General features: G+C 39.4%; 10 protein-coding genes across 24 annotated transcripts; 5 read left to right on the forward strand and 5 right to left on the reverse strand.

Moving 5' to 3' along the window:
• Positions 1 to 76,582: 76,582 nt before the first annotated feature.
• il1rapl2 (interleukin 1 receptor accessory protein-like 2) lies at positions 76,583 to 261,612 on the forward strand (the record flags this gene model as incomplete). Its single annotated transcript, XM_081382112.1, has 11 exons — positions 76,583 to 76,667; positions 87,933 to 88,206; positions 88,806 to 88,859; positions 136,325 to 136,511; positions 138,688 to 138,841; positions 235,045 to 235,119; positions 246,118 to 246,247; positions 250,113 to 250,258; positions 251,562 to 251,702; positions 253,389 to 253,559; positions 260,832 to 261,612. 11 exons carry the CDS (start codon positions 76,583 to 76,585, stop codon positions 261,515 to 261,517), a joined length of 2,103 nt encoding a protein of 700 aa, XP_081238238.1. The 3' UTR covers positions 261,518 to 261,612.
• Positions 261,613 to 262,978: 1,366 nt separating this feature from the next.
• On the forward strand, positions 262,979 to 341,674 carry LOC308700779 (traf2 and NCK-interacting protein kinase). 5 transcript variants are annotated; one of them, XM_081382553.1, is made up of 32 exons: positions 262,979 to 263,132; positions 263,556 to 263,621; positions 295,130 to 295,186; positions 298,311 to 298,436; positions 300,045 to 300,155; positions 301,634 to 301,724; positions 301,884 to 302,014; positions 302,183 to 302,237; positions 302,357 to 302,435; positions 305,923 to 306,098; positions 306,353 to 306,425; positions 308,269 to 308,455; positions 309,264 to 309,377; positions 310,263 to 310,328; positions 312,734 to 312,850; positions 313,001 to 313,147; positions 314,941 to 315,060; positions 315,497 to 315,558; positions 315,695 to 315,771; positions 315,886 to 315,959; positions 316,444 to 316,529; positions 318,678 to 318,768; positions 319,039 to 319,182; positions 321,205 to 321,325; positions 321,414 to 321,569; positions 322,448 to 322,591; positions 325,654 to 325,788; positions 326,329 to 326,429; positions 329,214 to 329,363; positions 338,004 to 338,163; positions 341,142 to 341,281; positions 341,451 to 341,674. In XM_081382553.1, the coding sequence occupies exons 1-32, from the start codon at positions 263,076 to 263,078 to the stop codon at positions 341,532 to 341,534; spliced, it is 3,498 nt and encodes a 1,165-aa protein (XP_081238679.1). In that variant the 5' UTR covers positions 262,979 to 263,075; the 3' UTR covers positions 341,535 to 341,674. The 5 variants fall into 5 exon arrangements, with proteins under 5 accessions (XP_081238679.1, XP_081238681.1, XP_081238680.1 ...); XM_081382555.1 differs by having other exon boundaries at positions 321,289 to 321,325; XM_081382554.1 differs by having other exon boundaries at positions 319,042 to 319,182.
• A 7,765-nt stretch (positions 341,675 to 349,439) lies between these two features.
• On the reverse strand, positions 349,440 to 355,470 carry tmem129 (transmembrane protein 129, E3 ubiquitin protein ligase). The gene is made up of 4 exons (XM_081383429.1): positions 355,066 to 355,470; positions 352,700 to 353,174; positions 351,844 to 352,003; positions 349,440 to 350,587 (listed from the first exon to the last, which is right to left on the reverse strand). The coding sequence occupies exons 1-4, from the start codon at positions 355,268 to 355,270 to the stop codon at positions 350,339 to 350,341; spliced, it is 1,089 nt and encodes a 362-aa protein (XP_081239555.1). The 5' UTR covers positions 355,271 to 355,470; the 3' UTR covers positions 349,440 to 350,338.
• On the forward strand, positions 355,463 to 359,288 carry LOC308701233 (uncharacterized protein). 2 transcript variants are annotated; one of them, XM_081383431.1, is made up of 3 exons: positions 355,463 to 356,778; positions 357,414 to 357,611; positions 358,396 to 359,288. In XM_081383431.1, exons 1-3 carry the CDS (start codon positions 356,358 to 356,360, stop codon positions 358,755 to 358,757), a joined length of 981 nt encoding a protein of 326 aa, XP_081239557.1. In that variant the 5' UTR covers positions 355,463 to 356,357; the 3' UTR covers positions 358,758 to 359,288. The 2 variants fall into 2 exon arrangements, with proteins under 2 accessions (XP_081239557.1, XP_081239556.1); XM_081383430.1 differs by having other exon boundaries at positions 356,141 to 356,778; positions 357,414 to 357,638; positions 358,396 to 359,217.
• Positions 359,289 to 381,098: 21,810 nt separating this feature from the next.
• Positions 381,099 to 384,400, forward strand: atoh8 (atonal bHLH transcription factor 8). The gene is made up of 3 exons (XM_081382152.1): positions 381,099 to 382,006; positions 382,613 to 382,804; positions 384,260 to 384,400. Exons 1-3 carry the CDS (start codon positions 381,407 to 381,409, stop codon positions 384,263 to 384,265), a joined length of 798 nt encoding a protein of 265 aa, XP_081238278.1. The 5' UTR covers positions 381,099 to 381,406; the 3' UTR covers positions 384,266 to 384,400.
• A 3,161-nt stretch (positions 384,401 to 387,561) lies between these two features.
• On the reverse strand, positions 387,562 to 422,326 carry st3gal5 (ST3 beta-galactoside alpha-2,3-sialyltransferase 5). Of its 3 annotated transcripts, XM_081383125.1 has the most exons (8): positions 421,898 to 422,261; positions 409,856 to 409,976; positions 409,598 to 409,718; positions 394,809 to 395,146; positions 390,357 to 390,543; positions 390,123 to 390,281; positions 389,215 to 389,271; positions 387,562 to 389,045 (listed from the first exon to the last, which is right to left on the reverse strand). In XM_081383125.1, exons 2-8 carry the CDS (start codon positions 409,960 to 409,962, stop codon positions 388,986 to 388,988), a joined length of 1,029 nt encoding a protein of 342 aa, XP_081239251.1. In that variant the 5' UTR covers positions 409,963 to 409,976; positions 421,898 to 422,261; the 3' UTR covers positions 387,562 to 388,985. The 3 variants fall into 3 exon arrangements, with proteins under 3 accessions (XP_081239251.1, XP_081239250.1, XP_081239249.1); XM_081383124.1 differs by having other exon boundaries at positions 387,562 to 389,271; positions 422,188 to 422,326; XM_081383123.1 differs by having other exon boundaries at positions 387,562 to 389,271.
• Positions 422,327 to 442,323: 19,997 nt separating this feature from the next.
• On the reverse strand, positions 442,324 to 463,949 carry rell2 (RELT like 2). 5 transcript variants are annotated; one of them, XM_081383200.1, is made up of 8 exons: positions 463,824 to 463,949; positions 452,618 to 452,798; positions 451,520 to 451,693; positions 451,182 to 451,403; positions 449,561 to 449,623; positions 449,398 to 449,461; positions 448,822 to 449,001; positions 442,324 to 444,291 (listed from the first exon to the last, which is right to left on the reverse strand). In XM_081383200.1, exons 4-8 carry the CDS (start codon positions 451,372 to 451,374, stop codon positions 443,601 to 443,603), a joined length of 1,191 nt encoding a protein of 396 aa, XP_081239326.1. In that variant the 5' UTR covers positions 451,375 to 451,403; positions 451,520 to 451,693; positions 452,618 to 452,798; positions 463,824 to 463,949; the 3' UTR covers positions 442,324 to 443,600. The 5 variants fall into 5 exon arrangements, with proteins under 5 accessions (XP_081239326.1, XP_081239327.1, XP_081239324.1 ...); XM_081383201.1 differs by having other exon boundaries at positions 451,520 to 451,674; positions 463,824 to 463,937; XM_081383198.1 differs by lacking the exon at positions 463,824 to 463,949 and having other exon boundaries at positions 449,561 to 449,641; positions 451,520 to 451,674; positions 452,618 to 452,771.
• Positions 463,950 to 466,613: 2,664 nt separating this feature from the next.
• On the reverse strand, positions 466,614 to 504,874 carry rnf128b (ring finger protein 128b; the record flags this gene model as incomplete). Its single annotated transcript, XM_081382116.1, has 7 exons — positions 466,614 to 466,717; positions 475,161 to 475,290; positions 475,383 to 475,470; positions 475,892 to 475,974; positions 476,083 to 476,154; positions 476,303 to 476,550; positions 504,403 to 504,874. The coding sequence occupies 7 exons, from the start codon at positions 504,872 to 504,874 to the stop codon at positions 466,614 to 466,616; spliced, it is 1,197 nt and encodes a 398-aa protein (XP_081238242.1).
• Positions 504,875 to 517,909: 13,035 nt separating this feature from the next.
• hmgn6 (high mobility group nucleosome binding domain 6) lies at positions 517,910 to 520,955 on the reverse strand. Of its 3 annotated transcripts, none has more exons than XM_081383174.1 (7): positions 520,704 to 520,770; positions 520,308 to 520,384; positions 520,059 to 520,085; positions 519,910 to 519,939; positions 519,205 to 519,252; positions 518,904 to 519,017; positions 517,910 to 518,696 (listed from the first exon to the last, which is right to left on the reverse strand). In XM_081383174.1, exons 1-7 carry the CDS (start codon positions 520,717 to 520,719, stop codon positions 518,652 to 518,654), a joined length of 357 nt encoding a protein of 118 aa, XP_081239300.1. In that variant the 5' UTR covers positions 520,720 to 520,770; the 3' UTR covers positions 517,910 to 518,651. The 3 variants fall into 3 exon arrangements, with proteins under 3 accessions (XP_081239300.1, XP_081239299.1, XP_081239301.1); XM_081383173.1 differs by having other exon boundaries at positions 520,308 to 520,399; positions 520,704 to 520,752; XM_081383175.1 differs by lacking the exons at positions 520,308 to 520,384; positions 520,704 to 520,770 and adding an exon at positions 520,799 to 520,955.
• A 22-nt stretch (positions 520,956 to 520,977) lies between these two features.
• On the forward strand, positions 520,978 to 530,254 carry sh3bgrl (SH3 domain binding glutamate-rich protein like). 2 transcript variants are annotated; one of them, XM_081383177.1, is made up of 4 exons: positions 520,978 to 521,050; positions 526,713 to 526,898; positions 527,607 to 527,687; positions 527,911 to 530,254. In XM_081383177.1, exons 1-4 carry the CDS (start codon positions 521,042 to 521,044, stop codon positions 527,944 to 527,946), a joined length of 312 nt encoding a protein of 103 aa, XP_081239303.1. In that variant the 5' UTR covers positions 520,978 to 521,041; the 3' UTR covers positions 527,947 to 530,254. The 2 variants fall into 2 exon arrangements, with proteins under 2 accessions (XP_081239303.1, XP_081239302.1); XM_081383176.1 differs by having other exon boundaries at positions 521,001 to 522,012.
• Positions 530,255 to 576,716: the final 46,462 nt, after the last annotated feature.

Here is a 576,716-nt window from a genome sequence, read left to right on the forward strand (position 1 = left end):
GGGCCTAAAGTGTGCCAAGAAAACGTCCCCCACACCATTACACCACCACCACCAGCCTGCACAGTGGTAACAAGGCATGATGGATCCATGTTCTCATTCTGTTTACGCCAAATTCTGACTCTACCATCTGAATGTCTCAACAGAAATCGAGACTCATCAGACCAGGCAACATTTTTCCAGTCTTCAACTGTCCAATTTTGGTGAGCTCGTGCAAATTGTAGCCTCTTTTTCCTATTTGTAGTGGAGATGAGTGGTACCCGGTGGAGTCTTCTGCTGTTGTAGCCCATCCGCCTCAAGGTTGTGCGTGTTGTGGCTTCACAAATGCTTTGCTGCATACCTCGGTTGTAACGAGTGGTTATTTCAGTCAAAGTTGCTTGTCTATCAGCTTGAATCAGTCGGCCCATTCTCCTCTGACCTCTAGCATCAACAAGGCATTTTCGCCCACAGGACTGCCGCACACTGGATGTATTTCCCTTGTCACACCATTCTTTGTAAACCCTAGAAATGGTTGTGCGTGAAAATCCCAGTAACTGAGCAGATTGTGAAATACTCAGACCGGCCCGTCTGGCACCAACAACCATGCCACGCTCAAAATTGCTTAAATCACCTTTCTTTCCCGTTCTGACATTCAGTTTGGAGTTCAAGAGATTGTCTTGACCAGGACCACACCCCTAAATGCATTGAAGCAACTGCCATGTGATTGGTTGATTAGATAATTGCATTAATGAGAAATTGAACAGGTGTTCCTAATAATCCTTTAGGTGAGTGTACAAGAGTATCTAACACAATTACTAAATGAATACCATAAATTGATATGACAATAAAGTGCATGATGGATAAATACTAGTAATCAAGTTGGATGTTGCTATTGCAGATTTATATTATCTTATGTTAAGATAAACAGATTATTTCAAAGAAACAAATAAGGTGAAGAACCTTATTCCTTATCAGCAATATAAAAGAAAGATTATTTGTTATTAAGTGGCATGATCAGCTATACAATCTCTAAAGCAAATTTGGAAAGCAATATACTGACAATATAAACAGTTTTCAGGGACCTCGGAATTAAATTTGCAAGCTCAAGTGCTGAACCTCGAATGTGCTGGGGGAAAGGAGCCAGTCAAAGTGCTAGGGAATTATGCGAGGACAGAGAAGGTCCTTATTGAGTGGAAATTACAGATGAAGGTATTTTGGAAGTCAGGCTGACTAGTGGTGCAAAAGGTTCCTTAACAATCTTGAACAACCAGATGGAGGAACCTTGAAGTGCTTAAACTTGTTGCTTGTTGTGTCTGTTAGAATTTCTACACAGGCTGGCGACTCAAAATTTAGTTGAATCTCTTGTTGTCTCATTGATGGAACTGTTATCCCTTCCTGACAAGGAGGGAATTGCAATTTGCCAATTTTCCTATCCACCAACGTGATTGGCTGTTGTTGTCGGAGGTAGCTACAGTATGAACCAAATTTCATACTGTTTACAGTGCATGCATAATTATTAGGCAAGTTGATATTCTGATCATCCCCCCCAACAATTTACCAGTTTAAAACCACAACAATCTTAATAATTACTGTTGAGATGGTATATAATCATTAATAGGTGAAATGTAATTGTTCATGAGGACTTAAAGTGAAAAATGCCTTATATTAAGATTAGTTATTATTAGGCTTTTTTTTTTTTTTTTTTTTGCTCTGGTATATCCACATCAGATTCAGCATCTATCGAAATGCACAGTGGAAGATTACTGTGAATTACAAACAGAAGGCACAAATATCGTTGATACTAGACCAATCTTAAACTCATTATTTTCTTCCCCTCTCTTTTTGTATTTAGCTGGCATGCAGAATTGACTTGAATATTATTCTTTTTCAATCATTGGATAAACGGAGCAGAACAAAGACAAATTACAGCCTACTTTTTCACAAGCTCTAGAGCCCAGAGTATCAAAACACAGGCTTAACAAAGACACGCAGACACACACATAGTATAATTTTCTACCTATATAAAAACAACAGAGCCTAATGATTTTAATTGACGTTTAAATGGTAGGTTACAATCCAATTGAAAATTTTATGAGAAGAACTAGACCTTTTCAACCACAGGGTCATCTGTTCAGTAGTTGTGAATGTGCTTAGAGTATTTATGGAAATATATATATTGTTTCCTTCACTAATTAATACAAAAATATGAAGCATTTGCCCTTTTAAGGCAGTAAAATATGTCATCTTACTGCTGTAAAATGGCAAATGCTTTATATGCTTCATGACAAACTCTACATTAGTGGTCCTTGCTAATTAAGTAGCGGGGTTACATTGACCACAAGGTTAAGTGTGAGTCTGTTTGTGAGAAACAGAGAGCGATCACTAATGATTTATACGATGTTTTTCTCATGGGGACCAAAAAAATATTTTGTATATCGCCATCTTCCCCATAACTTACAGTAGGGTTTACCTGAAACACACACACACACACACACACACACACACACACAGAGATCTGCATCAGAGGTTGTTCTTATTCTTCTGCTTATTTACTTTTGTATTGAAATGCCTTCAAATGAAATGGGGTGGAGTTAGAGGAAGAGGTTGATGAATAATGATACAGAATCATTTTGAAAAGGTAAATTTGATTAACAGAAGAAAAATTACTGTCTAGTGGCACCCATTGTGATGGGACACATATGCAGGAATACACCAAGACATTTCAAATAACACACAAGGGCAATTGGAACATTTAGATACAACAATATTAACAATAATAAAATGAGATTCCTGTCATAATAACAGTTGTCATGGTAACATTCCAGGTGAAGATAAAGCATCTTTCATTGCTCCCTTCACCAAGTGTGTTCCAAATGACGAGTCACATTGCCCTGGTCCCTCTAAAATCCCCACTCAGGCCTTCGTAGTGAGGGCACACGGATGCTCACTTCCAATGTAAAGTTGCATCTTAAAAGTAGTTGTGCATTTATTAAAAATTCATCCAAATTAGCCAACCCCTTAAAATGCCTCATTCAATCAGAATCAAGTATTCAAAATTGGTTGTATCCAATAAAATGTTCAGCAAGCAAGCTAACTGTAACAAAGTAATTTACTACTAATTAATCATGTTAGGTTGCATAATTAATCTATTCATCATACACGTCATGTGTTTAAACAGAGGTTTGTTGGAGCTTTGCTGTAGAGATACAGTGCAAAGCCGAATCTCTCCGTCTAGAGGTTAACATTTTCCACAGAGCCGGTGGATACTGCCACCACACAATAAAATGGACAGTGCAGATTGCCTCTTGGTCATGATATTATCAGCAAAACACAAACAAGCTGCTGGCTTTGAAGTGTGAACTTGGCATCAATGCGATATCGATGTGCTATCCATTTCAACTTAAATGGACTATTGTGGCTGAAAATTTCAGGATGGAAATGTTGTTTGCTCTGGAGATGGTGCACTGCTAATGTGGAGCAAACAGTCAATACAGTCGACTCGCCAACTAGTACCATTTTGGAATTCATTGCCCTGAGGAACGGTCTGTGAGCTGTTGTCATTGTGCCCTTGCCTTGAACTAAAAATCCAAATTCCATGGGGACTGTCCTTTAATAGCCTCCTAAGACCCAGGAAAAAAAAAAAAATTTGAATTTAGTATTTTTTCATGTCATTACATTGTTTAGTCTCCAAACTCAGTCCTGGAGGGCCATTGTCCTGCAGAATTTAGCTCCAACTTGCCTCAACACATCTGCCTGAAGTTAAGACCTTGATTAGCTGGTTCAGGTGTGATTAATTGGGGTTGGAGCTGAACTCTGCAGGACACTGGCCCTCCAGGAGCAGGATTGGACACCCCTGGTTTAGAGTATAAGAAACAAAAGGGGAAAAGAATATATGCTATGTCATCTCTACTAGAGGACACCAGGACTCAGTTGTTTAAAAAATAAAATGACATGAAATTACATGAATAGGCAAAAACAATGGTATTTATTTTTTCATTTACCAATCATTTTCTTGGTTTCAGGATTTTTTTTCCAGACCAAAAACCATGGGTTAGAGTTAACTGCAACTAACACACAGGCAGAACCAGGTGTCCGTTTACAGGACACATTAAGACTGATAAGACTTTTTGCAACACAAAGGACTTTACAGAGAGTTTTGACAATCACTTAATTCTTATTGAAAAGGACAAATAAACACTATGGGCCCTATTTTAATGATCTGAAACGCAAGTGTCAAAGCCCAAAGCGCAAGTAACTTTGTGGGCGGGTCTTGGCGCTATTGCTATTTTCCCAGCGGGATAAATGACTCTTGCACCAGGCGCAAATCTAAAATGGGTTGGTCTGAAGTAGCTTCATTATTCATAGGTGTGGTTTCTGCGTAACGTGAAATAAACCAATCAGAGCGTCATCTCACATTCCCTTTTCTAAAGCGGATTCCTATTGTAACGGCGGATTTTCCAGGCGCGTGCCAGGAGCGGTTCACAGCCAAGGAGAGCAACGCTCTCGTCAGGGACGTTGGGGATGGAGAAACCCACCCAAATTAACTTCGGTTAAAAAGGCGTATGATAATTTGGGTAAATTTGTAAGCTTAATGTATGCTTTTATAATAAATTGTCTATCTATCTATCTATCTATCTATCTATCTATCTATCTATCTATCTATCTATCTATCTATCTATCTATCTATCTATCTATCTATCTATCTATCTATCTATCTATCTATCTATCTATCGTAATAATGTATGATTTGCAAAAATGAAAACTGCTGCTTCTGTGTAGATGAGAGAATCAAAGTGTATGCGCGTTGTGCACACACTACATTGATTATGGCCAAGCATGCGCCCTTAAAATAGCATATGAATAACATGCGCAACGCGCAACTGACTTTAAACTATTTTTTCCTGGTTAGTGGCGCAATTGTTTTCTAACCCTGCAAAATAGCATGAAGGAACGTTTGCACCGGAACACGCCTCCTTTTTTGCGCTGAACCGCCCAGGGAGTGCAAGTTCATTCCCTAGTTTAGCGACGTGCTTCTGTGGAGGGAAAAACGCGCTTTGCACGGGTGCAAAATAGGAATGATACATGCGTCGGTGTACAAAGTCAATTGCGCTGGGTGCAAGATAGGGCCCTATATATTAAACCTATATATCCTATATATAACCACTTGAGAAATGTATAAATGTATCCAATTTCCCCATCTCATGATTTTCCTTTTATAGGGTTTGGCCTATGTATTCATTCAAACTCTTGCATACTATTGCATACTATGGTTAACAAAAATCACATGTGTAGCATGTTTGGTATCTATGAACTCCAATTTTCGTTCCCAATTTGTTAATTTACATTACATTTTGCTATCTCTGTGACACATTAGTATAAGAAGAATCTTGAAGGCTCTTCTCTTAAACACCAAATCAAATTATATATGCAAATACCCTGCTAAAAGGACAATGGACCGTAAAGTTTAACTGCTACATAAAGTTAATTCTATTAACTGATCCAAATATTTATAATTAAATATGAGTTATAGTTAATTATTAATATTTCCCTTAAGCTAATTTGATACAGTAAACATACTGTATGTACAACTCATACAGGGGATTTGAACCCATTCCCCCCTCTCTCTCCACTTTCCTGTTAACTCTCTCCACATATCTCAAAGCCCAAAATGATATGAATTTGACAATCATAAAATTACATAACCCCCAAAACATTAAGCACATCTAAGTGTAAATTATAGTGTTATGATCGGTTTCAGGTCTAGGGGCAGGAAAGGAAGATAACAAAAGTTGCAGGGAGAGAGTGAGAGAGAACTCCCGTCTCCAGGTCCCAGAACAAGAACAAATTACAAGGACACTAGTTTGTAAAATAAAAAGATTTCACAAGTTTTATTTTATAAAGTCTTTCATAAAGATAGGACTTCAGGGGGGTAAACAGCCAAAATAACAAACAAAATAAATTCGTACTAAAGGTTTTTAGAAATAACTTAGGGGAAAGTGGGGTGAGTTGTGCCAGTTTTTACTCAAAGTGACTTTAAAGTGTGACCATGGCAGTAATGCCTTCAACTTAAGGATGTGCATATATTTCAGGATGTGGTGCATCCCTGAGAACAATAACTTTGGATCTGAAATAAATTGTTTCAGAAATATAGCTCTTGGGAAAAAAGTGGTCTCATGGCACAACTTGCCCCTGGTGCAGGGGAAGTTGTGCCTTTGGGGGAATACATTGGGGGTAAATTATGCCAGTGATTTCTGAAGTAAAACAGAACATTTTAATGCTATGAACCGTAATGCTATATGAAAGCAAGATAAATTCAATACAAAATTACTAATTTAAGGTTTATTTAGATATTGTCACCCTGGAATACCATAGCATGCGTTTTTCCTACTATGGTCAATTGCATAGGGATTTTGTATTGAACATAACTCTGGATCACAGTGTCATAGAGACAAGGGGGCGGGCTCATTTTACTCAGACGACCAATCAGTCTCTCAGGATCATTGTAAAGCTATCAAGCTACGCCCTAGCAACCATTTAGAGCACCATAGCAACACAATATATGATATTTGTGAATCATTTCAGGCAAAAAGGCTTTGGCAATAGATGCCTGTTGACATAGCGCTGTCTGTCAATTATGTAACATATAAGAATAAAGTGACTAGGCTAATTTCTAAACATCCTATTGTGAAATAGGCCACTTAAAAATGGAATAAAACTTCTCTTTAACAACATAGTGCAAACTCAAAACTGAAATCAGTGTTAGATAAATTAAACAAATTGCAGACAGGCCCAAGTCAAACAATGATGAGGCATGCCAATCTCCTCACTTCTCAAGATTATCCCCTGTGAGTATGTAGGTCTAGGTGGTCTGGATCTGGCACAACTTAACCCAGGCCCTTTGGCACAAATCACCCCAGACCCACAAGTTTGAAAAACTAGCATGATCCAGCAGTTAAGAGCTAACATAATGCTAACTGTATAGACTGTGTAGACTACTAAAGCACTAAAACATGTGTGAAATGTTTTCAAACTTGTCTATAATTGTTCAGACACTACAATCAAAAAACCTTAATCATAGAAATTTTACTTTGAAAGGGAAAAAACAGTATTTTGCACTAAAATGTGCTTAACTCTCATGCCATGTGTCTCTCTTCTTTGGAGGACGAGTAAAAGTGATTGCTTTTCAAAATTTTGTGGTCACATGACCAATTTCTTCTATGGTTTTCCAGAAACAAGGGTGGAACTACTTCCCCCCTGGCACAAATCACCCCACTCTCCCCTACCTAGCTTCAAAAGTAAAAGAAATCAAAAAACAAACACTTCCCTTACTTCCTCTCTATATAACACAGGAGAAAACTAATTCTCAAATAAAATGGCATCCACCTCCCTACAAATTATCCCAATAAAGAATCAACCAAATAGTGTATTAACTTAAAAGAAAAACACTCCAGTTAGATGATGTTATCTAAACACAAGGTTACCACAAAGTCACATCGAAGTTAGCACACAGCATACTTTCTTTTAACGTTCACCTAACCACTATAAATGACACCACAAACACAATGAAACCAACAAATGCTGGGACCGGAAGATGACAGTCTCTTAAGGCGAGCATACACTGTGCGATGTCTGTGCGATTTCAGCAAGGAACCTACTACCACTGAACGAGTAGATCGCATGCGATGTAAAGCCAAAGCTCAGGATTTATGTGCTGACACTGTACGGTCCGAACGTCGAGCTGCGACTTGACTGCTCACACTATACGTGTGAAATATGCGCGAATCAGCGCGATAAATCCTCGTGCCGGGTTGCGCCTATGGACGATATCATGTAGCCTATCCAGAGATATTGTCAAAACAAGCATCAGCTATCAATATCAAGAAGATTTAGCATTTCCAATTTATATATTAAATTATTAGTAGGCTAGTATTATTGTATTATTATTATTATTATTATTATTGGGGAAGGCTATTTTTATTATTAAACTGATAGGCTATTATAATTAAATAGCCACGCAACAAATTTCATAGCGCATCACCGCATAACCAACGCGCTGTGAGGATAATAAAATATTAGCCTACATAGAAGCTTTACTTCTCCTCATTAAAAATTGTCTAAAACATTTAGGTCGATTACAATGAATTATATACATAGAATTAATTATTAACAGTCTATAATATGTCCGAACACTGCAATAATTCATCAATGAAAATTAAAAACAGCTTTATTTAATTTTTTTTTTTTATATAATAAAAGAGGCAAAGTGTACATTGCAGGCAGGTGGCTTGGAAGAAGTGGGTAATGGTTAATCCATTTTGCAACACGAACTGGAGGTAAGCAACAGTAATAGCTTTGAACTACAGAACTTAAAGATCTCCCTTTTTTTAGTTTTTTTTTTGTTTTGTTTTTTGCTGCAGATGAAACTGTTTTCGCGCAGGCGCAGTGAGGGAAAAAACACTGAGTTTAGGGCAATCGGTTCGTAGCTTTAACTGTGCGATATAGTCACGAGGAGCGACCAAACTTTCTAACATGCCTGAAATTCATCCGACCATCCGATTGCCGGTCGTGAGAGGTTAATCGCCTCTCGTTTCCCCCTGTACACTGCACGAACACGGCACGACAAAGGACGCACGACAAAGTTGAAAATCGACCCGACCCGAAAAAGAGTCGCACGAGTCAGAATTCGGCTCAAAATCGGACAAAAATTGCACAGTGTATGCCCGCCTTAAGAGGGAAGCCTCAGTCTCTCTCCTGGGGCCTATACCATGCCGGTTTAGGTGGCTAGCCAGCTGTGTTTCTGTTTAGTTTCCGCCAACCCTGGGTTTTAGGTACTATGAAAGTAGCTTGGCTTTAATCGGTGTTCGTTGCCATGGTATCTTACGCTGCACGGCTAACCTGCTCCGGGGCAGGTTATGTTCTAGATTCAAGATCTCAGACTGAAGTTTGACCAATCAGCTGAGAGCAAGAAACATGACGTAACTTATTCCCAGTGTCTGTTACAATGACTTCACCTTTTCTTCCAAATCTGGTGGACATATCAGCGCAAATTGTTAGACGAGCACTTCGTAAAGAAAGAGTTTTTAGCATGACAAAATCCCCTTGCCTTTCCTGATAGTTATTTGTATGAAAGATACAGATTTTCCGTGGAAGCAATGTCTTATCTTTGCAAACTTCTTAAGCCGCACATAAAGAATTTAACACGTCGAATTCATGCACTTACTGTACCACAAATATTGCATTGCGTTTTTTTTTTTTTTGCAAGTGGTACATTCTTGCACAGTGGGTGACGCACAGAAGCTAGGGGAAAACACGGTTTGTCGAACCATTCGCAAGGTCGCTCTGCAGGAGTACATGAATAGTTTCATTAATAGTGTTCCCCGGACATTTATCGACCATGTCCATAAAAGAGGGCTTTGATAAAATTGCCGGTAAGATATATTGATAGGGTCACATGAACACATTTTTTTTTTCTTCAAAAAGCAAATTTCACAAATGTACTATACAATAGCCTACATGTTAAGAATTATTTATTATTATTATTATTATTATTATTCTGTTAATCTTATAGGATTCCCTAGAGTTATTGCAACATGTATGCAGTCTATTGCTCCAATCTCCACTGCTCTAGGGGAACATGAGGCAGATTATGTTAATAGGAAGTCCTATCACAGCCTTAATGTTCAGGTAGAGATGATGTGAATATGTGAGATGATTATTTTCTGTGAGATGAATCTTTAAATTAATAGTAACATTAACAGATATAACAATGATCTACTAAACATTTCATCTGCAGACAACTTGTGGTGGTCATGAACGTATGATCACAAGTTTGGATGCCAAATGGCCTGGCTCCAGTGCTTGTCTCACAAATTTTCCGTGAGTCTTTGTTGTGTCAGCGCTTTGAGGAAAGCAAGTTAAATTTGGTACAGTACAAAACACTTAATTTGAACTGAGATAGAAAAACCTACACAATAACCCCCTATCATGACCCTCAGACAGGGCCACAGCACCGCTTCAGTGTGGCCCTCAGTAAAACCAGAGTGAAGATCGAGATGACCTTTGGCCTCCTAAAGGCACGTTTCAACTGTGTTCGGCCCTTAAGAGTCACCAGAGCGGACATCACAGATAGTGGCTGCATGTGCCATTCTGCACAATATAGCCACCATTAGAAAGGAGCGAGAAACACCACAAAACCAGCTTCTCCCCGATGAAACTGACCCGATCACACTTGACCACCCAGCTGGTGCAGATGTAGATGCAATCACCATACAATATTACACTTAATAAAAGCACATTGAAACTGCAGATAGGCCTCAAACTGTTTTATTGGTTTTGTGGGATGGGAGGGAGAAAGAGAGCAAGACAAAGTTGCATTAATAAATATTCATACTAAAGTGTTACTTGGTTAAATAAGTTCACATACTGAGATCAGTTTTATCCAGCTGTTTGATCTCCAATATTTTTTTTTTTGGGAGCCTCCTCAGCTCAGTCCAGCTCCTTTAGTGAACAGTCTAATTCAAGACTCCTTTAGTGTGCAGTCTAGTTCAAGTCTCCTTTAGTGTGCAGTCTAGTTCAAGACTCCTTTAGTGTGCAGTCTAGTTCAAGTCTCCTTTAGTGTGCAGTCTAGTTCAAGACTCCTTTAGTGTGCAGTCTAGTTCAAGACTCCTTTAGTGTGCAGTCTAGTTCAAGTCTCCTTTAGTGTACAGTCTAGTTCAAGACTCCTTTAGTTTGCAGTCTAGTTCAAGACTCCTTTAGTGTGCAGTCTAGTTCAAGTCTCCTTTAGTGTGCAGTCTAGTTCAAGACTCCTTTAGTCTGCAGTCTAGTTCAAGTCTCCTTTAGTGTGCAGTCTAGTTCAAGTCTTCTTTAGTGTGCAGTCTAGTTCAAGACTCCTTTAGTGTGCAGTCTAGTTCAAGTCTCCTTTAGTGTGCAGTCTAGTTCAAGACTCCTTTAGTGTGCAGTCTAGTTCAAGACTCCTTTAGTGTGCAGTCTAGTTCAAGTCTCCTTTAGTGTGCAGTCTAGTTCAAGACTCCTTTAGTCTGCAGTCTAGTTCAAGTCTCCTTTAGTGTGCAGTCTAGTTCAAGTCTTCTTTAGTGTGCAGTCTAGTTCGAGTCTCCTTTAGTGTGCAGTCTAGTTCGAGACTCCTTTAGTGTGCAGTCTAGTTCAAGTCTCCTTTAGTGTGCAGTCTAGTTCAAGACTCCTTTAGTGTGCAGTCTAGTTCAAGTCTCCTTTAGTGTGCAGTCTAGTTCAAGACTCCTTTTGTACAGGGCCCTGACTGAGTCTGTTTCCACCTGAAACATAATTCCACCACAAACATGATCATTACAAGTTTTCTGGAGGCTCATCAAATCACAAAAAGTTCCTTGACTTCCTACAAACACAGGACTGACTGTAATTTATGTCAAGGGTTTTAAATCCTTACACATTTCTTCTGAAGCCCATTGAGGTAGAGGCCTCAGTTTCTTGGGCAGGTTGTGAAAAATCCTACATTAAAAGAGATGTGTAAGGGCCAGTCCCTTTTTTATGCCACACATTCAAATGTTTGCCATAATAAAAAACCCAGTGCATTCACATCAGCAACTGTCTGAGAACACACAGACAGAGTATCTTCATTTCCTCCACCCTAATAAATAAAAATAGGCCAATGTAAAGCATAACTGTTGTAAAGCAGGTTATGTTTGGTGTTCTTTCTGCTGCATACTGACCTCTGTGTGGGAGACTGTGTGTATGTGTGCTGGCTTCAACAGGGACACTGTATTTCCCTCTTCTGCAGAACATACAGTCAGCCATATTTAAAGCTTAAAAAAGTAGAAATGTATTGCACACGTACCCAGTGTTACTTGCTTAGAGGAGCCAGCACCAGGGTCAGATTGTACAGCACCTGTAATCACATCCATAATCGGCCATCCCTTATTGCCTACTCAGAGCCAACTCCTCTGCCAGTGTATTCTGGTTTTCTGAATTTAACTCTTTATTTCTGTTTGCTGCAAACAAGTGTTTGTGATAAAATGTTCACAAAAATAATAAAAGGTTGTGGTAAATACTCACCACTTTGAATACACAGATCTATATAACTTCCTGGTCATGTGACCTGATGATGTCACACCACCTGGGATTTATTCACCAACCCTTGGAACATTTTTACAGGTTTTCTTTTTTTTATTTTTCTAATTGATATTAAAAGAGGAATTTGACAAAGCTGTGAAATTAGATTGATTTCACAAGTAATGACCATTCACATTAAGAAATACATGTTTTGTCATATTTTCATAGAGGAAAAAGAAATTAAGTGCATACAGTTAGCTCATGACATCCCTTTATTGAAGAAAACATACAGAAGTTAAACAATCAAGAGTTTTATTTAATTATCGTCTGTTTCTTTAAATATTAACAAATGTGAACTTATGGTATTGGGATTTTGTAATATCACCATTATGTAGGCTAGTATAACAGTGAAATAAGTAGTTGCATGTCTTATAACTGTAACTCTATACTTACAGTAGGCATAATTGTCATTGCGTATGTGTATGCAGCATGAGTCAAACACAATCTTCTGTTCGTGAACAGTTGTATTTCATTCATTAATCTGACTATGCGTCCGTGCATTTAATTGCCATTGGCTCGTGTGATAGTAATATGGATCTTAGTAGTATTTTAAGTGATAATTGATTCTATAAACAACTATAAAAGATAAATTCTGTCTTTCTCCGGCTCCCTGCACCGGGCGTAATGCGAAACCGGAAGTGTTTTAGCGTACCCTCGCTGATCCGAAATCCAAAATGGCGGCCACGTGCAACTAGCGAATACTGACCCTCGTTTGTAAAGCAGTCTGGTGAAATGATTCGCGCAAACATGAAAGCAATGACGTTGATCGCGGGGAGTTCCCTTCGAAAACAAACTCAGCCACTGCGTCTTCAGCTGTACGGATTTAGGAACATCAATATGACTGCTGTGTTCGTTATCACACCCAAGAACAGAACACCACAATCGCTTAGACGCCATTCTACTCAGTGCTCCAGCTATCAGCAATGAACGCGCCGGTTGGCACGGGCTATGATTGACCGCTCGCTCACGAGGGCGCGAGGGCGGGTCTGTGTTGAAACGCTGCTGTCAATCAACCATTGTGGGAGGGGCGTCGATTTTGTGACGTCACAAAATCGAACAGCTTGATTCAGGAGAGGGGGAAACATATAAGAAGATTTAAAGATTTTTGTTTTTCATTTTGCCTAATCCGCTCTTTTTACCCACACAGATATTTAGTAGGAAATATATTACTGCATTTTAAACCGAGATTTACACAAACTTTGCTTGATAGCATAACCGTTTATATATTCAGCATGTTTGAGGATAAAGTTTAAGCACAACGTAATACAGAATGATATTGTGAAATACATCCTTTCTGATTGAGATTTCGGTTTCCTGTACACAGATGAAAGGTTGTCTCTGAAGACTAAAATTTCATATTTTAATATAATTTCATTATTTAATATTATGTATCTGTATTATTATTCTTTATTAATATTCATAATCAGTTGTATTATCTTATGGAGTTTTAAATGCATGTGTTTGAATGCATACTATAGATAACATGTGTGAGGATCACATGTCAGACAGGGAGGCGAGCTGGGAGAATGTAACATGTTCCACTGATAATGATACATCAAATGTGTACAGTTGGCATATTCTTTACAAGGAAAGGAATGTTTTTCAACTGATGCAATGTACCACAAATTTATACCCTGTAGGGACGTTTCTTATTATGGAAAGTGGATTGGTGCCATGTGTAAGCATGACATATACGTTTCCATTTTTAAAGCTCAAGCAACATGTTTTTCTACCTTACAAGGAAGTTGTAAAGTCCCTCAGTGGTGTATTTAAGCTCAATCTTACTGTTCTATGGCAGAGAAACACGAAAACGCATAGACCTGGCCTGAATACAACATCTTCTCAAGTTTCTCTCCTGACATAAGAATAAAGATTTTTCTTGGCAAGATAACTGGTTTCCGGTCCCGTGAATCAAATAATAACGGGGGAAAGGCTTAATTCCAAGTCTACGGTCTCACTGCTGAGTCAGGCTTAGAGATCGGCTCTCTGGGTATTATCTGGGCTTTCCTCACACACATAAATTTGGCATGAGCGGACAGACATTAATGCCTCCAAAATCGGCGCCGGCCACTCTTCGCTGGTCAGATGGGCAGGAGGGAGTGTGGGATGAAGAAAACTGATGTGTCAGTTTCAGAACTTCACACTCCACACATCAAACACATTTCCACTGCAGTACTGTTACATAAATTACATTAATACTGAAGCATGCTCAAAACTCATGCTTATTTTTTCTGAAGGGCCGTCAGTGACAGTTCTGCCACTTCTTCCTAAGACTGCGAGTCATGAGGGTCTAGTGGTCTTTTTTAGGAATATTATGTCATGCATCAGTTCAGTCTTAAACATTCTGTAGCATATGAAAATGAATGAATTTAAACTATCAGCATTGGACACCGCAAGGCTAAACTCCCCGCTGAAAAATCCAGCATTGCTGGTCATCATTGGTAACACTTTACAATAAGGTTCATTAGTTAACATGAACTAAGAATGAACAGTAATTTTGTTTGAATTGTTAATAAAAGTGACTGCTACAATTAGATCCCGCCTCAATTACTCTTCCTCTCCACAGCCAACTGTGACTTTTGTTATTGGGAAATGTGGCCCAGAACAGGATTGAGTTGTGGTACTAGTAGTCATCTAGTTATAGACCAGGAGCCATGTTTGTCTTTCCCTTCATGCATTTTTGTCAGTTTCTCAACAACCATAACAATAATCACAACAATCCTGGAATATGATAAAATATACTAAGACCTCTTATGTTCTGAGAGAGGCTGTTTTTATTTTATTTTTTTTGCTTTTAGGGCAAATCTATTTTTGGATCACACATATGCGTTTCCCAAAGCATAGTACAGTCTCTCATGCATGATGGGTAATAATCCAGGGGCAAAAATATAGACCTTGACATCTCACTCCAAAGAGACCACCATAGTGATCTCCATGTTTTGAACAAAGGAAATTACAAATATATTCCAAAGGTTTAATTGAGACTTTTCAATTAATTATGCTTGTATGTTTTTATGAATTTGATGGAGTATTTGGTTATAGTCTAATTTAACAGCTGGCATGTGCTTTTTGTATATCACACAAAAGGCCTTGATCTTTTATTTAAACTTGCCAGCCATGAAGATTATGATTCACTTGTTGGCGCCTTTAATAATATATATAATAAACCACAGTGCTAATGTGGGTTACATGAATTCATATTCTGTTTGTGACACTAGTCTTTTTCTTTGCCGATGCTTGTCATGCTGTCTTTTCGGTGTTAAATAAAGTAGGCCAAAAAAATTAAGTAGCTTTCTTCACCTCTCCTGTCTCCTTATTCGTAATTGCCTTGTCTTTTTTACTCCATGTACATTATCTGAACCAATTGAAAAATAAGATTTTTTGCTAAAGAAGCAAAATTTATGATTTCATTATTGTAAAAATTGTAATGGTATTGGTTATTTGAAATTTACCACTGATTCAACATCTTGACCATTTACTATTCATATAAACAGGAGCTGGCCTTTGACTGAAGGAACTTTGTTTCCCCTTGAAATACATTACGGTGGTCAATGAGAGTCCATAACTGAAAAAACCTTGGCAAAAATATACAATGACACACAACACACTTGCATACCATTTCATATAATCACTATTCATTCTTCTACAGAAAGCAGTCATGTTCTATGATATACACTGACCTCATTCTGTAGTACGGTCTTTATATTAGGTTGGAAATATGTTTAAATATTTCTCTGTGTCAGTGTGTAGATCCTGGGGTCAAACAGACATATTTAGGAATGCGATTGTGAAAAGTTCTTGTCTCATAGATGCTTGAGAGAGTGTTGAAGAGAAACATTAAAGCTCATTTGCAGAGATTCTTCTCATGCGCAGTTCCACTCAAGACATCTGTGGTAGCTTTGAGATATACCTCCAGCTACATGACAGCCATTGCAGCATTTGCACCCAGTTTTGAAATCTTCACTGTGATTCAAGTGTGTCTCAGACAGAACTGCCCTCAAAGCATTGGATTTATTTGTGGTTGAAGTCTAACCTTATCAGACATGTGCAGTGCATTTAAGGTGCACAGTAAAAACCTTTCTGTTCCATTGGGGAATAAATATGCAGATGTTATTTTAAATCAGTAACAATAATCCCACTCTCTGTCTCCAATAACTGAATAGAAAAAGCTAAAGCCTCTGTACTAAAATTAAAATGATATGCAAGAATATTGTTCTGTACTATAGAAAGAAAGTAATGTTGCATAATAATCATGACGCAATGAGGATCATTACCTGATGTGCATTATTTTTCAATAATTACATTTTTGTCAGCTATTTCTTACTACTAGTTATTATTTATTGCCAGCCCAATCTCATGAGAAAACTGAACTATTTTACCAATTATAAAAATAAAAATAAATTCCAGGATTAGACAAAATCATGATTTTTATGTTTATATCTTCATGTCTCATAATTTCATTTTTCAGATTAGAGCTACTATAGTTTACATTTTGCAACAATACAAGCAATCAAGCAGTTGAGATTTGCTGCAGTATCTATGCAGTGGTCTCCAACCCTGCTTCTGGGTTGCAACGGAAGGCTGCATCTTAGTGAGGATGTGTCTTTAGGCTAGAGTCCTCCTCAGTATTAAACGTTACAATAGCCGCGTTTCCACTGTCGGGCCAGTGCGAGCCTGGGCTCTAAACAGGGCCATGCTGGGCTAAAAGCCCCGGGCCTGTAGTACCAAGCCCAAAACCATGCTGCGGTTCCACTGTCAGGCCAGAAGCTCCACAGCGCTTCACTTAAAACACGCCCGCAACACACCTCTCTGGAACAACGTCACACAAACCCATATTTTCACCAACAAATGGATTTTTTTTCCAGAAAACAAATCAGAAAGAAATCACTGGAAACTAGCGAGATCGCAAAACAAACATGATAACAGCGACTGTTTGCTGGTATTTTTTTTTTTGTTTTGTTTACTTAAAGATTTTAAACCCAATCATCGATGTTTTACCAAAGGTTTACAATAAAAAGTGATACATTGATCACAGTGAATTAAATTGTCAAAATTGCACATTGGTCACATAGAAATGAAGTGGTTTACCGTAATTTCACAAAAGAAAGAGGACACTAATTTATTCAGTCGCGTCTGTTTCTGTTTATTTGTTACAGGATATATTTACATCACATTTAGAAAGAATGATAATTTCTACAAATATGCCACCAAAAATACAACCTGAGGAACTTTAGCACTCTCTCCCAATACAGTTATATTTTCAGTCAGAGAAACAGAGGAAGCTCCCAAAAAAAGTTGCTTTATTTTATGATAGGCTATGCGGAGCTAAATATGGATATCAGACAGTCCGGTAAGAGACGAGACGTACTGACAGATCAAATAAAAACATGATTGTGATAGCCTTTATGATATGTCTGATTTCTTCAAGCGGTCATATTTACCATGTTTACTATGGTAATGGTTAGCGTGCAGTCCTTTGTATCGCGTATAAATATTTTTTTTTCATAGATATAATTTATTGCGGTGTTAGTCAATATTTTTTTCTAAATATTGGCAAGAACTCTTAGACATCACTGCTTTGGCTCTCTGGGCCCAAGATTCTCATCTTTGATGTCTATTTTGAGTGTTTAGGATGTTTTCTTTTACAAAGTAGGCTACTATCGCTGCCCCGATGGAAACTTATAACTGTTACAAAAATGTCCAGACCTCTGCTGGGAAGTAAATATAGCGACTGGACCTCTTGTAACTTTAATTGAATACTCCTGGTTTAATGTATTGTTATAATTTTCGTTTGTGATTTTTTTATCTTTTATATTTAATAGAAATATAATAATATATATTAATATTTAATATTCGTTTATATTTAATTTTTAATAGCCCAAGCATACATACAGGCCTATAGAATGGTGCATAAACAAATTCATAATGGACAAAAAAAAAACTATAAATAATGAATCGGCTCCATTGCAGATTCCCAGTGATCAAAGCTTAGCGTGTTCCAATTAAACACATTGCAAGGGTTCTGCTAGTAGTGGGCACTCGTGACGTGCAACGTAAGACAGAGGGAAGTTAGCGAGGGAAGGGCACAAAAATTGGTTCTAGGTTTTCAGGTTTACTTGAAATTTAGAGGCAAGTGTGTTGGAGCAGGGATGGAACTGAAGTCTGCTGGAAGTTAGCTCTGCAGGAGCAGGGTTGGAGACCCCTGATGTACTGTATGTATGATCATATTGGACATACTTATATCCAATCCACATAAAGAGCTGGGCCTTAATGAGAGAGTATACTGTATGCAAATAAAGTTGGATATAATATTTATTCAACTTTAATATATATGTAGGCTACATAATATCTTTAGTCCCCTAGTGTGTCTAATCTGATTGGCCAGGCAAATTAAATCTCTCTCTCTCTCTCTCTCTCTCTCTCTCTCTCTCTCTCTCTCTCTCTCTCTCTCTCTCTCTCTCTCTCTGTGTGTGTTGCATGCTGGGAGCGAGTGAACGGAGTTTGGCGTGGGTGAGAGGTGTTGTTGAGCTGGAGTTTATTTTTTATTTTATTTTTACTTTTTCTCCTTTACTTGTTTCTAGGTTTATTAAGTGGTAGGATTATTTGGGCTGACTTCGGTCAGCGAGTGGGGAAATGGGGACGAATGCGGGTGATTTCTCGCAACTGACTATCAGACACGGTTGCAAATGTATGCTTGATGCGTCTGTGTCAGTAGAGGATTGCCTGGTGGCCGTGAGTGCAGTCGGCGGCGTAAACATCAGATCTGCCTCTCGCATGAACAAGGCGATAGTCATTTTTTTTTAGTCAAATCCAAATGGTTAATGATTTAATAGAGAGCGGACTGACAATGAATGAAATGTTTGTGCCCGTTTTGCCTCTGTCGAGCCCATCAAAGAAGATTGTTTTGTCAAATGTACCTCTATTTGTCAAAACTGAGAAGTTAGAGGAAATACTTTTGCGATATGGCAAATTAGTGAGTCCCATTAAGATGATCACGCTTGGATGTAAAAATCCCCAACTTAAGCATGTAATGTCTTTTCAGCGCCAGGTTTTTATGATTTTGAATTCTCAGAGCGATCCTTTGAATTTGTCGGCGAAACTAACCATCGAAGGGAAGGATTATACGATTTTCATTAGTTCTGAGTCCATGAAATGCTTCATTTGCGGCGAATTTGGACACGTTCGACAGACTTGCCCGAATCGTAATAGAAATAATGAAGTTTTGGCTGATAATATTGTTGATGGTAGGGCGCGAGGTTCTGACGTTGCGGACACTGCGCCGCTACTACATCCACAAGTCGACGCTGAGTCAGCGCCGAGTGGCTCGCTCGAGGAGCATGGGGAGAGATCCCTGTCGGCTGATTCCAGCAATAGTGTCGTGGAGATAGCTGAGGTTGCCCATGTAGCTGATGTTATGCCCGTAGTCACACAGTCAGAGTTGAGTTCGGATCAGATAAATGCAAAAGACGCGCATGAGGCCGACTCACTCAAGGATGAACAACAGCAACAACAAACACAACCTGAAGTAAGTGTGATTAAAATAAGCAATGATGAGTCAATCGATCAGAGTCAAGGAGATAATGTTTCACAAGAAGTGGATTTCGATAAGGACGACGAGGAACTATATGGGAGTGATGTAATGGACTTGGAGAATACTTCTGAAGGTAGGTCTAAACTTTACTCATTACAACAGATAAATACCTTCCTTGACAATACAAAGGGGCTTTGCAAGCCCAGTATTGAGTCGTACTTTCCAGATTTAAAACTTTTCCTGGTATCTTGTACTGTAGCTAAGCGGAAGGCAACCTTTGATGAGCTAGACAGACCAAAACGGTACCGCTTTAAGAAGCTCCTGTGTAATGTAAGAAGTATACTGCACTTACAAGGCAAAAAGTGATATGGCTAGCATGCAATTTTTTTGGTATCTTCTCTTCTTTCTCTTCATGGCATCCTTGAGATTTGGCACTTTAAATATCAATGGTTGTCGTGATGCTATTAAAAGGTTTAGTCTTTTTGACTATATTATGATAAAGAGGGCTAGTATAGTTTTTCTGCAAGAAACTCATACAGATTCAAATAATCAAGTACAATGGATGAGTGAATGGAAGGGGCAGGAGATATTAAGTCATGGTTCTAGTGTTAGCGCAGGGGTTGCAATTCTCTTTGGGCCGGAGTATAAGGAGCATCCTGTGAGTGTTTTGGAATTGCTTCCTGGTCGAATGTTGCGTGTGGACGTAACAGGTCATGGACATTTTTTTTCACTATTTAATGTGTACGCCCCAAATATGGGTTCAGAGCGAACTATCTTCTTTAAAAAACTGAAGACTGCTTTAAGTGATGTTTTGCAGGATAGAATGGTTGTTCTGGCTGGGGATTTTAATTGTACCATAAATCATACTCTAGATAGGAACCATGAAGAACCACATAAGCAGTCGTCAGAAGAACTTAAAACTTTGATAACTTATCATTGTCTTGTAGATGTTTGGAGAGAAGCTTTCCCTCAGACCAAACAATATACCTGGTTGAAAGTAAACTCTAACATGATATCCGGAGCTAGACTTGATAGAATATATGTGCAGAAAAGTGTTAGGGGTAATTTTTTAAATAGTTGTATTATTCCCACTGCTTTATCTGATCATCGGATATATGGCTGTTGAAGTTTCTACTACACAGAGCACTCTTAAGCACTCACTCTGGAAGTTTAACAGTAGACTGTTGCAAGATCACAACTTTGTGCACTCTTTTACCTTTTTTTGGGAGACTTGGAGAGAGAGTAAAATGCTATATAAATCCCTAAGTCAATGGTGGGATATTGGCACAACACAAATTAAACCTTTTTGTCAGAACTATATTGTCTATAATAAAAGCATTCTGGAAAGTACATTGAAACAGCTTGAACAAGACATCCTTTACACTGATGGATGGTGGATGGTGTGGACACTGCTGAAATCTTTGAACAGAATGCTTTTCTCTTACGGAATCTTTTAGAAGAAAGGGCCCAAGAGACACTTGTCCGACATCATCCTTTTTTAGTCTGGAGAAAAAGACTGTAAATAGGAAGATTCTATGTCATTTGAAACTTCCAGGAGGAGGAAAAGTGACTGACGATCGTGGAATCATGTCCTATGCTTCATCTTTTTACGAAGATCTTTATAAAGCTGAAATTTGTAATGATGAAATGGCTGACATTCTTCTTCAAGATTTACCTCAACTTGCGGAAGAGGAGAAATCTCAACTTGATCAGGCTTTGACATTTGATGACTGTAGCTGTTCAGGAACTCTCTTCGGGTAAAGTTCCAGGATTGGATGGACTGAATGCTGAATTTTACAAACAATTTTGGTCGGTGATCGGAACGGACTTGTTTGCTGTCTTCCTGGAGTGTCTGGAAAGAGGCACTTTACACAAGAGGCACATGGCTTTCTTTTTAAATGTCTTAATGCCTTTGGTTTTGGTTCATCATTTATTTCTTATGTTAAGCTGCTGTACACGGATGTTTATAGCATATTAAAAATAAATGGCACCCTTTTAAGACCATGTTTAGTTGGTAGAGGTATATGACAAGGGTGCGGCCTCTCAGGTATTTTATATGCTATTGTTATCAAACCACTTTTGGCAGTTCTGAGACGTCAGTTAAGTGGGATTTCTACAATGTGTCCTTATAGTACAGATTTGGTAACCGCTAAACTAAGTGCGTATGCTGATGATGTTACAGCGGTAATAAGGTCAGATGACGATGTTAAGAAATTGGTAGCATCTCTGGAAGTCTATCAAAGAGCATCTTCCTCAAGAATAAATTGTCAAAAGAGTGTTTCCTTTTTGCTGGGCAAATGGGAGAACGGACGCCCTCCAGTACTTCCTCAGCTCTGCTCTTGGAGCTTGGAAGGGTTCAAAGTGCTTGGGGTTTTTATGGGGGTTGACAAATATATGGAGAATAATTGGGAAGGTATATTTGATAAAGTGTCTGGCCGTCTACAAAAGTGGAGGTGGATTCTCCCTCATTTGTCATATAGGGGTAGAGTACTCATAATCAATAACTTGGCTGCATCTATGCTGTGGCATCGTTTAAATGTGCTTGATCCACCAAAATGTCTATTGCAATGTTTGCAGAAGATTTTTGTAGAATTTTTTTGGGACGGTCATCACTGGCTTCCCCCTGCAGTTTTCTACTTGCCAGTTACTGAAGGAGGTCAAGGGTTAATTGATGTGACCGCTAAAGTTAAAGCTATGATGCTAAAAGTTGCTCAGACTTTGCTTTATTCTACAACACCATGGGTGTCATTTGGCCTGGCTTAGCTCAGAACTTTTGGCGGCTTTTCCCTTGATAGGCAATTGTTTTTGATGTCTTTGCATAGTAGACATTTTATAGGCCTATCTGATGCAAGATTCTATGTGACAGTTTTAAATTCCTGGACCGTTTCTAAGGAATCTGGACGAGAAACTGCTGTTGCTCTTGGTGGCAATGTTTGCACGTCTAATATCATTGTTAAACATTTGTAGACAAAGGTTTGACCACAGTTGGACATCTGATTGATATTGTTTCCAGAAAATGGAGACCAGCAGCCGAAATTTGTGAACAGGTGGGATTCAGGTCTGTGAGAATGGTGGAACATTTCATAAACAATCTGAAAGCTGCTTTTCCCTCCCAATTCCTCCACTTTGTAAATTGTTTCCTGTCTGGTGATTTGATACAATGCTCTTTTCCGAAGTTACTTGTGTCTCCAAGGGTTTGTACAGAGGATGACCAAGAGGGGAAGTTATTGAAATTTAAGGGGCTAAAGGAGCTTGATTTTCAAGCTGTTGGAAAAAGAGAGTTTTACCAGATATGTGTAAAGACTGATTATTTGGGGAATATTAATCAGAGATGTGATACAAAATGGAGAGAATACCTTATGGACTCTGATGATCTTGCTCCCTCTTGGAGGCTCTTGTATAAAGGTCCCCTTCCGAAACGATCTGGGGATTTACAGTGGAGAATATTGCACTGTGTGTTACCTACCAATAGCTTTGTTTCTAAGTTTAATACGGCTGTTTTATCTTTCTGTAGTTTTTGTACTAATCCAGAGACTGTGTTCCATGTTTTTGTTGAATGTCCAAGGCTAGTTCCACTGTTTACCTTATTGGAAAGAATACTTGGAAGCCTAGGTTTTTGTTTTAACAATACATTCTTTATTTATGGATGCAAGTATTCAAAAACGCACAGAGAACGGTGTACCTTGGCAGATTTTGCAGTTGGACAAGCTAAACTAGCCATTTGGAAGACTTGCAGAATGGCTGCTGAAGGGAGAAATATGAGTGCGCTGAAAATGTTTACTGCCTTGGTTGAATCAAGAATCCGACTGGAATATAAATTCTATCAAATTACAAAAAATGTGCTTGAATTTGAGTCTAAATGGTGTGTGAATGGTGCTTTATTGTCAATATGTGAAGATGAAACTATAGTGTTTAATTGGTGATGTTTAATGGTCAATTTTATTTTTATTTATTCATTTATTTATTTTTTCTTATTTTTTTGCACTTTTTTTTCCACATGTGCATATTGTAACAATACATCTGCAAGGGTGAAATATATTGTATTTTAGCGTTTTAGTACATGTTTTAATAAAGAGTTGTAAAGTCAAAGTCTCTCAAAGTAGTAACTAATGAAATGGACCTTGGACCAGGAGTGACAACCTAAAGTGTAACCTGTCGGTTAATGTGAACCCAGGGGCATAAGGTATAAGTGACCCCGCAACAAAGAATTTTGTTCTACTCACTCAGCAAGATCCTTGTGAATTAAATGATTTTTTGATTGAGAACAGCAGACACTTTATAGGCGGTTCAGACCGACAGTCTCATGCTACATAGGAACCAGTCCCTGCAAAGACCAACCACAGCGGACCATGAACAGGTGTTAAATGAAATCTAGACAGCCAAACAAATGCTGCTGAGACCTAGGCTGACATCTCTCCATCATGCTGCTGTGTAGGTGGAACAGGATGATTGAATCATCTGTGCTCCCTGGGGCAGCTGAATCATGCAGGTTACCCAGACGGGTCACTCTATCGCCCCACTGCTGTTTACAATGAGAAAATGGGATTGAAAGGCCACTGACAACAGCAGTAAACAACAGATAATAGTGTTTTTAATCCTTTACATACGTTTACAGACAACATTATAGTCCATTTTTAGTAACATATTTTTTCAGTTAACTGGGCGTTTGGAATTTCTAGTCATGCAACTTTGTAATCTATAGCACTAAAGATGTGCCTGAAGAAGAATATCTTATTTGTTAAGACATAATTCCAAAATGATTAGTGAATTCAATTGAATAATAGAAACAGTATTTGTCAGTTGCCGTCAATCATTGTGCTTGCTTGGTAACTTGAGCCAGGTGACAGCACGATATTTTAGATAAATAATTAAAATTTCAACGCAATATTGAGTGTGTAAAAGGAATCTGTGCAAACTCTATAAATGTAAATGAGCATAGAGCAATTGAATAGCCTTTCATACTGATTTCCTTTAAGGGCTGGCCTGAAAAGATTTCTAGAAGCATAGAACTATATAAGCAGAAGCCTAATTCTTCAATATGTATGTATTATTTAGGACATAGCCTCTGTGTTGGTTCTCAACAATTTTGCTGGTTACTCACAACACATCTGTATGCGGCAGTGGTTTTACTGTACTGCGTCATCAGATCAAATCAGCCAGCCGATCACCAAACGAGTCTGGCGCAGATGTATTTCATGTTTTACATGTATGAGTGAAATTATGAAGAATGGGGGATTGGAGATGTGTGTTGTTCATGGGTATCGCAAGCTGTTTTTTCAATGGCTTACAAATAGTGGTGGGGACAAAGCCGCAGTTTGGCAAAACATGGTGGGGACATAAGCCTACCCTGGTAAAAAATAAAAAAAAAAAGCCAATTATACTTGCAGCCAGACTAATTATCATTATACTTCAAGTGTGTTAATGATTAGTTAACCTGAAGTGTGTTATTTTGAAACAACTAATTTTGTACTAAGTATATTTTAGTAGTAATTAAATTGTAGTAAAGCATAATTTTAAGTATATTTAAAGTACTTTTGTGTACTAAATTGGAACAACTTTAAGTATACTTAGTATTCTTTAAGTATATGCCTGTGTAGGGACTAATTATATGCTTGATTAGGGATATTAAAGTGTACTTTATTTGTGTTACAAATACATTACAAATTCATTATGAGTGTCTTCGAAACATACAAGCAATATACCCAGGTGAAAAATAAATACATTTAAATTGTACTGTACTAAGTGTGTATTAAATACAGCGGGTAAAATAAGTAATGAACATGTCACCATTTTTCTCAGTAAATATATTTCCAAAGGTGCTATTGACATGAAATTTTAACCAGATGTTGGTAACAACCCAAGTAATCCATACATACAAAGAAACCAAAACAAATAAGTTCAGAAATTAAGTTATGTGTAATAATGCGAAATGACACAGGGAAAAAGTATTGAACACGCTTACTGAAATTTATTTAATACTTTGTACAAAAGCCTTTGTTGGTAATGACAGCTTCAAGACGCCTCCTGTATGGAGAAACTAGTCGCATGCATTGCTCTGGTGTGATTTTGGCCCATTCTTCCACGCAAACAGTCTTCAAATCTTGAAGGTTCCGTGGGCCTCTTCTATGAATCTTGATCTTCAGTTCTTTCTATAGATTTTCAATGGGATTTAAGTCAGGTGAATGGCTGGGCCATTCTAGCAGCTTTATTTCCTTTCTTCAAAACCAATTGAGAGTTTCCTTGGTTTTGTGTTTGGGATCATTGTCTTGCTGAAATGTCCACCCTCATTTCATCTTCATCATCCTGGTAGATGGCAGCAGATTTTTGTCAAGAATGTCTTGGTAAATTTGCCCATTCATCCTTCCTTCAATTATGTGAAGTTTGCCAGTACCATTTGCTGAAAAGCAGCCCCACACCATGATGTTCCCACCTCCAAACTTCACTGTTGGTATGGTGTTTTTAGGGTAATGTGCAGTGCCATTTCTCCTCCAAACATGGTGTGTATTATGGCATCCAAACAGTTCAATTTTGCACTCATGTGACCACACTATATTCTCCCAGTATTTCACTGGCTTTTCCAAATGTTGTGCAGCAAACTTTAAACAAGCTTCAACATGCTTTTTTTTCAGCAATAGAGTCTTGCGTGGTGAGCATGCATACAGGCCATGGTGGTGGAGTGCATTACTTACTGTTTTCTTTGAGACAACAGTACCTGCTAATTGTTGAAGCTCTCCACAAGTGGTCCTTGGCTCTTGGACAACTCTTCTGATTATTCTTTTCATTCCTCTGTCAGAAATCTTGCGAGGAGCACCTGGTCGAGGCAAATTTATGGCGAAATGATTGTCTTTCCACTTCCGTATTATGGCCCCAACAGTGCTCACTGGAACATTCAGAAGCTTAGAAATGCGCCTATAACCACTGCCATCATTATGTTTTGCAACAATTAGGTTGTGAAGGTCTTGAGACAGCTCTTTGCTTTTACCCATCATGAGATGTGTCTTGTGTGACACCTTGGCAATGAAACCTTTTTGTAGGCCATCAGTTGGGACTGAACCTGCTGATATTAATTTGCACTAACAGGGGGATGGATTGCTTTTCAATTACTGTAAGTTTTCAGCAGTTGCCTTGGCTTTCCATGTATGTATATGTATGTATGTATGTATGTATGTATGTATATATATATATATATATATATATATATATATATATATATATATGGCAGGCAAATTATGATGAAAGATTTGTTTTCTTTTTCAGAATTTGAATTTGAATTTGAAATCACCCTTAAGTAGTTCCAAAACATTTAAGACTTTCGTTCATCTTCGAAAAAAAACCTGAGGTATTTTAATGAAACCTGAGAGATTTATATCCCTCCGATAAACGATACACCAAATAATTTTTCTAAAATATACTAAAGTACAATTATTTTAAAGTGTGTTAAAAGTTGTATTGTGTAAATAGGTAAAAGCATGATGCTAATATACTTTTAATATACTGTATTTAAAGATAGTAACATTTTTGTTAGTATATTTGCAATGTACTATTGAAGGGAATATATTTCAAATACAATAAAGTATACTTTTTTCCACTAGGGTATGTCTCAAAAAATTATGTCTAATTAATAAATTAATTAATTAAGAATTAATGTCATCTGTTTGTTTAAGCCCTTGATCTAATGCAATTTTTGTATGTTTAATCAAAATAGATGTACTGATAATGCTGTGTTAACTATAATGAATTGTGTAACTCATCATTTACAAAACCCTAATGCATATGTCAGAATTCTGTTTTTAGATTTTACATCAGCATTTCACACAATGAGGGTGTGCGGGCTCTGCCCAGGGAAAGACACGGCCTCGCCGACAGGGGAGCCGTACCATGGGAAAATACACATATGTGTTTGCCCAAAGGGGAATCTCAACATATGGGCACCTAGCCCAGCACAGGGGCTGACCAACTGGGCATACTTATGATTGCTAGTCCTACCGTTGGACGTCTCCGCCACGTCTGACTCCTGAGGGTGCTGGAGGAACTCCCACCAGGGACTCAGGAACTCCTCCCACTCGCTCTCAGACGAGATCCCAACTCATCAGTCGTTCTGACGTAAAGTTGAACCAGACTGACTGAAAAGGAACTACTGTATGTGAAGGCTGTTCACATGAGCATGTTTAAACTAAAGGATTTATAGGGCAGTCTGATTTAATTTTTTCTATGATTTCACTGTCTAAAGACACACACACTACAAGATAATTGCCTATTTGTGCCTGATTCTCCCCTTCTGACAATCCTAGGTAAAGTCCAGATTATCTTGATGGTTCTACAGATTATTATGTTGAATGTGTTGAAAATTTACAGTCAGAAACCCTGTTGTGTGGGGGGAACCCCGAGGACAAATGCACACACACTCTGTAGATTGTCATGTGGAATGAAACAATTCCAAATCAGAAAGCGAGCTGATGAAAGACGGAAGCCTAACACAACTTCATCCAAACCTTTTTCTTTATTTTTTACGTGAATTTTTGTCCAAACATTATTATCGCCATTTCTTCTTGTCCCTTGTCCGCCATGTTTGTTTACTCTAAAGTCACGTTTGACCACGAGAGATATCCTATGTTCACAGTCGGGCGTGTGGTCTGCTGTCTTGGTCACATTCACAAACTCCAGTCACACTATTGTTACGATCCCGGTGTTTGTGTCTTTTGTTTTGGATGGACTATGTTGAATGAAGTGTATTTTCAGTTCTCATTGTTTTTGTGATCCCTTCCTGCATTTGGTTTTTCTATGTTAGTTTCTATAGTTATCGCCATTAGTTACCTGTCATTAATTATGTCTGATTTCTCTGTGTATTTAAGCTTGTGCTTTTCAGTCATGTTTTGTTAGTCGTTATCTGATTGTATTTGTGTACTGGGTTGAGGGTTCCTGAATGTTCCTGTTTTTTTCCCTTCTTGTTCCCTGGATTATGTTCCTGCTTTCTCATGTGGACTATTTGCATGGTTTTCTGGTTTGGATTATTTGTTTTTTGCCTTTTGTTTGTGATTGCATTTGACCTCATCTCTTTGCACTCATTACAACTATAGGATCAAAACTGGGCTCCAGTTTATTTTGATGGTCCCTTTAACACATTCTGTTGACTATGTTAGTAATGTTACACTTACATGTCTACTAACTCTCATTAGAGTGTTAGTAGAGTATCAGTAGACTGGTAGGGTTAGGGTTAGAATAAGTTGACATGTACATGCAAAGTTAAATATAGTCAGTAGAATGTCTGTTGGAGAATCATCACAATAAATTGTTAGCAGATTTAAGCAGACAGTCTACTAATCCTCTAATGTGAGTTAGCTGACATGCAGTAGCAAACTTATATTCAACAATGTTCAAAAGGGACCATCAAAATAAAGTGTTACCCAAAACTGAGTTTTTAATCATCATGTTTGTGGCCTCTTACATTTTGAAAATTTTATATGATTTTTTGTAGTTGAAATATTTTTTTTGTAAAGTTTTGTAATATTGTTTTGTAGTTGTTGATGTCACTTTGTAAAGAAACACTACGTGCCTATAGACTGAACTCGTAATATGCATGTGCGTGACGTCACCATTTTCACAAGTTTACACTTCAAAAACTTGCAGTGCGAGGAGGTGTATGTGTGAATCTAATCACAGCATTTCTATAACACGAAGGCAATACAAGAACAGAAAAAAAAAAAAAACATGACAGGAAGGAGATTTAATAAAGAAAAAATTAAAAAAGTGGTAACTCTCCACTGAAAAAGATTCATGGCACGTCTCAATCAGTTCCCTTGCTCCCTAGGTTGTGAATCAGCATATCGTGTAGAATTCAGGCACTGGTAAAGACCCTGACTCACATTGTGGCACTGATGGTGACATGACAACATTTTTGTTCAGACAACAAATATGTTCAGTAGCTGTCTAGTAATGTGTTTATGCTAAATTAAATTAAATAATTGCTTTTTTCAAACATCTATCACATGTCATTTTGTGTATTCAGTTGGCTCGCATGATTTTTGTTTTGTGCTTCAGAACTTCTGTAAAGGGAACATAGTGGGCATCGATGCTCCCTGGTTTTCACAGTACATTGTGGGACTTTGTCAGGGTTCTGTCACTTCGGTCTAGTTAATTTCTTGGTTTTGTGACAGAGCTCTGACACTCCCTGTTTTGTCTCGTCTCTGTGTGAGTGTGCGGTTCCGAGCGCGCTCGGGCCGTGCACTCACTTGTCTATGTGCCTTGTTATATGTGCGGGGCATGGTGTTTGGATCCCGACATGTCTGTCTAGTTAGGTTTCGGTTCTGTGTCGGGATTCGGACATCAATGCTCCGCGTGTTTGTTTTCTTTTGTGAGCGCACGGAATGAGCTTTCGCTCGTTCTCGTGCGCTCTGTCTTGTCACGTGAGCGTGCGCGGTTTCGAGTTCGCTCGAGCCGCGCGCTCTTCTGTCTGCGTGTTTTTTCTTGTCTTGTGCTGTGTAGCACACAGCTAGTTTTTCACTGGCTGTGTGCTTTCATGTTATGTTTTGTGTGAACACGTGGCTTATGAGTTTTCACTAGCTGCGTGTTCATGTCTCGTTTTGTGTTCTAGTCCTGTTTGTTGTGAGCACATGGCTTGTCATGTGTTTCCTTGTGCCATGTGCTCTCCTGTCGATTGTCTAACCCCGCCCACCTTGTTACCTGATTATTGATTCATTTTCCCCACCTGTCCTCCCTCGTTACCTGCTTTGTTTGCTCTCCCTATTTATTCTCCTTGTGTTTGCAGTTCTGTGCTGGTTCGTCGTCGTACACTGTGTGTTTCCCTGCTGTGTGCTTCAGTCAAGTCCAAGTCGAAGTTCAAGTCCTAGTCCAAGTCTAAGTCTGTCTTGTTTTCCCCCTTGGGGTAGTTTTTGTTTGTGTTTTGTTTTATTTTGTGATATATTGAATAAAAGACCTTTTTCTCGCAATTGAGCCCTCGCTCCCTTACTCTACCTGACAGAACGAACCAGCCATCAGAGGACTCAGCAGAAAGATGGTCATCTTCCTGTTTCCATCTCCCAGAGCTTGCCCCTCCACTTTTCTGAAGATGAAGCGCTATGGCATGCTCTTTTCTCTTCGCCAAGGGGTGTCTACAGTGAAAGAGTTTGCCCACCAGTTTGTCATCACTGCGGAGGGGCTTGATATTAACAACACTGCGCTCAAGGACATTTTCAACAACGGTCTCAATGAGCCTGTCCCTGCCTGGGAGATGGGAATGCTGGGGATACTTTCATTCTGGCAGTTTGTGGGGTTTGTATACAACCGTGGGGAGGAGGGTGGCCTTCCACCTCTTGGTCCACCTCCTATTCACCTCACAAACTGCCAGGTCCCCAGTCCTCCGATGACCCCTTCGGGGAGAGGGAGGAAGAACAGTTCTGCCTCCTACCCACTGGCGGCTGAAGAGGCTGCAGCGCCCCCACTGGCGGCTGAAGAGGCTGCAGCGCCCCCACTGGCGGCTGAAGAGGCTGCAGCGCCCCCACTGGCGGTCCAAGAGGCTGCAGCGCCCCCACTGGCGGTCCAAGAGGCTGCAGCGCCCCCACTGGCGGTCCAAGAGGCTGCAGCGCCCCCACTGGCGGTCCAAGAGGCTGCAGCGCCCCCACTGGCGGTCCAAGAGGCTGCAGCGCCCCCACTGGCGGTCCAAGAGGCTGCAGCGCCCCCACTGGCGGTCCAAGAGGCTGCAGCGCCCCCACTGGCGGTCCAAGAGGCTGCAGCGCCCCCACTGGCGGTCCAAGAGGCTGCAGCGCCCCCACTGGCGGTCCAAGAGGCTGCAGCACCACCTCGCTCTCGGAAACGGAGGAGGAGAAGGAGGAAGGCTTCCTCCATACCCCAGGACCAAGAGGTCGTCCCAGAGCCTGCTGCGGGTCCAGAGGCCATTCCCAGGCTCCTTGCCCTGCCGGCGCCACCCAGGCTCCTTGCCCTGCCGGCGCCACCCAGGGTCCTTGCTCTGCCGGCGCCACCCAAGCTCCTTGCCCTGCCGGCGCCACCCAAGCTCCTTGCCCTGCCGGCGCCACCCAAGCTCCTTGCCCTGTCGGCGCCACCCAAGCTCCTTGCCCTGTCGGCGCCACCCAAGCTCCTTGCCCTGCCGGCGCCACCCAAGCTCCTTGCCCTGCCGGCGCCACCCATGCTCCCTGTCATGCCGGTTTCGGACAAGCTCCCGGAGGCCGTCCCAGAGCCCGCAGCCAGCCCGGAGGCCGTCCCAGAGCCCGCAGCCAGCCCGGAGGCCGTCCCAGAGCCCGCAGCCGGCCCGGAGCCCGCAGCCGGCCCGGAGCCCGCAGCCGGCCCGGAGGCCGTCCCAGAGCCCGCAGCCAGCCCGGAGGCCGTCCCAGAGCCCGCAGCCAGCCCGGAGGCCGTCCCAGAGGACCGTCTGTCCTATGCCCACTGTGCATCCTTTGGAGCAGTGATATTTGTGGGATTTCCCTTCCTCACTATAATCCCTGTCTTTCCCAAGTCTGGCCAGTCTGCTCCGCCTGCCCTGATGGATCTGCCCTTGCAACCTGCCCTGTCGACGCCACCCAAGGCCCCTGTACTGTCCTGGCTCTCAGCTGGGACTCCTGTCCCGCCGGAGTCTCCCTGGTCAGTTCCTCCAGCACCGCCCTGGCCCTCAGCCAGGATTCCAGACCCGCCGGAGTCTCCCTGGTCAGTTCCCCCAGCACCGCCCTGGCCCTCAGCCAGGATTCCAGACCCGCCGGAATCTCCCTGGTCTGTCCCTCCGGTTCCACCCTGGTCTTCTGCCATGACCCCAGATCTGCCTGAGCCTCCCTGGCTCAACCCGCCCGTCCCTCCCTGGTCCTTCTTTTTGACTTTTTAGATGTTCCTGCTGGCTCTGACTTGGCTCCCCTCCCTTCCTCCCCACTTTGTCTCTGTGTCTTGATCTTCCTGTCTTGTATTGTCTGTTGGTGAGTTGTCTTGTCATGTTCCTGTCTTGTTTTTGATGTCCCGCTTTGGGACGCCAGGTGGCGTCCCTTGGAGGAGGGGTAGTGTCAGGGTTCTGTCACTTCGGTCTAGTTAATTTCTTGGTTTTGTGACAGAGCTCCCTGTTTTGTCTCGTCTCTGTGTGAGTGTGCGGTTCCGAGCGCGCTCGGGCCGTGCACTCACTTGTCTATGTGCCTTGTTATATGTGCGGGGCATGGTGTTTGGATCCCGACATGTCTGTCTAGTTAGGTTTCGGTTCTGTGTCGGGATTCGGACATCAATGCTCCGCGTGTTTGTTTTCTTTTGTGAGCGCACGGAATGAGCTTTCGCTCGTTCTCGTGCGCTCTGTCTTGTCACGTGAGCGTGCGCGGTTTCGAGTTCGCTCGAGCCGCGCGCTCTTCTGTCTGCGTGTTTTTTCTTGTCTTGTGCTGTGTAGCACACAGCTAGTTTTTCCACTGGCTGTGTGCTTTCATGTTATGTTTTGTGTGAACACGTGGCTTATGAGTTTTCACTAGCTGCGTGTTCATGTCTCGTTTTGTGTTCTAGTCCTGTTTGTTGTGAGCACATGGCTTGTCATGTGTTTCCTTGTGCCATGTGCTCTCCTGTCGATTGTCTAACCCCGCCCACCTTGTTACCTGATTATTGATTCATTTTCCCCACCTGTCCTCCCTCGTTACCTGCTTTGTTTGCTCTCCCTATTTATTCTCCTTGTGTTTGCAGTTCTGTGCTGGTTCGTCGTCGTACACTGTGTGTTTCCCTGCTGTGTGCTTCAGTCAAGTCCAAGTCTAAGTCTGTCTTGTTTTCCCCCTTGGGGTAGTTTTTGTTTGTGTTTTGTTTTATTTTGTGATATATTGAATAAAAGACCTTTTTCTCGCAATTGAGCCCTCGCTCCCTTACTCTACCTGACAGACTTTTTAGGGGGCGGAGAATTTTGTGATTGAGACAGCCCGTAAAATGGCAGACTCCCTGATCACTTAAATCACGTAATGAGTGAGTCACAGAATCATTTATTCAACCGTTTCATTTCAAAGCAGCTAATTCATTCAGCAATGAAACACCGCTGTGTGTTGTTCGGAAACGCACAACAGTTCTGCTATATGCACACTATTTTTATTTCTGAAATAGAGCAAAAACTTTGTTTGAAATTGTGTCTAAAATGTATGTCACTTAATACTAACTTACTAACTTAATTTATATAAAATTAATATCACAATGAAACCATGCTCATATTTGAGCAAACAGCTCTCTTGATTTTGCTTAATTATATATCATATGTTCAAATATATATATATATATATATATATATATATATTAAAACAAGATCTCATACAAGTACTCTTTTGGAATCATATTTTGAATTTTGTGGGCATTTATATTAATTTTGGTGACATTTTTGACACAATCCTTTGTTTAGTCGTGGTTGGTTTTTCTCTCATTCATTCATCATCACCACCTGCAACAGATAAGAAAGTGACTTTCCTGCCAGTATCACCATATTGATCTGCAATCCAGTTTATCTCCTGCTCAGGTCCCTTATGTCACTCAAACTCAGTTCGGAATTTACCTGTGTTTGCATTCTTCTGTTCCATGACATCTGGTTAATGGTTCGTTAACAAATGCATTAATTTATATACAATACAACAAATACAACCTTATTGTAAACTGTTACCCTTTTTTTTTTTTTTTTTTTTTTTTTTTTTTTTTACAGTTTCAAGGGATTTCAAAATGGTTACAGTTGAACTGGTTAAAGATACAGTTTGCTCTTTGTTTTACCTGAAGAAAACCGAGTTGAAACTCTTAAAACACGTGTTTGATTGTATGCATAAAATCAATAGAAAATGACAAATTAATGTGAAGAGTTAAATTGATGGAAACAGGGATATTGTCATTAATTATAAATTCATCTTTACAGTGTTAAAAATCAAAGTAAACCATTTGTTATGCCTGTATACATTCCACCGAATCTGTTGTGTTAACAGGTTAAAAGTGTGTTTAGAGACATGTTTCATAGCAAGCGATTGTTTCTCAAACCGAAGAGAAGAATGTGGTAAATGAAGCGGCTCTCTCAGCTTCCCGCTCGCACTCAGAGCCTGCTGGGATATTGGGTTTGTACACAGATTTATCCATTTCCTGTTGGGAAAGCTGAGGGCACTTACCTGCCTTTGAAATATTGTGGCTGTGCAGCCCTGTGTTGAGTGGCCGGTGTGAGGTCTGTGTCTAATCCACGTGTAGACTGAAGAGTGACCGAGCCGTATGAAGCCATGTAGCGTACAGCAGGAGGGAGGATAGAGTGCTGTCTGTTTCTTATGCTTGTTACCGTTCGTCATAAGTACCTGTTTAGGCTTCTGTTGCAATAGCCAGTTAGAGTTTCTGGCCGTAGTCGAAGAAACATTTGTGTAGTAAATGAACACCTAAAGGGGAACAATGCAGGTTTTTTTTAGCTTAATTTACCTTAACTGAACAGCTTCGGAGTCATTGGAATGGTTATATGACTTTTTTTCGGGTTGAATGGTGGCCGTCTCACTTCCCCCTAGCGCCTGTGAGCGAAAAACCCTCAGCATCAGGAAGTATCCCGTGATATTAGGTCTCGCAATTAGACATGTGCCGGTATTCAGTACTGCGATAAATCGCGGTAATGAATATGCACGATATTGTTATCGCGGCCACTTCAAAATACCATGAAAAATAATAGATCAGAATTTATATTTATAGAACGCACATTAGCTTATTTTTCATCAATGGCTTAAACACTGCATATGCTGTGCAAAACACGTGTGCACTCTTATGTAAACAATCCCCACATGTAGAAGCGCTGTGTGCATGCGGCGCAGTGCGCAGTCTAGTCTAATGTAGGCTAAACAATCCTCACAAGGAGAAGAAGCATGGCGGAAGGAGGAACGCTGTCGACGATTTATTCATAGACAGTAAAATAAAGGATTTATCCCCCTTCTAAAAGCAGGGCTGCCAACTCTACGCATTCAGCGTGAGACTCACGCAATTTGTACTTTTCACACGCTCTCACGCCACACATCCATTTTCTCACCCAGAGAAAAATCACGGAGAAAAGACACCCGACAGACTAGACAGAGCAGGTTACTTTTCATATGAATAAAATTCTCCGTTATCAGGTTCTGTCCATTTTATTAAGAAATTCAGACAATAAATACCGTTTTGGCGCTTGTAAATGTGACGTGACCGATCGCTGTAGCGCATCAGTTCAAGTAAACCGATCATCTGCTACTTTTTATTTAAAGATAGGCTACAGTAAATCTTACCGAAAGGTATTTATGCCTCATACATAATATCGATCAATCAGTGTTTTTCAAACACAGAAACAGGTCAATAAAACTGCAGGTGAACAATTATGTCACAGAACGTTACATTTACCTCAGGAAAGCCATTTAAATGACCAATATGTTAGTTGACTAGAAAAAATAGCTATAGAGAGGAGTATTTTGCTAAATATGTGCACCATATTACATTTGTATTATATGCTTATAATAACAATAACAAGCAATAACAATTGCTTGTTATAACAATTATTGCTTGTGTCATAATTGTTATTATAATGAAAACCAAATTATATTTAATTTAATTTGTTAATTTTTAAACTTTAATAATACCAGCTGACAGGGCTCTCTGTATTTACAGCATTATGTGAGATATATTTTTTCTTGAGAAAAATTAACATGTAGGTTATCTACTGTAGCCTACCTAATATTTATCCAAAGAGTCAATATTGAATCAAGATTGAAATCAAATCCCAAGAATTGAATTGAAATCGTGAAAATTGTGTAAAATTCTGTTTATTTACCAAATGTTTTGACAATCATAATTACACCTATTGTGATGCAAGTTGTTTTTTTTCTACATCCCCTCCCAATCCATCCGTTTCTCTTGAGCAATTAAAATATTTTGATAATACCGTATACCGTGATAAAAGCTCAATCAATTAATCGCAGCATGAAAATTTGATACCGGCACATGCCTACTCGCGATGTAACAAATTGCTTTACAGCACTGCACACATACATTCATATGCTAGCCTTCTGTGTATCATACATAACTCAGTGGACATGGCTCCGTGCGTTCGCCAGCTTCTTTGAAAACAAACGCACATGTGCAGAGGGAGAAGATGGAAAGGGGGAGAGTCGCCAACGAGTTTTTACGACAGTGTTGTCAAATATCTATTCCAAAGCTGTAGGGGGAGCTCTATAGATAAACCCGCGAGCAAAAAGCAAGAAAACAGTGAAGAAATTGCCAAAACTGCATAGCGCCGCTTTAATTTATGCAAAATTTACTCATAATTCACTAAAGTAAAACAAATGTTTAAAATATTTACAAAAGAATGTGCTATATATCCATTAATTTACAAAAGTAGAATTTTTTTTCTTTATTATTATTATTTTCCTATGTAGTACATATAAATCATTGTGTTGCGATCTTTCTTGTGTATTCTCTCATAATTTTGTTTACATAAACTTGTATAAGCTGTTTGGTTATATTCAGCTGATGAATTTACATATCTTTAGTACTGTAAAACATCATTGTTGTAGAGAAGAACATTATAAATCTTCTGTTAATTTCAGCTTTAAGACTGAAAAGAATATATGTAAATAATAACAGATTTTATTTAAAAGTTGTCAATTACTTCATATACCATATCAGTTAGAATGTATACAGAGTTTGAATTCATAGACAAGTCAAGTCACCTTCATTTATATAGCGCTTTTAACAAAGCAGCGTTTCAAAGCAGCTTTACAGAGATAATAGGAAATTACCATGACAGATTGTTTAGGCTTTACAACAGCTCTAGGATAAAGTTATTGTCCAGCTTTTTTAATAATTTCATAAATTATATTTACCAGCATTTAACTCTAAAATTGAGCAGTAAATGCTCTTACTGTCAGAACACATTGTGTTCAAGTTGCTCATGCATTTTTCATTATAAGACACTTCTTGAATAAAATCTTTAAGTGATTTGATTCAGCCCTGTTATCTCTCTTTAGCTTTCTATACTAATCTGGTGTATTAGAAATGTCTTAGTATGCATTACGTGACACCCTTTTTCAAACACACTATCATTTCTAGGCTAAGATGTTTTACTCTGACTGCTTTCTACACACTATTTGAATGCAGAGAGACTCAATGGATGATTATAGTGAAACAAACAAGTACTCATTTAATGCTTCACTAACCTTTTTTAGTGAAACAAGCAATCGTGCACTTTTTCTGTGTAACCAGTCACTTACATTTTTTATCTGCCTTGCACGGCCTGGTACATAGTTGCTCTGATACAAATATCAGAGTTATTTTCTATAATTTTTTCTCTCTCTCTCTCTCTCTCTCTCTCTCTCTCTCTCTCTCTCTCTCTCTCTCTCTCTCTCTCTCTCTCTCTCTCTCTTTGTCTCTCTCTCTCTCTCTCTCTCTTTGTCTCTCTCTCTCTCTCTCTGTGTGTGTGCGCATGTGCGGGCGTCTGAGGAGTGTGTGAGTGTTGGAGCGAGTTGCAGCGTGTGTGAGTGAGTTGGAACTTTTTTTCTTTTTCCTTTTTCTTTTTTTTGTTTGTTTTGTTTAGTATATATTATTTGTCGCCGTTTTCTTCACCTAAGGGTGGAAAATGGGGACAAATTCAGATGGTTGTGCTCTTTTAACCGCTCAACACGGGTGCAAATGTTTACCTGATGAGTCCATTACAGTTGAGGATTGTTTAGTTGCGATCAGCAGCGAAGTTGGGGCTTGTAATATTGTGTCAGATTAACGTTACTAACCCGCTGACTCCGACCTCGTCTACTCCGTGCGTTCCTCAACATCGGTCCCGAACGTCGAGGTCGCGATCAGCCATGGTCTCGTTCACTCCGGCTCCAACATGCCATCACGAAGCCTGGATTTTTCCGCAGCGGAAGACGCGAGCCAGGTCTAGACCAAGAAAACTCTCTCCGACCCTCCCGGTTTTCGAGATATCCACACAAAACCGCTTCTCCCCTCTTCGCGAAACAGAACGCGATGCTGTGATCATCGGCGATTCCATCGTTCGACACGTACACGTTACGTTAAATAAAAGTAAGGTGCATAGTCACTGCTTTCCTGGTGCTCGTGTTTCTGAAATCGCTGCTCACGTTCCCGAGATTCTGAACGAGCGCGTCGGAACCGTGGTCCTGCACGCGGGAGGGGCCGACATCAGACTGCGCCAGACGGAGGTTCTGAAGAAAGACTTCAGGAATCTGATCGATACGGTACGCAGCACATCGCCTGATATAACGATTATTGTGTCAGGACCGCTTCCCACGTACCGACTAGGTCATGAAAAGTTTAGTAGATTATTCGCGCTAAATGAATGGTTAATGTCATGGTGCACTGAGCAGAAACTGCTCTTTGTAAATAATTGGAATCTGTTTTGGGAGCGTCCTAGGCTTTACCGTGCTGATGGCTTACACCCAAGCAGATTCGGATCGGATCTTCTGTCAGATAACATCTCCAAAATGTTAAATACCTTTTGACTAGTAACCAAAAGTCCAAATCATAGTCTCTGCTGCACCAATTTAACTGATATAAATAGTGTAGAACATTGCATAGAAACCGTGTCTATTCCTCGTTTAGTGAGATCAAATCATAAATCTACTGCAGGATCTAGAAAAAATCTAATTGTTATTAAACCAGAAAAAGTTGCTATTGGTAATCAAAAACAATTTTTAAAGCTAGGTCTTCTAAACATTAGATCACTCACACCTAAGGCAGTTATTGTAAATGAAATAGTCACAGATAATAGCTTCGATGTACTTTGCCTTACTGAAACCTGGCTTAAACCAAACGATTATTTTGGTCTAAATGAGTCTACTCCATCAGGATACTCCTATAAGCACGAGCCCCGTCTGAATGGTCGTGGCGGCGGTGTTGCAACAATCTATAGAGATTTTCTCAATGTTACTCAGAAAACGGGTTAAAAGTTTATTTCATTTGAAGTACTTGTACTAAATGTTACGCTCTTAGATGTTCGAAAAACATCCCTATTATCTCTAGCCTTGGCTACCGTATATAGACCGCCTGGGCCTTACGCTGATTTCCTAAAAGAGTTTGCAGATTTTCTCTCAGACCTATTAGTTAACTTCGACAAAGCATTAATTGTTGGAGACTTTAATATCCATGTAGATAATCAAAATGATGCATTAGGGGCTGCGTTTACTGATTTATTAAACTCCTTTGGGGTCAAGCAAAACATTACCGGACCGACTCATCGATTTAATCATACACTCGATTTAATTATATCACATGGAACCGATCCAACCGATATAGATATCATTCCACAAAGTGACGATGTCACTGACCATTACATGGTAACTTGCATATTACGTACTCCTGTAATATATCATGCTGCGCCGCGTTATCGATTAGGCAGAACAATCCTTCCATCCACCATAGATAATTTTTCAAACAGCTTATCTGATTTGTCTCAGCTGCTCAGTGAACCCAAACAAACAGATGAACTTGAGGAATTAACTAGCACTATGAGCACCATTCTCTCTGGATCATTGGATATTGTTGCGCCCATTAGATTAAAAAAGGTCAGAGAGAAAAGTAAAGCACCATGGTACAACAATACTACGCGTGTTCTAAAGAGAGAAACCCGTAATTTAGAGCGTAAATGGAAACAAACCAACTTAGAGGTCTTTAGAATCGCATGGAAAGACAGTATGTCACGTTATAAAAAGGCCCTAAAAGCGGCCAGGGCTGAGCATCTCCGCAAACTAATAGAAAACAACCATAACAATCCTAAGTTCTTATTTAACACCGTGGCGAGACTAACAAATAAACAGATGTCTCCTGAACAAAATATTCCATTACAGTTTAGTAGTAATGATTTCATGAAGTTCTTCACTGAGAAAATAGAAAACATCAGAACCACAATTGTAAACGTTCAATCCTCAATCGCGCCTTATAATTCAGCCTCAATTATCACCCCGCAAGAACAATTACAGTGCTTTACAACTATAGAACAAAAAGAGTTAAATAAACTTTTTACTTCATCTAAAACAACAACATGTTTACTAGATCCTATACCAACTAAATTATTGAAAGAAGTGTTACCTGTAGTGGAAGAGCCTCTCCTCAATATTATTAACTCGTCTTTATCTTTAGGTTATGTTCCAAAAACATTTAAACTGGCAGTTATAAAACCTCTCATTAAGAAACCACAATTAGATCCGAATAATCTAGTAAATTATAGACCCATTTCAAATCTACCTTTTATGTCTAAAATACTAGAAAAAATTGTGTCCGCTCAACTGGGCTCTTTCTTACAAGAAAATGACACCTATGAAAAGTTTCAGTCTGGGTTCAGGCCGCATCATAGCACTGAAACTGCGCTCGTTAAAATCACAAATGATTTACTTTTAGCTTCTGACCAAGGCTGTATCTCAATATTAGTTTTACTTGATCTTAGTGCTGCGTTCGATACTATAGATCATACAATACTCTTAGATCGACTACAAAATTATACTGGTGTTCAAGGACAAGCTTTAAGCTGGTTTAGATCGTATTTATCTGACCGCTACCATTTTGTTTATTTAAATGGAGAAAAATCTATCATAACTCCAGTAAACTATGGAGTGCCGCAGGGATCTGTGTTAGGCCCTCTATTATTCTCAATATATATGCTGCCACTTGGAAATATTATAAGGAAACATGGAATTAGTTTCCATTGTTATGCTGATGACACTCAAATCTATATTTCATCACGGCCAGATGAAAACGCTAAATTATCCAAATTGACAGAGTGTGTTAAAGATATAAAAGATTGGATGACGCATAATTTTCTTTTATTAAATCCAGACAAGACAGAGGTACTACTTATCAGTTCAAAAAACCACCCACAAAACCTCTCACAATACAACTTTAACATAGTAGGATGTCCTGTTACTTCATCCTCTACAGTAAAAGACCTGGGTGTTATATTAGACTGCAACCTGTCTTTTGAAAATCATATTTCATATGTTACAAGAACAGCCTTTTTCCACCTTAGAAACATTGCTAAGCTACGTAATATGCTATATGTTTCTGATGCAGAAAAGTTAGTTCATGCATTCATGACCTCGAGACTAGATTACTGTAATGTGTTATTAGCCGGTTGTCCTGCATCCTCAATAAACAAGCTACAGTTAGTCCAAAATGCCGCCGCTAGAGTTCTAACTAGATCAAGAAAATATGATCATATAACACCGATTTTATCATCTCTACATTGGTTACCTATAAAGTCCCGTATTAATTACAAGGTATTGCTACTGACTTATAAAGCCCTAAACGGCTTAGCTCCAGTCTATTTAACGGATCTTCTATCGCCCTATAATCCATCGCGCTCTTTAAGGTCACTAAATTCGAGGCTTTTGGTCATACCTAGGATATCTAGGTCCACCAAAGGAGGGAGAGCATTTTCACATTTAGCACCAAAACTCTGGAATAGTCTTCCGGATACTGTTCGTTGCTCAGACTCGCTCTCCCAGTTTAAAAATAGATTAAAGACGCATCTCTTCAGCCAGGCATTCATATAATACTTTTAATCCTACAGTTAAATCCGACGTCTAGTTCTTAAACGCCAGAGGAGAACTGGCCCCCGACTGAGCCCGGGTTCTCCCAAGGTTTTTTTTTTCTCCATTAGGTCACCTGATGGAGTTTTTCGGTTCCTTGCCACTGTTGCCTTTGGCTTGCTCAGTTGGGGATATTTGGGGATATTTAATTGAATTAATCAATCAACGATACTATTGATCAGCATTACCAAACGTAGACGTTCCACTAGAAACAAACATTGATGTATTGTTCTAATTTATTACTGTGAAGCTGCTTTGATACAACCTGTGTTGTGAAAAGCGCTATATAAATAAACTTGACTAGACTTGACTTGACTAGTAGGAGGTGACTTTAACTCCACAATAAATCCTGATTTAGACAGAAATCATGATGAACCCCACTCAGGTTCTGCAGAAGTTCTAAAAAATGTTATTGGATATCATGATTTTGTTGATTTATGGAGAGATAGTTTTCCTGGGGTCAAGCAGTATACCTGGTTAAAAGCTAACTTAAATTCCTTGTCTGGAGCGAGACTTGACCGATTTTATGTCGCTAAGAGTCATAGTGGTAGGTTTTACAATAGTTTAATAGTACCATCTTTTTTATCTGACCATCATTATATCTCTGTAGCTGTTTCTGTCCTGTCTTCTAAAACTCAAAAATCACACTGGCACTTTAACAACAGATTATTGCATGATCACTCTTTTATTCACTCTTTTGGCTTTTTTTGGCAATCTTGGAGAGAGGAGAGATGTAGTTTTCCTTTATTGAGTCAGTGGTGGGACATAGGCAAAGTGCATATCAAGTTGTTTTGCCAACAATATACTGTCCATAACACCAGAACTCTCAAAGAAAAAATGAGATCACTTGAAGAAGACATTCTGAGACAAAGTAACCATGGTGACTCTGTTGATTCCATTGAGAGGAATAAATTCCTTCTTAAGACTTTGTTGGAGGAGCAAGGAAAAGCAGCCCTCTTAAGGACTAGATATTCTCAATTAAAAGAAATGGACACTCCCTCTGCATTCTTCTTCGGTCTTGAAAAAAAAACAAGAGAACATAAGTATTTCCATAAACTGAATTTACCACAGGGCGGTGTGACAACTGACCAGCAGGAAATCCATACTCATGCACTTTCCTTTTATGAGGACCTCTACTGTGCTGAACCATGTGACCAATCAGCAGCAGAAAAAAATGTATGTGATCTACCACAGTTATCAGAGGAAGATCAACTTATCCTTGAGAACCCTATATCCTTTGGTGAACTTTCTCTTGCCGTCCTGGAGCTGAGTCCTGGGAAGTCGCCTGGTCTTGACGGTCTTTCAGCGGAATTTTATCGTGCTGGAATGTGATTGGAGAGGACTTGTATGCAGTCTTTCTGGAAAGTTTTAACCGAGGGAAACTTCCAACGAGTTGTCGGAGGGCAATCATAATGTTGATTCCAAAAAAAGGGGATCTTGGGTTCCTTAAAAACTGGCGACCTGTGTCACTGATCTGTGTTGATTTTAAGATTTTATCTAAAACATTAACTAATATACTTAAAAAATATATGACAAATGTAATCCATGAAGATCAGTCATTTTGTGTCCCTAAACGTAAAATTTTTGATAATCTGTTTCTCGTAAGAGACATTAGTTGCACAAAGGCACAAATTGGACATTGGATTCCTCTCCTTGGATCAGGAAAAAGCTTTCGACAGGGTGGACCATCATTATTTGTTTAAGACCCTTGAAGCTTTTGGTTTTGGTCAGTGTTGGGAACATTACTTTAAAAAAGTAATTAGTTATAGTTACTCACTACTTGTTCCAAAAAGTAACTGAGTTAGTAACTGAATTACTCTATAATAAAAGTAACTCGTTACCAGGGAAAGTAACTATTTGCGTTACTGTTAAAAAAAGAATGTCAAAGAATTTGGAAACACTTTGCAGTTTGAATGTCCTGTATAAACAAAATTACTTTTGTAATGTAATTACTTTTGAGTATGTTTTTATGTTTTCACTGTTCGATCGCGTCCGCTCACACACACACGCGCGCACACACAAATGTAAACACTTTGCGACTTTTCGATCGCGCCCGCGCCTCTCTCCCTCTCTCTCCCTCTCCCTCTCACACACACACACACACACACACACACACACACACACACACACCACATTCCAGCATTCCAATCTTTAAATTGCAGCCTGCTCCAGAGCCATGTTCAGAGCTAAGGCGGGGCTACAGATAAAGAACCCGCGTATCTAACAGTAGTTCCGCATTACATAAATTAATTTGCACGCGAGTTTTATTTATTTTTATACCGTGTATTCTCCGTGTAAATGTATGCACCGAACCGTGACGCCCGTACCGTTTCGGTTCAATACAAATACATGTACCGTTCCACCCCTAGTTCTTGCCTTTGTTTGACCTCAATGAATTTGAAGTAGTATATCTCCACCTTGAAAATGCCAACTTTTCATCGGATTGCTCCTGACTCACCATCTCTGCTGCTTCATCGAATCTCTGTTTAGCTTGTGTGTGTGTGTGTGTGTGTGTGTGTGGCGCGTGTGCTGGCATGTGTGCAAAAACACTGGCTCTGATTGGCTACCATGAAAGACATGACTCTGCCTTAGCCAATCATAATCACTTACCTCGTTATTAACCCACCTCCTCACTAGCTGTGCGAGCCAGGGGTGCGTTTGGATTACACAGTTTATCAGAGAATGTCTAATAGAGTTTATTCAATCAATTCATAGTAACGCACCGCATTTAACGTCCAGTAATGTTAACGGCGTTGTGACGACGGGAAAAGTAATTAGTTAGATTACCCCGTTACTGAAAAAATAACGTCGTTACCAGTAAAACACTGGTTTTGGTACACAATTTATTTCTCTTGTCAAGCTACTGTACAGTGACATTTACAGTATGATACGAATTAATGGGTCTTTAACTAGGCCTTTCTCTGTGACCAGGGGAATAAGACAAGGATGTCCTCTGTCTCGTCTTCTGTACTCTATTTCCATTGAACCTCTGTTAGTTATGCTGAGGAAACAGCTGTGTGGTATTGGTGTCCCAGGTTTTCCAGAAATAGTCCCGGTGAAACTAACAGCTTACGCAGATGATGTGACAGTAATAATTAAGAGCACTGATGATGTTACTAAACTTATTTACTGTTTGAATAAGTATTAGAAAGCTACATCTGCTCGTATTAACTGGGATAAATGTGCATCCTTGTTGTTGGGAGACTGGCTGGATATAGGACCTCCTAGATTACCACAACAGTGTAAATGGGTTCAAGATGGATTTAAAGTACTTTTTTACAGCTCAATACACTGAAAAGTACTGGGAGGGATTAGCAAATCGGGTGATCGGCAGATTACAAAAATGGCGATGGCTTCTCCCACAGCTCTCCTTCAGAGGGAGGTGCTTGATTATCAATAATCTGGCTGCCTCAATGCTATAGATGGCATAGAGTAACTGTTTTAAATCCTCCTTAGGAATTGCTTACTATCATCCAAAAAGCTTTTGTGGATTTTTTTTGGAACGGCTTATTCCTGGTATACTTTACCTTCCTGTGGCTGAGGGAGGTCAAGGACTAATACATATAGAGTCAAAAATATTAGGAATGAGATTACAAACATTGCAGAGGATTATGTATTGTTCTGCTCCTTTACGATGGGTTTCATTTGGGTTGTCTATATTAACAGATTTAGGTGGGATAGGCCTTGATAAACAGTTGTTTTTAATGGAAAAGCCTTTTGAGGAAAAGGCACGTTGTTTCTTTCCTAACTTTTACATGTCAGTAATTAAATCATGGAAATATTTAAACTTTACAAGAACAGAAGATGTGCACTATGGGGTTTCAGAACCCTTGTTTTTTAATCCCCTTATAAAACTACCATCTAATTTGTCTTGTTTTGTTCCATAGTTTTTAAATGCTGGGGTCAGTAAAGTTATGGATTTAATTGATCTGACACAATGTCAGTGGCGAACTGTGTTATCACTTGCTGCACAGGTTAAAATTAAATCTCTGAGAACTATGGATAGGATAATCAAGTGTATTAGGGATGCTTTTCCCCCCTGCATTAATGTCCTTTATAAACTCAGGCCTGGGCATTTGCAAGGAAAAACAGATACTAAATGGAGGGGTAAGATCTCTATTTGTGAAGAAGTACATCCAGCATGGAGAGTATTGTATTGTATCTCGAAGCGATGTGGAGATCTCCAGTGGAGAGTACTTCATTGTGCTATAGCCTCAAATAGTTTGGTTTCAAAATTTAATAAGATTGTTTTATTATGTCCCTTCTGTAATGCTCATGATACTGTTTTTCATATGTTTTTTGAATGTCCAAGACTTGGTCCTGTATTTGTAATACTAGAAAAGTTGATCACAAAATTAGGTTTTTCATACAGCAATACCTTGTTTATACTGGGATATAAATATAGAAGGTTATGGCAACAACAATGTGTTCTTGCCAATTTTTTAATTGGTCAAGCTAAGTTAGCCATTCTGAAATCCCACCAGTGTAAAAATGTAGGAACAGAGGTTGATTTGGTTGCTATGTTCAGGTCTTTAATAGAATCTCGAGTGACCATTGAGTATACATATTACAAATACACTGATAATGTTGCTTTGTTTGAATGGAGATGGGGTGTGTGTGAGAGAGGCACTGGTGACAGTGAGTGAGAACGGAAGTTTAGTTTTTAATTGGTAAAATGTTGGTGTTTTTGTTGAATTGTTTTGGAAATGTATTCATTTTTGTAAGTTGTTTTAAAACCCTTAATTGCTATAAACCTCTTCTGTGAGGCAGTCTCTCAGACTTTGTGTCACTCAAGACTGATGTTTTTGTTGTGCTTTTGCCCCTCACCATGTGACCACCTTGCCAATCCTTATGTGCTGGTTACATCTGAGCAACATGGACCTTGGTGCAGTGCTGCCACATTGTATCTGCTGGGGGAGAGAGAAATTCGAAAGAACCATACTGAGTAAAGCATTTGAGCAAAAAAAAAAAAAAAAATCCCAACCTCTGTTAGAATGGAATCCTGCGACACAAGTGACACTGACCCCTGGTGACAGGAAGTAAGTGTACAGCGACCAGAGGTCATTGACGGAATCTTTTTAGCAGTGAAAGAAAAATCTGAAAGCCATCCATCATTTTGACAGATTACACTGAAGGTATCTATTGTAACTGTAATTCAAAACACGCGCTATGCTTTGCTTGAACTGAGGAACTACAGTGATCTCTCTCGCCACATTAAAGAGCGCCAAAGCGGTATTTATTGTTTGAATTGTGTGATAAAATGGACAGAATTTGAAAGCTGAGTCTTTTTTTTATATATCAAAGGTAACAAAGCACAGAGCTTATGGTGATTTATTGGACAAACATTTATGATGAAATGAAACCTGAAAAGTGACTCACAGTCTCTGTTTAACTTTCTCTTCATAAATAAATGCATAATCTAGCCCAGTGGTTCCCAAACTTTTTACAGTCGCGTACCCCCTTTATGCTGGTAAGTGCCGAGAACCCACTTTCACAAAAGTACGTTGTCGCGAAGGGCATTAAAGTTTTTACAGCGCAATTTGTCAAGGCAGGATACTCTGCATGTAGAGATATCTAAAAATCTGTCAGTGATTTTTGTGTGAAGTCTATTTTCAAAGAGCCACTTGTAGAGATTTCAATGAGACCCTCTCGCTCAGGAATGTGCAGGTGGATGGTGGATCCAGTTGTTTGCATTGTCTGTCTCGGGGAAGTATCTGCACAATCGCGCGGCCAGCTCAGAAAGGTGTTTCAAAAATCATGCAATGATGAAAAGGCTTCTGTGTTTTTCTCGTTAATGCAGCTTGACCAGAGAGCAAACTTCTTGATCATGGCCTCGACTTTGTCTTGCACATTGAAAATGGTTGTGGACATTCCTTGTAATCCGAGGTTCAACTCATTCAGACGCGAAAAAACATCACCCAAATAGGCTAGTATTGTGAGCCACTCTTCGTTGTGTAAGCGGTGACACAATCCAAAAGGATGGTCAAGAAAAAAAGCTTTAAGTTTGTCCCTCAATTCAAACAGTCACATCAGTACCTTTCTCCGGACAGCACCAAACATCAGTATGGAGTAAAAGTGTGACGTGGCCGCTGCCCATTTCATTACATAATGTAGAAAACAAACAGGAATTCAAACGCCTTGCTTTAACCTGTTAAGCTGCAACCCCACTTTTGAAAAATCCCAAGAAATGACATACCCAAACTGAAACAGATACAGTTCATGAACCCTTTGTACTAAAAGCACAAGTATGATCTCATTTGAAAGCTGACACCTGGCAGTTTATTGTAATGTAGAATTAATTATTGTCATAATGACAAAAATTGTTATAAATAGCTTCAAAGTTTTGTAAAGTTATTAGAAATTATTTTTTATGAAACATCCTCATGAAAATAAAATTGAAGTTGGCCCTGGAGCAGTCTAGAAATGCACTACAGCTAATGCCACATGTCTAAACATTTTATGTTTAAAATCTTAAGATAATAAGTCCAAAACTCTGTATTTAGTGAAATGTTTTTCAAGACCATGTCATGTGACTTTATTTTGATTTGATGCTAAAATGCTACTGATATTTAGTGTCATCTTCTTACCATCTATGCAGTATATTGTCTTTATTGTTTTGTGGTGCAAACGAGCCCCATTCAGTCTCAGTCTCCCCCTGCACACATTCACACCTCTCCAGCCTGGTTATGGCTCTAAATATGCATTTCTTTTGTCTGCATTAGTTACTAACGACTGGCTATTCACATGCTATTCATATGGTTTCAGTCACTAATTTATTTTCTCAAAGTTCACCCTTACATTCTAAACTGTTTTAAATGCATTTCTTGAATAAAGAAACATTTCAGTAAGCATTCAAAAAATAATAAAAATATAACTTCTAGGTGGCAGGTGCACCTAGGGCTAGCTAGCATGTTAGCTTAGCACACCATCAATACACGACAATTTATGAGATTAAAACCATGTTTGTGCTTATAAACTTACTTTATAAAGCAAATCGAGTATTTTAAATAATTTTCTGTGATCTAATTTGGCTTCAGATAAAAAAATCAGACAGAAAATATACTATTGTATACTGTTCTGCACAATGATAGTCTATATAGATTAGCATTACATTATAAATATAATCTATTATTATGGAAATACCTGGCATGGATTGAAAAACACAGGTAACTCAAATATCATAGCAAACATGTGTATTGTCTTCAAAACGACTGTATCTCCATGTTACAGCCATAGTTACAGCGCGATCTGTTGTTAGCTGTGTGTGTGTTCGAGGCTTCCTGGATTGTCACATGATTATGGCACTTCTTCATGTTCTAATACTGTGCACAGGGCGGCGAGGGCGCCCTCATGCTATTGGTATGAATAGCGTACCGCACGATATACGTCACCTTTTCTCATTAATATTCATTAAGCTAGCGACGGTTGCTAGGGGGGTCAAACTCGCGCGTGTCACTCATGCTAGACGCATGTAAACAGTTTACGGACGAGATGTCTACTGAGCTAAACCTGCTAACTCTGTCCGAGAATGATGTCCCCGGTGCCAAATTCACTGGTATAGAAGTAGAAGAACATACAAATATTCAATTGAAGAGATGGCTTGAGTGTAGAGGGCTGAAAAAGACGGGAAAAAGAGCCGACCTGGTCCAGAGGTAGATTGTTATCGACAGAATTTCTCCCCCAAAAAACATCGCCTTACGCCACTGACAGTGACATTTTGCAGTTTCAACAAGCTATCTTTTACCACCCTATGTCCTGTCTGTCATATATACTATGTCCTCTGGTTGTCTTACGTCTGACAGTTGTTGGGGGTAATTTATATTTATTATTAATGTATTTATTTTTTGTTTAGCGATCGCTAATGCTACTTGGTCACAACCAACAACACTTAATTTTTAATTAATATCAAATCTAAATTCTCTCAATTATTTTACCCTCCCCCCTAAGGCTGTTTCCTTACTACAGAAAAAGTAAATCTGTCAGATCTAGGGCCTACCTGTAGCATGACCAGGCTTGCTAGAAAAAGGCAGAGGCTGAACATGTCTTACATATTTAAATAAGAGTATTTTAAGAAAGTAGGCCTACATATGACTTTTATGATAAATACATGTCATTCAAGGCAGTAGTAGCACCTACAAGTAACTATATATGTATATATATATGTATAGTATATATATAGGCCTATATATATGTATATATGTATGTATAAATATATATATATATATATATGTGTGTGTATATGTGTATATATATATATATATAAATAAGAGAGAGAGAGAGAGTGAGTGTGAGTGAGAGAGTGTCATTCATTCATTCATTCATTCATTCAAAATAATGTCTAGGGCGTAGACCCATCGTTCACATTTATCCCTCTGGGTTTTTGGCTTCGGGAAATGAATAAAGAATGCATCTTTCATATGTGGACGGTCATAGTGTCTGGAGTCGTTTCTGCAAGTTCCATAGCAGCAGTGTTTACTCGGCATGTTCTTATTTGAGGGAGAACCGGCAGAAAACAAGCAGTACTAGCATGAATCATAAGCGAGCGCGCTTCTATGTTGACCCCCTTCCGGTTTACGTTGCTGACGTCACGCGGCCTTGCGGTCTAAAAATAGCACTCGTGCGGCACGCTATTGAAAACGCATTAACAGAGTATACAAACGCTCATAATGATTACATCGACGCATTTGGGTATAAATTCAATAAATATTATTCCTGTCTATAGAAATCTGATGTAAACCTATGAGAATATATCAATATTTCTCCAAATCTGCACATTTTTTAGCTAAAAGCCCGGAAGGACGTTGTTTTGTGTATCGCTGTCATGACGACGGCACGGGAGTTTTTTTATGAATGAAAGCGGCTGACGCGCATAATTCATATCAAAGGTATCGACTCATTTTTTCATTTCATAACTCCTGACACAAATTAAGAAATAACTGTCGCTATAAGTTTCTCAGAATACAATAGTGGTCAAATTCTGAAACTTGAGTCTTATATCTTTGTAATGATGTATAGTTTGTCAAGGTATAACATTAAATCTGATAGTAACTTTGAACTATTTATAAAAAAAACCGCTTCAGTGCGCCCGCGCTCTGGCAACGGTTAACAGGTTAACAAAGCTTACAATTCTCACAGCATCCATCCAAATCTTTCTTCAAACGCCCAGGCATTCCCTTGGTGACCAACGCCTCTGTGGATGCTGCAATGTACCCAAGCTGCACAGGGCACAACTGCTTGCATGTGATACCACTCCACTATGCAATCCTGTCATGGCTTTCACTCCATCAGTACAGATGCCCACACATTTTGTCCACAAAAGCCCATGTGACTTTACAAAGCTATCTAAGACTTAGAAAATCTCCTCTCCAGTTGATCTGCCATCCAACGGTTTGCAGAAAAGTACATCTTCCATAATTGTACCTTTGTAAATGTACCGGACATATACTAGCAGTTGAGCTAAACCAGCTACATCGGTTGATTCATCAACTTTGTAAAGTAAAAATTCCATCAGAAGAGCAAAAACAAAAAGAATGATTAGATGGAGATGAATGTCATGTACAGTATAGCAACATGTGGTTAGGAACATTCTTCTGTTTATGATATATCATACAGCTAGACCTATAACGAAAAGACATTTCCAAGCAATAGCCCATTGACATCATATCCGGGAGATAAGTCCGTAAATTGAGATGAAATTCAGATGTGGGGGGGTGGGGGTCATTTCTAAATCACACAAGGTCCCCAGATAATACTAATCCAGTGCGAATAGGATTTAGCCACTCTGTAACTCACCATGTAGAATGCTTCCAGACTCTTCTTGACGCTAACCCGGACGTCGAGGTCACTTCCATGATTTGGGAAAAGCACGTAAAAGTTCTGTCAGAAAGCGATGGATAAGGATGTAGTGTAACAACGAATTATTATTTTTTCAGAAGTGTTGACAACTTAGTGTTAACTAATAATTGTTGCAAACTGGTACTACCAACAAAATATTAGTGCATTCCTGGAACTGGGCGTTGTTACACTACATCCTTATGCATCGCTTTTTGCCAGGACTTTTATGGGCTTTTCCCAAATCACGGAAGTGAGCTCGACTTCCGGGTTAGTGGTAGCATGAGCCGTATTTATTATTTAAATAAACTCCTGTACTTACAAACTTTCCAATGCCTCGTTTTATGAGTACAGAACCTATTTGCACTACTGTATAAGTTTGGTACCATTCTGGGCATTATTAGTGGGGCAATTTACGAGATACAACCTTGGATCCGATAGCGCCTGCACTAAGCCATTCGGCTGATATCTCTAAATAAGCTCTAACTTTAATAATGTTCGACCAAGGGAAAAAAAGGCTTTCGTGGCGTTTTGGACTTCTGTTTAGTCTAAGTTTCCTGTCTCTGTTTTGTAATCCTTTTGTAGTTCATTTGGCTCTCCTCATTACTTCCTGATTGTGTGTCTTGTTTGTCACTTACCTCCTGTGTGTATAAGCCCTTGTGTTTCCAGTGATCAGTTGTCTGGTGTTGTTCATTGTTGAATGTATTGCAGATGTTCTCAGTCTCCTGGTTTGTTTATTTTGGTTGTTATTAAATAAAATTCACATATAGATCTTGCCTTCCCTCGTCTCTGAGAGCACCTGACCTTACAATATTCATATATTACTAAAGCTTCTCACAACAAATTGTCAGCTGTTCATTGGGGTAATGGCTTGGGCTTTTTTTAATTTCGACAGACATTATCTAAGCACAGCTCCCATGCCAGCCAGTGGTTCTGTGCACTTTCAAAAAGAAAGACTTTTCTCACTATAGTCAAATCAGCTTTGAGATTATCCATGACTACTTTACTTTTAAATAATCTTTCCTGGCTGCATTTCGAACAGGCAAGCAAACTCTGGTTCAAATCAAGCAGTCGAACCAAGTGTGAAATTACCCAAAATGCACAGCACATCTGGATTTAAATACTCAAGGTGCAGTGCTATATAAATCTAAACTAGTTTGTTGGTGGTTTGTATTAGACAGCTTTTTTTGTGATGTGGCCGTTAAATGTAGGGTAGGCAGTTTTTTTTTTAATAAACACTTTTTGTTGTGCTGGTTGAAACTCAATTCTGATTGCAATCAATAATTGAAGTGGTCTAAATATTAAAACATGTAAATTGTCTCAAACCAAAAAATGTGGTCATTGTCATGACCAAAAAATGTTCATCCAATGATATGATGTCCTACCTGCCTATCAACATATGTATTTACATACCTCCACGCACCTGCTCGCACAGACATCACACGTCAACAGTGTGTTCTGTAATGCAGAGTCACTGAGCACCAAAAACAAACAGCAGCCCCTTTTACAGTTCTTCCTGAACAAGATGGCAACCCGTGACGTTCTTCCCTTGAGCTGTTCACGTCCTCAGACTCGGATTTATGAGTTTTATGTCAAAACTATCAACAGCGAAATGTATTATTGTAATGTTATGTGCTTTAAGCATGAGATAATTTAATGCTTTGCAGAATCTGCTGTGTGCGTTGATGTGTTTTGAAGGAGCCATGGCTTTAGAGACGCTCTGAAGGAAGGGTGGGATCTCATGCTTTCAAAGCTAGCTTGCTATTGCTAGCGCTAGCCTTTCTGAAATTGCCTATCCTACCTTTAAGTGAATTGGTCCATCTGAGGAATGAAGAATGAACTTTGTCCAGTGCAGCATTATCCCTATATTGGGTCTTAGCTTTGGCCTCAAAATCGGTCTCAGAATAAATAAAACCGAAACATCAAAATTAGCTACTGTATATGGGAACCCACATTGCAGAGAAGTAGGCTGAATTACATTTTGGCACCAATTTAAATGGGAAATGTGACTGAAAATCTTAGATTGGTGTATAAAACAAATGGTTCATAATCTTTTGCTAATCCTTCATAAATGACAAAACAATCATCAAAATTCAGAAATGGTATAATATTCTCCAAAAAGGATTTTTCTAGAGAATATGTTTGTTTTTAAAATAGCCTTGATATAAATTAGCCTAGCCTTAAACAAAGTATAAAAAAGAACAATCTGTAGATTAAGTTACATTTTTGCCTTTATGGTGATAGGACAGTGAAACAAAGAACATGAGTCATGACTCACATCTGGGTTGTCCAAAGCACTGTTTTGCTATATAATATATTATCTAAGACAATTTTCCACAACCTCATGAGGTCATCATGGCCATTTGAGTGTCTCAAAAAAAATATGTTTGCCTTGAAGAGAACAAGTTTCATCCTGTGTCATGAACTGATTTTCGTGAAGACTCACCTCCAATATTAGTGGCTTTAATTAACTGCACACGTCCAGTGCTTAAACTAGAAAATAGTTCTCCAAGAGTAACATCATATTAAACAACCAGCTGGTGTGCAAGAATAAATCCATTAATATTGCCCACTTCAAGCACTCAAAGCAACAAGTACCGAATTACCCACTGACTAACACTTAATAAAGAATTATTTCAGAAGTGCAGGTACTGAGTACTAGTGAGTACCTTCCCACTGCAAGCACTGACCAGCATCTGGCATGACAAACTCCTTTCCACATGCAACAGTGAATATGAGGTGTAGAGTAATGCTCTCAATGCTTGTGTGTGCATATCCGTTCATGGCATCATGGTGCAGGACTCAAAACCAGTTTCAAGTGACGGTCAGGGTTCCTGAAATCTGGCCATGGTGGGCCACTGATCTGCAGAGTTTAGCTCTGACCCTAATAACAGACACCTGAGCAAGCTAATCAATGTCTTCAGAGTTAAATAATAATAATAATAATAATAAATGTGAAAAAACAACAATTTATTCAGTATGTGGGCAAAAAAAATTGTTTCAGTTATTGAAAGATTACAAAAACAACGTTTGTTCCTTTAGAATAGCATGCACAGATGAATCGTTCACAATGAGACTGTGAACATGTATTATGGAAGTCAATTTCAATTTCATGTTGGCATTATGTTAAAGAACCAGATCCAAACTAAAACAAACTGTCCAAATGATCCAATTTGCTAAAATTATTCTAAATTCCCAAGACTTGAGAAGGTGACATTTTAGGAGATCAATAAATTGTTACATAAAAAAAAATGGAAATACAAATGCTGTAATTCAGGAAATCCAGTTTTGCATTTTCTGTATGAACTTGTATGTGACTGTAAGTTACTGTATTATCTACATTATAAACACCAAACCTATCCAAAATGGTCATAGTGTATTTATTTCTGTATTACAGTATGGTTTATGTAAGGCAAAAAGGTATTTTTTTTTTATTATTAATTACTACTTAGTGGCAGACCAGGCTGATTATGCTGGATTGCAACAAGCTCGTCAGTCCATAGTTTGTGTGGTAAGCATTACTTACAGTGCTGCGCCACATGCTGTAAAGTCCTTCTCACCATAATGAGTGTCATTCATATCAGGCCAGCGAGGGGACAGAACTGCCAAGTGCAGACACCAATTCTCTCCAGTCACAGGAGCATATAATGTGAGCGGGCCGACGTTAATTCAAACCTCCTCTTGTCAGAGCTGTCAGGCTGAACCCGCAGCCGAGGAGGACCAGCCACCGCAGGAGGTGTCAAGCGCTGTAGGTTTCGGGTGAAGGATGAGGTGGACGTGTGTTGCTTATGAGGAGGTGGAAACGCTCCATCTGTTTCCACTCAGAGCTGCCCTGTGAAGGCTTCAGCACTCAGCGCTTCTCCCGTGTTTCTGCTGTGTCCTTCCTCTACACTTGCGTTTCGCTCCTTTGCATTTGTTGGTCGTCATCTGGTAACCACCAGTCGTTCTGTCCTGACTCTACGGTTTGTCTTTGTATTTCTCCATATGCGTTTGCTGTGTCTCCAGTGAGTCTGTGCTACATCTCAATTTCCTGTGACATCGGTATGACATCAATTTCACACCCTAATTAGTCACATAAAAAAAAAAAAAATTACATTATGAAATCAATTAATGGGATGTTTAATCATTCTAGAGTCGTATTGAAGTGGAAAAATGAATTAAGTAGACTGACAGCTTGACCTCAAATTGCATGTGAATAATTGAAGGTTCAATTTTTTTTTAATTTTGTTAAAGCATTGTTCAAAAGTGAGTAATTTCTGCACCTCTAATAGCACCACATGGGATTTCAAAAGTAATGAAACAAATGCTCCTTCATTGTTGGGATGATCTCTTGAGTATTTGTTTGTAATTGGCATAAAACGTGGTTCAAAACGTGGACTCATTCACTTAATTTGAAATTATTTCATTCTATTCTGACTTCTGGTGTCAATGTGTTTCAAAGAATTACATAATGATAAACAAGACTTTAAAACCTTAAATGAATACAATTTCATTATCATAACCATTACTTATCATGCAATATTTATTTTGTTTGCCGTGGGACACAAAATACGCTTTCTCAAAATGCTGTGACTCAAATAAATAAATAAATAAAAAGTCAAGTCACCTTTATTTATATAGATACAGATTATTTTAAAGCAGCTTTAGAGTGATAAACAGGAAAATAATGTTTCGATGATGCAAACGGATTTCAATTCTGCTAGAAAGCAGCTCTAAAAAGACAACAGTGAACTGTCATTATTCAGTTGAAATCAGTTTAGTGTTGATTTAGTTTGGTTCCAATGCATTAGCCACTATAGTAAATAACTGGAAAAATAAGAAAATGCAGTAAATGGTAATAATTTGCTACAAACCAGTGTGTTTATATGATAATAAATTTAAATAACATGATTACCAATGACAGTTTGCAATATCAAGCAGCCATTATAATGTCCATTATACATGTCTCATCCATGACCATAAAACAGCCTACACCAAAAATGCAATCAGTTTTATTTGTGCGCTGTAATCCAAATCTTCAGAATCCATATGATTGCTTTTTGTGATGGGCAGGCCCAAATTCAAGCCTTTATTTAGTAATCTTCATCTAGCTCAGCCCCACATTCGTTACAAATTCTAAAATGTGTTTTTGTTAGTGAGAAGATTTTCAGTAATTAACAACTTAAATTGTGCTATGTAATTCACAAAAAAAAAAAATATATATATATATATATATATATACCACAAAAAAGGACTGTGAATGTAACACATTGTCATTTGGACTACTTTATACTGCTTTTTCACATTTTAGCAATGAATTAATTATGGGGAACTGTGTGTATGGTAAGGTCGAGAGGATTAGCAGCTAAGAAATATATTTTTGTTATATATATATTGATATAATTACTGGTATGGTATTGCTTTGTACAAAAGGTTCATTTCTGCTCTGCAAATCTGAAGAGAGGTCAAATAATGGATTTTACTCTTTAAAGCTGCTTGGTTTGCACTGTAGTGGGAAAGTAGAGTAACTTTCATTAATTATATACATTTATGATTTATTAAGCACTCAAGTGTGGCATCATATCTTGTCCCTTGTGGTGTACAAATAATTTTTTTAATACTCAAATTCTAGTGTGACCACGGCTTTGTGCAGCAAACTGGTAGTTTTGCTCTTACTCTCACCATTGTCAGAAGTTGACATGCCCAGAGCCACAGTGATTGATTACACACTTTTCACATTACACTCCTCACTTTTAAGTATGCTTTTAGCAGTACTATTCATGTAATCTTCCAGCAGTGAATTGCTCAACTCACTCATAATCTAGAATTAACTGGTTTTCAGAAGCATTTTGAAACTATTAATGGACACAGCGGCTGTTTGACATGGGTAATGTTATCATAAAGTTTTGTGTCGGATGTGTTGGAGGCAGTTGTGGCTGAGCTTGCATGGCAATGTTAAATTGTCCTTGAGTTGTGAGGTCTGGGTGCGTGTGAAAGGGTGTCTGGCACAGGTGCTGGCTCCAGCTCTAAGAAAATCACCTGTCTCCAGAGAAACACCAAACTAATGAGCATGTTGAAGGCTGGTGGCACAAATGTCCACATAATCCAGCTAACAGGATCCAAAGCCAATCCTGCCTGCCTAGGGTTGCATATGAATAAATAGCCGGCACACTTGACACACAATAACAGAAACTAAATGCTTTTCAGCTTGATTTGGTTATTTATACAAATGTGTTGATAGATAGATAGATAGATAGATAGATAGATAGATAGATAGATAGATAGATAGATAGATAGATAGATAGATAGATAGATAGATAGATAGATAGATAGATAGATAGATAGATAGATAGATAGATAGATAGATAGATAGATAGATAGATAGATAGATTTCGTGCATGTGTCCTTCATGAGTGAACTTTGAGTCTGTAACTCCAGTGTTTGTTGAGCAGTGCTGGCAGGTTTTAGTGACAGGGGTCAGACACAGGATTCGGTCAGTAAAGCAGCAGGTATCAAGGTGACTCGACTCTCAATTCACTGCCAAACAAGAGTTCAGACTCACACATTCTCTCACTACCAGTTCTGCCCTTAACTTTACATGGAGGTACGATGTGATGTAGCCAAGTTGGACACGCTTCTGGATTGACATTGTTTCTAATAATACTAAGGAAAAAATAAAAACAGAATCAAGTGTCATCCAGTATTGTATAAGAGATAAATGCGGTTAGGGTTAATGATGATAGCAACCGTTTACTTTTCATTTCTTCATTACATTGCAATCAGTATCATTACTGTATTCTGAGACCCCTTTGCTGACATCATGACAAGTTTACACATCCTTTGACGTTCATAGTATAAGCTGATTTAATTCTGAAACATTCAGTACATCACTTGATGGACATTATAGCATAGCCTATATAATTATGCTCGCTGTAATTTCTGGTGCTGTATTTAATTTTGAGGGACCCAACTCTAAATTGTTAAATAGAAACTCACACTATCATCATTATTTATTTATTTGTATTTACTTTTTTGATGCACTGATCATAAATGTAGTATTCAGACACCATATAATAACACTGTGTTTGAAGAAAAGTAGTATAAAGTCCATAATGAATCATTATGCACAGATAATCATCCCATTCCAATTGAAATCTGGTTGAATTACTGTATGATGCAAACTTTATCAAATAAGAAACGGATTCAAATTCTGCTATAAAGCAGCTATAGCAAGTTAATAATTCAGTTCGAAAACTGTGTAAAGTTCATTCATTATGAAACATTTCAATTCAGCTACAGTAAAAAACAGCTCTACAGAAAACAATCATGTCTACATTTAGCACAATTCAGTTCAAGTTTTGTTCTCATCCGATTAAATTTTTTTGTTCATTCAGTTTATTTGTTCTCTGATCAGTGCTGGCAAATCAATTATAAAACTGGTGCCTGAAGCTCTTTAAGACACTGGTTTGCGGATGTGAAATGTCATGGGGCGTATTTCAGTCAGAAGTGAGCGTGAACTCTATGACCTACAGAGCACTTGAAGTAGGAACTGTCTTGTGTGTGATTTGTTGGCATGCCAGATTTGAGTTCAGGCATGTAGCCGTTTGAATAAGATGCGAGTGTGACACGTTAGAGATGTTGGATTCATTCTGTAACTCACAAAAAAATATATATATATATCCTTTGCTGTCACAGCACTGGAAATGCATCACATAAACCGTTTTGTCTATATTTAAATAAATTATTGTGACAGTACATGTTCCTGTAAATTTTTTTTAGATTGTCAAGTAATGGGCTGAGATCTTAAAAAAATTCATACAATAGTATACTGTAAATGCTAAACATAACTCGTATAAATATCATTGTACATATCTTCCTATTACGTTCTAATATTTTAGAGAAGAGGGGCTCAAAAATATCTGTATAGTCTAATGGTAAAATATAAAATAGACAACTATATTTATACTGTAATAATATAGTCTAATAATAAATATAATGTAATGGATTTTACATTTTTATTAAAAAAGATATTAACTGTAATGTAGGCTATTTTATTTTTAACTCCTTGTTTTCATTCTTGAACAATTCCTGCTGATCACAACTTATGGAAGAGACCGAACTTCATATTTAGAGATCCATATACACAGTTCTGCAAATACACTGAAATAGAAAAAATAAAAGAAACGTCTACGGTTACGTATGTAACCCTCGTTCCCTGAGTAGGGAAAGGAGACGTTACGTCAGATGACGACGAATGGGGTTTCGCTTAGAAAGCCTGTCATCTTCGAGTATATAAAACGAGCCAATGGCAATGAAATGCCATGGGTCTGCGGAATTTGCATAGCGTAACTCCGCCCCACCCTGGGGGTATATAAGGAAGTGCGTTGGCAACATGTAGATATGTCTTCGCTGAGGAGCCGAGACTGAACTCAGGCGTTCCAGCGGTACAGTGGAAGTGGCAGGGAGACGTAACGTCTCCATTCCCTACTCAGGGAACGAGGGTTACATACGTAACCGTAGACGTTCCCTTTCGTAGTCACTCCGAGTTACGTCGGATGACGACGAATGGGGTTCCCAGTCTAATCACGCCACCTCTCGACTGTCTTCCAGTGCCCTGCGTAAGTCTGAGCTCCCTGTCGTGAGACTAGCACGGACGAAGGAGTCCTACTTAACACAGGAATACCAAAGTACACTGGGAAGCATATCTCAGTGGAAATATGCAATTATGCCCAGCCCGAAGGGGGGAACTTGGAATACACATATGACCCCGGGGGGCTGCATATGGAGTATCACTGGGGTGTCCAGCCGCAGGTGGAATATTTCAACCCCAGGGGTGGAAAAGTGGCTTGCCAAGGGAAAGACACATGCTCAGAGAGGCTTACAGTGGAATACACATGTGGGGGTCACCCAGAGGAGGAACCATGCACATGGAGGCACCTAGCCAAGCGCAAAAGCTGCCGGTGGCATAACTCTGGCGTTGACGTCGTCAGTGCTGGAGGAGACTCGGGGCTTATTAGGCTCACCTGAGGAGAATATCGCACGTATCCCGTCCGTGGAGAGGAATGGCGAGCAAGCGAAGACACCTGAGCAGAATCTAGTACCGGCTAGTTGAAGCGAGTACATGAGAAGAAACTGGCTCCACTCGGAGATTGTAGAATCTCGCGAATGTGTTAGGTGTCGCCCAGCCTGCAGCTCTGCAGATGTCTGTTAGCGAGGCGCCATGCGCTAGAGCCCAAGAGGATGCCACACTCCGAGTGGAGTGGGCCGTCACACCAAGGGGGCATGGTCGACCTTGCTGCTGGAATGCCAAAGCAATGGCGTCCACTATCCAGTGAGAAAACCTTTGCTTGGAGAGAGCCTTTCCCTTCAGCTTCCCACCATGACAGACAAAGAGCTGGTCTGAGGTCCTGAAACACTGCGTTCTGTCGACGTAGGCACGGAGTGCGCGTACTGGACAGAGCAGTGCCAAGGCTGGGTCTGCCTCCTCCGAGGGCAGCGCTTGCAGGTTCACCACCTGGTCTCGAAAGGGTGTGGTGGGAACCTTGGGCATATATCCAGGCCGGGGTCTCAGGATCACGTGAGAGTAAGCCGGCCCGAATTCCAGGCACGCTTCGTCAACCGAAAATGCCTGCAGGTCCCCTACCCTCTTGATGGAGGCCAATGCAACCAGGAGCGCTGTCTTCATTGACAGGAACTTAAGCTCCACTGATTGCAGAGGCTCAAAGGGAGCACTCTGCAGGGCAGTTAAAACCACTGAGAGGTCCCAAGAGGGAACGAGAGGAGGGCGAGGAGGATTCAGTCTCCTCGCTCCTCTCAGGAACCTGATGATCAGGTTGTGCCTTCCCAGACACTTACCATCAACTGCGTCGTGATGTGCGGCAATGGCGGCAACATACACTTTCAGGGTGGAGGGAGACAGCCTTCGCTCCAACCCTTCTTGCAGGAAGGAAAGCACGACACCGATCGGGCATTTCGTGGGTTCTAGATGATTAGAAGAACACCAGCTGACGAAGAGGTTCCACTTCAACGCATAGGCATGTCTCGTGGACGATGCTCTAACGGAAGTGATGGTAGCCACCACCGCTGGTGGTAGGGTACTCAAACCTACCTCGTCCCGTCCAGGAGCCACACGTGGAGGTTCCAAAGATCGGGACGAGGGTGCCACAAGGTGCCCCGTCCCTGAGAAAGAAGGTCTTTCCTCAGAGGGATTGGCCAGGGAGGTGCTGTCGCAAGGAGTATAAGTTCTGGAAACCAGGTGCGGTTGGGCCAATACGGGGCAACCAAAATCACCTGCTCCTCGTCCTCCCTGATCCCTGGAAACGCATACTTGCGGAGGCCCCGCGGCCAGCTGTGCACCAGTGCATCCGTGCCGAGCGTGCCCTTGGTCAGGGAATAAAACAGGTCGCAATGGGACGAGTCGTGGGAGGCAAACAGGTCAACCTGTGTGTCCCCGAACTGATCCCAAATAAACTGAACCGTCTGGGGATGGAGTCTCCATTTTCCAGCGAGAGGCCGAAGCCGAGACAGCTCATCGGCCGCCTGGTTCAGGTCTCCCGGGATATAAATGGCTCGAAGCGACTTCAGATGCTTCTGACTCCATATGAGGAGGTGGCGGGCGAGTTGTGACATACGGCGGGAGCGCAGACCACCTTGGCAGTTGATGTACGCTACAGTCGCGGTATTGTCTGATCGGACTAGTACGTGTTGACCCCTGAGCAACGCACGGAAGCGGTGCAGGGCAAGACGTACAGCCAACAACTTGAGGCAATTGACATGCCAAAGGCGCTGGGGTCCTGTCCAGGAGCCCGCGGCAGCATGTCCATTGCACATGGTGCCCCAACCCGTGGTGGAGGCATCTGTTGATACAACAACATGCCTGGAAACTCGTTCCAAGGGCACTCCGGCCCGAAGAAAACTGAGGTTCGACCACGGGGTGAAGGTCTGACGGCAGGTCGGAGTCACTGGAACTCGGAGCGTGCCGTGATGCCATGCCCACCTCGGGACTCGATCGCGAAGCCAAAGCTGAAGCGGTCTCATATGAAGCAATCCGAGCGGCGTGACTGCGGCTGCAGATGCCATATGCCCCAGGAGCCTCTGAAATAGTTTCAGTGGAACCGCACTCTTGCCCTCGAACTGACGAAGGCAAGTCAGCAGTGACTCCGCGCGCTCGCTCGTAAGCTGCGCACATGGCGACCGAGTCGATTTCCATACCAAGAAAAGAGATCCTCTGCACGGGGCAGAGTTTGCTCTTCTCCCAGTTGACCCGAAGGCCCAGACGAGCTAGGTGCCGGAGCACTAGGTCCCTGTGTTCGCAAACCTGGTCTCGAGAGTGAGCTAGGATCGGCCAGTCGTCGAGATAGTTCAGGATGCGAACCCTGTGTTCCCGAAGAGGAACAAGGGCTGCCTCGACGACCTTCGTGAAGACGCGAGGAGACAGGGCTAGCCCGAAAGGGAGAACTGCGTACTGGTATGCCTGCCCCTCGAAAGCAAACCGTAGGAACGGTCTGTGTCGAGGAAGAATGGTGACATGGAAGTAGGCGTCCTTCAGGTCGATCGCTGCCTTCGGTACAATGAAGTAGGGGCTGTAGAAGCCGAACTTCATTTCGGCTGGAGGAACAATCTCGATCGCACCCTTCGCCAGTAGGGTGGCGACCTCCACTCTCATGACCGGGGCATTGCCACCGACCATAGTGAAGCGGACTCCCCTGAAGCGGGGAGGAGACCGCGCGAACTGAATCGCGTAGCCGAGCCTGATGGTCTCGCGACCCAACAGGACAGTCTGGGAAAGCTCCAAAAAGCTGTACCAGCGGGGTCAAGCGAACCAGACGTACACTGGTGGTGCAGCGAAGCGGAAAGACCGGCCCGGACGTGGGTGGTATAGCGGCCTGGTGTGGGGGCACGGTCATTAGCCGCGCCCTGCCAGAGGAGGCCAGGGGAGGACCAACGTCCCACGGGGGCGTGCTCTGGCAGGGGTCTGGCGACAGAGGGGGACGAGAGCGGCGAGGCTCGTGAGCGGCGCGCACTGTCATCCACAGCCTCTTGGGGCTTGGAGGAAGGGGCATCAGTTCTTGAAACAAGAGATTCTCCCCCGGCCCTCCACCGGGTGACGGAGTGGCCCTGCTACCAACTCCTGAGAAGAACTGAGCCCAAGCTGCCCTAAAGCAGACTAAGGAGACCGCACGGAAGGATGGCCATTAGTGCAGAAGGCCTCAGTCCACTTCAGGGGAGGGTCGAAGACTGTTGGGCGCAGTCCTCAACCACTCCGCCGAGCAAGCCACCCGTCTCGAGAATGCTGCTTAGCCTGGCGTTTGGCCGGCTAAGGGGCGGAGACGGGCGGTGCCGCCCTCCTGCAACCCTCTCCTGCTCTGGGCCAGTGAAGGCTCGAGGGGAGGGGCCGCAGGGAGGCGGCCTCGGCGGGAAGCAGACTAAGGAGACCGCACGGACGGATGACCGTCGGTGCAGAAGGCCTCAGTCTGCTTCTGGAGGGGTCAAAGACTGTAGGGTACAGTCCTCAACCACACCGCCGAGGAGCCCAGCCTGGGACATGAGGGAGCTGAGAAAATTAATTCTCAGACCCCCTCACATCAACCTGGCTGAGCCCATTCCTGGAACACAGCTGTGGACATCACCTGGCCCCGGGATCACGCAGGTACCGATGTCGCCTGTAGAGCGAGGTCAGTAGTGTGCGTGGCGGATCGACCAGCCCAGACATGGGAGGCATAGCGTCCCTGCATGGGGGCGTGGTCGAGTTTCCGCGTTCTGTCAGTGTTGGCCAGGGAAGGACCAGCGTTCCACGGCGGACTGGTCTGACAGAACTCCCGAGTCAGCACTGCCTTCGAAGGCGAAGCCGACACACAGCACTGCATGCCTGTGCCACGATAGTGACAGAGAACATACAGCCCATGATCGCCACGCGATCGAGTGCAGCGAAGGCGGAGGACACCTGCGGGGAGAAAGGAGAAAGTCCGGGAGAAAGGCACTGGGAGCGAGTGCTGAGAGCAACACGCGCCCAGGAACCAATCGTAAGCCTACAGCGCTCGGGGGGAGGGCGACGCCACTCCAACCAATGCTTTCAGCTGCCCGGGAAAGCATGGCCATCAGCTCTGGATCTGACCCGACTAACGCTGACAGTCGAATCCTCATTTCCAGAGGAATCCAGCCCGCCTTGTGATGCTGTGAGTGACATGACACCACCTGCTGGAGCCCTGAATGAAAACACTGGGTCCCCGAGAGGAACCAGGCACACACGGAAGCCCCACGGTTTGCGATGTGGAGGGGGGCGTGGCCAGAGGAATGCTCGTCGGTATTATGCCACACTAACCCTCAGATCACCCTGGCCACCAGCCAAAGTATCCCCTCTCGAGGAAGAGATAGATTGGGGTGTGGCAGAGGGGACTCTACCCACACGGAGATCATTGAGTCTCGATCTATAAACATCGCAATCGTCACGTTCCCGCAAAGAAAACATGACTCATCCACGAGCGCTGCCGAGCGTGAATAAGCCCAACACGCGAAACAGCGCTCGTGACCGTTAGGCAGATGAATCACGCGCCCACATCCAGTAAATACACGGGCGAGCCGTCTTGAAAAAGACGTGCCGCGTGCAGCTCTTTTAGAGAGAGGAAAAGCTCAGCAGAGTGCTGAAGCGCCCAGGGAGAAACACACACACTGTCGGCAGATCACTGCACAGATCAGCAGCAGGCAATGCGATCTCGCTGGAACACGCCGTCACACCAACACACTGAAGAGCCGCTCGTCTCGTAGAGTGAAGATGATACATAATGGCTTGTAGGAGTGAAGAAAACTCTTGGCTCCGAAGCGAAAACTTATCTGCATGTTGCCAGCGCACTTCCTAATATACCCCCAGGGCAGTGGCGGCTGCTGGTCTTTCAAAGAGGGGAAGCTCATTTTCGGGCCTACATCATAAAAATTATTCATTTATTTATACGTAAATTCTACGTTCCTTTTCAAGAAAATGCTCTGTGAAAAATGAATGTAATAATATAATAAAGGTAGAAATAATAATATGATAAAGTATAATAATAATGCTAAAGATATTTTTTTAATTATTTTTTAATTATTACTAATAATAATAATAATATAAAAAATATAATAAGTAGGCCTAATAATATAATAAAGGTATAAATGTATAATTGTGTGAAATGTATTATAAAAATTGGCTAGCAATTTCGACAAGTAAATACCAAGAAATAAGTTGCAGCAGTTTGTCTTTGAAAAATCCGCGATGGGACTGAGCTCGAACAGCTTCAACATCAGCGACTTTTTATTGTATGAAATCACTGTCAATCAAAAGGAGACACAGCCTTTCGACAGACCCTCCAATCATCACGCGGAAGCCCGGAGTCCAGGCCAGCCCACTCCCCGTTCACCCCCAGAGAAGCTGAGCTTCCATGGGCGGGACATAATCGCAGCATTTATCCAATGACCGTGTAGTTTCGAAGCGCTGAAAAAAACTGTTCGAAGCAGCCCCATAGAAGTCAATGGAAGCTGGGCTTCAACAGGGAAATGCACTGTGACGCTACGGGAATGTATGCGAAGGAAATCGAGTCAGTCGACCTGCTGTATGTAACTGATTCAAAACGAACTCGTCTTTGAGACGAACGTTTTCTAACGCATTTTAGTCAATAAAATGTTAATACAATAGTACATATTTGACCATTCATATTTTTGACATTATAAGGGAAGCCGAGCTTCCCTTGCAGTCTTAAAGAAATCGCCACTGCCCCAGGGTGGGGCGGAGTTACGCTATGCAAATTCCGCAGACCCATGGCATTTGTTGATTTAAAAATCTGGCTTTCCCCTGTTGTTTAATTTCATGGAAACAGACACCAGTGATTTTGCCAAGAGATCTCTTATTTATTTGGTTTATAAAACATAGGAGGAAGAGACAATGGACCAAGCAAAGGTCTAATTCAGCTTCTCAGTCATCTTCTCTACATTTCCATCTCTTCCTACTTGTCAGACAGAAGGGCTTGGTTTTTATAGCCAACATCTCGTATTGTATATGTTGAACAGAAAACTGCATTATCAGAAAAACACATGATGTGAAACACATGACTATAATGTAACTAAAACAGTACATCACCAGAGAAACATGTGGTTTCCATTAACAAAGTCTCTCCTCCATGATTCACAAAATACAATTCATTACGATGGATAAATGAGTGGATATAAAAGATTAATAATATTACTGTTAATGAATATTAATAAAAGAGTAATAATAATACTAAAAACAATATTAGATAAAAATTTTAGTCTTCACCTGCCCACTGAGCCACTATATGTGGGATATATACAGTACATTTCATGTGTCCCTTATCCAAACTGCATGTGGGTTAGTGATGTTGGTATGTCGGAAACCCATTGTAACGGTTCTGTTCTGTTTGTGGACTCTTATGTTGAGTTTCCTTTAGTTCCCATGTTTCTTTCCTTGCTTTCTGATTATATCCTTTGTTACTATGGTTACTCATTTTTTATTTGATTATGTTCATCTGTTTCTTGTCTAGTTACCTTTGTTTTACTTTGTATTTATACTTCCTGTGTTTCAATGACTGCTGATCAGTTCTCGTTTGCATTATGTGTGTTTTATGGTAGATTTAGTTTATTAAAGACTTTATATTTTGGAAAACTCCTTTCGTCTTCATTATTATGTGTGTTGGCAACAACAGCATTAGACACATATGGGGCATAATACTATGATATTAGACTACATAGCCTATAATAAAAGATAATGAATTTCAAACCTGAACCAAACATATTTTTATTCAAAGATCAACAGTCTGTCATTAGTCTTTAGTCTGCCACAAAAAAACAAAAACAAAACAAACAAAAAAAAACATTAATTTCATGACCTCAAATGTCATTGTGAAAAATAAAACAATGACTGTTGTAACAGTGCGTAAATCAGACCTTTCAGGCTATAGCCTAATACTCATAAGCCTTATGCCAAAATTATTATTACAACTAAATAGTCGGTCATTAAATAAGAAAACTAAATAATTGTGTATGATTTGCTTTGTGTAACCCGACATCAGACATAAAACAAAAGACACTAAAAAGATGCTGCTGCCAATAAGCAGCTGGCAGGGGCTGGCTGCAGGATGACTCAACCTCCACAGACAGTTTTTAATGTTTTATCAGACAATAACTACTCAAGATTTTGCTTTAGTATAATTTTCAGGACAATTAGAGCCGGATTTGGGATTCGGGACAACAGCTTAGATTTCGGGACTGTCCTGAATTTTTCAGGACATCTCACCCTATTCCCTCATCATCTCCATTACACAGTCACATTGTCTGGTCTCGTTTTGAGCTTGGACACTTACCCATTGACTCTACGATCCCATGGTGCATGTTACCTCTCTCTATGGACCTCCTGGTCTTCTGTTCCGTGTTCCTGCTATCTACCTGTTCCTTCATTGAGGTTTGTGCTCCGTCCACCTTCTACACAGCCATCCACGACCTCCACACCATATACAACACAAAAGACTGTCAGGATCTCTCCATTATCCACCCTCATACTATCGACATCGTCACCAAACACTCACCTGCATTTCCTGTTTACCGTCCGTATCTAATAAAGTTTATATCATTCATTCTGGAGTATTTGTTCCATAACAATTATTAAAATAGGTACATAATATAGTAAGCTCATGGGCCAGATTTACTGACTGCTTGCGTCAACACAAACCCTCTTTTGGTGTTAAACTACTGTTAGGATTTACTAAGGACACGCAGTGAAAAATTAGCTATGAAAAGTCGTGGACAGGTGTAACTGGTTGTTGGTTTTGTGTATTTAGACACGGGACAGCACGTGGCAGTTTCACTGGATCTTTTATTCCTCTCTGATATAAAACACAAATAAGCAGCCTCTGAATTAACTGCTCTTGAATGTTCTCTGTAAAATAAATATGTACACATCACCATGTGCTCTCATTACCACATATTTAGCAGGAGACCAAATCATTTTGTGTGAATCTACTTAATGATACATATTTAAACCATATTTTTTTTATACATGTTACACAGGGTTAATCCTACATATGCATTTGTAGGAGTTTCACTTTCAGACGCAAAATTTATGGGAGGAGAGTATTTAATTGAATCATGCAAGGTGATTTTCTATGGTTTGCGCCCATTAATTTACTGGTTTTTGCGCCATTATTTACCACCCCCCAAAAAAAATCACATCTTAAACTGGATGCTAATTTGAGCTGCTCTTGATAGATTGTGTTGGTCATTATGAAAATGATCCGTCTGCATCTGTATTCTTTAATTTGCACCTTGTCAGTAGATCACACACAGAACTTTAAACTCCCATCGGCACTTTTTTGGAATTGCATTTTCATGCTAATTTGCCCTGTTTAGTAAATCTGGCCCTCTACATTTTATACATACTCGCTGCCCTGACTTTCAAAAACCCACTTCTGTCTCCAGGCGGATTCACACTCCTCTCCTTGCTCTGCTCCCGCTCCACACCACTAGTGTCCTGTCGTGAACAGACTAGCACAGTCAAACAAACACTGAAAGCTCTAGTGCTGTTATTCCAAATATTGCAGAAGAGAATTTTAAAATAAATCAGTAAACTTGCAAGTGACTGTATTGTCTATAATAATAACAAACATGTTTCTCTTCTTTTATTTCCTATCTTTTTCACATCCTCAATTTAATTGGTTTTGCTTTCATAAAAAAAAAAAGAAAAGAAAAAAAGAAGCAAGACAACTCTAAAATGTTGAAATATTCATAAGTTAAATGTCACATAGCACAGCTGTTTCCTTGCCAAGGCTCTATGTGTAATATTTTAGTGCTTCGTTGTATTTCCTGTGGTGTGATTGGCTGTCAGAGGCAAATGTCACACTGATTCATAGAAGGGAGACACAGTGACCAGGAAGAAGCATCAGGCTTTCAGCATCAACATGACAATGAGCTCTGAGCAAGTTCATTAAGCTGCCACGATACCATCTCTCTCTCTCTCTCTCTCTCTCTCTCTCTCTCTCTCTCTCTCTCTCTCTCTCTCTCTCTCTCTCTCTCTCTCTCTCTCTCTCTCTCTCTCTCTCTCTCTCTCTCTCTCTCTCTCTCTCTCTCTCTCTCTCTCTCTCTCTCTCTCTCTCTCTCTCTCTCTCTCTCTCTCTCTCTCTCTCTCTCTCTCTCTCTCTCTCTCTCTCTCTCTCCTCACCTTCACCTGCATTTATCTGTTTCAGCCTGTCAGTGTCCAAGTATAGCCACTTCACTCCTTTAATGACGAGCAAATGAATGCAGTCTGGTCTGGCCCTCTGCCATCACACACTCAAAAGGACAATCTCATCTAATTCATCACTTACCACTCAAGAGCAGACAAGCGTCTACACAAATGAACTGACTAGACTAACAGTATAAGACAAAGATGAACTCCTTACCACAATGATTTCTGATTCTATTAATTACCTGAACTATTTAAAGTTATCTCCAAAAAAACGTAACCTATTTTCAATAGAAATTGATCTTATTTTAAAAGTAATTTTTCATTTTTTGGCCAGTCAGCTGGTGTACAGTACATTTTTATTGGCCTATGTTTTCCTCCTGTGGCACAGAGACGTTTGTCATGTCTTCCTCTTTGTTCAGCTCATACCCCCTTTTTCAATTTAACTGCTCCTGCACTTGATTTGTCCTCTTCCCTCTCTATATTTCCCAGAGACGCTCTCTCTCTCTCTCTCTCTCTCTCTCTCTCTCTCTCTCTCTCTCTCTCTCTCTCTCTAGATGCTCATGCAATTCAATCTCCCACTACTGTCCATTGCGATGAGCTTCTGCTGCATTAATTATTTTTAACCCATTAAACAGCAAATATTAATCAATCACGTTATCTCAGCTCTAATAATTTAAATAATTTGCAAAACCTTTTAGCTGTGAACAATACTGTTAGGTTGGAGAGCAATAAGCAAATAGGATATCTTGCAGGCAACATTGTTATTTATTTGTTCTAATTGTGTGAACTATTTGGTTCACACCTTTACAAGACACAGATGCAGCTGCCTAATTCTGAGGCACAATGTAATTGTAATATGTATACAACAGATTGCAATAAATGAAACCTACATAATCTTTCATACTTATTACATAAATACAACTTCTTTGGTTGATGCATTGAATTTTTTTTTAACCTGTGCTGATACTGTAGATTATTCATCAATCTTGAAATCTTGGTGTTACGAGATTTTATGCATGGATGCTTATGTAATCATGTTTTTTAAAGGAAAGTTTGATTCCATTACTGCTTGATGCATTATTGATTCATTCAATCACAAGTGTTAGATCACATCATGGTTGTGGATACTGATTTAACCAGTCAGTCAGGTGGCCAAGTCATGACACTATACTGGATTTGAATGAAAGAATAATTATAAAGGCAGAGACACACCTGTACATGATACAGGCATATGGTTCCAATAAAAAATGTATATCTGAAAAAAAAAAAAAAAAAAAAAAAATTGTATTTAATATAAAATGTGAATATTGGCAGGATTAATTAGAGTTTCATATGAATTATGACTGAAATCCACCCTGCCGGTTAATTTAATATTAAGGCAGCAGTATAGTTTGGAACTAGAGCCTGCTTACATTATATCAAAATATGATTTATAAAAAATCTATTATGTGATCACTGATCTGTACTTTTATATGGAATTTAATAAGTGATATATTGTATGTAAGCTTTTTTTTTATTGTGTACTGCTCTAGTTTTTCTATGACAGCATCCTGCCTGAATAAGCTTTATAGCTTACTCTGGCACACAACTGTGGCTTGTGTGCTTCTCCATTTCTCTGCCCTCACCTGCCAGGTCCAGTGCTTCGTCTCAGGGTCAGGAAGCATGCTCTGTGGTTACATCTTTGTAGAAATTTAGTATTCAACAATAATATTGATCTGCATGCATTGACACCATTATATTAGAACTTAACTGGGCTGGACGATGACATCACGGTTTTCTCCAGAACGGCTATATATATAAATTAACTAAATTAATAACTTAATAACTTTTTACGACAAAAATAAAACATCACTGATGCAAACTTTGTTGCATTATTTTCCTGTTATCTCTGTAAAGCTGCTTTGAAACAATCTGTATTGTAAAAAGGGCTATATAAATAAATGTAACTTGACTTGACTTCCGCCCAGAGTGAAGCCTCAGTACTACAATTGTCCTGAGGAACTGGAGATGGGAGATACTGAGGACTTGTCACTTCAGTCTCCTGCGTGTGAGGAGCTAGTGGAGGTGTTGTGGCTAAATGTACAACCTCCACGTCGTTCTTTTTCTGACCTCCACACTGGAGACGACACATTGTCCACTGTGGTTCTCCCTCTCTCATCCAGCTCCTCTTGGGCTGGACATTATGGTTCAGACATGGCAGAGGCTACATCTGTACGCCTTTTGGAGTTTTGGAGAGAGTTCGCCAGGACAGGATCCGTCCTCTATTAGTACCCCTGTTCTGGCTGGCCCGAGTGTGGTTCTCAGACCTGGTCTCTCCTCGACGACAGGAGTGATTCTCCGCAGGGTTATCCCTCTCCACAATAAAGGTATATGTGGCGGCCTTAGCTTTGGCTGCTCTGGTGTGTCTTTGGGGAGACACCCTCTAGTTACCCATTTCCTTTGTGGCACCTTGAGGCTTAGACCTACTGTCCGGCTGGTATGGTGAAGGCTTTTCTTCACCCTAGGTTATGTTTCGAAGGTTCCTACTAATACTTCAAGCCTTCTGTTCTCCTCTGTTTTGGATTTCTGACTAAAAGAAACTAAATCTGCTCTGCCCGGTCAGGGCACTAGATGCTTATGTACACAGAGCTGCCCTGTGGTAGCCTGGAAATCCAGACTTAAATCTAAAAGATTAATGGTCTGGCGTCGACTAATGAAAATCGGCCAGCACGAGGGGCGGCACCAAGCATGCATTTGAAAATCTCACTGCACGCAATTGGATAACACTATGACCAATCACAACAATAAACCCCATACCTTAGCCACCAGCGGAGCTAGCCGCTAGATTATACTCTTACCGTATCCAGTCGGCAAAACAGCAAAAACATCCTTCTTGGAAAGGAACATTTCAAGCGCTGTCTTCTGTTCCTGTTTTAGATAAAAAGCCAAGTCTAACTCGTTAATTGTAGCTGCACCGTTTCAAACAACTGGTATTCATCCATAGCCATCTTGTAATGTTTACTAATGACTTCGACGTCGCAGCACTGTCGTCATTTGTTTAGCTCGCCTCTGGCCCGCCTATATCAGATAACCCGATGTGATTGGTGCAGCTCAGATCGAGGGGCATATTTAATGAGCATCAATACTCGACACCAGAGTAACTCGCTGAGCAAATTCAACTTGTGCTCTCGTGAGAACTCTGGATTACCAGGGTAGCCCTGTGGAGGAAGTCCGAACAACTGTTTGTTTGTTTCAGGTCATCCAGGAAAGGGTTCCCGGCGTCTAAGCAGAGGATGAGCAAGAGCTCATTGGCTTATGAGTCGGCCTGCCAGCCTTCACCTTCGCAGCGCAAGATTTCATATGTGCTTCATGACACAATCATGCAGAGGTGTTCCCACAGTGTTTCGACACACCGTCTCATTCCCTCTTCAGGGAAGGTTACATGTGTAACCGAGATTTTTTTCTTTTGCCCTGAACTACATCTCAGCGATCATCCAGATAAATCTCATCTATCTAAAAAAAAAATATATATATATATTTTTTGTAAAATAACTTTTATTGCAAACTCTTTGCCTTTTTATTCTGTTGAACTGTTGCCCAGTATAAATTGAGTGTATTTTAAGATGCTGTAGCAGCACCTTTGCTGGTTAACACCTATTACAAATTGAATCATGTAAAAATAGATCTAAAATTAGGTTTTGGTCTGTTATGTAGATGTGCCTCAAGCGATGACACCAATTAAGCACACACTTAAGAAAAGCTTATGATCATCTCATGATCATCTAACATTAAACAAGATAAAACCAAAGCCAGCTGAATAGTAGTCAAGGGCTGTAACCACAGTATAGATATTGGGGCAGGGGGCTGCTCGGTGGTCTTGCGCCACTTGACAGTATCAAAGAGTTTGAAATGGTCAATTTAAATCAAAGAATGTGGGACTGATTTTGAATAGAAGCTAAGTGTTAATCTAGCTGATTATTTCCAGTATGATGATGCATCAGCAAGGTCAGTAGTTTTAGCTGTTAAGTGTGCCAGGTAAGTGTAGCAAGCAGGACGAGTGACGTGATTGCTAAAGAGATTTTTTTTGTATTATGTTTATGTGCGGCAGTCATCTGTGAGGGGCTGCTGACGCTTTACTTTCATTTTGTGCAAGGGCAGTATTTATGTATGGCAAAGTGTGGCAGTTGCCATACCCTGGTATTCAGGGTACATTTATACGTGCTAAAAACGGAAGCGTTTTTAAGATCAGTGTACAGATGACAACTTTATCAAAATGATGCCCATTCACTCGGATCCGCAAAAAACAACTAAAAACGCTATTATGCATGCCAGACAAGTAGTTGACGTTGTCACTTTGCAAAGAAAGACTGCACATACGCATTCTTTTAATACAGTGCACTCAAGCTGAACGCACATGCCTATTATAGACACAAATTATTTATTTATTTTTGTCCAATTTTCATTCTAAGGATGTTAATCTTGATAATACTGTATCTTGATTATTACTTTGTCTTCTGGGTACATTTCATCTTCACAAAGCCAAAAACATTCACTGTAATCCCAATTTTGGAATGTTCTCCTCTGATATAAAGTCCCTTTTTACTTCCTTTAAGGAAATGTTAAAACCTTTGAACACAAAGGCGTTGAACACATATATTATCCTTGAGTCTGTTGTAAGAAACCTTTAATTTTTATGATGACAAAATGTTATATTGTGTTGATTTGTGTAATTCTTACAACAACTTGTGATGATGTCTGTATGCCCCCCTCCCCCATTTCTTACGGTTAATATCTCTATCTTTTTATTTGCAAAAAAAAGCATGTAGACTAAACAAGTAAAACCATATGCATGTGCATGATGTCACCGTTTTCACAGATTCGCGTTTTTGTAGTTTACACGGAGATACGTTTTCAAAAACTTGCACTTTGAAACCCATTTTCAAAAGTTTGCATTTTCAGGCCACCAAAATTAAATGGACAAAACGCATAAAGTCTTCCATTTTTAGTTGAAAACTGTGGAGATGGAGGAAGCAGGATCTACGTGCAGCAGTTTCATTGACAAACAAACAAACTTCACAAAATAATCTCAGCACAAGAACAGAACAACCTAAACATGCAACGTTAAAGGGGTGGTTCGGGATTTTTGACATCGGACCACATTTTTAAGTCAGCCTGGTTGTTATTCATCTGTGGAGACATTTTAAAAAAAAAAATATCCAGTCCTTATATTTGGATAGTTAGCCGATGCTAGGCTAGCGCGAGTCAAGGGTAGATGTTAGCCAGCCATTAAAAACCGTTTTACCCACTCCACAGTGCACCAAACGCAAATCAATTATAACACTAGACTATCGATGCAAATGTCCGTTGAGAGAATAATGTTAGAAATCAAACTTACCTTTCATCACATTGCATTAGTTATAATTTGTTCCCTGTAATCATAAGCCTTGTCTACAGCAGCAGCGGAGTGATATTGATTACCTAGGCAACCGAGTGAGCCGGTACACACATGTACTGCACACACTGTAGTGCGCTTCTTTTCTGTGTTTACTTTTTGCCGCATTACTAACTGGAGCAAAGTAAAATTCCGCAGCTGCTGAGAAACTAGTTCCTTTGGGATCATTGAGATGAAAGGTAAGTTTGATTTCTAACATTATTCTCTCAACGTACATTTGCATCGATAGTCTAGTGTTATAATTGATTTGCGTTTGGTGCACTGTGGAGTGGGTAAAACGTTTTTTAATGGCTGGCTAACATCTACCCTTGACTCGCGCTAGCCTAGCATCGGCTAACTATCCAAATATAAGGACTGGATAATTTTTTTTAAAAAATGTCTCCACTGATGAATAACAACCAGGCTGACTTAAAAATGAGGTCCGATGTCAAAAATCCTGAACCACCCCTTTAAGAACTGACAAAGAACAAGACAGAATGCAGGGTATAAAATAGACAGAACTGAAGAGTAAATTAACAAGACACACCTGAACTGAACTAACAATGAAGTAGAAACCATAGAAACAAACAGGCAGGGGGCAGAGGAAGACTAAACTGAGACTAATTAACAGATTAACTAAACGAAGACAAGAAGAGAACAGACTGACAGTGTCACAGAATGCCCCCCTCCCGGAAGGTGTGCCTCACTCTTTCACAGGAGTGGGAGGGTGGGCATCCTGGAGGCTGATGAGGCCGAGGCCTAGCGGGACAGGGAGCCTCAGGGTGGCGCCAGTAGCTGAGGCGTCCAGTGGGAATCCGCCAGTTTGAACGGCCATGGAAGATCCGTCTTAGTATGCGGGCTGGGCGGGCCGGGCGGGTTTGCCAGTTCAGGGGTCCCGGGGGATCGGCTTTCGTGGCCTTTCCATCAGGGCCAGGCTTGGCCACTACGGCCGGGGACCCATAACCCATAAGAGAATCTCCCTTTCTGCTCAGTTCCCTCGCATTATATATCGGACCCATAATCTTCACGTTGCCTCAGCAAACATGAGATCTGAACCATTAGATTCTTTATCGACGAGGACCTACGTCCTCAGCCCACTCTCAATAAGCACCGTCTTCAGCAGTGGATGTGCGAGACGAGCGCGAAGCGCTTTAATGGAGAACAACTCACAGTGCTCGCACTCGCCATGCTCAAACACAAACACTCAAATCAGTGCTCATGTGTATCATAATCAGAGATGGGCCGTGAACACAGAGGCACACATCTCCTGTTTGTTTGAGACATGATGTTCTTTTTTTTCTTTTCTCTTTTCACATTGAGAAGCTTCTTCACACTGACAGCTGTAACTCTAACTCCTAACAAAGAGGACAGATAGAAAGTATAGCACACTTCACGTGAGTGTAGCAAATCTATGCCTTTTGGAAGTAGCCTACATAAAGTCTCTTGCTGAAACAAACTCAGCATCTCTGGTCGTTGCTCTCCTGATCGAATGACCTGATGATCCCACTGTTTCTAAAAGGAGCCCAACACACAGGAGAAAAACACAGATTCACCTCTCTCTGTTAAATGGACAATCTTCAGAGCTCTGAACCAGTGTAGCAACTGGATCAAATGTAGCAACACTAATAATTTCACTCCATTGTTCAGTAGCGTGGCAGTAGACCAGCTCTCTTCATAATAGTATTGTTTTTCCAGTAACAAGCTATTTTTTGTTGTGTGACACCTGTTATAATATTACAGTACATGCAGCTGTAAAGTTGAGCAAATGGAGATTGTATCCAGAGAAATTATCCATAAATATGATCAGACACAACCTACACCAAGGTAGATGCATACTTATAAATGCATTCATCACATTTGTCCAGAACAGCATCGGGCAGATTAACTTTTGTCTGTCCAGGATTGAACCACAACTTGAACGACAAACAAGTTGTATTTCGATGGCACAATGATGCTTTATTCTTATTGTTTATGGGTAACACTTTATTTTGATGGTCCCTTTTGAACTTTCTGTTGACTATAAGTAACTTTGCAATTATGTGTCAACTAACTATCATTAGAGTATTAGTAGACACTGCTGAATATCTGCTAAAAAGTTGTTGTGATGCTCCTCAACAGACATTCTACTGACTATAAGTATCTTAGCAAGTAGCAAGCAACTTATTCTAACCCTAACCCTACCAGTCTACTAATACTCTACTAACACTCTAATGAGAGTTAGTTGACATGTAGGTTACATGACTTACATATTACATGTGTTACATGTGTTATGAATGTGTTAGGGAACATCAAAATAAAGTGAAACCTGTAAATAAAATAAAAAATTTAAATTTTGAAATTAAATAAAATATAATTAGGTTGACAGCATATAGTGAGTCTTCAACCTCTTCATCAGCAAAGCATTTCTGCAGTACATCTGGGTGTAGAGGACCAAAAACATTCAATGCAGATTCCCTTTCTGAGTGGGTGAGTGGGTAGAAGAGATTACTTAAAATATTGAATTACTCCCCCTGTCACTCAGGTGAACCAGTCTGACAACACCGGAACTTTATCTCCAAATTACATAACAATTTTAATTAATGAACTGTTGTGTTTATGTACAAGTTTAAGATGGCAGACAAAGAAATGTCATACAAAGCTGAAAAATATGAACAAAATAATCTAAATAAAAATGTATTGTGTGCTCATTAGATGTTGTATCATTAACTAACATCAAACTATATTAGAATCAATTGTGAGTCTCATGTGAGGAGTGCTATTTGTGGCCATTTATGGAGAACGCTCCAAATCAGTAACTTGAGGCTTAGAGTTAGATAGGCTTAGATGCTGCCAGAAAGTAGTTGCCTATGTAGACAGTATGAAAACAGCAAGGAGGCTCACTAAGGTTTGGAAGTAGGGATGGGCGATATAACCAAATTCTTATTTCATGAATATGAAACATTTTATGACATAGTTATTAAAGCTAAAAACATTATTCAGTCAAGAGCAGCAAGTTATTTTCTCTTTTGTTTGATTCACATTAATGCCACAGAGCAGCAGGCAGATTTATTAGGCTTTAAGGCCAAATGCATGGATCCATTATACTGATACATCCGGTTTACACCCAACTGTTTACTTTCACTTGAGACATAACTGGCTGTTTACATGAATACTCCACACGATGGGCATTTTGTCATAATTGCGTGTGTATTCGACCATTCAAGCGCAATAAGAAATGAAAGAGAACTGAATTGTGTGTCAGTCAGCGCGAGCACCACATTGAGTTCTTTTTCACTGCTTATTGTGTTTATTTTAATATCGAGCATGTCCCAAGTTCGCGATTGCCTTCAGCTTTCTGTGCATGCACCTGATATATTGCGCTTAATTCTTTTTAACATCAAGCACGTCCTGCTCTTTATATTCTCATTATATATATATTTCATCACTCTGAAGCGTCAATATGTACATACCCCAAAATACATGATATAGCAAAATCTCTAAAGACAGACATTTTATACCATGGTAACGATAAATATCGTCATACCGCCAAGCCCTACTGTCCTATAGTATAAAAGCTTTGGGTCCAAATGAATCCGGCCTGCAGTGAGTCAAAGCAGCTATGTTACAGTCGTTTTACATCAAATGGCCAATGAGTTGCGCTCTGCACACAGGTGCAATCATGCACTAAGGGCCAGAACCCTCTCTGCATTTCCATATTGATTAGTCTTTGATAACATGGCAAAGTGCAAGTCATTTCAGGAGACTGTTTCACCCCAGGCGTCCACCAGCTTCCATTTACACCTGTCTGAAGATACATGTCCACTGCAAGCCATTCATTCACACTTTGGAAGAATTATAAACAAGCTATAAAAAGAAAGTCAGCAACGAAATTGCATATCAGCACAAAGTGTTTGGTGGTCTGCTGTTCTGATATTGACTTTTTGTACCCCTTCAGCTTTCATAGCTGAAATTGCTGTACTGCTTCATAATAGACCGAGCCACCGTGCTGTAAGCAGGTCAGGCAATTATTATTGCAGCAGGTACAGGACTTTGCAATGGATTTCACATTAGGAGCTGAAGATGACAGTGCCATTTGAGAGTAAAGCAGTGAACAAGGAGGAAAAACTGAAAACACTGGACAAGGAATGGTTCAGGCAAAAATGAAATTTCAGTAATTTTTCACCCTCTCAAAGAGGCTATTTTCTTTTTTCATGCAAAAATGTCTTCATACATAACATTAAGAATTAGAGGCACTAACTCTAAATGCTAGTGTCTTGTTTGGATTTTTTATCTTGTGACGTGGCCTTTCGCTCACCATCTGAGGTGTCTGTGATGCCGTGAGTAATATCTTGATCTTGAGTTAGTGTTTTGTTGAAAAGTTCACTAATGCCCTCTTGCTGTGCATACATAATGTCTGCTCTTTCTGACCGGCCCCATTTTTAGAACCTATTTTTCACAATCCTTGGCCTCATCCATATGCAAACATTTAGGATTCGGTACAAAGCTGCACTCAGGCGCTTACCGTGATGCACATTGCAATGTAATAAGAATTAGCATGACAAGCAAGGCATATCCTGTCCAATTACACCATTATGCTGCATTCAATAACCGATAAATTAATCATTCAAGACAAGCACATTATATGCGAAATGACTTGGGGTGACATATGGCTGCCTGTTTATGTAACATGTAACCTGTGAGCTCGCCACACTGTTTCTGCTTCAGACGCTTCGCATGAAGGCAGCAGACCAAACTAATCCACTGCTTATCTAGTGTGCATATGAGTGTGTGTGAGATTTCAAGCCCTTTAAAATCAACACTCTCTTCTTGTACAGTCATGTGTGATATCGCTTTCTCTCTCCATCTTTCCTGTGTTTTTTTTTCAATGCAGTGCCACAAAATTCATCAGGCCAACCGTATATAACAAAATCTATGCCGTAAATGTGTGATTGTGACAGTGCTTGACATAAATCGGCGGTGGCAGGTTTTGAATGTGAAAGATATTTATGTGATGGGAGGCGGGTGCAGTGATGAGTCAGTGTCCGCACGTACAAACACCTCTGTAATTGCTCATAAATTACAGCGTTTCACGCTGATAGGTGGCCATGACTTTGATGAGTTTCATCTTTCTATCAACATGAAATATTGGCACGCAGTGAGCTTGCAGTTAATGTCATGTGAGAGTTAAATGGCTGTGTTGCTCTTTGGAGATGGGGCTTTGCTCGTGTTTCAGAGGTTGTTTCTGTGTGGTGAGAGTGCATTCACAAAGCATTTAGCCATTGATTAGTTGCTGATTCATTATGACATGCTTCGACAGAATATTTCCATGCTGTCTTTGTAACGAGTTTGTGGTTGCAATGAAGCGCACGGAAATAGAGAATGTAAAGACCAGTTCCAGAAAATGTAATCGCCAGTTGGCGATTTCACTGCAAAGACAAACAATTTGTGCCTGCGCACAAATGCATAATTTTACTACAGTGCACTTGAGCCAAACGCACATGCCTATAGTCACAAATTACATAATCTATCATTTTTTTGTCCGATTTTCATTCCAAGGATGTTGATCTTGATAATACTATATTATTACTTTTTCTTCTGAAAGCCAGAAACATTCACTGTAATCTCAATTTTGGAATGTTCTCCTCTGATATAAAGTCCCGCTTTACTTCCTTTAAGAAAATGTCAAAACCTTTGAACACAAAGGCTTTGAAAACATGTAGCCTATCATCCATGAGTCTGACCTTTAATTTTTCATGATGACATAATGTTATATTGTGTTGATTTGTGTAATTCTTTTAACCACTTGTCCGTATGCCCCCCCCCCCTTATTTCTTATTGTTATTATCTGTATCCTTTCATTTGCAAAAAAAGCCTACATGTTAAACCTACATGTGCATGACGTCACCGTTTTCACAGATTCACATTTTTGTACACAGAGATAAGGGTGTCGTTTTCAAAAACTTGCACTTTGAAACCCGTTTTTCAAAAGTTTGCATTTTCAAGCCACCAAAACTCCATTGTTGTGTAAGTGAATGGCTCAAACACAAAAAAGTCTTCAGTTTTTAGTTGAAAATGGTGTAGTGAAAAGGCCCCTAAGGTTCACACTGTCAGTTCAAATCCGATTATCTGTATATCCAATTGGAATCTGATCTAAAAGTGTTGCTGTCCACATTGTGTATTGCAACTGTTCAGATCCGATTTGTGTGTCCATGCCGCTCTTTCGGCATACGCCAAAAACAACAACAACAACAACAACAACCGCAACTTGGAGGGGTTTACAATACAGGGGGGTATTCCAGAAAACAGGTTATGTGACATTTTTATTTATTTAAGGAAAGTAAATAAATTGTTTTTAATTTGATGTGCTTGTTTAAGGGCAAGTAAGCTGATAACCTCAACTTTTGGTTCCAAAAACGCAGGTAACAATGCAATGCTGTTTGCTACCAGTAAAAAGCACAGAAGAATAAGAAGAGACGATCAAAAAAAAAAAAAAAAAAAAAGAAGAAGAGACGATCGATCGGTATGTTTACATCTCTCAACCAGTGTTTCAACCGCGGAAAGATATCAATAAAACAGCTTGAGAATAATATCTCACGTAGCATTACATTTACCTCAGGCATTTAGTGTCGACAGTTAACGTTAGCTCGCTACAAGAAATTAACTCTAGAGAGAAGCATATTTCGTATGTGCATTACATTAGCCTATTCTTTTATATTTACTTAACCTGTTAGTGATGTCTTGATTATTGAATGTAGCCTATGTTTAAATAAATTTGTCATGAAAACAAGTTATGACAGCCAATGTAAATGATTATATTTCAAAAATGAATTGGAGTAGAAAATTAACTTTATATTTAGCTTTAGAAGTTAATGCAAAACCTGCCTTATGTGCAATTTACATGTTTAAAAAAGAATAATAAAAAAATAATAATAATATTTGAGTTAAACATTTAAAACATATTTTAATTAAGGGCTCTCTATATAGTTTACAGCATCAGCCAATATTTTTTTAATCCTTAAGAAAATTTTAATTATAATTGAATTTTAACACAGAGACACATTTGTTAAAAAAACAGTTTAATAAAAAAAAGTTGAAAGCAGCAATTTTATGTTTTGATTACTCCCCTGTGCTGTACCGAACCGTGACTTAAAAACCGAGGATCTGCATTCAGACGTTTTTTTTTTAACAGCAGGACGTTTTCAAGGCTATAATGTATTTCTATAATAAAAAAAACATATGATATATCTTACCTTTCAAGCAGTAGAAGCAATATGACAAAAAACAAAAACAAAAAAAACAACTTTCACTGCTTTCACTTTCAATTTAGTTTAATCAGTCTTTCTTTTTATTATATAACTATAATTAAACAACCAATATTGGCTTGCTCTTATTCACAGTTATTATATATTATTAAATGAAAAGATTGTAAAAAGATTTCACACCACCAAACAATTGGTGCAGAGCACGGGATGGGGCCCCTCCCACCTGCAGTGATGTCATGTATTAAAATTGGTTGTGCACCTGCTGCAACAAAATACTGATACAGACTCCTCCATTTACACAAAAGTAATTGATTTTTGCATGTTGTGAATTATCATTGTATTGATGAATTCTTTGTTAGTATTAATAGGCTTCCATTATAGACAAGGCCTCTGTGTAGTGAAGGCAACATAGCCTATAAAATTCTTGCAGGAATACATTTCTTAAACGTGCTGCTGCTCTGATATTACAGCAATAGCAGGAGGTCCCTTCAAACAAATAATTCACAAGCATTTCTTTTCCAGATGCTGAGTTGGTTATTCTGGCCATTACATTAACTTTATTGCCCTGACAGTAAGTTACTGTTAAACAAAATGTAGACCTGGGTACAACAAATGCTCCTGGATTATTTATTTGTTTTTATTGGTATAATATATCACTATCATTTTATAGGCTAACACTTTTTAATTATTTCATGCATTTTAGTGATGCACTGAAATAAACGGAATTAACATTTTAATTTAGCCAAAAACGGAAAATTAAAATAACATTTATAACTGACCAATACATTTTATTTAATAATCCACACTCAAAAAAACTGAGGTGTCCAAACATTTAAATTGCACATAAAGCAGTTTTTATATCGAATAAATATTGAATATTAGCCTAATATCTTTTTAGGCCTAAATTGTTTCTACTCCAATATAAAAATAAACATTTAAACAATGGCTAACTGATAGATTTATTCAAACATAACCTACATTAAATCATGAAGACATCACTAACAGGTTAAAGGAACACGCTGACTTTTTGGGACTTTAGCTTATTCACCGTATCCCCCAGAGTTAGATAAGTCCATACAGTACATACCCTTTTCATCTCTGTGCGTGCCGTAACTCTGTCTGACGCGCCCACCGCTAGCCTAGCTTAGCACAAAGACTGGAGGTAAATGGCTCCAGCTAGCACACTGCTCCCAATAAGTGACAAAATAACGCCAACATTTTCCTATTTACATGTTGTGATTTGTATAGTCACAGCGTGTACAAATAACAAGGTCACATGAGACACAGCCTTCTTCTAATCATATACATACTGGGAACTATATTCTCAGAAGGCGAAGCACTGCTACTTCTGCGGAGTGATTTGCTCGCAGCACCTGAGAAGCGCCTGTGGTGAGGAGCAGAGAGTTCGCTCAGAGTTGGAGTCATGTACCGTTAACCGTTAACCGAGGCCCTTAGCGGTTAATACTCGGTTAACCATAGTGTGCGTGCTGCAACCCCGAAATAGGCGTAATTTGCGGAAGGGACATGTCCCCACCACTATTTTCTAAGGTCGATATTGTCCCCACCACTTTTGAAACATCTCGCGGCACGAATACCAATACAAATAAACAAAAAATCTCCAGTTAACTAGCAGAGCATTAATTTCGTTCGTTTTTTTTTTTTTTTTTAGGCGATCTAGCGTTGAAATGTTTTGTTTTTTAAATCAAGTGATCAAAGTGCTCGTTGCCGCTGCGATCGAGAAGGGTCTTGTAAAACGTGCTGATATATTATTAATTCGTGGCCACGAAACAACTTACCTGAATATTCACCAATTCACAAAAAAAAAAAAAAAAGGAATAAAAAGCTGTATGAGAATAGTCGGCCTTCACTGAAGAGCTATCTTCGCAGGTAAGAAAAACAGTTTAATAATTATTATTAATTCGTGGCCACGAAATAATTCACCTGAATATTCACTAATTCACAAAAAATAGGTCTTTAGCATTCACTAATTAATAGTAGGCTATCAAACTGTTTTTGGCCACGTTGTAGGCTAATTCGTTAAATCAAAATGAGGGAGGGAATTAGTTCAACGTGTCCACGATTTATTAAAACGAGGGAACAAATAAGTCGTCGTAACAACTAATTATTTAGATCAGTGGACAGGGCGCATAAGAACAAACAGTGAGAGAGTCCCGTCCGCGCGCGCGCGCGCACTCTCACCGCCTTCAAACAACACGAGCGCTGTATTGCTCTCTCTCCCTCGCGCATATCAACACAATAGTAAAAGGTCAGAAGACCGATTGTGTTTTATAGATTAGTAGTTTGTTCATATAAAGTGTTTGATTAGCAAGTACATGTTTAGGAAATGCATAATACAAATTGTATGGGTGATGAAACTGCGCATGCGCGGGGTAAAACTGCTGGGGTAAAGCTGTGGCTCTGCAGACAGATATTATTGTGCTGCGATCAGTGGCGCGGATACTATGTTTGTTTCTGACTCGTGCACAGCCTTCACTCTCGGACGCGCGCTTTCTTTGCCCGCTTCATATTAGAAAACTGGTCTAGCGGTCTCTGGTGGTGCAAAAATGTATTACAACTAAATTCAATGCACGCCATTGACGCCACTTAATCGAGCAAAATGTTTCACTCGGTTACGCAATTTTTAACGGTTAATCGGTTAATCGGTTAACCATGGACACCCCTAGTCATGTTGGTTTTGTTGACGGGGAGTAACAAGTGCATCAAAAAAAATCCCGTACGCCCATGCCTATAACAGTGTTTACGTTTTACATGGTTGAAAAAGTCACACAAACAGCGTAAAATCCGATCAGAGTAGACAGACTGAAACGGATTTCTAGAAATGCGAATTGTATGTATATATAGCTATATATTTTTTATGCCCTTCACAATTGCTAAATCTGTACGGATTTCAATCGGATATGCACACAAATCGAATTTGGACTGACAATCTTAATGTAGCATAATAACAATGACAGGGAACAGGGAAACTAAAACCAAAACACAATGAAACTAAAGACTAAAATATAAGACTAACAGTATTTTATTTAATAGTGATTTGAACCAAATCCCTAAATATAATTATGAAGTCTGGTGCAGAACTTGTGCTGTTTGAGGTTGAGCTATCAAATCAGCTCAAAAGGGAAATATAAATAATTAATCATAACTCGTGGATCAGTTAATTGAATTAACTTCATGTAAATGAATTAATATTACAATAAATTAATCTGTTTGTCCAGTGAACACTAAGTATTAATTGTCTATCAACTCTTCAGAAAGGATATTTTCCGTGGCCACAGAAAAATAACTCTTTCTTAGCATGTAGCTTTGATCATAACTGTAAAATTGACATTGATTTATAAGCAGACAAGAATCAGCTGGTAAGAATGTACACAAAAGTTTTATTTAACCAAATCACGGACACGTAACTAATCTAAACAAACATACTTGGGTAAAATGGAAAGTAAAAGTGACTAATAAAACCGAAACAGAACAGAGGAATGAAGCTCTGAAAGAGTCATTTAACCTCCTGGAAGAACAGTCAGTCCCTTACTACAAAGCTCCTTTGTTAACAAAGGGGATCACAACTTTAGCTAAACAGCGATTTAGTATATCATACAAAACTTGCATTTGCCTTAGCTGTTGAAGAGCGTCCTGATATACAGTCGCGTTGAGAAAGTCTTGATAGTTTGGTCCGATGGTGCTGAGTTTGCAATCGATTTCTTAAGTGTTGAATGTAGAAGCTATGGTGAACTTGTGGAGTTAGTTGACTCTGTTCTGGTCGAGGAATGTACACATGCCTTGATGTGTGGCAATCAGGAGCAGAAGCCAGAGAGCGCACGGAGGGAACTTTGTGTTGGCTTTTAAGTTCCTCAGGAGGTCACACCTTTGAGTTATGACTTTACCAATGAGAAATGTGCAATTCTCAAGCAGGAAAGTTCCTTTGTTTGAAAAGCTGACTCATTTACATGATTAGAGTAAGCTGGCAGTTTGTGTCTATTTATACTCTGTTAAATATAACAAACACACACTGGATTCAATGAGAAGGTGATGTCCCCCAAAATGTGAGTAATTAAATGAGTCATTAAACAAGGAATATTTTGATAGGAGACACCGCCTAGATGGAGTTACATTAACTAGTAGTTCTATCATCAGGCATGCATAACACTATACAATATAAAAAGGCAATATACAAACAGTAATAATACACCAAATGTACTGGGGAAATCCATGTTCATTCATTAGACAAATTTTTCAATTAATTAGTGGAGATAATTCCATTTCTATGGGACTGCATGTCTGTGTCTTGTAGCCTGTACTGTTCTCTCATTAAGAACAATCAATGTCCCAAGTGTCTTTGAAGTGTATGAGTGGAGCAAAAGGGTGATAATTCTCAGTGGGGAAATCAGACATCACACAGTCTGCCTGGGGGAGGGGTTGTGAAGATTAAATGGAACAATGGAGTGTTTCATCGGTCCAGTTGTTACAAGGTATACAGGATAAATTAATAATGCATACATTATACTTCAAATCATGGTGTGCAGTTACATTTAAATTACAACTGGATGTACAATTTTGACTGGCTAGATGAAAATTCATTAATTTTAAGGAGGAAGCAAAGTCATATCCTGAGAGCTGGGGTTGGGCTCATTGACTTAAAATTCTAGAAACATCCTTGAACAACCTTTATACTATCACCAAATATAAACAGTCCTTCAAATTCATTCTTATAATTTTCTTTGGCATTGATCGTATGTTTTAGACTCCAGAAATCTATCCATTTTCCAAACGAAGCACTCTATATTAAAGAAACATCGTCCTGGTTTCACAGACAGGGCTTACTGTAGATTAAGCCAGGATTAGGCCTTGGTTCAATTAGGACATTTCAGTTGCTTTATTTATGTGCTTTAGAAAACAACATTAATGGTGTGTATCTTGAGACAAAACAATAGCACTGACATATTTTAAGCTATGACAGCGCAAGTTGCTTTCAGTTAAAACAGCTATATGCTGTTAAGATAAATGCATTTTAGTCTGGGGCTAGGTTTAAGCCTTGTCTGTGAAACCAGACAATCGTGTTTAATAAATGTACAAGTTTTTATTTGTTTGTTTGTCTTTTGTCTTTGTGAATTGTTGAATTTTCTCTCTCCCACAGTTGACGGATGCATAGACTGGTCAGTGGACTTGAAGACGTATCGTGTGTTGGCCGGAGAGCCTCTGAGGGTGAAATGCGCTCTGTTCTACAGCTACATACGCACCAACTATAGCGTGGCCCAGAATGCCAAGCTGCGGCTCATCTGGTACAGGAACAAGGGTGATTCTGAGGAGCCAATCATCTTCTCGGGTCATCGGCTGAGTAAGGAGGGAGATTCCATTTGGTTCCGCTCAGCAGAGATGGAGGACAATGGATTTTACACCTGTGTGCTCAGGTGGGTCATTAGCAATTCAAACTTCAAATCATGTGTGCGCTGAAAAAAACAGCCCTAAAACTGCACTGGGTCATATCTGTTTACTTAGGCTGGGGCCACACTAAAAGATTTTTTTCAATCTTATAAGAATTTCCAAATGTGAGCGACCACAAACATTACGATAAGAAATCATAGATTTAACCGTTTCTTCCTCTAGTTTGTGGAGTGCCGCGATGTGACCAGGAAAGCACAACACACACTAACAGATTCCATTCACAAACAGAGTCGTGAAAATGTGAAATCTTGCATCAAACGTGACTTTCAAGTAAACAAACATGGAGGACGATCGGCAAGATGAAATGGCGTATAATAGTGTATGGACTGCTTTTTACAGAAAACTCGCGGGGGAAAAAGAAAAATGTTGATGAAGTCATGGAGAGGGTGTGAACATGAACTTTACATGTTGTTGGTGAGCAGGGGCGTCAGCCCAGCCCCCCTAAAAAATATTTGATTAATACATTTTTGATCGCTTCAGTCCCCTTTTAAAAAACTCATTTGAAACGGCGGCAAGCTGCGTCAAGTTTCGGCTCCTCCCCTTATCTGAGTCTGCTTGGATTTAGCGCATTTTTCAATCTGCAGGGGCGCCGAGCAGAGCGAACATCAGAGAGTACAAGGTGTGTCGTGAGTGCATTTATTGATAGATTGCTATGATATTACATCTGCATCGGTGCAGTTCTTTGTCATAAATGCATTGCAGTTTACATAATGTAATGTTACTAGAGCATTGGGAGCAACACAGGACGGTTCGGTTTCTCATCCGAGCGCGAATTTTAGCAGCACGACTGACGCTTCAGTTTACGGTCAAGTACGAGTTAAGAATAAGTAGCTAAACTAAGCATTTTATATTTGACAGTTTTTTAGGTCATAAATGTTAAACGAATGACAAAAATAATTAGAAAACTAATAAACTTTTGTCTAATTTCGCCATTTTGAGCTGAAAATAGGCCTATATAATGTGTAATTATGTCATTGTTAGGGGACAAGAAACATTAACAAAGCCGTTTTCATAGGCACAAGATTAATAATGCATGTGTACATGTTGCAAATTAATATAATACAATTTGTAGCCTTCAATAAATTAAAAAAGTTCAGCTTTGGGAGGGGAAGAGACAGGGCAAGATCAGGAGACAGAGAAAAAGACAGAGTAGATGAGGAGAGAGCAGGTTTTAAACCTATTTCTTATCCTTTTTTGGCCTTCAAACGTCTTGAAATGCACATATCAGAGAAGTAAAAATGTTTAACCCCATAACAACTTCAAATTTATGACCTCTTTGATTATAAAGCCCTGTCTATGGCCATATATTAGGCCTAGATCAATAATGAATGTGTACATATTGTGAATAAATATAATAAACTTAGTTACCTAGCTTTCCTGTAGCTTTGTCTGAGAAAATGATTCATAAATCAACCTAATCAATCAGTTGACCCTATGTTTACTTTCTTCACTGACAGACAAAAATGAAAAGCCTATAGGCCTATCAGTCAAAGCTCAGCTTTAGGAGGGGAAAAGACAGAGCAAGATAAAAACAAAGAGAAAAAGAGTGTGATGCTGATGAGGTGAGAAATAAAAAACAGCTGCCCGCACATGGTTTTAAAGCTATTGTTATCCAATTTTTTGGCCTTCAAAACATCTTAAAATGCACATATGTAGATCAGAGAAATCAAAATTCTCTCGGGGGAGCATTCTCCCGAACCCCCCTAAATACCTCATATTCAGGACCTATGATTATAAAACCCTGCCATATGCATGTTACTGGATGAATGAATGAAACTAGTTAAAGGAGAACTCCGGTCAATTTTAACATTGAGCTAATTTTTTTGTAAATTTGGAGTGCTGTCAATACAGAGAACAACAACAAAAATCAGTGTTGCCTACACCGTGTTATCCTCTTTTTAAAATTTGCACCCTGTTGACTTCAATGGGGCAAGTTTTAAACCTGCTTTTAGCCTCTTAACATCCTTGATGTGTCATTACAAGTGCACAGCTAATGTGAGTCGAAGTCCATAGTAATCGATTGTCGAGTTCACGCACGTGATCATAGGTAACTAAACCTATGCGTGTGAACTCGACAATCGATTACTATGGACTTCGACCGAAAACAGGAAGAAAATACAGGTATGTGCGCTGGCTTAATAAACATCATTTTTATTCATATCTTTCACATCTACTGCAGTCAGATTCACCCGTGATCACTCTGAAGGAATCACTCACATGGCTGGGCACTTGTAATGACACATCAAGTAGGTTTAAAACTTGCCCCATTGAAGTCAACAGGGTGCAAATTTTAAAAAGAGGATAACACGGTGTAGGCAATACCGATTTTTGTCGTTGTTCTCTGTACTGACAGCACTCCAAATTTCCAAAAAAAAGAACCACCACCATTTAATCATCGATCAAGATTGATGCCAGTGGTTTATTCATTCACAAAATGAATTTGAAAATATTCAAAGAGCAGTCAACAAAATAAACTAAAATAAAAGTTGTTCAGGGTGAGGAGGCCATTTGATATGAATTAGGCTACTTATCTGTAATTAACATTGTGCAAAGTAGTAGGCAAACATGATGGCGTTGTTGTGGCCAATTTTTTTCTCTAAATTTTACACACACCTTTGGTCCAGTTGGGCATTGCAGAGTCCCGGGCCTGTTGATGAAAAAAAGAAAAAAAGAAAAAAGTTTTACCAGGGTCGCTGACTAAAGGGAAGCTCAATGTATTGAATGTTGCAGTTGCATTATTTTTAATTTTTTAACTGTCAAAGAAAATGTTTAATCACGCATTTGCTTGTCTATATTAAGTAGCTTAAACTTATTCTGTAACTGTTATATGATGTGTTTGAACTGTTCTGTGAGAGTGGCATCATTGTTTGACAGCATTAGTATAGCCTATGGTTCAACTTCTTTAGGCATATTTTGAAACTGACGTCACTTCACAAACCCCGTCATAAAACATTTCCTCACAGCTGTGGCCAGAAATGTACGAAGCACCCAATGGCCCAATGATGGAATCCATTGGCATGGGATAAAGTATTTCCAGGGGATGTCTTTTTCTTGTGCTTATGGGAAGTTTTTATTTCATTCTAGCTCTGGGGTTTATTCTGACACCAGTTTAAAATTATTCTAAATACAAAATGAGAATTTGCTTCCATTTTTAATTCAGGTATTGTTTTATTATACTAGGTATTCCCATACAATTTCAATTATTTGTTCATTATACAATGTCATGCCGACCGGGTCAGGGATCTGATGAACACAAAATCTGTTGTTATACCTTAATACCATAAAGTTTGGCTGTGGCCTGCTTGCTCATAACATTTTCTTATGGCTGGAATAAACAAAATGACTTTTGAAAGCTCAACATATATTAAAAAAAAAAGCTAGGTGTCATACACTTACCGACTATGTAAATGGTTACAGAGAAAAAAAATTGAGCATCAGTGTTGAAGAAGCTACTTTAAAACGTACTCGGTTACTAACGTAACCTCGGTTCTCTCTAGAAGAGGGAACGAGTACTGCGTTTTATTCAAAACGCTACGGGAAAAGTCTCTTTTCACGAAACACTGAAGCAAAAAATTATCCTTTAATTTTCATATATGTAAAACGCGTTGCGGCAGCAGCAGACAGCTATGGCGAGACGGCTTGCTCGCTCATTGGCTGCTCTGCGGCAACTGCTTAAGCCTATCGAGCGAGGCCTGAGATGACATCAGGCCAATGAGGGCGCTTCGCGCCCTCCTCGCCACTTCCCGCCGAAACGGGCGTGGCTTACCTCTATAAAAGGAGCTCGAGAAGGCTGACTCACTTGATTTTGATCGCCGAAGCGAACCAGAGTGAACCGTACGCACGGCAGAGAACGCAGTACTCGTTCCCTCTTCTAGAGAGAACCGAGGTTACGTTAGTAACCGAGTACGTTCTCTTACGAGAGTCCTCTCGTACTGCGTTTTATTCAAAACGCTACGGGAACCCCTTGCAAAACGCCGTGCGTGCTGGGATAAAAAAACACTGATCACCGGAAGCTATTTCAGGCACACAGTGCATAATCACCAGATTGACTCACACAGAGTCAGGGAATAAGGGTGGGAGCCTTAATTCCCTAAACTGTAGCGTCGTAGAATAGACATGTCCACAGACGCAAGTATAACATCACATAGACAGGGTAGGGAACCTGAACTAATGCGGAAAATGTGGGTCTTACACAGTTCTGCCCAAGATAGTCGGTAGCGCATAGTGCATGAGTTTCAGCGGTCTGACTAGACGGCTGAACGGATTACACTGACAAAAGCTTAGCCTGCAAGGCGGGAACCTCTAGGTTATAAAACCTGATAAATGTAGACGGCGAGGCCCAGCCTGCCGCCGTACATATATCCTGTAGGGAAATCCCGCTGGACCAAGCCCACGAAGAAGCAACGCTTCTCGTAGAGTGCGCTCTGACTCCCAACGGGCATGGAATGCCCTTGGCAGTATAAGCCAGCGCTATGGCGTCAACTATCCATCTGGATAGACTTTGTTTCGAAACAGCCATTCCTTCGGAACGTCCACTGAACGAGACAAAGAGCTGCTCTGTCTGTCTGAAGACAGCAGAGCGGGACATATAAGCTCTTAAAGCCCTAACAGGGCAAAGAAAACTCGAGTCCCCTTCCTCACTCGATGCCGGCAGGGCAGCCAGGGAAATGACCTGAGCCTGAAAGGGCGTGTTGAGGGATTTCGGCACATAGCCGTGCTTAGGTTTGAGTATGACTTTAGAGTCATTAGGACCAAACTCCAAGCACGCCGGGCTCACAGAGAGCGCGTGCAGGTCGCCTATGCGCTTCACTGAAGCGAGAGCCATCAAAAACACTGTTTGAAAGACAAATGTTTGAGGCTAATAGACTGGATAGGCTCGAAAGGGGCACCTTTCATGGCCACCAGGACCGTAGAAAGGTCCCACAAAGGAACTGAAGGAGGTCTGGGCGGATTCAGTCTCCTAGCTCCCCTGAGGAAGCGGATGACTAAATCATTCCTTCCCAGCGACTGACCCAGCGCTGAACCAAAGAACGCTGAAATAGCCGCCACATACACTTTGAGCGTGGAAGGGGATCTGCCCTTATCCAACAGCTCTTGTAGAAAGGAGAGAACCTCCGTTACCTCACATTCGAGGGGTGAAATGCTCCGAGCTGTACACCAGCCGGAGAAAACCGACCACTTCGAAGCATAAAGCCGCCGTGTCGACGGCGCTCTAGCCTGAGTGATGGTATTCACGACTCCCTCTGTGAGACCAACGGGTATCTGTTGAGCACCCACACATGAAGGGACCACAGTTCCGGGTGTGGGTGCCAAATCGAGCCCCCGGCCTGCGAGAGGAGATCTCTCCTCAACGGCAGTGGCCATGGATCGATATCTGCCAACTGCATCAGAACTGGGAACCATATCTGGTTCTCCCAGAACGGAGCTACAAGCAGGACTGGGCATTTCGTTTCCCTGACCCGTTCCAGCACCTGTGGCAGGAGGGAGACGGGGGGAAAAGCGTATAACGGGCAGCGCGGCCACCTTCGGGACAGCGCGCTGTCGGTCTTTGAAAAGAACGCGGGGCAGTGCGCGTTTTCGCGGGACGCGAAAAGGTCCACCTCCGCTCTGCCGAATCTCTCCCACAACAGCCGGACTGTTTGTGGGTGTAGAGACCATTCGCCCGGGGGAACATTGTTCCTGGACAGTCTGTCTGGGCCCACATTCTGAAGCCCAGGTACATGCACTGCTCTCAGCGAGCGTAAGTTGTGCTGAGCCCATAATAGGAGGCGTTTCGCCAGCCTGTACAGGGATATGGATTTCAGACCGCCCTGGCGATTTATGTAGGACACCACAGCCATGTTGTCCGAACGGACTATGACGTGTTCGTCCTTGATGTGGGGACAAAAACGCGTCATCGCGTTGTGCACTGCCAGCATTTCTAGGCAGTTTATGTGTTGGAGCTTTTCTCGTTCCGACCACAGGCCGAAGAACGGTCTGCCCTCGAGCAGAGCTCCCCATCCCGAGGTGGATGCGTCTGTCGACACCATCCTCACTCTCGAGGAAGTCCCCAGGCTTACACCTGATTGGTACCAGTCGTCCGCCGTCCAAGGCGCCAGGGCTGAAACACAGCTCTGATCGACCTTGAGGCGTAATCGACCGGTCGCCCACGCTCTGCGCGGTACCCGCGTTTTCAACCAGAACTGCAGCGGGCGCATGCGGAGCAGGCCCAGCCAGAGAACTGACGATGCTGAAGCCATGAGACCCAGCATCTTTTGAAACTTCCTGAGCGGGGTGACAGCGCCGCGGCGGAAAGACCTCGCCGCGCGCTGAATGTTCAACACGCGCTGTGGTGACAGCCGCGCTGTCATAGACTGTGAGTCCAGAACGACGCCCAGAAACAAAATCGTTTGACTGGGGTTCAATGAACTCTTTGTCCAGTTGACTGTGATACCAAGATTCTCGAGGTGATCGAGTAAAATGGTTCTGTGCTCCACGAGCTGTGATCGTGATTGAGCTAGGATCAACCAGTCGTCCAAATGGTTCAGCACTCGCATGCCTCTGAGTCTGAGAGGAGCGAGCGCTGCGTCCATGCATTTCGTAAATGTACGAGGTGCTAGGGACAAGCCGAATGGCAGGACTGTATACTGGTATGTCTGACCCCCGAAGGCGAATCTCAAGTATCGCCTGTGGTGTGACGCTATCTGTATTTGAAAATACACGTCCTTCAGATCTATCGACATGAACCAGTCTTCTCGGCGAACATGCGCGAGAATTTTGCTGGTTGTGAGCATTTTGAAACTGTGTTTCACTAATACTCTGTTCAGCCGTCTTAGATCCAGTATGGGTCTGATACCGCCGTCCTTTTTGGGGACTAGAAAGTATCTGCTGTATAGTCCCCCTTCGCTTAGAGCTGGGGGAACGCGCTCTATCGCCCCTTTGCTTATCAGTTTTGATATTTCGGCTCGAAGTAGGTGAGCTACTTCCAACGAAACCGAAGTTTCGACGCGCGCTGTGAAGCGGGGAGGGCGTCGACAAAACTGTAGCGAGAAGCCTCTCTTTATAATGCCTAGCACCCAGTCCGAAACCCCTGGGAGCGCTGCCCATGCTTCTGCATGGCTGGCTAGGGGCTGGATACGGAGCGCGCTCTGATCGCCGTGCGACAGAGGCGCTTCGGGGGATACAAACATAGGCGTTATGCCTGTGGCATTTGAGGCGGGGCGCGCGCTTAATACAGCGGGCGGAACGCTCGTCCTCGACCTTACTACAGTGCTTAGCTGAGTGAGGGAGGACTGAGAAAGTCTCATAGGACTCATGTGAGCGAGTAGATGTGGGCTGGGAGCGGGCACATTTACTGCTTTGGGCGCGGTGTCTGCCTGAGCAGAGCGCGCGCTCACAGGTCTCGTTTTTACAGAGAGCCTGTGATCTGTTAGACATAGTGTTCGTGGGCACTGGGAAGCGGGCACTCTAACTATGTTGGAAGCACAATCGACCTGAGTCGATTTTATGTGCGCAAGCCCTAAGTGTAGGGCTGTGCTTATGTGTAGTGATGGGCACTGAGGAGTGGGCATCGAGACTACATTTATAGCACCATCGGCCGTAGCCGGGCAGAATGCCTGCGCTCGACCCCGCTGCGGTGTTTAACCGAGCAAGGGAGGGCTGGGCGAGTCCCGTAGGACATATAATGACCGTTAGTAAGTGTGGGCGCGGGAGAGCGGGCACAATTACTGCAATGAGTGCACTGTCTGCCTGAGCAGTGTGAATGCACAGGTTTCGTCTTTACAGAAACCACAAGGCATGCAGAACATAGTGTTTGTGGGCACTAGGCAGTGGGCACGTTCACTATGTTGTGTGCGTGATCGACCCGAGTCGAATATATGAGCGCGGGCCCTGTGTGAAGGGCTGTGCTAATGTGTAGGGATGGGCACAAGCAGTGGGCATCTTCTGTACACATATAGCATCATCGGCCGTGGCCGGGACTTCGCTCGTGGGCTGCAAAACAAACACGTCTGCAGTTGCCTCTCGGGGAACAAACAGAGTGATTTGCATTCGGCGGCATAAATATTTTCTGCCGGCAGACCCGGGATTCGAACTCGGATCCTCTGCGCGAGAGCCTAATAATCTACCACTGGACCACAGTGAAGATACATAGACAAAGTCAGCGCGAGTATTATCCACACTGGCGTTTGCTTGCAGGCATGTACCACGTGCTCGTGGGCTGCGAAAACAAACACGTCTGCAGTTGCCTCTCGGGGAACAAACAGAGTGATTTGCATTCGGCGGCAAAATATTTACTGCCGGCAGACCCGGGATTCGAACTCGGATCCCCCGCGCGAGAGTCTAATAATCTACCACTGGACCACAGTGAAGATACATAGACAAAGTCAGCGCGAGTATTATCCACACTGGCGTTTGCTTGCAGGCATGCGAGTAAGCACGACATGCAATACTAACATTTTCAGACGCCTGAAATATGCCAGAATGTGAGAAGAGTGGATATCGCCCGGTTTCAGCGGGGCTGAAAACACTCCATTCCCCTTTTGCCCGTGACGCACGGGAACCGTAGAAACGGCGTTCGGTTGCAGTCAAGCGGGTACTACGCGCTCGCTGGCTGCGAAATGCATCTCCGAAGTCGCCTTCAGGGGACTGACAGAGCGAAGCATTGGCGGCATAAAAATATATGCCGCTAGACCGGGATTAGAACTCCGGTCTCCCATGCGGAAAACCTATAATTCCGCCACTGAGCCACAGGGGGATGTAGGCTTTGAATGTGAGAAGAGTGGATATCGCCCAGTTTCAGCGGGGCTGAAAACACTCCATTCTCCTTTCGCCAGTGACGCACGGGAACCGTAGAAACGGTGTTTGGTTGCAGGCAAGCGGGTACTACGCGCTCGCTGTCTGCAAAATGCATCTCTGCAGTCGCCTTCAGGGGACTGACAGAGTGAAGCATTGGCGGCAAAGGCGGCGTCAACATGTATTCTTCGGCGTTTGCTGGCAGGCAAGCGTGCTATAACAGACTCACTTGCTGCAATAATATTTCCAGTCGCCGAACAGGGAACTGAGAAATATGAGAGAAAAGAGGTGAGACCGACCAACGGTGGGACTGAGAACACTCTTTTCTCCTTCGCCGGTGAATGACGCGCGCGGAGGCAGGGTAGCTTTTCTTGTAACGTAAAGAAAAACTAATCCCGCCGTCCGCTTCCAGGAAGGGCAGCCTCGGAAGGATGCCTGGCGAGTCCTCAGAGTCACCGTAGGCAATTGGCTCGGAGTGAGGGCATTTCGCCGTCAGCGAGCGCGAGCGCTGCATGAGAAGGCGTCTTGAAAAAGACGCAGCTCTTTTAGGGGTGAGTGTTGCAGCGAACACACACACACACACACAGAAAACAGAGCAATATAGCAATAAAGGATATAGGCGTCGGAAAGCGCAGCAGGTACGGCTGTAGAAGGCGGCGTTGGCCAGCGGCTTCGAGGGCTCGTCCCGCTGAAGTGCTTGCTTCGAACGACGCTTGCTTCCGTGATCCAGCGATGCGTGCGCTTCGCTGAAGAGATTAAAATCAAGTGAGTCAGCCTTCTCGAGCTCCTTTTATAGAGGTAAGCCACGCCCGTTTCGGCGGGAAGTGGCGAGGAGGGCGCAAAGCGCCCTCATTGGCCTGATGTCATCTCAGGCCTCGCTCGATAGGCTTAAGCAGTTGCCGCAGAGCAGCCAATGAGCGAGCAAGCCGTCTCGCCATAGCTGTCTGCTGCTGCCGCAACGCGTTTTACATATATGAAAATTAAAGGATCATTTTTTGCTTCAGTGTTTCGTGAAAAGAGACTTTTCCCGTAGCGTTTTGAATAAAACGCAGTACGAGAGGACTCTCGTAAGAGAACTATGTAATCACATTACAAATAACAAACAAAAACACACCAAATGTTTTATTTTCAATAACATCTGTGTGATAAAAACTTATGGTATGTGCTGAATTCATGTTATCCATAGTCCTAGAACATAGCATTGCTGGTTCATATTAAACAAATATACTGATGAAGTAGAGATTTGTGCTATAATACACTTCTACTTAGTTGAAATGCTACAAATATATATATATTTTTTTAAAGTAGTGTCCCTACTCTCGAGCTAAATATCTGCAGACTAGTATAGAGGGTAACAATATATATACAGTGAGGAAAATAAGTATTTAAACACCCTGCTATTTTGCAAGTTCTCCCACTTGGAAATCATGGAGGGGTCTGAAATTGTCATCGTAGGTGCATGTCCACTGTGAGAGACATAATCTAAAAAAAAAGATCCAGAAATCACAATGTATGATTTTTTAACTATTTATTTGTATGATACAGCTGCAAATAAGTATTTGAACACCTGTCTATCAGCTAGAATTCTGACCCTCAAAGACCTGTTAGTCTGCCTTTAAAATGTCCACCTCCACTCCATTTATTATCCTAAATTAGATGCACCTGTTTAAGGGTCGTTAGCTGCATTATTTTCCTCACTGTATATATATATATATATATATATATATATCAGTGATGCGCGGGTCAATGTATAAACAACCCGCACCCGACCGACCGACGTTTTCAACTAACCCGCCCGCAACTCGGACCGCAAAAAAAGAAAAAGAAAATATTGTACCCGACCCGCTTCCTGACCCGCATTTTTTAAAAGTAGTAAATGCTCATCGTAGCGTCATTGGGCCATAGACGTAGGAACTAGGGGTGCGGGGGTGTGTGAGCTCCGATCAGAGCTCGTGAGCGGAGAGCGCATTTCTGAATATTCCGCTCCGCTCACTCATTCCGTATAGGGTCGCTCGCCCAACCCAGAATGGCCTGCTGGTTCGAAAATATGTGGAATAAGGGCTGCCTCCGACTAATTTTTTTTCTAGTCGACTAGTAGTTGTTCATTTAAGCCATTCGTGGACAAATTGCCCTTTTATATTAATTTAATTACTTAAATAGGCTATAGCCTACAGGATAATAAAAAGCGTTATGACTGCACGCATAAAGCTTGCCACAAAGAACCGGTTAAAGTAATGATTATGATTGTGTCTAAATTAGCAAGGAGACATTTAATTGTTTAGTAATAAACTGGTGTTTTCTGTATCTTCTGCAAAGATGAAGTTGACGATGTTGAGATTGCGGACTCGCCATGAACGCCAGAGAGAAATGCACATTTCGGATTACATAATCAGAGAGTAGCCTATTTATTTTGGTTTGAATATTTTCGTTTAAAAGTAGACATTTCAAGCTTTCTGTAATATATAGCCTATATTTCTCAAATCTGTGAGGCACAAGCTGAGTTTCGGGGCCCTCCAGTTCACATGCAATGCAAGTGATCGTGCCGGCGCCTTATTACATTGTCTGCTATATATTTGCTTCTTATTTATTAAATACGGGCAATTGATTGATAAAGCATTGATCAAAATTAAGATACAATTTATACAAAACGAAAATCTTTTAAAATGAGTTTTCTATAAAACAAAACTTAATGAAGTCGTCAAAATCATGTTTTACCAAAAACAGCGCCGTTGCTTGGACGGCGCCAGCGCCTCTGCCTTTCAGCGCCTCTGCCTCGCGAGTGGATGATAGCCCTGAAGATGCCTAGCAATGATATACAGTGAGGAAAATAAGTATTTGAACACCCTGTTATTTTGCAAGTTCTCCCACTTAGAAATCATGGAGGGGTCTGAAATTGTCATCGTAGGTGCATGTCCACTGTGAGAGACATAATCTAAAAAAAAAATCCAGAAAACACAATGTATGATTTTTTAACTATTTATTTGTGTGATACAGCTGCAAATAAGTATTTGAACACCTGAGAAAATCAATGTTAATATTTGGTACAGTAGCCTTTGTTTGCAATTACAGAGGTCAAACGTTTCCTGTAGTTTTTCACCAGGTTTGCACACACTGAAGGAGGGATTTTGGCCCACTTCTCCACACAGATCTTCTCTAGATCAGTCAGGTTTCTGGGCTGTCGCTGAGAAACACGGAGTTTGATCTCCCTCCAAAGATTCTCTATTGGGTTTAGGTCTGGAGACTGGCAAGGCCACGCCAGAACCTTGATATGCTTCTTACAGAGCCACTTCTTGGTTATCCTGGCTGTGTGCTTCGGGTCATTAAGACCCAGCCTCGACCCATCTTCAATGCTCTAACTGAGGGAAGGAGGTTGTTCCCCAAAATCTCGCAATACATGGCCCTGGTCATCCTCTCCTTAATACAGTGCAGTCGCCCTGTCCCATGTGCAGAAAAACACCCCCAAAGCATGATGCTACCACCCCCATGCTTCACAGTAGGGATGGTGTTCTTGGGATGGTACTCATCATTCTTCTTCCTCCAAAAACGTTTAGTGGAATTATGACCAAAAAGTTCTATTTTGGTCTCATCTGACCACATGACTTTCTCCAATGATCATCCAAATGGTCATTGGCAAACTTAAGACGGGCCTTGACATGTGCTGGTTTAAGCAGGGGAACCTTCCGTGCCATGCATGATTTCAAACCATGACGTCTTAGTGTATTACCAACAGTAACCTTGGAAACGGTGGTCCCAGCTCTTTCCAGGTCATTGACCAGCTCCTCCCGTGTAGTTCTGGGCTGATTTCTCACCTTTCTTAGGATCATTGAGACCCCACGAGGTGAGATCTTGCATGGAGCCCCAGTCCGAGGGAGATTGACAGTCATGTTTAGCTTCTTCCATTTTCTAATGATTGCTCCAACAGTGGACCTTTTTTCACCAAGCTGCTTGGCAATTTCCCCGTAGCCCTTTCCAGCCTTGTGGAGGTGTACAATTTTGTCTCTAGTGTCTTTGGACAGCTCTTTGGTCTTGGCCATGTTAGTAGTTGGATTCTTACTGATTGTATGGGGTGGACAGGTGTCTTTATGCAGCTAACGACCTCAAACTGGTGCATCTAATTTAGGATAATAAATGGAATGGAGGTGGACATTTTAAAGGCAGACTGACAGGTCTTTGAGGGTCAGAATTCTAGCTGATAGACAGGTGTTCAAATACTTATTTGCAGCGGTATCATACAAATAAATAGTTAAAAAATCATATATTGTGATTTCTGGATTATTATTTTTTTATTATGTCTCTCACAGTGGACATGCACCTACGATGACAATTTCAGACCCCTCCATGATTTCCAAGTGGGAGAACTTGCAAAATAGCAGGGTGTTCAAATACTTATTTTCCTCACTGTACCTTTAGTGGTAGTATACCTTTAGTTAAGTTATACCTTAAGAGTCTTCGTAGCACGCAAGAGACAATGTTATTGGAAAATGCAGCCCAGGTATGATGCGTAATGGAGATTCCAAAGCGCTCTTCTTTGGTCAGAACCATGGAGAGCGATCGCGGATAGGTCCGTCCTATGCACCGAAATTTTTAACAATGCAACAAAATATTTAAAGAGCATCAAGCTATTAAAATCTATATTATGTATACGCACGGATAATATAACAGTAGGCTATATTAGTCAATATTTTTTATTAGGTTAAGCAGTGATTGGATAACGTTTTTTATTTTTTTTATTTAACGTTTTTAATTTAAGGCCCACCCACAATTGGTCTGGCCCATCCAAAACTGGAATCCTGGTGCCGTGCCTGGTTGGTCGTGCCAGTTTTGTGGCTATCAAATGTGTAAATAGCATTGCTAGAAGTACACATGACAAAGCTAGCACTTTGGTCATCATCTTTCATTATTTCGGCAAATGTCTCCCTCACTTTGCTCTTTCTGTTTGTGTATTTGCGGAGCTTCCACTCCCCAGTCTTCACCTTTTCTCTTGCCGCCTCCATCTCTACCTGCAGACTGAGCTTGTGCGTCATCTTCGATTCTTCGCGCCAGTTATTCAGCCAATAAAGTGTAGGCCTTTGTATTTCATAGAAAATTGTGTCTAGTACTATATAAATTACAAAGGTTTAATTGGCATCTTTATTTCAAACTTCCCGACCGACCGCGACCCGAATATCATTAAAAATATCTTTGGATGACTCGTGTGACCGCAGGCACCCGCTCATTTTGGATCAACCCGCGCATCACTGATATATATATATATATATATATATATATATATATATATATATATATATATATATATATAGTATATATCATCATATCGTCCAACCTTAAAACTTGTATAATTTTTGTCATTGCTTGATGAGTTGTCAATACAATATATAGGGTATGATTTTACCCCAAAGATCAACATACCGACACAAAATAAGATAACTGCAAATCCATGTTTCGCTGCTTGGAGTCCAGTTTTTCTGTGAATTGCAGCGATCCATTTGCTTCTCTTTTCTGTACCTTTCAGCAGTCTGTAAAAATAAACCTCAGGTTGCTTGTCAAATCTATACAGTCACTCTCAAAGTTCTTTCCCGTTTTAGATGTATTTTTGTGTTTTTCGTGGCATTCACGCTGAAAACCAATGTTTTCGCTTAGTCTTTTTGCCACTCAGTGGGCGTAACACAGTCACTATGGCCAATGGTGACTTCACGTGCATACCCTCTATTTACTGAAATTGGGTCAAAGATGTGTAGTGTATTCCAGCCTTTACTCATGTTAATAAAACATGCAAAATCATTGATGAACAGTAATTAAATGCTCTCAGACGATGTTCCACCTGTTCCCTTTAATCGTGGATCTCTGCTCCCAAGTTTGTATATTTGTTGTTTTATTGAGTGTTGTTTGTTCCTGGCTTCAGTTTCATCAGAAAACTAGCCTTACAGAAAAATATACTGTACACATACTGCTTACCACTTCCAAAAATAGTAGGTAGTATGCCATCTCAAACTCCCTAAACCTCCCCCTTTTTTAAAGAAAATATCTAAAATGAGATGCTGAAGATGCAGTATTATAAAATAGCTCTAATTCACACCGAGTACCAATACGCTTTTGTAAGAGGAAAGCTAAAGGAAGACCTTGAGGAAAACCACTGCTCAGAAAAGATTTCACTCTCACACAGGGACTGAAGGGCAATTGGTGTAAAACATCTAAACAGAGGCAGCTGTGACTGGAAGCACAGGATCTATTTCCTCCAAGGTCCAATGGCTGCAGGATGGTTAATTTCGTGTTTCCATTTCAGGCCCTGTAAACATGTCTGGCAGTGAATAAAATACACTGTGACAAACTACACAGTCTTAGACCCACAAAACTAAACATGAGCAGCTATTATCTAACACACAACATCTGCATGTTCTCAAACAAATATTCAGTTAAACTAATTTCAGAACACAACCGCAATTCCTGAAACAAACAACTGTATCTAGGTTAATGTTCTTTTTTACATATACTAAAACATTATTAAGATGAAGTTGTACAAAATGACATCAGTTACCTCATTATGAACATGAATTTACAAAGAACATAGTTCTTTTCTAATATATTTAGGAAAAAAAATTGTAAGCCTTTTTTTTAGATTGCTGCATTTCAATTAATGTTAAAATTCCATCAAATTTAATCGAATAATCCTTACGTTTTAGTAACTGAATTATTGAACAATCCTTAATCACTTATTCAGATAAAATACGTAAGGATTATTCCATTCAATTTGATGAAATTTGACTATTAATTGAAATGCTTAAATCTTAATAAAAGACTTAAACATTTTTTTGAGTGTAGAGTTCAGACTTATGCATCACTGGAAACGTCTCGGTTACGTATGTAACCCTCGTTCCCTGAGTAGGGAACGGAGACGTTACGTCGGATGACGACGAATGGGGTTTCGCTTAGAAAGCCTATCATCTTCGAGTATATAAAACGAGCCAATGGCAAGGAAATGCCATGGGTCTGCAGAATTTGCATAGCGTAACTCCGCCCCACCCTGGGGGTATATAAGGAAGTGCGCTGGCAACATGCAGATATGTCTTCGCTGAGGAGCCGAGACTGAACTCAGGCGTTCCAGCGGTACAGCGGAAGTGGCAGGGAGACGTAACGTCTCCGTTCCCTACTCAGGGAACGAGGGTTACATACGTAACCGAGACGTTCCCTTTCGTAGTCACTCCGAGTTACGTCGGATGACGACGAATGGGGTTCCAAGTGTAATCACGCCACCTCTCGACTGTCTTCCAGTGCCCTGTGTAAGTCTGAGCTCCCTGTCGTGAGACTGGCACAGACGAAGGACTCCTACTTAACACAGGAATACCAAGGTACACTGGGAAGCATATCTCAGTGGAAATATGCAATCATGCCCAGCCCTAAGGGGGGGACTTGGAATACACATATGACCGTGAAGGGCTGCATATGGAGAATCACTGGGGTGTCCAGCCGCAGGTGGAATATTTCAACCCCAGGGGTGACAAGGTGGCTTGCCAAGGGAAAGACACATGCTCAGAGAGGCTTACAGTGGAAATACACATGTGGGGGTCGCCCGGAGGGGGAACCATGCACATGGAGGCACCTAGCCAAGCGCGAAAGCTGCCGGTGGCATAACTCTGGCGTTGACGTTGTCAGTGCTGGAGGAGACTCAGGGCTTATGAGGCTCACCTGAGGAAATCCCCTCCGTGGAGAGGAATGGCGAGCAAGCGAAGACACCTGAGCAGAATCTAGCACCGGCTAGTTGAAGCGAGTACATGAGAAGAAACTGGCTCTACTCGGAGATTGTAGAATCTCGCGAATGTGTTAGGTGTCGCCCAGCCTGCTGCTCTGCAGATGTCTGTTAGCGAGGCGCCATGCGCTAGAGCCCAAGAGGATGCCACACTCCGCTTCGTCAACCGAAAATGCCTGCAGGTCCCCTACCCTCTTGATGGAGGCCAATGCAACCAAGAGCGCTGTCTTCATTGACAGGAACTTAAGCTCCACTGATTGCAGAGGCTCAAAGGGAGCACTCTGCAGGGCAGTTAAAACCACTGAGAGGTCCCAAGAGGGTACGAGGGGAGGACGAGGAGGATTCAGTCTCCTCGCTCCCCTCAGGAACCTGACGATCAGGTCGTGCTTCCCCAAGGACTTACCATCAACTGCGTCGTGATGTGTGGCAATGGCGGCAACCTACACTTTCAGGGTGGAGGGAGACAGCCTTCGCTCCAACCCTTCTTGCAGGAAGGAAAGCACGACACTGATGGGGCATTTCGTGGGTTCTAGATGTTTAGAAGAACACCAGTTGACGAAGAGGTTCCACTTTAACGCATAGGCATGTCTCGTGGATGACGCTCTAGCGGAAGTGATGGTAGCCACCACCGCTGGTGGTAGGGTACTCAAACCTACCTCGTCCCGTCCAGGAGCCATACGTGGAGGTTCCAAAGATCAGGCCGAAGGTGCCATAAGGTGCCCCGTCCCTGAGAAAGCAGGTCCTTCCTCAGAGGAATTGGCCAGGGAGGTGCTGTCGCGAGGAGTACTAGTTCTGGGAACCAAGTGCGGTTGTGCCTATACGGGGCAACCAATATTACCTGCTCCTCGTCCTCCCTGATCTTGCGCAAGGTTTGCTCACTGGGGGAAACGCATACTTGCGAAGGCCCCGCGGCCAGCTGTGCGCCAGTGCATCCGTGCCGAGCGTGCCCTTGGTCAGGGAATAAAACAGGTCGCAATGGAACGAGACGTGGGAGGCAAACAGATCTACCTGTGCATCCCCGAACTGATCCCAAATCAGCTGAACCGTCTGGGGATGGAGTCTCCATTTTCCAGCGAGAGGCCGAAGCCTGTCCAGGAGCCCGCGGCAGCATGTCCATTGCACATGGCACCCCAACCCGTGGCGGAGGCATCTGTTGATACAACAACATGCCTGGAAGCTCGTTCTAAGGGAACTCCGGCCCGTAGAAAATTGAGGTTCGACCACGGGGAGAAGGTCTGACGGCAGGTCGGAGTCACTGGGACTCGGAGCGTGCCGTGTTGCCATGCCCACCTCGGGACTCAATCGCGAAGCCAAAGCTGAAGCGGTCTCATATGAAGCAAACCGAGCGGCGTTACTGCGGCTGCGGATGCCATATGCCCCAGGAGCCTCTGAAATAGTTTCAGTGGGACCGCACTCTTGCCCTCTAACTGACGAAGGCAAGTCAGCAGTGACTGCGCGCGCTTGCTTGTAAGCTGCGCGCACATGGCGACCGAGTTGATTTCCATACCGAGAAAAAAGATCCTCTGCACTGGGCAGAGTTTGCTCTTCTCCCAGTTGACCCGAAGGCCCAGGGGAGCTAGGTGCCGGAGCACAAGGTCCCTGTGTTTGCAAACCTGGTCTCGAGAGTGAGCTAGAATCAGCCAGTCGTCGAGATAGTTCAGGATGCGAACCCCCTGTTCTCGTAGGGGAACAAGGGCTGCCTCGACGACCTTCGTGAAGACGCGAGGAGACAGGGCTAGCCCGAAAGGGAGAACCGCGTACTGGTATGCCTGCCCCTCGAAAGCAAACCGAAGAAACGGTCTGTGTCGAGGAAGAATGGAGACATGGAAGTAAGCGTCCTTCAGGTCAATGGCTGCAAACCAATCCTGTGGCTGTACGCATTCGAAAAGGCGTTTGGCCGTGAGCATCTTGAACGGCAGCCTGTGAAGGGAGTGGTTCAGGACGCGCAGGTCCAGGATAGGTCTTAATCCACCGGATTTCTTCGGTACAATGAAGTAGGGGCTGTAGAAGCCAGACTTAATTTCGGCTGGAGGGACAGTCTCGATCGCACCCTTCGCCAGTAGGGTGGCGACCTCCGCTCTCATGACAGGGGCATTGCCACCGACCATAGTGAAGCGGACTCCCCTGAAGCGGGGAGGAGACCGCGCAAACTGAATCGCGTAGCCGAGCCTGATGGTCCTCGCGACCCAGCGGGACAGACCGGGAAGCTCTTACCAGGCACCCAGAAACTGAACCAGCGGGGTCATGCGGACCACAGACGTACCCTCGGTGGTGCAGCGAGGCGGAATGACCGGCCCAGGCGTGGGTGGCATAGCGGCCTGGTGCGGGGGCACGGTCATTAGCCGCGTCCTGCCAGAGAAGGCCAGGGGAGGTCCAGCGTCCCACGGGGGCGTGCTCTGGCAGGGATCTGGCGACAGAGGGGGACGAGAGTGGCGAGGCTCGTGAGCGGCGCGCACTGTCATCCGAGAACTCTGTGTGCTCAGAGATGGGAGAGTGAGTTCTTTCTTTAACCCCCTGAGGTCGACGGTATCGCCGGCGATACCAGCTTGCTTTTTTTTTATCAGTGTAAAAGAAACTCATGAATACTCTGTTGACTTTGATTTTCCATAGGAGTTCCATACATCAATCGATTCTGTTAAATGTGTATTATTTTTGTGTATACTCACAATAAAAACATAGTGTTGTGCTTTTCGACAAATAAAGAAAAATAAACACGAAGCGAGTTCTGCCTTCTCTCTGTCCGTGTAGTCCATTCTGAAACGCGTCCGAAAATTAACCATAACTCAGTGAATACTTCTCACACATACACGTGATATATGTCTTTATGAAGCTTGAAATCTCTTCTTTTAAATGAAGTAATTTATATAAAAAACAAATATTCTCATCTTGTGAAATCTGTATTAAAAGAGAGCGATTCCAGTCGACCTAATTAGAGCTAATTCAAATGTAATGTGACTCCGCCCACGGAGAGCGCACGCTATTCTAGGTAATCCGCGCAATCCTGTGAACGCCCCCATCAGCTCGAGAAAACCAAAACACAAGTTTATTCAGAACATTACTTGGTTACACCGTCTTGCAGCGCTGTGAGGAATAATGAGGAATACGAGGAATAGGAGCTGAGGAATACTAGTAAGTTTTTCCTTCTCGGGTTTCTGTTTATTGACGAATGAACGGCATGCGCTCTGTTTTTTCTCCATTATGGACGCGAGCTCTAAAAAAAAAACACTAAAAGACTTTCAAACTTTCACAGAGACCTCAAAACAGAAAGTACAAATCCTTTCTTTAAAACGAATTTCGTTTTGTATCAATTGTATCTTAATTTTAATAATTTTTTCATTAACAACTTTCCTGGATTTAAAGTAAATAAGCCTATCGTCAACGAATGATGATGTTTTAGCAAACTGTATTGCTATACTGAGATGAGTAAAAATCGACTGAAATATGTTGAAATAAAATGTTGGCTATTTGTATAAGCAACGTAAACTGCAAATTAACATTTATATGCCCTAATATTTCATGAAAACAACTTTACAGTCAGGCGAAATATGAAAGACAACATTTTGTTTAGTAGATTTGGGTACAGTTCTTACTGTAGAATATACTGCCTCGTCAAATAAGCTTTTGTTTAGCAATTTCTATATATAAAATAGCCTAATATTTTTGTCAAAAATAAAGTCATCAACTAAGATGTTAGCTGTTCCAATGTTGGCTATATTCAAAGTAATGAATACATAGATAAAATGTAGGCCTATAATCTTTCTTTTTTTTTTTACAAAGAAAGAGTACACTTGAAATATTGTTGAAATTGTAATTATTGTTGTAATTGTAACCTTTTTAATAAAATAGCACAACATATGTACAAGATAGATGTAAGCAAAATCTTAAATGGTCAATATAAGTCTTCTTCTAAATATCTTTTGTCCAAGCATTGTGGCTCAGCCAGTTTCACACCTGTGTGAATGGCTCATCATTATGCAGAGTGGGTGGTAATTCAGGTGAAAACCACTCCTCGTTCACGCCCCCTCGCATATTGGCTTTCCAAGCAAAACCTGTTTTACATCAATTTAAATCAATGTATGGTTTTATTTGAACGATAAAGCAAGACTATTTTCACATAATTTTGAAGAAAAAACTATAGGCGACGACATCCATTGGTCAAAAGTCTTATTGACACATATTTACTATGTGTTTTGTGGCCTTATTTCAGAAATTTTAGTTTTTAGTTTTTTCAATATCCACGCATAAACATTATTCTCTCAAAAATTAAAACATGTACATACACGTGGCTCACATATTATGGTAGCCCTGTTTGTGCTTTATAGAGTGAATTTACACCTTTGCCATTAATATGTTTATAAGCAACTGAAAAAAGCACAAATGTCAGGGCATGTCAGAACATCTCAAGGGCCCAGAAAACCGCTCAGACTCCAGAGGGTTAACCACATTAGGGTGCTGCCCATCGTGGGACGAGCAGCGGGAGTGGGACAACCAAGGATTCTCCCTCGGCCCTCCACCGGGGGAAGGAGCGGCCCTGCTACCGTCTCCTGAAAAGAACTCAGTACCATCTCTGAACAGCCCGTCTCAGGAGCGCCGCTTGGCCTGGCGTTTAGCGGGGCGGGAGAGGGCTGTGGCGCCTTCCTGCGGCTTCCTCCACGACGCAACCCGGAAGCAGATGGCTGCTGGGGCCGATCGGGAGGGGCGGGAACCACAGGAGGGCGCCCTCGGCGGCGAGCAGGCTGAGGCACCTGTGCCGACGACTGCGCTGCCGAAGCAGCGGGCCGCCGGGGCAGGACGTGTTTTAGAGCCTCAGTCTGCTTCTGGGCAGTCGAGAACTGCTGGGCAAAGTCCTCGACTGCACCGCTGAAGAGGCCAGCCTGGGATATGGGGGTGTCGAGGAACCGGGTCCGCTCGGCCTCCCACATATCAGCCAGGTTAAGCCACAGGTGTCGTTCCTGGACCACACAAGTGGACATCACCTGACCCAGCGAGCGTGCGGTCACCTTCGTCGCCCGGAGAGCGAGGTTGGTGGCGGCACGCAACTCGTCAAAGAGTGCTGGGTCAGTCCTCCCCTCGTGCATGTCACGTAACAACTGGGCCTGGTAGACCTGCAGTGTCGCCATGGCATGCAGTGAGGAGGCTGCCTGCCCCGTAGCTCTATAGGCCTTCGCCACGAGAGTGGAGGAGAACCTACAGGCCTTGGAGGGGTGCTTTGGGTCGCCACGGGAAGAAGCACTCTGAGGACACAGTTGCATCGCAACAGAGCGTTCAACCTGGGGAACCCCAGTGTACCCTTTGGCAGCCGCCTGATCGAGAGGAGGCAAGGCGGAGGAGGTCGCCGAGCGATCACGGGAAGACAATGGTGTCTTCCAGGACCTCGTGACCTCCTCATGCACATCCGGGAAGAAAGGCATTGGGGTTGGGCGGCGACGTGGGTCAGCGGCTGCTCCCAAAAACCAATCGTCCAGCCGCGAGCGCACTGGACCAGGTGGCGGGCTCTAGACCAATGGTCGCGGCTGCCCGAGAAAGCATGGCCGTCAGCTCGGGATCAGACTCGGGCAATGCTGGGACACCCGAGGGTGGCAGCACAGCCGAATCGTCACTTCCCAAGGACTCCTGCCCACCTTGTGATGCAGCGATCGACATACGATCCTCCTCTGGAGCGCCGAATGAGACCTGCGGCAAGTCAGTGGACTGTACCGCAGGCTCATTTGAAACACTCGCGGGTTGCACAGTGCTAGAGGGGGGTGCAGAGCGTGGAATAGTCGGCGCTTTGTTCCACACCGTAACCCTCAGGTCACCCTGGCCGCCAGCCGAAGTACTAGCTCTCGTGGAGCTCGCAGATCGGGGTGCGGGTGAGGGGACTCTACCACGAAGGTCATTGAGTCTAGACCGCAACCGTGCGATGGGCATGTTCCCGCAATGGGAACATGACTCATCCACAAATGCTGCCTTTGCGTGCTCAACACCCAGACACACAAGACAGCGATTGTGCCCATCAGAGTCAGAGATGTACAGACCGCAACCAGAAATGCACGGGCGAGGCATCTTTAAAAAGACGTGCCGCGTGCAATGCTCTTTTGTGAAAGGAGATTTCTCCACAAATGCTGAAGCGATCAGGGAGATGAACACACAAACTCTGGCAAATCACTGCACAGATAAGCAGGGAATGTGCACTCGCTGGAACTCGCTGTCACACCAACACTTGGAGAGAGGCTCGTCTCGAAGAGAATGAAGAGATGAACTCAGAATTGGCTGTGGAGTGAAGAATCAACTTGGCTCCGAAGCGAAAACATATCTGCATGTTGCCAGCGCACTTCCTTATATGCCCCCAGGGTGGGGCGGAGTTACGCTATGCAAATTCCGCAGACCCATGGCATTTCCTTGCGATTGGCTCGTTTTATATACTCGAAGATGATAGGCTTTCTAAGTGAAACCCCATTCGTCGTCATCCGACGTAACTCGGAGTGACTACGAAAGGGAACAATGGTTTCACTGTTGCATGTGAAGTTTTTTTCCAGCTTTCTGATTTCTTCCTTTGTTGCATACTGGCCTTGACTGATGAGCTAAAAAATATTTTTAAATCTAATTTGGTTATTTGAAGTAATCTTAAAAAATATTTTAATTTATATAATGAACACAGCCTTTAACCCCTTATCTGTCACTGTCCCGGTCCCGGGGCGCCTAAGTTTACTGCACTATTTCTATTAAATCCTAATCTAATCATGACAAACTATATATCATTGGAAAGGTCTAAGACTCCTAAATAGATATTTTGCCACTGTTTTTTGTTAAAAATTATGTAGGAACAAAAATAGATTAATTTATGACAAGAGTGCACCTCAAAAAAATCTACATCATAACAGGAGTTCTGGCCTTTGTCACAAAAAGTCGACGCACACACTTTTAATAATTGAAACTTTGGTTTTCATGCTAATTTTTTTTACCAAAATATATAAACTAGTATTTGTCCATAAAATAATATTATCCTCTAAAAAGTATAATATATACAGTACCAGTCAAAAGTTTGGAAACATTACTATTTTTAATGTTTTTGAAAGAAGTCTCTTATGCTCATCAAGCCTGCAGTTAAAAACAAAAACAAAAACAAAAAACAGTAACATTATGAAATATTGGTTTAAAATAATGGTTCTCTTTTTTAATATACTTTAAAATGTAATTTATTTTTGTGATGCAAAGCTGAATTTTCATCAGCAAGTTCTCCAGTCTTTGGTGTCTTATGATCCTTCAGAAATCAATCTAATATGCTGATTTATGATCAATGTTGGAAACAGTTGTGCTGCTTAATATTTTTTTTTATAACCTGAGATACTTTTTTCAGGATTATTTGATGAATAAAAAGTTAAAAAGAACTGTATTTATTTAGAATAGAAATCTTTTGTAACAATATACACTACCGCTCAAAAGTTTGGGAACAATAACTATTTTTTTTTTTAAGAAATTAGTACTTTAATTCAACAAGAATGTGTTAAATTGATAAAAGGTGATGGTAACGATTTATATTGTTAGAAATGTTTTTATTTTGAATAAATGCTGTTTTTATGAATAAATGCTGTTAACGTTTTACTCATCAATGAATCCTGAAAAAAGTATTCAAAAAAATATATTAAACAGCACAACTGTTTCCATCATTGATAATAACTGAGTATCAAATCATCATATTAGAATGATTTCTGAAGGATCATAAGACACCAAAGACTGGAGTACTTGCTGATGAAAATTAAGCTTTGCATCAAAAAACTGCAGGCTTGATGAGCATAAGAGACTTCTTTCAAAAATATTAAAAATAGTAATGTTTCCAAACTTTTGACTGGTACTGTATATACCGGTATATATATATATATATATATATATATATATATATATATATATATATATATATATATATATTATCCTCTAAAATATAATATTATCTTTTTTTTCGCCTTTTTTTATACATCACATATTTTAGTAGTTATCATAAATTAGGTATCATTCGAAAGCTCAGAATTCATCCTGTGAAAACCGATTTGAAATTGGACATTGCGTTACCATAGAAACGGTACTCTAAATGATTTTATCTGGCCTCTCCCCTTTTGGGGTGTCGTCATGTTTCATAATTTATGATCAAAACCTTTTCTAATCTTGACAAAACCCATATTGTCAGAAAGGTCTAAGTCTCAAGGTTCCATATTTTGTGACAGAAGTGATATTTGGACAGAAATGTATTAATTTGTTATGGCAGAATGCATACAATTAAATTCAAGGGAATGTATGTCACCCGGTGGCTATTTTTGGTACTACGCCTAAACAAAATATCATGGGAACTTCAATTTTTATTTATTGAATATTGAATTAAATGTGGAACACAACTTGGTTAGATATATGGCTTTGATTTTATAGTAATTTTATAGTAAAAAATATTTTGTAAAATACATATTTTATAAAAAAGAAAAAATATTAAGTACAGTATATTTGATTTACTGTAAGTTTTCCATAACTGCTTTCACTTCAGCAATACTCTGCTGAGTGTTTTCTTTAAAACAAGAGCAAATTCAGGTCTATATTCCAAAGCATTCTTGAATTACAACCATTTAAGTTTGAATAGTGCATTTTAACGTCCATTCTCAAAAAAGGGGGGTGACAGTATACCAAATGGCACATTCAAACATGCCTGCTTGCTATATCCAAAGCAACTTGCATTGCTTTGCATTGCATGACATTCATGGTACCTTTCTTCCAGATTTCAGTTCAGTACTTCCAGATTTCAGTTCTTGCTTTCCCTGGGAATTGAATCCATATCCTTGGCATTGCTAGCGCCGTGGTCTAGTGTTTGAGCAACGGGAAGGCTTGAAGAGCCTTCATTTAGTATAGTATTTGTTCATATAGTATTACAAAAGAAGGTTATGCCAAATGATTATGAACAAAAGCACTACTCATAAAATAGTAGGCACAAAATACCTGGGCCCACTTGCAAGAAATCCTCCAAAACAGCTGTTGTGGTACATGATGTATGGCACCTGTGTGTTTATAGGATGTACTTTATTATCTGTAGAGGCCTCGATGGTCCTACTTTACATTACGTGTCTTTAACTGCTATGTAGTAAGATTTAAGTTAATCATTTATGCACTCAGGGTTTTCCAAAGTTACTATCCACTCAGAATTGTAACTGGCCACAGTTTTGACATCGATACCATGGGCAAAAACGCAATATCACTCTGTAATATTTTTAATATTATTTCATAATTTTAAGACCTGACGCACAGATATCATACTGTTTAACATGTTTTCTTTCTCAACTGTTTACATTCACTTAAAACAAAACTGACTGTGTTCACGTGAATACTTGCCAAGACCAGCATTTTGATATTATTTTGTGTGTATTTGACTGTTTAAGCGCAATAAGCAACGGAAAAGTACTCAATATAGCACTGAGAGCTGCTTTATGTGCGAGCACAGAATCTGCGGGAATGAGTAAAATTATGCAGAGTACATGCAATCCCACGCCGAAATTCAAGCCCTGTAACACCAACAATATTGATCCGGAGCAAATGAAATGAGTGTGTGAGGAGAGACGGGTTTGTGTGTCAACTCGCTGACAGAGAGAGAGAGAGAGAGAGAGAGAGAGAGAGAGAGAGAGAGAGAGAGAGAAGAGAGAAGAGAGAGAGAGAGAGAGAGAGAGAGAGAGAGAGAGAGAGAGAGAGAGAGAGAGAGAGAGAGAGAGAGAGAGAGAGAGAGAGAGATAGCGCAGCTGGTATCGTGTGTATATTCTGCAGGAAATGAGTATTGGAAGCATTTAAGATATTTCAGTATCGGTATCAAAAAATCTATATTTTTGATCATTACATTGCACTTAGTTTATTATTTAAGATGCCTTTTTAAAAGACTAAAATTTAAACGTATACATTATATAAAATTCAACCCGCCAAAGTGGCTAGTAGTGACTGCATTACACACCACTACTGAAATACACCCGCATTTGACAGGTTGACGGGAGTTAATATCAAGCCCTGAATGCAAAAATGTTCCCTAACCATAACCGCATCCCACCTCAATGGCAACAAAAATGTTTTGCAATACTGCATTCACACAATAAGTAGCCTACATTGTACCAAACCCTTTTTTTTTTTTAAGTAATTAGTAGTAAAAGACAACTAATATAAAATGTGTGCCCGGCCCCATTCACATATGCTATTAAAATACATTTGGTTGATCTGATCACAAGTGGACATTACTAAATGCAGGTGCAATGGGGTACAAAACTTTTTAAGATCATCAACTTTCAACCCCATTCAGAGGTGGTTTAAAAATGCATGTCACGTTGGATTTGTAGTGTAACCGTGTGTTCGAACCGCTGCATAGGGCTACCAACTCACCATTAGGGATGTGTTGAGGGAAAGTCTGTCAAAATCTGAGATTTAAACCCAGCAAGGCTGCTAGAATCCCAACAGGATGAAAGAAAAACAAACAAAAAACAAAACAATAGATCTCCATGGATGGTTAGCCAGGGAAACCAGGTGCCTCTTCTTGGTTTGGGATAAATACTCAATTTAAAAACAACATGTGGACTGTGTGGTGTGATAGGACATATTATCACTCTGTAAATCATTCATATTATATTTGAACAAATCAGACTTTCACCTTCCTGCTGATGTACTGGATGTGGTGAGGGAATCAGAGAGCCTTCCCTCAAAGACACAAGAGACAAGACACGAGAGACAAGAGACACATACCTCGCTTGACCACTTGTCATTGACCAAGTAAAATGCATCTTAATAGCTGATGTAAACATTCTTCATCAAATGCAGCAAATAGTCAGACAGTACAGTGGTAGTGTTTGAAGAAGTAATTTCCTCTAATTAAATCAAGCCAATTAAGAGGACAATTAGAGACAGCTGGTTAAACACAGCTAGGCCTGATTGCCAGCCTTGTTCTTTATTCAGTGCTTCTCAGTTTTTAAATGCCCTTTCCATGCATTCATTATTTGTGTTTTAAGGATGAAATTCGAGGACAGAGGATCTCAAGTGAAACATGTTAAATGGAATATACCATACTCACTGAAATGTCACTTCAAAGCGCCAACAGTTGCACTGAAGACATCTGCCATTATCAGTCCCTCCAGTTTTTCGCGATTCCGTGATCGCTGAATACAATGCAAAATCAACAAAATGTCACATTTTTTTGCGATTCTGCATAATTCCTAATTTTACCGCAAAATAATCACAAAAATGAAAAAGACCTCACAAAAAAATTAAATTATAATCACCCAATTGAAATATCTCTAGTTTAATTAAAGTTTCAATGCATTTTTACGTGGATACAGATGTTGCGGGAAAAGGGGAAACTCCTTTTCCTCGATTTACTGAAGCCTATAATGTAAAACGCATTTTGCAGCTGCACAGCTAGCACAGTGAGTGTCTGGCTCACTCATTGGCTGTGCTGCGGCAACTGCACATCCAATGGCGCGGGCGCCTCTGACGCGTGCGCCAATGAGCTAGCATCACACCATTACACGTCAGAGCCCGCCAAGGAGGCGCGGCCTTAGCCTATATTATTGTTTTACTGTCTATGATATTAGTCCCTGAAAAACGCCATTTTAGCAGGTTTAACGACTGAAGCGACAACTTGCCAGGTTACTATAGTGTGGCCGGCTACGCAATACCAGAGCCCATCTACGGAGAGCCTGCCCACTCCCTATTAAGTCCTATTGTACCGAATTTTGGTTGTAGTTCCACCAGAGTTCCACAGGGGGCGATCGCCCATGAGTGCAAAATGAATAGGAGTCTATGGGGCTAGACAGCTAAATTTGTCTCTTTCACCCGATTGCCGTTGAGAAATCTCAGATTTGATTGTAGGTTTTGCAAGTTCAACATGGGTTATAGGTCGAAAGTTGAATGAATGAATACTTATGTCCTTTCGATTTCTTACAAGTTGAGTTGTTGTTGCCCATAACACACTAGCATTCTGCTAATGAACGCTGATTGGTCAGTGAAGGACTGATTACGACCAGAGATACCGCTTGATGGCATCGTGGAATCCGAAGCAGGACCAGAAAAAAACAAACCAAAAACTCGTCTAGCACGTGTATTTACCTGTGTCAGCTGTGTTGTCGATGCCTCGAGAAAAAAGAAAGTGCAGAGCGCGAAAACATCAAAGTGACTGAAGGATTGCTGTAAAGCAGTATCTCTGGTCGTACGATGTGTATGATGTCATTGACACTTTAAAAGACTTTTTAAAGCAAATAAGTGACTCTAAAAAATCTAACACAATGTGTAATTTCTTTACATCTCCTTTCGAATACAACATTCAGATTACTAGACAAAAAATTGTATCCTGAGAAAAGTGGATTTTGATGGATATAGCACGGTGCCATAGACCTTTCATTCTGCACTCGTCCTGTGAGCGCCCTCATATGGAAACAGAGTGGAACTGCAACCAGTTCAGAAGTCGGAAGTGTACTGAGAGTGAAACTTCTCGCCTTATTAGACATTCTCTGGCAATACTCATTCCCTACTCTCAGGGAACTGAGGTTACCCTAGTAACCGAGTAGTTCCCTTTCGAACGGTCACTTCGTATTGCGTTGCTATACGCAGTGGGGACGCCATGCAAAACGCCACACTAACTGGTTGCCTTCTGCAGCTCAGGACCCCTCAACTCAGGATTTACACAAAGTTCTACAGTATAAATTACTACACCTGCTGTTAATATTTACATAGGTCAGGTAGAAAAATTGCCCATAGGTTGTTTTAAAAGTTAATTTGATGAGAATTTGATTAGACCAAAATAAATAAGCTTTATGCATTTTGTTTGTGATTTCTGTCATGTATATTGTGCATCTGACATAATACTATTATGGTAAATGTGATGTCCCAATTATAAAATATAAAAATCGCAATTTTTTTTTTTTTTAATTTTCAAATTTCTGGAAATTACCACCACAAAATCAGTCATTTTGATCGCAAAAACCACACAAAAAAATCGTGAAATCCTGGAGGGACTGCATTATGTTGTTTTGTTAATCTAGACATTCTTAATAAATCTTAATAAAGCAAGAAATACTTTGAGTCTCCAAGTGGCTTGATGAGGGTTGATTGATTACCCTGTTTAGACCTGATATTAAGATGTGTTTTGGTCATTTAGATCACAAGTAGACGAGGGAGACACATACTCGTTTACACCTAGTATTTTAATCCGTCTCTTTTGTACACTTTCAACCACTTCTATCCTGATTTCTCCGAGGAATGGGTCTATGGGTGGGTAAATATATGTGTTTTTTCAGATCGTTCGATTTAATGGACAAAATAAGCTCTCGCAATTTACATATGAATGCACTCGGAGATGATGGAAAAACAAACGGAGAGCAGCAGCTTTTGTTTCTGCTCTGACAGCCGCAAGACCACGCGAATGCTGTGAGTATTCACCTGCGTATTCCTGCTTCTAGCTCATCTGTTGTTCCTTGCCTCCTTGCAGTGCATTTAGATAAAATGGCTTTCATGACCTATTTGGTTGCAAAAACGGTAGTCTGCTGCCTGAGGGTGCAACTGTAGTTGTTTTGTACCTATATCATCCCTCTGATAACAACTTTTGGATATAGGATTTGTAAGAAAAAGTGTTTAATTAAATCCCTATGTGTACATATTAAAGCCAGCCTTCAAGCACTTCAGAAACTAATGAGGGTGAAGTGCCAAAATAACCTGTGCCTTTATACCCCATAATAGTTCAATAGTTAATTTCTATCTTGACTTGAAATATGAGGAAACATTCTACTATGGACCAATACATCATGTACAATTTATTTATTTATCTAACATACAACAAAACTATTTGTGCATTACCTGATTGTATTTATAATTATTGTTTTTTTTATTTATCTGAAATAATAAATAAACTTTAGTAAACCCAACAGAAACATAAAATAACAATAGTAGGGGAATGGTTTGCTAAAATAATGTAAAATAGAAGGAATTAGGACACACTGATTGTGAATTACAAGAAGTAGTAGGTAAGTCAATGCAGCTGATGGCATTTATGTTCAAATTATTCAGTTATGTTTATCAGTCAACTCAGAGACTACAATCTATGTACATCACTGACATTTAAATCTCTTCAATACAACATCACAAGAAATATGAGCTTTACCCCTGAATATATAAACTGGATGAAATTGACAGGCGAATTACTAGATTTGCTTTAGATTTCAAGATTACTAAAGGACTTAAATGTTCCTAAACATGAAAAGGAAGTGATAGACCCGCAAACTGAACTATTTAAGATAAGAGGGGTAAGAGAGCCACAAATGTCACTCTCTCATCTATTCATTTAAATGATGCATACTTTAGGCCTAATGTCTCTTGTTAATTTGCCTATAGGGACAATGGATGAAAATTACTTGCATAGCTAAAAGTGACACATTTATATTAAAGTACTTTAATGAAGTGATTAGTTAATTAAGCCAGTGAACTCTGGTATATTCTTAGACCCGCACATAAAATGATGGATTGACAGAATGACAGATTGGTGTTAATACTCACTAATATAGTACATGATCATAGAAACCTAATTTTTTTGTCCAAAGGTATATGGGAAATTGTCATGAGTCATGTGGTGTGACATCTAAAGTCTTCATCTTAAGTTTTAACCATGTCTTTTTAAGCCATTCATTCATAATTAATTTGAATGAGCTCATTCTGATTCTGAAAGCATTGAAGGAGATCCCCTAATAACTTCACTAGGTCACAACAGTGGACAGCTATTCAAAAAGCATGTTCTTGCATTTGCATGTGTTTTGATGGCATAGTTGCACATCAACCTCTACAGTGGGTCCTGGTGCATCATCCTATTCATTGCCAACAAATGGCAAGCCATTGTGCCAGTCAGAAATGCCAAGTTGCTCCGGAATATCCACCCATTCCTTCTATCCTAGGAGACTCTTGCAGGTAAAAAAAAAAAAAATAATGTTGTAGCATCAAGCAATATCTAATGAGTCATACCACAGTTACATTTTCTAAGTTTTGATTTTAGAATGGAAGAACATTCTGATTAATCATAACCAGCTGTTTATTATCATGTTAATTATTGTGCCTTTCGCCCCAAAAGCAGGTGCGCCTTTTACCCCAAATACCATACTTTTACACATTCTTCCATTATTGAAAAACTGTTAACCTTAATTACCTTGAACAAAACTGAAAATTATTAACAAGATCTTTGTCTCAAAATATAGGCAATAATTTGAGCATTCTCATTTGCTACTTAAATCAATTTTTTTTAAAAAATATATTAAATATTAGATCAAATTAGCACAGAATGAACTTTGCGCTGATGTCCGCGATCACATCAGGGATCAGACAAATTTTCATGAACATCTTGAAAAGTGGATGTTTTGGATAGTGCTGCAGCAAGTTTTTGTGCCGCATATATATATGTGTGTATGTATATGTATGTACTTCACTGTAAATAGAAAAGCCTGGCAATATCCCTGCTAAATACCTGTAAGTATTGTGGTATTCCGCCATGTTTCACTGAAACTCATAAAGATCAGAGCTTAAAGAAAATCCTGAGCTTCCCAGTCATATTTACGACATTGTGGTGTCGTTCATGTGCGTTCAGCTCGACATGACTTGAACGCACCAATATTTACATAGTTAACTACTTGGCACAAGCTGATTGGTTCATGTTGCATCTGCAGCAAATGATCTTGCTGCTCAACATTTAAATGGCTGGTTACCATTCAATATAGCAGTTTGCAGCACACTTTCAGAGTTTGTCTAAAAGTCAATAGCCCATCTTAATTGTGAACACTTCTTGCACCATGTTATACTGTCTTGCACTAGAGATATGAGTAATTGTTAATCAGCAGCGTTTACTTTATCGTGTCTACAGCAAGTGGTTTATGTATTTCATGTGAGAATACAGCGTCAAAGATCACGGTTAAAGTGAATTGTATGTAAGAATGATAACGAAAGTGGTCGAAATAGAAATTGCAGTCCAATTCAAAATATCGGAGATCGTCGTTTCTCCCGCCACCTGCTCCTCAGACTGGACGGCGCTCACACGGGTTGCCAGTTTGAGCACACGCAACAGGAACGAGTGCAATGGACAATGAAAATTGCAGAATCACAGACCAAAACAATAACAAACATTCCAGCCTGGAAACGCACATTTTAAAGTAAAATAACTGGCTGTAGAAGTGTTTTTCAGAGAAAAGAGTATGTGAACTCAGCATGTTTCCTAAATATCTGCAAACATATTATGGTATTTTTATGTTTTAGTAGAGTGAAAAAGTTACATACAGCACCTTTAAACTTGAAATTAGAATTTGCTTATGTTTTCGGTTATTCAACAGGTCCTACTGCTAATTCTAATTCTAAACCTAATTCTAAGTACTTTGGTGCAGCTGTAGCAACAGTATGCCCTAAGCAAGGCAATTCAGATTGCATGTTAGCGAGTATTATTTATTGCAGCATGTATAGAAAAATTATAATGTTTGCAAATAACAGCAGCGGCAGCAGACAATGTATATATCGAATTGAAATTTGATTCAAAATCGAGAGAAATGAACAGCAGCTACTGTTAGCCCCAATCAAGTGGGAGTTATTTAGTTTAAATTATACACACCTCATAACTGCGTTAATTTAATCTAGCCCACTGCCGCTCAGCATTCATATTCGCCTCTCACAGTGTATTTTTCATCATTAAAATGAGTGAGCATCAAGTCGACAGACATATCTATGAAAGGAAGTCTGGTTTCCCAAACGCATCATAAGCCTAAATTGATTGGTAATCGTTCTACGATCAATTTAAGCTTACGGTGCTTTGGGGAAATGCAGCCCTGATCAGTGGTCGATCATTTGGAGCTAGAGATATATAATACAGGCCATTGCATTTTCAATATTTATTACTTTAGCCTTAGATACAGGACATGTTCATTATCTTTTATAGGATACAGGACATGTTCATTATCTATTTGTTCTAGGGTATTTGTTCGTTACCACATAAAACCGCTTGTGTGTCCACGTTGAACGTGCTTCTTGTATGTAAAAACTAAAGTAGCATACCTGTACATGGAAAGATCGCAAGAAAAGCTTGACGTGTGCTCGACTAACTAAACTTAAGGCTATTTTCAATTTGTTGCATTTTGATATGAACTGCTGTTGTCAAGTATAAGTTTCATTCATAATGCTTCCTCCGTTGCGAGCCTGTGCGCTTTCTAAACTGTCTGGTGGCCTTTGAAATGCCATCATATTATTAATCATTTAGAAAATCGATTTTTGAAATTTGTGAATCGATTCGAATCGGCAGAATATAGAATCGCGATTCATATGTGAATCGATGATTCGCCCACCCCGAATAAGTTGGCTACTTTGTGCAGCAGCAGTAGGCTATGCTTAGCAAATTCAGATTGTGAATGTCACGTATGTTACATGTCAGCAGCAGCACACATAGCAAATTCATACTGTAACACTGCACATATTATTAACAGCAACAGCACATATTGTACATTCAATATTGCATGTAGTGAATATTATTAAAGGCAGCAGTGGCAGAAGCAATCAATCAGTGTAGTTGCGTGAAGGTACAGTGAAAAAGCATTGCTGCCAGTGAACTCATTACACAGTGTCTGCACTGAAGTACCACGCCATTGACGCCACAAATGATCCTGCAAATTAATTTAGCTGCAAATTAATGCACTGCAAATTAATGCACTGCATTTCCTATGGTTGCGTTGGATATTAATTGTTCAAAATTATATAAACCTCAGCAGCATGCATAGTAAATTCAGACGATAATGTAGCGAATAATATTAACATCATTAGCATGCAAAGCAGACATTGCTGTGAATAAAGTACTGTAGCATCTTGGTATGAGTCATGCATTTGGCTAATACATATTATTACAAAATATGTGAAATATAATTAATGTTACCATAATGTTAACTCTTTACAGTAGAAAGGAGGAGTGTGTTGTGTTCTAAACTCATTTCATTCATTTGAAAGTGTATTATCAAAGAAGAAGAACTAAATTCTCATTAAATCACTCATAGCTAGGAATCATTCAACACTTGCTTTGATGGGCTGCAAAATGTAAAATTGAAAGCCATGTCTGAATTTATTCTGCAAAGCATTTTATTATGACCTGAATTATAAGCATTGCTGGAACCTGTTTAGAGAAGCTTGAGACCTCCGGTTTTCATCGTGGCCTTTCAATTCTGCAATTAACTCTATACTGTCAGCACTCTATAAATCTGTGATCTCTCTTCACTCCTGCTGAAAACAGCACCTATGCTAAGATGTCTGAGGTTATTGTACTCTGAATCCTCCCTTTACCGAACAGTTCAACAACACATTGAGTATTGATCCATTCTTCTAGCCATCTAGTGACACTGTGGAAATATGTGAAGTATGACATGATAGTACGCATGCATCGAATTTGTCCATCCGAGTATTCGTTAAAAGGCTAGATCATGATCAAAAATCCTTCAATCACTCCTAACATGGATGCCATAAAAAACACTGTGGACACAAAATAAAACGTGGCGCTTTTCTAAGCGGGTAAAAAGGATAACTATAATGTATGGCGGAATAGCACTTGAAGTTGGGAGCACTTCGACTCGGCACAGTAAAAAGTCACTCCTGAAAAATCCTCTCCCCCTCTCCCTCTCACTTCTGACATTAGAACCAACGTGACTTTTTACTGCGCCGAGTCGAAGTGCTCCCAAGACCTATTCCGCCATATATTATAGTTATCCTTTTTACCCGCTTAGAAAAGTGCCACGTTTTATTTTGTCACCATACTTGATTGTGTAACTACTCGTGTAACTGTATTTAAATAGGGAAAACGTGGAGGTGTTTGGTCGCTTCTAGCTTCATCTTTGTTTGGACCCTAATGAATGAACTGGGCTAACCTAAGTGCTATCAAAGTGTCGCCGCGCGCCAGAGCGATTGAGTGCACGCACTGAGACGAGAGAGGTATGTATGAACTCGTCTTTGTTAAGGGAATAACATAGTTTAATATGAAAAAACGGTGAAGTATCCCTTTAAGACATAACCGACTATGTTTCACAAGGATACTTGCCTATATGGGCATTTTGAAATAATTTTGCCTGAGACATGAAGGAGAACTTGACTTAAGTCTGAGAAACAGTTCAGACAGGAACACAACCAGTCTGAGGCAGATTTCAAGGCGCACGCTTCAGGATGTTTGTGCACAGAAAATGTCATGTGATTACTGTACCGCCTTCCTGTAATAATGTAGAGAACCACTCGTTATACATAAATCATGTAACAGTTCACGCACGATTTAGTTTTAAAATGATGCATGTGTGCTGAGTGAACAATCAGCAATCAGAACACAAGCATGCAACAGAAGAGCTCTCTCTCTCTCTTTTTCACAGACATCTCTTTTTCACAGACATCGCTGGAAAGTTTGTAGTTCTGTCGGATATGTTAATAGCAAAGAAGGTAAAACGAGGCACATATTACTAATGTTAACTAACGGCAGAGAGAGAGAGAGAGAGAGATCTCTCTCTTTCTCTCTCTCTCTACCGTTAGTTAATGTTAGTAATATGTGCCTCGTTTTACCTTCTTTGCTATTGACATATCCGACAGAACTACAAACTTTCCAGCGATGTCTGTGAAAAAGAGATGTGCACTTGACAAATCTCTAAATAATTAATATACCAGTGATATTTATATTGTGTGGGTGAGTAAAACGTGATCTGCAGTGATGTCAAAATTGTGTTGCATTGTGGTAAATGGAGAAGTGCTTAGGCAAGTTCGCAAGTGTTTGTCTAAAAGTGAAGTGGAACACAACCCTAGAAACGTTCAGACTAGTATGATGGGGCAGGTTTTGCATTTTTACTGCAGGACCGACGGCCCTCGAGGAGCAGGATTGGACACCCCTGGACACCAATGTTCTTTTTGATTCTAACTGGAAACATTATTTATAAGAGTGTAGCTAGGGCCGGATTTATGCATAGCCATTCTAGGCACATGCCTGTACTCGCACGTCTAGGGGGGCCCAATTATAATGACAATAAATAATATTTTTAAAATGATTATTATTTCACTCTAATGGTAAAACAATGTAAGACTAATACAAAATCTAAATTAACAAAATGTAAAATATCGGACTGAAACCTTGTATCTATACATTTCTTAATTTTCCCCCCATAAATCATTACTATTGGTCACTCTTTACGCCTGTCTGTGGGTTTTTACAAATATTTAACCTATGAAATGTATTAAAAAGAGCTTGTGACTAAACCTCGTATCTCCATTGGATCCTCAAATGGTCGGTCAAACCTCATATTAACTCCACCCCACTTTCTATCGTGAATGAAGTGCCGCACGCAGTTTAGTCCATCTCTGCTTGTTTGCAAGGGTAAAAAAAGAACTAAGAACTGCTTGTTTGAATAAGTACATAGTTTTCTTTACTCAAGAAACTCCCTCTGTATAAAGGCTAATGTTTTATGTATTTGAGGAGCAGAGACATCTATTTTAGTTTAGCATTTGTCATCGAATCATAGTCAATACTGTCTTAAATAAACTGTGTAGCACATCATCGTTTATTACATGAGATTTTGGACAAATCACAGAAAAACTGAGCGCCCACATAGCTACAGTAAACTTGATAACCTGTAAGTTGATGAAAACGTAATGCGATGCACTTACTGCCTTAGGTGCGTGCACTTTAATGGCAGAAAAAAACGAATGCGTATGTCCTACATTTACTGGTCAAAAACTCAATTTGAACTTGATTTTGGTGGAATGTTAATAATGTAATGACACATGCAAGTGTGTCACCATATAAAGCCACAATATCAACTTTGATAACACAGGGTTTATTATGAAAAAAATACAATATATTTCCTGAAAAGTAGAGATTTTGGACATATGAGGTTTCCGCCTGATAGCGATGATATATGTTTAATGTAAGCTTGGAAGGGGCCCACAATTTTATTTTACCTATGCAATATAAGGTACATCCAGCCCTGAGTGTAGCTTTAATAACCACAGAAACAAGTGTAGGTGAGCAGTTGCAGATGGCCCAGTTCTCCATTAGTGTGAAATGAAGACACACTGTCGATATTAAAAAATAATTTGTCCCAGATATACATGTACCTTGTCCATCCGTTTTGGTGCTATCATTGATGCAGTGAGTGTAGCAGTAATACTGGACAACAGCATGCTGGCTTTCTCAGTCAACAATCAATACAGTCCCATTCAATACAGTTTAAGCCATTACACTGTGGCAGTTAATGAACACTACAAAACACAATAATGCAATCAGTGCTAATAAACACAATCAGTTGGTGCGCACAAAGATAAATCTTAGCTAGCTTTAATCTGTAGATGCACAAGCAGGTCGCCTGCAAAGTTTTGTTTGTAGTGAGAGACATAAATACATATTGTCATGCATGAATTGAGAAACATATATACATTAATAAAAAAACATACTGTATAAAAACAGGAATCTTTTAAAGGCACAATATGTAAGAGTTTTGGATTAAAATATCCCAAAACCACTAAAACAATGTTATAAATTTTGTTGACTTGTTTCAATCAGTTTTAACCAGTGTAATAATAATAATAATAATGCATTTTATTTATAGGCGCCTTTCTCAACACTCAAGGTCACCTTGCAAAATCAACAATAAAACACTCAATCCATTAAACAAGCAATCAGAGAAAACAGGCAATAAAATAACATGATAATACTATTAATAATAAAAGAACAAAAGAAAGGGTGGGGTCATTACAGCCAAAGCAAATAAAAAAATAAAGAGAGTAAGCCTGTCTGAAAAGATGAGTTTTTAAGTGAGTTTTGAAAGTGGTTATGGACGTGGAGTGTTGAATGTAGTGGGGCAGTGTAACGAATGAATCCTCTGGAGGCAAGATGGAGCAGACCCAAATGCAACTTTAATAATAATAAACAAAATCAAACATAAAGGCTGTAAACTGGTAACTCAAAACAAGAACCTGGACAAGGCATAAACACAACTAGAAACATTCAATACTAGACAAAGACACAGGGCAAACATGAGGGCTTAAATACACAAGACTAATGACAAGACAAGGGAACCTGTGAATAATAACCAGACGATTAACCAATGACAAAACACATGGCAGGGTCACATGACAAACAGGGAATCACATGACAAGACGAGAACCAGGAACAAGAAACAAAACCCAGAACGTGACAGGCAGAGAGTTCCAGAGGTGTGGGGCTGAATGACTGAAAGCTCTAAACCCCATGGTAACCAGATGAGCATGTGGGAGGATGAGCTGAATGGAGGAAGAGGACCTGAGAGAATGGGTGGGTATCTTGATATGGAGGAGCTCAGTGAGATACTAAGGGACAAAATTGTTGATAGCTTTAAATGTAAGGAGGAGGATCTTATAAATTATGCGGTATTTGAAGGGGATCCAATGAAGTTGCTGTAGGACTGGTGTTATGTGACTGATGGAGGGGGTTCTGGTAATGATACGGGCAGCAGAGTTTGGGACTAGTTGTAGTTTATGGATGGATTTGTCAGGTAGACCATAGAGGAGAGAGTTGCAATAGTCTAGGCGGGAGGTGACCAGGGTGTGAACCAGAATTTCAGCACTGTTGGAGAGAGATGGGCGTAAGCGAGAGATGTTACGTAAATGGAAATATGCTGACCGAGTGATGTTTTTAATGTAGGACTGGAATGACAGAGTTCTATCTAGGATGACACCCAGACTCTTGACCTGAGGGGAGGGGAACACAGATGAATTGTTGATGGAGATGGAGAAGTCATTTATTTTAAAGAGGATGGATTTAGTGCCAATAAGGAGGAGTTCAGTTTTGTCACTGTTGAGCTTGAGAAAGTTTAGGGAGAACCAGGATCTGATTTCCTGAAGACAGTTGGATAGAGAGGTGGGAGGGAGGGATGTGGTGGGTTTAGTGGATAGGTAGAGCTGGGTGTCATCTGCATAGCAATGGAACTGGATGTTATGTTTATGAAAAATATGGCCAAGAGGGAGAAGGTAGATAATGAACAAAAGGGGTCCAAGGACAGAACCTTGGGGAACACCAGAGGAAATGGGGGTGGAATGGGATCTGAATGTTTTAAGTTGTACAAACTGAGTACGGCCAGAAAGATATGATTTAAACCAGTACTGGGGTGTATCAGATAATCTAAGGGAAGCTAGTCGGTCAATGAGGATGGTGTGGGAAATGGTGTCAAAAGCCGTACTCAGGTCGAGGAGGATGAGGATTGTTAGAAATCCAGAGTCTGCAGCCGTGTGGAGGTCATTGGTTATTTTAACAAGAGCTGTTTCGGTGCTATAAAGGGGACGGAAACCTGATTTGAACTGTTCATAAAGACTATTGTGGGTGAGGTGGTCATGAATCTGAGAGGCAACTGTTTTTTCAAGGATTTTTGAAAGGAAGGGGAGGTTGGAAATTGGGCGGTGTAGTGGCGGACCACTGCTTCTTTGACAAGCTATCCAACACAGTTAAACTTAAATTGTACCTTTTTTGAGGTGGATGAGATGGTATTCCAGCAGATAGGTAAACAGGGCAGGTATGCAGAGCAAGGCAGGTAAGCAAAGCAAAGCAGGCAGCGGCAGGTAAGTAGGTTGGTAGTAGCAGACAAAGCATGGACTCCAGTAATCCAACAAACAATTGGTAAGTGGTTGAAAAATGGTGGTTAAAAAAGGCACAACTTAATATCAAAAATAATGTCCAAATACTGTTCAATAGTGATTCAATAGCGATTCAATAGAGATTCAATAGTGATTCAGTAGCGATGTAAAGAACTGTATGCTTAATACGTTCCAACAGCTTCCTTGTTCTTTTTTGTTTTAGAAAGGTGAGAGGCGGCCATCTTTATCTTCAAACATTCTCACCGACCATCAAACTAAAAGTCCCTACAAAATAAAGGACCCTAAATCAAACAAAATATACCAGTGCTCCAATAGCACAACAATTTAGATTAAACTCAAAACGGCTCCTACAGGCGGAAATTGTTGAAGTTGCTGGGGTCAGCTCCAGGTTTCTTGAGAATGGGGGTTATTGCAGCTGATTTGAGGGGTGACGGAACAATACCAGTGATAAGAGAGGAGTGGATAATTGCAGTTATAAGAGGGATCAGGGAGTGAATGCAAGCTTTAACCAGTGTAGTCGGGAGAGGATCAAGTGGGCAGGTTGATGGTTTAGATTTGCGGACAAGGTTGGTTATTTCAGCAGCAAAAGTCAGAGAAAAGATGACAAGAAGTTGAGATCTGAGGGGTTTTAATTTTCAATTTTAGTAGTAAAAAATGTTGTAATAGAATTACAGGAGTCAGTGGAGTAAAAATGAAGTGGGAAAGAATCAGGTGGACGTAGTGTTTTATACACCAGTGAGAAAAGTGCTTGAGAGTTACCAGAGCCTGATCTGATTAAATCTGTATAATAGTTGGACTTTGCAGTGGAAAGAGAATCTTTATAGGAAGGTAAATGGGTTTAAAACATTTGTTTGTGGATGGTCAAACCAGTTTTTCTGTAGAGGCGTTCCAGTTGGCGACCTCTGGCTTTCAGTTGACGATGTTCAGAAGTAAACCAGGGTGCAGATTGGGAAAAGGAAACAGTCTGTGTTTTTAATGGGGCCAGGGTATCGAGGAGATGGTGTAGTCCACAATCGTAGTGACTGAGCAGTTCATCAGGGGTGGATGTGAAGTCGATATTGGGAAGATTGGTAATACCAGAGTCTAGAGATGCTGGGTCAATGGACTTGATGTTGCGGAAAGAGATTGTACGTGACAGTTTCGTTTTGAACAGAGTCACCTTAGCATTAAATGAGATAAGTTTATTGTCAGAGATGGGAAGGTCAAATGCAGTACAGTTAAAAGGAGTGACACCAGAGCAGCAAAGTAGATCCAAGGTATGGCCTTTTGAATGGGTGGGGAAATTAATAAACTGCTGCAAATCAAAACTATCAAGGAATGATATAAAGTCTTTTGTGAGGTAGTTATTGTCATTATGAATATGGATGTTAAAATCACCAAGGAGAATAACATTAGGGGAGAGAGGTGAAATAAGTGTAAGAAAAGCAGAAAATTCATTGATGAATTCTGAATTGGGCTTAGGTGGACGATACACGGTGGCTACAATGATAGGGGATGGACCATTTCATTTAATGACAAGAGACTCAAATGACTGGTAGAGTGGCACAGAGACAGGCGAGACTTTCCAGCTCTCGCGATAGATTATCGCGAGACCTCCCCCGCGACCTGTAGCGTAAACAAAGCAGCTGTAAACAAACCCAGGGGGAGTTGCTTCGTTCAACTGGGAAAAGTCATTTGTTTGCTGCCAAGTCTCTGTCAGACTAAAGAAGTCATATTTGCGGTCATTGATGAGATCCTGGAGAAAAGGTCCTTTGCCCGAAAGTGATCTGATGTTGTATAATCCAAAGTGGAGATCACTAAAGTTGTTCTTGTGGGAGACAGAGCTAGCATTAGCAGACCTGGGTTAGCACACTATGGTCCACCCTCCTGCTGGATGATCTCGGTTGACGGCGAGATGAGGACCAGAAGGAGTTGATTGAAGTGGAGGCATCGATGTTGAAATTCCGTCGGGACCCGCGATGAAAATATATCCGACGAGGTATGCGAGCGTTTTTTAGCGAGTGCAGCGTCGATTGTAGAACTGCTGAGGCAGTCCGATTGAAGCAGAGTTTGAGAAGCTCAGCAGCCGAGTATTGGAGCAGGGCCGACAAGGAACTTGTCAGGAGAAGCGCAGCAGTCCACATGAGTATCGCCGACTTGCTGATCCACATTCTGGCTCACACAGCAAGGTCAGGTAGAGAAGCAAAAGAGTCAGGTGTAGCTGGTATGAACACAGCAATCGGTGACAGTATATCAGCAGGGCAATAAACAGATAAAAGTTCAATAAAAGCCGAAGTTAAAAGTCCAAAATTAAAAAATCGGAGAGCAGCGGCAGCGAGTCACGCCAGCGTTCACTTCCGGTTCACTATGTACTGAGCTAAGTGTAAAGGCCCGTGTCATTGTGTCGTCTGTCAAACAGAAACGTAAAAAAAAGTCCCAGGCTCTCGGCCCTGCCCTGCTTCATACCACAGTAATGCTATAAATACATTAGCTTACCCATGAACATCATTTCTGCCTGAGTCCCGTCGGATGTTTCCATCGGCTGTGGAGGTGAAGACAACATCAAGTTGATACGCCTTTGTTATTGCTTTGAACAAGCGACCATAGCAGCGAAACAGCGAATACTGTGCCTTTAACGCTTTAAATTTATAATGTGACATAAAATATAAAAGTTCCATCTAGCACCAACATAATCTTTTGATACTTTAAATTTATAAACAGTGTACAAATTGTGTTTCTCTATTCATTGTTCAGAATGAAGTATGGGGTGAAAACCATGTGCTTATCAATGCAAAACCATTCAACCAATCTAAACTTTAAAGCTTAATTATATCTTACATTTTTAACTGCATCAGTTTAAAGGTTGTATCAGCGATTTCAGGCCCAAACATAAATGATCACATTCATCTAATCTTTCCTAACGATCCGCTAGCTACCCGCCCCATAAGCATGCCGTCAAAAAAACGCGTCTCTGTAGGCAGCCTAGCCTCTGAGATCTGCACACAAAAACAGTTGGCTTCACCAACACTCAAAACCAAAATAAATAGTGTTCCAACCAATCACAGACAGGGGTGGGTGTTGTGAGGTTTTGCGCTCGTGCACGGCTGCCTTTGACGGCTGCACGCGAAAACCTGGTGGTCAGAGAGCCTAGGCTGCCTACAGAGACGCGTTTTTTTGACGGCATGCTTATGGGGCAGGTAGCTAGCGGATCGTTAGGAAAGATTAGATGAATGTAATCATTTATGTTTGGGCCTGAAATCGCTGATACAACCTTTAAGTCATAACATATTCATACCACATTTTTACATTTATAATTGCTACAGATGGTGGACAACCAGAATGAGACTTTTACCGCCGCCGTTCCCGCGGCGGCAAAATTGGGATGTGTATTTGCTGCCTTTTACCGCTGAGTGGCGCTGTAATCACAGACTTTGAAAAGTGTCAGTTTATTCTCTTTATGACGTAATCTGCCGCGGCAGTAAACTGAGCTGAGGTCACAGATAAATTCAAGATAAATATTGTGGTTAAACGAATTCAAATTCATTAAATTTAAACAAAATAGACACACGTTAACATTGTGTGCCCAGTTTTTCTATAATTTAGAAAGGCTATGTAGGTTACTTGTCATTTACTTCGTGTTATTTTAATGTGTTTGTAGATTTATTAACTGAAACATAACAGTGAAATAAATTAAAATAATTTACCGTAAAATGTAAACATTTTCAGGACTTGCAGTTACTAACCGATGTTAGTCGGTTTAAGCATTCTTTGTTATATTCAGAACTAAATAGCCTAACATGTTACAAACTTTTAAAACAGAGAAAATAGTATACGTTTGCTATTCAGACGGTAGCTCTGTGGTCAAAGCATTAACAATATCCTCTCGGAGCTTCAAACGATCTGAGATCGAATCTCAGTGTAGTCGACAGTGTTTATGTTTTTCCGTTCTTGATGCTTAAATATGTATCTGTTTATTAAAGTCAATCATCTTGTTTAATTATCAATTGTACATTACAACATAAATTTGCTACATTCCCGCTGCAAAGACGACACATCTGATGAAGGAAGACTATCAGTCGATCGCACCAGAAAATGAAGATGATGAAGCTCGTCTTTAATCTGCTAAATTATTTTTTTTGTGTGTGTGAATCATTCACGAGATTGAGATGACTGACAGTGATACCCGGCCATAGCAACGGAAGACAGATTCAAAACAGATCGAACAAATCAGAAAAATACTTTCAATACAGTATTGCTTTCAATTTAAAAAAATAAACAATGAAAATGTAAAAGAAAAAGAAAATTAATTAAGTTTGAAAACCCATCGCACATTTTAAGATATGAATAAAGTGTCAGGACAGTTTATTTATTTAAACAGGGTTGCATCGATAGAGTTTATTCCCTTTGTGATGCAAAATAAGACACAGAATCTTAGGCCTATTCTTGCAACATTTTAAATTTCTATTGTCAAAGAAATTGCAGCTAAATTAAAAAATTAAAACGGTACAAAACGAAAAAAGTTCAAAGCAACATAAATTAAGAACAGGCGTTTTTCTTTGCCTCTCTCGCGCTGGATATTTTTTTAGTAAGTTTGGTCTCCCTCACTGCGCGCGGCGGGTCTTTCTCGAAATTAAGCATTTCAAACACCATACAGCTGATAACACTGTATATGTCGCTGTGTGTCATCCACACAAATCACGAAAGAAAAAACTGTAACAAATAGCTTTTGTTCCTTCAAAGATACAACATGCCTTGCTGAATTCACCTTACAATAAAACGGGTTGGGTCGTGAATTAAAGAGCAATGTATCTGCTTAATTGAAATTGTTTGTGGAAAACCTTTAAATACAATCAATAAAACTACAATATATAATTTAATAAGATATAGGGCCTAATGTACATAGGCTATGGACTTTTGGAGATTTTGAGATTAATCCTTAAAAGAATGTTGCCTTTGCCTCAGGCTGGCTCCGACACTCTCCATATGAAAGAAGGAACATTAACACCTCTGTCCTGCACCCCCACGATAAAGCAACTATTGCCTTCTCCAAACCCCCCACAGGCTAGCTGAGTTTGCAAAACAAAACAAAGAGTTTGCCACTCGTCGTGGTGTGCCAAAACACTTAATTATAAACTTCAATATTTCATTCAAAACAATCTCAAAACGCTTTGTGACATTTTGAAAAGCCGTGATGCATTACTGCCACTGGAACCATGAACGCAACAGAATACTGGTTCTGATTTTATTGTTTGTCGTTTAAACGTCATATAGGCCTATATATATATATATATATATATATATATATATATATATATATATATATATATATATATATATATGTGAATTATTATAGGCTACAGAAGTAAAGTCATTGTATAATATTTGTTCCTTAGTGTAAAATGGAAATGCATGGAGATTTTATTTTGTAAATAGGCTATAAGCAAAAAACTATGTTTTAAAAGACAAATCTCTCTGCATCAACAACAGACTATAACATGCATTAATAGGCTAATATAAAAATAACAGTAGTCCAAGTTAGTTTGGGATTCGAACCCGTGTCATCTAAATGATCGTAACGTAAGTTCAACCACGCGGCCACGATTCACTCGTTGCTACATGGCCTAACGTTAATCCGCGTAATCTCTCAAAAATTATGCCACACTACATGTATTTTTTTTTTATTATTTTTTTTTTTAAGGACTGGTTTTGAAATCACTATAAATTACTGTGCAATTTTGTCGCTCACGGGAGCTCTTCGTTTATCTAATTCCTCAATAGAATAGTAAAAATATTCAGCGTCATTGCTCCTAATATCGTCTCTATTTTTAACTTTTGATTCTATTTTTTCAGCTGTAAAATTGATTATATCTTTGGTTCTATTCTGTTGTAGCCTAATAGGCCTATATGAAAAAGCTTAGGGTTTTATATTTAACCCACTTACATTTTAAAATACGGCAATTGCTGCTGTTTTGCACAATGTCCCTTTGCGCCACCTGGCGGTCATTTCGGGAACGACTTTGAAATGCGGCTGGTTTATTTTCGCCGCGGTAATTTCGCCGCGGCGGCTGGCGCGGCGGTAATAGGCATTCTGGTTGTCCACCATCTGTAGTTGTTTCAAGTCCAATTTCAACTTGTTTCATAAACAGTCAGTCTCTTTCTGCTAATTGAAAAACACCCCCTTTGCATATAAAATGGCCCTCTTTGCACTCTTTATTAACAGACCTTTTTTCTGTATTACATCGTGACAGTTAAAAAATAAATAAAAAATAAATCGCAATCGAAGATGTGGTGAACTGTGCTGGCCAGACTGTTCAGGGAATGATGATCAGGGATGTTGTTAAAAATAAACTTTTGTCTTTGGTTTCTAATATTCTAAGATTTTCCAGGCTATGCAGAGTGGCAACTTTCACAAATTTGACCATGACTGGACCGGTGAAGCCTCATTACCGCTCAAATAGTAGCCTAATGCCCTTATTAGCAGCATAAAGGGAGGATTTCAAATGGCTGTTCTGCAGTCGCTGCTGGATTGTGTTAGTTGCACACAGGAAGAATCTTTGCCTTTCCTTGCAATGCAATCAGGTTTGGTCAGCAGTTTTCAGTTACGAAAGACCCTATTTCCATTGTCCACTTTCAATGTCATCTGGGACAGGAGAAGATGTGTTCACCCTGGCCTCTCTGCAGCCTCAGGCCTCAAATAACTCCATTGATCCATGTCACAGAAGATGCAATCACTCAACATTATTGATGAGTCAGCAGCACACATGCATTTCAGTATTACTAGCAATAGTAGTAACATCTACACCCGCACTGGCCCAGAAATAATTCCATTTGTGTTGATTTCTGGATTGTTTTAGAGTGTTTTATATTCATGATATTGAGATAATGTAATGAGAAATTTTGTTCTGTATGTTTGAACAGCCCTTGCTCATGGTGGCAACATCCTTGTTCGAGGGAATTCCTGTGAAAAAAAAAAAAAACGTCATTGAGGGAAGATTGCTTTACATGTTTGAATGATATGCATATATAAATGTTTAATGAGACATTTCCTGCGTGTGGGAGATGCAGTTTGTTTCATCTCAGCACAGCGTTCTCTTAATGAATACGGCTTTGGTTTATATTTGCATGCAGATGTATTTTCATTTTTCAGATCCTCTGTATTTTTCATCATTAATTGATTCCCTTTGAACATTTTGACATGAGTTATCAGATTCTTTAATAACATAATAGCACAACACAACTCTCAATTAATTCAGCTGGGTGTCATTATGGGATAAAGGAAAAAGACAAGAATGGAGCAGTGTGGTTGTTAATAATTATTAAACTCTTCCTATCTAATGTACAAGTAATTGCTACTGTGGCCAAGCCCTGTGCTTCTGATATCGCACAGACAAAAAGAAAATCAGTGTAGTAGGCAGATTCAAAAAATGTGTGGAAAAAGCTAGAGATTTCTAGAATCTGAGCTTTATGTTCAAATTCGTGTCATTTAATGTTTCCAACTGTACAGAAACTCAGAGGACATGCATTGTTATTGTACACCATGTTCAAACAAACTATGGTGAAGAACGTCTGATAAGAAATGGTCATGATTCACGAATAAAAGAACGCAAAAAAAAAGAAAAGAAACATCCTCAAAGAGGGGGTCTACTAAAAATGAATGTGTAAAATGTGTGTAACATTTTGTGTAATGTATAAAGAACTTTTTGAATAAATATAAAAAATTATTATTTTAATATGTTCCTTGAAGTATAATGTTATAAGGGTCTGATTCAAATGTCTACAGTGTGATGTAACAATATGGAGGAAGTAGAAAAAAGAGTAATTTTGCCAGCTTGATTTTCAACAAATGCTCAGAGATGAGGAATATTGAACTCTAAAATGTACATTATTTTCATACTACAGTGACCTCTTTTATGTTAAATGATTCTTCATTTCATGACCAATTTAATGGTTTGTCTTCACAGAAACTCAACGTACTGTATGAAGGTGTCCATGTCACTGACGGTTGAGGAGAGTGAAGAGGGACTCTGCTTTAGCAGTCGAATACGGTACCAGGAGAGGGCCGAGATCACCAAGAGCAAAATGATTACCTGCCCTGATATTGATGACTATCTCGCCCCCTACAAGCAGCCTATCATGACCTGGAACAAGGTACAGAGTTAGAACTCGCACAGCATGAGGTGACCATGATTTTTCCAGCTAGGAAAATAAATGTTTTGTTTCTGTCTCTACCCCTGAAATAGAGCTGCACGATTAATACATTGTTACACCACCAGGTGTACATACAAAAATAAATAAAAAATGTATAAATGTATCGTTTATTCAAGTGATTCGTTCAAAAATTCATCCAATAATGCAACAAGTTAAGTATTTATGTGTGAGTCATTGAATCATTAATTCAAACCGTTTTTTTTTATATAATTCATTCAGATGAATTAAACATTTTAGATAGACTACAGTAATTAACATTCTGTCAGAACCTCTAGTAAATTACATGCTATGTTGTTTAGTTGTCTGTTCAGAATCATGGGAGAATTGTGATCTCTGTTTGAAAATCTCAATTTATCCAGAATCGTGCAGCTCTTCCCTGAAATCAAAGGGAAATGATTGGATGATAACAATGCTGTTGAAGCCCCAATCCTTAAAACCAGTGCTTCTCAAACCTGTCGTGGGACACACCCACGACTGCACATTTTGTATGTCTCCCTCATCTAACGCACCTGGTTCAACTCATCAGCTCATTAATATGGAGTACAAGATTTTGGGCGTTTCTCAATACCAAGTACACAAACTGCGGTCTTACGTCCTTGATAGTTTCGACTTGCTGAGTTTGACTCAGAAGAACGAACTCCGGAGGAAGGGAGGACACAAGTCCGGTAATTCTGCAAATGTAACCGCAGCGTTCACTCAACTCTCACTCACACACACTCTCACTCACTCACTCACTCACTCACTCACTCACTCACTCACTCACTCACTCACTCACTCACTCACTCACTCACACACACACTCACACACACACACACACACACACACACACACACACACACACACACACACACACACATACACACACACACACACACACACACACACAGACACACACAGAGACACACACAGACTCTCCTGGTCCTAGTTCCTCTCCAGTCTTCGTGTGATCATTCCTATCAAGAAAGATGAGAGAAGTTAAGCTTATCTCATCAGTGACTGCAAGTGTGTCTGTGTACTCACCGTTCTCCATTCCTCTCATCATCACTCTGCTACCAGCTTTCATTCCCTGCCTGTTTAGTGAACTTTGTTAATAAAGCATTTGGATTTATTTGATACACTTACCAGTCTGTTGAGTGTGTGTTACACTGACAATGTGCATATGTACTCTGATTATCTTCACTGTAGAAAAATGAAATATGACATAAAACACAACCCTATTTCTTTTTGATAAATGTCAGTTTTAATGATCAATAATAACCATTATAAAAGTATAAGTAAAAGGTATAAGAAGTTATACAATAAGAAATAAAGCAAAAAATGCAGCCGAACGTACAAAGTCAGCACTCTAGTAGGCTACAATGGTAAAGGTAAATAGCCTAAATATATAAAGTTATGAAACTTCCCTTTGCCCTCAGCCAAAACGATTTGCCAGGGAACAAATTATAGATTACTGAGATAAAAGATCGGCAGTTAGATATACACAAGACAAATTCTATCTTGTATATCATGTTTAACCACTACAGAGACATAGCGGCAAACATCAGAAGGACTAGCTGAGGTAATGCTGTTCCAGACGGGGTTAATGAGTGCTTAGTGATCGACTGGATCTCACAACTCTGAAAACATCAGATCAAATTTTCAAGTAGGCGCTATCTTTATAAATGAGCCACAGATTTGAGCTTTAAACAACTACTTTCTTGCCAGGAAAACTCTTAAAATGACATTTCGTGACACAATAACAGTAGTGTTTTTAAATTCCACGTGTTTTCTCCTCTGCTATTGATGCTTGCTGGTTAGTGCGAGATGCATTCTGGGATACCTGGCTGTCTCAAGTCCGCACAAGTCACCTCTCGATACATCCTCAATAAAGTCCACAAGAACGCAACTACAGACAAGAACGCATATTGAGAAATGGGTGTGAACAATGATGGAGACATACAAAATGTGCAAACCTGTTCCACGACAGGTTTGAGATACACTGCCTTAAACCATCTGATTTCAATAGAAATATTGTTCCAGTGTTCCAATGGGTTTGAAATAAGGTAGTCTGACAGTTGGATAGATGAAGAACTCCACAGATATGTGAAGATTCAGTTATTTTTATTTGTTTCCACAGGAATGTCAGAGGCAAGACTGGAGGAGCTCCATCATCATCAACACCACCAGTCTGTGGATCCCAGAGGTGCAGGAAGATGATGGAGGAAATTACACATGTGAACTTAAATATGGCAGCAGAGTTGTGAGACGGACCACAGAGCTCAAAGTCACAGGTACACTTTCAAACCAATTCAAATGTAACACTGTGTTCGGGGCACATCGAAAGCAAATAGTACCTGTTATAATCAATAGCCACTTTTTCACCGCTGGGCCAAACCGTTCTTGTTGCTTAACTGCTCCGTTTTGTGCCGATCCGGCCCAGCCGATACGGATATGGTTTCATTCTCCACTGTGGGGCTGATAACAAAGCTCTTTGGAATGTAATAAAAATGTGTCAGTGCCTTGTTAACACAAGAGTTTACAGACAGTATGAGATGTAAATAGCGACCACATTATGGAGGATGATCGGATATTTCTATTATTAACTTGTTTACTTCGCTCAAATAGCGCGCTTGACCCGACGAAAAGCAGCTATTGATGGCATCTGCACTGGATGCGTAGTGCGGAGCTGCCGACAGTAAACAGGTGCCCGTTCTGTTTCTGCTGCACTACACGTTTGTTTGTCCTACTTCTGTTAAGAGGCCAGATGGATTTGCAACGTCACTTTGGCGTGTCCAGTTCGGACTGCCTCAAGCCATTGTGTTACATGTGTACAGAGAAGGGAAGAGCTGGTTGAAATCATAAGTTATAATTTGCTTGGCTAGATTTACATCTTGCCAAGCTGATACAATGTGGGTAATATCACATTTTAAAAATATACTTAGAAAGTAAGCAATATTTATTAGGGCTGTAACGGTACACAGAAGTCATGGTTCAGTACCTACCTCGGTTTTGGGGTCACGGTTAGATACGAGTTCTGTTCTACAGGAAAAAGCAACAAATCCCCAATGCTAGGTTTCTTTTCATTTATTTTGAACAGACAATAGTGCAAATTACAGTTTGTTCCAACTAGCGGCATTTAGCCCCCTAGTTGGTACAGTACAGCCTCCTTTTGTGTATTAAGCACGTAGCAGTAAACGATTCACTCTTGCATAGGTAAACATTTTTGTAAAAATACTTAGAAAACTTGTTCATGCTTTCATCACCAGCAGGGTGGATTATTGTAATGGACTCCTCACTGGCCTTCCCAAAAAGACCATAAGACAGTTGCAGCTCATACAGAACGCTGCTGCCAGAAAATATGAACATATCACACCAGTCCTCAGGTCTTTACACTGGCTCCCAGTTACATTTAGGATTGATTTTAAAGTATTATCACTGGTATATTAATCACTCAATGGCCTAGGACCTCAATACATTGCAGAAATGCTTACTAAATATAAACCTAAAAGATCACTCAGATCATTAGGATCAGAAATACAAAGGGTTCACTCTAAGCAAAGTGAGTCTGCTTTTAGCTACTATGCCAGCCGCAGCTGGAACCACCTTCCAGAAGAGATCAGATGTGCTCCTACTGTAGTCACATTCAAATCCAGACTCAAAGCACATCTGTTTAGCTGTGCATTTATTGAATGAGTACTGTGCCACTATACGTCCGACTGATTACATTTGATTGATTTGATTGACTGATTGATTTTATTTTGCATCCTCCTTTTTATTCTAAACTGAACTGACATGGCACTGAGAATTGGGTAACAGAGATGAAACCATGCTGATGGCCTGGGTCTGTGGTGGAGTAGTGAGTTTGACGTGATTAAACTCGAGGTTCTGTGGGGTGCGGACTGGACTGATTCCTTTTCTAGAGCTTCTGAACAAATGGGTTTTTGGGGTGCGGACTGATGGAGGTTACCCCGTGAGTCAGTCCTAGAGCTCCTCCTGTCCGATTTTAGGGGAAAATCGGGTCTATCGGAGACATCCAATAGATTTCTTAGGCGCCGAAATAACATCACAGACACAGTGTAATCACCATGGGAAAATCTCACTAAAACTGGGAGTTGTGAAAAATATGATACACCGGTGTTTTGCCAGATGAGAAGTTTATCTATGTATCATCTTTTTACTCTTTTAATTCATTTTATAACTGTATAAATCTCTTTTAATTAGGGGCCAAGCACCGAAGGTGCGGAGGCACCTATTGTAATCGTTAGTGTTCTTATTATTATTCTGCTTTTTCTTCTTCCGCTCTGGGAGTCTATGGCAGCCCATAGAACCGCTTGCGGGAAAGTTATGAAATTTGGCACACTGATAGAGGACAGTCCAAAAAGTCACCATACCAAATTCAGTGTCTAAAAACCAATCCCTCTAGCGCCACCACCTGTCCAAAATTTCACTTTTACTTTGCTAATAACTTTTGAACCGTAAGGCCAATCTACAAAATTCATTTTTCCTCTGATTCCTGAGCTCATGCCGATTCAATTGCACCCTATTACTTCATTTTCCGTCATAAAAATATGGCCGCCATTTAGAATTTTTTGAAAAACCTACTTTTTCTAAATCGTCCTAGACGGTTTGTCCAAATTTGCACGAAAATTTAACCAGATCATCTTCAGGCAGTGCTGACCAAAAGTTATGGAATTCAAATTGATTCGTCAAACCGTTTTTGATAAACGCTCGAACAAATTTTACGTAGCGCCTGCGAAAACAGTCGTAAGGCTGTATCTCCGCAACGCTTTATCATATTCAGACCAAACTTGGTACTTGTCATCACAAGCATGACCTGAGACTACATGCTGCGTTTTGGCGCAACGCCACCTACTGGTCCGGAGATATGAAAAATGGCTATTTTTGCTTATAAGTTCTGAATAGTTTGTCCAAAAATCATAAAATTGGTCTCGTTAGATTCAGGGCAACATGTCGTGTCGACTGATATCCAATTTTACCATATCGGCCATTTTGACTGTCGGCCATTTTGAATTTTGTGCTAAAATGCTGTATTTTAAGAACGCATGAACGGATTGTTACGAAATTTTGTATTGGTCATCATCACGATGTCCTGAAAGAACCTGAGAAGTTTCAAAACAGCGCCACCTAGTGGTGATTTTTTTTTCCAAATGCTTATAACTTTGGGTGTGGTCGACTTATTTTCACGAAACTCAACTCATTAGACTCCTGAATCGTTGCCGAGTCCCACGATACCAAACATGCTTGGTTTTGCCTCACGGTTTGTGTAGCGTTGTGATTTAGCGCTTAAAAAACATTTGGCTATATCTTCGAAACCGCTTGTCCGATCGAGACGAAACCACCATCAGAAGTTTGGAAACATAGGTCGATAGATGTATTTCAACGCCCAAATGCGAAAATATTGATAGTAAGGGGTAGTAAAATTCAATCAAAGTCATGTGTCAGTCATTTTTTACGTGTTTTTTTCATATAAATGTCTATAAATCCGAAGCGAATTGACATATCTTCACCAAAATTGACACACATATGTATGGGCTCACTCTGAGGACACATAAAAAACATTGTGGGACTGAGCCTCTTGGTGGCGCTATAATAGAACAAAACATTCCCATTGACTTCAATACAGTTTTGTGAAATAAAATGCTATACTAAACAAATGCATTGGTGTAATATTATGAAACTCAGAATGTGCCAACAACACCATTCCCTGAAGGTACTCAAAATATTTCGAAACAGCGCCACCTAGTGGTCAAAAGTTATAACAAAATTTCCAAAAAGGCTAATAACTTTTGAATAAATCTGGCTATTGAAATGCCACTGGTCTTAATAGATTCCTTGGGTCAAGCCGAGAACATAGATACCAAGTTTACCTTATTTGGCCGAACTTCCTTTCCGCCATCTTGATTTTCAGTCAAAACTTACTTTTTCGAACTCCTCCTAGACCGTTTGTACGATTTTCACCAAAATCGAATCGTATCATCTCCAGGCCGTGCCGACTAAAAGTTATGGATTTCGTGTCGATAGACGAAACCGTTTTCGTATAGCGCAGCAAAGTTATGTTATTAAGGTGATTATGGTGATTAAGTTAAATATATCACATATATATATATATATATATATATATATATATATATATATATATATATATATAATGTTTATATATATATCATATATTTTTATTGACAAGTACACATTCCCATTGCCAACACTTAGTGTCAGATAACTTAAAGATATTGCTGGGCGGTTTACCGGTTCATACCGAATACCGGTGTTTATTTTTGTTACGATATGAATTTTTAATATACCGCAATACCGGTGTATGTCGCTTTAATCGGAACGCGGCGCTGCGCGACACAGTCTCACCCCTCATTTACAACACACGTCTGCGGCGCATTACAGCTGAGACAAGGTTTTATTCCGTCCTCCACGCGGTGCGTCAAAATAGACTAGGCGCCTAACGTTATATTTAGCGAAGCGGCGCGGAGAGCCGCTTCTGGGAAGCTTCGATCTGAAACACAAGCATTGACTAGAATGGGCACGAGACGTGTGGGGGTGAGAGTGTCTTTTTTTCTCGCGGCGCGCGTGTTTTTATACTGTATTAACGTATCTGAAGTGAACTGACGGTCTTTAGAAAAGTTTCTTTGTTATTACGACTGAATCTTTCTTTATCTTTCCTGATAAAGCAGTGTTTATGAGCGTTGCTGCTTTGTGTACAGCCGTTACCGGGGAAACCACTGTTTCTGCCGCTCCTAAAGCGTGTCCTGCTGGCACCTCTTTGTAAACAGCCTTGCAAACCTGTATTATTAATATTAGTGTGGATTTTTTCTATAATATTCACTCATGACAATAAAATAGGGCATTATAAGTAAATCTACTGCAGTATTTCCTCTCTCACTCAGTAGAAAATGTGGTTAACACCCATCATGCTTAAAAAAAAAAAAAAAAAAACGGTAAAAAACGTGAAACCGGTATAATTTAGAAAAAAAACGTGATGTTGATTTTTGGTCAAACCGCCCAGCACTACTTAAAGACTTTGCCATTGCTACATTTCTATGCTATGACTGCTCCACAGACTTTTTGTTGCAAATTTTGCTCACATACAAACCTGGAACTGGACACACACACACACACACACACACACACACACACAAACTCACAAACTCACAAACTTACTGACACACTCAAACACAGGCTCACACACACTCACACATTCAAAAAGACTCACACACACAGATTCAAACACAGACACACACTCACACAGACTCAGACACACACACCAAACTGGACCTGGAGGTGGACACACACAGACTCAGACACACACACACGTACACCTGGAGATTGAGGTGGACAAAAACCAACACACACCAACCTGAACCTGGAGATAATAATAATATAATGTCTAGTCTGGTGGCTGTGATATGAACCTACCAACGTCCGTTGCAATGATTTTTGGAATGACTGATCGCGAGAGGAACAAATTACGTTTTAGTTGCATAACATCGGTTAATGGAAACGCCGTCATTTCGCAATAGTTGTAACGTTAATTGATATTTAGAAAAAAAAATCGCAAAAGTTTTGCGCGAATCTGTAATGAAACGTGACCGCGCTTAACATCTAGACAACTTCTCAGAGTTATGTTGAGCAACAGTGTTCATTATACTAACCATTCAACTCCGGATTGATTCTGGAATCTTCGCTGGGGGAATAAGCATTAAGCACCGGCAACAATCCGCCCTCTACATGCTCATGTTTTGATTCAGATCGTGCGGTAAGGCCGTGTGTCCACCAAAGCGTTTTTACTCGCGGCTGGCGTGTTTTTTCAATTGTTTTCAATGGGAGCGCCGCGTTTTTAAAACGCCATGAGCGTAACGAGGCGCTGAGCGTCTTTTTCACGCTGAAGCGCTGAGCGTTCGGCGTTTTTTACTGGTCGCCGAGAGTTGAAGAATGTTCAACTTTTGGTAAAACGCAGCGCTCATCACTGTCACTTTTTACCCAACCGTCCAATCACAGTGGAGGAGGGGCGGGACTAATACCACACCGACCAACCGCGTCCGCCACATGATTCTGCTTGTACAACGTCAACAGATGACAACAACAAGCATAATGACGGAACAAAATCAAGAGCCAGATAAAATACATTACATTGTATTGACATTTTAATATAGAATCAACACAGAAACAAAATATGTGTGAAATGAGATACTAGTAAGACTTTCGCGGATATTCCGTATCATAACAAGCAAAGTGTCTCGGTCTCAACCGTCTCAACTGAAAAAACGCTGCGCTGCCAAAACGCTCTCAAGCGCCCACAGCTGAGCGTTTTTAGCAGAGCGCCTAGCGTTTTCAGCTGGCTAATAACGCTTTGGTGGACACACGGCCTAAGAGAAGTCGTGCCTCCATTGTCAGTTTGTGAGAGAGAGAGGGGGAGCAAGCAGCGTGAATAAAATACAATTTTACCCATATTAAATAAAAAATCTGAATCAATCCGTGGCGGTCAGCGTTGATATGTGGCGGGCCACCACAAATTAATGAATGTATGGGAAACCCTGTTTTCTTTTATAACTGTTTTCATTTTCCTTGCTTTTATTTTGTGATTATTTTAATTATTTTCTGTAAAGCACTTTGAATTGCCATAGTGTATGCAATTTGCTATATAAATAAAGTTGCCTTGCCTTTCAGGGCTGAAAAACAAAAGGTATTTGGTCACAATCAGCTACAAAACTGAAAAGCATCTCGTGTTGTAAAAATACAAACTAAATAGCGTAATGAAAATTAAACTAGTGCAGAGATTAGTTTTCTTTGCACACTAGAGTTCATTAACGTGCGGTGACAATGGCAGATGCACAAAGTTCAATATTACGCTTATTTAAGAAATCACGTAAATACTGTATGAGCGAGAATGAGAAAAAGAGTCTACTTCACCTTTTCACGAGGACACCTTTTTCTGCGGCTTCCCATTTCCAGGACACGCATATTTCATCACTGTAAAGTTGTAGTGAGACTTTCACGACACAAATCGGCACAATGCCAAATGATTTTATCTCATTATAACAGCGGAAACAACCTAAAATACTCAGTCATTTATGGTCATACAGATAAGAGTAAGACATCAAAGACATGTAAAGGGTCTATTTTTATTTGTGTACACTACAATCACAATAAATAAAAAAAATGTGTTTTTGTAAAATAAACTGAAATGGCTTTCTGCCATCCCGGTTTCCTTTCCGTGAAGTTAGTGAAGCGTGTCACACAAATTAATCAAAACTCAGCGTATAGGCTACTAGCAAACTCTTGTATCCCATCTGATCTCTTGTTTTGGGTCGGTGCGTAGATCGTCTCTTCTTCTTCTGCTCTTTTTCCTGTTTTGGAGGTTAGCAAACAGCATTGCATTACTGAACGCGTCCCCTTCTGGATTGGAGTGTGAATTGCATGTGACTTACTGTATTCGTTGTCTGACTGTAAGCATTGCACTGAACCGTGACGTCTGTACCGTGACGGTTCGGGACAATACATACTCTGTATTCAGCACAAACTCTGCTACAATAATATGTGAGCAGCATGTATGTAAAAGTTTTTTTAGTTTTGAGAAAATGACGTTTATGCGTGGTTTGTGAATTTTTTAAGTTGCCTATTTTTGTTGCCTAGAATTTTTACTTCAAAGCTATGTGAAAATCATCCTGCCCCCACTCATTCACATAAAACAAAATTGATTTAAAATTTGTCAGACATGTTTTGTATCTTTTGTGTTTTGCTTATAAGAGGGTGTAATGATTATGAATAATGATGTGTTTCACACGTTATGTAAGTGACAATGAATTTCTTACCTCCACTGGATCAATTGAGTTAAATCCATATTCCTCAAAGCACATCTTCCAAACTCGATGAAAATGGAGAAATCTGATGAAGCTTGATGGTTTGTTTTGAGGTGATGGGGGTGTTTACAGGTTTGCGTGCCTTACACGTGGACGATTAGCATGTCAAAGGCTGCACAGGTCGTGGGTGTGGTCAAATTAAAAATAATGAGCAAGACTTGAGAAACTGAACCTCGCGTAGGTTTCATACGGATTACATAATCAGAATATTTGTTTTCGATATAGTTTTGATGTATAACACTTATCGGAAGTTAATTTTTGATGGACAGACGTTCTAATCGAGTCTGTACACTTTTTTTATTAGATTTTCAATCCTTTTAATACAACATTCATACTGCTGTGGCTTTATTTTAATTAATTTTTTCCATGCCAGACATTGGCGGTTCTCAAATCTGGTCCTTGAGCTCCACTTCCCTGCAGAGTTTATCTCCAACCTTGATCAAACTCACCTGCCAATAGTTTTCTAGTAATGCTGAAGAACTTGATTAGCTTGTTCAAATGTGTTTGATTAGAACACTTCGAGAGCCAGAGTCAAGAACCCCTGCTGTAGTTGGTCACTTCACATTTGGAAGTCCATTTGGACTAGGGCTGCACGATTAATGGAAAAATAATAGTGGTTGATTTAATTTCCCTTGATACTGTAATCCTGGTTACTAAAATCAAGAATTTTCATTAATATACTTTTTTTTTCTGTAGAGTGACATCAAATGATCTATCACTACTCTCTGTAGCATATGAATATATGAAAACAGCAGTACAACAGTAGCATCTATAGATGACTATGTTCAGCAAGTTCTAAAAGGGATGCCAAAAAATAGTTTCATTGGCAGCCTTGTGCCTCAAACCATATGCTGGAGGAAACTGACGAGTAGGTTTGTTTAAAATCAAGCCTTTGGTTCAACCCTCCAGGCTTAACTCCCCCTTTTGTACACATATCCAAGCTAAATCCAGCACAGCATAGAGCAAACAATGGACTGCACAGTTTTACACAACACATAGTGATGGAATCATAATAAAATCTGCTTTCACAGCTTGTGTCTAGATAACACAATGTCTTTCGAGCATTCCCAACTCTGGACCTCGAGGTTCACTGTCCTGCAGAGTTTAGCTCCAAATCTGATCACACTCGCCTCCCTGTAGCTTTCTAGTTATCCTGAAGATCCTGATTAGCTTGTTAAGGTGTGTTTGATTAGGATTGGAGATAAACTCTGCAGGATAGTAGATCTCCAGGGCCAGAGTTGAGAACCCCTGCCTGATAGGCTACACAACACTGATCTGATCTCATGTACACTCCCATTGCTATGAATTAATTGCTTGCTTGACAATAAAGTATTTCATTTCATAGCCCTTTTTAAGAGGAGCATTGTTTTGTTAGAAACAACAATTACATATGTCGCCGTAATTGTTTCTTGATCATACAGTATGCATTGAGCGTGACCATGAAAACCCTATAAAAATTAGCATACCAACTGCACCTTGAACATTTCACTTTGCAATTATCGTCTAACAATGAGTTTATGATGCATTCATGATTGATTATAGCCCAATATATGAAAACATGAAGCGGGTGTTAGATTTTTCATAAACCACTAGACTAGAACACTTGTAGAAGTTATAAAGTGCTGATCTGAGAACAGTTCACGTGCAGTTCCTCTCTTACAGAAGGATGCTCAAGATAAACTGCACAATACTGTGACTATGGAACAAAATTTGGTTTTCAAAATGTCAGTTATCATGTGACTATTTGACAAGGGGAAAGAAGTTTGCAAAATAGAAATAACTGGATATGAGCTGTTTGTTTGTGTTAATTCAACAAGATTGTTTCACAATGCTGCTATAAACTAGGATGTTATCTTGTCTGTTGATCACTACACCCATTGTAAATGGTCAAGACTCTTTACATGTCTCAATAATGGGAGATGAGACAGCAGCTTCTCTGAGGACTGGTTTGCTAATAAGCCTTCATTGTACATGAATTGATGGGCTGCAGTGAGACCCTCCTTCCTGCTTGTCTTCTTACAAGGCAAGACAGCAGCATAACACATTTATCTCTGTGTCGTCTGACACATATGAAGTTCCCTGATCCCCCGCACACAGCATCATCATCATCACGTGTGGGCAGAGATTGTCACACACCGTTATTGTTTTGCCTAAGTGCCAAAGGCAGATGATTTGTCTCTCTTAGATGCAGAACAGGGTCTAAAACTCAAAAATATATCAAGAGAAAACAAAGTAATTTAGTTAACCCAGCAGATTTGCACTGAAATCTTGCAAGGTTTAGCAAGAGGAGAGTTTTTTGAAAAGAGGATCTTTACGTATACTGCATATCTTTCTATAGAATGTTGGTTCATATAGTGACTACAGCTGTCAAGTTCTAAAATGTCAAAATAAAAGTAACTCTCCATAAACTGGTGCTAAAGTCACATGACTGACACAAATCAGATTTTGTGTGTTGCTATGTTGTTCAGGATGTCGTTGATGCAGTGTTCCAGGCTGGCCCAACCAAAAAGCTGATTTTGAGAGAGTTTGTTAAAATCACTCCATTAATTAAATGAACACTTCATAGTAAGTTTTAATTTGTTCACATTAGTTGATACTATAACATGAAATAATACCTTTACATCATTTACTAATGTCGTATAGTCACCATGAAATCAAAATGGACAATTCTTATTTTTTTACAGAATGTCACAGTGCTTATTATAAATGATTTATCCTTGCACATAATTATTTTTAAATCATATGCTCTCGTAATCTTTAATCAAAAATGTTAACCTCCCCTCCCCTTCAAATCAACGTCTGTTCTTTTCATGACGTATGTCTCGGCGGAGGGTGGGACTAAACACCCTCCACAACTGACTGCAAACTGGCATTCAGATCTGCCTCCATTTAGTTGGCAACGATCAACTTCCTACGATCCAGTCAATTCCCAAAAGACAAAATCATATCCCGCCCACATTTTTTTCCTCATTTGAGAATCTGTTTCATTTAGATATACAATCACAATGGGGAAGAAAAGACTATCACAACTTCCATTTCCTGCTGACTTTAAGGTTAATTTCTACATAGACAAATACATTTAAGCATTTCAAGTTCTTTAAATTACCATTAGTTCATGTATTATGAACTACATTGTGATATTAGTGAATGAAACCTTGTAAAATGTTTCTAATTAAATTCAAATATAATATGGACTGAATTTATATCTATTGTAATAGCACTGCATTGAGCATTTCGATGACAGGTGTTGAGCATATAAAACAAACATTGATGGACTATAGAAGACCAATACTGTTCATGTTTTAATTTTCTGCTAAAAAGCTTCATCAAGAGCATAACAAATGAACAGAAAATCCTGTGACTGACATATAACCTGACATATCTGTCAGGTTTGGTCTAAGCTGAGTAAGTGCACATTCATTATGAGCATTGATGTGTAGATGAAATGATCTTGTAGGACCTCAGTAAACTCAGGCACTGAACCATCATAGCCTAGAGGTACTGAATCTGTATTATCATGATAAAATATGAATTGGGGTGAGATATGCTCAGACACAGCCTGCGGTGAGAGAATAAGCGTGAAATAGTGCCATTATCATGCTGTAGCGTCTCCAGTATCACTAGACCAAACAGATGAGCAAATCCTCAAATAGACGAATAGTCATGTTGTGACTGCACAATGACTGTAACCATAACATCTCTTTCCATGGCAGGCAAGACATTTTTTTTTTTTTTACATTTTATATTAGGTGTCTTTACTTACTATGAATTTACATTAAAAATCAATTGTTATGTACAATGTACTTATTGTGTTCATGTTGTATTGCAAAATACTTGTCAAGTCAAGTCACCTTGATTTATATAGTGCTTAATTAAGATATTTTCAAAGCAGCTTAACAGTGATAAAAAATAATGCACTGATGTAAACAGATTTCAATTCTGCTGTAAAGCAGCTCTAAAAAGACAACAGTGTCATTGTTCAGCTGAAGTCAGTTCAGTGTTGATTCAGTTTGGTTCAATAACTGTGTAAATTTAATCAATTATGAAATGAGTTTAATTCAGTTATGAAGCAGCTCTGGAGAAAACAGTGATATCAACATCCAGCTCAGTTTAGTTCTCATCTCATAGTGTCAGTGCATTCAAGTCAATAATATTGCTGAATTTTAAGTGCACCTAACTAAACAAGCCAAAGGCGACAGTGGAAAGAAACATATCACATGACAAAATGGAGAAAAACCTGTTGTGCTGCTATTGAGGTGGGATATGGGTGAGGTTAGGGGCAGGTTTGGTGGTATGGGTAGGTTTAAGGAAGGGTCAACAGTGTAATTATAGATGTAATTACAGAAATTAATTGCAGCTGCCATTAGATGCAGGTAAAACATGTATATATAAAATACTTGCATTGACAATGATAACTTATTTAAATGTTTGTATGCAGAGACAACTATAAGAAAATTCTGTTTGCATTTCTGCCTGTTTGGATCATGGCTATCTTTTTGACCGACCAATGGAAGCCTGTTGTGAACCCTATTTGACAACAGTAGCCCCTTTCCCACAGTAATCCTGGTAAATTACCCTGAAATTTACCAGAACATTTTTTTTTAAAACACAAATGTGCTGTTCACTCAAGCAAAGGTGTTTCGTCTTTTTACCAGTAAGATACATCAGTGCCAAAATACCAGTAAACTTTGTGAAGTCAGTCATCGGAAATTATCTTTAAACGCTGCACGATTTTCTTCATCCACCTAGATGAGAAGCAATTTAGTTTCACTATCAGTCCAATTTGACTACTTCTAAATGACAGGTCATTTGATCATGATCACACAGAATGTGGTTTTGCTCATAGAAACATAAGATGCATAATTGTTACTCGGGGTTGCACAGACTAGTCTACTTTAATGCTCTGCCATTACGCTTTAAGCTTGATGTTGACTAGAAAAAAGCCTTAGAAAAAACATTACTGGTGTACATCTTGAGACAAAACAATGACACTGACATATTTTAAGATATGTTTTCAGTTAAAACAGCTCAAACATGCATTTTAATCTAGGACTAGGTTTAAGCCTTGTCTGTGAAAAACAAAAGTTTCATTAGAATTTTTGTGATTATGACATGCTCACTTTATTTTTCACTTCATTTTGAGTCACTTTAACCCAGAAGTACATTTTAAGATTTATGCACTAAATTAAACAAAATAATATAGATTCTGCTTTCTATTATTGTTATTATAAGTTGTTGTTGTTTTTAAGATATAGGCCTGTTTCACAGACAGGGCTTACACATTAAAGGGATACTTCAGGATTTAGCATTAAGCTTTGTATTAGTAGAAAACCTGTAGTATTTTCAAATTATCGTGCTTTCCACCCTCATATCACCCTGAGACGAGAGATTTATGTGTATTTTGTCTGGAAAAAGTCTTCCGATGACGCAAAAATCGTCATTTTGCGTCATCGGTGGATTTTTTGGCCAGAGGCTAAAGACTGCAGCCAATAGTTGGGGCTGTCCCGCATGTTTTCAACCTGCCCATAGAGGGTGGGATCTCACTCATAGAATATACACATAGTGTGTCAGCCATCTTTTTTTGGAAGCTAAGCTAGCAGGCTCTTGTTCTGTGGAGAAAGCTGAGTAGTAGGAGAAAGCTGAGTAGTAGGGGTTAACATCCTCTTTTTCCCGGACATGTCCGGCCGTCGAGATCGTCCAAAATGTCCGGGATTCGGCTTTTGCTTTCTGCAGTGGCCATTCATTGTTTACATGCACACCTTTTGTTTCAGTCTAACTGAATTCATTCCGATTGGTGAATCTGAATGTAGTGTTTACATGAACGCTAAACAAGTGATCGGTTGATGTGTGTTTTAACATTGCTAAGAAAATTCCCACTCCTCCATGAGAGATACGAGACCGGAGCGTCTCACAGGTGTCACTCATCAGTAATCACGCCACCGGCCTCACGCCGTTCTCCCGCGCCCCTCAGCCTCGTCCTGCTCGCCACAGTAAAAATAATGAATGGCGACTGTAGAACGCAAAAGCCGAATCCCGGGCAGACTCGTCACGGAGACTCACTAGTAGACTAGTCTTGTTGTTTAACTGCGCTCTCTTACCGGTAGGCGTGGCTTGGGAGTGGCCGCCTAGGGCAGCAGAGCAAGTGTATTCTGGGAGTTGTTGTCTTTCATCCACATAAGCCAAAATGAAATTTTCTGGCTTTTCTCAGTCTAGAAAGCTCCAAATTCAAAAATAATTTCACATTTCTTCTACATAAATGACCCATTTTAAATATACATTCATCTTTCGAGAGGTGAAGTATCCCTTTAAGCCAGGATTAGGCCTTAGTTCAATTATGGCATTTAAGTATCTTTTAAAAACGTGCCTTAGAAAAAAACATTACTGGTGTGCATCTTGAGACAAAAAATGGCACTGACAAATTTTAAGATATGTTTTCAGTTAAACCAGCTCAAACTGTCAGAATGAGAGTCGTAGATCCAAGTGCAAGCAAGCAGTTTATTGAAGACAGGTTGAAACAGGGATAATACTCAAAACACCACGTATAGCAGGTGGGCGACCAGGATACAAATTCACAGGAGAGGATGAGTGATATGAATAAACCCAGTGTGGATGCCAAACTGGAACTGGATGAAGAGAATTCCAAACGATCCCCAGAAGTCTGGAAACACAGACGAGATCGATCCTATTCCATTATTCCTAACTGTGGAAATAACTCCGTAAGGAAACTCAGACACCGGAACTGGGTAAGAGAGCACAAACAAGAGTGACAAGAGTGACGAACCGACACCCAGCAATAATCACTCCCGCTAGATATAGGCAGCTAACAACAGAAATAACTAGTTGCAGCTGCGGACTGATTAAGTGATCAGCTGGTTACTAAGCAACAAACAAGCACTACACACTCAGAGCCCACACCCACAACAAACAACAGATACACAAAATGAACACTCCTGGCACTCCCAGGAGAGCCTACCTGGCGATTGTAATCATCGATAAGGGAGCTAAGAACAAGAGGAACAGGTGAGAACACTCAGGTAAACAAGGACCCAAACAACAACAGACCAGACAGACAGATCATAACACAAAGACAGGGAGGGGAGGGAGGGAAACCAGCCCGGTCAGTACCTGCCTAGCGGGTCAGAAAGTCTTAGGTGACCAGGGAGGGACGGGAGGGCTGAGCCAGGGCGGAGCAGGCCAGTTATCAGGTGGCCAGGGTGGATCAGACAGTCCATTGGGTGGCCAGGGTGGATCAGACAGTCCATCGGGCGGCCAGGGCGGAGCAGACAGTCCATCGGGCGGCCATGGCGGAGTAGACAGTCCATCGGACGGCCAGGGTGGAGCAGACAGTCCATCGGGCGTCCATGGCGGAGACGACCCCTCGGGCGGCTATGGTGGGACCACCCTTCAGGTGGCCATGGTGGAGACGACCAGGGCGGAGACGATCCTTCAGGCGGCCATGGTGGAGACGACCAGGGCGGCGCAGGCTGTGCAGGCGACCAGGATGGGGCAGGCCCTTCGGGCGACCAGGGCGGAGACGATCCTTCGGAGGACCATGGTGGAGACAACCCTTTGTGCGGCCATGGCACAGGAACAGACACCAGCGCAGGAACACACACCGGCTCAGGAACAGGAAAAGACATCGGCTCAGGAACAGGAACAGACACCGGCTCAGGAAAAGGAACAGACACCGGCTCAGGAACAGGAACATACACTGGCTCAGGAACGGGAACAGGCACCGGATTGGCGGCAGCCATCTTGTCCGGAGACACTGGCTCGGCGGCGGCCATCTTGTCCGGAAACACTGGCTCGGCGGCGGCCATCTTGTCCGGAGACACTGGCTCGGCGACGGCCATCCTGTCCGGAGACACTGGCACGGCGGCGGCCATCTTCTCCGGAGACACTGGCTTGGCGGCGGCCATCTTGTTAATAAATAATAATATAAATAATAATAATAATAATAAAATATAATATTTTTGGGTTTTATTTTTATAACCTACAGAGGACGTCATCATCAGAGGTTATTTAACCCAAATTCTATTCATGTTTGCTGCACGTGTTCACAACCGGTCAAACAAAGATGTCTTCTGGGAACGTTCCCTGCAGGTTATTTTGGAGTTTTATTTTATAACCATGCAAACTAATTAAAACGTTGCAGATGATACCAGTATGCTACAGAGATTATTCTAATGCTGAAATGTGTAATTTATTTATAAACAAACTATATTATGCTCGGACACATTCGGTCTCTCTCGCGAACTGTCAAGCACGCTCTCGGACACACTCAGTCTCTCTCGCGCACTGTCGAGCACACTCGCGGCGTTCGCCTCACATTTATCCAGTCCGGCGCCTCATAAATACACACACATCAGAGAAAAAACGTTGCAGGTCCTGAGAGAGAGCCTACTCGGATGAAAACCAAAGTGGAATGAGCTCAATTAGAGTATATAGTATAAATATTGATTAATACCTTGATTATAATCACTCATTAGATATACATTGAAGCAGCAATAGATTCCAAAATCCACCCCCTTCACAACACTGTTCTGAGTTCGTGTTCGGTACTCGTTCGTTGGCTAGCCCCTCGACTTTTTTTTCCGGAGTGTCTATTTGCACTAAGTGTAAATAGTCTGGCAAAGACTACTTACTCCACCTACCAATGTCTGGTTGGGCCACACAGGATAAAAAAAGACGCGTGCCACTTAACGTCTGCAGTGACATAGGCCATAGATAGTATGGCGCCTGAAACATTTATTTTAAATAAAAAAGAAGAAAATATTTGAAAAGTGGAAATAAAGTGCCTGACGACTATTTAAAGTCCCTGTAAAAAAAAAAAAAAAAAAAAAAAAAAATTCTAAAGACATTATAAATGTTAGAAATGTATTGCTACTACACATTACAAAGACTGTGAACTGTGAAGTACTGAATCGTGGAGTTAGACCGTTAAACAGTTTTTCACCATTGCTGTGTTCAGGATTGTTTGGGCAGGGCTAAAATGGTGGCTCGATGAGACACTGGAGCCGCTGAGCTACTGGCCCTGCCCCTACTGTCGATGACGCACTGGAGCCGCTGAGGCTGCAGCCTACAGTTTGCTAGCTAGCTATGCCTTCGTCACGGAAATGCGTATTATCTGGATGCGATCACTTACAAAACAGATCGGTGCCCTTATTTGAATTTCTGAAAAACGATCATATCAAGAAGAGGTGGATTCATTTTGTGAAGAGCCACCTTGATGGAGATCTGAGGATCACCGCCAACACCCGCCTCTCTAGTGATCATTTTACACAGGATAGTTTTATAAACTTTCGTCGGAGACAACTGGGATTGTGTAATTTCCTAAATTTAATAACTAATGATTTTTTCAATGGAAATGAATCAACACTGAGCTCACTTAACCCTCTGGGGTCTGAGCTGTTTTTGGGGCCCTTGAGATGTTCTGACATGCCCTGACATTTGTGCTTTTTTCAGTTGCTTATAAACATATTAATGGCAAAGGTGTAAATTCACTCTATATAGCACAAACAGGGCTACAATAATATGTGAGCCACGTGTATGTACATGTTTTCATTTTTGAGAGAATAATGTTTATGCATGGTTATTGAAAAAAATAAAAAATAAAATTTCTGAAATAAGGCCACAAAACACATAGTAAATATGTGTCAATAAGACTTTGACTAATGGATGTCCTCGCCTAGAGTTTTTTCTTCAAAATTATGTGAAAATAGTCTTGCTTTATCGTTCACATAAAACCATACATTGATTTAAATTGATGTAAAACAGGTTTTGCTTGGAAAGCCAATATGTGAGAGGGGCGTGAACGAGGAGTGGTTTACACCTTAGAATACAATGTCCCACCCACTCTGCATAATTAGCCATTCATTCAGGTGTGAAACTGACTGAGCCACAATGCAAGGACAAAAGATATATTTAGAAGAAGACTTATATTGACCATTTAAGATTTTGCTTACATCTATCTTGTAAATATGTTTTGCTATTTTATTAAAAAGGTTACAATTACAACAATAATTACAATTTCAACAATATTTCAAGTGTACATGACTCTATTCCCGAGTGCCAGAAACCCTGACTGCATACCCTACGGGCAAAGCTCAGGGCCTGGTATTCTTTCGAATAGCTTCAAGGGAATATGACCAAGGGTAAGGAATATCCTGCCTGTCACTTCAGGGGAAACTATACCCCTGACGAGTGCTCTAAACCCCTAAACATGCTCTGCTCAAACATCAGACTTATCATTTAATCAAGAATCACACGAGAACAGTCACAAACACATCACTGTGAGTGCCTTTGACTCCTTTGAGAGCCAGACACTAACTAGTATCCCTCAGGTTAGATCAAAGAAGTAAAAAGCTTCTTACCCATCTCTTTCAGTCAGTCTTGCTAATGCATCGCAAAGAGCGCCTCACAATTAGCTCATTTAGTTCCAAAATCGTATGCTCCTTACCCAAACACATAACACACAAGTTGTGTGTCCTCAAGTGTTGTCTCTGGTATGGAGGCACATACGTCCTGAAAGCATGGTACATAAACCAACAGATCCTGAAGAAAAAAAAGCAATTGTTGACGTGTACTACTGGCGCCTATTTATACTCTGGTCGCACTGCTAGTGACATCATAGGCTGTTGCCGCCCAATGTTATTGTTGCGTTTAGACACATGCTTCAGACAAAGGTCATGTTGGAGGCGTTTCCCATAGCGCTCTAGGATGCATTCCAAGTTCCCATTTTAAAAGAAATTGCAGTTACTATAGTATGCAATAACTGCAGAGTCTCAGCGTTTGGATCTTCAACCTTCTTGTCTCAGGCCCCGTTTACACGTACATGGTTACTTTGAAAAACGGAGACATTTCCCTTTGTTTGTGCCCTTTGTTTACACGCAAACACACTTTCTAAAAACTCCGGCCAGAATGGAGACTTTGGAAAACTTCGTTTGCACATTTGCATGAAAACTGAGAAAAACTGAGTTTTAGGCAGCCAATGTCACAGTATGCGACAGAACTTGCACCTGCATCAAAAGTGCAACCAAAAAGAGGAAGTGATTCATTGCTGTTGTTGCTATTTTTGGGATTCCGTGGGCTTTAGCTCCTTGTTACACTGCCACCTACAGGTTTGACATGCTCTTGACGCGTTTGTGTAAACGGAACACTTTTCTGAAAACTGACAGGTGTGCACGATGTTATTTTTGAAAACAGAGAGAGTGAAATATTTAAGTATTTATTTCATAAATATGAATGTACCTCGCATCTCCCGGACACTAGCCATTAGTCTACTTCTTTGGCCTATTTTGTTTAGCTGGACAACTCTCAAAATCTGTGGAAAAGCTGCGCGACGCACTGGACAGCGCAAACACTATGACTTAGCTTAGTTGGCAGAGAAATTAACACACACCGTTTTGTTTGACATCAATTGATACTCAATATTAATTAAATAAATAATTTTAATATCAGATAATGCACAAGCGCATCCTTTTGAGATATAAATTATAATAATTTTTAATAAAAATAAAACAAGGCCTACATCATAAAACTCAGAAGAGTATGTATTTTTATACCTCCGATAGTTAGTCTGCGGTGCGTTTCCCAAAAGCATCGTTAGCCAACTATGGTCGCATGTTCTGTCGTTATCCGCATAGTTCAGCGAGCCGATGTTTTCCAAAAACATAGTTCCAACGAACATTCGCAAACAGCATCGTAAACTTGCGAGATTGGAACGACAGCTCTCGAGCTGTGGTTAGAAGCATAGTTTCTAGTTTTCATGACATGTGGACTTAATAAATCCTTATCTTGAGCAAAATAAGCAAGCTGACATTCAGAACAACCCGTGTCTTTTATTTAGAATTTATACAACAGGGCCATTGAATGCTTGAATCTGATTGGTTGACGAACGTTCTAAGGTGTGCATTATTTTCAGGGAAACGCACAGCTAAAGTAGTTCCAGGCAGGTCTTGACCTCATTACAGTTCCGTATCACTTCGTGAAGTCAACTGTAATAACGGAAAGTAGGTTACTAGGTTACAATTCATAACAAGAAACAAAAATGACAGACAAGTTTGATTTTCCGGAAGTAAATTTTAATATTTATGGTGAATATGAAAATTTTGACAACTGTGAGTCGGCAGTATTTGATAACCCAGATGAAAAAACTAATAAACGGAAGAGGACATCAAAAGTAGCAGACAACAAAAGACATAAAACAATCAGCGAAGAACAGCTACACAGACTCGAGGGCGAAAAACATGAAGAAAACACCAAAAAAACAACAGCTTGGGCTGTCAATGTGTTTAACGACTGGCTTAAGACCAAAAATACGTCTGTGGACAAAGTAGAGAGAGACGGGGTAGACGCTTTAAATACCCAGCTGCGGATTTTCTATGCCACTGTCCGAAACGCATCCGGCGCAGAGTATTCAGTGTCAAGTTTACTCTCCCTACGAGCTGGACTGATCCGCTATATATCCAAATACAACATCATTGGGCAGTCAGAATTCACATCATCCAACGACGTATTCAAGGCCATCATCAAAATGCTTGTCTTATAATGCAGAAACAAAAAAAAAAAAACACAAAAAGCCATCCGATCCCAACAAAGACTGCTACTGTGGATTCATGTTTGCCAATCCAGGCGACCCCCTTTGCCCTGTTAAAAGTTTCAGGAAGTACATCGCCAAATGCCCACCTGATGCCATATCCTTTTATCTTCATCCACTGAAAGCCCCACAGGAGGAGCTTGACAGGAGAGATTGCTGGTATTCCCACGAACCGATGGGTGTGAACTATCTTGGAAACATGCTTCCGCGCATCAGCGGGGCAGTCGGGTTATCCAAAAGATACACCAACCATTCACTAAGAAGCACTGCAGTTCAAATGCTGTCACAAGCAGGGCTGGAGAGCAGGCAGATCATATCTGTCACAGGGCACAAGTGTGAAACAAGCCTGAGAAGCTACTGGGCACCTTCCGCTACATAAAGAAAGAGAAACAAGGAAGTATTGTTTTATCCTTTGTTACGTCCCGTATTAAAGGGACGGGTTTGGCACGCTCTTTTAATGTTGGTTAAAGGAAACCAGCTCCAGCCGACAGATCACCAACGACACAAACTAAGTTCCACAAGTATAATTTATTTAAAGTGGAAAGAAATAGATAAATTAAGGAGCAATGGCTTCAGGGTGCCCCAAGGCCAAAATAATAAACAAAATAAACTTATAAACAAACAGACATAAATTACCTAATCCGGGAATAAACAAAATTACAAAGTAACTTCCCTAACTCCCTATAAATAAACAAATCACAAACAAGTCAAAATAAATGGCAGGACACCCCTACGCTCCTAAAACAGAACCAAATTAAATCATCATAAACAAATGAACACAATAAACTGAGGGTTTTGGGATCTGCCGACGGGAGGAGGAATCCGGAGCTCTTCACGCCAACAAGCTAACGCCAGAATGAGCTCCTCATCTTCTATAAGCGCCGCCCTTTTAAAAGCAGCGAATCAGTAAATCCACCAATCAGACTCCACCGATGACAGCCAATCCCTGCACACATATACAGAACAACACCCACACAAAACAGATACCCAGGATCGTAACACCCCCACACATAAAAAAAAAAAAAAAAAAAATTACTGATTTTTTTTTTTAAACAAAACCAAAAGAACGAGATAAGGCATCTGCTAGTACATTGTCCTTGCCCTTTTTATAGCAAATCTCAAGATTAAAATCTTGAATAATCAAGGACCAGCGCATAATTCGTTGATTTGCATTGCGCATTCGAGACAAAAATACGAGTGGATTGTGATCAGTAAAAACGAGCACGGGAATAGGACTCGATCCCACGTACACTTCGAAATGTTGTAACGCCAGTAATAAAGCAAGTGCTTCTTTTTCAATAGTACTATAGTGTAACTGATATGGCAAAAACTTTTTCGAGAAATAGGCTACAGGATGCTCAACTCCATGAATATCATCCTGCAAGAGGACTGCTCCAGCTCCGGTAGCACTAGCATCAACATCCCGTTTAAAAGAACGTGAATAATCTGGTGCAGATAACACTGGATCACTACACAACAGACACTTTACAGCTTCAAAAGCATGTTGACACTCTTTAGACCACAAGAATTTTTGCGAGGCACGGAGCAGATTAGTTAATGGTAAGGCCACATCAGAGAAATTTCGGCAAAATGCTCTATAATAACCTGCCATTCCTAAAAAACGGCGGAGATCACGCTTGGTTTGAGGCACAGGAACATCAATAATTGCCTGCACTTTCTGGACTGCAGGACGTACTTGTCCTTGTCCAACACGCTTACCCAAATACAGAACAGTTGTCTTGGCAAATTCACACTTAGACAAATTCAACGTAAGGGAAGCATTAAGCAAGCGTGTGAAAACAGCAAAGAGGGTATCCATATGTTCTTTCCAGCTAGACGAATACACGACAATGTCATCCAAATAGGCTTTACAGTTCTTAACGTCAGCAAGGATGGTGTTCATTAAGCGCTGGAAAGTCGCCGGCGCATTCCGAAGCCCGAAAGCCATCACAGTATAATTCAGGAAATTGTCTGGAGTAACAAAAGCAGATATTTCGGTTGCACGTTCAGTTAAGGGGACTTGCCAATACCCCTTTAAAAGGTCGAGCTTTGTAACAAACTGAGCCGATCCCACATTATCCACACAATCTTCCATTAACGGCAGTGGAAATGAATCAGGTTTTGTGATCGCATTTATCTTCCGGTAATCCGTACAGAACCGATGCGTACCATCAGGTTTCAGAACAAGTAGACAAGGCGAGCTCCAAGCACTTCGGCTTGGGACAGCAAAATCATTTTCCAGTAGATATTTCACTTCAGACTCAATGATTTTTCGTTTAACTGGATTGACTCGATACGCATGTTGCTTAATGGGTGGATGTTCGTTCACATCAATATCATGCTGGATGACATTTGTCTGAGTAGGCACATCCGAAAACAATCCTAAAAAAGACTGGATCAAACTCACAATGTCATCTCGTTAATTCGCAGATAAATGACATAAGTGAGAATTAAGATCGGATAAAGTTTCAGAATTATTCAATCTGACATCAGACACTGGCATACTCCGTATATTTAACCCGTCTTCATCCCCACAGGAAGGTACCACAGACAGAGAAGCCACTGGAACAGTAGAGCTGTTTAACTCCATTTGTTCATCACGAACAACATAACGCTTCAACATATTAATGTGGCACACTCGGGTTTTTCTCTGTCGATCGTGTGTACAGATGATGTAGTCAGTATCACTGAGCTTTCGCTCCACAACATAAGGTCCCGAAAACTTTGCTTGCAATGAAGAGCCAGGCAGGGGTAACAAAACAAGGACTTGGTCTCCCTTCACAAAGGAACGAATGACTGTTTTTTTATCAAAACACACCTTCATTTTTATTTGAGCATTTGATAAAGCTGACCGAGCCAGATCTCGAGCTTTATGCAGACGTTCTCGAAACGAGCTAACATAATCTAATATATTGCACGATGGCTTTGTTTCAGACAACCAGTTTTCTTTAAGCAACTTAAGTGGACCGCGCACTGTGTGCCCAAAAACTAACTCTGCGGGACTAAACCCCAGAGACTCTTGTACCGTCTCACGTACAGAAAACAACAACAGTGGTAAACCTTCGTCCCATTCTTTCTCGGAATCGACACAATATGTGCGTAACATGGTTTTCAATGTTTGTTGGAAACGTTCCAATGCTCCTTGAGACTCAGGGTGATAGGCACTGGAAACGATATGTTTAACATGCAACTGAGACAGAATTTGATTAAACAACCGGGACATAAAATTGGTTCCCTGGTCCGTCTGAACAATTCTCGGAAGCCCAAAAGTAGAAAAGAACACCGTTAAAGCTTTCACAATGGCTTTAGCTCTCAAAGAACGAAGTGGTATCGCCTCTGGATAACGAGTTGCTGTGCACATGAGCGTAAGCAGGTAAGTATGCCCTGCTTTTGTTTTCGGTAGAGGCCCGACACAATCCAATATTATTCGCTCAAATGGTTCTCCGATTGCAGGAATCGGCTTTAGAGGTGCTGGGGAAATAACCTGATTAGGCTTCCCAACCGTTTGACAAGCATGACATGATCTGCAATATTTTGTAACATCAGACTTAATTCTAGGCCAAAAGAAATGACGCAAAACTCGATAAAGCGTTTTAGCCACACCTAAATGGCCAGCCACATTATCATGCGCCACACTTAACACCTGTTCTCGAAAACATTTAGGAACGACTACCTAGTACAATATGTCCCAACCTGAATTATCCGAGTCAAGTCATCTTCATTTATATAGCGCTTTTAACAATGTAGATTGTCTCAAAGCAGCTTTACAGAGATAAGCGTATAATTTAAGGTAACAGAGATTGTTTCGGCTTTACAGCAGAGTTAAGTTATTTCCATCTAAAGTTAGTTTTAATTGATTTGGTTCTGTCGCATCATTTGTTATTAAATTAGGGGCCGCTAAGACGACACCATTCTCTCTACACAGACTTTAAACGCGAACCTGTGAGAAACGCTGATGGCGGTCACATGCGCATTTAGAATGGGTTCTATAGTTATGTGCGTTAGAATATACGCAGGTTTGGAATTCCCTACAAGCCAAGCCTAAACAAAATACTTGTCTTTCCTTATACATTTTGATAAGGAATTTTATTTTATTTGTCGCTTTGGGGTAGGACCGCGAGACGAATTTTCCCGACAACGCCTTATCTGTAGAGTGGTAGTGGGATCCTCCATAGGGAGAGACTAGTTGGCACTTCAGCACTGCGTTGTCATCGGTCCAGGTGAAGGTCCTTCGTCAGATCTGGATACGGCCTGGATCCGACAGGCTGCAGGAAAAACCTTGGGATAAACACAGACACTAAAATTAGCGTAGATGCCATTCTTCTCATGATGTAACGAGTACATCAGGATTTTTGGGAAGTGTTCCCGGTTCCGGCTGACCTAATCTATGCAGCATAACATTAAATTATAGAAGTCTATAATGTATTATGTGAAAGCTAGGTCAAAGAGATGTGTCTTTAATCTGGCTTTGAACTGACAGAGTGTGTCTGCTTCCCGGACAATGGTAGGAAGACTGTTCCAGAGTTTTGGTGCTAAATAGGAAAAGGATCTACCGCCAGCAGTGGATTTTGATATTCTAGGTATAATCAACTGGCCGGAATTTTGAGATCGGTAATAGACGTGACGGACTATAATGCGTTAAGAGCTCGCTCAAGTACTGCGGAGCTAAACCATTCAGTGCTTTGTAAGTAATCAGCAATATTTTAAAATTTATGCAATGTTTAATAGGGAGCCAATGCAGTTTTGACAGAACTGGGCTAATATGGTCATACTTCCTGGTTCTGGTAAGAACTCGAGCTGCTGCGTTTTGAACCAGCTGTAGTTTGTTTATTAAGCGTGCAGGGCAACCACCTAGTAGAGCATTACAATAATCTAGCCTTGAGGTCATGAACGCATGAACTAATTGTTCCGCATTTGTCAATGAGAGCATATGACGTAATTTAGATATATTTTTAAGATGGAAAAATGCAGTTTTACAGATACTAGACACGTGACTTTCAAATGAAAGATTGGTATCAAAGAGCACACCCAGGTTCCTAACCAACGACGAAGACTTAACAGAGCAGCCATCAAGTGTTAGACAGTATTCTAGGTTATTACGTGAGGAAGTTTTTTGTCCAATAATTAGAAACTCTGTTTTTTCAGAATTTAGAAGTAGGAAATTACAAGTCATCCAATTTTTTATATCCGCTATGCATTCCGTTAATTTTGTGAATTGATAAGTTTCGTTAGGTTTTGAAGAAATATAGAGCTGAGTATCATCGGCATAACAGTGAAAGCTAATGCCATGTTTCCTAATGATATCTCCTAAGGGTAGCATGTACAGAGTGAACAGCAGCGGTCCTAGTACTGAGCCTTGTGGTACGCCATACTGAACTTGTGATCGATGAGACATCTCATCATTTACTGCTACAAACTGATAACGGTCAGATAAGTATGATTTAAACCATGCTAGTGCATTTCCCGTAATGCCAACATAATGTTCTAATCTATTTAAAAGAACGTTGTGGTCGATGGTGTCAAATGCAGCACTAAGATCGAGTAACACTAATAGAGAGATACAACCACGATCGGATGATAAGAGCAAATCATTTGTGACTCTAACGAGAGCTGTTTCGGTACTATGGTACGGTCTAAATCCGGACTGGAAATCCTCGCAGATATCATTTCTTTCAAGAAAGGAACACAGTTGTGAGGATACTGCCTTTTCTAATATCTTTGACAGAAAAGGTAGATTCGAGATCGGCCTGTAATTGACTAATTCTGAAGGATCAAGTTGCGTTTTTTTAACAAGCGGTTTAATCGAAGCCAGCTTAAAGTTTTTGGGTACGTATCCTAGAGACAAAGACGAATTAATGATATTAAAAAGAGGATCTATGACCTCTGGAAGTATTTCTTTCAGTAGCTTAGTCGGTATAGGGTCTAACATACATGTTGTAGATTTAGATGATTTAATGAGTTTAGTAAATTCTTCCTCTCCTATAGCAACGAATGAATCAAATTTTTCCTCAGGGAGACTACAATGCACTGCCTGATGCGATACTGTAGTAGACGGTTGCATAGTTATAATTTTGTCCCTGATATTATCAATCTTATAAGTGAAGAAGTTCATAAAGTCATTACTGCTGTGTTGCTTGGAAACTTCGGTGCTTGAAGCTTTATTTTTCGTTAGTTTAGCCACCGTTTCAAATAAATACCTAGGATTATGTTTATTTTCTTCTAATAGGGTTGAAAAATAAGCAGATCTAGCAGCTTTTAAAGCCTCTCTGTAAGTAATTGAGCTCTCTTTCCATGAAATGCGAAATACCTCTAGTTTTGTTTTCTTCCAGTTGCGCTCCATTTTTCTGGCTGCTCTCTTAAGGGCCCGAGTGTGCTCGTTGTACCACGGCGTTGGACTATTTTCTTTAATCTTCTTTAAGCGCAACGGAGCAACTGTGTCTAAAGTGCTGGAAAAGAGAGAGTTAAACGTTTCTGTTGTAATATCTAGTTCTTCTAAGCTATCTGAGATGCTGAGATGATGAAACTGATTAGGAAGATTATTAATAAAGCAATCTTTAGTAGCAGAAGTGATAGGTCTCACATATTTGAAACACGGAGTCGGCTTTGCAGCCTTGGCTAAATGCAAATTACACGAGACTAGATAATGATCTGAGATGTCATCGCTCTGCTGCAGAATTTCAACGGCATCCACATCTATTCCGTATGATAATATTAGATCTAGAGTATGATTACGACGATGAGTAGGTCCTGACACGTGTTGTCTAACTCCAATTGAATTTACAATGTCTTTAAATGCCAATCCCAATGCATCTTTTTCATTATCGATGTGTATATTAAAATCAGCAACAATTAGTACTTTATCTGCAGTCAATATTAATTCTGATAGAAAGTCCGCAAATTCTTTGATAAAGTCTGTATGGTGCCCTGGTGGCCTGTATACAGTAGCCAGCACAAATCTCAAACGTGATTTATCGTTTACACTATATATTTTTACATTAAGCACCAATGCTTCAAAAGAATTATATTTAAAACTTGATTTCTTAGTGGTTTTGAAACTATTACTATAGATTACAGCAACACCACCCCCTTTGCGTTTCAGACGAGGCTCATGTTTATAACAGTAATCTTGCGGGGTTGATTCATTTAAAGTAATGTAATCGTTTGGTTTTAGCCAGGTTTCTGTCAAACACAGCACATCTAGGTTATTATCTGAAATCATATCGTTAACAACGAGTGCTTTTGAAGTAAGCGATCGAATATTCAGCAACCCAAGCTTTAGCATTTGCTCATCTGTATTATAGCTGTTTTTTATTTGTTGAACATCAATTAAATTTTTAACCTTAGTTGGGTTTAAACGTTTTTTGGATTTCCAAATTCGGGGAACAGACAAAGTCTCTATATGATGATAGCTAGGTGAAAGAGGCTCTATGTGATGGGATTTATCTGACCTTGGTGACGCGAGGCCGCTAGCAGACAGTCGGTTAAGCCAGTCTGTCTGCTTCCTGACCTGAGCCCCAGATTGTCATGTTTGAGCTCTAAGACTATGAGCCATATTACTAGAGAGAAGAGCAGCACCATCCCAGGAGGGATGAATACCATCTCTTTTCAACAGGTCAGGTTTGCCCCAAAAACTTTTCCAATTGTCTATGAATTCTATATTATTAAGCGGACACCACCGAGACAGCCAACCGTTAAGCGAACATAATCTACTAACTATCTCATCACTCCTGCGAACAGGAAGGGGGCCAGAGCAAATTACAGTCCTTGACATCGTACTTGCAAGTTCACACACCTCTTTAATATTAATTTTGGTGATCTCCGACTGGCGGAGTCGAACATCATTAGTGCCGACATGAATAATGATCTTAGAGAATTTACGATTAGCATTAGCCAGCACTTTTAAATTTGCTTTGATGTCAGGCGCTCTGGCTCCCGGCAAACATGTGACTATGGTGGTTGGTGTCTCTATTTTCACGTTCCGTGTAATAGAATCGCCAATAACTAGGGCACAATCATTCTCAGTGGGTGTTTCACTGAGCGGGGCAAATCGATTTGTTATGGTAATCGGAACGGAAGAGTGGTTTTTAGATCCGCGACTAGAGCGATCCCTCACTGTCACCCATTTGCCCGGCTGCATGGGCTCTACTTCAGCCAGAACCGACTCATGTAAAGTGTGCACTATTCTATGCGCATCCAAAACATCTAAAGCACTAGCACTCTTACTATCCTCAATTAAAGTTTGGATGCGTGTTTCTAATTCTGAAATCTTCTCTGTCAACCTAACTGTCTCCTTACATTTATCACATATAAATCCTATATTGTCGACAGAGAAGCCTATACTAAACATGTGACATGAAGTGCAAGTGACAATAACAGGACAAGACATTACTCACCGTGTTTGTTGAGTGATTCTTACTCACCTGAGCTTTTTATGAACTCAAAGGCGCGGACGCGCGAGAGAAAAATAAATAAATATTAAAGCTGCAAGCAGCATTTATCGGGGTTCAAGCAGTTAAGGCCTTTAAGGCATTTAAGCACAAAAGCATCAAAAGTTATTAAGATTTATTTAGCAAGCATGTAACCACTGACATAATAGATGGAAAAGACCATTTACAGCCAATACAGGCAATTTGCCATGGGATATATATGGTTTTAAAGCTTTTTAACAGTTATAGCGCCACCTATGCTCCGATCTCCATAGAATTGTTTACTGTGACCTCAAATTGAACCCATACACATGTGTACTGAGTTTGGTGAAGATATCTCATTTACTTCTTGAGTTATAGCCATTTGAGTAAAATAGGCTCCTCCCACAACGATTTGCCACATTCTAGAATTATTTAATATGATTCTAGCATGATTTACTATCATATACCATGTTCCAGAATGATTTATTAGGATTCTAGCATGATTTACCTTGATACACCTCATTTCAGTATTATTTACTATGATTTACAATGTTTCTAGCATGATTAACCACATTACTAGCAAATATGTGAAGTGTCAGTGCAAATGAGGTGATGAACACTGACAAAATATTATTGTGTTATAATAGTTAGTTATATACGTGATTTTTAGTGTGTGTCCAAGTATGAATGCAAAAGCACATGTAAAATATTTCATTATTAAGTAGAATGGCCAGCAGAGGGCAGTAGAAGACCACTTATTGGCTCACTTTCACTTTAAACCAGTTTTCTGCACTAAAGCAAACCAGTTTTTCCATGTTAACTCAATGCATGCTTACACACACACACACACACACACACACACACACACACACACACACACACACACACACACACACACACACACACACACATACACACACACACACACACACATACACACACAGCATAGTTAACCATGATTTACCATGATATACCACGTTCTAGTATTATTTACCAGGAGATAAACGACAATCTAGTATTATTTACTTTGATTTACCATGTTTCTAGCCTGATTTATCACATTACTAGCAATTATTTGAAGTGTCAGTGCAAATAAAGTGATTAACACTGACAAAATATGATTGTGTTATAATAGTTATTGCTATATAAGTGATTTTTTTTGTGTGTATTCAAGTATGAATGCAAGCACATGTTGAAATATTTCATTAATAAGTAGAATGGCCAGCAGAGGGCAGTAGAAGACCACTTATTGGCTCACTTTCACTTTAAACCAGTTTTCTGCACTAAAGCAAACCAGTTTATCCATGTTAACTCAATGCATGCTTACACACACACACACACACACACACACACACACACACACACACACACACACACACACACACACACACACACACACAGAGAGCATAGTTAACCATGATTTACCATGATTTACCACATTACTAGCAATTATTTGAAGTGTCAGTGCAAATAAAGTGATTAACACTGACAAAATATGATTGTGTTATAATAGTTATTGCTATATAAGTGATTTTTAGTGTGTATTCAAGTATAAATGCAAGCACATGTGGAAAAATTTAATTAATAAGTAGAATGGCCAGCAGAGGGCAGTAGAAGACCACTTATTGGCTCACTTTCACTGTAAACCTCATGATTTTGACCAGTTTTCTGCACTAAAGCAAACCAGTGTTTCCATGTTAACTCAATAATGCATAATTGCTACATATGCTACACACAATAATGCTACACACACACACACACACACACACACACACACACACAAATGTTTCAGTGATATTGGTGTCACATTCACCTTCATCACATTCACCTTCTGTCTTCATCACATTCACCATCTGTCGTCATCACCTGCACCTGCTCCTCATCACCCTCCTCATCATCACCTGCTCCTCATCATCATAACCGTCACCTGTTGTCCTTGTCTTGATCTGTGTATTTAAGTTCCCCTCTCATCCATTATCATTGTCGGTTATTGTTTGTGCACTAGCACTCTGTTATGTTTGTTTTCATGTTGGAAAATAAAACCTTTGTTATATTTGTACCACACACACACACACACACACACACACACACACACACACACACACACACACACACACACACACACACACACACACACACCATCATTTATCATGATTTACCATGGCTGATACCAATACCAATATGAGAAAATGACTATTTTAAACAGCAGGGGGCAGTAAAATACCACTTATTGGCTTAACATGCCATTAAATCATATCATTTTCACCTTTTTAACTGTTATAGAGGCAAATTTTGTCCGATCTGTCTGAAAATTTTCATGCTTGTTCATGGTGATATTTCACACGTTCTGACTTGTTTTTAAGAAGGTCTGAGCATTGATTAAAGAGATATAGGCTTTCGGGGACACTTGGTAAAGGCCAGATTTTGAAGTGAACCTATTATAGCTATCCAAATGAAGTAGTTCAACTTTTTCTGACAATTATTGATCTAGTGAGTCCAGAGAATTGTATTGCACTAGTTTTGAACATTATGATATGAAAATTATATGATCAGACATGGAAAAGACCATTTACAGCCAATACAGGCAGTTTACCATAGGAAATATATGGTTTTAAAGCTTTTTAACAGTTATAGCGCCAACTATTGTCCAATCTCCATAAAATTTTGCAAGCTTGTTTGTGATGTTATGACACATATGCTCACCAATTTTTGTGAAGTTCTGAGTTTTCATTTAGGATTTATAGGCTTTTGAGTGTATTTTGCCACACCCATTTTATAAATGACCCTATTACAGCCATACAAATACAAAAGTTCAACTTTTTTTTGATAATTATTGATTTAGAGAGTCCATATAATTGTCCTAGACTGGTCTGGTTCCGATCGGGCAAAAAACCAGGGACTAGTTCTTAAAAGTAGGTTTTTAACATATTCATGAATATTTAATGAACGGTTTGATTGACAGCAATGGTTCTAGAGGCAAAGTTGTTCAGCATGAGCAGATCTATCAAATGATATGCATTTTGTGACAATATATCTAACACCACGTGATTACAGAGCCATAAAACTCGTTAGCGCCAACTAGTGGCCGATTTCTTTCAAAATTCTTACAGACCTCTAGGGCCATGAGTCGAACATGCCCACCGAGTTTCGTTCCGATCGGCCTCCGTTAACCTTGTCTAATAGGTGCTCAACTTCATTGGCCAATGGCGGCCATGTTTTTTGAGATACACCAATGTCCTCATAGACATACATGGCACCTTGGACCAAGACACTGCATACCAATTTTCAAGTCAATCGGACTAACGGTCAGGTGGTTATAGCCTGTTTTATGTTTTTTTCATGTTATAGCGCCACCATGTGGCCAATCGCCGCGATTTTTTTACCGTGTCCTCAGATTGACCTCTTACATATGTGTACCAAGTTTGTTGAAAATACCTCATTTACTTCTGGAGTTATAGCCATTTTAGTAAAATAGGCTCCGCCCACAACGTTAATTTTGCGCCCCCTAGCGACCCTGAATCGAAATTTCAACTTTTTTTCGATAATTATTGATCTTCAGTCTCCAGAGAACAATTCTGCACTGGTTTGGTTCCGATCGAGCAAAAAACCAGGGACTAGTTTGCAAAAGTAGGTTTTCGACAAAATTCAAAATGGCGGAAAATCTATCATGACGGAAATGAAATCGGAGATATACGTTTTGTTCGTCAGACGACCAGCTTTCCAATGATATAAGACACTTGTGTCTACGACATACGGTCCAGGAGTTATGACCACTTTCGCGCTTTTGGTTGTTATAGCGCCACCTATGGGCCAATCGAGGTCATAATTTGATAACCTCTCCTCGATTTTTGTACTACCATCTGGCAAAGTTTCAAAGCTCTAGCCCTTACGGTTTGGGCTGCACGATGCGTTTTACGGCAGAATAATAATAATAATAATAATTAAAGCTGCAAGCAGCATTTATCGGGGTTCAAGCAGTTATGCATTTTGTTACGATAAGTGTAACACCACGTGATTACAGAGCCGTAAAACTCGTTAGCGCCAACTAGTGGCCGACTTCTTTCAAAACTCTTACAGACCTCTACGGCCATGAGTTGAACATGCCCATCGAGTTTTGTTCCGATCGGCCTCCATTAACCTTGTCTAATAGGTGCTCAAATTTCATTGGTCGATGGCGGCCATGTTTTTTTGAGATACATGAGATACGTTAATATCTAACGGTCAGGTAGTCATAGCCCTTTTCAAGTTTTTTTCATGTTATAGCGCCACCTAGTGTTCAATCATCACGATGTCTTTACTGTGACCCCAGACTGAACTCATACACATGTGTACCAAGTTTGGTGAAGATATCTCATTTACTTCTCGAGCTATAGCTATTTTAGTAAAATAGGCTCCTCCCACAACATGAATTTAGCAACCTCTAGTGACCAGGAACCGAAATTTCAACTTTTTTTTAATAATTATTGATATTCAGACTCCAGGGAACATTTCTGTACTGGTTTGGTTACAATCGGACACAAATCCAGGGACTAGTTCGCAAAAGTAGGTTTTTAACATATTCGTGAATATTTAATGAACTGTTTGATTGACAGCAATTGTTCTTGAGGCAAAGTTGTTCAGAATGAGGAGACCTATCAAATGATATGCATTTTATGACAATAAGTGTAACACCACTTGATTACAGAGCCATAAAACTTGTTAGCGCCAACTAGTGGCCGATTTCTTTCAAAATTCTTACAGACCTCTAGGGCCATGAGTCGAACATGCCCATCGAGTTTCGTTCCGATCGGCCTCCGTTAACCTTGTCTAATAGGTGCTCAAACTTCATTGGCTGACGGCGGCCATGTTTTTTGAGATACGCCAATGTCCTCATAAACATACATGGCACCTTGGACCAAGACACTGCATACCAATTTTCAAGTCAATCGGACTAACGGTCAGGTAGTTATAGCCCTTTTCATGTTTTTTTCATGTTATAGCGCCACCTAGTGTTCAATCGTCGTGACTTTGTTACCGTGACCCCAAATTGAACTCATACACATATGTACCAAGTTTGGTGAAGATATCTAATTTACTTCTCGAGTTATAGCCATTTTAGTAAAATAGGCTCTTTCCACAACGATCAATTAGCGCCCCCTAGAAACCATGAATCGAAATTTCAACTTTTTTTTGATAATTATTGATATTCAGACTCCAGAGAACATTTCTGCACTGGTTTGGTTCCGATCGGACACAAAACCAGGGACTAGTTCGCAAAAGTAGGTTTTTGACATAATTCAAAATGGCGGAAAAATTTGCATACCGTAAATGAAATCGGAGATATACGTTTTGACCTTCAGGCGTCCATCTTTCCAATGATATAAGACACTTGAGTCTACGACATAGGGTCTAGGAGTTATGAGCAGTTTCGCGCTTTTGGTTGCTATAGCGCCACCTATGGGCCAATCGGGGTCATACTTTGATAGGTTCTCCCCAAATTGAGGACTACCATTTGGCCAAGTTTCAAGGTTCCAGCTCTTACGGTTTGGTCTGCACGATGCGTTTTAGCGGAAAATAATAATAATAATAATAATAATAATAATTAAAGCTGCAAGCAGCATTTATCGGGGTTCAAGCAGTTAAGGCCTTTAAGGCATTTAAGCACAAAAGCATCAAAAGTTATTAAGATTTATTTAGCAAGCATGTAACCACTGACATAATAGATGGAAAAGACCATTTACAGCCAATACAGGCAATTTGCCATGGGATATATATGGTTTTAAAGCTTTTTAACAGTTAAAGCGCCACCTATGGTCCGATCTCCATAAAATTGTTTACTGTGACCTCAAATTGAACCCATACACATGTGTACTGAGTTTGGTGAAGATATCTCATTTACTTCTTGAGTTATAGCCATTTGAGTAAAATAGGCTCCTCCCACAACGATTTGCCACATTCTAGAATTATTTAATATGATTCTAGCATGATTTACTATCATATACCATGTTCCAGAATGACTTATTAGGATTCTAGCATGATTTACCTTGATACACCTCATTTCAGTATTATTTACTATGATTTACAATGTTTCTAGCATGATTAACCACATTACTAGCAATTATGTGAAGTGTCAGTGCAAATGAGGTGATGAACACTGACAAAATATTATTGTGTTATAATAGTTAGTTATATACGTGATTTTTAGTGTGTGTCCAAGTATGAATGCAAAAGCACATGTAAAATATTTCATTATTAAGTAGAATGGCCAGCAGAGGGCACTAGAAGATCACTTATTGGCTCACTTTCACTTTAAACCAGTTTTCTGCATTAAAGCAAACCAGTTTTTCCATGTTAACTCAATGCATGCTTACACACACACACACACACACACACACACACACACACACACACACACACACACACACACACACACACACACACACAGCATAGTTAACCATGATTTACCATGATATACCACGTTCTAGTATTATTTACCAGGAGATAAACGACAATCTAGTATTATTTACTTTGATTTACCATGTTTCTAGCCTGATTTATCACATTACTAGCAATTATTTGAAGTGTCAGTGCAAATAAAGTGATTAACACTGACAAAATATGATTGTGTTATAATAGTTATTGCTATATAAGTGATGTTTTTAGTGTGTATTCAAGTATGAATGTAAGCACATGTTGAAATATTTCATTAATAAGTAGAATGGCCAGCAGAGGGCAGTAGAAGACCACTTATTGGCTCACTTTCACTTTAAACCAGTTTTCTGCACTAAAGCAAACCAGTTTATCCATGTTAACTCAATGCATGCTTACACACACACACACACACACACACACACACACACACACACACACACACACACACACAGCATAGTTAACCATGATTTACCACATTACTAGCAATTATTTGAAGTGTCAGTGCAAATAAAGTGATTAACACTGACAAAATATGATTGTGTTATAATAGTTATTGCTATATAAGTGATTTTTAGTGTGTATTCAAGTATAAATGCAAGCACATGTGGAAAAATTTAATTAATAAGTAGAATGGCCAGCAGAGGGCAGTAGAAGACCACTTATTGGCTCACTTTCACTTTAAACCTCATGATTTTGACCAGTTTTCTGCACTAAAGCAAACCAGTGTTTCCATGTTAACTCAATAATGCATACTTGCTACATATGCTACACACAATAATGCTACACACACACACACACACACACACACACACACACACACACACACACACACACACACACACACACACACAAAAATGTTTCAGTGATATTGGTGTCACATTCACCTTCATCACATTCACCTTCTGTCTTCATCACATTCACCATCTGTCGTCATCACCTGCACCTGCTCCTCATCACCCTCCTCATCATCACCTGCTCCTCATCATCATAACCGTCACCTGTTGTCCTTGTCTTGATCTGTGTATTTAAGTTCCCCTCTCATCCATTATCATTGTCGGTTATTGTTTGTGCACTAGCACTCTGTTATGTTTGTTTTCATGTTGGAAAATAAAACCTTTGTTATATTTGTACCACACACACACACACACACACACACACACACACACACACACACACACACACACACACCATCATTTATCATGATTTACCATGGCTGATACCAATACCAATATGAGAAAATGACTATTTTAAACAGCAGGGGGCAGTAAAATACCACTTATTGGCTTAACATGCCATTAATTCATATCATTTTCACCTTTTTAACTGTTATAGAGGAAAATTTTGTCCGATCTGTCTGAAAATTTTCATGCTTGTTCAGGGTGATATTTCACACGTTCTGACTTGTTTTTAAGAAGGTCTGAGCATTGATTAAAGAGATATAGGCTTTCGGGGACACTTGGTAAAGGCCAGATTTTGAAGTGAACCTATTATAGCTATCCAAATGAAGTAGTTCAACTTTTTCTGACAATTATTGATCTAGTGAGTCCAGAGAATTGTATTGCACTAGTTTTGAACATTATGATATGAAAATTATATGATCAGAGATGGAAAAGACCATTTACAGCCAATACAGGCAGTTTACCATAGGAAATATATGATTTAAAGCTTTTTAACAGTTATAGCGCCACCTATCGTCCGATCTCCATAGAATTTTTCATGCTTGTTAATGATGTTATGTCACATATGCTGACCAATTTTTGTGAAGTTCGGAGTTTTTATTTAGGATTTATAGGCTTTTTAATGTATTTTGACACGCCCATTTTATAAATTACCCTATTACAGCCATCCAAATGCAAAAGTTCAAATTTTTTTTGATAATTATTGATCTAGAGAGTCCATAGAATTGTCCTAGACTGGTCTGGTTCCGATCGGGCAAAAAACCTAGGACTAGTTCGCAAAAGTAGGTTTTTAACATATTAATGAATAATTAATGAACAGTTTGATTGACAGCAATGGTTCTTGAGGCAAAGTTGTTCAGGATGAGGAGATCTATCAAATGATATGCATATTGTGTGGATATTTGTAACACCACGTGATTACAGAGCCGTAAAACTCGTTAGCGCCAACTAGTGGCCGATTTCTTTCAAAATTCTTACAGACCTTTAGGGCCATGAGCCGAACATGCCCATTGAGTTTCGTTCCGATCGGCCTCCGTTAACCTTGTCTAATAGGTGCTCAAACTTCGTTGGCCGATGGCGGCCATGTTTTTTGAGATACGCCAATGTCCTCATACACATACATGGCACCTTGGACCAAGACACTGCATACCAATTTTCAAGTCAATCGGACTAACGGTCAGGTGGTTATAGCCTGTTTTATGTTTTTTTCATTTTATAGCGCCACCATGAGGCCAATCGTCGCGATTTTTTTACTGTGACCCCAGAGTAAGCTCATACACAAGTGTACCAAGTTTGGTGAAGATACCTCATTTACATCGGGAGTTATAGCCATTTTAGTAAAATAGGCCCCTCCCACAATGTACGTTTTGGCGCCCCTTAGCGACCGTGAATCGAAATTTCCACTTTTTTTCGATAATTATTGATATTCAGTCTCCAGAGAACATTTCTGCACTAGTTTGGTTCCAATCGGGCAAAAAACCAGGGACTAGTTCGCAAAAGCAGATTTTTGACAAAATTCAAAATGGCGGAAAATCTATCATGGCGGAAATGAAATCGGAGATATACGTTTTGTTCGTCAGGCGTCCAGCTTTCCAATGATATAAGACACTTGAGTCTACGACATACGGTCTAGGAGTTATGAGCAGTTTCGCGCTTTTGGTTGTTATAGCGCCACCTATGGGCCAATCGGGGTCATAATCTCTGAACCTTTCCTCGATTTTTGTACTACCATCTGTCAAAGTTTCAAAGTTCCAGCTCTTACGGTTTGGGCTGCACGATGCGTTTTACGGCGGAATAATAATAATAATAATAATAAAAATCAGCACAATTACAATAGGGTTTCAGCACTTCGTGCTTGAACCCCTAATAAAAATCAGTACAATTACAATAGGGTTTCAGCACTTCGTGCTTGAACCCCTAATAATAATAATAATAATAATAATAATAAAAATCAGCACAAATACAATAGGGTTTCAGCACTTCGTGCTTGAACCCCTAAAAATAGCTGAGCGCACGGGTGGCGCGTTAACAGGCTAGCGAATTACTAGCGTTTTGTGCTAGTAGTACTAATAACAAAAGCTAGCGATGTCAGGTTAATCTGAGATGTTGGGTAAAATGTAGTAGTATAAACAACTAGAAATGGTAGTAAAATGATGGTTCAAAACAAAGAAATATATGGCTAAGACGGAGCTTATCGCACCGAATCAAACAAACACACTCACAGCAGGCAGCGAGGCAGACAGGGAGGTGCGACACTGAAGGTGTCCATTTCCGCATTAATACCCCATCGTTGAAGTAATAACCAGTTGACTTATTCACAATTTCTTTCGCATCTACAGCAGAATCTCGGCAAAATTCGAGCGACTGATCTTGTTTTTGCTCGACAGCCAATCTACAGAAAGTAACAAATCAGCGGAACCAAATTCAGCACCACTGCTAGTGGACAGCGGTTTAGACGCGGACATTTCAGACAGTGATGTACCAGAATCAGTCACGTTTTCGTCAGCAAGAAAAGTGTCAGAAAGATCAATTACGGTGGGAAATTTTGATTGAGCTCGAGTAATCACACAAGCAGGAAACACGGACAAATCTACCGCAGCTTGCTTACACACAACGGACGTTTCATCTAGCGGATTCTGAATGACTTCAGGAAGAGGGAAAACTTTTCCACCTGCCAAGTCATTTCCAATTATCAGAATTACGCCATTAATAGGTAACCGAGCACGAACGGCCACTTTTACAAACCCAGTAACCCATTCAGATCGAATATATATATTATGCAAGGGAATCTTTTCTACTTGCATAGCAATTCCCTGCACTAACACGTCAGAACCACAATATGTTTTCTCTGAAAATGGCAACGAGCTCTCCAAAATAAAAGACTGCGCTGTCCCAGTGTCACGCAACATAGTAGCAGGTACTTGATCATTTTCCAGATCACTTAAAGAAATCATTCCCTGACCAATGAAAGGCTTAAAAATTGTATCAATTTCTGGTTTCGATGGTTTAGCAATAGTTCGCACAAAACCGACTCCTTTAGGCTGTTTAGTCCTATTTTTCTTTCTCAAAACAGGACATACAGCAATCAAATGACCCGCTTCGTGACAATAAAAACACTCACGATCATCAGGTTGCACTGATGGCTTCAAGAGTTTAGACGATTTAGAGGTTCTCTCTGGATTTACAAAATTTGATGTTTCTCGACGAGCAGGTGCAACGAATACGTTTTTGTGAGTTAATACAAATTCGTCAGCACACACAGCGGCCTCCGTAAGAGTTACAACTTTTTGCTCATTCAAGTACACCACAATTTTATCGGGCAACGAATTCTTGAAGTCTTCAATCAAAACGAGCTCACGAAGCTGCTCAAAATTTCTCGTCTTGCTGGCCTGACACCACTTATCAAAAAGTGCGCTCTTCTCACGCGCATACTCAACAAACGTTTGATTGGCAGTTTTCACATGTAAACGGAATTTTTGGCGATATGCCTCAGGGACAAGCTCATAGGCTCTTAGTGTTATGAATTGGAAGACTCAGAGGGATCCATTTGCAGCTTGATTTATTAATAAGAGTGGTCAAACAGGCAATGGTCAGAACCAGCAGATACAGCAGTGAAGACAGGACTAAATCGTAGTATAATACCAGGCAGAAGATCAGGGCAGGCAGCAAACAATCAGAGTCAGAGATCAAAGCAGAGGTAACGTAGGCAGGCAGCAGACAGGGAGAAATCCAGAAACGGGCAAGGTCAAAAATACAAACAGGCAGTCACAGGAATAAACGCTCAGAAAAGTTCACAACAGTAAAACAAGACTTCGCACTGGGGGTGAGAATGTGTGTGACATAAATAGTCCATAGAATGAGGATCAGGTGTGACTGTAATCAGAAACAGTGCAGGTGTATAATGCAGTGCAGGTGTATGAGGTAATCAGTCCAGGTAGATGCAGGATGGAAAATGTAGTCTGTGAGTGAATATAATAAGTCCGGTGTTGAGTGCCCTCTGGTGGCTCTCAAGGGCACTCCAGCTGGTGACCGTTACATAGCCCCTCCCCAAAGAGCGGCTTCCAGACGCTCAAACTGTCCAGGTGGGAGGTGGCCCGGAGGCGGATCCGGGGGCGGGATGGAGGGCCAGGTCCGTGGAGCGGAAGAGGACCTTGAGACTGCGGTAATAGAGAAGGCCAGGGTTGAGCAGGCTGTGCAGGCGGCCAAGGCGGAGCAGGCTGTGCGGGCGGCCAGGGCGGAGCAGGCGGCCAGGGCGGAGCAGGCTGTGCAGGCGGCCAGGGCGGAGCAAGCAGCCAGGGCGGAGCAGGCGGCCAGGGCGGAGCAGGCTGTGCAGGCGGCCAGGGCGGAGACGACCCTTCAGGCGGAGGCGACCCTTCAGGCGGAGACGACCCTTCAGGCGGAGATGACGGTTCAGGAATATGAACGGGCTCAAGAACCGGAACGGGCTCAGGGGATGCGGTGGCCATCTTGTCCGAAGACACAGGCGTGGAGTCGGCCATCTTGTCCAAAGACACAGGCGTGGAGTCGGCCATCTTGTCCGAAGACACAGGCGTGAAGTCGGCCATCTTGTCCGAAGACACAGGCGTGGAGTCGGCCATCTTGTCCGAAGACACAGGCGTGGAGTCGGCCATCTTGTCCGAAGACACAGGCGTGGAGTCGGCCATCTTGTCCGAAGACACAGGCGTGGAGTCGGCCATCTTGTCCGAAGACACAGGCGTGGAGTCGGCCATCTTGTCCGAAGACACAGGCGTGGAGTCGGCCATCTTGTCCGAAGACACAGGCGTGAAGTCGGCCATCTTGTCCGAAGACACAGGCGTGGAGTCGGCCATCTTGTCCGAAGACACAGGCGTGGAGTCGGCCATCTTGTCCGAAGACACAGGCGTGGAGTCGGCCATCTTGTCCGAAGACACAGGCGTGGAGTCGGCCATCTTGTCCAAGGAAACAGGCGTGGAGTCGGCCATCTTGTCCGAGGACACAGGCGTGGAGTCGGCCATCTTGTCCGAGGACACAGGCGCAGGAAGAGGAACAGATTCAGGCTCAGGATCAGTATCAGGATCAGATTCAGGCTCAGGAACAATTTCAGTCTTGGCGGGACGAGACTCTGGACGGGCAGACGTGACCTGAAGCTCTGGCTCGGCAGGACTGACGTGAAGCTCTGGATCTGGCTCGGCAGGACTGACGTGAAGCTCTGGCTCGGCAGGACTGACGTGAAGCCCTGGCTCTGGCTCGGCAGGACTGACGTGAAGCTCTGGCTCTGGATCAGTGCGCTCTGAGCTTGACGGGACCAGCGGCAGCGAGGGCTTTGAACTGGGCAGGACCAGCTGTGAAGAGGGCTTTGAGCTGGACAGGACCAGCGGCGAAGAGGACTCTGAGCTGGACAGGACCAGCGGCGAAGAGGACTCTGAGCTGGACAGGACCAGCGATGAAGAGGGCTCTGAGCTGGACAGGACCAGCGGCGAAGAGGGCTCTGGACTGGACAGGACCAGCGGCGAAGAGGGCTCTGAGCTGGGCAGGACCAGCGGCGAAGAGGACTCTGAACTGGGCAGGACCAGCGGCGAAGAGGGCTCTGAGCTGGACGGGACCAGCGATGAAGAGGGCTCTGTGCTGGACGGGACCAGCGGTGAAGAGGGCTCTGTGCTGGACGGGACCAGCGGTGAAGGTTCTAGCTTGGCTGGCATGTCGCTTGCTGTCTCAGGCGCGGCGGGCATGACGCATACTGCCTTGCCTTCGGCAGATCTGGCGTGAAGTGCGGGCTCGGCTGGACTGGCGTGAAGTGCAGGCTCGGCTGGGCTGGCGTGAAGTGCAGGCTCGGCTGGACTGGCGTGAAGTGCAGGCTCGGCTGGACTGGCGTGAAGTGCAGGTGGTGACATGGCGTGCCACGGAAGGAAGCTCTCCAGACATCTGGAGAGTGCCTCTCTCCAATCCAGACCAGAAAGATCGGGGAGCTCCCTCGGGTCGACCTCCTTAGCCCCCAGCCGGTAACACAACTTAATTGCCTCGTCACTCAGAGAGCAAGAAGCAGCGAGAGGAACAAACCCCCAGGTGTACTGGAACAGATCGAGGCTATCCAGGGCCAAGGCTGCGATCTGTCCAGCGAACTCCCGGCTCATGCTGGGAAGATCAGGCGAGATCTGTACTGCTGGATTCCAGGAGGTCATAGCTGCTGGATCTGGGTGTGGCGAAGTCTTGTGTTATGAATTGGAAGACTCAGAGGGATCCATTTGCAGCTTGATTTATTAATAAGAGTGGTCAAACAGGCAATGGTCAGAACCAGCAGATACAGCAGTGAAGACAGGACTAAATCGTAGTATAATACCAGGCAGAAGATCAGGGCAGGCAGCAAACAATCAGAGTCAGAGATCAAAGCAGAGGTAACGTAGGCAGGCAGCAGACAGGGAGAAATCCAGAAACGGGCAAGGTCAAAAATACAAACAGGCAGTCACAGGAATAAACACTCAGAAAAGTTCACAACAGTAAAACAAGACTTCGCACTGGGGGTGAGAATGTGTGTGACATAAATAGTCCATAGAATGAGGATCAGGTGTGACTGTAATCAGAAACAGTGCAGGTGTATGAGGTAATCAGTCCAGGTAGATGCAGGATGGGAAATGTAGTCTGTGAGTGAATATAATAAGTCCGGTGTGGAGTGCCCTCTGGTGGCTCTCAAGGGCACTCCAGCTGGTGACCGTTACACTTAGCACAGCGGTTTTTACTTTTTCATAATCTAAACTGTCGTTAAGGGATAAAGCGGAACAGACTTCCTGAGCTTTTCCAGTTAAACAACATTGCAACAAAAGAGGCCAAACTTCCTTCGGCCAACTCAAAGCAGCGGCAACGCATTCAAACGCACCAAAATATGAATCAACCTCGGCCTCCCGAAACGGTGGCACGAGGTTGATTTGTCTACTGATATCAAAATCCGGAGAAGTTGCAGAAGGCCCAGGCAACGATGAATCAGAAACATGATGTAAACTCCGACTAGTTCGAACAGCAGCAGGTAGTATTGGTTTAGACTCACCGAGCAGTCGACCAGCCTGTGTCTCTAATTCACATTGTCTAAAACGCAAAAGCTGGGTAGTATGTTCTTGACGTTTAATTTCCAAATCCAGTTGTTTCAATTGGATAGCAAGTTTTAAATCTTCCGTACCTACCCCACTAAGTGAACTAAGCACTGGATGCCTGCTCGAACCCTCTTCTTCATCACCTTCTATGTCCCCATCCTCACTTTCAGGATTTTGAACTGCTGTTAACACACCCTGTTGCTCCAAAGCGGCCTGAATTACGTCCCGCACTTCTTTTTTACGAGCTGACTTTACTACCGGAATTTCATAATAATCAGCAATCAAATACAAATCCGCTTTACGGCATAATTATAAATCTCCATACGAAGGCTTTCGCCGAAAGGCCTCAATACTAAATTCCATTTCTCTATACCCCTTTCCCCGATTCTCAAAAAAAAACTGCCAATAAAACGTCTGCACCAGCAAAAGGAGAAAAAAAGAGAGATACATACCATTGGACGAACTTGTTACTATAACGTGTCCCAATTCGTTACAATAGGACGAGCCCCCATTTGTTACGTCCCGTATTAAAGGGACGGGTTTGGCACGCTCTTTTAATGTTGGTTAAAGGAAACCAGCTCCAGCCGACAGATCACCAACGACACAAACTAAGTTCCACAAGTATAATTTATTTAAAGTGGAAAGAAATAGATAAATTAAGGAGCAATGGCTTCACGGTGCCCCAAGGCCAAAATAATAAACAAAATAAACTTATAAACAAACAGACATAAATTACCTAATCCGGGAATAAACAAAATTACAAAGTAACTTCCCTAACTCCCTATAAATAAACAAATCACAAACAAGTCAAAATAAATGGCAGGACACCCCTACGCTCCTAAAACAGAACCAAATTAAATCATCATAAACAAATGAACACAATAAACTGAGGGTTTTGGGATCTGCCGACGGGAGGAGGAATCCGGAGCTCTTCACGCCAACAAGCCAACGCCAGAATGAGCTCCTCATCTTCTATAAGCGCCGCCCTTTTAAAAGCAGCGAATCAGTAAATCCACCAATCAGACTCCACCGATGACAGCCAATCCCTGCACACATATACAGAACAACACCCACACAAAACAGATACCCAGGATCGTAACACCTTGTATAAGTATTGTTTTCCTCTCAGGAAACAAAAGTACAAACGAAAATCAAGCCAAGGATCACCAGGAAAAAAAAACCCTATGCTAACATACAGCCCCATGCGCTTGATCTGACATTTTCGATGTCTAACTTTACAATAAATGGAAATGTGCAGTTTAATTTGAATAAATAAAGTAGGCTATATAGTCCTATCTATAATCAATAGAAAATTTAACTGAATATACATAAATAGATAGTCCTGCTGCACGGGTTTTCGTTAGGCCTACAGCCTACTGTCAATAAAATAAAAATAAAATTAACAAATTAATTAAAACTTATGAATTAATAAATAAATTAAATATTGATGCACATGCGTTTCTGTCTCATTATTGCAACCTCTCTCTGTCTCAACTGCACTAATAACTGCATTAGTCTGCTCAGTGGCTCAAACCTCCGTTACTAACTCTAAAATGACATTTTGGAATTAGCAACGGAGGCATGGGATTAGATGTGTAAGAAATTAGTCCTACATACAAGAGCGTTTTAATGACAAACTTTACAAACGTCTTGAAATACATAATCTGAACAATGTTTCGAGGTGTGGTCACTGTAGTATAAGCGGAATAATTGACTTCAGGCCGTTTAATTATTAGAAAAATAATGCACACCCGAGGTGAACGGCCACTCCGCTTCGCGTCGTGACCGCATTACCACCTCGGGTGTGCATTATTTTCCTAATAATTCAACGGCCTGTCGTCAATTATTCCTTACACATACAAATGTCATTTACGTCATTTAGTTTGTCAAGAGATTTAAAGCACCGTTTTTGAAGACTGCGCATGTGCCAACGTGCTCGACTATGTAATTTATATCAAAACATCTAGCGTTAATTCGATCTCAAACAGATTCATTAAAATAAGTTATTACTCCACCACGTGCATGACATCATAAACCAAGGTGGTTGAACGACCACTTTGCAACAATATGGTTTCGGGAAACAGTCGTGACTTGCAAGTTGGGTTGAACTTGCACGTTACATAGTACGATGCAACGATGCATCGTACTATGGTAGTGAAGCAGCGAGTTGTGTCGTTGTACGGGAAACGCACCCCTGAATGACAGTTCATGCGTGAACGTTAGGCCTATTATATACCCAAGTCAATGCATTATTCTTTCCTTTTTGTATTAGTGTTTTAAATATTTATTTTACTACTAATTATATTGATTTATATCTTAATTTATTATTTATTTTTTAACTTACTGGGCGACCATGGTAGGCTATGACAGCCGTCATTTACCCTGCCATACCCAGCTAATACTAAGCGTAGGTGAATTTATACACAGAAGAAAGCCCTGTCTAGGCTCTTCCATGGTACGGGTTGTGTCAAGCCATTGATGATAAAAAGATGAAATGTATAAATTTTTACTACATAGTTGCAATAAGTGCATCTAGAATCCGTTCAACTGCAGTGTCGGAGGACTATTATTAGAATATTAGAAATCATATAGGCTATTCAAGCTGTTTTCTCATTTTTCTACTCTTAATATTAAATCAAAAAATGACTAAACGAATGATACACGGATTCTCTTGAACCACCACCACGTTTGCGCCAGAAAACTACTGCAGTGCAGCTCTGTAATTGGCCAAAATACTCCGTTCGACTTCTCTGAGATCCTCTACTCTTCCCTGTGAATGACCTGTGACCTACTTTCTGTACGATCTGAATTTACCGCGTTTTGAATTTTAGAAAACATCTTGAAAACTTGAATCTGTACTTTTTAAAACTGGATATTTGCAGTCTAAGAATTCAGAACAAAAAAACGTGTTTGAAAAGACATGTAAATTCAGCCATACAAAACATTTAAATTCGTTAAATTTCAAGTGTTCATTATTTGTTTAAAGAAATCAAATTCAGAACTATTTAAAATTTTCAATTTTGTTAGATTACACTTGTCAATAATTCAAATGTACACAATTCAAATTCAAATCATTTTGTCATATTATAAGCTCCATACAATGTATTTTGTGACGTCAAAAACACCAGCGATTTCAAACCGCATTTTTGAGACTGTCTTTGGTTCACTGCAGTTTTAAATAGAGAAAATACTGAGCAATCGTGTTGACTTATGAATTTGCACATGGATTGTCTCAAAGTATATTAAAAAACACCACATAGACATATAAACAATAGTAAAAGCCTGATTTTCACCACAGGGGGACTTTAATCATCACAATTTATTTCAGACCTTTAAATTACAAGTACCTACTTTTCATGTCATTATGAATGACGTATTTCTGGATACATACAAGTTCAGTTCTATGGATATCATCTGTGGCCTGTGAGTAAAAAAAGTGAGTAAAAAAGAACAGAAAAAGTGATCATATTATAGATCAGTGGTTTAAATACTAATGCAATACAAAATAATAGTCTAGCACACAATATAGCCAGAAGGTTTAAAAGAAATAGAAATCTGAAGCTTTTAATTTTGGTAAATAATTTTCATTATTTTTTCAGTTTATTTCAGCGTTACTATTTGAGGTGTGATCACTTTTCTAGTTGGAGAAATTCTACCTTTGTAATTCCTGTGAGTGGAGTATGCTCTAAATCAGCAGGATTTTTTCGAGTAGTTTTTCATGACCCTTTCTCCTTTGCACAGAGACAAAGTAGTCTGCATTTAACAGTATTTGTATTCATGTACTCTGTATTTTATTTTATTTTATTTTATTTATTTTTATTTGCCAAAGTAGAACGTTTCCAGTGCATCCTAATCTATCTGGCACTATCTATCTTGTTTAGTATGCAAGATAAGAACTAAGTAATGCATCACAAATCATAGTACAAATTTATTTTTAAATTGTAGGGGGAGATGGGGAAAGATGCTAATCTTAATTTAATGTTACAGATGTTAAAAAATGTCTACAAAATATCTATTAGAGTATCTACATTGTCAAATGCAGTGGGCATTGGGAATCTATAAATATCAAACAGCCAAGGCTAACAGGATGGGGAATGGTATACAAATACATTTGTTTAATAGTTGTCTATTGGTGTTACAACCCAACTCTCCTATTGTGGCCTACTAGCTTTAGACACCACTATTCACACACAAGTCACACATAGTACATAGTAGCCTACATGAACTTAACAATGTCTCTGTGCATTTTACACCCCTGAGAATGCCATGTTCACACAGCTGCAGAATACGGTAGTCAGTATCTGAGTCCTTAATATAGTTATGTTCTATAACCAAACTCACACCCATTCATTTTCAGGAATCACAATCGCATGGACTAGACAACTAGTTGTCTGTCTCATCATACAGTGCGAGATAGCCGCTCTGCGCTGCACAAACACGTGTCTACTGTGTGTTGCGGGTTTTTAACTTTTAACTTAAAGTGACGGAGATCCAGTCACTGTTGCTCCTGACAGTTTTGTGTTCTATGTGCGACTCAAATGTTCCGCTCGCACTGTAAAACCTAACAGTAATATGTACTAAATACAATTGAGTTCACAGCACTCAAATATTACACAGCAAAATCAACTGGAGATAAAAGAAGACATTAAATATCTCAAGATCTCAGCAGAGGAGGATTAAACAACTCCACAAACAGCATTACAAGCTTCACTTATTATTAACCACTTTGACTTTATTACTGCCATTCGTCTACAGAAGTTCTTATTAGAATTAACAAAGGTTTAGAAGTTGATAATTTGAGTTTCACCATGAGGTCACCATGATGGAGATCAGCGTTTGCTTTAGTTGGGCTCTTGACCCTTGACTTTTGCACTTAAGATTTTCTTTGGCTGCTATAATTGAGTGTTTATAAAACATATTTGTTATGGCACAAAAGGCAAGGAAAAGTCTGATCGGGTGTTGATGGTGAAGGATTGATGATGACATCATTTAGTGACTTGATTCACTGATTTCATTCAGAGTCTGATCTCTGATTAAAAGGGCAACATATTAGTGTTACTCAAAACTGTCATTCTACAGCATAAGAGCTAGCCATGTTGTAGCCTCATCAGATAATATGAAGGATTTTACAAATAGTTGTGCACAAAAGGTTTCACAGAAAAGGTATTGCATTACTAAGACTCACACAGACCTCAAGAATCAGCATATGAATCTCAACAATGGTGACCATTAAAAAATTATGCATGCTGGGTACTAGCATAATAAAAACTTATCCATGGCTCCCAGCATGCATTATGGCATAAATCATTTTTTAATGGTCACCATTGTTGAGATTCATATGCTGATTCTTGATTGCTGTGTAAGTCAGCATGATACCATAGAGGTTTTTAAAATCTGATTGTCACAACAATGGGCCTTACAGCAGAATCAGTTCCATTATAATTAATAATACAAGTAATACATCACCTGTCTAATCAGAGATTAGGCTCTGGAAAAGATCAGAGAATCAAGTCACTAAATTATGATTTTTATCATCTAAACACATCCACATGCTCATATTTTCTTTTGGCGTATGTGCCATAACAAATGTCTTTTATAAACACTCAGTTACAGCAGCCAGAGGAAAAACTGGTGTTATAAAGTCAAGGGTCAAGAGCCCAACTAAAGCAAACGCTGATCTCTATCATGGTGTCTTTAAATGAAACTCAATAAATCATTAGCATCTAACCCTCTGTTCATTCTCAATAACAACTTCTGTAGACACATGACAAAAGTCAAACTGTTTAGTGATTAAGTTTCCTCAAATGAAATGAGTTAGCTTAACTTGTTGGGTTTTACAGTGTACTCAGATATACATTTACGTTTAACATATAAATGCTGCTGTTGGTTAATAAAGAAATGACAGATAAATGTGTGCCTCGATTGGACTCTTGTTGTGTTAAAAGTGATAAGACTTTTCAGTTTTATGGATGTTGCAACTCTGGTCAGTGCCACTATGGTTACTGATAAGAGAGAAAGGGCTTTACTCCGGCTGCACGTTCATAAAGATCAAGCGCAGCTTTAGTTCTGGCAGGTCACGTTAGTCAAGCTCGCATCAGCTGACCCTCAGCTGATCCACATCTACCTATAGGAATACGACGCCTATCACCATATACATATATAATATACATATATACATATACCCTCCTCCATCCCCAGCTCCTCCTCTCGCCCAGTCAGGATTTGACATTCTGATTCCCCTTTAATCAGATAATTATCGAATAATGTTGTACTTTAAAATCTTGAATTAAATATATTTGCAAATTTTCATGTTGGTTCTGTTCTGTTTACCCCAAGGGGGATTATTGCTGCTCTCCCTGCTCTTATCCATGCTAGGCTGCATGGATGCGCAGGGAGTTCTCGCCCAGAATGGAACCATACCGCCAATCCAAACTGTATGCTAATTGTCAATCATATTTGACAGTAGTGGTCCTGACAGAAACAGTATTCAAGACGCTATGGAAGTTGCTTTGTGAACGGGACATTTCGTGACTCACATATAAGTAAATGTGGTTGTCAATCTCAACAACTGACAGTGCAAGCGTAACTTAGCTGCAGTGTGTGCATGGCCTTAGTGTTGTATAAAAGTGTTTATGACAATGTTATTCCATCTAAACAGATATTTTGCTGTATCGGTCAGTGTTATTTGTTAGCTAAAGTTTCCCCTCTGAGAACAAGGTGACCAAACGTCTATTTACAGCTCTTATGGTGTGTACTAACAGTGAAATAGTCAATACACATTAGAGGTTATGCTCATTGCCAGGGCGCTTAATGCTCAGCAGTGTCAGGAGGATTTGCTTTTGATTTATGAATAACCACTAAAGCTACCAATGTGCGGTCAATAAATAAGCACAGATGAACGGATATGCACAGCTATTTTTTCATAGTTATCGTGTGGTTAGATTCAATCTGACCACGTGCTGAACCGGTTTTCTGTGGCTAAAGCTCACTGAACCACTGTTAAACTCTTATAAAACTTAAAAAAATATATATAAAAAAAAATATATATATCTATATAATATATATATATATAAAAGGATAACTAAACTCAATTGGTACTGTATGTTCTTAAATGCCATTACCCAATATGACAAAATTTAATAAGCTTGTATAAGATAAATGCATTTTAAATTTACTTTTTTTCTATACCAGGAAAACAGTGATGACACTGTGTCATCCACAGGGGTGTATACATTTTTATAATTACTTTTGTATAAGTCATGCATTTGATTTTTCAATGTGCATGCTCATAATCCATTATTCACTGATTTATAAATGATCAAATATAAAATAGTTCCAGAGACTGTACCAATTATTTATCAATTGTGTCTTTAATGGCTAATGTTTGCATTATCGGTCATGAATGGTAATTTTGATTTTTTTAAATCTATATATCTTCAGCCATATGCATGGTATTGCTTATAACAGTTTGGAATTATACTTTAAAAAATATTGTTGCAATGTTTTGCTTGTATGTGACATTTTTTCTTCCAACTGTTTGTATTAATGTTTTAATCAGTTTTTCTCCCCCATTATTTTATTACATGAATTATTGTTCATTAGTTACATTTACAAGTAAACAATGTAAAATGTATAGTAAGCACATCTTCATGGTTTCTTAAAGGGTTAGTTCACCCAAAAATGAAAATTCTGTCAGTAATTACTCACCCTCATGTTTTTCCAACCCCGTAAGACCTTCGTTCATCTTCGGAACACAAATTAAGATATTTTTGATTAAAGGTATAGCGGAGGATTTTCTTTTTCCGGGTGGGTAGTGTAAACTATTGGTCCACCTAAGTGTCAATCATTCTGGTGATATGTTTACGTAAGGCCGTCGTACGTGCTCGTCCCTTAGTTTTCGCTTTCTGCGCATGCGCACTTTCAGGTGTTTATGTGTGGTGAGCTAGAGCTCAGCCATTCATTGAAGCTCGCCGTTTCACCGGGTCCTTTGAAAATGTCTGAGGGTCGCAAGAGAAAAAGTTTGTACGAACTGTATGAGAAGAAGAGAAAGGCCTCAGAAGAGAGAAACAAGATCAGAGTGTTTTTGGGAGATTGTTTCACACGATGGCGTGCGCTGAAAACACAGGTTGGGCTTCCCACTGATGCCTCAGTCGCGAAGTTTCTACTTGACAGGTAAAGTTTGGCATGCTATTTGGAGAAAAAGTGCAAATCTTCTTTTGGAAAGTAATCTTGTATGAGCGATGCCGACAGCAACTTGTAAACAGAGCGTGCACGAGGAGAACCTCGCACACGTTTAATTGGCGTTCCCTCTCGGGAGCAGGTAGAGTGTTGCACATGTGCATTTTTTTCAAAAAGTGGAGAGGGCGGTTCTTATCTAAAATTCGGAAAGATCCTCCGCTATACCTTTAAATCTGAGAGCTGGATCACTCCTCCATAGGCTTCTAAGGCATTATAACTTGCTGGCCCAGAAGATGTATTAAATACATCGTTAATATAGTCCACGTGACTACAGTGGCTCAATCTTAAGTTTATAAAGCGACGAGAATACGTTTTGTGTGCCAAAAACAAAACAAAAATAACGACTTTATTCCACTATTCATTTCCTTCTCTCTGGGCCTCGAGTCTTTTCACGTAGTATAACTGTGCAGCGCTTCTGTGTTGTACGTCACACGTAGGCTAGGCTCACTATTGGCCGACGCTGGTCATGTGTGTGATGCGTGTGACATAAAGTGGAACAATAGTGCAATAAAGTTGTTATTTTTATTATTATTTTTGCGCACAAAAAGTATCCTCGTCGCTTTATAAACTTAAGATTGAACCACTGTAGTCACTTGGACTATATTAACGATGTATTTAATACATTTTCTGGGCCAGCAAGTTATAATGCCTTAGAAGCCTATGGAGTAGTGATCCAGCTCTCAGATTTATTCAAAAATATCTTAATTTGTGTTCTGAAGATGAACGAAGGTCTTACGGGGTTGGAACAACATGAGGGTGAGTAATTATTGACAGAATTTTCATTTTTGGGTGAACTAACCCTTTAACATTTACTTTAGGAAAATTGCATCCTACGTTTTTACTTTACTTAAAACAATCAATGATGCATTTATAGAGGTTAGAAACTGTATTATCACTCACAATAAGTATTTATAAGAACACAACACGGTTATTAATAAAAAAATATTTACTTATTTGACAGAAATAATAAATCTGAATTACTAAAAAGTCATTGTAACTATAATATAATAACATTAGCAATGCAGGCTGCATCTTTATAAATACATTCATGGAACCATACGACTGATTAATTAATCCTTATAAATCAGTGTAAAATGGATTATGAGCATGCGCATTGAAAAAGCAAAAGTTGTTAAAGCTTGCTTCTATGTATGCACGAGTATGTGTTACGGTGATGAAATTATATGCTTGCATGTTGAACTCCTGCATCTCCTCTAGTAAAGATATGACTTAAGTGATTATAAAAAAAGTATAAATTGAACTACATCTGTTCTTATAATGCAGTATTGGTCTTATTGAGTCTTTATAAATGTGTTTATAAAATAGTAGTACTTATGTATAAATGGAGCTATACTTCATTATAAGCATGGTCTTCATAGATAGTGTTACCATTTTTTCTTTTTTTTTTCTTTTTGTCCAATAAATTGCTCTGTAGAACCTAAACTATAAATTCCACCTGCCCAAGGAGAACCATCATACCACTTGTTTTGGCCTATTTATATGAATATCTTCTGTATATGTTTGGGATGGGGTGCAATAGGTATTATTATTATTTTTTATTGTGTTACAGTAGAGTGAGGCTGTACTGCACCACTGCAGCTGACACTCTGACGGCTACGGACTCCGTGCCAGTCGATAAGATGACAGATGAAACTGGGATTGTGCGGCAGCCCGCTGTGGCTCTTTTATCAGCACTGATGGTCTCCAGATAAAAGCCAAAGATTTATTCTCACTCAGTAATGAGCTGGATAATTAATTTTTGCCGACATCCATCACATTCTCAACAAGGCCATTGTCTTGAAAATTGCTCCTCGACTCCGTTCACAGTAGACAGAGGAATGTGAAGTGATGAGGAGAGTAATGAAGCGTGGGATTATTCAGACACACTTTATTAGAAAAGCTAATAGTTTCTCTATTTTAATTTATCATGTAATAAATGGAACAGAAAGCATACGCAGATGTGATTGAGTTACTGAAAGTGTAAATACACCAGAGCCTGACGTTATTCAAAATGAACAAAAATTAATAAAAGCATTTTGATGTATTTGGGAGCACATTAATTCACTTCTATAGCTGCATTTCGGTGTGATAGACCACTAGTTCATAACAAATGGCAGCAAAGAAAAGCAAAATTACGTTTGGAACACTGGAAAAATAATGTTAACATCTGAATTAATTGAGTCAAAAATATTATTTAACATGACTTAGGCTAATCAACCAATTAGATTACACCAACAAAAGCACGTTAAGGTAATTATTGCAGGGTACAATTTTTGACAGTGTACAAATTTTAATGATCCAAAAAAATGTGTAATTTCTTGTTTTTGTTTGTTTTCTATTGATTTGTTGGGGTGAAATATCTCCTGGACATATTTCTGAAAAGATTCCTCTATCAGTTATTTTACTTAAAAAAGAAGAAGCCAGTCTCAGATCCCTTTAATAACACGTAAACTTCACCGTGCAGGAAACACAGTGAATTTTGAAGGTTGAATCTTTCATTTTTCTTCATGCTGATAGTCTTTTATTGACTGCCTGTGTTGTGTCTAATGTGACACTACTGCAGACTTAATTAGGTGGTCTCTAGGGAACAACTGTGTGTGCAAATAACTGCTTTGTGAAGTTCTGATTAACATCTCAGCTCATGACTCTCATTAACATACACACACGCACACAGACATGCTTAACCAGATGGAGACACACACTCCCAGCACTGAATTTAGTTACCCACCACAATCTTGTACACACACAATCACGAAACAATGTGTTTCTACATAGTATTTTGGTGGTTCCTTGTTGTATAATTTACTGTATATATATATATATATTCTGTTTAATTTATAAGTGGATAAACATTTTAATATTGGTGTTTGGCTCAAGGTCATGGTGCAAAGGACCCTAGGTTGATTTTACTCCGAACCATCCCTTTAAAAAGAAACTACACACAGATTTACAGGCGGCACAGACAGTGCTGTTTTATTGACCTTTAATGTTCAAACAGCAAAACACTGTATTTTACACCATTACTGAAAATTTAACCCAGCAATTTTGCTTTGTACAGATGCAAGACATTCCTTATCATTTAAATATATCTTATTTATTTCATATTTATTTCTTTCATGATATATTTTAACAAAAACAATGCAGAAGTCCCAGTCATTGTAAATATCACAAAGTAAAATACAAGCAAAAGTTGGACCGACTATTTGGACCGTTCTAATTTGACTGAGTGTGAAGGGAAACAGATGGAGAGAGATACGGCTCTCTGGAACTGCCAAAAAGTTTTTTTTTTTTTTTAAGTGGATAGTTCCAACTCTAAAATCTGACCAACATCTTGTGCCAAACATCTTCCCTTAATCGTGGTAAAAATCACAGTAATGCATGACATCGGGTGGCTTACTGTGATTTTGCTGTTCATGCCATCACTGATGTAAAAGGTGAAAAGTAAGTGCAAAGTCACAACTAAATAAGTTTTGGATGTATCTCAGCTGGCTTCTATGAAGTGCGCTAATTAAGTTTTCACTGGCAGAGAGTTTGACTTTCACTCATGGTTCATATCTTTGGAAGAGTTGATCTGTCCAATCTTCATTGTATTTGTTGAGTGTTTGTGAATTGTATGCCAGCTGGAAAAATAAGTTTTATTTTATTGCCTCTTAACCTCACATAATAAAAGCACCTGAACATTTAATAAATCCATTGCGATGGTTTATAACAAATTTAAATGGAGCACACTGATTAGTAAGATGGTCATTAGAGCTGTATCGAAAAATCCATTCATTTCAGTTATATACTATTTATAAATAGTCAACTTCTATTTTATCTAAAAAGCTTGTTTCACACTAGGAACATATTTTTTTGCATTCACACAGCATCAGAAGTGCAGTGCCATGACCGCTTCGGTAACTTCTACGCTTCAAAAAATGAAAGTATAAACCGTAAAGTTACAGAAGTTTAAATTGCTACACATTATTTTGATGGTACCCTTTACACAATCTGGGGGGTATGTTTAAGGGTAAGTAAGCGGATAACCTCAACTTTCGGTTCCAAAAATGGAGGTAACTTTCAGGGTGCAAGTAGCCATAACAATAGAGAGTCATTGTTCACCAGCACCCACTCCACAAACGCTGTGAAATCTTCTCTGTAGGCCTTTGATCGCTCGCTCAGGGTGGTGAGGTAGAAAATAGGGTAGTGCGTAAGGCACGCCAGATGTAAAAAGTTCTGGGTGTGGATCTCCAGCAGACAGTCTCCCTGCTTAAAGCAGAGAAGCTTGACTGAGGGAAGCTTCATGGGGAAAACAAAGAAAAAACATTTTTCAAAAACGTTGTAGGTCGGCCTATTTGTAATGAGCTTGGTTGTAGCAATGACTCACACAACAAAATAATATAGAGGAGCACAATTTAATTGAAATCATCACAGGAAACATGTAGAAAGCAACATCTATGAATATACGTAGACCGACAGCCACATGAAGGAAACAAAGGGTATTTAAACACTGAGACTAATAGGATAATTAACAAGACAACAAATGGGAATAATGAACTAATCATAATACAGCAAAACTAGGTCACAGAGGAAACACAAAGGAACTCAAGATGACCAAACGTGACAATGATAGGCCTATATAGGTATATAGGCCTATCATTGTCACGTTTGGTCATCAAGCAATGTGGAAGCAAAATGACTAAATATAAAAAATAAACGTATATCTTTGCTGTTATTTAGTTTAATCAATCTTTCTTTTTTTTTCATAATTAGCATTAAACAAACAATATAATTCTTATTCACAGCGATTAAAAATTATTAAACAAAATGATTGAAAAATTATTGCACAACCACCAAATAGGCACTAAGTATGTAAATATCCAATAAACAAAATAAGAAAAAAGTAGTTGTATGGGGCACTCGTCGATTCGTCGCTCTGTTGAGAATGTCTGGTGTGTTAACCATGAACATACTCTGAGTTGGATGAACTTACTCCCGGGCGAGTTTTTGGAACCAGCATACCTTGAGTAAGCAAAGTTTGGTCAATACAACCAATACTTCAGGGCATGTTTGACGGTAAGATAACCTTGCTTTCTGGAATACACCCCTGTTGTCTTATTATCTCCCTGTTTTTTAAGCCCTGAGTTCTCCTTAGTTCTTTGTCTGTTATTGTCGATGTGTACGTTGATCTGTTTATTCTCCTGTGATCTCCTGAGCTTTCCGTGTAGATTAATAAAGACAGTTTTGTTTTCTTTACTCCTTCATTGTGCGATCTTTGTCAGCACGGCAACGTTACATTACCATTTTATAGATACATTTTATATGCCTTAACCCTACACCTAAACTCAAACAAAACCATTTTATAGAGAATATAAAACGAATATATAAAACGTAATAGACAGAAATGTGTAAGAAAATTGCAATTTTAGTAACAATATTGCATTAAAAAGATATTTTGAGCCGTTAATCCCACTCCTCTAAACCTACCCATAACCATTTCTTAATATTTTTTAAAGAAAACATAACAGACCGACTACTGTAATCCAAATTTGCCAAATGACAGTGTTGCAGTCACAGTCCTCTCTGGCGATATATAATGGTTTTGTTTGAGTTACAGAGCAAAATTTAAGTTATTAAAGGGTTAATTCGCACAAAAATGAAACTTCTGTCATTAATGAATCACCCCCATGTCATTCCAAACCCGTAAGACTTTTGTTCATCTTCGGAACACAAATGAAGATATTTATAATGAAATCTGAGCGATTTCTGTACCTCGATTGGAAGCTACACAATGACCACTTTGACGCTTCAAAAAGTTCATAAAGAGATCGTAAAACTAATCCATATGAATTTAGAGGTTTAGTCAAAATTTTCTGAAGAGACTCAATTGCTTTACATGAACAGATTTAATTTAGGCTTTTATTTAGGCTTGAGAGCATGAGGAATACCATGGTGCAGTACTTTTGTCTCTAGCCTTTTTTATTCTGATGGGTGCTGCAGTTTCTAATATACTGGAGAAGATAGTGCCCATACTGCTACTAGTGTTTTCATCAAGTTCATTATGTTTATGTGAACACTGCTGCTGAGAAAGATCAGGCAAATTTTTTGTGAATCTTTATTGTTTGGGAAAATTGTTCTGCCTGGTCGATAACTTGGAGCAATATGGCAGATGTCAGTAGTACACACATTACAAGGTAGTGATCAGTGACATCATCACTTGAATATATATATCAGTAAAATCGGTTCCATGCGGCCAAAACCAAAACTTTTTGGTTACCAACAATCGATTTAACCCAATGGTAGTTTTTTTCAAACCGAATGTAAAAGGCAATAAAGTCTGCACAGCCTGCAGCAAATTATTTTAAGTAGTGGACACTATGGTATCACAGCAGGGTATGCTGCAATAGAATATTAATTCTTTTGAAAGCAGTGACAATATTTCAAAATCAACTGAGAAAAAAACTACAATAGTTTTGGACCAAATGTTGATTTATAGTTATTTACAAACTTATATTTCTGATGTGGTAGAAAATGCCCTGTTAACCTGGCTTAAGTTAACCTGTCCTAATCGACACTTACAAATTTATACTCTCCTAGGCGTCTCCTCTTTGACATCTGCTTCCCTTTTGAACACTATTACTTGGGAATAAGGTCTCTAGAGTTCCACGTAAGCACTATCACTTGGGAATGGAAATAAGATGTCTAGTGCTCCGCTAAACACTATCACTTGGGAATGGAAGTAAGATCTCTAGTGTCTAGCCTGCCACACAAAAGTAACCAGACGGACTCCAAACAAGGCTTTTTAATATGCTTTAATCACAGCTGGGATTATCTCAGAGCAATTTCAGAGAGAATCCCCACAACAAAAAGAGTACAACAGTTTATGTAGAATGGCATGGCAAAGGTGACATGATTCAGGTTGTTGGTTGATGAGATTAAATTCAGACAGCTGTATAGTTTTGTTTCCTCTTTTGTTATATTCAGACACACTTTGGCCAACACACAAGTGTTGGGGACATTTAGTTTTCAAAAGCATACATGTTAATCCTGCAAGAAAAGGGAATGTTAGTTATGATTAATAAAAAAAATCCTTCACACCAACAAATGAAAGAAAAATAGATGTTATTGGCAAATATTTGAATGGTGTGATATTTCTTGGAAGGCTTTTATATATTTTAAGTATATCTTATCTTGCATAGATACACAACTTAATTTAGAACAATGTGATATGACACAATTGCTGTGTTTTAATTACTGATCAGTTTCCATCAACAGCTTGTGTATTCATATTTGCATTAAAGTAACACCAACGTTATTCTGTGCTGGATTCTGCTCTATAGTTTCTAAAGTTCTCCTATCTCCAGGTAATTGTACCATAGTTTGACGAATAGCTTTTAAAAAATATTTTTTTGTGCATTAAAGTGCAGTGGCTTTTATAACCTTTGCATATTGTGCAGAGGGACGTAATTATCTGTATGTACAGTTAAGTGACCTCTATTAAAGAGTTTTAATGGATTTTTGAGCTCTGGAGTACTTCAATATCCCTGCTGCACTGCAAAAAAAAAAAAAAAAAAAAAAAAAAAAAAAAACCTTTGAGGGTAAAAGTGGTCACATGAGGAAATTGTTATAAAGTTAAATACATTATATATATATATATATATATATATATATATATATATATATATATATATATATATATATATATATATATATATATATATATATATATATATATATATATATATATATATATATATATAATCTCTGTTTTTGTCCATACAATGGAAGTCAATGGTCACCAAACCAACAATCAATTCAACCCAGTGGCAGTTTTTTCAAACTGAATGTAAAAGGCAGTGAAGTGCACAGCCTGCAGCCCTGAACCATCTATTCTAAAATTGGTTGTTTAAGTCTTTCTTAACTGGGTATGACGCCGACTTACATCAAAAATGAAAAAAATATGACATTCACTCTCCCATTCTTCTTCATAACAAATAGCTTTAGTTTTTGTATGTCATGACAAACATGAAGGCCAAGTATGATAGCCCGTACTTGGAATTTGTCCTCTACATTTATCCCATCCAAGTTAGTGCACACACATTAGTGAGTAGTGAGTAGTGAACACACACACACACACACACACATATATATATATATATATATATATATATATATATATATATATATATATATAGATATATATATATATATATAGATATATATAGATATAGATATATATATAGATATATATATATAGATATATATATATATATATATATATATAGATATAGATATATATATATATATATGCATATGATACTTTAACCCTATCCCCAAAGCTAAACAGCCAAAGAAACAAGAAACAAAACAAAACTAAATCAATACTGTCAATATGCCAATATTGAATGTCAATGCAAATGTAAGTAAATGTACGTGTGGTAGACAAAATACATGAAAATACTCATGAGATCACGTTGTTAAAATTCAATAGGGTTCCTAAACGGGCATACCCCCTGAGCCATTTAACATCCTTCTGCGTACAGGCTCTTCCAGTTAGACTGCAGTCACACCTTTTCCATTCAGGTGCATTTTTTACCTTTATATAGACAAAGTTTATTCCTATTATACCCTATATATTGTCATGCTTTATGTCAAATTCTTAAAATTCTATCAATTTAATCATTAATATAATAGATAAATAAATAAAAAATAAAAGCAATAAATTAAACTAAATAAATCATTTCAATCAATTGAAATCAGTATCAACAAAAGCCATTTTTGGACAGCAGTGGCACAAGCTTGTCACGCTAATTAACAAAAACAAAGGGAGGACTCAAATGCAAAGGGGAAAAGATATTTATTACAAAAGAAACACTAAAGACAAAACAAAACCCACGAGGGGGAAAACATAACTAAATACAAAACAACCACAACTTCAAAAATGAACATACCAAACAGGGTCACAGGGGAACAGGAGACGTGTACAAGACAACGATCCGACACAGACTGCAAACACAAAGGAACTTATAAAAGGGACAAATCAGGCAGGTAATAAGGAACAACAGGTGGGGCAAATGAAACCAATAATGAGATAACAAGGAGGGTGGGGTCAAACAGTGACAGGAACACAAACACCACATGTGCTACACAAGACAGGACAGGCATGTGACATTACCCCCTCCTTAAGGAGCGGCTACCAGACGCTCCACAAGGGACGGGAGGGACAGACCAGGGCGGGACGGGAGGGACAGACCAGGGCGGGACGGGAGGGACAGACCAGGGCGGGACGGGAGGGACAGACCAGGGCGGGACGGGAGGGACAGACCAGGGCGGGACAGGGGGAACGGGAGGGACAGACCAGGGTGGGACGGGAGGGACAGACCAGGGCGGGACGGGAGGGACAGACCAGGGCGGGACAGACCAGGGCGGGACGGGAGGGACAGACCAGGGCGGGACAGGGGGAACAGGAAAGACAGACCAGGGCGGGACAGGGGAAACAGGAAAGACAGACCAGGGGAGGACAGGGGGAACAGGAAAGACAGACCAGGGTGGGACAGGGGGAACAAGAGAGACAGACCAGGGTGGGGCAGGGAAAATGAACAGTTCTGGAGGCCAGGGTGGAGCCGAGAGTCCATCGGACGGCCAGGGCGGAACAGAGAGTCCATCGGGCGGCCAGGGCGGAGAAGACCCCTCGGGCGGCCAGGGCGGAGACTTTCCCTCGGGCGGCCAGGGCGGAGACGACCCCTCGGGCGGCCAGGGCGGAGACGACCCCTCGGGCGGCCAGGGCGGAGACTTTCCCTCGGGCGGCCAGGGCGGAGACGACCCCTCGGGCGGCCAGGGCGGAGACTTTCCCTCGGGCGGCCACGGCGGAGACGACCCCTCGGGCGGCCACGGCGGAGACGACCCCTCGGGCGGCCACGACGGAGACGACCCCTCGGGCGGCCAGGGCTCAGGCACAGGAACTGGCACCAACGGCTCAGGCACTGGAACAGACACCACCGGCTCAGGAACAGGCTCCGGCTCAGGAACAGGCTCCGGCTCAGGAACAGGCTCCGGCTCAGGAACAGGCTCCGGCTCAGGAACAGGCTCCGGCTCAGGAACAGGCTCCGGCTCAGGAACAGACACCGGCTCCGGCTCAGGAACAGACACCGGCTCCGGCTCAGGAACAGACACCGGCTCCGGCTCAGGAACAGACACCGGCTCCGGCTCAGGAACAGACACCGGCTCCGGCTCAGGAACAGACACCGGCTCCGGCTCAGGAACAGACACCGGCTCCGGCTCAGGAACAGACACCGGCTCCGGCTCAGGAACAGACACCGGCTCCGGCTCAGGAACAGACACCGGCTCCGGCTCAGGAACAGACACCGGCTCCGGCTCAGGAACAGACACCGGCTCCGGCTCAGGAACAGACACCGGCTCCGGCTCAGGAACAGACACCGGCTCCGGCTCAGGAACAGACACCGGCTCCGGCTCAGGAACAGACACCGGCTCCGGCTCAGGAACAGACACCGGCTCCGGCTCAGGAACAGACACCGGCTCCGGCTCAGGAACAGACACCGGCTCCGGCTCAGGAACAGACACCGGCTCCGGCTCAGGAACAGACACCGGCTCCGGCTCAGGAACAGACACCGGCTCCGGCTCAGGAACAGGAACACGCCACCGGCTCAGGAACAGACGCCACCGGCTCAGGAACAGACGCCACTGGCTCAGGAACAGACACCACCGGCTCAGGCTCGACAGCGGCCATCTTGTCAGGGGGCACAGGCTCGGCAGACGTGACGTGAACACTCTCGGCGGCGGCCATCTTGTCAGGGGACACAGGCTCGGCAGACGTGACGTGAACACTCGCGGCGGCGGCCATCTTGTCCGAAGACACAGGCTCGGCAGACGTGACAGGAACACTCTCGGCGACGGCCATCTTGTCCGAAGACACAGGCTCGGCAGGCGTGATGTGAACAGGCTCGGCGGCGGCCATCTTGTCCGAAGACACAGGCTCGGCAGGCGTGATGTGAACAGGCTCGGCGGCGGCCATCTTGTCCGAAGACACAGGCTCGGCAGACGTGACGTGAACAGTCTCTGTGGCGGCCATCTTGTCCGAAGACACAGGCTCAGCAGATGTGACGTGAATAGTCTCTTGCTGGGCAGACGTGACGGATCGCTGGGGTGGTGCAGGCAGTGTGAGCAGCTTGGGCGGGGCCAGTAGAGCAAGACGCCTGGGCGGGGCGGGCAGAGCAAGACGCCTGGGCGGCGCGGGCAGAGCAAGACGCCTGGGGGGCGCAGGCAGAGCAAGACGCCTGGGGGGTGCATCAGGGATGGCAGTCACCTCCGGGATGGTCTCAGTGTTAGGAACCATCGGAACAGGGACCACCGGAACAGGGACCGCCAGAACAGTTACGGAGGGAGCCTTTCTCCTCCTCCTGTGTCTTGGGGCCGCCGGACTCGGGACCACCGAAACAGGAACCACCGGAACTGGGACCACTGGAACTGGGACCACCGGCACTGGGACCACCGGAACTGGGTCCACCGGAACTGGGTCCACCGGAACAGGGACCACCGGATTCGGGACCACCGACACTGGGACCACCGGAACAATTACGGAGGGAACCTTTCTCCTCCTCCTGTGTTTCGGGACCACCGGAACTGGGACCACCGGAGCTGGGACCACCAGAACTGGGACCACCGGGACAGTCATGGAGGGAGTCCTTCTCCTCCCTTTCGGGACCACCGGCTCAGGGTCGAAGAGAGGCCAGAGTGGAGAGTGGTGATGAAATTTCTCACGCCCACCTCCTCCACTGCGGCCTCCACGGGTCCCGCGAAATATGACTAACCGGGTCCCCTCAAAACTTTGCCCCCTCCCCCGCTCGGTGGCTGGGGAAGAGACCCTTTGCTGAGTCCTTGACATGGTCGGATCGTTCTGTCACGCTAATTAACAAAAACAAAGGGAGGACTCAAATGCAAAGGGGAAAAGATATTTATTACAAAAGAAACACTAAAGACAAAACAAAACCCACGAGGGGGAAAACATAACTAAATACAAAACAACCACAACTTCAAAAATGAACATACCAAACAGGGTCACAGGGGAACAGGAGACGTGTACAAGACAACGATCCGACACAGACTGCAAACACAAAGGAACTTATAAAAGGGACAAATCAGGCAGGTAATAAGGAACAACAGGTGGGGCAAATGAAACCAATAATGAGATAACAAGGAGGGTGGGGTCAAACAGTGACAGGAACACAAACACCACATGTGCTACACAAGACAGGACAGGCATGTGACAAAGCTGCATCTAGATGTATTCACACATTGTTTAATGCTGCTCAGTGGTGGCATGAATACAATTTAAAAAGGCATAAATAATGTTATGACTGAGATAATGTTTTAAATAAAAACTGTTCAATCAAGAAATATGAAATAACAAAGTGATTCTTTTAAATATTAAACTAAAGTCAAGTCAAGTGACCTATATTTATATAACGCTTTTTGCAATACATTTAGTTTCAAAGCAGCTTTACAGTGATGTTTGAAAACGAGTTTTTAAAAACAATACCATTGTCATCTCCGTGTACACTTCAAAAACGTGAATCTGTGAAAACGGTGACGTACATGGGCGCATAGTCTTTCTTTACAAAGTGACATCAACAATTACTTGTCTGGTATGCATAATGTTTTTAGTTGTTTTTGGAAAGGGAATAATTTTGATAACGTTTTCATCTGTGCATAGGATAAAACTTTTATCGTGTCAATGAGGCCTTCGCAGGGGATAGTCTAGTTGACACGGTCTTTGCTGACACTTCAGGGCTACGTTGTGATTGTGACTAGGCGCAGGTCCTTCATTACAATAATCAAGCCTTTTTCGCATTTGTCATTATGAGCATATGTTGTAATTTAGATATGTTTTTAAGATGGTCAAGAATACGGTTTTACAGATGCTAGAAACATGGCTTTCAAATGAAATATTGGTATCACAGAGCACACACAGGTTCTTAACTGACAACGACTTGACAAAACAGCCATCAAGTGTTGGACAGTATTCTAGGTTATTATGTGCAGAGGTTTTTGGCCCAATAATTAGAATCTCTGTTTTTTCTGATTTAAGTTGTAGGAAATTACTAGTCATCCCATTTTTTATATATATCAGCTTTGCATTGCATTAATTGTGAATTGGTAAGTTTTTTTTTGGGCGTGAAGAAATATAGTGCTGCGTATCATCAGCGTAACAGTGAAAGCTAATGCCATGCTTCCTAATGATATCTCCCAAGGGTAGCATGTACAGGGTAAAAAGCAACGGTCCTAGTACTGAGCCTGAGTTTAGAAAAATTCTAAACACATTATAAATGTTAGAAATGTATTGCTAAATCATATTACAAAGACTGTGAACTGTGAAGTACTGAATTGTGCAGTTAGACCGTTAAACAGTTTTTCACCATTGCTGTGTTCCGGATTTTTGGGGCGGGGCTAAAACAGGGGCTCGATGACGCACTGGGGCCCCTGAGCTCCTGGACACGCCCCTACTTGATGACGCACTGGAGCCCCTGAGCTCCTGGACACGCCCCTACTTGATGACGCACTGGGGCCCATTCACATCAGTTTGCAACTCAATCGCGAGTTACTGTCAGTACTATTAGTTACTACATCCTACAGTTTGCTAGCTAGCTATGCCTTCGTCATGGAAATGCGTATTACCTGGATGCGATCACGTACAAAACAAATCGGTGTCCTTATTTAAATTTCCGAACAAAGATCATATCAACAAGAGGTGGATTAATTTTGTGAAGAGCCACCTTGATGGAGAGCTGAGGATCACCGCCAAAACCCGCCTCTGTAGTGATCATTTTACACGGGATAGTTTTATAAACTTTTGTCGGAGACAACTGGGATTCCCTGATAATCCGCTGTTACTGGTGAATGTGGCCGAACCGACTATCTCCCGCCTCGGCAATCATCCTCCCGTCGCGCCGACAACTGGTGCCATCGTCGGCAGTGCGTTGCCTTGTGTGCTTATGTTATAATTATAGTAGGTATTCCAGGCTCGAACATGTATGGCTTTGTAAAACAAATTAAGCTGCTAGGAGCATCCATTTCGGCTGTAGCGGTGACAGTTGAGTGTGGCGACGGCAGCGAGTTTTCCCGCGAGTGGGCGTGGTTTTAGTGCAGCCAGCGGACACGCCCCCAGCGTTTGAGAGCAGAGACTACTGCTCATTTTTTCAAGATTTTGATAGCTTATTTTATTTACTTGCCGGCTTTTTTTATCATTCAAATTTGGCTGGGTGGCTAATAACACATTTTTCTGTGGTGTGACAAACTCAGACCACATACTTAATTTTGACTTTACAGGGACTTTACGACGCTATAAAGGGAAACCAAACTGTTTAGACTTCCTCTTTGTGGTACCATGTGTCAAGCAGGAATAGCTGTTTGGTGTCTTTCAAGGCTGTGCAATAGCAGATGAAAAACCAAGTTGATTATTGGGAAGGTAAGGGTTGTGATTTATGAGGACTATAGTGAGTTTGTCTAGTTTTAACATGTTTGTATTTGTTTTCTGTTTTAGGGCCCTATTTTAACGATCTGAAACGCAAGTATCAAGCACAAAATGCAAGTAACTTTGTGGGCAGGTCTTGGGCGCTGTTGCTATTATACCGGCTGGATAAATGACTCTTGCGCCCGACGCAAATCTAAAATGGGTTGGTCTGAAGTAGCTTCATTATTCATAGGTGTGGTTTGGGCGTAACATGAAATAAACCAATCAGAGTGACATCTCACATTCCCTTTAAGAGCAGGCGCGCTTGTTCCATGGCGGATTGCTATTATAATGGTGGATTTGCCAGGCAGGCGCACGGCAGGAGCGGTTCACAGCCGAGGAGACCAACGTTCTCGTCAGGGCCGTAAAACACAGAGAAATTACATTGTATGGGGATGGAGAAACCCACCCAAATTAGCTTCGGTTAAACAGGCGTATAAAAATTTGGGTAAATGTGTAAGCTAGATTTATGCCTATTTTTTCACATCTTCATGGACACAACAATGATTTCCCTCGTGTGTTAATATTTTTCCTTGTAATAATGTATGGTTTTCTAAAAATGAGAACTGCTGCGTCTGTGTGTAGATGAGATAAGCAAAGTGCATGCGCATTGTGCACACGCTACATTGATTATGGCCAAGCATGCGCCCTTAAAATAGCATATGAATAACATGCGCAACGCGCCACTGACTTTAGACTAGGTTTTTCCTGGTCTGTGCCGGAATTGTTTTCTAAACCTGCAAAATAGCACCAGGGTACGTTTGCGCTGAACCGCCCCCGGGAGCGCAAGTTAATTTCCTAATTTACCGACGTGAGGAATGATACATGCGTCGGTGTACAAGTCAATTGCGCTGGGTGCAAGATAGGGCCCTTAGTGTTCTTATGGGAATGCGGTCGATTGGTGCCTTAGAGAATTAAGCAGATATATTTGAGAATTCAGGTACTGATCTTAATTGAATTATTGAATATGGAGATTTGGTTTAAGGTTTATTTTATATTTGTAATTTGTGTTTTATGTTTTAATGGTTTTAAGGTTTTTTAATCCTTGTAAATATTTTATAGGGCAATCATCAATTTGTATTTTTTCTTTGTTTTCTTTACAGATGATGCATGATTGTTGTTTACTTTATTGAAAGCATTGGTGGCTTAATGGGTGTCTGAAGAGATGACTTTAATGTTGAATTGGGTCTTGTGTATGGAAATGGCAAAGGGATTGATTTAATTTGTGAGATTGCCTTTGTTTTTTGTTTTTTTGTTTTTTTGTTTTTTGTTTTTTTTGGACCTACAACTGACGGCGGGCTTCCCATTTTTCTTGTATATGGTTTACTCTGTTAAGGTTTGGAGAACAGATGGTAGTGGGTTGATTTACTTTACACTTGTAGAGGTTGGAGTGAAATTGTGTTTATTGAACTTGTGAGTGTGCACATAGTTTCAGATCAATTTCCATTGGATAGGATTGGAAACCCTGTTGTCTGTAACGGTTACAATTTTGTTTGTTTTCTCCCTTTGCAATCTCTGATAACCCTTGTGCTCCTTGTGAATATTGTGTAATAAACTTTGTGATATTTGCAATGAAACACACTGTGGTTGTGGCCCTCTCTTGAGTTCTCCTCATCCCTTGCGAGATGATGGGGTTACATATGATTTGAACCATGCCAATGCAATTCCACAAATGTCAACAACATTTTTGAGTCTATTCAAAAGATAGTATCAAATGCAGCACTAAGATCCAGTAACACTAATAGAGAGATACAACTATGATCGGATGATAAGAGCAAATCATTTGTAACTCTAATGAGAGCAGTCTCAGTACTATAGTACGGTCTAAATCCTGACTGGAAATCCTTGCAGATATCATTTCTTTCTAAAAAGGAACAAAGTTTTGAGGATACTGCCTTTTCTAGTATCTTTGACAGAAAGGGTAGATTCAAGATCGGCCTGTAATTGACTAATCCTTTAGGATCAAGTTGCATTTTTTTTAATAAGCGGTTTAATAATAGCCAGCTTAAAAGGTTTCTGTACTTATCCTAATGACAAAATGAATTAATGATATTAAGAAGAGGATCTATGACCAATGGAAGTATGTCTTTCAGTTGCTTAGACAGTATAGGGTCTAACATACATGTTGTTGATTTAGATGATTTAACAAGTTTTGACAATTCATCCTCTTCTATAGCAATGAATGAACAAATGGAATTTTTCCTCAGGGAGACTACAATGCACTGTCTGATACGATACTATAGTAGATGGTTGCATGGTTATAATTTTCTCTCTAATATTGTCAATCCTGCCAGTAAAGAAGTTCATAAAGTCATTACTGCTGTGCTGTTTGGAAACATCAGGGGTTGTATTTCTTTGAGCTATTGAGCTGTATTTCTCGTTAATTTGCCACTGTAACAAATACATACCTATGGTTGTGTTTGTTTTCTTTTAAGAGAGTTGAAAAATAAGCAGATCTAGCAGTTTTTGAGGTCTTTCTGTATGCAATAATGCTTACTTTTTACGAAATGCGAAAAACCTCTAGTCTTGTTTTCTTCCAGCTGCTCTCCATTTTTCTGGCTGCTCTCTTGAGGGCCTGAGTGTGCCACGGACTATTTTCTTTATTCTTCTTTAAGCGCAAAGGAGCAACTGTGTCTAAAGTCCTGGAAAAGAGAGTCAATAGTTTCTGTTGCAACATGGAGTTCTTTTAAGCTATCTGGGATGCTAAGGAAATGAAACTGATCAGGAATATTATTTGTAAAGTAATCTTTAGTGGTAGACATGATAGTTCTACTATATTTGTAACAGGGGGTCGGTTTTGCAGCCTTGGCTAAATGAAGTATACACAAGACTAGATAATGATCTGAGATGTCATTGCTCTGCTGCAGAATTTCATTGCCATCAACATTGATTCCATGTGATAATATTAGATCTAAAGTATGATTACGACACTGAGTGGGTCTTGTTGTCTAACTCCAATAGAGTTTATAATGTCTGTAAATGCCAATTCCAATGCGTCTTTTTCATTATCTACATATATATTAAAATCACCAACAAATAAATGTATCTGCAGTCAGTACTAACTCTGATAGAAATTCAGCAAATTCTTTGTATTCCTGTCACCTTGTTGTTCATCAATTATCTCGTAAGTCATCTCAGCTGTGTCCTGTTTCTTTGGTCAGTCCCTGTGTATTTAAGCCCTGTGTTTGGTTTAGTTCGGGGGGTATTGCAGAAAGCAGGTTATGTGACATACCTGGGTATGTTTAAGATTAAGTAAGCGAATAACCTCAACTTTCCATTCCAAAAACGGAGGTAACTTTTTAGGGTAAGTAGACATAGCAACCTATTCTCTGAACATGACCTGCTCCAGAGCAAAGTTAGTTTACTTCAGAGGTGTTTGAATACACCCCCCAGTTGTCTGTTACATACCCTGACTCTTGGTTGATTAAACCAAACCTTGCTTACTCGAGGTAAGCTGGTTCCAAAAAGTCCGCCCGGGAGTAAGTTCATCCAACTCAGAGTATGTTCATGGTTAACACACCAGACATTCTCAACAGAGCAACAAATCGACGAGTCACCATGTGAAACAGACGTTAAGGAAAAGCGTGACATCCTACTTTCTTTTTCTTTTGTTAAATACTCATTTACATACTTAGTACATATCGCCACCTATTTGGAGGTTGTGCAATAATTTTTCAATCTTTTCGTTTAATAATCTTTAAACACTGTGAATAAGAACTATATTGTTGTTTGATGCTAATTATATAATAAAAAGAAAGACTGATTCAACTAAATACAGTCTGTGCTTGCAAAGATAACACAGCTGTATAAGTTTATTTTTTGTTTAGTCATTTTGCTTGAAAGGTAAGATATATACATATATCATATCATATGTCTTTTATTATAGAAATACATTATAGCATAGAAAACGTCCTGTTGCAAAAATAAAAATAAAAACGTCTGAATGCAGATCAACGATGTGTGAAATGAGAATTATATAGCTATTTATTATAATAAAATTAGCATTACCTTGTTTTAATAGTGCTTTATATATCGATATAACTATATATAATCTTGTGCACAATCTACCACGCCCACTAGAGCCTCATCAATAGCATGCGCTGAACACCTCTGAAGTAAACTAATCCTGGAACAGAACCTGCTCTGGAGCAGGTTATGTTCAGAAAGTAGGTTGCTATTGCTACTTGCATACCCTGAAAGTTAGCTCCGTTTTTGGAACCGAAAGTTGAGGTTATTCGCTTACTTACCCTTAAACATACCCAGGTATGTCACATAACCTGCTTTCTGGAATACCCCCCTGAACTGAATGTTTGATGTTCTTGTTATCCTGAGTTTGTTGTTAAAATAAAGCCTGAAAACTGCTGCAACTGGATCCTGAGTAGTTGTGTCATTGTAAGGGGGAGGAGAAGTGTTTTTTTTAAATTGTTTTATGAAGCCCTGCCAATAGATATATTGCAGCCGATAATTTGAGTCATTTCCTTCTATATGAACTGCAGTGTGCTGATAACAGCACTCTAATGGCTGCCCTGCCATCTCATTTTTCACTTAGTGACATAGAAATTAGGAACTAATCTTACATAATTTCACTTTTAATTTTCTGATAATAAGTTCCTGAGGATGCACAAATCCTCTGCACATTCATTCATCATTTATTAATTGCAATATTGACCTTCAAGAGATCTGAATGAACTGTAGAGCCTCGTGTCTTTTGTTTGTATGTGTATCTTTAAAACTTCTAGGGCAATTCTGATGCTAAACACTCTCCCTGTGGTACTTCTAGACTCATTTGTTGTGATCGTTGAGTGAATAGCGTTTTAACAAGATGCACCGAAGTAAAGCAGCTAATGTGATGAGGATAAACCCCCTCTGCAGGCGACAAGGTAACACTATCTATCACCATCCACTGCCATCAGCACACCTGCAGAGAAAACAACATCTGATTGATGTTCTCTTTGTCTGCTTCAACATAAGTTTCCTGTCGCCACTAAGAGGAATAACACATTAGTTGTGTTAAAGGTAATACAAAATGTGTAGTCCTTATAAACACAGAGATGTGTTAAGAATCGACACAGGTTGTGTGTTAAATTTGACACAACATGTGTTGTCCCTGAGCACACACACTACATGTGTTAAAATCTACACAACGTGTTAAAATCTACACAACATGTGTTGTCCCTGAGCACACACACTACATGTGTTAAAATCTACACAACGTGTTAAAATCTCAGAGGTGTCAAGTAACGAAGTACAAATACTTCGTTACATTACTTAAGTAGAAATTTTGGGTATCTATACTTTACTGGAGTAATTATTTTTCAGACGACTTTTTACTTCTACTCCTTACATTTTCACGCAATTATCTGTACTTTCTACTCCTTACATTTTAAAAATAGCCTCGTTACTCCTAGTTCATTTCGGCTTGTTTTCATTCCGGCTTGTCGTCGTTAAAAAAAAAATTGGCTAATAGATCTGAGTCCCGCCTCCTGAACACACATCGCTAAACTGACTGGCTTTGTGTTTTCTTTCCTTTCTAACTTGTGAGAGGCTGTAGTCACATTTGGTTGTGCGAAGCGCCAAAACTCCTCCGAATCCTAAGGAAACCTAGATGCGGTGAGCGAGGGAGAAATCAACAGTTCTGTGCTCAAGAATACGGGGCAAATCGCGTCAAATATTGATTTGGGGACAGACGTTTTTACAATATGACAATCGTAACATAACACTAACATAATCGTTTGTGTGTGTGTGTGTGTGTGTGTGTGTGTGTGTGTGTGTGTGTGTGTGTGTGTGTGTGTGTGTGTGTGTGTGAGCGAGAGAGAGAGAGAGAGAGAGAGAGAGAGAGAGAGAGAGTGTGTGTGAGTGTTGCGTGTGTGTGTGTGTGTGTGTGTGTGTGTGTGCAACTCTACATTATAGGGTCAAAATATCCCCACAAAGATGTCAATATCCGAAATCCTTGTCCTTTTGGGGATTTTTTCTTCTTCAGAAAACAGCTTAGCTATAAATCAGACTTTTGTTTATTGAAAATGTAAAAATGCAGACAGTTTTCTGTGATAGGTAAGGTTAGTCTATGGGGGCTAGAATACACAGTTTGTTGGTACAGTATAAAAATCATTATGTCTATGGAAAGTCCCCATAAAACATGAAAAAATAACATTGCTTGGTCTGCTGAAGGCTGGTCTTGTTGAAATGAGAGTCCTGTTGATCAAATCATCCCAGTCTCATCAGCTGGACTGAAAGAAGTTTCAGTGCTCTTAGGACACTGAAAACATGGCTCAGAGGTCACAAGTGACACTTGACAGTATAGCTGTGTGTCGTGTCCAACAGGACAAACTGGACAGTATTGATGTGAAACATATGCCAACAGTTAATTTCTGTTAAATGATTAGTTCACTTAGTTAAAAATGAAAATTCTGTCATCATTTACTCAATCTCGAGTTGTTTCAAACCAGTTTCTTTCTTCTGCTGAACACAAAAGAAGATATTTTGAAGAATGTTGATAACCAGACAGTTGATGGTAGCTATTGACTTCCATAGAATTTTTTTTTTCCTACTATGGAAGTCAATGGGGTCCATCCACTGTCTGGTTATCGACATTCTTCAAAATATATTCTTTTGTGTTCAGCAGAAGAAATAAATTCATAAAGGATTGAAACAGTTTGAGGGTGAGTAAATGATTTTCATTTTTGGGTGAACTATATCCCTTTAATGAAAGATGCAGACATGTGTTTGGCTTCTTCAAAAAGCAAAGAACAAGACAGTATTGCACTATTGCATTGCACTATGAGCGGAGTAAAGTTAAGTCTCTGTTAAACTGCCACCATGTCTTTATTAGTTATTTGTAACATTACAGAATTAATTAATTTACGTATTGTTAAGGTCAATATAGACTAAAAACCTTAATACATTATCCTATTAATTTCCTGATTCCTTCGCTTATTTAGCTTATTTATTTAGAAAATTAATTTTCTATGGGCATATATATGGCTGAAACAGGTAGCCTAGTGCATCATCCCAAATTTTTCAACATCAACATTTTAATATAATTATAGTCAAATATGGCCTTTAAAAAAAAAATGTGTTTTTTTGAGGAGCTGGGGTAGTGCACTATATAGGCCCTTGTGGCGCGGCCTTAGCTTTTGTCCTTAATGGCATTTTTTTCCTTACATTACTTTTACTTTTATACTTTAAGTAGTTTTGAAACCAGTACTTTTATACTTTTACTTGAGTAAAAAGCTTGAGTTGATACTTCAACTTCTACAGAAGTCTTTTTAAACCCTAGTATCTATACTTCTACTTGAGTAATGAATGTGAATACTTTTGACACCTCTGCACAACACTGTGATACAGAACATGGAGATATTGAACTGAGCCTTTCAATCTCCCTAGCAAATGCTTTACAAGGCATAACTAGTCCTCACTTTAGATGAGCTCACAAGAATAGTTAACTGGCCACTACTAAATGCTTTATAACTACCTGAATTAGCCCTGAATTACAGTAGAAATAAATGTTAATAAAGCATTTATTAACACACTAAGTAATTATTACTATATGTCTGAATAATATGTATGAATGTACATTTAAATAGTTTATTAACATTTACTTGCACTTTCTAAGTGATCTTATGTATCACTGACAACTCCTAAATAACTGGTTTGTAAATAATGCAATACTTCATTTAGAAATGATAAATTGATCATTAATAAAGTATGAAAATACAATTATTAAACACATTATAGATATGCTTATAAATAAAGCATGTATAACTGTATTTATAAACTGCTTATTAATGTCTATTAATGGTTTATAAATAATGATTAATAGCATGCATTTATTATAAAGTGTTACCAAATGTCCTATGACTGTTATATCCTATCGCAATCTCAAAACTGTTGATACTGCATCATGTTGTACCTCCATTGTTTCCTCTAATCTTTCTGATGTCTTTGATATCTCCCCTCCCTCACTGATATTATTTAACTATCACTCCACCATTTCTGAAATCTTGCAGGAGCATTTTCCAGTTAAGACCAGAAGCATCCCTTCCACCCACTCTTCTCCTTAGTACACCCCTGAGCTTGTATCCTAAAGGCTACTGGTAGACGACCTGAACGTCTTTGCAGGAAAACCGGCCCCACTGTTCACTATTTAAATTTTATTGAACATCTAACAAAATACTACCGGTAATCTGCTTTGAACTCTGCTTGTTCCAGTTTCGTCTCTGCCACAATTAACAATCAAGCAACAGGCCAAAAGCATTATTTAACACACTAAATATGTTTATCAAACCTCCATCCCATGATGCTCTAATTTCAGATGAGCTTTGCTGTTCCTTCATGAATTACTTGCTAGAAAAGACAGATGCCGCCCACCAGTGTTTCTCTAATGATGCTACAAAGCTTTAGCCTGACTTCGTCATACTCATATTCTAATCAGAATGTGAGTCTGATACCGCTCCATAGAGATTTGATTATGGGGCGTGTCTCAACCGAACTAGGAAAAAAAAACTCTGCACTCAACTGGATAGACCTACAACCAATCAGAGCAACGGAGTAAATGATGCATGTCCTTCATTCATATTTTCAACCAACAAAATGTCACGGGCGCGGCTCTCTGTTCCTCTTTTAAAATGAATGCGCTGTCGATATCTTCTATAACAGACGCGATGGCGGAATCTACACATGATGTTTCATAAACAAAGTTCGGGAGGAGCACGTACAAATAATCAATCCAATATCAACTTGTCTTCAAACAATACCATGTCTAACGTTACCGAGGAAGCATATTCACTCTGTCAACTTACCTAACAACACTCCTTGACAGTTTTTCAGCATCCCTCGGTCCCTCCACCACCCCGAATCCTCACTCTTGTCTTGTTCTCTCACAACCAGGAACACGGGGGGAGTATGTCTACCGAGCCCACAGCCCTCTCCTCAGACAGCACGTCATATACGCATTTATTCTATCTTACTTATTTGTGTGAACTCGTGACATCTCATATAGCCAACGCGTTTATTCTATCTGACTTATTTGTAAATGTGAACTCGTGAAATCTCAATTCTCCAGCTGCAGTCGTCTTTGTTGTAAACTAATTCAAATCAAGCGCTCTTTGGTGACGTGGGTGATTACGTAACCGCAGACCATCTGTCCATCATCGATTAAAGCCCGCCCTGGCAATTTGATTGGCTCGGCCTTCTAGGAGCTGAGCATAATTACTCCTCAATGGATCGAGTCCAGACCGAACTTCCCGACCAAAAAATGTTGTGGGCGGGGTTCGGGCTGGCACCCAGGCTAACAAAGCTTAGCTTTTTGCCAAATCTATCTGGTCAGCCCCTGACTTTCTTTTCTCTGACTAGTCCATCTTCTGTCTCTGAGTTAATCTTGAAATCCATCTCTTCATCCTGCCGACTTGACTCTGCTCCTACTTCGCTCCTGAAACTTTGCCATTTTGTCATCTCTGCACCTATTTCTCACATCATCAATGAATCTCTTGCCTGTGCTTCATTCCCTCTGCCACTCAAAACTACTGCAGTTACCCCTGTTCTTAAGAAACCAAATCTTGATACCTCAGTTCTATCTAATTATTGTCCTATTTCAAATTTACCCTTTCTTGCTAAATTACTGAAAAGTACTGTTGCCTCCCAGCATCTTTTCTAGTCATACATAGGGGTGGGAATCACAGGGTACCTCATGATACGATATGATACACGATACCGATAATTTCCCGAAACAGCAATTCTGCTATAATCGATATATTGCTAGACCATCCTATAATGATACATCACGATATCTGTCTAACTATGAAAACAAAATGCCTGTGAAAAGGTTAAGTGCAGGTTTTCTCTCTTTACCTAAACTGGTAGAAAACAGCACAACAACTTTTTTAGTCTGTAAATTAAATTTAGCATTTTAAGTAAATTAAATAGGCGAATCCACTGATAGACACATGCTTTCAAATGCTCCCGTGTGTATCTGTGTAAGCGCTCGGTGAAGAGTGTCAAAGATGTCTATTTGCTACATGTTTGTCCCATCAGTGGTATAAAAGCCGAAGTGTGTCCAGACTTAAACTTGGCTGGGGCATCTATTATTTGACTCACACTGCTGTCCGCCATCCCGTTAAAAACTAGGGATGTGCGTATCGACTAATTTGACAGTCGTTTAAATTGAAGTTTTGTAACTGACTAGTCTAAAAGTAAAAACCCTCTAAAGACTTGTGTATATATGATCCATTTGAATCTATTAATCAAACAGTGAAATCCCAAAATAAATGCCGCTAAATGCTGCACACTTGGTGAATAAAGCTCATTCTGATTCTGAAGCGCAGTTATTTTTTCGGAGTTGAAGTGAAAACGGGATGGGCATTTGCTTGCTTCGGCTATCACATCGACGTGCATGTCCTGAATATGGTTATGCATGGCTCTAGTTGTGTGAAATGGCACAGCTTACAAAAAACTTTTCCATTTTAATTTTAATTCAAAATACTCCCGCACCTCGTTTGTCTTTTGAGCGGTCATTTCTGTGCTCTCCGTGACTGACACGAAGAAAATGCATCTGAGGTAAAATAAAAAGATTATTTCTTAAGGCATTATTTTTCCAAGTGTTTTATTTTAATGTGCTATTTAAAATGTTTTTTAATATAAATGTAACAAGTTCAAGGTGCAGAGAAGAAGGGGGAACTGGTGAACGGTAAACGGAAGTTTTAAAATAAATAAAATGGAAGTAAATGGCATGTGCTTCATAGCCGACTGACGTCCATTAACACTCGCGCCACTGGCCTCACTCATTAAATGACAGTAATTTGAAAAATAAAATCTTGCATATTTTTTCCCTGTCTAATCACCTATTGTTTTCAGTGTCGACTAGTAGCAGCTGTACCATTTAGTCGACTAGTCTTGCACATCCATATTAAAAACCTTATTCATGTGTTGAGCGCTACCTTGAGTAGCCATGAAGTAGCGACGCTGGGAGCAGGGAAATCTATTTAGAGTGCCTAATGCTATTAATTAAAATATCGATATGTGGTGCCAGGTCATCGATTATCGTATCGCACGGTGAATGACAACGATATATCGCCCTGTTGATATTTTGTCCCACCCCTAGTCGCAAATAATCTCTTTGATCCATTTCAGTGTGGTTTTTGCCCACTTCATAGTACTGAAACTGCACTTGTAAAGGTAGTGAATGATCTACTACTTTCTAGTAACTCTGGTTCTCTGTCTATTCTTCTGGTCGACCTCAGCTCTGCCTTTGATACATCTCTCATGAATTACTTGAATTCTTGCCTCTTGGATGTGGGTGTTTCTGGTGCTGCTCTTTCTGGGTTTTCTTCCTACCTCTCTGACAGACAATTCTACATTTCAGTAAAGGATTTTTGATCACCTACTGTCCCCCTGAAGCATGGTGTCCCCCCCCAGGGTTCTGTTCTCAGGCCATTATTATTTATAATTTACATATTACTTCTGGGTCAGATCTTACATCGTCATGGTTTTAATTATCATTTTTACGCTGTACACCTGATCTGTCTGCCCAAACTGACAAAATCTCTGCATGTATGAATAAAATAAATGATTGGCCTAATTCAAATTCAAATTAATTCAAGCCAATTCAAATTGGCTTAATTCTGAAACTCAACATAGACAAAGCTAAGATCATTTTTATTGTAACTCCGTCACTCACTAGCAATATTTCTACTGATTTCATCTGTGAGATTGCTGGTATTCACATCAAACCATCAAGAACGGTTAAAAATCGAGGTGTTATTTTCGACATCTCTCTCTCGTTTCAGGCTCATATCAACTCTATCACACAATCTGCATTCTTTCACGTACGTCACATTGCCCAGCTCCGTTCCTTCATCACTGTCAAAGATGCTGAAACTGTCATCCATGCATTTGTCTCATTACATCTTGTCCTTTTCAGTGGTTTGCCTGCCAGCTCCATTTCCAGATTACAATATATTCAAAACTCTGCTGCTAGAATACTTACCCATACCAAGCGTTCTGCTCATATCACCCCAATTTTGTATGACTCGCTCACTACGATCATCTGACTCTGGCCTTCTCGTTGTCCCTTGGTATCGCCTCTCTTCAGTGGGGGGCAGATCATTCAGTATTGTTGCACCCAAACTGGGGAATACTCTCCCCTGATCCCCCTGATGAAAATAAGTGAGTTTTATGGTATTTTTTATGAACATAATTTTCTGAAAACGATGTCCCTCAGAAAGAAAATAAATATTACATAACTAATGGTGAATTTTTTTATATTCTAGTTTAAAATTATGGAATACTTTGTAAAGCTGGCACCAGAAGTTGCACAGAACAGAATTAAATGTAATAATTACAGATGTGGTAAATGAGCCAACTGCGTTTAATTCATGCATTTGAAAACATAATCTTATTGATCACAAATACAACAGAATCAAGTGATTAATTGCATGAATTATGAATTCATAAACGTGTACCTTTGTAAAGTTTTTCATACATAAATGGTTTACATTTTAGATACTGCCAGTAACGTCAGTATTGCACCTTTTGGTGTCAAGCCCGTTTTTCTCAAACACACATCAATTGTGTGGCTTCAGGGGACTTCTAAAGCACACAAGTATGAACCACGTTTATAGTTGTATTTATGCTTTGCATTCTATTTGAAACTTGAATTACAACTTTTCGATTTCAAAGAAGAACATGTCATACGTTTTTGTCTGTAAGTAAACAATGACAGAATTCTATTTTTGAAGAAATTATTAATTTAAATGAGCACATTAGATTTTTTTTAACCTTTCTTTTCATAGCGCTTTATACAATACAGATTGTTTCAAAGCAGCTTTACAGTGATAAACTCGGCTGCAAAGCAGCTCTAAAAAGAAGAAAGTGTTATTGTTCAGCTGAAGTCAGTTCAGTGTTGATTCAATTACATTGCAAAGATCATGAAATATTGAATTAGTTCAGTTCTGCTGAAAATTCTGCAGAAAACAGTGATGTCATCGTCTAGTTCAGTTAATTTCTCATCCAATAGTGTCAGTGCAGTTAGATCAATAATATTGTTAATATTGATTGTAATATTAAGGTTAACCCCGCCCCTTCTCTAACTACTTCTCAACCATATAATAATGGTTGGATGGATATTTTAAAAAATGAGTTGTGTTTATGTGATGGCATTTAATTAATATCATTAAATTAAATAGAATCAACTTATTAATTCAGTATTTATGTAAGTATTCACAAACATCTTTACGTCTCTAATCTTGTGAAGTAAAAGGCTTACAAGTCATGGAAAATGACTCTACCTTTGCCTCCGGCCAATTTAGTTTTCACCTACTCTAAAAAGAATCAGTTGGCTATTTTCTGTTGGCCAACCTGCTTTGAGTGTAATCTAAAATGACATGCCTTTCAATGACCTTCGACACAACAGGTAATACTAATGGATCTGTAATTGCACACCTCTGATAGAAAATAGGTGTTAGGCCTAATATGGCCCTCTTCCACCTTTGGAGAAATCTTCAAATGAAATGAAATGTAGATGGGATTTGCTCTTGGTCAACACACTGAATGTTTTTAGGAAAACTGTATTTCGTCCATACACAACTTTAAGCTTTACTTAAATTCTGCATGTCTTTTAAGCGAGCAAAGAAGTAAAAAATGTACAGATAGAAGGCTGTTCTAATGTTACGTCATCTTCCTTGGCAAATATTTAAATATTAACATGAGCGGGGTGGAATAAAGTGTTTAGCAGGATTGATATTCAAAACGGTAAGCACGCACTGCTTTGTTTATGGTGTGTGTATCTGCAGCCTGCAGCGTCGGTTTCCCCTTTTGAATGTATCTGCAGAAATAGACAATTGTATCATTTACACGCAGGCGCAGCACGCCCATGCTAGCTGACAGTCGGCTGTGGTTCTCTCGGTGTGTTCAAGTGCAGCTTTTTTTCCCCGACGAGCCGACAACACAGTCGGCTTTCATCAGCACTCTTTGGCGTCGGTTTGGTGTGTCCCAGGCTTTAACTGTGAAACTGATATATTTTTTTCTTATGATCCAGTTTGGTTGTCTTCAAGAAGTAATTGATTATGATTTGAATGTTTGAAAGATGGGGATAACTATCATGTCAGAATTTGACTGAATTTCTTTCGCTTTGATGCCTTAATTGTGTTTTTAAAATCAATGCACTTTAAGTGATGTGGTTTCCACCATCATGGCAGGATTGTGACTAGGTTTAGGGTTGGGGTTTGTCTTAGAGTTTGTTGAATAGGAAATTATTATAAATATGAGAGACATTTCATGTAGAAAGTGTAATAATATGTAGCAGGAGTTTGACAAAATTGTATGCATAGTCACATTTTCTTGTGAGATCAGGTTGTTGGTTTAGATATCCTGTGCTGGCCAGGGTGTGTCTTGAATAATTTTCTAAGGGTTCAGTCATGGTCTTATGATCCAGTAATGAAATTGAAAGAGTTCATTTGATCATTCTCTCAGTCTTATCATTGAATAGCAAATTCAATCAATCTCTGTGAGGACGCGGTTATTCTTGGTGGACCCTTTGCTAACTGTGTAAGATCAAATGCTTTGTAATGTCTTTCAAAGATTTCCAATTTCATTTTCCGCCCATATTAAAATCCCATTTTTGTATAACATCTTTCTCAATATGTGATTTCAAGTTGCCCTTGTTTCAGGCATTTGAGAAAATCACCAAATTAATAGACGTGATGATATTTGCATTGAATTGAACATTGAATGTTTGAGGAACATTTGATGTAGTCCATACACAACTTTGTGTGCTAACTCTAACTATATACATGATTTGGCCAAACATTATGTGGACAAAAAAAAAAATAATTAATGGCTTTTCTAGCCATTTTTGTGAAAACAAAAACTCATCTGTACATCATACAGCGATGTTCTAGAGAATTCTGTGCTTACATTGTTCCAATGGTTAGGGGAAGGCTGTTTTTCTAATCCAGCATGACATTCTGGTTTGGAAGAAGTTATTGTCCTGTGCAAAGCACAGATTTGAACTCTGCTGAACATCTTTTGGATAAATTGAAAAGCAAACTGTGAGCCATAACCCATCACACAACATCAGTGCCGATTACCTTGATGCAATGTCATTTAGGAACTAAAAAGGCCCTCCTTAAACTGATATCTAGAACAATTTTCTACAGTGTCAAGGAATAGCCAAAGCTTAGCGGTGAGTGTCCACATGCGTCCATATTATATTTAAATGTCGTGGAATAATTTAGGTAATTGGTAATAGACTGAAATATTATTACAATTTAAAATATTTTTTTATTTAAATATATTGTTAAATGTAATTTATTCTTGTGATGGCAAAGCTGAGTTTTATGAACGTTATTGATGAATCCTGATTTGTTTGTAAAAACATTTATATGCAGATTTAATGCACTAATTTGTGTGTAGGTGCAGTAAGGAACGAGACCCATGCTGCTTCAGTTCTCCTATGCCCTAAGTATGTACTTATTTTGTACCCAAAATTGCATCTTGAAACATTGTTGCAGTTCATTGTAAACCAACTTGTCAACATCCTCATACACATTTCATTTACGCTTCTCAACAATTCTTCCAGAATTAGAGATAAAAGTAGCACATTAATCATCCAGTCGTGGGTCTTTCATGCGGAGAACTCTGTTCATGGTTTTGTATAATGGTTTTGCATGGTATTTGTATGCATTTAATAATTAATGTTCAAATGGATTTGTTCTCAATGTTGTTGAACACAGATGACACTAAAAACAAATATTTTCATCATGTTCATGTAATTGATTTTTAATCACTCAACCCTTTTTAAGACTTTTCTATTTGACCACTGGTCTCATGGGAATCCGATATCTTTTTTTTACATATCTGTGTTTTTAATTCTGAAACAAAATATCATGGATCCTCCTCCAAAGGAGTTGTGGGCTGTAGTTGCCGTGTGCCAGTTTGGTTGTCTTCAAGAAGTAATTGATTATGATTTGAATGTTTGAAAGATGGGCATAACTATCTAGTCAGAATTTGATCGAATTTCATTCACTTTGATGCCTTAATTGTGTTTTTAAAATCAATGCATTTTAAGTGATATGGTCTCCACCATCACGGTAGGATTGAGGCTAGGTTCAGGGTTGGGGTTTGTCTTAGAGGTTGTTGGTTGATTTCAAAGTGAATAGAAAATGATTATAAATATAAAAGACAATTCATGTAGAAAGTCTAATAATATGTACCAGGACTTTGATCAAATTGTGTTTTTATTTCTTTTCATCTGTGTTTAGTTGTGAAATGAAATATCACAAATCCTTCTCCAAAGGGGTTGTGGGCCATATAGTAGCGTTTACACGGCCTGCACTTTGTAATTCTTGTCTCGGATATTATTTAGGGTTGGTAGTATGCAAATTGGGATGCAGGGCCAGTGTCTCATGCCAAAATGTATATATTATACATTAAAATATTATATATAAAAATAATTTATATTAAGTGCTTTAAACCAACCTTTATTGAACAATAATTACATTCATATCAGCATAAAAAATAAATAAATACTTAAACACTGTCAATATTAATTACATACAAATACTAAGATCACGTTGTTAAAATACATTAGTACGGATAAGGGGAAAGAATATATGTACAGTATAAAATTCATTATTTCAATGGAAAGTCCCTATTAAACATGGAGGGCCCTATTTTAACAATCTAAGCGCATGGTCTAAAGCCGTGTCCGAATCCACTTTTGCTAGTTTAATGAGGGGAAAAATGGTCTAAAATGGTTGTCCCTATTCTCTTAATGAGTAATATGTCGTGAGGACGTGAAAATGATAACTGCGTCAGGCTGAAACTAGCAGAAAACATTTGCACTGTGTGTTTAATAAGCAGAGTCTACGCGTGTTGTGTACCCGTCTAAAGGCACATATTACTAACGTGCCCTTTAAATAACAAAATAAATATTGCGCCATTGACTTTAGACCAGGTTTCAGTTTGTCAATGGCTCAGTCTATTTCAGTTGCTTCAACGCACAACGCGCCAACAATGCGCCCGAACACACCTGGTTTTCAGACCAGCAGCCCATGGGTGAACAGATGGGCGCAAATGGATTTGCTATTTAAACAACGTGGCGCAGAACGTGAAAATGAAAAACTGCGACGGGCTGAAACTAACAAAAAACACGTGCGTCCTGCCTGGCGCTGCATTGCACTGGGTGTATGATAGGGCCCTAATGTAATTTTCCCATTTTCTGTGACCTAACCTAAAGTGAGAGCTATATTATACTTATTATAAAGTGTTACCAGAGTTTTCCTTTTTATTTTAAATCACTTTTATTCTGAGCACCAGTAGTAGGTCTATTTGTCTGCAAGCTGAACTTTTTTGTTTTTTGTTTATGTCTATTTACATTCATTCATAAACTGGAATTTATTAATGTACACACATTTAACTATTAACTATTGGGGAATGTCAATTTTATGCACAAATGACCCTGAATTGATTCATATTTACTTCTTAATGCATCAGTGGACTGTTTCGTTGGAATGGAAATAGCTTATAAGCTACATCTTTGTTCAAATGGACCCGTGGCTCACTTCACACTCTTGAAGCCTCTTTGGGCTTGTCCTTCCTGCTGCTGTCCCAGAGGAGTTTGGAAGTGCTCCGTGAGCTCTCCACGAGTGCAAATCCTTTCAGTCTGACTGACGGCCGCAGCTCTACAACAATTTGTCCCAAATCTCTGCCGGTCTCTTGAGCTCTCTTGCTGTGAAGTGCTGGACCATTTTAACCAGCTCTAAGAGAGGTTGGTTCTTCAGGCACTTAGACCTATTTCTATGAGCAATGTATATAAATATAACAAATTATGTGGTCAGTTCCAGGAAGTCCCTTTTCTGTTTCTTAGAAATGTGTTCACTTTTTAATTGATTTTAATAAATAAATGAAAGTTAATGTTATTGACTGTATATAATGATATATTTCAGATGGTTGTGTATCCCACATACTTAAGTCATTGGTGGACATGTGTATGTAATAATTGCTCAGTCAGCACATTGCTGAAACTAGTGAATATTTCATATTTCGTAAAACACTGTGCTGCAAGTTTCTGGTGTAAACTTCCACAAAGTCATTTAGTGTGTCCAAAAATATTTCCTGGTTTTTGTTGACATGACTGTGGATACATGTATTTTTTTCACTTAAAATAAAAGGTAATGGAATAAATATAAATGTCCTGTGCAAACCTTTTTTTAATGATGCAGGGAAGAGTTTGTTGACGGTCGTAGTTGGCGAAGCATCAGATGTATGTGCTGGCTCAGGGAGAATTAAATTGGCAGGCAGAAAAAAAACCCAGACATTTTGTGTTTATTGCAAGTGCATGTGCCACAGTTCATGCTCATTAAAATAGCACTCAAGACTGCTACGCCAACTGTTTATTATATTGAGATTTTTTTATTTAAGAGGATATCTTTTAATTGAGTGCATTTTTTGTATATTCACAATATGACATTTTGTGGTCATACAGTACTATGTAGCAAAAAAAGGGTTGCAATTCTAAGCTCCTACCTAACTTGCATACTGTATGTGGATAATCCAGCCAAAATGTTTCGAAAATGATTGACTTATATTGCTGATAGTAGCTTTTATTTTGGCTATTAGTCTTTAGACATTTAATGTCTTTAGACATCAGTGTTGATTCAGTTCCGTTAATCTATTATTAAATTAGTTAAATTTGACTATAGTTAATGTTGAGCATCAGTTATTGGTTAAACATTTCTTAGATTGCAAAGTTATAAAGTGTAAAAATTGCTTGGTTAGTAAAAACAGCTTTATTTGTAAAAACAGATTTAATATCTTTATAAGGTTGAAAGTCAAACTAGGCTAATTTGCTTTCATGAACAGTTATGATTCGATGAGCCGCATTTTTAGCTCATGTAAATATGCTTCATACTCTGAATTCTATAACAACTCTTTCCCCACCAGCATTTTTGATAATTTTCCCAAAACTTTCATGGCCCCCAGAAAATGTTATTGTATGAATATCTGAACATGCAATCAAACAGAGCCTCTGCTGTTAAACAACATCATAAAAAACTAGACCGTACATTTCCTGAAGAAAATGTGAGTGGTGTTTGCAGTAGCAAAACTCTGCACTTGGTTGCTAGGGTGTTGTACATGATTGTGTAACGCTCGGTTCCCAAATGAAGACGAAGATGAATCAGATTCAAATAACAAGAGGATTTATTCCAAACGTGATAAGCCAACATACAACACAAACAATACCGGACACTAAACTGAAGAAAGGCATGAACTAAATACACAGAAGATGACGAGAGAAAGACAGACAAGTGTGAAGATCATTAGTGTCCATGGTGATTGATAACGTGCAGGTGATAGGTGATGGCTGATAGTGTGCAGGTGGGAACCGAAGAGGATGATGGGACATGTAGTGAAGACAGTGATTAACTGGTGACCATGACAGATTGCATATGAGCCAACAACTGATACAAAGATATGATCTTACAAATTTTGTGCCAATGTTAAGTCTATGGAACCTTTTCGTCCGATTTGTCGCCTGCTGGACAAACATCGTACATCGCTTAGAAAAGTCATAGCACACCTCTCCTCAGTAAACCGGTCGATTTGACACCTCATTCATGGTTTACGACAAACGTTGCGGAAGGAGTAGCGTGCCGAAGTTTAAGTATGAGAACAACAATAGTGATGCCTTGCCTTTTGCAAGCACCACTAATTATTCTAGCTTCATGTATTCTCTTTTATCAACACTAGCGTTTTTGTCAAAGACTTCAACATGCATAAGCGATGCTTTTATCGCTTGTTTCTGCTTCTTTATCACCTGTGATTTGTTTCGGAGATTCTCTACTCTTTCAGAAGATGCATAATAGCGTCCCGTAATAGCGTCCTGAAAACATGGAAAGCCAGAAAATTATGTCAATGGCGGAAAGTGTTGTCTCATAAATGATGGAAAATTCCTTCAATGGCGGGAAAAGAGTTAAAGTCTACATATCAGTATCTCCTGCAGCTTGCACTGTAAAATGTGATCAGTTGACTTAAAAAATGTGGAAACCGGTTGCCTTAAAATCATTAAGCTAAGAAGCTTCATGCGTAATGGAGTTCACATAACCTAATTTTTCAATTGCGCATGAAGTTTATTACTTAATAATTTTAAGGCAATGGGTTTCCTCACTTTTTTAAGTGAAGTCAGCTGATCACTTTTTACAGTGTGGGTAATGAACTATATAAATTAGCAATTAAGACTTAATCTGATTATTCTTAATAATGTTTCATTTATGTTTCCAATGCAAGTCAAGTCCAGAATTACAGTGATTACAGTGATTTTACCATGGTCAGGAGGTTTTACACACTCCTTTTTGTGCTGTTAGCAAATCAGCCTGTCTAACTCAAGCTCAAGCTTCAAGCACAGGGGAAAAAACAGTTTAAATCATGCATTTCTGCAGCTGCTGTCCCAAGCTTTTATTGTTGAATGTGTTGTTTTGCAAAGCATAATTTCAAATGGAATGACCTTCCATCATCATAAAAATACTGACGTACTCTTGAGAAAATGAGCGTTGAATCAGCCTCATGCTTTCAGACTCTTTTCAGAAGAGTGGGCCATACTCTGCCATGAAATTTTCATGACAGTTTAGTCAGTGAGTATGAAACAGCTGCACTCAGCAGAAGATGACATGCAGTCCACTCTATAAAGCCACATTTCTACACAATCCCAATGCAACAACACTGAGATGTAGAATAAATGATACAGCAAAGTCGGCTTCCACAGAGATGAGATGCTGAATGTGTGCAATAACAACTGTAGATGGAAAATGTGGCAATATCCAATGTTTATTGCAAAAGCAACACATGACAAGAAAAAAAAAATATTTAGGGCGAAACAAATATTTGAGTTGACTTGAACATGCATGGGGTCTGATTTCCCATTTTCACAGCAAGAAATAGAAAGGGAAGTGAAATGTTCCTTGCGGAAGGGGAATGTGCTGATCTTCCTGTGGGTCAAATGTGCTGCACCCTTTCTGTGCTCATTGGTTTTCCTTGGGTAAGAGGTTGTCCACTCGATTCTTTACGACTTCTTGTAAGACTGGTCTGTGCCAGGCCCGTTGTACATTCATTGTTGTCTTTCCCTTTTCTACTGGATGCTGGAATGATTTCTTCAGGCAGTTCACATGTTTGAGCAGTTCTTTTGTACTTTTTTGTACTTTCATCTTATTTTGATTCTTGATTGGGTCCCAGATCCCACAAGCATTTCCAAATTTTTTTCCCATTTGTTCTTCCCCCACATGCTCCAGTGAGCGCCAGTAGTTCAGCTGGCTGGGCTGGATTTGGAAGCGGTGGGGAGATGCTCTCAAGGGTGCATCACACATCTACAATTGCATAAGCAGCTTTTCATGGGCTATTTTCAGTTGCCGCACAAGCAAGGGGCTTTGCGTAGGAGTTTTGGTTTAGTCTGATCATAATGTTTCGTAAATGGAGACTACACAGTCATGTAATTTACCCGCACTTTTCTTAAAAGTCACAGTGCAGATGTACAATAAACCGGAATGTCATCACTGAAAAAATTTAGAATCGGTTTGACATGCTGAAGTTTTTAATATTCATGACGATTTTTTTCAAGAGTGCTGTTAGAGGTAGTTAACAAGAAGTAAGCATGATATCCTCTAAATCTGACATTTTTGTGCATTTTCTTCTCATATCTTCACTGTTGTTGGTGACTGCCACAATCAAAAGTCCCAAAAAGTGACCTTTCATCTTCAAACCGGAATACTGCATAAAAGACATAAATATAAGAGTAAGAGTGCTAGGGGTATATACTGTATATATATATATATATATATATATATATATATATATATATATACTGTATATATATTAGTGGGGGGTTATTGAAAATAAATTGGGGGAAAGTCACCTGAGAGGGGGAAATGCCTCCATCACGCTATAATTGGATATGATTGGTTGCGATAAATCCCGCCTCTTGTTTCCGTGCACATTCATGAATTGGTCTGAATGAACAAAATGATTGCGTTAATGGGAAGACTAATTAAAAAGTAAGTAAACAGCTCATCCACTTAGATATCACCGCTTTATCATGCCAAAATCAAACTTGAAATGGCCTGAAAACATGACAACTGTGTGTGTGTGGGGGGGGGGGGGTATTAGTGAGCCATCAGTTTAGGAAAATTAAAGGTATGTCGTTACTGTGACAGTGTACCTGTCCTGTCATATATTCCCTGTGTGCTTGTGGACTTTTATGTTATTTCCTGACGTGTGTTTTTCTGTGTAGTTTTTCATGTTGATTTAGTTCTCCAGGTGTTTCCCATTTAACCACGCCCCCTTGTTATCTTGTTTAGCTCAGTTGAATGTGTATAGTGCTTATGTTTCACTCGTGGTTTGCCTGTTGTTGTATGAGTTTGCTTAGTTCCCATGTATTACCCTGTTTCCTTGTGTTTTTTTATTTATTTGCATGCTGTATGATAAAACCAACAGTTAAGGGTTTGATTTACACTCTGCGATTTCAGCAAGGTTACCTACTCAACACTGAACGAGTAGATCGCATGAGATGTAAAGCCAAAGCTTGCGTTTTATGTGCTCACACTATACGGTCCGATCATCGAGCTGCGACTTGACTGCTCACACTATACATGTGAAATATGAGTGATAAACCCCCGTGCCGGGTTGCGCCAATGGACCATGATATTGTGTATCCAGAGATATTGTCAAAACAAGCATCAGCTATCAATATCAAGAGTATTTAGAATTTCCAATGTATGTATTAAATTATTATTAGTACTATTGTGTTATTATTAGGGAAGGCCCACTTTCATTATTAAATGTATAGGCTATTATAATTAATTTGCCACGCAATAATTTTATAGCGTATCCCCGCATAACCGACATGCGAATATTAGATAGAAGCTTAGGCCTACTCATTGAAAATTGTCTAAAAACATTTAGGTCAATTACAATGAATTAAAGGCCTATAAATAAAATTATTAACAGTCTATGTCCGAACACTGTAATAATCAGTCATCAATGAAAATGAAAAACAGCTTTATTTCAAAAACAGCTTGTTTAACATGATCATTTAACAAATTAATAAAAGAGGCACGGTAGCTACATTGTAGGTGGCTTGGAAGACGTGGGTAATATGGTTTAACCATTTTGCAACACGAACTGGAGGCAAGCAACAGTAATTTGTAGCTAGATCTACAGAACTTAAAGATCTCCCTCTTTTTGTTTTCTTTCTTGTTGCATTAAAGATGAAATGGTTAAACATCTGTTTTCACGCAGGCGCAATGAAGGTAAAACACAGAGTTTAGGGCAACTGATTCATAGCTCTGCTTCAACTGTGCAATATAGTCATGAGGAGCGACCAAAATTTCTGACATGCCAGAAATTAGTCCGACCATCCGATTGCCTGTTTCCATTTCCCATGTGTGGGTGATTTGTGTTTATGTGTTTGTTTAGATTAGTTATGTGTTCATGATTTAGTTAATAAAACTTTGTTTATAACGCACGAGTTCCCTGATTCTGTTTGCAGATTAATGTCACTTAAACAATTCCTGATCTTGCCACACGCTCTAAGCTCTGTACACGCTAAGAAATAATAATTATTCTATGGCCATGAAAAAATACCCTTGATGAGCCTCAATTTCTGTTTTGATCTGAAGTCCATGTAAATAACTCAATTATGCATAGTGTTTAATGGACCAAGCCAACATGTTTCATTGCATAATGTGAAATGAAGTTCATAATTCACCAACTTAATATATAAGAAACTAGTTTGTCCTGTATTGTATTATTCCAACTGCTTTAATGTTGGATTTGTGAGTTTTTAAAGTTGTGTATTAATAAAGAAATATAAGACAATTAATCTCTCTACTAGTAAGATACATTTGGTATTAGGAAGTATTAGGACCCACTGCTTAATTATTGAATTCATGTGTTTCAATCAGACCTATTGCCACAGGTGTACAATATAAAATAAAGCATGTAGTCTGCATTTACAAACATTTATGGAAAAAAAATGGGTCATTCTTAAGAGCTCAGTGAATTTAAGCAAGGTACTGTGATAGGATGCCACCTTTACCACTTTTGAAATTCCATCCCTGCTAGATATTCCACGGTCAACTGTTTGTGAGTGGTATTATTGGAAAGTGGAAGCATTTAGCAACAGCAGTAACTCAGCCACAAAAAAAAAAAAAACACGTAAAGTCACAGCAGGGTTACCGAGTGCTGAGGCACATGGTGTGTAAAAGTCGGCAATGCTCTGCTGATTCCAAAACGTCCACTGGCATTAATATCAGCACAAAAACTGTGCGGTGGGAGCTTCATGAAATGTGTTTCCATGGCCGAGCAGCTGCATGAAAGCCTCACATCAATGTGAGAACAATGCCAAGCGTTGGATAGAGGGGTGTAAAGTCCACCATTGGACTCTGGAGCAGTGGAAACTCGTCTCTAGGTTTGGCGGATGCCTGGAGAACGTTGCCTGACTGCATTGCACCAACTGTAAAGTTTGGTGGAGGAGGGATACTGGAATGGGGCTGTTTTTCAGGGGTTAGGCTTGGCCCCTTAGTTCCAGTGAAGGGAAATCTTAATTCTTCAGCATGCCAAGATATTATAGTCAATGTGATGCTTCCAACTTTGTGGGAACTGTTTGGGGATGGGCCTTTTCTATTCCAGCATGACTTTGCCCCAGTGCACAAAGCAAGGTCAATAAAGACATGGTTGGATGAGTATAGTGTAGAATAACTTGAATGGCCTGCACACATTTCCCACAGAAACACTCCAATATCTTGTGGAAAGCTTTCCCAGAAGAGTTGAAGCTGAAATAGCTGCAAAGAGCTGACCAACTCCATATTAATGTTATTAATGTCCTTAAAGTCCCTGTTGGTGTAATGCTCCGGTGACCCAGTACTTTTGTCCATATAGTGTATTTGCATCACAAAACTGACATGTTTGCTTACACCAAGTAAATGTTCTGAGAAGCATAGAAATCAAAGTTAGGCAGAGTGGGATAAGAAGGGGTTAGAAGATGTATATTTAAGGGAAGGGATGGAAGTGTCATTGGGGAATGGAGGCATCCGCAGAAGGGCCACAATGTCCTCAGTGTGTGAGAGGAAGTGAGGCTGTGGATGGGAAGTGATGGGTCCAGATGCGCAGGGTCAGGTGTCTAGACCTTCAAGGACAGCTGGTGCTTGCTTGTGAAAGAGAGGCATCAGCCAGGGACAAAGAGATGTGATGCTGGATACAGATCCATTGTCACACGTTCACTCCTGGAGTGATTCTGAAGTCTGCTCAGTAAGACCACTGCCAGAACACTTCAAAGTAGGCAGATCCTGCTAGACGTGAAACATGCAAGATCAATGGTCCTGCTATTTGTGATTTGTATTTGAATCTTAATAGCTACAATATCAGCTGCCTGATGCTCTTAGCAATTGAGCAATTTTCAATTGAGAGAAGCTTTTTGCACACTGTGAAATATCCAAAAATAGATATTTTTTTAACTGCAGGCAAAGACTCACAGACGATTAGTTAAACTTTTTTAAGCTCTTCCTGAGGGGGACTGATGAAAATTTTGCTATGGTTAAGTTGCATGAAACTCTGTTATCACATTACCAAAGCAAACAGGATACTGGGTATGCTTGTGCTTTAATTGAAAGTGATCTTCATACTGACCCTTTGTTTAATTTGAAGTATTTAAATGTGATGCAGAAAAGTAAAACATGACGCAGATTGCACATAAGTGATCTATTCACACAGAGAGAAACCAACATTGCTATTTGACTAATTTGATTATTGCAAGTTTGCAAAAAGCCTAGTTTTTGTATATTCCAGTGTTTGAATATAGAATATTTGAATATCAATATGGAGAATCTGTTTTGCATGTTTGAGAGAAAAGAGTGATGTTGCTGCAGAATCTGCCTCGGTTTAATTTTTTTATATATAATTACAGTTTATTACAAGTGTAATCCATGTAAATTGTTCACCCTGATTCTTACGCTTTTCATTTTACATTTTTTCACCCTTCTCACATATTCTCTTATCTTAAAGAAGAACTTTGTGTCAATGCATTAACTACAATGAAACTTTCAAATAATCATTGATCATTTTAATATTTTGACAGTAGACTTTTTTAAAAGACCAGGTAAAACTGCAACTGTTTGTCAGAGGATATTGTTTTGGACCTGGTGTATTTTATTCTGTGATTTAATTAACTTGAATGGTGCGTTGCTAACATGGATTCTAGAAGATTCTTGCAGGCTTTTCTTCTGGGCAGACACACAGATAGCAGCAGAAGTGAGAGGGGGTGGTGAAGTATTGCACAGGGAGCTGTTAGGGAAAAAACGAGAGGGGTGGGTGGAACGGAGAGCGGCACAATCTGATGAAACGGATACGGGTGAGCCGGGTTATCCTTGTCTATATCACCTCTGCCTGGATCTGCCATTGGTTCTGACTTTGTGGTCATTTTGTGAGAAAATTTTAAGAATGATTTTTCTTTAGTGCTGTAATTCTGTGCACTGTAGCATTGTAGCTTGTCTTTTAAAGGGATAGTTCACCCAAAAATGAAAATTAGCCCATGATTTACTCACCCTGCAGCCATCCTAGGTGTATATGACATTTTTTTGACTAGGTGTATATGGCTCTTCCAAGCTTTATAATGGGAGTCAATTAGTATATTTTTTGGAAGTCCATCAAAGCGCATCCATCCATGATAAAAGTAATCCACACAGCTCTGGGGGGTTAATAAAGGCCTTCTGAAGCAAAACAGTGCGTTCGTGTAAGAAAAATATCCATATTTAAAACTTTATCGACTAAAATGACTAGCTTCCAGCAGACGGCCGTACGCCAAAAGAGAAACACTTGACGATGTATGACGTAGGCTGTAGGAGTAACGTAAGCTTTGACGCCTCTCGCAGTTCAACAGGGCTGGGCAACCGCATTCGTCATTACATTGTGCATCAAGTTCAAGGGTTATTCTTTTGTCGTAAATCGATGCGTATGGCCGTCTGCCGGAAGCTAGTTATTTTAGTCTATAAAGTTTTAAATATGGATATTTTTCTTACGCGAACGCATCGCTTCACTTCAGAAGGCCTTTATTAACCCACCAGAGCCATGTGGATGATTACTTTTATCATGGATGGATGCGCTTTCATGGACTTCCAAAAAAGTATACCCATTATAAAGCTTGGAAGAGCCAGGACATTTTTTAATATAACTCTGATTGTATTTGTCTGAAAGAAGAATGTCATATACACCTAGGATGGCTGCTGGGTGAGTAAATCATGGGCTCATTTTCATTTGTGGGTGAACTATCCATTTAATGGCCCATAGATAGTCTAAATGAATTCACTTTACTCTTGTGCATCTAAAACATTTGGAGCTGCCCGAAGAGACCCAGCTATTGCCCCTTCAGATGCCCCTAAAGTCATGTTCAGATAGCATGTTAGTCCCTTTAGCAGCTCAAGGCAGGCCCGGGGTGGGTAATCGGGAGAATGGGGAGAATTCCTGGTGGGCCGCTTCACTTTTGGGCCGGTCGAGGATTTTTTTATTTTTATTTTTCATATTTGTCACGTTAGTTACAGTAGGCTACACACGTTCCGCATTCTGACACCGCAGCGCGCAGCCTCTGCATGGGTTGTATCATGTGAGGGAGTTCTCCCCTCCCCTCCTATAGGGTTGGTTGGGTCCATAGCCCGTCTTTTCAAAACGTTTTCTCAGGTAGGCTACCGCGGCACTCCCTACCGATAGCTGGGCCGGCCCTACCGTAACGGTACGTGTCAGGGAGGATGGATGGGAGGAAGAGGCCAGGAGGTATGGAAGCTTGTTTCCGCCACAGAATAAAACATTTTAAAAGATAATTGCGACTTTTTATCTCACAATTGCGAGTTTACATCTCGCAATTCTGACTTTATTTCTCAGAATTGCGAGATATAAAGCCAGAATTGCGTGAAATAAAGTCGCAATTGCTTGTTATAAAGTCAGAATTGCGAGATATAAAGTCAGAATTGCGTGAAATAAAGTCACAATTGCGTGTTATAAAGTCAGAATTGCGAGATATATAAAGTCAGAATTGCGTGAAATAAAGTCACAATTGCGTGTTATAAAGTCAGAATTGCGTGAAATAAAGTCACAATTGTTTCTTATAAAGTCTAAGTGAATTATTATTTAACCTTTACGTTATTTGTTGAACCATGGTATTAATACAAACTACACAATAGTAAGAGCTGAACTGTTGCTTCATTTATCCAATTTGGAAAAAGCGCTAATTTGGAATTCCACCATGAAAAAAGTGAGCCGGTCTTGGGCCTGAAACTCCCGGGCTGAAAAGTGGCCCCACTCCGGCCCTGGCTCAAGGCATATAGTTAGGGTAGTTTTTATCTAAACTCAGTTTGCCAGAGGCTAATGACAGTATACTGCAGAGATTTAGCTTAAAGATTTATTTACTCAGCAGACCCAGTTACATTCGAACAATGTAATCTAAACATCAAGAGGACTTAATTTTCCTAACATTTTATTTGTTAATAAGGGGAGCTGTTAAAAAGTAATTCTGCCCATGAAAAATCCGAAGTCAGCTAAATAAATTGTGCTGTGGTTTTTGCATCATTGTAACTAATTGCATTGCTCCAGAGACATTGTACAAATACAGAGAGTGGAGAAAGCCAGTCCTCTTCACAAGTATTGAATAAACACATTCTCATTGTATTATAAACACATCACCGGGGTTCACAAATATCTCTAAACTTTACTGACATGGCATTAACTGACATCTGCTCACCGACGTGTGCGTTTGATCCCAGAGTAGCTGCAGGAGAAGAAGGGTTTGAGATGTAAAAGGAGTGTGAGCTGATAAAGACGTGTCGATGCAGAAAGGGTGGTCTGGTGAACCGTCCGGTCTTCTGTTGACAAGAATGATAGCTTTCATTTGCATGCTAAAGCGGCAGCTGCCCCCTCAAGATGGATGAGGGTCTTGACCTCATCTCTCTCTTTTTGCAGTATTCCTGCACAATAGAGAGAGACAAGATTGTAATGAAAGGATAAGCATTTATATGGCACATACTGTGATGAACCCAAACTCTGCTTGTAAGGTGACCTCAAGGAATTGAGCCTGTCTGTCCTGAAAATTAGCTCAGTGGACAGTAGCATACAGCGGTGATTCTAATTTAAAACTCAGGTGGCAACAAAATCATACAAAAAACATTGACATTTATCCATATTTCTATTTACTGTGCGCTTTTTTTTTTTTTCATTTAATTTCTATACACAATACACATTGTTTCAAAGCAGCATTGCAAAAATTCATAATATAAATCTTTATAATACCTTATTGCCTTCTAGTCCACATTGAGCAGTGTAGAACTTCATGGGCAATAGTATAGTTTACATTTGTTGATGATATAAATAATCAACCAGACTGAGATTTGTTATTAGTACAGTATATCACTTTATGTGAGTATGTGTATGGGGCTTTTGAATGCTTGAATCTGATTGGTTGACGAACGTTCTAAGGTGTGCAGTTATTTTCAGGGAAACGCATGGCTAAAGTAATTTCAGGCAGGTCTTGACTGCATTACATGTCCATATCACTTCGCCAAATGATTTCAAAGGTTCTTACAGCCTACAACAGCAAAAGAACCAAAACCCACAATGCAAAGCAAAGCAAATAAATATAGTAAACAATAGGATAAAATTATTTCCATGTTTTTTTTGCCACAAAATTACTTTTTATTATAAACGGAAAGCACATACTCTCTTTCTCCTGCTCTCTCTCCCACTCAAACGCACACACGGACACACACTCACACAGAAATTTGTTGTTAGCGCTGCTCTGACTAAAAGCTACTTGACATTTCTCACTAGCGAGGTAATAACTACGCTGTTCTTGGAGCAGATAAACGTACAGTTTCGCTATTCTCTCTCTCTCTCTCTCTCTCTCTCTCTCTCTCTCTCTCTCTCTCTCTCTCTCTCTCTCTCTCTCTCTCTCTCTCTCAAATTTGACCCTGTTCACTGACTTTACATGTAAAACGTACTGAATTGCACAGCGCTCAAGACATGCCGCTCTTCAATAGGGCCCTAAATTGCTTTGGAGAAAGCGTCTGTCAAATGTATAAATTACTTTTAGATGGACTAGACAGCAAAGAGGATGTAGTTTTGAGTTATTGAGATAAATGTTTCATTCAGTGCCCGATTGCTAATGTGTTTATTGTTTTGCAGCTCTTCTTACAACCAGACCACCAAAAGTCTTGTTCCCATCAGAGAGACAGGCGACTACTGTAGACGTCCAACTCGGTGAGTCCTCACAATCTCAGTCATGCCACCCCATCTCTAAAACACACATCCACATGCACAGATACACAAAGAGAAAAAGATTTTTCTTTTATTAAAGTGCTTACAATCATGCATGATTAATATGGCAGAAATAAAACACAAACAACAAATGCTGAGAATCACAGAGCTCCTGACCTTGATTCCATAAAATCCAAATGAGAGTTTTATGGCATTGAATCCATTTCTGCTTACTTTGAAGTCATTTATACGCTCCTATAAAATGACAAAATGTAATTTAAGCAGATATATATGCTTTTAAAACAGCCCTAAAATATTGATAACATCTTTTTCTGTGGGGACACATAGACTTGTTTCTGTCCAATAAAATGCTCTCTAGAATGAGAATATCCCTCCTCCTTGTTTATAAATAGCATGTGCACAGATCTGATACTACAACAGTCAGCAGATACTGTAGTAGCTCAGACATAAAATCATAAGCAAATAGTTTGACATCCTCCTATTAGGACGCATCATTCCAGCCACGGCTCTTTATCAGAACCACCACTCACATATAATGTATATTGTGGCCGTTCATTGATGGTACAACCTTTCAAGGGTGCTTATGTTATCCTGCGCTGTAATGTAAATGCTATTTTAAGTATTATTAAGTATCCAATTATTAATTATCTACAACAAGTTTATATAGCATATCATAATTTCCTCCATATAAGTACCGCATATATGGGTGGATACGATATACTTGGCCTTCAAAGGTTTCTACTGTTTTACAACACTTATAAGGAAACTTCCAGCAGAATATAAGCATAGTTCCATAAATAGCCAGCAGTTTCTTCAGGTTAATTTAACCTACATGTTTAGCAATGCTTAGCAAATGGATAATTAGGAGAGGACGAAAATGGAGGAATGTAATTGTTGTGCAAGTGGAAATGGTCTCTGGTGCTGTAATATCCATTTTATTAATTTTAATAAATACATTAACAAGCAATACTTTCCAAATAGAAGAGCAGAATAGAAGCAGCAAAACAAGCAGTTTTCAAAGGAAAAAAAATTGCCAGATTTGTATGTTTGAATTCATCTGATATACACACTCCCTGGCCAAAAAAAAGTTGCTGTTTGGATTTAAATAGGCAAATGCTTAAGAGTCTATGACTGGATCATTATTGCAGTGATTATTATGTTTCTATCGTGTTATATGTTTGGCAACAGTTCGTTTAACCCTAATTGATGGAGTGTGTAGCTTTTCATTTCTTAAACAACCATGTAGGGAAGACACATCATGGCCATATTCCAGGATGACTATGTCCAGATTCATCAGGCTCAAACTGTGAAAGAATGGTTGTGAGGAGCATGAAGAAACATTTTCACACATGAATCGGCTCCTCTGAGTCCAGAGCTTAAATTCATTGAAAGTATTTGGGATGTGCTGGTGGAGACTTTACAGAGTGCTGGACTCTTGCATTGACAATACAAGATCTTGACCAAAAATGTATACACATCTTGATGGATATATATATATATATATATATATATATATATATTAGGGGTTGCACGACTACTGATTTCAGCTAGTCGATTTCTTATCAAAACAATACTCGAGTTACTCGACTACTCGTGTTTCATGCTACTGTAAATGAAAAGACATGAAATAGCTAGATCTTATCAATAAACATTATTAATTCATAGCCTAATGCAACAATTACATAAGTAAACTCTCAAAACATTATAATTATGACATTTCATTTTAAAATTTTCATGTAACAGTCTAAAGCCAAATAAATAGCCGTTCTTGCCTTTCATTTCAGACGGGGCCGTTCACATATCGCGTCTTTTCCGCGCTCAAGGTCGACATTTCAAATGTAGGCGCGCAGCGAGCGCGCTCATAATGGAAGCAACGTGGTGCGCTAGTTTTTTCCAGGCGGGTTTTTCCTTCTCATCTCCAGAAATATATCTAGTAGTAAAGCTAATGCAAGGGCTAGAAATCAATTAATCCTTTGCTGATACTTCTTCGTCGTCATCATGGAGAGCGCAGTTCATGGTTGATTGCATAGCAACGTCAGACGCAATGGGAGCGCAAGCGCTTGTAGGAGACAGCGGCAGGGCCGCGCTTTCCGCACGTTTTTAGACGCAATATGTGAACGGCCTCTTGCAGAGTTGGCCAATTACTATATTTTTGTCATGCTTGATGAAATACTTCCACACATCTGACGTGTGGTGTCTGTTGGTGATGTTCGCCATTTTTAATTCATTTATGGTTAATGGACGCTCGAGTAGTCGATTGTTTCCGACAGCGTCGACTAGTGGTTGAAGTAGTCGATCTATCGACTACTCGACTAGTCTATGCAAGCCCTATATATATATATATATATATATATATATATATATATATATGTATATGTCACGGTTCGTCGCAATGAAGAAGAAGAAGATGAGGATAATATCAAACGCTTTAATAATATAAACTCAGGAACAGGAGATCGGGTCAGACATAGACAAACAATACCAGACACTGAACTGAATACAGGCAGTTGTGAGGAAGTGATCAGTGTCCATGGTAACAGATTGGTGGCGGGAAACAGACAGGGAAACACACGTGATGAAAGAAAACAACTGAAAGTCTATGAACTGAACATAATGGTGACTATATATATATATATATATATATATATATATATATATATGAAGAGTTCAGATGCAAAAGCCTCTAAGTGCCATCTGATATTTCTTCTAGAATGATCATTTTTATAAAGCTTGTATATTTAAGTTAAGTAATTTCACTTAAATGAAAATTAATAGGTAATTTGCAGTGCCATTTAAGTGAAATTATTGAACTTTTAACGAATTATTGAATTATTAATTTTCATAATTATTTCATAATGTATTTTGTGAAGTCAGAGTATGTTGTACATGTGAATTATGGGATGAGCTATATTTTGCATAGAAGTATGTGTGCAATGTAACATATGTTCACTTGATACTGTAGGTTTTCTACTGATGATGATACAACAAATGTGTACAGTTGGCATATTCTTTACAAGGAAAGGAATGTTTTCAACTGATGTAATGTACCACAAATGTATACACCGAGGGATGGTTTCTTAATATGGAAAGTGGATTGTGCCATGTGTAAGCATGAGGTTCCATTTTGCATAAGCAACATGTTTTACTATCTTACAAGGAAGTTGTAAGTCCCTCAGTGGTGTATATAAACTCAATCCTTATAGTGTAACCCCAGAGAAACATAGAGGCATGACGGGGTGAGAGGAAGGAGAAACAGAGGCATGAGGGGTGAGGGAAGAGAAACACAGAGAAACATTTACAGCTGGCATGATGGGGTGAAGGGATAGAGAAATGGGGAACAGAGAAATCTGGAATGAAGACCACCTCTCATGTAACCTTATTCTTCCATGCATTACAATGTTTCTATTGTATGTCTGACACATGTATATAAAATAATAAATAAGAGATCTCTTGGTGAAGTAATTGGTGTAGCTTCTGTGATTTAACCATAACAGGGAATAGCATGATTTTCAAATCTAAAATATATAAGATAACTATAATTCATATATATTAGTGCTGTCAAATCGATTAATCAAATCTAACATAAAAGTTTTTATTTACATAATACTGTATGTATGTGTATAAATTATTATATTTATATTTATATATATATATATATATATATTAGTGGGGAGAACAAGCATTTGATACACTGCCGATTTTGCAGGTTTTCCTACTTAGAAAGCATGTAGAGGTCTGTAATTTTTTATCATAGGTACACTTCAACTGTGAGAGACGGAATCTAAAACAAAATGATTTGATGATTTTTGGATTTTTATGATTTTTAAATAATTAATTTGCATTTTATTGCATGACATAAGTATTTGATTACCTACCAACCAGTAAGAATTCCGGCTCTCACAGACCTGTTAGTTGTTCTTTAAGAAGCCCTCCTGTTTTCCACTCATTACCTGTATTAACTGCACCTGTTTGAACTTGTTACCTGTATAAAAGACACCTGTCCACACACTCAATCAAACAGACTCCAACCTCTCCACAATGGCCAAGACCAGAGAGCTGTGTAAGGACATCAGGGATAAAATTGTAGACCTGCACAATGCTGGGATGGGCTACAGGACAATAGGTAAGCAGCTTGGTGAGAAGGCAACAACTGTTGGCGCAATTATTAGAAAATGGAAGAAGTTCAAGATAACGGTCAATCTCCCTCGGTCTGGGTCACCATGCAAGATCTCACCTCATGGGGCATCAATGATCATGAGGAAGGTGAGGGATCAGCCCAGAACTACACGGCAGGACCTGGTCAATGACCTGAAGAGAGCTGGGACCACAGTCTCAAAGAAAACCATTAGTAACACACTACGCCGTCATGGATTAAAATCCTGCAGCACATGCAAGGTCCCCCTGCTCAAGCCAGCGCATGTCCAGGCCCGTCTAAAGTTTGCCAATGACCATCTGGATGATCCAGAGGAGGAATGGGAGAAGGTCATGTGGTTTGATGAAACAAAAATAGAGCTTTTTGGTCTAAACTCCACTCACCGTGTTTGGAGGAAGAAGAAGGATGAGTACAATCCCAAGAACACCATCCCAGCCTAGCCTCTTTTTCCTATTTGTAGTGGAGATGAGTGGTACCCGGTGGGGTCTTCTGCTGTTGTAGCCCATCCGCCTCAAGGTTGTGCGTGTTGTGGCTTCACAAATGCTTTGCTGCATACCTCGGTTGTAACGAGTGGTTATTTCAGTCAAAGTTGCTCTTCTATCAGCTTGAATCAGTCGGCCCATTCTCCTCTGACCTCTAGCATCAACAAGGCATTTTCGCCCACAGGACTGCCGCATACTGGATGTTTTTCCCTTTTCACACCATTCTTTGTAAACCCTAGAAATGGTTGTGCGTGTAAATCCCAGTAACTGAGCAGATTGTGAAATACTCAGACCGGCCCGTCTGGCACCAACAACCATGCCACGCTCAAAATTGCTTAAATCACCTTTCTTTCCCATAAAGCATCATGCCACTTTTAAAATAGAATTTTTGCTTTCTAATGAAATTTCTCTAAAGAACTCTAATTAACTCTTACTTGGTCAAACACCAAACTCAGAGTCTCATTGTGGTGTCAGCTGACATGGCCTGTAAGTTGTATCCATATCCCTCATGAAGGAATGCGTCAGAGACAGATAAACTGTCTAGCTGCCAAAGGAAAGGACTAAAATCACACACCCGGAAATCATCCTCTAATCTGGGATCTGTATTGAATCTAACAGTAACAAAAGCTTCCACTGCTTTACAATACAATACAATACAACAAATGCTACAGTAACTTTCATTTTAGCACTGAGGTGTGCAGTACTTTAACTGTTGATGTACCCATCTGACACAGTCAGTCCAGTGCCTATATAAGACATGTCTTTGTTCCTCTGTTAAACGCCTCCTCTTTCTTTTCAAAGTATTTACTCCTGTCTGAATGCATTTGTAAGGCTCCTCGTCCAACCTCGGGCTGTTGTCAGAAGCAAAATAGCTGGAGATTTCACATTTAATCTGTCGGCTCCCACTAATTTATAACACATTATTCCACGCATTGACTTGGAGACAGCACAGGAAATGGACCCCTTGAAATGTCAACTATCTCTCAATAGATGAACTGGATGCCAGATGACTCCTTTTAGCACTAGAGATCTGCAGGCACTCCACATGAAGTCCATTTGCTGGTAGTGTTATGCAATTAGAGCATCAGTCAGAAGTGTCTGTTACACAGCGACATTTTTTATATATATTTTCTGTCCTAGTGACATTTTCAGAAGTAAGCCAACATCTGCTTTAGACACCCAGAGCACACAAAATGACACGTGCAGTGTTCAGAAAAGCGTAGAATGTAACTATGTAAAAGTATGATTTTGTTTTAATGTTTCTGAAAGTCTCTTATTCACCAAGGCTGCAATTATCTAAACAGATATACAGTTAAAAAATAAAAAATAAAAAAAAAGAATTTAATTCAATAATATAATATAATTATTATTATTATTATTATATTTTTTTTGTATTATAAATTAACCGAACTTTTATATTTTAAAATGCCATTTATTCCTGTGATGCACAGTTGAATTTCAGTATCATTACTGCAGTCTTCAGTATCACATGATCCTTCATGTCCATGATCCATTACTCTTCATCATCCTTCATCGTCCTTGATCATTCTAATATGCTGATTTGCTGCTTATTTATAATGAATTATTGTTGGCGATCACTTAGTATGCATCCATGCTGAATAAAAGTATTAATATCCTTCAAAAAAAAAATCTTTCTGATCCAAAGCTTTTCAATGGTAGTGTGTCATGTTTTCTAGCAGCAATTTTTTTTTTTTTTCAAAATTTATATTACAGTTGTTGTTGTTGTTGTTGTTGTTGTTGTTGTTGTTTTTTCTTGCTTACACACTCAAATCTTCTACCTAATCTTCAGACCAAGTCTGCAAGTTGTGCAAGCACATTCTCTGATTTACACTCAATTTGCTTTTTTCAAAACACTCAACACAGTTCTCTACAGTAGACACATCACTCAAAACTAACAGCACTTTTGTTTCATTTTGAAAACAGTGCCATTCAAATGCCACATTCGTTTACCAATTACCTACGCTGATGATGTGTAAAAACACCTTACACCTAATTTGTTCACTTAAGCCCTATTCGCACGGGATAACTATTACCTGGTGACCTCTAGTCATTTGTAATAATTGCGGAGGATGTCTGTGATCTTAATCCCGTGCGAATTGGCCATGTCTGTAATTTGTTAAGTAAAAATTCCCCCACAAATGACCTACCATATTTGTATATAAGTCATTTGTATATAATTTTCAAGGTTTTTGTTTCCTGTGCGCCTTTTTATCCATCGTTGGCGAAGAATATGTATATGAATATGTATTCATATATGACCCAGAACCCAAAATAATATCAAAACACTCCAACACAGCCTCCATTCTTCGCCAACGATGGACAAAAAGGATACAACTATACAGTCTGCAGAAAGAGAAAGCTGAAAACCATCAGAAGAGCGAAAACAAAAAGAATGATTAGATGGATATGGATGGCATGTATAGCAGCATGTGGTTTGGAACATTCTTCTGTTTATGATATATCATACAGCTAGACCTATAACGACAAGACATTTCCAAGCAATAGCCCATTGACATCATATCCGGGAGATAAGTCCGTAATTCGAGTAAAATCACAGGCTTCACTTATCCCGTGCAAATAGGGCTTTAGAAATAAAATCTCAATGTTTTGAAAAGCAAATATATTTTCACCCTTGAATTTCTGTTTATTTTACAAATATATATGTACTGAATATGCATACAAGTCAAGTCACCTTTATGTCTATAGTGCTTTATACTATACAGACTGTTTCAAAGCTGCTTGACAATAGTAACTACTAACAATTTTTTTCAAAATTCCACTGTTAATAAGCTCTAAGAAAACCAAGTGTCAGTATTCAGCTCAAGTCAGTTCAGTGTTGATTTAGTTCAGTTCAATAACTTTAAAGTTTATTAATCATGCAACAATTGTGATACATACTGTATATACAGTGTCTTTGTGCACATAGATGTGTGAGTGCTATGACAAGACTCAAGATAGTTGTGTTTTACATGTCATACCGTGTGTATTTTGAAATGTATATGCTAATCATTTGATGGTTTGCGTAGTTACCATGCAAAAACAGCATTTTTAGAAGAGTTAAAATAGTTTTGAATGAACTGTTTGCTTTAGCAAGAGATGTGTGATGTTGTGCATTTTGTGTGCATTTTTGTGTGTGTGGAGTTTAGAGAAAAGGAGCATAGTTTCAGAAATTGTGTGTAAATAAAAAAACAAATGTAAATCGTGTGACACTGAAGACTGGAGTAATTCAGCTTTGCATCACAGGACTAAATTACATTTTAGAATATATTAAAATAGAAAACACTTAATGTAAATTATAATAATATTTCATAATGTAATTTTTTGTACCCGTATGTACACAGTTCCTGGATCAATGTCTACATTTGCTAAAATAACACACAATGGCATGCCCGACTCATTATTTGATCAGACTGCCAAATGTCAAGACATTTTAACACATAACTGGACAAAAAAAGAAAATTGCTAAATTAACTCGTCACATTCCATTAGGTATGTCAGTACATTAGGCGGCATACACTGAAAGTATCCCGCACACACAGCCTTGTTCTTTAAAGAAGTGGTTTTGCTTTGGTCAGTGACACTCTCTCACACTGCTGCCACCTGCTCAGATTCACAGATGTGACAGTGATGCTCACCTCCGGGGTCAGGGGTCAGCCCACAGTCAGTCTGTTCAGTGCGTGACAGAGCTCAACATCACCTGTGTTCACAGCGCAGGTGGACAGCACTGACTCCCCTGAACCAGAGAGAGCACAATGAAAACTTTTGCTGGTTTGAAGGTGAATGGTGCAATGTCTGCACCAAACTAATTTTTGTGGACTTTGTAAGTTCGCCGCTCAATGCCACAGTGCTGGAGTGTCTTTGGTGCTTTTCAGAGAATTGCTGAGGTGTTTGATCCTCTTTTGTGTCACTGGGCCCTATTTTAAAGATCTAAGCGCATGGTCTAAAGCGCACAGCGCAAGTGCACTTAGGGCGCTGAATCCACTTTTGCTGGTTGAACGACGGCAAAATGGTCGGCGCGCTCGGCTCATGGTCTTGTAAGTTCGCCGCTCAATGCCACAGTGCTGGAGTGTCTTTGGTGCTTTTCAGAGAATTGCTGAGGTGTTTGATCCTCTTTTGTGTCACTGGGCCCTATTTTAAAGATCTAAGCGCATGGTCTAAAGCGCACAGCGCAAGTGCACTTAGGGCGCTGAATCCACTTTTGCTGGTTGAACGACGGCAAAATGGTCGGCGCGCTCGGCTCATGGTCTAAAAGGGTTGCCCCTATTCTCTTAATGAGTATGTTTTAGGCGTCATGTGAAATAAACCAATCAGAGTCTCATCTCCCATTCCCTTTAAAAGCCAATTGAGCTCACGCCATGGCGGATTCACTATTTACATGGGGGAATTTGCAAGCGGAAAAACTGAACGCTTCTCAAGAGAGGAAACGGATCTGCTCGTGCGCGAGGTTAAAGCACGCAAGCAGACCATCTATGAGACAAGCGGATTCCACCATATTTTTATGTACACAATATTAATTTTTACATTGTAATCCTTTTATTTTTAATATTTGGCATGTTTGTGTGTTGCTGCATGCTCCATGTTTAGTTTTTTTCTTTTAGGTTGAATCATCTTAAACAAGCTTTTACTTCAGTCCAATTCTTAAAATAGTATTTTGATTATTCTGAGCACCAGATGATGTTCGTGATTCTTACATACTATTCAGACTAAAATGAATGTGAAAACTGAAAAAAAAAAAGCGCTATACATAGCTCATGTTTAGATTGTATGCAAGGTTGACCCTGATCATTGAGGAAGAAGTATTTTATTATGTATGAGAAACCATCTGCAAATTCTTCAACAGTGAATTTGATGTTGCTCATCCTAGTAACATAAACACAATGATCCTCAGACACACTGGATATGATTACAGGAGCAAACTGGATAAGTATTCACCATTAAAACATTGTGGCTGGCCATAGCCTCATTCATTTGCATCTCCTACCATTTTCTGTCTCTTAAAAGCTGTAATTACAGGCAGAGGAAGCTCTTCACTGCCTGTGCTGTTAATGCTGTTGAAAGCCCTGGAGGGTTTTTAGACATTATTTGCATATAATCAGCATAGGCTATGTGAGAATAGTGGATCAGTGCAGTAAATAAAGCAGTATTATTCAGCAGGTAGCTAATGGCAGTGAGTTTACTCTGAATACGCTTGTCTTAGTAGTACTGCAACATGAAAACAATAGTTCTCTATTCAGTCAGCATTCGGGTAATTAAAAGACAAGCATTTCCACACTGTTGATCTAATGAAACTGTATGTTAAGTTTTATCATTTGAAGGATTCAGAGCATAAAACCTAAAAAATAAATAAAGTTTTTGCATCCCGATCTATGCGTTTAAAGACCACATTAAAAAAGTATTTCATCCAGAAAATAGATGAAAAACAATCTCTATACCCGCATTTGGTGCGGGATTGTGCGCTACATCTTACTCAGTTATCGTGAGAGCACTAAATCAAAGATCAATGCCAGCACAACACAGAAGTGGACGTGGGTGGAAGCGTTCGCTCTATCAGTGGGCAGACGCGCGGAAACCGGAGGTGTAGAAAGAGGAGGTCAGCGTAAATGAAACAGTGCCAAACGTCTTTTTGTGGGAAATAGGTCATTGCTCTTTAGGTGTCTGAGAACATGATTAGAATGTGTAAGGTTTAAGGCCAGTATTATAATTTATTTTTTTACTTAAAGGTTGTTACACCACTTGACATTTACATTAAAATGTTTATTTAAAATGTATAAATTCAGATAAATTAATGTTGTGGGGGAAAAAAAGAACTTTTTTTTTACATGTTTTTATTTTATTTTTATTTTTTACATATACCAAATTCCATTTGAAAGTGATGTACAGTGTTTGTCTGATGACAGTGTTGGCAGGCGTCTCGCAGACAGATGAACAAGATGCTGTGGGCATGTTTACTTTCACCCAGTCCTTTTCTATGTGGGTGAGAATATGAGTAAATGTCTGTGAGAGTTTCTTACTTTGACCTTTGGTTGCTTTTAAAGGGTCTTGGTCTGATTTGACTGCAGCAATGCATTAGTTCTTTCAAATGGACCTTTTTATTCATTTGCTGCATTTCTCTCTGATATCCTTCCCTTGAAACACCGGTTTAAAGTGTTCACATGTCTGTTATATATGGGTTTGTTTATCCAGGTCATTGTAGGATCTGCTCTTGAATCTCCTAGCATGAGTGAAGAAACAATTTATTTATTTATTTTTTTTATCATGCAGGAACAGATTTTATCTATTTAATGCTGATTAATTTCTTGTGGTTTTCTTTTTCTTTTTTGGCAGGCATGCGTCTCATCTTGGACTGCAAGGCTTTTTTCGGCTACAGCGGTGATTCTAAGCCCATCATCTACTGGATGAAGGGGGATAAGTTTGTAGAGGAGTTGGAAGGACACATAAGAGAGAGTGAAGTCAGGTACTGTTTTGTGGGCTTATTACCTGTTACTACTTGAATTAAGAACAATAAACTATAAATAGCTAAAGCATGCATGATTTCCCAGATCTGAAACTGAAGAGCAGACTAGGATTATATAACAGAACACTAACAACCTCCAGGAAAGCAGGTGTGACAGCATCCATGGTGATTACTGAGGGCACAGAGACCTCTAGTGGACAAGGGTGCAAAAAGATGTACTCTGGATAGAACAGAATAGATTTTTGTTGCTGCATGACAAAAAAACCCAAAACAAGCTATTTATACTCATTGGGGGAGGGGGGTATGAGTGTGGGGGGATGAGTGTGGGGGTGGTGGTGTTGGGGTGGGGTGGATTCACCCAAGAGAACAGTAATGGTGAGAACATAACACAAATTTTGCAACTGAATTGAATTGAATCTGTTTTTTCTGGCCAAGTATGCCTGAAGATATAAAACAATATATTGTCACATTTTTCAATATATAAAAAGTGTCAATTCCTTATGTATTACTCAACATATTGTAATATATTAACAATATATTATTCTTTATCATTTCAAAATTCATTAAATCATTTTATATAATGATTGTTCAAATATAAGTAAACACATTTTCTTTGCATAAGAATACCATGCTTTGTCCAAAAACACAGACTGTTCAAGTGCATCATCAGTGATCAAACTGTGTCAGTTGAACCCTCGCCACCAAACTTCACATTGTAAGTTTTTGTACATTTTGTAATGGACTGGGCATCCTTCCAGTGGATTTCCCCTGATGTATGTGGGATGTACAGGGATCACACTGAGGGACGAGCTGTTCTACTGATCAATGTGGTTTTTCCCTTGTTATGGTGTCGGAGCTGCCATAGCACTCAATGAGGGATGATGTTTACTCCACAACCATCTAGAAGTTTCTGTCTGACTCTGAATTTCCATACAGTAGTTGTCAGAGGAAGTAAAGTCTTTGCTATGACTTTCTGATAAGTTGAGTTGAGTTCTGTTGTCATTTTATATTATTGCTAATATATGCGAGTGATTGCCAGTTACCCATTGATAGCATTAGGGTGTTCAGTGTTTTGCAAGTGTCTGAAATCTACAATTATTTCAATAGTTTATGATGTGTTCAGATCTAAACTCTGAAGACATGCAGATCTCCAGCAGCAGAACTCAGTGTCTCTGATGTTTACTCAAACTTACATTTTCTTCAGCTGAACATGGACACACACACACACACACACACACACACACACACACACACACACACACACACACACACTTTCGGGCTCTGTCTCGCGCTCTGCCCAAGTAAATCTCATGCCAAATTGGCAACCCTACTTTTGATATGAAACAAAGTCTCAGCTTTCAAACTTTGTAAGTTTTAATACGAAATTCAAACAATATTGTTTTGGCACACTAAATGTGGCATAACAGATTATAAAAAACATTAAAATCTATTTAAAGTACAGACCCTTTCCAAAAAATTAGAATATCATGGAAAAGTTTATTTATTTCCATAATTCCATTCAAAACGTTAAACTTCCATAGATTATAGATTCAGGGCCCACAACTTAAACGATTTCAAGTATTTAGTTGTTTATTTGTACATAATTTGGGCCTCCAGCTCATAAAACCCACGAAAACAGTATTTCAAAAAAATTATTACATGAAATCACACAGTAATTACACAGTGATACCATGGTCATTGAACCAGGTTTTGGTTATTTTGGCAGTGTGGGCAGGTGCAAATCCTGCTGGAAAAGGAAGGAAGCATCTCCATAAAGCTTGTCTGCTGAAGGAAGCATGAAGTGCTCTGAAAATGTCCTGGTAGACGGCTGCGTTGACTCTGGATTTAATAAAGCACAGTGGACCAAAGTCCTCTTTTCTGAAGAGAGCAAATTTTGCATCTCATTTGGAAACCAAGGTCCCAGAGTCTGGAGGAAGAATGGAGAGGCACACAATCCAAGATGCTTGAAGTCCAGTGTGAAGTTTCCACAGTCTGTGTTGGTTTGGGGAGCCATGTCATCGGCTGGTGTTGGTCCACTGTGCTGTCCACTCAACGCAGCCGTCTACCAGGACATTTTCAGAGCACTTCATGCTTTCTTCAGCAGACAAGCTTTATGGAGATGCTGACTTCATTTTCCAGCAGGATTTGCACCTGCCCACACTGCCAAAATAACCAAAACCTGGTTCAATGACCATGGTATCACTGTGTAATTACTGTGTGATTTCATGTAATATTCAAATTTTTTGAAATCCTGTTTTCGTGGGTTTTATGAGCTGGAGGCCCAAATTATGTACAAATAAACAACTAAATACTTGAAATCGTTTAAATTGTGGGCCCTGAATCTATAATCTATGGAAGTTTAACATTTTGAATGGAATTATGGAAATAAATAAACTTTTCCATGATATTCTAATTTTTTGGAAAGGGTCTGTAAATGCTGTTTCTTTTCTATTCATCATAGAAAACAGTTTTCTTTTTTTTATTGTTATAGTATTTCACTATATTACTGTTTCTTTTTTAACAGTATTTTTAATCAAGTAAATGCAGCCTTGGTGAGCCGAAGAGACTTTCAAAAATATAAAAAACATAAACATTTAATAGATTTTCTGGTACTGTATATAAAACAATCAAAGTTATGTTATGCCCCCATTCAGTAATTGTGTTTCACCCACAATGAGGGGACCAAATGTCTGCAGAAGGATAGTAAAACCTAGTGTAAAATATTTGCTATAGGATTAAAGGGACAGTTCAATCAATCACAATGTGTCCATTTCTGAATGATCACTCAAAACCAGGAAAAATGGAAGAACATCTGTTATAATATGCAACCTTGTTTCAGTGATCTGCATAATTCCTTTGAGGGCTTCATCAGTATGAGCCATTATCAGCTGTTATCTATTGATCTTTGATGTCTGTTTGATCTTTATGAAGTACTCTCTCATTTCAGGTGACTAATGCTCCTCAATTACAGAAAGAGATGCTGGAGCCTTATTAATAGTGGAGCTTTCTTCATGTTTCACAAATGAAGAATAAAGAATTCTCATCCGGAAAACAACCAGGTCTCGAGGCTGCATAATGTCACAACTGACAAAGAGCTGTGGAGAATAATGTATTAGATACTTGAACTTATTTTATCTTTAGTAAGCCTAAGGTTTGAAAGGATGGCATTTAAAAGATGGAATGGATACCGTTTCAGTAGTTTCCTTTAAGTATAAAGTACAATATCAGTTTATAAATGATTATAAAATGTCAGTATATCTGTGGCTGAGTTTTTTTTCTTTGTTTGGTTTGTTTGACATATGTCATTTGTATCAACATAAAGCATGGTGGAAATGTTGCAAAAGGATTAATGAATGCTTTGCCTCTTTTCCTTTCTAATTATTTCTATAACTTTGAATGCGATAGTTCACCACAAATCTGTTCCAAAATCTGCATTTCTTTCTTTCCTGGAACAGAAAAGCTATTTTGAAAAATGAAAGTCACTGGGGTCCCAATGTTGTTTTGTCTAAGTTTGACTACCACGCATGTTCAGATAAGAGAGAATCCAAATATGAGAGCGAGATCTAAAGAAAGCAGTTCATCTTAGAGAACCTTCAAATATTGTGAGGCAGTGTGTCTAAAGAAATGAAAGTCTGAACATATTCAGACTGAAATATGAAACTGATCAACAGATGAAGTTTTCCTATACGGGAAAATACTGTTTGTTCAGTATATTCATTAAAGCCATGATATTTCTCCTAGTTGCATTCAGATAGTGTTTACACATTGTTAACACATATTCAATGAACATGAATTTACATTAAGGTGATATACAGTATATGTATAAATAGCTTGGAAGTGTGCTAAAGCATGTGTGTTTGTGCAGGGTGGTGCGAGAGTTTCTGGGGGAGAAGGAGGTGGAGCTGTCTCTGATCTTTGATGCTGTGGATGAGATGGACATGGGCAACTACACCTGTAATGTGGAGAACCATATTGGCCGTGGCAGTGGAAGTGCTATCCTGCAGAAGAAAGGTAAATCACTGGGAACGATCTCGTACGGCACATAAATGTTCTGCATGTTTTCAGCTCAGCTGTCGACACAGCAGTAGACCTGGGGCTATTCCACAAAGAAGGTTATGCGACTTACTTGGGTAAGTTTACTCTGAGTTAGCAGATAACCTCAACTTTCGGTTCCAAAACCTGAGGTAAATTTCAGGGGTATGAAAGTGGCCATAGCAAATTATTTTCTGAACACAACTTTCTCCGGAGCAGGTAGCAATGCTTATTTTACTCCAATTCATTTATTTTATCCTCATCTCATACATTGTGGATCTGCACTCAACAGTTTTTGTTAGATCTTTCTTTTTTTAATGTATAATTAGCATAAAAAAAAAAACAGAATTCTTGTTCACAGTAATAAAAAAACTGATAAAAAATTAAAAGATACGATTGAAGAAGAAATTATTACACAACTGCCCCGTAGGTGGCGATATGCACTAAGAATGTAAATCATCATTTAACAAAAGAAGTATGGTGGGCTTCTTCTTAGCATCCATTTCCATGGTGACTCCTGGATTCGGCGTTCGGTTGAGAATGTCTTTGTGTGTCACCATTATCTCTGATCTTCATACTCCGGGTTGACTGAACTTACTCAAGAACATGGATTTGAACCGGCTTACCTCGACTAACATTGGGTTCAATCAACCGAGAGTTCAGGGTACATGCCTGTTTCTCAGTGTATTATCGTTTGCTATCTTCCCTCATCCCAAAAATACCAATTGTACCATTAATTGTACGTGCTCTCTGTGTAAGAGAATGGCTGTAGTCTAACTTTTTGACTCTCACTGATGAAGATGTGACTGCTTTGCTTTACCACACCAATAGTGGGCGCTGACATAAACTCCACTTGTGCTGTGGGCTTGAAAAAAGGGTCTTATCATCCTTTTGTTTTGTTTTTGTTTTTTCTGCAGTGCATTCCACGTATTGCTGCATGTTTTGGCTTATGAATTTCACCTGTGAATTAAGGTTACTCAGTCAGCCTAAAGTAATAAATCCCAGATACATATATAAAATCCATCCTTTAGGAATCTATGGATTTGGATTGAAAGGTGGAGGATCACTTTTTTTCCCCTAAGAGCAGCTGCTATGACCTTGGCTACAAAAGACTGGTGATTTGGTGGTGGAAATCACATTTTGTTTGCATGTAATGACCAATGATCAGTTTTAAATGTATAGACATAAAGAAGATTGATTATATTGATTTTGCCCATTCTCTTGCTGCACATTACCATGGACAGTGAAGACGTGATGAAAGTGTGTTCCTGTTCTCATGTAGACATGTACAGGTTGGAGTTGGTTGGTGGTCTGGGTGCGATCATGCTGTTATTGGGGATCTTCACTGCCATCTATAAGTGCTATAATGTGGAGATCATGCTGTGCTACCGCCGACACTTCGGCAGCGATGAGGCAGATGATGGTACGTAACAATAGTATTAATAACATTACTACTAATAATAATAATTTTTTTTTTTTATGCATTGATTAATTGTCCTGAACACTTGGATCAGCTGAGATGGCTCTAAATAATGGCTTTTTCTCCCTACAAACATGCCTAAAAATACATCTAACAAACAGTTAGCTATACAATTTAAGTAAAAACAGAAATATTCTTCATGGAGAGCAGCTTACCCTTACTCACAGTAACTAAACCACAAAGTACTTGCATCACAACTAAAACAATTCAGTCATTTTACAGAATTAAATGCATCCAATGGCACAGTTACCAAACAGACAAACGAACAGGTCCAGGGCCACAGAAGTGCTTCTTGACCTGTACTGAAACATTCAGACAGTGCAGAGCATAGAGAGCATTTCTGTTCATGTTCCAACATCTCATCATTCACCGAACAGTGGGAGCAAATGAAGGAGCGATTCATATTTTGAAATGGAACCAGACAATGGTACATGATTATGTGTTTGCTGATTATGATTGTGGGTAGGCCTACAGAATATGATGTTTAGTGTCCACATATTTTTGGCCATTTAGTGTACAGTTTATTGTAATGTGGAAATGGGAATAAGAACACAGGATAATAATATATGTATAAAACATGTCATCTTGCAGATTTTTTTGACAAGTATTAGCTGGTAAGCATGCTTTAAAAAAATATATGCTTCATGTTTTTTTGTTTTTCTTTCTAACACTACTAAGGGAAAATGAATTAACTAAATTAATATAATCATGTGACCCTGAAGGAGGCATAAACATATATTAGTCACTGCAACATTGAAACGAGTGTTGTTTTAATAAACAACCAGGTGCTATCTAGTTATGCAAAATGCAATTCTTTCATCAAAACACATTAAAATGTTTAAAATCCAAACTGATCTCACAAGAAAGCGTGATTTTTCGCGATTCATTAAGCGTGAAGCTGCACCTCTGAACTTAACCCTTAGTGGAGTGAGAGCAGGTCATACAAATGAGACCATACCAGTTTGCCACCAATTTTCCAAAAATGTAAAATAGAAACACATTTTCATGATACTGTGTTTTACAAATCACCTGTGAAACATAATTTGGCAAATGTAAAGACTCTTTCATGCAAAAAGTGAAATGAATAAGCCTCATGTTGAAAGAAATGCAAATGTCTGTACAGTTGAGAGCGCAGCTCAAACCTTTCAGCTGTGCTGCCATTCTGGATAGCAGAAGATTAAGAACAGGAGAAGAAAGTTCAACACTCTTACTTCAGCAATAAAATAATAATAATAATTAAAAAAAATTCCAACACACATGTTTATCTAAAGTCCTTCTGCTTTTTGGTGTGGTTGAATTGGATCCTCGAAATTCAGCAGCAAAGGCATTGGTTAATAAAGTCAGAGTAAAGGCATAAAGTGTATATTTATGGTTTTGTTCAGTTTCTCTAAAAGCAAATATAACTCACCATAGAAAAAATAAACAAGTAATTTTTAGTATTTCTTTTTACTTTATATGAATGATTTTTCTCATATTTTAAGTATTTTAGATTTATATTATATCAATTTAAAATAATACATTAAATATAAGTTCTAATTAATTTGGCTTTGACAAATTAGAGTATTGTAGTAATTAGTATAAAATTACGTTGTTGTTTTTTTCAATGTACAACTTATCTGTTCTTTTCAGACAACAAGGAATATGATGCCTACCTCTCTTACACCAAAGTGGACTTGGAGTCAGTGGAGCGAGAGATGAGTGAGGAGGAGCTGTTTGCTCTGGAGATCTTACCCGACGTTCTGGAGAAACACTACGGATATAAACTCTTCATTCCACACCGGGACCTCATACCCAGCAGCAGTAAGAACAACACCCTGCCATTTCACATCCCTTTTCATTCATGAGTGCAAATTAGAATTTAATCACAGGCGCATGACTGACACGGCCTTGCGCACAAGCCTGCTGGAGGCATACACACAGTGTTACGGAAGTGTTTCTGCCTTGTAACTGCAGCTCAATTCTAGGGTACTGGAAAGATATGTGAGGGATAATGTCCCAAAATAAGCACTAATAGGTGTCCTGTGGCCTGTACCACAAAGTGAGTTCAACAAACTCAGGGTTCCAGGATTGGTTTTGCTTTGACAAAACCGAACAAGTCCAACCCCTCATTATAAACGTTTGCCTACTCAAACTGGATCCTGAGTTTGTGATTAGTCCACATGCACAGAGAAGTATGACATTTGCAGAAAACAGAGAGCCATGTGAAACTAGGAGAGAGATTCACTTCCTTTGAGTGGTTTACTTCTGAGCTGATGACAAAGAGCTTGTTATTAACAATATGAAGAGTTGAAACGCATTTAACTCAGCAAGAAGAAACTGAAATGCTTGAATATCATATTTTACACACAAAGCAGTTTCAAACATCATGAAATTATAGTCTGTGAGTCATTTCAGCCTTTGTTACCAAGTCAAAGTCCTCAAACTATTAAATAAAAGGCAAAAAATGTGAATGCAACAATACTGACTGATTTATTCAAACCTATATGAACATAGTGACAGTAAAATATGTTTTTCTGCACTTACTGTTCAATGGCCACACACAGATAACGGCAGTTCAAATATCTGAATGTCTCTACATTCATGGCCGACGCTGTCATGAGCAGAACAAGCTCTCGCTTCTCTCCACAGCAGATTGTGACACTGCAGGTGCGACAGATGTTCCCCTCCACGGGGAGAATCAGGACGATGAGGAAAGAAACGGAAACACAGCAATGTAGCACACAGAGCTCATGTGCCTTCTACTGTTGAAGCACTGGCCAATAAGCCAAGTTCTTAAGGTTCGAAATCCAGTCATTCCGAATTTCCAATCCGTGCGATCAGGAGTTTGCATGAGGGTAAAAAAAAAAGATCCCCATGCAGATTTTGTTCATGTTCAAGATGATGAATTTGTTGCACTGACCAACAGGAAAGTCATACATCATTACACAATTGACAATGGACCTGTTTTTGTGCGCAAAATGTCACTAAAATTCCGATAATGTGATGCACCTTTAGTAATGTATTCAATATATTCACTGAAATGGTTTCATATGAAAAGTATCAGCGTAATAAAAAAAGTCATGTGTTATAACTTATAAGTAAAATTTCACAGAGTATGTTCCTTGCCTGGTAATTTATATAAGTGTTTTAATATGTAAAAATGTTTTTTATTGATTTTACCCCAGCATGTTTCTCCATGATGGTGGTACTACATGGACGTTTATTTTTTATTTTTTAATAAGCAGTGAAGCTATTTTCTTTCTAATCTACTTAAAGGGGTCATATAATGCCATTTTTGTACAAGCTAATCTGATTCTTTAGGGTCCAAATTAAAAGTTTGTAATATACTTTAATTAAAAATTCTCATTAGTATTGTAAGAAAACACTCATTTTACCTGGTCAAAAACAGCTCTGTTTTCAGCACGCCATTTAAGTGCATGTGTCTTTAAATGATAATGAGCTTTGCTCACCCCGCCCCTCTGTTCTGTGTGTACACCGTTTGTAACACAATAACCATAACGCGTTGTTCATTATAAACGTGGGATTATGAATTATATTGATAACGTCGTACATAAAAAACATGTCATAATGTACCTGAGTGTAAAAATAGCCGCATTCATTGTGAAGCGTGCAAGCGATTTGCAAAGATTAATATAAATATTAATATAAAGGTTAATAAAACGTTACACTCACTTCTTCTTCTGGAGGTGCAGCAGGAACACGAATAGTTGGTACCGATCCTTTTTTCAGGAGCAGCTTCTTAGCAAATAACCAGCTTTATACTGATCCTCGTTTGTAAAGCAGTCTGGTGTGTGAAATGATTCGCGCAAGTACATGACAGCATTGACGTTGATCGTGGGGAATATTCCCTTCGAAAACAAACTCAGCCACTGCGTCTTCAGCGGTTCGGATTTAGAAACATCAAAATGATTGCTGTGTTCCTTATTACACCCAAGAACAGAACACCACAATCACTTAGAAGCCATTCTGCTCATAGACAGAGCTCCAGTGAGTATCAACAATGACGCGCAGACTATGATGACAGACAGCTCGCTCACGAGCGAGGACGGGACTGTGTTGAAGCGCTGCTGTCAATCACAAATCGTGGGAGGGGCGTCCGACCGTGTGACGTCACTAGGTCGAACGGCTTGATTTTGGAGATTGGAATACATATAAGGAGATTAAAAAAAAAACACTGGATGGATTTTTATCATTTTATGATGGTTGTGTACAGGCACTGCCAACACACATTTCAGTACAATCAACTTGTAAAAGTGCATGTACCATTATATGACCCCTTTAAGGTTTTCTTAAGGCTTTTTCTCTGATATTTGGACAGTTGTATCAAATAACATTTTTTGATTTTAATGATTTTATGAAAAATATCTCAAAACATTTGAATATAGTATTTCAGAACATGCTCATCACAGTTTAGGTGATTTCAAATAATTGTTTGAATTATTAGTGTGTTTTTTTGTTTTTTTTTTATAAATAAATTAATAGATTAAATCATTTTCAGTTTTTGTGGAAAAAATACATAAAAGTCTTGTGGGTTGTTGCCCTGGCGGTGCTGCACGGTTGTTAAGGTGCTCGTTCTAATTGTAATACGGTCGTTGAGATATGTGTGTGTGACAGAGAGAGAGAGAGAGAAAGATATAGTTGCTGAGGTTCTGACGGATTGCTAGGGCATTTCTATGTGTTTGCTACGCTGTTGTGATTGATCGTCTGCAGTTGCTTGAGTGTTCTGGGTGATTGCTGGGCCATTTCTCTGAAGTATGGTGTTCTAGCACATTGCTCCCAGCTGCTCAAATGTTCTGGATGGTTGCTAGTGTAGGTGGTTTCTCACTGCCCACCATAGGCGATGATCCTGTGGGTGTTCGGGGGCTCTAGCACCCACGGAAAAACACAAGATATTCTCCATTCATTTTATCCAATCAAAAACTATTGAGATTCGGGAATGTGTGTTTTAGAGACCAGCTGCAGGGTAAGACAAGTCAAGTCAAGTCACATTTATTTATATAGTGCTTTTTACAATCCAGATTGCTTCAAAGCTGCTTTACAGAGATAACAGGAAAATAATGCAACAAAGTTTGTTTCCAGAAGAAAATAGTGTTACAGTCCAGCTTAAGTAAGTTCAGTGATGTTTCATTTTTGTTGTAAACAAGTAATTAATTTAGTTCATTTATACACTACCGTTCAAAAGTTTGGGGTCAGTAAGATTTTTTTTTATGTTTTTAAAAGGAGTATCTTCTGCTCACCAAGGCTGCATTTATTTGATAAAAAACAATAATAAAAAACAGTAATATTGTGAAATATTATGACAATTGAAAATGACTGGTTTCTATTTTAATATATTTTAAACTGTAATTTATTCCTGTGATCAAAGCTGAATTTTCAGCATCAATACTCCAGTCTTCAGTGTCACATGATCCTTCAGAAATCATTCTAATATGATGATTTGATGCTCAAGAAACATTCATTATTATTATCAGTGTTGAAAACAGTTGTGTACAATTTTTTTTCAAAATTCTTTGATGAATAGAAAGTTCAAAAGAACAGCATTTATTTAAAATAGAATATTTTCTAACATTATAAATGTCTTTACTGTAACTTTTGATCAGTTTAACTCATCCTTGATGAATAAAAGTATTGATTTATTTTATTTCTTTCCCCCAAAAACAAAATTAAAATTCTTACTGACCCCAAACTTTTGAACGGTAGTGTTTAATGTTACAAAAGCTTTAGATTTCAGATAAATGCTGTTCTTTTGAACTTTCTATTCATCATAGCATCATGAAATAAAAATGTAAATAACTGTTTTCAACACTGATAATAATCGTAAATGTTTCTTGAGCATCAAATCATCATATTAGACTGATTTCTGAAGGATCATGTGACACTGAAGACTGGAGTAATGATGCTGAAAATTCAGCTTTGATCACAGGAATAAATTACACTTTACTGTATATTCACATTGAAAACAGCTGTTTTAAATTGGGAATAATATTTCACAATATTACTGTTTTTGTTTGTATTTTTAATAAAATAAATGCAGCCTTGCTGAGTAGACGATACTTCTTTTAAAAACATTAAAAATCTTACTGACCCCAAACTTTTGAACGGTTAGTGTATATAAAGCCGCTCTGGAGAAAACCGTGATCAGTTCAGTTCTTATATAATGGTGTCAATGCAGGCAGATCAATATTATTGTTGAATCACATAGAGCCTAGATATCATCATATAGAGACTGTGTCTGTTCCCTGAATTAGAAAATACAAAAAACTTACTAAGGGTAAACATTTTATTGATGTTCAACAAATAAAAAACAGATATAATGCAAATGAGCAAATGATAAAGCTTGGGTTGCTGAATATTAAATCCCTTACTTCAAAAGCACTTATTGTTAATGATATGATTACAGACTATAATCTAGATGTGCTGTGTTTGACAGAAACCTGGATAAAACCAAATGATTACATGACTTTAAATGAGTCCACCCCGCAAGATTACTGTTATAAACATGAGCCTCGTCTGAAAGGCCAAGGGGGAGGTGTTGCTGTAAATTATATAGGCTATATTTTCAGAATTACTAAGAAATCTAGTTTCATATATAATTATTTTGAAGTGTTGGTGCTTAATGTAACCATTTATAGTGTAAATGACAAATCACGTTTAACATTTGTGCTGGCTACTGTATACAGGCCACCAGGGCACCATACAGACTTTATCAAAGAATTTGCTGACTTTCTATCAGAGTTAGTACTGGCTGCAGATAAAGTCCTAATTGTTGGTGATTTTAATATACATGTAGATAACAAAAAAGATGCATTGGGATTGGCATTTAAAGACATTCTGAACTCTATTGGAGTTAGACAACATGTGTCAGGACCTACTCATTGTCATAATCATACTCTAGATCTAATTTTATCACACGGAATCAATGTTGATGACGTTGAAATTCTGCAGCAGAGAGAAGACATCTCAGATCATTATCTAGTCTCGTGTAAATTACATTTAGCCAAGGCTGCAAAGCCGACTCAGTGTTATAAATATGTTAGACCTATCACTTTTGCCACTAAAGATTGCTTTATTAATCATCTTCCTGATCAGTTTCATCATCTCAGCATCCCAGATAGCTTAGAAGAACTCGATACTGCGACAGAAAGTCTTAACTCTCTCTTTCCAGCACTTTAGACACAGTTGCTCTGTTGCGCTTAAAGAAGATTAAAGAAAATAGTCCAACGCCGTGATACACTCGGGCCCTTAAGAGAGCAGCCAGAAAAATGGAGCGCAACTGGAAGAAAACAAAACTAGAGGTATTTCGCATTTCATGGAAAGAGAGCTCGATTGCATACAGAGAGCTAGATCTACTTATTTTTCAACACCATTAGAAGAAATGAAACAAAACCTTAGGTATTTATTTGAAACAGTGGCTAAACTAACGAAAAATAAAGCTTCAAGCCCAGAATTTTCGAAGCAGCACAGCAGTAATGACTTTATGAACTTCTTCACTAAGATTGATAATATCAGGGAGAAAATTATAACTATGTAACTGTCTACTACAGTATCGCATCAGGGAGTGCATTGTAGAGGATTTTCAATCAGGATTTAGACTGTACCATAGTACTGAGAAAGCTCTCATTAGAGTCACAAATGATTTGCTCCTATCATCCAATCGTGGTTGTATCTCTCTATTAGTGTTACTCAATCTTAGTGCTGCATTTAACACTATTGACCACAACATTCTTTTAAATAGACTCGAAAATTATGTTGGCATTAGTGGAATTGCATTAGCATGGTTTAAATCATACTAATCTGACCGTTATCAGTTTGTAGCAGTAAATGAAGAGATGTCTTATCGATCATATGTTCAGTATGGTGTACTAAGGCTCAGTACTACTGTAGGACCGTTGCTGTTCACTCTGTACATGCTTGGGAGATATCATTAGGAAGCATGGCATTAGCTTTCACTGTAATGCTGATGATACTCAGCTCTATATTTCTTCACGCCCTGACAAAACTTACCAATTCACAAAATTAACGGAATATAAATATAAAAAACTGGATGACTAGTAATATCCTACTACTTAATTCTGAAAAAAACTGAGATTCTAATTATTGGACAATAAACTTCCTCATGTAATAACCTAGAATACTGTCTTCGTCGTTGGTTAGGAACCTGGGTGTGCTCTTTGATACCAATCTTTCATTTGAAAGTCACGTGTCTAGTATCTGTAAAACCACATTTTTTCATCTTAAAAATATATCTAAGTTACGACATATGCTCTCAATGAAAAATGCAGAACAATTAGTTCATGCGTTCATGACGTCAAGGCTATATTATTGTAATGCTATTATGGGTGGTTGCACTTCACACTTAATGAACAAACTACAGCTGGTCCAAAACGCAGCAGCTCGAGTTCTTACCAGAACCAGAAAGTATTGACCATATTAGCCCGGTTCTGTCAACACTGCATTGGCTCCCTATTAAACATGGACAGGCCTTAGGAGGATGATAGAGCAAGATAATTATAAGAAAGTCAGCCTTCAGTACCATATTTTCAAATGTATTGGTGTCGTGAAAATCAAGTTATGTGAGTCAGAGATTATCTCGATAGATGACAGTGAGACCACCCCCTTTACCTCTTGATAGATAATGTTGGTCATTATGGAAATAACTTAGCTGCGTCTGTGTTCATTAATTTGCACGTCGTCAGTAGATCACGCACAGAACTTTTCTCTCCCATCTGCTCTTTTATGGGATTGCACTCTCACGTTAATTTGCCCTGTTTAGTAAATCTGGTCTACGGTTATGTTTTGCCTGTTTCTTTGTCCATCATACAGAAATTTACTTTCAGATTCTTTCTTTTTGGTAATTGGAGGTACTGTATTTGAGGCAACATAACTCATGTCTGTCACGTCCGTGGTACAAATGGAAATACACCCTAAATTTAGTTCACATTGCAAGATCACGTCATTGCTTTGCAAGCTCTAAAAGCAGATGATGCTTGTTGCTCTGAATCACCCAATTTATTTGAATCTCTTCTTGTTGGTGCATGACATCCATACTCATTTGTCTTTCTCTGTCTCCAGCATACATTGAGGATCTGGCCCGTAGCGTGGAGCAGAGCAGGCGTCTTATTATCATCTTGACCCCCGAGTTTGTGGCCCGACGTGGTTGGAGCATCTTCCAGTTCGAGCCACGGCTGCACAACATGCTCGTGACGGGCGAAATCAAGGTGATAATGATCGAATGCTCGGACCTGCGCAGCGTCATCAACTACCAGGAAGTAGAAGACCTCAAACACACCATCCGAGTGCTGACGCTCATTAAGTGGAATGGTCCCAAAAGCAACCAGCTGAAATCCAAGTTCTGGAAGCAGGTCCGGTACGAAATGCCAGCTAAGAAAAAAGAGACCGTGTCCCGCCGACAAGTCATAGACTCGGGCGAGCAAGGGCTGTTTGGCGACCTGCAGGCCGTATCTACAGTTGCCATGACCGGGACCTCGGCGTCGCTAGTGCCGGCTCATGTTGAAATACCAGACTATAATGAGCCTGGCCACCTGCAAATGCGCCATTTCTGCCGCAACTATGAATACGAGCTGCCCACCACTGCTATAGCCACGCTCAGCGGCCGTCACATGTACTGCAGTTTGCCCATGACGCTGCTGAACGGACGTCTCACACAAAATAACATTGAGAAAGCCAAGAAAGATATTCACTTGAACAGCCCATTCGTACAGCTGTCTGGACAAGAACTTTCCAGTGATATCTGGTAGAGCACTTCGCAGCAATCATAGCCCCAAACATAGCTTTGTCTATATCATCTTTTCTTCCTTTTTATCTGCATGATTTCATCTAGTTGAGATTAGAGAAAAAAAGTTAAAAAAAAAAAAAGTACAAGAAGCATAATGGTTTATCTCGCTTTCTTCCAACCTTTAGTGTTTTCATACTTTTCAGACAGATGAAGAGCTACTGAAATTGCTTTCCTACTTGAATCTTAAGGTTATTATACCATGTACAGTTAGTTATTCCATGAAACACTGCATCTGCATCTTCAAGTGAACCAACATTAAAGGTTTTATTTGACCTTATGACTTTGGTTGTTATAGCACAATAATGTAAAAACACATCATCTCTGAGCTTTAAAGAATATTATGTTCTATTTATGCAAATAAATACTATTCAAATCTAATAAGCACATTAAAATAGTTTGTAGCTAGTAAGGAGGGGAGGTATTTAAATATTTGATACAGCTTATCATTTGCCTTATTTCCTGATTGTTTGGTTTTCCTTCATCAGAGTTCTGTTTTGGTTATGTTTTTCATACATTATAGGTAGATACATCTTGTTTTTATGGTTTATCTGGTACTATTGATTAAGCATTTCAGTGCTGTTATTGATCTAACAGTTTTTATCATTATCATTTTATTGAATTTGTGTGCAATTTTGCCCTCTTGCTCTAGTTTAAAGAAATTGAAGGTAACTAAAATCATTGATTTCATTTTGTATACTCACGACTAGTATGCCATTTTACTCTTCAGATACAGTGATATGTGGAAGAGCACAAATATCCCAGCTGTTATATAAAAAATATTCACAAACCCAGCAGTTTGTCTGATTCACAGGTTTTTGGTTTTGAATTAGCACATAAATTAGGCCCTATTTGTAATATACCTTGAAAAAAATTATTGTTATCGAACCAACAAAATAAATAAATAAATGTATGTATGAGAAATTAAATCTGAGAGATGCCTTTTTAATTCCAGCACAAACCAGATTTTTTTTTAACACTCATAAAGGTGACATAATGAATTTGAATGAATAGTTAAAAAAAATATATATATATATATATATATATATATATAACTTTTGCCAGTTTCAAAGCAAAAGCAAGCTTGTATATAGAGATCAAGCTTTGTTTTGTTTTAAGCAGAGGAAGGGGCAGCTTTTCACTTTTTACTCGTTTTCCGAGTTTCCTGTGTTTGTCCTGAGAAATCACAAGTCCTACTAAAGTAAAGGACGAGCATATAAATATTAATTAGATAATATTGACGTTTCTTTGTAAATTTCCGGAGTATCTGGGAACATGAGCTTATTAATATTTAAGCGGCTAAGTTGGACTGTGATTTATTGGTTAATGCGACTGTTGTGAACGCCCACTTCCCAACATTAGCGAGTCAGTTCCAAATGCTGGCGACAGTTCCGTTATGTTATTAATATTCATGAGCTAAGCCTTCGCTATAGTAGGATTAAACACGCTGAAGATGGGCAGACATACTGTTCCTCAAACCATGATCAGTTAAGAAACTGTTATTGATAGACGAGCTCATAAAAATGGCGAGAGACTTCACTACAACAAGTCTGAGCAACATTGACCTGGCCTCGTTACGGGTAAGTACAGCACTACTGTATTTATTTTCTTATTTCAGCAGTTTTGCATCTTTTCAACAGCAGCGATTGGTCGAGGCTTGGCACAAAGTTTGTCTCGGCGCTTAACACTTTAAGTAGCGATAAGTTGTGTTAACTTTACTGTAAATGCCATTTCAAGTAGAGAGTGGCCGTTAAATTCAGTTGTCGTGTACTTTTCTTCACTTGTCATTGTCAGTCGTACATGATATGGGTTAAGTACATGTACATGATCGTACAATGGAATTGTGGTTAAGTAGAGTGAAAACATGGACCGTGTCTCAAATCAGGGCGAACTGCCAACTTAGATAACACAGTGTGGACATCATCATAACTATTCAAATCGGGTAATCATTGTCTCAAACCTAGTGACTCTGATCAGTCAATCCATGTCATTTTTCATTCCAGGATCCTGCAGGGATATTTGAGCTCATCGAGGTGGTCGGGAATGGGACGTATGGACAGGTTTACAAGGTTTGTGCTGGTGTCTCTTTTCATTGCTTTGATGGTTCTTTATTTTTGGAAGTTCAAACTCACATATTTTGATAGTTAACGTTATCTGTAAGAGTGCAACATTGCAGTTGTTCTAGATCAGCTTTTTGTTCTTAAAGCTCTCCGACCACGAGCAGCACTAGTTACATAAATAGTTTGTGGGAAAGTTTTGCTAATGAAACCTACAAGTGTGGTTTTGGTCTTTGACACAGTCTCTGGGTGGAGCTCACTTCCTCATGAAGGGCACAACATGCTTCACATAAATATCACATCTTTAAAGAAGCGTGTTCTGAGCCCAAACATCCTGTGCAGCAGTGGGATGTGTGACACACACATGTGTGTTTGATTCAGCTCAGGGTGGATCTGTTTCAGTTGCACAAGTCACTTGACAGCATCTTGTGAAATAAAAGCTTGAGGGATGATTTCTTCTCTTCCTTCTGGCATTCTTCAATTTGTAGGGTGTTCCCTTTTGATGTGAAGTACACAGATTATTTAGGGCAGCCTTTTCTGTTTCAGGGTTTGATATTGTGATTGTGATACTGCATCATATTTTTAGTACCATATACCACACATCACTTTTTCCAAGTTGTTATAAATGTTAGTGGTGGTCAATGATGGAGGTCTCTGAGATTAAACCCATCTAAAAAGTTATTTTTCAATCGTTTTGAATTATTGACACATTCATTTTTTTTTTTTTTTAAGGTTTTGGTCCTCTAGTGGTTAAACAACAAAACTGCATGCATTTTGCAGGAGAATATTGTTTTAATAGCACGGATGAACATGGGCCTTCACAATAGATAGTGCTTTGAACTCTGTTAGAGAGCTACATATGGCAATTTATCTGTTCAATAAAATATCTTACTCACCTGTTGAGTATTAAAAACACCATCTCCGCATTGCTTTTACAATAATTCGAATCCCTCAGTTCTCGCCGTCTCCGAAAAGCCGAGCCTATGTTGATCCTTGTGTTATTTTGAGCTCTGCCGCTTTCTCTTTTGAGTCTTTCTCGGCTGATTCCATGGAGGTTGGAGATTTAGCAGCTTCATATCAAACTTTCTCGCTCATTGTGACAACTAACCTCTGCCACTCACACACCATACACGCTTCAAAGTAGACGGAGCAACTGCTCTCTATTTACAGATATGACGAGACACGCACGGGCAAGTGACATATGTACGCAATTTCCCACGAAAACTATCCCGACAGGTCTAAAATGAACATTTATGACAGGCCTACCGTAATGAATCAGGGTAAGAAGACAAAATCAAGTTTTTGGATGAAGGATTAATGTTGTATTGACTATTATTTAATTATTGACAATTATTTAATAATTAAATTTTTAATGAAAAAAAGTTACATAGTGTACCTTTACATTTAATTTGTTATTTTTCTTAAATCATTTTCAACCTATGAAAGCATCCTAAATCTAGGAACCTGCTTTTGCGTCATTATATGTCATGATTTATTGCACAGCTCTCATGCCCATCATTTCCACAGCTAGCTCTGTGTTTAGAGCTTTCTTACACACACACTTGTTTCATCATGTATTTATTCACTTATGAGGAACACAAATCCAATCACTTCTTCACTTCCTAGTGCAGCGTGTGCTTTCACTGTTACTACATCTTTAAAGTCGACATGAAACAGAAATTGTGACCGACTTCTTTATTGTGAGGTCATACATGAAAACTCATTGACAACGTTTACATGTGCACTAGGGATGGCTCGATACCATAATTTTGGTTTCGGTACGGTACCAGAACCTAATACCTCGGTATCGATACTAAATCGATACCACAGGTGACAAATAACCAGCCTCAAAATTTAAGTGAATTGAAACAATTTTATTAAAAAACACTGCTTGAAACTCTGCAGTACTGAATGTGCAAACAAAAAGTATCAAAATGTTAAAATAAATAAATAAATAAAAAACAGTCAGGGAACTTACAGTAGATTAAATTTTGATTTTGAAAAAAAAGAAAGAAAGAAACCTGAAATGATACAATTAAAATAGGTTAATATCTATAATAATTGATTAATATAGAATAATAATAGAATAATGAAATGACTCATTTTTAGCTGTCATGCATTAACAGAGAATTATCAACATTTATAGCATTTATTCATCTTGGTTTGATTACTGTTTGGTTTGTGTTTGGGTTCATATTAGTTTAATGCATTGCATATAACGTAATGTTAACATGCTAAACATGTATTAGTATATTTAAATAATAATTACTGATTGATCTAGATTAATAAATGCTATAATACGGTTAGGTCAGGTTACCTAATGAATGTTGACAAAATAGCTTAAATGTAAAGTGTTACTCTAACATTCATATTAGTAATATCCATATTACTACTATTACTCTAGATTCCTTAGATTCCTCTAGGGGTCGCATTCGCCACAGCAGCAGTGATATGCCATTCATTTTACTATCAATACTAAAATTAATATCACTAATCTCTTTATTCATTCAAATTCAATTAATATATGATTGTTTGAAAGTGCAAAAATTATGAGACCTAAACTTCATTGGTTCTAGCGTGTCATGCAAGCACATTTGAGCTTTCGTGTTTACCGTGTCATATTTAATTGATAAGCTTTTATGTATGTGCGCTATGAATAAAAGTCTAAATTAAAACAGTTGAATGATGGACTCACTTGTCGATCTCTGAACTCTTTGAACAAGTCAGGATGATCAAGTAACAAGTGCTCAACGTTAGCCAGATTTGATGTGTTGCCTCCCGTCGCAAATTTAAAGCAGTGTTTGTAGAGTGGTGCATTGAGGTCTGTTGCTTCACCTTTCTCATTACTTTTGTAGGCAAAGTAATGCTATATTTCACTCCTACTGCTCTCTTTTTTTTATTAATTTCGGGCGTGTAGAATGAGCTTCATCTGTTTGATCCATCGTGTTCCTCCGTTGTCACCGTTTGCCGGTTGTGCGGGACCCGCGTCAGTTTGGGTAGCGCACTGCCGCCTAGCGGTGAACTTCGAAACAGCAGCGCATTAAATACCGAATTGAGCAAAATTATGATATTGTACCGTTTGAAATATAATATATACCGGTATTTTTGCAGTACCGGTATACCGCGCATCCCTAATGTGCACCAATAATGTGATTATTTCTAATAATCAGAGTAAGGTCTTAAGATGTTTACATGACACAAGCAGAACTCTTCAATCCAGTTTACATGCAGTTTTCATTATTCTGATTATTCGCTAGTAACATGGTAATGCCACACTCAGATAGGCATACAGTAGGCATGTTAGCGGCCATTGTTTTAATCTATTCACATCAAATTAAAAAAAAACATTTTTATGGACGACGTACTGGATATTATTCGGTGCCGTGATGAACATCTCAATGTCGGGCTTTCCTACGCTACTGTCTGGATGAAGATACGGAGCAGAGACTGTGCAGTGAGTTGTGTTGACAGAGTTTAGCGATTTGGAGAACTAGAGAGAACTTCAGAATAATGTCACAGAGTTAGCCTAATTTATGAAGTTGTGTGAACAACACTGGATCCGTGTAGAACCGAGCTCATGCGAACTTTGGTCAGAGCGGTAATGAAATGAAGGTGTTTGCATGCCTGTTTATTTCGATTAAAATAGTGTAATGCGAATATGGTAACTACAATTATGAGCTTAATTGCATTAGTTTGATCGAAGTATTGCGTTTACATGAGGTAAAGTTGAATCGTAATATTGCCAAAATCCCATTATAATCGCATTATGACGCATGTAAATGCACTCTTTGTCTTTCGGTGAAATTTGTTCTGAACTTCTGACATTGAAATAGGCCGTTCACCTGATTCATATATGAAATGTGAGGTTGATCAATTTATAAACTATATATTGTTATTGTCAAAACTTGAAATGTTGTTTTACAGTCGATTTATGGTTTGGGATGTTGCCATAGACCAGGGGTCTCCAATCCATGTTTGGTCCTCCTGCTCCAATATACCTGCCTGTGTGTTTCCAGCAGTCCTGAAGATCTTGCTTAGCTGGATCCGATGTGCTTGGAGTGAAACTCTGTGGACCTCATTGGAGACCTCTGCCATATCTATTAACCATCTCCCAGTTTTAGGATGACAACACATTGTTTTTATCCCATCCTTATTACAGTTTTAGACACTGGTAAAACACAGTCCGAAACAATATATTGTTTTTAAGAAAGACTTTAAGTTCCTTTTCACCACAGTTCCTCCTGAGCTCTAATGTGGATCAGTTTTCACAGCGTTTCAATACTGTTTTAAAGGAATTACTGGAGAACTGTATAATCCAGTCGTCACCCTTTTTAGACAGCACTTCCTGTTTGTGTCCCAGTTCACAGGCATCCTTGAGAACACGAGGAAATCCCCTCAGACAGGAATATCATCTGAAACCTGCAAACATGTTCTGCTCAAATCTTAGTTGGACCTATAATTCATTTTGTTTGTGCAAAACATGGGAGTAGTTACACACCAAAGTTTAATACTTGATGTTCGGTTTGTTCCAACAGACATTATTGGAAACACTACTCCTAATGAGGAGACATTAGCCACTTGTCGGGCCAGTGCGAGCCAGGGCTAAAAATGTGCCAGCTGGGGCCAATAGCCTCAGACCTCAAGTTGCAAGGCCAAATCAAGCTGTTTCCACTGTCGGGCCAGTAGCCATGCTGCGCTACCCTAACCTGACGAGTCATGCATCTAGCAGTTAGAACGTAATGATAACAGATACACTTTCAAGCAAAATAATCATTTTCAAGTATTTAAAGGGATAGTTCGCCCATTTAAAGGACAAATCAAGTGAAAAATGAACCTGGGGTTAATTAACACATGGTTACCGAGTCGATCGTTCCCTGCGATGCGTTTTCATGAAAATCGAATGTATAGAGTTTTATCTTTAAAAACAGATTAGCTCATAACAGTAGTATATTGGGCACAGAGTAAGTAAAAATAAATCGCTAGTTAATACCACTAACAAGGCTCAAAATAGCCTCACACTAACACGGTAACATAATGAGGGTCCTTACATACAAACCGAAGCATTGAGAAGTCAAGTCAAGTCAAGTCAACTTTATTTATATAGCGCTTTTCACAATACAGATTGTATCAAAGCAGCTTCACAGTATTAAATAAAATAGTACATCAGTGTATGTTTCTGGTGTAAAACATCCACGTTTGGTAATGCAGATCAATAGCACTGTTGAATCGATTAATCAAATTAAGTATCCCCAACTGAGCAAGCCAAAGGCAACAGTGGCAAGGAACCGAAAAACTCCATTAGGTGACCTAATGGAGAAAAAAAAACCTTGGGAGAACCCAGGCTCAGTCGGGGGCCAGTTCTCCTCTGGCGTTTATGAAGTAGAGACCGGATTTAACTGTAAGATTAAAATATTATATGAATGCCTGGCTGAAGAGATGCGTCTTTAATCTAGTTTTAAACTGGGAGAGCGAATCTGAGCAACGAACAGAATCAGGAAGGCTATTCCAGAGTTTTGGTGCTAAATGTGAAAATGCTCTCCCTCCTTTGGTGGATCTGGATACCCTAGGTATGACCAGAAGCCTCGAATTTAGTGATCTTAAAGAGCGCGATGGATTATAGGGCGATAGAAGATCCGTTAAATAAACTGGAGCTAAGCCGTTTAGGGCTTTATAAGTCAGTAGCAATACCTTGCAATTAATACGGAACTTTATAGGTAACCAATGTAGTGATGATAAAATTGGTGTTATATGGTCAAACTTTCTTGATCTAGTAAGAACTCTAGCGGCGGCATTTTGGACTAACTGTAGCTTGTTTATTGAGGATGCAGGACAACCAGCTAATAAAGCATTACAGTAATCTAGTCTCGAGGTCATGAATGCATGAACTAGCTTTTCTGCATCAGAAACAGATAGCATGTTACGTAATTTAGCAATATTTCTAAGGTGAAAAAAGGCTGTTTTTGTAACATATGAAATATGATTTTCAAAAGACAAGTTACAATCTAATATAACACCCAGGTCTTTTACTGTAGAGGATAAAGTAACAGGACACCCTACTATGTTAAAGTTGTATTGAAGGAGGTTTTGTGGGCGGTTTTTTGAACCGATAAGTATTACCTCTGTCTTATCTGGATTTAATAAAAGAAAATTGTGCGTCATCCAATCTTTTATATCTTTAACACACTCTGTCAATTTGGATAATTTAGCGTTTTCATCCGGCCGTGATGAAATATATAGTTGAGTGTCATCAGCATAACAATGGAAACTAATTCCATGTTTCCTTATAATATTTCCAAGTGGCAGCATATATATTGAGAATAATAGAGGGCCTAACACAGATCCTTGCGGCACTCCATAGTTTACTGGAGTTATGATCGTTTTTTCTCCGTTTAAATAGACAAAATGGTAGCGGTCAGATAGGTATGATCTGAACCAGCTTAATGCTTGTCCTTGAACACCGGTATAGTTTTGTAGCCGATCTAAGAGTATTGTGTGATCTATAGTATCGAACGCAGCACTAAGATCAAGTAAAACTAGTATTGAGATACAGCCTTGGTCAGAAGCTAAGAGTAAATAATTTGTGATTTTAACGAGCGCAGTTTCAGTGCTATGATGCGGCCTGAACCCAGACTGAAACTTTTCATAGGTGTCATTTTCTTGCAAGAAAGAGCCCAGTTGGGCAGACACAACTTTTTCTAATTTTTTGGACATAAAAGGAAGATTTGAAATGGGTCTATAATTTGCTAGGTTATTTGGGTCTAATTGTGGTTTCTTAATTAGTGGTTTTATAACTGCCAATTTAAATGTTCTTGGAACATGACCTAAAGATAAAGACGAGTTAATAATATTGAGGAGAGGCTCTTCCACTATAGGTAACACTTCTTTCAATAGTTTAGTTGGTATGGGATCTAATAAACATGTTGTTGTTTTAGAGGAAATGATAAATTTATTTAACTCTTTTTGTTCTATAGTTGTAAAGCACTGTAATTGTTCTTGCGGGGTGATAATCGAGGCTGAATTATAAGGCGCGATTGAAGATTGAACGTTTACAATTGTGGATCTGATGTTTTCTATTTTCTCAGTGAAAAAATTCATGAAATCATTACTACTAAACTGTAACGGAATATTTTGTTCAGGTGATGCTTGTTTATTTGTTAGTCTAGCCACGGTGTTAAATAAGAACCTAGGATTGTTTTGGTTATTTTCTATTAGTTTGCGGAGATGCTCAGCCCTGGCCGCTTTTAGGGCCTTTTTATAGCGTGACGTACTGTCTTTCCAAGCGATTCTAAAAACCTCTAAATTAGTTTGTTTCCATTTACGCTCTAAATTACGGGTTTCTCTCTTTAGAACATGAGTAGTATTGTTGTACCATGGTGCTTTAATTTTCTCTCTGACCTTTTTTAGTCTCATAGGTGCAACAATATCCCATTTTCCAGAGAGAACGGTGCTCATAGTGCTGGTTAGTTCGTCTAGTTCATCTGTTTGTTTAGGTTCAGGCAGCAGCTGAGACAGATCCGATAAGCAATTTGAAAAATTATCTATGGTGGATGGAAGGATTGTTCTGCCTAATCGATAACGCGGCGCAGCATGATATATTACCGGGGTACGTAATATGCAAGTTACCATGTAATGGTCAGTTACATCATCACTTTGCGGAATGATATCTATATCGGTTGGATCGGTTCCATGTGATATAATTAGAACTTTGTAAGTGTACAGACAGTTTAATAAGAAGATACTTTATAAAGACAGTACATTACGCGTTGACATGCAGGATCCTTCTTGGAAAACAGTCTCGACTAATCGAGCCACGAACGCCGTGCTACGTTAGATTTCACAAACGTAATTCCTATCGACCAGCTATCCTATCGACGGCGTTCGTGGCTGGTTGTGACCACAAGAGTGTGCCGGGATCACCGTTCAGATTCCATCGTTTTCCTGTTTCGGATATAGCTATGAGACAGCTTTGGCTGGTTTTGCCATCGGCTACTCTGCGGGAGCTAAAATATCCAGAATCAAGGATTTTCATGTGTGCAGTGCTCACTTCAGAGAAGACGATTACATCCCCAACCAAGGAGGAAATTTACTAACTTTATGATCCCATGTCTAAACTGTACGGTAAACAAGCTGATGTTTAGACTCCAGTGGAAATCACGTGAAAAGAGGTCTAATATAAAAACAGTATATAGGGATATAGGTACAATTTGCTGAGAAAACTATTTGATTGAACACACACACAAAAGTTAGTAAATAGAGCTTACCTGTGGTACTGGTACAGCAAAACTCTTTAAAATCTGTTTTTTTTCTTTTTCCTCCTTGGTTGGGGATGTAATCGTCTTCGCTGAAGTGAGCACTGCACACACGAAAATCCTTGATTCTGGATATTTTAGCTCCCGCAGAGTAGCCGATGGCAACCAGCCAAAGCTGTCGAAAACGATGGAATCTGAACGGTGATCCCGGCACATTCTTGTGGTCACAACCTGGGAATTTACAAGTTCGCACCATTGTTAATTTTCTACTTTTTACGTCGTTGTCATTCGATTGTGTAAACACTATGGAACAGCTGATCGGAACGTGCGCACTGTTGACGTTGACAGCAGCGCGGATTGATAGAAATGGAAAGAAAATAGTGCCGATTAAAACTGAGGTATGAATTTTGTCTGGAGTGTTTTTTGTGATGTAAATTAATCAAGCTTTGAAACGCATATAATTTTTTCACGTAAAAACGCACAGTTTTGAGGCCCCGGAAACTAACCGGGACTACTTTCTTGAAAAACTTCCAGCGGCCCGAACTCTGACCAGGGAGGTGACCACAGAGTGGGTCAGTGTGTATGCACTATAGTGCTGGTAAGGATTGCATACAACTTCATGTCTTAAATGGGCGAACTATCCCTTTAACATAAGTAATGTAACACACACAATACTGCGCAAATTATAGCGATCACGAAGTAGGTCTTCACTCTCTCTGACCCAAACGCGTACAAATCTGGGCCAATATGAACTAACACAGTAAGTTGGATATATAGTATACCGCACCCCATCAGTTATATTTGGTTCTATACTACCACCTGTTGGTACAGTTGTGCAATTAGAGAAGATTAAGTCGTGATAACGAGAAAACAACTTTTGTTATCTTGAGATCACGAGAAAAATAATAATAATCCATAGCCTCTTAGGGCTTCCATACATTACTGTCGGATCCATATTCTAAAAGTCTGTTTCAAAGCGTGCTCCGAAATTGCAACTGATTTACCAAAGAAACCACAGTGAAATGTACCGCATACAAATAAATAATGCTCAACTGAGACATTCACAATGTTGAAAATAAATAACCACATTTGTGTATTTGTTCTTCTTTTATTACTGATTGTTCACTTGTTTTAAATAATGTGTGAACTTTATCAGTTAGGCTAGTAGTTTTTAATGTAGGCCCTAGTAGCTATCGAAAACTTCAAGTGAGCTAAATGAAAAGCAGAGTTATTTTAAAACTTACCTCAATTAAAAACGTATCTTAAACTACAGTATGAGATGGTTAAAAATAAAACTGCTCAATCACAAAGTACCAGCGGCCAGACAAAACAAACGTCTATAAAAGCAACGCTATTCAGCGCAACACCATACCCAAAAAATGTTGATAGGCTAGTGTTTCTTGCTAAGAATCTTTAATAGGTCTAGCCTGGCATAATACCTTTGAATGTTGTCAATGTTAATTGTCATTTTTCATTTATTTAAATATTACATTGTTTTTGTTTTCTGCATTTGTCTAAATTTGACTGAAGCAAGAGTATTAGGCCTATGTCTTATTTTGTTTCTATCTTTTTTGGTAACCAAATGTTCAGGGTTTGTAGATCTTTAAAATAATAAAGCTTTTCAGAATCGTGAGAGAATCGTGATCTTTATTCCAAGCAAAAAAAAAAAAAGTCGTGATTCTCATTTTAGTCAGAATCGTGCAGCTCTACTCACGAGAAGAGAACAGGAGTTATGAATTATACGAGTTAACCAGAGTGCATGGTTTTTTTATGACATGTGGATGCATTAAGTCAAGTCAAGTCATCTTCATTTATATAGCACTTTTAACAATGTAGATTGTTTCAAAGCAGCTTTACAGAGATAAGCGTATAATTTAAGGTAACAGAGATTGTTTTGGCTTTATAGCGGTTCTTTAATAAAGTTATTTTCCAGCTAAAGTTAGTTTTGATTGATTCGCTTCTGTCGCAACGATCATTTGTTATTAAATTAGGGGCCGCTAAGACGACACCATTCTCTCTACACAGACTTTAAACGTGAACCTGTGAGAAACACTGATGGCGTTCACATGCGCATTAAGAATTGGTTCTATAGTAATGTGCGTTTGAATATATGTGCGCAGGTTTGGAATTCCCTACAAACCAAGCCTAAACAAAGTACTGGTCTTTCCTTATAAATTTTGATACAGAAGTTTATTTTATTTTATTTTATTTTATTTTATTTTATTTTATTTTATCACTTCGGGGTAGGTACGCGAAACGAATTTTCCCAACAACGCTTTATCTGTAGAGTGGTAAAGGGATCCTCCATAGGGAGAGACAAGTTGGCTCTTCAGCACTGCGTTGTCATCGGGTCCAGGCGAAGGTCCTTCGTCAGATCTGGATACGGCCTGGATCCGGCAGGCTACGGGAAAACCTCGGGATAAACAAAGACACTAAAATTAGCGTAGATGCCATTCTTCTTATGATGCAACGAGTACTGTACATCAGGATTTATGGGAAGTGTTCCCGGTTCCGACTGACGGAACCGGGAACACATTAGTCCGGTATCAACAAAGGCACAGGGAAGAGACAGATAAAACATGAAACCAAAAAAATACACAATTATAATTATATATGTTTTGTTTAAGTTTTTAGCTTTTAGCATTGCAAAGAAATATATTTCTGCCTCATACGCTGATCGGAATCCTCATCGGATCGCAAGGAAGTTATTTCAAACACTGGTGTCTGAAAGTGAGTTTTGAGCAGAAAATTGTTTAAAATGTCTTAAATGTTGAAGTTAGCTTGTAGCCTGATATAATAACATGGGAAATGAGCATTGGTGTTGACCCTTTCCAGACTCAGGTAAACTTCTTTGTTCATGACCACTCCTCAAGCCCCATTTGGCCCGCTTTGGACCAAGGTATTCGGCGGGCCAAAAAACCCTGCCCGCTGGTCCAGAGGAAGCCCTGATGAGGCCCGATCATGGCCCAGAAGTGACAGTGGAAACGTGACTGGCCCTGACACACACTAGATGGGAAACACGACTATTGCTGTCCTGTTTCCAGAATGGTTTCTTTTAGTTCCTCTTTTAAACATGGCGTTTGGCAGGATGAGTCATTGAGGCAGTTTCCTGTCCCTAATTTACACTGGAGTATGTGTGTCTGGGCCATGACACAGCAGCTCTCAAAGTGCTCGAATGCTGATTTCCAAACAGTGACTGATCCTGTGAACTACATCATGCTTGGTGTTCAGTTGTCCCTGTGCTGACCGACCCATTTACACTGAATTTACTTGCCTCAACATACATGCCTGGAAGTTTAGTTTGCCTAGGACAGGGCCACTGTCCTGCAGAGTTTAGCTCTAACCACTTACCTGTAATTTTTTAGTAACTCTGAAGACCTTGACTAGCTTGTTACGGTGTGTTTGATTAGGGTTGGACCTAAATTCAGCAGGACAGTGGCCCTCCAGGACCAGATTTGAGGAACCTTGGGCTTGTAAGATCTTGATGAGCTGATTTAGGTGTGTTAAATTGGGGTTGGATCTAAACTCTGCAGGACAGTGGCAGGATTGGACACCACTGTCTTAAAGGGATAGTTCACCCAAAATAGTCAATTCTGTCATCATTTACACATCATCATGTCGTTCCAACCCAGTATGACTTATTTCTTTCGCGAAACATAAAAGACATTTTGAGGTTTTCTGTTTTTGTTTTTGTTTTTTTTTCATACAGTGGATATCAATGGTCACCAAACGGATTCTTCTGTCAAAATTATTTTGTGTGTTCTGCAGAAGAAAGTCATACAGGTTTGGAACGATATCACACTGCGGCGCTGTGAAGTGTAATCCACAAAAGAGCGAGATACAGGATGAAAAAGATACGAGAAACTGAACTGAATACAGGGAATCGACTAGCCTAGACATTAACCCTCTGGGGTCGACAAATGTCTGTGCGTTCTCTCCCATTTTTTCCTGATAACAGCGGAAAGAACTTAAAATACTCCATCATGTTTGTTCAGATAAGAGTGATACATCATTCAAAACTGTAAAGGGTCTACTTTTATTTGTGTACACTCACAATAACAACAAAACGTAGCCTAGTGCTTTTGTAAAATAAAGAAAACAAACGGGGTGTGCTTTCTGCTGGGGATTCATAAATTTTGGGGCATCTCGCCCGGGGGGCGGGGTTACGTTCTGCGTCACTTCTCTCATGCGGGTTCTCGTCGACCAGGGTCAGCGCGCACACAGGCAGGCACAGAACTAGCTAGCGAACCTAAGTCATAAATCTAATAAGTTATGTTTTTTACAACACGTTTTTTGATGGAAAAGTGATGTTTAATTTCCATAGTCTTTGTTTAGTGAACGAAAGCGAAATCAGGAATTGCGGTCTTTCAGTTTGTTTATCGTTACCTAGCTACCAAGGGTTTAAGTTGTACAAGATGTGCTGTAGCCTTAATTATTTACAATGGCCAAGTCGCGTTTCATATTAACAGATGAATAGGCTTCGCTCAGTTTATTAAATACATCCAACCTGAAAATCACGGTAGGACTGTGCAAACAAAGTAGACTATCTGTCTAGCATTGCCATGTCAGTGTATTGATTCATTGTCCCATCATAGTTTGTAAGAGACATTTCAGGTTGGATGTATTTAAACTGAGCGAAGCCTATTCATCTGTTAATATGAAACGCGACTTGGCCACTGTAATTAAGGCTACAGCACATCTTGTACAACCGAAATGGTTAGCGCTTTTACCAAATATCACTTTTCATAAGGTATGGACATTGCCAAACAAATTTTTGTTTCATAATAAAATAGAAGAAATCCATTTTAAAAATATTCACCGTTATTACCCTTGTAATAAATATCTAAGTAAATTTTACAGTAATATTTCCCCACTATGCTCTTTTTGCCAAGAGGAGGAAGAATCTATTTTACACTTATTTTACTTATGTTCTTATACTAAACAATTTTGGCTTCAAATTTCAGCTTCCATATTTCTTGCATTTCATCAGTTATGTAATATTTCTGTCAGTACGGTTATTTTTCACTCTGATGTCTCTGAAAATAAAAAGCTAGATGATATATTAAACTTGTTCTGTATGATGGGAAAATACCACATCCACAAAGCAAGATACCTTAAATTCAAACCTAGTTGCAAAATTTTTGCTTATGATTTAGTTATTATTGTCTTCACTTCAAAAAATCCCCTCCAATAAAAAAGCTTTGAAAACATCCTGTATTATAGAACAAGTTTTATGTAAATTGTAATTGTATTTTATTTACTGTTATTATTTACTTTCATTTTCTCTGTATCCCCACATGTTCATGTTCATTGTTTTGTGTTATTTCCATTGCATTGATTTATATTGTAATGCAATAAAAAAAAAACATCTTGTACAACCCTTGGTAGCTAGGCAACGATAAACAAACTGAAAGACCGCGATTCCTGATTTCGCTTTCGTTCAAAACAAAGACTATGGAAATTAAACATCACTTTTCCATCAAAAACGTGTTGTAAAAAACATAACTTATTAGATTTAAGAGTAGGTTCGCTAGCTAGTTCTGTGCCTGCCTGTGTGCGCGCTGACCCTGGTCGACGAGAACCCGCATTAGAGATGTGACGCAGGACGTAACCCCGCCCCCCGGGCGAGATGCCCCAAAATTTATGAGTCCCCTTTCTGCTGTCTCTGTCTCCATGAACCTTCTGAAATGCGTCACAAAAATGAACCGAAACTCAGTGTATATTTGCCACACAGACATGAAAACATTTTTATAGAAAGCTTGTTTTTTAAATTAAGTCAAACGAAAACAAATATTCTCTGATTATGTAATCCGAAAGAAACCAACGAGAGGTACAGTCTTCCCTGTCTGAGATCAGTATCTGTACTGTGGCCAAACCAATGTGCATTAAGTAAACATTCATAAAACTGAAACAGTATGCTAAATAGTCTGTTTTCAGCTTAATATTCAATAATATTTTTGATCTGAACTGAGCTGGATGATGACATCAGTGTTTTCTCCAGAGCTGCTGTATAGATAAATTAATAACTAAGGATTTTTACAACCAAAATGAACCATCACTGAACTTACTTAAGCTGGACTATGACACTATTTTCTTCTAGATCTGCTGTAAAGCCTAAACAAACTTTGTTGCATTATTTTCCTGTTATCACTGTAAAGCTTTGAAACAATCTGTATTGTAAAAAGCGCTACAGTATATAAATAAAGGTGACTTGACTTGACTATGCTCTACTATACTGTAAACATTTTTTATAGATATTTGGTAGCTCATAATAACTCATCTGTGAGTCGAGATCACATTGTGTTCACCATATGCCTGAAGCCGGGGTTTTCAACCACACTATACAATGTAGAAATCCTTACAAATCTGTAAGAAAAAATGATGTGGACATCGAAGATCTCAAAAATGAAGGTTATTGCAGCTTAGCAGTGGCAAGGTACACAAAGCACCTTGGGTTCACCGGCGTCAGAATGAACCCCGAACATACCCAATCCTAAACCTTTTATCCTCTATTTCGTTTGTCTTCCCCCTCTACATGTAAATGAAGCTCTGTTTTAAGTGTAATTTAAGAATAACAGATTTGTCTTCCCTCTCAGCATGAGGCTGAAACACTGTCTTAAATGTAAATTGAGGATCTTTCCTCTGTGCCCACATCTTTGATGTTCTGTGAAATCAGAATAGCAAAGGTTAAGGTGATAAAATCTATCTGAAGTGGATCTTCTGTTAAAACAAGACGGTCAAATGTTTAAGGTGACAAGCTATTTGAAGTCCCTGTAATCAAGATGGTTGTTGGTTGCCCTCTGTGATACTATTTACATATTACTGAGATTGGATGTAATTTTCTCCATATGATAATTAAACTCTTTTAAGTGAAGGAACATTTTGATATATATATATATATATTGGAGTGGAAGTTTTTGGGAACAGAACATAATTTCTTACAGACCCCCCTTTGATGCTCTTGGCCCAAAGTAGCATCACAACCACTCCCTTTTCGTAGATAACACCTCCCGAAACCTGGTGGGCAGGTGCCCCAGTGGCGGCGTAGCCCATGGCTTAGGTCGTTCCCATCTATGGCCATCAGAGAATCTTACCCGTCTTCGGGATCTACGCCTCCTGCACACTGAGTTATGGCTCTACTTCACTTGAGCAAAATTATCATAGTTTGTGATAATGAAATGTATTTTTTTTTTTTTTTTTTTTTTTATATACGAGGTAACCAAGAACCATCATATCCACTTGGAACATTCAATATTGATCATGGAATTATCTATAATCTAACTATAATCTAATGTTTAAACATAGAACGTATACATCAATCTATAATCTAATGTTTAAACATAGAACACATAACAATGCATTGGCAAATAATAAGAAAGATACATACACATACATACAGCCGTTTTAAAGGTTACATTCCAAATTAAACCAGAATAGGCCATATCTCCATCATGCATTTGTTTTGCAAAAATCTTGTCTTTCTTCAAGGCCTTGTTGGGCTCTCACAATGTCAAATGTTCAGTGGTGTTCACATCAGTGATGTTAGCATACTGATTAGTTTTGATAACTCGATAACAATCAATAGACAATATTTTGTGTGTGTGTGTGTGTGTGTGTGTGTGTGTGTGTGTGTGTGTGTGTGTGTGTGTGTGTGTGTGTATCATTTTGTCCGTGTGGACATCCTTTATCCACTTGTTTTCCATCTGTGGAAAGACTGTTGTCCATAGTCTCAGAAATGGTTTGTTTCTGAAATCTCCTTTTCTTTCTCTTCTCATTGTCCATTCTTTTCCACTTGGACCATAAGTCCTTCTAGAAGAAGCAGTCACTGGTGTTGTTCGAGTCTGTGCCTCTTCATCAGTTCCTTCCATCCCATGATGGGTCTCAGGGTTTCTAAGTCTTTTAGGCCTGGGGTTCTGGATCTTGCAGGTCTGGATATCTCTATTCTTTTCTTTTTCTTGAGAAAATCCCCCTGGCTCCGCTTCCTTCTCGTCCTTCAAACGACCAGATCATCTTTCTCCAGGAGGTTACACTTTTCAGACAAACATCTCGATGCTTATATCTGAAACTATAATCAAAAGAAGAGGTTGCCCCCCTTTCCCCCACAAGAATCTTTTCACATTCAAACATCAAAGTCACAGAAGTTTCATCTCAAAATATCAAACATCGGTAATTTTTTTTTAAATTATTATTATTATTATTATTTCTAAACACAATGTCATTAAAACATTTATTATAAATTACAATATCAATGCTAATAAAACATGTTTCATAAATCATAAAGAATCACCCCCCTTTTGATAGTAAACCTTTTTCTACAATGTGTTACTATCATAAAACTAATTCTAATTTGCATCAGCATTTGCTTGTGACTGAGCTACAGTCATGTTGCTCATGTAGTGATATGTTTGACAAGGTGTGAATGACTTCTTTATTTCCTTCCAACAGTGCCAACTGGGTTTCTAAATTGTCTATTTTCTTAAGCAAACCACGATAGCCCATCTTTCTTTTGTGTGAAAAGTAACACTGTCTTGCCTTGTGTCCCATCTTTCCACAAGCAAAACAAACAACTTCCTGATCTTCCTTTCTTTTCGCCAAACAGTGCCTTGCAATGTGACCATCCTTTCCACATGCATGACAGACAAAGTTTTGAAGAAGTCTCTCATTGTCTTGACAATGTCTAGCAATGTGACCAGCTTTTCCACATGCATAGCAAAGAATAACACCTTCAGAATTAATTCTTGCAAATCTCCTTGGTCTATGATGGAAACCATTAGACAATGTAGAACATTCTCTCTCGCCAAAGGCAGCAACTGGATGTCTAGATTTGACAGCTTTCATTTGACTATTTGCATTAGCATTATTGTTGTAAAACTGTGTCATTTTATCAATAATGTCATTATATTCAGAGAGTGGTGTCACTAGCATTGTCACAGCAGACCGGGTGAGTGGGTCACATTTGTTAATCAAGGCAGACTTGAAACTGACATCATTCTTAGTAATATCAGGATTGCCACTGAAAGTTTTAAACATCTCCAATAATCGTTCTGAAAATGCTGCTGGATGCTCCCCTTTCCTCATGTGCATCTCAGATATCTTATCCCAGTTAACTGACATCACACCTAAGACTTCAAGCAGTGCCTTTTTCCTCTCTGACTTATTAGCATTTCTGTCCTTTACTTTCTGAGTTAAGGCTCCAGACAGAGTTTCAGGCAGGCACATTCTTAACAAAACGCATGCATCACCATCTGTTAAATTGTAAACTTCAGCATATTCCTCCAAGTTTTTCAGAAAATTTAATGGATCTTGTTTGTCACGATCAAATTTACCAATATTCTTGATCACAGTTTCTAGTTCAGTTGGATTAAATCCTCGGACTGTGGTAGAAGTCACTGGTTCTTCCCTTCCTTCACTAGCACGCATAGTCGTAGTAGTATGAACTGGTGCCATGGGAAATCTGACTCTACAGTCAGAGTGTTGGCTACTGAATGACTTAGTATCTTTTCCCAAAACCTCAGTCCTGTCTTCCTGTAAATCTGGCATTTCTGGAACTGGGTTACACAATGTGACACCTAACAATGTCTTACTAGGGTTTGTCTCAGTTGTGCCATTCTTTATCATAAACTGACAAGTCGCCTTCGCTTCCTCCAAATTTTTAGACAATGTTTCCACAGATGATTTAAGCATACTATTGTTAGTTCTAAGAAGTGAAATCTCATTCTGCATCTTGACCTTTTCTTCTTTCCATATCGTTTCACTAGCCAGGTAATTTTTTGTAGAAATTACCCCAACACTGAGTCGCTCATTTTCAGCCTCTAACTCATCTACTCTCCTCCTAGTTACTTTGTATGAAGCAAAAAGTGCTTGAAGCGCATTAGCAATTTTCCCATTTTTGTTCTTAGGCATTTTGGGATCATTTTCAAACTTAGAGATAGCCCACTTGTACGGTTTATCCACAATATTCTCTATTCCGTCAAACATTCCCTGAGAACCGTGTTTAGCAATGTATTTAACAATAATTTCTTCCATTTTCAAAAGTCTTATCAAGCTTTAAAATATCTCGTGATCTAATAGTTATTCACAAAGTCTAATTTAAATGACTACACGTTATCTAGTTCCTTTAAGATATCCGTTAGTCTAATTATTCACAGCTCCAGTAGGCCTACTTCGGACACAAATGATCAAAATAGCCACACTACCTGAGGCTTCTAAACTTAACCACAGCCACAATCCATTGGTCCTTAAATTTCGTTACGCAAAACAGTTAAGAAATGCAACACTGTCACAGTACGTCGGACAAAACCACACTATGTCTGGTTTTATGTTATATTCTTAAAACAGCTTGCTTATCAGTAGCCTACTTCGGGTTCAAACTATATTTATGAATTTTAAAACAATGCCACAGTACGTCGGGCAAGACCACACTGCTTCGGGTTCTTTGTTTTAAACTTCACAAAGTCACGGCACATCAGACTCACTAACCTATGCTATAACATACAATAGTTGTGAAATAATTCTGTGACCACACTGCGTCGGGTCTATTCAATTACTTTAGAATTTCCTCAGAATTATTACAACTTCACAATCGGTTTCAAGTACGTTAGAAACATATACATTTGTTTCAGTTACTTTAGAAACAACCAATCTAACATAACTCTGCCACCACACTACTTCGGGTTGATTCAATTACTTTAGAATCTTAACAGAATTATAACAGACCAACACCAAGTTTCAGTTACTTTAGAAACTTTACACTTAAGCACTTTGTTTCAATTACTTTAGAAACAACAATTCCAATACAACTCTGCCACCACACTACTTCGGGCTTATTCAGTTACGTTAGAATCTTAAACAAAATTGTACGGAATAGGCTTAAAACTCCTCCTGCTAATACTGAATAAACCAAATGCGATCTCTCTGTCCTTAATTTTTCTTTTCTAGATTTTTTTTAAAACGAGGAATTCCTTGACAAAAACAGCATAAATGAAAGAAAACAGCTTTTTCTTACCTTTTCCCTTTTTTGTTGGAAATCCGTCGACTGGGTCTGGCTCGCCAATGTAAGAAAAAATGATGTGGACATCGAAGATCTCAAAAATGAAGGTTATTGCAGCTTAGCAGTGGCAAGGTACACAAAGCACCTTGGGTTCACCGGCGTCAGAATGAACCCCGAACATACCCAATCCTAAACCTTTTATCCTCTATTTCGTTTGTCTTCCCCCTCTACATGTAAATGAAGCTCTGTTTTAAGTGTAATTTAAGAATAACAGATTTGTCTTCCCTCTCAGCATGAGGCTGAAACACTGTCTTAAATGTAAATTGAGGATCTTTCCTCTGTGCCCACATCTTTGATGTTCTGTGAAATCAGAATAGCAAAGGTTAAGGTGATAAAATCTATCTGAAGTGGATCTTCTGTTAAAACAAGACGGTCAAATGTTTAAGGTGACAAGCTATTTGAAGTCCCTGTAATCAAGATGGTTGTTGGTTGCCCTCTGTGATACTATTTACATATTACTGAGATTGGATGTAATTTTCTCCATATGATAATTAAACTCTTTTAAGTGAAGGAACATTTTGATATATATATATATATATTGGAGTGGAAGTTTTTGGGAACAGAACATAATTTCTTACAAATCCTAAGCTTGTTGGTGGTATTATCCAGTGTAGTTTGCCTTGAATCAACAGGTTTCGGCTGAGGTTGCAGTACGGCCATTTCATCTGCGTGGCGTCTTGTTAATTGATAACGCAAGTTGGTTGTGTTTACTGAATATTTTAGTATACTGTAGCCTGTCAAAGCCCTGAGTATTCCCTGACTTATTTTTAAAAACCAAAGTGTGGCCATTCTTGCTCCCGCTTACTTCTGAGACATTGACCGTATGTATATGACCAGCAACTGTTAGTTTGTAGACAGCATGGCAGCGTTTAAATCCATTTAAAAGACATTATTTAAAAAAATGTGGGCTTGATACTAGAGGTTGGAATATCGATACACTATCATTAAAAAAAATATCGTTATTTTTACACAGCCCTATGCATCTCCTTAACACCTGCCATAAGTGACAAGATCATTTATACTGGACAATTTTTGCACTTTGTTTCATATCAAAGTAACAAATCACAAAGCTTATTCTGATTTATTGGAGAGACACACTACAAAGGTTTGTTCTTTCATCAAATGAAAACTGCATACTAGACTAAAATATTGATTCTTGAGATTTAAGATTCAATGTTGGTTCATCTGAGAATTGATTAAAATCAAGAAATCAATATTTTCAACCCAGCCATATTTCCGAATGTGGTTTTAAATCAGATACATTTAAATATGTACATCTGTTTCCCCTTATTATCATTGTTTTGTGACCGATTGTTTGATCGTCAACATTTGGCATGTGGAAGTACAGCAGCCAGATAACTATCTATGTAATGTCCCACACTACTATCTGATAGGCCTACCCATAGCAGCTGTAATAAAAATAAGAGATTTTCTTTTTCTTGTCAGTATTGCTGTTTGATTATCATTCTGTTGTTGACATAATAGACAGCAGCATGTCTGTCGGGCTACATTTACACTGCTAGATCTAATGCACAGGTGCCATATTTTGTCCCATGTGTCTATATTAACTCAAGACATAACTGACATTCACTTCTATAAATATCTACATAGAGATGAATAATTGAGACACAACTGTGCTAGTGTTTCTTGGTAAAATGGGAGGGTGTCGGCTGTTGCTGAAACCATATTTTGTAAGAATCACAGAGAAACTGCTAATCATTTCCAGTAACTAGGCACTTCCAAGTACATTTTTTTTTAACAAAGTGATTTTGACCTGTCCCAATTTCTTTCTGTCACTAAATAAAACATAGCCTACAGCAATCTCATATTTGTTTTATAATCTAATAAAATAAACTGAAAACATTGTGGTAATAATAATAATAATAAAAATAATAATCTGTTTTTATTTAAAACATAATATTTAACAGTGCCCCACATAATGTGTGAGAAATTGTTTTGCTCCTATTGCAAAAAAATGTGACATTTCTTGAAATTGTTACACATTAGATGTTGCATTTTGCACCCTTTCTACTACATGCAGGAAGTCAAGTTATGTCACCTTCATTTATATAGCGCTTTACACAATACAGATTTTTTTCAAAGCAGCTTTACATTGTTAAACATGAAAATTATGATTTTCATGTTTAATGAATGAAATTCTGCTGTAAAGCAGCTCTAAAAAGACAATAGTGAACAGTCATTATTCAGCTGAAATCAGTCAACAGGTTTAATAACTGTGTAATCAGTTAAAGAATGAGTTCACTTCATCTATGAAGCAGCTCTGGAGAAAACAGTGATGTCATCATCCAGCTCAGTTCCGTTCTCACCGTAATTTCGGGATATTCTTTTGCTTTTGTAACTCTTATGAGAGCAGTGTCAGTACTATGATACGATCTAAATCCTGACTGCAATACAACTTTAAATCTTATCTTTTTTCTGTACATGATTAGAATGTATCTTGTTTAAATTTTCTTTCTTTTCTGAGAAAAAATAATAATGGCTACCATCCATTTTTACCACAATTTACAGAAGACACCCACTAAACTTTAATTCAGTGTAACAATAGTTTAAATGCAAAAAAATCTTGTCACGCATATTTTGAACAACAACCATTTGATGACATTAAAATGCTCTATTTAAGGGTCACAGTGCAGCCCCCATATACTAATACTAAGTAATTGTAATTTTAAATCTTTATACTTTATACAGTTATTGGTCCATCACATATTAAAATAACGTACACCTTCATTAAACCCTAAACATACCTGAAAAGCAAATGTGACATAAAAATGCATTTGCTGAAGCAACCATACCATTTTAGCTTGATTCTGGCGTCTTTGAGCTCTTTTGTCTTGATTCGTGTTTCACGGGATTCGTACCAGCTGAGCTACCGAGCAAAAAAAAGCCAAACATATGGAGCTGGTTATGTGATGCAAACTACAAAGTATCCATTGACAAATCATGCACTACGGTAAAAAGTGTTTTATGGTCATAAAATAATATTTTGCAAACAGCCACATGAAAATAAGTCTTTATTAATCCACAATCTGCCCCTAATGGACTGCATTTAAATGGACTGCATTTTTACATAGCGCTTTCAACAGACTCATGGCCACCAAAGCGCTTTACATATTGTGTCATAATAATTGTGTATGAAAAGGATTAAATGGTTTTGCTGTTTTACTGCCTCTAGTGTTCATTTCTTTTAGAAACTGCAGCAATATGTATGTATTGGTACATATTTCGCTTTTGCAGAAATGTTTCCTCAGGTACTTTTTTCAATAAGCCTGTAAAAAATATGCTTACAGCTTTCTTGAATTTTGTCCGATGCATGGCCATGAATTTCACATTGTTCTATAATATGTTTTTCAGCTATTTTGTCTGTCCACAATTTTGATTTCAAAAAACTACTTTTTCGAACAAGACCGAAGTTTGTCCAATTATCACCAAATTTCACACAGATCATCATTAGACCATGCTGGCAAAAAGTTATTTAAAACTTAAAGCTCTTAACTTAACATAAAGTTGATAAAAAAGGGTTGATATTAAAATTGTCAAAGTTGATATTAAGTCGCAGCATAATATTTTATGCTGTATCTTGCCAACTCTACTGCACTTCATATGTCAAATCATGAGCATGTTCTGATGCTCCCTGCCATCCTTGCTTAGCTGGTCATTTTGCTTATGACCTGCCTGCACGAAATAATTACTGCTTAAAAACTATATTTATGAATTTAGATATATATTCAGCAGGATGGGTACTTTGGGTGACATAGGGAGAAATAAGAAATCAGAAATAAGCTATTATTCTGTCAACTGCAATCCTCAATACCTTTCTCTTCTCCTTGCTAAGAGTGCCGCTCAAGCTACTGGGTCTGCATTTACTTTTTGGCAGTGCCTAGCAACTCTCTCTTTGTTTGTATGCATGTATTGAATTTAATACAATAAAAAAAATACTAAAATATATATAATTATACATTTTTACACAGTATTTAACATTCCTAATTTATCTGAACTAAAACAAGATGCTAAAATTTTTATCCATACAGTGATACTGTCATTCAGTATAATGGAAGACACTGTGGTGAAACAGAAATCAAATAACAAAAACATTAGGCTATCCTTGAGCTTATATTACAGGCTATCAACTGGCCACCTATATCAAACAGTGAGCTTAACCAGTAAGTTAATCACAGTTATTCACAACATATACTTATTTTTCAAAAGATCTAACAATAAAAGTTTTTGTGTTGTTTTTGGTATTTCACTTTCCATGAAAAGGTGAAATGATAAAATATTTAAGAGTACAAAATTCTGGTTATTTCAATACTTAAGAAAACTATTAAGACATAGTCCTTTTATTAGATCACACAGCCAACACTTATTTGAGTATTACAAGAAAACAAATATATTTTGTACCTTGGTAATTTATATGTTAATTTAAAAATGTAATGGTAAAATCAAAGTGCGGACCATTACACAGAATGACAGTTTTGCAGTTTGGAATATTATTTCGTCCCATATTTTGGCATTTTATTTTAACAAAAGTTATTTGAAACATTAAAGTAGATACTTGCATGTAATATGTTTTCTATGTATAAAAAAAAAATTAGGGATGCACCGATGTGAAAATTGTGGCCGATACCGATAACCGATATTAATATTGCTGTTATGGCCGATACCGATATTTACCGATGTCGATATCTCTGTATAGAAAACAAATTTTAATGATTATCAAATAAAGAGCTATTTTCCAAAACACTTTTTTTTTTTTTTACTTTAGAAATGACTGATATTGGGCACCTTTACCTGTATGCAAAATATGTCACACATACGACACACATGCATTATATTGCATTGCATATAATGTGTGCTGGTCAACTTGTCTAAAATGATGAAACCCTTAGAAAACAGGAAAAAAAAAACAGGAACATTGTGTACAATTAAGATAGGCTACTTAATTTATTATTCCAATATCCAAATATGATACTAAATAGCACAGGGAAAAGGGCTTCTATTTGTGACGTGCTGTCTTTGCCTTTGAACATTGCATATTTAAAACAGGACACGCATTAGCTGAATAAATGTTAGCCAATACAAACATATTTATAGAAAACAGTTGACAATGATTATACAGGAGTCCAATAATAGCATAACGAATCACTTATTCTAAAAATAATAACAAGTAGGCTATAAGACGAATCCGACATATGGGCTGTGTTAACAGTAAAACGTCCGTCATTTAACGAATTTTAAAAACACGGATCGGATGGATAATACAAAATGCTTTCTGACATTTTGAAAGAAAAAAAAGACAAGCAAGAACAAAATTTAAACTTAGCCCGTCAATTTTTCATTTTACAATTATCTTCTCTCTCTCTCTCTGTGCGCGCGTCCGTGTTTGTGAGGGACAGCTCGCGCAGCACTGATACATCGGTAGCCTACTTTTTAATCCATAAGTAACGAACGCGCTAGTTTTCATACAAAATAAATATGTAACATAATTAGGTAGGCTACTTTAGTTATTATCAACACAATAACGTAACACATGAAGGTACGTTTCTCAACACAGAATGAATAATAAACGCCTGTTTCTCCACTCGCGCTTATCAGTAATCCACAAATCACACGTGCGGTCACTTTTGAGAAAAAATCAAATTCGAACGGGTATCAAATATCAAGCAATATTCAAATATCTACGAGTCAAATAACGATCATTCAAAAATGTGTCATGAGGGAAAAATCATAAGTCGCACTGGACTGCGTTAACAATGTTACTGACGGGACAGTTCTCTGTAACGCACGTCCAAAGACTGCTTTAAAACTTTCACAGAGACCTCAAACAGAAAGCACAAAGCCTGTCTTTAAATTTAATTTCGTTTTGTATTAATTGTATCTTAATTTTGATCAATGTTTCATCAAAAATAAACAAAGTAAATATTAGAAAATATTTAATCAGGACATGGAGGCGAAAGCGCGTGAACTGAAGCGCGTCTCAAATGAACCGAAACCTACCTGCCTCACAGACCTGAGACATAGCCTATATAGAAAGCTTGAAACATCTATTTTTAAACAGAACAATTCAAAATGAAAGAAAACAGACTGTTCTCTGCTTATGTCATCTGTATGAAATGTGTATTTCTCTCAGGCACGTTCACTGCAGGAGTCAGCATCAGTAACTTAATCTTCAACTTCACACGTCAAATATCGGCCTGTTCACATCGGCCCTATTTTGACATCGGACCGATACCGATGTGAAAAAAAAATGACCATATCGGCCGATATTATATCGGCGGCCGATATATCGTGCACCCCTAAAAAAAATACATTTGTAAAATTAATTGCGGACGCAAAAATGGGGACGTCTCGTCTTTAACCCAGATACCATTTATCTTTAAGAAGGAACATAATTGTGAGGATACTTTTCAACAGAAAAGGGAGATTTGAGGTTGGTCTGTAGCCTTAACTAGCCTAATCAAGTTTTGTGTTTTTTTTTTTTTTTTTATGAGAGGCTTAATAACAGCCAAATTTTTGGGACATATCCTAAACAAAGATGAATTAATGATATTAAGAAGAGGATCTATGACCTCTGGATGCATCTCTTTTAATAACGTAGTCGGTATAGAATCTAACATACATGTTGTTGATTTTGATTATTTTTTAAAGAAGTTTTAGAATTTAGACAATTCTTCCTTTCTTGTAGCAAAGGATGAATGGAATTGTTCCTCAGGGAGTCTATAGTGTACCGTCTGATGCGATACTGTAGTAGAAGGTTGCATGGTTATAATTTTTTTATGATAGTATCAATCTTGCAAATATAGGAATTCATAAAGTCATTACTGCTGTGCTCTTGGGAAATATCTGCACCTGTTGATGCTTTATTTTGTTTATTTTGTTACTTTATCAAATATATACCTTGTGTTAGGGGTGGGCGATATGGCAAAAATATCATATCACGATTTTTTTCAGGAAAATCACGATTAACGATTTTATCACGATTCTTTTTATGTTGGTTTTACTATTTTGTAACTGAGCATTACAGCCAAACTGATGTCCATATTTTAAAAACAAAGCTTTAGGTAACAAAATAAAAAAAATGGCAGACAGGGGCAAAGATAAAAATATGTGTCATTATTTTCTTTGTTATTAAATATTAAGATTAAAGATACACATTACATACACAACTTAATATACAAATGAAATAACTAAACAGTGAAATAGGCTAAACAGTGCTTTATGTTTTAAGCTACAGTAGGTGTATTTAACAGTAGCATTGAAGTAATTAAATGAACAAATATGAAAATAAAACAAAACAGACTTCACTGTATAAATTATACATTGATACTTATTAAAGCTACTATTAAAGTTATCAGTCAAGAGCAGTGAGTGATTTTCTCTTTGCATTTTTTTGTTTTATTAACATTAAAGGGATAGTTCTCCTAAAAATTCAAAATATCATAATTTACTCTCTCAAGTTGTTTTAAACTCGAATAAGTTTCTTTCTTCTGTTGAAAATAAAAGTTATTTGGAAGAATGACCAACAGTTGATGTACCCCGGTGACTACCATAGTATATTTTTTTCCTATGAAGTCAATGGGGACCAGCTACAGTTTGGATAGCCACATTCTTCAAAAAATTAATATTAGAAAATATTAGAAGGAAATTAATACAGGTTTGGAACAACATTAGATTGCGTAAATGAGATATTTTTTATTTTTGGGTGAACTATCCCTTTAAGGACAAGCGGCAGCGTGTTTACTATTGCTACTGTCTCTTTAAGAGCTGCGCGCGACGCGTCTAATATACACGCATTTGACAAGCAGATTTTCTCAAGTTTGCTTTCACTTTAGACATAACCGACTTTGTTTATGTAAACCTTGTGTGTATTTAACAGTATAAACACAATAAGACTCGAAAGATAACTTAACTTAGTCCAGTATCCAGGCGCTGGTAGACAGGCTTTTAGTGCATGTGAGCTTCACATGTAACTTAGGCTATACGCGCTGAGAAACGCATACGTTAGAACAGCGCATCAGCACGCGATTAAATGTTTAACCGACAAGGCATTAAAGCACATGCAAGTTATGAACTTTTGTGAACTGCAGTCTCCTGTTCCGCTGCGTTAACATTTTATGTGAATATACGTTGTTCAGTATGACAGAGGCGCCAGAACAGATATAATGCACGATTCTACGATATTTCTTCAAAAGCAGATCGTGGAGACATTTTAATCGTCCACGATCAAAAATCGTCATATCGCACACCCCTACCTTGTGTTGTGTTTGTTTCCTTCTAAATGTGTTGAAAAGTAAGCAGATCTAGCAGTTTTTAAGGCCTTTCTGTTGGAAGAAATACTTCCATTTCCCAGGCTGCTCTCTCCGAGTGTGATCGTACCACAGTGTCAGACTGTTCTCCTTAATCTCCTGTAAAAGTGTAAAGGAGCAACTGTCTAAATTGCTATAAAAGAGAGAGTTCATAGTTTCTGTTACAACATCAAGATTTTGTGAGCTATCAGATATTCTGTGGAGTTGAGACAAAGCAGGAAAATTATTTACAATGCAGTCTTTAGTGGTAGTACTAGTAGTGAGTGATAGGTCTAACATATTTGTAACACAGAGTCTGCTTTGCAGCCTTGGCTAAATGAAGTTTACACGAGACTAGATAATGATCTGGGATGTCTTCGCTCTGCTGCAGAATTTCAGCGGCATCAACATTGATTCCGTGTGATAATATTAGATCTAGAGTATGATTATGACAATGAGTCCTGACACGTGTTGTCTAACTCCAATAGATGGTCTTTAAATGCCAATCCCAATGCATCTTTTTCGTTATCTACATGTATATTAAAATCACCAACAATTAGGACTTTATCTGCAGTCAGTACTAACTCTGATAGATAGTCAGCAAATTATTTGATAAAGTCTGTATGGTGCCCTGGTGGCCAGCACAAATCTCAAACGTGATTTATCATTTACTGTCACATTAAGCACCAACACTTCAAAAGAATTATATTTGAAACTAGACTTCTTAGTAATTCTGAAGATATTACTATAAATTACAGCAACACCTCCCCCTTTGTGTTTCAGACGAGGTTCATGTTTATAACAGTAATCTTGTGGGGTGGACTCATTTAAAGTAATGTAATCTTCTGGTTTCAGACAGGTTTCTGTCAGACACAGCACATCTAGATTATGATCTGTGATTATTTATTTTACAATAAGTGCTTTTGTAGAAAGGGATCGAATATTCAGCAAACCAAGCTTTATCATTTGTTCATCTGTATTATATCTGTTTTTTATTTGTTGAACATCAATTAAATTATTACCCTCACATGGGTTCGGTAGATTTTTTTACTAGTTCAGGGAACAGATGGTCACTATATAAGGTGAAAGAGTCTCTATGTGATGGGATTTATCTGACCTCAGTGATGTGAGACAGTAGAAGACGGTCACTTTGGCCAGTCTGTCTGCTTCCTGACCTGAGCCCCAGTTAGTCAAGGTTCAACTCTAAAGGTCCCTTCACACAAAGAACGATAACTATAAAGATAACTACATTAGCGTCCACACCAGCGGATGATATTGTACGGTTTATTTTAAGAGCGTGCTTTTTTTAATCATTCATCAACTGGATAGAATCATTTTGAAATTGATTCTAACAATATCGTTTCTCTGTGCTGTTATCATAGCTGTGGTGTGAACTCTGCTATTCTTTAATATTGAGAACAATTTTTAGAACTATATCTTTATAGTTATTGTCCTTGGTGTGAATGGGCCTTAAGACTATGTGTCATATCACTAAGGAGAAGACACCCCAGGAGGAATGAAGGTCTTCTCTTTTTAACAGGTCAGCTCTGCCCCAGAAACTTGTCTAATTGTCTATGATTGTCTTATTCTGCAGACACCATCCAGACATTGAGTGACTACAGTCTGCTATGTATCTCGTCACCCCGATAAGCAGGGAAGACAAGTAATAATCTCACTCCATCTGTCAATAATTACACAAAAGAAAAGAAAAATTATTTGAAAAGAAATTTAAAAAAAGTTTTAGCCCCTTATTGTATACTACAATATTAATGTTAAGCCTGTGTTAAAGGGCCATATCAAGTTTTTATTTATTGTTTTATGGAGTCATTTTTTTATTTTTTTAATCTGTATCTGTGCCTCCAGAAAACTGCATGGGAACTGACTTACTCTCTTTCGTAATGATTTCAACTCCATTAAATCCTTAAAAATTCTACTACTATTTTCCGTCTTTCCATACCATCTTGAAGCATTGAGGGATTGATCTGTCCTCCATCAGGTTAGGTCTCTCTCCTTCCTGCCAACACAAGTGCCAGGGGTTCCATCATCACACATACTAGCCTATATGGTTGTTACCTGCTTCAGCAGAAGAAAATAAGAGACACTTTTCATTTTTTATACCACATATGCCACTTGAGATTCAAACTATTGGTGGCAGGTAACAACTGGACAACAGTGTAGGCCTGCAGCTATTTATGTGATCAGTGATAATCACTTCTTGATTTATTATTATTATTGTTGTTATTATTATTATTATTATTATTATTATATATTGTAAAAACACTAGTCTTTGTCACTTAAATCATCAAATGCTATTCTTGGCACTATTCATGTAATGCTTGACTGTATGTGAATGTGGAACTTGAAAACAGAAAAGGAACTGTGTCATTTTAAGGTCTGTGCGTTTGAGCATGACATATGAAACATTATCCATAATTAGATGCCATATTTCAGCTCACTGAGGCATCCTGAACCTCTCTGGGTTTATGTGTCATTTCTTCTATAATTGCCTAAAGAATGTTTGTTTTTCCCAAAGTAAATACACCGGTATTAGATGTTCCTCTGTGCAAATCTATCTGTATCTGTGTTGCCATTTTTCCTGGATTCGCTGTTTTATGATTTAATACAGTTTTGTTATAAAAAGTAAAAGATGAAACTTTAAAAAGTTAATCAATCTTTTAAAATGTAATGAAATGAAATGTAAAAAAAAAAAAATTTCATTTTTTGGCAAATAAAAGTGCTTCACAACTATGGGATTAATATCCTGCCATGATTCAAAACTGAAAATAAAGTTCTGAAAGGTTGAAACACCTTTCCAGTAAATACGACTTGTGATTGGACTATACGTCAGCAGACAGCAAAGCATTGGCCAAGAGCAAAAGGCCCTCCCTCCAGGCTTTTTTTTAAGTTGCGAGGATGCAAAGCTTCATTTTCGCTCAGTCTGAGTTTCAGAGTTTCAGAGCAGAGCTGCGTGACAACGCTGCCACAAACCACGTGAGTCACAAGCTCGCAACTGTGTGGGCGTATCTCCGCAAAGTGGGTGTTGTAAACTCAGCTCTGAAAAAATAGTCTGCAATAGGAGTGCAAATGTAATGTAATGTAATAAGTTTCGCCCTTTCGAACCTCAGTTTTCAGAGTTTCAAAACTTTTTTTCACCTATTCGCACACCAGTTTTCAGATCACCATTTACAAGGTTTCGAATCTGGAAAACAAACTATACACTGGGAGAACAGTGACAAATTCGAAACTCTGAAAAATTGATTGCACAACACCGTAAAAAAGAGTGTTGCACTTCTGAGGAAGGAAAACTCAAAAACAAAATTATGTTTGCAGAGATTTATTTTATTTTTTTACCACTTTGCAAGCCTGCAAAACTCTGTTTTCAGAGTTTCAAAACTTTTTTTCACTTTTTTTCTTTTTTTTTTTAATTTTCGAACACTTAGTTTCAACCTTTCAGAACTTTATTTTCAGTTTTGAATCATGGAAGGATATTAATCCCATACACAACAGACAGATGTTTACTGTTTAAATAAAAATAATTGTGATATTTCTTAAAAAGTAATGTTTTCAGCTCTGCAGATGAAGTTTATGTGTTCATGTTCTTCTCATATAGTGAAACGCAAATTTTCATTTTCATGTTCTTCTCATATAGTGAAATCCAAATTTTTCCAAATTCTGTGACATTTAGCATTATACAGTAAATTTCTAACAACACAGTATTGTTTAGCAACTCAGACACTTAACCAATATTATAAATAACAGAAAAACAACTGATTTGTGGAGCTATTTATACTTTTTGGGACACTTCTAAGATGAAGCGCACAAGTGCAGACATCATAATCACGTGTTCACATCCTTCAGCAGGGCCACATGGTCATGTGCGTTTGTGTTATTTCTCATGGTTGTCCTTGTGTTTGACAGGGTCGACATGTGAAAACAGGACAGCTGGCAGCCATCAAGGTCATGGACGTGACAGAGGTATGAGCTTCTTCACCTTTAGAAGAGAGAGAAACAGTTCATGTCTTCAGCTGAAGAATGATTGATTTTTAATTTTTTTTTTATTTTTTACTATTTTTTTTTTTTATTATTTATTGATAAAATGTAATAATTTGTCATGAAAGATGACACAAACATTTAATAAGGTATTCCCTGGAAATCAATTTAAGGTGGCAAATATTATGCAAAATTTTGAACACAGATGTGTATTTGCAGTGTGTGAGAATAACAAGCCTATAATGGTAAAAATCCACTTACAAATTTTTTATAATTCCCATAAATCAAAAGCAGTCTCTTCAAATGAGCGGATTCCGATTTCCCCTACAATGACGTCATCATAAGGGTGAAGCTCCGCCCACAGCCGGTGACGATCTGCTCCATTAGCATAGACACACACACAGCCCTGAGTGAGAAGCACAGAGTTTCTGTATCCTCGCTGTAGCAGCTGGAGTTGTACAATGTTTTGGGATGTACCAATGCACATAAGAGTCTCTATATCTGTCTTTTCACCTTTATTGCAATGCAGTACATAACGCAAATGCAATAGCATGTCATAAAAGCAAGATGACAACATAAGTTATAACCGTAATTAAACTAAACTGTTATGTCTGCATGCAGCATATATTATCTGGCTCTGTAGGCATCTTACAACAGTTCCCCTACGAGAACCTGTACAGAGATTTATAGATTATCATGACGGAACATGCTAATCGATGACTTGAAGATAGTTAACTCCACATCAACTACATAAATTGTCACTTCTTCTTGAATCTCTCCATCATTGTCCGACTCCGGTTCAAACATATGAGGCTAAACACCTCTACTGACAGTTTCTTACATTTTCAGTGCGTGAGATTGTGCTGTTTTGTTGTTGCCGGTACGCTGGAGCACGAGCTCTTGAATCTCCGCCCTCTTCTTGAAATGAGCACCAGCTCATTTGCATCTAAAGAGATACACAAAAACGGCAATTTTAACATGCTATAAAAATGATCTGTGGGGTGTTTTGAGCTCAAACTTCACATATACACACTGGGGACATCAGAGACTTAATCTTAATCTTGTAAAAAGGGGCATAATAGGTCCCCTTTAAGTAAATAAGTAAGAGCTAATCGAACACTGATGAGAATAATTATTCTGAATTATTATATTCAGAAATACTGATTTATATATATATATATATTATATATATATAATTTTTTTTTTTTTTTTATATATATATATATATATTCAATGACCAAGACATTTCTGTACAAGGACAAGAACATAACCAGGTTAAATGTCAAGCCCTGCTGAAAGCTTTAATGCTTGGGATTCCCAGATGTTAAGAGTTCTGAATGCTGGAATTTAGCGTTTACCAATATTTTGGTTAAATGAAATGTTCATGCCAGTATGTGTTCTTTTAAGCGGGTGACAAATGCTGTTTCTACCACTAAATATAGGCTAGATTGTGGTTGCTGAATAAATGCTCTCATGCAACCAGTTTTAAAAAAAACAAAATTATTTGGAATTGTTGGAGTTGAGGGTGAAGTATGTATATAAGATTTTTTTATATTAAAATATATTACTATAATATACCATTAATGGGTTTATCTCCCCCAAATTGTAAATTGAGCCTCCCAGGCACCATCAAAACACTGATGGTGTTCTGCTCATATCTGTCAGTCTCCTTCCAGCTCAACCTATAGTGAGAGTTTAGGTGTCTACTGTAACAGGAATCGGTTACAGAAATACAAGCCAAATTTCGCAGCTTTTAAGAGCTTCAAAGATTAAACGGGTCATGAACTTGTTAAAGCAAAGCATTGAGACCATACAGCATCATCATGCACCAGTTCATAAAGACAAATGTACCAGTTTATGATGTTTACATTGACGTGTCCAGTGTAGACAGCCTCAAACACTTGCACCCAGTGCAGATATGTTGAATGGGTTTATTATACATACTTCACCTTAAGTATTAGGAATCTCACTGATTTAGGTTTTGGGAGAACCTTCTACATTTTCCTTATTTTTTTCCAGTTCATAATAGAGAGTTTGTTAATGTATGTGATGAATATAATAAATATTTTCTGGAAACTCTGGAAATAAGGTCAAATAAACCATGACTATGACAAGAGGAGAACTTTCTCTTTCAAACAACAGTGATTCATAGTGGTTCTGGTTCACATCATCTCTTATAAAGAACAAACAAACATTTAACTAACTAGTTCATTCGACTTCTCTGTGTGAGGAACAGACTGGAATGTAATAAATTATTCCCTGATAATCCTCCACCATAAATGGAATATTCAGCATTTATTGATGCATTGTGCCAGATTTTATGTCAGCGACATTTGGCTCTAGCAAGAACCAATGGCATTTGGTGTAATGACATACTGTAAAACAAATGTTTTTTTGGCTAAGAGAAAGATCTGTGGATAATGACATTGGTTAAAATGCTTAAAGATCATGGTTAAATTGATGATGTTAATTGATGTGTCTGATACAGGGTATGTAATCTAATTAATGAATCATTAATTAATTATTCATAATATCACAACCAGACAGTCTGCCTGACCCCTACACAAGCACAGTGACAGCTAAACTCATTACTGTTTGATTGTTTTTTATAGATTTTATTTCTGTTACTTTACCGTGGATTGAGTGCATTAATATACAGATTTTAGTCAGTACAAGTGTCTTTTTTTCCTTTTTTTTTTTTTACTCAGTATGAGTCAGTTATGAAGCTTTCAGTGAAAGACTCTGCTCTCCCCATCACAGAAATGCTGTTTCCTGGTTCCCTTTCCGTCTTGCATTATCTGCCATGGGAGATAACAGAGCAGCGTAGTGGTCATTTGAACCCCAGGCTCCAGATTTCCTTTCCCCTGACCATCACTTTCACACACACCTCTCCTGTCTTTCCTCTTGTGAAAGGACTGTGAAAGCAGCCTTTACATATAAATGCTTATGTTTGGAGTGCTCTTTTATAAAGGGAGTCTCAATATATTGGTCTCCCTTACTAAGTAATGACATTTTTAACAGGGATTGTTATTCTTGCTGTCATTATTTAAGTTGTCTCGTGGTGAAAGAGATCAAATTAAAATTTACAAATGTATTTTGTCTTCCGCAGGACGAGGAAGATGAAATCAAACTGGAGATTAACATGTTGAAAACTCATTCCCATCACAGGAACATAGCCACGTATTACGGTGCTTTTGTTAAGAAAAGTCCTGCAGGTCAGGATGACCAGCTTTGGGTGAGTATCTACTGAACCCAAATAAACAATCAACCAGATTTCCTCTAGAGGCTCTTAACTGCTTGTGTAAAGTCTCTCACATTACTAGAAGAGCCAGAGTTTGTGCGTATACCTTCCAAAAACGGTCCCTGTAGCAATGTTAAAGGCTCAGGGAAGAAGGAGGCGGGAACCGGCGAACATAAATTTATTCACAAAATAAACATAAATAGGAGGAGCTCCTTTTATCCTTCCGGAGCTCCTCCGTGGGACTTTAGACCGGTGTGGTGTGACTATCATTTTCACTTGCGCCACCGACCTCGCTCCGTTCCCGCGGCTCTCGGCCCCGCCCTGCCTGCCACATACCCGGTTGGCTGTGCGTTTTGGGATCTGGTTCAGCCATTCGTGGCTGATTCGTTGTAAAATCCTTCACGGTGCCTGGTGGCTACGCTGGATTCCCCAGGTGAATGGCCTTGTACTTCCTCCGTCCTCTGAAACAGAATATTTATATTTGGGTCAAGCATCTTGTCTAAAGCAGACCCCACACCTAAAGAGATTTTTCATTCACACCTAGATCCCAGTGGTGGCGTAAGCTAGCTTTGTTTGTTTTCTTATGCTGTTGTTCCCCTCACGACAGAATAGCAACAGCAATAATGGTTGGGAGCTGCGCTTTTCTTGCTCTTTGGACACGTTTTACACTGATACTTAATTTACTGCAGTGCTTATCTTGTGATGGATTTCAACCTGCAACAGCTGTTCTGAGATCTTTTCATGGACATTTCTGTAGGCTTTGATTGTTTATATTGTCGTAAAAATGTCAAGTCAAGTCACCTTTATTTATATAGCACTTTTTACAATACAGATTGTTTCAAAGCAACTTTACAGTTCTCCTCTGGCCATCCAACAAACAGTGTATGATTATGATCCAGGCAGCATTACAGGTCAGAAGTCAGATTGGATCAGAACATTCAGAATATTATCCAATTCAATCTGGTTGTAGATCCGAGTCATCACATGGGTATGGAGACGAGAAGTGTATTATCGCACAGCTCTGTATATGTCTGTGTATCCACATACAAACAGTTTACTCTCTTAGGGCGATATTTACTATATAGCAAATTTCAACCGCTTGATTGCTTGTATCATTGCAAAATGTAAACTATATTATCGCATGAAGATAAGGCATGAAGATATTAATATATAATATCATGATTTTCTGTAAACCTATACAAATATATTTGACTTGACAAACTTAAAATTTCTTCCAAGTAATGTTCAATACTTTTCAGTGTAAATTGACAACAGTATGTCTGTGTACATGTGTGGCTGCCTACCTCCCACAGTTCCTCTGCCGTTACGATACTGCTAAAAGAGTCCCTCAAAAAGTTCAGACGATTAGAAGGGGCATTAGTGTCTGCAGTGGGAAAGGGCCTTTTACATTCTTTCCCTCAGCAGTTCATATCTTCAGGGCCTTCAAGGGTGTGTGTTGACGTTTAACTGAAGGACTTTACCATCCTGATTAAGCCACTGAGATAAATAACAACGTAGATAACGAGTCTAGACGTCTGTGCTGTCACACTCTTGTTAGAAGTGAGATGTTAAAGTGTTCTCTGTGTGTGTCTTGGCCTTCAGCTGGTGATGGAGTACTGTGGCGCAGGGTCGGTCACAGACCTGCTGAAGAAGACCAAAGGAAACTGCCTTAAAGAGGACTGGATCGCATACATCTGTAGAGAGGTTCTGAGAGTGAGTAATCACAGCTAAAGATTATTGATTGTTTACATTGTTAAGACGTTTAGGTGGTGGGAAAAATGGGAGAGCCTTTCCTCCTCTGGCATTACAGTGAGTGGAGGATATGCTAGAGTAAATATGATCTAGTACCTCCTGCATGCAAAACAAGTCATGTGTTCATTAAATAAATGAAATATTTCAATTACCCGCCCTCCCCCCCATCACAAATTTCATCCACATTACTTGTATGCATGCTCTATTCACTGTCAACCATAAGAAATGTAATCTTATAATTGTAAAAATAACATTTCAATTAACTCTTCTGTAATTTGAGCTGAAAAGCTGTTAATTTGTAGTCATTTTCGTCAACATAACAGAAAACAGTTTTTTAATTAATCAATTAATTCATTTTATTTTTAAGAAAAGATTGGGCAAGTTGAAATGAAATTTTAAGAAAAGATTGGGCAAAATGAAATGCTGACCAACACAAATGCTGTCTACTGAGCTTAACCCGAAAATATTCCTTTAATTCCACAATGAAAGTGTCCAATAACCGGTAGCTCATGCAATAAGGTAGTATTTGGCTGGTCACACATCTGCTCCCCATCAGGTGACTCGCTCTTATTTAAAATCAACATCTCTAATGCTATGTCTGTCGTCTCATGTGACACAATAGTATTCATTTCTTTGTGTAAAACATTTTTTTTTTTTTTATGAAGCAAAATTGACATTACATGGTGACGTCACGGCAGCATGTCTGTCACACCACTTAAAGGAGAACTCGGCAACTCTAGCGAACTCTAGTCACTTCTTCGCTGATTTTCCCTTTTGTTGTCGCATGTTTTCCCCACGAGCTCCCCCTACAGCTGTGGTTGGGCGTATATTTCACAACACAGTCGTAAAAAACTCACTTGCGGCGGCCTCCTCCCCTTCTCTACCGCTGCTCATGTGCGTTTGTTTTGATCGGAGCAAGCCAACTGTATCGCGTGGAGCTATGTCTATCGAGGTGGGTAATCTGGTAATACATCATACATGCGTGTGTGTTTATGTCGAATTGCCGTAAAGCGATTTGTGTTTCGCGCTCGTTCTCGTTCTCGCTTTCGCTTCTCACGAGACTTCCAATTTCTATCTTGCCGGGACGGTAGTGAACAAGTTGCAAGGTTGGTTTTCCGCCTGGGAACGCTGGGGGGAGCGGGGAAAGTCACCAATATCACCAGAACAGGTTGTTTAACCATCCAAATGATTTCTAGACAGTTTTATTAAGTTAAAAAAGCTACCAAGTTCTCCTTTAACGCACTCTCATGGATCACCAATTATTGAACAACTTCAAAGTGAAACAAAGTGTATTAAGAAGTAAACATTTTCACTGAAGCCATGCACATTATTAAAAAAAAGAAAAAAATATATATATATAAAAAAGGAGTTTTACTGTCTGGTGTGGGTATTTTTCTGTTGTGTGTAAACACTGATTTTGCTACTCTTTGTGTTCTCAGGGTCTGTTACACTTGCACTCACATCATGTCATTCATCGAGACATTAAAGGACAAAACGTGCTGCTCACTGAGAACGCTGAGATTAAACTCGGTAAGAATGAAGACGAACCATTACCAGCATTAAACTCTTAATATGAAAAACAAATGACAAATTTGTCAACCTTAACCCTAACCCAGTCACATGACAAATACTGTAAGTGCTGGTACAGTATATATGGCTGAAGACATTGTTGAATTCCTGTGTTGTCAGTGGATTTTGGTGTCAGTGCTCAGTTAGACAGGACGATTGGCAGAAGAAACACATTCATCGGGACTCCATATTGGATGGCGCCAGAGGTGATCGCGTGTGATGAGAATCCTGACTCGACGTATGACTATAGGGTAAGTCCATCGACTGAGATCCATTTAAGCTACTTATTTTGTCATCAACATTTCGATATGTTAACTAGAAATTCGCAAAAAAAGGGAATAATTTACTGTCTATTGGCAAGTACTAGTACTATACATGAGTGGTTGAATATGTACCTGAAAAACATTGCATATTTTTAGAGTGATGTGTGGTCTCTGGGTATCACAGCTTTGGAGATGGCAGAGGGAGCGCCACGTGAGTTTACACTATTCCTAGGCATATTCCGAAAAAAAACCTAACAACAACACTTTTATATAACTATACAAGTTGCATATGCTTTAATGGTTCATTATGTTTTCCACATTTCTCCACAGCCTTGTGTGATATGCATCCAATGAGAGCGCTGTTTCTCATTCCACGAAACCCTCCTCCCAAACTAAAGTCTAAGAAATGGTAAGATTACTTTTCTTTATTATAGAGAGCATTGTGACACGTGCTAGCTAGAATGTCTTCAATAGAATTTCCAGTGAGATCTCACACAGTAGTTTTGGTTTACACTGATATTGTTAGTTCCAGTGAAGGATTATTTTGCATATTTAACAGCATAGGCATAATTTACATGTCCCCACCACTTTTTTAAAACATCTCGTGGCACGAATGTATCTAATAGAAAGGAAGTGTCTATAGCTGACTAGTAGAGTATTAATTTCATTCATTCGTGTTAAATAACAGGTGATCTTGTGCTGGAATGTGTTGTTTTTGAGTGTTCGTTGCCTCTGTGGCACGGATACACTGTTCTTTTGTGGCTTGTGCACAGTCTTCACACAGATGGAACATTTCACACAGATGGATCAAAAGTATGATATTAATGTGCATATTATAATACTTTTTACTCCACTACATTTCATAAAAACATGTCGGCCCTCATTATTTTGAAGTGAAGAAATCGTCACTAGCTCGAGATGTGATAGCGCCGTCCAATTCGTGAACAGGCTGATTCTTTTCAAGTGACCTGTTAGATCGATTTGCAAATCGCACTAAGCGATTCATTTGTGAATCGACCGATCCGATTGCATGTGTTTTGGAGTCAACAGCTCACTGATTCCAATGATTCACTGATTCACAAGTCTGACTCAAAATGAGCCAAGAACGAGAGATCCTTGAAGTTTGAGTGTGCGTGTGACTGATAACGCGATGCCGCATTTTAGGATTTATTATTGTAGAAGAATATCATATTTAAGTCACGACTTTCAGTTGTTTGTTAACTAAATCTGCTGTAAAAGGGTGAACTGTTTAAGCCCATTGTATGAAATGCTTGGACATGTCCACATTTGTGTATTACTGTCTGCACAGGGTACGTTTTAGTTAAAAACTAAACAAAACATTAAAATAATGCAAATGAATGCCCATGCATCTTCCCCGCTTCCGTAGTAGATTCAAATTATATAAAACTAGTATGTGTGCATAGCGGTCTTCTACTTCTAAACACATTTTGCCCTATGTATTATATTGTATGCTTATATTTGTCAACACACATTTTGTTTTTCCTCATTTCTATGTACTAAATGCTATATTTTGTTATTTTCACTTGTTTGTACATTTTAATTATGCATAATTATCAATAGTAGTTATCAGTGAATGACAAGTATTGGTAATAAAATAAAATGTTTTCTTGCTTGCTGATCAATAGTGTCTGCATAATCTTCCTTATTGACTAGTGCTGGCTATTTGAAAATGCATTATTATTCATAATGATGTCAGACTGATCTGTTACCTATGTAAGCTCTTTAAGTTCTGTGTGTTTAGTATATTCCCACTCCCTCCCCCCACATATTTTGAGCAGTAGGATAGAGCAAAATAAACATTCATCAATCAGTACTTAAAGTAAGTACATTGAAATTCAAGTGCTTTTGTACATTTACTCAAGTAAAATTGAAAGTAACCAGTGCAAAATGCCCGTGCAAAATATTTTTTTTGTGTGTGTTTTTAGTAATTGTTGGTTTGGTGTGTTTGAGAGCTTATTGTTACAATTACACATCAAAAGTTCAGTGACATTTTTATTTGTGCATGGTAGAAAGCACACAGTGAACTCCGAGAAAACACTATGCTTGAGCAAACAGTTTGTGAATAGGCTACTATAAATGATGCCCGTGAAAGAGACTGTGTACGCATTGTTTAGTTGCTGAATAGCATAGGCTACTATTACACAGTAGCGATAACGCTAAGCGCACCAGAATGAAATATAATGTTCACAAGTAAACAGCATAGCTGACTTACAGATTCAGTTAACATCCACAAATGAATAAGCACGTCGATTCAGGGAGCAGTGCAAAGTGCCCGTGCAAAATCAGTTTTTGTGTGTGTTTTTAGTAATTGTTGGTTTGGTGTATTTGAGTGCTCATTGTTACAATTACACAGCAAAAGTTCAGTGACATTTTTATTTGTGCATGGTAGAAAACAAATACTGATACTGACATACTGACATAATGACCTACACGATTGAGGGAGCAGGCTACACAGTGAACTCCGAGAAAACGCTACTTAAGCTCCGCTGCTTTCTTCGACCCTCTCTGTCTCTGGTCCTGGGCTGTGCTCACTCAGTGTGCAGTGTGAGAGGGGGAGTGAACCAGCGGCAAGAGCCAGTGTGTGCTTCTTTTACCAATATATATTTAACGATATCTTTTGCATTTCTAATCCAAACAACGCCAAACTTTGCACTGCACTTACTCATGCCCGTAGCAAGACACCTGTCAAGTTTGAAATCCATCGGACTAATGGTTTGAGAGATATGCGAATAACACAAACACACACACACCCACACACACAGACAGAAAGACGTTCCCGTAATTTATAGATAGATATAATATACAGAAGTAAACAGCGTAGGTGACTTACAGATTCAGTTAACATCCACAAATGAATAAGCGCGACGATTCAGGGAGCAGGCTACACAGTGAACTCCGAAAAAATGCTACACTTGAGCAAACAGTTTGTGAATGGTTACTACAAATGATGGCCATGAATAAAATATAATATTCAAAATTAAACAGTGTAGCTGACAGAGTGTTTATGTCAGAATGTTTCTTTTTAAACCACAACCTTCTTGGGGCTTCTTTGACCGATACAACCACTGATCTATATAGAATGACATTATATAGATCAGTGGATACAACCCTCTAATGTCAGAATGTTTATTTTTAAACCACAACCTTCTTACTCGTGCCCGTAGCAAGACACCTGTCAAGTTTGAAATCCATCAGACTAAAGGGGGTCGCACACCAGACGAGAAGCGCAGCGCCGCGTCGCGTCTAGGACAACTCGAGGTATCGAATACAATCGTTGCTAAGTCTGCAGTCTGAACACTTTACCTCAGAGCGTCCGTTAACTGAATGAATTGAGAATCTCACCTGAAAATCCGATAACATCAGCAGTTTTCATCCATGCAGCTGATTTCTGTAAATGAATGTAAAACTAAATGTATATTGCAGCACAGGGTGAAGTCAGTATATACATTAACGATGATTCGAGACAAATAAATGTAAATTTAATATAAAACTATGTAAATGGCGCTCTGTGGCGCTGCAGGATTTTGAACAAGGTCCTGAGCCATAGCTGGACGCCGCGGACAGACGGCGAATGGCGCCGCCGGTGTGTGTACACTCATAGAAAATAATGTGTTCGAATTTTAAAGACTTCTCGTCCGGTGTGCGACCCCCTTAACGGTTCGAGAGATATGCGAATAACAGACATACAGACAGACGTTTCTGTAATTTATAGATAGATATTTTAATAGGATATCTGTAGTTTTACTCAAGTACATGATTTACTGTATGTACTTCATCCACCACTGGTATTTGAAGAGTATTTAGTAGCATTTAGCAAATTTACTGTCCCACTGAAGACATGTATGCAGTAAATCTGTTTTTTATTGCTCCTCAAGGTCTAAAAAGTTTCTGACATTTGTGGACAGTTGTCTGGTGAAGAACTACCTCCACAGGCCATCCACAGAGACCCTCTTACGCCATTCCTTCATTAAAGACCTTCCCAATGAACGACAAGTACGCGTCACACTCAAAGATCATCTGGACAGAACCAGGAAGAGGAGACGAGAGAAAGGTACGAGACACACAATGACGTGTTGATGTGCTTATGGTTTATTCATTTAGCCCGAATAGACATTCTGATTTAGACTGGCAGGGTCCTCGAATATTTTGTCGTTTTAATGTGATTTCAGGCTACACGTTCTTTGACTTTCCAACTTCTGGGATTTTTACAGATGCCTGAAATGACAGTGTTATTAAAAGCAGTTTTAATGAATTGCAATGTTGGCCTCATTTGTCTGAAGTTCTGTTTGTGGCCAATCTTAACAGAGGGAACAGAATATGAATACAGTGGAAGTGAAGATGAAGATGATGCCATAAATGAAGATGAGGGTGAACCCAGGTATGTCATAATTCATATTTCTGAAAATAAAATTACACCAATCAATATATTACACTTTCTGGAGGGAGGAGATGGGCTAGAAATAAAAAGGGCCATTACAGAAGCACAGCAACTGATTTCATTTTGATGAAAGATTAAAAAGACAAACTAGATTATTTTCCACCATCAGGTTTGGCTCATACCAACTAATGAAAAATGTGACAACATTAATGCTGTATGTGTATGTTTGTGCGTGTATGCATCAGCATTAGTGTTGTCACAATACACAGCAACATTTTTATATAAAAATATATTTCTGTGATAGCAAGTAATCTACACACACACATCTAGGGGTGGGTGATATGACCAAAATCTAATTTCACTATATGGTATCACAATAAAGATAAATATCATTATATAGTTTTTTTTTTTTTGTTAGTAAAAATAAGAACAAAGAAGCAAATTACAATATAACAATTTTGAATTAAACTAATTAAGTTTTTCCGGTAGAAAAGGTTTATTTAACATGTAGTTAGAAATAGTACAGAAATTGAATAATCAAATGTAAAAAAAACAAACAAAAAAAAACTGCATAGTCTTCACTGTATGAATTAAATATAAATATATTCCTCTTAAACCTACAAAAGTTGTTCAGTCAAAAGCGGTAAGTTATTTTCTTCTTTGTTTGATTAACATTAAAGGGGTCATGACATGGATTTTGTTATTATTTCAATGTTCCTAGAGGTTCACTTACAATGGTAATAAAGTGTTTTGCACACACACACAAATAAAAAATACAGGAAATATACAGTTTCAGGTTACTGGAACAATCGGTTGTCGGCACAAATCCATACCAATAGTTTCTCCGGGTTGGTTCCGTTGCTGGAAGGGTCTCGCACATTATACAGTGCGAGAGCGGCCTCTAGAGGCCAAATTAAAACTATCACTGACACCTCATGGAGTTTGTTTTGACGTGCAGGACACTTCAGTTCAGATGCGGATTTAAATCAGACAATGAAACAGTATGTTATACAGTACACTACAGTACATATTTTCATATGAAAGTAACTAATTTGTTGACTAGATGCTGCATTAGTGGAGAACAGCAGTATGTTTGCCGTCGAGGCTGAGAGGATGCTAACATTAGTACCTCAAGCGGTTAAAACAATGTGACAAAAATAAGCACAAATCCAAACCAAATGTTTAATGTCATGATTGTTACCATCTATTTGCATTAGTTTATCCATTTGATTTCGCTTTTATGCATTCGTTATGCAGTGAAGTTGCATATTTAAAGCTAGAGACATGTGAAACAAAGCAAACTGTTTCGTAATGCAGCCGACAGAAACATATTTAAAGAAAATCAGAAATGCATTCAGCCTGCTCAGAACTGTTTGGCCTGATGGCAAAAAATGTAGATTTTTTTCTTTGGAATAACATGCACTGGTGAAGCGTTGATAATAAGACCAGAAAAGTGCATTAGGAAAGTAAATATCAGTTTGGATTTTATGTTGACTTGAGAGGTGAGATTTGGATTATTGAACTATAGTAGATCACTAAATGATAACTAAATGGCATCATCAGCAAGCAGCTCAATGTTTGTGCCACGATGACCAAAAAGTAGATCAATGTAAATCAATGAAATTGTTACGTAGCCATAAATTGCTTTGTGACCCATTACAATGGCTCAGGTCAGTGAGCGTGTCACCCCTCGGGTTAATGTGCTCTGTCAGTAGTCTCCACATGGCAGATGGCATGAAAACCTGACAGCCCTGCATGACGCTTAGTACAAATGTTCGTTTTCAGCATCACCCTGGTCTTAGGTTTGGTGGTTTCTCACATCATTTGCTTTGTGCTCATATAGCTCTATAGTCAATCTTCCTGGAGAGTCCATGTTAAGACGAGAGTTCCTGCGTCTACAGCAGGAGACAAACTCACAAACACAACTACTCCAGCAAGTACATAATCAAGACAACTACAAGAAACAACTGCTCGCGGACCGACAGAAGAGAATCCAACAACAGCAGGAGGAAAGACGACGCCTCGAAGATGTAAGAATGAATGTTTTTTCTAGGTTTTTTTTAGATTGTGTAATCATCTGCAACGTATATGTGCACATTTCAGAGAAAATGTTTCACCATTCAGATGGAGAGTGACACACTTTGTTTTACTCTACCTGGCTTTGTTACAAGTTTAGTGTTTGTTTGCTTAGGATTTTCAGTGTCCTTTCAAGCGTTTGACATTTATGTCCAGTCAGTTGTAGCATGGTTTACTGGAAGCTCCCCGTCTTTCATTCTGCCTATCTAAATCTTTTAAATCTGTATGTTAGCAGTCAAACGTTTGGATACGTTTGAGTGAATTTGTTTCTCAAGATTTTAAAAACCCTTTGGCCTGAAAGTTTCTCCGTGAAATTTCTTTTGTAGGCGAATCAAAATTGTGCCAACATACCAATCTCTTTACAATCCTATCATTTTCATTTAAAAATCAGATGAGTTGAAACAGAAATGAAGGAATATCTGAGTTCAGAGTTCACACATGGAAACTCCTTCAATGCCATTTAAACAGCATCCCAGGATGCACCTTGTTACATTTGAAGGGCCCTATCATACAACCGGTGCAATGCAGCGCCAGGCGCGATGCAAGTGTTCTTTGCTAGTTTCAACCCGACGCAGTTTTCATTTTCACGTCCTGCCCTTAGTTCCCTTAGATCTTTAAAATAGGGCCTGAAAGCTGGAATCTAGACAAAAGAAGAAGCTGAAATTGACAATTTGTGTTATTTCTTTAATATTATTGTACAATATAGAAAATAAAAAACAATTAATAAGTCAGTTCATAGCCAATGTGTTTGTGTTTTGAAAGCACCAGGAAAGGCTGTTACACGAGACCGGACTCCAGTGGCCAGAGCTTCAGGAGATGTTATGGCAAGAAGAGACTGATGTCACAGAGAAAGGCAAAAGAAATCATAAGAAACAGGTTTGAGTTTATTATTCCTCTTCATTAGAATGTTTTGTCAAACAGTCCCTACAATGAATAGATTATGATGGACTGTAGTTTTTTTTTTTGTTTTGTTTTTTCATACATTTAACAGTAAAATCCAAGGTCAGGTCAGTTGATTTTCTCAGTTCTCACTGCCTTGGAGTAACGTTAACTCTTGTCAAATTAACAGAAATCATTAATGAATGGTCAATGCAACAAGTCAGTTGTTGGCGAATTAGACTTTATTGGTCTGTGATTTCACACAGAAATGTTTTATGTTATGGGTTTTTATCTCTCCTCACATTCAACTTTAACTCAGTTTGTGCTTTTTAGGCAAGGTAAGGCATGTGAAGTTTATTTATAGGCTATAGCTCATTTCCCACATGCCAGTAATTCAGTTTCGCTTCAAATTCATTTAGGCTTCCTGTTTATAATAAATGTTGTTTATAATGAATGGCACTATAATTAGTTTATTTTATACTTACATTTTTTCATTCTTGTTCTGTACACCATTACATTTGAGGGATTCTTGTGGAGTGAGGGGAACTAAAATACATGATTATAGTGTTTAAAATGTTATTTTAAATACATTATATTTACATTATATTATTTCTGAATGTAATAATAAAATGTGACTTATATACAAATGCGACTTATCTTTGTGTGTGTGTGTGTGTGTGTTTTCTTTTCTCAACAATGCAGTATGACATGGTGCGACTTATTTTCCAGAAAATATGGCAATTCAACATTTTAAATATGTGTTCAAAACCTGAATTTCCTTCATGCTGTCTTGTTCTTAAATGCCATTGTTGTAAATGTTAACCTCAAACCTCACTGCTGCTTTTCTGGTATAATGTGTCTTTTATTCTCATTGGATTTCAGCCCAAAGACAGTGAACATCACAGGACTGATGCTGAATCGGTGTCTCTTAGTCTTTTTGCTGAGCAGGTAAATGCCTTCTTTAATACTGAACCGTTTAAAATCAACTGCTGCCTGATAATGCTTGTTTGTCATTGAAGATGTTAAATGCATGTTCCATTGACTGATTATGCATGCTTGAAATTTTACTCAGATACAGACATTTTGCAATTTTTTTTGCAAATTAGATATCTTAGTTGACAAATAAAGCTTCTAAGAAAAAGGCATTTTTTTTATATATATTTTCAAAATGGATGGAATGCATATTTTTGAGTCAGGAACAATGTTTCAATTGTTAAATAACATTTCAAAGTGTTTAAATTCATTTTTTCAGGTGGTACAACCAAATATTTGTGTGTAAGCAAACTCTTATAGTAAGCATTAATAATTTAATATATTTGGCATCCGATTTTACTTTTAAATACATAAATTTAATCGTACAACTATACAAATGCACCTGATGAATATCAGTTGTGCCTCCTGACAACATTAATAATGACAAGGAATATGCTGAATACTGGATTTTTTTTTACAATTTTTTATTCATTCCACAATCTGTATTGAAATAAAAGTAGTAAATTGATCAAAAACAGAAAATCACAACACCACATTCATAGGAACTGGAAAAGGCTACAGTGCAATATATTGGTTAGATACACTTTAATCGGTTGTGATTGAATAACAACAAAGTCATGTTTTATATTGATTCAAAAAGAAGATCATTTTAAATTAGAATATCAAAAATACATTAATAAAAATGTATAAAAAACAACAAATGCATAGCAACTGGAATGGAACACTATCTACTAAAGATCTATTAAACAAGATTCATCACCTCTTTTCTTTTTTCAAAATTTGCTTTTCTTGCAGCATGAAAATACTTGAAAGTGTAAAACATATTTAACTTAAAACTAACATTTAGAACAATAATTTAGAGATAGAATACTAATGACAATATTAGCTTAAATGTATTATTTATTTAGCAAAAATGTTTTTTTTTGCATTTTATTTGTATTTCATATAGGGCATTCATTGCAGTTGCACCACATGACTTTTGCAGCTAGTTTTTATATTGAACATTTTTTACAATAAAGAAGGTTTTGATAAAATGGCATTTCCCTATCTTTACATTGGTTGTACTACCTGACATGGAAAGTGTACCAACCTACCCATACTTGAAAGTAGCTGATTTTATCAGTATTTAAGAGAGATCCACTAACCTTTTCACTCTGCCATTAAGATCAATTGGGGTCCTCTGGATGATGCATGATAATGGTTTTTGTTATTACCTTTTCACCTCATAATAACAGACCCCTGTTTGCATTTGTGCCACCCTGACATTTGAGAACATACAAATTGTTGGACAAAAGTTTTTCAATTATCTCAACAGTTTTAAAACTAATGATATTTATAAAATTGGTTTATATGAAAGATTTCGAACATAAAATTATGCCATAGTATTTAATTTTGAATTTCTTTTTAAAACACTATTTTAAATAGTTTTCTTAGGCTACGTTTACACGGCATTGATATGATTAAAACGGATACGTTTTTCGTTTGATTTTTCCGCGTACATCGTTGTCAAAATGATCCCCATTCACACGGATCTGCGAAAACGAATAAAACGCTGTATTCTGCTGCCAGGCAGATTGCAATGAAACACTATAGACTGAACACGTAATATGCATGTGCATGACATCATCGTCTTCAGAGATTTGTGTTTTTGTTGTTTACATGGAGACCGTTTTCAAAAACTTGCACTTTGAAACCCATTTCCAAAAGTTTGTGTTTTCAGGCACCCAAAACGCTGTTGTCGTGTAAATGTTGTCGTGTCTGTTTACATGAAAACGATTTCATGTAAACAGCCTCTTGTCTGTTCATTTGTGCTCCACCTGACATTTTTGGAGTTTAAGATACCAAAACATAAAAAAATACTTATTATTTGAATGTACTGAAAATGGATTCAAACTAAATAGGTTGTATAGAATAAAGTGATACATGATGTCATGAATTTATCAAATTATTTTACAAGCAAATAGTGTTCTTGGACACAAAAATAAACACGTCATGCATTTTCCAAAAGCATCATAGTAGATCATAGATCCATTGCCACCAATTGTCTCTATGATCAATTTTGCTCATGATTCTTTTGAGAATGGTTGGTTAATGGCAGCAAATATATTTGTGAAGTGCGCACTAAGCTATACATTTGACTGTTGTTCCAAGCAAGAAATTTTACTCTACAATAACACATTTCAATTGAAATCAGTATTTGATGTCCATTCAGTATGCGTGACTTTTCTTGTCATGTAATGAGCAGTTGGACTTCTTTTTGGGGTCCTGATCACCTCATCATTGTGTGATAATGACATGCTGTACATCACCCCTGTCTAAGTGATGTGTGTTAATTGTGTGTTTGTGGGCCACATCATCAGGCTCAGGGCAGAAAACCCCTCCGCACGCTTCCCCGAGATCAGTCACAGCTGCTGATGCTCCAGCACGACCACGGAGTCCAGCAGAAGAGCACTAGAGACACCTCACCACACGATGGGGTAAACACACACTGTCCAGTTTGATGGTGTATCATGAGATTTCTGTCAAGATTAGTTTATATAACAATGCATTATGGTATTTTGATATTTTGATTGTCCTGTTTGGATGGCCTCTATTTTGTGATGACATTGTGAAACTCTGGCTTTCAGCTGGCAGGTAAACTGGAATCCCTCGACACCCATCTTGTCAATCTGAATAATTTAGCTGTCAGGGTTCCTCATGTTCAGTCACGTCTGGGATCAGGAAGCAACTCCAGTCCTTGTACTCCAGCGCTCCAGAGAGCCGCCAAACAGCCGGTACGACATCACAAACATGACAACTGTCCCTGAATCTGCTCTTAAACAATCAAATTGTCCGTTATCACTTGCAATAAAAGATTGATGTTCTACGACAACGTACTATAGCTTTCAGGATGCAGAATTTCCTCCCCAAGAAGTACTGTAGGAAGAATATAATTAATCCTCAACAGTAAAATATGAAGTCTAAAGAATCCCATCATTACAAACGAGAGGCTGCTAAAGTGTATTCCTGATTCATTTCAGTCTGAATTTGAGTGGCACATTTTTATCACAGTTTGCTTAATGAATCTGTACCAGTGTAATGCAGACTGTTATTGAAGGATAGGGCAGTAAAACTAGCAGCACTAAAATTGTCAGCACAGCAAAGCGCTGTTACTCATTTCACAAGTTAGATATTGGAGACAAGGGGTTGCACAGAGACTAGTCGACTTTAATGCTCTGCCATGACGCTTTAAGCTTGACGTCGACTAGTCGCTGATCTTGGCCTATAGAGGGCGCAACAGGTCCATTCTTACGCTCCGTTTACAGTTAAAACGGCAAATAAATGCATACTCTGAGAGCGCTCCACACAATATGTTTGATTATACCATCTGGATGCTTAAAATTTAATGCACATTTTAAACAGTGCATTGTACATGTAAGTTAATTGTGCTTCTGAACTAATGCTCTGCTGCATTGTAACGTACAAGCATACAGACAGTAGCTTGCAGAGTGCAGATCGTGCACACAGAAACATTCAGTAGTGCAGAAATGTTCTATGATTTAACAATAAAATAGCTTCGAAACTGAAAAGTTTTAGCATATATTTCTTAGCAACCAAAACCCACAGCTTCACTAGTGGAGAGATGCTGCCAGGTAGAGTTAATTCACACGTAGTCACTCTCTCACTAATGCATTCATATAAATCTTTACTGTGCTACTTTATCTGTATCTGATTTATAACGAGCAGAAATCTGTGAGAAATATTACGACCCAAAGACAAAATAACTGATAAAAATAAGCTGTTATGTAGGAGCAATACCCTTGTGAGCAGAGCTGTGTCATATGCCATAGCTGTGCACAAGGCAACCCGCGTTCGAGTCTCTGCTCGAGGTTCAGGCTTATTTGTTCATTAATGACATCAAGTCGTTCTATGGTCGTCCCCTATTGGAGACTGTTTAAATATAGAAGTCTATGTCAAGTCCAGATTCCAGCGACAAGTTGTCTGTCCATGGCAAAGGGTTTTCTCTACCTTGTATTTTCATGACTTCTTAATATTTCCACAGATGGCATGCTTTAGATAGAAGAGATTTCATCGCTCGTCACTTTATTGTATCATGTCTGGTTGGAACACAGTGTTAAAGTCACAGAAGCAAAATATAACAGAAGAACTGCTGGGTCTGAGAGAGGGTGAAAATGGATCAGGAATAACTGTTGTTTTAGTTGTTCTGTTTTTAGTGAAAAAGCATTGACTAACATTATAGGTGGACATCAGGGAGAAAATAGAATGATAAAAAATATACGATATTAGATATTAAAGTTTATTCTTTTTTTTTTTTCAAGTTGTAGTATCGAACATGATTTGCGCATACATACATACATACATACATACATACATACATACATACATACATACAAAACATGTATGAACAAAATAAATAATTGTGTATAAACATGTATAAATATGTACAGTGTAATGACACGGATGTAGAATCCAGCGCATTGCATACTGAAAAAGTATGCAGTAAAAAGGTTAAGGAGTAAAAGACTCAGTTAAAGGAGTAAAAGACTCTGTAATCTGTCGATTTCAGAACATGAACGTGTGCTCCAGTCGAGAGATTCATCACAGCAGCTCGATGTCTGATGTCACCGCTCCTCTCTCGCCAACACAAGATGAAGTCTTCTTCATGCCTGATGATCAGCCACCAAAGGTTTGTCCTTGAGAGAGCGTTTCAGTTGTCAGCATGGGTTGCCTCAGATATATCTCCACAGCCAAAATTGAAACCTAAACCTATATCATACTATACTTCTCATTGTAGTATTCATTCAAATTTATTACACTGAAGTTTTGCTGTGTCAGCTTGGTGCAACTGCTGTAGGTGGCAACTGCTAAAATTGTGGTCAGAACGGCTTCCTCTTCCAAAGGGAGGTGCCTTCCTTCCTTCCTTTAATGTGACATCCATTCAAAGCAGACATGTGGTTAGCACAAAAAAGTGAAAATAGCATAGAAATAGCATTGAGAAGTGTAGGTCAAACGCATTGCATGAAGAATACTAAATAATTAACTTTAGTCACTAAACAAATGTCTAAAATGTCACCAACAAAAAAATTAAGCAATCTGTTTATTTTTGCAAATATTGTCTTAAGATTCCAGAACGAACAACGTCAAAATTCAAAGATGTCACAAGCCATCATAGATATGGATCCAGGTAAGTTTTTGTTTGAAATCCTTGCAGGACACATTTTCAAACCCACATTAATTAGGCTCAAATATAGTCCTCTGAAGCCCCTCATTATCCTCAGACTAGAAACTGTGGCTGTTTTTGTTTCTTGTCTTTCTATCAGTGGAGATCGTCAGTCTTCTCTGGACAACAGTGTTAAGATGTCCTTCTCTAACAGCTCAACAAGCAGTTCACAGTCAGGTCAGTGTCTTTCTCTATCTGTTACTTATTGAAACCTGTATCAGAACAGAGTATGGTCAATAATTCAAGCATATGTCTTTGTACACTGTCATGTAGACATTCTCATTCTTGCAGGTTACTGTATGCTGGACAGTCCAGCTCATCAAAACAGAAGCTCTCAAAGTCCAGGAACATCACCATCAAACCAGGTGTGAATCTGTATTTCATATTCAATAATGTTGCAGCGCTTAAGCACTTTATGCAGCTGATTTCACCTCTGCTTTTTATGCAGAGACTCTTTATTTTCCTAACCAAATATAGAATATTAAAACAAGTATCAGTAATGGCCCGTTCACACCAAAATCGATAACTATAAAGATACCTATAACGATAACTAAGCTCGCACTGCAATTTTGTCGCCTGCCGCTACAACATACTTGAGCTCTTTAAAGCATGATGGATTCTGATTGGCTGTCAATGTTTTTATCATTCTTCTGCTGGAAATTTTTTTTCTAAAAGTGATTCCAACAATATTGTTCCTCTGTGCTGTTATCGTTATGGTTGTGGTGTGGACTCTGCTATTCTTTTAAATTTAGAACAATTTGTAGATCTATATCATTATAGTGATCGTCCTTGGTGTGAACAGGCCTGAAGATTGTTGGCTTTTAATATCAAATTGTTTTCGTCTTTAAGGGTTTGGGAATGAAGTCTCACTTCAGCCCATTAATGAAGCTTGCGGAATATTCTTCCTCCAGTGATGAAGATGATGAGAAGACTAGGTAATCTCACCTTGACTGTTTGCTCTCCTCTGAAAGTTGACCAATTTAAAAACAAAACACACATGGTCAAAGATTATGAGAATTTCATGAAGTGGCTGATGTGATTTTGTGGTTATACTTCATATAATCATACTCTTGTTAATGTCATGCTAAGTTTATCAGCCATGGCAATGCCTTAAAGTGATAGTTCACCAAAAAATCTGTATGTTTGTAACCAGACAGTTGACGGTAGCCATTGACTTCCATAGTAGGAAAAATACTATGGAAGTCAATGGCTACAGTCAACTGTCTTGTTACCTACATTCTTCAAAATGTCTTCTTTTGTGTTCAGCAGAACAAAGAATCTGATACAGATTTGTAACAGAATGAGGATGAGTAAATGATGATAGAATTTTAAATTTTGAGGGAACAAAAAAAAAAGTCCCTAAAATTACAATTTTGTCATCATGTCATTCCAAACCTGTATGGCTTATTCTTACTTCTGTGGAACATGCAAGAACATCTGTTTTTGTCCATACAAAGGAAGTCAGTGGGCTCCAATGTCGCTGGGTTTCTACAAAATATCTTCTTTTGTGCTCACAGAAGAAAGAAAGTCAGACCGTTTTGAAATAACATGAGTAAATGACGACAGAATCGTTTAAGGGTGAACTATCCCTTTCAACAGTGATTGCAACTGATTTAAACTCCATACCAAAATAATCCTGATATGATTTAAATGAATGTGAAAGGAGACATATGGTTGGTGCCGGATGGATAGGTCCCTGTGTCAAAGGTTGTGAACATGCTAGGCTCTGCATGTCACTGAATCAAGACAGTGAATTCCTCGCAATGCAGAAGTGCCTGTGGCAGTCACATTTCTGCTGTTCTGCCGATGTCCTATCAACGTCAAACCACATTAGCTTGTGCTGGTTGTTTTCTGTATGGAAAACGGCTAGTTCTCGAACAGCCTGGCAAAGACATTGCAGCTTTGCTCATACACTATGGGAGTAGTGAAAAGCACATTTTTTCTTAAGGTGTGCTAAAGAGCCCCGTTGTACCCTATGGGTGGAACTGAACTTGATGTTTTTTTGTACTCAGTGCTATTAACCCACACAGAAACAGATAAACATTTGGCTGATTTTATTAACAATTCTTCCTTATCAGGGAGTGAGGGTATCGTAGCAGACTTGTTTCATATTGTCTGCTATTACAAGTCAAATAGCAAAAAAAGCAAAATGGAGGTTGTGTGGGGTATACAAACCAATGTACTCGCGTTTTTGACTTGGCTGTTTTGACTGGATTATATACCAGGCGATTTTTCGCACACGCCCACAACATTCATACTGCATGGTAGAACCACTCATTCTGAGCAACTTTGCCTCCAGGACCGCCACTGACAATCGAATCGTTCGTTAAATATTGGAGATTATTTCAAGTACCAACTTTCGCAAACTAGTCCTAGGTTTTTGTCTCAACCTTGATAAAACCACTGCGGTTTTATCTCTAGGACGGTCAATAATTATCAAAAATATGTTGAACTTTGGCCTTTGCATAGCTATAGCAGGGTCCTTTAGAAAAAAGGCATGGCCAAGTCTACTCAAAAGCCTATCATTCCTAAACTAAAAACCAGAATTTTACATCATTAGGTGAGCACACGGCACATGATTCTAAAGAAGCATGCAGACTTTTATGGAGATCGGCCCATAGGTGGGGCTATAATTGTTAAAAAAGTGTAAAACTGCTGTATTTCAATGGCAAATCCCATGAAATGGCTGAAAATGGCCCTCTTCCTGCCTGATTTGCATAGATTGCGCATGATTCTAAAGAAGCATGGAAACTTTTATGTACATTGGGCCATGGGTGCCACTTTAACTGTTATGAATTTGAAAAAAGGATTAAAAACCATGTATTTCCTTAGTAAACTGCCTATATTGGCTATGAATTGTCTTTCCCATCTATGATCTAAGTGATTACATGCTTGCTAAATAAAACATAATACCTTTTTACGCAGTGGCTTGAAGGCCTTAAAGTGCTTGAACCCTGATAATTTCTGCTCGCAGGTATAGTTCTAGTTATTCTACTGTTGTGTCTTTGCTGCCTTGTTCATGGTCAAAGGATCAAATGTTTTCTTTGGCATCCTTAAAATCGTTCTGACTGTCATTTGTCTAGGTCTCCGTTGAGCAATGGAAGGCCCTTGTTATCCAGAGGGCAGTTTAATGACATCATTCTTCAGCCTCATCTCAATGTGAAACCGCAGCAGGTAAAGTCACCTTCAGTCTGTTGTTTTAGGGAACAGGCTGAAACAGCTGACAAACATATCACTATATATTGAAAAAACTCAATAATTGGGTCCTAATGTACTCCTGTGTTCATCTACCTTTGGTTTTATTGTGATACTGCAGCTAATTTTCACCAGTGGAGATTTATTGTATTTATTGTAATCATTCAATCCATCAGTTTTTCAGAGATACTGTCAGCTTTTTTCAAAGTGGGATTTCCTGTCCTAAAAAAGATATTCATGTTTCTCCAGCAGAGTGCAGCAAAGCCAACACATTACGTCCATCAGAGGCCTTCCGGATCCCAATCCAGCGACAGCTACCATCTGCCGGACCTCCTGCACAAGAGCCCCACACATGAGCTCACCTGCCACCAACTCACCACACAGAGCTTTGATGTAGGTCTTCATCTAGATGTCTTCTGGCTTTGTTCAGACCACTGATAACATCATTTGAGAGCTTGGGTTTTGATAGATTGGTTCTTTTTAATGTGTGCCTAATACTCTGATCATTGGACACACACAATACTCATGTTCCAGAGGTAAGCAGATAGAGCTTTAATAACGTTCAGCCTCTGCTCAAGCTTTAGGGTGTTTTCACTAGGGATGCACCGATTGATCGGCTGGTGACCGGAATTGGCCGATTTTCACGTGATCGGCCGTGACCGGCGACCGGCCGGTCAGTCTGACAAATGCCGATTTTATGCCGGTCAAATGCACTCGGGCGCCGCATGATTAACATAACGCAACATCAGAATCACACGTGCACACGGAACACACATGTAGGAAACCTCGTGAATTACGTCTGTTCAGACCGCAAGTGCGTATTTTTTTTTCAGCGTGCATGTTAATCGATGAGTGCTTTCACAACGGGAGCGGGAGCAGCGCGTGAGCGTCAAGCAGGAGCGTCGCGAGCAGTGAAGCGCGCGTTTCGGCGCCGAGTCTATTTGCTGCACTGCTCACGCTCAATTAAAGGGAAAGCACACTTTTGATTGATAAAATAGCCTAAATAGGGTTTCACAAAAAAGCGCCCAAAATGCACAGAATTTGCGTGTTTTAACAAGAACTGGAATAGGCTATGTCAGAAAAGAAAACGAAGACTAATATTTATAGAAAATGTACCCATTTAAACTTGTTTTATTATTCAGTTTGTACAAGTGATTGCAATAGGCCTGTGTGTGAGTGCTTTGAGAAATATCTTTATACTGCAAGGCTATTTATTTTTTATTTATATATTATTTTATTGCCATTCCCTGTTTTCATACAGACGTTTAGTTTGCTAAATACATATATAAAAAATTATTGGATATTGAATGTGAAAAGGAAATGGTTCTTCCATAACACTGCACTTTAGATGTTTGAATTACCCACACCTGGAGTAATTTATATAGTTCTATTTTATAGCGTTTATCTGTTAAAAAAAAACATGTACTATGCAAATTGTAAAATGTTCTATTACAGAAAAGATATAAAATAAATATTTGTGTGTGCTGTAAAGTGGTTAGAAAAAATTAAATCGGAATCGGCTAAAATCGGTATCGGCAGGTCAAACTTAATGAAAAATCGGAAATCGGAATCGGCCCAGAAAATTGTAATCGGTGCATCTCTAGTTTTCACACAAGGTTCAATTGCCTGGTCATGAAACTTATAGCATGATACGAGTTTTATTTTTCATTTTATTTTTTTACGATAACAATATATATCACAATATTGTTATTTTTGCTTTAAATATTTTTTTTATACCATTTCAATTTCATAATTCTCGTCACCAATGTCAACATCACACAAAAAAAATAATACCTGCCTAAATAAGTATTTAAAAAAAAGCTCACTGAAGACAAGTAAACACTCAGATAAAATAAGAACAAACAAACTAATTACAAGGACAACAAACTACAATAGAACAAAGACACAAATGAAATAGACCTACCTGAAAAATTCAAGCACTAAATAAGAAATGCTAGGCTAAATACATTTTATAAACCACTTACTGTAAATGTACAAAAAACACTGCATAGTCTTCTTTGTGTAAATTAAATATAAACATATTCTTATTAAAGTTACAAAAGTGATTCAGTCAGGAGCAATTTCTCTTCATCTTTTGTTGTTTGATTAACATTAAGATTAAAAACACAGACAGCACCAGGTATATTAGGCTGCTGTCACTTTAAGACTAAATGTATTTTAAGACTACCAGTATATCGCCCACCCCTAACTTAGCCTAATAATTTCAAAGATATATTTTTTGTGTGTGTGTGTTTTCCCCCTTTTTTTACATAGATGTAAAAATATTATAGAATTATGTTTCCATGTGGTCAGCGCTTTTTAATGGAAAGAGCAATGATTTGGTGGTCTGCTTGATCATACTTGCATTGTCTTTCTCCCCCTGATGTTTGTGCTTGTGTTATTCTGTATTAACAGAAAGTATTCAATAACCAGCCAGGAAAAAGCACGTCCTCTTCCTCTTCCTCATTCTCACCTTTTATTGACCCTCGTTTACTGCAGATATCTCCACCTCAGAGTCCGCAGGGATACGACCAATGTGAGTCTGATGCCCACTGACCTGTATAAATGTCAGTAAACAGTGAGTAAAATGTCAGTGTATGAAACACATGCATCTCTCTTGTCAGTGAATGGCAGGTGTGAGCCGTGTGTTAGACAGCCCCACAGGAAGGGCTCTGTGGTGAACGTCAACCCCACCAACATTCGACCTCAGAGCGACGCCCCAGAGATCCGCAAATATAAAAAGAAGTTCAATGCTGAGATCCTCTGCGCTAGCCTGTGGGGTGAGACATCTTCATATATACACATCACACTTCAGAAATACATTTGCCTGTTCCTGCTTAAATCAAATGTAAAAGAATAAAATAAATGAATGTCATATGGAATGTTTTGAAACTCTAAAACAAAGCAAAAGACAGAACCGGGATGGTGTCACCTGCCATGATTGACATCTGCTCAATAAGTAATACTTAACTTCACTATCAAACTGTGAAAATCACTGTAATGCACACTTCATTTTATGTTCACTTCACTGTTATATTATTGAAATTGTAAAGCTGAAATGAAATCTACTTTGTTAATTGTTTGTATAATAATATGGAGCAAAATACCTACTGTTTTTCATCAAAATCAGCAGTCCTCTGAGAAAAATTGTCCCGTCCTGTTTACGGATGATTTTTTCATTTTTCATTTCATTTCACATCTTTTCATTATATATTTTGACCTTCGTTGAATTTTGTTACTATTTTATTATGGAATGAAAACTTTTGGCCACATTTCTGCATGTTGAAATTTTAATCAGTTCGGAGAGTCCAGTCATTGACTGCTCAGAATGATTGTAATTGTATCTCATATATATGATTTATTTCAGTGAGTTTGCTGATGCACACATGGCCCACATCCAGTTACACACTGTAGACACTCCCATCTCAGCAAAGATATCAGTCACATCAGTACATGAAATGACAGGCTTCCTGTGTTAATGACTCTAACTGAACAACTTGTAATCTCACCCATTTATTACATGATAAACTTGCCGTTATCAATGTGTATTTTTTGTCTTGTTCAAAGCAGGTATTGCATGCAGTGAAAATGTTGTTTTAATTGATATAATTGAGGCAGATCTGTCTTTCCTCACTATGACTGTTGTGTGTGTGTTTAGGTGTGAATCTGTTGGTGGGCACAGAGAACGGCCTGTGGCTGCTGGACCGCAGTGGTCAGGGCAAAGTTTACTCTCTCATCAGCCGAAGACGCTTCCAACAGATGGACGTACTGGAGGGGCTCAATGTACTCATCACTATATCAGGTACATACTCTACACAAAGCACTTTACTACAACAGATAGTATTCTTATATTTGTACTAGCAAATGAATGAACAAAATCTAGAGTTTTTGGCAAATCCTGCAAGAGACTTGACCACAAGACTGAAAAAGCTTTATGATATTGATAGTTTGGGATCTAAATTCTAGTTGGAGGAGCCACGCTTGAAGCTGAGATCAAATGTCACCATACAAAGAAAGTCTTGGGACAAAGAAAAGAGTTTTGTACTACTAAAAACAGCACCAAAACCTCATAATATTACTCAGCCAACATACACACATAACAACTCTCTGAAATATTTTAGCATGTTAATGGATATGACCATTTTAAAGGGGTAGTTTTCCCAAAATGTTTAATTCTTTTAAAAATGATTTTAAAAAATCACCTACTCACCCACATGTCATTCCAGTATGACTCTCTTTCTTCTGTGGAATGCAATAGAAGATATTTGGAATGTTGGTAACCAGTTTCGGTTCCCATTGACTTCCATTGTTTTTGTCTAGTTGTACATGTGAAAACATACTGAATGGAATTGCATGAGTGAATTCATTGTCTCTCTTACAAAGCTCATGGAAACACAATATTCTCATTCGTGGAATAGTTTGCTTAAAAACTAACTTTGAAGTGCATTTCTCATGCTAAACTTGCTTATATGTTCCATTAGTACATTCAAATATGTGGTTTCTCATGCATGATTGAACTCATTGATATGAACACATTAAGACGAAACTCATATTTATTTGCAAACAAAAGGCATACATTCCATTTGTCTCACATTATATTTGTTTCACACAACTTATAACCCATTACCTATGATAGTATCGTATGGTAAATGCATATTCTTGGTTGAGTGACACTGCTTTCTGAAAAGAGTAACTTGCCCCTTCAGTAACTTCAGTGTTTGCCCCTTTGTGAATATGTATGCATATGTATGACCGATCTCACTGCTTTCTCTTACTAAACTCATTCCAATGCCTTTTCACTTTCACTCTGTTCCCTCAAAAGCAATTTGTCTTTGTGCTGCTGCTATTGATGTTATAAAAAAAACATATTTTCACACTAACTTTGCTTATATGCGTGTAATTATTTCACTCTTTACATCATATACACAACTTGTTAAACATCAGACATGCTTTGAACTTTGTGTATGGTTGCTTCAATTAGGAATTGATAAATGCAGACCAAGCAACAGTGTTTTGTAGGGGTGTAACAGTATATTATGTCATAATATATCGCAATACAAAAATGCAACAATATGTATTGTGGATAGTTCACCCAAAATAATAATTACTGTGTGAGAAAGTTTGCAGAGTTTTAGTGTCAGTACTACATTAAACTACTATATATAATGTTGAATATAATGTATAATAATGCAATCTGGGAATATTTGTGGGTCCTGATAATGCCAAATGTCTTATGTTACCAGTAAAAGTGGCCTACATTATTTTAAATATATCTAGTCAGTGACAGAGTGCAAGCATATTCGTCTAAAATAATTCTGTATTTTCAGCTTCAGAATCATGAATATTGTTATTCTGGTGTCTCTATTGTCCTGTGCATTGGGTTTCCAGCACCAAGTCCAAGCCTAATCATTTACACCCACAATGTAATACCAAATTTAGCATTTTAATCAACAGTACATCTCAGTATCAATAATACAATAATAGCTCAGTATCGTGATGTGTATCGAATTGTGACATGATGGTATTGTTACACCCCTAGGACCCTATCTTGCACCCAGCGCAATTGACTTTGTACACTGACGCATGTATCATTCCTATTTTGCACCCGACGCACAGCGGACTTTTCCCTCCACAGACGCACATCGGTAAATTATTAAAAACCTAGTCTAAAGTCAGTGGCGTGTTATTCAGCTGCTATTTTAAGGGTGCATGCTTGGCCATAATGTAGCGTGTGCACAACGCGCAAACACTTTGCTTCTCTCATCTACACAGGCAGCAGTTCCCATTTTTGCAAACCATACATAATTACAAGGAAAAATATTCCACACGAGGGAAATCATTGTGGTGTCCATGAAGATGTGAAAAAAATAGGCATAAATCTAGCTTACACATTTACCCAAATTATTATACGCCTGTTTAACCGAAGCTAATTTGGGTGGGTTTCTCTCATCCCCATACAATGTCACTTCTCTGTCTTTTACGGCCCTGACGAGAACGTTGGTCTCCTCGGCTGTGAACCGCTCCTGGCGTGCGCCTGGCAAATCCACTATTATAATAGCAATCCGCCATGGAACAAGCGCGCATGCTCTTAAAGGGAATGTGAGATGACCCTCTGATTGGTTTATTTCACGTTACGCCCAAACCACACCTATGAATAATGAAGCTACTTCAGACCAACCCATTTTAGATTTGCGTCGGGTGCAAGACCCGCCAAGACCCGCCCACAAGGTTAATTGCGTTTCAGATCGTTAAAATATGGCCCATAGTGTTTTTTGATTTGGAATTTTGGGCGTAAATGTTGGAAAAAGATTTGTTGATAAATTGATCATGTGACACTGAAGACTGGAGTAATGATGCTGAAAATTCAGCATTGCCTTTTAAAATAGTAGTCACATCTATTTATATAGCACTTTTTACAATACAGATTGATTCAAAGCAGCTTTATAGAGATAACAGGGAAATAATGCAAAAAAGTTTTCCTCTGGTCAATGAATGAACAGTGTATGATTATGATTCAGGCAGCATTACAGGTCAGAAGTCAGATTGGTTTGGAACAATCAGAATATTATCCAGTTTCATCTGGTTGAAGATCGGAGTCAAGCCGGTATGGAGACGAGTTTGTTGAGGATCAGCAATCGTGTTAATGAAGCCTTCACAGGGGAGAGTCTAGTTGACACAAAATACAGTATATTCAAATAGAAAACTAGTAATATTGAACAATTTTATTGCTTACTGTATTTTTTCATCAAGTAAATGCATCTTTGGTGAGCAGAAGAAACCATTCTTTCAAAACCATTGAAACGTTTAACTGGTAGTGTATAGATATAGTTTGAATCTAATTTATTGTTTATTTCTTGTGGAAAGGTAAGAAAAACAAGCTGAGGCTGTACTACCTGTCCTGGCTGAGGAATAAGATCTTGCATAATGATCCAGAGGTGGAAAAGAAACAGGGCTGGACCTCAGTGGGAGACCTGGAGGGATGTGTCAGCTACAAAATAGGTGAGTCCATTTTAAATATGTTTAACAAACATCATTGTGCTACATCTCAGGCAGTTTTACAGTATACAAGGGCTAAACTCCTTTTAGAGCAGACATTCAAGGTAAGCCAATAAAACATACTAAGTATTATAATTAAAAACACTGACAGTTATTATTATACACACACTGCACAGAAATACCTGGTGAACTCAATCTAGCAAACCAGAAGAGGAAGTATTATCAGTCCTGTAAAGTACCAAGTATCCTGACAAGTGTCAGAGACGAGTGTAACGTTACACAGAAGTCACGGTTGGGTATGTACCTCAGTTTTGGGGTCACGGTTTAGTACAATTTGGATACAATAGGAAAGATGGTCAGTTTAGTTTTATTTCCAGTCCATTAGTATATTCTGGCAGCTTTGATTGAGTGGGACAGTGCCATCCTGGCCCTTATGTGGCCTCGCCACTGGTTCTATAATAATCTAGGCTAGAATAGTTTGATAAATGTCTCTCTTGCATGTAATCTCCATTTTGATTATCATTTAACACTAACTTCTTTCAGTTCGGTATGAAAAAATCAAGTTCCTGGTCATCGCCTTGAGGAGCGCTGTGGAGATCTATGCATGGGCTCCCAAGCCATACCACAAGTTCATGGCTTTCAAAGTAAGTCTCGTATGCTAGTAGAGATGATCTCTGTGAAATGTCACAAAGTATGGCAAAACATTTTTAGTTATATTTCATAACTGAAAAATTAATACAAAGAGGAAATTATAAGAAACGAAAGAGATTGATATTACCACCATGCCAAAGAAGTCACATTATCATTAAAAATGAGTAATTATTAAATGTAAGGTTCATTAGTTAACATTAGTTAATGTATTAACTAACTACCATGAACTAACCATGAGCAATACATTTGTTACAGTATTTATTAATCTTTGTTAATATTAGTTAATAAATATACAGCTGTTCATTGTTTGTTCATGTTAGTTCACAGTGCATTAACTAATGTTAACAAATACAACCTTTAATTTTAATAATGTATTAGTTAATATTAACGAAGATTAATAAAAGATGTACAGTAGAAGTATTGTTTATTCTTAGTACATGTTATCTAAGGTAGTTAACTAATGTTTACTAATGAACCTTATTGCAAAGTGTTACCTATTAAATTATAAAACATTTGTGCATCATAGAAGTATTTGTCATACTGCCCATAAGTTATGCTGATTTTACTTTAAAAAAAATTAGCTACCGAGCAAGTTAACTATAGCTTTCCTGTAGCTCAAACAGTAGAGCATTGGTGCTTAGGTCATGGGTTCATTTCCCAGGGAAAGCAAGAACTGATAAGAATGTAAATGTGTACCTTGAAATGTGTAAAAGTGTAAGCCGCTTTGGATAAAAGCGTCTGCCAAATGCATAAATGTAAATGTAAACTACGTCAGAAAAGCTGTGCCAAAAAGTCCTTATTAATCAATAATCTGCCCCAGTCATAATTTGTGTGAAAATGAACAAAGGTTTTTGGTGTTTTACTGCCACTAGTGTTCATTTCACCTGGAAACCACAGTGAATTTTAAAGAAAAGGTTGAAACATAAAGCTCTTGAAAGGTTTCTGAGATTCCTAGTACAGTACGTCCATAATTGCTTTGGCTCAGGAGGCAGTTATGGTCATAACCATACTTTCTAATGTGATGTTTCTAATTACCTGCTGTTTACATTTATATATTCTTCCATTTGAAAAAAGAAAAGAAAAAAGGATAGGATAGTGTAATGATAGATAATGTAACTGGGGTGTTTTTGGAAATGGGTCATTTTTGAGTACGTGCCCTACTTCACTGCTGTCCTGTGAGACTAACTCTACTTCTGACATGAAGTTCTGCCGTTTATATTTATAACATTTAGATCAGATTGTTGTCCTTCCCATTTTTATGGACATGAAAACATAGTATGTTTACAAAATGTCATTGAAAATATGTTCTTTTTTCAAAGAAATTGTTAACTGAAGCTGGCTTGCTCAGTTTAGTGTAGCAATGGGCATCATGTTTCGCTGCTGTTCTTGACGGATAAATGAAACGTGAAATGCATTTATTTTTTTATTTTTTTTGACACCAAATGAGTTTTAATGCTGCTAAATATGAACACTCTGGGAAAAAGTTTGTAATTATGATTGCATCGGTAATGCATCAGGAATGAACACATGCTCTTTGTGGCTGCAAATTTCGGACTGAGTGCGTCGACACACACAATTAATTGTCCTTCATGCAACACATGATCTTATATATGTTGTTCCACACATCACCCCTGTACGTGATCTGATCATCATTTAAAATCAGGTGATTGCTCACTGAAGATGTCATCACCAAAGATGACATTGTTCAAAGCTCTGGGAAGTCTTATCACAGTTGACAAGTCAAGGCACAAGTTCATCTGTCAAAGTGGAGAACAGTGAACATGGATGTAAAACCTTCAGATGACACACTGCTCAAGTCTCTGTGTGTTGTTCTTTTATTTATGGTTTATTAGGACACAAATGTTTATAATGGCATGGGTATTACAACGTAAACATGGTTAATGAGGATACTTTCTGTGTCCTCGTAAAGCAAAAGGCTTAAAAAAACAAACTAAACTGTGTTTTTGTTTTTATTGAAAAAAAAGCAAAAGTTTTCTGTGATGGGTAGGTTTAGGGGCAGGGGTTGTTTACACAACACCGTTTTCAACTAAAAATGGAAGACTTTTTATGCGTTTTGGGTGTCTGGAAATGCAAACTTTTGAAAATGGGTTTCAAAGTGCAAGTTTTCTCCGTGTAAACAACAAAAAGGTGAATCTCTGAAGACGATGATGTCGTGCACATGCGTATTAAATGTTCAGTCTATAGTGTTTCGTCGCCATCTAATGGCCTGGCAGCAGAATACAGCGTTTTTATTCGTTTTCGCAGATCCGTGTGAATGGGGATCGTTTTGACAATGATGTAGGCGGAAAACGCAAAGGAAAAACTTCTCCATTTTAAGCATATCATTGTCGTATAAACGTAGCCTTAGTGTAAGGGATAGAATATACAGTTTGTACAGTATAAAAAAACATTACTTCTATCTCCATAGTCCCCGTAAACCACATATACGCGTGTGTGTGCGTGCGTGCGTGCGTGCGTGCAGTTTAGAGTAACTGTACAGTTTGCAGTTCCGTTCACAAATCACAAATTTTCTGAAAATGTATGTGTGAGTCGGGTTTTGGAATGTGACTTGTTTTATGAATCACAGTATTAAATTGAAGCAGTTAGAAACAATATTAGACCTGACAGTAAACTGTCAATCAGTCTATTAGTGGAGAAACTCACCTGAAAAAATAAATGAATAAAAAATGAAATAATTTTTGGCACTAGATTTTATGTCCATCCTTTGTTTATTTTTCAGTAGATGAGTAACTCATTTGTTTTTTATCTTCGGTCAGTCCTTCAGCTCACTGCCTCAGAAGCCCCTCTCAGTTGACCTGACGGTGGAGAATGGACAGCGGTTAAAGGTCATCTATGGGTCTCACTATGGCTTTCATGCTGTTGATGTGGATTCAGGGACGCCCTTCGATCTGTACCTGCCCAGTCATGTGAGTATCCCAGCAAGCACTTGTCTACACCTGCAGTCGTGCAACTGTCTGTTGTAATTAGATTTTTTTTAGGTAATACTAGCATGCTAGGTCACTGAAAAAATCAAGCAAACATCTAATGGGGTCAGCTGTAACATTGTGTTAAAATAAATGGCCCAGTGTTGTCTGCACTGATGGTGGGACAATGTTTAGTGGATCTGTCACCACTGAACATGGTTAAGAGCATAAATTCACAAAAACACTTAACTGATACATACAGTACTGTATGCATACATTAAAACTATTTGAACAGTCACAGTATAAAATGTGTCAGAATAATTTATTTAGCATTTTGAAAATGAGTGTCCCGGCATAGTACTGCTCCTGTTTTATAGGAAGTACAGGTTTTTTTATTTGTTTGTTTGTTATTTTACAATCACTTTTGCACTAATTTCAGAACTGAGATGTCATGTTTAAAAACTCAGAACGGCCTTCATCTTATTCATGTCTTTTAAAGAAACCTTGCACTTGTAGAATAATTTGTTTCTCATCATGAAATACCTTTGTGAAATTCAGTATCAGTGTCAGTATCTTGTTTGTGGGAGATCTAAATTAATGTTCCTGTGTAGTTGTTTGTACAATCATTAAATATTGTTGTACAATACATGTGATATTTCATCGTGGTACTACATGTAAATACTGTAAAAGAGCTAGAAGAGAGAATATTACAGTAAGGCTGCTCCCTCATAGTCGACTAAACGTTAATTGACAAAAAGAAGCTTGGTCAACTAAATTTTAATCAGTCGGTTAGTGACAAAAGAAAAGAAAAACGTTGTCACGTAGTGATAGATCGCTAGTATGGCTGTTCGGGCAGAAAATCTGCAAACTAGCACGTGTGTTCTGTGAATTAAAGGGTTAGTTCACCCCAGAATGAAAATTCTATTATTAATTAATCACCCTTAAGTCGTTCCAAACCCGTAAGACCTTTGTTCAACTTCAGAACACAAATGAAGATATTTCTGATGAAATCCGAGAGCTTTCTGACCCCCTTATAGACTGCAAAGTAACGACCACTTTCAAGGCCCAGAAAGGAAGTGAAGACATCGTTAAAATAGTCCATGTGACTCCAGTGGTTCATGCTTAATGTTATGAAGCGACGAGAATACTTTTTGTGTGCAAAAAACAAACAAAACTAATGACTTTATTGAAGAATTTCTTCTCTTCTGTGTCATTCTCCTATGCTGTAGATGTAGTAAATACACTGCAGTGCTTCTGGGTTTTGCGTTTGCTGCCATAGGCTATATTTTGTTTATTAATTTTTATATAATAGTATATAATTGTGTTTAAAGGTCCCATTGCATGGATTATTTTATTATTTTAAAATGTTTCCTGGGGTGCCCTTATAATGTTAGTATGTTTTTTAGATCAAAAGTTGTTATAATTTAGAAATAAAAGGCATATTTCCTAGCCTAATTTTAGCCTCTGATTTGAACGCTCTGTTTGAAGGGGCGTGTCTGCTGTGAGACTTAAGTATAAACGCCCACTGCTGTGATTGGCTGACATGCTTGAATATGAAATATCTAGCATTACATGTGGAACTCTCTCGAAAACTTTTACTATTACAGCTATTATACGTTTTTACTATCGAGATTAACGAATCGTGACAAGTATTTAGACATTATCCCATCACATAAAAGGTTGCAGTGATGAGCATTGAGCAGATGAGAGCCTGTTGATCGCATGAATGACAGTTCCTTGCAACACAGTTTCTGCACTCTCATTAATGCTTTCACCAATGCAAACATGAGGTAAGTACAGTAAGAGCTTTGTTGTGCAGCATAACAGTGTCATTGATTTCATAACGAGTTTTGGCAAGTGTCCAGCGCTGTGTGATTGACAGCTTGTGCGATTGGAAAGGGATTGTTCTTTGATCACTGTCTGTATATATATTAATCACAGTTTAAGTAAGATTATTTTCATCCTACTAAGAGAAACGATGTGAAGTTGATCGTTTAGTCACTGGCTTGATTTACTGATGCATAAACAGTATTGAACGACTTTGAGAGAAAGATTATCTGTCTGAACTTGAACAATTACACATCAGAAATTCATATAACCCACTGGTTCTTCAGAGGCTCGGATGAAGGAACTAAAAAAATACTTTTGTGTTCATTTGTACATCCAAACACTGAGCAACTGCCATGCTTCGCTTGTTTGCAAGCCATGATGTCTCTCAAGGAAAAACCATTATCGCGCTCGCGTAGCTCATTTTCTCATGGGCGGGACAAATTTTCTTTGCGGGCAAAGAAGAGAAAGGGGAGATTTCTCGATTCGCCTGTCTGAGCTTTCATTTTCTCAAAAATACCCAGGGCTTGGTTTACACACATCAAAACGTCTAGCCACTGGGGGACCATAGACAGGCTAGGGAAACTCTTATTAAGGTTAAAAAACCTCATAAAGTGAAATTTTCATGCAATGGGACCTTTAAGTTCAGACCTCTGAGTTTTCATTCAATGTTAAAGGGATACTTCAGGATTTAGCATTAAGCTTTGTATTAGTAGAAAACCTGTAGTATTTTCGAATTACCATGCTTTCCACCCTCATATCCCCCTGAGACAAGAGATTTATGTATTTTTTCGTCTGGAAAAAATCCTCCGATGACGCAAAAATCGTCATTTTGCGTCATCGGAGGATTTTCTGGCCAGAGGCTAAAGACTACAGCCAGTAGATGGCGTTGTTCCGCATGTTTTCCTCATAGAGGGTGGGATCTCCCTCACAGAATGTACACACAGTCAGCCGTCTTTCTTTGGAAGCTAAGCTAGCAGGCTCTTGTTCTGTGGAGAAAGCTGAATAGTTGGAGAAAGCTGAGTAAGTAGGGGTTACCATCTTCCTTTTCCCGGACTTGTCCGGCCGTCGAGATCGTTCAAAATGTCCGGGATTCAGCTTTTGCTTTCTGCGGTCGCCATTCATTGTTTACATGCACACCTTTTGTTTCAATCTAACTGAATTCATTCCGATTGGTGAATCTGAATGTAGTGTTTACATGAACGCTAAACAAGTGATCGGTTGATGTGCGTTTTACCCTTGCTAAGAAAATTCCCGCTCCTCCGTGAGAGATGGGAGACCCGGCGCGTCTCAGTAATGATGCCACCGGCCTCGCGCTGTTCTCCCGCAGCCGTCAGCCTCGTCCTACTCGCCACAGTAAACATGATGAATGAATGGCGACTGTAGAACACAAAAGCCGAATCCCTGACATTTTGGGCGATCTCTAGAGATCCCTGGCAAATCCCTGGCAAACTCATCACATAGGCTAAGTTAGCCTTGTTGTTTTCAACTGGCAGCGAAGCAAGTGCATTCTGGGAGTTGTTGTCTTTCATCCACATGAGCCAAAAATACATTTTCTGGCTTTTCTCAGTCTAGAAAGCTCCAAATTCAAACATTTCTTCACATTTCTTCTACTTAAATGACCTATTTTAAATACACATTCATCTTCCCAGAGGTGAAGTATCCCTTTAAGGTTACTTGTCCATCAGCCTGATTATGTTTGCACTGATATTTCTCTTTTAAGTGTTTCAGTTTGCTGTATATTTATTTATTTGTTTGTTTATAATTTATATTTATGTCTTACATTTTTTTATATTTTCGTTGGCTGTTATTTATATTATAGGTTATTTAGTTTGATCTCAAAATAAGTCTTAATATCAGAAAGTTCATGCAATGTTTGCTGGTGTCGCTGCGGCAAGCTTTATGTATGTGCTATATTGCTTAATTTATATTTTAAATGCTCATTATTATGTGTTGTTTGTGTTGCCTGTCTGGCTTACTTTAAAAGCAAAACAAAGAATTGATAACTGTACCTCTATATTTCCATCAACCCTACCTTGTGTATTTGGCCAGAGATTCTCGTTACAAGGGTCCAGAAACACACAGTCGTTTCAAATCTGAAAACATAATAATTCAGATTTCTGTTTAACCCTAATAGCACAGAGCAGCTGAGACATCACATAACCACAATTTTGTACCATCATACTGTAGATAGATATTTTGCACCTTTACTTTGTTTCACAAGTAATCAAAATGATCTTGGTTTTGGGGTGAAATTTGGCTTGGGTGTGTTTTCGTGAGATTCACCCTTAAACAAAAGCAGGCATATGAAAATGCTGTCACCACATCACACTCGTTTTCCTTCTACCAAACGCTACAGTTTAGAGATGGCATAAATATGAACAGCATGTAGAACAAAATGTAATGTGTGAAAAATGTGATGCTATAGAGCTGCATTTGACTGTATTGCTGACTTCCCCACACACCCACACAGTAGTGTATCATTTACAGTGAGGAAGAGCGAAGACCGTAGTGTTCATCCACCACCCCCTCCTAGCTACGGCCCACACTCCTCTGAGGTGTCCCACATAGTTACGGACTAGTTCACCCTCACAATGTGTGTGTGTGTGTGTGTGTGTGTGTGTGTGTGTGTGTGTGTGTGTGTGTGTGTGTGTGTGTGTGTGTGTGTGTGTGTGTGTGTGTGTGTGTGTGTGTGTGTGTGTGTGTGTGTGTGTGTGTGTGTGTGTGTGTGTGTGTGTGTGTGTGTGTGTGTGCTAGTTTCTCCAAACTGATCTCTCGTCCTAAAATAACTCTGCAGCCTTTGCTATGTTCCCAAAGCATAAGCCCATTGAAATGACCTGGTATTTCACAGCGTTTTTTCTTTTCTTCTAATAACAGGCAGTAGATAAATTTAGAGTTGAACTAGCGGCAAGAAACAGAACTGGAAGCTGGGCGGCACTAAATCATGTAGCCTTCCATATCAACATTTTCTCATTCATTCCCTCCCATTCTCTCTTGTTCATTCTGTCACTTTTTTCATATTCTCACACACATTGCTTTTAATGCAATTGCATTTTTCCATCTTTCGCGTAGTTGTTGGCTTTCACTTGCACACACTCATTAGCGAAGTCCTTCCACACTCAAGCTGCTCTTTGCGTGGTGTAATTCTGCTTCTCCCACTTGGGAACACACTCTCTGTTTGTGTCGGTGTGTTTGCGCGGCTGGCGCTCATGAGAATCCCGCGGCAGAGGATAAGGATTTCTCTGCGGCTCTGGATGCCCGTATTGATGCTCAGGATTGTGGTGGCTCTACAGAGGGATGGCAGTACAGTGTGTGTGAATTTATTTCTGAGTCAGGCAAGTATAGTGTGATTGTGGAAATGACATAGACATGTAAGTACAAATGATTGAGAATATCTATTCTAATGCTTTGTAGTCGCTTAAAAAGTGGTTACATTTTTTTTTTTTTAAGCTAAGCCAAAGGTAACGCATAACTTTTAATATTAAAATGTGTTTAACCTCATTCTTGTTATTGAATGAACTAAATTACATGGTCATTGCATTTATTTAAAAGTGATGTGTGATAAAGATTTCACCATAATTTTATTAACTCCTTTCCCCGCCATTGACAGAATTTTCTGTCATTTATGAGATTAACAGAGTTTTCCAGCTTTCCATGTTTTCACTTGCACTTTTACGCATCTCCTGAAACAGTAAAGAATCTTCGGATCAAATCACTGGCAAAAAAAAAGAAGCAAAAACAAGCGATAAAAGCATCGCTTATGCATGTTGTAGTCTTTGAAAAAAAGAGATTTTCTTAACTTTTAAATTATATATATATATATAAAACTTAGCCACATTCAAGTGTTATTTAAAAAAAGCATCAATGCAAAAAATGCATGAAGCTAGATGTTTTTTGTTTTGTTTTAAAGCAAAGGCTCTGTTCTTTCTTTGATATATTGCATGTTCAGATATTCATACAACAAAATATTCTGGTTGCCAATTTTGTGAAATTTATCAAAAACACTGGCTGCGGCTGGCAACTTTTTTTTCTTTAAATGCTGGCGGGGAAAGAGTTACCACTAAAATAATGAAGTAGAGGTGGGGCGATATACCAGTAGACCAGATGAACCGAGAATTTGGACTATCGTCTCTATAGCGGTTATGCTCACGTGATGTTGCTGTGCTGCGTGGTCACGAAAGCTTATCATTTGCTACGTTTGTTTTTAAGCATTGCGGTTTAAAAACAAGTGTTTTAAAACTGTTAAAATGCAATAAGCGGCGAAAAAGAACTATATGTGCACACTGTCTAAGAGATGGTTTCTGAACGCTGTCTGAGAGACGCTGCATGATTGAAAACATGAAAACATGGGTACTGAACTGAGTTCTTGTTGCCGCCTTATTGGGATTCAAGAGTTGAATACATATACTTGTTTGTCAAAATGCCGTCTTTCCAAGTATCCTCGTAAACAGTAATTTATGTCTTTAGGGCTGTATGTCTTTCCTATGGCCTCAGTCTTGACCACATGACCACATTTTTAACAGCAATAAAACCATCTTATCTGATGGTAGTCATGGTTCTTGCCCTAGTTGGGGATGGAACCATAGTGAGTTTTAAAGATTATTTGTTAAATATCCCAAATAATTGTGTCTGATTTGTCTCAGTCGTTATACTATGGAGGGACAGAAAGCTCTCGGATTTCATATAAAATATCTTAATTTGTGTTCTGAAGATGAAAGCAGGTCTTACTGGTTTGGAATGACATGAGGGTGAGAAATTAATTATAGAATTTTCATTTTTGGGTGAACTAACCGTTTAAACTAAATTGCCACCAAAATAGGCACCAGAATAAACCAGTAGGGTTAAATGAAGTTGAAAAGGCATTAAACAAATGTCTAAAGAAGAAATAAACAACAGTAAAAAAAGTAAAAATAACAAAAAATTGTTCTGTCTGGATCTTTAAGTATGCAACCCGCCCCATGTGCCCAGCCCATAGGGAAACATGCAGCACAACCCAGAAGTGGGTAACAGCTGAGCCATTGAGAAGGTTGGAGGAAAGCCTTACCCATTACCTGGATCAAAATCAATCATTCAAACTATAAAAATAAATGGTAAAGTAAACCAAGGTGAGGCCGGTGGAGATGAACATCATGGCGGAGCAAAAGACCATTGGGGATCAGGCAGGTGGCCATGACGGAGCTGAAGACCAAGGTGAAGCTGTCATGGCTGAAGAACACCAGGGCGAAGCCAACAGAGTTGGAGATCACAGTGTGGATGAAGACCTTGGGACCTACAGGACCACCAGACTTGGAAGCAACCAGACATGGGACACTGAAATTGAGACCACCAGACTGGGGAATGTTGAACTTAGGAACTCCAGGACTACCTGAAGAACATGAGAACAATGAACATGGAACCACCGGACTTGGGTCCTCCAGGGCAACTTAGACTTGGGAGGACAACTGGACGATGGTTAACCTGACTTTGGACCTCCTGGACAGATGTTGCAACCTCTGGGGGTGCTGCAGTGGACACCACTGTCTCTGTGCCAGATGGAGAAGTGTGCATGGCACACACACATCGGATGGTGGCAGCCATCATTAGAAGCACTGAGGACACTGAAAGAAACTCTGGGACCCCTGGACTTAGGACCTTCAGGACCACTGGACTTGGGACTTCCAGGGCTACTGGACATGGGACCATCGGATTTAGGACCTCTAGGACCACTGGACTTGGGGCAGTGGACACTGTGACTTCTGTGTCAGATGGGGAAATGTACATGGCCCACAGACACATCAGAAGCACTGAAGAGAGTGGAAAGACCTCTGGGAGCACTGGACTCGGGACCCTTCAGGATCACTAACATAAACATATGTTATACATTATTAGACAAGTTACATTCATTTTATTAACAGTAATATAATTAAATCAATTGGTATTATAAAAAAGATGTTTATTTAATCAGTTATAAGCTATAAGTTATTTATGACAATATATTTGGGATTTTCAAATCTTGCTTTTCTAGAAAATGATGTTCTATCTGCTCCTCTCTTTAAAAAAACTTAATTAAAATGACTTAATTATATTATGCATAAATGTCTATGTTAAATATCTCAACTATACATAACATTGACTCTTTACTTACATTTTTTGCTAGTTGCCAGCCATCGCCAGCATTTTCCGTCAATTTGGGGAAGCGCTGTGCATAAATGATCAAAAATTCCATCAATAAAAGGGAAAGAGTTAATGTACTCCAGACATGCATTTTTATCTATAAATATTGTCACAATTCACGTAAACTGCCTGAATCTTTCAACTGATTTTTTTTTAGTTAAATGCTCAAAACCATTCATAAAATAATAGATAGAGAATAATGGTGCTTCAAACATGTTTTCCAATTACGATAAAAACTACTGAATTAAACTCAATAATATTCTGGGTCTGGCAGCTCTATGGAAATTAAATCATCATATTGAAGATGCTGCAGAGAAAACACCTATTTTTTGTGACAGCATGTGATAATATGCTTCCCTAAATTAACACATTATTGAAGAAAACATATAGCCTATGTTTGCAACTTTCAAATGAAAATAGGTAGTCATTTTGTTTTAATATACATTGCCTTAGCATAATAATTGGCTGTAGTACTTTTATGTTACGACCAGCTGACCCCTGCTGTATTACATGCCGTGACCAGTAAATGTACTGAAGAGGAGCTATGGATAATTTGACAGCATGGCATACACACAGTACAGTAGAGTTATGTACTTGTGACCTCTGTATTTGTTAAGGCAGTAACCGTTCTCATCTTTATAACAGAATGTCTGTGTGTTTCAGATCCAAGGTCTGATTCGTCCGCATGCCATCATCATCCTCCCCAGCAGCAGTGGGATGGAGCTGTTGCTGTGTTACGAGGATGAGGGCATCTATATCGACACCTATGGCCGCATCACCAAGGAGACAGTTCTGCAGTGGGGGGAGATGCCCGCCTCTGTCGGTGAGTTTCAGCTCTCAAATGATTTCTCTATAGATAATGCAGCTTCATTTTAATATGTGTGTGTTTTTTTGTTGTTGCTTCTCTTGGTTTTTAATGGAACTGTCTAAAAGCGGTCTGGTCGTAAGCGATTTTTACTGCTCTTGAGGTGCAGTTCTTGTACTGACATGCGAATGAGATTCTAAATACGAAAAAGCAAAACAAGTCATTTGGGTGGATGAGTCATCTTTCAGCCCACTTCCTACATATGAGCAGATTTGTGTGTGGAGAAAGTCACAGCAGTCCTGTGTTAAGACCTGTTCACACCAAGAATAATAAAGTCTTAAAAATCGCACTCTGAGGATCGTTTGTTTCGGAACTTTGTGCATTTTCTCTGTTTGTTCAGTTAATTTAGGCAAATATGAACACGCAAATCACGCTCGGATCCGCACCAAAACAATCGCTCTGAGATCGCCTGATCGAGGTGGTCTCGGCCCGATTGAAAACGAACTATGAGGTGGTTCAGTTGAGGTGAGAAAGCAATCCGACCCAACGAAACCAAGGAACCAAGCGGTATCGTAATTCATAACGGGAAATGTGTTATATAAAAAGCAGCAGTGTCTGATTCTGTGAGTGAGCACATTGCGCCTCTTCATCTTAAAATGTTGTGTAAAATGTTGCTCTTCTCCCTGCACTGCAAGAATACTGTCCCGACGAAGCCTTGATTCCTACTCTAACGGCATTATAAATTAATTTTTAATTTATGGGAATAAATTAATGTGTCCCTGTCCATTCTAGCTTGAATGATGACTGAAACTTTGTATTACTGGCACTTCTCGTGTTTCTTAAGATAAATCACGAAGCGAACTTGTCAGTTCATCTTGATGCAGAGGAAACTCTGAGCAATAAGAGTACAGTTTAATCACATGTGACTTGCCTAAACACATTTTTGTAAGCTTTGAAATGTTGCCTTGTGAAAGTGAACCAAACCAAGAAGAAAATGCTACATTGTAATAAATTATGTTTTATTAACAATGTTCTGACCAATAAGTACGATTGGGGAGGAGATGTCACGAAGATACTCCGTGAACATATACAGACTATGGGGCATGTTCCCTCATTTCACAGGTGCACACACATAGCATACAATTGATTTTTGGGATGCTGGAAAGATATAAAAGGGTTGGGTGCAATATATGTAGGATTATTGTGTGTAAAAATGTGAGACTAAATGTTGTGTTAGTTGAATGTTACCACGACGTTAAGATGGCAATGGTAACATTCAGTGGGGGGGGTGTGAATGTGGCGTGAGCGTGGTCGGAGAACCGCCACTGTTTGGTACAACAATAGACTGTTGGCACGAGCGTGTTTCCTGAACTGTATAGCTGTATTTTTCTACTTATTGTAAAATAAAGTTTGCATTGAACGGATTCCTGCTTGTTCCAGTCACCTCATTGCCTCTAACAGGGGCATATATATCTAGCCGACTCACCTCCGTTCATTGACAGTCTTTTCTGCAACCCTTCCGCCACCCCGCCTCCTCACTCTCGGCTACTTACTATCCCAGCCAGGGATACGGGGAGTACTCTGGGTTCGGGCCACATGCCGAGCTCGGAGCCCTCCCCTGGACAGCACGCCAAATACGCAAATACCTTTACTCTAAAAAGCAAGTGATGTACAGATCTGAAAACGCCCTGCAGAGTCTGTCACCACAACTAGAACATATTGTTGTAATCACTTTCAGAGCTAAATATATGCATTAATGTTCTGAAAACATAACTGAAGCACACTCTTAGAATAAACATACCGTTATCATCTGTTGATGTGGACGCTTGTATCGTTTTTTTTGTTTGTTTTTTTTTTCGTTTTTTTTCTTGGTGTGAACAGGCTTTTAAACATGCTGTGGTCTCAGCTTGGAGGATGTGACAAAAGTTTTCTACTGAGATCATGTGTTCAGTATAATAAACAAGAGACGGTACAAGACTTACATAGTCTCACATTCCCTTACTTTACCAGAGCTCAACTTTAAAGCAGTGTTCCTTAAAAGAGGTTTCAAGACAACTTCATCTCTATAGTGGTTCCAGTCTAGAGTAACTATTAGTAAGACTATTAGTCTTAGATGGAGGAGACTATTGTGTAGAACTTTACATCGTTGAATAACCACATCAGTCTGGCTAATCTTCTCTATGCGGCTCAATGGCAGCAGAGGAATATTTGAATGATCAGTGCTAACACCATTACCATGGTTGAGTCTATTTGCACTAGATGAGTGGTGATGGACCAGACTAGCTGGTCTTCAGGATATCCTGTGTCTGGTATGGGATGTTGGTGAGCTGCTGCTGCTGCTGCTGCTGCTGCTGCTGCTGACGACAAACTAACAGTTCAGTTTAGAAACTTTATTGGCCAAAATCGGTTACATAAAAAGATAGAATTAAAAAGTATATACATATATAAAAACTAAAAAAATAATACAAATATAATACAACCTTGATGAGCTAACCACAAATTCAATTTGGCACAAATGACGGCACATTCTTGGTGTTCTGTGGTTTCCTAAGGGGGAAATAAAGGTGAAAACCTGAGTTTCGATCACAGAGAACGGTGCCTTACCTCGACAATATTACTGGTAATAATACGATATTACTGATATAACGACAATATTACTGGTAATATTGTGACTCAAATATAATTTACTCAATGTTATCTTGTTAATATCATGCTCGCAGTCGTGCTCATATTCAGGTGATTTTGCCTAATCGTTAAAATGATTTTTTTGATCACATCTCCTTCATATAATTCAGATGAATATATTGATGCAATGTTAGAAACTTCACTTATTCTTTTTTCAGAGTTGCTCATGTTAAACAGCAATGATAGAAAACCATGTTTGTACCAAATCGTCTCCACTTTGTTGAATGTTTTTGTGTGTGCTTAAGCTAGAGTTCTTTCTTCGTGACTAGTTGACTTGATGTTGATTTGCATCTGTTTCTGTTGTATGGCAGCCTACCTTCAATCAAATCAGGTGATGGGATGGGGGGAGAAAGCCATCGAACTCAGATCTGCCAAGACTGGAAGTCTGGAGGGAGTCTTTATGCACAAAAAGGCTCAGAAGCTCAAGTTCCTGTGTGAGAGAAACGATAAAGTAAGAAAATTCCTATATGCTTATGTATCATCACATTTAGAAATGGCAAAAATCTCTCCAAATTCCCCCAGAAATCCCATAACATAGAACCATTTTAAAGAGGTTGTCTGGGCATTATAAGCATATGAATGACTAAAAGGTATGAAACAAAGCATTTGTTTCTCTGCAGGTGTTTTTTGCTTCTGTCCAGTCGGGTGGATGCAGTCAGATCTATTTCATGACGTTAGGACAGAACTCGCTCTTCAACTGGTGATCTTTTGCTGCTGGGTAAAAGCATCCAAATTACTCCGTATAAACTGTCCATTTCCCATAATGAAGAATCTCTGCAAATAGATTAAAATAGCCCATTTTTCCATGTTCACATTTAAACAATTTTAATAAAAGTGATATATATATATATATACATATTAATACATGTAAAATAGGTGATTTATTGCATCCTGTCTGACAGTGTCAGTCTTTGTCGTCTTGATCTGTGCTTAACCCCAAAACATAAATCTTGTTTTGGATTTTAATTTTATTTCTCTTTAAATTTTCATGTCAAATCTTGCTATATTGGACTTTATATTTTGTCCCTAATACCTAATTATTTTATTGTATAATAACCATGGCTGGTACACGGTTTGGTGTGAAACCGATACTAACAGCTAGTAGATGAAGGACTAACTGTTGTACTATTGTACGGTCAAATGTTGTTGGGGGTGGGGGGGTGGGGGTGTATGCTGACAATTCAGAACTGAATTGATACAATAACTGTGCACTTTCAGCTTTAATTTTAGGGACTTTTCAGGTAAAAAATAATTGTAATGATCAGTTTAATTTTGTTGTTTTTGTTTATTATAACTCTCACCATACTACAACACAAACATAACTGAACACATAATCTTGATAAATGTTATATCAATAAAAGGTTTGTTTAGCTGTTGTTTGCATGTCTTTTGGATGCAGACTGAACGTCTAATGTTTCCTTGACCATCTGTGAGGAGTCTGAACATCATTTTTTTTTTGCTGCTGGTTTTGTTTTAGCACTTGTCCGCATTTCACAGATGGCAAAGTTTGTTTTAGTTTAGCTTTCTTTTTGGTTTAGCTTAACTTTTTATTTTGTCTTCTGGTTCTGGCTAATCGCAGCATTCGATATCTACTTCCACAAGTTTCATTACGTTCCACAAAGCCATTTATTTCAGCTCAAGTTTAGGGATGATTGATAAACACATATCAATCTCATGCTGTATCATGGAGCCTTACAATTCAGTGTAAATTAGGCTCTCATTAGTGTTCTACCTATGGCTTAATGTGTTTTCTGTTAGCCGTAGAGTATTTTTTTAAATTTGAAGAAAAAATTAAGACACCGTTATGAAACATTTTCATTATTTTTTGCATAGAAACTAACTGAACATAAGTGTAACAGCCTTCACTTTACTGCAATATTTTTGTTTTCATGGACTTTCAGTTTGTTTTCATTCATCACATGTGCTCCTTTGTTTGATTTTTCCCGCCACTCCGTGGTGTGGTAACCGTGGTGATGCATTCGTCACAGCTGTTCACCACCATGTGTTTAGTTCCTCTCTGTTCACTCTGTTTCTGTCAGGCAATGTTCGTGGTTTGCTGCACACTGTTATGCCTTTCTACCCTTTTGTTTTAATAAACCACGTTAATATTTCAGTTCGTCTTCATCTTGTGACAAAGCCTGGTTGCGTGTGGAAAAATATGTGTGGACGTGAACGTAGAGATGTGAATGTATAGAGATGTGAGTTGAGATCGTTGATTCTGTTGGGAAATAAATGGAGCAAATAAAAGCACCAGGAAGTGGGAGATGATCGTTTTAAAAACTTTTTAAAGAAAGTTGGAATGTTGGAAATCAGAGTTAGAAAATGAGTGGTATGGAGCTTGGGATATGTGGGAATGGTAACTATTGAATTGTTATATCTGGACAAGATTTATGTACTCAAAGCACCTGTGTTTGTAAAGATGCAATACTTCTGAATGATTCCTTGAAAATCCAAATGTATGCACTTTGCATTGCTTGTATACAGACGAACTGTTCATGCAGCTGTTCTATTTCACACGTTGATGATTTGTCTCATTTATGGAACAACAGTAAAATGTCAAATATGACTGCAAGTAAAATGGCACCCAAAGGGTTTTTGTTTTGAACAGACATTTTGTGAGCATGCGCACATCCAACACACCGGAAATAATGCTGGCTGTAGATCAGAAATGCAGTTTTGTGATCTTGTGAAGGATCATAATTATTTGCAGCAGAAGACTCCCTTACGGAACAAAAATATATATTTCCATATCTTTATGATCACATATGGTTTAAATATACTGAAAAATATATGAAATAATATATTGTATTAATATATTGTATAATACAAAAGAAATTGCTGCTTTTTATATATATTGAAAAATATGTCATTATAGATGAGTGTACTTAGAAAACGTGGAAAGGGGAGGTTTTACACAAAGTACTCAATACAGAGACATAAGACTGTTGGGACAATGATAGACTGCACTTATTTGTATTCATTAAACTGCAAATACTTTGTGCATGTCTGAAACTTAACTGAATAAAGAAAAAAATAACTGCAGTACAGTTTTTGCCTTTTAGATAAAGCAACATGCAGCGTATCATCAGTGTTTCTTGGTCTTCTGCTGGACTGAAGCACAGGCTTCTACTCTTCAGCACAATGGTGACCCACAAAACTCAGACAACACAAACCCTTTAAATCCCAACAGAACATTAAACACTAACAGATCTCTCAAGATCTCAGCAGAGGAGGTTAAACAACAAAAACAGCATTACCAGCTTCACTTATTACTAACCAGATTGACTTTATTTCTGTTATTATTATTTCTTATTGAAAATTAACAGAGGTTTAGATGTTATTGAAAATAATAAAACATTTTAGTCACCATGATGGAGATCAGTACGACTCTTGACTTTATAACATTAGTTTTTCTCTGGCTGCTGTAACTGTGTTTTAAAACAATAGAAAAAATGCTGAGTATGAAAGCATCATTTATTGATGATGTCATAATCGTTGAAAATCCTGGGTCACAGATCTCATCCCAAGGTATATTTACAAAAGTTTGTCAGATCATAAAATTGTAAACCAATATCACTGTGGTAATCAAATACTTAAAAAAAAAAACATTTATATGGTTTGTACATTTACAACTGCTATAAGTTGTATGTGTGTGTGTCACACACGGACATCAAGAATCAGCATATGAATCTCAACAATGGTGACATGCTTCATGCTGCAATGCATGCTGGGAACCATGGATGAGTTTTTTACTATGGTAGCTCCCAGAATGCATTGCAGCATGAAGCATGTCACCGTTGTTGAGATTCTTAAGCTGATTCTTGATGTCCGTGTGTGACTAAAATTCCAATATTCCAAAAAACACACTTTTGATCAATGATAATGCTTGATTTGTTACTCAGTATAATTATTGATGCTCATCAGCAATAAATGCCCAACAGATTATCTGCATATTTTTAGTTTTTTGCCATGTGTCGTATAAACACACAGTTACAGCAGCCAGAGAAAAACAAATGTTAAAAAGTCAAGAGCCCAACTATAGCAAACACTGATCTCCATCATGGTGACTGTAAAATTATATCGTTTTCAATAAATCATCAACATCTACACCTCTGTTAATTCTCAATAAGAACTTCTGTAGAGGCATGAGAGAAATAAAGTCAATCTGGTTAGTAATAAGTGAAGCTGGTAATGCTGTTTTTGTTGTTTAACCTCCTCTGCTGAGATCTTGAGAGATCTGTTAGTGTTTAATGTTCTGTTGGGATTTAAAGGGTTTGTGTTGTCTGAGTTTTGTGGGTCACCATTGTGCTGAAGAGTAGAAGCCTGTGCTTCAGTCCAGCAGAAGACCAAGAAACACTGATGATCATTTTTATTTTATTTATTCAGTTAAGTTTGTGTTTAATAAGTACAAATTAATGCACACCTAATGTCTGTCATTGTCCTGACACTCTTTTATGTTTTTATATTAGAAACGTACAACTTTGAGTGAAACAACCTTGAGAAATTTAAGGCAATCGGTTTCCAAGTACCCTCAATTATTGTATAATACTAATTATTGTACATATTATATTGTAATATAATATTACTAAATATTGTAATTACATTTTACAGTGTTCAGTGTATGAAAAGTGGTAATTCCTTATGTATAACTCAATATATTGTAATATATAACATTATATTAATATATATGGTGTATATTTACACCATATATCATAAATATATGGAAATATATTGTAGTTCCGTAGGGCATGTCTATCACAGTGCACTGATTTCATGCTGTAAAATCAGTAAAGTTGGCCTCGTCGAGAGGAAACTAATCTCCACAGTCGTCTGGAACGCCACAGTATATCGTGAAGGAGAGAACTGCATCATCATTAAACAGCTCTCGTTGTATTGCTTCAGTAATTCTCTGCTCTTCCCAAATCCAGCCTTAGTTGAGTCACAGAATATCCCATTTGTTTGGGAATAAACAAATATCCTGATGGGTGGCAATGCTCATTTAAATCAAACTTTTCATTTGAAATAACTTTTTTCTTCTTCTTTTGAATCAAGCAGGACATGTCAGCTGTGCCTTAAAGTGTGTTCTGAGTGGCAAATAATTTAATCTTAGCGATGAAAAATATCTTACAATTTTAATTGGGGTTTGTTTTAAAATGAAAATGTCTTGACAGTTGGTTTCTGTACTTTTGGTCAAACTTTGAAAGTCAGTATTGCACATTAACTACAGAAAAGGTTCATTTAATTCAAAGCTTTTTTCTATGTAACCGTGCAATTTGACTGTATATTATTGTATATATATATATATCCCTAAATACTGTTTTATAGACACCTAATTATGTAGCATAATAGGAAGTACCATATAATCAATATTGTTATGCTTGTTGGGTTTAGATTGTAATAACACAAAGCTGCATATCTGTATTTTGTGTCGTGTGTGTGTGGCTACTCTCAATGAATTGAGCCAAATAAATGCTTTAAGAATGGACGGGTCAGTATGTCTTTGGTTGTTCTTCCCATACGCTGTGTTTTAATGTTTAGATCAGGATCAGCACAAACCTTCCATCCAAAGAATCACAATACACAATTTGCAGGAATGAAAGAGAATTTGCATGAATTTGCTCGTCTTACAGTTTTTTGACACGTTTCTTGAAACCTTCACCCATTTTCTCACAACATTAAACACAAATCCAAATTTTCAAACTAAACTCACAAAACCATCGATTCTTCTGGCAAAGTCAAACAATTGCTTCAAAACCATTTCACCTGTACTCAAAATCAAACATTGCTTTCAGATCATACACACACGAGTCAATAACACAAGCACTACAGATCATTCATTAGACACTACATCAAAAACTGGAGAACACAGCACCCAGGACGTTACAGAAAAAAATTATATTGTATACAGTAAAGAATTTTTGCAATTACATAAAAAGTATAGTCATTCCAACTTACAGTTTTTCTGAACTGCTAAAACACTGAACCCCATTCTCTGAACCAAATTCTCAATAGCCTAAACCAATTTTTCTAATAAATCACTCTTTCTGTAAAATATTACAGTTTTTCTCGATTGCTTAAACACATTTCTTGAAACTATGCCTCGTATTCTCAAAACTATAAACACAAATCCATAACGTCTCACCCAATTCCCCAAACATCCTATTTTCAGGTCAAAATGAAGCCGTCAGACAGGACACACAAGCCCTCAAAATCACACACACTCCCTAAATCCCATATTGCACACTGGTGCAATAAATTCAAAACAACATTTTCAAAACTGGTCAGTTATGTTGCTTGTGGTTCCCCCATCACAAACCTTTTCACATGATGAACACAAAAGACACAACCAGTGGATACATTGGCACATTTTTATTCATACACAGTACAACACACACACACAAAAACATTTTTTTTTTTTCTGTTTTACTCTTTTTTTTTTCTATTTTTTTTTTTTTACTCTCTCTAATTTTTTTTTTATATTTACTTACAGTAAGATGTGTGTGACCATCATATGACAGTAAAAGAGCACACACAAACCATATTCTAATATGGAATTCGAATTGTATTGGAATGGTAAAGAGTGTTGGGACGTGACAGGAGGGCCTCCACTCAAGGATACAATAGGATGGACACGTCTAAGAATGTTCCACATATGGTTGAAATACCATCATCGGCCTAGAAAGATAACATTCTGGGAGTCAAGACTATAAAGGAGAAAGGATGCTTCACTGTCACACTCTGCAGCCACACTGTCTGACTGTACGACTGCTGGCCTTTTCTTGCAAGAAAATAAACTTCATCAAAGACTATTGGAAATGTTTGTCTCTTATTCAGTGATAGAATTTTGTTTGCCACCACACCTCCCTGAAGGTTCTCGAGGCGACGGTAAAGCGACTCAAATTTGGCCTTACTCATAGCCCAGCCTCCCTCATAGTCATACCAATGACTAAGACATGGGCAACTAGAGTGGCTTGAATTTCATCTGAGACTTCTTGTCTTCTTGTCCTTGCCCTTCCTCCTCCTCATTCTTATCCCTCTTCCTTCATGTCTTTCTGGATCCATTGTTCCAAAACGCAATAAACTGATTTGGGCCCTTTTCTCTATCTTTTGAAGGTTCTGATTGATGTGTGTTAAATTTTAACTCTTAAGCCCAATTTATACTTCTGCGTCGAACTTACGGCGTAGCTACGTCGTAGGCTGTGTGTAGCGCGCGTACCCTTCAGCGTACCCTGACGTGCACCTCTCCAAAAATGTAACAACGCGTCAACTCTACGTGGACGCAAGCGCTGTGATTGGTCTGCTAGGACCGCTCCCTCAGGTTTCACACGCAGGGCGCGCGTCAACGCGGACAACGACGCAGAAGTATGAATGAAAACCAACGCGTTGCCTACAGCGTAGAGGCTCCGGCGTAGGTCCGACGCAGAAGTATAAATCAGCCTTTAGTGTTTCCACTTGGGTAATTGTGTGCTAACTGAGCTGAAGCTGTGCTGACTTGAGTGAACAATTTTGAATGCTAGTGCTTTCTAAATGACAACATGGTCTAAGCAATGAGAAATGAAGGGATTTGTGTGTAGAGTTTTGCAGTGACAGTTCAATAAATCTGACTCATGGGTCAAAACAGGGAATAGTGCTTATAGTTTAGGGAAATGGGTGTGCTTTTTGATAAATGGCGTTATGGTTTTGAAATTTTAGTTCAAAAGCCTGGTTATAGTGTTTAAGCAATCAAGAAAAACTGTCTGCAATATTCTCTTAAAGGTGTCAAAACAAACCTTGTCAATCTATTTTTGTCTATCTTTGCAATCATAGCATTTGACGGGTCATCCCGACCTAGCCATAACACATAATGGATAATCAATTCATAACCTTTTCTTATCAGACCAAAACACAAGTTTAGGAGGATGTAAGAAGATGTAAGTTTCCTGCATATACATTCATTGCTCATATTTTGCTCTTTACCTCTTACTTCTTTTACCTCTCCTTTCATTCTTCATATCTTCGTTTTTTATACTCTGATCTTCACAATCTTCATCTGTTAGGCTACATACAATACATTGGAATTTATTATAAACTTTCTTATCAGACTATCTAAGATAGATCTTATTTTTGTTTAAAATTATTTTAATATTAACTTATTTTAATATTAATATAAAATTTTAATATTAACGTGATTAATTTACCTTTATAAGTTTATTTTTTCTACTAAATAAATGTGTTATTTCTTATTCAAATTTGATCTCTGATATAATCATTGCTTGTCTGCATGGATCTCATTGCATCAAGTATTTTTATGCTTTTTTTAATAATAAACATTAAAAAGAGAACAAACTCAACTCTGCGCTCCAAAGCATTCAAGATTTATGACAGTTTGATGTAAATTTCATTTTCAAGTTTATGCTAAAAAAGTGAATAAATGGATCATAACTACTGCGTAAATATAATTTAGTATCATAAAATACAAAATCTTAAAAAAAAATAAAAAAAAACATTATCAAACTAAAATATAGTACATTCATTTCATTTAAATAAACATCTGTCATTTTTGTCTGCCACACTATAAGAGCACCAGAGGATTAACAGAGTAGAGAAAACAAAAAACAAGAAGTCATGTGTCCAAAACATTAGACTTTATTACAATGAAGCAACATGAAGTTTCTCAATTTATCAAAGTTTGAAATAAGGCAAGGTGCACGTGATAAAATCATGTCAATATTTTGTATGCTACATCAATTCTACACATTTTTATTTCTGCTATAAAAATGTGAATCTCACAAAAAAAAACCTCTAGCTATTTATAATTATAATTAAACGTTAAGTTCTTTACATTTTCTTTTTTAACAAACTGGAAATTATACAGCTATAACATGACTCCACTGACTCATAAACACACAGTGGTACAACATTCTTACTGATGCTTTCAAGAGCAGAATATCACAGCACATTTCTGCAATTTTAACAAAATCCCATTTATGTCTATGTCTAGAAAACATTATCTTGGTAACATTACATTTAAGCTTGAAGTGGCCTGACACCCGTTCACACTGACCCCAGGTCAGCAGACCATCTGTAGTGTTGAGTCCTGCCACTGTGACAATATCTTCAAGACCTTAGGCACATTCCCTCCAAAGAAATAAATATACTGTAAAATCATTGCAACAAATATTGCAATGATGGTATATACATACATAAAATGTATTTTGTTGCCCATACAGTAAAAAAGAAGAAGAGATTTTTGCAATATCGCAATGAGAGGGTGAATCATATATGCAGTATATATATACGTATATATGCAGTATATATATACATATAATATGTACACACATATACACTGCATATATATATCTGTTTTTTTATTGTGTTTAAGTAAAATCATATTGTTCCTTCTGGCTTTTACTGGACATGTGATTCAGTGTCATTAGATATGTTTGCAGCTTGGGAGGCACAAAGGTTTTGAAAAAGCACATAGAAGTGCTCAGACATAGCAGGTTCAGTGTTGTAAAGGCACAGATCCTCAGTTAATGGGACACACATCGAGGATGCAGAACTTGGCCCTGCAGGTGGGACAGGGCACTCTGCTGCTCAGCCAGGTCTCGGGCTGCTGCTGGTCCTGTCGACTGGCGAACCACTTGCCCATACATGTGAGGCACCACATGGGGCGGCAGTAGCACTGCTGGCACTCGCCCTCACCGTCTCCCTGACACAGTCGCACGAGCTTCACGTTGGCATTGACTTGCATACATCCAATACATGGTTCAAGTTCCTAACAGGGAACAGCAAAGATGACAGCTTTTTAAAAAACATACTACGTTTCAGTTGTAAAAAAAAAAATTCTCCAAGTGGCGTGGTTCATTCAGACTAATTCATTTGCCTCTGTCCTGAATGCTTGACATTGAAAGAGTTTAATAGCTGGGTTGCAGAGGTAAACTCCCATCTATAGACAAACCGACAACATGGACTGTGTCCGAAATCGCCCCCTATACCCTTAAATAGGGCACTATTTTAAGGGGCAGCCCTTTGTAGTGGTGTCCGAAACCATAGTGGACGTTATCAAGTGCACTCATTCAATCCCATAATGCACCACAATAACGAGTGTACAGCCGATGTACGCTCAACGGCTAGAGAATACCCATAATGCACTGTGAGGGTCACGCAGAATGAATCCCTGCGTCTGACCAGAAGGTGTCGCCTGCAGCTGAATCAATCATCCATACATTTTCCAAACTGCTGGTCTAATGTGGGTACAACATAATATCATTCATACAGCTATAATTATTGAACAGTTGATTATTGGTGATTATCACCTGAGTTTAAGATAAATCTTTCCATCACTACTGGAGCTGCCAGTTCGCTACTTTTCAATTAATTACTATAAGCGGCAGCTCTTCCGGCGCACTCAGTGTCCGAATTCACTCACTCGTTTTCATTCACTCCTTCAAGCGAACTACATTAGTGAGTAAAGTAGGGGATGGTGAATGAGGGTATAGGGGGCGATTTCAAACACAGCCATGGACTCCCATAAAGCATTGCGCATGATGCAATTAAGTCGGTCTCCATTCAGATATGACATTGTTTTATGCAGAACCACCATTGCTGAATAGATTACACAATAACAGGTCCAAACATTAGCTATCAAACAATGATCATTAATGTTCATTTATAAATACACTACTGTTGTTATTTGATTTGATGTAAATTGATAGTTTTAAGTTGAATTGTAAAAAAGCGTGTATGTGGAATATTAGCCTGCTGTAGTCTGTGATGCCTCCTTATTCAACAAATCGTTTTTAAATGTAATTGTTAATTTCATCATTGGCAGTGTTAGTATGAATTAGTACAGTCTTGAATCTTTGTCATTTTCTATTTTGCCTTATTCCTTTTCTATTTCTATGTGCTTCTTCTTGGAGCCGGTTGCTTTCGCTCAAGTCTTCAAACTCTAGTGAAGAAGTCTGTGAAACCGCTAGAAAAGAAGGGGAGAAATCCTGCTGTAAAGCGTGTGCTGATAGTTTCAGTGCTCACCTGGCCACTCGGACACCTGTAGACTTCATTCAACCTCACGTACGACTTAAAGGTCTCCAAAAACAGCTCACTCATGGTCAGATGGATGACAACATTGGTGGCGTTTCTGATGGGTGCGTGCAGTTTCTCCTGCAGCTCAACATACTCAGTGGATTTCAGCCTGCAAGAGAAAGTACAGTGACCCTTCACATCACTGAGGAAAACCTCCATTTCCTAAATATGAAATTACCAGTGTTGGGGAAAGTTACTTTAAATTGTGTTACTCCCTTAAAAATACATTACTTTTCTCACCTGGGCTGGGCTTGTTTTTTGTTTTTTTAAACAAAATTATTTTTGGCCAACTACTTTAAGTTCTATATTTTGGCCAAAATTGAAATTATAAGGCTGAAGGAAATGCAAATTCACGCGTGGGCGCAGCTCAAACAATCCTTTCAGTTTAACCGAATCATCGAAGGTCAGCACAAGTACATTGGTCAATAAATGGAGATTAAATGCAGAAAAAAAGATTTGTTTTGTTTAACATATTTAATTATTGGAGGTTTGGGTAGTATTCTGATTTTGCATTTCACTGATTGTATTCCTTTTGAGGAATTCTGAATCTGTTTTTTTGCCAGTGAAATGAGTAAATGCTCACATTTAGTCTAGAACTACAATAACCATCAATTTACTCTCGATTCCTCTCAGCATGAGGACAGGAGAGCTGTCAGTCAATAAATGGAAAAGTATCTTGCGTTACCTATTTGAAAAAGTAACAAATTTAAAAGTAATGCGTTACTTTACTAGTTACTTGAAAAAGTAATCTGATTTACGTAACTCAAGTTACTTGTAATGCGTTACACACAACACTGGAATTCACCTTATGTCGAAAGGCTGGACTCTGGGATTGATACTGGCGACAGTGATGGTGACGATTTGCACCGGCGTGTTTAACTCTGGAGACAGGCTGTGATGCTTGGAGTCTGTGACGGTCAGGTGACAGTCCTGATGCAGGGCAACATGCAGGGAGTACGTCGTGACCTTTATCACCCAGGTGTCCGTGACGACCACCCTCGCGCTCGTGGAACCGGAAGCAAACTTATCGATGCGGCGAAACTCTGTGTTGATGGACGAGGCGACGGCCCTCCAGCTGGAGCGCGGTAAAGCGTGTGTGTTGAGCGCTCGACATATCGGGTGATTCGCCCAGCCACGCCTGGACCAATAGAAAGCCAGTGCACAACTCAAAAGCTGGATGGCCAGTGACAGTCCAAAGTATATTTGCCATCCCTGACTTGCATGATGGATGTACACGAGATTCTGTTCTTGAACTGCAAAACACATTCCTATGTAGTATCCTGCAACACAAGTATAACATGGTGTTATCATCACACAGGGAGCAATGAGAAACACTGTCTGTTCATGTGAGGCAAAACAAACCCTATAAAGCCTTTAACTTTAGATTAACTTTATGAAACATCTTTTGAACACAATCTACTAAACGCATTCTACACGTTGTCTGATTGATAGTTTACACTTTTTAGCAAGTAAGAGGCCTTTTAATGTAATTGTAAAAACGTCACCCTTCAGGTCGTGGTTCAAGTGTCTTTTTACTTATAAATCTTTACTGATTTTTAGTAAATGTAAGAATTATTTTTAGATTGTTAGTAATATTTCAGGATGAACGTTTACTGGACTGAAGCAACTTAGTTTCACTTGATTTTTTTAAAATATAAAACTCTTGTTCAAATGTATCAAATATGATCCATCAGGCTTTTGAGGAACGTTTATTTGTTCATCTCTCAATCATTGTATTCCATTGGAGTACATGATTTGAAAAATACAGAGCTTTGATCATAAAACTAAGCATTTAAATTATATAAATATATATTATTGTAAGATATAGTGACATCTGATGTACATGCATTTTATCGAAGTAGCTTTACTGTTATATAGTGACGTTACATATGACAAAAGCTTCCAAGCGTGTATCTATCGAGTTCGCAGCGTTTAGTTTTCAGAGAAACATGTGATCAGTGAAAAACGAAGCCTCACTTTCTTTCCAGTCACGTGAATGCTTCACTTTGTGTGTCGAAATGTTTGAACCCAGACTACTCCTTAGGATTTATGGAAGTTCAAGTCCATTTACTAACATTTTTATATATAGCCTGCCTATATTACATTACCATACATTCTGCCATATAAACAGCATAAAACCATAAAATAATTAGTGCATCATTTACTTGCATCAAACAGCTCTGTTGGTATTATTTTAATTAGTGTTATTATAATTATTGTAACATTTAATTTATACTTTTATCAGAAAACAACATTGAGCGTTGTCAGGCTTTTATTTGTGCTCAACCTATTCAAAATTGTGAATTTCTCTGAATGTACAAATTCTTGGAAACACAATCAAACGAAATATATAACGCTGTGCAAGTGTTATACTTGTATTTTAATACAAAAAAATTACATATTGTACCTTTAATGAATAAAACAACGGAGGCTGCTATAATGTTTTTTTTGGGTTTTTTTGACCTGCCACAAGATGGCACTGTTTATCGAAACAATCAGAGAGGCTTCATTTCTCCATCCTGACTGTTGTATAAAGATCTCTCATTGATTTGCATTACAAGCTATCAGAATGTAATCTTACTTCTCCATATAAATAACAGCATCTGCACCAAATTGCATATTTTTGCTCAGTCTGAATAAAATTGAAATGTCTAAATATTCAAAAACTGATCAATTTAGGGATAAGAACTGCAATTCCATCCAATCCGCAAATTCTGAGTCCCTTTTGTTTACTCAACATTTCCCACATTCCGTCCCCCAGATAAACTAATATAATATATTTATATAATGTAATATATTCTGACTAATTTTGCAGCATCCCTAAATTGATCAGTTTTTGAATATTCAGACGATAACTGGCTGATGAATCTGAAGCCTCGCGCCTTCTATTAATAGCTTACTTCCGCGCTTCAAAATAATCAGGATAGTGAGTAAACTGAGTACAGTATGCTACATTTTGCATAGGGAGAATTTACATCTACATTTGCACGTGACACGGTCATGTGACAATAATATGGGCTATTTAGGCAATCTGTGTAGTGTGAAATTACATAGCAACTGTTGTCTACGCTGCGTATTTTGATTGAACATCAACAGCACGAGGACTTCAAAATGTATGCTTGTTAATACATATTACATTATTTATTTTAACCATTACAGAAAGCGTCATACCGAGCGGCAGGAAGCAGTGGAAGAGCACCGTGAGTGTTGTTCGTCTGATGTGGTGCTGAATGAAGCTGATGTCTTCACTGCCCAGCCACTCCGAGAACATGTGCTGAACCGTCAAACCAGCCGAGCGAAACTCATTCGGCGTAAAAACAAAACACAAAGCAAATACCATATAAGCAAGAGTAAATGTGGCGTCCGGCCTGTCCATGTTTAACGTTACATCTACAGGCGCGTGAAGCCAGATGCAACTTAATATAAATAAAAGGACAATGACTCGCAAAAAGTAACGGATATCCTCGATTTGTTATCCCTGTTGTCGAACATAAATAACTATAAATAATTAGAATGTGTCAGTGAACAGTTTATAAACACAGTTAACGCAATCAGCATGTTTGAATCTATTAAAATGACAACAGTGGACGTGGCAATGAGGTTTTCAAAATAAAAGTCACTGCCGCACTGAAATATAAAATAAAAGTTATAGGATATATTCCAATATTTATTTGTAAATCCATAATTATATCCATAATCAATAATTAAATATCGATGCACATGAATGCAGGTCTAGTGAAAGTTGAGATCAACACTAGTGTATCATAATGTGAGGGTTTGTTATTGCCATTAATGGAAGACAATGTTTCTGACTATTCTGAGCATTTTCATGCAGCATTTGTCTGTGTGAGGGGTCCATATGGGTCAGAAGTTGTCGATAACCCCGATACTGAACAAGCAAAATGTTTTATACTTTTGTTGATGTATCAAAATGCCAAATGTTTGTGAATGAACAAAAAGTAAATAATACTGATGAAAGCCAAAAGTAATGTCATGTATTTTACCAATAAGAAGCAACATCCTTTTTTTATAATTCTAAATAATGAGTATACTGACCACGTTTACATGCGCAAGTATTGGGGTCACATTTCACATATTTTTACGTGTAGGATTATATATTCGTCATGTGAGAGCTATAATCCGATTGCCATGAGAAGGGGTTGGCCGACAATTGACTTGACAGCCTAACCAACCTATGAGGCTGCAGCCCAAAGCATACAACCAATCAGCGTGGGCCACTCTAGACGCTGTTGGGCAAGATGCAGCCTTGTGATTGGCTGTGTTTTTAAATCCGCAACCTCATGGACACCATTCCGTTCTACATGTTACTAGAATCCGAATCAAACAACTGGCGTTAGTCTGAATTTTGTCTCATCTGAACATCTTGAGTACCCTATTACTGTAACGGGATACTCATTTGAAGTATACTAAGTAATTGCGGTTTCTAGGAGATCCAGGCAGATATGTCAAGCAACCGAAGAAGCTCACATTTCTGGACCGAGGAAGAGACAGATTTCCTTTTACAAAGTTTAAAAGAGATGCACATAGACCGATACAGGGACGGACGCAAGCACCGCAACAGTCTGATCTTCAGGAAGGTTTGCGCTAGACATAAGGAGGCAGGATTTAGGCGCTCATGTGATCAAGTCAAACATCGCTGGAAAACCCTCAAATCCATTTATTATAAGGCCAAGAAACAAAACACCAGCAGCTCTAATAATGCATTCAAACATTTTGATACAATGGAAGAAATCTTTGGACATAGACCTTTGGTTGTTGTGACAAACCAAACTGGAGTTGACATCGACTTTAAAGACGGATCCCCTTTGTCGGACAGCAAATGCTTCACTTTTGAGGATGGTGTATGTGATGAAGGTGATGATGGTGAGTGGCACTGGAACCAGCATACATGTATGCTTCAAAGTAAAAACAAAACAAAACTAAAAAGATAAAAGAAAATAAAAAGTACCAGGGTAGCATCATGTTTTGGTTTGTTTTACAACCATACCAGGGCATTTAACATATATATCTTTAGTATATGAAGCATTGTACCATGTGATATTACCATCATATGCCACCATGTAATACTCATAGGTACTGCCACATAGCGTTTTATATTGATAATGTTAAACAAAAATACAACTCTAGACATTTTGAGAAAGTTTTCTCTGAAAATGTGCACTTATTATAGCAATAACTGGCCAGCAGTGAAATGTGCTACATGAATAAACTCATTAAGATTAAGATTTAATGTAGACAAGGTGAGTTTATTCAGTTACATTCAAAGTGGTATAATAAAGAAATAATAAATAATCAATCATAAAAGTTCAATTAAAATCGCTTACGACCCTAAGCTCATTTTTAAAACAGACAAGCGATGAATACAAGGACATGAAATAATAATGCAGTGCAATAAAAGTAACCGTACTCAGCTGGAGAAGACGACCCTTTTCAGAAGAAGCAGTATGTAGTTGTGAAAGATTTATGAATTTCTGACCTCACGTGTTTGTCTGTTAAAGATAATGGAGTGGATGACACGGAAGGTGGGATTCAGGAAGTCCAGTCAGTGAAAACGGAGAATGAACCCCTCGTCCTCACACAAGTGTCTCAGGAGAGCTCCACCTCTACAGAAAGCTCCACTCCCACACAGCCATTCACTTCCACAGACAGCATGACATCTTCACAGCCGTGCTCTTCCCAGCAGCCTCCACCTCAAGGTCTGATGCACATCTCATCCTATAGCTGTAAATATCAGCAGTGCTGGGGTACATTATAGGTGGCATGCCTGTTTTAATGATTAGGTTCCTAATGTTTGTGAAGTTACAAATCGTGTCAGAACAAAATGTAAATAACCAGGAATCTGTTGTAAAAATGCAGCAACCCTGAACCGAAAAGAGTCTGCTAGGTATCCTGACATCCATTAATATTTAGAGGACAACTTCGTAAATCTTGCTAGTTAGTTTACAACATATGTTTAGTTTGCACACCCTGCTGAAATATCCACCATATTATGGTCACCAGTATGACTTGCACACTGGGACCAGCTTGGAATGCTGGTGTGCAAGACCACAACAAAACTATAACAATAACTGTCCGGCAGTAAAATTTGTGCTATATGAATAAACTCATTAAGATTTAATGTTGACGAGGTGAGTTTATTCATATAGCACATTAACTCAATTACATTCAAAGTGGCATAAAAAAGAAATATTATACCACTTATACAGAAGTTTTACACTTTCAAACTTGTAAAGATCAGCACAATGATGAAAATAATGTAGATTATCCACATTATTCCCGCTCATGAATAATGTGGATAATCTAATGACATATTGTTCTCTGTATCATTCAGAAGAAAGGAAAAATGAAATGGCTCAAACCTCCAAAAAATAGCCACTTCTATATTGTTGATTTCAACAATACATATCTGTTAACGTGAAATGATAATATTTGTCCAAATAACTTAGTCATGCATTCTGTTCTCTTTGGTGTTTTGTTCAGGTATGTTCAGGCGCAGAAGGACTTGTTGCACTGCATTGCACACTCAGTATCAAGACTTTCTTGAAAGAATGCAGCAGACGCAGAACACGTGGCTGGAGCGTCAGTGGGAACAGAACCACGCGCGAGAGGAACGGCTCATTGCCAGAGTCCTGGCTGAACACACACGCTCTATGGAGGCTTTAGTCAACCAGCTGTTTGCAGGGTTAAGAAGCCTCCTGCCCCAGTCCCAGTCCCATCCCAACCTGCAGTCGAATCCCCAGACCGATATCCTCAACACACACCAGACAACAGTCATGACTTCTCAGCCTGAAGAAGATTCAAAAGACCTCACGTCAGAGACTCTCAGCCAGCCATCAGTGTGATTCAAAGAGTCCCTCAAAACCTGGAATATATTGTTAATATTGATGCATTCTTTGTTGCATTTTGAGCAACCTTGGGCTGGTTTGTAAAAGCATTTTTTAACATTAAGTTCAGAAGCCATGCTGTTTTATTTAGCTTACTGTGGTATTGGTAGACATATTAGCCTATGTTTAAATGACTTGTTGTTATTGTTTTCTCTGTACCAGCTTCTGAATAACGAGTCTGTGTCTAGTGTCATCAGGAGCCATGTTTGTAAAATGTGTTATCATGAGTCTTATCTATTAATTTGATCATTTCTGAAGGATCATGTAACACTACCACTGTAATGGCTGCTGAAAATACAGCTTCACCATCAGTTACATTTTGAAATGTATTAAAATAGAAAACTGTAAGTTGTAATAATATTTCACATTATTACTGTTTTTACTGTATTTTGATCAAATAAATGCAGCCTTGGTGAGCAGAAGAGACTTTTCTTCTTCACAACATAAACATGCTAGTGATGTATGAGTTGCTGCGTCCACAAACCCCCCATTATCAAACGTTTATTATCAATCTAAAATAGATTCACAGATCATTTTTATATGCATGTTCTCCCAATGTTGCTCCAATGTTTCCTCCAAGTCAAGTCACCTTTATTTATATAGCGCTTTTTACATTGTATCAAAGCAGCTTCACAGTGATAACACGAAAATAATATTACAAAGTTTGTTTCTAGAAGAAAATTGCCTCATCGTCCACTTTAAGTAAGGCAGATCAATAATGAAAATTGAATATTAAATGTCCCCAACTAAGCAAGCCAAAAGCCAAGGCAACACAATCCTCCACAATCCAGAAGCGTGCAGCATGTGAATCGGATAGATGTGCGTGTGTTTGTGAGTCCTGTTATGAAACCGGGTGTTTCCCACACCTGTGCCCGAGACGCTGGGGACAGACCCCAGTCCTTACAGAAGACATGTGCTTTGGAGTAAGGATGGATGGATATGCCACACTGGCTTATCCAAAAGATCAATGTTTATGATGATTTTCTGTATTCATATTATTAATTTATGATTTGTTCCTCTCATGTATTCAAGTATCCTTACTTTCTATATTGAGCTTCATCGTATATTCAAGTATTTACTCATTATTGTTAATAATTTATTTAAATTTTTTAGTATTATCCAAGAATATGTATATTGTACTCAAATGATAATATCTTAGTTGTTGGAAGGCTAACAAAACACAAGTAACTAAGTGATCATGTTTCTCAGGATTAGTAATTCACAGTAGGTGTTCTTTTCCAGAAACAGTGTTTTTACGACACAATATGATATTTGAAAGTGCATGCTTTGCTGTCTTTATTCTAAAGGTGTCAAAAGCACACCTTCGACATCTGACCGGTCACCCTAACCTAGCCGTTACACATAATGGATAAGTCTGTTAGACCTTTTCTTATCAAACCAAAGCACAAGTTTAGGAGGATGTAAGTTTCATGCATATACTATAATGCATATACATATAATATTCATTGCTCTTATTTTGCTCTTCACTTCTGCTTTTCCTTCTTTACCTCTCCTTTCATTCTGCAAATATCTTACTTCAATTGGCTCCTTCTCTGATCTTCACAATCTTCATCTGTTAGATAATAGTTTGGAACTGATTTTAAACTATAGAATAAGATAGATCTGATTTTTGTTTAGAACTTATTTCTAATTACTAATTACTTATTTGCTATTACAATTTTAATATTTACCTAATCATTTGTTTGTCTCTTTAATTTTTTTGTCAATAAATTTGTTATTCCTTATATTTAATGTAAGTTTGTATATATATATAATATTTATATATATATATATATATATATATATATATATATATATATATATATAACTTATATTTAATATATAAATTTGTTATGATCTCTGGCATAATCATTGCTTGTCTGCCTGGATCTCATTGCATCAGCTAATCTTTCTTTTTAAAACTTAAAAGGTACTATTAGATCAAGTACCATCCATGTCTCAGTTAACTTAACATTTTTATTGCCACGGTTAAATACTAGTTTCAGTTTCTAGTCAAACAGAACAAGGACACTGGTTCAGACAAGGACAACCCCTTAGTTGAGCTGTTGTGCAGGCCTTTATCTGTGTGTTTAAAGAAACTGAACTCTTGTTGAGCTGCTGTGAACGTCTTTATCTCTGCGTGTAACAGATAAATGGACCGCGTTCAGCTGTCCAGCGCGTCTGGATCTTCTGAAGGATGTTTCCATTCTCAGTCCCTGTGAGAGCTGCATTTAGACTGCAGAATCATCAGGAACAGAACAGAGTTTGCAGCAGAACCCAGCGCAGACACATCTTCTCTCCAAGATCTGTTGTAGATAATAAGTATTGTGTGCTGAAATGCTGGAGAAACTCAAGAGGACAACTACAAGTCAAGTCAAGTCAAGTCAAGTTTATTTATATAGCGCTTTTCACAACACAGGTTGTATCAAAGCAGCTTCACAGTAATAAATTAGAACAATACATCAATGTTTGTTTCTAGTGGAACGTCTACGTTCGGTAATGCTGATCAATAGTATCGTTGATTGATTAATTCAATTAAATATCCCCAAATATCCCCAACTGAGCAAGCCAAAGGCAACAGTGGCAAGGAACCGAAAAACTCCATCAGGTGACCTAATGGAGAAAAAAAAAAAACCTTGGGAGAACCCGGGCTCAGTCGGGGGCCAGTTCTCCTCTGGCGTTTATGAACTAGAGGTCGGATTTAACTGTAGGATTAAAAGTATTATATGAATGCCTGGCTGAAGAGATGCGTCTTTAATCTAGTTTTAAACTGGGAGAGCGAGTCTGAGCAACGAACAGTATCCGGAAGACTATTTTCCTGCTTCCTGTTATGCTCGAGCGGGACATGTGGAGTGTGACGTCTGCACTGGAAGAAAACACTACTGTCGAGTTCACTCAGATTCTCAGACCAGCAACATAAGTGGACACCCAGACACCCAGACACCCATGCTTTTACTGAACAGCAGTTTTGTCCAAATGCCGTAGACTAAAACTACAATATGAAAAATGTGACAATATCATTGCATGCATAAACAGCTTTGCTGCATCTGTACTCATTTGATTTCTTATAAATCTGAAATGAGCCAAATTATACTTTACTATTTTTGAAATTCTTGTAATATGTTTTTTGAAGGTTAGACCGCTATCAATAATCACACCCAAAAATTTTACCTGCTGAACCTCCTGTACCTTTTGTCCTTTAATACTAATTTCAGGAGAAGTGCAACTACTTCCTCTAATGGAGAAATACATACTAACCGTCTTGGATAAATTTAATGTCAAACAGGAATACATCATCCAATCTGCAATTTTCTCCATAGCTCCTGAGAGTAGAAATGCAGCATGCTGTTTAGATTTAGCATGGACATAAATAACCGTATCATCTGCATACATTTGAAAGTTAACTTCTGGACAGATGGATGGTAGATCGTTTATATAGATACTGAATAAAAGAGGGCCTAAAACTGAACCTTGTGGAACACCAGTAGGACAATCTAAGGATGAGGAGGTTGTTCCTTTAATTCTTGTACAATGTTGTCTATTACGCAAGTATGAAGCCATCCATTCAATAGCAATTGCTGAGACATTATGAGCTGATAATTTAGATAACAGCACATTATGATTAACTGTATCAAATGCCTTTTTTAAATCTATAAAGATGGCTCCCTCCTTTGTCCAACATGCCTTTTAACTGTTCCACAAAATAGCAGAGGGCTGTCTCTATTGAATGTTTCGGTCTAAACCCAAACTGCATTTCGTTCAAAGGATGGTGACCCAAATTCAAATGGTTAATTAGCTGTTTAGTCACAACTTTTTCAATTACCTTAGATATTATTGGAAGGATACTAACTGGTCTGTTAGCAATTTCAGAATGGTCTCCCCCCTTGAAAATTGGAGTAATAACTGCAGCTTTTAAACTCTCCGGGAACACAGCTTGTCCAAAAGAATTATTTATCAGCTGTGTAATTGAGGAGCACAAAGTTATAGCATTCCTCTTTATCAAGCAGGAATCCATCCCATAAATATCCTGAGCTGTTGAGTTCTTTAAACCTTTTAAAATACTCATAACTTCTTGTTCACAGACTTCTGTTAAACAAAAAACAGGATAGATAATATCTGGTGATATGATATTGATTTTCCTAATCCCAAATTGATTAACTAAAGCATAAACAGAGTCTTTTTAAAAAAACTATTAAAAGACTAGTCATTTCTAGTCATTAGAATGGTGAAAAGAAGACACTAAGAGTGTTATTTATTTTCTTTATTTAGAATTTATATCAACAATGTCAGTATTATATCCACATTTTCAAAACGTATCTTTTGTCTCTGGGTTCATGGCTGCATCGGTGGGGTTTAAGAGGAAGTGCGGCCTTCCTCTTATACTCAGGGGTTCAACCATTTCATGATAATAGGGTAATATAAATTATATACATACACTCAGTCTCACACACATGAATACATTAATCAACTTAAATGAAAATAAAATTCAAAATACATTAACATCAATATTACAAGAAAAAAAATAAAAAAAATAATGAAAATTAAATTTCTACATACTATCAAAATAAACACAATGAAACAATGCCTGCTCACACTGGGAAATACACTATGCCCACTACCCAGAATTCCTTGGGATGGCATAAAATGAGGAACAGGATTTATTTTGTCTGTTCGAGTCAGTTCTGCTGAGGGACTGCTGTGAGGAGGGTCACCTTTAGTGTCTCTGTTTTATGTTTTTGATTGTTTTTTTAGTTTTTTTGTGTGCAAGTTTTGAAGTCAATAAAACTCTGAATTGACTGCAAGCAGTGTCTCCTGCCTTTGCTCTGGTCATGTCTCCACATAGTGTCTTCATTCTTCCCTAATAAAAAGTTTTCAGAGTTACCTTTTATGATAGATTCTGTACACGACTCCCAACTGCCCACTGACAGACATTCATGCAAAGAGCAGCTTGGGGATCAGGGGCCGTGTTCACAAAACATCTTATGGCTAGTAGCTCCTAACTTGCCGATTTAGGAGAAACTCTTAAAATTACTGGTCAGTCCTAACTTTAGGACTACTAAATATTTTAGGTCTTAAACCAGCTCCTACATCTGTGAAAGGTTAGGGGTAGTCAAGAGGACTCAGTCACCAAGATCAAATCAAAAACTAAAATGTCTGTTGCCGGTAATCTGCCTCAGCAATCCACCCATAGACACTGTACACCATTGAGGCAATGTGATAGAGCCTTGGGTGCATAAATGCAATAAATATTTTGATTTATACATTTTAATCTGTTATGACAAAACATAAAGGTTAATTTATGTACAGGCAAAAATATGCATTGAATGAATGAGAATAAAATATTGCGGTAAAGTTGAAAATAAAGTCCTATTGTCTGCGCTGATAGCCTTGTGCAGCTCGGGTGACCCGAGTTCCGGCTCGTGGACCTTTCCCAATCCTGTCCCCACATTTCTGTCTTCCACTTCGCTTCCTGCTACTCACTGTCCTTTCATAATAAAAAGGCACCCAGACAGCAACATAGTGTTGGCCCAGATCCAGCCCACATCTGGTGGATTCCACGTGGATTCCACACTGCCCAGATGTGGGCCGGATCTGGGCCGACACTACGTTGCTGTCTGGGCAAAAACGGCAAAAATAAATCTTTGAAAATAAATAATAAAAAGAAACTAATGTCCGATTACCTGTGGCAGTTGTTTTCACGAGTTCAAATTAACAAATGATCTCATAGAGTAAAAGAGTAAAGAGTATTTGGTGTGCTGTTTGGGTGGATCGAGCGCTCCGAGCTCGGAATTTAATCCAAACCCATTGTACTCCGCCGTATCCCAGGTGGGAATAGGAACCAGCGGAGGTGAGGAGTTGCAGAGGGATGCAGAAAACTGTCGAGGTAACTGTAGGTGAGTTGGTGAGTTGGCTGTATGTATGCCTTCTGTATGCATTTGAACGTCCTCCTCCTGAACTTTATCACTTGAATTCTGCAATCTCTCGAGATGTAAGAGCCTGACAATTAGCTGAACGTATAATTGTTTAATAAGTGACACTTAGCCTACATTTTTATTTTAAACTCTTTATTTGAATATGGCAACATGATACCTCGCTCAACAATAATTCTATGATTAAATCACTGACAGAGACCCCTCCCCCATCAGCCAATCACTGTGGTCATAGTTAGTAAGCATGTTGACATCATCCATAGCAACGAGGTCAACCTCACCCTTTGTCTTAGCTTAAGACTTCTCTCTGTTCCTTAGTAAAAGTTGGTGAATAGGCATTGTGAATAGGTTTTAAGAGGAAACTCCTTACCCTAGAACTTGGCCTGCTCTTTAGGATATGCATAACCTTAGTGGTAAGATCAAATGTTTTCGTGAATATGGCCCCAGGAATGGTGAAGCTGTGCTGTAATAAGAGAAGCACTAAAGGATCTAGTGTAGTGTTTGACACAAATGATAGTGGCTTTTGGACAGGTCACCGTCCCCGGATTGGGTAAGGGCCAGTCTGAATGAACGGTGACGGGAGGTCAAGTAAGATATATATATATATATATATATATATTTTTGAAAAGTTCTATATAACACTTTTCTTTTCTCACAGTAGCCACGAATAAGAAATGTAGCATAGTGGCAGTGCACCTATGTATCAGAACCGCCATTAAAAACACAATTTGTGTGATCTGTGAGTTCACCTGCCCATCCAGTCTGGATAAATATAGGTAAATGTATTTGACTTGCTATCCTCGAAGGATGAGCGACAAATGGAATAAGTGAAAAATATATTTCTGCTGTGGCAGTGAATAAACAGTAAAGAAAACAAAGGTACTGGCAAAAGCTCACTAAAAAAGATTGAGATTACTGCACACTCACACTTTAAATCAGTGTTTCACTGGTGTGTTGTGACGCAAAAATCTGTTCTGATAGGGTTAGACTGAAATTGTAACTAAAATAAAATGATTAACCATGTTTCATAGTTAAATATATGGTCTTATCAATTTTTAAAAGAAAAGGCTCCATGTTTTTTGTTTATTTTTCAAAGGCTGTGTGTCCAGTTATAATTATTTTAATTCGTTACACATTTGAGTAGCTTGTAAAAAGTCTTGTTTCGTGAGACTAGTCATAATTTCCACAGCAATATTTAATAACCTTTATGTTGTGTTTCTGCTCAAAATTCAGCTAAATATAATCCCAACCCTTTTTGCCACAACAATAGACATTTTGGATGTCTCCTTTAAAACATTATAGTTAAATAAGAGAATAGATTTTTTTTTTTTTTTATCTGCTTGTGCTTAGCCTGGCACATGGTCTGCAATGATTGATTATGTTCCCTGGATGATGATGAATGTCAGTGGTTTTTACTCCTGGTCCTGGAAACCCACTCTGCACATTTTGTATGCCTCCCTACCTCAGATCATCAGCTTGTAAGAAAAGAGATCCAATAACTTGAGTGTGTCAGATATTAGAGACATACAAAATGTGTGGGTCCGACGGACCAGGATTTAAAACCACTGATGTATGTAATATCCAACAGGCCTATTGTAATAAATGTCTGTGCTAGACGTGACGGATATGTACATAAAATCATGTAGCCTACTTGTTGAGGGAACACAGCAATCACACAGAAATGCACATTTGACATTTTGAGTTGGGATGCAGTACATTTCCTGCTATTAACAACAACAACACCATAAAGAAGTTAACCAAACTCACACAGGGCTGTTTAATTCTGCCAGTCAGAATTAAACAAATTCATAGTGGGCTGGGGGAGTAGTATGAACTATTAATTTCTAACACTAGATGTCTTAATAGGGCAGGTAGAGTGATTTGCCTGACATCAACAAGACTTAAAAACTTAAATTATGAAGAAATGTAAGGATTTTCATTAAGAACCCAAGCGCAGAGCAGCTGCGTACAGCTTTCTTTATTAGCACAAAAAAAGTAAAAGCAACACAAAACAGGGCTTAAAACAGAAGCCTAAACTACAGCTGACAAAAGATCTGTGATAGGGCAAAACAATAAACAGAAATAAAATGAGAAAAACATAACAATGACGAGACAGAAGATAACCATACTATACCGACCGGAAACTAGGGACACGATGCAAAACAAACCACAAACACTCGGCTCGTGTGCTCACAATGAAAGACAAAACATGGTGCATGAATGTTTGAACCCCAACACTGTACCAAAACCTGGCATACATTCTGGCATAGTCACTTATATTGATCATTATCAGGCTCTTAATTACTGAATTAACATTTTGATTTTAATTAAAATTCACAGTGGGTTGGGGGAGTGGTATGAACTATTCATCTCTACCACTAGATGTCATAATAGTGCTATAAGGTTCACTGAGGGATTTGCCAAGACTTAAAATAAACAAATTATGAAGGAAATAATAGTTTACTAGTTTAATAACAAGTCTGTTTGTACATGTATAGGGAAGAATAAGGAGTGTTGTAACAGCTTTTACTTAAATGTCTATAATTGCTGTGTATCAAATAAAATCTTGGATAAAATTGAAGTGCCTAATGTCAATCAAGGACAAGGATTGCTGCCACAACCCACCAAAAATTGGTTTTTGACCTGTAAAGGATGGGACTTGAAAAACTCTACTAGCACCTCATAAGACTGATGATCGTGTGTGATGATGTCATCCATTTCAAATTGGTTAAACAGCGCATACATGTACTTTTATTAATTCTATACTGAAGTACATTATTATTATTATTATTATTATTATAGACTTAACAGCAGTAAATAAATAATTTTCACCAAAACTGCAATAATCTACTTTCACTGGAAACCAAAGTCTTATTGGAAAATAACTGACCCCTACTGTGATTCATTGCTTTGACTTCATCTCACCAGCACAAGCATGAAAGCATGATAATCTACAAAACTTATACATTTAAAAGTTGAAACGATATACATTTGAATGCAATAAACAGACTGAACCCTTTTCAAACAAAGTAAATGTGTGAGAATACAATGAGTGACCTCACTAGAGAGCATAACAGCACTGACAGCTGGAAATATTTACTTGTGAGTTCTTGTGGAGCGCTGGCGTCAGGCAGGGCACAGTCAGTGCCAGAGGAATGCAATATCAGAGGAACAGCAGGTCGCTGGATGACTGGCACATTGCCCAGGAACAAACGGGCGTCCTAATGTTTGGGGGGGGTGTTTAAGCATGTGTGTTCTCTATAAAGAAAAACTGGCCTCACTGTCTCACTATAATAATAATAATAATAATAATAATAATACATTTTCATATTTTAAGTAACTGGTTTGCTCACATTTCCATGCAGTAGACTTTTTTTTAAATGTTTTAATTTTTCTTATAAATGTTAAAGTGTCTCAGGGCTTTCAAAACTGTATTGAAGCAGTTTGTAAGCAATGTATATCCAGAGCAGTTGTATGCAGTTCACTCTGTGACATCACTAGAACAGAATAGAACCAGGGCAGAGCTGGTGAGACGGACCAGGGAGGCTACAGCTGAACAGGAACCCCAGCAATCGGCCAGGGCGAAAAAGTAGGGATGCAGGACCCAGATCACGGACTGGAACGGACTCTGGAGGATCGCAGACTGGAACAGACTCTGGAGGATCGCGGACTGGAATGGCCTCTTGAGGATCATTGAATGGAGCAGGCTCTGAGGATGCTGGAACGGACTCTGGAGGATCATGGACTGGAGCAGACTCTGGAGGATCACGGATTGGAACGGACACTGGAGAAGGCTCTGGATTCGAAAACCACGCTCCGCAACACAAAGCCGCACACAAAGACGAGACGATACATGAGTTGTCACAAAACAAAAAAGTGACAGAACCCTGACATACCTTGTATAAGTATTATGATATGACTTTTAATTAACCCCTCAGTTAAAATGTTTGATATGAGCAAAATCTTAAATTCTGTCATTTATATGTGTAATTAATCATGGCAGTGATGCACATCACCAAATACCAATTTGGCTTGTCACTATACCAAATTGTTATTAATTGAACAAAACCTAACAGATTTCCATATCACTCACGTGAAGGCATCACAAACACAGATAATCCTGTTTGAGTGGAGAAATCAATGTTTCAAATAAATCCAATAGGATTTTAAAAGTAATGCTGGGGCCACACCAAAAGATATTTAAAATCTTATAAGATTTTCAAAATATGAGAGACCACAAACATGAGGACAAAAAATCCTAGATTTAACAGTTTTGCTACTATAGTGTGTGGTGTATCATATAGTCTGTGAAGAAGACAACACAACACACGAACAGATTTTCAACCAGAGTCTCTACTGTGAGTGTGAACACAGGAAAATCTCGCAAAATCTCTCAAGAATTCTGAACAAACATGGCGGACGATAGGCAGGAAGAAATTGCTATGAAATTGTCAACTCTATTGTGGTATGTTTTACAGAACACGTTGTATAAACACTTGTGCTGTTGCCACAAATAGACAAGCTGATCCTCCATCTCTGATGTCCATATCCATTTCACTCTGTGCTGCGCCATGACTGCAGTTGTTATGCTTCCGCCTTCTGTCAGCTCGCTTTCTGGATTGGGTATTGTTTCGTTCCACCTGACAATCAACAGAGTATGTGCGCGTTTGTCCTCGGGGTTCCCCCCACACCCCGATTGATTTCTGAGTGTAAATATTCAACATGTTCAACACCGCGATCGGGTGGTTCGATGTTGTTCCGAGCAGGTTAACACACTCATAACACACCTCACACCACAGGAAAATCTGATAAGATAGACTGTTGAACAATCAAGATAATCGGGACTTCACTTAGGAATGTCGGAAGGGGAGAAATCAGCCTGAATATCTTGTGGTGTGGCCCCAGCATTAGGTCATGTCTGAGAGTGTCTTTATGTGGGTGCATTTCTCTACAAAAGAGGGGCCTGGCAGAAAAAGTTTGAGAGCCACTGCTCTTGAGCTAGTGCCATTTAATATGCTGATATCTCACAGGGCATGTCTTGTTGGCCCAAATTCACCAACACAATAGAAAGCTGGTCTTCAAAGAGCTTCTGGATAAAAGGACTGTTTCTGCTCGTTAAAGTTCATTATGGTTACCACCTAATTGTGGTTACACCCGTTTAAATGTCAAAACTAGGGTTTTCTGGTTGATGCTCTGCATGGAATGAAGGGTGGTGAACAACTCACTGTAGCTGTTGTTGTTTCTGGCCGCCGGCATTTTGTCAGTCAAAAATAGTCGATCCCCGAATGCGAATGAACTGACTCTCATAGGAGGAAATGTCATGAAGTTGTAATTTCAATGAAAAGCATGATAACTTATATATGATAATAATAAACAAGGGGTTTCATTCAATATATCAATATATAAGGATAAATCAATATATAAGTTCATTTGCATTCGGAGATCGACTATTTTTGACTGACAAAATGCCGGTGGCTGGAAACAACAACAGCTACAGTGAATTGTTCAAAACCTTTCTTTTTAGTAAACTCTTTGTACACAAACAATGTTCTCAATGCTCGAGTTCATGTGTAGAGCCCCTGGTGATACTTTGAGCAAAGTTTCATGTTGTGTCAAGTCTTCTTAGTGTTTTAAAAATAGCGATTTTGATGCTATCATAGTAGGTGCCCCAAGCACTCCCATTCAAAAGGCAATTTGACTGAAAACGAAAATACGGTCAATCTTAAAAGTGGCGTTTCCATCATAATTATGCTTTTAAACGAAAGTTTGCCTCGGGTAGATTCACAAAAAGACCCTAGGTTGCATTTTGGCGAGAGTTACACTTTAAGGCAAAGTGGCATGATGCCATTCTGCAGACTACTATTAATAATAGATAAGATACTTGCTGGGCTGTCAATATCAACACCTTCCTTAAAGTCCGCGTGAACCGGAAGTTGCAAATGACTTTTCTCCAGTGTTGTGACGTATTTCCCAGTGAAAAGGAATATTGAACAGAGGGCAGGGTTTTACTCCAGCGCTCCTCCTCTCCATCTCTCACTCATAGCAGACTAACGGTTTGAGGGGAGTGGTTAAGCGTTTCCCAACCCAAGCCATCAAACCTATATCATCAGAGAAGGAACGCCATTCCAGACCGGAAGTAACTTTTCAGACTTTGATTAAAGATTACGACGGCAAACAATTTTTTTCTGTGTATTAACTTGCACGGATTAATTTTTCACCACAAGACTAGTAATATGCGCTAACAAAGTAAATAGGGTCAATTTTGATTTCAGTTGGACTTTAAGAATGGACAGCACAGCTGCATCAGAGGGACAGGATGATCGCTTTAAGTGGAGAATGACATCTCTAATGTCAGAGAGTGACACCAGTTCAAACTGATTAAAAGAATACATTCCAGGTAAAACTGTAAGCACTGAGTTAGCAACCATAGATGAAAAACTTGCTCTGATCCCATTTATTTTCTCAACAAAAAACTTCAAAAATAAATCGCACGTTGCCGATGATGAAGTAAAGCTAGGTTTTGAACTTGGACAAAGCAGTCTATTTATAATGGCAAAAAGCTCAGGTGGTGGGTTTTTTAGCAATCATATCAGACAAGTAACTTGCTCTATAATATTTCACAGCTTTTTGGTATTTTGTCAGACTTTCCCTTAAAGGGGTCATATAATGCCATTTTTGTACAAGCTAATATGATTCTTTAGGGTCTAAATTAAAAGTTTGTAATATACTTTAATTAAAAATTCTCATTAGTATTGTAAGAAAACACTAATTTTACCTGGTCAAAAACAGTGCATGTGTCTTTAAATGATAATGAGCTTTGCTCACCCCGCCCCTCTGTTCTGTGTGTACTGCGTACACAGTTTTAATAACACAATAACCATAACGCGTTGTTCATTATAAACGTGGGATTATGAATTATATTGAGAACGTCGTACATAATGTACCCTGAATGTAAACAGCCGCATTTGCAAAGATTAATATAAATATTAATAAATAATAAAACGTTAATAAAACGTTACACTCACTTCTTCTTCTGGAGGTGCAGCAGGAACACGAATAGTTGGTACCGATCCTTTTTTCAGGAGCAGCTTCTTAGCAAAACCAGCTTTATACTGACCCTCGTTTGTAAAGCAGTCTGGTGTGTGAAATGATTTGTGCAAGTACATGAAAGCATTGAAGTTGATCGTGGGGAATATTCCCTTCGAAAACAAACTCAGCCACTGTGTCTTCAGCGGTTCGGATTTAGGAACATCAAAAAGACTGCTGTGTTCGTTATTACACCCAAGAACAGAACACCACAATCGCTTAGATGCCATTCTGCTCATAGACAGAGCTCCAACCATGTCTGTAATTTATCTCAAAACATCTAGTGTTAATTCGATCTCAAACAGTTTAATTAAAATAAGTTATTTATCCATATATCGCGGACTGGAACGGACTCTGGAGGATCGCGGACTGGAACGGACACTGGAGGATCGTGGACTGGAACGGACTCTGGGGGATCGCGGACTGGAACGGACACTGGAGGATCGCGGACTGGAACGAACTCTGGAGGATCGCGGACTGGAACGGACTCTGGAGGATCGCGGACTGGAATGGCCTCTGGAGGATCATTGAATAGAGCAGGCTCTGAGGATGCTGGAACGGACTCTGGAGGATCGTGGACTGGAACAGACTCTGGAGGATGACGGACTGGAACGGACACTGGAGCAGGCTCTGAGGATACCGGAGCGGGCTTCGGCTACGGGACTGGAGTGGACTCTGGAGGATCGCGGACAGGAACGGACTCTGGAGGATGGCGGACTGGAATGGCCTCTGGAAGATCGTTGAATGGAGCAGGCTCTGAGGATGCTGGAACGGATTTTGGAGTATCGTGGACTGGAGCGAACTCTGGAGGATCACGGACTGGAGGGGACACTGGAGCAGGCTCTGAGGATACCGGAGCGGGCTTCGGCTCCGGGACTGGAGTGGACTCTGGAGGACCGCGGACAGGAACGGACTCTGGAGGATGGCGGACTGGAATGGCCTCTGGAAGATCGTTGAATGGAGCAGGCTCTGAGGATGCTGGAACGGATTTTGGAGTATCGTGGACTGGAGCGAACTCTGGAGGATCACGGACTGGAGGGGACACTGGAGCAGGCTCTGAGGATACCGGAGCGGGCTCCGGCTCCGGGACTGGAGTGGACTCTGGAGGATCGCGGACTGGAATGGCCTCTGCAGGATCATTGAATGGAGCAGGCTCTGAGGATGCTGGAATGGACTTTGGAGGATCGTGGACTGGAGCGAACTTTGGAGGATCACGGGCTGGAATGGACTCTGGACAAGGCTCTGAGGATGCTTGAAGTGGACTCTGGAGGATCACGGACTGGAACGGACTCTGGACAAGGCTCTGAGGATGCTTGAAGCGGATGTTTTATTACGTGTGTGACATAATAAACCAACGTGGTTGAACAACCACTTTGCGACAGTATGGTTTCGGGAAACAGTCACGACTAGCAAGTTGATTTCTTCAACGATGCATCATACTATGGTAGTGAATCAACGAGTTACATCGTTGTACGGGAAACACACCCCTGATCGGCTCTTTGTTAGAACTTAGAAACAGTAAGAGGGCAGGACTTTTGTACAATCAATGGAGTGCCAACCACCAGAGTAACACCAAATCTGAGCGACTATGAAATGAGCTTGTTTAGCTTCATTCTCAGTCAGTCAAGCAGCTACAGTTGGCACACATGAGCAACACATCCTTGCTGATATTCAACAGAGCCAACAACCCTCACCACTTCAGACTGTGATCGTTTCAGTGAAGATCATCTGTCTCCATAGATTTAGCCTTACCCCAGTTGCCAGCCTCAGAGTGATATGGAAATGACCTAGGTATGACCCAGGCTGCCAAGCATTAAATTATGAGCAGCTGAGGTCTATACTGATTATATCCCAAGGTGGCTTACCTCATCTCACTGGTCTCAGCTGCTAAGGAGCAACAGAACCACTTTATCCACTTGTTTTGTCGTGACTTAAGGAATGCTGTTTCTGGGTCTAAGCCTTTCGCTTTACTTGGGAATACTATCTCAACAGCCGTTTATAAGCACTATTTATTTTTACTATATATTACACATTTAAGCTGTGCATTAAAAAAAACGTACAGTGTACATTACAGACTCACGGCATCCCAGACACAAATATTTTAACGATTTATAAAAGATTAATCACTTTCTGGCCATCTGGGATTTCGGTATGGAGATGATTTTTAGGTAGTATAACATCACATTGTGAGTGTATATTAGCACCGTTCATCGTTTTCTTTTGGCACCTGATTGAGTCATCAAAGTTTGGACCGGCAAGCGGTGACATGTGATGTCAGACTTAATGAGCAGATTAAGGAGGTTATGAGTATTTGATAAGTTAGCCTGTGCTCAACCTTCTGCTTGTTGGGAGTGGCTGAAATGTTAAAGCCCTTACTGGTACAGCACTGTATGTTCTACTGGAGGACATTCAGTAAACTGACAGATGTCATAGGCCTTAAAAATGACCACACAAAGGCATCTTAATAGGATAGGAAAACATGTTACACAGACTGGAATTTAGATGAGGCTTGCTTGAGATCTTAATTCCTACCTCTTATAAAGCTGTGAAGACAGCCTTTTTGCAGGTTTCAGACACAGCCAGTGACTTAAACCGGCTAAAAAAAATCAGCCTCTAATTTTTATGTGAATCTAAATAATCTGAATAGCTGAGAGTTTAAATGAATCAGAATTAAACTCTGTATACAAACTTAGTATACATGGTTTATATAAGTATGTAAAAAATCTCTGAAGAATCAGCATCAGCAACACTGCATCTGAAATCACAAACTGTCTGTGTAATAGATTTGAGAAATAACTTACCATTATTTTTAATTTTGTTTGTATGTTTTGTATTTTAAACATGTTTTTACATGTTCCTTAAAATATGGATGTGTAGTATGAACGGAACCTACCAGCAGCAGTTGCGCTGCCATTCACGACTCCTCTCCCATGGCCTCATGGGATAGTAAAGTGTCCAGTGGATGCGCAGTTCGGAATCTTCCTCACCTTACCATCCATATCTTTTGCCTACTGTTTTATGAATACTATAAATTAGTGTGAACATGTTGTTCATTTCACATACCACTTAATAGGGAAGTAGCATATTGAAATGAGGGGACATCCTCCATTAGACAACATCAGACTCCGGAACGGATGTGGAAACAAGACAAGATGAAAACTACAAAACAGAAACTTCAGAATTACAGTCCTGGGGGCATTCCTGTGACATTAACCCAGAATTGACTTAACTAATTGGAACTAATTGGAACCAATAACCACAAGTAAGCAATGTTTTAATCACAGAGTTAAGCATTAGAATTAATGTGTGTCCATTGTAAACACAGAAAGACATCCTGCACTGTCCTGAATCCAGGAGTCACCATAGAAAGCTATCTCATTGTCTATCCGTGACACCAAGTCGGCGGTAGGCTGTCGGGCAATGTTTGGCCATTTTTGAGCGTCGATCGGCTTAGTTTTATCAGTGTGTTCTGCACCATTGGCTCTAGTCGGATGACATTGTTTGTTTTTGGACCAATTCAGCATGTTGAATTAGCATCAGGCAGTCTGTGAGAGAGAGAACTCTGACTGGCTGTCCATCTTAGTAAAAGTATAAAATGAGAATAAAAGTGAAAGTGATGAAGCGAGAAAAGAAGTCAAGACAGTACAGACAGAAAGCTGTTTTAATTTTACGTCAACTTACCTTTGCATTCAAATGCACAAATATTTTCATAATAACATGAGCCAACTGGAATGAAAAAAAAAAAGTGATCAGCGTGATTGATATTCAAAATGGTAAGCAAGCGCTGCTTTGTTTATGTTTTGTATACCTGCAGTACTAGTTTAGGTTTTCCTTGTAGAATTTAAAACATAGACTATTGATACCTGCTGATATAGACAGATATTTACTTATACGCAGGCGCAGAACGCACATGCTAGTTGACAGTCACCTTTAGTCCTTTTGGTGTGTTAAAGCGCAGTTTTTTGGCCGAGATACAGCCGACGAAAGACAACATCATAGCCAGCTTTCCTAGCCGCTAGTTCTTTGACGTCGGCTTGGTGTGTCCCGGGCTTTAACTGGCCTGGCAAATGTAGAGTTGGCTTGATTGCTTCAGAGTTGCTCATTTAAATGTCAATGACAGGCTGGGCGATATGCGTTTAATCTAATCTAATAAAAAAGCTAATCTGAGAGAAATAATCTGGGTCACATACTGGAGACACAATTTTATTTTCTTTGGAAGGAAAGCATAGTCATGTACTAGTCATGCTATCCCAGTCTTGTACAGGACTTGTGCACTGTAAATAAAATTTTTAGTTGACTTTACTTAATGTCCAACGATTTGTTAAATTTAACTGTAAAAATCTTGGCCAAGTTGTTTAAACGGAATCTTATCAGATTTCGGTTGTGTTACACGACTGAAGACAGGCAGATGAAGAAAGTTCTAAGATATTTATAAATAGAGATATTTAATAAGAGTCCACAAAATAAACACAGAGTTGCTGTAGACTGGACCCTGAACTGCAAAGGAGGAACTTAAGTACACATCTAAACAAGGCTAATTAATAAAACACATCTGAACCAAACAAACTTATAATGTCAGTTGTAACACTCAGCCCAATCGGTTGAGTTACAAGAGTGGTCAGATTAAACTGAGAGGTTGGGAGTGGTTAAAAAGATGACGAACAACAGAAATAGAATCAATAACTAAAGTGTATTTACAATGCTCACATGAAACTTAAAATAGCACAGTAAAACCAGGAAACCTCAGTCTGTTAAAAGCATAGAGTCCATAACATATCCTAAAACCACAATGAAGTGCAATTTCTGGAAAGGGAAGTCCTCAAAAGGTAACAGTCCAGGCTCTTGGTGATCAACCCCCGGTAGTTGGTCCCAGTATAGGTCATAAACCCTGCCCTCCCCATGTAGTCTAATGGAAATGGAAACTAAACAATCAAATTACACTTCAAATAATTTTTTTCTGAAGATGTTTTAAATCATTTTAGGCAGTTTTTATCATGCTGATGTAAGTTTAAGTGTTCTTTTTTTACATAAGTTTGGTCTTAGTTATTTGATGATATAAAAACGGGAATGTGACGTCATGATTGACAAGTGAGATTGACAGCTTCTTTGAGCGAAGTAGTCACTGAGGCACCAACAGACTTTTTTGGGGATTTTTTTGGAGGAGATTGGAGCTTCAGCTTTAATTTCTACATGTCCATAACAGTTTATTTCACACTGACATAATGTGTTGTTCTGAAGTAAACTGTACTAACGGTTTCTGCGGGAGTGAGGTCAGGACCTTGATGCCTCCACTTCACGCTCACTACTGCGCAGACTTGGGTCCCACGTTCACTACTGCGCAGAGTCAGGTCCCATCATGTGATCACTTACATGACATGAAAAACATGAAAAAAACTAATATTTATAAAATCATTAATATGTATAGATTAATATATATAGCCAAGATGGTGTAGTGGCTGACGGCAGCTGGGGGACGACTTCAGGAGACAAGGCCAATGAACCCATAGGCACAGACGGAGGGCTGATGGAATTGAGCGACAATGCTGGCACTAGAGACCTAGGCGATGCTGCGGCAACGAGCGGAGGCGGAGCCAGAGTACCCGAGGGCTGAGGCGGAGCCGGTGTGACGGAGGACAGAGGCGACGCCGAAGGGAAGGAGGAGCGCGCTGCAGCCGTAGGGGTGGAGGAACGGAGCACAGTGTACGGCCCACAAGTCTGTGGCGTCAGAGTGACGACCGATCAAGGGGAAGCCGGTAAGACAAGGGAACCCAGTGGAGCCGCAAGACTGAGGGTATCTAGGTGGGAGGAGCAGGTCGAGATGGAGCGAAGGGATCAGAGGCTGAAGACGGAGCCACAGGATCCACTCGCTCAGGTGCTGATGGAGGTTGCTTCACCTGAGGCTCAACGTCATAGCAGGGCGTCCTTAGAGATGACGAAGGACTGCAAACCTCCAGCAGAGGCGGGGATGGAGGACTGGATGAGCTCTGCAGTGATGATGACAGGTAGTCTTGACAAGATCAATAACGGTAATTCCAATTCCCAACAGGTTAATGAAACAGTCTCCGTGCTGTCTTTAAACAGCGATGATTCAGAACAGGAATAGATGCTCTCCAGACACCTGATGACGGCCTCCCTCCAGTCATGTCCTGTGGTGTCTGGGAGGTCTACGGGATGGTGATAGTTCACCCTGATTCAGAATAACGACTTCAGGGTCTCATCATCATAGGGGCAGGTGATGGCGATGAGGCAAATCCTCTCCAAATACTCCAGAAAATTTGCTGCATATTCCATTTTTAAGGTCCAGTCTTCTGTTACAAATCTGTAGCGCAAACTGAAGAGATGAAGATGAAGATGAAGATGAAGATGAAGATGAAGATGAAGATGAAGATGAGCACACAGAGTAGCTGCAATCGTATGTAACATAAATGTAAAATGGACCCTGAACTTAAGTACTTACCCAAACAAGGCTAATTAATTAAACACAGCTGAACCAAACAAACTTATAATGACGGTGACCATGGAAACAAAGAAGGAGCGGGAAAATTAACAAAGGAAGACAGAAAATTAGTGAATACAAACTAAAAGTCCATGAATACTAAAACAAACTGAACATAACCGTGACAGGCTGTGGGATTTGATCAAATCTTGAAAATGGGTTGTTTAAAAGAAAAAAGAGTTCTGAAATTGGATTTGATCACAAAATCCAATCCTAGATTTGATCTTTTTAGTAAGATTAAGATGCATTTGATAAAAAGACAAAAACAGGATGATCCTCATCAACAATGTATAAACATTTCCATTTTACATGTCAGCTCAATAAACAAACTAATCATTGATCATCATAAAGTCATTTTCCCTGTATATTGATGACAATCATCAGAGATTAACCACTTAAAGGTCGTTTTTAACAACTGCATCCCTTTCCTCACGTCCAGTCATTCCTTCTTTCTGATAGAACACTGAAAGATAGGCTGGGTTTTCAACAGGCTCAGGTACTGTACATCATAACTGTTATCACAGAGAGGGACATTGTGCCTGGTAGTGATGTTGTCGAGGACAATACAGGAAAGTATTATGTTGCATACTTTTCCTGGTTTCACTTGCAAGTTGCAAAGCACCTCTTTAGAACTCCATTAAAATGCCCAATTGCACATCTTATTTTGCAATGAGCAGTGTTGGAATCGTGCCCGCTTAGCTATGTTTTCTGCAAGGTAGAAGTGGATAGATACTGTCTCCTATGCCATTCAGTCAGAATAATATCATGCTATAGAGCACTCTCCTTCAAGATACGTGCATCATGACATGGACAGACCCAGGCCACTTCACGATGCAGAGTGGATGATGAAGTCAGCGTCACCCACAAGTTGGATGTTGATGCTGTGCCTTCCCTACCGGTTGACATACTCCCACTCCCTCTCATGAGGTGCTTGTATGTGCACATGAGTGCAGTCGATAACCCCAATAGTATTGGCCATGTTTTCTTAAAAAAAAACACAAAAAACAATCCTACACGTTTGGTGGATTTTGGACTGAGCAGGTTTGTAGGGGGTGGGGGGAGCCTTTAAAATTCAACTTTTTTAATTTTGTCAGAGGGAGAAAATGTCTGTCATGAAAACACATTGGTCAAGCTCAGGCTAGTATAACCTAATAATTCTGACCAAATATTTCACATTCACATTCTCTGTCCACCATGTTACATGACATTTTTACTATGCAATTTTGTGTGTGTGTGTGTGTATGCAGCCTTTATTTCAATGGAAAGTTGAGAAAACATGATTGAGGACATGGCAATTTCTTGGTACTAATGGTACTAATCATTATGGATTTGTGTTAATTGGGTACATCTATACATGAAAAAAACTATGTTGCATGAAAGTTGCAGTTTTGTTTCATGGGGATGCAAAATCCTGTAGGAATGACCCTCCTACAAATGGCATTGGCTATGGGCAATATTTGCCATGTCAGTGCCTCTCTCTAAAAAAGGCTGAATAATATGGCTGTGCTGATGTGCTTTGACTTCTATTTAATTAAAACAATCATGCTCAAAGCCTATAATATCCCATGTTCTCTACACCAAAGAGGTGGAACCATGACTCAAAACAACCTAATTTCTAGTGGAGGGTGTAAGATGCCATTATGCTTCAATAGAATATTAACTTAGGGTGGTGAAGTGACAAACAAAAGAAAATTTGAAATCACCCAAAATGTGAATGCAATAGAGTCTGGACAGAAGAGGATGGTGGAGCAAGTGAAATTAAGATCTAATTTAGGGCAACGAATGACCATGCTGAAGTAAAAAACACCCACAACAAGCCCTTTAGAGAGGTGATTACACAGATATGGTTCTTGACATTATTGTTGGTGAAAACTCACAATCTCTGCATGGGATACAAGATGTTGTTAGGGACGGTGAGCCCAAGACTGTGGAAAAGTGAGTCAGTTCCTCCTGATGCAGAGGAAACATTTATTCTGGATCTCAGCCATGTTTTTGAGCAAGAAGGTGGATACTCAATGGTATCAATAGTTTTTGCAACAGGAGCTCAGAAAAGAGGCTTGAAGTGTTCGTTGGAAAGCAAGGGTGATGATGCCTATAAGCCACTTCTTAAATGAGAAACTGAGTGGAAGTACAGATTTGTCGGGCAAAGGAACAAAACACTCATAACAAACTACTGCAAATCAAAGCTATGAAATCTGATTTTAGCTGGTCTCTCCACAAACGAAGAACTCTGAATATTCTTTATTTTGTTAACAATTGGACATGATTTAAAATATGTGTTCAAAGTATGCACATTGTACTTGTGAGTAATGTATATTTGTTTGTTTTATTTATTTGTTGAGGGTCTGACTGCTTAAAAAAATAATACCCCTAATAACCTTGCCTAACCTAACAGAAATATATTATAATAATTAAAAATAAGACTAGGTCAACAATCTTGTAAACAGTTTTAAACTTTGTGAAAAAAACTTTGTAGCTACTGAGATGTAGATTTTGCGACAACATGCTCCCGAATATATTAATCTAGGAGGTAATAATATTATTATTTTTTTTTTTTTTTAAGTTTATTATGCATTACTGCCTTCAAACGTTACGTTTTAACAAAGGCTGATTGTAGCCTATTAAGTGCGACAAGATCGTAATTATTATGATATTATTGTTATTATGATACTATCATTTGAAAAACTGTCGAGAGAATGCTTTCATTGGTAATCTGTCAGGTCCTCTTGAGGGTTTATTTTGGGCGGTCTCTCGGCGCTGACTTATCTCACCAACAGGGGCTTCTGTGTTAACTGAGGCTGAATAAACACAGATGAACTGTCGAGCACATTCACAAAAATGTCCTGGCAATGTCTGCCTGACTTCACGGGACTCTTCGACACCACAGGAGAAGCACGTCACCTCAAAAATACACTGACATGGAGTTTTAAACAAGCGAAGCAGACATGCTCGTCCTAGAAGACTTGACTGGAGCTGACAGAGCGCTGGTTTGACACTTACAGCGTGCTTTGTGTATCACCTCTCAACAACATTTGTTCCTTTCATTTTTTTATTTTTATTTTTTATCGGACTTTTAGTCAGGGTGGACATCCGATATGAAGAATCCACATCTAAACGGTCATTGCAAGATCCTAAACACGGTATCAGGAGACAAGAAATTTAAACGGAAATCACGAGATCCAATTAAGCGTGTCAGTGAAGATCATTTGCCTTACTTCAAACTGTATAAGAACTCGCATCTAATGCCAGAGACACTGGGAGACGCTTGTCCAAAAGAGACGCACGCTTCGGAAATCGACGAGGCGAGTGTCGGAAACGAAATTTTAAATACTGCCATAGATATGAGGATTAACACCGTGATTTCTGGAGAGATACCTGACTCGAAGCTAAGATCCATCTCCGAGAAGGCTGTCAATTGCAAAATTGCTCAAACAAACTCGCATGTTTCGGCTTTGAGCGGTTCACAGGTTTATCCCTTGGAGCGTGTTGTGTTTTCTCCGCGCTCAGCCTCGCAGGCGCCTGACGCCAGCGGCAGAAGCGAGCGCGCGGAGTCTCCTAGGAGACGCGCTGGAGAGCCGTCGGGCGTCGTCACGGAGATCAAAGCCATTCAGCAGACGCGAAGACTACTGGCGAACGCGCGCGAGAGGACGCGCGTGCACACCATCAGTGCAGCCTTTGAGGCGCTCAGAAAGCAGGTAAAATCCCACAGGCAGCATTTCTTCAGTGCTAGATGAACTGCCACAGAATACACAAGGCTCTGCTTTTACGGAGACTAATGTAGCTAGAAGTGTAGAGGTCAATAGCTAATATCCCAAGTTTGCGAATAAAAACTATAAAAAGGAATGCAAATGTGTTTAGCTGTAAATAAACTTTATTTCACAAGACGACTTTTCAACAAAAGAAAAAAATTGTCCTATTGCCCCTAGTAAACAGTAGTTTTCATTTTTGCAGTTTTGATGTTACATAGCCTAATAGTGAATTATCCTATCAGCACAAACCAACATCTAAACTATGACAAAACTAAGAGTGATGGAGTCAGATCATCAATGAATAAACTGTTTTTTCAAGTTTAACTACTTGAGAAGATAGCCATGATCAAATAAATAACGGTTTAAACATTAAAGGGGTGAAATATTGCAGTAAACATCTCATTTGTTCTTGTGAATAAGACTTTTGATGAATTACTAAAGGATTAATTAGACTTTTTTGGCCTTGTGTCCTAAAAAGTTATTGTAATTATTGATTTTTATATTCACGGCCTGCTTTTTTTCACTTGACGACACTTTAATCTACTTTTACAGGTACCCTGCTACTCTTATGGGCAGAAGCTTTCCAAGCTGGCTATATTAAGAATAGCTTGCAACTACATACTGTCCCTTGCTCAGCTTGCCGACCTGGACTATTCGCCAGACCACCGCAATGTGAGCTTCAGAGAGTGTGTGGAGCAGTGCACTAGAACTCTGCAGGCCGAGGGTCGCTCCAAGAAAAGGAAGGTAAATAGTCAGTAGGGAAGAAGTTTTCCAGTATCTCATGAAGGGCTACTCTATAGGGCTCTTACATGATAAAACCAGGTGACAAACCTCATTTCCCACCTTTGATTTGCTCTTTAACATTTAACGGTCATACAGCGCAAGCATTTGCTAGTGGTTATTTGTATTATATTATTTTGGAAAAGAAAACAAACCCATGCCTTTAAGAAAGGCATGCTGCTCTCATGTGAACCATGACATTTGCCCAGCAAACTGTGAATAATTATAGACTGCTTAACAGAAGGATTCAGAACTGCATTCTGTATTCTTAGGCATATTATCAAAATAAAGATAATAGTAAACAAGGGAGAACATGTGTATGTGCATACATACCAATTAGAGAGAATCCCCCCCTTGCTTAATAATGATCCCATTAAATTAAATTATCATCAACTTTTGTCAGAGGCAGGACTGGGTGTTCCGCCAGCTTTTTCCTCCACTACGCTGAGAAAGCATCCCGGGCGAATAAATGGAGTGATTGATGTGTTTTTGCAGGGAGTTTTATGACACAGTCATCTATGTAGTCCCGATTTCCTGCAGTGTTATCCTATATCGACATGTGCGTTCCCTCTGTAATGATGGTCGTTGTGCTCATGGTTTGTGCACAGTTAACCATATATTTTACACGATACTTTCGTAGGAAAGAATGCAACTTTTTTTTTTATGACATTTATAATTAACAAATGAGCAGCTGTGAGAAATCGAATCAGTGGTGATGCTAATCGTTATAGGTTGCGCTTAATTTAGGCATGAAGGGTCTTCAGAAGCCCAACAGATTATGTGTGAAGGAAAGCAACCCTCCATCCCTATGTGAGCTAATACGTTCCTTCAGCAAAGCACACTGAAAAGGAAGCTGGTTGAGTGCACCTCCCCCTCCCCCCGTCAGAGCCAGACACCAGATGTTCGCAACACTAGTTGGGAAGTCCTGCTGGCGCCACTCAGGGCAGAGGGCAGAGGGAAGGCACGCGAGCTGGAGCCCAGAGAACTCGCTCACTACAGGAATTGGCACATTCCCCAGCGCGGTCTTGGCTGACTCCCCAGTTCTCCCTTGGCCATCTGTTCCAAAAAAACACTTTGAAATAAAAAAGCACCGATCATCACTCTCTTAGGATACGGCTCCAAAGAGCAGCTGTTACAGAGGCGAGGGGGAAACAGGAGGAGGGTTTGGAGGAGGGGCACCGTCCAAGAAAGAAATCCCTTTGTCAAGTAGAGCCAGTGAGTCTGAGGGGAAAAATGTTTTGGCAAAGCACAGCGATGAAAAGTGAACATGGAAATGTGCATGAGTGTTGCAATTCTGCAACATTTTTCAAAAAGTCCATTTAAAAACAATTACATATCTAGTCAGAATATTCAATATATTTTTTTTTCAGAATATTCTCTTTATATTTTTGACAACTAACTTTTTTTTTTTTTTCACAGGAATAAAATGAAGAATGTCTTCTGTGAATTTGGAGAAAGAAGGAACTCAATCCATTAACATGAAGACACTTTCCCCATGTGGAAAAAAAAAAAAAACATGTAATGTAATGAAAGTGTAAAGGTTTACACTGCACTATTGACTTTATACAGCTAACAGTGTCAAAAAGACAATCCCTGTCTAAGGTTCTAAATATGCGATTCTATAACTTTTGCACAGCACAAACATTTTTCAAAAAGATGATGTGAAATCAGTTTCATCTTCCAATGTTTGAGCAGTTACAGATTTAATTTTTTTTTTTTTTTTAGTTTGTTTTGCAGTGTTCTTATACAGTTGAACAAATACACTTAAAATAAAGGTTGTGTGTGTGTGTGTATATATATATATATATATATATATATATATATATATATATATATATATATATATATATATATATATACATTCTTTTTCGTAGTGGGAAGTTTAAATAATCTATACAACCCTTTTCCACTATAAATAATCTTTTGTGGAATGGAAAGGTTCCATGGATGTTAAAGGTTCTTCATGGAACCATCAGTGCCAATAAAGAACCTTTATTTTTAAGAGCGTAGTTACAAGTTCCAGTGCATATTCTGTCGAAAATGTCCTGCCATGTGCTAGATCAAGAAAGCACACATTTTCTTTTTCTTTTAATCCCATTTAATTATTTTTCATTTTACCAATTACATTATAAACACTGACATAAATGAAAGAATTATTTGAACACTAATCTCCTGTCCTCCACTTGATTTGTATTAACATTAACATTCTTGTAAACAGGAGCATATGCTTTATAAAATGTTCTGAGCTGTGGCTTTGTCAGCAAGTTGCTTATGTTAGTATGTATTTCATAAATTCATTTACTGTTAAAATACTCAACTATGTTGTACAAGAATTCATCTTCATTACTGAAGAAGTTCTTCTTTGGAGGCAGCAATAAGCAAGTGTTGGTGACCCGCCAAAAACATCAAACAAAACACCAAGAGGAATCAGATCTGAACATAGTGACCTGACATGTGTAGGATTCCTATATCAGACAGTTACAAACTCTTAACTTCTGCATCATCAAAACTTAATGAATGTTTTAGTTATGCCAAAGTCAGTATTATGTGTTTTTATATACATACATGCCAGAAACACATTAATCACTGCAATAATGATCCAATCATAGACTCACAAGTATTTACTTTTACTTATTTAAATTCAGAAGGTTACTTTTTTTTTTGACCAGGCAGTGTATATAATGTATTTAATTGTATGTTTTTGCTATGAATTAAAGTTTTACACTTTCTGTTCCACCAATGAGAAAATAAAATATTATTAAAAAATGGTTGTTGATTGATTAGTGTTTGATCAATGTGTTTATAAGTATTTTAACTACTAACACTTTGTTAACCAAGCATATTTTAATATTGTAGACAGCCCAAGGTCATCTTTTTGGACAGGTCACATGATAACTGATTTCAGTCATGAAACTCTACAGGTCAGCATAGTCTCGCCCGAGTCATTTGCTGCTCACTGCAGTGTGTTATGAGTTTTCTCTCTGGCACCTTCCTCCCCAGCACCACCTGTCTAGATCTGCTTCACGGGGAACGTACGCATACATGTAACAAGTATGTAACATATAGCAACATGTATGTGCATATTAGCAGTAGCAAGTCTTTTTACTTGCTCAGCAACTGCATAAGCAAATCTAGCCTGTCAAGACCAAACCTACTAGTCACTTTTATTATAATTTTCTTGTTCACTATGTTTTATTGACCTTTAAATTGATCTTTTAGTGGAAATTAAATATCTGAAATGACTGTTAAAATGATTGGAAATAACATGGGGAAGCGGGGTCAGAATATTACTGATGTTGTCTCATGTACAAGGAAAATGAGAGGTAAAATATAGAGCCACTTTTATTTCAAGGCATCTATAATCACATCAGCTGAAACTGAAAAAAGAGAGAGAAAGACACTATTTTAAGCAGCAGGTTTAAAAAAAAATTTCATAAGTTTCAGTTTTTTCATAATTTAAGCAACTTTGTTGTATGCTTTCCCTATTCAGAGTTCACGTAAATAGATACTTTCTTTCCTCTTTCAGTGCTTCTGTCCACCATGTCAAAATTTCACATTGTTCAAAAATGTCACTTCTTTCATTCAACTGACAACATTAAGAGACTGTAGTATAGGTCTTCTCAGACGAGCATAGATCTAAATGTTGCTGAAACCGAAAAATTGGCATATTTCCATCAGTGACTTTTATAAGATTACAGAAAAGATTTACAGGATACAGATTTCCCCCCCTCAAAGTCTCATGATTTGCCTCTCTAAACATGTACATAATTATAACAATCACAGTCGTTTTGGTTTCATTATATGATTTACAGTGCAACTTAAAGTTTAAAAATAATTTGTAATAATTTTATTATAAATGCCTTTCATAGTAAGACCAACACGTTAACAATCACATATACTTGTTTTACTTCCTACTGTTACCACAGAGTTTCTAAAAAGTGCGACATTTCCAAATCTGTCTCCAGCATTTGGTGAGAGCTGCATTATGAGACGTCCATCCTCATGCTAAACCTGGGCTCGAGCCTGTTCTAAAGGGTGTGTAACTCGCATCAGCTGGGGTAGCTCAGGGGTCAATGCTTGGCCCCCTCTTTTTCTATATACGCAAGATCACTGAACCCAGTCATGCAGGCACATACACATACTGAGCTTCAGGATTTTCCCCATCCCGGTTAGGGTGTGAGCTGGACATGTTGTTAAAACCAGTTTTCAACAAACAAATGATTAAATGGAGAAAAAGAATATGGCCATTATCACTAGCCATTTTCTATGAGAGGGAGAGTAGTTTAACTGACCTCTCACACCCATTCATAACCTACTTGCAAAAGTTGCTGTCTAGGCAAGGAAATAAACAGATGCATCAAAATGAAACCTTCTGATGGCATATTGGAGAAATGTGCTTGTGGTGAGCTGTAGTACTACTGAAACATGTATCTTTATACCCAAATCTCAGTCGTTTTTAAAAGCTTAGCTTAAATATGAGCTATAAATACAATGCTCATAAACTGCTGTTATGAGAGTATTCTCTCTTGAAACAGACCCAGAAACAGTTTTTGATGTCTCACAACAATGGATTATGCCTCAACAGATTATCCAAAATGCACAGTGGCACGCTTGGTGACCAACATCATACCCTTTTGTCTTCCCCCACAGGCTACCTCTAGCTACCTACAATACAAATGAATAAATCAAAATATTTCTTTAATTTATTTTGTATTTATTGCAATAATTTATGTATACAGCAGAAGACATAATTCATATCAATCATTACAAGCAACATGAGAGAAGAACTAACAATGTGTCTTATGTCTTAATATGGATTTTGACTTGATATATAGAGAAGTCACTCTATATATACAGTACTGTGCAAAAGTCTTAGACACATTATTATTTTCACCAAAAAAAAGAAAAGAAAAGGTTTTAAGCCAATTATTATTTTTTTGCTGTAGTCTGTGAGTTAGGAAATATCAGTTTGCATTCCTTTTGCCATTAATCGTTATAATCCAGTGAGATTTTTGTATGCAGAAGGAGTCTGACAACAGCCGGTATGTTCTGAACTCACCATCATCGAGTCTGTCTGTGAATACATGAAGAAACAGAAAAAACTGAGACAGACTAAATCCAGAGGAACTGTGGCAACGTCTCCAAAACACTTGAAGAAACCTTCCTGCTTGTGCATATGAAAGTCTCACTGATTATTACATCTAATGGCAAAAGGAATATTTGGAAATGCAGTCTTGAAAGAAAACGCTAACTTTAACCAGCCCAGATGCACAACAAAATAACATGCACATCAGGGGCTCTATTTTTAGAAAAAGATCGCTCATTTGTAGCTTATCCAGCACCTTCATTCACCGTCCTTCGGATGAGACGTTAATGAATGCCTCATTCATTAATTCATTCATGTCAAAGAAAAAGCCACATATAAATGATTGTGTGTGTGTGTTTAATTATTACTATTATTATAATATCAATAAAAGACCAATATTTGCAGGAAGACTAAAAACCATGCATGCCAACTAATGCAGTCCTTAGAGCTATTCTTTCAGCTCATTTCAGTTCCTTAAAATAGTGGCAGGAGCCAAAACTAAAACTAGTACATTAGAAACAAGATTTCAAGAAATTTCAGAAATCAATATTTCTCACTTGTCACATGTAGTGTGGGAGAGTCTGGTGACTTTTTGTGACCTCACATGAAGTATATAGCAAAGATGAATGTAGTTTCTCTTTACTAGGCTAGACATTTACTTGGCTGTTATGTGTATTTTATTTTTTACAACTGCACCATCTGTTGGAAGAGTACAGTTATTGCAGTGACAAATTATTACATGCATAATGATGTAAGAAATGTAGGCCTATTGTAAATGACAAATTTGAAACATAATCAGACAAAAAAAAACTTTGGTTAACAAACAAACAGCTTTAAATTAACAACAAAATGTTGTATTTTGGCAAAGCATCTTTTTTAAAACAAAAGACTAAAAATGGAAATTAAAAGTTTCACCTAAAATAGTCTCACAGTTTTAAGGTTCCTAAAACACTCAGCAGAACTTCATTAGTAGTTTTTTTTCCATTGATAAGAGTTTACAAGTTATTCCTCACTTGCATGAATTCTTACACGCATGCGCTGCTGTGAAAGCTTGGCCCGCTAAGGTGTTTGGTGGTAGAGAAGACATTTAGCTTGAACAGAAGCTGCAGTGTATCCCACCTGTGAGGTCAGTAATACTGCCTGAAGTTACCAGGCGTTTAAGAAAAACAGTCTCGGTCTGTACATTGTGCATGGCTTCCTTTAACATGGATGTCATAAGTCTGTCATCATAGTAATGAAGAGGAAACTCTTTCTGGCTGAGATTATAGCCAAAGCCTGCTAAGCTCACCTCATCACATAAGTACGTTGCCAGGTTGAGAGCAGAGACTCCTAAAGTAGGGACATTCTAGAAAGGGTATAAAAATATATATATAAAATATACTGTACATTACCAGTCAAAAGTTTTGGATTGGTAAGATCTTTAATGTTTTTAAAATAAGTCTCTTCTGCTCACCAAGGCTGCATTTATTTGATAAATAAACAGTAATATTGTGAAATATAATTACAATTTAAAACAGCTGTTTGCTATATGAATATATGGTAAACTAATTTATTCCTGTGATCAAAGCTGAATTTTCAGCATCATTACTCCAGTCTTCAGTGTCACATGATCCTTCAGAAATCATTCTAATATGATGCTCAAGAAACAGTTCTCTTTATTATCAATGTTGAAAACAGTTATTTACATCTTTATTTCAGGATTCTTTGATGAATAGAAAGTTCAAAAGCATTTATCTGAAATAGAAAGCTTTTGTAACATTAAACACTACAGTTCAAAAGTTTGGCGTCAGTACAAATTTGTATTTTATTTTTTTGGGGAAAGAAATAAAAGAAATCAATACTTTTATTCATCAAGGATGAATCCTGAAAAAAAAAAAATACACAACTGTTTTCAACATTGATAATAATAATTATATTTATATAATTAATAATTAATAATTAATTAGAATTATATATATTCAGCTTAATACAGGAATAAATTACATTTTAAAATATATTAAAATAGAAAACAGTCATTTTAAATTGTCATAATAATTAACAATATTACTGTTTTTGTCATTGTTGTATTTTTAATCAAATAAATGCAGCCTTGGTGAGCAGAAAAGACTTCTTTTAAAAATCTTATCGATTCAAATCTTTTGACTGGTAGAGTATATCAATTTTTTTCTCCAATAAAACAAGTGAAAAGGAACTCACCTGGTCCCAGCCCCAGAGCCGTTCTTTAGCATTGGGATAGTGAAGTAGATCCGATGACGTCTCCCTAATAATCTCCGGATTCAGGAGACGGAACTGGGAGGCCTTGATTGGAACACTCACTGGCACATTCTGCCAGAAAAACAGCCAGTCCCACAGCGACTGAAAAGTTCAAACTTGATGTTCAGACTGTATTGAGCAAGACTTTAAAAGGCAATAATTTAAACAAGTACTCACAATGGATGTCTTGGTGATCATCGCACGAAGCCAGTGGAAGTCCACAGACTTATAGATCACAGCCACATATTTGAGCTCTGAATCCATGTCTTCCCAAACCTTAGGGCAGCTTTCAGGGTAACTCATCCTGATGGAGGTGCGGTTCCCAACATCTGCACTGAAATCTTGGACAGGAGCATTGTTCAGTCTGCATAGAAAAGTTCCTCTGCTCTTTTAAATATTTACAATCAAACATTTGGTAAGTGCGGAACTCAGTAATAGGACCTAAAATGGGTTAGAACACAGGACTTGAGAAAACTATGAGAAATACAAGTAATACAAAAAAATGCACATGAAGCCGCTTGCAGTGGCTACTAGGAGTGGGACTCACCAAAGGCACAATGATACGATATTATCATGATTCTATACAATGCAAACAATATATTATAACAATATAATAGTTATTATATATGATATATTAAAATAAATAATAACATTATAATAACTTGGACGCTAGATGGTGCTATGGGGTTATTTTCGTTATGAAACAAGCCCCTACACAATAACACAAGACAGTTTAATTTTAAAGTTGCAATAAGTGATTCTCTACAGAAACATTTTTGTTATGCTGGTTGAAAGTCTCCTCATATCCTGATAGCAATCACTATGTTAATTAGTCATTTAGTATTTTTCTAAATATATCTTGTCTATAAAAGGCGTAGGACCGAATGAAATGTGTTCCCTATGGCGTTTATGTGTGCTGTGCAGACAGAGCAAGAGTGGCAGGCAAACAGTGGCAGGCAAAAGCAACCGCCTTTTGCAAGACAAAAGTTTTATAAAATTTTACATTTGCATTTACATTTATACATTTAGCAGACGCTTTTATCCAAAGCGACTTACAAGGTACACATTTTTACATTCTTATCAGTTCCTGCTTTCCCTGGGAATCGAACTCATGACCTTGGCATTGCAAGCTCCAACGCCCTACTGTTTGAGCTACAGGATTTTCAAAAATAAAATAAAATCACAAGAGGGTATTACTGATGTATTTTAAAGGTTATCATAGAATAAAACGCGAAAATATCTTGAGTTCCTGTGATGGATTTTTTTCATAAATAAAATAGTAAACTGTACTTTAAACTAATCATTATTCTAATATCTAACCTTACTTATTTAGGCCTAACATTCTAACATTTGAACAAAATGTACTCTGTGTCTGAATCATGTCCGGATATAGCAAAAGGGGAAATGAAACTACACGTAGCCTATGTCTAGTTTTATGAACTCGCAACTTTGAATAACAAAGTGAAGCAATCAAGAAAACAGAGTTTGCTTCTCCCTAGTACCAGAAGGGTTTGTATATGAAGAACCAATCAAATTTTAGAGAAATTATGTAATGTATCATGTCACTTTGCCATGCTCCTTTTCAATAAAAACTGTTGTATTCTTTTTGCTGGTGAAATTTGAAATCAATCTGAGATCCTCTGGCCGTGATTAAAGCATTAAGTCGGAGGTTCGAAGACGATCAGATACCGTTGTAGAGCCAACCGTAGTCAGCGGGTCAACCATGACCCGCCAGGCAGCAAGCAGGAAACCACAAGTTTTTGGGTTCTGGGGTTAGATTGCGGTCAGGTAACTATAATTCTTAGGCATTCCCTACAGACTTTATTTCAAGCATTCAACCAAAAACCCATTAAAAAAAAAAAAACTTTGGCTGTGTCCGAAATCGCCTGTATACCCTTGAACAGGATAACTTTTTGAGGGGACAGCCAATTGTAGTGGTGTCCGAAACCATAGTGGACGTTAGAGCACACTCATTCAATCCCACAATGCACTGCAATAATGATTGTACAACTGGGCCGTGTTCGAAATTGCCCCCTATACCCTCAATCACAATTCCCTACTTTACTCCACTAACATAGTTCACTCGAAGGAGTGAATGAAAACAAGTGAGTGAATTCGGACACTGAGTGCGCCGGAAGAGCTGCCGCTTTTGCATAGTTTGTGCTTAGGGAACTGGCAGCTCCAATAGTGATGAAAAGATTTATCTTGAACTCTGCCATGGAAACTAGCCTTAATTAAACCTTAATTAAACTGTTCAATAATCAGGTATTTATAGCTGTATGAATGATATTATGTTGTACCCACATTAGACCAGCAGTTTGGAAAATGTATGGATGACTGATTCAGCTGCAGGCGACACCATCTGGTCAGACGCAGGGATTCATTCTGCGTGACCCTCACAATGCATTATGGGTATTCTCTAGCCGTTGAGCGAACATCGGTTGTACACTCGTTATTGTGGTGCATTATGGGATTGAATGAGTGCACTCGATAATGCTCACTATGGATTCGGACACCACAACAAATGGCTATCCCCCACTCTCTATATAAGGATGAATTTATGTTTCTCACTTAATTAAGGTTTATACATGTTAGTTTCAATGACAGAGTTCAAGATAATCTTTTCATCACTACTGGAACTGCCAGTTTTCTAAGTTTCAAATGATTATTAAACAGCAAGCACAAACTATGCAAAAGCTCTTACGGCACACTCAGTGTCCGAATTCAGTCACTCGTTTTCATTCACTCCTTCAAGTGGACTATATTAGTGGAGTAATGTAGGGAATGGTGAATGAGGGTATAGGGGGCGACTTTGAACACAGCCATTGACCTAAGGACGACGGAACCGGAAGTGCTAAAATGCTAACTCGGTTCAAGGTTTTGTCTACAAAAAATATGTCATTCCTCTATTGGTGTATACGCTTGAGGGAGGAACATGCCTTTATTGTATGCCATTATAAATGATAAAGTGGTTACACTTTATTTGAAAGTGTCATTGTTACAGTGTAATTATATATTTAAGTATTGAGTAATTTTGAGTAACTACATGTACTTACTATAGGGTTAAGGGTAGGATTGGGATTTGGCTGAGGGTTAGTTGTATGTAATTATGTATAATTTACTGTTTTACTATGGTAAGTACATGTTATTATGTAACAAGGACACTGTAAAATAAAGTGCCGATAAAGTGTGTGTGTGTATATATATATATATATATATATATATATATATATATATATATATATATATATATATATATATATATATATATATATATATATATATATATATATATATACACACACACACACACTCACCTAAAGGATTATTAGGAACACCTGTTCAATTTCTCATTAATGCAATTATCTAATCAACCAATCACATGGCAGTTGCTTCAATGCATTTAGGGGTGTGGTCCTGGTCAAGACAATCTCCTGAACTCCAAACTGAATGTCAGAATGGGAAAGAAAGGTGATTTAAGCAATTTTGAGCGTGGCATGGTTGTTGGTGCCAGACGGGCCGGTCTGAGTATTTCACAATCTGCTCAGTTACTGGGATTTTCACGCACAACCATTTCTAGGGTTTACAAAGAATGGTGTGAAAAGGGAAAAACATCCAGTATGCGGCAGTCCTGTGGGCGAAAATGCCTTGTTGATGCTAGAGGTCAGAGGAGAATGGGCCGACTGATTCAAGCTGATAGAAGAGCAACTTTGACTGAAATAACCACTCGTTACAACCGAGGTATGCAGCAAAGCATTTGTGAAGCCACAACACGCACAACCTTGAGGCGGATGGGCTACAACAGCAGAAGACCCCACTGGGTACCACTCATCTCCACTACAAATAGGAAAAAGAGGCTACAATTTGCACAAGCTCACCAAAATTGGACAGTTGAAGACTGGAAAAATGTTGCCTGGTCTGATGAGTCTCGATTTCTGTTGAGACATTCAGATGGTAGAGTCAGAATTTGGCGTAAACAGAATGAGAACATGGATCCATCATGCCTTGTTACCACTGTGCAGGCTGGTGGTGGTGGTGTAATGGTGTGGGGGACGTTTTCTTGGCACACTTTAGGCCCCTTAGTGCCAATTGGGCATCGTTTAAATGCCACGGCCTACCTGAGCATTGTTTCTGACCATGTCCATCCCTTTATGACCACCATGTACCCATCCTCTGATGGCTACTTCCAGCAGGATAATGCACCATGTCACAAAGCTCGAATTGGTTTCTTGAACATGACAATGAGTTCACTGTACTAAAACGGCCCCCCCCAGTCACCAGATCTCAACCCAATAGAGCATCTTTGGGATGTGGTGGAACGGGAGCTTCGTGCCCTGGATGTGCATCCCACCAATCTCCATCAACTGCAAGATGCTATCCTATCAATATGGGCCAACATTTCTAAAGAATGCTTTCAGCACCTTGTTGAATCAATGCCACGTAGAATTAAGGCAGTTCTGAAGGCGAAAGGGGGTCAAACACAGTATTAGTATGGTGTTCCTAATAATCCTTTAGGTGAGTGTATATATTACCATTATTATTATAACATTATCAAAAATTTAACTATATCGTCAAGCCCTAGAGGTCCTTTAGCTAAAATCACACAAATTAATAGGAGCAGGCTCTCACCTGATGATAATATCGAACTGATTAAGAAGAGGTCCAAGTCCTAATCCTTTCAGTATCCCTCCATTTCCAATCACTACACATCGATGACAATCTCGCACTCCATGTCTCGATTCAGAAGAGGCTGGTAGGAGGTTCAAGATTTCCTGAAGCTTGTTCTTCATATTCATGAAACCAAACGGTGGAGGATACTGGAATATTTGTTCATTTAACTGAGTGTTCTTGTCCAAAAAGGGCTCTACCACCTGTGTGGAGCTGTAATGTTCAGCTTTCATTCTCTGTCGGGCAAAAGAAGGTCTGCATTCTCTGGCCAGTATCTCTTTGACATGGGAATGGATGCGCTGTAAGTGAAAAACAGTCCATAAAGGAATAGTTCACTTACAAAATGAAAATTCTCTCATCATTTGCTCACCACCACTCAAGTTGTTTCTAACCTGTTGTAACGACACTGACAGTCTATCCGGCCAGATGCTCTGAATTAGCGAATCCTGATTGTTTCTCTCATGCTAAAACACCTATGAGCATATACCCAGAAAGGCCTAGTTGACTAGCTTTCTGACACAAGTGTCTACAAGCAGGCCCTGGTTAATGTTTTACACGACTTAATGAAATAAACGAACAGGCCCCTGTTTGTTTCTCATACTATCACGTGCTGCGACCACAATTCCCTTACTGTGTCTAACGTTTGTCCTTTGTGTACTGAAGGCAAAATTACAAGACTTACCCCATTCAGTTGTTTTGGACAACTAGGACTATCTTGCTTCTCTCAGCAAAATTATATGACGCCTCAGGCTGTCAAGTTAGTCTGCCCACAGAACTACCTTTGTTTTTGCCGAGTAACACATTTTCAAATAGCCCCCAACCCCTCACGTGGTATGCACCACGAGATGCAACCGATGCTGACCTCACAGATACACGCAGACACGCACACTACCATATATGGACTTCCACTAGTAAAATCTCATTTTACCAACTATTACAACTGTGTAAAGAGTGTTCTGGGTGATTTGCATGTTCCCCAGAATGATATTAGAGTAGTTGTGTTTTTGAATTACAGTAATGTAATCTTAAACTGCCTTTGTGTCCACAAATAATGTATCTCTATGTTGCTATCCTTGTCAATAGTCGTTCTTAGTGTTATTTTGATCCCCTGGGCATGAAGAAGAAGATTTTTGATAAGAGACTGTGATAAACGTTATGGTTCCATGCGTTTTAATTCCCCGAGCATAATATCACATTTTGCCCCTCGTGATTCCACACGAGGGTCGGGTGGCATTAACACACCAGGACAATCTTCCTGCTCTAAACTGATTCGTCATCCAGAGAAAGGGGACGGTACACGGGACACTGATAAAAGCCAAAACCTTCAGTTTCTTTTCTCTCTTCTCCCTCCTCCAAAACTCTGGAAACCCAAGTCCGGACCGGCTTCGGCCTGCTTCTCTTTTCTTTTCTTTTGTTTCTTTTATGTTTTTCTATAGTCTAGTTTCGTTTTCCTATTCGCCTCGGTTCATTCACGAGCTGAATGAATTTAGCCTGAATCATTCCCGGCAACTGCACCTTAAAGAAAGAGACTATTTGAACCTCCCGCGCTCGCGCTCGCATGGAAGACACAGCACGCGCACGCCTCCCCTCACACGACTCACGCTGCTCTTAAAGACACGCAGGACCCTGCCTTCCTTCCTCATACAAACAGAACCATATGCAAGTATCGATTATTGAATTGAACTTTTAATGTGATTTCTTTGTTGTGTCTTAAGGGTTACTGTCTGTGTTTTTGCCATAGCCAACTGCGATCTCTGATCGCAGAGATTTTTGCTTTCACTTCCGATCTCATCTCCCATCCTTCTCTCTCTCTCATCCTTTTCTGTCATTCTATCTTTTTCTAATTCTGATCATTTTATTCTCTCTCACTGTTATTCGTTATCTTGTATTGTTTAACTGTATTTTATGTACATAGACATATAATCCGTGTGTATTGTGTAGTTTGATATATTCCTTAGGTCGATGTATTAGTCCAATTATTAAATTCCATATGCCCTTGACTGACTCTGATTTAATTGCCCATGTTACTTAGTCCCTGAAATGTTCGATCTTAGCTATATGCTTTACCTTGGCTACGATTTAAGTAACCTAATTTTAGTCTACAAACACCGAGAGTGTCTTTTCAAGGCCTGGAAAAGATACTCTTTCTCGTGTTTGTAAGAAGGATAATTTTCCTTGAGAGTTAATTTAATCTTACGTACAATCTGTTCGCTGGACAAACAGATTGTTTGATAACTAAATTAATTCCATTAAAGTTATCCCATAACTTCGAGCTGAAATAAGAACAATTGATGTATTAATGACGAACCATAACCCGTTATGGTAATCGTTCATATATCAATCTAGTACAGCTGCGATAAATTAATGTAACTGTAACATACAAAATATTAATCATATTCATGATTAATTATTAAAATTCCCTATAGATCATTTGAGCTAATATTAATATTAATGTACGACCCATTGTTCTTACAGTTTGGTGGAGAACGCGACGCATTTCAAACTTTGTTTATGGGCAATATTCAGTTTCAGTTAAATGTGTATTATGGCTATTGATAATTGAAACATTACACGCGCGTTTTTGTGAATTGTGAGAATGAGTCGCGCTCAAACTCACCAGCTGACTACAAAGTCAGTAGGCCTAACGTCACATTGCTAAAATATGCCTAAACAATTTTAGCACTGTTAAATGCTACGTACACTGCAGTAGCCTATTTAATATTACAAATGTCAGTAAGAGATGAAGAAATATCTCTGCAGTTGATACATTTCTAATATTTGTTTTAAATCGCTGTGAACGAATAATTCTCACGTGCGTATTACCGGTATTAATAAATATGTTTTGAAGCGAGCTTCCTTCTAAACATACCTTGCATGCAAATGTCGTTATTGAATTTGTGGTGAACCACAGTGATATTCAAAAATTAACGATAAAACTCCTGGTCGAAAAAATGGATTAGCTACCCAATTTTTAAACCAACACACTTAAATCATAAAGTGCTATTTTGATAAAGTGCGTATGGGAGTGCAACAGACGTACAATTCCTGTTGTCCACATTTGAGTATTTGCGGCGAAGAAACCCCGCCATACTCTCTTGTGCAGTATTAATAGCACCAAAAGGTCCGCCGAGACCTCTGTCTAATTTGTGATTGTTGCAGAAAATCAGCGCGTTACGCGATCTGAAAGCTCTTAGCTTTGAATCACATGGAAATTGGGTGTAATTCCATTAACTAAACGCCAGAGGGCGTTCGTTAAGTGTTTAGAAGTTTCAAATTACCCCCGCCTTCTGATTTCCGCCTGCATGAGCGCAACAACGCCATCTCGTGGCCAGTTATCAGATAACGCTCTCTTCACGGCTGAACTCATTTCCCTGTGAATTAATGTTTAAACTCTAAATAACTATTCGCATTTACAGCTTTGCTCGTGCGAATATTATTTTGTGTTAGACAATTTTCCTGCTGTTAACTGATACATTTACTCTGAGTTTGGTTCAAACAAGATTTGAATTAAAACCTAGATTAAATCTCAGCCATTCCCTTAGAGGAAACAACGGCACCTAGTGGCCGTCACCCGCGAGGTCGGTTCACTCAGCTCTCTTTTCGAATTGTTTACTTCCACTTTTCTCTTTTGATTATCTTAATAATTATTGATGAAACTTCACTGTTACCATTAATTATTATGGGATATTATTCTGAGTTTTCCTTTTACATGCTCTTTACATGCTCATTAAAATTTGATTTAAACTAGTTTGAACTTTAAATTTAAATTGAGTTGTGTATTCAGCCACTGACATCCACTTGAAGGAAACAGCACCATCGTGTGGCCTTGTGGATACTAAGTCGGCATCACTATTTTCCTCCTTTCACTCTTTTATATTGTCTTTCTCTCCTGATTATTTTTATAAGTAGGACTGATACTTTAGGGTATCTGGATTAGTATAAGATATCATTCTGATCTTTACATTTCCTTACATGCTTATTTTAAATTTTAATTTAAACAAGTTTTGAATTTTTAATTTGAATTAAGTTTTCGGTTTGCCAGGTTGAGCACAGAGAGGGAGCACGCCCCCTTGTGGTGAAAACACACTACTGCGGCCTGCTTCTTCTCCTGGGTTCATCCTGTCATTTCATTTTGATTTTGATTTTCAAATTTTATTTTTATTCTATTATTTTATTCTACTTTTTCCTATCTCTCTTTTGGGTTAGGTTATTTTGATAATTACCATCATTATCATAATTTCCTTTTCATTTTATTATTATTTAGTAAAACCTTTGACTCCTATTGCCACATAAACAATCCATTTGGTTTAAACAAACTAGCCTTAATTCACTTTAAGTTTCACTTGTTTATCCTCTGTGTATTTATAGGTGGCATTCACTTGAGCACTGTGGGGAGTTGCAGTCATCTCGGGTTGGTTTCCGCGAGCGAGGTTGCCCAACTGGCGTTACTGACACTTGCCGTTACGTGAATTTCAGACACTTCCAAATCCCGTACCATCGTTGCGGCACGCAACTGCGACATTAGCAATTTGCCACTCCAAAGGTCAACCGCGCCAGCCGACACACACAAAGCAATTTTGGGACAATAAACCCGAACTGGGGCCTAAAAGTGGGCCACTCTTCAGGAGAGTTCCGGGCTAAAACCCAATTTTGCCGTGTTGTCTGGCCGGGGAAACCTTGGTGTTGCCAGGTTGTGCTGTAAAGTCGCAAGTTGTCTGAGAGGGCGCAGCGAGGTACAGGGAGATAACGAAGCTGCCTGAGGACACTGCGGTCAGGTGTTGGGAACCGTCGGAGGGGTTGACTGAGCCACGGGTCCCACCAGAGCGGCTTCAATTCACCACAGGTAAACTAAATTTAGTAAAACCCCTTTCCTGTCTAAGCCACAAAAGATTAGATATTCCCTTGGGTACATTCTAGATGTTTGGCCCATCTCTTCTCTAAGCCATACCATCTTCCTAGGTTTCCTACCCCGATAGCCCCACTCACCTGTTGGCCTATCTCAAACCCTAGCAGTGGTAATAGCTTAGGTCTCTTTATCCTCTTGAACACGTACTGTGTTACTATTCTGTTTATTTAATTTCAGACCTAGTCATCACTAGTGTTTTGTTTTACCTCAGTCTTTTCTATCCTTTGTTCTGTTGTGATTTGGTTCTTTCATTTCACCTAGAGACAGTAACCTGTGAGAGCCACCAAGGAAGCTAAATAGTAGAGTGATAACCAGCAGCCAGTGTCACCACGTGACCCGCTAGGCTACTGCCTGTCAAATTTCCATTGCAGGTCCTTTGTCGACCCAAGTTAATTGGAACTGTCTAACTGTGCATCAGTTAGCCCCAAAATTCTCATAAACGGCATAGCCCGTATGAGTATAGCTCGTTAACCTTAGAACGAACTTGCATTGGTCTCTTTTTGTGTGTGCTGTGCTTCTCTCACCCACAGTGAGCCAGGATGTCCCGTTCATCCAGTCCAGCAGTCCACGGGGGCAGCCTCTCGACATGGTTGAAAGCAATGACTACCCCCTTCCTGCCCAAGGACGCCAGTGACCTGCAGCATCTGAGCCAAACGCAACTGGACACCGAGCTAGACGAGCTGATAACACACGATCCTACCCAAAGCTACAACTACAAAGACTGGGCCAGGATCGTCAGCAGCGTCACCCACAACGTCGTCGCCCAGGCGAGGCTCAGCGAACGGCGCAACATCGACCTGGAGCAGCAAGCAGCAGCGCTACAGCTTCAAGTGGAGGAGGCCTGGAAAGACCAGGCCCGAACCCAGAGTCGTCTAGATCAGCTCCTCCTCGAGACCCAGAACCAGCGCGAGAAAGAGGACGCCACAGATCCAGCGCTACAGAAAGAAGTAGAAAGACTTCGAAATGCCCTGCAAGATCTGCGCCTTGACACAGACCAAAGAGAACAGTTGGAGAGAGAATCCAGAAAAGAACTCGACGAAAAACTCCAACAAAGTGACGCTCTCCTAGAGAGAGCCGAGACTGAACTAAAGGAAACAAACGCTAAAGCCAGGGCCTGCGAAAAACACTTGCAAGCGGCCCGAGCGAAAATCAGCGAGCTTACTCTGCAGAGAGACGAGCTCCAAGATGAACTTGACACTGTTCATGCAGAACTGAGACATTCTTACAGACTACAGAGTGGCTGGAACAGAGAAACACACATCACAGAGTTTCTCCCGGCCAGCCACCCCAACCCTTTCAGCCAAGAACCCAGAGCTGAAAAGGGAGATGTAAGCCCACGGCTCAAGACATCACCAGCCAGCTTTCAAGAACACCTGTCAGCAGCAAAAGGGGGAGGACCCTTTCAGACAACCCATGCCACTAACCACGGCACGACCCCCCGAGAACTTGACAAGCTAGCCCGAAACATTCCTATGTTCGATCCAGATTCTGCAGAAGGTTGTGACATTCATGCTTATTTAAAAGATATTGACTTTCACTTGCAAACTGTCGCCAATTTGACAGCTTGGGACAATTTGTATCTGTTAAGAATAACGGCTAGCAGTGATGTTCGTAGCTTCCTAGACCGTCAAACTGAGGCTGTCAAAACGGACATCCAACAATTACGGCAAGCTTTGATCCGCGAATTCTCTGATCCAGACTCCGATCAAGGTTTCATCGTTGCTGTAGACCTCAAGCAAGGTCGGCGTGAACACCCCCAGATCTACTACAACCGACTCCGACAAGCCTTCTTTGGAGCACGGAATGAGCCCGGGATGGAACAGGATGTTACCTTTAAAACTCTTTTCCTGCGGAATCTCCATCCAACCTTATCCCATCATATTGGGGTTCTGGCCGATGCACGGACCATGTCTACCCAACAGCTGCGTGACTTAGCCCATAAAGCTTACACCAAGCAAAAGACTATTTCTGAAAAGACTGTGAAAAACCCCACAATCTATTCTGTTTCTGAGCACTGTTCAGAACTGACTTTAGAGGGTGCCCCACAACACCACAGTCACAGACATTTTTACAGAGAGTCACGACCGTTCCAAACCAGCAGAGGGCAACACAATCGCGGTGGTGCTCGTCCAAAGCACCAGAGCGAGCGCTCTGAAAGATTCCGGGAAGCCGGCCGGCGACCCAAGAAGAGCCGACCTCCACCGTCCAGGACAACAAGCCCCGACAGAGAGTGGAACCACTCTCGACACGACACTGGTAAGCTCAAGCCTGAGCTCACATCACATAACCACAGTGCAGCCACGTCTGAAACAGCAGAGATCCTAAGGGTGCTGAAAGAGCTTCTTCACCAGAAACGTTGCAAGAAAGACAAGAAGGACGAGCCAGACATCTTATGCCTAAGCATAAGAACTGAAACCAAACCATCTGACCGCCAGCTGACTGAGCCAAGCACCCCGAACACTGCTCGTCATCCAAAGATCACAGAGCTAACTGTCACATCACAAGGTGACAGCATCACCAAAGCTCCACAGCTGACAGCGGCACACCCTCAACGAGATGGCACACTTCCTCACACCAGGTACCAAAATACCAAGGTACCAGGAAACGCTGTTCTGTCTAACTGTCTCCGCAGCAAGCTACACGGGACCGGTCCTAACCACCCGATGACCGTTACACCTGTCCCGATGCCAATGTTCCTGGGCAACCTCATTGAAAAGGGCACAGGCCGAAAACTCTACCTGAACATCACGTTGGAAAAAGAAGTGAGCATGGAAGCCTTGATCGACACAGGATCAGACATTACGATAATTTCAGTTCAACTGTTCCAAAGACTCCAATTTGAAGCTAAGAGACAAGACCGAACTCTTACACCTCAAACTTGTGAACTGAACGTACAGTCATACAGTCAACATGACATCCGGCTCGAACAGGTAGCTCACATTCACCTGACAATTGGTCCTTTGAGTCTACTCCATCCAGTGTTCATCTCAAAAATGGACACCTTTCCATTCCTCATCGGCAGAGACCTTCTAGATCGTTTTGAACCGTTACTGGACTTGAAACAGCTCAAGATCTGGGCTCAAGTACGAGAACTTTGCCCCCTCCAGTCACAGCCAGACGGTCAGGTCACAAAGGTCACAGAGTTCATGGGAACTCCCACAGCCAGCCAGGAAGACACAGACTCAGCACCAACTGAAGGTTTGAATCCGCTACCCTGCACCTTACAGCCCACCAAAGACTTTGACACTTGCTGCCTCAATGTCATGACTGACCTGCAGCGACATGACCTCATTCAAGCCATTGCCAAGCCTGGTGCATTAAACAACAAGCTGTGGTCACTTTCAACCCACCCACCCACCCTAGAGGTTGAAGAGCTTACACACAGCATAAAAACTTTACAAGCTCAACTGCCTACCTCAGAGCCGCTTACGCTGGCTCCGCTAGTTGAAAAGACAACCATAATGGACATGCGGACTTCTGTCACCTACATACAGACTCTCCTTATCCACCCTCACACGCCGTCTGACCCCACTGACAACCAGTGCCTCAGACCTGTGCATGACTCAACGCACATGCTGCGTGTACAGAACAACATTATGAGTTGTGCACCGATTGACATCACTATGCCAAGGCATGTAATGCCACGGCGCACAAAGGGGGATAAACTGCTAATGTTCGTCTATAACGCATCATGTGCTGCACACCGCGACACCGGAGACACTGACGAGACACTGAAGCAAGCGACAAGCCGACAGCAAGATGTGGCAAAACATGGGCCAAGGCGAACTAAACCCAGTCGCCGCCCACGAAGTAAAAAGACTGCCCTGTCCAATCAAAGACAACCCTTGCTGGCTTCTTCCTCCCCTTTCTCTCTCTCTCTCCCTGTTGTCTGTACCAGGTTGCTGCCGTGGTTCGCCATGCTGTACTGTCAGCCAACCAGAGGACAGCTGCCACTGAGAGAACAACTGAGACTCCAGATCACCGACGACAGGACCTACCCCCAGCAAGTGCATGTTCGACTCATCCAGCCCCGCCCGGTCTACAGAGCACACTACCCCAGCTCCGTAGCCCAATACATCTGGACAAGTGTCCGACGGACAGAGGACTCCCTCTCTCACGCCGAGGCCAAGGTCGAACACATGTTCAACCAACTTGAGAAAGTGACTGTTGCACAATCGGGACTCCTAAGCACCAACCACCACTCCAGCCGGTTTCTGGGAGCGTTGCTTGAAGCCGTAGCTGCTTCCAGAACTCTGTTTAACATTGGTATGTCCAGTGTAAATGCAGCGAACCAGACCGCAAACTCCATGAAGCCGCGGTTTACTGTCTTACAGAGTGACTTTGTCCAGACTCAGCTGGTTACAGCGCCAACGACAGACATGCTGTGGGAGGTTAGCTCCTCCAATGACAGCATAGCCACAGGTGTAATCCCACCGTACCTGATACTAAGCCTGATGCTAACTGTGCTGGCTTCCGCCATCAACACGCCAGCTGACCTTCTACAAAAACACCTGGCCTACTCTCTGGGTAGCGCCATCTCACTCTGCGTCGATCCCGAGCAGAGAGAAGTGTGCTTTCTCCTAAATCTGCCTATCATCGAGTCAAGCCAAGTCTACAGACTTACAGACATTTGCAAGGTCAGGTTTTGGCAACGCAACACCCACATCAAGATACGCACTCCAGACGTGGTGGCCTACCACGACAGCGACACACAACGGTACCCAGCTCCAAACCTGCACCTGTGTACTATGACCAAAGACATTCATTATCTCTGCCCTGCCGAAGCTAAGCCTCACACACAAGTGACAGAGACGCAAGCAGAGATTGTAGGTGAAAGTTGGCTTGCTAACACACCTGTGCACACAGCCACTGTCACGCACGACCAGCATGACACAAACAGCCGTGTCAACATGCTCAACCAGAATACGGGACTTCAAGTATCGAAAGGTGTCACCCTACACCTTGATGGCTTGGCATGGTACCATCTTCCGAGCGAAGAGTACCAGACAGCATTGGAACTCCCATCCTCCAAGAACTACAACCTCACCTTAGATCCAGAACTAGAACCCCGTGGTGAGAAAAGGGGGTCCCAACTCAATGACATTGCTCCTGCCAACAAAGCCCTCCGAGCACCGGCTCGACGGCCCGTTCTGAACACTTCATCTGCGGTTCGAGGCTGGAACGCTGCCGACATTGTGCAGTGCACCTCTGCAGGTAATCAGCCACACCCTAACACTAGGTTGGCCTCCATCCTGTACAGAAGACTCAACAAGATGCGATACAGCCAAGCTCACGAAAGCTGTGTCCGAAGGTCTTAGATGGAATCCCCGGAAAGGGGGTGTCAAGTCAGAGACCACGCCAAACCTCAGCGAGCTGAAGCCTCAGCTCCAAGAACCACCTGCCTTCCCCCATCATGATCCACCTGCTACACAACCATCATGATCCACCTGCTACACGACCATCAGGATTCACCTGTCATCAGCCCATCGTGATGATTGTCGTCCGATGATGTCCACACAGGGACTTCATCCGACGAAAAGGGGGAGATGTAACGACACTGACAGTCTATCCGGCCAGATGCTCTGAATTAGCGAATCCTGATTGTTTCTCTCATGCTAAAACACCTATGAGCATATACCCAGAAAGGCCTAGTTGACTAGCTTTCTGACACAAGTGTCTACAAGCAGGCCCTGGTTAATGTTTTACACGACTTAATGAAATAAACGAACAGGCCCCTGTTTGTTTCTCATACTATCACGTGCTGCGACCACAATTCCCTTACTGTGTCTAACGTTTGTCCTTTGTGTACTGAAGGCAAAATTACAAGACTTACCCCATTCAGTTGTTTTGGACAACTAGGACTATCTTGCTTCTCTCAGCAAAATTATATGACGCCTCAGGCTGTCAAGTTAGTCTGCCCACAGAACTACCTTTGTTTTTGCCGAGTAACACATTTTCAAATAGCCCCCAACCCCTCACGTGGTATGCACCACGAGATGCAACCGATGCTGACCTCACAGATACACGCAGACACGCACACTACCATATATGGACTTCCACTAGTAAAATCTCATTTTACCAACTATTACAACTGTGTAAAGAGTGTTCTGGGTGATTTGCATGTTCCCCAGAATGATATTAGAGTAGTTGTGTTTTTGAATTACAGTAATGTAATCTTAAACTGCCTTTGTGTCCACAAATAATGTATCTCTATGTTGCTATCCTTGTCAATAGTCGTTCTTAGTGTTATTTTGATCCCCTGGGCATGAAGAAGAAGATTTTTGATAAGAGACTGTGATAAACGTTATGGTTCCATGCGTTTTAATTCCCCGAGCATAATATCACATTTTGCCCCTCGTGATTCCACACGAGGGTCGGGTGGCATTAACACACCAGGACAATCTTCCTGCTCTAAACTGATTCGTCATCCAGAGAAAGGGGACGGTACACGGGACACTGATAAAAGCCAAAACCTTCAGTTTCTTTTCTCTCTTCTCCCTCCTCCAAAACTCTGGAAACCCAAGTCCGGACCGGCTTCGGCCTGCTTCTCTTTTCTTTTCTTTTGTTTCTTTTATGTTTTTCTATAGTCTAGTTTCGTTTTCCTATTCGCCTCGGTTCATTCACGAGCTGAATGAATTTAGCCTGAATCATTCCCGGCAACTGCACCTTAAAGAAAGAGACTATTTGAACCTCCCGCGCTCGCGCTCGCATGGAAGACACAGCACGCGCACGCCTCCCCTCACACGACTCACGCTGCTCTTAAAGACACGCAGGACCCTGCCTTCCTTCCTCATACAAACAGAACCATATGCAAGTATCGATTATTGAATTGAACTTTTAATGTGATTTCTTTGTTGTGTCTTAAGGGTTACTGTCTGTGTTTTTGCCATAGCCAACTGCGATCTCTGATCGCAGAGATTTTTGCTTTCACTTCCGATCTCATCTCCCATCCTTCTCTCTCTCTCATCCTTTTCTGTCATTCTATCTTTTTCTAATTCTGATCATTTTATTCTCTCTCACTGTTATTCGTTATCTTGTATTGTTTAACTGTATTTTATGTACATAGACATATAATCCGTGTGTATTGTGTAGTTTGATATATTCCTTAGGTCGATGTATTAGTCCAATTATTAAATTCCATATGCCCTTGACTGACTCTGATTTAATTGCCCATGTTACTTAGTCCCTGAAATGTTCGATCTTAGCTATATGCTTTACCTTGGCTACGATTTAAGTAACCTAATTTTAGTCTACAAACACCGAGAGTGTCTTTTCAAGGCCTGGAAAAGATACTCTTTCTCGTGTTTGTAAGAAGGATAATTTTCCTTGAGAGTTAATTTAATCTTACGTACAATCTGTTCGCTGGACAAACAGATTGTTTGATAACTAAATTAATTCCATTAAAGTTATCCCATAACTTCGAGCTGAAATAAGAACAATTGATGTATTAATGACGAACCATAACCCGTTATGGTAATCGTTCATATATCAATCTAGTACAGCTGCGATAAATTAATGTAACTGTAACATACAAAATATTAATCATATTCATGATTAATTATTAAAATTCCCTATAGATCATTTGAGCTAATATTAATATTAATGTACGACCCATTGTTGCTACACTGTATGAATTTCTTTCCTCTGCTGAACACAAAAGAAGATATTTTGAAGAATGTCGGTAACCAAATAGTTGATGGACCCCATTGATTTCCATAGTATTTTTTTTCCTACTATGGAAGTCAATGGGGCACATCAACTGTTTGGTTACTGACATTCTTCAAAATATCTTGTTTTGTAGCTAATGTAAATGGCCTTACATTGAAATTGCCATTTAGGCCACCATGTTTCTACAGTAGCCCTAAACGGACAAACTACTCTACAGAGCGTGTTTCGTCACTATGTTGTTCTTCATGCAAAGAAGCTAGCTAAAGTCAGTGAATAAAACACTGACACAATGATGAACAAGTAATAAATAAAACTCGCAATAACATATCATTTTACTGAATAATTAAATAATTATAATTTCTTAATTTATCTTTGTAAAGAAACCTCATTGCTTTACTGGCTACTCTCTGCGGTCTCAGTCGACGACATCACTTCCTGTCGGCCATCGTAACTTCTGTTGGTTGCAATTCGCAAACTCACCGCAAGATGCCGCTAAAATTTACACACTGCATCCAGGATCCAAAGATAAAAGTAATTTAAAAAAAAAAATAATAAACTCAAACATGCTCAAAAAAGATCATGTTCCATGAAGATATTTTGTAAATTTCCTACCGTAAATGTACCCTGGTAATCCAGAGTTCTCGCGAGAGCACAAGTTGAATTTGCTCAGCGAGTTACTCTGGTGTCGAGTATTGATGCTCATTAAATATGCCCCTCAATCTGAGCTGCACCAATCACATCGGGTTATCTGATATAGGCGGGCCAGAGGCGAGCTAAACAGAAGACGACAGCGCTGTGACGTCGAAGTCATTAGTAAACATTGCAAGATGCCTATGGATGAAAACCAGTTGTTTGAAACGGCTTTGGCCGCTACAATGAACGAGTTAGACTTGGCTTTTTATCTACAGGAACCGAAGACGCCACTCGAATCGTTCCTTTGCAAGAAGGACGTTTTTGCCGATACGGTAAGAGAACAATCTACCAGTTAGCGTATGGGGTTTATTGTTATGATTGGTCATAGTGTTATCCAATTGCGTGCAGTGAGATTTTCAAATGCATGCTTGGTGCTGCCCCTCGAGCTGGCCGATTTTCATTAGTCGACGCCAGACCATTAATCTTTTAGATTTAGGTCTGAATTTCCAAGCTACCGTAAATGTATAAAACATTTATTTTTGTGAGTGAAATCGCAAACATAAACTTTAAAGGTGATTTTCTCAATATTTAGATTTTTTTGCACCCTCAGATTCTATATTTTCAAATAGTTGTATCTCGACCAAATATTGTCCTATCCTAACAAACCACACATCAATGGAAAGTTTATTTATTCATAAATCTCAATTGAAAAAAATTTACCCATGTGACTGATTTTGTGGTCCAAGGTCACATATAAACATCGATCAGTGAACATAAACAGAAGACCAGCCTAACCTGCTTGATGCGTGAGAACAAACCTCTTGCGGAAGATCAAACGTGCTGCGTAACATGAGAATGAACCTCATTGGTTATCACACGTCAAGCGAACATGCTTGAGCTTCTGTTTAACACAACTGATGTGTGAGTTAATGAATGTTTATATGTGAATTAAAAGCCTAAATTCAATATGTTCATCATATAAAGCGATCGAGTATCTTCTGAAAATTTGGACTAAATCGCTCAATTCATATGGATTAGTTTTACAATCTCTTATGAACTTTTTGAAGCATCAAAGTGGTAGTTGTGTAGCGGTCAATGGAGGGACAGAAATCTTTAAGATTTCATCAAAAACATTTTCATTTGTGCTCCGAAGATGAACGAAAGTTTTACGGGTTTGGAACGACATGAGGGTGAGTAATTAATGACAATTTTCATTTTTGGGTGAACTATCCCTTTTAAGAGCATTCCTGAGAAGTTTAATACATACGGGCCGTAATAAACTTTTCTGTGGCAGCAGCCAAATCTGGCACTACAAATGCAAACCAGACTACTCCATTTATAATTGTGAATCAACATCAACACCACAAAATTCTACAAAGAAAAAATTTACAAATACATTACAAATTTATGCATTTAGATTCGTCATTTTGAATTGAAAAGGTTTTGATTTGATTGAGCCCATCGAAGCTAAATTGATTTGGGTGGGCCACAGAAATGGTGTAGATACTTCCTGAATCTGATGTAAAATGGAAAAAATATATACCTCTTGGTAGATGGGGTCTACTGGCACTTCAACAGGCTTTGGGTCCGTGTAAAAGAGAGGCAGTTTTAAAATTCCCAGTGAAATCACTGCCAAGCTCAGAAGAAGAATAAGCAGCCTTTTGCTAAGGTAAAAAAGGGTCAGTAAAAATCAGGGTCAGGGTTAAAATTAGTAAAATTACATTTTTAGGTGAATGTTAAACATGTTTTAATTGTTTACAGGTAAGGAAGACATTTTAATATGATCATGTCTAATGTTTACCTGGGTTGAAAAAGCCACAGTTTGACAGCTCTCCTCATGGTGGCATCTGAACACCAAGTCCTCTTTTTACTTTTACTGCCTAAAACAAAAAGCCCTCGCTTCAGCATGTGACGGGGGACACCTAAAAGCAGAAAAAAAAACAAAAAAACAAAAAAAAAAAAAAAAAAACAGACTGATCACTTAAAATAGCACAAATAATGCAGTGCTGACGCAATTCATTCAATACTGCATTTGAGGGTGTGTTCACACTTTTGGCAGGTTTGGTTGAAATGCAAACTCACCAGGGGTGAAAAAGGTGACAAAGATGCAAGACCCCCCCAATCTGCTCTACTGATTGCACTTCAGAAATGCTAGCTCAAATAATGTAGAGGAAATGATGTAAGAAAGTAACGTAATGGAATATCAGTTCAGGTGTGCTGCCTGCACCCGTAATGTCTCAAGCTTCAGCTCCACTTGCATCTCACACCTCCCTCAATCTGCTTTACCAGCAGTCCTTCACTCTCATATAATTCTCTCATTCTGAATGGAAACAAACAATGCACATTCAATTGACATTTAATTGTAATTTTTTTGTATCTTTAAGTCAAGTCAAGTCAAGTCAAGTTTATTTATATAGCGCTTTTCACAACATAGGTTGTATCAAAGCAGCTTCACAGTAATAAATTAAAACAATACATCAATGTTTGTTTCTAGTGGAACGTCCACGTTTGGTAATGCTGATCAATGGTATCGTTGATTGATTAATTCAATTAAATATCCCCAAATATCCCCAACTGAGCAAGCCAAAGGCAACAGTGGCAAGGAACCGAAAAACTCCATCAGGTGACCTAATGGAGAAAAAAAAACCTTGGGAGAACCCGGGCTCAGTAGGGGGCCAGTTCTCCTCTGGCGTTTATGAACTAAAGACCGGATTTAACTGTAAGATTAAAATTATTATATAAATGCCTGGCTGAAGAGATGCGTCTTTAATCTAGTTTTAAACTGGGAGAGCGAGTCTGAGCAACGAACAGTATCCGGAAGACTATTCCAGAGTTTTGGAGCTAAATGTGAAAATGCTCTCCCTCCTTTGGTGGATCTGGATATCCTAGGTATGACCAAAAGCCTCGAATTTAGTGATCTTAAAGAGCGCAATGGATTATAGGGCGATAGAAGATCGGTTAAATAGACTGGAGCTAAGCCGTTTAGGGCTTTATAAGTCAGTAGCAATACCTTGTAATTAAAACGTGACTTTATAGGTAACCAATGTAGTGATGATAAAATTGGTGTTATATGATCATATTTTCTTGATCTAGTTAGAACTCTAGCGGCGGCATTTTGAACTAACTGTAGCTTGTTTATTGAGGATGCAGGACAACCAGCTAATAAAGCATTACAGTAATCTAGTCTCGAGGTCATGAATGCATGAACTAACTTTTCTGCATCAGAAACAGATAGAATATTACGTAGCTTAGCAATGTTTCTAAGGTGGAAAAAGGCCGTTTTTGTAACATATGAAATATGATTTTCAAAAGACAGGTTGCAGTCTAGTATAACACCCAGGACTTTTACTGTAGAGGATGAAGTAACAGGACATCCTACTATGTTAAAGTTGTATTGTGAGAGGTTTTGTGGGTGGTTTTTTGAACCGATAAGTAGGGGTGGGCGATATGGCAAAAATATCATATCACGATTTTTTTCAGGAAAATCACGATTAACGATTTTATCACGATTCTTTTTATGTTGGTTTTACTATTTTGTAACTGAGCATTACAGCCAAACTGATGTCCATATTTTAAAAACAAAGCTTTAGGTAACAAAATAAAAAAAATGGCAGACAGGGGCAAAGATAAAAATATGTGTCATTATTTTCTTTGTTATTAAATATTAAGATTAAAGATACACATTACATACACAACTTAATATACAAATGAAATAACTAAACAGTGAAATAGGCTAAACAGTGCTTTATGTTTTAAGCTACAGTAGGTGTATTTAACAGTAGCATTGAAGTAATTAAATGAACAAATATGAAAATAAAACAAAACAGACTTCACTGTATAAATTATACATTGATACTTATTAAAGCTACTATTAAAGTTATCAGTCAAGAGCAGTGAGTGATTTTCTCTTTGCATTTTTTTGTTTTATTAACATTAAAGGGATAGTTCTCCTAAAAATTCAAAATATCATAATTTACTCTCTCAAGTTGTTTTAAACTCGAATAAGTTTCTTTCTTCTGTTGAAAATAAAAGTTATTTGGAAGAATGACCAACAGTTGATGTACCCCGGTGACTACCATAGTATATTTTTTTCCTATGAAGTCAATGGGGACCAGCTACAGTTTGGATAGCCACATTCTTCAAAAAATTAATATTAGAAAATATTAGAAGGAAATTAATACAGGTTTGGAACAACATTAGATTGCGTAAATGAGATATTTTTTATTTTTGGGTGAACTATCCCTTTAAGGACAAGCGGCAGCGTGTTAACTATTGCTACTGTCTCTTTAAGAGCTGCGCGCGACGCGTCTAATATACACGCATTTGACAAGCAGATTTTCTCAAGTTTGCTTTCACTTTAGACATAACCGACTTTGTTTATGTAAACCTTGTGTGTATTTAACAGTATAAGCACAATAAGACTCGAAAGATAACTTAACTTAGTCCAGTATCCAGGCGCTGGTAGACAGGCTTTTAGTGCATGTGAGCTTCACATGTAACTTAGGCTATACGCGCTGAGAAACGCATACGTTAGAACAGCGCATCAGCACGCGATTAAATGTTTAACCGACAAGGCATTAAAGCACATGCAAATTATGAACTTTTGTGAACTGCAGTCTCCTGTTCCGCTGCGTTAACATTTTATGTGAATATACGTTGTTCAGTATGACAGAGGCGCCAGAACAGATATAATGCACGATTCTACGATATTTCTTCAAAAGCAGATCGTGGAGACATTTTAATCGTCCACGATCAAAAATCGTCATATCGCACACCCCTAAGTGTAGATATCACAATAAATGTAATGTTAAACATGTATAATGCTCTCATGTCCCCCCACAGCACTACAACTACAGTCCCAATCTTTGGTTGTGCTCCCATCATTTTACTGATGACTGCTTCTCAAATAAAACCAAAAAAAAAAAAATTCTACTTTTTTATTGACGCTAACTGCTTTCTATACTATACATGTACAAATTCTAACAAATTCTCAGTTGCTTGTTCATTTTTACACACTCTATTATGTCTTTCTCTAACACCTGAAGCTCCCCTCATATTTTCTTACACATCTTGTTCTTGCTTTTCCATGAAAAGAATTTTCAATTGACATATTTCCTGTATTTGGCCCATGTGATCAAGTAGGTGTGATTACCCGATGGGACACACTCATAGCAGGGGCGGCTGGCCAATAGAGGGCGCTAGGGCGCCGCCCCCCCATGAGCCAGACCACAGTTTATGAGCCACACTCATTAAATAAATAAGTAAATATATACATAAATCATACATACAAATTGTCAGTATTTGTGTGTTTGAGATATTAAATACACCCAGTATATGTGAAAAATATGATAGAAATTCAAAATATCTGCTTTTTCAACACGTCTCCTCCACCTGCGTGCACGTCGATCAGCTCTGGGGCGCTGGAGAGAGGCGCCCCAGAGAGGCGGGTCTGTGGATCAGTTTAGCCAATTGCTGATTTAAGTTTGACATGTTTGACATAAACTGTAGCCAATCAGCGAGCTCAAATCTAGTCAGCTATGGGCGCTTCTGTTTAGCGCCCAAAGCTGCGCGAGCCCGAGCCGGTGTGGTATAGTATTCGGTAACCCTATAGTATTCGGTAACCCTGAGGACCCAATTAGTATGCCAGTAGTATGCCTGATCTAAATCTGTTCTCGCGATAACTTGTAGCTAACGTGAGCTGTTTAAGTGTTATTATGTGGTAGCTTTATGTAGAATGCTAAATCCCGCTGCTATATGCAAGGTAAAATTAAATTATATAAATTATAATTATTAAATTATATATTGTATAAGTAAATTGTGTATATTCTATAGCTAGCCTAATATTTACAATCTCAAGTTGCGTCAATAGCAGGAGAAAGACCGCAAAATTTAAAAATACTACTGTTATTGTGTCACGAAATGTATGTTTAAGAGTTTTTCAGTCGAGAAAGTAGTTGTTTTAATCTCAAATATGTTGTTTGTTTATACAGACAGCGCCTATTTCAAATTTTGATCTGACGTTTTCGGAGACGAGAGATCCAAGGGATCACCGGGCGCTCAGCGCTCACGTATCCCGCCTGGCAGAGTCTTATCTCGGCAAGTGCAGCAGACGTTACTCGCTGAGTCTAGTGGAGTGGTATAATTCGTCTTGTGTAGGCTATGTCTAACGGACGATCTTTGATCTCATTAATCTATCATTTTCGTTTTGGCTGGGGGCAAAGTTTAGTTTTATAACTTTATATAACGTTGAATTGTTTAGGCTATTTATCTTTAACGTTGTGCCTGCTGACTTATGTTTGACTGAATCGTTTAATTACTTTAATTTATTGACTTGTATGGCTACTTATACTTTCATAATTGCTATTATTGATCAATAAAACTGAAATTTAACAAAAAGAGACAGGGTTGTGTCATTTTATTTTAAATAGCCTATGCACGAATATTTTAATATAATATGATATCACCAACACAGCATGTATTTTTATTTTTTTTTTATGTGTGGGATCATGGGAAGTATTTCAGAGTATGTTGTCTTGAAAGAAATCAAGCATCACTGACAAAGGCTCAAAAGAGACCATGACTTTCTAAAAGATCTTTTAAATATAGATGGTTTGTGTTTTTGTTTTACTTTTAGGACTGGAGAACATCTGGTAATGAGATGTCACTTTTTTCTGTTTGTTAAATGCTTAGTTAGGGTTGGGATCTCTGCAAAGGAATACCTTCTAGCAACACTTTATAATTAACTTAATGAATTACTAGCGTAATGATAGCAGCTGACATAGTTGCACATCATCCTCTTCAGTGGACCCATCCTGGTACATCATCCTATATATTTCAACCAAGTGGCAAGCCGTTGTGTTTTGATTTTTTTCCCTCTCCAAACCAAGATGGCAAATGGTCAGTCAGAAATTGCAAGTTGCTCCGGAATATCCACCCATTCCTTCTATCCTAGGAGACTCTTGTAGGTAAAAAAAATATTGCAGCATCAAGCAATATCTAATGAGTCCTATCACAGTTGGGTCATTATACGTAAACGTGACATTTTGTGTCCCTTAGTGAAAAAAAAAGCTCTGTAAATCTTAATAAACCATAAAACAAATAAAATATTTTATAATTTAGTTTCCGTAATATGTCTAATAATATAAGAATAAATTATTTTCTGTTTCTTTTGTTTTTATAGGATTTTAATCACATTTTTTGTGCAAAGCATCTTGCAGAAATGTTGCAAATGGCATGTCCCTCGGTATGATTTTTCTACTTATGCTTGCATCATCTGCCTTTCATGATGTTGATGGTAGAAGACAAGTTTTCTCTTCTTTTCTTTGAGTTTATGTAATATCTGAAAGACAAAGACACGCTCATTGTGTCAGCCCTGTTACCAGAAAAGCATATGTTAAAAAGTTATTTGTACATATTTAAAAAGGGATCTCCATATCTCAGCTCTGGAAGGCTCTAGAGTCTCCAATCTTGCACTCCTGTCTGCACCTCAGCACCCTCTATCCGAATCCAAAGTTTCAAGAAGATCCGAGAAACTTTATTTTTCGAACCAAAAAAACTATAAGGCTAACAACCCCTGTCGTTTTTTTGGGGTCGAAAAATAAAGTTTATCTGATCTTCTTGAACCTCTGGATTCGGATAGAGGGTGCTGAGGCACAGACAGGAGTGCAAGATTGGAGGCTCTAGAGCCTTCCAGAGCTGAGATATGGAGATTCCACTAAGCATTTGTTACACTGCAAAATAGTGGTTTCGCGGACAGTGGACAGTGTGCTTAGTACAGTGGGGGTGGTTTAATTAACGAGAATTGATATCACACATGACGGGAGAGCAAAAACACATAAATGTCCCAGATCCAATCAGAGGATGCAAAATAATTGTTTCATGGACACTGCATTTTAATGAAAATCAAGCACTAAAATAACTTGAAAATGAGTGTGATGTGTTCAGTCGAGTGTGCTTAGTACAGTAGGGGTGGTTTAATTAACGAGAATGAAACTTTTAAACACCAAACTTTTCCGCCCGCTCCAGGGGGCCGTGGCGAGATGGAAAATGGCGCCCCCTAGTCGATCGGCCCTTTCTAAGTGTTGTCCATGAAACCACTGTGGCAAACGCATTCATTTAATGGGTAGGTGGGAGTTTTATACAAAAGTCCCAGGGGCCCCAAATTTGGCACGGTGACCCCTGGGCCTGCCCCGATCGACATACCAAAAGCGCAGGTCTACAGAGCAAAGGCAAAAATATTCCCTAACCCTAACCCTAAAACTAGCATTTTCAGCCTCTAACATTAATTGGTGAGTTGGAGTTTTATAGAAAGGTCCCAGGGGCCCCAAATTCGGCACGGTGACCCCAGGGCCCGCCCCGAGTGACATACCAAAAGCACAGGGCTCTAGAGCAAAGGTGAAAAATTTCAGCCGCTATTTTTGGGGATGCGAAAGTGGACTGACTTTTGGTGGCAGCGATATCTCTGGAACATTTCTCATTTGCAAATGCCTTTGCATTTATTTAAAATGGAAAAATGTATTTATTTATTTAAAACCTTTTCAAAAAGTAATTAATATGTCAGTAACAGGGTTGACCAAACACAAACATTTACATTGGTTATATGAAATTATTTGCATATCAAAGCAAAAACAGTGAGTGGTGTTCCACAGCACTAAAGACTGCAAGTGTTCAGTTGCACGTGACGTGTTGTTTGTGTGTTTTTGCAGAGTTCCTTCAAACTACAGCTGGTCCAAAACGCAGCAGCTCGAGTTCTTACCAGAACCAGGAAGTATGACCATATTAGCCCGGTTCTGTCAACACTGCACTGCACAAATTTTAAAATATTGCTGATTACTTACAAAGCACTGAATGGTTTAGCTCCGCAGTACTTGAGCGAGCTCTTAACGCATTATAGTCCTTCACGTCTATTGCGATCTCAAAATTTCCGGCCAGTTGATAATAACTAGAATATCTAAATCGACTGCTGGCGGTAGATCCTTCTCATATTTAGCACCAAAACTCTGGAACAGTCTTCCTAACATTGTCTGGGAAGCAGACACACTCAGTCAGTTCAAAGCTAGACTAAAAACACATCTCTTTGACCTAGCATTCACATAACACATTATAGACTTATATAATTCCATATTAGGCTGCATAGATTAGGTCAGCCGGAACCGGGAACACTTCCCATGAATCCTGATGTTCTCGTTCCATCATAAGAAGAATGGCGTCTACGTTAATATTAGTCTCTCTGCTTATACCGAGGTTTACCGCAGTCCGTCGGATCCAGGCCGTATCCAGATCAGATGAAGGACCTGCGCCTGGACGCGACGACAACGCAGTCCTGAATTGTCAACCAGTCTCTCCGTTTCTGAAGTGAGGTGGACTCCGGCCGTATCCAGACTAGATGGTGGACCGGCACGTGGACCCAACCATGACGCATCCCTGAAGTGCCGGCCTCGTCGACACGACCAATCTGACTTCTGATCTGTAATGCTGCCTGGATCATCATCATACACTGTTCGCTCGTTGGCCAGAGGAGAACTGGCCCCCGACTGAGTCTGGGTTCTCCCAAGGTGTTTTTCTCCATTCTGTCACTGATGGAGTTTTGGTTCCTTGCCACTGTTGCCTTGGCTTTGGCTTGCTTAGTTGGGGACATTTAATATTCAACAATATTATTGATCTGCTTAATTAGGGTGGACAATGATGCAATTTTCTTCTAGAAACAAACTTTGTTGTATTATTTTCAATATAACAATGTGAAGCTGCTTTGATACAATCTGTATTGTAAAAAGCGCTATATAAATAAAGGTGACTTGCCTTGACAACATGAATTTACTTCAAACTAAAGATTTGACTTTTCATACAGCAAAATACACTGCATCTATTTGTCTCATTAGCTCTCAAAAAACTTTAACCTTACAGTTCATTAAATATTTTAACACAGCTAACTCAACATTAATTGTTTTTAAATCTTCACAATGTATAGCCAGAGGACTATCACAAAAGTGTTTAGGAAAGTAAAGACATACTAGAGTATGTTTGTTTAAAGCTGCTTTGTATTGTTGTGTATTTTAAAAAGCTCTATAAATGTCCAAAAACGATGTGCATTTTGCTTGTAGTTTTGTGTTAATAAAAATGTAATATATTACATCTCATAATTCAGTTTCAGAATTCATTATGTATTGTATTGTGTAATTTAATACAATTTTTATATAAGTTTTGATTCTCTAATTTTATTACATTAAATGTTATTGTGTTGTATGATGTTCTGTATTAAGAATTATTATGACATAAATCATATGCATTAGTACACAAATGACATGCTTGTAATAAAAAAAGCATATTATGCCCTATTTCTTTAAAACAAATAACTTCGTCACAAAACATACTTTAACATGTTATTTCTTTAAAATAATGATTATTATATGAATTAAGGGGTTTGATTAATTACATTAAGATTGTGATTCCATAATTATATTATAGTGTTCTTTACTCAAGGCTAGACAACCAATTAATATTTATGCCCACAAAACATAGCTAGCATTCTGTAATTTATTTAAATGTAATAGTAAAAATAGTAATATACACAAATAAATATTATTTTATGGCTCTTTTAATAAACAAAAGTGTACTTGTAACATATTGCGCTGATAATTGAGGATAAAAAATAATCACATAATTATAATTGCATTACGAATGGCTGTGAATACGGTAAGGCAGTATCAGTGCAGTTTAAGCTCATAGCACGATCATCGGATAACGTTAGCTGTATGCTATGCTATTATCTCTAAGCTAACTAAAAAACACACGAACAACGAGAAATGTTTAATTTCACAATCTATAGCTTCGGTTAAATACTAGTATATGAAACGTATCATTTAAAATACATTAAATACATTAATGACTCGTTAAAACGTAGTACAAACGTCTTCTATAATAAAATTATTTTGTATGATTTATAACCAGGCACTAAAGCGATTACCCATAAAACGTGCTTTGAACCAATCGGATTGCTTGGGTCCTCAGGGTTACCGAATACTATACCACACCGGAGCCGAGGCACGCCCATCTCTATCAGACAGCTGTCTATCGGGCTGGCTAGCTGGATGCGTCATGCTAATGCCTTGTTTTGCTTTCCGTGATTACTTTTTAAAACAACAGCGATAGATCCAGCATGGACAGTTACTGGAGCGAGGGACCTGTCTGAGAAAGTAACTACTGTTTTAATTAAATTTCAAATGCAAATGGAAAGTTTGTGCAATTTGTTTGTTTTTTTTTTTGTGTAAGAATGCCTCAGCCTTGTAATATGGCATTAAATAATTAGACTTTTTGACAGAGCACTGGTATCGTGCAGTTTGTGTTAATACTAATAATTATTTGTAATATTATTATTATTCGCTTTACAAAGATATGTAAAGGCAGTGGGTCTCAAACTGGGTTTGTGGTGGTTCTCAAACCGTGAGGTGACAGAAGGTGGTGCGGGAACAAAATGCTGAATTTTGCCGTTCCTTTAATACTACCTCATCTTAAAATACGATTTAAACTGAGCATGCATTTCTCTCAGGTTAAATGCTGTAAATACATGACATCCGATCAAATTACCTCATCTTTTGCGGTCAAAACTGTCTGCATTTAAGCAGCGTGTAGTGGGCTGCTATGACAGGTCTCGTGCAGATTGCTGCCTCGGCAAATCGCGCTATACTGCCATTCTCGACCATGTGCGTTAGCGATTGCAAATGTCACATTGATTTTATACAACAGTTCAACAAACGAAATATTAATATTAAGTGATGTTCATTTTCAACACAGTTGTCAGTATTTTTACAATAAAATAATAGCTCCAAAGCCACAGCAGAACTGCAGCACACAGCAGTGTTTGAGAACGAATCTGCGACTTTGAACGAATCATTAGAGTCAATGATTCAATGATTAATTCATAAATACTACCACTTGCTTCATTTCTGAATGACTCGATGACTCACCACCTACTGGCGGTTTTAATTTAATATTTAAAAGCATCACTTCGTTTTTACCATCATTGCATATTTATCTATTTAACTTTTTTTTTTAAAGCATTATTTATTTTATAAAGGTATGTGTAAAGGTAAAAATGCACTTGAAAAAATCGATTTAAGGGGGCAAATATTGTACCTTGTTGTGACGAGTGTGGGTACGCAGAAGGACATTAAGCCTCTTGGGGTACAACTCTAAAAAGTTTGAGAACCACTGGGACTGGGTTAAGGAATAGAACAAAATAAACATCAAACACAATACACAATACACATACCAAGGGCAGAAAGTAGGCCTAATAGCCTACTCCCATGGTTTGAATATGACACAGCCCCACCTAAGATATTTTTCACCAGCCGCCACTGACTCATAGTGTTGCAAAAAATGTAGGCCTAAGTGTTTACAGAGCTTTATTTTGATTTTCAATACTTTGCTTTTTAAAATAAACTTCTAAATGTCTGGTCAGTAGTCCCTATGTTACAGAAGACACAATTTAAAATTGTGGAGCTTCTAATTAAGTGATAAAAACGGTTGCAAATGTTTTCTTTTGTTTTGTTTTGTTTATTTTTACCTTATTGGAATTCGATACACTAGGAATTGACAAGAAGAATCAGAATCGTTAAAATTCAAATGATACCCAACCCTAATTGTATTACATATTGTTTACTAATCAAACTGAATTGAATTGAGAGAGTGTGTGAATGAGAGTGTGTGTGTGTGTGTGTGTGTGTGTGTGTGTGTGTGTGTGTGTGTGTGTGTGTGTGTGTGTGTGTGTGTGTGTGTGTGTGTGTGTGTGTGTGTGTGTGTGTGTGTGTGTGTGTGTGTTATTGAATTACGATTTAACAATAATATTATTTATCTGACTGTACTGACCCTTTTGTATGAAAACTGAACTGGTCGATGACTTTTTAAAAAAACTGCTTTATAGATATAAGATCATAGATAACAGATTAATATACTGATGATCTTTACAACGGAACAGAGTCAACACTGAACTGACTTCAGCTGAACAACAGTCGAAATGCATAATTTTATTGTTTGTAAAGCTGCCTTGAAACAATCTGTATCGTATAAAAGCGCTATACAAATAAAGGTGACTTGACTTGTGTGTGAGTGTGTGCATGTAAGTGAGAGAGACAAGTGTGTGTGGTTTGGGGACATTTTGTATTGACCTAACTGACAGATAAAAAACAGGTAACACTTTACAATAAGGTTCATTAGTTAACATTAGTTATACATTAGTTATAACATGAACTAAGAATGAACAATACTTCTCCAGCATTTAATAAATTTAGTTAATATTAATTTCAACATTTACTAATAGGCTACGTTATTAAAATTAAAAGCTTTATGTGTTAACAGTTAATGCACTGTGAACTAATATGAACAAACAATTAACAGCTGTATTTTTATTAACTAACATTAACAAATATTAATAAATAGGCCAACTGTAACAAATGAATTGCTCATTGTTAGTTCATGTTAGTTAATACATTAACTAATAAACCTTAACGCAAAGTGTTACCAAAAGAAAATACTGAAAAGATTTTACATAATTTGGAAAATTCATGAAATATCAGTATAAAAACATAATGACGCATTTGTTTTTTTTTTCCACTACTTTAAGAGGGTCTGCGGACCTCAAACAAAGCATAAGGTTTAACTCGCATTTCAAAAAGCAGCTCGTTTGATTTAAATACGGGAATACACAAGTAGCCTATATTGCACATCACATCACAACACCCAAACAGTTTATCAAAAAAAGTAATTTGAGGTTTTTTAAACATGCTCTTGTTTACACATGAACATGATTGAATTAGTATACTAATGGTAAATCAACATTGACACTTACCTTTAGCTCTGTGTTCTCATAAGGATCAGTATACTGAGCCAACTAATGATTCCACGATGTCGATGTGACAGTTAGCCTGATACATTTTTGTAACTAGTAGCCTACAGCGTGATCATTTTCGGACGCACCGACGTTGAATTAAAAAAACTATCTCTGACGATTGCATCATTATCTCCGGAGATCTTTTAACATACAAGCCATTGTATACATATCTAGGCCAAAAGTGTGTCGACGCCACTGTTCAGTAAGCAAAACAATCGAAGGTGCTAAATCAAATTCACAAGTCATACCTCATCGTGAGAACGCTTATTGATGCAAAAACGAATAACTTGTCCCTTCCTAGGGGCGTCCATTCACGTCATCTAATTAATATGCATGAGTTCCGGTGTGTTGTTGGAAGACATCCGCTCAGTTCCGCTGCAATGCCTCAATGCCTCGTCATAGCGGGCTTGTGTCATGTTTTTTTTTTTTTTTTTTTTTTTTAGCTCACGATTGCAGTTGGGATATGCAAACTTTCTTTCCGAATGACTTAAGTAAAGATACTGTGTCAATATAATTGTAACTGTTGTAAACCAAGCTAATTATAGGCATAATCATAATACAACGACAAGGCTTAAATATAACTGCAAGCGTTCAAAACAATATGATGCATGCGCTAAATTCAACAGAAACTCGAAACTCGACATAGTGTTTTTCGCTTGAGATCTCCATTAAGCTGAACATGTGTCCAGACAGAGCAGGGCCAGCATTGGGTTTAGGCAGAGATGTCTTATTGACCATACGTCCTCTTTTTCCAGGTCATGTCCGGCCGGGATTTCGAGATCGCCCAAAATATCCGGGATTCGGCTTTTGCTTTCTACAGTCACCATTCATTATGTTTACATTATTACATTATTTGACACTGACACGTACATGCCAGCTTTGCAGGTCATGCATTCTGCTTCACACGGATCCCGATCGAGACGAAAACACAGGAATTTTCTTAGCAACCGATCACTTGTTTAGCGTTCATGTAAACACTACATTCAGATTCACCAATCGGAATTAATTCAGTCCTATTGAATCAAAAGGTGTGCATGTAAACAAAATGAATGGCGACGAGAAAGCAAAAGCCGAATCCCGGATATTTTGGGCGATCTCAAAATCCCGGCCGGACATGACCTGGAAAAAGAGGACGTATGGTCACCCTATTAAGCTTAGGGAGATGATAAGATGGTCTGTATCCAAAACTTGGATCACGTGAGGCATCTCAGCCTATCGTGTAATGGTAGTGACGTCAGAGCTCGCAGTTCAAAGTTTAATGACAGTCCTTTACAGCCAGAAGAGTTGGAATTATATTGGTGTATTTGTCAAGTGTAAGATTTTGCCAGGCTTCTCAATACATATGAGAAACATTATATTTGGGTATTTTGACTCAGACCCCTTAGGAAAAGAATTCCTAAGCAAATTTTACATTCACAAATGCAAATTTTCAAACTGTAAACCAGTCTTCTCGGTCTTCTTAAAAGAAATGGAAAATTATTCAAATGTAAAAAAGACAGTCAGTTACAGCTTACGTTTATCAGTTTCTCAGTTAATCAGTTTCTAATCAGTGTAAAATAGAAAGTATGAAAAAATCCTTAAATCATTGGTTATTTTGGGTAGACTCCTCTTGACTAAAATTGAGGAAATATCTAAACTTATTTATCTATCTCTTGCTTTGTATACCACCCCAAAAGAAGTTAAATCGGAATTCAATTTTATTTAAAATTTCATGTAAAAAAAAAAAACATTATTTACGTAAATACCACAAAGTCACATCTCATCATTTTATTCATGATTTATTAGATGATAATGGGTATTTCTTAACTCATAATGATTTTATTAATAAATATACAGTTAGAATTACAATTAAAGGTTATGATCATAAGGTGTGCTATACTATACCCACTGGCTTGTTAAGAATAATCCAAAGCAGTTTTTCTGATTTTCATTTCTCTTTCATAATCAAACAAGTAGTAACGTTTAAAAAAATGTTAGATGAACGTTCAACTAAACCATTCCAAAAAATACGTTCCATGGACAATATATAAATAACATTTTTGTTCTAGCATTTTGAGAACTTTTTAAAAGACAAGATAACTTTGAACGGATGTGCTGCTGTGCTGTCCTTTATGCTACTAGTGTGTTTATTTCAGTGCTAGACACTTTGAATATAAGCTGAACAGCAGATACAGCACTGTGTAGCCTACTCCCTCTCTCCGAGGCCTCGAATGGTTTGGATGACCATCCAACAGTCGCCATTGTGATCTGGGTTTTTTTTCTCTTTTGTTGATCAATTTCTGTGGATTCATTATTATTTACTATTATTTATTTTCTTGTGTTAATCAAAGCTTCTGTGAACCTGTTGCTGCTTACACTCCTAATTTGTCTCTTTTGATCAGTTTTTGTGAATTTGTTATTTACTATTAGCCTAGAAATCTAGACGCACCCTAGCGGCAGCAAAATGTATTTTGCAGCCAGGGTAGTCTAGAAACTATGGAAGCTTGTTTCCGCCACTGAATAAAACATTTTAAAAGATAATTGCGACTTTTTATCTCACAATAGCGAGTTTACATCTCGCAATTCTGACTTTATTTCTCAGAATTGCGAGATATAAAGTCAGAATTGCGTGAAATAAAGTCAGAATTCTGACTTTTTTTCTCGCAATTGCGACTTTATATCACGCAATTCAGACTTTATATCTCAGAATTCTGACTTTATATCACGCAATTCTGACTTTATAACACATAATTGCGAGTTTATATCTCGCAATTCTGACATCTTTTCTCAGAATTGTGAGATATAAAATCCAATTCTAAGGGGAAAAAAAAGACGGACTTTTTATTTTTTTTACCTTAGAATAGTTTATATCTCACAATTCTGACTTTATAACATGCAATTGCGACTTTATATCATGCAATTCTGACTTTATATCTCCCAATTGCGTGATATAAAGTCAGAATTCTGAGATATAAAGTCAGAATTGCGTGATATAAAGTCGCAATTGCGAGAAAAAAAGTCAGAATTGTGACTTTATAACACGCAATTGTGACTTTATTTCACGCAATTCTGACTTTATATATAGCAATTCTGACTTTAAAACACACAATTGCGACTTTATTTCACGCAATTCTGACTTTATATCTCGCAATTCTGAGAAATAAAGTCAGAATTGCGAGATGTAAACTCGCAATTGTGAGATAAAAAGTCGCAATTATCTTTTTTTTTTTTTTTTTGTGGCGGAAACAAGCTTCCATAAGAAACTCTCCATAGACTTTCGAGCTGCAAAAACCTAAATTGGGTCAGGCCAATCACGTCGCGTATAGAGTAGGCGGGGCAGGCTTAACATATGACGACAGAGTTGCGACGGTTACCTGGCTGCGACTTGAAAACACTGAATGACGGCTGCTGCTGGAGAACAGTCTTTCGACTCTGGAGGACTTGGAGTTAAGTTTTTCTTTGAGAAAAGAGCAAAGAACGGCACTGAAGTCATTCTTAAAAAAGGAAGATGTGTTCGTCGTTTTGCCGGCCAGATATGGCAAAAGTTGAATCTATCGTTAGCTCCGATGTTGGGAAAACGCTCTGGTTGGTTGTAGCGCTGTCCTATTGCGTGCAGAGGGAATTTGAAAGACAGCCGTTTATCCCGCCCCTCGGATTAAACCGCGTCTATGGTGAGTTTCCAGACCTAACATCTTGATGTAGGTCTGGCTTGCCAGGCTAATTTATTATTATTTTTTTTCCTTTTTGCTAATCAAAGTGTCTGTGAACTTGTATGGTTTATATATTTTTTTGTTTAGTTTGTTTAATTTATTGATTACCAAATTTTATAAGGATACGTGTGTGTGTATACGTTTGTATGTCTAAACTGTAGTTTTACTTCCTCTCCAAGATGTTGGGGTGACCAGTGATTTGTGTGCGGATGAGCCTTTTCAGTGTTCCACATTTGGGGGTGCAGTGAATTGAGTGAACGTGTGTTTGCTGTGTTTTTCAGAGTAGGAGAACAGGCCCCAGCCCTGGAGTGGAGGCAGAATTGTGTGTGTGCGTGTTATATTTTGATTTTCGTACATATTATTTAATGATTTCCAATAAAACCTTTTTTTTTTTTTTGTATTTCACCTCTGTTTCAAGCCTCCGGGGTGGCGTAGTCGGGTATCTTTAGAGGTGTAGGTTTTCAAGTCTGCCCTCTGGGGGTGGGTTGCCGGTATAGGCAATTCTCTCCCTGGTTTAAATTTTCAAATTTTCTTGTCAAACCTTGAGAGTAACCATCACGTCGCCACATCTTTTTGATTTGTCCCTTAGTCACCACTTTAGCTTCTAACTTCTAACTATTCCCACTTTTCAAAAGCCCATTTTGCTGCCCTATCTGCCTTTTCATTCCCATAAACTCCAACTTGTGCAGGGACCCACATAAACCTAACAGACAAATGCATTTGGTGAATTATAAATAATGATTGTAGTATTTCATACAATAAATCCTCTCTACTCCTGGAGTTACAAAATTGTAAACTCATTAATTCTGCATATTGTAGCAAATTAGCTCTAAAGAAATATTAATAATCAATCATAACTTGTTATAATTGATTATGAATATTTGGGTCAGTTAATATAATTAACTTAATGTAGTAAAATGAATATTACAATTAATCAACCTGTTCATCCCGTGAACACACTGTTTATTAATTCTAAGAAATGTTCATTTCCGGGGGAGGGAAATGTCTTTTTTTACTATACAGTACTACTAAGAGCCTGTAGTCAAAATCTAAATTGTAAAATAAACTTTGTTGCAAGCAGAGAATCAAGCAAATCAAGCAGAGAATCAAGCAAATGCACATGCAGATTGTGGCCTGCCGGCCCTGGGCCGGAGAGTACTAATTGTTGTACTAAAGATTGCTTTATTAATAATCTTCCTAATCAGTTTCTCCATCACAAACACAACTTAACATAACAGTGATCGGACAGAGTTCGTTTGGTTCAACACAGCTGAACCAAACAAACTCATAATGACGGTGACCATGGTATCACTTGGTCCAAACAATACTACTCATTTAAGGCCAAAAAATTGTGTAAGGCATGATTTCACTTCCTGTAAACATGCTAGCAGGACCTCTATAGAACTTGAATCATTTTCTAAATCCACTTTGATATTTTGATCTAAGATTCCTTGCTTCAAAATAATAAATTAGTCTTTCTGCAATCATACGTTCCAATTACCAGTGAATCATAAACCCGGACTATTCCCAAATGAAGCACTGAGGCTTTCCCCTGATTGTTCTGGGAAAAGATTTGAAGCATCAAGAGTGTCGAAAACAGTGCCATCTTGCTGATAATATAATTCCCATAATGAAGTGTGGCAATAAATTAAATGTAACAAGTTATATTAATACTAATTATAAAAATACCAATAGAGGTGCTTGATGCAAGTAAATGATGGTCTAGTTATTTTATGGTTTCTATGTTGTTTCTATGGCAGAATATCAAAATGATCAAATAGGCTATAGGCTTATTTATAAAAAAAAAAAAGTTGTCCAAAAACTTGTAGAGTAGTGGTCTGGGTTCAAAAATTCCGACACGCAAAGTGAAGCATTCACGTGACTGGAAAGAGAGTGAGGCTTTGTTTTTGGTTGATCACGTGTGTTTCTCTGAAAACAATAGCCCCTCCGGGACGGATCTTGAAGCTTGATACACCCTTTGAAGCTTCAGTGTCATTTGTAACATCACTAGGCCACGGAGCTTGGCCCACCATGGTCACCAGCGTCTCCAGTCATAATGGTCGCTAGTCCTGTGTTTCCAGTACCTTCCCGTCCTTGTGTTTCCTACATCAGAGACTCTTTACGTCATGCCTGCCAAGCCTGAGTTTCTTCACGTCATGCCTGCCACGCCAGTGTCTTCAGACAAGATGGCCGACACCAGGCCTGAATCTTTGGCCAAGATGGCCGCCGCCACGCCTGAGTCTTCGGCCAAGATGGCCGACACCACGCCTGAGTCTTCAGAGGATGCAGCGTTGACCATATGGGCTACGGTGATAGTATGTGTGTGGAGTGCACACACATCGGCTCCAGCCCCTGGCCCTGACAAGAGTCCAGTGAAGGCCCCAGCCCCTGAGTTCAGCCCAGAGCTCCGCCTGGTCTAGTAATGGGAAACCGAGGCTTTCTGAAGCATTTTGAGGCTTTCATAAAATTGTGCCAAAAAAAGGTTCATTACTCAAAGCTTTTAACACAATGCGCATTAGTGACATCTGGTGGTCACACTTGTTTTCTCCACCATATCTAACAAATCACAGCACAGCAGAAAAAGCATGTGACCAAACAAAGCTTTGGAAGTCCCTTGAAGTGTGGGATCAATACAGTTCTGTCTAATCTCATCAAAATGAATTTGTGCCAATGAGACCACAACTCGTGTCATGTGTAGACTGGTCAACGGATTCACATATTGATCAATAATATAAAATATACAAGTATGTGATCATAACTATAGTAATTGTAATTGAAAAAATATTTAGGGTGTTCTGTTTTAAAAATAAATAAATTATGTTATAGAGAAGTGTTGTGTTAAATCATTTAAATAATGCCTCCTCCATAATCATTTCACTTTTTATGCATCAGATGAGGTCGCGATTCTTGCGAAGCTCCTTTTTTTTTTAAACCAGTTGTCCCGACCTTTTGATACTGCATGACGTTCAAAGCTTTAAATGTCATCAATCACGTGGTATTGTCATTTGGATACAAGTGTCCGTACAGTGTGTAATACAATAGTGCTTTGAAAACTGAGTCGGAGCCCCAGTATCATCACAACCCTGGCCCCCTGAACTATTACTCAATAAAAGCTGCATTTGAATCACAAACCTTTCAAGTCTCGGAGCGGTTTTGTAACGTACTATTACTGTTTGTTTCCAACTTCCTGATAATTTCCCTTCCTGCCAAATCTTATCATATAAATGTAAAATGACCTCTAACACTACATCTGACATACAGTACAGGCCAAAAGTTTGGAAACATTACTATTTTTAAAGGGACAATATGTAGCTTTTTAGGTATTTTATTATCTAAAATCAATATTTTTATTCATAAATATGCCCTCAATGTTGTACAAATACCTATGCCAAAGATCAGACTAATCCTCGTAAACGAAGAATTTATTATCTTTATATACATGGGATGGGTAGGTCCACGGAGGCTTCCATGTAGTTCCGCCATCTTGAAAAACTATAATAGCAGAGAGGGACAAAAAGTACTAGGCCAACGCGTTTCCACAACGCGTTTTCGTTCAGAACCAGCGTCACGTGAACTTTATTATATAGACAGTAGAACATTTATAGTTATATCTATTTATCTATTCTATTCATAGTAAGTTAAACAGGCTCTTTGATGAATAGCAGCTATTGAGTAAAGGAACGTTAGAGAAGGCACGGATGATGATGATATCTAATAATGCACGTACTTCAAAAATATAACGAATAAAGGCGGCATTACTACTAACTACCATAGTTAATGTTTTTCACAGTCAGTAATTTATACTGTAACATTCTTTTTTTCGTTGATTCAAGTTTCAGTTTGTTTTAAATAACAAACCTGTTCACCCGAAGGAAAACTCGAAGTGCTATTATAAGACATCCTGTCATAGCGTTTTGGTACATAACGGCAACCGTAGATGCAACGCGCATTTGGAAAAGTGAGGCGCTGGAGAGCATTATTCGTTTGAATGCAAAATACAGTTTCACCACTAGATGGGAGAAATTCCCACTTAGTGTCCCTTTAATGTTTTTGAAAGAAGTTTCTTCTGCTCATCAAGCCTGCATTTATTTGATCAAAAATACAGAAAAAAAAGGAATATTGTGATATATTATTACAATTTAAAATAATTGGTTTTCAATTTATTATACTTTAAATTATCATTTTTTTCTGTGATGCAAAGCTGAATTTTCAGGATCATTACTCCAGTCTATCACATGATCCTTTAGAAATCATTCTAATATGATGATTCATTATCAAAGTTGGAAACAGTTCTGCTGCTTAATATTTTTTCATAACCTGTGATACTTTTTTAGGATACTTTGATGAATAAAAAGTAAAAAAAAAAAAAAAAAAGAAGCAAATGTTTTAAAAATAGAAATCTTTTGTAACAACCAGGGACGTGCACAGGAATTTTGAGGGGCAGTTGCTCTGACCTGAACCCAGTTGCTCTCCGAATGCTCCACATGAAACTTTTGGTCTTCTGACCTTTTACCACCGTGTCGATTTATTTTGATTAATATGTGCGAGGGAGAGAGAGCAAGACAGCGCTTAGTTTGGAGACGGTGAAGTCTTGTTTACACTTTCGCCTGGCTCCGAAGAGAAAGAGTGCGCGCGCGACCGGGGCTCTCTCTCTCTCTGCTCGTTCTTTCAGTTAAACACACGCCCTGTCACAAGCGTAGCAGTTCATCTACATTAATCACCGATCGAATAAGACTTTGGCGGGACAAAAATTCACTTTGGCGGGCGCTAAAACAATCCATGCAGGAAAATTGAGTAGTAGGCTACATGACCATGCACTCGCACAAATGCGACCACATAAAATGTTAACTCGCACATTCTCAAAAAGTGGTCGCAGTCTGGAACCCTGATGATGATCAGTCGTTTGTTATACAGCACAAACTCACCTTTTCCGACAACCGCGACAATCTCCTTCTAGGGCCGCTCATGCAGGCTCAGCACGGTCGCGTGCAGCGCTGCAGCCACGTAAACAGTTTGCCCTTCCCGTAGGGGAGAGGCGGGACGATTGAAACGCGGGACGGATGAAACACTGAGATTTTCTTGAAAACCACTCACGTCATGTACGTCAAATTTCGTCAGCACGTACAGCACGCAATGCCTAACATACCCGCGAAAACATTTCTTCTTTACGTCGTGTCGTTTTGGAGTTAAAGCTGTTTTTGAATGCGGTGAGTGAATTCTTTCGTGCAGTACTTTTTTTTGACTGACAAGTTGGATTTATTGTTTCATGTGCCATTGTAATGATAATATGGCAGGTGTATTAGTACTGCAACACACCCTTAAGTGGGCAATATCAGAGTTTTTTACTTTAAGAGCAAAAGAGGTTTAAATGACAGGATGCGCTGTCTCAACCGTCCCGCCCGCGCGTCCTGCCCGTTAATAGTCTATAGCCTACTGTTCATAGATTCATATACTGTTTCTAGACTTGTGTTTCTTTTAATGCAAATTAATTTTCAATTACGCAACACATGCTATCTCTGTAATAATCATCAATTGTCCAATCTTCAATATTCAATAAATTTCATTTATCGTCGTCTGGTTGACCTCGTTTTCTTCATAATAACAGGCTATTCAACTAGCAAACACTCAATATGACTCAAGGAAGAAATGTAAGAGAATTAATTGTAAACTGATTTGTCTGTCTTCGTCAAAATAGCCTGTTAGAAAGATTACAAAATGCGCATAGGCTTATCGCCTATTGTTTATTGGGCGACAGAACAAAAATGGTTAATATGAACCTTTAAATTAAAATAAATTACAAAATATGTTTGTAACAATATGTACATAAGTTACTTGTCAGGTGTTGTTCACAAAAAAAAAGCATTAGATGAATAGTTGCCATTTAAACTGTCATGTTTCATCCGTCCCACCCCTGTGTTTCAACCGGGACGATTGAAACAAAGCACAACTCCCGTTCAAAGTCATATTTTACTTAAATTATTCTATATTTGTACCGAATAACACATGATACTAAGAGAACACATATGTGAGTTGTTAATCGCAAAAAAATAAAAAATCTATCTGTAACCTTATCTTAGAAAACGACATTTATCTGAAAAGTGTTTCAACTGTCCCGGCTCTCCCCTACTGACTTTCACTTTCAGTGCCCAAATGGAAGTGAATGAGGCTTTGCGAATTTTTTTTATTTATTTTTTTATCTAGGCCTACGTGAAATTCTGCATCCATTGTACTTTTTATTTATTTATTTATTTTCCCCCTCGGAAGGGCAACGTGAGTCGAGAAGGACATATGGGCAGTTGCCCGGGCAACCTAAGCAACCCCCCCTGCACGTCCCTGGTAACAACCTACTGGTCAGTAATTTGGGGTCATTCATTTTTTTCTTTTTTTTTTTGAAATAAATCAATACTTTTATTCAGCAAGGATGTGTTAAATTGATAAAAGATTTTTTCCTTTCCCCCTCTTCTAATATATTTCCAGAACTGTGAACCTCAACCAGTGTTTTAGCTAGCACGTCTGCTTTCTCTATATCTTTACTGGGGTAATAATAATCTATCATTTTTAATGGGGTAATGATCCAACAGTTGATTGATTCATGACCTCCCACAAACAAATAGCTGCCAAGGACTGTGACACTAATGTGAAGTCTAAACTCGACTCACTTCCTGTACTACAATTAACCTTTGTAAAACTCCTATCATTTAAACACACAAGTCCCAAGGCATCCATCAAATCCTCCACTATCAACCATTACTATCAGTCCTTTCCCCTCCCAAAGAATTCTATGAGCATAAAAAGGCACCACACCAAATGATCCTTCTATGACCTACTATCCTCTAATGTTTCCAATTCCAACCTCTGACATGATTATGGAAATGTACAATGACCAACCTACCATCCACAAACCAAACTCAGAACTACATACTCCAGCTCTTTCCCTTTTTCTATTTCTCTATACGAAATACCTTGCCTAACAAAAGTAGCACATCCTCCCCCATTACCCCCTTCTCTCAGACATCCCAACCTGCAAAAAGTCATTTCAGAGAGGTTCGACAGTAGACTGCTTGCATTCCACTGAAGAACTAACATTCTAAGAGTAGAATTAATCTTGTGACCATGAGTCTGTGCTTGACTGTTCCTGTTTATTAAGCTCTTCTTGCACTCCCCTTCCAGACATTCCTTGTATATTTAAATATCTTGCTGCACTTTTTACAATTATTTTAATCTTCTCAGATCTCCCTTCTGCTCGGAACGTGTAGTTAATTACTTCAGCCATGAAATACACAAAAAACTCCTTTTTTACTCTTTATCTCTACTTTATCTCCATCTGACGTTTTGTCACAAGCTGTTCAGTTGAATGTTCCTTTTCTTTTTTCTTTCTTCTCCACTCTACTCTCCCTCTGAACCAACTTTTCTGCTTCTGTAAAGGATATGTCCTTGTTAAAGGGATACTTTAGGATTTAGCATTAAGCTTTGTATTAGTAGAAAACCTGTAGTATTTTCGAATTACCATGCTTTCCACCCTCATATCCCCCTGAGACAAGAGATTTATGTATTTTTTGTCTGGAAAAAATCCTCCGATGACGCAAAAATCGTCATTTTGCGTCATCAGAGGATTTTCTGGCCAGAGGCTAAAGACTACAGCCAGTAGATGACGTTGTTCAGCATGTTTTCAGCCCGCCCATAGACGGTTGGATCTCACTCACAGAATGTACACAGTGTCAGCCGTCTTTCTTTGGAAGCTAAGCTAGCAGGCTCTTGTTCTGTGGAGAAAGCTGAATAGTTGGAGAAAGCTGAGTAAGTAGGGGTTACCATCCTCCTTTTCCCGGACTTGTCCGGCGGGCGAGATCGTTCAAAATGTCCGGGATTCAGCTTTTGCGTTCTGCGGTCGCCATTCATTGTTTACATGCACACCTTTTGTTTCAATCTAACTGAATTCATTCCGATTGGTGAATCTGAATGTAGTGTTTACATGAACGCTAAACAAGTGATCGGTTGATGTGCGTTTTACCATTGCTAAGAAAATTCCCGCTCCTCCGTGAGAGATGCGAGACCCGGCACGTCTCCGTAATGATGCCACCGGCCTCGCGCCGTTCTCCCGCGGCTGTCAGCCTCGTCCTGCTCGCCACAGTAAACATAATGAATGAATGGCGACTGTAGAACGCAAAAGCCGAATCCCGGACATTTTGGGCAATCTCTAAATCCCTGGCAAATTTATCACGTAGGCTAGCCTTGTTGTTTGTTTTCAACTGCGCTCCCTTACCGGTAGGCGTGGCCTCCTAAGGCAGCGAAGCAAGTGCATTCTAGGAGTTGTTGTCTTTCATCCACATAAGCCAAAAATACATTTTCTGGCTTTTCTCAGTCTAGATAAGATCCAAATTCAAAAATGTCTTCACATTTCTTCTACTTAAATGACCTATTTTAAATACACATTCATCTTCCCAGAGGTGAAGTATCCCTTTAACTGCTGCTGTACTTCCACTGCCTTCTTCCTCACTTCTCACCCATCATAGGCCACACATGTGCACCTCCACAATTAGCATATTTAATCTCTGCCCCGTCCTCACATTTCCCATACTTATGCTCCCCTCCACACCTTCCACACTTTTGTTTTCCTTAACACCCGGCTGCAATGTGTCCATATTTTTAGCATTTGAAACATCTCAGAGGAAGAGGAACATATGCTCTTACATTGTAACTTATGTATCCCATTCTAACTTTCTCCGGCAACACCTTCTCTTGGAAAACAATCAACACCGACAAACTATCAACCCTTTCTCCTCCCTTTCTTGCTTGCAGATGTTTAATGTCAATAACTTTAAATACTCCAACTTTTCCTCAACTGGGATACCATATAGCCTATAACGCCTTTCATAAAGGTTCCATCACCTGTCTTCTTTGCTTTCTCCACCACTTTTCCGCTTACTTCATACATCTTCTCGCCTTTTCCCTCTGCTTCTCATCTTTACATTTGATTAACAACCCACCATCTTCCAACACATCCGCCATCAAATTTTCTCCTTTAAACTGCAAGTCAATGCCAATGACTTTTCTTATATCATTTCCTTCCTTGAACCTTAAAATTATTTGAAACCCCTCATCTTCAACTTAAGTCCTCCATACCTCACTTCTAACTCGTTTATTTCTCTGTACTTCCGTCCAGTCATTTAAATCCATATCCTCATACCCACCCTCACCATCACTACTCTCTGCCATCTTTAGTCCAGTCACAGACCAGTTTATGTCAACCGCGCTTTGCTTGCGTTGTCTTCTACTCACTGTGTCTCTCCGATTCCAGACTTCTGTCCGGTGTCAGATTTTGGGGCATGGGCAACGTCCCATGCAGAACCTGTCCACTGCAATGCTATTGAATGAATGAGCAGCTGAGTTATCATGTTTAGTCTGCTGCATCAGCCAGGTCGAGTGCACTGACACACCTAATGAACTGGTGATTTTGATCAGGTGTGTTATAGAATAATGGAGACATACAAAATGTGCAGAGTGGTGGGTTCCAAGGACCAGAATTGAAAACCACTGTCCTAAACTATCTGATACAGGGATGGGCAAAGTTTAGCTCCAACCCTGATAGAATTACACATGAACGTGTTAATCAATGTCTTCAGAATTAATGGATAAGACATTGCTTCTCAATCCTGTCCTGTGGTCCCACCAACACTCCATGTCTTCCTCATCGTTCACACTCAATTTAAATATTGCCGTCTCTACAAATGAGCTAAAGATTTGAATAAATAGTATTAGATAGGGAGACAAAATGTGCAGAGTGTGTGGCCCAGGAGAGGTTTGGAAAGCACTGTGATAAGATACTATAAAGCTGTTAATCAAATGAACAAAATCAATCACTGCAAAGGGTCACACAGAAGCCGCATATGGAGTCCCATTTAGATGCATTTACACTGATTGAATCATGTATATGTGCTTAATGTAGCACAGATGTGGCACAAATGCATTTACACTGCAATTAAAACCTCAATTAATGATGTTCTAATCAGCATGACAAGAAGTATATATATATATATCCACTCTGTCAACTCACCTAACATTCCTTGACAGTTTTCCAGCATCCCTCCACCACCCCGACTCCTCACTCTTGGCTCTTTCTTCACAGCCAGGAATACGGGGGTAGTACTCTGGGTTCGGGCCGAATACCGAGCCCGGAGACCTCTCCTCGGACAGCACGCCAAATACGCATTTATTCTATCTGACTTATTTGTAAGTGTGAACTTGTGAATTCGGTGAATGAATTGATAGTGCAGCAGATTAGTAAAAAAATCGTTCACTTTGGTATAGAAGCATGAAATTTGGCACAGTTACTCTCTAAGGGCCACTATTTTGGAAAAAGGCGTTGGCCACTCAAAAATTCAATAAATGGCCGCCATTGCTATTCAATGCTTATTATATCCATTATTCAAACAGTGATCCAAGCATACAATTTGATACAAATATACTCTCTAAAGGACATGTTAATAGAAAAAGATGCTTGTCCCTCAAAAATTCAAGATGGCCGCCATTTTTAAAGATGGCCACTGTTCCTGTCGAATATTAAGGTGAGACATGGCAGGCAAAAACATTGTTTTTTTTTTTACTGGTCAATTTTTGAGATTTTTGGATATTTGTCTTCAATAACATGTCTTCTTTCAGACTGTGGTGAAAAAAAGTCCAAAAAACACATTTAGATCTTTATTTTACTACACTTTGTCTGCTTGCGTCTGTAGATTTCGCGTAAATTCAACAAAAGTTGTCGTTGTAAATCCTCCCGCCGATCCGCGATCTCTGTCTGCTCTCTGTCTTCACAGGCACCGCTGGAAAGCTCTCTCTTCACTGTACAATGCTGTCGGATCCAAATATGGACATTTCCTTTTTATCAGCAACCAATCGCGAAAGTAAAAGGGCTGAATGCGCAATCTCATTGGCTGATGATAAATCTTTAAAGCCCGTTTTCTCAAAATTACCTTTCTCTCATACTCCAAGTCTGAAATCTCCACTTCAGTAGCACCTATATACACCAATCTTTCCAGTCTTGTACCTAGTTATATTATGAAGACATTTACAGAGGGATCTGTAAATATATTATTCCTAGCCTGATTTATATAACATTTTATTCCAAAAAACATGGCGAAAATATTTTTTTAAGGCTATTGACAGTATATTATGATTTACAGGATAACAAAAGTAGATATCCATAAATGCCTCTGTATTTTTTCCCCATCTAATATGTGAACACAATGAAAAAATAATTTTTAATCTGGCTTTATCCAATACTCGTTTTTTTAAATATATACAAATTAGCGCATATTTAATTAGATATTGCCTAATTTGCTAATTTAAACATTAAATTACAGAAAACTTTTAATACTTTTTTTTCTCATCTTAATGTAGGTAATCAACTGGGAAAGTTTCATGGTGATATCTGCTAGTTTTTTTTATTTTTACCCTATTCACCCGTAGTGTCTCGCCTTAATTATTTAAATTGTTAAAATGGTGATGCAAGCATACAATTAGGCAGAAATACTCTTCAACGAACACTCTTTTGGAAAAAGGTATGTGCCAATCAAAAATTCAGGATGGCCACCATTTTCAAGATAGCCACCATTTCTGTCAAATAGTTATAATGTCTGCTTTGTCTGCCTCCTCTTCTTTGACCTGTCCAGCTTAGTTAAACTTGCCAGGGATATAAAATCCCCGCCGGCATAGCTCTCAGGTTCAATGGAGTTCATACACAAGCCTCTCCACCACGGCAAGGTGTAGTCCACAGAGAGGAAGGGCCACTGTTAGAAAAAAGGATACGCTACTGGTACAGGTTGCACATACAGTGGGGAGAACAAGTATTGGATACACTGCTGATTTTGAAGGTTTTCCTTCTTACAAAGCATGTAGAGGTCTGTAATTTTTATCATAGGTACACTTGAACTGTGAGAGACAGAAATCCAGAAAATCACATTGTATGATTTTTAAATAATTAATTTGCATTTTATTGCATGACATAAGTATTTGATCACCTACCAACCAGTAAGAATTCCGACTCTCACAGACCTGTTAGTTTTTCTTTAAGAAGCCCTCCGGTTCTCCACTCATTACCTGTATTAACGGCACCTGTTTGAACTCGTTACCTGTATACCTGTACACACACTCAATCAAACAGACTCTAACCTCTCCACAATGGCCAAGACCAGAGAGCTTTGTAAGGACATCAGGGATAAAATTGTAGACCTGCTCAAGGCTGGGATGGGCTACAGGACAATAGGCAAGCAGCTTGGTGAGAAGGCACAACTGTTGGCGCAATTATTAGAAAATGGAAGAAGTTCAAGATGACGGTCAATCTCCCTCCATCTGGGGCACCATGCAAAATCTCACCTCGTGGGGCATCAATGATCTTGAGGAAGGTGAGGGATCAGCCCAGAACTACACGGCAGAACCTGGTCAATGACCTGAAGAGAGCAGGGACGACAGTCTCAAAGAAAACCATTAGTAGTAACACACTACGCTGTCATGGATAAAAAATCCTGCAGTGCACCAAAGGTCCCCCTGCTCAAGCCGAAGCATGTCCAGGCCCGTCTGAAGTTTGCCAATGACCATCTGGATGATCCAGAGGAGGAATGGGAGAAGGTCATGTGGTGAGACATGAGACAAAAATAGAGCTTTTTGGTCTAAACCCCACTCGCCGTGTTTGGAGGAAGAAGAAGGATGAGTACAACCCCAAGAACACCATCCCAACCGTGAAGCATGGAGGTATTGAGGGGAAGATGGATGGGGCCATGTATTGCGAGATCTTGGCCAACAACCTCCTTCCCTTAGTAAGAGCATTGAAGATGGGTCGTGGCTGGGTCTTCCAGCAGGACAACGACCCGAAACACACAGCCAGGGCAACTAAGGAGTGGCTCCGTAAGAAGCATCTCAAGGTCCTGGAGTGGCCTAGCCAGTCTCCAGACTTGAACCCAATAGAAGATCTTTGGAGGAGCTGAAAGTCCGTATTGCCCAGCGACAGCCCCGACACCTGCAGGATCTGGAGAAGGTCTGTATGGAGGAGTGGGCCAGAACCCCTGCTGCAGTGTGTGCAAACCTGGTCAAGAACTACAGGAAACGTATGATCTCTGTAATTGCAAACAAAGGTTTCTGTACCAAATATTAAGTTCTGCTTTTCTGATGTATCAAATACTTATGTCTTGCAATAAAATGCAAATTAATTACTTAAAAATCATACAATTTGATTTTCTGGATTTTTGTTTTAGATTCCGTCAGTCACAGTTGAAGAGTACCTATGATAAAAATTACAGACTTCTACATGCTTTGTAAGTGGGAAAACCTGCAAAATCAGCAGTGTATCAAATACTTGTTCTCCCCACTGTATCTGCGAGAGGGAAGGCGGAAGGACCATCAGAATTAAGACTGGTTTTAACAATATAGGTGACCAGTTCAGAAAGAGCCATAAGAAAGATGGCAGGTTGAATCGTTTCACTCTGTGACTCTTTCTCAAGCCTTCTGTGGTGGAGTTTCTCTCTGTTGTAAAGATGAATGAGACACAAATGATGGTATTTCAGCTCCTGTGCAATGGCATCAGCACCACTTAGTTGAGACAATAATTTAGCATCATTCAGTGTTTGTGCACATTCATGTAGTCTGTCATTCAGTTGCAGTGTCATTACCTGACGTAGGTCAGATTCAGGAGATATGTTATCACAAAAAAAGCAAACCTGATCATCTAGACTTTTCTGCATCATGGTTCTGCGATGCTTTGTTTGGCCTTCATCTGTCTCACTACATTGAGCATCGGATTGTTGCTTCTGGACACAAAGTAACTTTGTGTTGTTGAACCGAAGTCGACAATTGTAGTGATACTTCACTTGGTTCCTTCTCAAAGTAGCTTCTATACCACCACCTTCATCCAGTCGTTCCAGGTCCAGGGTCATTGGCATTTTGTTCATCTTGTGAAAGAGTGGAATGTTGGTGGCAATCATTTTATAGCCATCATGTTGAGAAACATGATGGGTAGATGGTGATTGGAGGGGTTCCTTTGTGTCTGTCTGACAAAGACAACATTTCATCCAATCAGTTGGCCTCTTGGCTGACATGGAATTTTCATTTGCCATTTTGGAGGTTTGTTGTCTGATTAAGGCCGAGGGGTTATCTTTTACCACCTCAATCATAGACATAGTACACATTCAGGTATGGGATACAACTAGGTACGGGTCACCTACACCTAGCCCGATCATTCATCCAGTGCCATTTAAGTCCCGTGTGATCTGTACACCTTCCAGGTAAGCATACATGAACAAGTCATGTATTGCCCCGCTTACCCTTGGCTCGGCTCTCCCACGCTGGCACAACCTGTCAATTCGGGTGCGGTTTAGGGACACTAAACTTAGCTATACTATTACTACTAGTCAAGAACTACAGTGAAAGTAAAACTAGATCAGCTGACACTGAATCCCATGCTGAGTTCCACAGCAGTGAAGTCACCAGTGTGCCCTGGTTGTGTAATGACGTTTACTCTATTAAACAAAACCTTCCTTAACACATTAAATTGAGCTCTGACAGAAATGGTGGTCATCTTGAAAATGGTTGCCATCTTGAATTTTTGAGTGGCACACATCTTTTTCCATGATAATATTCCTTTAAGAATATTTGTACCAAATTTCATGATAGCATCACCATTTGAAAAAAAAATAATTAAGGATTCAAGAAAAATGGCGGCCATCTTGAAAAATGGCGGCCATCTTGAAAAATGGTTGCCATCTTGAATTTTTGAGGGACAAGCACCGTTTTCCAAAAAAAACATTCTGAAGAGAGTATTTTCACAAAATGTTATGCCTACATCACTGTTTGAACGATTGACATAATGAGCATTTGACAGAAATAGCGGCCATCTTGAAAAAATGGCCGCCATGTTGAATTTTTGGATGGCCAGCGCCTTTTTCCCAAAGAGTGACCCTTAGAGAGTATCTGTGCCAAATTTCATGCTTCTATACCAATTTGAACGATTCTCTTGAAATATGCCATTAATCTGCTGCACTATGAGTGAATCAAACTGCTTTTTTAAATTGAATATTTTAATATGAAATGATAAAAAAGAAACATAATTTCAATATGAAACAAAAAAGCCTGTAGGTGGTTGCGACTACTTTCCACTACTGTCGGGGAAATCTGAAGCATGCATCTGATGAAAAAACTTTACTATCCCATGAGGCCACAAGAGAAGATTTGTGAATGACGGTGAAGCATAAGCAACGTAACTGATGTGGTAGGTCACATGACTGTGACAACAGATGTATTACATCCAAACATTCATTTATAGAATTTACCTTTTTAACGGTCGTAAAGCAAAATTTAAACCAAATGTAATACTTACTATACAGCAAGTGATTTTGGACACACTGACTGCCTTAAAGGTAGGGTAGGTAAGAATTGTCTAAAAAACTTATTTTCCAAATTTGTTTAAACTTTATTTATATATCAATACATAATTAAAATGTAAGTACTCTGAAAAAGAAAGTATAAAAATCGAGTGTCTGTAGACCTCTCATGACTGTTTTAAAGACAGCTCATTATTTCCATTCACTCCACCCCCTCCCTTCTGGGCTCCTTCCAAAGCCGTGACTCCGACCGCTGAGCTGGAGGACGCATTATTTACCTGAGACGAGCGGAGAGGAAGGAGCACAGTGCATGTAGTGACATCATGTCAGAATCACATGTAATAAAAAAATCTAACTTTATCATTATGAATATAAACAAATAAGATGTATTTTAGTACTCACTATCAAGCTAGCATATTGATATTGGTAAAGTTTAAAATATTTTTTTTTTGATTCACTAACGAGCTTATATCTATACGGCAAAGCTAAAAACAGGTTGCTTTGATACACGTTTTTCCATTACCATCAGTTACACTGTGATGAAGATAAATTTCGTGTAAGATTCATAACATATATGGTGTTCTGCATGTAAGAGTTTCCATGATGAAAGCATTGTTGACTCTAATGAGGACTACACTCCAGAGACAAGTACCGTATCGTCAGCTCGAGGACAGGTCCGGGGTCGAGGGCGAAGCAGAGGAGGTCGTGCAAGAGGCCGTGCAACTAGGGTCTGAGGATATTGACACGCGTTTTATTTCTTTGTTTATCCAAAGACTTTTTGTTCTTTTCTAGTACTGTCTTCCTTTTGTGCCTTGTTTGCCTTCGCTAACTGCATATGCCGGTAATGTGAATTTTGATTGCTCTTTCTCTGCCATTGTTTTGCTATTCCTAGGTTCCGTGCCTGTTGAATTCCTCAAATCAAACGGGTGCGCGCAAGTGGGCAGATCCTGTGCGGCAAAAGGGTGGTTGCCATGGTTGCGAGAGAGTGACAGTCGCCTAAGCCAATCCTTTGTTTCGTCCCGAATGGAAATAATGAGCTGTGTTTAATGCAGATTAAACGGTCCAGAGTCACTCGATTTTTATACTCTTTTTTTCAGAGTAATTACATTTTAATTATGTATTGATATAGAAAGTTTAAACAAATTTGGAAAAAAGTTTTTTATAAAATTCCTACCTACCCTACCTTTAATGAGTGAGTTGAGTCATTCATTCAAGTTCCAACAGCTGATTCACATAAAATTATTGTGAAATTATTGTGACATAATGCAAAACATAAAAAAATCTGATGCATTATATCTAGGTCATCAAATGTCAGTAAATGTGTACCATTGAGCACTGTAACAGAGCTGTCTGAAACTTTTATTTTAACATTTTATTTTCTATTCTCAAAAACATACATGGGACACATACAACTGACATGGAGAAAAAAAGAAAAAAAAAAAGAGAAATCAATGGAAACCAAGGAAAAATGTCAAACATAGGGTAAACTGAGTACAGTTTTTACTGCACAAAGACTGAATGAACATGATTTTTTTTAAATATATCATGAGATGAATTTATCAGTCTACCACCAACATATATGTCAAAAACCTACATATATAGTTCCTATTTACCACAATTACTGCTTAAAGAAGCACTTTTGTAACATCTGTCAGTTGGAACACCCCGGACTTTATGCTATTAATCATGTATTTAAATAATGGTACGGCAATCTTAAACAAAACTAAATATCTATCAAATTATTTTGTTACTAACTTGGCAAAACTTTGGCAAATCAGTGATTACATCATCCTCAAAAGTAAACTGATAAAAATCTGTATGTGCAGATTAGATAATGATAGACTGAAAAAGTGTTTTCCAGTTTTGTATGCAATATGCATCGGATTGTTATAGTGAGACAGACCGAGCTGAGACTTCTTCTCCATGCTGTATCTCTTGCTCCAAATTAAAACGTGCTTCACGGAGAAAAATTGGACAGAGGTCCACGTCCACAAAATTGCTGGTGTTTACTGATGATTAGGCTATTATATAGTTTGATGAGTTGTGACTTTTAAAACCCAGACATTTCAGCCATATTCACACAATTCCCAGCGCATGACATCAAATGTATTTTGGCATTCAATGTCTGGGAAAACCCACTATTCAACAACTGATGAAGCCATCTGGATAAGTGGTGAAATGTCTTTAATAATTAGAAATGTTCGTATAGTCCTATAAATACATTTCTATTCATGGATGACCTGCATAACTGCCAGTCTTTTTTGCAGTCTTGTATACAAGGACACATGACGCAAGTTTAAATAGTTCATGTAAAAATATAACACAATTGAGTACAGTGTTATTTTAATATGAGCTATGATTGCCCAATGAATTAAGCTGCTTTCTAAAGATGTGAAAAGAAAAACAACAAATTGTCGATCTATTTTAATGGCCATTGATTTTTGATTAAGCCCATCATATTTATAGATTTAATATGCAATTAATTGAGAACAAGGTGTATTTTTGGTAAATGCAGTGTTGTTTTTCATGAGTCTTGTTCTTAATAAACAACTGTCTGACCACCTGATAATTGTATAATGTTATGCTTGTAGGGCTATGATGCTGTAATCATATCTGCTGATTGTCTGTACTCTCCTGACTAACTTGGCCGGTCTTAATGTCCTTGAGTTTCGTCGTATCATCTCCTCTATGGTCCGCAGCGGCTGCAGGTGGGATGACAGTTTCTTCCGTAGTTCGTACCACCAAAAATCTAGAGCAGTCATTAGAACTATCACGAACTATCTCTGTTGTGTTTGTGCTTAATTTGTCATGCGATTTCACATTTAAAGTCGCTTCATCAGCATTTTGGTTCTCTATGCTGGTCTCCTCTAATTTACTACATGAACCTTTATTTGCATTTTCATCTAAAGCTGTTTCATCTGTCGGAGACAGTGCAACTGAGCTCAAGCCTTCTCCTAGAGAGACAGATAACTGATCAGCCGTGGTTGACCCCTCCTTGTCCTCCTCAAACACTTCTGCTCCCCCTTTGGTCTCCACAGGATCAGCACCTTTAAAGAAGCCGAGCAATGTGACACTCTTCTTCCGTTTGCCTACATTTAGGACTTTGCCGTTGGTTGCTCCAGTGTCTTTGAACATATTGCGGATGTTGTATTCCTCCTGAGGTTTTTTTGAGGTGTCCTTAAATCCTGTCCTGCTATCAGAGAGCGTTGTGTCATTTGACGTGTTTCCTGGCTTAGAGGCAGAAAGATTGATCGAACCTTGCAGGCTGTTTCTCTTCTCCATGTGGGTGACGCGAAATCTGTGAAAGTATTAGTTAAGTTAGCTTGGTTGTATTCTGTACATTTTGCAAATAGCGCAAATCTTAATTTTAGTCTACTATTATCTTCCATCCATTGATAATATTCTACAATACTTATGGTGTAAACTGTAATCGACACGGTCAAAAGTCTGGACACACTTGACAATTTATGTTTATAGTTGCCCTAAAATGCTTTTGACCTGAAGGATGACGCTTAAATGCTTCAAAAAGTTTTTGAATTTCTTTACAAAACTGGATCAACATTATCCCGTAAAATGTTTGTTCATATTCATTAAAAAAATGCATTAAAATGCAATTCATACATTCACTGACTTGAATAAGTTAATTTTGATATTTATTTTGATTTAGTTTTAGTGTATGAAATAAAAAATATCCTGCCCCAATATTATAATAAAGGAAAAAGTCTTATTAAAGAGCAAAATTATTTAAAAGAAAACCTTATGACATATTTAAAGCATCATTTATTGAGTAATTATTAGAAAGAAAAAGAAAAGGAAAGAAAAAGAAAACTGCTTATTACGATTTTTTTTCTCCCTCCAAATCAAAGTCACATGGTGCAATCAACACAAAACTGAAAAAAATAAAGAAAACCCAGTGGAGTAGCTCAGGTTTCAACATGATTTACACAGAGGGGCCTGTCCCTCACTAAGAGAACCCCTGCTGATTTTCAATCAAGGTTAATAAGTCTCTTAAAATATCAAATAAATGTATATGACAAGGTGAAGAAGTTCAGGTGGTAAATGTCAGGTATCACTCCCCAAATATATAAATAAATTATATTTATAAATGTATACATCAAAATTTATTGTAAAATAAATAAAATTACTTTAGGGTCAAGTAATGTATTTATATAGTACTGTACACAATTTAGATTCAAAGCAGCTTCACAGTAACAACAGTGCTACAGAATATATCAGCTATGAAATGACTTTAATTTTAGCTGTAAAGCAGCTCGACAGGAGAGACAATAGTGTCATTATTCAGTTGAAATCAATTTAAATTTGTTATCATCTGATGTCAGAACAGTCAAATTGACAATATTGCTGGATATTAAATGTCTTTTAAATCCCAATAACTAAACAAATGTGTGACCTTAATTTTTGAATTTTACTTAAAGGGCACCTATTATGGAATTTTGAAATTTACCTTTCATGTAGTGTGTAACATAGATCTAAGTTAACAAAAACATCCTGCAAAGTTTGAAATATGAAAGTGCACCGTATATAAAGTTATTGTCTTTCAAAAGTAAGAGTCGACTCTGAGTCATTTTTATGAATCGTTAGAAGACCGAAGCTTTTTCTCTGACTAGATGACGTCAACTTGTCAAGTTATTTGAATACGATACGCCCACTTATTGCGCTCCAAGGCCAGGAAAAACTTGAAAACATCATGGCGACGAGACGCTAGGTGTGTTCGACATCGGCTGCGGCTGGATGTAACCGTTTATGGGCAATTCTTAGACTACGGGCACTTTCATGTCCTTTGATCATATTTTATAAAAAACATTTAATTTTGAAAAATTAACACTTTCATAGTTAAATTTACAATGAAAGTACTTTAGGAACTTTTTACCGGTAGTCTATGATGATTTTTTCACCTTTTTAAACATCATTATACATGCAAATATTGCTGTTTTGTGCTTGTCCCACACCCAGACTTTTGATCTTCAATAATGAAAAAGAAGTGTAAAAAAGTTATTTATCTTTTTTTTTTTATTATGACTGAATAAAGTTTCAGTAAAAGAATCAAAACATAATTGAGGTATTTAAGGTCAGACAACTATTAATGTGATTTTATATACAAAATGTAGTTGTCCCACAGTATTGCCGTCATTTCCACCACAACGCTGTAATGTCCCTTTAAAAAGTTTTTTTGAAAGATTGTTTGGGTAGTTTCAATGGAGATGAACAATGACATCACAGCACATGTCTGACATGGAGGAGATTTTAAATTTCTTCAGCAACTTGGATAAGAAAACTCAAGGTAAATGTTGCTTAAAATGAAAATATTTTTATTGTATGTCATTTCCAAACATGGCGTAACAATAAATGAGTTTGTAAATAAATTGATTTTTTAACACAAATAGATGTATTTTGCATGCATGCAATGCTAACTACCAATTCATAGCTAATATGTAATACTAGCTTGGATTTTTTTACAAAATACTGTAGGATTATCATTTCCACCACGGTCATTTCCACCACATTTCCACCACATTATTCTTGGGTGGAAATGACAAAGGTGTGGTGGAAATGACATTTATGCTTACAAGGTGGAATTCTTAGATTGAGTGGCTACATATGAATATTTTATTTATTGAAATGTACAACTCTAATGTATTTATTCAAATATATATTTGTTTAAATGCCTTTTCATCTATTTTTAAGATGCTGCGGAGGTCAACTGGATAAAGGTCTCACTATTTGTGGTTAAAGTTGTTTACAGTAAGACTGTAACTGTTCATCTGGTTATGGAACCAAACAGACTAATGACTAATGATTTGTTAAATGGGTTTCAACTAAATGTTTTCTGTTTTTCTACATGGACGTCCATTCATTGTCATTTCCACAACACCCAGTCATTTCCACCACCTCATAACATTTTTAAAAATATGTACAAAATTCTAATCACTCATTAAAAAATTCTGCATATTTTATGGGATAAGGTTCCACTTAATGTAATAACACAAGTAGTTATTTTTCTGAAATGTATCTAACCAATGCAATATTATATTTCAGGTTGTGGTGGATGTAAGCTTTGTGTTTGGGCCTCATGACAATTTATTTATTTAATCCACAAATCTATGGTAATTGCAATATAGGTATAAATTGGTCAAACTATGTGTGGAAGTGGTTTTACACTGTTGAGAAATTATGTATATCATAAGAATTTTAAATAATAATCAAATATTTGCATGTGATGGAAATGACATTTGTTCAGTGCGGATCGGAAAATATGTCAAAAAACACCAATTTGTCTTATAATGTAAGTGCGTTCTCTTATGGATCATTAAACTAGACTAGTTATATTTAACTGTTAGACTGTGACAATTTTGATTTGAACACTTTTTTTTACATCAAGTTCACAAGGCCAAAAGTGCCCGTAGTTGAAGAACCACTGTCTATGGATGTAACTGATCGGTGAGAGTAGCCGCGTGCAGGCGGGGAGGAGCTGCAAACGGAGACGTGAAGTCGGACACTTTCTGGTTCCCGTAGTGACCGCTCACGTGGTGTTTGCATACTTTACCACAGCTGAAGTGAAATAAATGCAATATTTGCCTTATAATACACAGATGTTGCAGAGACATTTTCATTCAATACTTTATGTATTGCGTCATACAGCGTCTGTTTGAACAAGAATAAAGTTCAACATAAGCTACTATCAATGAAGTGGAGTCTACGTTTTTTAATCAGTTTTAATTTGATAAACATGACACAATATAACATCGCAACTACATGAAAAGAGTGTTTACTGTTATAAAAAAACGGATTTGTGAGCTTTAGAGGAACTAAAGGTGTTCGAATAAACACGCAAGCTGCATGAAGTCGAACAAGCCTGCTGTGTTCTGAAGTGCGACACCAAAGCAAACTTTTTCTGCACAAAGTAACGTTATACTGATCACAACTGACTGGGTCATCTGACCAATCACCGCAGATTAGCGTCACGCAAAGGAGGGGTTTGGAAAAATGAGTCGTTGAACGAATCATTTGGGAGTCGGTGAGCAAATCAGGTAAAAATAAATGCATATTATACGACAACAAAAGTGTTTTTTGTCATTGCATGCATGTAAAACTGTTGTTGGGGACTCCCAAAACAACATTAGGAACATTTTAAATGTCATAATAGGTGCCCTTTACTTAAACCATTTGAAATTATATTTTTGGCCTGGTTTCACAGAAAGGGCAGATTAAGCCAGGATTAGGCCTTAGTTCAATTAGGACATACAAGTATAAATGTGCCTGTAAAACTGGCACATGCTGGTGTGTCTTGAGACAAAACACAGGCATTGACATATTTTAAGATATGCCAGTGGAAATTGCTTTCAGTTGTAACAGTTCAATAATGCTTAAGTTTAAGCCTCGTCTGTGAAACCGGGAGTTAAAGTTTTCCAAAACCATATAAAACATTAATACAAAGAGTACATGTATTTTAAATGAAATATTTTAAAGATCTTTATCGCAGTTACTCTTATTTTGTCATCCAACTAATATTTACATTTTTTTAGTCCCAGTGTCCAGCATACATGGGAACTCTTGTAATGCTGTTTAAACATGTACAAACCATGCATCTCTAATCTAGTCAAGATTCTATTCATTTTTGAAGAAACTCAAATATACAAATGTTTCAAGTCCACATTTTTGGTCATGGTCATGGACATACTTCCATTTGTGGTATTTCATGTTTTTAAGACTTTAGCATTATTCTAAATGTGGAACAGTAATAAAGAATGAGTCTGTCCATTACTGTAACTTTTTGACTGGTATATAATAATAGATAATAGATTCTCACCTTCCCACAGAGAACACAGTCTGCTCCGCTGGCCGAGGTTTGCTTCTAGCCACACGGCTTTTGCGCCGTGTTTTTAATATATGTTCTTGCATACAGTGGACACAAGAGCTGATTTCACCACCCAGATGAACTGTATGATGGTGAAGGGGAAGACCACTTGCACCTTCTTTCTGATGTAACCTGGTTAGAAACATTTTTTATTTTTTTTGTAAAACGGAAATGGCCACTATTCCTCTATTACATTTGGATTAGTTCAGAGGTCAGTGTGTAAACTAATTTACACATCTACATTGCTTTACTTGTCCTACATCATTGTGAGGTATGTGGGGCCAAATGTTGAACTGAGTACTAAAATAAATTCGTTTTTTTATACTTTACAAACTAAAATATCTGGAAACAAACTGGAAAATCTTAAATAATCTCAATGTAGACAGTTCACATCATATCATATAACTTATTTATATAAAGTTGATATATCCTCTTTGAGTAAAATGTGCTGTAAAGGTTGGTGTTTATCTATTTATCACACTATAGAACAAAAGAAATGTAAAAAAATCACAAATGTAATGATTATACCGTGGATCGTGATGTTCACAAACATTTTGCCCAGTAAACATGTCTTTGAAGGCCTCCATATTGGCTGTGACAAAAATAGCAAAACAAGTGGTGAAAATTGTTTAAATACATGACCAATACAATAGTAAATACTGCAGAATAGAACAGAACAAATTGTCTGTACCTTCATTTTCAATGATGCATTTCAGAATTTGTTCCACAGTGTCTTGACTGTTTTCTGATTCATCTGGACAAAAACAATTTTCTAATTTTGTCATATTAACATAATTATGGTAATTAAAATAATGTCATTACAAATTGGATGAACTGACCAAAATCATACTGTGCATTTGTTCAGTTTAAAGGGGCTATCTGTAAGAATTTTAATTTATTAATCGCTTTTTGTATTGCCAATGTGAACTGCTTGTTACTGTGTCAAGATGTGCTTTTTGAGCGCCGAGTATTTAGATCCTTATATAGTTAATAAAGTGAGTAATAATAATAATAATTCGTCACATTTATATAGCGCTTTTCTGGGTACTTAAAACGCTTTACATGAAAGCGGGAATCTCCTCAACCACCACCAATGTGCAGCATCCACTTGGATGATGCGACGGCAGCCATATTGCGCCAGAATGCCCATCACACACCAGCTTACTGGTGGAGAGGAGACAGAGTGATAAAGCCAATCAGTATATGGGGATGATTAGGAGGCCATGATGGACAGAGGCCAAGGGGAAATTTGGCCAGGATGCCGGGGTTACACCCCTACTCTTTTTCGAAGGACATCCTGGGATTTTTAATGACCACAGAGAGTCAGGGCCTCGGTTTACCGTCTCATCCGAAGGATGGTGCTCATTGACAGTATAGTGTCCCCATCAATTTTATGTATTAAAATATCGCAGTATTATGTGCAATCTTGCTAACAGTGCAAATAGCACTTGTTGGCAAAGGTCATTTTTACTAACTTTACCCACCATTTCTCATATAGTCTACATTTAGTACAACATGTTCTTGCTATTTATTCTTATGCAAACAGTATGTACCACTATTTATATAAATAGCATCTACCTTTTTTACACCACCATGTTTTATTGAAGTCAAAAATTGTCACTGATGGACTGTGTGTCATTTCTTGAGAGAACGATCCCCTCTCTTTGCACTGCATGGGCAGACATCTTTTTAAATAAATCTATTATTATAATATCGCAGTTACCTACAATGGCAGAAATCTGTGTGTGTGTGTGGGTGGGTCGTCTATTGAAAAATAGTGCTTATTTTTGGAGCATATAGATTATTCAAGCAAATAATAATAAAAAAAAGTGATGGTGAGGGTTTTAGGGATGACTAGGTATTAAGCCAGGAATTTTGAGATAAATAAAACCTCCATGGGATAAAGATACAGAAAATAAAAAGACAAGAAACTATCTTCAAACAGTATGGATTTTGGGTAACACTTTAGTTTAGGGTCCAATTCTCACTATTAATTAGTTGCATTTTAGCATGCATATTGCATATATATATATATATATATATATATATATATATATATATATATATATATATATATATATATATATATTAATGCCTTATTCTGCATTACCATATTCTACATCCCTTAATCCAACTTAATCCAATACCTAAACTTAACAACTACCTTACTAACTATTAATAAGCAGTAATTAGGTTTTTACTGAGGAAAAAGTTGTAGTTAATAGTGAATATTGGACCGTGTGTGTGAGAGTGACCGTATTTTGTATAAAACATATGTATATTTTTATAAAACAAAGGCTGAAATGACTTGCCATCTTTGTCTGTCCCCAGTTTGTCTTCACAATTTACTTGATCCTCTTCCAGTTCACAGCGGTAGCCCTTCGTCTTCAATAAGTGACAGATTAAGAAACCCAGAAGGCCAGTGATGAAGAAGAAAAAGACAAGGAGGAAGATTATGTATGTTGGAGGGGGTTCACCCACATTGGGTGTCTCTTGGTCTGTCATCCCACTGTCTTCTTTGCAAAGGCAGTTGGCTGCAAATTGGACAAAAGTATGGCAGTTACATTTATACAGCAGGTAATGCTCACACAACCTAAAACTATTTTCTCCAGCATTGAGAAAGTTGTCTTTGTCACGCCATCTAACTCACTTGGCTCAGAGAGATAATCAGCTGCTCAGCTCCGTCAGGGTATATTTCCTGTTAGCGAGTACCTTTATCTTGCCATCCAGGCGTGTGGTGAGAGGAGCTTGGCCCACACCCTCTGTTTTCACTCAGCAACTGATATATGTTGCAACTTCAACAGCCTGCAAAACATTTCTCATTCTGTTGTTTTAACATTCAAGTCAATTTAAATGATTCATGAACGACTGGCATAAAAACCAATGGAATAACTTTTGGAGTACAGCATATTTTTCACCCATTCACATGTCCATTCACCGAAACATCAGTTAAAACGAGGCAACTGGATTGATATTAGGTTTTCCAGTTTATTCCAATTGCAGTTTCTATGTGATGTGTTTGTCAAGTGTATCACCAAATCTCCCTGCATTGTAAAATTCTAGCATGAAATTCCACCCGTAAACAAAAGGGAATTGTCCGAAAATTCATATGAATTAGCCGCCTATTCGCCCAAACGTAACGAACTGCCATGAGATTGTGTTGGGGTCTACAAATAACAGGCCTGTTTTTCACCGCAGCATACAAATAGAGCAACAGTATAACTTCAACAGCACTGACAGAAATTCTTCTGTCGTATTGTGTATTTCCTTTAATAATGGCTAATGTTATTCCTTGTTCACCTATTGATAATTGTTACAAATTTAATCAACATAACAAATAAAGCTGCTTAAACGATTCTAATTCAGTCAGATTTACTGAGTGCTTGCTTCAAGCCTGACAGACGTCTTTTTACCCCTTTATTTTATGTTTCTCCATTATGGCTACATTATGGAAACCAAATAGGTAAAAAAGAAAGAAAAGAAATCTGCGATATCCTTTTTCAGATTGCTGAAAGCTACAGAAAATAGAAACAAACTGATCACTGCAATTTGCAGAAAAAGCAAAGAATCCAGGTGTCATTTTCGGTGGCTGTAATGAAGCGCTTGACAAAGGAGATACTCAAAATAAATATTTAATCCAAGAATCAAAACTATAAACAGGAGAACTCAGAGGAAACACAACCATGAACATACTGACTTCAAACAACAATAAAACAGAAAAACAGATCAAAAACATGAACAAACAAACCCAAAACGTGACAGTACACGGAAGTACTCCATCCCGGAAGGAGCGTCCTCATGCCATAATAAGTCCAACAGGGGAGAGGCTGGAGAAGGGGGTGGCCAGGGGTGGGACAGGCAGGAAAGGAAGCCTCCTAGGTGGCACCAGCAATACAAGAAGCAAGGGAGGAGCCGGTAGCTCAGGGAGCCTGGGCGGGGCCAGCAGTCAAGTCAAGTCAAGTCAACTTTATTTATATAGCGCTTTTCACAATACAGATTGTATCAAAGCAGCTTCACAGTATTAAATAAAATAGTACATCAGTGTTTGTTTCTGGTGTAAAACATCCACGTTTGGTAATGCTGATCAATAGCACTGTTGAATCGATTAATCAAATTAAGTATCCCCAACTGAGCAAGCCAAAGGCAACAGTGGCAAGGAACCGAAAAACTCCATCAGGTGACCTAATGGAGAAAAAAAAACCTTGGGAGAACCCAGGCTCAGTCGGGGGCCAGTTCTCCTCTGGCGTTTATGAAGTAGAGACCGGATTAAACTGTAAGATTAAAAATGTTATATAAATGCCTGGCTGAAGAGATGCGTCTTTAATCTAGTTTTAAACTGGGAGAGCGAGTCTGAGCAACGAACAGTATCAGGAAGACTATTCCAGAGTTTTGGAGCTAAATGTGAAAATGCTCTCCCTCCTTTGGTGGATCTGAATATCCTAGGTATGACCAAAAGCCTTGAATTTAGTGATCTTAAAGAGCGCGATGGATTATAGGGCGATAGAAGATCTGTTAAATAGACTGGAGCTAAGCCGTTTAGGGCTTTATAAGTCAGTAGCAATACCTTGTAATTAATACGGAACTTTATAGGTAACCAATGTAGTGATGATAAAATTGGTGTTATATGGTCAAATTTTCTTGATCTAGTAAGAACTCTAGCGGCGGCATTTTGGACTAACTGTAGCTTGTTTATTGAGGATGCAGGACAACCAGCTAATAAAGCATTACAGTAATCTAGTCTCGAGGTCATGAATGCATGAACTAACTTTTCTGCATCAGAAACTGATAGCATATTACGTAACTTAGCAATGTTTCTAAGGTGGAAAAAGGCTGTTCTTGTAACATATGAAATATGATTTTCAAAAGACAAGTTACAATCTAATATAACACCCAGGTCTTTTACTGTAGAGGATAAAGTAACAGGACACCCTACGATGTTAAAGTTGTATTGTAAGAGGTTTTGTGGGCGGTTTTTTGAACCGATAAGTATTACCTCTGTCTTATCTGGATTTAATAAAAGAAAATTGCGCGTCATCCAATCTTTTATATCTTTAACACACTCTGTCAATTTGGATAATTTAGCGTTTTCATCCGGCCGTGATGAAATATATAGTTGAGTGTCATCAGCATAACAATGGAAACTAATTCCATGTTTCCTTATAATATTTCCAAGTGGCAGCATATATATTGAGAATAATAGAGGGCCTAACACAGATCCCTGCGGCACTCCATAGTTTACTGGAGTTATGATCGATTTTTCTCCGTTTAAATAGACAAAATGGTAGCGGTCAGATAGGTATGATCTGAACCAGCTTAATGCTTGTCCTTGAACACCGGTATAGTTTTGTAGTCGATCTAAGAGTATTATGTGATCTATAGTATCGAACGCAGCACTAAGATCAAGTAAAACTAGTATTGAGATACAGCCTTGGTCAGAAGCTAAAAGTAAATCATTTGTGATTTTAACGAGCGCAGTTTCAGTGCAATGGTGTGGCCTGAACCCAGACTGAAACTTTTCATTGATGTCATTTTCTTGCAAGAAAGAGCCCAGTTGGGCAGACACAACTTTTTCTAATATTTTGGACATAAAAGGAAGATTTGAAATGGGTCTATAATTTGCTAGGTTATTTGGGTCTAATTGTGGTTTCTTAATGAGAGGTTTTATAACTGCCAATTTAAATGTTCTTGGAACATGACCTAAAGTTAAAGATGAGTTAATAATATTGAGGAGAGGCTCTTCCACTATAGGTAACACTTCTTTCAATAGTTTAGTTGGTATGGGATCTAATAAACATGTTGTTGTTTTAGAGGAAATGATAAGTTTATTTAACTCTTTTTGTTCTATAGTTGTAAAGCACTGTAATTGTTCTTGTGGGGTGATAATCGAGGCTGAATTATAAGGCGCGATTGAGGATTGAACGTTTACAATTGTGGATCTGATGTTTTCTATTTTCTCAGTGAAAAAATTCATGAAATCATTACTACTAAACTGTAACGGGATATTTTGTTCAGGAGACATCTGTTTATTTGTTAGTCTAGCCACGGTGTTAAATAAGAACCTAGGATTGTTTTGGTTGTTTTCTATTAGTTTGCGGAGGTGCTCAGCCCTGGCCGCTTTTAGGGCCTTTTTATAGCGTGACATACTGTCTTTCCAAGCGATTCTAACGACCTCTAAATTAGTTTGTTTCCATTTACGCTCTACATTACGGGTTTCTCTCTTTAGAACACGCGTAGTATTGTTGTACCATGGTGCTTTAATTTTCTCTCTGACCTTTTTTAGTCTCATAGGTGCAACAATATCCAATATACCAGAGAGAATGGTGTTCATAGTTCTAGTTACTTCCTCAAGTTCATCTGTTTGTTTGGGTTCAGGCAGCAGCTGAGACATATCCGATAAGCAATTTGAAAAATTATCTATGGTGGATGGAAGGATAGTTCTGCCTAATCGATAACGTGGCGCAGCATGATATATTACCGGGGTATGTAATATGCAAGTTACCATGTAATGGTCAGTTACATCATCACTTTGCGGAATGATATCTATATCGGTTGAATCGGTTCCATGTGATATAATTAAGTCGAGTGTATGATTAAGACGATGAGTTGGTCCGGTAACGTTTTGCTTAACCCCAAAGGAGTTTAATAAATCTATAAACGCAGCCCCTAACGTATCATTTTGATTATCTAAGTGTATGTTAAAATCTCCAACAATTAATACTTTATCGACATTGACCAATAGATCTGAGAGAAAATTTGCAAATTCTTTTAGGAAATCAGCGTAAGGCCCAGGCGGTCTATATACGGTAGCCAAGGCTAGAGATAATAGGGATGTTTTTCTTTCATCTAAGAGCGTAACATTTAGTACAAGTACTTCAAATGAAATAAACTTATAACCCGTTTTCTGAGTAACACTAAGAAAATCTCTATAGATAGTTGCAACACCGCCGCCACGACCAATCAGACAGGGCTCGTGCTTATAGGAGTATCCTGATGGAGTAGACTCATTTAGACCGAAATAATCATTTGGTTTAAGCCAGGTTTCAGTAAGGCAAAGTACATCGATGCTATTATCTGTGACTATTTCATTTACAATAACTGCCTTAGGTGTGAGTGATCTAATGTTTAAAAGACCTAGCTTTAGAAATTGTTTTTGTTTACTAATAGCAACATTTTCTGTTTTAATAACAATTAGATTTTTTCTAGATCCTGCAGTAGATTTATTATTTGATCGCACTAAACGAGGAATAGACACAGTTTCTATGCAATGTTCTACACTAGTATTAATATCAGTTAATTTGGTGCAGCAGAGACTATGATTTGGACTTTTGGTTACTAGTCAAAAGGTATTTAACATTTTGGAGATGTTATCTGATAGAAGATCCGATCCGAATCTGTTTGGGTGTAAGCCATCAGCACGGAAAAGCCTAGGACGCTCCCAAAACAGATTCCAATTATTTACAAAGAGCAGTTTCTGTTCATTGCACCATGACGTTAACCATTCATTTAGTGCGAATAATCTACTAAACTTGTCATGTCCTAGACGGTACGTGGGAAGCGGTCCTGACACAATGATCGTTATATCTGGCGATGTGCTGCGTACCGTATCGATCAGATTCCTGAAGTCTTTCTTCAGAACTTCCGTCTGGCGCAGCCTGATGTCGTTCATTCCCGCGTGCAATACCAAAGTTCCGACGCGCTCGTTATCGTTCAGAATATCGGGAACGTGAGCAGCGATTTCAGAAACACGAGCACCAGGAAAGCAGTGACTGTGCATCTTATTTTTACCTGATGTTGCATGGACGTGCCGAACAATGGAATCACCGATGATCACAGCATCGTGTTCTGTTTCGCGAAGAGGGGAGAAGCGGTTTTGTGTGGATAACTCGAAAACCGGGAGGGTCGGAGAGGGTCTTGGTCTAGACCTTACTCGCGTCTTCCGCTGCGGAAATATCCAGGCTTCGTGGTGGCGTGTTGGAGCCGGAGTGAACGAGACCATGGCTGATCGCGACCTTGGCGCTCGGGACCGATGCCGAGTAACGCACGGAGTAGACGAGGTCGGAGTCAGCGGGTTAGTAACATTAATCTCTGATTTGTGAGCATCGGCGCGTGATGTTTCAAGAGCCAAACGCCGGTCTATCAGCTCGGCCTGTCTCACTAAAAGGTCGTGGATATGTTTCTCAACAGCTTCCAGCTCAGACTGCACCGCGTGCAGCTCAAATGTGTCCTCACCTGCACCAAAAGGTAGACTACATACATCTGATATATTCGCCATTTTAACAGATGGACAGTAAGTTAGCAACGACACTACCAGTGATGCTATCAATTAATACTAATTTCTGACAAACGTCTTAGATATAATCCGTCTTTTTAGTGGTACGGGTGTAGAGTAGACGCACGATAGGTGAAAAATGTTTGTAAGTGAGTGTTGAGAAGACGCGTTCAACAGTGATCCCCGGGAGTAACCTATAAGAGTATCCAGCGTTGGATCACTAACAGGCTTGAGACGCGTCTGCTCAACAGTCCGCGTTGTAACTATGAGGTTTGAGCAGTAGTGCTTCTCAGTGAGGAAAAGTAGAAAATGTTTGTTGTAAGTAAGTTTAAAGAGTAAAATCAAGAATTATAAATCAAATCGATGGAGCTCCAAAGACAACAACGCGTTCAGACGCGACGCATGCGCATTCGACAGTGCTGGAACGCAGTGCTGGAACGGGTGTCTCGCACTTCTGGGATCTACTTCAGAACGCTGGCTCATTATTGACCATCTCCTGCGTCAGCACCACACACACATCTCTTGGTGATCACGTGAACAGAGTTGGCCAATAAGGAGCTCAGTGTTTGGGCGTAAAACCCGGAAGCGCTGCACTGTGTTTACAACGTGATCAGCGTAGGAGACTGACACGGAAGAGAAGAAGTTGTTCAATTAAGTTGTTATTTTTGTTTGACTTCTGCACATAAAAAGTATTCTTGTCGCTACATAACATTAAGGTTGAACCACAGTAGTAACATGGACTATTTTAATGATGTCTCAACAACCTTTCTGGGCCTTGAAAGTTGCAATGATGTTGCTGCCTATGGCTGATTCAAGAAACCTCTCAGATTTCATTAAACATATCTTAATTTGTGTTCCGAAGATGAACAAAAGTCTTATGGGTTTGGAACGAGGGTAATTAATGACAGAAATTTAGTCTTTGGGTGAACTAACCCTTTAAAGGGGGTCAATCCTTTAAATACAATCAGAGTTATATAAAAAAAATGGCTTGGCTAATCCAAGCTTTATAATGGGAGTGAATGGCTGGTGAAAATTTGAAGCCCAAAAAAGTGTATCCATCCATTATAAAAAATACCCCACATGGCACCGAGGATTATTAAAGGCCTTCTGAAGAGATGCCATGGGTATTTGTAAGAAAAATACCCATATTTATAACTTTATAATCTAAAATAACTAGCTTCCGCCAGACGACCGTACGCACACTACGCAAATCGACTTCCGCCAAAAGAGTATCCCGTGATGCATGTATGACGTAAGATGTAGGAGTATCGTAAGCTAAGACGCCTCTCGCGGTTTAAACTTACAGGGCTGTACAACAAACAAAGTTCCTCTTCTATTATATAGAAATCCTACGAAATTTCTCTTCAAAATTTCTAATTCGCGACCGGTGTTTTGTTTTGCTCTTTCCTCTGAGCTTCGCCGTTCGTCATTGCGTTGGGTCAGGGATTAGTCTTCCACCAATACGTACGCCCATCTGTTGGAACTCGGAAGCCAATTTTTATAGTTTATAAAGTTTTAAATATGGGTATTTTTCTTACACAAATGCATGGCTTCACTTCAGAAGGCCTGTTATTAACCCCCTGGATCCATATGGATTACTTTTATCATGGATGGATGCACTTTTTTGGGCTTCAAATTTTCACCAGCCATTCACTTCCATTATAAAGCTTGGAAGAGACAGGACATTTTTTTATATAACTCCGATTGTAAAGTTTTAGGTGGCAACATATTTTTTTAGGAATTCTGTGAATTACACAGTGCAAACCAAAAGTAATACTACCCACCAAATGTAGAAGGGTTGGCTCTCCACAGAACATTAAAATATACATTCTATTGAATTTTTCGTGTTCGCATTTATGAGGCAAAAACAATGATACGGGCATGACAGTTCTCCATTACGGACATGACCGCTCTGAAAGCGGCACTAAAATACTGCTTTAAAACTTTACAGAAACCCCAAGCAGGCATTTAAACCACCAAATATTGAAATCTGCGATACCAGTATGGTAAGATAGCACAATTAATCAATTTTATTATAAATCGCTCTATTTCAAATGGTTATGGATTATTTCTCAAGTTGACCAGCGTGTGTGCAGTTCAAGACTCAATAGAGACAATGATATTTTCCTACTAATAAAACTGCTTGCTAAAATACTAAAATCATATAGGAGTTCAAATCGCAGGTTTCCTCCACAGTCAGGTGAATTGATTGACACTCCGTAGGTGTGAGTCGCACTCGCAATCATGTCAGTTTTATGTTTTCTGTCTAAATGATTGCACGGTTTTCAGCCAGTTTGTGCAGTTCAAAGCACAGTTGTGAGTCAAAATTATCACATTTTATTTAGTGTCAAAATTATTGCAATATTGTTATTATTTTGTCCGCTTGATGGCGGGATTATGATGGATATTCATGTTTTAACCAAGAGGTGAAAACGTGACATCCCGTGGGGGAAGTATCCTATGACACACAATGCTCTTCTGTAAGATGTACAGTATCATATACCTTCTGATGTTCATATTTCGTCCTGTAACTGACAAAGAGGAAGAGAAGATCGGTCCACGTGCGCTTGATCCGCCGCTTACACTGAGGCGCTACAGAAATCTATCACGGCGTATTAAAGAGCGACATATATAATGTGAAATTTTGTTATAAATTTGAAATTGAAAGTTGAGATATTTTGAGATACGCCTGAAACCGTTCACAGCAAGAGTTGTTATGGTTGTTCAGAGCAAAGTAGTGAGATGAATTGTCGATACTAAGAGCATACACATAATTTAGCTTTTTATATAAAGTTTCAAATTATTTGTATTTATAATTGTTATATTATATAAACTTAATCTTTAAAACGTTAAGGCTGTGACAGAGCACTGAAGCGTCGTGACCTCTTAATTATAGCCCTTATAAATTCAACAGGCAGTGCTGTTATGACTAAATGAGTATATTTATTTCTCAGACATACCTCCAAAAATGCTTATTGTTCAAATGAAGTTTAAAAATGGGGGTCTTTGATCCCTCTTTTGAAACCATGAAATATGGTTGGTTGCAAATGTAATTTTAGCATTGTTGCTCACCTCATATGTGGTGGATAAAGTAGGATTAAAAATGTAAGAATATGTTTTAGATCTGCTGATCCTACTTCCTTACATAACATCACATAAAAAACTAAGGTGAACTATACTGTATTGGGCATTCAAGGTGAACATGAGGGCATCCATTTACTGATTAGATTTAACATAGTTTCCTTTGAAGGGGTTTTGTTAGTCTTTGATCTTCCAACTGAGAGTTCAACTGTGTGAATGTTAACCTAGTCTTAGTTCTCTTGACCATGTGTTGTTTATACAATTTGGGGGGTACCATTATCTCAGTTGGGGGTAATTGCCTCTATTAGATGATTAGATTAGATAGTCTTTAGATGATTAGATTTAGTGGTCATCTCTAAGGCAGTGTTTAAGGTCAAGACTTTTAAGGACTGTCAGCACCTCTAAGGACTGCCCACTGAATGCCTATAAGATACCATGTAAAGTTACGTTAGTCAGATTGTTGGACGAACTGCAGCAACGCTCAATAAAGAATAACTTCTGTTGATCTCCTGGTCTTGCTTCGATGAAGGAATAAAGTTTCCAACAATAAACAAGGCAATTTTCGGTTACAGCACAGTAATACAGTACTTTGCAGACCTAAATGCACTTACCGTAAAACTTCAAATAATAGCCGAGTCCCAAATTGACGCCTGTCTCTTTTACACGCCTGGTGTGGCTACAGGTTTGGATAAATAAAGGCCGGTCTCAAATAAAGGCCCGGTCTGGTTTTTAGTTTCGGGTTGTATTTAATCTTCTAAAACCCGTCAGATCGTCTGTTTAAGCCAGTTCTATGGGGCAGATTGCGCACGCAAGAGAGCCCTGCGCATCTGGGCGGGAGCTGTTAGCGCAAGCACGGCAGGCAGAGTTAGCGGAGGCCAGAGAGGGAAAAGTGGAGGAGAGTGACGGGGAGGAGGAATTCGCCAATGAACTTGTAGTTGAGGATCGCGGTGATGATGATAGTGATAAATAGGGTCCTTTTGTATCACATGATATTACTGGTAACTTGTATTGTTCAGCCCATGGCTGTCACATCGTTTTGTTTTTTATGCTGCCAATAATCTAAAGGGGGTCGCACACCGTACGAGAAGCGCAGCGCCGCGTCGCGTCTATGACAACTCGAGGTATCGTACACCGAACGTGCACTTTGTCAGTTTATGGCCAGCAATATAGTTATGTTTAAGGATATTATGGAATTAAGATCATGTATGTACTATGTTATGATTGTACTGTACAATTAAATACAATCGTTGCTTAGTCTGCAGTCTGAATTTACTTTACCTCAGAGCGTCCGTTAACTGAATGAATTGAGAATATCACCTAAATCCGATAACATCAGCAATTTTCATTCAAGCAGCTGATTTCTGTAAATGAATGTAAAACTGAATGTATATTGCAGCACAAGGTGAAGTCAGTATACATTAACGACGATTTGAGACAATGTACACTCATAGAGAATAATGTGTTCGAATTTTAAAGACGTGGCGCTGCGCTTCTTGTCTGATGTGCGACCCCCTTTAGACATACGGAAATATAGTTGGCTAATTCTTACATTAACTGATTTGTTAAACACAAACACAGATATGGTAACCTCCTACTGTCATGCTCATCTCAACACTAAATTAAAGGCCTGTCTCATATAGACGCCTGTCTCAAATACAAGCCGGTGCAGTTCGGCGATTTGGGAAAATAAAAGTCCGGCCTATTATTTGAAGTTTTACGGTATACTTACTTATACTTATTACTTATAAAGGGTTTTGTTCTTTTGGTAAAAACATAATTTTTTTCATGGTAAGGATGACTTTTGCATGGAATTGGCCTTATCATATAACATAAAGACCAAAGTCTTATGGGTTTGGAAAGACATTAGGGTGAGTAATTAATTTGTTTTACTCTAGTTCTTGCAGTTTTCCCTACTAGCGCCAGCCAAGTTGCCACTCAGTCCTAAGAGGGCATGTTTTGGCGGGAAAGTGATGTCAGCGCATAACCTCTATTAAGACTTTAGCATCAGGTAAATAAAAAATAACGTTATACCAGTAACCATCTCCTCTGGCTCAAAGTCATTCTGTGGAAATTGCTGAATTAGTCATGACATTGGATTAACTTACAAAGCGTGGCCACTATTCAATACAGAGGAAAGCTAAGCATGAGAGAGCTACTCTGCAGTATGACTCAGCATTCTCGTGACCTCCACATCCAAACACACACCGATGACACTGCATGGGTTATTCTTATCCTCACGTCATTGAAACCTGATCTATATATGAAGAGTTCAGAATGATCATTTTTATCAAGCTTGTATATTTAAGTTCAGCAATTTCACTTAAATGACAACTAATAAGTAATCTTCGTTGCCATTTAAGTGAAATTACTGAACTTATATATACCAGCTTGATAAAAATGATCATTCTAGAAGAAAATTTCAAATGGCACTTAGAGGCTTTTGCATCTGAACTCTTCATATGTAGTCTTTATACCCAACTGTAATTAAAATGTATTCAAATGCATTTCATTCGGTCTTTTCACACTGGTTTACTTAAAACAGTTGTAAACAAAATATGTACATATCCTGCCTACATCTAATTTATCAAAAATATTGTTTAACATAAGACAACTGCTCAGCTACTGATGGCAAAAAGTACTTATCATATGCATGCAACAACAAGAATAGAACATTTTTATATGCATGAAATGCATGGAAATGAAAATAGAGCAGAGACACTCTATAGACCTGCATACATGAAGAATTCAACTTTATAATCAACTACTGAATGAACAATATGGGAAATTCAAATACTGTATCTAAGAGAAGAGTCTGAACTAAACTTGTAGAGCCATTAAATGTCCATATTAACATTCTCATGCAATTTATTATAATACTATCTATTAAACTGTAAATCTGTAGTTGTATAATAAAACAGACGAAATAGAATATCCTATTATTAATGCACTCAGGTAGGCCTAATACTTTAAGGAAACAATGTGTAACATGTCTTTCGTCATGAGCTCTTTGTCAAAGCTTTCTAGATGCGCAGAGGAGGATCCCACATATCAGCTACTTTGACTATAAAGAAATAGCGAAACTATCTTTCGATTCACTGCAAGTAGTGAATATACCGACAAAGACTGTCAAATGCCTCATTGTCACAACCATTCGGTTTATTATTATTATTTTGATTAATGTTGTTATTATTATTACTAATTACTTTTTTTTTTTTTTTTTTTTTTTGCTGGCCTACGCGCATTTTCGAAGATGCGTTCCAAGTTAAAAATAGCTCAGACACGAGTCTCGAGAGCTTTGAGTTCTGTTACATTCCGTTGTCTTCATCTATCAGACTAAGCACGGGTCCCCTGTGAACTGATGCTCACACGCTCGGGTAAACACCTTAATAAAATAAATGCGGCGTTTTTGATTTATTTGTTTCCTGATTACTTGAACAGATTATGGTGGCGTGAATTCAATGTGTCAAATAAATATCTTCTATTAGTCTTGTATATTTCCTAACAACCTTCAAAACTGAGAAAGTCAGAGACCACATGACATAGCTACTGCTACCGTTAAAATCGCGATATTTTCGAAACAAGAACATTATACTCAGGTACTCACCAAAGCTTTTAACGGCCAAGGGATGCGCTTATGATGCCTCCAGCATGACACTGAAGCTGAAACAGCAGCAGCTGGACTCAAGAGCTGCAGTCCGCAACATATTTAAAGGAAGACGACACGTGAAATGCTCTCTATAGTGGATTCAGCTCTCTGGAACAGGTTTTTAACTTTTGCAAGGGATTATTACATTAAAGGGATACTCCACCCAAAAACCAGTCTATCTATCTATCTATCTATCTATCTATCTATCTATCTATCTATCTATCTATCTATCTATCTATCTATCTATCTATCTATCTATCTATCTATCTATCTATCTATCTATCTATCTATCTATCTATCTATCTATCTATCTATCTATCTATCTATCTATTAAACAATTACACTTGCTAAATAACAGGCTTAATTTAGGCTAGTATAAGAGTCATTTTCAAGCACAAACGTAACAAAACATTTGAAGTTGAAAAAATGTGTAATTTCTATATACAGTAAAACAGCTTGGGAATATTAAATAAAATTATAAAATGTTAAAATATTTGTTAAATAGTTTTATCATATTTATGTTGTTGTGTTTTTGTAAAGTCATAATTTTGTTATAATATTGTTTTGAACTGCTTGCTATTTAGGCTACTATTAAAGCTACATGTAAGATTTTTGTAACAAAATATCCAAAAATCACTTGCACAGTGTTTTATATTTCCTGCAGTTGTGTATTTACAATATCCCAAAAGTTCCCAAAGATTTTTAATTTCAGAGAAATTCCAATTTTAAATAATGGCTCGTCCCTGTTCACTTGTCGCCTGTCAATGACGTAATATCCGTGTTATCCCTGGTTTCCGTTCATACTTCCATAGTAACCATGGTGACAGACGTGGACTACTGTGTTAGCCTACGTCTAGCGGCTCGCTCACGCTGTTGTTGTTTTGTTCAAACATTATGGACCATGGCAAGCAGACTTTGGGACAAAAGGAGAACTAAAACAAGGATCAATATCAGCTTGATATATCAGACGTTTTCGAGATGCCGAGAGCTCCACGTCCGTGACAAACTTTGACTTGACAGAGACACCTCTCTTGCATGTACTTTATTAGACAGGTGAGCAAATGTACATAAAACTAATCAATGTTATATAGCTCAACATGATGAAATGTTAGAATATGATCAGTATGTTATTCTACAGTAATGTTGATCTAGCTTACTGCTAGTCTCATACAGTCAAACTAACACATAGAATAACATTATAACTTTCAACACACTCAAATGCAGTTTAGTGTGATAGTGCCTTACCTCCCAAGTTTCATTTGTCTAATAAACTGACCTGTATGAGTAGTAATACAGCACTTGCGTGTAGTTCTGTAGAATGAAATGTCCTCATTCCTTTATATCTGCGGGACTCGCGTGTGGCGAGTCAATGTATTCACTCATCCATAAACATTATTAGATCCTTCGGCATGACGACAAGTTCTATAATTCCGCTTATGCGTCAACAACTGACGCCTTTGTTATTGTAAGAGGTTAGCGCCCCCCAGCAGCGAAAAATTACATATTGTAGCTTTAACTGTTTTCATTGTGTTGATTTTTATTTTATTTATTTTTTTGCGGATGCAGTGAATTGTATTAAAACCAGACCAAAAATCATAATAATCAAGCTAAATCATAATAATGATTGTTAATAATAATAATAATAATAATAGTAATATAGGGAACCTACAACAATTAAAAAAACATTCAAAGATGTACTGTCCCCGTTTTTTCATTAATAGATAATAACAAATGAGTTTTCAGTGGTATTTCCAACACTTAAATAGGAAATATCCACGGTTTCCATTTCAGAAATCTCTGTCACCTCACATTGGGAGCAGCGGACGAAATGAAAAAACCTGGTGGCCAGGCTATGATTTTGCCTGCAGCCTATTAATTTACTTAATCGTTATTACTTTATATTGTTGCATACCTGATGCACCCTAGTGAATCTGCTACTCTTGACTTGCAGCACTATAGTTCTTTAATGAAGCCTATCATTCGCCTCATCTAATGGTGATGGAATGGCCTCATCTAAAATCTAGATGTGTTTGACCTGATGCGACGCTGTGCAAACCAATCGGTGCATGACATCAAAGTACCGCAAAAGCGATTATAGACCAAAAGTTTTGTGTGCTTTCGAATCGCTCTCCCGGTACTATGATATCATACACCGATCGGTCTGCGCAGCACCGCTTCAAGTCGAACACACGTCGGCTGCGTCCGAAAACTTAAAAATGCTGCCTTAGGAGGACAGCATCACTAACTCCGACTCCCCAAGATATCCATCATCACCAGCAGCCATCTCTCTGCCCGCTCCAGACAGGATCAGAATGCACAAGAGATCTTCCACCGTGGACCTGACCCTGATGCCTGAGCCTACGTGTGAGAGCCGCCTCCACCCACAGAGCCAGAGCCTGCCAACATGACTGTCCCGGAGCTACAGCGGGAGGCCACCTCCATCTCAAAGCCTGAGCCCACTGCCATGTCCATCCCAGAGACCCTGTCAGGGCTCCACCCTCGCTGCTGACTCCCTCCAGTTCTCCGGCTCCGCCTTGGTCTGTGGGATCGACTTGGACATCCGGGCCTGGCAATGCCGCCCAAAGCCATCGTCCCATTGGTTTCGCTGGGGTCTCCACCTGGTCCGGCACCACTTCTATCTGCTGTACCCCAGGCTCCATCCATTGCCAGGCTCAATAGAATGAACTACACACACACTTCTATTAATTAAGTGGGTAGAACAACAAAGGCTGTGATTTGAGGATTGACTTAGTCATATGGTGCGTAGCATCTTGGAGATGTTGTCCGACAGGAGATCTGCTCCGATTCTTCTGGGGTGCAGGCCATCAGTGTGAAAGTGCCTAGGTCATTCCCTGAGAAGATTCAAATTATTAACAAAGAGCAGTTTTTGTTCATTACACCAGCCCTGCACAGTATCACCAGCCCTGCACATTTTGTATGTCTCCCTATATCAGACACACCCATTTCAGGTCTTGCAGTCTCTAATGAGTTGAATCAGGTATGATAGATGAGGGAGACATACAAAATGTGCAGGGCTGGTGGTACTGGTGGACATTACAGTTTTTCTCAGTCACTTTGGTGCATTTCTCACATCACTATTTACATTTGCACAACAGTTAATGCAGTTCTCAAAACAATTAGTACAAACTGCAAAACCTAGTTGATAACCTGCAAAAGCATGTCACTTGCTCAAAATGGATAGCCCATTCCTCAAAAGCAAGTATTCATGTCAATGAAAGTGTCAGTGTCATCAAGATGAAAAGTCCTGACACCATTGTTTATGAACAAGATAGTCAAATGGCTTTGTCATGTTTTCCAATGCAAAAAAGTCAGATCTTGGTGACACTACCTGAAAATGCTCAAGACAGCACTATATACTATTTGCACAGCCATTTGAAAAATACAGTAAAGTTATGCATTACTGTATTTAGTGAGGTAACTGAGTACAAGACACTGAATATGTATGTTTCACATTTTTACTGCATATGCTCTTTGAAATTCTAATTTGTTCACAGCATTGTGCAACAGAAAAAATACACCCTTATTTACAACAAACATAAACTCCCTTTGGGTAGAGCTGTGCACAACTGTAAACAATATTGCAGTACATATTGGAACTGAACATACAACATACATAGTGCTGTAATCATTCATGCACATCCAGACGTTCCTCATAAGTGAAAGCTGAGATTCACCCGAGAGAAATTTTTCAATTTAGGAGACATTTTCAGGAAAAAAAAAGATTTAAAAAAAAAATGTGTAAAATTTGCTTGACAGATTTTGACAACTAGTTGAAAATTTTTGTATGTAATGACTCAAGCAATGAAATGAGGACTATTAGTTTTATATGGAATGACTATTCAGCATTCACAAGTATAGTTAATTTTGACTGACATAACATAAGCAATTGATAATGTTATAAAACAGCAGAGAGTTGTATGAAAGCATTTGATGCATGTCCAAAAGCATTTGCAATTTGTTGGAAGGAATGAAAAACTGCTACTATGATGTGCACAAATGACTAAATGTTGTAGAGATTGAACTAACTGTTGTGCAAATGTAAATAGTGAAGTGAGAAATGCACCAAAGCGACTGAGAAAAACTGTAACAATTCATTTAGAGCAAGTAATCGGTGGAACAAGGGGTCAAAATGTGGAATTACCCCCTCAGATGTGATGTGCGCCCACTCAGTTACAATATGACATCTGTCTCTCTTCTGACTGCTGTAATCAGTCTCTTGATATTTTTTCTCTCTTTTGGAGAGAAACAATTGCATGGATTCTAATTCCCATGGATACGCGGAAGCGACAAAAAATTCTGTATTATGAATTTTTAAGGCCAGAAAAGCAATTTGGTGAGGTCAATTTGTAAATAAAGACTACGCGCCTGCGCACATATACGTATATTCAAACGTGCATACCTATAGACAGAACACGTAAAATGCATGTGTATGGCGTCAGCGTTTTCACAGATTGACGTTTTTGAAGTTTTAGCGGAGATGATAATGTTTTTCAAAAATTTTCACCGGTTGCACCTTGGAACCTATATTGCACATGAGCGGGCCGGAGAGCATTAAGGGTTTTCTGTTAGAACGGTGTCGTGTTAGCGGGTAAGTACCCCTCCCCTTACCAATGCTTGCAGTGCATGCCTGCTGTAGATTACCGATCCCTATATTAATGCATGGTTAAATTAATGATGATTCATATAATAGTTAAAGTGTATTTGTAAGGAGTTGATTAGAAATGCAATGCTGAGAACACAAGAATCCAAATGTTTTTGCAGGAAAATGCAGAGCTTATACTACACAGTAATGTTTTTGCTGCACATCAAAGTTTTTACTGCAGGGTAATGTTTCCTTTAAAGTCAAACGATTTCTGGTCAAATGCTTTAGACTTTAGACTTTAACCTTTTATTGTTCTCTATAGGGACAATTTGTTCTTCAGCACGGAAATTACCACCACATACAAAACAAACAGATACACAACATCAATAACGAATTAAGAAAGATAAATAAATAAATAAATAATATTTAAAAAAGAAAAGTACCTGAATGCTTTGCACCTCCATGTTTCTGTTTTTGGAACCAAACATTGAGGTTATCCGTTTACTTATGTCGCATAACCTGCTTTCTGTAATACCGTAAAGGATTCAATCATTTAAGAAACAACAGAGGATGATGAAAAAACAAACAGAGTTTTGCTCTGCATAAATAACTGTATTTCATCAATAGCAGGCTAGTTAAAGGTGTATAAACATGTACTTTATTCATTAAGTTGCTTGAACATCATATTTATATCTAATTGCTCTATAAATTTGTGTAATTTTTTTTGACTACCAGATAGCAGTAAAGTTAATACATTTTTGAGAGCCTCGTAAAGCTTCATTTTACAAATAATCCTGCCGTACCTGAGGCAGCACAGCAGTATCACCACATTTCTAGGACCTTGGTTTTTTGTGACAGAGCCATTTTTCTCTAAAATAAACACGTGCAAAGAGTAGACCCACAGAAATTTTAAAATAGAATGTGTAAGGCTTGCGGTTGCACAGCTGTCTTTCAGGCTTGTAAAAGTCATTCATTATGTCGCTTGCTATTGCAAATTGGTATTTGTTATATTATTTTAATTTATTATCATAATCATAAACGCAATAGTTTGTAGAAAAAAATAGTTTTAACGTTTTCTGCACTAGTTATTCTTCTAGTTATTTTCTTATAGCAAATAACGAAATGGTCTCTCACAAATACCAAAAAAAAAAATAGTTTACTTGCGCATTAAAAACTGAATAGTAAGTGCTCTAAAATAATATAGTCCTAATATATATAAAATAAAAAAGGTAGAAATGGAGTCCAACATGTCTGCAAGCTGAGACACAGAAACTGCTGTTACATGCGGCTCTGCAGTTGGATATTGCTTTCCTATTGTACATTATGCCTTATTATTCTTAGTTCCACTAAATACCACAAATACCACTACATGGCCTATTACTAGATTATATTACAACATATTACAAACAGATTTACTTTTATTTTCAGTAACAATAATACTTCTCCACTCAGTTGTCATATTTATAAGGTTTTTATTTGTATTAATGAATGGCATCATCTAGGGATAGGTTTCAAACAGCAACCTACACCATGCATATGATGAAGGAAATACATTGTACCATCAAAAATTTAATCTGGGTACAAATGTGCAATCAACAACAGAAAGAATACAATCAACAATCAACTGAGTTTTGTACTGTCACCCAAACTTTCCAAAGTGTTCAGTGAGGGGTAATATCTTTATTATCTGTTATTCTTTAACAGTTATTGTTTTTATTTATCTGTATCCATAAACTCATGATGCATCAAGATGTTGAAATACACTCCATTAGGAGATGTACAGTTCTATGACATCTGTGCAAATATGCTAGCTCACTGTTCGATCATCCAAGGTTAACTCATCTCAATGGAAGAAAAACAAAATCAACAACCAACAACCTGCACCAAAAAAGTAATTTAATTACATTACTCGAATTACTTGTAATGCGTTACCACCAAAACTGGATTTTGCTTGTAAAAATTAAATTACAGATTAAATCTCTAATTGGAATGCTCACTAGTAAACATTACTGAGAACATCTAAAGATAATTTGGCCTTCAATAGTCATGTAGCTTTTCAGTCACGGGGCAGCGCTGAAGCGTTTTCTTTTTTGTGTCAATTTTTCCATACATCTTTATGTGTGTGGGAGAGAGAGCAGGATAAAGAGAAAGTACATTTATGGAGAAAAAAAGGAACTTGTCATTTTTATCATTTCATCATTCTATTGTCAAATTTACTTAGCCAGTGTTTGAGTGTGTTTGTGTGTGTGAACAAGCTTTATTGAGCTCATGACAGGTATGCAAGCTGTCACAGTAATTAATCCCTTTTATATTTTTGTTTTTATACTCTGTTTACCTGTCTCTTCTTAAAACTCATTAAAATCTACATTAATTAAACAGTCCTCAGATATTAATAAATAGTCTGTCACAATTTGAGCATCCCATTTTAAGTTTCTTCTTTTATGTATGCCATTCTTTTTGACACATTTCACACACTTGTTTGGCTGTTTGTGATATTCAAACTGTAGAAATATTTGAAATATGTTATAGTATATTAATCTTGGCTGTTGATATCCTGCTGCTCCATTATCTCTGGTTCTTCTTCAAATGCTTGGTTCTCATAAATGTGTTGTGTCTGGATATCCGGGTCATAATACACACGGTCTGATGGATGTCCAAGAGCTGCTGTCATAAAGAAAAATCAATAACCATGAGCCATCAGTATACACCATATACAGATTAATCCTGCATGACATTGATAATGACAAAGGGCATAGGTTACTGCTGAATTTATGTATTCATATATTGTGTTTAATTTATTCATTATTCTGATACAGTATATTACCTTTACCTTTACAAAACAATGTTTTTAGTGTTACTGCTGAATTTTATGTTTTTCTGGAATTTTAATTTCTGATTTTATTGTCTTTTTCTACATTTGGTTACTGTTTGGAATCACACACAGTCCTTGGTTCCAAGCATCAGTACACAATAGTAAGTGTTGCTGAGTCTCCAGCTGAGTAGATAAGATGTAGATATTGGATTGGTAAAACTTTATGGCCTGGTTTCACAGACAGGGCTTTGATTAAGTCAGGATTAGACCTTAGTTCGATTAGGACATTTATGTAGCTTTTATAAACAATGGCGAGATGCTTTCAGTTAAAACAGCTCAAACATACATTTAGTCTGGGACTAGGCTTAAGCCTCATCTGTGAAACCAGGGGTCAAAGTCCTTTGTTAAGATTAGAACACTGCACTATTTGATGATAACTAAACTGAGCTGGACGATAACATCACTATTCCCTCTCAAAGGCATGGTTTTGACACTATAGAAATGCTCCTTGTGAACCAGTGTCTGAAGGGCGTGTGCCAAACGCCTTTCTTGATTAGATACTGCCGTAAGGTGACGTCACTGGCCCGCCGGCTGAGAACACGTCATCAGCCTCTTTGTCTTCAGCAAGCCGCTTGTTTGTGTTTCTCAAAGAAAAAGAAAAGAAACAAGTTTAAAAAATGTGTGCCTCCATGTGAGAGATATATCACGTTCCCAAATGGCTCTATTTGTGGGGAAAGGGAGCCAGGTGTTAGCACCCCGTGGTCCAGGACCCACTGCTGTCGAGGCAGTGCAGTGATTAGGATAGTGGGGCTCGCAGATTCCCTTTCCCAATCCTCTGTTGCTAGTTCCGAGGCTCTTGTGTCGAATCCGAAAGCCTGCACTCTGGCTTATAGTTTGGCGGAGAATATGCTGCATGGCTACTCTAGTTCAGAGAAATTAGACATGATGGGAGTTGAGGCGGATGTATTATTTGAGCCAGCCTCCTCATCGTCAACCATGTACAGGGAATTACTACACGTGATATTTACTACCCACGCCACCGCCAGATTGAGCTTAGACTGGATGGTGGACTGTGTTGGTTCTGGGTACAGTTAAAAAAAATTCTTTTAAAATGAATGATGAATGATATCGTTGTCTCTTCACAAATAAAGAGTACATATACAGGTTTATTTTACATCCATCCCCAACTATTGCATTATGTTCAGGGGAACGATACAAGGTTATTGGCGATTGATATCTTTTTGCTGTCCCTTCCCAGTAGGGGGTCAGATGCTATTTCATGTACAATAGACACCCAATTGCACTTATGATACGGTGACGAGGTTGTTTGCTTCCCCTACACCTTTACTATAATGATTAATGATTACTGATCGATCCCTAACAGTATCTCGCTCCGTGGCACTAATGACAATGCAATGCAATGCTAGACGAAGAGATCGAGAGAGGCACTCGAGAGAGGCAACGAGAGAGGCACTCTTTTTCAGGCAGCAGGAAATGAAACCGTTTTTCCGAGATTATACAGTGATAAGAAGCATGTTTACTCCTTCTGCACATGGGATAGTTCACATAGGCTTAGGTAACATCAGATGAGAAGATGGGAAATATCGCTTCTCGTATTGCACTTCTTCATTTACTGCCTTCTGGAACTGTGCGTAATGACATACTCTTTCTGCATTCATATATGTAATAGAAAGTAGAATCCGCTTTTCATGTCCCACTTCCTCACATGTCACCTTTCCTTTTATATCATGGAGATGAAAGCATATGCTCCTTACTGGTTCGCATATGTAGGGTTGCCAGACGCAGCTGAAAGAAGATGGGCTATTCTGCTTCTTGCGTGCCACTTCTTTAGTCATTGTCTGACTAAAGTCTGACTTTAGTCATTGTCTTCTCCACCTATCACCACCTCATTGGTTGTCTCTTCAGGTTGAGCTCCCTTATTAGGTAAAGGTCAAGTTAACGCTTCACATGGTTAGAAGGGCCTTATGTGCTCACTGGGGAAGAGAAGGAGGATGTGTAAGCTACAGAGGCACCCCATCCTCTCACCATCTATTTCAGGAAGTACTTGCGAGCTCTCTTGTAAGCTATTCGGTTGACCAAGAACCACTCTATTGCCATCCGTGCTCCCCCTCTTCTCCCACCAAGGGTGGCGAGGGGTAATATTGGAGGTGTCGACTTGAGTGCACCAGAGCGTGATAAGCTCTCTGGTCAGCAGGTGCATTATGTGGCAGCATCTTGGCTACTGCTAAGAGCCCACTGAGAGACTTACAGCACAGTGGGCAAGTGTTTTGTCAGTATGGAGCAGTGGGTATTTCGTTCCCATAGTGTCAACACCATGACGCAGTGCGAGTTCCCTGAGAAGGGGAACGAGACACTGTGTCGCGTTGCCATACTTCCGGCATTACTACTCATCTTCCTTCAGACAACATGAAGCTAATGACATGTTCTGTGCCGTTCATGTTCTGACACGTGCCTGTGACATTACCTGACGGCAGTTGCCAATCAAGATTGGCGTTTAACACACGCGCTTCAGACACTGGTTCACAAGAAACATTCCCAGAGCAACAACACCATGACACAGTGTCTCGTTCCCCTTCTCAGGGAACCGGTATTACAGTCGTAATCCAAGACGTTTTCTACAGAGCTGCTTTACAGCCGAATTGAACTCATTTAATAATTGATGATCTTTATAATGGAACTGAATCAACTCTAAACTGACTTCAACTGAACAATGGCAATTTTTTTTTCGGTTTCACTTTATTTTGATGGTCCCTTTAACTCTTGTTTGAGTGTTAGAGCCCTATTTTAACGATCTGAAACGCAAGTATCAAACACGAAACGCAAGTAACTTTGTGGGCGGATCTTGGGCGCTGTTGCTATTATACCGGCGGGATAAATGACTCTTAGGCCCTACGAAAATCTAAAATGGGTTGGTCTGAAGTAGCTACATTACTCATAGGTGTGGTTTGGGCGTAATGTGAAATAAACCAATCAGAGCGTTATCTCACATTCCCTTTAAAAGCAGGTGCGCTTGTTCCATGGCGGATTGCTATTATAACGGCGGATTTGCCAGGCGCACGGCAGGAGTGGTTCACAGCCGAGGAGACCGACGTTCTCGTCAGGTCCGTAAAAGACAGAAAAGTGACATTGTATGGGGATGGAGAAACCCACCCAAATAAGCTTCGGTTAAACAGGCGTATAATAATTTGGGTAAATGTGTAAGCTAGATTTATGCCTATTTTTTCACATCTTCATGGACACCACAATGATTTCCCTCGTGTGGATGGAATATTTTTCCTTGTAATTATGTATGGTTTGCAAAAATGGCAACTGCTGTGTTTGTGCAGATGAGAAAAGCAAAGTGCGGTGCGTTTTTGCTCACCCTCAAAAAGTGACAACTTAAACATGCTATATAAAAATATCTGTGGGGGTATTTTGAGCTAAAACTTCAAATACACACTCTGGGGACATCAGAGATTTATTTTACATCTTGTGAAAAGGGCATTATACCACCCCTTTAATTTTGAATTACCAATCAGCAGGTAAAAATATACAGGAGACCAATGAAACACCATTATGTATTTTTCCCATTAATTAAATATGTAAAATCTATAAATCATTAACATGTAGGCTATTTAAATATATTAACTGACATAATAATAATTCAAAACTAAATATTTGATGTAAAAAATAAGTAACATATTAAAGTGCATATGAAAAAAAGAGAAAAATTGTCAACTTGTAGGAGTATGTGGTCTGTAAGTGCTGAGCTGCAATCTGATAAAACTTCAGCAATGCAATGAGAAGTGTTTTGTTGTTCATTTCTAACACCTACACAATTTAAAGAACAGCAAATGTTTTTGTGGTAGCCTTTACTCACTTTCTGCAGTTTGAATGTTTGAGTCTAATGTGCTGTGTTGGTCTGCTGATGTGACTGTCGTTACTGTAGCTAAACAGAATGAGTTGTTTGATGGTGATGATGAGGGCTGCTCATCTCCCTCCTCATCAATCTAAACACATACAGCAACAAAGAATCTCATGTTAGTAAATGCAACATCATCTGTCTGAATAAAGATGGTTCTGTGTGTATTGGCAAACCGACCTTGGATTTGAGGATATTGTATTTACACATGGGACAGGTGGGGTGTTCCAGGAGCCACGGCTCAATGCATTTCTTATGGTATAAATGTCTGTAAAAACAGAATGTATTTCATATTATGCATTTCTTTCATATTTACAAAATAAAAATAAAACAACTATGTTAAAAGTGAAGTGTGAATTTTTTAATGTTATGTTCTATTGTCTTTGAATGAACCTCAAAAAAATTAAATACATATACCTCTATAATATGACAACATATTTTATGTTTTATGTCTTCTCTAAATAATATGCTTTGTATGTGCAGGGCACAAAACTCAGACCTTTCATTCAACAGAATCTCTGCTTGATATAATATTCAATGCTAAGCAAGTTACAATAGATAAAATAAATAAGGTTTCAAAATAGTCTCAGCCAATGCATCGAAATTAACATACTATACTGACACTATACTGAAGTTAGAAACGTCTGTAATGTTGAAGTAAATCATATGTGGATTTCCTCATACTGCACCTGCAGGGTAGAACTGTGACCTGTTCATTATGTGTGAATGTGTCAGTGCACACCACACAGCTCGTGTCCTCTGATTCAACCTCCTACAGACACACAGGCATGATGCTTTTACTCACTGCAGTTTAAATGCTCTCTGAATTTATTTTACCGAACACATTTATTTATTTTAGGATTTAGCAATGGGTCAATACCGGGTCACCTGTCCGCAGAGTCCGCACTTGTAACTTTGCTATTGCTTTTTCAGTCACTTTTTTCATCTCCCTCTACACAGAAATGAATGACAGAACAGAATCATCAATAGAAAAAATTTTGGAATGTCTGGAATATATCTGAGTATTTTATATTGAATATACTACATTTTTGAGTAGATTTGACTCCTACAGTGAACTTAACCTTAACTGAATACTTTACCTGTTGCATACGAAGCTGTCGGTTTATGTACATGCGTTTGATAAACAGGAAAGCGAAGTAGAACAAAGTGATGGCTGTTATTCCAATGAAGGTGAAAGACAGTGCATATGCCCATGTAGCACTGGGCCACAGGCCATATGCATTGGCTACAGCAATCGCTATATAGACGTCTGAGCCATTCTTGATCCGGTTAATGATTTCTGTGCCTAGAATATTGCCAACCATGATGGCAACTATGTCATCAGCATCTGTGGAAATAAAATACTAACATTAACCATGACTGGTTATTTTTGAGATCAACAGCATAGCATCCCAAAATATTACTAGATTACAGGGAATATAGTTATCCATCGCTTGGACAAATTTCCATCAGTTGAATTGCAGCAATGCCATATTGATTACTTGCATGACTAAAAAGTGCGTCAAGCATTGCAAAAAGTATAAAATCATCTTTGAAAGCAAGTGTAGGTTGTTGTAAAACATCTTCCGTTAAAATTCTACTGGTCTAGAGTATTTGAATAAAGTGTCAATTAAAGGAATAGGAATAGTCAATCAGAAGATTTTTTTTTTTTAATTTCTGGATTTAATTACAATTAATGGCATTAAACGAAATATACAAAAATAGTCTTAAACATTTTTATTGTGAAAAATTTACTATTTCTATGACTTCTGCACTGTACTGTAGATATTATTATGGCAGTGTTTTCATCCACCTATTTTTATGTGCATTTTGGGATATTGCATAAAATGTGCTGGATGGAAACCAAGAATTCTAAAAATGTGCATAAAAAGGTTGTTCAATTTTTTATCCGATAAGAAGACATGCTCATAAACTATGATGGAATCACAACATTCACCAAATAAATCCCTCAATGTGCAACAAAAAACTGACTTGACTTTGTCTTAACAGTGTTATGTTTGGATAACTGGATTAACCAGCAGACCAATTTCATTGCACATCATCTCTAATGTTGGTTTGATCATTCTGAAATCCTTGATCCAAATTCTGTCATCAGAATGATTTGGTTTAATTCCCACCCAGAAGCTTCCCACATGAATGCGTTCCCCAGTCATCAAAATGCAAGATAACAAGTAATTTATGATATAAGAAAAAAAGAGCCACAGTGGCTTCCCCAACTGCAGCGACTTCCATTTTTATTACAGCTATTTTGTGACAATTTTGTTCTCTTGAACACATGGGTTGGAAACGCTGCTTTGTTAGCAAATGATTTGTGCGATATTCCAATTGTGCACATATGTTAAAAATGTTTATGATTTAATACCTCATGAATCTTTCTTCCAAAACATGTTTTTGTCTTACCCTGATTCACTATGGTAAGCCTATTATAATTGTTTATAGCCTATTTTAGGCCTAATGGAATGGTTTTCATGGAAAAATGCGTGCATAGGCTGCTATGTCACTCATCCGTGCGTGTCTCATCATATCCATAAATAGAGAGAAGGTGCTACTTTGACGCGTGTATGCCATTTAAAAAAAATGCCAAACACAGGAGAGTGATGGCAAAATGAGAACGCGACAGAGCTTGTAATAAAATGAGAATCAACTCTGGCTTGGCTTTTTTTTTAATTGTTGTAAAAGCGTGTGGAGATGGTGTTTTTATTACTCAACTGGTGAGTAAGTTATTTCTGTCAGGACCACTATGGTCAAATACGATTGGGAATTGCATACAATTAGGATTGGCGGTATGGTTCTGTTCTAGGCAAAAACTCCCTGCGCATCCATGCAGCCTAACATGGATAAAAGCAGGGAGAGCAGCAATAACCCCCCAAAATAAAACCATATGCCAATATCCCCCAACACAAACTGACACACGATTTTTCTACATCAACTACCCTTTTATTTACTACCCTCAACAGGACTGATGCTGGTAGAATGGTTAATACATCCTGATGTTAGTGGCATATGTTGAGCGCTATAGATCCAATCTTATGAGCAGGGTTTCTCAAACTCGGTCCTGGAGGGCCACTGTCCTGCACAGTTTAGCTCCAACCCTGATCAAACACACCTGAGCAAGCTAATCAATGTCTTCAGGATCACTAGAAACTCACAGCTAGGTGTTGTTTGATCAGGGTTGGAGCTAAACTGTGCAGGACAGTGGCCCTCCAGGACCAAGTTTGAGAAACCCTGCTTATGAGGGAAGAATCACCCCAAGCTGGAGCAAGCAAGGACACATTGCAGCAAGCATGTTGATGTAGCCAATTTAACAGTGCACTCAAAAAAAAAAATTGTGTCTAAAAATAAGATTTATGTATTTGAATTGCATAACAAATTCCCATGCATTTGGATTACATAGTTTTAACATAAACCAATCAATAATCTGAATGTGATTCATATTTTTAAGTCATATCTAAATTAAACAGATAAGATTTATGTAATTGTATTAATAAACTGAATGTGATTTATATTTGTCAGTCGTATGTAAATGAAACAGGTATATGTAATAGTACACAGAAAAACGCCCATGTTAAATTAACACTGCTCAGTGTTCATATGTGTGCACACTACAGAGTTAAAGCTGTGTTGAAGTTAATGAGATAATTAAGTGATGATTGAGCATTAATTATGAACACCTGCTGTTAACAAGCAGAATCACTGAAGGAAAGAGAAACACAAGAACTACAACTGACTTCAGACACAGCCTTAGATGAAATCAACTGAAGAGAAAAGAAGACATTAAAACTGTGAAGATCTCAGCAGAGGAGGATTAAACAACTCCACACACAGCATTACCAGCTTACATAATTATAGCAGCCAGAGAAAATGTTATATTAAAGAGTCAATGGTCAAGAGCCCAACTAAAGCAAACGCTAACCACCATCATGGTGACTTTAAAATACAACTATTGATTTAATTCAAACGGAAATGAAATAAAGTCAGTCTGGTTAGTAATAAGTGAAGCTGGTAATGCTGTTTGTGGAGTTGTTTAATCCTCCTCTGAGATCTTCACAGATTTAATGTCTTCTTTTCTCTTTAGTTGATTTCATCTAAGACTGTGTCTGAAGTCAGTTGTAGTTCTTGTGTTTCTCTTTCCTTCAGTGATTCTGCTTGTTAACAGCAGGTGTTCATAATTAATGCTAAATCATCACTTAATTATCTCATTAACTTCAACACCGCTTTAACTCTGTAGTGTGCACACATATGAACACTGAGCAGTGTTAATTTAACATGGGCGTTTTTCTGTGTACTATTACATAAATCTTACCTGTTTCATTTACATACGACTGACAAATATAAATCACATTCAGTTTATTAATACAATTACATAAATCTTATCTGTTTCATTTATGTATGACTTAAACATATGAATCACATTCAGGAGTATTGATTGGTTTATGTTAAAACTATGTAAACCAAATGCATGGGAATTTGTTATGCAATTCAAATACATAAATCTTATTTTTAGACACAATTTTTTTTTTGAGTGTGTATTGGATCTATTGGGGGAAGCTTACACCCCTAGCGGGAGCAAAATCTGATACTACAAGCATGTTGTATAATCGCGGAACTACTTCTAAAACTAGTGTAGTTTGGCAGGGGAAGGATACACCCTACAGCAGGGGTGCCAAATCCTGGTCCTGCCGATCGACTGTCCTGCACAGTTCATCTCCAACCCTAATCAAACACACCTGCCTTTAATTTTCAAGTGTTCCTGAAGACCTTAATTGGTTGCTTCAGGTGTGTTTGATTAGGGTTGGAGATGAACTGTGCAGGACAGTCGATCGGCAGGAGCAGGATTGGACACCCCTGCCCTACAGCAATAGCTCTGACTAGCAGCAGCAAAATCTGATACAACAGCATATTATATAACCATAGGACTAGTATTAAACTAGTGTAGTTTGGCATAGCTACAGTAACGTCTTCTGCTAGTCAACTTGAGATCCTTTCCATCTAAACTGGTTATATCTCTTAAGTCTAGTAGTGAATGTTTTATGAACAGTAGGATAATATTTATCCACAGTCACGCAGAGCCGAAGCACAACCAAAACAATGTTCTTCCCCAGAATGCATGCATTTCTATTTCATAGTTCCAGAATGCCAAAGACGGATAAACATAAAACGTCGAAAAGGGTCATATGCTTGTGTATGATAAGAGAATCTCATATTGATTCAGTCACATGTGACCTTGACCAATGACATAGCAGAGTCCATATAAGCTTTCATTTACATCATGGTCTGTCTCTTTGACTTTCTCGCGGAGAGATCTCGTTCGAGCGTGCACAGATTATTTGGGCTGGTATTAGTTCCCTTCTATAACTGTGTCTCGACACATTTAAAACTTTAAAGCTTAACTTTTGAATGAATATATCACTGGGTTTGCACGCGATCCCAACGGGGGTTCAGGTAAGGATTTTATCTGACTTGAGTGCCCATTGGTTATCCAGGGTTATCAAAAGAATCTCCAGTGATATTCAGGTGAGTAGTATAGAGCTCATTGGTTAACTAGGTTTCTGATAATCATTCTAACACCAAACACTCTGGAAACCAATGAGTGCTCTTAGATTTAAATACAATAAATATTGCTAAACACAGTAAAACAGGGTTCCTTAAATCCAGTCCTAGAGGGCCACTGCCCTGCAGAGTTTAGTTCAAACCCTAATCAACAAGCTAATCAATGTCTTCAGAGTTACTAGAAAATTGCAGACAGGAGAGCTTGATTAGGGTCTGAACTAAACTCTGCAGGACAGTGGCCATCTAGGGCTGGATTTAAGGAACCCTGTTCTACTGTGTTTATCAATATTTATTGTGTTTAAATCTAAGAGCACTCATTGGTTTCCAGAGTGTTTGGTGACTGATGAAGAGCTTGTTAGCTAAATGTCCCCATTAAATGCGGTTTACCCCCTTGGCTGACCAGGGGTCACAGTTTATTATTAATACTACTCTGTCTGCTCTGGGCCCATGAACTTGATTGATTCCAACACCCAATGTCCTGCCTGTTTGGGTATTGACCTCCTCCAGGAGTCTCTAAGAGATCCTTGTCCTGAGTGTAGCATTATGCCAAGAGAATTGAGAAAAAAAGGACTCATAGGATTGGACCTTAAATTTTGGGGTGTTTCCCCTCAAACTGCTTTCTCAGCTCGGCCGCGCAACAGCAAGCAATCAGCAGGAAGGACTGAGGAACTTCCAAAAAAGAAGAATGCTTCTTCAGCTCTTTTAGCCCACCAGGTGGCTGAACTTACAAGTACAGTCCAGAATCTCTCGGCTTAACTAATGGGTGCTGTTCCAGCCTCCAGAAAAGGAGTTGATGACAGTAATGTATGCATGTATTATATGTATGCCTACCTCACTATGAACCATCAATTAGCTTTTCTCAAGAGGATCTGGACACTGTCCCACTGGCTGCTTCTCAATCATTGGCTAAGCCTGAACAAGGTCACTATTCCTTATTGGAATATGCATCATCTCCATTGTCCCAGTCTCAGCTGTGACAATGTGATGAGGACTCGGACCTTCTTGGTGTTGAGCAATCAGTAATTGAAGATATGCTGAAGATGGCACTAGCCAGATTGAAACTGGACCCACATTCCCCAGTCCTGGGTTGCTTCAAACCTTCTGTGTCATCCAGTTTCTCGGATAGAGAATTTATTGAAGCTGTCTTGTCCCAATTTTACAGATGTAGTTTCTTCTGCTTTTCATTCATCCCCAGCAGCTACCGGGTGGCATGCCAAAAAAGCGCTATATAAATGTAACAAATTATTATTATTAATTATATCTTGAGCACAAGGGAGGTTATTCTGATCGGCCAACTGGCTGCGGTTACGTGTGTCTGTGTTTAATAAATTCCATAGGTGGTGTTGAGAGAGGGAATCCCCAATCAACGGGAGAGGAGTGACTACGTCAATGGTGTGCTCTCCTTCTCTTTGTTCCTCATGGCGGGATCGCTGGTCACCTCTCTCCTTCTCTGGAGTAATCCAGTTTTTCATTATAGTTTTATTTGGATTTTTGGTGCTTTCATTAATCTTTTGAGTAATTTATATTTAACGCTCTTCATTGTTATTTATGTCAGTAACGGGTAGTGGAATTATTTTTAGTTCACATTTTTGGTTATTTAGTAAGCACAAAGAGGGAAGCAGAGGCCTGGAAGAAATGCCTGTTTTTTCTTATCGAGAGTTAGGTAAGATCTGATCATGAGAACAGGTGTAGTCAGGCACTTTCCACAACTACCCTACCTTTTTACTGTTATTTTTTCTTTGTCTTTACTTGTTAATATATATTTTTGTAAACTTATTTTGTATTGATTTTTGTTGTTGGATAAAAGCAGTGTTTGGCGGCTTAAGTTTCAAGTGTCTGCGATTGATTTATATGTTCGACCCATATCCATTACTAATTTCTATAAAATCAAATAGCTATATGATTTGGTTATGGGCCGTAAGCATGTACAAGGGCAATCTTATAGATCACCACGTCAGCCGATGCATCCCAAAGCCCCCCTGTCAAGAGCTGGAGGGGCTCGTTCTCATTTTCGGCCACCCGCACGTCCTTCTTATACATATCTCAGTGAATCCTAAATGCCTTAGCTGGGGACCTGAGGATTATGACGTTATGCATTGGCCAAACCCAGCTTTTCAGCCTAAGGTGTTATCGTTACAAAAAAGAAGTATACTTCAAGTTCATTTTATGAAGTATACTTAAGTAATGTTCAAGTATATTTTTAAGTATACATTATGTAGTAAGTATACTAATGTCAATATGTACTAGTAGTAAACTTGTAAGTGTACTATTTTAATACCGCTTGGGACTAAATTTGCCCACTTTTAGTATATAAAAGTATACTGTGTGTTTAAGTGTACTATAAGTGTAACAGTAGTAAACTTTAAGTGCACAACTAGTTCATAATTACGTTTCTCATTTGTACTGCAAGTGAACTTATGGGTATACTAGTAGTTTACTATTTTAATACTTGTAGCAACTTTGAAGTATTCTCTCAGTAAATTACTCGTTTAGTAGTTTTATACTACAAGTTTTATTTAAGTGAACTTAACATCATACTTATAGTTTACCATTTATATATTATTTTTGCTCTTTTAGTGTACTCTCAGTAAACTACTAGTTTAGTAGTTTTATACTGCAAATACTTGCATGTTTTCTTTTAATGTACTTTCAGTAAACAACTAGTTTAGTAGTTTTATAATACTTGTTTTCTTTAAGTGAACTTAACATTGTACGTATAGTTTTCTATTTATATATAATTTTTGCACTTGCAGTAGGCCTATACTACTATGTTCAAAAGTTATTTTTTATACTTGAACAATACCTTTAACTGTACTTTAAAGGTCCCGTTCTTCGTGATCCCATGTTTCAAACTTTAGTTAGTGTGTAATGTTGTTGTTAGAGTATAAATAATATCTGTAAAATTATAAAGCTCAAAGTTCAATGCCAACCGAGATATTTTATTTAACAGAAGTCGCCTACATCGAACGGCCGGTTTGGACTACATCCCTCTACTTCCTTCTTTAATGACGTCACTAGAACAGTTTTTTGACTAACCTTCGCCCACAAGAATACACAAAAAAAGGGGGCGTGGTCTTGTTGCGCTCCCACGGAGAAGAGGAAGAGTTGCGTTTGTAGAGTGTGTTTGTCGCCATGTCGTCGAGACGCTGTTATTTTCATCCCGGAGTCCAATCACCTTTGTTTGGCCTTCCCTGAGCGCATGCATCTCCACGTTATGGTAAGAGGCGTGACCTTTCCGGGCAACGTGCGCTAAGCTGCTGTCGAATCACAACACAGGAACCGCTGGCACAATCAGAATTCGTTACGTATTTCTGAAGGAGGGACTTCATAGAACAAGGATGTCATCAGCCCGTTTTTAGGACAGTGAAAACAGCGGTATACATATAAGTAAATTGTGTGAAAAATACTGTGTTATTTTTACACGCGAAACATGAACACGTTATATTGCACACTGTAAACACAATCAAAGCTTCAAAAACACACGAAAAACGGGACCTTTAATTTTAAAAAATGTATTGGCTTCATGCATTCTTTTTTATCAACACTTGAATGTCGGTAAGTTTCATAAATAAAGGCAACATTTTAAACAAAAAAGATGAGAAAATCAATTTTTTGTCAAAGATACGCTTTGATCAGATTCAGAAACGTGATCAAAACACAGATGGAGTAGATCGAGTCCGACACCCCCAAAGCTTCACAGTCATTATTTCTTCATGGGTTACGCTTCATTTCATTTGGAAACATTAAGCAGTTTTGATTTACAAGCTGTTTAATGTTTGATGATCACATTATTTTACATTTGAGTGAGCAATCTTCTATCACTTGTTTCAGCTTCTACTTCTCCTGTGTTTTGATCCGGAGATTCTGTACTAGAAGATGTGTCATAAAGCGCCCCCTCACCGTATAACAGTGAAAACATGGATAGCTGGAAAATTCAGTCAATGGTGGGGAAAGAGTAAAGTAGAATTAAAGTAAATTCCTATGTGCACTACCAGTGGACTAGCCTACTCAAAAATTCAGATACGCAGAATTAGAAACATATCTGTTTTATATCAACATTTTAATCAATATTTTCAAACAATGTAAGTTTCATAAGACTGTATATGAAAAACTATGTAAAAAAGTATATTTAATAGGCTACTCAATCAAAAGAGTTAACACAACTACAAGCCAAGTATACTTTGAATAATTCAACTTTTAAGTATATCTCGATCAAAAGATTGAGTACAAGTATAGGCCAAATATACTTGGACTTTTCTCTCAGTATAAGTCAAGTACACTTAAGTGTAATTAAAGGAGAACTCCGGGCAATTTTTAAGTTAATCTTTGTGAGTACTGTCTATAGAAAAAAAAAAAACGAACCAGATCGGTGCTTGCAACACGGAGATACTACAGCTAATGTCCAGAGCTCCCACTCAGCTATAACGGCAGTTATGGGGGCATATACATAAAGGGTGTCTTTGTGCCTGTTAACAGACACAAAATGCAATTAAAATGTCTGTCCAACATGAACAGGGCCCTTACATGACAACAAGATGCGTTTAGCAACTTAGCCATTGTTTAAATTCACGTAAAATAGTGTTTTAGACGGCTAGCTGTAGTCTAGCGCTGAAGTCCCGTGGGAACTCAGTTGTAGCCGGAAAAAGGTAAACAACAGTGTGCAGCTGGGAAGAGCGTCGTGTGTGTGAAGAGTGATATAAATAAGTGATATAAATATAAATACAAATTCGTTTCGTTCGTTTTTTTTTCTATAGACAGTACTCACAAAGGTCTAACGATCAAGATTAACTTAAAAATTGCCCGGAGTTCTCCTTTAAGTATATTTCTGAGAAGTATATAAAGTATATTTTTGAGAAGTATATAAAATGTAGACTGAAAGTATGCTTTCTTATTTTTAGTTTAAAAGAAGTATACTAATAGAACACTTGAATAAACTTATTTTTCGTAAGGGAATTATTATCGCTGTGTACAAGATCAGGTTCAGTTCCATGCTTATTTTATTTACTCTATAAGCTATTCCACCCGAAAGCTTGTAACTATATAAACTTGAACATGTTAGTTTATAAGACAGTGTGTAATATTATGTTTTTAAAAAAAGTATTTAATAAGCTACTCAATCAAAATAGTAAACACAAGTACAAGCCAAGAATACTTAGAATACTTAATTATACTTTTAAGTATATCTTGATCAACAAGTATAGGCCAAATATACTTAGACTTTTCTGTCAGTATAAGTCAAGTATACTTAAGTGGAATTTGAAGTATATTTCTGAGAAGTACATAAAGTATATTTCTGAGAAGAACATAAAAAGTAGACTGAAAGTAGACTTTCTTATTTTTATTTTAAAAGATGTATACTAATAGCACACCTGAATACATTTCTTTTTCGTAAGGGACAACACAATTTGATAACCATCCTATTCGATTTTCAGTGTTTCGGACAACACTCCTAATCCAGAACGAGTGTTGCAGCAATATTTGTCAACAAGGGCATTGTGGCGCACCATCGACCATTTGTTTGTCTATGTTGGCCCCTGTCAGAAGGATTCATCCGTGTCTATAAGCAGCAGCTATCTCACTGAGTGGTAGACATCATTTCCAATGCTTATCGCTTGGTAGGTAGTCCAGCTTCAATATCCATGAAATTCCATTCTACTTGTGCTATTGTGACTTCTTTAGTTAGCTCTGCTGTTACGGACAGTGTTCAGAGCTCCGTCCTTGTGAATTGGTGGAATGTGAAATGAAATGTTAAACCGCATCTGGAGGTCTGGAACTATGAATTAGAACCTTGCTCACTGATGTAAACGTGTTCCTATGAATAGCGGCAGACCGCCAGAGTCTCTGGTCACTCAGACTAACGAGAATGACTTGCAGAGATAGTCCATGATATAAACGGAAGCTTATATGGACTCCGATACGTCACTGGTCAAGATTCTCGTATCATACGCGAGCATCCATCATATGCGAGAACCACCCTTTTCCACTTTGTTTAACTGTCTCTGCCAGTCTTACGCTATTCATAGAATCGTACTCGGTTACTAATGTAACCTCGGTTCTCTCTAGAAGAGGGAACGAGTATTGCGTAAGTAGCTTACGCATCGGGAAAGTCTTCTTTCTTCGAGATCTGAAGCCAAAAAATTATCCTTAATTTTGTATTCATTGTCAACGCAGTGCAGCAGCCGACAGACCTAGGCAGGCTGTATAAGCGTGCTCATTGGCTGCTCGGCTGCAACTGCTTAAGCCTATCGGTGAGCGCTCTGAACGCGGCAACCAATGAGGGCGCTTCGCGCCCTCCACACCCTTCTAACCGTCAGAATGGGCGTGGCCAGCGTGTATATATTCAGCGCTCACAGGCTAAAATTCTGGTTTTCACAGTCTGAAGCGCAAAAGCTCGTGGCGCGACACGGCAGGTTACGCAATACTCGTTCCCTCTTCTAGAGAGAACCGAGGTTACATTAGTAACCGAGTACGTTCTCTTACGAGAGGTTCTCTCGTATTGCGTAAGTAGCTTACGCATCGGGAACCCTTTGTCAACGCCGTGTGCGCCGAGCATCCAGCCCATGAATCCCAGGGGAACCGGGGAAAACACTCTGCTGGGAAATGTGGCCGGTCGGAGAGACGGGCCAGCGTAGTACATGCACTTCATGCAGCATATGAAATAGAGCGGCGCGGCCGGTCTATAAACATAACAGTACAAACAGTAGGGCCGGCGGAGCAAGCCCATACAGTACATAAGCACTCATAAGGGTAGGAGAAAACGACATAGTCGGTCTCACATGAAGAGAAAAATTCCCGCGCGGCAGAGAATAATACAGGCGGCCAGCAGCGCGGGCCAGCACCGATAACAGCGCGTAATGGGAAATAGGAAACAGAACGGATCAGCCGGTCTGAGTCAAACACTTCACCCTGAGTAGTTACCAGAATAGCGCCAGCATATGAACGTAGTCTGCACACGGGAGCTGGGCAGAGCATACATGTCACTTATACTGACAATATTTTTGCCTGTAGGGCAGGAACTTCCAGGTTATAAAACCTCACGAATGTTGACGGGGAGGCCCAGCCCGCCGCCATACAAATGTCGTGGATAGAAATTCCGCTGGACCAGGCCCACGACGAGGCCATGCCTCTAGTGGAATGGGCTCTGATGCCCAGAGGGCACTGCAGGCGTTTGGAGGCATAAGCTGCTGCTATCGCGTCCACTATCCACCTGGACAAGCTCTGCTTCGAGGCGGCAAGACCTTTGGTGCGTCCGCCGAAGGAAACAAAGAGCTGCTCTGAACGCCTGAAAGCGGCGGAGCGCGTGATGTAAACTCTCAGCGCCCGGACAGGGCATAGGAGGTTATCACTGTCCCCACTATCGGATGCTGGCAGAGCCGAGAGGGAAATAACTTGTGCCCTAAACGGGGTTCCAATCGCTTTGGGGATGTAACCGTGCCTCGGTCTGAGAATGACTTTCGAGTCATTCGGCCCGAACTCGAGACATGCAGGGCTAACAGATAGCGCGTGCAAATCACCCACACGTTTGACTGAAGACAGAGCTATCAGAAAAACGGTTTTAAGCGACAGATACTTTAGATCCGCGGATTCAAGCGGTTCAAAGGGAAAAGCCTTTAGGGCCGCCAGGACCAAGGACAGATCCCACGAGGGAACCGAGGGGGGCCGCGGGGGATTCATCCGTCTAGCTCCTCTGAGGAAGCGGATAATGAGCTCATTCCTTCCCATTGCCCGGCTGCGCGTCGTCTCAGCGAACGCTGTAATAGCGGCCACATATACTTTGAGCGTGGAAGGGGATCTGCCCTTTTCCAACAGCTCTTGTAAGAAGGAGAGCACCCGCGGGACCCCGCATGCGCGCGGATCCAGGTTTTGAGTAGCGCACCATTTAGAAAACACCGACCATTTAGACGCGTAGAGCCGTCTCGTGGAGGGGGCTCTCGACTGTGTGATCGTGTTCACGACCCCTTCTGACAGGTCAACGGGTATCCGTTGATCACCCATGCATGCAGCGACCAGCGCTCTGGATGGGGATGCCAGATCGATCCAGCGGCTTGGGAGAGGAGATCCTTTCTCACCGGGATCGGCCACGGGGGTGAGTGCGACAGCCTCACTAGCTCTGGGTACCAAGTTTGGTTTTCCCATCGCGGGGCTATAAGCAGCACTGAGTGGTGCGTTTCTCTGATCCTCGAAATGACCTGTGGCAACAGGGAGATCGGAGGAAAAGCATACAGCGGGAGGCTGGGCCATGTCTGGGACAGCGCGTCCTCGCTCTTCGAATAAAACTTCGGGCATTGAGCATTGTCTTTCGACGCAAAGAGGTCGATTTCCGCTCTGCCGAATAGGCGCCAGAGAAACTGGACTGTCTGGGGGTGCAGAGACCATTCTCCCGGGGGAATGTTGTCCCTGGACAGTCTGTCTGGACCGACATTCAGGTGGCCCGGTACGTGCGCGGCTCTCAGCGAGCGCAGCGAGCGGTAAGCCCACACGAGAAGGCGTTCTGTCAGCCTGCACAGATTCCTGGATCTGACACCGCCCTGTCGGTTCACATAGGATACCACGGACATGTTGTCCGAGCGGACTAGCACATGGTGATCCCGTATGAATGGGAGGAAGCGCCTGAGCGCGTTCTCGACCGCTATCATCTCCAAACAGTTTATGTGGAGGCATTTTTCCCGGTCTGACCATAGGCCAAAAGCCGGTTTGCCCTCGAACAGAGCGCCCCAGCCTGAGGTGGAAGCGTCCGTCGAGATAATTTTGCGGTGTGAGATAGCTCCCATTGTCACTCCCCGCTGGTACCAGTCGGCCGCTAACCAGGGCTTCAGAGCTGAAACGCAGCTCTGAGTCACTCTGATGCGAATACCGCCGGAAGCCCATGCTCTGTGAGGCACTCGGGCATTCAGCCAGCGTTGTAGGGGGCGCATTCGTAAAAGACCCAGCCGAAGCACTGCTGCGGCTGAGGCCATACAACCCAGTAGCCTCTGAAATGTTTTGAGAGGTACGGTGCTGCCCGGCCGGAGGGACGCGGCCAGGCGTCGAATGCAGCGCGCACGCTGTGTCGACAGGCGGGCCGTCATCGCTACAGTGTCCAGATCCAAACCCAGAAAAGAGGTTGATTGACTGAGCACGAGCGAGCTCTTGGTCCAGTTGACCGTAAGCCCCAGGCTGTCCAGATGGCTTAAAAGCACTGTTCTGTGGGCGATGAGTTCGGCCTCTGACTGTGCTAGGATCAGCCAATCGTCCAAGTAGTTCAAAATTCGCATTCCCCGACCCCTCAGGGGAGCGAGAGCCGTGTCCATGCACTTCGTGAATGTGCGGGGTGCCAAAGACAGGCCGAACGGCAGGACGGTGTACTGATATACCTGACCGTCGAAGGCGAATCTCAAGAATGGCCTGTGACGGGGTATTATCTGGATCTGAAAGTATGCGTCTTTTAGATCGAGAGATATAAACCAGTCCCTCGGGCGAATTTGCACGAGGATTTGTCTGGTTGTGAGCATTTTGAACGGTCTTTTCATAAGAGCCTTGTTCAAACGTCTCAGATCTAGAATTGGTCTGAGAGCTCCGTCCTTCTTGGGAACGAGGAAATAACGTCTGTAAAAGCCCGACTCGCTCATGGAAGGGGAAACCGGTTCTATTGCCGCTTTTTGCACAGAAGTGTGGCTATTTCTGCTCGAAGTAGATGTGCTACTTCCCCATTCACTCTGGTCTCGACACGCGCTTGAGAGCGCGGAGGGCGGCGAGCGAACTGCAGAGTATAGCCTCGTTTTACTGTGCTCAGCACCCATTCTGACGCGCCTGGAATAGCTTCCCACGCTCTCGCGTGTGCAGCCAGGGGCAGAATAGCCTCCGGGCTCTGATCGCCGCTGATCGCGGGCTCGAGAGCTCGAAACGGAGGGGCGGGCGTGACGCGCGCGCTCTTGGTGCTTGGATACGGCGGGTCGCTCACAGCGGTGACTGGCCGTTTTACACACAGCGTCCCGGTGGCTTTTGACGGGGAACATACAGTGTGAAGCACGACGCTCGAAGGCGGCGTCGGGGGCGAAGTAAGAGAGCTGATGTGTGAGCGCGTGGAAGCGGGCACAGCATCCGTGTTTATAACCTGACCGGTTGTGAGGGGTTGTGTAACAGAGTGGGCAGTGAGTAGGTGTGGGCACAGCGGGGTGGACACGTGACCTACTTTTAACACTCGAGCGGCTTGTGCCAGCTTTATGCGAGTGGACTCTGTGAGAGACACGGGGTTTACAGTGCTTGTGTGCAGAGGTGAACACAGATAAGTGGGCACATTTACTGCATTTGAAACACTTACAGCGCGAGGCGCGCGACCAGGCATAATACTCTCTTTGAGATTTCTCTGGGTCGCCGTGAAAACGGCGGTTGTGTGCAGGCGAGAGGGTGAGTTCACCGGCTCGTTGGCTGCGATATGAGTGTCTGCAGTAACCGTGGCAACGGGGACTGACAGAGCTTGAAGCTTTGACGACGGTCCGGCCGCGGCGGGACCCAATCGTTGCTTCTCTCCTCGGGCTAGGAGGATTTTGGAGGCTCAGGCTTCACCGCGATCCTCTGCCGGGGTCCCCGGGGAGGCGGCGGTCTGGCGCGGCTGGTCGAGCGAGAACGACGGCGGCCGCCCTGTCGTCGCTGCGAGGACGGAGGTCGAGCTGGACGCTGGGCAGAGCTTTGTGCAGGCTGGTCCGAAGGACGGCGTGCAGCAGGCCTGGAGCGTCGAGGCAGAAACAAATTCATTGCCTCTGTAGTCTTTTTCACCTCCGAAAAGCGGTCGACGATCCCGCTAACCGCTGGGCCGAACAGGCCGGTGGGGGAGAGGGGGTGTGAATTTTGCGGTGTGAGATAGCTCCCATTGTCACTCCCCGCTGGTACCAGTCGGCCACTAACCAGGGCTTCAGAGCTGAAACGCAGCTCTGAGTCACTCTGATGCGAATACCGCCGGAAGCCCATGCTCTGTGAGGCACTCGGGCATTCAGCCAGCGTTGTAGGGGGCGCATTCGTAAAAGACCCAGCCGAAGCACTGCTGCGGCTGAGGCCATACAACCCAGTAGCCTCTGAAATGTTTTGAGAGGTACGGTGCTGCCCGGCCGGAGGGACGCGGCCAGGCGTCGAATGCAGCGCGCGCGCTGTGTCGACAGGCGGGCCGTCATCGCTACAGTGTCCAGATCCAAACCCAGAAAAGAGGTTGATTGACTGGGCACGAGCGAGCTCTTGGTCCAGTTGACCGTAAGCCCCAGGCTGTCCAGATGGCTTAAAAGCACTGTTCTGTGGGCGATGAGTTCGGCCTCTGACTGTGCTAGGATCAGCCAATCGTCCAAGTAGTTCAAAATTCGCATTCCCCGACCCCTCAGGGGAGCGAGAGCCGTGTCCATGCACTTCGTGAATGTGTCAATTTCGAGCCGTGTCCATGCACCTCGAAATTCATTGCCTCTGTAGTCTTTTTCACCTCCGAAAAGCGGTCGACGATCCCGCTAACCGCTGGGCCGAACAGGCCGGTGGGGGAGAGGGGGGCGTTGAGAAACACCGCGCGCTCAGACTCCCTCATGTCCGCGAGCGTGAGCCAGAGATGCCTTTCTGTAACTGACAGAGAGGCCATGCACCTTCCAATGGCCTGGGCAGCGGATTTCGTGGCGCGAAGGGAAAGGTCCGTAGCGCTCCTCAAATCCGTGAGGGAAGCAGGCTCCGAGCGCTTCTCGTCCAGATCACGGAGGAGGTTAGCCTGGAGGATCTGCAGTACTGCCATAGAGTGGAGTGCTGATGCGGCCTGCGGCCGACGAGGGCTGAAGTGGTCCTGCATGCTTTGGACGGGAGGGCAGCCTTTGAGCGCCAACGAGAGGGCGGGCAAAGGTGCGCTGCGACCGCCTCCTCCACAGGGGGGATGGAATTATACCCCTTCTCAGCGGCGCAGTCAACCTGTGAGAGCGTCAATGAGGCGTGTGAAGACACTCTCGCGGAGAATGGAGCATTCCACGATTTAGAGAGCTCGCTGTGAAGCTCAGGCAGGAAGGGTGCTTTTCTGGACGCCGGCTGTCGGCGGCGTTGGTGAAGGAAGCAGCCGTCGAGTCTGTTCGGGGCTGGCTCTTCCGGGGAAGACCAGTCAAGGCCCAGCTGTTCGACAGCTCGCGTGAGGAGGCGTAAAAGTTCCGCGTCCTCGCCCGCTCGAGATCGGCCTGAATCCTGGACTGACGAGGAGGCAGTGGACCATTCCTCGCTGTCAGAGGCCAGGAGAGAACAGCTGTCCGCGGCGCGTTCACCAAACTCATCCGCCTCATCCCCTGAAGCGGCGGAGGCGCGGGCGAGGGCCGGCGGCTGCGCGGCCGTGAGGGGGGGGCGGGGAAGGCGAGGGAGAAGCTCGAGGGAGAGACTCCGGCGAGCTTCTGTGCGCCTGGTTGGTCTCCGGCGGTCGCTGTGAGCGGCGCTTCTTCTTGCGCGGCCCAGCAGGGACGGGCGGGGAGACATGTTGGTCGAAAACTTCAAGCCGAGCCCGCAGGGTCGACATTGAAAGTTCCTCGCACTCGGGGCAGCCGCCCGTGGAGAGTGCGGTGGCGGCGTGATCGCGGCCCAGGCAGAGAGCGCAGATGGGATGGCGGTCTCCGTTGCTGAGCGGGGCGTGGCACGAGCCGCAAGAAAAACGGGGCAGTTTTAGAAAAAACGCCCCGTGCTCTTTTAGAGGAGAGGGTGTGTTGCAGTAGGCGAACACACAGCAGTGAAAAGGATATGACGCCGGATAGCGTAGCAGGCACGGAAGGCTGAAGGCGGCGAAGGCGGCCGGCTTCTTCAGGCGCTGTCCTAGGCTTGCTGGTCGCTGGTTTCAACGGCGGCGGCTTCTCCAGATCCAGCGATGCGAAGTGCTTCGCTGAAGACAAGAAAATCAGAATTTTAGCCTGTGAGCGCTGAATATATACACGCTGGCCACGCCCATTCTGACGGTTAGAAGGGTGTGGAGGGCGCGAAGCGCCCTCATTGGTTGCCGCGTTCAGAGCGCTCACCGATAGGCTTAAGCAGTTGCAGCCGAGCAGCCAATGAGCACGCTTATACAGCCTGCCTAGGTCTGTCGGCTGCTGCACTGCGTTGACAATGAATACAAAATTAAGGATAATTTTTTGGCTTCAGATCTCGAAGAAAGAAGACTTTCCCGATGCGTAAGCTACTTACGCAATACGAGAGAACCTCTCGTAAGAGAACACTTGTTATCCAAGTATCTTGCTGTCAAATAACTGTCAAGTCAAACACAAAGTTTCAACATATTATAGAACAATTGGATTTTACAGTTCAGGGAAGGAATTGGAATTTAAAGTATGAACTCATGAACTTCAGAAAACATAATTATATGAGTGAGTCATAAAAACATTCTTATGGTCTCTACTGATCATAAAATTTTACAGTGCCATATATGTACTGTACAAATAAAAAGTTAAGTCAGTGACAATTTCAAACCCTTTCATAACTTTCAGACCTGAGAAACAGTTGGGTACAAACACTGACTGTATTTAAATGACATGCTTCCAAAGGGATCACTTGACTGTATATGGTCAGGTTATGATCACCTTAACAGGTTTTAGTCATGCAGTGATTATAAAAACAAAACTCTTCATTTTAAACACGTTCTCTCTCTGAAGGCATCAAAAACTAAAGCATGTTAAAATACCTTGATTTCTTTGTTATTATATATTAAAGGGGCATTCAGTTTTTTTTTTTTTTTTTTGCTAGCGTAAGCGTTGTTGTTCTTCGTGTAGTTTAAAGTTGGCACGAAACAGAGAATGCAATAGTCTTGTCTTCCCTGTTGCGACGTATTTCCATGTAAAACGTACTCGGTTACTAACATAACCTCGGTTCTCTCTAGAAGAGGGAACGAGTACTGCGTAATATCTTACGCTAGGGGAAAATCTCTTTTCCGCGAGATATTGAAGCCTAGCCTAGAAATCTAGACACACCCTAGCGGCAGCAAAATGTATTTCACAGCTAGGGGGGTCTAGCAACTCTCAATAGACCTTCTAGCTGCTGCAAACCTAAATTGGGTCAGGCCAATCACGTCGTGTATAGAGTAGGCGGGGGCGGGCTTAACATATGACGACAGAGTTGCGACGTCTGCTACTTGAAAACAAAGAATGGCGGCTGCTGCTGGAGAACAACGGTCTTTCGAATCGGCTTTGGCCGTGACTCTGGAGGACTTGGAGTTCAGTTTTTCTTTGAGAAAAGAGCAAACGCTAGGGGAACACAGTGTAAAACGCCGTTCGTGCTGAGATCCAACACCAAAATCCCAAGGGCAGGTGCCCGGGGTTCATATAGTGCATGATCATCAGGGATTCACAGAGAGTCCGGGGAAGAGGGGCTAGAATAGCATCATTCCCACAATAAGTAGCATCCTATGAGGAGCAGATTATAAAAAATTCCACACAGCCAGGGCGAAAAAACTCGGCCTGGACTGATGAATATAATGGGTCTTACACAATGCCCATAGAGCTATTTAATCGATCATCGAGCGGCGCTCAAGCAGTTTCAGTATTCTGAGCCGGTAGCTTCGGGGTAGATAATACTGATTTATGTGACCGAAAGCAGCTTAGCCTGTAAAGTGGGAACCTCTAGGTTATAAAACCTTATGAATGTAGACGGGGAGGCCCAGCCTGCCGCCATACATATATCTTGCAAGGCAATCCCACTAGACCAAGCCCCCGATGAGGCCATGCCTCTTGTGGAGTGCGCTCTGACACCTAACGGGCACTGCAGGCCCTTTGAAGTGTAAGCCAGAGCTATAGCATCAACTATCCACCTGGATAGACTCTGTTTCGACGCAGCCAGTCCCTTAGAGCGTCCGCTGAACGAAACAAACAGCTGCTCTGTCTGTCTGAAGACAGTCGAGCGAGATACATAAGCCCTTAATGCCCTGACCGGACAAAGGAAGCTCGCGTCTCTTTCCTCATTAGAGACCGGCAGGGCCGACAGGGAAATCAACTGTCCCCTAAACGGTGTGTTGAGGGATTTAGGAACGTACCCGTGCCTTGGTTTGAGTATGACTTTCGAGTCATTCGGCCCGAATTCCATACACGTCGTGCTCACAGAGAGCGCTTGCAAGTCCCCTATGTGCTTTACCGAAGCGAGAGCCAGAAGAAACACTGTCTTGAAAGACAAATGTTTGATATCTATTAAATGGATTGGCTCGAATGGGGCACCTTTCATGGCTTCCAAGATCGTAGAAAGGTCCCACATGGGAACTGAGGGAGGTCTGGGAGGATTCAGTCTCTTAGCTCCTTTAAAGAAGCGGATGACCAGATCGTTCCTTCCAAGCGACTGGCTGAGCGTCAGTTCAGTAAACGCTGCTATGGCCACCACGTAAACCTTGAGCGTGGATGGAGTTCTGCCTTTATCCAGTAGCTCTTGTAGGAAGGAGAGAACCTCCATCACCCCACAATCGGGAGGTGATATGTCACGGGCTGTGCACCAGCTGGAGAACACAGACCACTTCGAGGAATAGAGCCGTCTAGTAGACGGGGCCCTAGCCTGCGTGATCGTGTTTAACACTCCCACCGGGAGGTTAGCGGGTACCCGTTGATGGCCCACACATGTAGGGACCAAAGTTCCGGGCGAGGATGCCAGATCGAGCCCTCGGCCTGAGAGAGGAGGTCCCACCTCACTGGTATCGGCCATGGGGCAGTGCTTGACAGCTGCATCAGAGCTGGGAACCAAGCCTGGTTTTTCCAGAACGGAGCCACAAGTAGCACTGAGCATCCACTTTTCCTGATTCGCTCTAATACCTGAGGTAGAAGCGTGACAGGGGGAAAAGCATAGAGCGGGCAGCGGGCCCAAACGCTGGCCAGCGCATCCCTGCTCTTGGAGAAAAACTCCGGACAGTGAGCGTTTTCTTGAGACACAAACAGGTCTACTTTCGCTCTGCCGAATGTCTTCCACAGCAGTTGGACTGTCTGCGGGTGCAGAGACCATTCTCCTGTCAGAACATTGTTCCTGGACAGTCTGTCTGGTCCCACATTCAGGTGGCCCAGCACGTGCGCTGCGCAGCGAGCGCAGATTGTGCTGAGCCCAGACCAGGAGGTGCTCCGTCAGCCTGTAAAGGTTTCGGGATCTGATTGCTCCCTGGCGATTTATATAGGCCACCACTAACATGTTGTCCGAACGGACCAAGACGTGGTGTCCTTTTAACTGGAGACAAAAACGCCTCAGCGCGTTGTCGACTGCCAACATCTCCAGGCAGTTTATGTGTAGGAGCTCTTCCCATTCTGACCACTGGCCGAAGAACGGTCTGCCCTCGAGCAGCGCTCCCCATCCCGAGGTGGAGGCGTCCTTTGACACCACCTTCACACTCGAGGAAGTCCCTAGGCTTACACCTGATCGGTACCAGTCAGTCGCTCTCCAAGGTTTCAGAGCTGAGATGCATTTCTGATCGACCTTGAGGCCATGCTCGACATGGTACTCGCGCTTTTAGCCAGAACTGCAGTGGGCGCATGCGAAGCAGACCCAACTGGAGTACTGATGATGCTGAGGCCATGAGACCCAGTATTTTCTGAAATTTTCTGAGCGGGACCATAGTGCCGCGGCGGAAGGTTTTCAGCGTGTGCTGAATATTCAGTGAACAGTGAACTCTTTGCCCAATTGACTTTGAGACCTAGATTCTCGAGATGCTCAAGTAATATGGTCATGAGCTCTGAGTGTGATCGAGCTAGAATCAGCCAATTGTCCAAGTAGTTCACAACTCGCATCCCCCGAAGCTTCAGGGGTGCCAGCGCCACGTCCATGCACATTGTAAATGTACGGGGTGCTAGGGACAGGCCAAACGGCAGGACTGTGTATTGATACGCCTGGCCCTCGAAGGTGAATCTCAAAAATCGCCTGTGACGTGACACTATTTGTATTTCAGATCTATTGACATAAACCAGTCCCCTTGGCGAATTTGCGCGAGGATTTTCCTGGTTGTGAGCATCCTGAACCTGCGTTTCGAAAGTGCTTTGTTCAGTTGTCTTAGATCTAATGGGTCTGAGACTCCCGTCTTTTTTCGGTACCAAAAAGTATCTGCTGTATAGACCCCCTTCGCTCTGAGCTTGAGATAAAGGCTCTATGGCCCCTTTTCTCAAAAGTTTCGCTATGTCGGCTCGAAGTAGATGTGTTACTTCCTTTTTTTACCGTAGTTTCGACTCGCGCCACGTAACGGCGGGGACGACGAGCGAACTGTAGTGAATAGCCTCTCTTAATAATGTTGAGCACCCATTCTGATTCCCCTGGGAAGCTTTGCCCATGCACTTGCATGAATAGCTAGGGGTTGAAGGAGATCTGGGCTCTGGCCGCGAGATGGCGGCGACCGGAGAGCATCGGTGTGCTGTAACATAGACGCCGTGCTTGCAGCATTCGAGGCGGGGGGCGCGTTGATCACAACGGCAGTTGCTGAGAGAGAGTGAGCGGGGTGAGCCCCGTGGGGCTTGTCATGTCTGTGAGTTAATGTGGGCGCGGGACAGCATCCCGTTGGCTCGAGCTGACTGTATGTGTTTTGGTTTCGTTTTTACAGAAACCGTGAGACATGCAGTGAGTATTTTTGTGGGCACTGGGTCGTGGGCACATTCACTACATTTAATGCACGATCGACCTGAATCGATTTTATGCGTGCAAGCCCTGTGTGGCGGGCTGTGCTTGTGTGTAGGAATGAGCACTGGGCTGTGGGCATTTTTTCTACACTCATAACACCATCGGCCGTGGCCGGAATACCAGAAATTACACTCTTTGCGAGATTCATCTGGGTCACCGTAAAAACGGCGTTTGTGTGCAGGCAAACGGGCTGTGGAACCGGCTTGTTTTCTGCAAAATACACTGGAACAGTCGTATTTTCTGGAACTGAACGAGCGAGAAGTTTTGGTAGAAGTCTGGCCGCAGCGGGACTTAAACACCGTCGCTTTCCTAGGCGGGCTAGGAAGACTTTGAGGCCTCTGGCTTTATCTCGATTTTTGGTCGGGGCCCACGCGGAGGGGGGCGGCGGCCAGCAGAGTGAGAGCGTGGTCTCGGGTCCCAGGCCTGTCGACGCTGTGAGGCGGCGGCGGGCTGAGGCTGCGGCTAGGAGCTTCGAGCAGACGGCTGTTTCGAGCGGCCTGCTGCAGAGCTGGAGCGCTTAGGCAGAAAATGTTTCATGGCTTGTGACATTTTCTGCACCTCAGCGAATATATCCACGAAGTCCTTGATGGATGATCTAAAGAGGCCGGCAGAGGAGATGGGGGCGTCGAGGAACGCGGTGCGCTCTGACTCCGACATCTCAGAGAGCGTCAACCATAAATGTCTCTCCGCTACGGCGAGAGAGGCAATGCTCTGCCCTATGGCCTGTGCAGCGGACTTAGTGACTTAGTGACGGACTTAGGTCCTTCCTCATCCAGCATACGGAGAAGGTCGGCCTGGAATATCTGTAGTATGGCCATTGTGTGCAGTGCAGACGCAGCCTGTCCAGTGGCGGTGTAAGTGCGACTGTGCAAGGCTGAGGTCGTGTGGCAGGCTTTTGACGGTAGCGCCGTCTTGGCACGCCGTCCAGCGGAGGTTGGGCAAAGATGGGCTGCTACGGCTTCTTCCACAGGAGGGAGAGACTGGTATCCTCTGTCTTTTGCACCGTCCACCACGGAGAATGGCGCTGAGACAGAGGTACGCAATCTGGCTGAGAAGGGAGCGTTCCAAGACTTTGCGACTTCTTCGTGAAGCTCAGGAAGAAAGGGCGCGGGTCTTGAAGACTGTGAAACACGGTTACTTTGCAGGAAAAATCCATCCAGCCGGTTGTGTGCAGGTTCCTCGGGCGTCGACCACTCGAGGCCGAGGCTCGCTACGGCCTGCGTGAGCAGACGCATCAGCTCTGCTTCGATGCTGGCCCTTTTCCCAGATGGCTTGCGAGCAGAGGGGGTGAGATCCACAGAGCTCGACCAATCCTCACTGCCCGACACCAGGAGAGAGCAGCTGTCATCCTCCACGGACGCGGCTTCCTCATCGTCATTCATGGCGGAAGCGGCGGCAGACGGCGGCCGCTGTCTGGCAGAGAGAAAATCAGGTGAAGCCGGCGGTGAAGCTGGCGGGTGAACCGGCGAGCTTTCACAGGCTGGAGGAGGTTCCGGGACCCGCTGAGCACGGTGCTTTTTACAGCGCGGCACCGCAGCGGGTGGGGGAGCAGTCTCGACGAAAGATGCCAGGCGAGTCCTCAGAGTCACCATGGGCATCAGCTCGCAGTGAGGGCAGCCGCAGTCAGCGAGCGCGAGAGCTGCATGATCCTCACCCAGGCAGGAAACGCAGATGACATGGCGGTCCCCGTCGCTGAGTGGGGCTCGACACGAGCCACAGCGGGTACGAGGCATCTTGACAAAGACGCTCGGCTCTTTTAGAGAGTGTGTGTCGCAGCGGCGGACTTAGCAGAGAAAAGGATATATACGCCGGATAGCGTAGCAGGAACGGCGACTGAAGGCAGCGAGTTGTCTGCCAGCGACTTCAGGTGCAATGGCTCGTCCCGCAGAAGGCTTTTTCAGATGGCGCGGCTTCTTCCTCTCGGGATCGGGAAGAGATGAAAAATCTGATTCTATCAGCCTGTCGAGCTGTATTTATAGGCCCAAGCCACGCCCGTTTCGGCGGGACATGACGCAGTGGGTGCAAAGCGCCCCCATTGGATCTGACGTCATGAAGGGCCTCTCTCGATAGGCTGCTGCAGTTGCCGCAGGGCAGCCAATAGGCGCCCGAGCTGTCTCGCCTATGTCTGCATGCTGCCGCAACGCGTTTTACATTAATTCAAAATTAAGGATAATTTTTGGCTTCAATATCTCGCGGAAAAGAGATTTTCCCCTAGTGTAAGATATTACGCAGTACAAGAGACCTCTCGTAAGAGAACGGCTTCAGTTCATTTATGTGACGCACTGCAGTTCAGGGAGATCGAGACGGTAGAAGGCGCATCCTGTTGTTTTCTTTATTTGACAAAAACACAAATTTGTTGTTATTGTGAGTGTACACAAATAAGTAGACCCTTTACAACAGTTTGGAATGATGTATTATTCTTATTACAATTATTTTAAGAATAAAAATGCAGGTGATCACCTCCATGTCATGCAGTAACAGTGCATTCACACAGGGCGTCTGCGCCAACGCTTCTCATTTACTTTGAATGAGTGACATTATGCGTTGCCGAACTGAATTGTGGATTCCGTTGTGTCAAGTCACTTTTCAAGTGCCAACGCAGGTGACAGCCAATTAGATCGCCTTTATGCAAATACCTTAGCGTGTTGCTAAGGTACTCACATTTGCTGTCCTGTGGCAATACATGAGAGCAGTTGCGTTTTAGACCAAACATATGGTGACTGCGTGCGACCTGGACCGCATCAGTGAATGGTGAGATATTTTACTAAATAAAATTATCCTGTCAGAAGAATTGTGCGATAACTTCATTATTTTTCCATCTGAATCATGTCAGTGATCTTGTCCCACACAAGATCACTTTTACGCATGCGCAGTAAGGTGAATTTAGCGTTTTCAGGCGTTTTTCAAAAGTTTCTCATCCACATTGAAACGTCCGAAAACGCCTGAAAACGCTAGTGTGGATGGCGTTTATAAACAAAAACGGCATTTTCAAATGTATCCGGATTAATGTAGACGTAGCCTAAATTAAAATGATTATGACCGATGTGAAGGGGGAGGAAAATTGATACGTGCGTCACATTTTAGTCGATAAAACTCTTCCGCATAGGATACACCTGTGTATCCTCGCTCATGACTCCTCAGGAAGCCTCCTCACTCCTCGATCCTCGCCGCCTCGTGGTGCAATTAGAGAATTGAAATGTCCTTCAAGATGGCTGAGCTTGATCGGTTTCCGGGTCATAGGATGGAGGATGGAGGACGGAGGAGACGAGGAGGGATGTTGAGAAGCACCCTGTGAATGCACTGTAAGCGCACTATACTTCAGCTTCCACACTCCGCACAAACACTTGGATATGTGCCTAATAATATCGCTAACTTTTTCTAGGTTAACGTTAGAGCGAGCAGGAATGTAAAGTTGCTACTTACATGTTTCAAATGATTTTTAAGGTCGATGGATGATAGGCGGACGTTTGCATTTCCCGACATACTGTAATTATCACAAGAAATTGCTGTTAACGATCTGTCCCTCACGTGATTGATACTTCCTGTGGAGTTTTACTTTTTTTCTACGACTAACCCAGGGGGGCAGGGTATTATAAAATATTGAACGCTTCCCCGGGCCCCGCCATTGATTAGCGGACCATCACCTGCTGTTAGCATTCCATTGACTCCCATTCATTTTGGCGTCACTTTGACAGCGAATAACTTTACATCTGAGGCGTTCAAAGACTCCATTTGTCCATTATTTATTTATAAAGAAACACGAAAATGTATAAAAGGCTCCATTAACTTGTATCTTACATAATGGCCCCGTAGATGCAGTTTTTGTAAAAATAGGCTAACGATTGTGTCATAACCACGCGACTCTCTGTCGCACAGTAGAGAAATTACCATATGGACAGGAGGAAAAGCTTGCGTGCAATCGGGGGGATGTGGAGGCACAATGACAAAGTAATTAATCAGAATATTTAGCAAAAGTTGCTCCTGCTCCTAGCTCATGGACACCTCCTACTCACACTCTCAGTCTCTGCAAGTTTCGGAAGGGAATGATTCAGATTTCTCTTGGCACAGCTACTAGAAGACAGACGGGTTGCTCATGTCACATCTACGTCGTCAAGCTCAGTTTGAGTCTGCGCAGTATGCTCGACCATCAGGAAGTGAGAGCTTCTAATTGATTTCACTTTTCTCCATTGAATCCAATGGGGTCGCTGTGTCCAGTTTATATACTGTTTATGGACTAACCCACTAATAAAATCTTGGTCGTTTAATCCACTATTAGGGGGAAGCCCTAGTATGGTCATATCTGAGTTTTACGATAATTACACTGATACTTTTGAGCTTTAGAGAACAGTCTATACAGTAATTAGTTCCTTTACCTGTACATCATTTAGATGGCTCTTCACAAAATCACAACTTGTTTCTTAAAGTGTAAAAGGTTTTAAATTATCATCAAACTGCTTAATGCACTTTTAAGACAATAAAGGTATATGTAAGCATTGCTATATCAACTAGGGCCTATATATCAGAATTTTATCATCATGAAACTGTATATGGGTGTATATTGGTGTATATTTTGTCATTATGACATAGGCGGTTTTTTTTTTTTTTTTTTTTTTTTTTTTTTTTTACAAAGTGACCTCACAAACTACTGGCCTGGCAGCAGAATACAATTTTTTCAGCCGGTTTCGCAGATCTGTGTGAACGGGGATCATTTTGACAACGTTGTCGTCTATACTCAAAACACAAAGGAAAAACATTTCCATTTTTAGTATATCATTGTCGTGTAAACGTGCCTTTAAATATTCCAGATATTTATTTTGCTAATAAAATTATCATGCCAGAACTATACTATCTCTGGTCTCTCTGTATCATATCAGTGAGCTTTTATACATTTTACATTTGTGCAGTATGATGATTTAAGCGTGGACAATACATTTTCTTTGGACAGAAAATGCTAGTGTGGATGGAGAGCATTTTGAAACACCATCTTCATGTATCCAGATTAAAGTTCACCGGGAGAACATACAAACTCAACAAACATTAATGTGTCCACAAATCCCTGATTGACAAAAAGCCACAAAAGGCAGTGTAATACAATAATGCAATGTCACAGTTAGACTAAATTAGATCTATTAACCCTTTGCCCTGGAGAACATCTTACCCCATTTTACCTTTTAGTTTGGGGTATGATTATCAATTTGAACAGCCAAAATAATTTAATTTACATTACAATATTTAGACATTTTTAAGCACCTTTTTGCAATAACTGTATTTTTATCTGCCTGTTATGTGTTTCAAATTGTTGAAAAGTGGTTAGGTTTTGGGTAGTGTTGGGGTTATGTGCTCAAAAATATTCATTTAAATTAAAAATATAAGATGTACACAATTGTTTATAAAGATAAGGCAAGCAATTAAAAGCAAAGACAGTGACACCTAGAGCTACTTTTCACAGCTTAATAGTCACACGCAATGTTTTGACACCTTGGGAGTGGGAACAGGTTGTTTTTTATCATATATATATATATATATATATAATTTAGAATATAACTTTTATATAATTAAATATATAATTTTTATTGTTGTACTGTTTTTACTTCTATTAATAATATAGGCTAATAGTAGCATTAACATTAAAAAAACTTTATTTTTCTTAGATCACTGGCATAATGGCAGGTTTATAACTTAGTCATTTTGTATTTTGTTTGTCAACATCTTGACTATGTATCAAATATTTTCTTATTGTATGTTAGCAATGCCATTTTTTAATATTGTATTTTATATCTCCTAAGACATTCTACAAAGTAGATTTTTTTAGGCAATACAATTTTACTCTAGGATTAAATCAGTTTTATAATGGCATGGAGAAAGCCAATTCAGTAAGTTTAGCACTTTAAGGTTTTTCCCTTCACACTATACCTAAACATCTTATGAAGTTGTTTCCTTGTCACAATTACATTTGCCTTAATTGCTCAATGTGTATTTTCTGTAAAGCTGCTTTGAAACAAATTAAATCGTCTTGGTTTGCCAATTAGAGAAACTGCCATACCTGAATGTCCCATAAGGTTAGTCGCATTGCCTGTCCCATCTATATTGTAAATAACTACAGCAGAGGCTCCTTCTTGCTTGGCAGCCTGTACCTTCTGTGAATAGGTACAGTTTCCTTTTTTTATCAGGGCAATCCATGGCTGTTGACTTGCGGTGAAAGTAGTGTTCCCTGAGCATGCCAGAGGATCCCGATTTGGAAGCACTATTAGTCCAGAAGCTGAATTCAAGGGTGAGTGCCCCCCGAACACACCACACTCACATACACTGCTTTTAGTTTCATTAGATCCTCTGTCAAAGTATCTAACTTCCACATAGGCAGTCCAGTAAATCAAGGAGGCACTTTGATGGAAACAGTACTGGAAAACCAATACTGTCAACCAGATCCATGAATGGCCATGTCCATGCATTGCTCTAAGCCTTGCTTTCACTGCGTCAGGTAAACACTCCTGTGTCTTGGCATACTCTGTGGTCATCAATAGTAATCAGATGCCTTCTAGGTGGTAATATAAGATGGTTTTTACGTCAAGGGAGGTGTTCTTATCACAGTGGACCTTGGACATTGGTTAAGATAATATTCACTTGAAAGGGTTAGGCTTAAGTATTTTCTTTTCAGGAAACAGCTGCCACTTTAAGCCCTCTGTGGAACTCAGGGTCAGTTTTACTCTTTTGAATTTGTAACACTAATTTACATCAGCTTACTTAGTGTTTGACCTGAATTGCATTTTATTCAGGTGATCTGAATGTGGCAATGTAGTATTCTTTTTAATTCTTCCTCATTTTGGAAGCAAACATGAGGGGAACACCCTAACACCTTCTATCAAGAAAGGCAGGGGCTACAACAATGTGTTTTGTGAAAATGTATTAAAACGGCCCTGTCTTTCCGTTACATATACCCTAGACTCTTACGTTGTTCTGTTCCTGTTTCTTGGTGCCATCTTTGTATATTTTTTTGTAGTTTTCCCTGTTTATTAGTCTTGACTGTTCCTAGATGTCTTGTGCCTTTGTTCCTGGTCACTCATTTCTCAGTTCGCTATTGTCCTTTGTTTTGGTTTTGATTTGTTTTCATTTAACTCCACTTCTACATTTAGATACTTCCTCCCTGTAATTCATTTACCATTGTGTACTAAAGTCAGAGTGACCACTGCCAAAATGTCTCTCACAGTTACAAATCTCCATGACTCTGGCTTGGCCAGCAGGGTCTTCAGGTAGATCCACCACCAGCTCCACCTTCCCTCAATCCCCTGTTCGAGCCACGCTCCTGATTCAGTCAATAGTGGGCAGGCCACTTGGGAAGGGTATCATCACTGGTCATACCAAACACGTCAGTCTTCGTATAGGATTCACTCATCACAATTTCCCAAGTTGATTTATCATCTGACTATCAGGCATTCAAAGATGTGTTTAGCCCCCAATGTGCCTCTCACCTTCTTCCAGACCATGTGGACTGTGGACAGATCTATGCTCTGTCACTTCTGGAGCAGAAGACCATGGAGGAATATGTGGAGGAGGCATTGAACCAGGGATACATCCGTCCTTCTACTTCCCCTACTGCTTCAAGTTTCTTTGTGGCCAAGAAAGATGGAGGTTTGAGTCCTTGCATTGACTTTAGAGCTTTTAACAAGGTACCCATCGAGTACCAATATCCTCTTCCTCTAGTCACCGTTGTTATGGAGCTACATTGAGGAGTGACAGTGTTCACAAAGGTGGACTTGTGCAGTGCCTAGAACCTTTCCAGACTGCTTTTGTGACCCTCACTGTCCATTATGAATATCATTTTGTCATCATTTACATTGACAACATTCTCATCTATTCCCAGAACAAGACCAAACATTAGCAGGCGGAACATTGTCTGTTCTTCAAAATGGAGAAGTGTGAGTTCCACATGTAATCAATTCAGTTTTTTACATATAACATCAGTCCAGAGGGGGTGAAAATTAAAGAGCTGCAATGTTTTGATGCCTCTGCCTCAGGCATTGTAGTCATCCTCACTCAGCAGCATCGGAGCTCGCCCAAGTTAAACCAATGACAAACCGTAACAATAATATTTACCATTTCAATTTAGCAGAATATGTGGGATAAAATTAACAAAATACTTACCACCTTCTTCTTCTTCTTCTTCTTCTTTTTGTCACTAAAAAGCATGATAAAATATTCTGAAACTTACCACAGGCTTTGTTAGACCTGCCCTAAGAGACAGAACTTTTGATTGACTAAAATGACAGTAACAAACAAAATAATTTATCTCATGCTTTTTTTAATAGCACAATTTTTTTTTTTACATTAAAAACTGAATGGTCCCACACATTGGTTCTCGTTGCACAGAAATGTTTCCCCAATCTCTTAAGCAGAGTTTCCCAAACAGGAGTTTGTGGGGAGGCTGTTGATGAAAAGCTAGTATAGATTATAAAGTCACAAAAGTCTGTGATTTGGCCTGATGTGATGTGTTTCAGAATAAAACTTGGCACTGATCATTTACATGCAAGCAGCTCATGATTGGAAATTGCAACAATTCCAGCAAACACAAATCTTTTCACACAATTCTGTGATGTTACAGCACAATGTTTAAAAAAAATTCTAGAAACCTCACTTAAAGGTAAAATAGGCTATACAATAGGCAAAAAAATCCGTGTCAGTCTCTGACGCTGTTCACGTTGTAAACACAGTGCAGCGCTTCCGGGTTCTACATCAGAACTTCGGCTCAGTATTGGCCAGCTCCTGCAACAGAACCACACGCATGTGTCGTGGTGCAGAGACTGACACGGAAGAGAAGAAACTGTTGTTTATTGTTGGCACACAAAAAGTATTCTTGTCTCTTCATAAAGTTAAAGTTGAACAACTGTAGTCACAGTCATATTTTAACAATGTCTTTACTACCTTTCTGGGCCTTGAAAGTGTCAATTACCTTGCAGTCTATGTGGGGTCAGAAAGCTCTAGGATTTCATAAACAAGTAATAAAAACTCGGTGAGTGTTTTAGCGCAATTTTCTCACCTCATGGGATCACAACACTAAGAGATAGTAAATCTTTTCCTGGATTTTTTTTGTGCGTTCCCGAGATTAGACCTTCCTTAACATAATGCCGAAAACCCGAAGTCTCTAGGTGGTCTGGTTGAGGAGTAGATAGAAGTGCAAGATTGGTGCGCACAGACGCACAGAACAGAAATCATGAGTTAACAATCGCAATTTGTCCGGTGGAAAATTGCGCTAAAAATAACCTAATTTGTGTTCCGAAGATGAACGAAGGTCTTACGGGGTTTTGAACGAGGGTGAGTAATTAATGACAGAAATTTCAATTTAGGTGAACTAACCCTTTAAAACATTAACATCCACTCTGACATCTACTTCACATAAAGATATCATATGGCTTCAGAAGACTTGGAATGCAACATGAGTTATTACTTTAATACTGTTTTTGGTCAATAAATACCTATGACTGTACTTTTATTTGCCTGTTACGTGATTTACATTGTTGTAAAGTGAGTGTAAGAAGTGAGGTTAGTTGCTCCAAAATAGAAAAGTAGCTTATAAATATTTATAAAACCATGTCTACTTTTACAAATGCAAAGAATTCTGCATCTTGATCTGACACATAAGGCAAACAATTGAAAGCAATGGAGTACCATGCATGTAAACCTGTTGTAGGAGAGCAACACATGAACAGGAATGATGGGTAAATGTTTAGAAAATATTACTTATTCTTTCTTTTAATGCTTTTCAAACACTAAACTTTAAAGAGGGGGAAGGTTGGGAATTCTAGGAGGCCGAGGGCCCTAGACACAACTATCGTTTCACTTCAGAAGATATTGATTAATTTACTGGGATCGTATGGACTACTGTCATGTTCACTTTGTGTGGTTTTTGAAGCATCAACTTTGGCATCCCATAATAGGCTTACATGATGTGAAATCACAGATGTGGATTATTTTTCTTAAAATCTTTGTTTGTGTTCAACTGAAGAAGGTAAGTCATGCCCTAGTGAAAAGTAGATATACTAAAATGCATTTAAAATACATTTATTTTATGCTAACTATACTACAAATACATTTAAATATTCATGTACTTAATATAAATACCCTGCAATTGTAGTTTTGGTATACTAAATTAGTATACTTAAAGTATGCTAAATTGGAACAACTAATGTTGTACTTAATGTACTTTAGTTACCCAGAAATAGTGCTGAGGTCCAACTAAAGATACACTTGATTATATTTGACTGTGCTAAAGTGGAGCAACTGCTAGTATACTTCAGGTACACTTTAAATATCTTGCATGATATTACACAGAAATAATACTATCTTTAATAATAGTGATATTAAACACATTTTAGGCTTAATACAAAGAAATGTGCATTGTGCAATAAAAAGGTACTCCAAATAAAGTTTAATTATAATATTTATATAAGTAAGCCTCAAGCGATACGTCAATAAATATGTTCATGGATTTGTAGTAAACTTGGCATGAAATAAATGTATTTTAAATGCATTTTGGTGTAGTTTTCTTCACTAGGGTATACATCTTGGACAGCATGAGGTTGAGTAAATAATGAGAGAGTTTCATTTTTGGGTGGAATATCCCTAATGTTATTATCCACTTGTACTTTATGAATCCTTACACATCCACCCTGCATGTTTGAGAGTGTATCAGCACGATCAGGTATCTGGGAATGCATGTGTTGGAGTACCGAGCGGGTCAGTGATGAGCGGCTCATTGAGTGGCTAAGTCTTTTAGTACTACATTCACCATGTTATCATTGTCATGTGTCCTGTCACAGTGAGGCTCTGTGACTAGAGACACTTATTCTGTAAAGGGACTCTTATTTTGACACTGGACTGAGAACATACTTGCATACATTCACTTTTCATTCTAACATCATAACACATTATTTGTTTTGCACAAATTTGAACACCCGAGGGTTGTTCCATAAAACAAGATTAGAATACAAGCCAGGCTTATTTTGGTTAGTCAGACTTATTGTCGGTGGATTCTGTTTCATAACGCAAACTTAAAATAGTTCAAACTCAGTTACCCTGGCAACTTATGCTGGGAAACTAGCCTGGTCTAGGGCAGGCTAACTGTCAGGCTAAGCCTCAGCTGTTACACAGATCCTCTAACCCTGACCGACAAGAACACAATGATATTACCACTGACACTCTCTCATACCATTATTGGACTTTATTAACCACTATTAGTCCAAAAATAAATACACAGTATACAGAAAATCAACTTAAATAAGGCTACAATGATAAATTAGACAATCTGTATTCATAGATATAGATATATAGATAGATAAATACAATATATATACTACAGGTTTTCTTTTTTTTACTGGCTGAATGTTTTGTGCCCAAGATTTAATTTGATTGTTTTAAAGATTTATGAATACATTTCTCTCTGGTTTTGTTTGGCAGCTGTAGTACGTTTATGATTATTAGAAGAACATTAGAACACAATCTAAAAAAAAGCTTTTTAAAGCAGAAGTTAAAATCACAAAATTAAAAATAAATAATTACAAAAGCACAGTATAAATTTTAACTGCAGATGAATCTGAGCTTAGTAATTGACAGTATATTTGATTTACCCCATTGCAATAGTCCCTTTACAGTTATTGATGTCATAAAAATACACTTGTAGGTTTAAAATTCTAAATAAGGGACATCTAATGTCCAACTAACAAATATTTTAGCATATATATACAGTGAGGAAAATAAGTATTTGAACACCCTGCTATTTTGCAAGTTCTCCCACTTAGAAATCATGGAGGGGTCTGAAATTGTCATCGTAGGTGCATGTCCACTGTGAGAGACATAATCTAAAATAAAAAATATCCAGAAATCACAATGTATGATTTTTTAACTATTTATTTGTATGATACAGCTGCAAATAAGTATTTGAACATCTGAGAAAATCAATGTTAATATTTGGTACAGTAGCCTTTGTTTGCAATTACAGAGGTACACACTTAAGGCGAGCATACACTGTGCGATGTCTGTGCGATTTCAGCAAGGAACCTACTCACACTGAACGAGTAGATCGCATGCGATGTAAAGCCAAAGCTCAGGATTTATGTGCTCACACTGTATGGTCCGAACGTCGAGCTGCGACTTGACTGCTCACACTATACGTGTGAAATATGCGCAAATCAGCGCAATAAATCCTCGTGCCGGGTTGCGCCTATGGACGATATCATGTAGCCTATCCAGAGATATTGTCAAAACAAGCATCAGCTATCAATATCAAGAAGATTTAGCATTTCCAATTTATATATTAAATTATTAGTAGGCTAGTATTATTGTATTATTATTATTATTATTATTATTATTAGGGAAGGCTACTTTTATTATTAAACTGATAGGCTAGTATAATTAGCCATGCAACAAATTTCATAGCGCATCACCGCATAACCAACGCGCTGAGGATAATAAAATATTAGCCTACATTGAAGCTTTACTTCTCCTCATTAAAAAATTGTCTAAAGCATTTAGGTCGATTACAAAGAATTATATACATATAATTAATTATTAACAGTCTATAATATGTCCGAACACTGCAATAATTCATCAATGAAAATTAAAAACAGCTTTATTTCATTTTTTTTTTTTTTTATAATAAAAGAGGCAAAGTGTACATTGCAGGCAGGTGGCTTGAAAGAAGTGGGTAATCCATTTTGCAACACGAACTGGAGGTAAGCAACAGTAATAGCTTTGAACTACAGAACTTAAATATCTCCCTTTTTTCGATTTTTTTTTTTTTTTTTTTTTTGCTGCAGATGAAACTGTTTTCGCGCAGGCGCAGTGAGGGAAAAAACACTGAGTTTAGGGCAATCGGTTCGTAGCTCTGCTTTAACTGTGCGATATAGTCACGAGGAGCGAACAAAATTTCTAACATGCCTGAAATTCATCCGACCATCCGATTGCCGGTCGTGAGAGGTTAATCGCCTCTCGTTTCCCCCTGTACACTGCACGAACACGGCACGACAAACGACGCACGACAAAGCTGAAAATCGTCCCGACCCGAAAAAGAGTCGCACGAGTCAGAATTCGGCTCAAAATCGGACGAAAATCGCACAGTGTATGCCCGCCTTTACACACTGCAGGAGGGATTTTGGCCCACTCCTCCACACAGATCTTCTCTAGATCAGTCAGGTTTCTGGGCTGTCGCTGAGAAACACGTTTGAGCTCCCTCCAAAGATTCTCTATTGGGTTTAGGTCTGGAGACTGGCTAGGCCACACCAGAACCTTGATATGCTTCTTACAGAGCCACTCCTTGGTTATCCTGGCTGTGTGCTTCGGGTCATTGTCATGTTGGAAGACCCAGCCTCGACCCATCTTCAATGCTCTGACTGAGGGAAGGAGGTTGTTCCCCAAAATCTCGTAATACATGGCCCCGGTCATCCTCTCCTTAATACAGTGCAGTCGCCCTGTCCCATGTGCAGAAAAACACCCCCAAAGCATGATGCTACCACCCCCATGCTTCACAGTAGGGATGGTGTTCTTGGGATGGTACTCATAATTCTTCTTCCTCCAAACACGTTTAGTGGAATTATGACCAAAAAGTCATAAGGCTGATTTCTCACCTTTCTTAGGATCATTGAGACCCCACGAGGTGAGATCTTGCATGGAGCCCCAGTCCGAGGGAGACTGACAGTCATGTTTAGCTTCTTCCATTTTCTAATGATTGCTCCAACAGTGGACCTTTTTTCACCAAGCTGCTTGGCAATTTCCCCGTAGCCCTTTCCAGCCTTGTGGAGGTGTACAATTTTGTCTCTAGTGTCTTTGGACAGCTCTTTGGTCTTGGCCATGTTAGTAGTTGGATTCTTACTGATTGTATGGGGTGGACAGGTGTCTTTATGCAGCTAACGACCTCAAACAGGTGCATCTAATTTAGGATAATAAATGGAGTGGAGGTGGACATTTTAAAGGCAGACTAACAGGTGTTTGAGGGTCAGAATTCTAGCTGATAGACAGGTGTTCAAATACTTATTTGCAGCTGTATCATACAAATAAATAGTTAAATCATATATTGTGATTTCTGGATTTTTTTTTTTTAGATTATGTCTCTCACAGTGGACATGCACCTACGATGACAATTTCAGACTCCTCCATGATTTCCAAGTGGGAGAACTTGCAAAATAGCAGGGTGTTCAAATACTTATTTTCCTCACTATATATATATATATATATATATATATATATATATATATATATATATATATATATATATATATACTTTATTATGTCTTTCAACACATTTAACACAATTATACAAATGGACAGTTCCTTTAAATACATCATATTTTCCTCCAATAAATATTCCTTATTTTTCCTTCTACTTTTTTTCTTTTGTGATAATACCCACCAACACATACATATGATTTAAGGGGGAAAAGACAACAAACAAAAACAATAAATACATATTAATAAAAATGTAACATTCACATATTTATATCAAACTCTTATAATGACACATAATTCCTAATAAGTTATTCAACTAATATTATTTATATATCAAATATTTAATATTAAATAAGTAAATAAATAAAATAACAAATAACAAGAAATAAAAGGGAGGGTTATATAAAAATGTAGTTAATGTAGGCTAATATATATTCCTTTATTTTATGGAATATTTTTTGATTTTAGAGTTGCACATATCTTTTCAAAATGTATACATTTGCTCTTAATTTCATGTTATCCTCTCCATAGTGTACTTTAGAAACTAAATCTAACCACTCATTCAAAACTGGGGATGCTTTCTCCAAAAAATTATTGCATTAAAAGCTGCAATTCTCAGCATTACGTCATCTTTATTAAGTAGCATAGGTCCTATACCCAAAACTATATTTTGTATTTTTATATATTTAGTTTCTTAAAAAAAATCTTCCCTGAATTAGGCTACTTCTGTTCATTTTTTTTTTATTAGAACTTATACAATATTTGAGTGTAATGAGCTAGAAGTTCACTGCAACTTATCCAACATCCTAAAGATAAATTATTATAATTAGAAGATATTTCTGTTGTTATAAAATATTGCATATTAATTTGCCAAGCAAAATGTATATTTTAGTCAGAATTATTGCGCTCCTATTTGGCGCGCATGCGCGCAGCAGCGCTCGTTCAATATGAAGATTAGCAGTAAAATGGATACATTTGCACGACTTTCTAACATTTACAGATGGAGAATATAACTGTAAAATGTAAGTTTTGCACTGAGGGAAAAAAAACATGTCACAATAAACGCATAAAACAGCACAAAATAGCACAAAATATACGCTGTTTGATGGTGGATCGATTTGATCCACGATCGACCTCTAGGGCTGCTTCAGAAATGCGTGCACACGCAATTATCTAAACTAGATAAACCTGGATCAAATTAGTGAGATTGCGTGAACTTCAATTACCTTTTATGGAACCACTTTAGCCCCAACTTATTTGTTAGGCTCATTCAAGTCCGGTTTTGGAGTTTAATCCCCGCTTTTCTAAGCGTCTTTTATGGAACAACCCTCAGTTATCACAGATATGTGTGTTTCACTGATTGTGTATTGTTTAGTGTTGTTCCTGTTCACACCACAGCTTTTTTTCTTCAGTTTAACATTTAGTGAGTCATAAATGATGATTTATGTATTGTGTTGTGTTAAGAAGTTAAAGGGATAGTTCAGGATTTTAGACATGAATCTCTATAGCTTCCCCATAAGCAGTGTGGTGCATTGACCATGACTTACCCCCGACAGCGTCCTGTGAGCCGAGCTCCGGTCCAGTTTTGGTCAAGATGAAATTAGTCCGGCAAGTTTGCTGGGGTCACGGCAATAAAGCTTTTTTCTTCTCAAATCAATATGTGTTCAAAAGAGTGATATATTTGCAGCACAAAACCGCTGTCTATGGAGAGGTCAGACCTCGTAATGGCTTGGCACTATTTTCTTCCCCGTCATATCACTGCGCGCTGCCGCTACCTACAGCCAGCTGGGAGCCTCGGCTCACAGGACGCTGTCGGGGGTAAGTCATGGTCAATGCACCACACTGCTTATGGGGAAGCTATAGAGATTCATGTCTAAAATCCTGAACTATCCCTTTAAACAAGACGGGTGATCATGTTAAATGTTTATTGTTTCCATTTAACCACTTACATATTATAAATAGTCATACTTACGCACTAGAAATGTTTCCTGTCCCAAACAGACAAAACCCAGTCACAGTAAATGCCACCATTTTTGAAGATCTCATTCCCGCCAATAGAAGGCACAGTTAATTGTTCTCATGTATGAGGGGGAGATTGGTGTTCTGTTTAAATCTTGGTTAAACATTAATAATTGAGTTTGTGTTATTATAACAGTTTATCTCTTTGTTACTGTTAAATCACTTTTTTTTTTGTCTTTCTTAAATTTCTTTATTACCTTTAATTTCGAAATGGTTTAGTCCAAGTAGGAGGGGCTTGGCTTTTTTAAAGGAGTCATGACCTGCAATTTTCACTTTTCCACGAGAATCAATGTATGTTATGATTGCCTAACGATTATACACTGGCCGGGAAGCCGATATTTAAAAGTGAAGCGTTTGTTTACCCCAGGGCTCATAAACCAGCGCGCGTGCACGCGCACTCAAATACAAGATTTTGATTTCAGCCCCGACTTGACGTCATGACGGGGCAGGATATACCATATATGGACACCGCAGACCTGCCGCAGGAAGCGCGCCCTGGCGCCCCTCCTCCCCTCATATTCAGTCGCAAAAGATGCAGAAACGTAGTGCACACGTGAGTTGCTCTGTTGTTGACTGCCAGAATCAACATGTAAATGTGTTTTTTCTCCCAAGAACGGACCAAGCTGTCAGGGACCAGTGGATTAAATTCATTTTTAATGACGCGGTTCCTACAACCCTTCCCACTTATGTGTCTGTGCTAACTAAACATTTTACGCCGGAATCCTTCACAAATTTGAGGCAATATCAGGCGAAGTTGGCATCGAAGCTCGGGAAAAAGGGGCCATTTTCAACAATCAGACACTTGCCTGCAATTGAAACGGTAAAACTGTGTTTTTATTGCTCTACTGTGTGTAACAAACAGCAGCTAACTGCTAATGCGGCTATTGTATGCTAGCGGGAGTATTAGCTTCGAGGTAAACATGGGGAATGGCTGCTAACGTTACTTTGCAAACAACAAATGACTGAGATCATCATGAATTCGGCTATTGTTTATTGATTGCCTAACGCTTATATATGAGGCGCCGTCTAGTTTGTGTGTGTGTGTGCTCGCGTCTCATATGAGTATGTGCGCGAGTTTGTGTGTGTGTGTGCTCGCGTCTCATATGAGTATGTGTGTGGAGAGTTCATATACATGTATGTGTGACTGACTACTTAGTATATATGTATGCAAGCGTGTTTCATATGTGTGCGTGAATGAAGTTTGATTTAAGCCCTAAACGGCGCCTCATACTTATACACTGGCCGGGAAGCCGGTCGCGGCCAGGTCGGGTTCATTCACAACTTGCGCCATGATGTCATTTTGGAATGATATGTAAAGCGTTACCTGCGGTCTCAACCCCCCGCCTTCCTGCCACCAATCAACGCGCCCCTCATTGGCATTATTATAATGACCGTCCACGACAGCCAAAATATCGCATCAGATCTCGCGAGACAATAATGCCTTCAGAAATAAGGGTCTGAGGAGCTCTGTGTTTATTTTTTTTTCCACTTTTCTTTTTTAGAATTGCCTGAAAGACTATAATACAGCAGTAGGTATCCAAGGTAATACTAGGTCATGACTCCTTTAAGAGGGCCTCTCAGAATTGTTTGGATGCTAGCTCATAGAGGGAATGGGATTATAGGTGTTGCTGTGTGTTGGGTCAATTTATTGGCATAGGTTTGTTTGCAAATAACATTGAACATTTTATTTTATGTCTGTTTTGTCTTTTTTAGATTTTCACTGTAAATAACATTTGCACTCTACTGAAAAATCTTCTTCTTTTTTTTCCTTCCTTGGAATAAACACTGAATTTTTGACGCCATCATCACATCACGTGTATTTTTGTCAAAATGACATATAAACATCTTTTCCTATTCTATTTTGCCTGAAAACGCTTCCAACACGCTTGCGCCATGATCCACTTGTCCGTGCGTCACTTCTGTCTGTATATTACAGTTCATCATCCAAGATTATTTATTTACCTCAAGCGGTCTGTTTTGAAGTTCTGTGAGTAGTAAGAAAGACGCGCACTCACTGATAGAGAAGCATTTCCATTGGCTGGAAAATGGCCAATAACAAAAGACTACAGCGCAGCCAATTTTACAGAATGCCACTGATGAATATCAATATCCCTCTAAGTTTTTATTATCATATATTGTGCTACGTTTATGTAGCTATTATATTGTAAATAAAATATAGTAATCGTTACAATGTCAAAAAAAAAAAAAAATATATATATATATATATATATATATATATATATATATATATATATATATATATATATAGCCTATATGTATGTATAACCTTTTTTTTTTTTCAACTGGAACGCCGTCCCCCCTCGAAATTCACTCCCCACACTCCGTCCCACCCCCATTTTCAGCCCTGCACACAGGTGATGCATTTGATGCAGTACACTTTTTACTCGTGCACCTAAACAAAACTTTTATTTCTCTCTCCTGGTTGCATAGATGTTTATCCTCCTACATAATACAACATCTCCCTCTAATGGGGAGTATACTTTAAGTGTAACAGTAGAAAACTGAGTACTAGTTTACAACTAAGTTTTTTGTTTGTACTGCAACTATACTACAAGTGAACTTATAGGTTTACTGAGTTTAATAGTCAAATACTTGTAGCACATTTTTTAGTTTATGAAAGTACACTTTAAAGTATACTCTCAGTGACCTACTAGTTTAATAGTTTTTATACTGCAAGTATACTTGCAAGTTTTCTTTTAGTGAACATTACATCATAGTTATTGTTTACTATTTATATATTATTTTTGCACTTTAAGTAGGCTATACTACTATGTTCCTATTTAGGTATTCTTTTTTTATACTTGAAATACATATTTTTCTGTACTTCTGTAACTCTTTCCATTTTAAAAATATTTTATTCTAGCTTCACACAAGTCTACTCAAAAATTCAGAATAATAAACATGTTTTCTTTATAAATCAATATTTTCAAACAATGTAAGTTTATAAGACAGTATGTAAAACTACGTAAAAAGGGTATTTAATAGGTTACTCAATCAAAACAGTAAACAACTACAAGCCAAGAATACTTAGAATACTTAATTATGCTTTGAGTATATCTCGATCAAAATATTGAGCTCAAGTATAGGTCAAAACACTTACCTTTCTGATAGCAAGTCAAGTATCATTAAGTGCAATTTCTGAGAAATACATAAAAAGTAGACTGAAAGTATACTTTCTTATTTTTAGTTTAAAAAAGCACAATGCGCTCACAGCTGCAAATGACCTAAACCGTGACGTCGACTCCAAATTGGTCTATAGCTAACTTGAATAAACGGAAGAAAAAAGTAAGAGGCAAAAGTGAGGAAAATTCCACCGTTTTTTATTAGCAGACACTGCAACATCAGAGAGTACATAACAACCTACGGACTTCAATAAATGTCGGAATCACATAGTAAAAAAAATTACAATTTGCATGAAGACATTATGATCTTTAATAAGCTGCCATTTTTAATTATCAGTTTGTATTTGGGCCCATCAGGGGTCCGTTTCAATAAGGAGGTTCAACCAACTGTGAGTCAAAACGTGAACTCTTTGAGTTGATTTACCCTGAGATGGGAATCCCAGAGTTTCCCTCATTTCAGGGTTAACATACTCAGAGTTTTCACTAAACTTCCTTTCTGAAACGGGCCTTAGCTCTGTTTTTTTCTGTTTAATTATTATTCCTCTTATGAATAATACATCAAAATCTAGGGCAAATGGATAAACAGCAAGGAAAAAATGCATGAGGTTAAAAAGTCAATTTCCCCCAGCCATGTATAATCACTTGGAAAAACTTAAAAACAAGTGTGAGGAAGAAGAATGGAGAGCGTGTGGAAACAATTTAAGAAAACACTCACTGCATTCTCACAGAAACAATCACTGCAAATCTACAAGGTGCTCAGTATTTAGCTTCAGTTTGTGCTAAAGATTTGTACTGATACTTAGAAAACCATTGATAAAAATATTTCTTTGTTAACAATATGCCTTGGAGGTTGGACAATGACACAACACTTAGGAGTGATGAGAAGTTGCAACGAGAGTGTTGATGGGATGCGATAGTGCTACTCAGACTTTGCTTCCTTTGTTTCTTTGTGAGTCTTTGCGACCTGAGGATGGGTTGAGAAAAATAAAGGGAGAATAATGAATTTTGCATGTCATAGTAATAGTATAGCCATAAAATATCCCAGAGTAACAGCATTCCATTTCATTACACAAAATCAAAGTATAACAGGCTCATTAAAAAAATGCTGGGACTATACAGTTCTGTGTTGAATGTGTGATATGCAGCAGTGAAATTATAACACCGCACTGACCTTCGCATCTCCATTTTCAGAGTGGTTTTCCTCGTTGGCTGCAGACTCTGAGGACTCCTTGGCCTTCATCTTGGTCTTTTTGTCCTCCTTTTTGACATTGACTGCTTTGTCTTTCTACAGAGGAAGTAAATGATTGGCAGCACATTGTGTTAACTGAACCCATAAACAGAACTTATCCACTGAACATTTGCACGCATGTAAACTCGCTCACACACATTAACAGTACTTTGTTAAAGTACTGAAACAGTGTTCTAATGTTACAGTATTATTGGTGGTTTGTTAGGTATGTGTTTCTATTTACCTTAGCTGTCCTTTTTGATTTGGGTTCAGCCTTCGCAGGATCTGGTCTCTATAAATGAAAAAAAAAAGAAATGAAAAAGAAAACAGCTAAGTCCTCATGTATAAAAAAAAGAAAAACAGGCACATTCACCATATTTGAGCCATTTTTCAAACTGAAATTATAAAAAAAAAAGTTTAAAACAAAACTGTTGTAAAATGTAAAAAAAAAAAAAAAAAAAAAAAGTACATTAATTTTGTTAAATGTTCTATGAAGCCAAATTCCATTATTAAGTACAAAAATAAAATCAGTGTTCAAAATGTGTCCTTGCCTTAAAATGATTCCCTGCTGCAAGATATTTTTTTTTAGTTTAGAGTCATATTTTGATTAATATTTATATATTTGTATTGGATTTGGCAGGAAATTTTACATTTACATCATCCACAAAACCAAGAAAAGAAGGTCTGGCTACTATGGTGGCAGTCAGAGTATGCTACTTATTTGCTCAAATTACATATTGTTCAGATTTATGCCTTTTACGTGTTTTAGTATATAGCCATTGGTGGAAAATGACAATCTGCTCTGATATGGTGATCAGACAACTAGTATATCATCAAATGACCACAGAGAGGTCAAACCTCAGTAGTGCACCTTTAACCAGTCTAGGTGGCATTTTTAAGCATAAACATATCACACACAAACAACATCTGATAATGGCAACATACGTACTGTCGATAACCGTGCAGATCTCCTCTTAGGCTGAAAAGAGTACAAAGATAAGTAAAATATGCATACAACTATTAATAAAGGAAAACCTTTCAATAAACAATCATATAAACCAAGTGGCATAAAAAGTTTAAATATAAAAATAAATTCACCTCATCCTTTGCAACACCATCTGCTCTCTGTGGATGAAAAAAAAAAAAACATGAGCTCAACAAAACCTTTATTTAGAATTTAATGAATATAGTACAAATAATAATATAATAATAAAAAAATTGCATTACTTTTATTATAATTTTACATTTGCACACATTCAAATGTAAGACCAATAAACATATCCAGTGGCCAGTATAAGTAAACTCATTAGTTCAGCTCAACCATCCCTTATTAATAGCACAACCAACCCCTATATGTGAGCTGTGAGAGGAGGAGCTGACGACAGCGCCATCTTTCGGTACTTGAGCGCCATTACAGCCATCTGCTACAAGAACAAAGACTATAAAATAATAACACTGTTATTGTCCATTTCAGTGCGTTCTCAATCTTTAGTATTGCACAAGTCATTTTTAGTATAAGTGGATGTTTCGTGATGGGTTTTTGTAAGAGTTTCTTCTTACACAGCATGGCTAACCCCACAGGAAACCAGCAAAACATAGCCTACTTGAGCACGAAATCGCACATACTGCGTAAAATGCAGATATGCTGTGCGGATTTCAGTGTTAAATATTTTAAAAGTATGCAGATATATATTGAGCAAAACAAAGAATAAATAAACCACATAAATATGGCTATATCAATACCGAACAATGCCTCCATGATGTAGGTGTGTGTGTGTGTGTGTGTGTGTGTGTGTGTGTGTGTGTGTGCGCGCGCGAACGCACAAAAGGATACATACCTTTCTTTTAGGCATGTTGGATTCCTAAAGAGATTCAGTAAAACACAAGGAAAACTGCAGCTTTAGAGGAGAACTCGGCATATACGTGCTCAGCTCAGTACACTTAACACAATAGTAAACAGAGGAACATTAGCAAGGGACTGAATGGGATAAGGGGGGAGCTTAGGCGTGACTGATGTGTAGTTAAACCAATCAGCGCAGAGAGCCAAACATGACAAAGATCCGAGCCGGTATCTCTGAAAAATGTCGACAGTAAGAAAGAAAGACTAAGAATATATTCAAGACTTAAATGTGCCTCTTCATTTGTTTACTTTTTAACGAGGAAAAACGTTGTGCTTTTGCAATTACAAAGAAGCTTTGCCATTTAGGTATAGTTCAAAATGGCGCCCTGGAATTGTGTCGGGTTAGAGTTTGTTTCTCAAGCCTGCAGATGACAGATTTGCTACAAGCAAAAAAAAAAAAAAAAAAAAAGAGAGAGAGAGAGAGAGAGAGAGAAGCGTTCGCGGTTACTAAGTGTAGACAGTCAGTTTAGTTGGTTAACAGGGCGTTATAGTTTGTTCTGTCGCACGGTGATAAAATAACGTTAAAACTGCGAAGCAAGCAAACAGAACTTTTATTCGGTGGAAATTTCTGCACAGTTCATAGCCTACGTGTCACCGCTACAGATTGTGCAGCATATCTCAGAAGAATGTGTTTTTTCCCCCACTAAACACCAATATGATAGACCTCTTTGTGTTATCGATAACACGTACGATTCCCATATAACATAAGCAGAGGTAACGCTCTGAAATTGTTCAAACCGCACACAGGCAGCACGGCGATGGCTTTGTGTAGTCATTCATGGCTGCTATAACTTTCTCACATTTATTGCTCGTTTTGAGAACGCTGAACATTTCACACCAATCCTGTTTTCATTTGTAGGCTACTCTATGGAAAACACATTCTAGTTCCTAGATCGACTATTTCTGATAAAGCAGAAAGAGTTCTGCAAGCCATGTTTTGCTGTAGAGGCGGAGAACGAGGAGGGGTAAAAGAAAGAGAAGGGCATTAATGAGAACAGTTCTTAACCGGAATGAACAGATTCTCATCGAGACAGACAGAGTGAATGTGGATTTTTACATCGCTGTTGTTGTTGTTTGCATCCTGTTAGATTTAAGGAATTAGTGATTATGGTGATTAAAGTTTACATCGCATCATCCTCCGGATCAACATCGGTAAGAACTTCAGACACAAGATTATTTGAGAACATGCGACATTACAACATTTTATCACAACAGATAAGCCAAAATACAACAACAATTGTTACCACAGTGAAGTCAATAAATTAACGAGGGATCAAGCAGTGTGAGAAAAGTCCACAATCTTTGTCCCTTTTTTTTCTTTTCATTTTTTTTTTTTATGATGTCGTTGATGACGCATTAAATTAGTTTTACATAGTAACAATAAACGAGTGTGACACGAATAATAAATTTGGGTGGAAATGATGGTTGCCACTAAAATTATTGTATATTATTTTATTAAGTATTATTATTATTAGTCAGACTGAAAACATGTTTATTGATTACTGAAACATCAACATAAATACTGCTCTAAACTATTCTTTTTTTTTCAAGCAAATTTCAAATTTAACAGAGAAAAACACACAACAGTCTAAATATGGTGTTGAAGTTGATAGTTAACCACTTCCTTATTAGTGTGCTGGTAATAGCCACTCCTGCTCGACTACTCAAAAAACAATGCGCATATAACTAGATTAGAGAGTAGAGACTGCACCCAGAAGGGTTTCAGCCCAGTTTCAATGAGTATGTTTTATTTGCATCTTAACTGTGAGAAGTTTTAAATAACAGTATTCACACGGTGTAAAATGAGCACGCTAGAGGGGGCTATTCCTCCAGCAGGTGATTTGGCTGGAGCACTTCCTAATTTGGTGAGTTAGCGAAAACTTGTGCTCTAGATACGCTAAGTTATGTAACATTGGAATGACAGTGACACATCTCATGGTCTCGACTAGCTCATGCTCCAGCCACCAGTGGCATGTGTTTTATTTTTTTCTTAAATGAGGAGGCAAATGCCACTGGTTTGTTTGTTTATTTTTTGTTTGTTTATTTTTTAGTCCATTGCCAAATAGTGTACCAATTTCTTTTGATGTTGACACAAGTTAAGTGTTGCATTTATCTTAGACTAACAGCAAGCAACCAATAGTCTACTATATTTCTAACGTTTATATTACCATACTGTTAAGTATACATCTCAATCAATCAAATTTGTTTAAACAGTTTTTACATTTCTTCAAAAAATAACTACAATAATATAGTAACATTTCATTTATATATTATTTCTGAACTGTTGTTTAGCAATTTTTTTATTTATTTTTTGGTCACAAATAGCCACAAATGCAGTAACCATAGTAGGGGAGAGCAGGGCACAACCCAACACTTTTTGACGTTCTCAGTCTGTGTAAATCCACTTTCAGAGAAGCTCAGGTTCTGAGTATTTCTTTTTTTCCCACATTAATTTCCCACGTCAAGTACAATTATGTGGTTTTGTTTCATTAATACAGAATATACTTTTTTCTTGATTTACTCTGAAAGAATGGAAGGGAAATGTGACAGCATGCCCCATAGTGGGAACATTGTAACATAGCCATATGGCATCTTAAAATGTTATCTGATCTTATCAAAAAATATACAAGCCAAACTAAAATAATTTCTCAATGAAATACATTTATAAACTTTTTCATATAAAATAATGGCATTTTTTTAATAATGAAAATAAACTCACAACTGGGATTTAAACCTGGCTAGTGTCTTTTGCTAAATACATTAAAAGATTAAAATAATATCAGATTTGTCTAATTTTAAAATAAACACAAAAATATAGATGAAAAATTTACATAAGAGATTTACTTTTGCTATGGTTAAATAAATGTTCAGTGATATCTTCCAAAGATTTCTGAATTTTGGCGCAATTTTTTCTCCATATGGCGACTAGTAAATAAACTAAGTTTCGTCTAGCATGTGTGGAAGTATTTAAAACAAGTGTGTAACAACTAACCCCACGTTAGGTTGTGCCCAGCTCACCCCTATACCACAATGTCATGATGTATTTTTAAAATCACCAAGGGAAGCTGAGTGCCTTACTTACAGATCATTATTTCTAGTCATGTCAAGTTTATTTTAAATAAGATAAGAAAGACAGCGATGATACTGTATTTGATTCCATTCATCAGCTCCTTAGTAGAGATTCCACAACCTGATATGGATGGGTCAGATAAGGGAGACATCCATAATGTGTACTGTTGGTGTGTTTCCTGGAAAACAATGGTTGACATTCAGGCTGATTTGTGAAGCGTAATAAGCAAATCATATTGCAATAGAAACTATCATGGGACTTAAAGGTGCAGTAGGTGGTCTGGAAAATACTAACTTTAGCCTGGTAGCATTAAAAGCATACGATCCCACCCTCCCTGCAAATCACCGTCCAAAACACGCCTCCTCCAAAATACATGAACGCGCACAGACCAGAAGAGAGACGACCAGAGACAACGTTATCGGATTATATCATGTGTCATTCACCGGTGAGAAAACTTTACAGTACAGTGAGGGAAGAAACAGAAGCGCTTGGTTGCATATGTGATTGTTAAATTACTCCAGTTCAGACGCTGACCTGTTGACATAAAGTAAAGAATGCTCTGTATTTCAGCTTTATTCATATGTGATATCAGGACATAGTGGCAACACAGTCAAATCTCACTGAATTATCTGCATAGGGCAAAGTCCGCGGTACATAGAACTGTACTGTCAAACTTGAAATGTAGATACTTGCCACTTGTTGTCAGTTCACATTCAGAAGGAAACTTATGTTGTTTGCCTGCCATTCTCACTCTGCCATTCTCGAGCCTCGTGATTCTCAGTCCTCCAAGCTCGACATTCTTTGAGCGGCCAATCTAATTTGCGCCCCATTAGAAGGATGCTGTAATTTTTCAGCGATTTTTCAATTCAAGACCCTGGCCTTTGTCCGCTCGTTTGACTAATGCTGCAACCCAAAACTGGCTGGTTCTGTGGATCAAGGCTATACTTGCATTCCAGCAGTTGAGGACATGCTGGCCACTCACCTTTCGCAGATGCTCTTCGAAATAAAATCTGTTATCCCAAGCGCCATGCACGCTTCGGGATACAGAGTTAAGTTACCAACACCATCTTCCTGTATTGATGGACGGAGACGGTTCAGGCTATCTCCCCTCAACACCTCTTCCTGCTCGAGCTGCTCCACCCCCGACGGGAGACGCATCTGGCTTTCTCCCCGAGTCAGATGCTCCAGCCTCTATACCAGACCCCAAAATGAGAAAAACCTCCTCATTATTCCTCATGGGCCTCTCTTCGCTGTCAGAGGATGCCTTAGGTCCTCCTCCAGTAACTTTAGCTTTCTGCCCACCACCTCTCGCTGGCAGCCACACAGAAAGCCTGGCGGCCGAGCCTACTAGAGCCCATTCCTATGCAACCCTTGTCTTACCACCTGGCAGCATCGAGGCTTCTGCCAGGTGTGTCGCGCTGGGTTCTCCGCACGATTCAATTTGGATACACCCATCATTTCCATCGCCATCCTCCTTGCTTCGATGAGGTTTATCCCACTGTTACGAACAGCACCCTCGAGGCTTCTGTTCTCCAGCAGGAAGTGACGTCGATCCTCCTGAAGGGAGCGATAGAGGAGGTTCCTCCTTCTGACTTGAACCGTGGACTACTTCCTCATTCCAAAGAAGGACGGGGGTCTGCGCCCCATATTGGACCTATGTCATCCATTTCTTTCCTCTACAAAGGAAAATTCAAGATGCTGACGTTAAAAACTCACCTGGGGCAGATCCGAACAGGGGACTTGTTTGTTACCGTGGACCTGAATTTGTACCAATTTCGGGTCCTTTCATTTGGTCTGGCTTTGGCTCCGCAGATGTTCTCCAAGTGCATGGATGCCGTTATGGTGTCGTCCAGTCTTGTCATCTCCTCGGCTACGCCTGGGTCTCAAGATCTACTGGCTCCATCTCTGGTGGTTGGACCCCGACCCCACCGTGGTGTCTCTTCTCTATCTGGGTTCCCACCTGGTTCCTTCTGCCTTAATCGCCTCCCTGGCTTCTCCCTCCGTCAACTCGTCTGTGGTGTCTGTCGGCTCCTCCTAGTTTCCACCTGTCTCTGACTCCTCATCCTCCTCCCTCCTCTTTTGGACTATATAGTGAGGACGTGCCTTTCATGGAGGGCGGTGTAATGTCAGGGTTATGTTCAGTTCTGTTTAGCTTCATTGTGTTTTGGTTTCATTTTCTCTGTTCTTGTTTTTTCTGTGTTCCCATTCATTGCTAGTTTCCATAGTTATTCATTAGTTCCACACCTGTTCTTTGTTCTGTTCTCAATAATTATTTTTGTTCTGTATTTAAAGCCCTTAGTTTTCTCTGTTAAGTGTTCCGTCTCGTTTATGTTAGTGTGGTTGTTTTACTGTGATTACTCCTGCAATCTCCTGCATGCTTTTTTTCTCTCTTATTCTACTTGTCATTGTTCACTTTACAGCCACTTGTTACATATTTATTTTAGAAACTAAATAGGGTAAATTTTTATTTCATGCCTTTAAATGGCTAAAGCTTTTGAATACAAAGAGGTATTTTCACATAATTGGGTATACATATGTAAGAGCTTAGTCTGAGTACATGTAATTTTAATAGGGCAACAATCAACCACAACAATCAAAAACATGAAAAAATACTTTTGGACTTTTTTTTTCAAAATAAAAACAAAACTAGTGCAGGAAACATGTAAGAGTTCATAGGTCAGTAATTATCAAAAATACAATTTTTGATAATTACTATTTTTGAGGACATCAGAATTAGTGTCCATCAATTTTAATGTATGTTTTAATCTTCTATTTCCCTCAGATCAAGAAACAGCAACAGGATGTCATGGGCTTCTTGGCAGCCAATAAGATCGAGTTTGAGGAATGTGACATTGCAGCTGATGAAGACAACCGAAAATGGATGCGGGAAAATGTTCCAGATGATTTCCGACCAACCTCAGGGAACCCGTTACCTCCTCAGATCTTCAACGAAGAGAGATATTGTGGGGTGTGTACATATAAGAAATATCATATGTTGGGGTAGTACAGTAGTTCTCAACACTAGTCAAACATTATGGAATATTATGTGTTAACATAACCTAAAGTCTTTGGACAGTATCTGTGACACACTGTCAATAACCACATAAAATATTTTCAACTCATCCCTTTCAAAGCAAAAGCCCTTTAAAGGTGCACTATGCAGGGTTTTCAGTTTGCAAACAAGATTCAAACTTGGCCTCTCCTCTACATGGCCAGAAGCCACGCCCTCTCCCCAGACACAATATATCAGTTGCACACGCAGTTGGCAATATAACAAACAAACAACTGAAAAAATCTTCATAATATCTTATTTTGTATTTCCCAGTAGAAAGAAAGTTTGGAACAACATGTGGCTGAATAAATTCTGACCGGATTTTTTTTTGGTTGAACCAATCCTTTAACAATTTGTCACAGATATAACCCAGACTATTCCTTTAAGAGAAAATAGTTTACCCGCACTCAACAAATGCCTTTCACGAAGGTGATGAAGGTTTCAAAATGAATCTATTTCTGTAAGTTTCAGTGTTGCGCAGGACACATTTCTGCACAGGTAATTTTCAAATATCAGAAGAACTGCAGTCTTGTGTTTTGACTGGTTTACTCATGCACAGACTCTAAGAATTGAGCAATGCTTTCTCTTGCCATCTGCTCCCTAAATGATGCTTCTGTGCTCCAGAACTATGAGGCATTTTTCGATGCCCGTGAAGACAATGCTGTGTATGCGTTTCTTGGCTTGACTGCGCCCCCAGGTTCAAAGGTAGGTGTTCTGACAGACAAAAGGGTCCTTTATGCCCTCCTCATGTGCACGGTATGTGTCCGCTCTTAGGAATGTTTGAGTGCTAATGTTTAGCCTTATGGACACAGTGTCCCGTCTGATGGCCTTTGCTTCATGGACATGCTCTTCTCTTTCCTCTACTGTACAGAACAGGTTCTCACTGCTAATTTGAACTAATCCGAAGGCTTTCTGTGTTTCTTCACAGGAAGCAGAAGTCCTATCAAAGAAAGGGCAGATGTAATCTAGAGAACCCGCTCCAGCACAGCTGCTGAACTCCTGCACTTTCTGATTTCTGATGATTTTCTTTTCTTTTTCTTATTGGTTCATATCTTTTTTTTTTTTTTTTTTTGCACCCATGAAATTATGTGATGAGATGGAATTATGTGTCCACTCAAGAGCCCTTTTCATTAATTCACTGTTAAATGGCTATTCAACTTGAAATTAATTTCTGTAGCTGTCCAAATAGACTCAGCAAAGATATGTCAAGATTTGACAGTTAATTATTTCTCTAATGTTTAAGCAAGTTTATACTTAAATGTACTTGATTATTAATGTGGTTCAAGTTACATCCAATTAGTGTCCATATATTGCAGTGATAGTTTGCTTTTTTTTGTTTAAATTCTTTTTTAATAATTTTTTTTTTTTTAATAATTGATTTATGTGTATATTTCATACTGCATGTTTTGTCTCAAGTATATCCTCCATGTCTTAATAGAGTACTTGTTTCTATTTTTAAGTCTTAAAACAAGAGAGAAATATAACAGGCCTCCTACTTGTAACACCGCTAGTCATTCTTTCAAATCCTGATCTCATGCTTTCATTACAGTTGTACATATTTTCTTTTTCAAGATTATTGTAACATGTAATAAGAACATTTGATATGAATGTATACTGTAGTGAATCTTTTTAGATCTACAGTAATTTGGCAGTCTCTATGGTAAGGCCTTTGTTTACATTATTACATGGCATACTGTATTGTACAGTGCCTGTATTTTATATAACAGTTATCTGCCATCTGTCTCTCTCCATCTGATGCATGTCTAATTTCAGTTTTTACCATCACTTTGGTACTAATTTCAGAATCTTGATGTCATTTTTCAGAGCTCTAGACATAAAACCCAAAAGTCCTCAGCTGTAACAGGCTGTCCAGTGTTTACAACATTGCATTGTGATTCCATTTTTTTAAAGAAGCATTGCACTTGCAGAATAATTTGTTTATCATTATGAAATACCATAGAAACATTAGTTTTTCTCGATTGCTTACACAGTTCATTAATCAATTTACCATTTTGACTGTCATGTCAAGAATCTAATATTTTAGACAAATATTATTCTCTCTTGTTGTCAGAATCAAACTTTGGCCTCAAATGACACAAATCATAAAAAATACACAGACTACTTTCCTGGCCAGTTAACGTCAGTGAGATTAATTCGTAACAATGTGACAAAAACTTCTTATTGGGAATCAGTAATTATTTTACAACTCAATGTCTATTACAGTATACAACATAAATAAAAGAGTGTAGATACAGTAAAATACATCAATAAGCTTTAGGAAAAACTATGAATATGAACCTGGTATGCAACACAATGCAGTATACTGTGAATTACAGATTTTTTTGAATAAATAAATTCAGCATCTTTTAAATTCGGCACATTTGGCCAAATTTCATTACAGTGTACTATAGCAGTTTCTTTGAAATGGGGAAATTGTGCCAACTGAATCAGTTATAGTGTTAGCAATCGAGAAAAACTAATTCAGATCACCCACACACAAGATACTGATAGTTTCACTGTGTAGTTGTTTGTACATTAAATGTACAATATATGTGATAGATATTTCATAATGGTTCTATAAATACATCACTGTAAAATAACTAGTAAAGAAAATATTAAAGAATATTACAGTATTGATGAAAATAATCAAATCCCAACATAGGTTCAATTTCCTTGAATCAAAGAAAAATTAAATGATTATTTTGTACTTATGTACAATAAAACGTCAACTGCAGTGTTCCTCACATACTTTTATAAGCAAAATTGATAACTGTAATCTGTTGGTTACACATACAGACATCTATTGAAGCTGTATCTACAGAAATGTATAGATGGACCAATGATTGATCGATTGATTGATTAACCTTTAAGATCAGTTGGATTAAATGACTGACTAATGTATTAAACTGAACGAAAAAAAAGAGATGCAAATAAAATGTTTGATAGTATTATGAAAGGCAGTTACGAATGAAATGCATTATAGATGAACCACTTATTATCTGCAGTGTAAAGGATACTTTGTGACTTTGTACTTACATAATTGACAAAAATTTGCTCAAATCAAAGTGCATATATCTGATTATCTGTTGTTGTGTGATTGAGTTTTGAAAATTCACCTCTTGCTTGTGAAAATAGTACCAAAGCGATAAAAAAGTACAAGACAACAATGTCAGTGGAAAAAAAAAATGAGAATGATTTAGCTATTTTCAGTTTGTTTTCTTTATAATTGCAGACTAATGAATAGTACATAGAAAACTGCATACAAATATAGTAAAAAAAAAAAAAAAAATATATATATATATATATATATATATATATATATATATATATATATATATATATATATATGGTACAATACATAATATACAAAAATAAATGTTTTAAACTGTTAATGGATGACTGAATTTTATTACCTGGATGCAATCTCTTATACTCATTTTAACTGAAAGACTTGATGAAATACATTTTGATATTGACTCACTTCAGTTTAAACTATACTACACTCCACTATATTCTACAGTCTGGTAGCAAATGACAGAGAAACACATTTTACAGGGATTTGCTTTTAAGGACTTTTGCTTTAAGGACTTAGTACAGAGCTTCCTGTACTAAGTTCAAAATTAAATAGAAAATGTGCAAGGCACTCAAAACAGTGTGCAAAATTATTTGAAGCAATTGCATAAACCGGAATGACATTCTTTAAAAAAAAAAAAAAAAAAACACAGACAGTTCCATTCGTTGGTGGAAGAACTTGTGTTTCAGTGCGTGCGGATGGAATAAATCCATCCGTAACTTTCTCAGCGGCTCTGCAGATTGTCTCTGTGCTCTTCAACTCTCGAACTGCAGAGCTGCTCCTGATGTAAAACACAATGAAATGATTTGGCGGTTTGACGGTCTCGCATTACGCTTTGTGTTTTATAGGTTAGGCATGAATTAAAATTATTTTAGTACATTTTATGTTGTTATTTTTTGTGCAGTTAACGTTTCTGAATTTATTTTACAACTTTTTGTGTAACTTTTGAGGACTGGTCAGGATCATTTTAATAATTCATATTGTAACAGCCCAAGAGGGCTTTTTTTGTTGTTGCTAAAATTGCTAAAATGCCTCAATTAATAAATAAAATAAATCACACATAATTTTTGGCTGAGAAAAGGTCATAAATCACTACAATTTTAATGTTTTTTGTCCAAAAAACTATAATAATACTATAACTGCACTGAAGGAAACATAATAAAACAAAAACAAAAACCATGTCATGACCCCTTTAATGGCAGAGTTGTATTCTACATGTGACTTAAATGAACTTATTGATTCCCTTACACTTTATGTAAATATAGATGGGTTGCCCCTGTTTAGAAGTTCTGCAGTGAATCTGTGGCCCATTCATGGTCGGATTAAGGAACTTGAAAATTCTAGTGTATTTTTAATCAGATTTTATTCAGGTTCTGGCAAACCTTCTTCAGTGCATAATTATCTAAAGGAATTTGTTGATGATTTGAAAGTTGTCATTCAAGAAGGAACACATTTTAATGGCAAACATTACAAAATTGCACCGCCCAAGGCTTTTATCTGTGATAGGCTTTCCTCAAGAGTGTTAAAGGTCGGGAAGTTCGGTCTGGACTCGATCCGTTGAGAAAATTGTTCGGACCAATCAAATTGTCAGGGCGGGCTTTATACGATGATGGACAGATGAACAACGTAATCACCCACGTCACCAACGAGCGCTTGGGTTGAATTCGTTATGACTGCCGCTGGAGAATTGAGATTTCACGAGTTCACACTTACAAATAAGTCAGATAGAATAAATGCATATTTGACGTGCTGTCCGAGGAGAGGCTCCGGGCTCGGCATTCGGCCCGAACCCAAAGTACTCCCGCCCTATTCCAGGCTGTGGAAGAACAAGCCGAGAGTGAGTGGAGGGATGCTGAAAACTGTCAAGGTAACATCTTTGTTTATGAAACATTATGTGTAGATTCCGCCATCGCGTCTGTTGTAGAAGATATCGACAGCACATTAATTTTAAAAGAGGAACAGAGAACTGCATTCAAGGCATTTGTCGATCGGAAACATGAATGAAAACTTACTCCGTTGCTCTGATTGGTTGTAGGTCTGTCCAATTGAGTGCATTTTCCTTCCTGATTCGGTTGAAACACGTCCCATAATCAAAGCTCAATGGAGCAGTATCAGACTCACATTCTGACTAGAATCTGAGTATGACGATGTCAGGCAATATGTATGGACCATTTGGTTCACACCTTTACAGACACAGAGTTGATTGCATCTGAGACACAGTAACAATGTAGGCTATATGCAAACACAGTAATTTAACTATTACCATAAGCCGATAACAATATCCATGATATTTATATTTTTTCTAATTTGTCATTTAGGTATATTTACGCATACTGTTTAATGCAGCTGGCATGAATGCATTTACACTAGAATTACAATTGCACAAAGCAGTGGTTCCCAACCCTGTTCCTGGAGGCACACTAGGGGTGCGTCTCAATCAGTTCCCTAGCTCCCAAAGGTGTGGATGAATTCGGGAATTGCTTTGAGGCCTCAAGCCCCTGCCCCTTTAATTAAAAAATTAATTAAAAAATTAATCAAAAGTGCCCAACTTATATTTAATGATAATATTGTGGTCAATAAAACAAAATAGGCTACATTTGATTATAATTAACATGACAATCCAGCCAACATGTCCATGTGGACCCCACATGGGTTTTCTCAGGGTTAAATGGGTGTCATGTGGGCATGGGCTCAAAGTGGGCACTTTGATGGGGTTATTATGGGCCCCAGTTTGGTTTAGGTTGTGGGCTCCAGTTAGGCTGCCCATTATTGACTACGTTTACATGCAGCCAATAACCCGTTCAAAACCGGGATATTAGCAATAACCCGGTCGCGCACGGCCATGTAAACACCGGCAAAAACATGAATATGCTCATATCCCGGTTTTTAAAAACCCGGATATGATACCTGGGGTACCCCTTTTCTAACCCGAATATTTGGTCATGTAAACGCGTATCGGCATATCCCCATCAAAAGGAACATTGATTTGTGTTCTGCGCATGTTCTATTCGCAAGGAATCTTGGTCTTTTGAGTAGAGACGGCGCATACAAAAACCCGCGTGCAGTATACCGGAAGTAAACAAGAAGTAGAGGTAAACATGGCGAGACGCAGCACAGCACCACACTTTTGGAGCGAGGAGGAAAGCGTAAAAAAAAGGCGATCGCTATCTGCCCCGAACTATTCATTATCCGCGTGCTGCTGCTGTTGTTGTTGTCTTTGGATACAGGAAGAAGAATCGGAAATGACGCATATTGCGTCTTAAGGTTGTCCGTACGTCAATACGCTAACTGTGCGTCGCCGTTTACATCGGGATATTGACAATTCCATGTATACAGGAGTAACTCTCTCTACTCACGCATGTAAACGGGTTATTCCGAATGTTTCAGAAACCCAAATAGTGACCTTAACCCGACCATAACCAGAATATTGACAGCTTGTAAACGTAGTCATTGTTTATTTGCGGGTTTTGTTTGGGCCCCAATTAGGCTATATTAGACTAAATTTTAATAACTGAATTTGGTTTGTATTTGTTTAAAAAGTAACCGGCATAATTGTGTATTAAAAATTAAAAACATTTTCAAATATTTGACTAGTTTATTTAATTTGATATAATAATACAAAATTCACAGCATGTTTGTCAAATAATATTTTTTTGTGTAAGTTTCATGGCCTTATAAAACACTTACTTTTTTAATGTATGTGTGCAAAAAATGTGCTTAAAACAATATTTTCTAATAATATATCTAAAAGAGTAGAGCACTTGCATCATGCTGTCCCTTCTTCCACAAGCTATAATGATTGCCTCCTCCCGCCTTTTCATTAAAAAAAAAAGAAAAAAACTAACGGTCTCCTCTCTCCTGGCAACAAGTTTCCAGAACATCACCGTCAAATATCTCCTGTTTAACTCCTGGTTAACCAGCAAATTTTATATAATAAAGTGTGTGCGTGCCGACTTTTCACCCTTTTACACGCTTAACATATTTTTCATAATTGTTCGGTCTCATAATAATGACCGAGGCAGTATATCGTGCAAGAATGCTTCATTGCACTTCTAGGCGTTTGTGCTTCGCAGCCGGTGTGAACGATTCGTTTTTTGAATCGGTTCTTTTTAGTGAACCTGTTGAATAAATTCACATAACTGACAGAATGATTCATTTGAAATCAATCAGTTGACTCGCTGATTAAGTGATCCGGTCAAGCAGTTTCTAATGCGATGTCTCCACATACTAGCCTGGGTTTCCCCATGCTCCCCTTGCGCGCAGCGCGATTTTATTCACGCTGCTAGGCAGCCTGGACACCATGGACCAGATTTTCCCCTCAAAAAAGGGAACCAATCACAGAACGGGGAGGGAGCAGCAAGACAATGACGACGTCTATGCGACACAAAAAAGCAGTTTGTTTATATTATCTATGGATCCAACATGGCATCAGACGCGAAGTTACCTTTCGATGCAGCCTTAGATAGTGTTCTAAGTAGTTTAGAATGCAGGTTTATTTTGTCTTCTTCCTCATCGAATTTCTGTCGCTCTACATACGTCATCTGGTATAATTGAAACGATTGGCTATGAGCTACGTACAGGCGCATTTGATAGACATTCGTAGCGCCCAATAAACGGCTCTGGGCATTCGTAAACCATGTTTCAAATACGAGAAAATGAACATGTGGTTCCCAGACCACGTCTCAATGAGAAGAGGTCTGACGTTAGCCAGGCTATCCACATACAGGATTGATAGATGTATCTTAATTATCTGTTATCTCAATGAATCAGTAGGCCTATGATCGCCATTGATCTTTTAGAAATTATCCTAAACTTATGTTATAGTTGTGCCTTTAGGTTAATTAGGTGAAAAGAGATGAGATGTAATTCATTTTAATCTTTTAATTTTTGTACTTTACTAACATGTCTTAACTAGTCATGCATGAAGAAGCATTACGCTGATGTACATTTTCACTAATCACAGGACTCATGTTGTTTTTAATCATTTGTTAATTATTTTAAATTCTGCTTTTTAATCTTCTACTGCTGTTAAATTTCAGATTCCTTTTTTTTTTTTTTGGTGAGAAAATGGAGAATGACTGCTCGCAGCGGACAAAAAGGCGAAGAATAAAGTGACAGAGCACATAGAGCTAGTCAAAGATTATGTTTTGTCTTGTTTTAATCGAGCTGTGTCTCCTACCCTAATAGACGATTTAGAAAATGAAACACTATGATTCTTTTGAGACCCTTGATGGGCTTTTGCATCCTTCTGACAGAAGCTCTACTGCCCTGGCTTTACTTGAGGATGCTGACAATTCATTTGATTACAGTAATGATGATGATAGCCCCTCGGTTCAGCTTTGTACCGCAAATCACAACGTGAATCGTTTTGAGTACCCATGCCCATCTCTGAATAATGACAGCGATGACAAACAAACCAGTGATTCTGATTCTGATTATATTAAAGGTTTTGCAGAATGGGCAGCACGGTTTAATATTTCTCATTCTGCATTGTCAGCTTTGCAGAAAATACTGAGGAGAAAAGGTCTAAACATTCCATGGATCCAAGGACTTTGCTTTCCACAGATCATGAATGCCAAGTAAAATACATTGCAGGTCGATGCTACTACCAGTTTGGAGTTGCAAATGCATTAAAGGGGTCATGACATGAGAAACCAAATTTGCCTTGATCTTTTGGTATATAAGAGGTCTTTGTACCATTAAAACTTCCTGCAAGTTTCATAGCTTAAGACGTCCTCCCCATTATAAACGAAGCATTTATTTAATCAAGCTCTGATTACAGCTCGTTGGGGATCCATGGTAAGAAGTGACGTCACGGTACGAAGTGACGTACCAGTCGTTTGCATATGACCGCCTCCAGCGCAAGACAACTATGCCTCATTTCGCATCATCGCATCGTTGTCACCCCACAGGTGTTCAGTTGACGTGCAGCGAGTGTCTGTTTACAGAAGATTGTGATGACGCAGATGTGCTGTTCCTGGCTGTGGACAAACAAAATGTTTGAAGACGCTACCGAACGATCCAGACATCAGGGAAAAATGGATGCAGTTTATTTTTTGCGGACGTCCCAGTCACGGCTGTGTTAATTTAAGCGTGTGTTCTCTACATTTCAAGGATGACTGTTTTGAGAACAAATTGCAGTATGATGCTGGCTTTGCCAGAAAACCTTTGCTTAAAGATCAGGTCGTGCCGACTATTCTGGGTCCCAACGCCGCCGCAAACTGTAAGTAATGTATTTCATCTTAAAACTACTTTTAGCCAATGACGTTAGCCAATCATAACAGTGGGCGTTAACACTGAACTCTTAAAGGGGAAACACCCCCAAAACAGACTGTTTGAATCAGAGATGAGAAACAGGGTGGGAAAAGGTCATAAATCACTACAATTTTAACGTTTTTTGTCCAAAAAACTATAATAATACTATAACTGCACTGAAGGAAACATAATAAAACAAAAACAAAAACCATATTAGAAAAAGTCCAAGGCACTCGAATTGGTGAAAAAACTTTAAAAAGCCTTTATTTCTTCATGGCTATAACTTTTAAAATTGTTATGGTGAGAAGCAAAAGTAGGCCTACACCTACGCGTTGCGGCTGCTAGCCTTCATCCACCCTGATATAGAATATTAAAATAGAAAATTATTATTTTAAATTGTTGTAATATTTCACAATATTAAATTTTTTTCTCTATTTTTGATCATATAAATGCAACCTTGATGAGCATATATATATGCCCCTTTTTTACATTTGAGTCCAAAAACTCAATTGTATTGTTCTCGAGGTAACGATCATCCTGGGTGAGGAGAAGTAGACGTACAGCTGCTAGATCCAGACTTATTGGTCAGTCGTTCTGTTTGTGGTTACATAGGAATGAGAGGCAAGGACCTATTTGCAGCAGTTTATCAACAAAACACCCAAACAAAGATAATCCAAAATGGGAAGAAGAAGACGAAGAAGAAGAAGAAGAAGAAGATGATGATGATGATAATGATGATGATCTAAATGGGGAAATGAAAAGCAACAGCTTCACAACAATGCATGTAAAGACAATGACAGAAAAACAAGGACTGAAACACAGGGGTATACACACTTTCTTAAAAATAAAGGTTCTTTATTGGCATCGATGGTTACATGAAAAACTTTTAACTTCCATGGAACCACTAAAGGGTCTTTATAGTGAAAAAAGTTTCTTTAGATTATTTAAATGTTCTTCACACAAAAAAAAAAAAAAAAAGCTCTTTTGGAACCTTTTTTTTTAAGAGTGCAGGCAAACAAGAGGCTAACAAGGAAGTACGTAGGTGTTGGCAAAGGAATACATAGATTCCTGTTTCAATGGGCCGCTATACGTAAACCGTCCTCCATATTGGAGCGGTCCGTGAACATTCAAGAGCAAGTTGACAGCATCTGCAACTGTAGTTAGACATATGTGTGAATATCTATATATGAAATGGACTTCAGCAGATGATTTCACTAAACTAACACAATACAACAAGACGAAGGCGTCAGCTGACACGGCATTAAAAAGTAACCATGGTAAAAGTAAAAACATTAGAAGTGTCTTAGTAAAAACATGTAATATTGAGTTAATCTACATATAAAAACACAAACCAACACATTCTCACCTGTAAAACCCATTTCTTCTGGAATATAAATATTGGCGGTTTCACAACCAGAATCTGCACAATGTTGTGGCATCATTGATTCTTACTGTGAGTGACAACACACTGACCGTTGCAAGATGGCAGGCATGCCTACGTGTCTGGTGCGGTGGAATGAAGCATCTACATATACATATCTATATATAGTATGAATGCATGTAGTATATATATAATCTGGACTTACTATATTCGCCATGTTGTCATTATCATGTGATCTACCAGCATCTGTTACGTCGCTTCACTGCCATTCAAAAAACCTCTCCCGTGGCCTCATGAGATAGTAAAGTGTCCATTGTATGCACACTTCAGAATCTCACAGAAAGTAGAAGAAGTAAATAAGTATGCCACCCGGGTACTTTTTGCTTACTCTTTTATGATTACTGTGAATTTGGACATACTACTCACATACTGTTTTACATAGTAGGGAAGTATGGGATTTTGGCTGCAGCCAGGGACAGCATTATGCTTATTGCTAAGCAAATGCATATCCGTGTTAGATGACTAGGGCGGGGTGTCATGGTCGGACAAAACTGGAAACAGTTGCAGGTTCTCAAAAGTGTTTATTAAGCTCAAAAGGGTCAGACAAACAGTTCAGAACAACGGAGGGCGGCGACTCAGGCTCGTGCAGGGACTTGATGGTCTGTGGTGCGCTGGTGCTGTGACGGTGATGAATCCCAATCCCGGTGCTGGAGTGCGGTGAACCCAATGACAAAGAACAAGAACGGCAGGAAGACAAGGCAGGCGAACACAGACACGGCAACTCCACGGGAAACACAGACACGGCAATCACAGGACCTCAACAAACAATCCGACACTGGAACAGAGAATGGTGTGAGTATATATAGGGAATGGAAATGAATCGCAGCTGTGAACAGTGATTGTGATGATGATGATGATCAGCTGGAGCGCTGACAGACACGTGAGCGGGACAACGCCCACTCACACATAAACAACAACGACACGAGGCAAGAAGGAAACAATGCATTCAACAACCGTGACAGTACCCCCTCCTCTAGGAACGCCTCATGGCGTTCCCAGACTCCCTTACCTGTCGACTGTAATCATCGATAAGAGAGTGATCCAGGATGTCACGAGCTGGAACCCAACTTCTCTCCTCCGGACCGTAACCTTCCCAGTCCACCAGGTACTGGAATCCGCGTCCCCTCCGCCTAGAGTCCATAATGCGACGGACCGAATAGGATGGTTCCCCATCTACGAGTCGCGGCGGTGGGGGAACCGGGGCAGGCGGATTAATGCGGGGAAAAAAAATGGGTTTAATTTTGGACACGTGGAATACCGGATGAATTCTCCTGTACACTGGAGGGAGGTTGAGGCGGACTGCCACCGGACTAACAATTTTGGTGACAGAAAACGGGCCAATGAATTTAGGAGCCAGTTTATTGGATACGGAGCGGAGCGTAATGTTCTTAGTAGAAAGCCACACTTTGGAACCGACGACGTATACGGGAGGCCTAGACCGGTGGCGATCGGCCTTGGCCTTGGTGTGCGCCCGCACACGGAGGAGAGTCTCACGGGCTCTTGTCCATGTGCGGTGACACCTCTGGACAAAGGCGTGAGCGGAGGGGACCGCGACTTCGGATTCCAGACTGGGAAAGACCGGTGGCTGGTATCCTATACTACACTCAAAAGGAGATAGGCCCGTAGCTGACACTGGCAACGAATTGTGGGCGTACTCCACCATAGGCAGTTGCTGACTCCAGGAGGAAGGATTCCTGGCAGCCGTACATCGCAAGGTTCTCTCCAGGTCTTTGTTGGCTCTCTCAGTTTGACCATTGCTCTGAGGGTGAAACCCGGAAGACAGACTGACCGTCGCCCCCAGTAACTTACAAAACTCTCGCCAAAATTTGGACACAAATTGGGGACCCCTGTCGGAAACCACGTCTGTCGGGAGGCCATGTAACCGAAAGACGTGATTAACGACTGCAACCGCTGTCTCCTTGGCTGAGGGTAATTTGGGCAAGGGAACAAAGTGGGCTGCCTTCGAGAATCGGTCCACCACGGTTAAAACTACCGTGTTACCCTGGGAGGGTGGGAGGGCGGTAACAAAATCTAGAGCGATATGGGACCAGGGTCTCGAAGGCACCGACAGCGTGCCAGTTGGAGTAACCCATCTGGGGGTCGATTAGACGACTTACCAATAGCACAAACTGAGCAAGCCAAAACAAAATCGTGAACGTCGCGAGCCATAAGCGGCCACCAGAATCGTTGTTTGACCAAATAGAGGGTGCGACTAACTCCTGGATGACAGGCTGGACTAGAACAAAGGCCCCACCGAATAACGTCTGGACGTAGTTCCTCCGGCACAAATAAGCAGTTCGGTGGGCACCGGATCGGAGGCGTTACCCCTTCTAGAGCCTTCTTGACTCTCGATTCGACCTCCCAAGTGAGCGTAGAGATAATTAGGGTCTCAGGAAAAATACGCTCGGGAGTAGGTGCGAGTTCGGATCGATCAAAAATACGCGACAAAGAATCGGGTTTGATGTTTTTGGAACCCGGACGATACGAGAGGGTAAAATCAAAACGGCCGAAAAAAAGTGCCCACCGCGCCTGCCTGGAGTTCAACGTTTTAGCGGATCTAATGTACTCCAGATTCTTATGATCCGTCCAGACGATAAAGGGTACCCCGGACCCCTCTAACCAATGACGCCATTCTTCCAAGGCTAACTTGACCGCCAACAACTCCCTGTTGCCAATGTCGTAATTTCGTTCAGCTGGTGATAAGCGATGGGATAAAAACGCGCATGGATGCATCTTGTTGTCTGAGGGTGAGCGTTGTGAAAGAACTGCGCCTACCCCCACCTCTGACGCGTCGACCTCCACCACAAACTGACGTGAGGAATCAGGGGCGATTAAGATGGGAGCCGAAACAAAGCGGCTCTTGAGGTTGGAAAAAGCAGTTTCGGCTGCTTCCGACCACCTGAACGCAGTTCTGGGGGAGGTCAAGGCAGTCAGAGATGCGGCTAGTTGGCTAAAGTTGCGAATAAAACGCCGGTAGAAATTGGCGAACCCCAGAAACCTCTGTAGGGCCTTACGGGAATCTGGGTTTGGCCACTCTACCACAGCCTTAACTTTGTCAGGATCCATACGCATACCCTCAGCCGACACGATGTGTCCTAAGAAAGGAACCGACTGTGCATGAAAAGCGCATTTCTCCGCCTTGACAAAAAGCCCATTCTCTAGCAACCTTTGGAGTACTCGTCGGACGTGCTGCACGTGTTCCTGGAGAGACGAGGAAAAAATCAGAATGTCATCCAGGTAAACATAAATAAACTGATCGATCATGTCTCGCAGCACGTCATTGACGAGTGCCTGGAAGACTGCGGGACTGTTGGACAAACCGAAGGGCATGACCAAGTATTCAAAGTGCCCCCTAGGGGTGTTGAAGGCAGTCTTCCATTCATCCCCCTTCCTGATACGGACCAAATGATAAGCATTACGTAAGTCCAGCTTTGTGAAGATGGATGCTCCCTGCAACCTCTCGAAGGCTGAAGACATCAGCGGCAAAGGATAAGTATTCTTTACCGTGATGTTGTTCAGCCCCCGGTAATCAATACAAGGTCGCAGCGATCCATCCTTCTTCCCCACAAAAAAGAACCCCGCCCCCGCTGGAGATGAGGAAGGTTGGATGAACCCGGATGCTAGAGAATCAGAAATATATTTCTCCATAGCCTCCCTCTCCGGAACCGAGAGTGAATATATCTTGCCCTTAGGCGGAGACTTACCTGACAGTAAATCTATAGCACAGTCGTAGGGACGGTGCGGAGGGAGAGAAGCAGCCCTTGACTTACTGAACACTTCCCTCAGGTCACGGTGCTCCGCGGGCACGTTTGATAAATCCACTGCTTCCTCCTGCAACACAGGAACAGAGACAACAGAACAGGCAGACACAAGACAAGAACTATGACATTCAGTGCTCCAGGCTGATATGGTTCTCTGTTTCCAGTCAATGCGGGGGTTGTGTTGATGGAGCCAGGGGTGACCCAAGACAATGGGGGTGTGATGGGAGTCCGTGATGTAGAATGATATTGTCTCTGCATGGTTCCCTGAGGTGATGAGTGTAATGTTCTCGGTGGCCTGGGAGATGGTTGGTAGTGACTGTCCATTGAGTGCATGTACAGTGATTCTCTGGGGAAGTGTTCTGAGTGGGACTTGAAACTGTAGTGCAAAGGTGCGATCCATGAAATTACCTTCGGCCCCGGAGTCCACCAGTGCGGTGCAGTGATGATCGTGGACAGACCATCTAAGTCTTCCCGGGAGGATGGTGGATGTAGATGAGGACTTTTCGGCGGAGATCCCACCCGATAGTAGCCTCATGCTTACTATCGGGCTTGACCTTTTACCGGGCAGTTGTTAGCAAAGTGTCCGGCTCCCCCGCAGTACAGGCAAAGGCCAAGGGATCTCCGCCTCTCCCTCTCCTCCCGGGAAAGTCGAGCTCGACCCACCTGCATGGGCTCGGGATCGGAGGGACCGGCCGCGTCCATGCCGCTGGACCACTGATGTTCCACCCCCCCACGAGGCAGGCTGGGTGGAGCGCGTGGTCCGACCCGGGCTAGTCGGGCGTCCACCCTCAGAGCCAGATCGATGAGTCCGTTCAGTGAGGGGGGTAGGTCCAGGGCGTAGATCTCCCTCTGGACGCGGTCGGCCAGCCCATGCAGGAACCTATCCCACTGCGCTTCCTCGTTCCAGCGACACTCGGCCGCCAGGGTCTTGAACTCAATGGCATAATCTGAAACAGATCGTTCTCGCTGGCGTAGATCAGACAAAACCCTGGCAGCCTCTCTCCCCGCGACCGCGCGGTCGAAAACTCTTTTCATCTCCGAGGAGAGCTCCTGGAACGAGGAACAGCATGGTTCTTGGTTCTCCCACACCGCCGTCCCCCATAGTGCCGCTCTCCCAGTCAGTAGAGTGAGTACGAATGCCACCTTCGTCTCCTCTCTCTCAAATGTCCGGGGCTGGAGTGCAAAATGCATGCCGCATCGAGTCAAAAACGGCCGGCAAAAGTTAGGCTCACCAGAGTATGGCTCAGGAGTCGGAAGGCGAGGTTCCGACTGGGAGGCGGGCATCGGTGGTGTGGGAGGGACGGGCGGTGCGGCTGGCGCAGCGGGAGGTTGCAGCTGTTGAAAAAGCTGGGTCAGCTCGGACACCTCCGTGACGAGAGCCTGAATCGCGCGCGCCGCATCCCCTTGATGGCGGTCCTGAGCGTCCATCCTTTGAATACTTGCACGAACAAAGTCTTCCATCGTTGCGGCGGCGCCACCTGCTGCTTCCATGGATTGGTCGGATTGTTCTGTCATGGTCGGACAAAACTGGAAACAGTTGCAGGTTCTCAAAAGTGTTTATTAAGCTCAAAAGGGTCAGACAAACAGTTCAGAACAACGGAGGGCGGCGACTCAGGCTCGTGCAGGGACTTGATGGTCTGTGGGGCGCTGGTGCTGTGCCGGTGATTAATCCCGATCCCGGTGCTGGAGTGCGGTGAACCCAATGACGAAGAACAAGAACGGCAGGAAGACAAGGCAGGCGAACACAGACACGGCAACTCCGCGGGAAACACAGACACGGCAATCACAGGACCTCAACAAACAATCCGACACTGGAACAGAGAATGGTGTGAGTATATATAGTGAATGGAAATGAATCGCAGCTGTGAACAGTGATTGTGATGATGATGATGATCAGCTGGAGCGCTGACAGACACGTGAGCGGGACAACGCCCACTCACACATAAACAACAACGACACGAGGCAAGAAGGAAACAATGCATTCAACAACCGTGACACGGGGTGTATAAAATGCGTTGATCGAAAAAAAAATTTGGTACTTGAATTTTATTTTATTTGAAATCCATACCTGTGGCTGTAATAAATGAATTTCTTACATTTGACAACTTATATAATTTGTTAATAATATAAACATGAATATAAGCAATGTTCCCAAGGGGATGTTTGGAGTACATTTCCATGAATAATAATAAATAATGTATTCATAACTGTTAAGTAAACATTCTAAGAACGTCTCAGGTTACGCCTGTAACCATAATTCTCTGAGAAGGGAACGAGACGCTGCGTCAATGACACTTTGGAAATGCCTCTGCATGATTGCGTCTGGAGCACGTGTGTCAACTAGTCCAATGGATAGAGGGAACGTCATGGGCGGGTGACGTCATGACCTGGAAAGCACATCTGGAATGACCGGCAAGTAAGTAAGGCAAGGTGACGCAGCGTCTCGTTCCCTTCAGACCTTCTCCAGAACTCCTGGGAGCAGAGCAATCGGGGGAAATGCGTACAGACGCAGCCTTGGCCATGTCTGTAAGATATAGCAACGTATCCTGAGACGCAAACAGATCTACTTCCGCTTGGCTGTAAACCTTCCATATACGCTCCACTACCCTGGGGTGAAGTCTCCATTCCCTGGGCCTCAGCCCCTGTCTCGAGTCAAGTCAAGTCAAGTCACCTTCATTTATATAGAGCTTTTAACAATATGGATTGTTTCAAAGCAGCTTTACAGTGATAATAGGAAATTACCGTAACAGATTGTTTAGGCTTTACAACAGCTCTAGGATAAAGTTATTGTCCAGCTAAAGTTAGTTTTGATTGATTGATTCACTTCTGTTGTGAAGACAACACCGTTCTAACAGGAAAACCCTTAACGCGCTCCGGCCGCCCATCCGCACAAAACAGTGCCTGGTGTCTTGAGAATGCATTCCCTGAAATAGGTTCAAAGGTGCAAACGATTATCCATTATCTCTGCGCAAACCTCAAAAACGCAAACTGGCGCATGCTCTGCTGCGACAGCACGGCCTGTACTTTGTTTGACTCAGTTTGATTTATTTCATTTTGATTTACTTTAATTAGAATTATTTTTATGTTAAGTTACACTCGGCTGGATGAACAATGATTCCTCGTTACAAGGCGATTACCATTATTGCCCTAATCTTAACGGCATGGCTGATCTGCAGGAACCACGCACACCCAACAGACTCTTGCAACAGGTTACTCACCTATAGTCGTGATGTGCTCTTACAACATCGGTCCTCATTGCTGTGTAACATCAAGCCTGATGTGGTTTTACCACTGGAGCTTCGGCCAAGGAAAAGAGGAAGACGTGGGGGCATTCGTTGCAGAATTAGGAAACGTCCATTTAAACCTTCTCTTCCCTCCATCATACTATCGAATGTACGTTCACTTCGCAATAAAATGGATTTGTTACATGCCAGGTGCAAACTGGAAAGGGCCTTCAGGGATATTTGTATCATAGCCCTGTCAGAAACGTGGCTAGACCAGTCAATCTCGGATGCCGAAGTCAGTCTGGACAATTTCACAATAATCAGGGCAGACAGAACCGAGCAATCGGGGAAGACGCGCGGCGGCGGGGTATGCCTGTACATTAACAACAAGTGGTGTAATAATATCAAAGTACACCACAAGTCATGCACAGTCGACCTGGAGATACTAACGGTGTCCCTTCGCCCCTACTATCTGCCTCGGGAATTCCCTGTTGTGGTCAGCTGTGTTTACGTTGCCCCCAGCACTAACATCAACACTGCAGCTGAGCTTATAGCCGGGGATGCTAACGAAAAGTTATCTAGGTATCCCGGCGCTCCGCTGTTCATTCTGGGGGATTTCAACAACTGCAAGCTGGACTGTGTGTTGCCATCTTTCCAACAGTATGTGGACATCCCCACTAGGCGGGCAAACATCTTGGATATGTGTTATGGGAACGTACCTGATGCATTTCGTACGTGTTCCTATCCCCCCGCTGGGAGCAGCTGATCATAACATCGTCTCTCTACTCCCGCTGTACAAACAACAACTGAAACGACACAGACCACAACACTACAGCGCCCCACAGTGGTCAGGGGATGCTATCACCTGCCTACAGGGCTCCTTGGCATGTACCGATTGGGAAATTTTTAATGGGAATCTGAATGATAAAGTTTCTGTTATCACTGATTATATACACTTTTGTATTAGCACGTGTATACCTGTCAAAACAGTAAGGAGATATCCCAACTCCAAGCCATGGATTACCCCTCAAATAAAACAATGTCTTAAAGGGATACTTCACCTCTGGGAAGATGAATGTGTATTTAAAATAGGTAATTTAAGTAGAAGAAATGTGGAGAAATTTTTGAATTTGGAGCTTTCTAGACTGAGAAAAGCCAGAAAATGTATTTTTGGCTTATGTGGATGAAAGACAACAACTCCCAGAATGCACTTGCTTCGCTGCCTTAGGAGGCCACGCCTACCGGTTAGAGAGCACAGTTGAAAACAACAAGGCTAGCCTAAGTAAGTGATGAGTTTGCCAGGGATTTAGAGACCCAAAATGTCCGGGATTCGGCTTTTGCGTTCTACAGTCGCCATTCATCATGTTTACTGTGGCGAGCAGGACGAGGCTGACGGCCGCGGGAGAACGGCGCAAGGCCGGTGGCATGATTACTGAGACGCGCTGGTCTCGCATCTCTCACGGAGGAGCGGGAATTTTCTTAGCCATGTTAAAACGCACATCAACCAATCACTTGTTTAGCGTTCATGTAAACACTACAGTCAGATTCACCGATCGGAATTAATTCAGTTAGATTGAAACGAGAGGTGTGCATGTAAACAATGAATGGCGACCGCAGAACGCAAAAGCCGAATCCCGGACATTTTTAACAGTCTCGCCCGCCGGACAAGTCCGGGAAAAGGAAGATGGTAACTTACTCAGCTTTCTCCTATTATTCAGCTTTCTCCACAGAACAAGAGCATGCTAGCTTAGCTTCCAAAGAAAGACGGCTGATACTGTGTACATTCTGTGAGTGAGATCCCACCCTGTATGGGCGGGCTGAAAACATGCGGAACAGCTCCTCCTACTGGCTGTAGTCTTTAGCCTCTGGACAGAAAATCCTCCGATGACGCAAAATGACGATTTTTGCGTCATCGGAGGATTTTTTTCCAGACAAAAAATACATAAATCTCTCCTCTCAGGGGGATATGAGGGGGGAAAGCATGGTAATTCGAAAATACTACAGGTTTTCTACTAATACAAAGCTTAATGCTAAATCCTGAAGTAACCCTTTAACGAAAAAAATAAAGCCTTCAGAGAGAAGAATTGGGTTGACCTGAAACTGGCAACCCGTAATATAAAGAATGAAATATTCAGGGCAAAACTGAAATACAAGGACAGATTGGAAAATGAATTCTCCAATATGAATACAAAACAAGCATTTCAGACAGTTCGGACACTAACAGGATGTGAATCTGGAAATACCTCATGTGTAAATACTGTAGCGGATCAAGCACTATTTGTAGAAGAACTCAATACTTTCTATGCTCGTTTTGACAAGCAGGATTTCTCAACTGAATGTGAAATTATTTTGAGATCCCTCCCTCCTCCAGACCCTGATGAATCACCACCCTTCAGTGTGGAGGATGTGAGGTGTCAGCTCAGAAGATGCAAGCTGGGCAAGGCCCCAGGTCCCGACAGCATCTCTGCACAGGTGCTGAAGAATTGCGCTCAGGAGCTTTCATCTATTTTTTACTCACTTTTCAGTGAGGCTTATTTCACTGCCACCATACCTCTCATATGGAAAAAGTCTATTATAATCCCGGTCCCCAAAAGGCCACGGCCCATAGAGCTTAACCACTACCGACCTGTTGCCCTCACATCCATAATTATGAAATGCCTGGAGAGGCTGCTGCTGAAAACCATCTTGCCAGCTGTTAACCCACAACTGGAACCCCTTCAATTTGCCTATAAGGCTAAAAGGGGCACAGAGGACGCTGTAGATTCCCCTGGCAATTTTGCTCGGATACTCTTTGTGGACTTCAGCTCTGCTTTTAATTTCATCCAAAGACACCTGATGATTCAAAAGTTGTATCACCTCAACATCTCTACTCGACTGATTCATTTTATACATCATTTCCTTAGCAACAGGCAACAAGTAGTACGGATGGGCTGAATTACATCATCTGCTCTAATCATCAACACTGGAGCACCGCAGGGCTGTGTTTTAAGTCCTTTTTTGTATACACTTTACACAAACGATAACATCAGTCCATTATCCAGCATCAAATACTTAAAATATTCAGATGACACAGCTATTCTTGCCCTGCTCAAAGATAACAACTCTGTTATGGATTATCACACCACTGTTATGAACTTTGTCCAGTGGTGTGAGGATAACTATCTGAATCTTAACATTAGCAAGACAAAAGAGCTGATAGTCAGTCCCTCTTCACTACAGCATCCTATTGTTATTCATAATCAAACAGTTGAAATAGTGGACAGTTTTAAATATCTTGGAGTAACAATGGACAACAAACTCACCTTTGATCAGCACATTATGGACATTCAGAAGAGAAGTCACCAAAGAATGTCAGTCATTCGAAAACTCAAAGGACTACACGTCTCTCCTCGATTGTTATAGCTACTCTATCAAAGCATAATTCACCCAATCTTACTGTATTGTTCTGTATGTTTTTTCAATATGCTTTCTGTTAAAAATCAGACCAAACTTACAAAGGTATCTAATATTGCTTCGAAAGCTATAGGTCTTCCTACACTTAACCTCACAGAACTTAATAAGAGAGCTATTACATGCATTGCAATTTCAATAGAACAGGACCCCACACATCCACTTAATGAGTTTCTAGCCCTGCTGCCCTCAGGGCGTAGGTACAGGACTCTGAGGTGTAGGAGGGCTCGCTTTGGAAGAAGCCTGATTCCCGCAACCATTACATACCTCAAAAACGCAGATGTCGCGCACATGTGCATCACATGTTCAGTCCAAAGGTACGTGCATTTGAATATACAGTATATGTGCGCAGGCGTGTAGTCCTTCTTTACAAATCAACCCTCAATAAACTACTTGTCTGGCCTCAAAATTTTATAATACAGAATTTTTTTGTCGCGTCTGCGTAGCCATGCGAATTGGAATTATCCCGACAACATTTTATCTGTACTGAGGTAAAGGGGAGGGAAGGAGGCCTTCACAGGGGAGGGACTGGTTGACACTTCAGGACAGCATTGTCATCATGTCCAGGCGCAGGTCCTTCATCAGATCTGGATACGGCCTGGATTCAGCGGACTGTAGTAAACCTCGGATAAACAGAGAGACTAATATTAGCGTACATCCTTCTTATGATGTAACAACTACATCAGGATTTATGGGGAGTGTTCCCGGTTCCGGCTGACCTAATCTATGCAGCCTAACATTTAATTGTAGAAGTCTATAATGTGTTATGTGTATGTTAGGCCAAAAAGGTGTGTTTTTAGTCTAGATTTGAACTTACAGAGTGTGTCTGCTTCTCGGACAATGTTTGGAAGATTGTTCCAAAGTTTTGATGCTAAATAGGAAAAGGATCTACCGCCAGCAGTCGATTTTGATATTCTAGGTATTATCAACTGGCTGGAATTTTGAGATTGCAATAGAAGTGAAGGATTATAATGCGTTAAGAGCTCACTCAAGTACTGGGTAGCTAAACCATTTAGTACTTTGTAAGTAATCAGCAATATTTTAAAATGTATACGTTGTTTAATAGGGAGCCAATACAGTGTTGACAGAACTGGGCTAATATGGTCATACTTCCTGGTTCTGGTAAGAACTCGAGCTGCTGCATTTTGGACCAGCTGTAGTTAGTTTATTAAGCGTGCAGGTCCATAATAGCATTACAATAATCTAGCCTTGATGTCATGAACGCATGAACTAATTGTTCTGCATTTTTCATTGAGAGCATATGACGTAGATATATTTTTAAGATGAAAGAATGTGGTTTTACTGGTATCAAAGAGCACACCCACGTTCCTAACCGACGACGAAGACTTGACAGATCAGCCATCAAGTGTTAGACAGTATTCTAGGTTATTACGTGAGGAAGTTTTTTGTCCAATAATTAGAATCACTGTTTTTTTTTTTTTTTTAGAATTAAGTAGTAGGAAATTGCTAGTCATCCAGTTTTTTATATCAGCTATGCATTCCATTAATTTTGTGAATTGGTAAGTTTCGTCAGGGTGTGAAGAAATCATCAGCATAACAGTGAAAACTAATGCCATGCTTCCTAATGATATCTTCCAAGGGTAGCATGTACAGAGTGAACAGCAATGGTCCTAGTACTGAGCCTTGTAGTACACCATACTGAACCTTTGATCGATAAGACGTCTTCATTTACTGCTACAAACTGATAACGGTTAGATATGTATGATTTAAACAATGCCAAAAGCAATTCCACTAATGCCAACATAATTTTCGATTCTATTTAAAAGAATGGTGTGGTCGATAGTGTCAAATGCAGCACTAAGATCGAGTAACACTAATAGAGAGATACAACCACGATCGGATGATAAGAGCAAATCATTTGTGACTCTAATGAGAGCTGTCTCAGTACTATGGTACGGTCTAAATCCTGATTGAAAATCCTTGCAGATAAAATTTCTTTCTAAAAAGGAACATAGTTGTGAAGATACTGCATTTTATAGTATCTTTGACAGAAAAGGTAGATTTGAGATCGGCCTGTAATTGACTAATTCTGTAGGATCAAGTTGCGTTTTTTAACAAGCGGTTTAATCATAGCCAGCTTAAAAGTTTTTGGTACGTATCTTAATGACAAAGATGAATTAATGATATTAGAAAATTCTTCCTCTCCTATAGCAATGCATGAATTGAAATTTTCCTTAGGGAGACTACAGTGCACTGCCTGATGCGATAGTGTAGTAGACGGTTGCATAGTTATTATTTTCTCCCTGATATTATCAACCTTATAAGTGAAGAAGTTCATAAAGTCATTACTGCTGTGCTGCTTGGAAACTTCTGGGCGTGAAGCTTTATTTTCCGCTCCTTTCCTTTATCTCGACAGGATGTGTGCTCCTACATTCTGGTACCAGGGGATGTATACTGCTCTCAGAGACAGCATCTTCCCTAGGGAGCACAGGAGGATCTGGGCCACCAGTTTGCATAGTAGATGCGATCAGGTGATTTATGTGAGAGACCACTGATGTGTTGTCTGTGCAGACAAGCCATGATCGCCTCTTAGGTCTGGGAGGAAGTGCTTCAGTGCCATGAAGACAGCCATAATCTCCAGGCAATTTATGTGCCAAGAGAGATGATGACTCCTCCAAAGACCCTGAACTGAGCGGCCTCCTATTCCCGTGCCCCAGCCTGTGAGAGAAGCATCTGTTGTAAGCGTGACGCAATGACAATGAGCTCCTAACACTGGGACAAGAACTAAGGTTTCCTCCATATAACCAAGGCACGGAGAAACCTGCGTGTAATCTTGATCATAGGAATTGGGTTCACCCCTGGAGAAAGCACACTCTTCTTGGCATTCAGTCTCAACCCCAACTTTTGCATGTGAGCGAGAATGACATCTCAATGCCGAACCACCATCTGCTCCGACTCTGCTAGAATAAGCCAGTCGTCTATATAATTCAGAATGTGAATTCCTTGCAGTCTGAGCGGAGCCAGAGCTGCATCCACGCATTTCGTGAATGTGCGGGGTGACAGAGCTTGGCCGAAGGGAAGAACCCGATACTGGTATGCTTCGCCCCCAAAAGCAAACCTCTGGAAATGCGTCCTTTAGATCTATCGTGACAAAACATTCCTCTGATCTGATTTGAGTCACAATCTGCTTCAAAGTCAACATTTTGAACTTGAGCTTCTAGACTGAACAATTCAGATGACGAAGATCTAGTATAGGACCCAACCCTCCATCCTTTTGGGAACAATGAAGTACCAGGGGTAGAACCCGGGCTCTCTGTTTGGTGGAGGAACCCGTTCTATAGCTTCATTTGCTAACAGAGACTTTACTTCTTGTTCCATCACCAGAGCCTGCTCGGTATGTACTAACATGAGTAGAACTCCATTGAATCGTGGTGGACGAGAACCAAACTGGATTCTGTAATCTTCTTCTATAATCTGCAGGATTCATCAAGAAACGTTTGGCAGAAGCCTCCAATCTGCATGAAAATCTACTAAGCGAAACAGCCTCTCGAGGCTGGCCTCTGGTGTACTCAAAGCAGCCATTTAGACGACCTGAAGCAAACTGGTAGGAAACAACAAACTTGACTGCTTTTTGACCCTCCTCAGAGGGTGCAGGAAAAAATGGAAGCGAGATGGAACCCACAATGCTCGCTGTCAGCCCCCTCGAAGGCTGACAGAGCACGATCTGCTCCCAAACACATAACGTATACTCATGTGTATCCCCACCCGTGAGGAAACAAGGGCAGGGAGAAGCACACCACTTGAATGTCTGTTTATTCGACATTCTTTTCTTGTAAATGTGTAAAGCAAAATATAGAGAAATACAATAATAAATAGGACAAACAGGATGAACACAGAGCGTTTGCTGAGGCACAGAAGCTAACGCCGGTCATTCCAGATGTGCTTTTATCCTTTCCTGGTCTTGACGTCACCCGTCTGTGATGTTCCGTCTCGCCATTGGGCTAGCTGACACACATGCTTAAGACGTGTGGCAGAGAGAAAAAAAAAAAAAAAAAGAGAAAAAAAACGATCTACTGCCATGAACTATTACTTCTACTTTCACTTTGTTAATATGGTGATGTAAGTGGAGGCGTGCATAAATTAATTAGAGACGCAAATTTAAGGGGGAGGCTCACGCACCGGAAGGGGGCCGCCACAATAGTATGCAGTTCTCATGAGCGGGTTTGAAGAGTGGGAAAAGTCGGAGTTGCCGTGTGGAACGGGGAGATCGTGTCCTGTCGCTTGACGCTTTCAGACTGACGTTTTCAACGGGTCCGTGAGGGCGCTAAAGCAAGCAACTTCACTTCACTTACCGTTTACCTTCAGCAGTCCGTATTGGAAAGCGGCGCGGCGGAAGAGAGGATCATCTCCGAATCCACGGATTCCCAGTCTACAGAGACACTCTTCAGAGACCTTGCACCTTGCTACTTTTGATGGGTCAGTGCCAAAGCCATTCTCATTCTCCCACACAAACTACAACACACGCTCTTCTAAAGACGCACGTCATCCGGAATTACACACGCACTCACTGACACACCCACTGACCTTACAAAGCCACACATATGGGGCCCTATTTTAACGATCTGAAACGCAAGTGTCAAAGCGCAAGTAACTTTGTGGGCGGGTCTTGGCGCTGTTGCTATTTTCCCGGCGGGATAAATGACTCTTGCGCCTGGCGCAAATCTAAAAAGGGTTGGTCTGAAGTAGCTTCATTATTCATAGGTGTGGTTTGGGCGTAACGTGAAATAAACCAATCAGAGCGTCATCTCACATTCCCTTTAAGAGCAGACGCGCTTTTTCTAAAGCGGATTCCTATTGTAACGGCGGATTTGCCAGGCGCGCGCCAGGAGCGGTTCACAGCCGAGGAGAGCAACGCTCTCGTCAGGGACGTTGGGGATGGATAAACCCACCCAAATTAACTTCGGTTAAAAAGGCGTATGATAATTTGGGTAAATGTGTAAGCTAGATGTATGCTTTTATAATAAATTGTCTATCTATCTATCTATCTATCATAATAATGTATGATTTACAAAAATGAAAACTGCTGCTTCTGTGTAGATGAAAGAATCAAAGTGTATGCGCGTTGTGCACACGCTACATTGATTATGGCCAAGCATGCGCCCTTAAAATAGCATATGAATAACATGCGCAACGCGCCACTGACTTTAAACAATTTTTTCCTGGTTAGTTGCGCAATTGTTTTCTAAACCTGCAAAATAGCATGAAGGAACGTTTGCGCTGGAACACGCCTCCTTTTTTGCGCTGAACCGCCCAGGGAGCGCAAGTTCATTCCCTAGTTTAGCGACGTGCTTCTGTGGAGGGAAAAGCGCGCTTTGCGCGGGTGCAAAATAGGAATGATACATGCGTCGGTATACAAAGTCAATTGCGCTGGGTGCAAGATAGGGCCCATGGTGTGTTTGTTTGACTAAGATTATTTTTGTGGTTGAATTTTCTTTTGACATTTTTCTCTACTATCTACTGAACTGCTGATTTACTAAGCCTTTGTGCATGGACCAAGTTGGTTATTGTGGACTTTGAGAAATCTGCACAAGTTAGTTCGCCTGTGGTATTATGTCCACGACGTGGTTGTGGGAAAAAAAAAAACGTAGTGGTGAATTGTTATTATTTTGTTGTATTGTTATTTTATTTTCATTTATTTTTTGTTTACCATTTAAAAAGATAAACCATTGGAGTTGAAGTTGTTGCTGTTGTTTTTTTTCCTTTCAAAATTGAATAGCTCATTAACTTGTGACTCTGAATTTTTTTTTTCTCCCTCATTAAAGAGATGTGGGGAAGAAAACTCCAGCCTATTGACACCTTTGTGATTTCTATATGTAACAGGTGGTTGTGTTAAGCTATCCTGGGTTTATTTTGACAGGATTATTCCTGTCTGGCGCCCGAAAAATATTGTTAAAAGTATTATTGGGGCCCACCACCGTTACAGAGTGGCGCCCCAACAGGGACTTGAACTACAAAAAACATGAACTCTGACACTTGTGACTTAGGGAATTTTGAACTGTGAACCGTGAACTGAGCGTGAAAAAAAAAATATATATATATATATTGTGATTTTTTTTTTCTTTTCCTTTTTACAGAACATGGTGATTTTTGAAACGGTGAAATTGTGTATGTAAAAAAACAAAAACAAAAAAAAAAACATTGTAAGATACCCTCTGCAGTTAACATTTGATTCTCAACCGTAAGGAAGTTGTGGTGCTGTGGGGACTCAGTATGCACTTAATGTGACACAAAACTCGGTTGACTGTGAATTATATTTGAACTGTTGGAATTTGAAATGTGAGGAGTAATTTTTGTTGTATTAAGGGTGATTATTTTTTTTCCTTATATCTTCTCCTCTTTGAAGTAAGGTTGTGACCAAACTGATTAATAAGTGTGTAACATTTGGTAACTGAGCTGGTACTGTTTGTTCTTTGAACATTGTGGTATTATTTTGTTCCAGTTTGGTATTTTCTTAAAAAAAAAATAATAATAATAATAATAATTTGACACCGACACCTTAGGCTATACCATTTACTGATTTTTATTTTTTCACTCATTTTCCACTTGTAACAATGACCACCCCCTCTCCATCCACGTTTGTGGAGATTGAAGTTCCTGAAGTGGAAACTCCCATGTGGCAACCAGCAGCCCCTGTCTCGATATTCCCATACACCCCCAATATGACTCAAACTGAGCACCCTGGATCCAGAGTGCGGTTTGCCACCTCTGCCTTGACTGGCAGCACACCTGTACAAACCCTCACCTGGGAACCACCTAATTCAGACAACATGCAGATTTGCACAACGCCTGAAACCTCCCCTCCATCTTCTGTGGGTCCGCAGGATTTGCAGGACTTGCCCTTTCAACTTCCCACACCTGGCAGAGGATTTCAACAACTAACTCAGCAAGTACAAGGAGATTTGGACTCCTTAAAGGAGTCAAGCCAGAAACAGGAGAGGGAAATTATTCAACTTACCCAGGAGGTAAAGGCCAACTTTTCTAAACAATCAACACATATTTCCAACATGGTAAACAAGATGGAGGATAACCAGCAACAGCTACTAAAATGTATCTCTGGTAATAAAGAACAGGTGGAAAGTGAGATGGACCAATGGACCAAAGCTACCAAACGTATGATTGCAGAGGAATTGGAAAATGTGAAGACCATTCTTGTATCGGAGGTGCGTTTCTTGGTTGAACAGCTTAAGGTAGAAATCCAGAAAGATCTTAAAGATATGCGCAAGAATCTGCAAATTAGTCAAGATCAACATAATAAAGAGTTTCAGCAAGGGAAAAAACAAATGGAGGAGCTGTGCAATGACTTTCAAAAATTTCAGTCAGAAATGACCAAAAAAATCGAAATGCAGACAAATGAACGACCAAAAGGGGCGTCCCTATCACTACCGGCTACCAATAATTCTTCTTCCTCACCGCCGCCCAGCCCAGAAGCAGCCGCCACAACGTTGTCCACCACTACAACAGCTAAAAATGATCATCTTCGACTGACATTCCCCACATTTGGACGGCCATCCGACGACACTGACCCTTTGAGTTACTTGACTCGATGTCAAGACTTTTTGGCATTGCACCCTTTGACAGATGTGGACCTGCTGGCTACTTTTCGCACAGTCTTACATGGAACCGCTCGTGACTGGTGGGAAGTTGCCCGCTCTTCTATTGTCTCGTGGACTGAATTTGAGGCAGCTTTCCTCTCTGCTTTTCTTTCAGAGGACTATGAGGATGAGTTAGCTGAGCGAGTCAGGACAAGGACTCAAGGAGAACGTGAATCCATTAGGGACTTTGCTTTTTCGTACAGGGCATTGTGCAAGAGATGGAAGAGCACGTTAACAGAGGGCGAAATTGTGAAAATGATTCTAAAGAATATTAAACCTTACCTCGCCAGTCAGCTCCGCAGTCTAGTGTTCACAGTGGAGGAGTTGGTGAAATTAGGCCATCAATTAGAAAAGGACTATGAGCAGCAATTACGATATGATGGAGGCGTACACCCTAAACAGCATGCTATAACACCTCGAGCTCCTGTAAATCGCTCTGTGGACCAGTCCCAAGTTCAGTGCTGGAGGTGCAAAGGACATCATTCCCCGGGAAATTGTCCCTACTTTACCTCAACTTTCTCAAATCAGCCATCCCATCAGCATCCATCCTCTCAGAATAAGCGACCCCCTCAAAATCCGAAGTCTAGTGGGTTACCCTCCCACAATGCCATCTCCGCCATGACTGCATCACCCATCACTGCCAACCTTAAACCAAAACAGGTAGTTACTGACAATAAACAGTTAACAGTACCTCAACAGCTGGTTGTCCCGGTCACCATTGGCACATGGAAGGGTAAAGCTATCGTGGACACTGGAGCTAGTTATACTCTTATACATGAGACTTTGTGGAAGGAACTTACCCCCCAGGAGAGTCTCCATCCCTGGACCTTAGGGCCTCTCTACTTAGCAAATGGAGAGGCCGAAATTCCGCTTGGGTGGATAAATGTCCAGATTACCCTTCATAACACCAATATTTCTATGCGGGTGGTAGTTCTTACCTCAACATCGCTGACATATGTAGCAGTGCTGGGATTAGACTTCATCTTCCTGAGCGGCCTCCAACTCAATGTCTCGGAAAGGAAATACACCTTCAAATGTTCTCCTGGCGAGGAATTCTACTTCCAACTCGGGCACGCAAGTATACCTGCAAGCAGAGATCCATGTCAACGGAAAACAAAGAAATCTAAAAGTTCCCAGCAAAATCTTTCTTTAATAAGTTCTGTTCCTCCTCCACAACCTCTATTGGCCTCTCGAGATGCAGATCCTACCCATACAGAGGATCAAGTCTTAATGGACCGTGCATTAAAAGAAGCGACTTTACCACATGATGAAGAAAGTCAATTACGTCACATCCTGCAGACACATCAGGTTGTGTGTACTCGTTGTGTGTTTTGTCTATATCGATGATATCATCGTTTAATCACCATCAACGGGCCAGCATTTTCTGGACATCCAGACCATCCTTCAGCGGCTACAAACAGCTGGTCTGACGTTGAATCTAAAAAAATGCAAGTTCTGCCTTCGGGAGATTACCTTCCTCGGTCATGTAGTGAACGGACGAGGTGTTACTGCAGATCCAAGCAAGGTGGAAGCAATTCGCACCTATCCAGTTCCCCGTAACCTTAAAGAGGTCCAGCGCTTCCTGGGTTTGGCGGGGTGGTACCATCGATTCGTGGCAGACTTCTCTAGGATTGCAGAGCCTCTCAACGCCCTAAAAAAGAAAGGACAATCATTTATTTGGACAACACAATGCCAACAAGCTTTTGAATATTTAAAAACATGCCTTACATCACCACCCATCCTTGGACACCCCAATCTCCAACTACCTTTTTCAGTGTACACTGATGCAAGCGACACCGGCTTGGGCGCGGTGTTGACTCAGCGGAAAGAACAAGGTGGTGAGGAAGTGATTGCCTATGCCAGTAGGACTTTAAATAAGGCTGAGATTAACTATTCCACCACAGAAAAAGAATGTCTTGCAGTGGTGTGGGCACTGGACAAATGGCAGCATTACTTAGAACCCTGAATGTTCACAGTAATCACGGACCATTCCTCGTTGCAGTGGGTGATGTGTTCCACAAAAACAACCAGCCGACTCATCAGATGGGCTCTTCGACTACAAAGGTTCGACTTTGTGATGGAGTACAGGAAAGGAAAGTTGAATATAGCTCCCGATGCTCTTTCACGAATGTACCACCTACCAGGATGTAGTGTTTACACCAGTCAAAAAGAGGAGTCCGAGTTTCCGATCACCCCTGAAAAAAACTGGGATGAACAGCATCAGGATCCTGAGATCAGTAAAACATTTCAGGCACTTGCAAACAACGAACTCACTGAGAGGGAACAATATGTAGTATTAGAAGACAAATTGTATCATATCACTCGCCTGACCGACAACCAAGTCCACTATCGTGTTGTCATTCCCAGCAGCCTTGTACCGAAAATACTCCAGTACTACCATTCCAGTCCTATGAGTGGACATCTTGGAATTTTCAAGACCTATAAAAGAGTACAAGCCGTTGCCTGCTGGCCGGGCATGTGGACAGACATCAAGAAATATGTCAAAAGGTGTGAAAAATGTCAAACTCTTAAAAGTGACAACAGAAAACCAGCAGGAAAACTTCAACCTATTACTACATCACGACCCAATGAAATGTTGGGGGTGGATGTAATGGGCCCCCTGCCAAAAAGCACAAAACAACATGAGTATTTACTTGTCTTTGTTGATTATTTTTCTAGATGGGTTGAGCTATTCCCCATGCGACAAGCCACTGCCCAGAATATTGCGGAAATCTTGCGAAGAGAAGTGTTGACGAGATGGGGCGTGCCAGATTACATCCTTTCTGACAGAGGAACCCAATTTGTATCTGCGTTATTCACTGAATTGTGTGCGAAGTGGAGCGTGAAACAAAAACTAACCACTGCTTACCACCCGCAGACCAATATGACGGAGAGAGTCAACCGTAATCTAAAATGCATGATGGCTTCCTTTGCGGAAGATAATCATAAAAGTTGGGACCACTACCTTCCTGAGTTTCGTTTTGCACTTAATACCTCAATTCAGGAGACTATTGGAATGACTCCCGCTGAACTCCATCTGGGCAGGAAACTTCACAGTCCGGTGGACAAATTGTTGCAGGGACACAACCTGTCGCCCTCTGGTCCTTCCTATGATGTCGTTCATCAGTTGTCTCAAATACAGAGAAAGGCCATGGAAAACTGCAAAAAGGCCCAAACGAGACAATTGAGAAGTTATAACAAGACAAGAAGGGATGTCACCTTTCGGGAGAAGGATCGTATTTGGATCAGAAATGTTCCTCAATCCAGTTTACAACGCAATTTTACTGCTAAGCTGGCCCCATAGTGGAAGGGACCATATCGCATAATTAAACAGTTAGGTCCTCTGAACTATCAAGTTGCACTGGAAAGCACAGGAGAGGATGTGCGCAATGTACATGTTTGCAATATGAAACCGTGTTTTCCTACTGCAAAAGAAGTAGAGGATCGTACTCAGGAAAATCTCCGGAAAATTTTCCATGATACCTCAGACGAGGATGAAGATTTTCTCGGTTTTTAGAGTGGTTTCCCTCTTAACAACTATGCGTTGTCTTCTCAAGGGGGGGAGAGTGTGGCAGAGAAAAAAAAAAAAAAAGAGAAAAAAAAACAATCTACTGCCATGAACTATTACTTCTACTTTCACTTTGTTAATATGGTGACGTAAGTGGAGGCGTGCATAAATTAATTAGAGACGCAAATTTAAGGGGGAGGCTCACGACCCGGAAGGGGGCCGCCACAATAGTATGCAGTTCTCATGAGCGGGTTTGAAGAGTGGGAAAAGTCGGAGTTGCCGTGTGGAACGGGGAGATCGTGTCCTGTCGCTTGACGCTTTCAGACTGACGTTTTCAACGGGTCCGTGAGGGCGCTAAAGCAAGCAACTTCACTTCACTTACTGTTTACCTTCAGCAGTCCGTATTGGAAAGCGGCACGGCCGGAAGAGAGGATCATCTCCGAATCCACGGATTCCCAGTCTACAGAGACACTCTTCAGAGACCTTGCAGTCTGCTACTTTTGATGGGTCAGTGCCAAAGCCATTCTCATTCTCCCACACAAACTACAACACACGCTTTTCTAAAGACGCACGTCGTCCGGAATTACACACCCACTGACCTTACAAAGCCACACATATGGTGTGTTTGTTTGACTAAGATTATTTTTGTGGTTGAATTTTCTTTTGACATTTTTCTCTACTATCAACTGAACTGCTGATTTACTAAGCCTTTGTGCATGGACCAAGTTGGTTATTGTGGAAGTTCGTTCACATGTGGTATTATGTCCACGACGTGGTTGTGAAAAAAAAAAAAAAAAGCGTAGTGGTGAATTGTTATTATTTTGTTGTATTGTTATTTTATTTTCATTTATTTTTTGTTTACCATTTGAAAAGATAAACCATTGGAGTTGAAGTTGTTGCTGTTGTTTTTTTTTCCTTTCAAAATTGAATAGCTCATTAACTTGTGACTCTGAAAAAAAGAGATGTGGGGAAGAAAACTCCAGCCTATTGACACCTTTGTGATTTCTATATGTAACAGGTGGTTGTGTTAAGCTATCCTGGGTTTATTTTGACAGGCCTATTCCTGTCTGGCGCCCGAAAAATATTGTTAAAAGTGTTATTGGGGCCCACCACTGTTACAGACGCAATCAAGCAGAGGCGTTCCCAAAGCGTCATTGATGCAGCGCAAGTTCCCTCAAAAGGGAACATATTTTGTTCGCTGGGAGGAGGCACCTCAACATCACACCCTACCTGTTAATGTAAAGCAAGAGCATCTACCTGGAGGAAAGGGAGTAAATAAACAAAAAAGGAGATAAAGACAAAACCATTCAACTATAAAATGTGCATGGTGGAGACATGTAACATACTGTACAAGTCACAGATGAAGTGAAGAGAAAAACAAGAAACAAAATGAAGAGGAAACCTCCAAATGCATTTCCACCATCAGCAAAGGCAAAACTTGCCTGGATGGATTTCAAAGAGAAAAAGACTGAAGATGAAACTACTGAAAAGAGAGTGAGTGTGTGTAGAAATTATAGGGGAGGTGGATCTCAGACAAGAAAGGATTAGGAAGAAAAAAATATTTGAGGCTGGTGAGAAGGTGGGGACAGAAACAGGGCCTGGAAAACAAAAAGGATCAAAAAAGGATTGACAATTAGCATACAATTTGGATTGGTGGTATGGTTCTGTTCTGGGCAAGAACTCTCTGTGCATCCATGCAGCCTAGCATGGATAAGAGCAGGGAGAGCAGCAAATAACCCCCCACCAACATGAATGTATTGTATATATCATTAAAGGGATACTCCACCTCTGGAAAGATGAATGTGTATTTAAATTGGGTCATTTATGTAGAAGAAATGTGAAATTATTTTTGAATTTGGAGCTTTCTAGACTGAGAAAAGCCAGAAAATGTATTTTTGGCTCATGTGGATGAAAGACAACAACTCCCAGAATGCACTTGCTTCGCTGCTCTACGAGGCCACTCCCAAGCCACGCCTACCGGTTAGAGAGCAGTTGTAAACAATAAAACTAACTAGTCTCCGTGAGTCTGCCCGGGTTTTTGAGATCGCATCGCACAAAATGTCCGGGATTCGGCTTTTGCGTTCTACAGTCGGCATTCATTGTGTTTACTGTGGCGAGCAGGACGAGACTAGGGCTGCGGGAGAACGACGCGAGGCCGGTGGCGTGATTACTGATGACCGACACATGTAGGGCACCGGTCTCGTGGGCTATCTCTCACGGAGGAGCGGGTATTTTCTTAGCAATGGTAAAACGCACATCAACCGATCACTTGTTTAGCGTTTATGTAAACACTACATTCAGATTCACCAATCGGAATGAATTCAGTTAGATTGAAACAAAAGGTGTGCATGTAAACAATGAATGGCGACCGTAGTAAGCAAAGCCGATTCCCGGACATTTCGGACGATCTCGACGGCCGGACATGCAGGTTTCTGCCGGTGAAATCAAACGCACTGGCACTGATCTGTGATAGGTCTGTTAGCGCATTAGGTCCAACCCCCTATGGGTGTGTTTGAAAGGGTGGGAACTAGTGCTTGTAGTCTTAACAGAAATCCCCCCCTCTTACACTTTCTCCTACAATGACGCAAAATGACGATTTTTGCGTCATTGTAGGAGGAAGTGTAAAGAGGTAAATACAGATTTCTCTCGTCTCAGGGGAAAATGAGAAAATGTTGCACGACCATTCAATAGTATGACTGGGTTTCTAACATTGCAAAGCTTAATGCAAATGGGTGGAGTGTTCCTTTAATGTCAATATTTTAATGTACAACATAATTCGAGAATTTAGTCTGAATCAAAAGGGAATCAGAATGCCAAATCCTGACTGGATAAGAGGAGGAGCTGGGGATGGAGGAGGGTAATTAGCTCCTGGGTAACGCGATAGCTGCTGATAATGAAGGAGGTAACTGTATATCTGGATGCTGTGATATGCTGTGATAGGTGTCGTATTCCTATAGGTAGATGTGGATCAGCTGAGAGTCAGCTGATGTGAGCTTGACTAATGTGACCTGCCAGAACTAATGCTATGCTTGATTTTCACAAGGTGTACATTTTCAAAACTCTTAATACAAAAATCCAAAATTATCACACTTGTAACACAGCTAGTCATTCTTTCAAAACCTGATTTAATGCTATTTCATTCAGTTATATTTTCAGTCCACATAATCATTGATTCAAACACAAGATTATTTTAATATGTAATAAGATCATACTGTTGTGTTTCGGTGATCAAACCAAATGTTCTTCTTTCAATTTAGTACTTTTAACAATCAGTTCATTTAATAGCAAACAATGCAAGAGACATGTTTCAAATCACCCTTGTTGCTACATTAATTACAGTAATACAGGCTACAATTGCCACATTAGAAAATACACTTACATTACCTAACTTATGTAATTTAATCCATAATGTTATATATCTAGTGTGTTATCAAAAGGTGTGATGAAGTATGACCCAGCCATGAGGATTTGATGCCATCTGTCTCCCTTCTATTGATGCATCTCTGGTCAATCTGATGTTACTGTATACAGTCTTGTACAGACTGTTTCCTCTCCCTTGTACTCTATCCTGCTCTATGTTCAGAAATCTCTCTCTCTCTCTCTCTCTCTCTCTCTCTCTCTCTCTCTCTCTCTCTCTCTCTCTCTCTCTCTCTATTTAATAGCAAGTGCTTTATGAAAGGCAGTTACTGTGAATGAAATGTTTATATACTGGATACAGTTCTATTGTATAGTGAAAAGGACAAAAAATGACAAAAATGTGATTTTGTGTATTGTACTAACACAATTGAAAATATGCTGATTTTTTTTATCTGTTGTGATATTACTACTAAGAGTTTTAAAAAATGTACACCTTGTGAAAATAATACCAAAGCGAATAAAATAAAAGTGTTACTAAATGTGTTAGTCATGTGTTAAAATGTCTGCTACAACAACATCTAGATAATTTAAAGGTGCTGTATGTAACTTTTTTTATAAAATGAATCCTTTTTTTATTGCCCGTCTGTGAAGGGGTTGTAATCACACATTACATTGATCCACTTTTCGTGTTCTGCTATTACCTCTGAAGGCCAGTATTCCTATTTTTATGTGTAGTCTCCGGGTCGGATTTTCTGCGAAATCCACCGGATGTGACGTGCATGCGCGCTCCCGAGCCTACAGTCTATTGCAACTGCACTGCAGCTAACGACATGGAGTCTGATAACACCAAAAAACGACCTGCCTCCAGCACAACACAGACTCCAACACAAACTCCAACACAAACTCCAAAAAAAAAAAAAAAAAAAAAAAAAAAAATATATATATATATATATATATATATATATATATATATATATATATATATCTGCCGAAGCTCGTCAGGCCAAACGTCAATCGGATCGACTCAGGACGAAAACACGGATCAACATCGGCAGAGCGTTTGAATTATGGAGAGACCTCCGTTTTGAAATAGCAAGGTAAAATATAACATACATAAGACATGAAATGAATACAAAAGACTGTTCCATGATAACAAAAAGCAGGTGCTTTAGGATGTAACTTTTATTTTATGTACTAGATCTACTGTCTAACGTCACTCATCCCACTACTATCATATTGTTTATAATACACATTTCCAGACATGTTCAGTACAGTAATATTACTTCCTACTGTCTTATTGTTACACTGAAATTGTCCAGTCTAGTTGACTAACCGTTTTCGTTTTCATTCATTGACCTATGTTGACATTGCTGATTGTGAAAGATACACAAATAGTTAGTAAAATAATGCTAGATAACACCACATGTCGGCAAAATACAGTCGATGTAACGTTATCATGGTACGAGCATGGAGCATTAGTTCTATGTCAAGCTGATAAAAGTAGCCTATTATGGTAATGTTGCAGTGGGAGTTTACATGAGTTTCCAGCATGTTGTGTGATGCTTTCTCCGTTGTGTTGAAAGTCTCAGTGTGGCCGCCGGTGAGTTCGCGCTCTTGAGTTTGAGCACGCGCACGAGCACTGTTGTTGCAATCTGAAACATCACCGCTAGAGGCCGCTGGATCCTACATACAGCACCTTTAAGCAAATTGAAAAAAAAAAAAAAAATCAGAAAATTATTTCTGCTCTAAAATGCTTAATCTCTGTACAAAAAATATAAATAAAATAAACTATATTAAATGGGTCCGTGTAACGCTTCACAATTCAGTTTTCAGACCATACAATGCAAATGCAAAAATGAAAAATTGAAACCAGACATTAATTTTTCTTGTTTTTCCAGTTACATTATCAATGGATATTTGCATTTTTCTCCCCTTTTTCAATTTTACTTTTGCTAAATTGTGACTTCAGAAACAAACATTCGAATAAATGAAATCTAACCGATTTTCTATTTTTCCATTTTTCGTCTTGTAATTTGTGCCGTGGGCGGTACCATTAGCACGGGGGTGTGGCCGTGGACTAACTTTACTATCATTTCATTGATGTAACTGCTTTATTTACACTGCATGCACGTTTGAGGAGAAGTTTAAAAGACGGAACACAGGACGACATTTTTCACCCAAAGTGCCATCATTTTTATTATTAATAGTCTGTGCTAAATTATAAGGCAGTCTCGGACCGGCCATCGTGAGCAGCCGGGAAAAGTGAAATCCCAGTGGCCTGGGTATGATTTGGCACATTGCCCTTGTTTGTATTTACCTATCCATTTTTACTTTATTTTATTAATATATAGCTATCCTTGTTGTTGTTCATTTTACATGGTAGGCCTACAGTAGCCTAGGCAGCCACAACCATGAGATCCAGACAGTTCATTTTCAGTGCAGCAGAACGGGGGTGGCTCGCGAGATCCTTCACGGGAATCTAGAATAACGATAAAAGTTATAGCCTACTAAGCAAAAATATAGAAAAAAATAACCATACCCCCCCCCCCCCCTCTCGTTTGTAGGCTAATACAATATTTAATGTCTATAGTACTGATTCATTATCGAATGGCGAATTTAATGTGCTCGAATAAATAAATAAAAAACAAGCTGGGCAATGTGCCAAACGTAGCAAGATATTTCTGTTTATTTATTGAAAATAAATAAATATTATTGCTCTTGATTTGCAGCATAGTTAGCTATAGCCTATCGCCTCATATCCCAGCGAACTGCTTCTATTGTAATGAAAGTTCTACAACTGTGCTAGATTTAAGGGCATTTTACGGGAACGAGAAGCACAGAAACTCGAAGCGGATGCCGTGGTAACGAACAATGCCCGCTATAGTGAAAACATCTGCATCTTTATTGTATTGTAGGCTAGGCGAGAAACGAGAGCTAAAAACCTAACAAAAAAAAAAAAAAAAAAAGAAGAAGCTTTTTTCCTATATTTTCGCTTGGTAGTATTTTTATTAATAAGGTCAATACAAAACAGGTAGGGCAATGTGCCAAATCATATCCAGGCCACCGGGATTTCACTTTTGCCGGCTGCTCCCGATGGCCGGTCCGAGACTGCCTTATAATTTAGCACACGTAGACTATTAGCCTAATAATAAAAGTTATGGCACTTTGGGTGAAAAATATTGTCCTGTGTTCCATCTTTTAAACTTTTAAACTCCTCAAATGTGCATGCAGTGTAAATAAAGCAGTTACATCAATGAAATGATAGTAAAGTTAGTCCACGGCCACACCCCCGTGCTAATGGTACCGCCCACGGCGCAAATTACAAGACGAAAAATGGAAAAATAGAAAATCGGTTAGATTTCATTTATTCAAATGTTTGTTTCTGAAGTCACAATTTAGCAAAAGTAAAATTCAAAAAAGGGGAGAAAAAGGCGAATATCCATTGATAATGTAACTGGAAAACCAACAAAAAAGAATGTTTGGTTTCAATTTTTCATTTTTGCATTTGCATTGTATGGTCTGAAAACTGAATTGTGAAGCGTTACACGGACCTAAATGACTAAAGAATCTGTATTTATCAATCAATAAATCAATCAATGTGAAATTTAGTTTTGAGAATGTGGACCTGTAGCTCCCTATGTTCACCACTAGATGTCCTACCTAGTAGTAATAGTTCACTATTCTTCATTGGTTTGTGTGGGTTTGGTTTGTCCCTCATGTCTGTCTATTATTACTCATCACTCTGTAAAGTATTGTGTGTTTCATAATAAACTATTTTCTTGGTTATTTACTTAGAAAGTAACTTTTTCCCCACTTTTTTTGTGGAAAGTATAAGTAAGAGTAGGTTGCCTTTTGGTTGTCATATATATGCAATTCTAAACACCTGGATTGGGATTTAGGCAATGGCTAGTGTAATAAATAAATGTTGTTCTGTCCTAGGATTTCCAAGAGACTGCTCAGAAGCACAGAACGAATAATACGAATAACATTCTTTTGTGTAGCTTTTTTGTGTGCCAATCAGCAACAGAGCTCAACATAGCGATCAAGAGGTACCCAGTGATCAACCTTTAATAAGGTTAAATAAGGTAAAAGAATAAACCTTTCTAAACAGCACAAGAAAACTTTCAAAAAGCCCATGAACCATAGTGAATGGTGTAATCTATTTTACTTGTATATTTATATATTTTTGAATATTTTGAAACAAACATCCATTCACTGCCCCCTAGTGCCATTTCATAAACTGTACCAGGAGAACACACTGAGTGGGGTTTGAGACAGAAAGTCTGAGACCAGACCACTATTGAATATTAGTCATGATTAATGAATCCATCAGTATTCTGATTTTCAATAGTAACATTATTTAGTTATATAGTTTAGAATGGTCTGATTTAGACTTAAGGTCCTTGTACACTGAGTCCGAAATTTTCGTAGGCGTTTTTGGTAACACTTTATTTTGATAGTCCCTTTTAAACATTCTGTTGACTATAAGTAAGTTTGCTACTGCATGTCAACTAACTTGCATTAGAGCATTACTAGACTGTCTGATTAAATCTGCTAACTCTTTATTGTGATGATTCTTCAACAGAAATTCTACTGACTATGAATATCTTTGCAAGTACGTAAACTTATTCTAACCCTACCAGTCTACTAATACACTACTAATACTCTAATGAGAGTTAGTAGACATGTAGGTGCAACGTTACTTATAGGCAACAGAATGTGTTAATGGAACCATCAAAATAAAGTAATACTGCGTTTTTTCGTATTCGTCATTCGGTGACTCTGAATTGTCAAAACAAAAACAAAATGCTTGCTATGGATGCGCAAAACGCAGAAAATCGAGCCCAATCTGATTTTTTTTATGACAGGTGAAAGTTTCGGAAGCAGTGTGTAAATGTGAATGACACAACGTAAGGTCGTATTTATTTTTTAACGTGCGAAAATTTCGGACTTAGTTTGCAAGGACCTTCAGGCTCAGAATCACTTCTGTGCCGTTTCTCAATATGCGTTGCGTTCTTGTCTGTACTTGTGTTCTTGTGGACTTGTAAAATGTCATCAGTCGCTGCCCAAGTACTGTTTCAATTCAAAGCACAGTTCAAATCCCCAAGTGTGTTCTTGATCCGCCCCTTTTATCGAGGATGCATCGAGAGGTGATTTGTGCGGACTTGAGACAGCTAGGTATCCCAGAATGCATCTCGCACTAACCAGCAAGCGTCAATAGCAGAGTAGAAAATCTGCGTAATTTCAAATTGGGTGAATGCAGGTAAAGTGGGCCACTTTTTGTTACCTAGATATTTTTTTTTTCTTTTCTTTTCTTTATTACTTTTGTTAACTTTAAGGTTGGGCTATAATAATTCAATTTTAATTCAGTATATATAATGTGTTATTTGCAAGGTGTATGCCGATAAACATTTTGAGATCATGCACTCCAGACAAATTTCTTTTCAGGTAAAGTGGGCCGGATTTATCAAAAATGATCCTGTATCTTAATAAAAAAAAGCACATGATTTATTAACACATATTGTCAAACAAACATATTCCACAACATATTTAACAAACCCAAAAGCATATAGCCTAGCCTATGATGTGTAAAATTCATCAGTTCGCTCAATGCATGTGTAAAATTCTAAACAACTGATAGAACATGTTGTGTTGACATTAAATTTGATCAAATCTGAAAATCAGAATATTCAGAAATCAGAATATAGATGAAAATTAACTCTACAACATATTAAAAATGGGACCACAAGACATGCAACACATTTAAACAACACTGCACACATAATAAACGAAATACAGCTGGTCCAAAACGCAGCAGCTCGTGTTCTATGGAGCTATTCTTGTGCCAATAAAAATGAACGTAGCTTTTCAAGAAACTAATGAAAATATAAATTGAAACTAAATAAATTATCTCTAAAACTGAAAAAGAATAAATCGCAGGCAAATTTTTTGACTTCGTTTTTAATACACTGCATGTTTTGCTAACTATTTCTCATATTTCAATCGCTGATCTGAACTTACAAATGCGCTTCCAGAGTTTTCATTTAGGCTTCTGAAGTTTTCGTTTTCACTCCCAGAGTTTTCGTTCGCCGTTCTGACACATTTCTCTCGTGGGGGCGGGGCTAGTAGCAGTGTGTTCTCATTGGTTACTGAGCTTTTGATTGATAGCTTCGTGACCTGGAAGTGAAGACGTCAGTGGTGTGTTTATGTGTGGATGTGAGCGTCTGTAATCGCAGCTTTCTATTTCATTTTAGTGATAAGTTATGTTTGTTTTTTTATTTTATCTGTATTTACCTGCTGCTGCTACTACTTAGTTACTACTACTTACTACTACTCACAAGAGATCTATTCAGTCTATTCAGGTGTAATTGCACATTAAAGTACTGTCTGTATATAATACTTAAAATATTGTAGTGTCCAATGTTTTCGGAGAATATTTGTTTATTCCTGATGATTATTTTGCATGTTAGGCTCTGATTAGGTTCAGCTGTTACAATTTAAAGAGAATATTAGCAAACGTGTGTGATATATTCAGCCGTCAAGAAAGTCAAACTTCAACCAGGTAATCAAGGTTGGCATTTGGCAACCATGGCCATCACACTACTCATTGTTAGCATGATATACGTTTACACCATCAAAATTAATGATCACTTAAATAAGAGGAATTTAAACAAAATGAAAATTACAGTCGTGGCCTGCTGTCAGATACAGACCTCAAAGGGCATTTCATTACATATGTCACACAAAGAATGTTCTTATTGCCATTTTTTTAAATTGATAATTATATTTAGTTATTTCATTTAATTAACATTTTCATTTAATTTAAATATATTTTAACAATCATCAACCGTTTCAATCGTGACTTATACAACCAGTTAAATTAATGTAATTGAAAATATGAATTCCAATAAATGTACATTCTTTATTGTCACTAAAGCATATACACAAGTATCAGAGTGAAGGTCTTGGATGCAATTATGTTGTGACTGGAAAGACCAGAATCCACAAAACATTAACTGCATAATATACATGCAATGCACAGTATTCTCATGATATACATTACTATACAAAATGCACAATTACAAATACACATTTTAAAAATTAATATACATTTTAAATGTTGCAATGATTCTTTAAACAGTTCCTGTTGCAGTACAAGTAACAAAGCAGTGACTGGACACAAGCAGAACAAGGATTGTCCACCCAAAACATGAGCATTCTCTCATCATTTAGGCTACTCTTCCTTCATGCCATCCCAGATGTATATGACTTTCTTCTTCATATAAACATAGACAAAGATATTTAAGGAAATAATCCATCTCTGTGAGTCCATAATACAAGTGGATTGTAACCAATGTACGTATGATTTTTAATAGTTAAAACAGTTTACATTATTATTATTATTTTATCTAGCGTATTGTTTGACTTCAGAAGGCATTGATTCATCCACTGAGGTCGCATGGATTACCGTCACGCTCACTGTGTGTGATTTTTAAAGCGTCTTTAGGACTCGCAGAGATGGATTACTTTCCTTACAATCTTAATTCGTGTTTATCTGTAGAAAGAAAGTAAAATGCATCTGGACAGCATGAGGGTGAGTAAAATAAGAGAGAATTGTATATTTGGGTGAACTATCCCCTCAACATTCATATGCTATTGGTATGCTAATCCAAGATTAGCATAGTTTAATAAGAATAAAGTGAAACCTCTTGTGTACTTGCGAACTATGTTTGTTTTAATCTAGAGGAAATTGAAATATTTGCTATATTAAAATAAATCAGGTGACTGAAGATCAAGATCCCAGTTATTCAAAGGTGATGTGTCTGAACAAAGTGAGATTATTGTCTGACAGGGACAGTGGATCTCTGGTACTATCACTCCATCAGCATCACTCTGTGTCAGCATCAGTTTTATGGAAAAGTTGCTCCACTCCCTGGAAAATGAGAGAAGAAATGTATTATAATTAGGGCTGTCAATCGATTAAAATTTTTAATCGCGATTAATCGCATGGTTGTCATGAGTTAACTCGCGATTAATCGCATTTAATCGCACATTTTTTATTTGTTCTAAATATACCTTAAATTAATACTTTTCAAGTTTGTAATACTCTAATCAACGTGGGCATTGATAAATATAGATGCTTTATGCAAATGTATGTTTATTATTGAAACCATAGTCAATATAGCATGAAGACGAGACATGTTTCAAAGGTCATAGATGTTTTTCAAAGAACTTGTTCATGTCTATTAGACACATGTAGAAAGAAAAAAGAAATACCAGGTTCCCATTACTTCTCTTTCTTTGCACTGAGCAATTTACTAACACAAACATGTTTAGATTTTTGCATGACAGGGCAGCTCTTCTGAAAATGCTAAATGTACATTTAGCATTTATTATTACATTGTAGTTTGTCTCTCTCTGTGCCCATTTTGATGAAGCTAAATTCTCAATACATTCTCAATAAAACGTATATTTTACTGTTTCTGTTGTCAAACAACGGAATGAATTTGAAATGGTGACTGAAACGCGACCAAATAAACATAACCAGCTCTCCCTTCCAAGACGTTAATCTGCACAAAAATTCTGATAATCGAGCCGTCGTCTGGTGAAATCAAATACACATAAGCTAAAGACAATATCCGTGCTCTGATTTCGGCTATATTTGTAAAATTAGAGAAGCAACATAATATCTGTGTTTAACTGAATTAAAGCGCTGCTCCTCCGCGTGAGACGCAGAGAGCGAGAGAGAGAGAGAGAGAGATAGAGAGAGAGAGCGAGAGAGAGAGAGGCGCGCGCGCGTGCTGGGAGAGCAGTACCGGCGGTACCGGTATATTCTCAGAAACTAAATAAGGTTTGGGCGCTTTGTTGAAGGGAAAAAAATCGCTAAAGGGGTCTGCAATGTGGCTAAGTTAGCAACACTGTGTATCTGCATTTCTCCAACTAGGTTTTGGGCCACGGGTCAAACAGAAAATACGCGCTGCGTTAATCGTCCGTTAAAAAAATTAGTGCCGTTAATATGATTTTGCGTTAACGCGTTATTAACGCGCTAAATTTGACAGCCCTAATTATAATCTAACAATACAAACTGCTTTGAACTCCCCATACAGTAACAATTTGCAGACTTAAAATATTTATTATATATACAGTATATTTAAGGGATTTTACAGTACTAAATATTTACCTCGGAGTCAAGCAGCATTTATCATCTGTAATACTGTTGTGTAACCAGTAGATGGCTGTATAGCCCTATATATAAACATATGGATGTGTATTCCCTATAGCTGGATGTTTTCAGTCATAATTACTTGCATGTATTAAGTTTTTAATGTGGACATATATTTATTATTAAAGACTATTAAAGATTTAACATTTGTCAAATAAATGTTCATTTGAAGTGCACTTTTTTTCATTATTATTAGTCAGATATGGACACAGAAAAAGCATTTTGTTACTCATACTAGCTACATATAATAGCTTTATTAGTCATCTTTATCACACAAAAGTAATCAGAATAAATACTGCAACCAGGGCGATACTTCAAAATAATTGAGTGTTTACATATTACGAACAGAGACGTGGTCAAGTCGTGTCTCTCCTCTTTCAAAAACTCTGCATCGCAAATTAATCAGAAATTGAGGAATTCAGGTTTAAATAGCTTTATTGGCATGGTAAAAAAGGCTTTACATTGCCAAAGTTGAATCAGGCAGTGATTGACAGCACTCTGGTCCTATGGCATCGGTCATTGACTGATACAGTACAGATAGGCTACTGTACAGTACTCTAGCTCAAAGTTGTTTGGGGTGGCTGGGGGGAAATATGATCTAATCGAAGCAAATATGATCTAATCGAAGACTGTAACCGAATGTAGATAAACAAGTCATGTAATGATTGGGCTAACAGTTAAATCAAGACAACACAGCTCAGCTGTATAATGTTATGGGCTCTCACTGAGCTCTAATGCCTCTCCACCTGAAAAAAGCCAGTACTGTATTACACTCACCTAAAGGATTATTAGGAACACCTGTTCAATTTCTCATTAATGCAATTATCTAATCAACCAATCACATGGCAGTTGCTTCAATGCATTTAGGGGTGTGGTCCTGGTCAAGACAATCTCCTGAATTCCAAACTGAATGTCAGAATGGGAAAGAAAGGTGATTTAAGCAATTTTGAGCGTGACATGGTTGTTGGTGCCAGACGGGCCGGTCTGAGTATTTCACAATCTGCTCAGTTACTGGGATTTTCACGCACAACCATTTCTAGGGTTTACAAAGAATGGTGTGAAAAGGGAAAAACATCCAGTATGCGGCAGTCCTGTGGGCGAAAATGCCTTGTTGATGCTAGAGGTCAGAGGAGAATGGGCCGACTGATTCAAGCTGATAGAAGAGCAACTTTGACTGAAATAACCAATCGTTACAACCGAGGTATGCAGCAAAGCATTTGTGAAGCCACAACACGCACAACCTTGAGGCGGATGGGCTACAACAGCAGAAGACCCTTACCGGGTACCACTCATCTCCACTACAAATAGGAAAAAGAGGCTACAATTTGCACAAGCTCACCAAAATTGGACAGTTGAAGACTGGAAAAATGTTGCCTGGTCTGATGAGTCTCGATTTCTGTTGAGACATTCAGATGGTAGAGTCAGAATTTGGCGTAAACAGAATGAGAACATGGATCAATCATGCCTTGTTACCACTGTGCAGGCTGGTGGTGGTGGTGTAATGGTGTGGGGGATGTTTTCTTGGCACACTTTAGGCCCCTTAGTGCCCATTGGGCATTGTTTAAATGCCACGGCCTACCTGAGCATTGTTTCTGACCATGTCCATCCCTTTATGACCACCATGTACCCATCCTCTGATGGCTACTTCCAGCAGGATAATGCACCATGTCACAAAGCTCGAATCATTTCAAATTGATTTCTTGAACATGACAATGAGTTCACTGTACTAAAATGGCCCCCACAGTCACCAGATCTCAACCCAATAGAGCATCTTTGGGATGTGGTGGAACGGGAGCTTCGTGCCCTGGATGTGCATCCCACAAATCTCCATCAACTGCAAGATGCTATCCTATCAATATGGGCCAACATTTCTAAAGAATGTTTTCAGCACCTTGTTGAATCAATGCCACGTAGAATTAAGGCAGTTCTGAAGGCGAAAGGGGGTCAAACACAGTATTAGTATGGTGTTCCTAATAATCCTTTAGGTGAGTGTATAAATAGTATTAGTATAGTATAAAAAAAAAAAAATCAGACTTACCACGAGTAGGCTTATCCAGTAACGTTATCCTCCTGATATAGCGACGATGACTAATGATAAATATCATTCGTCTGTACTATTCCTTCTATAAGAGATCATCTCAACAATATAGTGTAGCAGCAAATAAATACAGATATAAACTTAATATCGCTAAAATGAAATAGAAAGCTGCGATTACAGAGCTCACATCCACACATAAACACACCACTGACGTCTTCACTTCCAGGTCACGAAGCTATCAATCAAAAGCTCAGTAACCAATGAGAACACACTGCTACTAGCCCCGCCCCCACGAGAGAAATGTGTCAGAACGGCGAACGAAAACTCTGGGAGTGAAAACGAAAACTTCAGAAGCCTAAATGAAAACTCTGGAAGCGCATTTGTAAGTTCAGATCAGCGATTGAAATATGAGAAATAGTTAGCAAAACATGCAGTGTATTAAAAACGAAGTCAAAAAATTTGCCTGCGATTTATTCTTTTTCAGTTTTAGAGATAATTTATTTAGTTTCAATTTATATTTTCATTAGTTTCTTGAAAAGCTACGTTCATTTTTATTGGCACAAGAATAGCTCCATAGTGTTCTTACCAGAACCAGGAAGTTTGACCATATTAGCCCTGTTCTGTCAACACTGCATTGGCTCCGTATTAAACATCATATACATTTTAAAACATTGCTGATTACTTACAAAGCACTAAATGGTTTAGCTCTCCAGTACTTGAGTGAGCTATTGACGCATTATAATCCTTCACGTCTATTTCAATCTCAAAATTGTGGCCAGTTGATGATAGAATATCAAAATCGACTGCTGGCGGTAGATCCTTTTCCTATTTAGCATCAAAACTTTGGAACAATCTTCCTAACATTGTCCGGGAAGCAGACACACTCTGTCAGTTTAAATCTAGACTAAAAACACATCTCTTTGTATGGAGCTAAAAGAGTCTCAATAAAGATAAATGCACAAACTGCATTCGCATATGCACACACAGGATACACAAATGCACACACATGATTCATATATACACACACAGGATACACAAATGCGCACAAAATTCACAAATGCACACACAGAATTTAAAAAGCACAGAAGATTCACAAATGCATTCAAAATTCTGAAATGCACACAAAATTCATAAATACACACACAATTCAGAAATGAAAACAAAATTTACAAATGCACACAAGATTCACAAATGCTCAGGACAAGATTCAGAAATGTATTTCTGATGCACACACAAATATATCTTGATTTACAAACTGCTTGCGGTCTGTGAACTTCACTGCATTTGTGTGTGAATTTTGAGACTCCCCTGACTTGGCTCGACACACAAATGCCTTTTTTTAAACAGGGAATGACCTGTGACCAATCAGATACCTCCCTTGTTTTAGCCAATCACAAGAACGCACCCCACGTGGGGGATTGTTTACCTATAAGCCAATCACATGAAGTGCGGGCGCGGGCGCGAGCGCGACAGCGAGGTGGGTGGAGTTCTGCCAGTTGGTTGAGACCTCAAAATGGTAGGCGGTGGGCCGGACCTCGAAATTACGAATTTAATACTTACCTCTCAGCTGTGTACGGTTTTTTTTTTTTGCTGAGGCCATGTAATAAAATCGTATAAGTACTGCAGACATTGTTTCCAACTTTGTTGTTTGCACATTTGACGCAAGAAAATGTCCTTACAAACTCTTACTTTTTTAAACCGGCAGGTAAGCAGGAGTACTAATCATAACGTTAGAAAACCTCCCATTTCCTTGACAACCAATGTAAATAATGAACACAGATTATACGGCGGAGGCAAAGTAATCTTTGTCAGTGACCAGGAAGCTGCGTTGTTGAAATTTTAATTTTGCTTTAATCATTAAAAATGTAATTTTAGTAATGTAGTTCAGTAATACTGAGGTAAAAATTAGGTGTTTTATCCGTTTAGCCTCAAATGTAAAAAGCCCTGTAACTCCCTTTTCCCAGACAAGTTGGGCAAAGTCTGTTCAATGTAGCCTACACACAAATTATTTTTATTAATGAAATGGACTGTTGCCTATGGCTTGCTCAGTTGGGGATATTTAATTTAATTAATCAATCAACAATACTATTGATCAGCATTATCAAATGTGGACGTTTTCCACTAGAAACAAACATTGATGTATTGTTTTAATTTAATACTGTGAAGCTGCTTTGATACAATCTCTATTGTGAAAAGCGCTATATAAATAAACTTGACTGTAACGGCACATCCGTATGTCATATTTTCCTAATGTCTGGTACTGTTAAACATGTTTTCATGTGAATGAATAATGATATGCAAGTGATACATACATGACATACCCAAAAAAAATAAAAAGGTTGCTGCTCAGAAGTCATTCTGAATAGACACATAACCAACATATATTTAGAAATCCAACCCTTGAGAGTATACATTTCAAGTCTCAAAATTAATATTGATATATATACTCTCAAACACAAACAAAAAGACCTGCTGTCTTCCCGTTTAAAATTTTTCCCGTAATAATCCCGTATTTGAATACTCTTTGCTTAGTTCATTGTGTATGTACCGAATGATTATTTTGGATTAGCCTTTGCAGCATACCGTTAGACCTAGCTTTACTGCTCCACTAACGTTACCAACGTTCTTTCGTGGCTAACGTTACTGTTCTCATCAACGACAACGCATATATTCACGGCGAACTATAGCTTGCAGTCTTAAATACAACTTATATGAAAAGCATTAAGATATAGGGGTGTATAATCATTGTAAAACAAATCTTACCTTGACGTTGTCTTACCGAGACACACCG

Source organism: Scardinius erythrophthalmus, assembly GCF_964197995.2.
Source record: "Scardinius erythrophthalmus genome assembly, chromosome: 13".
Taxonomy (NCBI): domain Eukaryota; kingdom Metazoa; phylum Chordata; class Actinopteri; order Cypriniformes; family Leuciscidae; genus Scardinius; species Scardinius erythrophthalmus.

What these genes read in the sequence shown, in the direction of transcription:
- LOC308700779 (XM_081382553.1), top strand. Translation starts at nt 263,076, where the DNA reads ATGGCGAGAGACTTCACTACAACAAGTCTGAGCAACATTGACCTGGCC. An exon ending in CGTATGGACAGGTTTACAAG is followed by an intron (nt 263,622 to 295,129) that starts GTTTGTGCTGGT and finishes TGTGTTTGACAG; the next exon opens with GGTCGACATGTGAAAACAGG. An exon ending in AACAAGCAGTTCACAGTCAG is followed by an intron (nt 315,772 to 315,885) that starts GTCAGTGTCTTT and finishes TCATTCTTGCAG; the next exon opens with GTTACTGTATGCTGGACAGT.
- tmem129 (XM_081383429.1), bottom strand. Translation starts at nt 355,270, where the DNA reads ATGGACAGGCCGGACGCCACATTTACTCTTGCTTATATGGTATTTGCT. An exon ending in CCACTGCTTCCTGCCGCTCG is followed by an intron (nt 353,175 to 355,065) that starts GTATGACGCTTT and finishes CTTGTGTTGCAG; the next exon opens with GATACTACATAGGAATGTGT. An exon ending in ACAGGTGTCCGAGTGGCCAG is followed by an intron (nt 350,588 to 351,843) that starts GTGAGCACTGAA and finishes GTTCCCTGTTAG; the next exon opens with GAACTTGAACCATGTATTGG.
- LOC308701233 (XM_081383430.1), top strand. Translation starts at nt 356,358, where the DNA reads ATGTCAAGCAACCGAAGAAGCTCACATTTCTGGACCGAGGAAGAGACA. An exon ending in ATGTGATGAAGGTGATGATG is followed by an intron (nt 356,779 to 357,413) that starts GTGAGTGGCACT and finishes TGTCTGTTAAAG; the next exon opens with ATAATGGAGTGGATGACACG. An exon ending in GCACATCTCATCCTATAGCT is followed by an intron (nt 357,639 to 358,395) that starts GTAAATATCAGC and finishes TGTTTTGTTCAG; the next exon opens with GTATGTTCAGGCGCAGAAGG.
- st3gal5 (XM_081383124.1), bottom strand. Translation starts at nt 409,962, where the DNA reads ATGCTGAAGCGAGGGCTTTTTGTTTTAGGCAGTAAAAGTAAAAAGAGG. An exon ending in TAGACCCCATCTACCAAGAG is followed by an intron (nt 395,147 to 409,597) that starts GTATATATTTTT and finishes TTTCACTTACAG; the next exon opens with CGCATCCATTCCCATGTCAA. An exon ending in TGATCACCAAGACATCCATT is followed by an intron (nt 390,282 to 390,356) that starts GTGAGTACTTGT and finishes TGAACTTTTCAG; the next exon opens with TCGCTGTGGGACTGGCTGTT.
- atoh8 (XM_081382152.1), top strand. Translation starts at nt 381,407, where the DNA reads ATGAAGAATCCACATCTAAACGGTCATTGCAAGATCCTAAACACGGTA. An exon ending in TTGAGGCGCTCAGAAAGCAG is followed by an intron (nt 382,007 to 382,612) that starts GTAAAATCCCAC and finishes CTACTTTTACAG; the next exon opens with GTACCCTGCTACTCTTATGG.
- hmgn6 (XM_081383173.1), bottom strand. An exon ending in AATCAAAAAGGACAGCTAAG is followed by an intron (nt 519,018 to 519,204) that starts GTAAATAGAAAC and finishes CTTCCTCTGTAG; the next exon opens with AAAGACAAAGCAGTCAATGT. An exon ending in CTGAAAATGGAGATGCGAAG is followed by an intron (nt 518,697 to 518,903) that starts GTCAGTGCGGTG and finishes ACCCATCCTCAG; the next exon opens with GTCGCAAAGACTCACAAAGA.
- rell2 (XM_081383198.1), bottom strand. Translation starts at nt 451,374, where the DNA reads ATGACAGACCAAGAGACACCCAATGTGGGTGAACCCCCTCCAACATAC. An exon ending in ATGCATCATTGAAAATGAAG is followed by an intron (nt 449,462 to 449,560) that starts GTACAGACAATT and finishes TTTTTGTCACAG; the next exon opens with CCAATATGGAGGCCTTCAAA. An exon ending in ACTGTGTTCTCTGTGGGAAG is followed by an intron (nt 444,292 to 448,821) that starts GTGAGAATCTAT and finishes ATACTTTCACAG; the next exon opens with ATTTCGCGTCACCCACATGG.
- sh3bgrl (XM_081383176.1), top strand. Translation starts at nt 521,968, where the DNA reads ATGGTGATTAAAGTTTACATCGCATCATCCTCCGGATCAACATCG. An exon ending in CATCCTCCGGATCAACATCG is followed by an intron (nt 522,013 to 526,712) that starts GTAAGAACTTCA and finishes TATTTCCCTCAG; the next exon opens with ATCAAGAAACAGCAACAGGA. An exon ending in CTGCGCCCCCAGGTTCAAAG is followed by an intron (nt 527,688 to 527,910) that starts GTAGGTGTTCTG and finishes GTTTCTTCACAG; the next exon opens with GAAGCAGAAGTCCTATCAAA.